This window comes from Lissotriton helveticus, chromosome 9, assembly GCF_964261635.1.
Source record: "Lissotriton helveticus chromosome 9, aLisHel1.1, whole genome shotgun sequence".
NCBI lineage: Eukaryota > Metazoa > Chordata > Amphibia > Caudata > Salamandridae > Lissotriton > Lissotriton helveticus.
Window position 1 is genome coordinate 553,364,418 of NC_136070.1, and position 576,716 is coordinate 553,941,133.

Consider the following 576,716-nt stretch of genomic DNA (forward strand, 5'->3'; position numbering starts at 1 on the left):
ATGCTCCTTTGCCTGTTGTACTTTACCCTATATTAAGAAAGCTAATGCCTAACTCGAATTTCTGCAGTAGCATCAGGGCCCTTGGAAAGAGTAAAACATTAACTCATGATGTGACTCAGCCTTTAAACACATTGGGGGGGGGGGGGGGACTGGTAAAATGTAGTTTTTTTAGAGGTTTAGCAATGTCCAACGTAACCTTTATCAGTGATAACAAGTAATAACACCGTCACTGATCATTCTAAGTGCACATGGAGAGCAAGGGTTGACTTGTAATCAGATTTTATGATGTAGTGGTCAAGGTGCATGCTTTGTGACATGGAGAGTTGGGTTTACTACTGAAGCCTATGCACACTGTAGATGCTCTGCCTCCTCTAAGAGGTTTGAGTTGATGAAGGAAGGAACGAACACCAGAGAATATTTGGCTGTGGGCGGTAAGTGATTCTAGCAGAGGACCTGGTCTCCGCCAAGAGTCAGTTTTCAGGGATTCAAGAGCTCTTTCAGTTGCACAGCAAGACAACCATCAAATCTGCTGAAAACCATGAGACAATACTTGCCTTTATATTCTTGTGGATATAAGTGTACTTGAAGATGGAGTAGTAAGTTGGTATGGTGTTGTGCAAAAGTTCCTGCTTGCAGCCCTGAGACCAACCTGAGTTACTACCAAACCGTGATTTAATTGGGCTGCACAACTGCTCATCAGTCTTTGGAATTTTCATGGTTTTGTCATCGGAGTCCTGTAGCAAGGCCCATCTGGTCGAAGAGCCACCGGTCATTTAATTTGCAGCCATGGCTTTTGGGGACCTTCTGGATCTCATTGGCGGAATGGGACGTTTCCAGATCATCCACGTTGCACTGCTTTCTATTCCCATTATGTTGACTCCAATCCACAACCTTGTACAAAACTTCTTGGCCGCAGTCCCTGAGCACCACTGCCAGATCTACCAGGCTTATAATGCATCTGGGGACCTCAACCTCACCCAGACCCTGAGCACTGAAGACCTTCTGAAGGTGTCCATCCCACTGGACAGCAAAGGTGCACCAGAGCAGTGTCTGCGGTACAGTGTGCTGCAGTGGGATCTCTTGGCACCCAATGCCACAGCCACCAATAAGACTGGGATGAGTGTGGAGCCCTGCAATGATGGGTGGACGTTCGACACGTCAGAGTTTAGCTCCACCATAGTTAGTCAGGTAAGAAACTAGACACTGACAGCAGCTCGTGTGTGCACATAAAACTCTCTTACCTGGTTGTTGCCTGTGGTGCTTGCTGAAATATCATGGATTTTAAAAAATCTCTATTTACAAGCTGCTGCACAGCGTGAGGATTATGGCTTCTGAACGTTTTATGCGAGGGCCTTGTTCATGCACACTCAGATCTGCTAATGGGACATAACTTATGACAGGAAGTGATAGGATCACAGTAGATAGGGAAAGGAACAGTGATGACGAGTGAGCACTTTGATATTTTTATTCACATAATCAGTGTTATATAAAGTGTCCGTTGTCGCTTTCTGTGGCTTCAGACCTCCGAGTTTTCAAATCAAAGGAGTAGCCACAAAACTAAAATGGCAACAACTTAGAACCAAACCTCTAATGACTCAGAGTGGGTGTTGCAGGTACGTCACCTCAAAAATAGTTTTTTTCTCCCTTGTGTCCATCTATCTGTCCATTCTCCCTCACACCATGACCTTCACCCATCCATTAATCTATATTTCCATTCTTTCACTCTTCAGTCACCATTCCATCCATCCAACTGTTCATCTTTTCACCCACAAAGCCATTTGTTATCCTATTTCTAGGCTTCATGATTCCATCTATCCATTTTTTCACCATTCCATCCATCTAATGACCATTCTATTCACACATCACTCTATCCATTCTCCCATATCCATCCTTTCACTTTTTAATCCATATTTCCTTTTACCCTTCCGTCCATCCATCCTTTCAAGCATCCCTGGGCCCTTCCGTCCATCCATGTTTTCATCTGCCATCAATCATTCCTACATTTGTTCTTTTCAACCACCCTTTCTTTCTTCCATGTTTCCTTTCACTTTTATTTTCTTCCAACATTTCTTCCGACGTTCTTGATCCACTTTCTCCTTTCCAATTTCTATCTTCCATCTTTTTTTCTCTCTCTCTTGCACTTATTCTATTTGCTGCTCTCCCCCCTTTTTCGCTATTTTCATAATGTCTTTCTTTGTCTATTAGTTCTCTTAGCAGCACATACACCCCACATCTCAGCACTGCCCTGGTATTCCCTTAGAGCGTTGTAGGCGGATTTTTCTCCATACGTGCAAACAGGATAGGCCAACAAAATGAATACACGTTTTGGCAAGACACAGCTTATCAGGCCACAGGGGCGATTGGGAACCCCAACTTTAGCTGCGAAAGTGGTGGAGGAGGCGGGGGTAAGGCAGTAGCTCACTACGCTGCTGTTACAAAAAAATGGCATGAATCGAGTTCGAGTTTAATCTTTATTTCGTTGGCTTGCAACATAAAAGATACAATAAAATATAACAAAACAAAATAAGATTCACCACATAGAACTTACAATTCAATATAGTTAAGCACCCTATTATAAATCTATATTTCATCATGTTTGGACACACTAAATTACAAATTTATGTTTGACACAGAAAATGAATAAATATGTTAAAATGTTTAAAAATCAAATTAAAAACATTAAACTGGTTATAACAACCGTAAATTTGAGAAGACACAAATAGCTAGACACAATTCATGATTTGCTAAATTTCAGGATGGCAGTTTTTCCTTATTTAGAATGAAAGGTTTAGTTTCCGTCTAATAAGATAAACGCACAATAAAAATGTACTGATTCCGAACACAATTACTTGACTGGTGTCCGTACTAAGGATCCTACCAGCCTCCCTATGGGAGATAGAACCAATATTACGGCACAAGGGGACTATCCATCTTTTCCTTGCCTTAGCGTAGCTAGGGCAGAAAAACAATATATGATAAATGTCCTCCCTTTGATTATTGGTGCATAAACTGCAATAGTCATTATCTATTTTCCCCCATCTTTTCTCTGTTACCTTAGACCTCAATGTACCATATCTGAATTTTATATACAGAGATTTGGCCAGTGGTGGCTCGATTTCATCAAGAAATTGTTCGAATGATGCCTCATTTTTTACCATAAGGAATTTTTCTGTAAGAGGACCGTGTGTTCTTGTATACACGGAATCGTGACTCACATATGACCAAAAGGACAGTTTGAGTATTTTCTTGGATACTGAATTTAAAGAACCAGGCTCGTTCCAAAAATGTGTTAATCCGAGCTTCATTAACCAGGTTTTAACATGCTTGAACCAAAAACAATTCCTGTCGCTATCGAGCTCAAGGACTTCTTTCAAGCCATTTTTGTAATCAGATAGTTCAATAGTTGTCCATAATCTAACCCACAACAGTACTGGTCTCAATATTGCATGATGGTCTGTGTGTTTAATATTTAGATCAAGAAATAAGGGTATCAGTGGGGTATTTATGGGAACTTTTAAAAGACCCCTAATAAATTTGTTCTCAAGTGCTTCAAAGGTTTTCTTACACACTGGCCCCCAAATTTCCGCCCCATACAGTGAGGCTGATTGAACCTTGTATCTAAAAAGCTCTACTGCTGGGGTGACCGCCTTATTCACACTTTTGTTATGTCTCTGCAATATTGGGAAACAGTTTTGTTTGAACACCAGTTTTGATTTTTCTAGTTGTGGGCCCCATCCCATTAAAGAATCTATCAGGACTCCCAGATATGTAAAACTGTGTTCGTAGTCTAATTTGTGTCCGTTTAACATTAAATTCCTTTTAAAAGTTTTGTGCGGGTTTAGTGCCATGTATTTTGTTTTTCTTGTATTAATTTCTAGTCCTTTTAATGTGCAATACTGTTGGAACCTGTCTAAAAGGGTCTGTAGGCCGCGTGGTGTTTGTGAAATTAAAATTGTGTCATCCGCGAAAAGGAGGGACGCAACACGTTCCCCTCCCAATCGGGGCGAATCATTATCACAATTTTCCATATAGGCTGCAATATCATTTACGTAGAGGGAGAAAAGTGTGGGGGCCAGTACGCATTCCTGACGTACTCCCCGCTTTATGGGGATTGGGTCTGTAAGTTCCCCATTTGGGCCCCACCTAACCTTGGCATAATTCTCCTGGTGCAAGCCCATCACGAGTTTTAGCAATTCGCCTGACAGCCCTTGCCTATTCAGGGTTTCCCAGAGTAAATCGCGAGGAATTAGGTCAAATGCTGCTCGCAGATCTACAAAGGTCACATACAGGTGACCTTTGCGGATAATAACGTATTTCCAGTACAAGCAGCATAGCCTAAGTACCTGGTCTATAGTACCTGTTTTGTTCCTAAATCCCGCCTGGTATTTAGATAAAACTGACTCATCCTCCAACCATGAGTTTATCCGATTTAAAATATGTCTAGCATAGATCTTCTGTGTTATGTCTAAAAGGCTAATGGGGCGGTAATTGGCTGGGTCGCCACGATCCCCTTTTTTAAAAATAGTAATGATTTCTGCGCCATTCCATGTGTCCGGAATATAGTCGGTAGCCGCAACTATATTAAATAGGTGGTTCAGGTAGGGTGCCCAAACATCAATGTTAGACAAATAGAGATCGCCCGGAATTTTATCTAGTCCAGGTGCCTTCCCTTTCTTTACCATGGCAATCGCTGTCTCTGTTTCATGTATATTAAACACTACCGGGTGGGCGTTTGCTGGTGTTGTGACAGTGAGTACGTCTAATGCAACAACATCAGTTGGAGTTTTGGCTGCATAAAGTGATGTAAAATGATTGACCCAAGTATCCTCATCTAAGTAGACCTCCCTAGAACCTGTCTCACGATTGTTTTCCTTAGCTGCTAATTCCCAAAATTGTCTCTGGTTCTTGTTTTTGGCGGCTGTTAGCATACTGAGCCATATTTCCTCATCCCAAGAGGATTTCGCTCTTACTAATATTTTGTTGTAAGCCTTCCTTTTAACTCTAATTTCTAATGGACCTTCCCTTTTAACAGCATTAATCAGTGCAGTTTTGGCAAGGCGGCATTCCCTGTTATACCAAGGTTTACCTCTAGCTTTTACATTAGTCGTACCTGCACCTCTTTTGGGAATTTTTGTGAGAAGTTGTAATAGTTTGCTGAAGAGGGATTTATGCAATTTAATAAATTCTTTGGGGTCGCAGCTATAGGGACAGTATGAGTTTAGGGTGTCTGCAAAGGTACAGTATATATTGGCCAATAGATCCTCTTTATCCAATACATAAGCCCATTTAACTGCCCTGCGATTGTTACTAAGGACAATGTTATCTTTTATAGACGAGGATGCTTGGCTATGGCCTCCCTCCTTGGCTCCCATCCCCTTTAACATACTTTGTTGGAAGCTCGTTTCCAGAGGGAAATGGTCACTTTCATATCTCTCTTTGACTTTTAAGTCTTCTGTAGATGGCCATAGGTCTAGAGAGACTATAACATAATCTAATTTGCTCTCATACTCCCGTCTCTTAAAGGTAGGGGCTTTCGGGCTGTCAGATGGCATGCGCCCGTTACATGCTCTCAGGCCATGAGAAGTCAGCAACCTTGTGATCTGCAGAGCCAATGCAGTACCAGCCACCATTCTATTTTCATTCAGGGCTGGTATTCCATTGGCGGTATCCTCGTCTTCAAACAGATGAACTATGTCTGTGATTGGTTCGAAGTTACAGTTCAAATCCCCACATAAGATAATGCTTGCACCTATTTTTAATGAATCCATAAATGACTCTAGCTTCCCTATACATGTTGATTCCTTGTGGGAAGACTGGGGGCTGTTGTACACATTAAAAAGGTAAATCACCCTATTGTCTGCTGTGGTTACTTCCAGACCAAGAATGTCTGGAGAATCAGTGTTAAGCATTTTTATGCCTATTTTAATGGAAACACTGATCCATATTAGCAGACCTCCAGATGCGCGACCTCTTATTGAGGGCACAGCCTCTATTTGATAAGTTTTATAGCCAACCCTGTGCATCTGTACTGTGGCCCATGTTTCCTGTAATACACAGATATCAAAAGTGTTCATGTATTCATTCCAATCGGGATCACATAATTTCGCGCGCACCCCTGCTATATTCCATGAGACAAGTGTAAGCGAGGGGGGTCCCTCATTGGAACCATGAGTCGCTACAGGTGGAACAACAGACAAACTACTAATAACTTCATCATTGCCTGAAACAACAGCGCGTGAACCCATCATAGGACCACTAGTCCCTTTTCCTTCGTTATGTCTCACTATACATAAAACATTTTCATTTCCCCTGGCGTCATCTCTACTTTCTAGCCTTATGGCTGGTGTAAGCAATGGGAATCCCTCATTAATCCCAAGAGACACTGCAGGTGAAACAACAGGCAAACTGCTATTCGCATCATCACATATTGCAACTATACATGGCCCTATCTTTAAATGGCTAGTTCCTTTTTCTTCGTAAAACCCCATGGTGCATGGGACATTATCAAACCCCCCAACATCCTCTGTGCTCTTTAGGCATCAATCACATTCCTCCATGCCACTAAATGCCTCAAACCTTTTTGATAACTCTAAAGGGGTAAATGGCACCAAATGAATCATGTTTTCATTTTCTCCTATATTGCGGCTTATCGGTATGGTATTCCACCCATGCATCACAGGAGGTGGAGCTAATTGATGCATGTATGCGGGGTTCATGGCAGTCTCCATGTTAAAAAAGTGGTTGGTAAGATGAATGTTATTGGTTAAATATTGGGGGGAAATACTGTGGATCTTGGGTAGAAATAGGTCAAAGGACGGGGTACAATGCAATTATTTTCATTGCCAAAGGGCCAATTCAGAATGTATTGAACTGCTTTTCTATCCCTAAAATTTACAACTACAATATCACCCCCTATATCCTTTGTTCTTCCACCCAGCCAAGACAAGCGACGAACATGGACTATTTCACCATTTACCTGGTTGATTTTGGGTCTATACAATGATAGCCAGTGCATTATTTTATTTTTTAATTGAGAATAACCTTCCCGTTTACCATTTGACAGTTCAGGGACCCCGGTAAGTACAACCACATACGGTAGAGCTTCCGGCGGGAGTTCCATAGGTGGTCTCCTATCCTGTCCCCCTCTTGCATGGCTGATCTCGTTCACTTCTGATCTTGGGGGTCTGTTTGAGGGGATACTTGGTTCCCTTACCTGTATATTGGCTGGGGTATCAGTATTACTGATTGATGTTATATTTGGTCTACCCATAGTTGATGTTAACTGTTTTGGCTTGGGTTTATTAGAAGGTTTGCTAACAGATGATAGTACACCTGTAAGCAAGTGATTAGAAGCAGCTGGAATAGCTGCTGTCTGATTATTGCCAATATTAGAGGTAGAGGATATTGCAACCACCGCATCTTTTAAGAGGGTGGGCTGTGGTGTTAAGGTTTTTTGAGGGTGTAACACTTTCAAGGGCCCTAATGACCTGACAGAATTCCCAAGTATAGTCAGATCCCCCTCTATTTTCCCCAACCTTAATTCCATTCCCCTAAATCTTTCAGCTAAGGCAAGCATATAACTTCGCACAATCAATTCTATATTATCCAAGAGAGTCTTAGGAGAGGCTGGTTGCAGTCCTTCTTCCATTGGGGTATAGATGATGTCAGGCTCTATGGCTGCTTGGGAAGATGGTATCTCGAGTATTGGGGTCGTCGGAGCAGGCGCTATTACTTGCTTGGTAGCAGGCTCTCCCATAGTCGTGGTAGTAGCAGGGTTCACCTTCTTCCCAAATTCGGTATGACTTAATTTGGGCTTGTTGGTATCAGTTTTTTTCCGTCTCCTTTTGGCAGGTGGAGGCCCGTGTATTTTATGAGGCAATGGTCTCGTATTTTTGCCTCTTACTACCTTACCTGGCCTAATAGTAGGTGAGATCATAGTGTTAGAAGTTTTAGGTGTGCTAGGAAGATCATGTGTCACAGTTAGTTGGTCTGGTTGGGTTTGCATGGGTGACACAGCAGGGGCTAGACATTCTTTAAGTAATAGGGGCACACTAGCAGTTGGTGATATATTGCCTGTCAATAAGGTGTTTAAATCATCATCCAAGGTGACAGACATAATGGGTTCAGACAGGGTCCTGTTTTTAATACGTTCAATCGAGCCGCTCAGCTAACAGCAGTTCTTTGTTGCCCTCAGGAGCAATTTTAGGAAAATAGTCATCCAGGGTTCGGTTTAACATGCCCCCGTTTTTGTCCAATCCAACAATAGCAGGGCTAATAGCAGCTGTGGCCATCATGCAGAGGTAAAAATGGTGGAACTATTGTAGTAAATGGATCACTACTTACTCAAACAAAAACCACGACCTTGGGCCCAGCCCAGCCTCTTCTGGCCGATGAGGGCCGTAGAGGGCCCGCGCTTTGCTCCGCGCGCGTCCCGCTAGCGCGTTGTTGGTGGAAAATTATATAGCGGGAGGGGGGCGGGAAGAGGACCAGCTGTGGCGAGTTTTCACCGCAGCGCCCGCTGGTCCTCGCAGTCCCTGGAGATGTTGTTTGGATCCCTCGGCGAAACCTCTTACTCAGGCAGGCAGTCGGGAAGCAGGACGGTGAGAGCCTCGAGCGGCACCCGTGCAGCGGGGGCCGCGAGGCGTGCGGTTAAAGGTCTTCAAAGGAGCACCCGGTCACAACACAGTGGAGTCTCCGTTTAGCAGGCACACGGAGTAAGTTCAACCCTCCTAGCTTTGAATCAAAAAGAGTAACAACAGGTGTGGGAATCTCGAGGATCAGGGTGGGAATGGACACAAACAGGAGAATGTAAGAGGAAAGGTACACACGAGTAGCTTGCAGAGATAGAAAGGGTGCAAAATAAATATTTCTTTTTTAATTCTATTTTTATTATTTTCTATATTCAAGTAAAGGCAGTAAATCTCTCCCCGCCCCCACAGGGGTTCCAATCAAATATATTGCACAGTAATGAGATGCGTCCGCAAAAAGAACACCCCCAATTAAACGGCAGGATGATTCTTGTATGCAGCCCAACATACTACTGAGCACATCCTAGGTTATTACAAGAATGTACCGTAGCCAGCACTCAATCAGCCTCTCCTCCTTGATCAAGGAGGTCTGTTATTCAGAGGGTCAAGGGACATGTCATCAAGGCCCTTATCTCCGCTTTTCTGGCTTTAACCCCTTGTATGCTTATGCTTATGACGAGCCCAGCTTGTCATGAGGCACAGTGGAGCTGTGCTCATGACGAGCTGGGCTCGTCATAACGGGCGTGGCACTCCCATGCCTAATTGATTCCCCGCCTGTGCGGGAGAATCAATTAGTGGGCGGAGTCATGACTAGCTGGGCTCGTCACGAGCACCGCGGCTCCGCACCCCCCACTCCCCTGCGCCGTGGGGGATGTAACCCTGCAGCGAAGGGGTTAAAAGCCAGAAAGGCGGAGATATTGTTTTCGCCCTATCACTAAGAGGGTGCTAACATACATAATCGCATGTTAGCACCCTTTTTTCCTACGCCTCCCTTTGCATCTCTAATGAGATGCAAAGTGGGCGTTCCTTCCCAGAATAACTGCTAACCGACATTTCTCCAATTATCAATGGGCACGCTAACAAGCATAGCGATGAGAAAAGTAACGCTAACCGTGCTTATCGCTACTTTCCTTACGCCTGCTTTTAGTTTGACTTAAACATGATATCCAATCGAAGGTGAAAAGCTGAAAAATTAATAAAGTTTGCCACAGTACTATTTATCCACAGTAGTATTGTATTAAAAAAAAATATTGTTGTTTTTTATATATGAATGTAAAAAAGTGCGTTATGGATTTGTATTATGTATTTTTTTAAATATTTTTATTTGCATTTTCAAAACAGTGCGACACATTGTTTGTATTATGTTTTTTAATGAAATGAATGATTTGATGAATAAAATATCTTCATAATTTTTTTAATAGTTTTTGTTCTTGACCTTTTTTTGTTATTTATATATATAATTAACCTTACATTGACTATTCGGACACTAATTTGATATAGATTTCATGTGTTATTGTCTAGGAATTTACTCCACATAGTGTTTTACCCTGTCCTAGAAATTGGAATTTACCAGTGGGTCCTTGTTACTTTCAAAGGGATATCATGGTTAAGTCTGCCCTGCCCTATCACCAACATTTCGCCAATCATTGTGCGATTATCGCTGGATTTCCAGTGATAATCGCACAATAAGTAGCTATCACTGATATTTCTATCGCTTTTGAGATAAGCGTCGCTGATAGCGCGCTATCTCAACGATAGAAACCAGCGACAGCTGCGAAATTTATCCTACCGCGAAGTGCGCTTAGCGATAATTATCGCCGCTTCTTGGTGATATGCCCCTTAATATGTTGTTTGTCTTTGCCACTTCCCAAACTCAGAGGGCTGCCACGCCACCGAATGAATCGGTCTGTGACGTCTTGCCAACACAGGCTGCCAGCACTAACATGTGCAAACCTCCCTGTATGCCCTTTCTAGAATGGAAATACACTCAGTAGACATTTTTTGACTGGTGCCTCCGGTGCGACCCCTGTCACATCTGGTCCCAAAAATCCCTACCCACGAGAAGCTCCAGACAACATGCAAAAAAAGAGGCCCGTGTTCCCCACATATCTGGGCCAATCTCTGGGGGGTGAGATAGGTTTGATGTAGGAAATGGAACTGGATTTGCTTAAATCGGGTGTTAACCTGTTTGCAAGCTCCTCTCCAGTCAGCAGCCCTCAGAGGCTTGGGGCAGTCTTCTGCCGAGCTATGGTAGGCCCTGCCCATATTTCCCTTTCTATCCTTCAACGGGGCTTTGTATAACTGTGTGATCACCCTTGTACATTCCCCTAATTCCAACAGCTGTTTGATAAACTAATTTTTTGACGTAGCCTCAGGGAAGGGAGGCCAAATACCTTTTATGGTATGTACTAAAGGTGTATATTGAAGGATCTGCCCGGGCCCCACACCAAACCATTCCGGACACTGGGCCAGAGAGAGAAATACAAATACAAGTCCCCTGTAGTTACAACCCTCCTCTTTCCAGTTGAAAGGTTGTCTCTCTGTATGAACTGGAATGGTCTCAATATCCAGAAGGGGGTGTCCACTGCAAATGGGGATCGGGTATCACTACTATATGCCATACCTCGCCCATTTCAACACCCGGCGAGCCAGGGCAGTTTCAGTACCTTCAGTTTCACTCTACTTCACTTACCCGCCAGATCAGAAATATAAATCTTTAAACAAAAAGATACTGAATCATTATTTTCCAGATTCTGCTACTAAAAGAAGTCAAGACTGAAAGATATGGTAACTGAAGTAAACATCTATGAAGATAAAACAAGATCAGAATATCAATACAGTCGCTCTTTACATCTCATCGCTCCCCACCAGCAAAACAGTGTTTATTCATGAAGTGAGGAATGCATGCATGGGTTTATGTACATGCGAATGCAATGGAGTTTACGTGATGCAAACCTAGACGGGAAGCAAAAAAGTACTGTACAACAAAAGAGTAGGAGGAAAGGAAAAAAGAAAGGAGAAATAACTCGGTATTGGCATACAAAATGAAGAAGAGACAAGTGGGGAGTGGAGGTCCAAGTCCAGGGAAAACTGAGGGCTATACTCACAGTAATGTGGTGTTTTTTTATAGAAGTGGGCTTTAGATCCATTCTGGTTTGCAGGAGTGATGGTACAAGTCTGAGGTGATGGGAAATGCTATCACAGGTCGCTTGTCTATAAAAGGAGAAAGCGCAACCTCAAATATTTGTCTTTAGCACTTCTTGGTTTTGAGACAATGGTATGGCTCGTTGCATTATATTGACCAATAGATGCCCTTATCCCAACGATATGACAGCAGCAGGTAGTGCACTCTTCAGTGGGGTCAGCGTTGAAACAGGCATGCAGGTGGAAAGGTAAGATCTCAAATTCAGGTGGGTCAGAACCAGGGCTTGAATTAGTATTCTGAATTTGTCCTTCAATTTCTACCACAGTGAGAGCTGGTGAAATGCAGTCTTGGTTATGATATAACTGTATGTCTCAAAATATGACAGTTTGCCGAATTGAAATGATTTCTCATTAGAGGAGCGCCAAAAAGCGAATCCATCTAGTTTAGTACCGAATAACAAGTCTGGGATATGTGCTTGATTGTTGCTGCTTGCGCAGACCAGAAATGTGTGTTTGTTAAGTGTTTGTTATCCTACTATGAACGAGAGCAAAACTGCTATTTAGATCATTATCTTGAAAGGCAGAACACAATTAAAAAAACCAGAAAAACATTCATCCTCTCCTCAGAAAATATAATGTGTATTTCGACAGGGATCTGCTCATCTTATTCGAATTGTATATCGAATATTTAGGAGCATTGTTCAAGAACAACAAGGTTAAGATTCTCCAATATGCAGATGATTTGCAGTTATTCCCAAAAGTGACATTGATCAATGATCTACTCAAATTACAGATCACTCAAAGAAAAATACACCTTTGGATGGAGTAAGTCTGCTTTTAACTAAACCCCCAAAACTGGATTTTCTTCTATCCAGCCGACACAACAGCAACATCGATCCATCATTGATTACACAGCTAACAAATGTAGGAAACGATTCATCTCCAAATACAACTGTCAAATCCCTAGGTTTCAGTCATGACTGTTCCCTATGAACCCTAATGTCAACAAATTAGCACACTATGCAAATTTCTATTTCCACCAAATAAAGTAAATAAAGCACTTTCTGTCTCAAAACCAATTGAGAATTGAAGGTCATGCTAAGGTTGTATCCAGAATAGACTCCTCCGAACCTAGCTGGTCTGCCAGCATCCATACTATTCCCTTTATACGCCATTCTTAATTCCACAGTACCACTCATCAATGAGAAAAAAAACGGATTCAACCACATCTCCCTAATTCTGAGAGATTGGCATTGGCTACCTCTTGAAGCCAAGGAAAATTTGAAAACATCCTGCCTCACGGACAAGGCACGCAATGCAAACCCTCTTGTTAGCAACTTTAATGCTTGTCTCAGGAGGCATAAGACAATTCAAGCATAAAGGTTCTCTCTACCTGGATATACCAAAATCAAGATTCTCTATAGCCCTGAAAAACTGGACTTCATCATTACAAAAATCCTTCGCAGCTGCAGCTCCAAGTGCTTGGAACTCTCTGCCCCTCTGACCGAAATTAACTCCAAACATCGTATCCTTCAAGAAACATCTCAAAACACACCTCTGCAGAGCCTACTTCGGAGACCTCTGACCTTAAGATCTTGAGCTCTGAATGGGGGTTATATAAAGATGCCACGCTCATCCCCCATCGCTTAATCCAGACATTGAGACAGAGAGCTTGAAGTCTGAGTTATGAGGTTACCCCTCTCTCTCTCTCTCTCTCTCTCTCTGTTTCTCTCTCTGTTTCTCTCTCTCTCTCCATCTCTCTCTCTCTCTCTCTCTCTCTCTCTCTCTCCATCTCTGCACCCTATCATTGCTTCCCTTTTCTCCCCCGCCCTCTGCAAGTCCCCCTGTTTTTTTTTTTGCTGTAATCAGCCCATTGTTCTATGTAAAGTGCTTAAATAGCTGTTGGTGACCTTGTGCTATATAAAACAAATATGACACATTACAACGCGTACTAATACCACGCGTATTATTACAACGTGGGTATTACTACGCATAGTCAATCACCACGACCTACCATTACAACGCATACCTTTACCATGAATATGACTTTACCACGCATGCCATTACAACGCAAAGGCTTACATGGGACAGGTATACTCTTGGTAAAAGTATCTAAGGTAAGTTACACTACCCTGCCATACCGTAAACTCTAAATCAGTAGCCTTGCACAACCTCCTCGAGTCCCAATCCTTTTCCTACCCTAAACCCTAAATCACTACCTCTGCAAAACCCTCTCCCAACCACCAGGCCACTCCCTAACCTAAAACACTACCCCTCATGACCACTCTGACCCTACCCTAAAACCCTAAAACACTACCTTGCACAACACCCCCTGACCCCCAGTCCTCTCCCTACCCTAAAACCCTACCCTGCACAACTCTTCTCACGTCCCCCAGTCCTCTGCTTACACTAAAACATGACCTTGCCTGACCCCTCTGTCCCTACCCAAAACCCTAAAACACTACCTGCACGACCCTCACCTGACCCCCAGTCCTCTCTGTACTCTAAAACGCTACCCTGCATGACCCCTTGACCCTACCCCAAACCCTGCAACACTAACCCTGCATGACCCTCCCCAACCCCCAGTCCTCTCCTTACACTAAAAGACTACCCTGCTTGACCCCCTGACCCTACCCTAAACCCTAAAACACTACCTGCACGACCGTCCCACAAACCCCAGACCTCTCCCTACCCTAAAACACTACCCTGCATGACCCCATGACCCTATCCAAAACCCTAAAACACTAACCTGCACAACACACACTCTCCTCCTGGCCCCTTTTTACCCTGAAAAGGTAACCCCCACCCCAGGCCCAATCCCCTTACCACTCTCTCCTCGTGGTTCTTCTCTCTCCTCGTGGTTCGTGGTTCCCTCTGGTCGTCTGAGGGGTGGTGCATGTTGTTGTGAGGAAACGGAAGAGCCTCTGTTTCCTCACAACAACGTGGATCACCTATATTTTGTTTACAATGTATGTGCTTTTACCACACATACCTTCACTACAAAATTTGTTGTAAAGGCATGTGTGGTAAAAGCACATGCGTTGTAAAAGATGCGCAATAATGACTACGCGTTGTTACAATGCATGTGTGGTAATGCTTGCGTTGTAATGGTATGCGGGGAAACAGCCACGTTGTAATGGCTGTTTCTCATATAAAACTATTAAATAAATAAAATAAATCAACGTGCATTTGTATTTGTATGGCTTCTGAATCTGAATACCAAATGGGCTTAATATAGAGAATGAAGGTGATGGGAGAAAGGGTGAAATCTTGGGGCAGCTAGCCAATGACTGAAACCTTTGGGATGACCATATGGACAAAATGGTGGCAGTTTGAATGATAAGAGGTGTACAATTGAAGCACCACATCTGCGAATCCCATATGATTTTCCAGTGTGGGTTCCAGGGCCTGAAAGTGCCAATAAGCATGTATGATCTCATCAAGAGGTGTTAAAACGTTCGCCTTGTACTGGGTGTTTGTGATCATGAGGGTGTATCAGGTTCTGAAATAGGAAGTGTAATCATTCAATAATTGATGCCCGTGGTTTAGGAGTGCAGAGCCACCTTGTATAGCTCTGCGTGGCATAGTAAATGTGGAAGCAAGGAAGCCCAAGTTGCTGCCTTGCGTTACCTTGCCCTGGGAAGGTGTTCCATGGGTGGAGCATGTTTTTGGTGCATTTCCAGATCCACTAACACTAATAAACCTGAGAATAAGTGAAAATGGAACTCCTTCCCAGGGCAGGCGAAACAAGGGGAATTGATTTTATTTCTCCTCATTGTTTCCTCTTTCTAAATGTGCTGCATTCTGCAGCCCCTTAGAAAGGGGAAAACACATAGGAGGATTGTTTTTGTGCAGAAAGGTGTCCATTCTTACACAAAAATAATACTGGGTGTAACTCAGGCACCCCGGCACCATGGCCTTAGGGTGCCTTTTTTGGTGCTTGGCTGCACTCAATGTGGCAGTGCTGCGTGAGAGCAGGAATGCATCATATTGAAGAAGATACAGCATGTTCCTCCCCGCTCCCTGTCAAACAACGCGGTGCAGCAACTTGTCTTGCTGCATTGCGCTGCCTTGCTCTGCATGACTTTTCTTTAATATATCTGGTCTGAGTGATTTCTCCAGAATCGCAGGATGTTGAGCCAACTTGGGCTTGAACTTGGTTCACAAGTCCCAAAGTCTTCAGTTCTGGCCGTTAGGCTACATCTTCCTTTAGCTTTGTTGAGGTAGCTGTTGACAATGTTTGGAGTGTACCACAGATTCTCCAGAAGCGGACTTCATAATATTGCAGGATAGAATGTTGTTTATATAGCGCTTAGTAGCCCTGATAAAGCACTTTACGGACGAGAAGGGAGTATACTTTACTCAGTGTGTAATTACTACATTTGTCATGTGTAAAGAATTACAGCTTTCTTAAAACTTCGTATTGTATTTCTGCATACAAATCCAGCCAGATATAACAAAGGCTGATAACTCGTTAAGCAATGAGCCTTTCACGTGAAGATACTTTTCCCATATACTCATCCAATGCCGTAGTAATAAGAAACGCAAGGGCATATTACCAAGAATAAGCGATAATTATCGCTAAGCTTGGTTAGAGGCAATAATTTTATCGCTGTGCTTCGCCTATTTTTATCGCTTAGAAACCTTGCAATTATCAAGGTTTATCTCCTAAGTGATAAAAATCGGCCGAAATGCATGAATATCGCTGTAAAGTCAGCGATATTCATGCATTACCGAGCAAATGCTCTTAGCCATGTTACCCACATACCATTGGATAACATGGCTAAGAACTGCTTTGGGCAGGCGTTAGCTTTTGGAAATAATCGCGCTTAGCGCGATTATTTCCAAAAGTAGGTAATAGGAGATAGTGATGTTAGCAACTGTTTCCAGTCACTAACATCTTGGCACGCCCACTTTGCATGTCATTAGCGATAAAGATCGCTAAAGTGGCGATAAGGCCCTTGGTAATATGCCCCGCAGTGACATAAAAACAAGGAAAAAACATTGTTGCAGTGTGTTATAGTCAACCAATCAATCAATTCACTTTATTCGTTTTTTGCATAAAACCCTAAAAGACAAATGAAGTGTTGTAGTCATATCCAGTACAGACATATAGGTCCAGTGTTCTACAGGGTAAACATCCTTACAACGAAACTTTTACAACGCACTACCATTACAACGCGGTCATTACAACGCAAACTATTACAACGCATTGCGCTGGGGGGCGCTCTAGGATAGGGAATAGGTTAATTTACTATCCAATAACCTTCCCTAGTGTCCACGGGGACTGGAGTTGGAATAGTAAATTAAACTATTCACTATCCAACACCCAAAAGCGCTATGCGTTGTAATGGTATGCGATGTAAAAACCGCATTGTAAAGGCAGGCGTTGTAATAGCCTGCGTTGTAACGTCATACATCCGTTCTACAGGCTCTGACTAGGCAGGGCACAAACATATCAATAATGTGGGCAAAAAAGAGAACTACTGCTAACTTTATTAGGGTTCCGTTGTGTCCTCTTGGTATTACTGCATACATCATATTTCACTCCACATGCCATGAGCGTCTTAAACTCCACCACGACTTGCGTTGTAAAAGACGCGTGGTAATGGTAGCGCGGTGTTTTGACCATGTTGTTATGGATGTTCCCCTTCATCGAGTGACTTCGAGCTTCCAGTACGACAGAAATGGAGCTGAACTTGACCAGCACATTGTGATTTTCTGCTTGGCCTGCAGTATGTTCAAATGAATCGGTTTAATGCCTGGAACCATTTAGTCCGCAACACAATATAAAGGAGACTTATGACAGGTGAATGAAGGTTCATTCTACCTGTCACTGTTCCCAGAGAGGCAATCAACTCTCTCCAAACCAGACTAGTGGTCAGGCTTTGCCATACCACACGATAAAAGCCAGCATCCTCCTCGCAGCATCTGGGACAGTGCGTGTGTGATGGCTGTTATATTATCCCAATCATTTAAGGTGTTATACAGGTCTAGTGGATGTCATTGAATTGAAGGAGTTGAAATCATGTATTATGCAAAGTTCAATCCTGCAAGTTCCCAACCACAGGAATGTCTGTCTCAGCCCACAAGGGTTTATGAGCCAGGTACATCAGTACTTGGAACGCAGTCATGCACTATTAAAGGCGGTCTGGGTTGTATGGGGCTTTGCCTACAATAAGGGCTACGCTCCAGTGCTAGCATGCACATACAGATGCAGCAGGTTTTGGACATATCGCTTGGTGGCCCTCTTAGCCCAAACAACACTATCTATTAACAGTGGTTGCACAGCTCTGGTCAGAATAATGTGGAAAGGTCCACATATGTGCACCTAAGGCTCTCTCCCATCCATCCTGACCATCCAACCGCTCCACGCCAGAGCAAAAAAGAGGCAGTGACAGTGGATATCCTTGGGTGGTGGCTCTTTGAATTTTCCAGCTGCCCGAAATCACCTTCCCAATGTGTACCTGGGCCTCTGGTTTGTATACAGTAGATGTATCCACCTCATATAACTGGGCGAACCACATGGTTCGCAATACGCAGTGATGGTTACTCTACTCCAGCTTATTCAGTCAGTCCTGTGGAAGTTGACTAATGATGTAGAACAGCCTATTTTAAATTTAGGGAAGTACTGCCTCAAAAAGAAATGATTACACTCTCATCTAGGTGAGTAAGATTCTGAAAAACCACCTGAATACTGTTCACAATAAGTTCAGCCAGGATCTTATTATTTCCATCTACAAGTGATAGAGGGTAATATGAAGTCCTATACAGAGAGGCTCTGTCTCGCTTCAGGACTAAGGCAGGGACAGCTTTAGAGGACTTTAGGGGGAATGGACCCCATTCAAGCTAAGAGGAATATACACCAAGAGGGCGAGGAGCTAGTAATTGTTCATATGTCTTATAAAATTCAGACAGAATGTAATCCTTCCCCGAGGTATTACCAGTCAAAAGTGAACCGCTATTTTAGTAATTGAAATCAGTATATCAAGATCCTCACAGTCCGCTGGAGAGAAAACTAGGAATATATCAATCATTCAGCACTCAACCAGATTCACCCCTGTATCCATGGTCCAAAATGAATTATATTTAATATTTCCATCTCCACAATCGATTATATCTTCCTTTCACCATTTCTAGGAAATAAGTTAACTAAGATGGAAATCCCCCTCCGACACGAGAGTGACCATAACCCTTTAACGGTAACAATGGAATTGCTTGTGCCAGCCGCTGCGGAAATAACAGTTGTGGGGCACTCGACGCTGGCTGAACTCCATACTCTAGTCAGAAAAATCAAATGGGACCCAACAGGCTCTGATAAGGTGAGCATTTGGCTTTCAGGAGAGACTCCTAATCGAATGCTCAGTTCTCCAACGGACTTACATCTTTGGTGGGACAGCGCTATTAGAAAACTGCAAAATCTTTTAACGGGACCTGAGCCCCAACAAAAATCTTACGAGCTACGCCCGAAGTGGATTTATGACCCAGAGTTAATTACCAAAAGAAAAGCCCTAAGGAGGGCTGTGCGTTTGCACAAATTGAATGGCACGGCGCTCTCGGCCCACAACATGGCATCACTGCGTAAGTCCTTCAGGAAATCAGTATGGGCCGCAAAGAGATTAAAAGAACAAAAAGAGTGGATAAAAATATTTGCCCTATTAAACGGCAAGAATTCATCCCAGTTCTGGAACTATATGAACAAGCTCCGCTCGTCGAACAACAACAGAGGGAACGCAGTTCGCGAAGAAGTCTGGGCCCAGCACGTAATCCAACTATACGGCAGTGTCAAGCCAGACCCCGTGGTGACTGATTTAAGAGCGAAAGTCGATCTAACGATGACCGAACGCCGTGAGTTGACATCTGTAGCCGAAGTCTCCAAATTTCTGAAGGCAATGAAAAACGACGGGGCTCCTGGGCCCAACGGCCTTCCTGCAGGGGTATTTAAATGTGCACTGGAGGAGTGGGTCGAACTTCTTGCCCCACTATTTAACAATGTGTTTGTGACCAGACAGCTACCAGACTCTTGGCTTGGCTCGATCATATGCCCCATCTTTAAGAAGGGAAACCCCATGCTTCCAGCAAACTATCGCCTTATCGCCCTACTAGATCTTGATGCAAAGGCATACGCCCGGTGTCTTCTTAAGCTCCTAGAAGATTGGGTAGCAGAAAATGATATTCTACCTTATTTTCAAACAGGATTTCGCTCCTCAGCCTCCACCATAGATAATATTACAACACTCTCTTTTTTGAGTCATCCATAATCACCTTCCACTATATTGCTGCTTCATCGACTACAGTGCAGCCTTCGACAAAGTGTCTCGTGACACTCTATGGAGGAAACTGGATAAATGGGGGATTCCACAGAACCTGCTAGGAGCCCTTATCTCTCTGCACAAGAACACCTGGGTGCGAATTAAAATTGGCCCTAAGACAGTCTCCAGAAAAATTGCCACCGGAGACGGCTTGAAGCAGGGCTGTGTTCTCGCCCCGCTTTTGTTCAATCTTTATACTGCCGACTTGGGAACATACCTGAAGAAAAGCAATCTACTTCCGCCAAAGTTGGGTCCTGCAAAATGGGATCTGCATATTTTACAATATGCAGACGACATTGTCATAATGGACCACACAAAAACGGGGCTTCAACGAGCATTAAGCAAGCTTCATATATATAATATGGCCAACGCACTAAAAATCAATGAAGAAAAGACCAAGGTGATGATATTCGGCAGATGCAAGAACAAGAGAAGTGCAAGGTGGCACATTGGGCCTGCAACGATCAACTCAACAGCAAAATATAATTATTTGGGAGTTTGGTTCTGCGAGACTTCAAGATCAACAGCTCATTTAGTAGCTATGAAAAAGAGAGCAGGTGCAATATCATACTCCCTGACTCGACTGAATCAGTCTCTGAGCAGCCCTTCAGCAGAACCGATCTTGAAAGTGATTAAAGCCACATTACTCCCCGCCATAAACTATGGGCATCAGGCCTTTCCCGGTGCATGCTCTGCCAGTCTTGACCACGCCCAAGTTTCCATTTACAAAAAAATCTTTCGTCTCCCGAAATTCATTCAGAGGGCAAGACTACGTCTGGAGTTGGGCCTACAAAGACAATCCATCTACTGTGAGGCAGACACTTTGAAATATTTTATAAGGTCACTAAAAGCAGCAGATACCACCCTAAAATTCTGCCTAAAAGAGATCTTTACCATCCCTGGAAATCCGTGGAATCGTCAGATTACAAAGGCCATCAAATCATTAGAGATTGACAGCTCCCTGCTAACTTCAGACACAATCCCATACTCAGTGTGGAAAAAAGTCATCAACAAGCAGGTGAAACTAATCTCCCATCGGATGGACCTAAAGGCTCTAAACACTCCAACTGTACTGCTTCCTCTGAATGTTTCATATCAGCCTGGGGTACCGCAATTTTACTTATTGGCTAATCTGAACGCAGTTGCTCGGATAAATATAATGTTTTTGCGCCTCTTAGGCCTGTGCTCAACGGCCTCTCACAGATGGGCCCCTTTAAAGGAGGGGTGGGCTGCAGACTGTGCTCATACCATAAAGAATCATGGCCGCACCTTTTGTGTTGTTGCCCGGCCATGGATGCCCCCAGAAGGCATTTATTAAAACCTCTATTTCTAAAATGGGGCACCAGGTCATGCTGGGAGGCTACATCTCTGTGTTTTATCTCTACAGACATTCAAGCGCTTGCCAGGGTCGGAAAGTTTGTGAGACTCTTGGCTAACTTCTTATTACCCTCCCCGGCTCCGGCGCTTCCTGTCCCTCCCATCCAAAAACTTATTACTGACATTTTTAGTCCGCTGGTTTAGCACCCCCTGCCTTAATCTTTTTTTCTTGTATTTTAAAAGCAACTTAACATTGGTAGTAATAAGACTGTTTTTATATGCAGAGATTCTTCCTTTTGAAAAATGACAGTGTATCTCTCCAGTTTCGTCTTTTTGATGTGATAATTGTGCTAATATGGATTCTGTATAGCAATGGTTTTAAATAACTATGCTAAACAAATAAACTAAACTAAACTAAACTATTTCCATATATTTTTTAACTGACTCTGTCAAACGACTTTTAGGCATCCATGCGAAATAGGAAGGCCAGGATATTCTTACAAATTGATTTTTTTGACCAGACGCACCAGATATTTTCATGTATTTGTCTACCTTTGATAACTCTCACTTAGTCTGAATCAACCAAGGAAGACTTCAATTCTTCTAGACTATTTGCCAGGATCTTAAAGTTAATTTTAACAGGTCTGTAGGTCTGTATGCTGAACACTGCTCAGTGCCCTTATCAGGTATGTGGATAAAGGCAATATCTGGTTCTTACTTTGAAGGAGCAACTTCATATGCCCTGTCATATGAGTTAAAAAGGGACGCTAAACATATTGCCAAACAAGGAAGGAGGGAAGATAGTACAGTAAATGTGTCCATCCCGCGCTCAACTCTTTTCCTGCTCTTTTAATTTAAATGCTTTGATGGGATGGTCTAGCTCCTCTTTTAATTAAAGAGGGAGCCTAGGGATTCCACAATATTTTACAAAGTGTTCTATCTGCTTTTCTTCTTCTCACTTCTGCGAGTAAAGTTGATGGAAGAATTACATAAATGCTTCCCTCTCTTCTTCCTCTTCCGCGGTAAATGATCTCCTGGTAATTTTTTATTCAATTTCATGTATCTTTCTACCTTTTGTGAATCAAGCTGTCTAATCAAAATTACGTCCTAGCTTTAATAGCTTTAATAGGTTTCCTTTAGCCCAATTCATTCTTAAAACATTAAATTACCCTTGTAACATTGCTAATTGTCTACAGTTGCAGAGGGAGGATTTTTGTTTAGATTATTTTCTAGCATTTTTAATTCTTCAACTAGTTTGTCCTCCAACAGTCTGTATCCCCTTTTCAGCATCCGTCATTGACGTTGCTTTCATCTCTGTCTTGCTTGAAGGCATTCCATCTTGTCCCTAGAGTTATAACGCTGTTACAATTAACTTCTGCTATTTTGTGGGTAAGTTCCTGCCTCAAGCTGGAACCCTAAGTAAGTCACAGGAAGTACGCTGATAACTCACTGTTGGACCATATGGTCTATGGTCCAATATGGCATCTACATGCCCATGAGAAGATAGTGAAATATCTGAGATGCTTTCAGAGATTAGTCTGCACATCATATTATGGGACATAAAGTCAACATTTGAATACGACTTGTAAACATGGGAGAAAAAACATTTGCATCAGATCACAAAGTTCACATTGCATATTCCAAGCCTGTTCCTCCTCTAACCTTTACATCCTTTTCAAGGCAACTCCCATTGTTTGCTAAGATTGGGATTCCAAGTTAGACTAAAGTCTTGTCCCAAGATCACCTCATTTGTGGCCCTTTCATGAGAGTATTAATGGTGCTCTTTAAAAACTGGTCTTGCCCTGTGTATGGGGAGTACATTGTATATGTATGTGATGAATAAGTGAGCCCTCTGTATGTACACTCTTAGCAAAGTCACTTTGGATCACTAGTTACGTCTACCTTCTCTCCCTTCATATTGTGTTTGCCAACTCCAGCTATTTTGTAGGATCCCACTGCCTAGCTATGCATTAGGTAAGCCGTATGCGTCATCCTAAATTGATCCTTACACTGATGGTGGGCCTCCTCAAGGAAGGTAAGATCTGGGTAATGTTGTTTTATATAGTTCCAAAATTACCTGAAAGTTTATTTCGAGAGTTTAAACCTTGGATATTAAGTTATCTTAACTTGAAGGTGCTTGACTAATTGTATACCATTGTCTATGATCTCTATGAAGTATATCGTATTGTGAAGCTGTTTATGTAAATGAGGAGTTTCGTGTATGCCCTTAAGAATCCAGAGCAAGGTAACAAACAAGAAATAACTATAACTATTAGTTCCTCAAAGCATTAAACTGTCATAATGTCCCCTAGGTCAAAAGATGGATGTAGTGTCACCTGTGAGATGCAAGGCTTACTATTCCCTTCCTTTCAGGCTCCCCCTTGTGCCTGGGCACACATTTTTGGTTTGTTCACCTATCCCGAATAATATTCACCTCTCTTGCAATACTCACTCAGTCTAAGTTTTTTTACATATTTCTCATTTCGTAACCCCATTTTCTGTTCCTTTGGTTACACACTAATTCTCTCCCCATCCCTATTTAGTTTATAATCAGAGAGTAGTCATAATTATTTGCATAGCCACAAAGTTTTCTCATCTATGCAGATTTGATTTTTTGGCAGGTGTCATTCTCTTCTTTTTTTGGGTCGTCCTATTCTCCCCTCAGCCTCATGGATCCACTTTTTCTTTCTCCTGCTGATGAATTCACAGGTTTCAAACATTCAATTTTTTCCTCTAAATCTCTGATGGTTTTTCAGAAACCCTCTAAGTCAACTGCAGTTGGGGAGGTCCATCTGTACTTTACTTTGTTTTCATTAAGAAGTGGCATTATTTGTTTCAATTCTTTACTTTTTTTAGAGTGGTTGTGGACAATCCTTGGTAAAGAACATTTTTAAACTGGATTTGTTCTATCTACCAGGCTTTCTTCATAAGTCCCTCCTTCAGACTATAGTAAGCTATTTTTGTGACAATGTCTCTTGAGCGGTTTGTAGCAATGTCAGTTTACCGTCCTACTCTTTCAGCTCTGATAATATCTACTTTCTCTTCTTGAGAGGTCTAGAGGATGTACTCAAAAATTATCTGCAAGTAATTGCATATATTTTTCTCCCTCCTCTCCTTCTTTTATGGTTCAAATTTAAATATTGACTTTATATGATCTGTTCACATGGACCTTACACTTGTCTTGTAATTATTTTTTTCTTCATTTCCAAATGTGGTAGGAAGGAGGTAGGCCACTACTTCATTAATTTCTAGTTAACCTATGGTTCAGAGTTTGCATGTCTCACATAATGTTAGCGATGCCCTTCTCCAGTTCAGCTTTCAGAGTAGTGAGGCTGTCCTTTATAGTTATCTCCATGTCTGCTTTCTTATCTGCCAAAGGGGACTTTAAATCCTGCTTGGGTACCATGGTTTGTTGCTGAGATGGCATCTCTGAAGTTGTGTGTACGTGTGTGGCTGGTTTTGACCTCTCTATGTTAGAAATCTTGCTTCTCTTTTGCCTTTACTACATTGTTATATTTTAGGCATGTATGATGCTAGAAAGTAGAGTGTGTCAAAGTTGCTGGTAGATCAATAAAGACCACGTGACAGAAGTCACTGTTGTCTACAATGATTGTCATACACAATGTGAATTGTTACTGTCTCTGTTGCAGGATGCATTCAAGCCTGGCTGATAACTAGGTTGGATAGGGCTGGTGTTAATTTATTCTTGTAGCAAGAGAGATCCAACATGTTCTGTTAGTGATGCAAGAGTAAATGACAAGATGTTAAGGTTGAGCTTAGCTTTTTTAATTTGCTAGATAATAGGTCCCATTGTGTTGGTGTCAGGAAAGCTACTTTGTGCAAGTGAGGCATTAACAACATTGTGGAAGAGTGTGACCAATTCTCTGGATAGGGATTTCATGATTTTGACTAGGAGGATGCTGTCTTGGACACCAATAAAGAGCAGCTTGTAGCATCTACAACACCTTAATTGAACTTTGTTTCCCCTGGAAATGCCCTCCTTACCCTTGGTTTCTGTTACATTCTATGGAATACAGAACTTCTGAGTGTTCCAGTGCGATCTGTTAGTAATGAGCATTCTTCGTTATTGGAAGACTGTTGTCTGCTCCTGTGCTCCTGCTGAATTAAAGGTGTTGGCTGTCATTCACCTTTGTATCAGTAGTATTGACAATAAATGATAGAGCAGGCGTAGACTGAACCGCGCATGAGATGTTCTTCTGGACATGATGCTGGTTGCAAATGAGGACATCGGGAGTAAAGCAGGCCTTGATTGAAGACTGATTTGGTAGAAAGGAGACAAATCCTGGGTGCAGCTGCAGGTGGAGCAGGGGCAGAAATAAAGACAATTATTTGTTCTATGTTGAGAATTGTGCAGGTATGCGTGGCTGTGCTGATTAAAGATTGTCTTGCAAGAGCAGCCAACTGACAAGGAGCAAGAGCAGGAAGCGTTAGAATATGACAGCAATTGGCTGGTATGCTTATCCTACTATGTAACATATGGTGCATAGTTTCCTTACGTGGTGAGCTTCTACACACATCTATAGATCTGTTTCTACAGGACATGATTTATATTCCTTAGCAGTTCTACTTTGGCAGTGCATTGCAGAAGTTACCAACATGGTGGATACTAGCCATTTGAAAAGGTCAAGCTCCAATTCATTTCTGAGATTTGTTTTGGCAGACATTTGACCTGTTTTGCACATAGTTTTTGGAAGATCCAGATATTGTGAATGAATTGTGTGGAGTCAATATATTGGGAGATGTCTTTCTGGCCATATTATTAGCATTTGAGTGAAAAACATTGAGAAAGATGTGTATATATACATATATATCCATCCAATAGTAATTACTTATGCCCCAGCCTTCATGCACGGGGAGTTAGTGGCTAGGTAGCGAACCTCCAAAATACCTTCCAAAATCTGTAATCACGGCCAGTTAGGATTCTCTGGCTCAATCACCACGATACCGCAACTCAATTTGATATTCAGCGTGATTTATTTGACACTGGCAACAAACAATCCCCAACGCGTTTCTGAGTTTCTTCACTCCTTGGTCACAGGTAAAGTCAGTGCATCATTTCCGTTTCATTTTAAAGTAACCGATTGCGAGTTTCACTGTCATTGACATAAACAAAATACTTATGTTCTCAATGTCGATTCTTGTCAATAAAGAATGCAATTGAAATGTATTCAAAATATACAGAGCAACATGATAATGCCGGCCCTAGGCTTAATCAAAATTAATATTAACCTAATTTCAGTCATCATTTCTTTTTAAAGGGAAATCCCCATTGTAACAAAATCACATCATATTACTGTAACAGAATTATTACATCCATGTTTTAAAACTATAGTTATTCACCCCAGTGTTCTTTTCATGTTATTATGGCAGAATATTGCGTCCGTTTTTATGACATCAGTTAACTGCCCTAGTGGGCTTTTAAACGAGACTCCAAATTGACAAAAAAAAAAAAAATCACTTCGAATTGTGCACTGTAAAACATAATAACTTGGAGGTAGTAAATCCTATATTCCCGGTTTTTTCCATCCAAGAGTTCTCATGGATGTCGATAAAGTTATACAACACTCAATTGGGATTTGTGCTCAATACAGCCCCAGTCGGCAACATTTGAAATTCATTATATTTCATGATTGTTTCTAATGACCATATTTCATCATACACTATAGAAGAACAATGAGCCAGCCCGGTGAGATATAAAAGCTCTTCTGCATTCTTGTATCTGAAACAAAATCGAAACAAAAAGTACCAATTAAAATCCAATTACAACACACATTTAAAAAGGCAAAAACATATACAGAAAACAAACATTATCATATTACAATCGTTATCAGCCTAAATGAACAGCCAATTCTTCATCCATATTCAGCCCACTTGGGTGAAGGGTGTTATGTTTAATAATTATCTTAGATTCTAATCTACTCAGTTCCAGTGTTCGATTACCCCCTCTCTCACGATTAGGAAGTTTATCAAGGACCACACATTTCAGTAGATTGCTGTTTTGGTTGTGATGTGTTTTAAAATGACACGCAACAGGGTATTGTTTGTCATCATTTCTAATGGTGAGCATATTTTCTAAAATGTGCTTTTTCGCTTTGTGGATCATACTTGCTATGTACTCTTGTCTACATGGACACAGTTACACATAAACCAAATATTCCTTATTGCAGGTGAGTTGTTTATCAATCACGTAGCGTTTTTGGTCCTCAGCTAATTTAATCGTTTTACAGCTGTTACTGTATTTGCAGGCTTTACACTGATTGCAAGTGAAAACGCCCTTAATCTCTGTCCAATTTTTCTGAGGACCCACTAAGCAATGACTCAAAGTATCATTTAATGATCTTGCCTTTTCAAACGTTATTCCTGGATTGGGAGCAATGGGTGTAGCCAAATCAGGATCTGTTTTAAGGACATCCCAATATTTGGTTAGACTCTTCTTAGGTTCCATGTTTGGTTATGGTACCTCGTAATGAATAGAATTTTGATTCTTCTATCTCTTTTACTTTAGGAATGAGCAGCTCATCTCTGTTCAATGAGGCAACTTCATCAATTGCCTTTTGAACCTTTCTGTTCCTATATTCTCTTTCCTTAAACCTTTGTGTCATAGTGTTCATTTCATTAGTAAAGCCATCATCAATACTACAATTCCTTCTGGCTCGCAGTAACTTGCCAAACAGGATACTTTCAATCAATGAAGTTGGATGACAGCTATTGGCTCTTAACAGGCTGTTTCCTGCTGTTGTCTTCCTGAACAAATTGCTGATTAGTTTGTTGTTTCTAACTGTAAGTCTATGGTCTAGGAACTCAATCGTCTTATTCTCCATATGGCTACTGAATGTCAAGTTCAATGAATTATCATTCAGTGTGAGAATGAAATAATTTGCCTCGTTGCTTGTGGCCTGTTAAGAGCTATGTAACAACAACATAAGAGTGACTCAAGGTGCTATAAAAGTAATTACCCACAAGCAACCACAATTATAATCAAAAGAAGAAGATGAACCAACAAAGTGCAAAAAGTAAAAACCTTAATTATTAAAAGAACCCTCACTCACCAACCTAGTGGTGACATGCTTCATCATGGGGTTCCCACTGGGGGAACCGAATGTCCCCCCACTGTGCTTCAACGCCTGTTTTACAGCGGAGCTAGTTTTGTTATCAAGTTTTACCAAGTGCTCAAGTGTAGTGAGTGCAATGTTAAAAGATAACAGCTGTACCATCAACAATTTTATTAATTGGTCAGCTTGTACCGTTAAAAACTTGTGAACAGGACACCCAGTGGTCAGGTTATTTGAAACACTATGTCATAAGAAGTGTAGGTGGACATGTTTCTGCTGTTAGGGCTATAGTCAGCGCAGCTTTCTTCAGGACCAAAAGTGAATATCCCCGGTGGTCCACGCACGCTAAAGCGTAGCCGATCCGTGAGGATATTAATGTGAAAAAATGAAAAAACTCACGGTTTTACCCGTGTTGGCACGCCCAGAAATCCCCAAGGGCCATTATCTGTAAAATATAGAAATACATATATTAGACATAATCAGTGGTTAATCCACAAATTGTGGCATTTAACTGTTCAGTAGCAGGCATCTGATTCATTTAACCGTTTTGCCACCACTCGTGATCAAAGATTACTTCTTAAGAACAATATGGTCACCCTCATGTGGTCAATCAGCTTTACTTCGTAATCATACGTGAACTGAGACCTAACGCTATAGATCCCTTATTATTAGGGAAAAATAGAGTGATTAAACAACATATAGTTTCCATATACACTCTATCTGGGCACCAGAAATATACTAAGAACCTTGCCCATAAGGATATAGGTGTAGGGTAATCATTTATGATTTGTTAGCAGTACAGAATTCACCCCAGTTAAAAACGCTCCCAAGTTTCTCTCCCTACAGTAGGGAAAGAATGAAGCGTATGTAAACAATTAAAAATTACAATTTGGAATAGAAGGAAGATTCAAGTCTATTCACTACACGTGGATATTCAACACGTAGCCTAGGCATGCGGAGGGGGTTACTCTTCACGTTGCCTGCAAACTGTTCAAAGTAAGTGAAATGAACGTGAAGGCTGCTGCGCTGATATGTGCGTGTTACAGATTAAGATCACGCATAGTGCGAAGTGCAGCCATCTACTTACTTTACTGGCAACGACTCCCCGCTTGTGAACCTGTTCAGAACGCTACCGCAGCCCGCAAGACAACAAATCTCACCGCAATGCGGAAGTAAAAAGGAACAAGTTGTGATCACGTGACTTGCGTATGCATGCGTCGTCACGAATTTTTAAAGGGACAGTGTTTAGTCGTTTGAATAGTGGCTTTTTATACTTGCTAAGGCAAGAAAATCAACCTGTTAGTGCGTAAAGTAACTCCAATTAGTGTGTGACATAGACCAAAATTATTAAAAATTAATGTACGATAGTCAAGAAAATGGCAAAGGCTAAAAAACGGATAATTAATCCGAGTCGATGAAATAATTATATTTATCAGTATTAAACACAGATAAAGCCATGATGCCCATAAAATTAGTCGAATGTCAATTGTTTAGTACTTCTCTTTAGATTTTGCAAAACACCAGAGAAAATCGAGATAAACAGCCGTGTAGCTCGCTTTTTTCTCTTTCTTTTTTTCATTGAGAATGGAGATAACTTTAATCATTGTAATCACAATGAAACCATAGTAAGTCGATAAAGAACTATAGACATTTGTCAACAAATGCCCTGGGATACATCCAGAGTACCACCGTGAAACGGTTTGTGCTCGTTATTTATGAATTATCCCATTCTTGTGAGACACAGATGTGACATCATGAAAAAAACACTTCTTATGTATAGGTAAAAGAATGGATCCAGATTATCATTGTATCGCTGAACAACCATTTTGAAGAAATGAGATATCATTTTGGGGAACACACAGTGACCACACGTTGGGTTAGAGCTATTAACTCTCAAGAGGGTATGAATGATGGTATACTATTACCGTCTCATCACTGTACCTCATGGTATGTCGTCATTAAGTCCTGTTACATGACTAGAAAGGCGATAAATCCACCTCTGCTCTTTTTCGAACAAGCTGTTATCAGGGCCCTGATCCAGCTGCTAGATTACTGTCCACTTGATGTCATTCTGGTTATGTTTTAACTGCAAAAAGTGTGAGGTTAGTTTGGTGTTACTCTTAAGACATCGGATACTGCTCCGATGTTCGCAGATGCGGAGTTTAATCCGTCTTTTCGTCATTCCGACGTATCTAAAACCACAAGGGCAGACGAGGAGATAAACAACATTACAGGAATTACAATTCGTATGTTTTCGTTGTTCCCATTGTTTGCCAGGTTCTAGATCTAGTTTTTCTGTGCTGTCTGTCAGGTGGCAAACACTTCAACCACCGCAGGGAAAATGTCCAGTTATCGGCGGTAGGCCCCAGGCGTTCATTACAGAGCCCGGATTTTCATTTTGTTGTTGTTTTCTGGGGCGCGTGTGGACCAATGAGTCCTTCAGACTTCTTGCCCGTTTGTAAGAAAACAGGGGCTTGTTCCAGTCATGTTTGATACTTGTCAATATTCAGAGCTATGACACAATTTAAAAAAAAAAAGAAATTAGGGGGGGACCCATGGCCCCCGTCACTGGGCCGATTCGGACCCTGCGTACCTAATCCCCCGGGGCCAGGTCTTTTTTGAATAGGGAGGAGGCTGCTTGGTTCCCCTCACCAGGCCGATTTTGACCCCATAGACCCCAGCCCCCAGGCATCCGGCATTTTCTTTTTCTTTTTTTAACTTACAGGGAGGGGAGCCAAGAGACCCTCCTCCTGGGTCAATTTTGGTCCTGGGGTCCCCATCCCCCAGGGCCCTATATCTTTCTTTTATTTTAGAAATTTAAATTATCAACAGGAAGGGGGCTGCACGGACCCCCTCCCAGGACGATTTTAGCCCCAGGGGCCCCATCCCCTGGGGCCCGTTCATTTTTCATTTTAGAAAATAATTAAATTATTAATGGGAGGGGGCCCACACAGCTCTCCTTCTGGGCTGATTTCGACCCAAGGGGACCTCATTCTCCAGGGCCCAGCCTCTAGTGTGTGTGTCCTGGTCCCACCCAGGGACCCATCTGTCACTGATGGGTACTGCCTCAAGGCCACTGCAAGTCCCTGGCATCCCTCCCAATGTCCTGAAGGAGCCAGCATTTCTTTTACAAAGAGGGAGCTGAACATGCATCTCTTTCTGTCCAAAAGCAATTCTGCTCCACTTCTAGCAAGCAAGATAATTTTATATGCAGTTGCTTGCTAGAAGCAGAGCAGAGTTTGCTATGGTTTGGCAGGAGTGGTTAAGATCCTGCCAAGCCATAGCAAACAACTATGTTCAGGGGTGGACACCCTGGGACATAGCAGGAGCTGGCCATGTGGTTTGGTGGTCCCTTGAGGAGAGGGGGGCGCTCTGCCACCCTCCATTGTTTTATTTAGCCCCAGGGAGGTAGTGGTCCCCCTGGCATTTCATTGTTAATAGCGATGGGGAAGTGTCGCTACCAGGGTTGGGGTGGTCTGTGCAGCCCCCCATAAATTAAAGTTAAAGAACCAGGGAGTTGGTGATTCCAAGGGTTGCGGGGGGCACACATCCCTGCATTTATTTTGGATAAAGCCCCAAGGAGGTAGCAGTCCCTGGAACTGTGGGGGAATCTGCGCGGCCCTCTACATCATTTAAATTCAAAGCCCTGGGAAGGTGAAGGCCCCCAGGGATGCAGGGGAGGTCCGTGCGTGCCCCCGCTTTCTTTATTACTTTAAGCCCAGGGGAGGTGGCGGTGAAATTCAGCAGTTATAGTGACCTGAGCTAACTATACTTCACTCAGAACATGGTCAGTGACATCACTTAATACATCTCAAACGACATCACTGAGGACGTTATCTAGTGAGTGTAAGTATTTTCTAAGAGTCTATGATTGTTAAATATGTATAATAACCTCAAACAAAGCTAAATTAGTAGACTAGGTGCACTACTACTGAGTGATACTACTTCTAACATATATTATGTGAGCGGCTGTGTGACTATCTGTATCCTGTGTGTATGGGTGTGTGAATGAGTATATGGGTGTGTAACTGGGTATGTGAGTAGCTGTGTAGGTGAGTGAGTTTCTGCATGAGTGGCTGTATTGGTGAGTGAGTGGGTGACTCGATGGCTATATGGGTGAGTGAGTGGCAGTGTGAGTTGCTCTACGGGTGGGTAAGTGGGTGTGTAGTGACTTAATGGGTGAATGAATGTTTGTATGGGTGTTTGGTTTAGTGAGTTGGTGTGTGAATAGCTGTATTGGAACGTAAGTGTCTGTGTCAATAACTGTATGGGTGAGTTAGTGTGTGAGTGCTTGTATAGGTAAGTGGGTGGCTGTATGGGTCAGTGAGTGGGTGTGAGAGTGACTGTGTAGGTAAATACATGATTGTACGTGTTTTTAAGAGTTTATGGGAGCTAAACATATTTATAAATTTACTACAAAAGTTAGATTAGCATACTAGTTGTACTACTAATGAGTAATACTAATATTAACATGTGTGATCTAAGTTGGGTGTGTGAATGTCTGTATTAGTGTGTTAGTGAGTGTGTCAGAAGCTGTATGGGTGTGTGAATGAGTGATTGTATGGGTGAGTGAGTGGTCGTGTCAGTGGTTGTATGGGTGTGTGAGTACTGTTATGGGTCTGTGAATGGGTATGTGAGCGGTTGTATGGGTGTGTGAGTGGGTGTACAAGAGTTTGTATGGGGGTGTGAGTAGGTGTGTGAGTGGTTCTGTGGGTGATGTCAGTGATGTCATGAGTGATGTCATTTGTGATGGCATCACAGACATCATCAGGGATGTCACTGATCATGTCATAAGTGATGTAATACATGAGGTCATAAGCAGTGCATTGTGGGGGTGTAAGTTATAGTTCGCTGAGGTAACTATAGCTGCTGAATTCCACTGGTTTTGTATGAGTGAAATCTGAAACTAACTATAACATCTTTGTAACCTATACTTTTTTCAGTAAATTTCTACGTTTTTTTAAATTCTATTTCATAACTATTGTCCCTGTAAACGTTGTTTTTTTTCAGTGAATGTCTAAGGTTTTCTGGTGCTTTGTAATATGGGGGATGGAGTCCCCAAGGTTCCTTGTTGCCTGCAGAGGTCAGTCCCCCAACATTGGTCCAGTATGACATCCCGTGCCGGGGAGTACGGGAGATTGAGTCCCCAATGGTCCCTGCTGCATGCAGAGGTCCATCCCCCCAAAACTGGTCAGGTATGATGTCCCGCACAGCCTGAGGTCAAAGGCACTTTAAGGAGTGGGGGAGGAGTCCCTGTCCCCTTAGAAGACACTGCAGCACCTGTGCCCACCTGGAACTTTGTAATATGGGGGATGAAATCCCCAAGAGTCCTTGCTGCCTCAATAGGTCAGTCATCCCAAAACTGGTCAGGTATGAAGTCCCTCACTTCCCAATGTCAACGGCACTTTAAGGCCTCGGGGAGGAGTCCCTGCCCCCTTAGGAGACACTGCAGCACCTGTGCCTCCCGGCGCTATGTAATATGGGGATGAAATCCCCAAGGGTTCTTGCTGCGTCAAGAGGTCAATCGCCCCAAAACTGGCTCGGTATGATTTCTTGCACTGTGGGATGTTATAGGCATTTTTGTGCATGGGGGTTGGAGTCCCTGCCCTCTCAGGAGACACTGAAGCACCTGGCCTCCTGGTGCTTTGTAGTATGGGAGATGGAGTCCTGAAGTGTCTTTGATGCCTGCAGAGGTTAGACCCCCCAAAAGTGGTCCAGTATGATGTCCCGCATTGCAGGATGTCAAGAGCACTTTTGGGCATCAAGGGAGGAGGCCCCTCCCACTCAGGAGACACTGCAGCACCTGCGCCTCCTGGTGCTTTATAATATGGGAATAGAGTCCCAAGGGTCCTTTCTGTCTCCAGAAGTCGGTCCCCCAAAACTGTTCCAGTATGATGTCCAGCGCTGCAGGATGTCAAGGGCACATTTAGCGCATAGGAAGAGGCCCCCCACTCAGGAGACACTGCAGCAGCTGCACCTCCTGTCACTTTGTAATATGGGGGATGAAGTCCCCAAGGGGCCTTGCTGCCTGCAGAGGTCAGTCCCCCCAAACCCGGTCTGATATGACGTCCCATGTTGGGGATGACCAGGGCGCTTTTAGACATCAGGCCCCCCCCCCCCCCCATGAGACACTGCCTCACCTGCCCCACCTTGGGATTTGTAGTACGGGGAATGGAGTTCCCAATGGTCCTTACTTACTTCCCAGGTCAGTCCCCCGAAAACTGGTCCAGTATGATGTCCTGTGTCGTGGGATGTCAACCGTCTTTTCTCATATAGCAAAAAGAGGCCTGCCCCCCTTAGGAACAGTGCAACACCTGCACCTTCTGGCACTTTGCAATATTGGGGCTGGAGTCTACAAGGGTGTTTGCTGACTCCAGGGGTAAGTCCCCCCAAAACTGGTCTGATATGATGTCCTGCACTGTGAGATGTCAAGGCCCTTCTGGCATTGTGTGAGGAGTTGGCCCCCCTCCGGAAACACTGCAGCACATGCACCTCCTGGCCTTTGTAATATAGGACATGTGTAAATTTGTGGCATGTGTAATGTGTTTTTCTATGACTTGCCCTGGGGAAGTGGGGACCAGAGGCGGCAAGGGGGCTGCAGCGCCACAGCATTTATTTAAATGCTTGCCCCGGAGAAGTGGTGGTCCCCAGGGCTGGGTGCGTCCGCATGGCTCTCCCAATAATTAAAGTTAAAGCCCTGGGAAGGTGTTGGGCTGCAGGCGGTTCATGCAGCCCCCCCTTGCATAATTTAAATTTAAATCCATGGGAAGGTGGCGGGCAGAACCAGATTTGGAGGTAGACCAGGGAATAACCCCACATAAAAGCTGGAACTAGGTATGAATATTGGACCTACAGAGCCACTCTTCAGAACCCTCCTGGACCTGTGGAAGTTACCGAAGAAAGACTGCTCGGCTGCCAGAGGACTGCACTGCAGATTGAAGGACTGCATTGCTGTCTGAGAATGAGCTTGCTTGGCTTTGTCCCAAGTTAACCTGAGTGACTCAGTTGTCTGACATTCTGTGGGAGCTACAAGGGTACAACAAGCTTCAAAGTTGTTCCTTTAACTGCCCAGCTGACCTGCTGTGCTGGACCAGCCTGGGCCTACAACTGCGTCTGCCTGAGTCCTGCAGCTGGACTCTACTTGGAGTGAGTCATGAGTCCCAAGGGAGCCCCACCTGGTCCTGAACCCTTGACTGGCCTCAGAATGAACTTCTACCTGCCTATCTGTGGGCTCCATGAAATATGACGCATCACGACGTAGCTTAAGGCAAAACCTCACATGCAGCCCCTGATTGGAGGACTCATTGGAACTGATACAGTGTGGGGCAATTCTACACAGGACTTTGCATTGTAGTCCAGTGCGGCTTCTGCTTGGAACCAATACTGAGCGACATGATGACTCACATCAAGGACATAAGGTACAACTCTCAGCAGGACAGACCTCGTCCCTGTATCTAGCCCATGCTCCATTGCAGTTGGGCTGAACTTGTGACTTTACCCCTGTACTGCGCAACCAGATAACCACAGTTGGCGCTTTGTGCTTTTGGTGCTATTTTAACTAAACACTTTAAAAAGTTAATATCTTCAGTTCTATTTTTTGTTCTGATATTTTGTTTATTGAAATGTATTTTTTTTAAATTGGTTTGGGATTTGTTTTGTGTCTTGTTTTCACTTTATTACTGTTTCTGTACTGTATAAATACTTTACACATTGCCTTTAAATTATGCCTGATTGCGTTTTTGCAAACTACCAGAGGGTTAGCACAGCTTAATTTAGTGACTACTAGTGGTTCATCCTTACAGGGATTGTGGTTGTTGTGGCTGTTGCCTAAATGGGGCTTCTGACCACCTCAGTCAAGAACCCTGGGCCTCATTTATGAGAAGTGACGCATTGCTGCGTAAAAGCAGCGATGCGTCACTTCTCAGTGCGCACTCCTTGCAACATGATGGATGCGTCATATTTACAGTATGACGCATCATGTCGCAAGGAGTTACAGATACGTCAGTATGTCTGACGTATCTGTAGGCACAAAAGTAACGCATTGCTGGAGTGTGTCACAAAAGTGATGCAACTCCAGCAATGTGTCCTTTGATGCTTTTGCGTCGTAGAAGTGGCGCAGTGAAATCTTATAAATTTCACTGCGTCACTTCTATGACCCTTTCTTGCGTTGGAACGCCCCCCTGCATACATTATACCTGGCGCAGGTATAAAGTTGCGGAGGGGTTTACAATGTGACGCGTCTACCTAGATGTGTCACTTTGTAAATATAGTGCAGCAAGGCTAATTTTTTTTGCGCCGCTGGTGCGCCACAAAAAGTGACACACCCTCGGCACAAAAATGACACAAGGGCTCAAAAATAAGCCCCCAGTTTCTTACAGGTGGTGACTGAACATTATAGCTTGGTGATAACAAATCCAAAGGTCAATAACTTCATTGTGTCAAAGTCACCTGCCACATTCACCTATTGAGACAACAAATTCCTGGCATAAATCTCCAACTTAAAATTGATAATGATAGAGTTACCAGGTGAAAACTTGATAGAAGGGTTCATCCAAGACACTCTTCCACACAACCACATTTTATCAAAATTAACAACTTTGAAATTTAGAGGAGTCTATAGCCAATGAACAACCTTCTTCTTAAGTTGCTCTGAATCCTCAGACATCGCAAACAAAGAGTTTGCACATTTGCTATATTAACCACAAGGGACAAGCAGTAGGTGGCAAACTAGGATCCTTGAAGTATTCTTGAAGAAATTGAATCTTAACCCCCTGGGCAGTTTAATGCTGTGGCAAGTCTGTTGAGTGGTTGCAGTGGCAGCATTAAGAGACTCATGTGACTCTGAGGGTGTGTGGGCAATTTAGGATGAAATGTTAGTGGTTTGTCCAGCCTCAGGGATATTAGAAAGAGTCCCGAACTCAGTTGCATGTCAGGAGGGAAAAGATGAGGGACAAAAGCTGGAACCAGAAAAAACAGGAGTGGTAAAGAGACTCTGAATGCGTTGGGCACCTGCTTGTTCCCTGTGTTCAGAGGAAAAAAACACCAATGAATTGATAAGGTGGATGCAAACTTGCAAGACTTAGAACTTTGTCAGGGCATTTCTCTATGTTCCTACGCCATTCAACAAGGGGGAAATAATCTTTACCACCAATGCAGTTTAAATAAAAGTTGTTTTTGATAGAAAAGCTAGACATAGCTGCCTTTCTTTTACGCTTTGCAGTAGGGCCTGTCTCAATGGGAGGACTAGTAAAAGTAGAGACAACGTTCAGTGGATCAGCAGAGTTCAGGATGGACAGGTAAAGAGCCCTAGTACACTGTCAATTCATACTCCTGAGATATCCCCTCTACATTCTGTTCCAGAAAACATATGATGGTAGTACTCTTGGTAGTAATGGCAGTAATGAAGGCAGTGTTGCCTGTGGATTGTGCTTACCCATCCTATTGCAATGGCCCAACCAGGCAACCTCCTCTGGACACTAATGTACACAACATACACAAATAGGCTTGTTGTGAGAAAACTTGTTGTGCTACCCCTTGCACTGGCCCCTACGTGATCCTTCTTCTTGAAGTGAAAGATTAAACAATTTAGCATTAGTAGCTTCTAAAGCTCAAAGCAGAAGTTTTGACGTTTTTCAGAATAATTCCATTTGCAGTGTGATGCAGAGCAAATTTCATCAGTAGTACAATGCATAGATACATGGATATACTGTGACACAGGTTGCCTGAAAAACTGGCCCTTGCTCAGATTGCGCCCTGGCAGGAAAGAAATGTGGCTCTCTGGCTGGGGCTTGTGTATAAAATGAAGCGATACAAAAGTATAAAATGAGGCAGCATGGGGCCTACTTTGAGCTCTGTTGTAAATAAGGGATCTTCTGTAGCCAGGTGATGTGTAGATATATATTGTAGATGTATTCATAAGTTAACAACATCAGAAAGTTACAGGAAAATGTTAAGTCCATGTGATGCCCCACCAGGAGCAGCCTCTGTCCTGCTCATTCTGCACACTCCAACTGACACTCACAACCTCACCAGGTACCCATCATTCCACGACATCATCAATCATCCAAAATTCCAGACATCTCCAAGCACACCAACACTCATTCTGGCTGAGCAGTAGAGAAGAGATACATAGGCAAGGGGAAAGGCAACAGTAGATCATAACACATCCCCTTCCTAAGGAAACCAAAACACCAATAGAATAATAAAAAGTACATAAGGCAATCAAAATAGAGATTACATTAGATTGTAAAAGATGCATGAAAATACATTGAGCAAATGAATAAAGGACACATAAAACAAATGAAATGTATGACAATTCATAAAGCCAATGAAATCACACACCTAGAATCAGAATGAAAGAGTTTCAAGAAAATCATTAGGCTTAGACAGTACTAGAATATTCAAGTCAAACATTACATAAGTAAAACCAGCAAAGCTTTGAAAGACTCATATCAAGGTAAAACACAGGGAAGCTTCAAGTCAAACATTTCAAAAGTAAAACCAGAGAAGCTTCCCAAGAAGGTGCCTTCTCCAACACAGTCTCATAAGGGATAACCTTTAAGAGAAGCTTCGTAAGAAGGTGTCTTCTCCTATCACAGTCCAGCAGGGAAAACCTTTCACCCACACAGGTGACAAACTCAATTAAGGTACACATGAGAAGCTTCATAAGAAGGTGTCTTTTACTAACGTAGCCCAAACAGGGAAAAACCTTTCAACCACACAATCCAACAGTGAGGGAAACTGAAACAAACATATCAACAAATAACCACAAATAAGTGATTGATAAACCAAAGTCTACGGAAAACTAGAGGTAATAATAGTGAGAGAGACCTTACACTCTCACAGAGTATATTGACAACCACGCACACAAAGGTAACCAAGAACACTACACAGTCACCTCCCCTTTTCCATACAACAGTAGAGTTGATAAACCAAAGGCTACGGAAAACTAGGGGTAAAAATAGTGAGAAAGACTGGGGCACTCACTTCCCCACACCTTGCACTCTCCACCCCACACCCTACACATAGAAAGGACACAGGTGAGAGACACTGCAACCACCCCCCCACAAAACAGTATTACAGTACTAAAATGAACGCAAAAGGAAAGTCTCTTACTCCGATGAGCGATCTCTCACCCGAGATCCTTTACCATGAATCATCGATGGTTGAACATGGCTTCTACACAATCCATGAAAGGACAACGATGAAGGAAAATGCCACCTCAAGAAACACCAAACCAAGGAGGAAAGCCGCAGATTTTGAAAGTACCTGTGACATCTTGCTGCTTTGAAACCACAACATATCCAATAACTTTATTGGAACTGACAAGCCGATGCGTGGTTGACAAAGCGGGGAAAACGTGGTTGGCAACACGAGTGAAATACATGCCTGAAACAGCAGGAAACAAAGCAGATCTAGAAAGCCAATCACAAAATGGCGGCAGGCAGCGCACACTGCATCGGATGGCTCACGGTGCGCCAGTGCTGGACAAACGTCTCTGCGCACCACAGAAGCAGCCAAGCTCCCAAGAACGTCAGAATGGCTATGGAGCTGCACCTCGCGATGATCGAAGCAGGTAAGGGCGTTACTCGGCTCGCGCATTATATTTGAAAGATAGCGTGACAGTTGAACTGCGCAGTGTGGAAAGTAAATTTTAAACACAGTACCTCAGCAGATATGCCTAATAAGGGAACTGTTGCACCAAACACCGCACACTCTGCACAGTACAATGGGAAATTTGAAGGAAGTATGCAGGAAAAACGCTGCAGCTCACACCATGCCCTTCATTCAGGGAGTGAGGGAAAGCCGACTTCTCAGACCAACTTGTCCCAAAATAGCTGAACGTGATTGGAAAATGGCAAACACTACCAACACTCCCAGATGTGCCACTCAAAAGGAACTCCTCAGAAAGAACGCTCCTCCACAAGGCACACAAAAGGGTCTCCTTAGTCCTTCTCCATCCTCCAAGGCAGCAGGGGCACTGGTAGTGCAACACATAAACAGGTTGGATTACGATACAGCACTGGAAAACTTCCATTACAGGGGCATTTGTCAAAAGCAGCAAAACAAGAACACCATCAAGAGGTTGTCAGGAACTTCTGTTAATCTAGTTACTCAATTGAGGGACACTCACCCAAGTTGCCACAATCTGTAATCAATCCTTGTACATGTCGTGACAATCCCAGTAGTCCACTCCGCAAACAAGTCATCAGCTTTTCAGTTCACAGGTCACATGATAATCAAACAAAAGTCAAATGCTCTGGTCTGTAGTCTGTCCTGTTGACAAAGGACACTGGTGGGGCTTACCAGAGGGTAGTTCTTGTAATCCTTTTTCTTGAGAATATAGTTCATAAATTCCTGTGGTTAGTCAAATCCTTTGTTCCAGGTTAATCCAGGGTAATCCTTCAACAGCACGCAGGCTCTTTTAAATCATCGCCAGTGTTGTAAATAAAGGATCTTCTGTAGCCAGGTGATGTGTAGATATATATTGTAGATTTATTCATAACTTAACAGCATCATAAAGTTACAGGAAGCTGTTAAGTCCATGTGATGCCCCACCAGGAGCAGCCTCTGTCCTGCTCAGCCTGCACACTCCAACTTACACTCACAACCTCACCAGGCACCCATCATTCCACAACATCATCAATCATCCAACATTCCAGACATCTCCAAGCACACAAGCACTCATTCTGGCTGAGCAGTAGAGAAGAGATACATAGGCAAGGGGAAAGGCAACAGTAGATCATAACACACTCCAATTCAATCAAACAAAAAAGCAGAGACTGGTCTCTGTGCACAAACTTTACAGTACCTCCCCCAAATATTCCGATTCAGTCACAGTGGTAGCTTGATCACGCTAGTGCCAAGTTGTTGGTGGTGCAAATGGCGCTGCTGCTGTGTGGCATTGGCTGGTGAGAGGGAGATAGGAGATGTTGGAAGGGGGTTGATGGGATGAAAAAGGCACCAGAGAAAAATAAACAGGATTAAAACCAGTTTAGTCTGCATCATTGTTGTCAAGAGGGATACCATTGTCAGCAAGACTATAATATAGACATCTCCTTGTGTCTCTCTGAAGATTGGCACTCTGGGCCTCGGCCAAGCCCACCTATCCCAAAGGCCGTCCCTGGTTCCCTGCTTCCCTCCCTCTTCCCAGGATGTGGCGTTACGGTCTGAGCTACGGACTGGGGAATAAGGTTCTACTCTTGGATGGGCTCAACATCCTGTGATTCTGGCCAAATCATGTAATCTGCCCGTGCCTATTAACAATGCATGTGATCTTGTGTAATGCAACTGGGGCTCCTGTAAAGCTATGGGCCTTGGGTTTGTGCTATATTTAAAACCTGCAGTCTCTCTGAAGATTGGCACTCTGGGCCTCGGCCAAGCCCACCTATCCCAAACGCCGTCCCTGGTTCCCTGCTTCCCTCCCTCTTCCCAGGATGTGGCGTTACGGTCTGAGCTACGGACTGGGGAATAAGGTTCTACTCTTGGATGGGCTCAACATCCTGTGATTCTGGCCAAATCATGTAATCTGCCCGTGCCTATTAACAATGCATGTGATCTTGTGTAATGCAACTGGGGCTCCTGTAAAGCTATGGGCCTTGGGTTTGTGCTATATTTAAAACCTGCAGTAAAAGGTAAAAACAAAGCCTTAAAATATCAAAAGGCACATTAGATAACAATTTACTGGCTGATTTGTAGAAAGTGAAACCAGAAAACCTAGATAAACCCTGTTTCCATGCTTAAATTGTGTGATCTTAGCTAAAGCTTTCATTTCACCAAAACTCTATTTTCTTCATTATCACGCCTGAAAGCACTTCCAAATATGTGAGTTCAGACTGCCAGTTGTGCAAACTATCACTACTTCTCAGTGTCATATGTTAAAGAAATACAGGTTTTTAAAATTTGAAGAGGCGTTATCATATTTTACGTGATGCTTGTGTATGATTTACATAGTAAATTATTTTCAGGGCTCGGCTCCTGCACGGGCTCTAAGATCTGAGCCAGACACTTCTCTGGGCTCTAGCTCACTCTTCTTGATAATTTACTGGCTCGCACACCTCCAGTAGAAGAGCACTGCCCTGTCTTACGTTCTGCCTCACCCAACTCCCCGAGAGAGGTGAGTGAAGTGGCGGCAGCAATTGCTCACAACAGCGTTGGAATGTGGGAGATAGAACTTGGTGGGCAGCCCCTTGATCAGCAACAGCATCTGATGAAGATGGCACAAAGTAGCAAATGGAGGTGCCAACAGCTTGGGCAAGCAGTGAGATCAGACAGCAATGTCTTTTGACCGGGAATGCGGTTGCAAAACATTTGCAACTCATTCGCAAGTGGGAAGGTGTCCTCAAGGGACCTCTTTCCCTTTGTGAATGTGAGTGCCAAAAATATTTAAGGCAGTGGTCCCATGGCCACTGAATACTATTAGAAAATGAAAAGTTAGCTTTTAATTTTTATTTTTCAAATGCAACCGGTTTTCCTCTAAGGAAAACTGCTGCACTAGGAAAAAAATATTTTTTTCTTTAAAAAGCAATCACAAACATGGTGGTCTGCTGATCACAGCAGGCCACCATTCTTGTGATTGTAGCCATTCACGATGAGTCGCAAATTATGGCCTGCCTCATCAATATTGATGAGGCAGGTCCATTTTCAAACTACTGTGAATACCTAACAGTGTCAAACACACTGTTGTACATCACAGTTTGCGATTTCCTGATAGCGAATCGCTAAAATTCACTATTAGGAAAATGCAAGCATGTGATTTCGTACATCTGGCTCTTCATTCCATTACATTGTGCAATTCCCCATTATCGCATTAATAGTAGTTTGATGATTAATGGCAGGCACTTGAGCCTGTGTGGGTCCCTGAGCCACCCACATATGGGTACCTCACTGTTCCAGCACAAAATTGAATATTTATTACTGAGTTGCGCTGCCCACACAAGGGGGCACAAGTGCGATGCAACAACAAAGTCAGATTCATCAAGATAAATATCTTTATTCTCCTTGTTTTTTCCTCTTTTTATGTGTGCTGCATTGTGCAGCACACATAGAATGAGGGAAATGCCTCTGATGATTGTTTTTGTGCAGGAAGGTGCCCATTCCTCACCAAAACACTCCAGCCTGCAACACAGGCACCCTTGCACTAAGGCTCAAGGATGCCTGCGCTAGGCATCAGATTGTGCACCAGTGCAAAGAAAGGACAGGAGTGTGCCATACAATGTTAAATCCAACGCACTCCTGCCCCTTCCTTTTCATACAGCATAGCATGGTGGCTTGCTCCGTTGCGCTGCGTGAAAGCTTGATAAAAGTGCCCCAAAATGTCCACAGTGTTTTTCATGATTTCTCCTACCTTTGCTGCTAATTTGCCATTGTTGTTGCTAATTTGTTATTCTGCCACTTTATGTTATTGCAAAATATTGTATCAGTTTGCTGTTCACTGAATTATATTATTTGGCTTGGAATACCACACTTAGGATTTAAATTCAAATAAGCTGTCACTTTCTTAAAATTTAAATACATGTTTGATGAGCCTACATACCTACATACAACCTTGATCATATTTTTCCATTTTGTAGGGGATCAAGGCCAACAAAGCTTTATCTTTTATGTGATCGGATTATTTGGCAGTTCTGCTGACTTTCAAATTTCCAAAAGCAAACAAACACACCCTGTCAAAAATCATTGTAGAAGAACATTCCTGGAGATTTTCTCAGTTTTAGACACTCTATGAGAAAGGAAATACAATACAGGCTCAAAATACAATAAAGGTTTAAATCACAGATCCTAACGACTTGATTCTAAAGTACAACAATGCGACTATACAAGCCTTACATAAATTAAGCACTATCCAAATAAAAAGTAAAATATGAAAAGAAAGAGAATTCCTGGGAGCATATTTACAAGGACGTGGCGGAGCTCGGTGTTAGCAGGGCTACACAGTATTCACAAGAATACGGTGCAGCTTTATGTGTCTCTCTGTGCTAGCACTAATATTGCTGCCTCGCACTAACACAGGCACCTTTGCACCTTAGTGCAAGGGTGCGTGTGTTGAGGGGAATGATTGTTTATGTGTATTAAGGTGTCCTTTCCTGCACATAAACATTCTGAAATGGTGTTTTGAAACTTCTATGTGTGCTGCCTAATGCAGCACACATAGAAGTTGTAAAACCTATTTTTTTAATGATTGTTTAGGTGCAAGAAGGGACACCTTCCTGCACATAAACAATCAAAGGTGTTTTGCAGTATCTATGTGTGCTGCACAATGCAGCACACATTGAAACAGCAAAAACTAAGAGAAATGAAACATTTCTACTGGTTGCGTCAGGATAAAACCAGGTTTTTCCTGGTCTTAATTTTGGCTCTGCCCCATATTTACTCCACCCTTGTAAATATGGGGCAGCATCAAAATCAATAGATATTGAGGTGGAACGCCCATCGCAACTCCTTTTGCCCACCCGTTGCACGCTAAGGGGCCCATTAGGATGTCGGGAGGATTGCCCCCGCCAGGCTGGCGGTAGCTGGCGGTGCCCTCCCCAGGCCCGCCGGCCTGGGGAGGGCAATCCGCCTGACATCCTCTCCTGAATGCCCCCGCCATATTAGTATGGCGGGGGGGACCGCGGCGGACGGAAAGACCGTCCACCGCTTTTCTGCCCGGTCGCCTTGCGGCCGGGGCGGAAAAGGTTTAATATGGTGGCGGTGTCTATTAGACACCGCCAGCCATATTAAGATGGGCCAGGACAGATGCCTTTCCGTGGCAGCGATGCCACCACTGAAAGGCATGTGGTCTTCACTTTGAGGGCCCACAGTGAAGGAGGGGTGGGGGGGTGCACACGGGGGGGTACCTGTGGTACCCCCCTGCATTTGCCTAAACAAAGCAGCAGGCACCACGCGGTGCCTGCCGCTTTGTTTATGTAAATGCGTCACAAGCATGTTTAGCATTGTGGCAGGTGGGGCTTAGTGCACCGCCCGCCACAATGCTTAACATGCCGCATGCGCCCGCCACAGTGGCGGGCGCATCCTAATGCCCCCCATGGGACACCCACCCTTATGGCGGGCGGTCCCATTCACCGATGGTCCGCCCGCCATCCTAATTACCCCCTAAGTGTGGCGTAAAAAGGAGACCTTCTTTACAAGGTGGTGTTAAGCCATGTTAAGTGGCTTAACGGTGCCTTGTAAATAAGGCAATGTAGCTATCGCCACCGGAACGTCACTAAAACTGATGTTCCAGTGGCAATAGGGGCTTGTAAATGTACCCCTGGGTTTGCTAATGAGTTGCTCACGATGAAACTCAAGTTTCTCTTACTAGAGAAAAGCACATACAGCCCCAAATAAAAATCGTTTTCAAAATGAATCTAAGAAATATCTCAATTTGATTAAACAAACCAAACACACGTATTTCTCAAGTGCCTGATTAATACACCCAATCAAACTGGATTAAAAAATACCTGAATTCACCCGACTGTAGCAAAACTGAATCACTGACAGAATATCAAAGTAAAAAAAATCGATGTCAAAACATCTATAGTCAAAATATCGACATGCTATATTTTTGTTATTTATTCATTTTTATTTTCTACTGAACAAAAAATCAGACAGTACAGTCATGGCTATCAATACGATTAAATACATCAGGTTTCATAAACAGCGGGAAACAATACAAAATAAAACATAATCATCAAGAGGATAGGGCGACAAAAGAGAAAAAGAAGAGAAAACAAAGAAAGAAAAGGAAAAGACATCAGATAATTCAAGGAACTATACCAACGACATTCTATATTTAAAATGTAAATAACAAAAATATTGGAACAAAATATAGATGTAAAAAATATCGATGTCCAAAATATCGTTTTTTTAATATATAAAAAAAGTTACAGCAATTATATTATAAAATTAACTAAAAATAGATTACTTGAATATAATATACATTTAAAAAAATATAATAAACACATTTCATTTAAAAAATGTAAACGTACATTTATAAAATGTAATATATAAATGTATATTTCCTCTAAAATAATTAATAAATGAATAACTTTAATTTATTTTCAAATATTATAAATATATAAAAATGTACTATATAAATTAATTTATTAACTATTATAATACAAGTATTATATTGTAAAATTAAATATTAAAATATTTATACATTTTTAAACTTACATTTTGCACTCCATTGAGTGCAACAACAGGAAATTGCAAAGGGTAAAAATGTACTATTCCCACTGAAATTACTGCAACAGTAGGGAAAGTGTTGGATAGTGTAGGGGTAAAATTACTATCCCCACTCCAGTAAATGCAACAGTAGGGAAAGTGTTGGATAGCATAAGGGCAAAAATTACTGTTCCCCCTCCAAGAGAGCAATACTAGAGAAAGTGTTGGATAGTGTAGGTGTAAAAATTACTATTCTCATGCCAGCAACACTAGGGAAAGTCTTGGAAGAGAGTGTAACACTAGAGAAAGTATTGGAAAGCATAGGTGTAAAATGTACTATTCCCACTCCAGAGAGTGCAACAGTAGGGAAAGTATTGGATAGCGTAGGGGTAAACATTACTATTCTCACTCCAAAGAGTGCAATTATATTATAAAATTAAATAAAAATAGATTACTTAAATATAATATACATTTAAAAAAATATAATAAACACATTTCGTTAAAAAAATGTAAACGTACATATATAAAATTTAATATATAAATGTATATTTACTGTAAAATAATTAAGAAATGAACAACTTTAATTTATTTTCAAATATTATAAATATATAAAAATTAACTATATATATATATGCCAGAGCCCTTAATAAAATTACCTGTTCAAAGTCCCGCTGAGTCCCTGGTGTAACTTCTTGAAAAAGGAGAGGTGGAGTGACATAGAGCGCGGTTTCCAGTTAGGCGCACGAGGGACCCTCTCTGCAAAGCGGCCAAGTTGAAAATTGGAGATGGAGTGTGTTTCCGAGAATATCGGGTTATTTTGACGGCCCGCCACAGAAACCCCCGAAGCGTTTGTGGCAGCTGGGATCATCGTGCACAGAGGGTGCGGAGTGACGCTGACACCCGGTCTGTGCTGTCAACTGCTGAGCCAAGGAGGTGGTGGAAGAGAGTTTGGGACGATAAAACAGACATCAACTTAGTTTTTTCAAACAGTGAGGCACCCAGCTACCTGAAGCGAACTGCCAGCGCGCTGCAACATGGGACTGGTAGTCCCCAACACTAAAGCGAGCAAGAGACAATTGGCTTCAGGTGAGACCAACCACCACATGGAGGGAGGAGCTCTTAAGAACTGCAATGTGGGAGCTATCACTGTAGAAGGACGATTGGCGTTTGAGGAAGGCACACGCCGAAACCGGTCGTGCCAGAGCCCTTAATAAAATTACCTCTTTCAAAGTCCCGCTGAGTCCCTGGTGTAACTTCTTGAAAAAGGAGAGGTGGAGTGACATATATATATATATAAATATACATTTATATATATATATATACATATATATATAAATATATATATATATATATATTCACTGAAAAAACCATAGGTTTCACACCAGTTATAGTTAGGAATTTGCATTTAAAAAACCTATCAAATTCACTGAAAAAACCATAGGTTTTACACCAGTTATATTTAGCTGGAAGTTTTACTCGCATAAAACCATTGAAATTCCCACGTTATAGTTAGTTGGACTCACTATAACTTGAGCGTGCAATGCACTGCTGATGACGTCACATATTACATCACTCATGACATGGTCAGTGACATCACTCATGACATCACTGATGACACCATCCTGTGAATGTGTGTCTTTTAAAAAAATAAATATGTGTTATATATGTATATGTAAAAGTTGATGGAAGAATGAATGTTTAAATAAGCGTTTACATGGATGTTTTTTGAAAAAAAAATTGATTGGTTAACTGGTTTATTAAGTGTATCTTAGTGAATACATATATTCGAGAGTAATGTTTAAATATTTAAATATAAGGATTAGTGTTTCACTTTCTGTATAAGTGGCTGCATGGGTTGGTGAGTAGCTACATGTGTATGTATATGGGTTATTAGATGTTTTTTTAGTATCAGTATGAGTGTCTGTAAGGTTTGGTGGTAGATGCATGAATCACTGACTCTCTGTTTGTATCTGTTTCGAAGACAGCATATGTGCAGGACTATATGGGTGAATGAGTGTGTATATGTGTGTGTTAGTGAGTGAATGACTGTCTCACCAGTGTCTTTATCAGTAACTACATATGTTTTAATCTAGTATATGTGAATATTGATGTATATAAGTGAGTGTATGTGAGAGTAAGAGATTGTAAGAGTTCCTATTTAAATTAGTATGTGTTTCTATAAGTGATTGTTTAAGAGAGTAAGTATGTGTAAGTTTCCTTAGAAGTAAAGTGGTAGTGTGTGTGTATAGCTGTATATGCAAATAAATGGATGTTCAATAGTTTATTTGCATGTGTGAGTATGTGTGTGAGGAACTTTTGGATGACTGTCAGTGTGTAACAGGATGTATAGGTGTATCACTACATATGATGAGTGAGTATATGTATGAGTGACTATATAGAACTGTTGGTGAATTAGTGCATGTGTATATAGATGCTGGAATTATTGAATTGGTTGTTGTAAGTGGTATGGGTATCTCCATTTTTTTCAATATTTTAGTTTCTATTTTTGAATATTTGTTTCAAGGGTTACATTACAGTGAAAGGAGGTCTGTCACTCTGTCACAAGGATGGTGTCATCAGTGATGTCATGAGTGATGTCACTGACCATGTCATGAGTGATGTAATATGTGACGTCATCAGCAGTGCATTGCACGCGCAAGTTATAGTGAGTCCAACTAACTATAACGTGGGAATTTCAATGGTTTTATGCGAGTAAAACTTCCAGCTAACTATAACTGGTGTAAAACCTATGTTTTTTTCAGTGAATTTATTAGGTTTTTAAATGCAAATTCCTAACTATAACTGGTGTGAAACCTATGGTTTTTTCAGTGAATTTCATAGGTTTTTTAATAGCAAATCTCTATAGGTATGAAAAGTAATATTTTTTCTAACAAATTTTATATTGTATAATTATGTAATTTATTTATTTAAAAAAAAAAAAATTGCCCTGCGCAATGTGGCGGCGCGCCCCGGGCCGCGTACTGGGGAGCGTCCCGTTAGTGCTATTTTCGCGAACGAAAACAACATTGTGAGGTATCGCGTATACGCGTGATGCGTTATATGTAGCACAGCGTAAGCGCACCCAGAATCACGCAAGCGCATACGATCGCGCAACGTTTTGACGCGCTTACGGTAAGCGCCCGCGGGCGCGCCCCGGAGCGCGACTACGGGCGCGCCCCGGGAGGCGTAGCGTAAGCGCGTCGGGTCATGTGACCTGAAAATAACACTTTTCATTGGTTGCTAAGATTTTTTTTATAAAGAATGAAATCCCCACCCATTTCCTTCACTTCTTCTTTCACTTTTGTGACTGAAAGACCTGCCTGTTTTGCTGTCGGTTCTTTGTTGGATATCTTGGATTATCATGGCTGCCAGACCATCCAGCAGTGAAGATGACTCCAATGAATTCATCGATGAAGAGCCTCCTCAGGCAAAATACAAGGAACATTTCATCTGGAATTTTTTTTCCATACCTCATGACCAGAAGAAGGTAAATGCTCCAAAAGTGGAGTGCACGATCTGTCACACAGTCCTGTCACGGGGTAACCCCAATAAAAAATATTATTTTGGAAACTCAACAATGATTCGCCATGTGGAGAGAAGGCACCCCCAGAATTTTGCCCGGGAAAGTGTCAGGGCTCCGGCACAGAAGGTTCCCAGTGATGGGGCCTCTACATCAACCGGAGGACGAACACCGTCAGTGAGGGGGAGATCACAAGAGCAGGTTCTGAACATTCAGCCTGCATTTAACAAAGGCGCCCTTAAATGCAGATACTGTGATCAGCTACTTTCCTGTGGGGAGCAAAGTGTTCTGCTCATGGTTCGAGCATTGGAGAACCATCACTGCCGTGACCAGCCCTAATTTTTTTTTTGTTTTTTTTTGCTCCTGTTGAGCAGTTTCCATTCCCTGTTTTTGTTGTAGTTCTAAAAAAAGAAAAAAGAAGAAAAAAAAAGTTCTTTTGAGAACTACCTCCAATTCTTATCAAGAGCTATATTCTTAAAAAAATGAAAAAGAGTAAGTGAAGTGGAGTGCATTGATAAATGAAAGGAAAATGAGTAAGAAAGAACAGAAAAGTATGAGAGGAGAAAGGAAGTGAAGTAGGGGGACTGAAAGAAGGTGAGTGTTGGGAACGAAAGTAAGGAGAAGGAGAGTGAACATGGGGAATGTGGTTATTCAAACAAAATGTAGAAAAGGAACCGGGGTGTGGAAGGATAAAAAAAGATGCATTGCTGGAGTTGCATCATTTTTATGACACTCTCCAGCAATGCATCACTTTTGCACTTACAGATACGTCTGAAATACTGACGTATCTAAAAGTACTTGCGACATAATACATCATATATTTATTATGACGCATGAGTAGAAGACTGAAGGCCTCATTTATGAGGCCATGCGTCACTTTTACGCCACCGGTGCGTCACTTTTTGTGACGCACCAGTGGTGTTAAAAATGCACCTTATTCAGTCATATTTACAAAGTGACGCATCTAGGTACATGCATCACTTTTTAAACCCCTGCGCCACATTCTACCTACGTCAGGTGTAATGTATGCAAAAGGGACATATTGACGCAAGAAAGGGTCGTAGAGGTGACGCAGTAAAATCTATGAGATATCACTACTTCACTTTTATGACGCTGTTGCGTCCAAATCTTGTGCCTGTTTCACAGCAGGCTTAAGACTGATGCAGGCCCTTTCACATGGGGCCTGGCCCCATGTGAAAGGATGCATTGCTGGAGTTGCATCATTTTTGTGACACACTCCAGCAATGCATCACTTTTGCGCTTACAGATACGTCTGAAATACTGACGTATCTAAAAGTACTTGCGACATAATACGTCATATATTTAATATGACGCATGAGTAGAAGACTGAAGGCCTCACTTATGAGGCAATGCGTCACTTTTACGCCACCGGTGCGTCACTTTTTGTGACGCACCAGTGCTGTTAAAAATGCACCTTATTCAGTCATATTTACAAAGTGACACATCTAGGTAGATGCATCACTTTGTAAACCCCTGCGCTACATTATACCTACGTCAGGTGTAATGTATGCAAAAGGGACGTATTGACGCAAGAAAGGGTCGTAGAGGTGACGCAGTAAAATCTATGAGATATCACTACGTCACTTTTATGACGCTGTTGCGTCCAAATCCTGCGCCTGTTTCACAGCAGGCGTAAGACTGATGCAGGCCCTTTCACATGGGGCCTGGCCCCATGTGAAAGGATGCATTGCTGGAGTTGCCTCATTTTTGTGACACACTCCAGCAATGCATCACTTTTGCGCTTACAGATACGTCTGAAATACTGACATATCTAAAAGTACTTGCGACATAATACGTCATATATTTAATATGATGCATGAGTAGAAAACTGAAGGCCTCATTTATGAGGCCATGCGTCACTTTTACGCCACCGGTGCGTCACTTTTTGTGACGCATCAGTGCTGTTAAAAATGCACCTTATTCAGTCATATTTACAAAGTGACACATCTAGGTAGATGCATCACTTTGTAAACCCCTGCGCCACATTATACCTACGTCAGGTGTAATGTATGCAAAAGGGACGTATTGACGCAAGAAAGGGTCGTAGAGGTGACGCAGTGAATGAACGGGGTTTTCCCCATGCTACGCTCCCCGGTACGCTCCCTGTAGGGAGATGCGTCATTTTTTAAACCTCTGCGCCACATTATACCTCTTTCAAGTGTAATGTACACAGAGGGGTCATTTCTCCACAAAAAGACCTCATTTATGAGGCAATGCGTCACTTTTACGCCACCGGTGCATCACTTTTTGTGACGCACCAGTGCTGTTAAAAATGCACCTTATTCAGTCATATTTACAAAGTGACGCATCTAGGTACATGCATCACTTTGTAAAGCCCTGCGCCACATTCTACCTACGTCAGGTGTAATGTATGCAAAAGGGACATATTGACGCAAGAAAGGGTCGTAGAGGTGATGCAGTAAAATCTATGAGATATCACTACGTCACTTTTATGACGCTGTTGCGTCCAAATCTTGCGCCTGTTTCACAGCAGGTGTAAGACTGGTGCAGGCCCTTTCACATGGGGCCTTGCCCCATGTGAAAGGATGCATTGCTGCAGTTGCATCATTTTTGTGACACACTCCAGCAATGCATCACTTTTGCGCTTACAGATACGTCTGAAATACTGACATATCTAAAAGTACTTGCGACATAATACGTCATATATTTAATACGACGCATGAGTAGAAAACTGAAGGCCTCATTCATGAGGCCATGCATCACTTTTACGCCACTGGTGCGTCACTTTTTGTGACGCACCAGTGCTGTTAAAAATGCACCTTATTCGGTCATATTTACAAAGTGACACATCTAGGTAGATGCATCACTTTGTAAACCCCAGTGCCACATTATACCTACGTCAGGTGTAATGTATGCAAAAGGGACGTATTGACGCAAGAAAGGGTCGTAGAGGTGACGCAGTGAATGAACGGGGTTTTCCCCATGCTACGCTCCCCGGTACGCTCCCTGTAGGTAGATGCGTCATTTTTTAAACCTCTGCGCCACATTATACCTCTTTCAAGCGTAATGTACACAGAGGGGTCATTTCTCCACAAAAAGACCTCATTTATGAGGCCATGCATCACTTTTACGCCACCGGTGCGTCACTTTTTGTGACGCACCAGTGCTGTTAAAAATGCACCTTATTCAGTCATATTTACAAAGTGACGCATCTAGGTACATGCATCACTTTGTAAACCCCTGCGCCACATTCTACCTACGTCAGGTGTAATGTATGCAAAAGGGACATATTGACGCAAGAAAGGGTCGTAGAGGTGACGCAGTAAAATCTATGAGATATCACTACGTCACTTTTATGACGCTGTTGCGTCCAAATCTTGCGCCTGTTTCACAGCAGGCATAAGACTGGTGCAGGCCCTTTCACATGGGGCCTGGCCCCATGTGAAAGGATGCATTGCTGGAGTTGCATCATTTTTGTGACACACTCCAGCAATGCATCACTTTTGCGCTTACAGATACGTCTGAAATACTGACGTATCTAAAAGTACTTGCGACATAATACGTCATATATTTAATATGACGCATGAGTAGAAGACTGAAGGCCTCATTTATGAGGCCATGCATCACTTATTTTTACGCCACAGGTGGGTCACTTTTTGTGACGCACCAGTGCTGTTAAAAATGCACCTTATTCAGTCATATTTACAAAGTGACACATCTAGGTAGATGCTTCACTTTGTAAACCCCTGCGCCACATTATACCTACGTCAGGTGTAATGTATGCAAAATGGGTATATTGACGCAAGAAAGGGTCGTAGAGGTGACGCAGTGAATTAATTCGTTTTTTAATTAATATTTTATGAACAGAGCACAGATCCTATTTACAAGCATTCATTTTCACTACTAAAACCCATTGTTTTGCACTAAAATCGCTTTTCAATTAACATTTTAGAAACACTGCACAGATCCTGTATACAAGCATTCATTTTCACTACTAAAACCCATTGATTTGCACTAAAATCGTATTTCAATTACCATTTTAGGAACACAACACAGGTCCTATGTGCTTCATATATAAGCATTCATTTTCACTACTAAAACCCATTGATTTGCACTAAAATCGTTTTTCAATTACCATTTTAGGAACACAACACAGGTCCTATGTGCTTCTTAATCTGAACTCTCTATCTAAATGAATCATAACTCACCTTTACAAATGCTTTAGGAGATTCACAACAGTGTCAGATACACACACCAATATTTCTTTAGCAGAGCAAAAGGTATATTCTCCAGGCACTGTAACCATTAATGGCACAGAAAACCTCTAATTCTACCCACAAATTGCTCATGGTAACCAATCAAAACTCTTCCCTCTGTATTTTCAAACCAACACCCTTCCCCCCCCTCAGCCCTTTCCACCTGTTACCATAGCAACTCCCTCCTCACTGAGCTCTCAGGTTTAAACGTTTATTCTACAATGTTGCAAATCACCTCAGCAAGGATGTTTGACCTGCGAATACACCAGCTTATCTGGTGCAATGTTTCTTAAAATGACTTTTTTTTAACCATTCAAATTACTTCTTACACAGAACACAACCATGCACCCTAACTTACAGTTTTCAACTATCTCAATCTACCTATCATTGCTTGTGATTCAACAGCACTGAAACTCCACAGGTTTTTTTTTTGCAAACTCCTACTGTTCCAACTGCCATTTTATTCCTACACTTCATCTGACTGCACCAGAACCTCCTCTACCATTTATTATGTCTGGAATATTGGACATAGCTATATCCACTGGGCTCAAAGGTATGGAGCTGCCAGAAATTTTCACAACCTTGATTTACCAAATGTTAACATTAAATGGATTGACCAGAGAGGATTGAGATGTCACCAATTGATACCATTGGTGAAAACTTTTTTGCATTTGCCACACCCTAACCTCATAATTCTGCACTGTGGTGGAAATGACTTAGGCACTTTGACTGGGGTAGGTCTCGAAATGCTTTTAAAGGACACCTTTGAACAATTGATGGCACTTTTTCCTCAAACTGCCTTGGTATTTTCCAATATATGTTTCTGCTTTCCTGACAGACAATGGTATGGATTACATATACCACAATAACTTCTATAACAACATGCTAGATATCTACATAAAAAAAGATGTACATTGAATTTAAGACTCTGCATTGGTACCTACATGTTGGTACTTTAATCACCCACACAACACAACAACTCTATTCAGAGCTACCCTACCTCTAAGCACTTTAAATTATTATTTTACTCTTTCACTGGGTTTTCCCTGTGGTACGCTCCCCGGTACGCTCCCCGGTGCGCGTACCGGGCGCTCCCCCGCGAAAACCGAAAAAAATGTAAAACATTTTTTTTACCCGAGGGACCCTTTTATAGCCCGCACCTCAAACCTAGGGTGTCAGGGGGGTCTACCCTGCCCCCTTTTGGTTATTTCCCCCTTTGTTTTTACCACCTCTTGTGTCTCGATCCTACCGAGACACAAGATGGCGGCCGCTTGGGACTGTTTCGAATGTTTACAGACACCCGAGAGCCAATCAGCTTTCCGTACGCAAGTCACGTGGCGCGCCCGGAGCGCTCCCCGGTGCGCGTACCGGGGCGCGGCTATAGATGTATAAATTTATTTGAACCTAAATTACTCAAAATCCTCTGGAGCACATATCTTGAGACATAGCAAAGGCACATTGGGCTACCAGTCCCTACAATTTTGCCAAGTTTGGTGAAAATCCATTCAGCCGTTCGAGCTAAAAGTGAAACCGACCGCCCTATGGAAATTAACATGGGGAAAACACGTTTTGGGACCCCCATTTTATCTCTGCCCCCGCTTCACGGATCCCCCCCAAACTTTCAGAGAAGGACCGGAGCGCCGCGAGGCAAAGTTGCTGAAAAATTCAGGCAGATTCCTCAACCGGCGCTAAAGTTATTTTGAATAGAATGTTGCGATTTCCCTATGGAAATCAATCCTAACTATAACTACCTACTGGTGACCGCCAGTAGGTAATATATATATATATATATATATATATATATATATATATATATATATATATATATATATATATATATATATATATATATATATATATATATATATATATATATATACACATCTACACCATTAAATATTATAATGCAAATAATATATTATAAAATAAAATATTAAAATATTTATAAAATTTTAAACTTACATTTTGCACTCCATTGAGTGCAACAGTAGGAAATTGCAAAGGGTAAAAATGTACTATTCCCACTGAAATTACTGCAACAGTAGGGAAAGTGTTGGATAGCATAGGGGTAAAAATTACTATTCCCTCTCCAGTGAATGCAAGAGTAGGGAAAGTGTTGGATAGCGTAAGGGTAAAAATTACTATTCCCACTCCAAGAGTGCAACACTAGAGAAAGTGTTGGATAGTGTAGGTGTAAAAATTACTATTCTCACACCAGCAACACTAGGGAAAGTCTTGAAAAGGGGATGGGAAAAAATTACAATTCCCATTCCAGAGAGTGTAACACTAGAGAAAGTATTGGATAGCATAGGTGTAAAATGTACTATTCCCACTCCAGAGAGTGCAACAGTAGGGAAAGTATTGGATATCGTAGGGGTAAACATTACTATTTTCATTCCAAAGAGTGCAACAGTAGGGAAAGTGTTGGATAGCGTAGGGGTCAAAATTACTATTCCCACTCCAGTGAGTGCAACAGTAGGGAAAGTGTTGGATAGCGAAGGGTAAAAATAACTATTCCCACTCCAGTGAGTGCAACAGTAGGGAAAGTATTGGATGGCGGAGGGGTAAAAACTTCTATTCCCACTCCAGAGAGTGCATCTGTAGGGAAAGTGTTGGATACCGGAGGGTAAAAACTGCTATTACGACTCCAAAGAGTGCAACAGTAGGGAAAGTGTTGGCTAGTGGGGAGGGTAAAAATTACTATTCCCACTCCAGTGAGTGCAACAGTAGGAAAGTATTGGATAGCGGAGGGGTAGGAATTACTATTCCCACTCCAAAGAGTGTAACAGTAGGGAAAGTGTTGGATAGCATAGGGGTAAAAATTACTATTCCCACTCCAGTGAGTGCAACAGTAAGGACAGTGTTGGATAGTGTAGGTGTAAAAATTACTATTCCCACTCCAGAGAGTGCTACAGTAGGGAAAGTGTTGGATAGCGGAGGAGAAAAAAATTACTGTTCCCACTCCAGAGAGTGCAACGATAGGGAAAGTGTTGGATAGCAGAGGGTTAAATTTAATAGTCCCCAAAAAATTAAAGAAAAAAGAAACACAATAACAACTACAATACAAAAATTGTTAATCACACAAAAATAAAAAACATAAAAATATAAACAATTACAAAAGCATGAAAATATTTTAATGTTAAAAAGTACTAAAAATAACTTACAAACATTAGTTTATAAAAGTTTTAAAAAACATTTTACAAACAAATAAATATATTTAATATAAATATATTATAATCAAAAACTTAATTATTAACGATTTTGAAATAAATTACTTAACATCATATTCCCCTATAAATGCACAAACAACTCCTACATAATTGACACAATTAACATATTTACCAATTATTTAATTATAATTAACAAACAAATAATAATTAATTATTAATAAATGAATTACCACAAACAACACTTTAAAATCAAAATATGAAATAAATAGTAATACATAAAAATTACCAATTACTTTATTCAATTTATATTACGTCCCTCCCTAATCCCCTATAAACCCACAACCCGCTCTAAAAAATGAACACAATTAACCAAATTATCACTTAATTCATTAATAAATTTTGATAACCAATTAATAATCAATTATTGAAAAAGTATTAATAAATAGAAATAAATAAAACATATTATTACTTTATTATAATTAAATTACTTCCCACCCTATTCCCCTATAAACCCACAACCCACTCCTAAAAAAATTACACAATTAACATAATTATCAATTAATTAATTAATAAAAAATATTCAACTATTAATAATTAATTAATAAAATAATATACTAACAACACTAACAATACAAATGATGAATTACTATATAATAATTAAATAACTGCACCCCCTATAAACCCAAACCCTGCTGCAGAATTAAAATACTCAAAATGTAATTAACATAAAATTAATCACTTCAAAAAATTTCACACATACATTAAAAACAGCTACTTATACAAAAAAGTTGATCACATACTTTTAACATACATACAAAAATACAGAACACTAATATAAATATCAATATTATTAACATCAATATTTTTACAAATGATATTACTAACTTCGCTATTACAGAAAACAATATTTCTTACCTTCAAGTCAATATTCTGGTCAACGATATTCTTGCAGTTGATATTCAGGCACTTCGATATTAACAACTCGATATTCTGGCACTTCGGTATTCAAAACTCGATATTCTCTCTGTGCATAAGTAACACTCAATCTGCTTCTTCATTCTCCTTTTGCAATTATTAGACAAGAAATCAAAGAGACCCAATAAACACAATAATCGATTTGGATAAGACCATTGATTAACCGGTGTGTTATTTAATGCATTTCTGACTATTTCAGAATTGGAAATATTAAATACCACCATGCAAAGCTGTCCCTCTGGTTCTTCCTTGGATATCTGCCTAGCTAAGTTTAAGAAATAACTCACACCTGGCTTAGTAGATGAGATTCCGGTTATTATTTGAACATCGCTGAAAACTGGAATTGTACCTGAAGCCTAAAAATGGCAATTATTAAACCATTATTAATAAAGCCCTCATTCAGTAAGGCACATCCCTGTAATTATCTCCCTATTCCTCTCCTTCCCTAACTATCTAAACTATTATAAAAACATGTATTTTCTCAAATATGAGATTTTAATTTTGGATACACATCAAGCCAGTTTTAGATAGGGTTGCAGTGCAACACTGGGCATCAGGAGTTGATGTATACCTACAGTAGACCATGTGTAGAGACCAGAACATAGCATGCCAACAGCCAAACTAGACCCTTCACCATCCTTGGCTCTCAAGTAGAAATATGGTAGAGTTGGGAAGAAGAGTACCAGGCCCATCAATAGGCATGAGGCCAACCAAAGGATGTAACAAATGCACCACAGGCACTCTCATAATCCGGCAATTTGTCATTAAACATATACCTGTGTGGTTGTGAAGTGCTATCCTCTTTAGTTTTATCAACCATTTCTGAACCGTCGGGGTCATGTGCTGATGCCATTTGTGAAGAATGCACAGCTGGGCAATGTCCAGGGCAGTGGCCATCCAGCGATGTGCGTGTGAGTGAATTTCAGAGAAATCCATCTTGTTGTGAAGAAGCACCAGATGAGATAAGGGAACCTACATCAGAGAGCTGTGGTCAACACAAAAGTCGAGTAGGGATGAAGAACTCTGCGGGACCACAAAATATGGCAAAGGTCACAGCAAGGTTCTCCACAGGTCCAACTACTGTCATGTGGCAACAAACGTGCCCTATGCAATTTATACAGAGACCAATACCAGTCACAGCAAACCTTGAAATAATGAAAATTTAGCAGTGATCCCTCAGGACCCTGTCGTGATCATGTAACAAGTTGCTCAAATCATCAGGCGAGTATTCCCTAGCTAAGAATGTGTGCAATCATAGCCTGGTCACCATGAGCGAGGAATTAGACTGTAAGGCTTTGGTCAAGACCCTCTATGGACCTGACACCACCCCTTTAAAGGGGATGCAGAGCTGGAGGTATTGGCAGATGTGGGAAACAGGAAGAACAACTGGTGAGGGCCCCAGTGAGGAAGTGTGCCAGTTGTCTGTACTTCCAGCAGTCAGTAGCTGAAAGGCCAAACTCACCTCAAAGGATTTCACATCCCCTCTTGGAGCAGTTGATCAACTGTTTTCACCCCCCACCAAGAATGAATGAATATCCTCCTCGATGCCCAACAACATAGCAGGAGGTATCTGAAGAGGTGGCATCCTCAGCATATAATTGTATTGGGTGCAGCCATCCTCTTGATTGCTTGTACCCTCACCCAAAGCGAGAGGTTGAGGTATGTTCACTTAGCTAAACGTAATTAGATTTTTCAAATAGGGGCAAGAGATTGTTTTTAACCATACCTGACAATCCCTTGTTTATGCAAACATCACGATACTTAAGGCCCTGAGGACCCACCGCATGTCACATACCTGTATACATGTTTTGGTAGTCCCATAGTGATGCCTTGGATGTGATAGGAGAAGAAGGATGTCATTGGCATGAAGTAACCTATTGATTTCACTTTCACCCATTCAATGTTCCACGACTTCCAGCTTCCGTTGGATGGCAATGGAGGGTGGCTCAAGGGACAGCAAGAAGCATAAAGGGGGCAACTCTGTTGAGTGCCTCAGCAGACCAAGGTAAAGCACAGCAGGAAACTTCCACAGTTGACCTTCACCGAGGAGGAATCATAGAGCAAAACCTTGCCTACAAAGCTTGTAGCCAGCCCCATGCTGGATAATTTCTGGAAGAGATAAGGCCACTCCACTTAGTTGAATGCCTTTTCGGCATCCAAGGAGAGTGTCCCTTGGCTGTCAACACCATTCCTCATGTGCCAGAGTAGATGTGATAGCCTCTTAAGATGATTAGATGAACATCCATCAGGGACAAAGATCACCTGGGATTTGTGGATGCACTGCAGAATCACCTTAACCAATTTAGTTCAGAGCATTGTAGGCACAATTTTCAGGTCAACATTAATAGGCAAGATAGGGCGATAGCGGGCACAGTTTAAAGGATCCTTGTTGTCCTTTAAAAGGAGGGCAATGGTGACTTTATTAGAGAGCATCTCCATGGAGCCATCACGGCAACCTCTTAGTACAACTTTGTCAATAAAGATATCAGTTGAAGCTTGCCAGTTTAAAAGATTTCCCTGGAAGCTTTCCTCTCCAGGAGATTTGCAAGTAAGCAAGGCCGATATGGCCTCAGCCACTTTTTCTTCTGTCAAATCCCCTTGAAATACCCTCACTCCTTATCATTAAGGATGTGCAGGTGCAGGGGCTCAAGAAAGGCATCAGCTTGCTCTGTTGAAGCCTGGAAGTTAGAGGAGTTGATGGAAGCATTGAAGAAGGCAAAGCAGTCAGTGATGGCAAGGAGGTTGGTTAGGACTGTCCCAAATGCAACCTGAGCAGCCGGTGTGGACCATTAGCATTTACACTGCCGCAGTTGGGCCACCAAGAGACGACTCACTTTATCACTGTGGTTGTACCTCCAACACTGCAGCTTTACCAGTGCCTTTTCCACTGCTACCATAAAATATTTATTAATGAGGGACTTGGAAACTTCAAGATCCCTCTGAAGCTGCAGCTTGGGTGTCTGAGCATATTTACACCAGAAACCATTTACCTCCTGTTCAAATTGCTGGATGGCAGTTTGAGCTTTACTGCAAAGTCTCGCATCAGGATACGCTGCAAAGTCACCTTCCTGGCAGGCCAGAGGAAGTCACTGTTTTGTGGTGGTAGAGATTTGATTGTTATTACCTCGACCTCTTCCCTTATTGTTGTTTCCTCTGTAACCTCCTCAAAAATATCCTCTATTGGGGGATGTTTGTGTATTGGCTTTAAAGGAAGCTGAGTTGTCTGCTCCAGTCTATTTGGAGGCTCCTCTGTAGAAGGAATGATGAAAGGAGCCTCGTGTTTGTGGGGACTGTAAAGCTCCCATAGATTTGGCAGTGTCAGTGTCTGTAGTGTAGTTCCTATATTCCCAATAGGCTCTGCACATTGGAATAATATAAACAGTACTGTAGACGTAGGACTGAGGTCGACTAGGTCTCTACTGACTATATTAGACTTAATTAGTTTCGCCAGCTAGCTCAGAGGTCACTAGAAACTTTCTTGAATGTTCAGGAAAGAGTTAACTCTCCGGATTTAGACAAGAAGGGATTAGCTTCTGACAACAGCATGAACATGACAACTTTGCTTCCTCAGAATAAGAGTGTATCTCTAGAGTCGTGTGAAAACAATAGACAGCTATTTTACTCAGTCAATCGTGCATACTTAGTTTCACCAGAGTGCAGAGAAATAGAGAGATGGGCGTTTTCAATAAAAGGTGTTATTTATTGAGCAGTCTTCTTTCTCATGCAAGAGAAATGAATTGCCACAATTGCAATACTAATCATAAAGTAAAGTGCGTACAGTAAAAGGAGTATTATGAAATAATACTGTAAAAGCATTGATATGGTTTCTTAGCCATATGATACTTTAAAATGGATAAAATATATACATACATAAAAACATTGACTAACGTACTCAACTGGTGCTTCTAAATACACCTACCCCGGTGTACCTGACCTAAGCCTAATACGTGGGAAGGAGTAAGTAAGTAGCAGTTTAAGTTAAGTTGGTTTTTGCCAAGAATCTGAATCAAGAATTCTCTTAAGGGTTTAGTCAGCTCCGTACTTTGGTGATAGAATGTAGGAGGTCTGGTATTTCTCTCTCAGGACTCGATATCCCAGCAACCCGCAAGGTTGACTGGAAACACCGGAGCTGGATTTTCTCGGCTGGAGAAAAAAACAGCGTCTTTCTCAGTGCGTCAAAGGGAGGGGCGGCGTCCTTCGGCTCCTCGCATCAGCTGGGCTCTCGGGCAAGTAGATATCCGCTCTGCTCCAAACCACTGTGTGTTTTCTTAAGGCAACGTTGGTATATTTATACCTGAAAGGTGTCTGGTTTGACGTAAGGTTGGACATAAGACCTCACTAAGAACTAACAGTTCTTTCTGGACTCCAGGAGTTCTTGTTCAAATCAAAACAAAAGCAGGGGGATTTCCCGGGCTGCTGGAGGCTTGGTTTGTTTAAAGAACGTGTTGTACTTTCTAGGAGTCTAGAGGAGTAGCCTTGCCGTATTTGGATTGCATGGGCTATTACTAAATATGGATATGATTCTTATGCCTTTATAAGGATATTGTTTATTATAACCATATAAGGGCATCAATCGGGAATATCAAATTAGAGTCCTAGATAGAAACGCAACACCCACTCCACGAATTAATGTCCATCATTACTAAAACTAAGCAATAGTAAACATATAACGATGCATGTGTGTTTTCCAACCCACCCCAAAATACATAAATCGCATTTGAAATGGTATATGGTAAATACACGATAATATGAGTATTGGTACTGTACGCTTTTCAAGCAGTGGTATAATTCAGTTAAAATGCATCTATATATCAGCTGAATGAATTGCGAAAATTACACATGAAATGGCTCTGAATACAGAAAAGAAGGTCGAGACCATTCCATCACATATTTATACAAAATGCTGTACATGTGCTAGAGGCTGAGGTAAAATATTGTTTCAAGAGTTCCTAAAATAGAAACTCTGTTCTCTAAGAATAGTTCTACTTTAATCAGAGTACATGTGCCAAAAAAAGGGTAAATATTTTGGGAGTGAAAGAAAAATAATTTCGCTTTCAGGGGAAAAAGAGTTCCAAATGTTTTCAGTGGCTGTGTTTATCAAAATTGAAGGCTGAATTCAGAGTTCAGGGAACGCTGTGTGTTCATTGTTTTTAAAAGTTATTCTCGTTGACTGGAGAGAACATCATATCAGACAGACTCGCAAAAAATTGGTCTACAGCATCGGGTGAAAGTTAGACCAAGTTTGAAAATGCCGAAACAGTGCATGTGTGAGGGTGATTGCTATCATCTATGTCAGGATCAGCAATGCTCACAGAAGGATGTACATGTGTGGTGCTGCTCTCATCTCGTACTCCACTGCCACATACTCGTAGTGGTGAAGTCTCAACAAATGCCGTCATCAGAATAGGTAGCTGCTGGGGACAACATGATGCATGAGTCGTTACCGGACCTAGCAAGGTATCTTTATCCATTGGTACTGCTGATGGTAGTGTAAGACAGACGTCCAACACGCATTCTTCTCCGCATAGCATACATCGAAGCACAGGTAATATGCAATCTTGCCAGATTGGTCTGAATGAAAGAAACCAGGTCATATTCAGATCTCTTAGCCGGGCTAATCCGAGGACTTTAGTTATGCGGTCCCGGTAGCGTATAGCTAGGATCGTTTCTCCCATTGTTGCTGGAGTCTTGTCTGTGACTTGGCTTGCCATATCGAAGCAGAAGGATCAAAAACTAAATTCCTGCTACGATTTCCAAAAGTAGAGGCAGACCGCCAAAGACAGAATGGACAAAATTCGGAAAGATGCCCAGAACTGTTTCAAAGAGTGTTAACAGTCCCGAAAAAACGATCTTAAATACATGTGCGATGCCACTGGTATCTGACATGTTTAAGATTTGACTTAACATTTCTACGAAATGGACGGGGCAATTTGTTGATAATAGGGAATGTATCTCTGCCGCTGTCCTTGCAACTTGCAGTTCACACGTCTCTTTGGACGAGGTTGAAGGCACAGTTGTCTGTAAAAGAATAGACTTCATTCTGCTTAAAGTATCAATTCAAATAAAAGAGATATTCAAATAAGGACACAACACAGCCTCCATGTCTGGATTGCTGTGTGGATCCAATGCTTGCATACAGCAAATGACCCTGGAGCTAACGGTTACGAGATAGGAATTTCCTGGCACCATTCCACAACAGCTGTGGTCACTTATTAGAACGTAGCTGCTGTTGGAAAGCTGTCTGAAAAATGGCTCTATCTGTTTTGCAGGAGTGCCATGCAGGTGACATGAAAGGTTATTTGAAGACCCTTCGCAGGCTCCATGCAAGTTAATACCTTGACATAGAAGTGTACCACTTTGTGATTTTTAAAAAAAAATTCCACTAAGGAATACCTCCTTTTTCCCTTCACTGTAACATTTGTGTGTGTAGGGTAAATCCCAGGTTGATTTGATGTATCCTTTACCCAACCTTTCATACAGGCCTGCTGGTATATACTCCTCGCAATATTTAAACTGGAAAGTTGTTATCGGAATTGTGATTATTCCGTGTATTATCCATTCAATGACAGGTCTTTCTGACATTGTCAATAGTAATCTCTCAAGTTTTTTCAATGCTCAGAATTGTATAGTCTGCTCCTTTTTGTGCCAAACTGATTTGTTTATCAGTAAGGTTAAAGATAGAAAATAATGACGTTGTGTTGGTTAAACGCCATGGCACGTAGCCTGAACGCAGATTTTGCAACGTCCAGCCAAGCTGTACAATAGAACGTAATTGGGACTGACCATGTTGTAACATTAGCAAGTCCTGCTCTATTATATCAATAGCAGATGATACAATGCTGTCCAGTAAATATATTCTGGAGGATAGAGTCATTAACCCATTGTCCACTACAGAAAGTGATCTTTCCAAATTAATACGATCAATTTCTCGTATTTTTTCTGCTGTTTCAATTTGTGTTACTTTCCAAGCCTCGTTGTAAGCAGCGTATATACCGGTGTATATGAAACGTTTTTGACGCTGTTTGCGTGGTCCCAGTATGAAATCACGCAAGTCAGCACCGTCTTTAAGTAAAGTCAAGTGTTGCTTAATTTCAGCCAGTGTGGATTTCTGTAGCCACTCAAGGCATAGTTTCCCTACACTGTATGTTGTAACTATCCCTGGATGTTGTCTCTGGGAGTATCTTGGGTCTGGCCTGGTCATTTTGAACCCCTGTGTTTTGTTCAGGAATCTATCTTGACAGTTATTTGTGTCTGTTGGCCAGATCAACCATTTTTTCCAATCAGGATGTGTTCTTTTTTGGTATAAAATATGGGATACGTCTATCTCGACATCTGTAGTGCTATTACTGTCAGGTGTTGGCTTTGGAATAGACGGTTTGTTTAAGTCTTTTATCTTAGCCAGAAATATCATTTGTTCTGGGATCATGCAGGCCCTAAATAATGCTTCTAGGCCTTGTACCTGCCAATCTTTGGTACCCCAGATGGTTTTTGTTTCAATGTTGTTTTTCCAAAATTCGAAACCAAATGTAGACTTTTTGTCATAACATTTTTCAGAATAAACCAATTTAGTATTTGTCAACATTGTTTTCATTCCTGTCTTATTTAACATTTTGAAATAAAACGTTTCTGGATCACTGTTGTTAAACCCTGAGAAGTATTGGAATTTCTCATAAAATGTTTTCGAGCTGCCTTTTGGCGGAGTTGGACAATGTTCCCATTGGTTATAAGATAAAACATTTCTAGGCTGAGCAGTTTTATGCAAATAGTGGTCACCAAAATGATTATAACAATATAACCCTTCATAATTTGATGAACCCTGCAAATAATCATGTTCTGTGTATTTCGCTGACATTACTAAATCTGACATCATATTATTAATGTTTTCAAAGTCCCAATCATCAGAGAAAGTACTTGGTGTCACAAAGTCACTTAAGGAAACCTTAAACTGGTGTAGATATTTCAAGAGCTCAATTGGGCCAAAAATGTCATAATCAGGTCTGTCCCATGCTACCCCACTGGGTGTTGGATTGGCTGTGATGTTCACTGATGACAGTTCTCTTTTCTCGATGTGAGAGGATGTGTGACGCTTTAGGACCAAGTTGATGTTCTGACTTGCTGTGTCCATTGTACTATATTTTCCATCAATGAATTTTTCCAAAAATAGAACCATGATGAGCTAAAGCAGGAGGAAAAGTACACCTAACACAATCCAAAATTCAATCCATGGTGAAATCAGATATGTTTCTTTTAGTTGGTGAAAAAGTTCAGTCACTTTGTCTTTGAAAGTTTTTGTTGCTGGCGTTTCTTCATGCTCGATTGGATCTTCAGAAAAGTTATCGAAATTGATGAAGTAGCCAGATGCAGTTCTGTCAATTGTTGGAATTGCTTCCGGATTTTCAATTGTCTCTGGATCTTTTTTTGTTTAATTAGCATAGTCTGAGGCTAACTCGTTGTAGACAGGTGTTTCTTGATGAACTGTTGCAATTTGGGTACAAGTTCCATGGCTTTGTTGCATAGTCCTTTTTTATTCACTGCAGGTTTATCAAATATGATTAGTCTCTCAGTTTGAACCTCTTGGATTGTAGCAAATTTTGGTATTCTGCTATTTCTTGGGAGTCCACTGGGCCTACTACTTATTATTGGCCACATGATTGTGGTTTTACCAGGTCGATGGATACAACTCGGTTCTCCTTTTTACCAGCAAGTGGCGGTAGTACAACTGATCTTGTTCCGCTGACAGCTAAAACAGGTACTGTTTTTCTGTAAGAAGGCCCAAATTCCTTCTTCACCGCGATCTTCTCTCTGACCAGATCCCCAATCTTTGGAATCCAGACAGGTCTTGCTGAGACAGGTGGTTTTTCTTCAGTGGCTGTTGGCTGTTGCTTTAACTTTATGTTACTCAGGCATCTTCTTTTTTCATTTAAGTCCTGTAAAACAGCCAAACGGTCTTTGATATCAAAGGATTTTTCTTCTACCACTGAAGTGTGACTATCAAGATCCTGAATGTACATTCTAGTACCGAACAATAGTTCGTATGGAGTGAGACCTTTTAGAGAATTTCTTGGCAGATTGTTAAGACTACGTTGGACACTTGTTAAATGTTTGACCCATCCATCACCCGAACCTAATACTCTCGCCATTATAGATTGCTTTATGTCCCGTTTTTTTCTTTCCACTACCACATTTCCCTCAGGATGGAATGGAGAAGAGTACCACAATGCAATGCCCATGCTGGCCATGGCCTCCTTGTAAGCCCTAGAGCTAAACGCAGCACCCTGGTCAGAATGTAGCATGCCAATTACGTATGTGCCGATAAAGACTCGCAAATCTTTGTATAACAGTTCTGGCGTCAGCCGAGCGCTGGTGTCTATATTTTAAGTGAAATTAGTCTTACAATCTTATGGGGACACATTTCTCCTGCTGGATTTCTGCGTATAGATAGCTTGATGCTTTCTAAAAAGGGGGCCCTGGCAATACTCCGGTCGGTTCACAACTGCGATCTCTGTTGCACTCTGGACAGCCTTTTGCAAATTTGTAATGTTGCAGGCTCATCCCCGGCCACTAGTATTCTGATTGTAATACTTTTAGAGATATCACGATCTCTTGGTGCCTTAAACCCTCACCCATGTGTGCGTCTGCTATCAGTAAGATTCTCCTGTTCGTGTTTGGAATTACTCTATCCCCCACTCCAGGGATTTGATCAGAAGGAACGGAGTTTGCATCAATTATGTATGTATTACTGAGTGGATAGTTCAGAGGTAATGCTGAATAGTCCCCTTTTAAAGATGCTTTTACCGCCAGCATGGTTTCTCCGTCTACGTGTTTTTTAGAACGCTTTTTTGTGGCTACGGAAGCCGGTTGAGCTGCTTCCGCTGTGGCTTTGTTAGCCAATGAATTCCCTGCAACGTGAACGCCATCACGTTGATGACTCAGTGTATGTATCACGTGAGTCTTTCGTAGTTCTTTCTGCAAAAGAACTACTTGTTCCCAAAGCTTTATATGCTTTATTGTGGCACCTGTGTCATCTTTGTAATCGTTTTGAACCCAGTTCTGCAAGTCATTATTGTAAGACCTGATGCAGAAATGCGAATCGCACACAATAAGTGTTGGGAATTCATGATCGGCATTTTCAAGCGCCATCTTTAAAGACCTGATTTCAGCTCGCTGAGCTGAACAGTTTCTCAGTGATTCAGATTTGGTTACTATTGGTCTGAATTTACCAAAGCGCCAGCGACCTTTAACAATCGCGCACGCTGCGTTGTAGGATTTTTTCTCTACATCGTAATGTTGTGCAAATCTGTCCATGTAGATTACACATGTGTACTGTTCGAGAGGCAGAATTCCGATTGGCAGAGGATATTCTTCTTCGTATTCTAGATATTCTAGTTTTTTCAGTTTCGGGTCAAAATAGTATTTCACGTCTTTTGTAGCAAGAGAATTTTCCCATTGTATCCATTTTGGATCTAATGCCACAACATTCAAATTGCGTGGGCTTGTTAATGCCACAAGGGCTGATTCTGCTGTTAAAACAGTTATCTTCCTGCCTTGGGCTTGGGCTCTTTCTTTTGCTACAGTAGTTTGAACCGCTATTAGAATCTTTTCAGTTGAAACTGAATTTCATTTCAGCTTGTGTGTACAAGTGAGATTTGTAAGCTATTGGTACCGTTTCTCCCTCGTTAGAGGTCAGGTACGTGAATCCGCATCTTCCTGGGAGGACTCGGATTACAAGATTGCGTACGCTTTCGCGAGTTTGTAATTTTGTTTTAGCTAACATGTCTGTTTGTAATGATCTTAAAATGTCTGTGTGTTTCTGAGTCCAATTAATTTGTTTGAAATCAGGTTTTATTAATTCATAGAGAGGTTTACCCCTCTCCGCATAGTTTAAAATGTATGTTCTTCCGAAATTCAGGAAACCTAGTATTGATTGTAAGTTCTTCAGCGTTTTAGGTGCTTGGAGTACAGCACACTTCTCTAAGAAGTTGTCTGCTAGGCTTTTGCCTTCACTTGATAATTCATATCCTAAAAACAGGACAGTTAGATGGGCAATTCGTGACTTCTTAAAGTTGAATTTGTAACCCTCAGTTGCAAACCCAAGTATTATGGTGTTTAATCTTTTCAAGTGAGTCTCCAGGTCATCATCTGTGAGATAGATGTCATAGACATAAGATAATGCCTCATCATCATATACTTGTAGTAACTCTGTTACCCTTGCTCAGAATAATCCTGGGCTATTTTTGAATCCCTGTGGGAGTCGACAGAAGTGTTTTTGCGACCCCATTATTGAGAAAGAAGTCAAATACCTGCTTTCAGGTGCAATATTTTGACAAAAGAATCCATTAGAGATATCTAATGTTGTTTTATATTTTTTGCGCACGATGTTATTTATTAGTGCTGCACTATGTGAGTTTTGTACTGCAAATGTTTTGCAACAGGAGTTTAAGTGTCTGTAGTCCAAAACTAGACAATATGAATCGTCTGGCTTGGAGACAGGTAACAAAGGATTGTTCATTTGTGAGGTGCATGTTTCAATCACCCCCTGGTATTCAAGTTGATCTAAGATCTCCCTGACTTGCTTTTTAGTTTCTTGTTTAACTGGGTACTGCCTTTGTGCAGTGGGTTGAATTTTTAACTGGATTTTGTGAGGAGGAGAATCCTCATCCCATCCTACATGATTTTTATATAATGTAGGAGCTTTGGCCACTGCCCATTTTCTTGCAAGTGTATATTTTTTATGAATTGGAATATGATTTGAGAAGGAAGGCATAATCATTTATTCGCCATGTGGGCACTCCCTGACAAACTCTGGTGGCCAGTCTTTCTCAGCTAGAAGGATGTCATAGCCTTTAGATAAGTTATCCCAAGAGAGACCCCTTACTTTCCTAGTCTTGTCCCCCTCTATACGCAATGTTATTTTGTATAATTTATGAGATTTGCTCATTCTGGTATCTGCAGTTTCAACTTGAATGTATTCATTCGTGTTCACTGTCTCCAGAAGATTCATCAGGATCTTGCGCGCTATGGTCATTTCTGCTGCACTGTCTAGCATTGTCTGGGCCCACTCTCCGTTTTTCAGTTGTGTCCTCAGAATCCTTGGCATGTTTAATTCCAATGCTGGCTACCTTCTTTCTTGGAAATTGTAATTTTTTACTTTGATGAGCAGGTTCCTTGTCTTTGGACTTGATGTGCTCTTCCTTGTGTTCTGACCGTCCTCTTCTTTCCGATTTCTGTGAGGAAGTCTGAAAAGATCGAGCGGGACGTGTATCAATATCTTGATATCTATCAGGTTTTCTCAATTTATCCCTATCTCTAAGGTTGTATCTTTTCTCAGAGGGCTCCCTCTGGGGAGACTTGTGTCCTCGGTCTGGAGATGTATCTCTCCATTGAGGAGACCTTCCTCTGGACTGGAATCGTTTTTCTCTGGGAGTGGATTGTTTATTTCCCTCCCAACTCTTTTTTGGAGTATTTAGATTATTTTTAATAAATGTTTTTTCAGGTTTTTCAGTTAGTTGGGGTTTTACTGGTTTCCCACCCAAACTATCTCTACCTAGTTCTTCATAGGATTTTTCTATGATTCTGGCAAGTTCAAATGGTTGTTCTGCTATATCTGTTTCTTTCAATTTCTGGAGATATGTTATATCGTCCATTGCCAATTGAACTAATTCTCTATATGCCTTTGTTAATTCTTTTATTTTAAGTAAGAGTTCTTCGCTTGACATTTTTTCAATGTCGGATTCTGGTGTGTAGCTGGCTAAAACCGGCCACGTTGCTCCTGGTCTACCTAGTGGACCGAGCCTGGTGATGTGATTTTGATGTTTTAGGGCGCCATTAAACCAGAGCAGGTGCTCTTGGTAATTTAGTGGGATTTCAACGTCCTCGAAAGGAGTGTATTCATCTGGAGGTTCCTCTATTTTGTAATAGTGAAATTCGTGTGTTACAGCGTTTGCTGCTGGAAAGTTTATCCATGAATAGAATACCTCTGTCTGCCAATATTCATGGGCCTCTACCACGAATATGACTGTACCACCTCTTGGTGTTAGTCCATTTTCTATAAGTTTAGGAGTTATAGTTTTTCTTACATTTACCGGAATGATTATAGCATTCGGGCCGTTCTGTTGGATAGTTGTGTCATCTAACAACAGTGGAGACGCTAAAGCATCTATTTCTTCATCGCCTTCAGGCATTTTAGTGCAGATCAAGTTTCAAGGAAACAAAGATTAGGTGCACAATATTTTGGAACACTGTATCCTTCAACGTTGTCTAAACCAAAAACTATACATAGGAATGTCTTCCTACTAAGTTTCGGCGGATATTAACCTTTTACCCACTCCAGACGTCTTTTGGAGTTTTTACGGAAAAAGGGTTCTGTGTGAAAAAGCACGACTGAGTTACTCTAGTGTCTTGCGTTAGATTATCGCCTTACCAAACGTTGGGCGCCATGTAGTGTAGTTCCTATATTCCCAATAGGCTCTGCGCATTGGAATAATATAAACTGTAGGGTAGACGTAGGACTGAGGTCGACTAGGTCTCTACTGACTATATTAGACTTAATGAGTTTTGCCAGCTAGCTCAGAGGTCACTAGAAACGTTCTCGAATGTTTAGGAAAGAGTTAACTCTCCGGATTTAGACAAGAAGGGATTAGCTTCTGACAACCGCATAAACATGACAACTTTGCTCCCTCAGAATAAGAGTGTATCTCTAGAGTCGTGTGAAAACAATAGACAGCTATTTTACTCAGTCAATCGTGCATACTTAGTTTCACCAGAGTGCAGAGAAATAGAGAGACGGGCGTTTTCAATAAAAGGTGTTATTTATTGAGCAGTCTTCTTTCTCATGCGAGAGAAATGAATTGCCTCAATTGCAATACTTATCATAAAGTAAAGTGCCTACAGTAAAAGGAGTATTATGAAATAATACTGTAAAAGCATTGATATGGTTTCTTAGCCATATGATACTTTAAAATGGATAAAATATATACATACATAAAAACATTGACTAACGTACTCAACTGGTTCTTCTAAATACGCCTACCCCGTGTACCTGACCTAAGCCTAATAAGTGGGAAGGAGTAAGTAAGTAGCAGTTTAAGTTAAGTTGATTTTTGCCAAGAATCTGAATCAAGAATTCTCTTAAGGGTTTAGTCAGCTCCATACCTTGGTGATAGAATGTAGGAGGTCTGGTATCTTTCTCTCAGGACTCGATATCCCAGCAACCCGCAAGGGTGGCTGGAAACACCGGAGCTGGATTTTCTCGGCGGGAGAAAAAGACAGCGTCTTTCTCAGTGCGTCAAAAGGGAGGGGCGACGTCCTTCGGCTCCTCGCATCAGCTGGGCTCTCGGGCAAGTAGATAGCCGCTCTGCTCCAAACCACCGTGTGTTTGCTTAAGGCAACGTTGGTATATTTATACCTGAAAGGTGCCGGGTTTGACGTAAGGTTGGACATAAGACGTCACTAAGAACTAACAGTTCTTTCTGGACTCCAGGAGTTCTTGTTCAATTCAAAACAAAAGCAGGGGGATTTCCCGGGCTGCTGGAGGCTTGGTTTGTTTAAAGAACGCGTTGTACTTTCTAGGAGTCTAGGGGAGTAGCCTTGCCGTATTTGGACTGCATGGGCTATTACTTAATATGGATATGATTCTTATGGCTTTATAAGGATATTATTTATTATAACCATATAAGGGCATAAATTGGGAATATCGAATTAGGGTCCTAGATAGAAATGCAACATGTCCTTTTTCATCTTTTCAAGTGCTGTGTCTACAGCGGCCCCAAAAAGCTGCTGTTGGTTAAATGGCTGCTTTAAGATAGTAGACTGGACCTCTTGTTTAAAGCCAGAGATGCATGACATCTAAGGAGGACACTAGTATTTAGTGCTCGAGATGCCGTGTTTGCTACATCAAGTGCGCATTTGATTGATGCATTGGAGATTAGCTTACCTTCTTAGATAAGATCATTTGCTTGTGCTTTATATTGGACAGGTAGATGCTGTAGAAGTGTTTCTAACTGATCATAATGGGCTCTGTCATATCTTGTGAGGAACGCGTGTGTGTTAGCTATGTGCCAGGTATTGCTTGCTTGGGCAGCTCTTCTTTTACCTTAAGCATCGCTCATTTTAGATTCTTTATCAGGAGGTGGAGCGTCACCTAAGTTTTTGGAATAAGCGCGCTTTCTAGCGCTGGAAACGACTAGAGAATCTAAGGGTAGCTGTCCCTTAATATAGGCCGGATCTCCGGGGGCAGGCCTATATTTATTTTCTATTCTGGGGTTTATGATCCTAGCATGTACAGGATCTTTAAACACTTCAGGGGCATGCTTAATGACCCCTTTAATCATGGGTAGTATTTGAACTGACTTTTGGGATTGTTCAAAAGTATCTAGTAAAAAGTCCTCCTCTGCCTCATCTGAGTGCATTGTGACACCATGATAGATGGCAGCTCCTTTAACTAAATGTCCAAACCCAATATTACCTTCCTGAGGAGATGGTTTTGAGTGGTATGGATGTGGATCTGGGATGTCCGGTACATCTTGTGGGACCAGGTACTCCCAATCAGGTGGATCATTTGGGTCATTTGGGTGGGTAAAAGGGTCATTTGGGTCACCCCCTTCCCCCATGATATCATCATCATCATTATGAGGAGGTGTATGAGGTGGTGAAAAATGAGGAGGAGAATTTTGAGGTGGAATAGGTTTAGGAAGAGGAGGTGGGTTAGAAGGAGGTATAGGAGAAGAAGGGTGCATAGGCGATGTGGCAGAGTCCTTCTTCTTCACAGGCACTGGAGGAGCAGGTGCTGTGTCTAACTTCCTCTTTCTATATGGTGCAGTGGTAACATGTCCTGTCTCTGGATCAATATGGATCTTTTTTTGCTTAGGATCAGGATGCTAAAGCTCCTTTTCTGGGGGAACCGCTGTCAGCGCCGATTTTTTCGGTTCCGAGCGTGGTAGTTGTTTGTTTTTATCTTTAGCCTTAGTAGGTGTGACAGAGTCCTTTGGCACAGGTTTTGGCTCAAAGGATCTTGGTTTTGGAGCCAAAGCTGGTTTAGTCGGTATGGAAGCATTCGAGGCCGGCTTGTGTACATGCTTGGGTGTTTTCGGGCCCGTTTTCTCCTTCAAACTGGACGGTTTTAGAATGGGTTTCGGAACCGGAACTTCTTATGGTTTCGGTGCCGAGGGAGCTGGTGGGATCGGCACGTGCGCTTTGCTCGGTCCCGAGCTACTGGGAGGCTTTTGGATTTTCTTCGGAGCCAGGCTGGAAGGCAGGGCTTCTGAAGTAAGTTTTCGGTCGCGACTGAGCCCAGGGGGTGGAGTGTTGACCATTGGCTTTGATTTCGGGGGGGGGGGGTTGGGGTAGGGGCAGTAGTACTCACTCATTGACTCGGAGTGATGGAGTCATCGGAGTCATCTGCCTCGGATACAATTTCGAGATCTTCTGAATCTTCTTCAGAGACATCTGGGCCCTCGTCGAAGATGTCCACCAGTTCGGGAGCTGATCTCTAAAGGATGTGTCGATGGGCCCTTCAATCTTGAATGGTCTTCTTTGATCGAAAGGATGTGTAGCCAGGACAGCTGGACTTGTCGTGTTCAGTTGATAAGCACAGGTTACAGACCTTGTGATGGTCGCTGTGCGGGAATTTTGCTCCACACTACGGGCATTTCTTGTATGGCGTCCTTTCCATGAGCTGTAGGTCTCACAGCGTGAATAGGCCCAACGGCCCACGTCGACGACCGGAATCGAGCTGATGAAGCATCGAACTACTTAGAAAGTAGATTTCGAACCGGAGCGGAAAAGTTGCATCCGAACCAAGTGGTGGAAAAAACTGTCTAAGGATGGAGTCGATGCCCATGCGCACTATCTCCAAGGGAGGAGTCACCTATCTTGTGACTACAAAGACTTCTTCCAAGACAACATGCAATCATCCGAGCCCAACACCAGGTGGCGATCTAATGCTCAGTGTGAGATCTGCAGCTCACATGCCTCAAATATATCCTTTTTCTGCCCCTGTATTAGTATGCAGAGGGGCACCGCGGCAGACGGGAAGACCGTCTGCCGTTTTTCCACCGATCGGATTGCCGGTTGGGCGGAAAAAGCTGTAAATATGGTGGCGGTGCCTTGCAGGGACCGCCATCCATATTAGCATGCCTGCGGTGACTCTGCCATGGAAAGGCATGTGGAGAATGATATCGGGGCCTTTTGTGGGCCCCCATGGGGGTGGATGCCTGCACTTGGGGGTACCCATGGTACCCCTCTTCATTGGCATTCACAAGGTGGCAGGCACCACACGGTGCCTGTCATGTTGTGCATGCCAATGCACAACATGCATATTTTGCATTGCTGTGGGTGCTGCTGATAGCACCACCCGCCACAATGTAAAATGTGCTAATTGGCATGGCGGTACTGCCGTACCTCTGGCGTTTACCGTTACTGTGGCGGGCGGAAAAAGTCCATCGTAATATACCCCTTTCTGTGGAGATAGTGGAAAACCTTTTTCGCTTCACATAATGCAACATACATACCACTGTCATTCCAAGACACAATAGACAAGGGCTTGGACATATGGAGAAGCAAACCATATGCAGCAATAGCAAGGGCAGGGAGCCCTCCTGGAATGGGAGGATTAGAGGAAATGCTAGAAGGTATGGGGGCAAGGACTGCCCACGCCTGTGAAAGGTTGCTGTCCCCAGACTTCCTATTTGCCAAGGCAACAGGCGGAGCACCCTTAAGTGTAAGGGCTCTAAGAGGGAGAGTGGAAAGGAGAGGGAGAAATAGGTGAAATAAGGACTGGAAAAAAGGGAAGAAACCCTGAAGAACTTTAGTTATTGTGCTAACTCCCACACCACCCAACAGCACCAAAGAACACCCCTGCCCAGACATGGCAGATCGATCCATATCCTCAAAAAACAAACACAAAACACAAAAATGGAGCTGAACTTCAGGGCCTGAGTTAGAGTGACATATTTATGTCCATGACCCACTCATGTGCAGGAACCAATGTCACTACTCACATAGTTAGTAAATTAGTAATAATGTTTTTTCATTTGTGCATTAGTTGTATTAGGTTTGTGTTCTTGATTGATTGTGTGTTTGGTATAGTTCAGAGTAGGGCTAGAATGATGGGAATGGATTTGAAAGTGAAAGTAGTAAGTTGGATTTGTAATTAGTGGTCAAGTGTACCTGTTAGTTGGGTGACATGGCTTAACCCCTTCCATGCTGCCGTCGGCCATTGGCCGTTGGCAGCACTACCTCGCTGGTGCTGCCGTCGGCCAATGGCCGACGCGGACCCGACGACCCGCCCGTTTTGCGGAAGTGCTGCACTTCCGCAAAATCGGCGGCGCAGCCGAGGGGTTAAGGGAGAGATACCCAAAACGCGTCTGGCGGCTAGAAAACAGTTGGCCGGTTTGCTGCTAAACCTGACTGTAGCCTTCATTAAAATAAGAGAAATATCACCTACCTGTGTGGCTCTTCCTTTGGGGTAAATTTGCTGATGGATATGTGTGTGTGTGTGTATGTATATACACATGTATGTGTGTGCATATATATATATATATATATATATATATATATATATATATATATATATATATATATATATAATATATATATATTCACTGAAAAAACCATAGGTTATAGACCATATATAGTTAGGAATTAGCATTTAAAAAACCTTATTTTACTCACACAAAACCATTGAAATTCCATATATAGTTAGTTGCACTAACTATATATCGCGCACCTGCAATCCACTGCTGATGATGTCACATATTACATCATTCATGACATGGTCAGTGACATCACTGATGACATCACTGATGACATCTCAAATGACATCACTGATGACATCACTGATGACATCTCATTTGACATCAATGACCACATCACTGATGATATCATTCATGTGACAATACAATGCATCTCCTCACATTTTAATATAACCTCTGTTTCACCCAGTGTTAAATACAGAATATAATTTTTGAAACCATTGACACACCAATACTAGTTACTACATACGCACTCACTGATTCCTACGTCTACACACACCTTCACTCATTCACCCATACTATCATTCATACATACAATCACTCATCTTTACAACACTATCATATGCACTCATACACCTATACAGACACTCACAGTCTGCCACTCATCCATGGAGTTACTCACACACCTAGTCAGTCCTGTAAAGAATCAATGACACTTCCATTTTCTTGTCTATACAGTTAAACATAGAGCACCTTACATTTTCAAACATATACTAACACATACTTACCTTGTTATACAATCATTGATACAAGTACACATTGATCTGCACAGAGTCACACACCTCCCAGCCAGCCACACACACACTCAGTCTCCCATACAAATACTTGGACAATCAATCAGTAACCCATATAGTTAATCATATAGCTACTGATCAAAACATGCAGCAGTTTACAGAACAACAGACATAATGATGCACAAATTAAGACACTTTAGTCACTAACCCATGCACTCAGTGAGACACATTTAATCACTCACTCATGCATTCAGTCATGCACCTACTAAATCCTTTGTCCAGACACTTATACTTCCACTCATTCTTCAATATGTAAGACACATTTTAACTTTACAGAAACATACAGTCACTGGATGTTGTCATCAGTGATGTCATCAGTGATGTCATTTGAGATGTCATCAGTGATGTCATCAGTGATGTCACTGACCATGTCATGAATGATGTAATATGTGACATCATCAGCAGTGGATTGCAGGTGCGCGATATATAGTTAGTGCAACTAACTATATATGGAATTTCAATGGTTTTGTGTGAGTAAAATAAGGTTTTTTAAATGCTAATTCCTAACTATATATGGTCTATAACCTATGGTTTTTTCAGTGAATTTTCAAGGTTTTGTAAATGCTAATTCCTAACTATATATGGTCTATAACCTATGGTTTTTTCAGTGAATTTCAATGGTTTTTTAATAGCAAATATCATAAGCTGTCGAATGTCAAGTACGTGGTAAGTGAAAACATTTTCGTGTTTATGCACACTGATCTGCTTTGAATGGTGCCCCCCCCCCTCATTTCTATTAGGAGTACTCTCTCTTTGCAGATAGTGAAAGGTAGTTAACGCAGGTCTTTGCCCCCATTGTAATCCGTCGTGCCTGCTTCTCTCTCCATTTGATTCATTGTTATCCAAGTATTTACTGTTTTAGAATTAGTTCTCTTTGGTTCATTCTCTATTTACAAACAAACACAGAGTCGCAATACTCTGTTTAGTCTTTGCAGATAACGAAAAATCGTGTAAAAAAAAAAGAAAAGGAATCGAGCAAAATCAGTAGGCCACTAATGGGATCTCTTTTTGACCTCGCTAAAATAGAAACATTAGGAACAACCCCTCATGACAAATACAAAACTAGTGAGATGAACTGAACTCCACACAATGATGGCTGCAAAACAGCTCTGCTCCGCCACCCACCCCGCCCAAAATAACGATAAAGAACGGCTGCCATGATTGGTTGCGGAATGACCACGACGGAGCTACGAAATGGTGCTGCTCTCATGCTAACCCCAGCTTCAGTCTGAAACATCCAGAAACACTGTAGACTACCAATTCGATCAGTTCCGGTAGCGCCCCAATGTAACCCGGTAGAGAAGAACTAGCCCTCCCCTCTTTGACTGATGGTTCTTGTTGCCTGTCCCTTCTGTTGTCATTTAACAGAACTATTTAGCCTGCTGAAAGGGGTTGTGTTCCGACCGCTGGTTGGTGGAGACATTTTGACTATATTCTGTACCTGCGTTGTCGCGTAATGCGTCATATGACGCGCCGCGTTAGCGCATCCGGAAGTCATCCGGGGCGCGCAGCGCGTAACGTAAGCATAACAAGTCATGTGACTTGTTAATAAAACTTTTCATTGGTTCATTTTACTTTTCTTATTGTAATGATGAAAGGCTTGATCATATGACCTAAAAATTACGCTTTTCATTACTTCCGAACATTATTTTTTCTTAAATATATGTTATAATGTTCCAGGCTAATGTACTTTCCCGGAAATTTTACAACTGTCCTGCAAGTAAAATATATTCTTTTTTCGAGAAAAAGAGCGTTTCTTCGTCCCATGACGGAGCCGTTGAGCAAAAGAGGGTCGACCTGCTGTCTTAGTCGCCGATACGCCCGAATATGAGATTCTTATCGATCACTTTATGTTGCAGGAATAGAAAACACAACAGCCCTTGACCATTTATCTTTACTGCGTTCCTTCGTATTATACCTTTTACCCTTCATGTAATTGGTCTGCTTTATTTCACTTGCCTTTTAATGATTCTAAAACAGTGACTATTATTAAAAACTTTACCAATGTATATACTACTACCATGTTTTCTTTTAAAAACCTTTATTGTGAAAATTTCATTATACAAATACGAGCCTATAACCACGTGGGCCGGCCACGGAGCAAACTGTAATCGTATATGATAAATAGACATTTACACTGTAGAGGAACGTAACGGGCGGGCCATTAGGTTGCAAGAACTAAGGTGTCTAACAGTTACGGAATCGGTGGACGTACATTTTATAATTAAAATACGACAGGGCCAGTTACAATAAAATTATCTAGATATACATTTGCGGGCAAGTACCATGGGTGACGTTAATTCGAACTTTCAACAGTACAGTAATCAATAACACATCAGAACTTAATATCAATAGGGATGTCGAAATATTCAATCAATTCTCGTCCCCGCCCGCCATGTGCTTCAAAACTGCATACGTATCTCGTGATTTCAAGGTTCTGCAACCAGTACACAACAAGGAGTTACGAGTCCCATTTATTCTGGCGCCATTTTGGGCGAGGACGGGCAGGTCCAGGATATAGTCAAAATGTCTCTACCAACCATCGACTATGATGATGTTCATATGCTGTATTTATTAGAGTAACACTCAGATGTCCACATGAAATAAATTTGCCACAATCTAAACATGTCATTTTAATCTTTCCAAATTTCTTCTAAATATTTGGGACCGTTTCCCTTGCCTCTGAAGCTCTCAGTGCCACTTCTTTGATGAATGTACTAGCAGGTCAGGGGTTCTCCTCCAAATCTCTCTTTTATGCAGCACTATAATTAATTGTTGCCACCTCTCCATATGACGATGCATGGTATAGTTACCACAACTATATTTTTTTTCGGTTCCTCTAGAGAGTTCATCGTGGCAGATGAAGCGTGTAACGTACCGGGCATTTACCTTTTTTTGCATGTACAGGAAAGGAAAAAAAAATCGAGCGTCCGAGTTCTAAGGTGTCCCAGGGCCATTTTAGTGGACCAGGCCCAAATCCAAAGAACAGGCCGCCATTTTGAGAGTCCTGTTGCAGCCGCCTGTCGCTGTAGCATCAAGAGCAGCCGAAACTCAGCTGAATGGCAACTGAAACGGTAAAGGGGCGCCCCACTACAGCAGACGAGCCAGGCCCAAATCCAAAGAACTGCTGTCTCACAGGCTAATGGGGCGACCCACGCCGAGTTTCAGCATTGTAGGATGACCACACAAGTACAGCAACTTGCTAGACATCACCTCGGTGCCATCCGGATCTCGGCGCCCCACTGCAGATGAAGTGCCTCTCAACTATGAAACCACCACGGTGACATCCGGATCTTGGCGCGTTGTGCTGCCTTCGGCCTATTCGCACATCGGTCCGCTACTGACGCCATCTCACAGGCTAATGGGGCGACCCACGCCGAGTTTCAGCATTGTAGGATGACCACACCAGTACAGCAACTTGCTAGACATCACCTCGGTGCCATCCGGATCTCGGCGCCCCACTGCAGATGAAGTGCCTCTCAACTATGAAACCACCACGGTGACATCCGGATCTTGGCGCGTTGTGCTGCCTTCGGCCTATTCGCACATCGGTCCGCTACTGACGCCATCTCACAGGCTAATGGGGCGACCCACGCCGAGTTTCAGCATTGTAGAATAACCACACCAGTACAGCAACTTGCTAGACATCACCTCGGTGCCATCCGGATCTCGGCGCCCCACTGCAGATGAAGTGCCTCTCAACTATGAAACCACCACGGTGACATCCGGATCTTGGCGCGTTGTGCTGCCTTCGGCCTATTCGCACATCGGTCCGCTACTGACGCCATCTCACAGGCTAATGGGGCGACCCACGCCGAGTTTCAGCATTGTAGGATGACCACACCAGTACAGCAACTTGCTAGACATCACCTCGGTGCCATCCGGATCTCGGCGCCCCACTGCAGATGAAGTGCCTCTCAACTATGAAACCACCACGGTGACATCCGGATCTTGGCGCGTTGTGCTGCCTTCGGCCTATTCGCACATCGGTCCGCTACTGACGCCATCTCACAGGCTAATGGGGCGACCCACGCCGAGTTTCAGCATTGTAGGATGACCACACCAGTACAGCAACTTGCTAGACATCACCTCGGTGCCATCCGGATCTCGGCGCCCCACTGCAGATGAAGTGCCTCTCAACTATGAAACCACCACGGTGACATCCGGATCTTGGCGCGTTGTGCTGCCTTCGGCCTATTCGCACATCGGTCCGCTACTGACGCCATCTCACAGGCTAATGGGGTGACCCACGCCGAGTTTCAGCATTGTAGGATGACCACACCAACTTGCTAGACATCACCTCAGTGCCATCCGAATCTTGGCATCTCAACGCCTAGTGGTATCTTCCATACAAAAAATATTGTTACGCTGCCTTTGGCCCCATTCGCACATCAGTCCGCAACTTAGACATCACCTCGGTGCCATCCGGATCTTGGCATCTCAGCGCCTTGTGGTGTCAGTCAGAAAATATTGTTGTGCTGCCTTCGGCCTATTCGCACATCGGTCCGCTACTGACGCCATCTCACAGGCCAACGGGGCGCCCCACGCCGACTTTCAGCATTGTAGGATGGCCACACCAGTACCACAACTTGCAAGACACCACCTCGGTGCCATCCGGATCTTGGCATCTCAGCGCCTTGTGGTCTCTTCTACACCGGAAATATAGTAGAAAATATTGTTGCGCTGCCTTTGGCCCCATTCACACATCAGTCCGCTACTGACACCATCTCACAGGCCAACGGGGCGCCCCACGCCGACTTTCAACATTGTAGGATGGCCACAGAAGTGCGACAACTTACTAGACACCACCTCGGTGCCATCCGGATCTTGGCGCGTTGTGCTGCCTTCGGCCTATTCGCACATCGGTCCGCTACTGACGCAAACTCACAGGCCAACGGGGCGCCCCACGCCGACTTTCAGCATTGTAGGATGGCCACACCAGTGCGGCAACTTGCTACACACCACCTCGGTGCCATCCGGATCTTGGCGCGTAGTAAAGCTGCAGCAGCTGCAAATAAGCTTCAGACAGTGTTACAACCGCTGCTCAGAACTCTCAACTATGACACCACCTCGATGCCATCCGGATCTTGGCGCGTTGTATTGCCTTCGGCCTATTCGCACATCGGTCCGCTACTGACGCCGCCTCACGTGCCAACGTATTTTCTCCGCATTTTATACCCTATGCCGCATAACAGGTCATGTGACTTGTTTATAAAACTTTTCATTGGTTCATTTTACTTTTGGTTTCCTAATGATGGAAGGCTTGATCATATGACCTAAAAACAACACTTTTCATTGGATGAAAACTTTTTTTTTCCCCCAAACGATGAAAGCCCCACCTTGTTTCTGGATGTTTCAGACTGAAGCTGGCGTCACCATGAGAGCACCACCATCTCGTAGCTCCGTCGTGGTCATTCCGCGAGCAATCATGGCAGCCGCTCCCCACCAGAAGCCTGCAGGAGTCGGGGCCCCCAAAACTTTTGATGAATTCTCAAGGCGGAGGGGACGCTTTCGAGAATGGGGTCCAAGACCTAGCAGACAAGCGTCCGATTTCCAAGGTGTCCCAGGGCCATTTCAGTGGACCAGGCCCAAAAAGGAAACAGCCTGCCGCCATTTTGAGAGTCCTGTGACAGCCGCCTATCGCTGCACCGCAAGAGTGGGCGCAACTCAGCTGAATGGCGGATTTTGACACAGTGGACCAAAAGCGGACGGAATGGCAACTGAAACGGTAAAGGGGCGCCCCACTACAACAGACGAGACTCCACCTGGAGAGGCCCGTTCACGCCGCCTCCCCCGGGGCGCTCCACGCCGTTATTCGGAGCAGCATTGTAGGATACCAAAACCAGTGCGGCAACTTACTGGACATCACCTTGGTGCCATCGTTCTGCTGCCTTGGAACTATTCGCACAACAGTTTGCTACTGATGACCCACCCCCCGCGACGCCCCACGCCGTTATTTGCTGGGTGGCAACTTACTAGACATCACTTTTGTGTCATCTAGATTTCGGCGCGTTCTGCTGCCTTGGAACTATTCGCACAACAGTTTGCTACTGATCACCCACCCCCCGCGACGCCCCACGCCGGAAATCTGGACGTTGTGCTGCGTTGGGACTATTCGCACAGCCGACCGCTACTTCGTTGTTTTTCTCTAAAAATGTTTATATGTTATTACTATTTTTGTTTTCTTGTATATATTTATAAATTATTAAAGTTTTATAATCTTACTACTTTGTCGGAGTGCTATATATTTTTAATGTGACACATAATTGTAAAAACTTTGATGTACAAAGAGTCATCCCTGGAATCTTCCGCTTCACGCTCGGTCCCCTCCCCAATCACAATACAGAATGGTTTTCAGATAATAGCAACGCTTCTGCTGTGACGGATCTCATCGAGTGTGGGCCTTGATCTACTATAACTCCTTTGAAGACGGGTGATTCTTTACAGCTGTGGCCATAAACTACATCTGCAGGGCTAGCTGATAGCCTAGGACCGGCCTGGACAATCGGACACAGAGGAAAAGGAGTGTCAGAGGGTGCGGTAGTGAATAGGGCGAAAGGGAGGTGTCGGGCGGGCACAGGGTGTGATTCTCAGGGAAGAACAGCGCAGATGGGGGGAGGTTTATTACCCATGCATAAAACAGAGAGCGGGGGTGACCACTGCCTGGGGGAGATGCTTGCGAGGGTGGGGAGCCATGCTAAGGATCGACAGCGTTCACAGAGTGGATCTGGTCAAGGCATCTAAAATGGCTGCCGTGCACGACAAAAGTGTGGCATTTGAAAAAAGACAAGATGGCGCACACAATGTTTTTCAACAATTCCTGATTTCCTTCGAATCGAACGTTAACAGACGTTGGGGCATATTACCAAAGTTAAGCGATATTTATCCCTAACGATGCATTGCAAAGATTTTTTTACCGTCAGAAATTATCGCAGATAAACCTTGCTATTATCAAGGTTTATCGCAAATACGATAAAAAACGAGCGCAATGCATTAATGTCGCTGAAAACTCCGCGATATTCATGCATTACCGAGCTAATGCTCTTAGCCATGTTATCCACCTCCCATTGGATAACATGGCTAAGAACTGCTCAGGGCAGCTGTTACTTTTTGGAGATATTCGCGCTTATCTCGAATATTTCCAAAAGTTGATAATAGGAGATAGCGATGTTAGCGACTGTTTCCAGTCGCTAACATCTTGGCATGCCCACTTTGCATGTCATTAGTGATAAATATCACTCACATGCAAAGTGGGACCCAAGATGGTCGCTATCTCCTACTAGCCGTCGCTAACTGGTGTTAGCAACAGCTAGGTAATACACATATAATTTTATCTCCGCGAAGCGGAGCGCTGTTACAGATATATATCTTGTTTTTGAACGTTAATTTCTCAAAATGCACTGAAGCACATATATTGAGACATAGCAAAGGCACATCGGGCTACCAGTCCCTAATATTTTACCAAGTTTCGTGCAAATCCATTCAGCCGTTCGATTATTATTATTATTATTTTTTTTTGCCCCGCGGGGCCCTTTTAAAACCTCCACATCAAACCTAGGGGGTCAGCGAGGATCTACTATGCCCCCTTATGGTCATCAGCCGTTCGATTATTATTATTATTTTTTTTTTTGCCCCGCGGGGCCCTTTTAAAACCTCCACATCAAACCTAGGGGGTCAGCGAGGATCTACTATGCCCCCTTATGGTCATTTGCCCCTTCGCTTTGGCCTCCTCTTGTCTCTCGATCCTACCGAGAGACAAGATGGCGGCCGCTACGTACTGTTTGGAATGTTTACAGACACCGGAGAGCCAATCAGCTTCGCTTCGCAAAGCTCCGTAACGCGAAAAGTACGCGAAGCGGTGCGCTGTTACAGATATATATCTTTTTTTGAACGTTAATTTCTCAAAATCCACTGAAGCACATATATTGAGACCTAGCAAAGGCACATCGGGCTACCAGTCCCTACAATTTTGCCAAGTTTCGTGCAAATCCATTCAGCCGTTCGATTATTATTATTATTATTTTTTTTTGCCCCGCGGGGCCCTTTTAAAACCTCCACATCAAACCTAGGGGGTCAGCGAGGATCTACTATGCCCCCTTATAGTTATTTCCCCCTTTGTTTTGACCTCCTCTTGTCTCTCGATCCTACCGAGAGACAAGATGGCGGCCGCTACGGACTGTTTGGAATGTTGACAGACGCCGGAGAACCAATCAGCTTCGCTTCACAAAGCTCCGTTGCGCGAAAAGTCCGCGAACCAGAGCGCTAACCGGTCCGCTGTTACAGATATATATCTTTTTTTAAACGTTAATTTCTCAAAATCCACTGGAGCACATATATTGAGACCTACAAAAGGCACATCGGGCTACCAGTCCCTACAATTTTGCCAAGTTTCGTGCAAATCCATTCAGCCGTTCGGGCTAAAAGTGAGGCCAACCGCCCTATGGAAAACTCAATGTTAAAAACACGTTTTGGGACCCCCCTTTTTTCTCGGCCCCCACTGGACGAACCCCCCCCAAATTTTCAAGGGCTGCTCAGAAACAAAATGTGCCATTTTCCTGAAAATTTCAGCCGATTCCGTCCACAAACGCCAAAGTTATTAGACATAGAATTTTCAAAAAACCCATAGAGAAAAAATCCTAACTATATATACCTACTGGCGACCGCCAGTAGGTAATGTAATAAATATATATATATGTAATAAATATATATATATATATATATATATATATATATATATATATATATATATATATGTATGTATATATTTATATTACCTACTGGCGGTCGCCAGTAGGTATATATAGTTAGGATTTTTTCTCTATGGGATTTTTGAAAATTCTATGTCTAATAACTTTGGCGTTTGTGGACGGAATTGGCTGAAATTTTCAGGAAAATGGAACATTTTGTTTCTGAGCAGCCCCTGAAAATTTGGGGGGGTTTCGTCAAGGGGGGGCCGAGAAAAAAACGTGTTTTTAACATTGAGTTTTCCATAGGGCGGTTGGCCTCACTTTTAGCCCGAACGGCTGAATGGATTTGCACGAAACTTGGCAAAATTGTAGGGACTGGTAGCCCGATGTGCCTTTTGTAGGTCTCAATATATGTGCTCCAGTGGATTTTGAGAAATTAACGTTCAAAAAAAGATATATATCTGTAACAGCGGACCGGGCAGCGCTCCGGTTCGCGGACTTTTCGCGTTACGGAGCTTTGTGAAGCGAAGCTGATTGGTTCTCCGGCGTCTGTAAACATTCCAAACAGTCCGTAGCGGCCGCCATCTTGTCTCTCGGTAGGATCGAGAGACAAGAGGAGGCCAAAGCGAAGGGGCAAATGACCATAAGGGGGCATAGTAGATCCTCCCTGACCCCCTAGGTTTGATGTGGAGGTTTTAAAAGGGCCCCGCGGGGCAAAAAAAAAAAAAATAATAATAATCGAACGGCTGAATGGATTTGCAAGAAACTTGGGGAAATTGTAGGTACTGGTAGCCCGATGTGCCTTTGCTAGGTCTCAATATATGTGCTCCAGTGGATTTTGAGAAATTAACGTTCAAAAAAAGATATATATCTGTAACAGCGCTCCGGTTCGCGGACTTTTCGCGTTACGGAGCTTTGTGAAGCGAAGCTGATTGGTTCTCCGGCGTCTGTAAACATTCCAAACAGTCCGTAGCGGCCGCCATCTTGTCTCTCGGTAGGATCGAGAGACAAGAGGAGGTCAAAGCGAAGGGGCAAATGACCATAATGGGGCATAGTAGATCCTCCCTGACCCCCTAGGTTTGATGTGGAGGCTTTAAAAGGGCCTCGCAGGGCAAAAAAAAAAAAATATTGTTTTTTTAGTTCTTTTGCGTGGGGAGCGCCCGGTTCGCGAACCGGGAAGCGTTCTGGGGAGCGTACTTTCTTGAAAATTTGTGAAAAAAGTTAGAGTAAAATAATAATTGTGAGTGATCAGATGTAGGGTAGCTCTGAGAAGAGCTTTTGGGTTTATGGTACATTTAGGTACTTATAAGTAGGTACCAATGCACAGTCTTAAATTCAGAATGAAAATTCTGTTGCCCTCATCTGAGAAGTGAACTCCATCTCCTCTGTAGATATCTTGCATGTAGTAACGCAAGTTATTGTTGTACAAGGAGCCCATTCCATGGTCTCTCATGTAAGCTGAAACAGATTTGTTTACATGCTTCCTCGACTTCTCAATTTGTGGACAAAATTGGTTCGACCACCTCCATTTCTGTCTTTGGCATATATTTGAATATACCAAGGCAGTCTGAGGAAAAAGTGCCATCAATTGCTCAAAGGTGTCCTTTAAAAGCATTTCCAGACCTACCCCAGTCAAAGTGCCCAAGTCATTACCTCCACAGTGCACAATTAACAGGTCAGGTTTTGGCAAATGCATAAAGGTTTTCACCAATGGTATCAATTGGTGACATTTTAATCCTCTGTGGCCAAACCACTTAATTTCCACATCTTGTAAATTGAGGTTAGGTAAATTCCTGTTTTCAGCGTACCTCTGAGCCCAATAGATGTAACTATGTCCAACAATCCAGACAGAAAACATGGCGAGAGAAGGTTCTCCTGCAGTCAGATGAAGTGTGGCAATGAAATGGCAGTTGAAAAAATAAGAGTTTAAAATGAAAAAAACTGTGGAGTTTCTGTGTTAATGAAGCAGTAACAGTGATTGGTGGATTTTGATTGCTGAAAACAGAAAGTTAGGGTGCATGGATGAGTTCGTTGAAAGATGTATTTTGAGTGGCGAAGAAAAAATCATTAAATGGAAGAATGCACTGGATATGCAGGTGCACTGAGAGTTCAGAGTTCAATTGCAACATTGTTGTGTGAACTTGCAAACACCAGAGGTCTTGCAAGAGGTGGTTGCTATGCAAAAAAGGAGAGAGGGCAGAGGGGGGAAGGGTTTTGATTTGAAAAAAAGTGAGGGAAGAGTTTTGATTGGGTGACATGAGAGATATGTGTGAAGAATTACAGCATTTCTGTGCTTTTGATAGCTGCAGACTCTGGAGTGCATACCTTTTGCTCTGCTGAAGACAAATTGGTGTGTTTCTGAGACTGTTTTGAAACTCAAAGTATTTGCTAAGGTGAGAAAAGATTTCTTTAATTTAGATAGAAAATAGTGTGCTTTAAGGAGAAAATTATGAAGAAAGTTGTGTTTTTCAAATGTTGCTTTGTCTCAAGTGTTTTACAAATAGATTTTGTTTCTTTGAGAAATTGTAATTGGAGAAAATGTGAAGTATTAGTACTGACAGGGTTTTTATGTGCATAGGAGCTGTGGAGTGTTTTCAAATTATGATTTGTAAATCGTTTTTGAGGAAAAGGAATGGTTTTAATACTTATGACAAGGACATAATGGTGTATGCTTCTTTATAAGGCAATTGAGTGTCTCTGATGTTATTTTTCCCATTTTAATGTAAGACGTTTCCCTGTGGAGCAAATTGCTTGTAAATATGCTCCCTCCTGTGCATGGCAAATTTAGATTTTGAATGTTTGCGTTACATAGGCATGTTAAAGGTGACCGAAACATGCTGCAAAGGCAATCAAAAAACGCTTTCATGTGTCTTAAGGACATTTTAAGTCATTTCCCCATGTGGAGTGTTTTTAAATTATGACTTGAAAATCGTTTTTGGGGAAAATGAATGCTTTTAAAATTTATGACAAGGACATAATGGTGTATGCTTCTTTATAAGGCATTTCAGTGTCTCTGATGTTATTTTTGCAATATTAAATTAAAAGACCTTTCTCCGTGGAGCAAATTCCTTGTAAATATGCTCCCACCTGTGCATGGTAAATTTAGATTTTGACTGTTTGAGTTACTTAGCCATGTTAAAAGTGACCCAAAAAAGTTGCAAAGGCTTTCAAAAAACATTTTCATGTGTCTTGAGGACATTTTAAGTCATTTCCCCGTGGGCAGTGTTTTCAAATTATGAGTTGAAAATCGTTTTTGAGGTAAAGGAATGTTTTCAAAATTTTTGTGCGCCATATGCCCCCAAATTTCTTTTTCAGGGGTGCAGCAGGGTGTTCTTGAGACACCCCTGCACCCTCGAAAAAATTCGTAATTTGCGATGAGCTAATTGCTAATCGCAAATTGCACGTTCATTCCTATGGGCCTCCTGCTCCATGGAAATGAATGGGTAATTTGTAATTAGCAAATAGCTCATCGCAAACTAGGAATGGTAAAGAATCGTTATTTATTCCTTAAAGTTCGCTATTTAGGAAATGTAAAAAACTTTGATGATACATATGGCGGTTCATCTCTAACAAGATAAGAAGCTTAGGGATAGATTTATGATGACTGGCGTATCATCAGGGATGTGCCAGTCATCCAATCGCGGGCCGTGGAGGGAGTTACGGTGGGGCAGGGAGGCGGGGAGGGGGAGGGGCAGGGTGGAGGGACCTAAAAACTGGCATAAGGATAATTGCAGGTAAGTACACAATTTAATTATTCAAACGAAATTCGTAGCGCACACAGCATCCCATTTTGCGATGCAGTGCGCGCTACGAAATTCGTTTGAATAATTAAATTGTGTACTTACCTGCAATTATCCATATGCCAGTTTTTAGGTCCCTCCACCCTGCCCCTCCCCCTTCCCGCCTCCCTGCCCCACCGTAACTTCCTCCACGGCCCGCGGCTGCAGTCATCCTGTGCCGCTGTTCCGCCACCCATGGTGTGCTGCATTTACAATGCGGCGCATCATGGGGTAAAAACAGCATAGATGCGTGACGCATCTGTGCCGTAAAGGTGGCGCATTGCTGGAGTTGTATCGCAAGTGTGATGAAGCTCCAGCAAGGCTCAGGGGTGCCCCTGTCGCAGGGTTTCTGTTCTCACACAGAACTGTGCACAGAGGATTGGAACCTCGGCGAATTAGGGTGCCCCAAAACTCACCTTAGTACCGAAAAACCCCTTAGCAAGCTAGCTACAGTGTCACATTGGATATAACAAACTCTCAATGTTTAGACAATCCAGAATATGAACTTACAGTACCTCAGGATACGTGGAACTCATGAACACTCGGTCGTTATATATTCATTACAAACCAGAACATGGAGTTAAGAAGAACACATGTGTATTTGAAATGTTTATTTACTAATGCCGTCTTCTCAGGCGTAGTATCTTAGATAATACAAGTACACATCTTCGTCGCCATTGTAATAATGTGAGAACGTACGTCTTTAAATGTTTTTTAGTTATCTTTATTCCGGAGCGCCGGGGCTAAGCTGTTGCTCAACGGTCGGCGCCAAGCAAACAATATGGCCGCCTTCCGCTTTCTGTTTCCCCAAATCCTGTTCCTGTGCAGGAACACTAGAACGCTACCACAATTATCAGTAGCAAAATTACCAGCATAGTTACTAGTACATAAAAGCGAATGGTGACAGTATGTTAACATGCTGTAAATGAATAAGAGTTAGCAACACTTATATCTCACCCTGCCTAATACACATATTATATTATTTGCTAAGAAGGTCTCTTTGGGTTAGTTTAGGGCGTGCCTATACTTTAGTGTCCTAGATTTGAAGGTATCACATCAGCATACACCAGCTCTCTCTTCATGTGAACCGCATCAAGTGTTGTGTATGTGTGTGTTCGGTAGAGCAATAGAAAACCCGCCTCATGCCCAGAATTGGCAGAAGCTGCACTTATGTTATGACTATGAAGTCGTGGAGATCAGACCTCATAACAATTCTGTATCGTGTTGTTCTTGAAACTTCAGCACTCGCTGTACAGATATAGTTTAAGAAGCAAAGCAGATAGTAGAGCAATAACATATTATTGTCATGTAAACCATGATGAACTACTAGGTTGAAAGCTAAAGCAACAACTAAGTGTCGTGTGCAGAAGTTGCAAAAAAGGAAAAATGGCGCTTAAACCGGTAATGAGCCCATGTTAACTTAACACGGTGTAAAGATATCCAGGATCTACATGATACCCCTCCATGATCCGGAAACGAACAAAATAAGGTAATAGAAGTGCCATCTCATGAGAGCAGATTGCAACTTTATATGTGCACGGTCCGTAAGGTAAAACATTAAAAACTAGCAAAATTTAATGCTAAGAAAAAATAAAACAGTCAACTAGTTTATCGAGGCTTAAGCCAATAGGCAAGCTAAATAATAAAAACTTGACAAATAAGTCAATGAATTGTCAATGAAATGCTAGTACTCAGCATATCAAACATGAAAAAGGTCTATGACATAATTGTGTATGCAAAATAAGCTGCAACAGCCTCCAATAGGAAGTCACCGTCTTCATCCGAAAAGAGTTCAGCCATCCAATTTAAAAGCGGAAAAGAACATACGTGCTCTCCCAGCACCGGATCCTCTATCACCATCAGAGGACAGCTCGGTGGGTTTTCAAGAAAGCTCTGTTCCAAGAAAGACTGTGTTGCCGCCAGTAAATTCCAGGGACCAATTAGTCCATGCATCAATGCCACAGCCATAATCCTTTCGCCAGGACAAACCAACTCGTGAGTAATGATAGGACTCATCAGCTGATTAAAGTCGACGTCAGGAGAAACCGGTCCGCAGAGACACAAATCAATGGCCCAATCGAAATCACAGGTCAGGCAGTGAAATACAGGCTGGACACAGGTGAAGTAGGAGAATCGAAAAGATAATCCATATGCCGTGCTAAATATCGCCAACGGCATTGTGCCATAATATTCAAGCATGCGATTGCGGAACAGCGTCAGCAGCTGCAGGGCGGGAGCTTGCACAGGAGGGACATCCATATTTAAAAATGTAAAAAAGCACAAGAGCGTCCGCTGCTAATGCAAGTAAAAATGGGAATCCACCAAGCACAGTGGAAAAAATAGAATGAAAGAAAGCAGGGATGACTCCAAAGATTTTCTCAAATGAAGTCACGAGACCACTGGTAACAACTTTAAAAAAGTGCGCCAGGCCCTTTGTGGAGGACGCGTTAAAGATAGTCCGAACCATCTTGCTGAAATGGAAAGGCGAATCAGTATTTAAAAGGGTCTGCACCTCTGTACGGGTGTTCGCTATGTGAAGCACGAAAGTTTCACGGGCCGAACTCAAGGCCACCTCTCTCTGAGACAAAAGAGCCCTTATTCTTGCCATGCCGTTGAAATCTGCTCCCAAGGTTGGTATTTGTGGCCAGATTGAAAACTCCCTATGTTCATGTGTGGGAGGAAATAGAACATTTCTGCAGCAAATAACCCGTTTACTTACTGTTACGATAAAAGGAATACTTTTAATTAACCCAGAACAATCTTCATTATTGAGCATCAAATAACTACCATTTTCCAACAACTGAACGTGGGGATGATAGCAGGAACTGGCGTGCCTTGCAACACGCAAGCCATATTTGGTCGGTCTTTGTTGCATGAACCGTGTAACTGTATGTGCCTACACATTAGTGAATGATCTGGCGTCTCAGTGCATTCCTCTCCATTCAGATAAACTTCTTGATCATCTTTGAAACATCTGTATGTGTATGGAAGCGACCAGACCTCATGAAGAAAACCACTACCTAAAGGTTCATAACGACCTATTGGTATATATTTCATACAATTTGAAAACTTATATAAAGCAAAAGGCAGCGTTATTAAACCGTGGATAAGGCACGTTGCCAAAGCAGCCAACCTTTTGGATTTATACTGGAAATGTTAAAGGAAGAATTACGGAGTAGGGCCTGTAAATCACTAATGGACAACCGAGTAAAATTACTCCAACCATCATATTCCTCTAACTCCGGGATAGTAGGGGTGTTTAATTTTTTAGAAGTAGCCAATCCAAAGCATTTGGTCTGGGAAATTGTTTCATTCACAAACAACATATGATTTGGGATGAGACATGCACGGTGCAAAGCCTCAGTGCCTTGTACCTGCCAGGTTCGTGAACCCCAAACTGATGTAGATCCTGGATATCTTTACACTGTGTTAAGTTAGCATGGGCTCATTACTGGTTTAAACGCCATTTTTCCTTTTTTGCAACTTCTGCACACGACACTTAGTTGTTGCTTTAGCTTTCAGCCTACCTGCGTCAAGATCTATGCCTGCTTCAAGCAGGCGCAGGGTTTTGATGCAGCTTTGTCCTATCTGATTGTAAATGCGGCACACCGTGGGTGGCAGAGCAGCGGTGCACGTTAACTGGTGCATCCCTGGGGATGTGCTAGTTAATATAAATCTGCCCCTTTACATTTAATTATGTGCAGGGGACACAGAGTCGGTGAGGTTTATCCAAGGTTAAGAAGAGATGAGTCCTGTTCAGTGAAAAATTGGAGATAGGCTTCACCTCATCACAGCCGCGGGCCGTGGAGGGAGTTACGGTGGGGCAGGGAGGCGGGGAGGGGGAGGGGCAGGGTGGAGGGACCTAAAAACTGGCATATGGATAATTGCAGGTAAGTACACAATTTAATTATTTAAACGAAATTCGTAGCGCGCACAGCATCGCATTTTGCGATGCAGTGCGCGCTACGAAATTCGTTTGAATAATTAAATTGTGTACGTACCTGCAATTATTCATATGCCAGTTTTTAGGTCCCTCCACCCTGCCCCTCCCCCTTCCCGCCTCCCTGCTCCACCGTAACTCCCTCCACGGCCCGCGGCTGCCTCCTCAGCATCGTTGGACATGGTTAAATAATAGCTGCAAAATGTTACTCTTGTTAAACAATTTTACTATTATAATCTCTGAGATTTGTCTCTTACTCTGCAACATCTCATTGTTGTTATCTTTCTTTAAAGATAAAGACAACATCAACATGAGCGACAATCAGCAATCAGTTGATTTCGACCTCATCATTGAACTCGTAATTGAAACATCAGTGGATGTTGATCCCTTGGATGATTTCAATCCTGAGGATGAAGAACAACGTGATGAGGATGCAGATTTGTCAGAATTGTATGACATAGGATGGGAAGCTGACGTGCTTGAGCCAATGGAACTATAAACATTTATTTTATAAATTTATAATAAATAAAAAGTAAAAATGTAAACCGTTTAATTTAAAAATAAAGACACCTTCAAAAACAGGTTATGTGTAGTGTCTTCAATAAAATATTAAAATATGGTCATAAAATTAGATCAGATTCATATATAAAACAGCACAGGTAAAATGAATATAAATTCCATTTCTTTTCTGCTATTTCTGTATTCTAAATTTGCCATGTACAAAAAAATCTTCTATGTAAAAATGTTAAGTAGTGTGTTAAGTTTTTGATGACTGTTATTAATTTACTGTTGGGTAATAGTGGTTAATAACATTTTTTATTATATTTTACCACAGATTCAACTGCAGATCATTTCAAGATTTCAGCATGCCAACCAAAGAAAGAGTGAGAAAGGCTGCAAAACGTCAAAGACAGCAGGTGAATGAAAAAAAGCAGCAGTCCTCTAACAAAAAGATTTGTCAAGTCACCAAGAAAGCACCGGGTAAGAGTACAAAAACATTCATAAGAAATATCTGTAGTAAAAAAAATATTACTACAGAAAATGTTTCAGTCCAGAAAAGGAGAAGCAATTCAAACGGTAAGGAAAGGCCAATGAAAAATGTTACTGCTAGAGTAAGAGATAACTCTATGCATGAAAGTAGAAGGAAACAACAGTTTAGGGACATTCGTAAACGAATGTTCCGCAACAGGATAATTGGCAATTTGTTAAAAAATATTAAGAAAGGTCAACAGAAAGTGGTTTTTTATAAGAGAAAAAAAATAGTTGAGAAAGTTATTGATCAGGCATTTGAAATTAAACGTAAGTTATTTATTTTGACAATCAATAGAATTAGGAAGCTAAACAAGGCAATTTATGATTTCAAAAGAAATAGTAGATGGAAGAGAATAGTTAATCGTAGTAATTTTTGTGAAGTTTTTTCTGGAGAATGGATGCATAGTTCAAGCTCTGAGGCATTTTTTAATGAGGAGAGTTATTTCCAGGATAATGATTTGGTGCATGCAGTTGACACCAGTGGTCGAGCTTATGAAGTGAAAGATGGTTGTCCAGTTGAAAAAGAAAAACTTGTGACAACAGAGATAGAAGAGGTGTTAGGTAATGAGGTTTTAGGGAGACGTCCTAAGGGTCCTGTGTACACCTGGAAGTGTAGTAGTATTTGCAGTGTACGACAGGATTCCATCAATTTGCTTTGTGATTTTATACGGTCATTTAATAAGAAAAGTTTGAAGCAGAAAATGAAGTTGTTGCAAGAATTAGATCCTTGCAGAGTGAGAGAAGTGATAGGTTTGCATGGTCATTCACTGGCTTGTCTTTCCAGGAGAGCATGCCAGAGTGTTTTTCATCATTTCAGGATGCTAGCAGTGCATCATAATAAAGTGAGGAAATTAGTTAGAATGTTGTATTATGCTAAGAGTCCAGCAATTATGCTTAAACAATTATGCGCTGCTCTTTTGCATGGTTCTGAAATAGATGTGAAGAATATATGTGAAGAAATTGACTTTTGTTACTTTGAAAGTAAAGAGGAGAATGTTGAAATTGACCAAGAAGAAGAGAGTAATGTGGAAGATAGTGTACAGGTTTCCAGTACAGATAATTTCCAGAGGGAAATTGCGACGTTTGAGGTGAAATCAAGTGAGAGGCCAAATTTCACTTGTGTGTGTTGTCGACGCACTTATTATAAGAATCAGACTAAGTTAGTGGATTTATATGGAAAAAGTGAAAGGGAAAATAATAGTGAATGGAAGGATTTTACAACATACTTGATGGTAGAAAATTGTTTTGATTTGGGATTGGATCAGCGTGTGTGTACTTATTGTTGTAACAAATTAAATCAAAACCAGATGCCTGCTAGAGCAGTTCATAATAATCTGGAATTGGTTGAGATTCCTTCTGAATTGAAGGATTTAAATACTTATGAATCTATTTTGATTCAAAGTATCCATCCCTTTCAGGCTATTGTAAGAATGGAGCCAAAGACAGGGAAATTGCCTCCATCAGATTTACAGAGAGGATTAAAGGGAAGAGTTGTTTATTTGCCTCTAGATTTGAAGAAAAACATTAACACAATTGGAGTAGAAAAAGTGGAAGAGGAACCTCTTGTTATCTTAGTTAATGGGGTTCCGACAAAGAATAAGAAAATATGGCAAGATTTAGTAGATGTTAGGAAAGTCAAAAGGGCAACATTGTATTTGAAAAAATATAATAAATACTATAAAAATGTATATGTTGCAGAAGAGGAAGTAAGTGAGGAAGAGGATAGCGATTTGTGTGCTGGTCAAATTGAGAAAGTAGAACCCTGTACTAGTGAAGAAATATATGAACATTATAGTGTTCATCCTTTGCATTCCAAGGAAGTCATGGGGAATGCTATTGAGTTGTTTCAAATGAAACAAGCGAAAGGGAGTCCCATTAGTGTTTGGGAGGAAAGTTTGGAAGCTCGGTGTTTCCCACAGCTTTTTCCAACAGGTCAGGGAGGAAGATATGATGAGCGACCTCATCAAATTCCTGCTTCTGAAAACCGGACTTTGCGATTGTATGCAGGAGATCCTAGGTTTCGACAATGCATTCCTTATTTGTTTCATCTCCTGTTTGAAAGCGATCTGTCTGGACTGTCATATGCAGTGAACCACATCTTGAAAAGTGGTATACACATGCAAAACATCTCGGCAAGTGACTTTATGGATAAAGTCAATGTCCAAGACAGTATTTTGGATTCTCACCTGATTAATCTCATGGCGTGTCAGCGTGGTACTAATGAGTACTGGTACCGTCGTCATGGTGATTTAAAATGTATGCTGAGGAACTTAGGAACTCCCACATGGTTCCTCACTCTGAGCTGTGCTGAGTATGGCTGGGAAGACTTACTTGAATTTCTACGAGAGGCAAATGCTAACGTAGAAAACATCGAATTCAAGACACCCGGAGTACTGTGCTCTTTGGATCCAGTCAATGTATGTAGGTACTTCAATCATAGATTTGAAGGTATGATGTCTTTCATCATGAATAAGAAGAATCCACCTCTTGGAGAGGTGTTGGATTTCTTCTGGAGGAAGGAGTACCAAGCAAGAGGTGCTCCTCATATACATATGTTGCTGTGGATCAAGGATGCACCTAAATTTGGAACGGATGCAGAAGACTCAGTGATGAGTTTCATAGAACAGTATTCTACGTGTGCTGTTCCAAACGCAAAGGAGAAAAAAAGCCTAAGAGAAAAAGTTCTACGTTTCCAAAGCCAGCGATGTGGAAAGTACTGTCGTCGTAAATTCCGGAACAAAGACAAGTTCTACACCAAATGTCGTTTTGGCTTTCCACGACCGGTGATTTCTAAAGGAAGAGTGAACAGTTTGATGTCTTCGCTGCGACATAATGTGATGAAGAAATCACCTAAAAACACATACAATTTGAAGAGGAACGAAGAGTCTAAGTACATCAACGACTACAACCCGGTGATTTTGTCCATGTGGAATGCTAACATGGATATACAGTTTGTGGCTGATAACTGTATGGCTGTGGCTCGGTATGTGACATCTTACATCACCAAAAAAGAGAAGACAGAATTGAAGGATATGTGGGAGGACATTTCCCATGAAAAGAGCCTCAGCAAGAAGTTGTACAGTTTCAGTCTGAAGATGTTGTCGCATCGAGAAATCGGAGCTTACGAATGTTCTGACCGGTTGTCTTCAGCAAGTCTCTATGCCAAGTCCAGGAGTATCGTTTGGGCGAGTGTTGGTCTTGCTGCAACGCGCAATCGAGTTCTCAAACCTGTGCGGGAAATTGAGTATTTGGCGGAAAAGGAGCCAAACAGTACCGACATTTTGAAGACCAACATGTTGGATACATATTATCCAAATCGAAGCAGTCACCTCGAGAATGTTTGTCTGTATGAGGTTCTGCAAAATTACATATTCAAGAGGAACATGAAAGAAGATACTGAGAAAGGAGTGTATGCTGTAATAGGAAGTGAGGGATGTCTGGTCAAGCAAAGAAAATGCCACTTGATAAACCATCGAAAATTGAGTGGCGAATCTCCTGAAAAAAAGGAGTTTTTCTATTTAGCACTTTTGCAACTTTTTAAGCCTTGGCGTGCAGAAGAGGAACTGCTTGGAGATTTCCTTTGTTACGAAGACTCTTTCAATGCTGCCAAGGAGACCATAGAATGTCCTGCTTTTCCCAAATATGTAGAAATGTTGAATGTGGAAATTGAGCAGGAAGCAACGATTGCAGCCGAGATTGCCAGAGACAGTTCTCAGGACAGTCAGAGTTCTGCTTCATTGAGTCAGGATCCACTAGGAGGACCTGTTATCGAAAATGAAGCTGCCACTGCTATGAATGAAGTGGAAAGAGCCATGGCACATGCTCAGGAGGATGCGGTTAACTTAGAAGAGTTGGAAAGACAACTCAACGTTGAGCAGAGGAAAATATATGACGAACTTACCATGCAAATTGATCATGGATTAAGTCATGACAAGAAAGAGTGCTCATGTACGTCGTTGAAGCCTGTCCGACTGTACGTGAGTGGAGAAGCGGGAACTGGAAAAAGTTTCCTTATTAAAGCAATTTCATGTTATTTGCAGGAAAGGACAGAGTCATCGCTGTCTTGTGTTGTCACCGCTCCAACTGGACTGGCAGCACATAACATTAAAGGGATTACTTTACATCGTTTACTGATGCTGCCAGTGGAGCATGACAACAAATTAGAATATCACAAGCTATCTGGAGATGCTTGTTTTGAAGTTTCAAGAGTCTTGAGGAAAATGAAACTTCTTATCATTGACGAAGTAAGCATGGTTTCCAATATCATGCTTGCCTTTGTGCATTTGAGAATGCAAGAAGTTCTCAAAACAGAGTATGATGTGTTATTTGGTGGCAAACACATCATTGTTTTCGGAGATATTCTGCAGCTGACACCAGTGAAAGGGCAACCAGTGTTCAAAATGCTCACGCATGAAGATACCAGGAAGTGCTTAGGGAGCATTGGCAACGTCAATATATGGTTAAACTTCAATTATGCTGAACTGCATGAAAATATGCGTCAGGCAAAGGATGAAGTTTACAAGACTATTCTACAAGATGTTAGAATTGGAAAAGTGACCGAGCATGGGAAAGAAGCTTTACATGCACGATTACTGACAAATTTATATCCAGACCAAGATGTTGTGCCTGAGAATATTTTTCAGAAAATTACTGAGAAAAAATCTGGAATATGTTTGATGCCAACTCTTGCAGAATGTGCCAAATTCAACAACAAAATGTTGCATTTAGAAAAGCAAGAGATTGTGAAACTGGAAGATATTGACAGAGTAGAGCATATGGGATCAACAATTATTTTGTCTGAGAATCTGAAAACAAAATTGGATTCATTAGAGAAGAGTATATCTAAAACTGCAGGTTTTGAAAAGACTCTGCCGTATAATTTTAAGAAGGAATTTACATGTTGAAAGAGGTCTGGTAAATGGATCAATGGGTAATGTTGTTGATTTTGTGAAATACAGAAATAGAGATGGAATTGAATTTTTAAAAATTAAATTTGATGGCATTGAGGAAGTACAGCTAATTGGTCGTTGTTCTGCTAGATTTTTGCTTGTAAAAGACTTATATGTTCGTCGTAAGCAGTTTCCTGTTTGCTTGGCATATGCGGTGACAATCCATAAATCACAAGGTTTAAGTGTAGACTGTGCATTGGTGAATATTGGCAGTTCTGTGTTCAAGGAGGGTATGGCATATGTGGCATTGTCACGAGTTAGAACTTTATCGGGATTGTACTTGATTGAGTGTGATGTCACAAACATTTGTGCGGATCTAGATTGTGTTAAGGAATACAATAGGTTAAGAAGAGAGTATGCGCCACATTTGCCTCAGTATCCTTTGTTTGAGAAACGTGTGGTAGGCCGGAAATGAAGAAATGTGACCAATACTGGGGAGGTTGTAGCAAAAAGACGAAAAGTCGATGAACCTGAAATTATAAGCAGAAACAAAAAGGATTCTGTTGAAGATGTTGTTGGTTTTCAATTTGAAAACAGTTCTGGTGTCAACTGCTATGCTAATGTAGTGGTTAATGTTTTGTTTTCTCTAGAAAATGTAAAAGAAGAGATTGTGGTCAATTCTGATCAAAGATTTTGCAGTTTGTTAAATTCTGTGTTAGAGAAATGTAGCACTGATAGAACAAACATAGAAAGTGCGTCTGAAATTCGAAATCTGTTAGACAGATGTTCAGGCCAAACACAATTCTCTCAAAATAGTCAGCAAGATTGTCAGGAGTTTTTAATGTATATGCTTGATGTATTGCATGATGAAGGTGTAGATGTAGATCACCTGTTTGGGCTTTCTTATCAATGGCAGCATGACTGCGAGAACTGTAGGGTATCAAGTACTACTAGTGTAGACTCAGAAAGATTTATATATTTAACTTTGCCAGACAGTAAATCAGTCTCTTTTAATAAGCTAGTAAAAGCAGCTGATCACAACATGGAGTGTAGCCAATGTAAATCTGAAATGATGTCCACATTATTTATACGAACATATGGCCAGTATGTCATTTTAATGTTCCAACGATGTAGGCCTGATGGAACAAAATTGACAACTTTAATAAAAAATGTTGTGGCTTCACAGTTGTCAATATCAGGAAGGACTTTTGTAACTGTAGCAATTATATATCATGATGGTCCTTCAATAACATCAGGACATTACACAGCTTATTTAAAGTGTAGAAATGGCTGGTCATTCTGCAATGATTCTGTTTTAATTTTCAAAAAAAAATTGCCGTATGACCTTAAAAACTCTTACCTGGTGTTTTTAAAACCAAAATTTTAGGGAAAGAATCTCGGGATGTGCTCTGAGGAATTTCAAGAAGTTCTAATGGCTCCTACACAATTTGGCCTTGAGGATAAGTGTAGTACAGAGACATAACTTCTTACCATAACACTGGACGTCATGGAGAAATACGTGCACTTTGAATGAGTTCAGAAAAACTGTTTCTTTTTATAAGCTAATTGAAGCAGCCAATCAAAACATGGAGTAGAGGGAATGTAAGTCTGCAATGCTGTCTACTGTTTTACATTGCTTTGTGATTAAAAGTGATGTAGAGAATTAAATAATTGTACTAGTCATAAAGGTAGTGTAAGTCTGCTTCATAGTAAGCAGTATCAGTGTGATAGGAAATGTAGAACATGATTGAGCAAGAAGGGGAAGATATTACTAGTCCAGGATTGGGAAAATGATCTTCAACATTTTAATTGTGAAAGTTGCGGAAATACAACATGACGGGATTGGCTTAAAAGAATTCTAAGAGTTATAAATGGCTCAGACACGATTTGGCCTTGTGGAAACGTGTGGTAGAGAGCGAGAAGTCATTTATTGTATGTAACATGTTTTTGAAAACGATGGAGGTTTTCTTTCAGAAAGTGGCGGGTTGAAAGTAATAACAGCACAACAGAGTGTAAGCTGTTCATAGGACATCCTTCGCCGTCATGGAAAGTAAGTTAACTTTAAGGAGTTCTGAATTCTGATTTGTTATGTTGTATGGGTTTTTTAAACACAATCATTTTGATTGTGTTTTTTTTTCCCGCTGTTATATGATGAATACCTTCAAGTCACTGTTTTAGTGAAATTTGATACATTCTGAGAACAGCAAAAATAAACCATTTAACATGTATAATTAATTCTGTTCTGTTTGCATTTATGATGTACATGTAGAACTGTGTAGGAGGCATGGAGAAGGTGAGGCTTCTGTAAGTGTCAAAGTTGTTGCATACAGTGCTCATATTCTACGTAGTCTTTTATATTTCATTACTTTCACTGTTTCTGACTGATCTAAAAAATATTTTTTTAAAAGAACAGTAAGTATAAGGGAAGGAAACAGACAGTTATGTTAAAAGAAAGACAGCTATAGGGAGTAAACTAGGGATACTGTTACCCGCAATCCTCTGCTGATGTCACTGACCATGTCATGAATGATGTAATATGTGACATCATCAGCAGTGGATTACGGGTAATAGTATCTCTAGTTTACTCCCCTATAGCTGTCTTTCTTTTAACATAACTGTCTGTTTCCTTCCCTTATACTTACTGTTCTTTTTAAAAAAAAACAATTTGGGGGTTCGCTCCCGGTTCGCGTACCGGCGAGCGAACTGGGAAGCGAACTAAGAGAAATAGAGGTTGGCACAGTTCCAAATATTGTACCAATTTTTTAATAACGGGGAGGTAGTTCTGAAAATAACTTTTTTTTAATTGTTTTTGTTGTTTTATATTTTTTTAATTATTTTTCTGAACATTTTTTTACTTTTTTTGAATTTTTCTGAACGGTTTTATATTTTTTGGGGGTTTTTTTCGGGGGGGGGACGAAAACGATTCATTGTAAAGGGCTCAACTGGAGCAACAAAAAAAAAAAAGAATTTATTATTTGGGGCGTTTCGTACAAACTTGCATATGATTGTCAATAGCTCTGTTGATCAGAGCGATGCTACTTTCTCTGTAGCAAATGAATCCACTGCAATGTACGCAGACTTGTTTTACTTCACCAAATCTCATTTGTATATTTGGCACCATCTCCCTGCCCTCTGGTCCCGTTACTTCCGGTACAACAGATCTTCTGGCCATAATAGGGAGATTATCTAGGTCGTTACGAAACTGTGCAGCACTGTAGTTGTTAGGATGCCACCTAGTCATATGGCGATGCATTGTGTAGTTTCCGAAACTGTATTTTTTCTCGGTCCCTCTGGACAGTCTATCTTGACATATAAGGCAAGTTACGTATCTTGCATTTACTTTTTTCTGACCTTTGGGAATTTTAAAAAATTGCCAAATGAAGTTTTCTTTCCGGTGAGACGTCCTGGGCTCCTCAGGCAAAAACTGCCTCTCTTCGTGCTCTTCCTCCTCTTCCTCTTCTTCCTCTTCTTGCTGAATTATAACTTCAGCAGGTGGTCCTCTCTTCCTTGGATGTGGTGGAGGTGGTGGGGAAGCACCAGCTGAAGCTACTAAAGAAGCCATTGCTCACTGGTAACAAAGGGTCTTTCTCTCACAATGATGAAAGTCAGAGTGAGGAAAGAAGGAGGGATTTTCATCATTTGGGAAAAACAATAGTTCTCAACCAATGAAAAGTGTTCATTTTAGATTATATGACCTAGTCTTACATCATTAGGAAACCAAAAGTGAAATGAACCAATGAAAAGTGTTATTACCAAGTCACATGACCTGCTGTGTTTACGTTACGCGCTTTGCGCCGCCTCCCGGTTTGCTTCCAGGAACCTGCGCTTTGCGCCTCGGTTCGCGTACCAGTTCGCTAACGTAGCACGTCATATGACGTATCACGCGACAACGCGAAACGTCATGCGGACGGGAGGCGTCACGATGTTGTTTTCTAACGCGGCAGTTGCGGTAAAGGAACGTTTACCGGCTCGCGGTCTATTTCGCGGCATCAAGGTCAGCTAACGGGAAGCTTCCCGATTCGCGAAGCGGGAGCGAAGAAATTTTTTTTTTTTTTTTTAAATTATTAATAAACATATAAAATATATTTTGGGATTTAAAGAAGAATACATTTTACAGCTACAGATATTAGCTGTTAAAAAACCAATGAAATTCACTGAAAAAACCATAGGTTATAGACCATATATAGTTAGGAATTAGCATTTACAAAACCTTGAAAATTCACTGAAAAAACCATAGGTTATAGACCATATATAGTTAGGAATTAGCATTTAGAAAACCTTATTTTACTCACACAAAACCATTGAAATTCCATATATAGTTAGTTGCACTAACTATATATCGCGCACCCGCAATCCACTGCTGATGATGTCACATATTACATCATTCATGACATGGTCAGTGACATCACTGATGACATCACTGATGACATCTCAAATGACATCACTGATGACATCACTGATGACATCTCAAATGACATCACTGATGACATCATGACACACCAATACCAGTTACTACATACGCACTCACTGATTCCTACGTCTACACACACATTCACTCATTCACCCATACAATCACTCATACATACAGTCACTCATTATTACAACACTATCATATGCACTCATACACCTATGCAGACAGTCACACACTGCCACTCATCCATGGAGTTACTCACACACCAAGTCAGTCCTGTAAAGAATCAATCACACTTCCATTTCCTCATCTATACAGTTAAACACAGAACACCATACTTCAGTGACATCACTGATGACATCACTGATGACATCACTGATGACATCTCAAATGACATCACTGATGACATCATGACACACCAATACCAGTTACTACATACGCACTCACTGATTCCTACGTCTACACACACATTCACTCATTCACCCATACAATCACTCATACATACAGTCACTCATTATTACAACACTATCATATGCACTCATACACCTAGTCAGTCCTGTGAAGAATCAATCACACTTCGATTTCCTCATCTATAGTTAAACACAGAACACCATACTTTTCACACATATACTAACACATACTTACTCTCTTATACAATCACTGATACAAGTACACATTGATATGCACAGAGTCACACACCTCCCAGCCAGCCACACACACACTCAGTCTTCCATACATGCACTCATTCTTCAATATGTAAAACGTATTTAAACTTTACAAAAACACACAGACACTAGATGATGTCATCAGTGATGTCATTTGAGATGTCATCAGTGATGTCATCAGTGATGTCACTGACCATGTCATGAATGATGTAATATGTGACATCATCAGCAGTGGATTGCGGGTGCGCGATATATAGTTAGTGGAACTAACTATATATGGAATTTCAATGGTTTTGTGTGAGTAAAATAAGGTTTTCTAAATGCTAATTCCTAACTATATATGGTCTATAACCTATGGTTTTTTCAGTGAATATATATATATATATATATATATATGTATGTATATATTTATATGATGATGTGATCAAGGGCGCCTGAGCCCGAAACGCTACCAAAAAACAATGGTCCAATGGACTGTTAGTTCCAAAGTAACAATTAGTTCAACATTTTATATTTCACATGATAGAGTAATCATGAAACGAAAAACAGCCAAAATACATAACCAGTGGTGATGAATTTATTCTCTTACCACTAATCCTCGTAATATTATTTTTGTATATTTACAAGTAATACAGGGTCAAAGGGTTGCCCCAATCAGAGCGTGCACAAATAGAAAAGTTAAGTGGATTTAGTGATGCAGAAGAAAAGAAGGAAATTGGCAAAGAGCGTGACATAAAAACATTTGTATATTTCAAAAACAAGGATCAATAATCATCCCCATATCAAGACCTGACCATATATTAATGTAGCAACACATCATTCAGAATTTTTTAAAAGACAAGTTGTGACTAGTACATCCTGTGCACATAAAGCAGAAATAATAATGGTCCAGGTCAATAATCAGTAATAAGCGTCGACGTTTCGACTCGACTAGTGGCCACACGGTGGATTATGCCTGGGCCGGGCGAGTCTTCATCAGGACTAGATGGGCAACCGAATATTCTTGGGGTGACCCTGAAGAGACAGAGAATAATCTAAATGGGCTGTTTACTAGTGAATACTAGATTAATAATGCCAAACCAGGGATCATATGACGTAGATAGATGTATCTATGTTCAATTTTTTGGTTCCAATTAATGAGCCCGAAACGCGTCATCTGTTGACTGCTGCTGAAAAGGTTGAAATAAAACATCTTGCCTAAAAGAAGTGGTTCGCTTCTCCTTCTTCGCCGCCGAAGTTTTGGTGGAAGTGGATGGAGTTACATGCTTACGATATATATATATATATATATATATATATATATATATTTATATATATATATATATATATATATATATATATTTATATATATATATATATATATTTATTCCTTCAAAGAGTTGGTCTGATGGACCTAATGGTTTATTACTTTTAGCCGCTGCTTAGAAAAATGCAATAACTGTGTTAAAAAAAAATCTTTTACAATTCTGCTCGTTTCTAAAAGGAAAGGTGGGGAGATAGTGATCTTAGAACTGCAAACCTTTTGTTGGTAGCATTTTTACAAAGTAAATATGTTTTTTTTGCACAGCACTTTATAAAAAAAAAGCACAGTGGGGAAAGCCTCAGCAGCTAAGCTGTTAAAAAAGGAGGGGGAAATGTGAGAAAGATGTTTGGGAGTTCCTACTAGTCAGAAGATTTTGGGATGAGTCAGAGAGAGAAGGAAAGGGACAAAGGTTGAAGAGAGTGTTTTGTTTGTATAACAACAATGACATTAACGTATACATATCTACACATGCCACTCAGTATGCTTTTATATATCTCCTTCCCTTTTCCTTCTTCTATTTATTATTCCTTTATTACAGCCCCAAAAGTTTTGTTTTATATGTCGCTGAATGCTTTATATTGTAATGGTTTTAATTAACTGAACAATAAAGAATTTACTTACTTACTCACTCAGTAAAGTCTGAGTGGCTGGAGGAAACCTCTCTATAGAAATACCTATATGGAAGCAGCATTATCTATAGGGTCTGATGTGCACAATTATCTTGTGGTGAAGTATGCAATTATCTTGTGGTGAATTATGCAAATTACTTTTTGTTCAAATAACTGTAATTGGTGTATATATATATATATATCAAGCCGAGTGTTCGGTGAAACGCGTTGGGCTGGTTCCATTGTTTGTCATGCTGGAAATAAATTATGGCATATGAAACATGAACTTCTGGTAATTTGAATGGTGAATGTGCTGGAGAAGAGTGCATCGCGCTACTTTGGAAGCGTTCTGTGAAATCCTTATAATTGGCAGGGAACCCTCTGACCCTGCATTGCATCACAGTTCGAGTGTCCCGGTTCTTTCGGAGGAAGGGAAACGGATATATATATATATATATATATATATATATATATATATATATATATATATACAACTTTCCTCAAAGCTTTAGTAGCGGGCACAAACTCCTCTATACATGCACCTATATGTACACAGAAGTAAGATATATGACATGGTCTGATATACATTTGTATCTAGACGTGGAAGATTTATTTTTCCTATTATATAAATAGTTCTGCCCATAACAGAAAGCATAGTTCAATGTATATTGACACATGTATAATGACAAACACATCTCCGTACTGTCAGAAGCATAGTTTGTCATGCCTGAGTACACTGCTGTGGTGCACTATTTTGTTGTGGGTATACCTGTCATGTGGGCAAGAACCAGCTCTAGATTAATCTTCTTCAGCTGAGATGGTTGTCAGTAGATCTTTCCTTTGTGGATAGTTTGGCTACTTCAACAGAGAAAGATGTTCCACCCATGGTTTTTCCCTTGTATGTAGGAATTATGAAGCAGACAGCCATTCTTGAGTGTAGGTTCCTTTGTTGCATGTATTTATTGATTTTGTTCCTAATGAATAGTGGTCCATTGCCATGTATTGCTTTGTGTGCAATACAAAGCAGCTCGAAGGTGGGTCTTATGGCATCTGACAACCAGTGTAGAGCCCATAAGGCAGGGGAGATGTATGCTGCTGACTTTACATGTAGGAGGAATCTACTGGCACCATTCTCAATTCACTGCAATATTCTCAGAGTTGAAAAAGGTGAGCCGTGAGACAGACCATTAGGGTAATCAAGTTTTGATAGGACAAGAGACATGGTAGCTTGAACCTTGTGGGGGAATCCTAGGTGTAGAAAGATATGTTGCAGTGATTTTATTGTGAAAAAGCTTGATTTGACTACACACCTGTGCATTTAGTGGCACCTTGGCATCCATGGTAATTCCAAGGTTTCTTACCTCCTTAGATATTTTTTTGGGTGTTCCTAGGTCGTCGGGCCAGGCGCAGAAAGGGTCATGGGATTCCTAGTCACACCAGGTGAGTATTGTGGTTTTGAAGGTATTCAATTTAAAGTGATTCTTTGTCATCCATTGGTCAATGGCCCGGAGGCAGCTGGAGATTGTTGATGTTTCAATGACCTTTGGGGCTTCCAATTTCAAAAGTATCTGTGTGTCATCTGTATAGGTATAGGAGGTGAAGTCAAAACCATTGATCAGATCTGGTAATGATTTCATGTATATGTTGAAAAGCATGGGTGACATGATTAAGCCTTGAGGATACAATTAGCAAAGGCAGCAACATGGTTAATCAACTATTAAATTGAAGCATTTTACTTCTATCATGAGAAAGATGATAAACAACTGACCTCTGAAGGATAATTTCAACAAAGTGTTTCTCCTTCACAGTGGAATCTGGTGTGTGAGCAGCATCCACTGAAGCAGCTAGCCCTGTCAATTTACATGACAGGCGTGCTTGTGGGAGGGGCCGTGATTGGACTTCTTTCAGACAGGTGAGTTCTCATAATCCTAATTTCGCATTAATGCTCTCTTGTATGTAATGTTACTCTAATGCAGTATGTGCTTAACCTTAGACAACAACATAGAGACGGATGGAAATGCTTGAAATAAACTGAGCAACATATAGTTACTTTAGTTACATTCCATAGCATTATTGTTTTGTTAGTACGTGTAATGATATGTGTTCCCTGAAAGTGGACCAACCATGTGATAATCCTTGTTGGCCCCAACCCAAAAGGAAGAGTCTAACTTGAAGTGCAGGTCAGCACAAATTGATCCACAACATACACCATACTGGGAATTAATAATTTTATAATGATCAGCAAATAATGTGTTAAAAGAAAGCAGGGCCCAAGCTCAGCTGAACCTACAGACAGAAGCAGGGCTTGGTGGTTCCGCTTTTGAGCTCCCAGCATTAGTCCTTCAGGGAGATAACAGGTACAATAGGAAGCAGAAGAGCCCAGTATCCCAACTGCATATTGCCTCCAAGCTTCAGTGTGGAGACAACAGATCTTGAAATGTGATATTGTTAAGCCTCCAGACTGACATTTTCTCCTGCGAAATGGTGCCTCCTAACAACTATGAGTTGTTTTTGTTGCAGTGCACATATTTCACTCCTGGAAATTACTCTAAATGTGCTCTTTTAAAATATCAGCAGCTAGGTTCAAAATATACTTTTTACATTTTACAATTGAACTGCTCTTGCTGCCACTCTATGAACTGTGACAGCAGGGTAATGCACATGCAGGACAGTGGGGCTAAGGAATGGAGGAGAGTGGCAGAACAATGGACCATAGAATTCCAGCTAGAGGGGACAGAGTCATGCAGATGGTGGATAAAAGGCAGAATGAATGGTGACTGGGGTAGAAATCTGACCACCAAGGGCAGGAGGAAGGGGGCAGGGGCATGCAGACAGAGAGCGTAAGGCAGGTAGAAGGAGGGATTGGCAACAATCTGACCACAGAGGGAAGGCTGCATTGAGATGGCCACTTTCCAGGAGTGGGTTTGGCCAACCTCTGGCTGCACTTGTGCAGTAGGGGTGTAGGTTGAATATGATAAAAAAAACTGAAATTCATTGGAACAACAAAGGTTAGAGAGATGCTATGGTTAGGTATGGAAGTACCATCTTTCCTTAAATTAAACCCCATAAATTAATTTTTTTAAATGGCTAACGTGACATTATAGTTAAGTATGGTAAATTACACAACACACCCCGTTATGGGATACCCACAAGCTAGACAGTCTGGGCAGGAGCAAGGGGTTCCAAAAGTGGGATCTAATAGGGATCTCCCGGTTGGGTGACCTCTGTAAGGGGGGGGAAGGGCGTTACATTTGCTCACCTGCAGGAACAATATGAGATGGCTCCCACTGAGATGTTCTGGTACATGCAGGTAAAACACGTGCTGGAAGCTGCTATTCCAGCAGAGGAGACTCTCCCTGAAGCCTCCCCTTTAGAGGACCGGCTAATAACGGACCATTTAGACAAGAAAGCAATCTCCCTTACATATCAGAAAATCATTAATAATCAAATGGACCCCATGTTAACACTGCGGGCTAAATGTCAGGAAGAGGTGGGGGAACTGGATGACACTGACAGGAAGCACTGGAATCACCCAGGGTGGTGGCGTTGTCCTCCAAATTATGCCTGGTACAACTTAAAATACTGCGTAGGATGTAATTCACAAGAGTGGCGTTATGCAAAATAGGGAAAGCCACGACGGACCAACGCTGCATGCTTCAATGCAACGACATAGGCACCTTCTATCACACTCTGTGGTATTTCCCAGTCAATAAACTATACTGGACAGCCGTAATGAACACCATCACAGAGGTCAGCGCCAGCCCAGTCCCACCTGAACCCAAGCGTTGTCTTTTGAACATATAGGAACCAACGGATCTGAACCACGATGGTCAAAACAGGGCAACAACAGGGATGATCACAGCCCAACAAAATATTGCCCAGAAGTAGGGGGTGATACAAGCCCCAGTTCTAGAGGATTTGGTGCAGGGACATGGTCATGATTATGGTGGCAGAAAAAGCCACATATATACACAGAGGGTGCCCCAAGAAATGGGAGAGAGTATGGGGTACATAGAATGCCTATAGAGGGAACTTATTCCCCCCCCCCCTAGCAATTGACCGGGAATCTGAAGAGGAGGTGTAAAAGTCACGATATGTGTATGACTGCAGTATACTGTACACATTGTTGCCCGATGTGAGACTGTTAATGTAACATTCTGTCAATGGTGAAGATGTAAATGCAGATCTGCTGTTTAATGTTTAATAACAAACTACTTACAAAAAAGTGTGGTAAATTATTTTAGCTTACATAAAAAAACTAGAAATTAACTGCAAACCCAAAGGTTAAATTCACCACATACAGCTTAATGAGGTAACTATGGCTTGCACCCCAGCCCTGCACTGCTTATAGCCTCACATATCACTCATGACATGTTAAATCATATCATTGATGACATCACTGATGATATATCAAATGTTATTCTCCTACACTCTATGGTCCATTGTACTGTCTCTGCCCTCCAGCCTGGCCTATGTGGTCTGTCATGTTACCACTGCCTTCCTCACCTTCACCGCATGGCAATCTTGCTGCTTCTGCAGCTACTCCCTTCCCCATGCCCTCCATTGTCAGAGCAGTACCCATGTCCCCTCCATCCCTGATCTATTTTAATGCTACCTCTCACCTGGCCTTTGTTGCTTCCCCTGCCCCCTGTTCTCTGTGTGTGTACCCCTACCCCCTCCCTTCCTGGTCTGGTGTGCTGACACGTCCATCTTGCTGCTGCCACTGCCCCCTCAGCTCTGTCTCATCTTTATAATAAACAACTAAAATTCAGTATTTATGACAGAAGTGTGGCCCACTTTTGTTATACATACAGAATGTTAGCACTCTACTTGCTCATTAGAACACCATGGTAATCTTGCAGTTGAACACCAATGAGTTAACTGACAGTCTGCTGCTTGTGTTGAAAGTACATGTTTAAGTCTGCATGTCTGAATATTGCATTGAAATGGATAAGGAAGATATTTGAGAATTCATAAAAAAATATGTCCACATTTTGCTTTATACATCAGTAATCATACTTTCTATGACAAATGAACCCACTGATTTTGAAAATGTATAAAGGAAATGTTTTAATGTCTACAGCTTCAATTCAATCAAAATGGATTTAGATGTCTCATACTTTGATCATAAATAGGAATGTTAGCACTCTACTAATTCATTAGAACACATTGGGATATTCCAGTAGAGCACTGGGAAATCTACTGACATGCTGCTGCCATTGGAAGTGCACATAATGTCAGACTTGATTATCACATGGCTGAGGAAGATAATGTGAATTTACATAAAATATGCTCTCATTTTAGCTTCAGGGGCACTTTCCTTATCCTCTATGAGAAACTCATAAGATTAAACAGTTTTCTCTCAAGCATGGTAAATCAAATCACAGCAGAGGATCAGCATTTTGCACAGGATAAAAATGACTTTAGAATACACCACAATTCCTAAAGTAAGTATGGTACTACCAACAAACAATTTATATTCAGATTAAAACCTTTTATTCCCCATTATCTGTGCTCTTTTTTTAGTTCCTCAAAAACAGGCTTCCACTACAATGCATTTCAGTGAGGACCATGCCCTAAAGTTCTGTAATGCAAGCCACAACATGTCCATGTTGTGGCCAGTCAATGGTAAATTTAGTGTAATTCTGTTCAGCCATATTTTTCTATATCTCTGTCTGAATTTCCTCCTGGAAATTGCATGGGGAAAATGGGTTTTATATATAGAGAGGGAGATACATGTAATTACCCAGTGGTGGGTAATATTTTTTTGTTTTCAAATAACTTTGGGACTGATTTAGTTTTTGGTAGATGGGTTACTCATTCATAATGGAGATGGTTATCTCATCCGAAGAAATATAAACCCCATAGGATATGATAGGATTTAGATTTTGGTGGATGGGATATGCATCACTGTTGTGACGGGGTAACCCATCTGCCGAAATCTAAATCAGGCCCATTGTTACCATTTCAAGAATCTTCATAAAATGTTTAAAAAAAGGTTATCCACCTCAGATCCTTCCTGGAAAGTTTTGGGGTGATCCATAAGGCAGGGGCCAAGCAAAAATGGGGGATGTCCCAAACAAGTTTTTCACATGCCGTTTTCCATTTGAGAATTTGGCACGGCTACAGCAAAAACGGCTGAACTGAATTACACCAAATTTGGCAGAAAGTTAGATTTTGGTCCAAAAAGCATTCTTTTAGTGATTTGCTGTAATTCTATTTAATAGGTTTTGCAAAATTTAGGTTCAAAATGTATGTATATATCATGTTGCAGAGAATGCACAGAGCCATCAGATCTAAGGATAATATCTGACTGGCTGCAACCACATTAACAAAGATTGAGTTTAGCAAGCTCCATTTCATGCGCCCTGATGCTTTCCCTGTCCTCCAACTCCTCTGGAGACGGCCCTTTGAAGAAACACTGCTGCCCTCCTTGGAAGGCGCTTTCCCCCCTGTTGGGCGTAATGGCCCCTACTTTTGCCCATCTAAATTCTCTCCCTCCACCATAGGCTCTTCTGAATACTCACTGGCATTCCTAGATTACAAACAGGCCCTCAGCGCCTTTTGGTATTCCTCCTTTCTGATGAGACAGATTTGAGATGTGGCACAGTGTAGGTACCAACCCTCTCTTCTTCAAATTCAATATCCACAGATGCAATGGATGCTGCTTTGCTCATGGTGAAAATTGGCAGTTCTCAAGATGCAAAAGAAATTCCAATGAAAAAAATCTACCAAAATGTATGTGGTCGCGTAATGGTCTGCACTCACTAGTAGTGTACACCAATCACTATGTAAATCACAAATGCAAGTCCAGACAATGTTAGAAATGGGAGTCTCTAGTTGGCAGAAGTAGTTACCTTTGTCCAAATAGGGACCCTTGCTTCTAGTCAGGGTAAGGGGGATACACTCCTAAAATAACCCCTGCTCACCTCCTTGGTAGCTTGGCACGAGCAGACAGGCTAATCTCAGAGGCAGTGTGTAAAGCATTTGTGAACCCATACAGTAACACAGTGAAAACACTACAAATGGACGCCACATCAGTTTAGAAAAACAAGTAATCTTTGTTTAAACCAACACAAGAGCATGGACAAGAATCCGCAATACAGTTCTAAAAATAAGGCTTTCAAATGGTAGAAATAGTTCAGTTGAATGCAAGTTGTAAATGTGACACTTTTCTCAAAAGTACCTTAGATGCGTCAAGCAAAACAAACAAAATGGCCACAGGGAAGGTGATGCATCGGTTCCTTACACTCAGAGGAAGTGATGCGATGGTTCCTTACTGCAGCGCAGGGGAGGTGATGTGTCAATTCCTTACTGCGTGGGGAGTTGATGCGTCTGTTTCTTACTGCGGCTCCCAATGATGCAACAGTCTTGGTACCTCGATGCGCTGCGTCAAACCAGTACGATGCGTGGTTTTGTGCCGCCGCACAGCATGCTTGCATCGGAATTGGTGCAGTAATCTCAGACTTCGGAGATCATTAGGCCTGATGCACCAAGAGGTGATTTATCGAGCTGCGGCAGGCGCTGTGATGGTTTGTTTAGCAATGCGTCGGAAACAGGTACGGATGCATCACACTTCTTCAATGTTGCATCGATTTTCCAGCTCCCAGCCCCAAACAGTCTCCAGAGGTCCTAAACAGGAGCAGGCACCTCTTTGCAGGCTGGAATTCCCCAGCAGGGAAATTCAGGCTGGTGGTGAAGTCTTTGTGTCCCTGAGACTTCAGAATAGGAAGCAAGCTCAGTTCCAAGCCCTTGCAGATCTTCCTCAAGACGGCAAAGCAAACAGCAAAGTCCTTTTCACCTTTCCTTGGCAGCAAGCAGCCACTGCAGGCCAACCCCAGACAGCAAACAGCACAGGGGCAGTATTCCTTGTCAGATTATCCGGCTCTTCTTCTTGGCAAAGGTTTCTCTTGATTCCCAGAAGTGATCTAAAAGTCTGGGGTATGGGCCCCTCTTTTTGTACCCAACAATCCTTTGTTCTCTGAAGGCAGAGAGTGGCTGTACCCAGCCAAAACAGGAACTGTGGGGCACTTTGCAAGTGCACGACAACTTCCATTGTCAGACACACCACAGGGGGGTGGAGCCGTCATTGTGGAAGGCAGGCACAGCCCTATTCAGGTGAAGATGCTACTCCTCCCACCACTCCAAATACAGACCAGGCCAATTCAGCCCAGCCCTGACTCATCGGAATCCTGGAGCCGCTGTTCCTCTCCAGCCCCTGTCATCCAAAATCCAGACCTGCAATACACAAAGCTAGCAGAGGAACATGGGATGGTTAGGTAAGAAAGTACCTACTTTTTAAAAGGGGTATTTTCAAACACAGAATGTAAAAATCACCCTCACTAAAAGATGCACTTTAACATTGAGTTCAGGCATACTGATCGTTACTTTTCTCTCTTGTTGCTAGGGTCAGTTATGTTTATAAGATGTTATTAACAAACTATCCATACTGCCCTATGGGAACAGATAGCCTTGCAATAGTGAAAAACGAAATTGGCAGTATTTCACTGTCAGGACATGCCACACATATCAGGGCATGTCCTACCTTTCACCTACAATGCACCCTGCCCACAGAGGTACCACGGGACTACCTTAGGGGTGACTAATATGTAGAAAATGGAAGGGCTGGCAGGTGTGTGCACTTACCACTCTCTTATTTATCCCAAATCCCATACCACTACTATGATCCCCAAAATAACCCTTTCTAGACTCTCTCCTACTCTACCCCGCCTTGAATCATCTGACACCTCTTTTACTATACTGATCCCCTAAAACAAACCTTTCTAAACTCTTTCCTCTAACTCCTCCCGTCCAAAACTCCTTTTACTCATCCAAAAGCCTCCTCCTACTGCTAGGACCTTAAAAAAATCATTTACTCTTTTATCCCTCCACTATCCATTTCAATCAAAATAACAGACTAACATGTTCACTTCTCAGTGCAGAAAGACGCAAGTGAGGTACAGAAAGAAGCAAGAGCAGTGCAGTAAGAGGCAGGAAGGGTGCAGAAATGTGTAAGAGAGTAGCGGATAGAAGCAAGAGCAATGCAGAAAAAACCAACAGATGTGTTGAAAGAGGCACGAAGGGTATAGAAAGGAGCAAGAGAATTTCATAAATAGGTAGGAAAGGTGCATAAAGAGGCAAGGAGGTACAGAAGAGGCAGGAGGGGTGCACAAAAAAGGAAGAGAAGTGCAGAAAGAAGCAATAGAGGTGCTAAAAGAGGCTCAAAGGGTGCAGAAAGAGACAAGAAAAGTACAGAAAGAAGCAACAGAGGTATAGAAAGACGCAAGACAAGGGCAGAAAGAGACAAGGGAGGTGCAGTAAGAAGCAAAAGCAGTGCAAAAAGAACCAATAGATGTGCAAAAAGAGGCAAGAGGGCTGCAAAAAAAGGTAGGAGAGGTGCACAAAAAAGCAAGAGAGGTGCAGAAAAAGGAAGAGAAGTGAAGAAAGAAGCAACAGAGGTACAGAAAGAGGCAAGAGAGGTGCAGAAACAGGCAGGGAAGGTGCAGAAAGAGGGAACAGGGTTGTAAAAAGAGGCAAGAGAGGTGCAGAAAGAAGCAACAGAGGTGCTAAAAGATGAAAGAAAGGTGCAAAAACAAGCAAGAGAAGTACAGAAAGTGGCAAGAAAATTGCTGAAAGAAGCAACAGAGGTGTAGAAAGAAGCAAGAGAAGTGCAGAAAGAGGCAAGTGAGGTGCAGAAAGAAACAAGAGCAGTGCAGAAAGAACTAATAGATGTGCAAAAAGAGGCAAGAGGGGTGATAAAAAGGTAGGAGATGTGCACAAAGAGGCAAGATAGGTACAGAAAGATGCAGGAGGGGTGCAGAAAGTAGCAAGAGAAGTGAAGATAGAAGCAACAGAGGTACAGAAAGAGGCAAGAGAGGTGCAGAAACAGGCAGGGAAGGTGCATAAAGAGGGAACAGGGGTGCAGAAAGGCAAGAGAGGTGCAGAAAGAGAAAAGAGGGGTGCAGAAAGAGGCAAGAGGGGTGCAGAAAGAAGCAAGTGAGGTACAGAAAGAGGTACCAGAAGTGCAGAAACACACAAGACAGGTACAGAAACAAGCAAGAGAAGGGCAAAAAGAGGCATGAGAATTGCTGAAAGAAGCAACAGAGGTTTGGAAAGAAGCAAGAGAATGGTAGAAAGAGGCAAGTAAAGTACAGAAAGAGGCAAGAGAGTTGCAGAAAGAGGCAAGAGGGGTCCAGAAATGTACAAGAGAGTAGCAGATTGACTTAACAGCAGTGTAGAAAGAAGCAATAGAGGTGCTGAAATAGGCCTGAAGAGTGCAGAAAGAAGCCAGAGATATGCAAGAGAGTAGCAGATAAAAGCAACAGCAGTGCAGAAAGAATCAACAGAGGTGCTGAAAGAGACCTAGACAGTGCATATAGGAGCCAGAGATGTGCATAAAGAGGTAAGAGAGGTGCATAAAGAGGCAAGGTAAAAAAGAGACAAGAAGGGTGCACAAAAAAGGTAGAGAAGTGCAGAAAGAAGCAACAGAGGTACAGAAAGAGGCAAGAGGGGGGCAGAAATATACAGGAAAGGTGCCGGAAGAGGGAACAGGGGTGCAAAAAAAGGCAAGAGAGATACAGACAGAGGGAAGAGGGATACAAAAAGATGCAGGTGAGGTGCAGAAAGAAACAACAGATGTGCAGAAAGATGAAAGAGAGTTGCAGAAACAAGCAAGAGAAGTGCAGAAAGAGGCAATAGAATTGCTCAAAGAAGCAGCAGAGGTATAGGAAGAAGCAGGAGAAGTGCAGACAGCGACAAGTGAGGTACAGAAAGAAGCAAGAGCAGTGCAGTATGAACCAACAGAGGTTGCTGAAAGAGGCAAGAGAGGTGCAGAAACAGACATGAAATGTGCAGAAAGAGGGAAAAGCGGTTCAAAAAAGGCAAGAGAGGTGCAGAAAATGGCAAGTGAGATGCAGAAAGTAGTAAGAGCAGTGCAGAATGAACCAACAGAGGTGCAAAAAGAGGCAAGAGAGGTGCAGAAAGAGGTATGAAAGGTACGCAAAGAGGCAAGAGAGATACACAAAGAGGCAGGAGGGGTGCAGAAAGAAGGAAGAGAAGTGCAGAAAGAGGCAAGAGAATTGCTGAAAGAATCAGAGAGGTGTAGAAATGTAGTGTAGTTCCAATAGTATCCTTTCATGCAGGACCTACGCTGTTTATGGTTTATGGTTTATGTGGGCTTGGAGGCAAACTGAGTTTGTACACCCCCACCGAAAATGTCAGCCTATGTTTTCGCATAAGCTAGCTTGCAGTGCTACCAGAGATTCGATTGTGCAACTTCAGAACATAATAACCTCAGAATCGTGGAAACAATATACTACTTTTCACCCAGTCACTCGTGCTTGCTTGTTTTGCTCTCATAGAGATACACAGAAGAAACAGTCGAGCAAGTTTACTATAAGAATTTAATGCACAATTGTTCTTCTCATGTAAAATAAGTGTGCTGCTACAACTGTAACAAGTAACAGAGATAGAGGACCAGCAGTACAGTGAATAGAAAGAAATAGCATTGTTCTACCATTTTGCAATAGTCATGAACACATACATGAATATGAAATGCATTTAAAAAATAAAGTGCTTACTCCTAAGATGCCTGTCTAGATGTACCTAAGTGTACCTAGCATGTGAGTAGGTGTGAAAGAGCTTAAGCCTAAGTGCCTAAGTCTAAGAGGCAAGAATCCCACTAGGATTTATTCGAACCCCCATACCTGAATAGTGAGAGTGTGGGACTTCGTCCTGGACTTGAGTTGAACACCCCGCAAGGGATCATCGGACCACTGTCAGCTGGAGCGATGGCATGTTGGAGCTGCAGCATCCCTGGTCAGTGTGTCAGCCTTGAAGCCTTGGTTCCCTCCTGCTTACTGATAGAAAGAGGTGCTGTATAAACCTTGTGCATCGATGGGAGAGGTGGGAGAGGTAGAGTGTACTCATACATTATTCATATGTGCTAAGGATGATGTCTTAGCAATATTGATCGGGAAATACCCTCCCTATGCATGGAACTAGGTGAAATGTTTAGTCTGTAAAAGGCTACAGTCCTTATAAGACGTTATGTCCATACAAGGCAGTCTGTCCTTATGTGGAGTTATGTCCTTATAAGGCTCATTCATATATAATGACAGGGAGACGATGTAAGAGAAGTGTACGACGTTCCCTAGACCTATATCAGGGTACTGATATAAAATATAACAGAAAGAAGCAAGAGAAGTGCAGAAAGAGGCAAGTGAGGTGCAGAAAGAAGCAAGAGCAGTGCAAAAAAAACCAACTGAGGTGCAAAAAGCGGTAAGAGAGGTGCAGAAAAAGGTAGGAGAGGTGCACAAAGAGGCGAGAGAGGAACAGAAAGAGGCAGGAGGGGTGCAGACAGAAGGGAGCCAAGTGCAGAAAGAAGCAACAGAGGTACAGAAAGAGGCAAGAGAGGAGCAGAAACAGGCAGGGAGGGTGCAAAAAGAGGAAACAGGGGTGTAGAAAGAGGCAAGAGAGGTACAGAAAGAGAAATGAGGGGTGCAGAATGTGGCAAGAGGGATGAAGAAAGAAGTGAGGTACAGAAAGAAGCACATGAGGTACAGAAAGCGCCCACAGAGTTGCAGAAAGAAGTAACTGAGAGGGGGGAAGTGGGGTGGAGAAAGAGGCAAGAGGGATCCAGAAAGAAACAAGAGAGGTATGCTTAGAAATTCAAATAATATAAACGGGTTAATAAAGTGTGTACAAATAAAGAAGACAAATAGAACATTTTAGAAGTCTGTGAATGTGAAGGAATTTTAAATAGGAGACTAAAGATGAAGGGGCAGATTTATCAATATTTGATGCAGCGCTACGCAGAAAGACTTCTTTGCTCCGCTGTGTCACGCGAACAGGGCAGAAATGCACCATCTCTACCAAGATATGACATATTCCCGCTCTCTCTCCATGCACTGGTTCACTATGCTCTGACTAGCGCTTATGCAGGCAGCATTGCCCCATCATGCAATGGTGCCTGGATTGCAGGCAGGACTGTTTTTGCACAGGAAGTGGCACCGTCCTGCACAAAAGCAATCCTTAGAGGTGTTTTCTCTTTTGAAGTGTGCTGCAGAAACAACAAAGTTGCTTAGTTATTTCTACCTCTGTTGCACCACAGGGTAAAGAACAGATGTGATGTATCATGGGAACTTTGCTGTATCTAATGCGTTTATTACTGTGCTGAGTGAGCCACATCATCTCTTATTTGACACAATCTCATGGGGAAGGCAAAAAAGAAGATCCCCAAGCCATCTTTATTCTGAACAAAGTGCCATGGAGACACAGATTGGTCCTTGTCACTGAAATTAAATATACTTATGTGTCTGATCTCCATTCCCTTGCCCTCACTTAACTCTCTTCCCTGCGTACATGTTTTCCATGCCCTTTTTCCTTTAGCATAATAAGGCCACATTTTTACACAGACACAGAATGGGAATACTCTTTGATACGTCAGGCCCAAAACTTTTGCTTCATTTTGTATTCTTCTAAATGCTGCTATTGACTGTGTGCATCAGTAATGGATAAGGTTCAATATATCTTTTGTGGTTTGGTGCATCACCAGTTGTCCCACAAAATGTAAACATTTTGACAAATGAATACTTAAAAAATGAAAGAAAGATAGCACACTAATTGTAGTTAATTCAAAAGAAAACAAACACTTCTAAACAAAGCATTGTAGAATTCCCCTCAAGCTTGGCTACTACTGGGTCTAGTCTCTCTTGAAAGCATAATCAATTCTGGTTAACTCAAATTGAGGGTCTTCCTTGCTTGTTTACTTACCAGATTGACCAATAACTGAAACTAAACTTGATTTATGGAGAAATTATTGGTATCACATTAGACTTTTCTTCAATCACTTGTGATTTATCATAGGAGAAATGACTTAACTTGGTTCTCTTTCTTATTTAGATTTGGACGAAGGCGGCTGATAATGTGGTCCTACTTGCAGCTGGCAGTCTCCGGGACATGTACAGCTTTTTCACCTAACTTTATTTCATATTGTGTTTTCCGCTTCCTGGTTGGGATGGCCAACTCAGGAGTTGTCCTGAGCACAGTGTCACTGGGTAAAAGAAGTGTATCCTTTTATATTATTACTGATCTTCTCCAAGCTGCTTGTATGTTTGACAGAAAAGCCCCTTGCTTAGCACTAACATTCTAGCCCTCTGAAAATGTGGTTCTTCTTCAGATGTTACACTCTACAGCCAACAACATATAGCCATGTTACTGGAGAGAATGACACAAAATGAATTCCAATTGGAAATCTTTATTCACTTTTACAGGTCAAATAGTAGCTTGTAGGCATGCTGTGGAATAGTGACATACATTCTTTTGAAGACTGCTCTCCACTCTTTGCTGGATGTCCTTGATACGTTTAAAAAATATATGACTCAACTATTAGACAATTGGTACATTTATTGGTGTATGCATTTGGTATAACTTAATGTTTAAGTAATAACACCAATTCTTTAATCTGCATACAGTAAATAAATGTTTCTCATAGGTATCTGCCATTAAGAAGATCGGTATGTGCCTAAATGCATGTCACTTGCCACATGCATGGAGGAAGCGAGCTGTAGCATATGTTACATTCTACGAGATGGTTTGTCTTCTAGCATCATAGTGGCTTTCAGCCACTGTTGCTCTGGCAAAGGCTCTGGGCAGAATTTAGCCTATGTAGGTGAGACATTGGCATGCTGAGTATGGAAGAGTTATCTAGAGAGAGAGAGAACTATGTAAATGTAGATACCACTGCATATGAGTATTACAGATTAGTTCTATGATTGTGCATGTGGAACAATATTGAATTGCTTTGTATGTATTAATTGATGCACTGCCATTTGATGATGGATGGTTATTTGCAGAGATATGCAAAAAACATATAGTTGATTTAACATTAAATTACATTTTGTCCAAGCAGTCCTCCTTTTTCCTTGTGAGTGGCTATAGTAAAATTATAGAAAAGAAACCTACTGAGAAATGATGAGGATCCTAACACTTAGTAGGGTCTCATGATAACTAAATGTCACTATACCCAGGGCATGTCTATTTCATACCCTGTAGTCAGTAAAAACAACTTCCCTATATTTCATTGAAACACAACTGGAATGAAGTGCCTTCAGATAAAAAGGCATCATCTGCACTGTTTATTATTTATTTATATAGTTGGGTTATTCTTATGGAAAGAACCTTGCCACTTTGCCAGAAGAACGCTTTAGAAACAGCTGAAAGAAAAGACCCTTTAGAGCAGATGGTTAGAAAGACATGTATCCTGAATATCAAGCCCAGAATAACAATGAGCCACAATATTGACAACAAAATATGAAAAAAGTAAGAAAGTTCAGATATTCTAAACCTAACTCCAGATATATTTTCCTAGGTAGTACATATATATTCAGGGTATGTAGATGTGGAGTTTGGAATAGAAAATCTATAGTTCCCTATATACACCTTCCTTTCAGTATTTTATCCCTGGATAGTCTGTCCTCAATATTCTTGACCCACGATATTCTGGGATTCGATATTCAGTAGTACAATCACTTGGAAAGGAAGATGGTATATTTAAGTGCAGAGTTACTTAGTCAAGCAGATGTAATCTGAATAAGTAAGTCTTGAAGTCCTTTCAAGAAGATAACATGTTTGAAGTGTTTAGAGATAATCTCGTAATCTGGCATTATAAAATGGATTATGTTGATACACAGACTAAAAGCTATGTTCAACTACCTTCGAGACACTCCAAAGTTTTAATGCAAACGTGTCCCTTACATGGAATCAGAAAACAAGGTTGTTATCCGTTTATGTTGCAAAGCAGTGAGTTTCTACTTTACTGCCCTTATACATGTGATTTTATTGCAGGCATGGTCACACAAATCAGAAGACAATGCAGCACTGTAACTGACATTGACAAAAAAACTTTTATCCATATATCCGGAAGAAAGCTATGTTTTTTAGATCACTCCTAAATTTTTAATTAGTTGGCATAAAGCAGTGAAAGCAGGCAAAAATGCAATCCACAGTACCCTACCCTTATTGGGAACATACCACCATTGAATGTTTCAGCAATATCATACCTTCAAAACACTCATACCCCACTTGTCTCAGATTTCAAAGCATGTGGTGACAAGAACAGATTGAGTGTTATAGCTACATGAGGTAGTGTTTCACAAGGCCTTATTTAGAACAGAAATTGTAAGCCATATTGTCTATGTAAAGGCTTTCAGAGCTAGTTGTACACGATGTCGTAAATTTAGATCCATGCATCATTCCACTGAAAGACTTACCAGCAACACACATTCAAGAACTACAGTGGATGCAAAGTGAATGTATTGGCATGCGGGAACATTAACACTTTGCATGCTTTCTGCAGCTATTCTGCTGCCTCTCGGTAAAGCAGACAGTCAAATTCACTGTATTCTTCACCATATACTTGTCACCCATCTCATCACGAAATGCAGGGTTCCTGTTCCTTTTTGCATTATTTGTTTATGTTTTTGGCTTAACATATTCCCAAATATAGTGAAATGCATTTTTAGATATGTTGTTCTTTTCCCTTTGATGTGTGATGTTTATTACGTTTCTGAAAATGTTATCTTTTTATTTCTCCCATATTCTGCACATCCTTGTATTAATGTGTATATTCATTGGCCTATTTCTCTGTAGCCTTGAAATGTGTGGTAATAAAGGTATTTCTCCTCATTGTACCACTTGTTTTGTAAGTTAATGATGCTTTATTGAAGAGTATCATGAAACAATACATAGATCAAATTCTATATGGCATTCCAAGCATTATGAATACAACAAAAATTAGTACATTTAAAATAACAGTATACTATGAAAGGACTTGTGAAATTGTGAAAAAACAATAATTGAAAACTATAATGCTTAACATTTGAGAATATAAACAGACATAGAACAGTAGCACTTTAATTTTCTAAAATAAAAGAAGAAGCATGCCTTGACAACCATCTCTAAATACCTGTAGCAAGCAAACAGAATTGTAGTTGCCTCATGGGGGATCAACAGTGATATTAACAGGTCTAGAAGGAGTAATAGTCCTGGATAAGTAGGAAGTGAGTGGAAGACATAGCACATCTCTTCTAATCATAAGGGGAAGTGTAGTGGCATAAGCTCTATCCAATCCATGATAATGGTATAGTAAACTCCACCAACCAATACAGTTTATTTTTGAAGTATCTTTCCAATTAGATGTGATAATTTGTTGAGCAGTGGCAATCAACAAATGTGATGAATTTCCCAAATGGTTTATGAGAGTGCCGTAAGGATGATGAACCACCTAACAAAAGATGTACAATATGAAATGTAATATCAGTAGACAAAATATTGCTTATTCTATCTCAAAAGTGTAACCAAAACTTCCTAACCCAAGGACATTAAAAAAACATATGACACATATCACAGTTTACTTGAGCACACAACCAGCAGTTACTGTCTTTTGACATAAACCAATGTTTGAGTGGTAGCAGCAGAGCAAGAAGTAGTATGTATCCTTGCCCATATTGATTTCCAAGTGTGTCGAGAAAATTATTGATTAAAGTCTGACTCCCATTGTAATTCAGTCTTGGATTTTGGTCTACATTCATGGGAAATAGGTAAGAGTTTTATATGTAGGCTGATTTTGCTTGTAAAGAAAAATTAATGAAGGAAGAAATAGGTGGAGGGTTGAGTGTTGACGATGAAGACTGTGAAAGAAACTGGAGAAGAGTAGGCTTAAGATGCTGATACTGAACGGCATATTAGGAAAAAAATACCATATTTTAGTTGTGTTAGCTGTAAACTCTAAAATTGACTCATTTGAAACTTTTTGGCCCATAATTATCATGCCTGTCTGAATCCATTATTTCCAAAAAAGAATTTGGTTATTAAGTTTGATATGCTTATTGCACCATATAGGAGCTATGTAAAATTTTCTAAGGGTAAATTAGATTGCAGAAGTAGAAGTGTGGCAATAAAAATTGGAGTGCATGATTATTTGTGAGAAGAAAGCCTTGAGAGCTTGGGAAATTTGGATTGCCTATCGAAGTGTAAACGGTGCAATTTTCACATATTTCAGTTGACTTTAAACAGTACATCTATATTGTCAGAGATTGGGGAAATTAATTCCTCCATTGTCCTTAGACTATTGGAGTTTTAATAGGAAAATTCTTGGCTTACGTTTATTCCACAAAAAGGGCTCAAGTGAATAATTAAAAGATTTAAAAAATATGAGAGGATGTTTAGCTGCAAGCATGGACAAATAGAAATTAATTATTGGTAACATCATCATTTTGATCGTAGCTATTCTTTCCCACCAGGATAAATAAAGAAGAGACCAATTATCGGACAAACTAGATATTTTCAATTTGACCTGATTAATATTTATTTGAATGGTTTCTTTGAATATGAGACTCCTAATCATTTGATATACTTAGACTTCTAGTGAATCCTGTGTCAGTGAACATTTCGGGAAGACAATACGTATTTAATAGAATTGCCCCCGTTTCCTCTATGTTAAGTTTGTATCCTGATATTACAGAATACTCATTTAAAAGGGAAAAAAGGCAGAGAGGATGTTTTGTGGTTCTGACACATACAGCAGAATATCATCCGCATATACAGCAAACTTTACTCCCATTTGTTTATTTTTGTAACCTGAAAAATCAGTCGATCTATGAATTTTCTCTAGAAAAATGTCTAAGGATAAAATGAAAAGAAGTGGGGAAAAAGAACATGGCTGTCCAGTTCCTCGAAAGAGAGGAAAATATGAGGATTGTTTGCCAAAAGCAAAAATTGAAGTGGAGGGTTGAGAGTACAGAAGACGGATGTATCTAAGAAAATGCGGTCTAAAACCATGCCATTTTCAGAGCACCATACATTAAATCGCAGGTAACCCGACCGAAAGCTTTTTCAGCACCTAAGGTTATGGCAACATAAGGTATATTAGATTTAGATGCCATGTGAATTATATTGAGCAAAGTCCTGTAATTATCCAACATCAAATGCCCCTTCACAAATCCTGATCGATGTATATTAATCAAGTCAGGAATGACTTGTTTAATACGTTAAGCAAGGACTTTAGCGACTATCTCACAATCTGTATTAATAAGGGATATTGGTCTGTAATTCCCACATTTGGATAAATCTTTACCTTTTGTAGGAAGTAGGCAGAGCATTGTTTGAGAAAAAGTGCCTTTGCTCTTGAGTTAAAAAGTGAGAGATTAAATGTACTAATTTTGGAGTCAGGAGATGTGCAAATTGAAAATAAAACTGAACCAAAAAACCATCAGGACCTAGAGTTTTATCCTTAAGAAGTTAAAGTATAGCACTTTTAAGTTGCAGCTCAGTTATCTCAGTGGAAAAGTCTTGCTTGTGATCACATGGTTTGGGGAAAGAATGAAAGAAGCTGTCTAATTGTTCATCGATAGTAGAGGACTCTGGGGTATATAATTTTGTATAGTGTTGTGTGAAACTGTATAATATTTTGACATCACTAGTGTGATTAACCCCAAGAGTATCTGTGATAGCGTGCATTTTGGACATTTGCTTCTTTATTTTCAAATAATTTGCCAAAGGTTTTCAAGCCTTGTTGCGACCACCAAACATTTAAGCATTAAGTTTGAGTAAAGAATCACAAGCTTTATCCCAAGATTGTTTGTTATATTTTAGTTCAGCTTGTATTAACCAGGACAAAGTATCTGTTTTATTAGAAGAATAATATTCATGTTCTTTCATTTAAGTTTGTTTTAATAATTGTGACGATTCCTAAAGAGATGTTTTTTCTTGGTTGCAATATAGTCTATAATAAAACCCCTTGCAGTCACTTTAAAAGGAACCCATATAAAATTCATCTGAGAGTCAGAAATACAATTAACTGCAAATAAATAATTTTTAAAAGACTGTGAATTCTTCAATAAATTGTTTATATTGCTAAAGGGCCTTATTAAATTTCCACCTATTGGGAGGAGAGATGTCGTTGGGTGTATCCAAATCAAATATTACAGGGGCGTGGTCAATGATGAGAATAGACCCTATCTCAACATTTGATACAGACTGAAGAACATATTGTGTGACAAATACATTTGAAAAAGTGAATAGGGGAGAAATAGGTGAATTCTAACATATATGGATGAGAAATTCTCCATGCATAATCCTCTGAAATATATAACCCTATGGAAAGTTTATTGTGTTTTATTAGAAATATATCTGACCTGAGATTGACGGTCTAAGGGCCCAATTATGATATCGGAAAGACCTGAGTCCACCCGACATCATTTGGGAACTGGGACCGACCGACCTTCAGTCGGTAGTCCCAAACCAGCAAGTAGGATGTGGCGAGCACTGTTCGGTTGCACTCCTATTCTTTACAATGGGAGCATGCATTCCGACTGGAAAGCGTGCTCTCAGGGTAAAGAGCAGAGGTGCAGTTCATCCCTGCATCCCATGACAGGCACCTCAAATGCCTGCCACCGGGTGCAGGGATCAACAGGGGGGCACATTAGGTGCCCCCTAGACCACCATCCACAGGCCTGCCACCCATGGGGGCCCTGCGGATGGCCCCCAAAGTTAGATTCACACTGCCTTTCTGTGTCAGAAAGGCCAGCACAAAAAAGGCTCTGCCATTGTAACCCCTCAGGTGGAAAGAGCCAACCTTGGGATTACAGGAGGCTTTCTGTCGTAAGCCATTCTGAAATCCTGTTTGGATTCATTTCCGACTGACTCTATAAAATGGGTTGGTCGGAAATCCAAACAGGAGATTACGATGCAATAGGAACGGTTCTGACCGAGGGTCTGAGATGTTTTATATGGCATCGTAATAGGCCCCTAAGAAGGGATCCAATAATTAATTGCAATCGCCCACTTCTATAATGTTGTGAGAGGGACAAGCAGATAAAAGGAACTAAAAACAATCTCAAAATTGTGAATACCCCTCATGGTGCCATAAACATTGCATAGCGAGAAAAGGTTATCATTCATCTTAATATTCAATAATAGCCATCTACCAGCATCTTCTTTTTTTTATTTAACAATTGAACATGCAAAGATTTATGTACCAAAATGGAATCTCCATTCTTGTTATTAATAGCAGGAGAACTGAAAACATACCCAGCCCATTGTCAGTGCTCAAAATCAATATTTTGTTTCTTAAGATGCATCTCCTACAGGAAAGCAATTTGGCAATTCAATTATGAAAAGTGAGTAGCACCCTCTGCATTTTAACAGGGTTACGAAGACCCTTTAGATTCCAAGAAATAATACATAAATTAGCCACTGAAAATATGAAATTAACTATTAACCAAGAAGACATATATAAACTTATTACCGAATAACAAAAAACAATATAAATAGGACGTGATGTAGATTGATGGAATACCAAGTAAACAAGATTGCATATAGAGAAAAAATAAAGCAGCAGGAAACATATGTAGAGAGAGTGAAGTAAATTTAAAAAAGAGAAGGAATAGGGAAAAGAGAAATAGTGTGAGGGAGTTAAAATAACTAACATCTAACTTAGTAGTATGCCCAAATCTGACCAACAAGCCGGGTGTAGTCACGAAAATACTGTGCCAAATGGGGGGGAAGTCATCTACCCTAGATTGTAGACCGCCCATTGTCGATCGTACATTACCTAGTCAACCAGGTACTAACTTGGTCCCCCAGGACCCTCCGAAGCAGATCTCTGATCCCCTGCCTAGCAGTAATGACAATCCCTGTAATAGTGGAGTAGATACCTGTAAGCTTGTCCCACCAGCACCAGTAAAGGAGTGCAGAGTTACAAGACGCCGATTACCTGACCTACCACCTGAAGCAAACCGTTTTATGGTCGTCCTGGCAGGCGTCCCAGCCTTAGAAGAGGAGGAAAATGAATCCTTTAGCTCTTTAAAAAGTAAGGTTGTCAAATGGTTAAACTAGAATAGACCACTGCCGGCACATTCATCTAGCGAGATTGTTATGCTTAGAAGATTACCTTGGTTGGGAAAGACAGTAAAAACAATAAACGGGGATTGTATAACGATAAATTTTAGGGATCCTAGAACTGTCTCATATATGTGCTGGTTTTAATAGGTCATGTGACTCTACTATTCAGACATTGCCGCTGTCCTTTTCTTACCCCCTAATGGTATGGTCCATGGGAGAAATAATGATGAATGGACAAGGGTTGACCGTAGAGGAGGAAGTAGGAGACATACCGGTAGATTTGGCCCCATGCCTACCCTCGACCCCTTTTGCGACTTCAACCGTTTCAGTTGTCTCGATGCAGTAGACTGACTGCCCCCTGTTAACCAGATGTCATGTGAGGGTGGAAATCCTGAAGGGAACAAAGTACTTCTCGTGGGGCCTACTGATCAACCAGGCTATAAACCAATAGAGCCTCTGCCAAAGGCGATAGACTATCCCGGAATTATTCCCCAGCAGAACTTTGTTCCGAATTTATGTGGTATGCAAACCCAGAGTCAGGATGCCACAACATTAGTGGTGCCATCCCGTTTGCCCCTGGAAGAGGATCCAGGATCGGGCATGGGACTTCAAGGTAGTGGATATAAATTTGCAAGCTGGAACATTGCCGGTTGGTGCAAAAAGGAAGAATCCCTTGGTTGGCGGGAGCTTGTTAATAATTATGATATTCTCTGTTTACAGGAGACGTGGTCTACGGAACAGATAATCTTTGATGGGTATGTCTCATATAACCGCCCTGCACAGAGCTCAACCATGGGCAGGGCTAAAGGGGGGCTCTTGATACTACTTTCTGTAAACTTCCCGGTGCAAGTCAAATCTTATATAAAAATTGTGTTTCATTCACAAGTACTTTGGTTGCAACATACCGGGGGCCGTAATGTTTTATTGATCAACCATTATAATAATGTGTTTGACTCCTCTAGTTCTTTAGTAGTTAATGAACTAGAGTATGCCCTGGATAGTTTATGTGGTGCCAACTCTGGCCCTTTTGATATCATTTGGGGAGGAGATTTTAATATTTCTTTGTGTCCCTTCTCCTTCACGAATGTTTGTGGATTTGACAGGGTAAGATTGTGCTCATTTTACACACACCCTGCATGGAGAGTCGCTTAATTCACTCTTGCTTAAATTTGAACTGTTAATATACCAGCCTGCAAAAGATAGTGAGGGTAACCCCATCCCGACCTTTACTGGCAGGAACTCAGCCACTGTCATTGATCATGTGTTGATTACCGAGAATATTAGTATTTTCTGTGATACCCCGATTATTTTAGACTTGGCCCTTAGTGACCATAATTGTATCACTATGTCCATTTCCATTTGGGGACTGAAGGACCAAGCTACTCAAAGGACTGTTGTTGAAATAGCCCCTTGTAGGCCAAATGGTTTTAGGATTAAGTGGTGTAGCGACAATTCAGAGAGGTTGCTGACAAAAATTGTGGCGGCTAGCTTACAGGAGCTGCAGAGTTGTTTAGATGTCAATGCAGGCGCTGCATGCATTCTTGCTGGCTTTAAGAAGATTAATGAGTCAACTAAAAAGATATTAACAATTGCCAAGGTCAGTAGAAAGAGGGACAACATAGGGTGGTTTGATGGAGCCTGCACTAAGTCCCTACAAGAATTAAAGAAAGCCCTAACAAGTAGTATCAGGGATAAGGGATCGATTATAGTCCTCAGGGCAACCTATAAAAATCACCTGAAACGTAGAAAGCAAGAGCTACGTGAGGAAGCCTGGGACAATCTTTCCAAGGCGGCAGAGCTCCCTGATAGTAAGCTCTTTTGGGATACTGTGAATAGCCCCTTCCTTAAAAAGGAGGAATACCCTGTTCTAACAGCTCAGGTTAGCGAGGATAGTTGGGTCTTGCATTTTACCGGCATTTTTAATCCAGGGGGAGAAGCCACCATTTGTCCTGAGCCTGAAGTTTGTAGACAAAAACTACCCCTTGATATCACAGTCTTGGAGGTGGATAAAGCCATCCGTAATAGCAAGGGAGGGAAGGCCCCGGGGCCAGACGGGCCTGTTGATCTGTATAAGGCCGATATATTGTTATGGGCCCCCTTTTTGACCAAAGTTTTTAATGCGGCAGCTACGGAAAGTATTCCCTCTACATGGGGTGAGTCTATAATTATTCCTATATATAAGAAGGGAGACAGACGCGAGGCTAAGAACTATTGACCTATCTCCCTCCTAGACTCCTCCCTGAAAATAATGAGCAGGGTACTTTTGGTGCGTCTGGAGGAGTGGGCAGAGGCCAATGGAATCTTAGCAGATTCCTAATAATGGTTCCGCAAGGGCCTTGGTACTATTGAGCAGTGTATCAATCTAGACCCGATTATAGGTAAATACACACGGGCCAAGCATGGTTCGTTGTTTCTTTGCTTTGTGGACATATCCAGTGCATTCGACCTGGGTGACCATGAGTTATTGTGGTCTACATTATTAGAACTGGGTGCCCCAGCCGCCTTCATCAATTTTTTGGCCAGATTGTACACCAAATTATCAGCTCGGATCCGATTTGGTCAAGCAGGGGAATGCACTAAAGACATAAAAGTCAAATCAGGTATCAGACAAGGATGTGTTCTTGCCCCACTCCTTTTTTCCCTTTTCATCAATGCCATTGATACTGAGCTAAAATCGGTTAATTCTGATGCACCGCTAGTTGAGGGCCATGCGACCCCCGTGCTGCTTTATGCAGACGACACAGTTCTCCTTTCCAGAACCTCTATCGGTCTGCAGAGACTAATGGACAGATTCTCAGATTTCATTAGGTGGAGGAAATTAAAGATTAATAATTCTAAAACATTTATTATGGCGTGTGGGAAGAAGGTCAGGAAATTACGAACTTTTCAGTTTGAAGATCAGAATATCCAAGTGGTTGATAAATTCTGCTATCTTGGCATCACTTTTAATAGTAATGGCACGTGGGCCCAGGAAATATCTAATGTAAAGGCCAAGATGGCAAAAGTGCTTTTGGTGTCTTCAAATTTGCCTCCAAACTAGGAAGTAGACGTATATACTATATGTTGCATGTCTACCGCCATAGATGTGCCCCAGTTGCACTCTATGGATCAGGTGTTTGGGGTCATTGCCGTCATGGGGACCTGCAAGTTGAATAAAATACTTTCTTAAAGAGACTTCTTTGTCTTCCAACATCTGCCCCTACTGGGTTGGCTCACCAGGAAGTTGGGTTGGTCTTTTTGTCGGATGTCATTGGTTTAAGACCGCTAATGGCCTGGCGATCGATTTGGGCTAAGGAAGAAACTGGTTTCACCAGGAGAATCATCAATGATTGCCTACGCCTTGATAATTGTAATCTGATCCCATGGCTTAATTATGTTATAACATCATTCAGAGACATATTTGACCTGAATGTCTCTGCAGACCCTGCTAGTGCTACTGATATCCCAAAAAAGGAGCTTAAAAATATCAATCGGGGGTTAAAGCTAAATTGCGCGGTGAGGCCGCCAGCCAGTTCACAACCCATCAATTTTACTATTCTAACAATCTGAATAGCCCTGGCTTTTCAAAATATCTGAAGGTGGTTACTAAGCAATCCCACCAGTATGTCCTTACCAGGTTAAGACTGGGCATTGTACATAAACTGGTGGCTTTCCCCTCAATAAAAAAGCACCCATCTATCTTCTGCCCATGTGATGGAATCTCGAAGCAGAGCACTGAGCACTTTTTATTTATTTGTCCATTGTACCTGTACCTCCGTATTGCCTATCTTAAGCCGCTTTTTAAAAAATATTCTGTGTCCACAATCAAAACTGCTATGAGGCTTTTATTTGCACTCGATGATCCGGATGTGTGTTTTTTTCCAGCTGTATTTATTTTGAAATCTGTGTCTGTCAGGAAAAGCATGGTCTTCACAACTAATTAAATAATTCACCAGAAAAGTTTCTAAGGGGTCGATTCCGATTCGGGAAAAAAACCGTTCGTACGATTTGTATCCGGAGCCCTCTCCGTACGAATCGTACCCGTCCGTCCGAGTTGCGAAGTACGATCCGTATTCCGTGAATCCGTCCGAATCGTCGCGATCCGTACGTATTGCAAGGCTGAAACCGTGAACCGTACGACTTGTACACATACCGTACGACTCGTACACATGCCGTACGACCCGACGAGTACGATCCGGACCGGGGTATGAGGACGTGATTCGTACGGTCCACGTCAGGTAAGGGCGAGTCGTACAGAAAAGCACACAAACACATACACACCATACGGTCCGTACCCCCCATAATCGCAGGGGTACGCACCGTATCCCTGCGATCATGGGGTGTCCGAGCCGTACCGCCATTGTACGATCGGTGTATGAGCCGTACCCCCATTGTACGATCGGCGTACGAGCCGTACCCCCATTGTACGATCAGTGTACGAGCCGTACCCCCATTGTACGATCGGCGTACGAGCCGTACCCCCATTGTACGATCGGTGTACGAGCCGTACCCCCATTGTACGATCGGCGTACGAGACATACCCCCATTGTACGATTGGTGTACGAGCCGTACCCATGTACGATCGGTGTACGAGCCGTACCCCCATCGTACACCGATCGTACAATGGGGGTACGGCTCGTACACCGATCGTACATGGGGTACGGCTCGTACGCCGATCGTACATGGGGTACGGCTCGTACACTGATCGTACAATGGGGTACGGCTCGTACACCGATCGTACAATGGGGGTACGGCTCGTACACCGAGGCGCGAACTCTGCTTTTACGGCTGTTTTCAGCTCCCATAGAAAAAGGGTCGTACGGTGCGTACCCGACACGTATCGTACTTGCTGGGTCGTAAAAACCAGACGCGAACCGTACAGATGTCGCGTACAGCGGGTTCCGAGGGAGAATCGTACGGAGATTAGAGTCGTACGGTGTCTTGTACGACTCGTACGGAGTACGGCTCCTGGTACGAATCGTACTTCGTGGTACGTACGGGACGTTTACAGGTACGATTCGTACGGGGAAAAAACGCTCCGTACGACGGTTCGGAGTGCATTTTACCGGATCGGAATCGACCCCCAAGTGTCTATTTTTGAAACGTACAAATATTCCTGTAAAATTAGCCGTACTACGAATTCCGATTTACTCACCTGTTATCAGGAGAGACCTCAGTGCTGCATCTTCCAGCCCACTACTGATCCTGAAAAGTAATTCTAACCATACTTACAATAACTTGAATTTCCTTCCATAGGCTAACATTGAATGGTTTCACTTGGAAGTTTTTCAAAGTGTGGAGTTTTGGAACTTTAAAAAATTCCTTTAAAATCAGCCGAACTATGAATTCGATTTAGTCACCTGTTATCAGGAGATACCTCAGTGCTGCATCTTTCAGCCCACTACTGATCCTGAAAAGTAATTCTAACCATACTTATAGTAACTTGAATTTCCTTCCTTAGGCTAACATTGAATGGTTTCACTTGGAAGTTTTTCTAAGTGTGGAGTTTTCGAACATTAAAAATTTCCTCAAAAATTAGCCGAACTACGAATTCCGATTTACTCACCTGTTATCAGGAGAGACCTCAGTGCTGCATCTTTCAGCCCACTACTGATCCTGAAAAGTAATTCTAACCATACTTACAGAAACTTAAATTTACTTCCATAGGCTAACATTGACTTGTTTCACTTGGAAGTTTTTCTAAGTGTGGAGTTTTGGTACTTTAAAACATTCCTCAAAAATCAGCTGAACTACGAATTCGGATTTACTCACCTGTTATCAGGAGAGACCTCCGTGCTGCATCTTTCAACTCACTACTATTCCTGAAAAGTACATTTCACTGTACTTACCAGTAACTTGAATTTCCTTCCATAGGATATCATTGCCTGCTATATAAAATATATATGAATTAAAAAAATATAAAATAAAAAATAAATATAAAAATTTCAATTTAAAAAAAAAAAATTCAATTTATATAAAAAATATGTAATGCAATTTAAAAAATAAAATATCTAAACATAAATACTTTAAAACAATGTAGTAAATTAGTATAAAAAAATAACAATTTATACATTTAAAAATTATCATTTATAAAACCTTTGAAATTCACTGAAAAAACCATAGGTTTCACCCACGTTATAGTTGGGAATTAGCATTTAAAAAAAACCTTAGAAATTCACTGAAAAAAACATAGGTTTCACACGTGTTATAGTTAGCTGGACATTTCCCTCATACAAAACTATTGAAATTCCCCCGTTATAGTTAGTTCAGCTAACTATAACTCGCACGCCCGCAATGCACTGCTGATGACGTCACATATTACATCACTCATAACATGGTCAGTGACATCACTCATGACATCACTGATGACATCTCAAATGACATCACTGATGACATCATCCTTGTGAAAGAGTGGCAGACCTCCTCTCAGCGTAATATAACCTTTGATACACACATTGAAAAATAGAAACAAAAAATGTCAAAACAATGGAGATACCAATACCAGTTACAAAAACCTATTCAGTAATTCCAAAATCTACATACACATCCACTCATTCACCAACAGTTCTATATAGTCACTCATACATGTACTCACTCATCATATGTACTCATACACCTATACATCATGTTTCACACCGACACTCATCCACAGAGTTACTCACACACATACTCACACATGCAAATAAACTATAAAACATCCATTTACTTGCATATACAGCTATACACACACCCCTACTCTAACTTCTACAGAAACGTACACATACTTACTCTCTTAAACAATCACTTATAGAAACACATACTTATTTATACAGGAACCCTTCCAATCTCTCACTCTCACATATACTCACTTATATACATCAATACTCACATATACTAGTTTAAAACATATGTAGTTACTCATAAAGATATGATTGAGACAGTCATTCACTCACTAACGCACCCATACACACACTCATCCACCCATACAGTCTTGCACACATGCTGTCTTCAAAACACATACAAACAGTGAGTCACTCATTCATGCATCTATGCGCTAAGTAATACCCCCCAACAAACCATACAGGCTCTCATTCTGATACTCAAAAAACAAACTAATAATCCATTTCCACACTCATGTAGCTACTCACCAAACCCATGCAGCCATTTATACACAAAGTGAGACACTGATACAGATATTTAAATATTTAAACATTACTCACTAATACATGTATTCAGTAAGATACACTTAATAAGTCAGTTATTCAATCAATTTTTTAAAAAACAAATCCATTTAGACACTTATTTAACAGTTTGTTCTTCCATCGACGTTTAGGTATACATATATAAAAAATATTTATTTTTTAGAAAGACACACATTCACTGGATGATGTCATCAGGGATGTCATTAGTGAAGTGATTTGAGATGTCATCAGTGATTTCATGAGTGATGTCAATGACCATGTTATGAGTGATGTAATATGTGACGTCATCAGCAGTGTATTGCGGGCGCGCGAGTTATAGTTAGCTGAACTTACTATAACTGGGGAATTTCAATGGTTTTGTATGAGCGAAATATCCAGCTAACCATAACATGTGTGAAACCTATGTTTTTTTCAGTGAATTTATAAGGTTTTTTAAATGCGAATTCCTAACGATAACGTGGGTGAAACCTATGTTTTTTTCAGTGGAAAAAAATAAATATATATATATATATATATATATATATATATATATATATATATATATATATATATATAAGCTTTTAAAAAACCAATGAAATTCACTGAAAAAACCATAGGTTATAGACCATATATAGTTAGGAATTTGCATTTACAAAACCTTGAAAATTCACTGAAAAAACCATAGGTTAGAGACCATATATAGTTAGCTGGACATTTTATTGACATAAAACCAATGAAATTCCATATATAGTTAGTTGCACTAACTATATATCGCGCACCCGCAATCCACTGCTGATGATGTCACATATTACATCATTCATGACATGGTCAGTGACATCACTGATGACATCACTGATGGCATCTCAAATGACATCACTGATGACATCACTGATGACATCTCAAATGACATCACTGATGACATCATCTAGTGTCTGTGTGTTTTTGTAAAGTTTAAATATGTTTTACATATTGAAGAATGAGTGCATGTATGGAAGACTGAGTGTGTGTGTGGCTGGCTGGGAGGTGTGTGACTCTGTGCATATCAATGTGTACTTGTATCAGTGATTGTATAAGAGAGTAAGTATGTGTTAGTATATGTGTGAAAAGTATGGTGTTCTGTGTTTAACTGTATAGATGAGGAAATCGAAGTGTGATTGATTCTTCACAGGACTAACTAGGTGTATGAGTGCATATGATAGTGTTGTAATAATGAGTGACTGTATGTATGAGTGATTGTATGGGTGAATGAGTGAATGTGTGTGTAGACTTAGGAATCAGTGAGTGCGTATGTAGTAACTGGTATTGGTGTGTCATGATGTCATCAGTGATGTCATTTGAGATGTCATCAGTGATGTCATTTGAGATGTCATTTGAGATGTCATCAGTGATGTCATCAGTGATGTCACTGACCTTGTCATGAATGATGTAATATGTGACATCATCAGCAGTGGATTGCGGGTGCGCGATATATAGTTAGTGCAACTAACTATATATGGAATTTCATTGGTTTTATGTCAATAAAATGTCCAGCTAACTATATATGGTCTCTAACCTATGGTTTTTTCAGTGAATTTTTCAAGATTTTGTAAATGCAAATTCCTAACTATATATGGTCTATAACCTATGGTTTTTTCAGTGAATTTCATTGGTTTTTTAAAAGCTAATATCTATAGCTGTAAAATATATTCTTTATTACGTGACGTATCACATAGCCACGTAAGACGCCTCATGACGCGTCGCATAACTGACGTATCGGCTCTGCAGCGCAAACAAAACCCGTAACGTAAGCGTGCCGGAGCACGCTTACAGATATATATATATTTTTTTAACCTTAATTAGACAAAATCCACACTTGCACATATCTTGAGGCCTTGCAAAGGCACATCAAATAAACAGTCCCTACAATTTTGCCAAGTTTGCTGGAAATCTATTCCCATAATTTTTTTTTACTGTTTCTCTTGGTTTTCCCCTTGTTACGCTTACCGGGACGCTACCCGGTACGCGAACCGGACGCTCCAAAAACACAAGATGGCGGACTCCCGTTACGCCTCCCGGTTCGCGTACCGGGAAGCGCCTCTACGGCGAAAAATCGCGGGGGACTTTAATATCCCCCTCATCAATCCTAGGGGGTCAGGAGGGGTTTACCTTGCCCCCTTTCCTTCATTTCCCCCTTCTTTTTTCACCACATCTTGTCTCTCAAACCTACCGAGAGACAAGATGGCGGCCGCTCCGGACTGTTTAGAATGTTGACAGACACCGGAGAGCCAATCAGCTTCACTTCGCGAAGTTCCGTTACGCGTCAGGTACGCGAACCGGGGCGCTAACCGGAGAGCTGTCACAGATATATATATTTTTTTAAACGTTAATTTCTCAAAATCCACTGGAGCACATATATTGAGACATAGCGAAGGCACGTCGGGCAAACCATATCTACAATTTTGCCAAGTTTCATGTAAATCTATTCAGCCGTTCGAGCTAAAAGTGAGTCCAACCGCCCTATGGAAAAATGAATGGGAAAAACGCGTTTTGGGACCCCCCTTTTTTCTCGGCCCCCCCTTGACGAAACCCCCCCAAATTTTCAGGGGCTGCTCAGAAACAAAATGTGTCATTTTCAGCCAATTCCGTCCACAAACGCCAAAATTATTAGACATAGAATTTTCAGAAATCCCATAGAGAAAAAATCCTAACTATATATACCCACTGGCTATCGCCAGTAGGTAATATACATATATAAACATATATAATCTGCATATCTATATAAATATAAATGCATGCATACATATACATATATGCATACATATGCATGTTATTTACATGAAAGTTTTAAAAACACTAATAAAAGCAAAGCTAAAAAGCCACCTCATTACAAACAGAATGGATTTAACTTAAACGAGGGCAAGATCTATTGCATTTTCAATGCTTGTTTACTTTGGTTCTATCAAGAAGGCATTCAGATGTGTCACACATTTGCCATAAATTCTGAATGTTAGCACTCTAGTTGCTCATTAGATCACTGTAGTAGAGCTAGTGCTCACCAGGGAAGTCTGCTGCTAATCATGGTTTGCAGCCATTTTCCCGCATTTTTTATCCCGCAGACTTTCAGTCCGCATACCATTAACCCGCAAGGTCATTGACCTCGCATACCATTATCCCGCATTTTTTCAAAACGCATGTGCATTTATCGCGCATGCCTTTACAAAGAATTACGTTTTAAAGGCATGTATGGTAAATGCATTTGCGTTGTGAAAACCACGATGACGAGAGAGGTAAGTGGGTTTGTGTTAATTTTTTCATGGGTTAGTGATTGTGTAGTGTAGTGTAGTGTTGTGTTAGTGTAGTGTAGAGTTGTGGTGGTTGTTTAGTGTAGGGTCATGCTGGGGGTAGTGTTTTAGGGTTTAGGGTTGTGTTGTAGTGTTTGCGTAGTGTAGGGTCATGCTGGGGGTAGTGTTTTAGGGTTTAGGGTAGTGTTGTAGTGTTTGCGTAGTGTAGGGTCATGCTGGGGGTAGTGTTTTAGGGTTTAGGGTTGTGTTGTAGTGTTTGGGTAGTGTAGGGTCATGCTGGGGCTAGTGTTTTAGGGTTTAGGGTAGTGTTGTAGTGTTTGCGTAGTGTAGGGTCATGCTGGGCGTAGTGTTTTAGGGTTTAGGATAGTGTTGTAGTGTTTGCGTAGTGTAGGGTCATGCTGGGGGTAGTGTTTTAGGGTTTTGGGTAGTGTTGTAGTGTTTGCGTAGTGTAGGGTCATGCTGGGGTGTAGTATTTTAGGGTTTAGGGTAGTGTTGTAGTGTTGACCATGTCATGAGTGATGTAATATGTGACGTCATCAGCAGTGCATTGCACGCGCAAGTTATAGTGAGTCCAACTAACTATAACGTGGGAATTTCAATGGTTTTATGCGAGTAAAACTTCCAGCTAACTATAACAGGTGTGAAACCTATGGTTTTTTCAGCGAATTTAATAGGTTTTTTAAATGCTAATTCCTAACTATAACTGGTGTGAAACCTATGGTTTTTTCAGTGAATTTCAATGGTTTTTAAATAGCAAATCTCTATAGGTATGAAAAGTAATATTTTTTATAACGAATTTTATATTGTAAATGATGTAATATATATTTTTTTTTTGGCCACGGAGCGCACCCGGGGCGCGTACCGATGCGCTCACCGGTAAGCGCAGTGTTACGGCGCGCCCCGGGGTGCGTATCGGTGAGCGTCCCGTTAGCGCTATTCCCGCGAACGAAAACAACATTGTGACGTATCGCGTAGGCGCGTGATGCGTCATATGACGCACTGCGTAAGCGCACCCGGAAGCACGCGAGCGCATACGATCGCGCAACGTCCTGACGCGCTTACGCTACGCGCCCCCGGGCGCGGCCCGGGGCGCGTAGCGTAAGCTCGTCGGGTCATGTGATCTGAAAATAACACTTTTCATTGGTGCAGATCAGTTTTGGTTTCCAAATGATGAAAGCCCGGATCATGTGACTTGAAAATAACACTTTTCATTGGTCCAGAACAGTTTTGTTTTCCAAATGATGAAAGCCCCCACCTTTTTTCCTTATTCTGACTTTGTCCTTTGACTGAGGAAGACCTGTTTGGAGATCTGTCTCTAATCTTTTCTACTTTAAAATGGCTACAGTAGCAGCAACAGCTGGAGCATCTTCACCACCACCACCACCACCACCACCACCAAGAGGACCACCACAACATCACATTGGTGGTCAAGAAGAAGAAGAGGAGGAGGAGGACGAGGAGGGGAGAAGGACATTCCTCCCAGAAGACAATACACCATATAGGCCAAAGGAACACATTGTATGGGAGTTTTTTTCCATCCCAGAGGGCAGGAAGAAAGTGAATGCGCCAAAGGTGACTTGCCGAATCTGTGGCATGGAACTTTCAAGGGGGAACCCTAATAGGAAATATTCATTTGGTAATTACACCATGATTCGGCATATGCAGCGCAAGCATCCCAACAACTATGCTGCTGCAGAGGTGAGAGAACTGGCCAGTAACCCTCCCCAATCTTCACCCAGCACCTCCAAAAGAAAGCAACCCACTCCATCAGGACCAGACACAAGGGAGACGATGACAATCATACAACCACGTTTTGGTGAATTTAGGGTCACTTGTATTTTTTGTGGTAAGACCATCAGCTATGGTGAGCAGAGCGTAAAGCTCATCGTTCTTGCTGGTGACAACCACAATTGCCCCAAAAAACCCAAATTTTTTCCAGATTTTTTTTTGCTCCAGTTGAGCCGTTTACAATTCCCTGTTTTTTGTTTCTCCCCATAAAAAATACAAAAAAATATAAAACCGTTCAGAAAAGCCAAAAAAAGTAAAAAATGTTCAAAAAAACAATAAAAAAATATAAAACAACAAAAAGAATAAAAAAAAGTTCTTTTTAGAACTACCTCCAATTTATAAAAAAATGCTAAATTTTTTGAAAACTCTGTCATTCTTTTTTCCTTAGGGTACACGCACCGGGGCGCGCACCCTAAAAAAATAAAAAATAAATAATGAAGGAGTGAGCATGAGGGAAGGAGACAGAGAGAGTGATGTTAAGAGAAAGAGATCTAGAGGGAGCAACACAGAGGGACTTGTATTACATAGTAAGACAGAGAGAAGGTGTAATAGGGTGTAAGTGAGAAAAGGAAAATGAATAAGGGAGCGAAAGAAGGGAAGAGAGAGGAAGAAAACTAAAGCAGAGGTACTGGGAGAATGTGAGTGGGTGTTGAAAGTAAAGGGAAGGACAGTAAAGGATGGGGAATGAGGGGTAGTGATGGAACCGGAGTAAAGGAACAACGGTGATGGAGGTTTAGAAAAGAGCAGTGACTGTAAGTAAAGAGGGGTGAAAGAGGGTGGATAAAAGTGAATAAGGATAAGACATGGGGAGTGACAGAGAGAAAAGAGAGAGAGAGTAAAGGAAGGAGTGACTGAAAGGTAGTGAGTGAAGCAGCAAAGAAAGGTAAGTGAGGGAGTGTGGGTGAGTTGTAGGGAGTGAGCATGACGAAAGAGTATTGACAGAATGAGGGGACAGAGACAGCGACGGTAAGAGAGACAGAGTGAGGGAACGGAAGTGAGGAACTGTGAGGACAGACTGACTGAGAGAACAAGTGAGAGGAGTGAAGTAAATAAGTAAGAGAATGACTGAGGCAGCAAAGGAAGGGAAGAGAGTGTAAGGGAAGTAAAGCAGGGAGACTGAAAGAAGTTGAATGTGGTAGGACAGTAGGGAAAGAGGAGTAAACATGGAGGATAAGAATAAGTGAGGAAAGCAGAGTAAAGAAACAGGAGTGAGGTAGGGTGAGAGAATAGTAATGAGGTTAAAGCAAAGGGTGATGACAAATTACATTTTTTTAGTCATACTTACCATATAATTAATGTAAATTTAATTACCTGTTTTAACTACACTTTGTATCTATGAAAGAGAAAAAAAAAGTTATAATTAGTAAAATATATATTTTAAAATAGAAGATACAAGTGAAGAGGTTAAAAATCATAAAAGTGTACTAAGAAATAAAGTAAGAGTGAAGGACACAGAAAGGGAAATAAAGTAATGTAGAAGGACAAAAAGAGGGAAAAAGAAATAGAAGGAAAGCAAATTACTAAGAGTAAGGTAGATACGTTCAGTGACAGAGAGGAAGAGAAGAAGAGAGAAATGAACTGAAGGTAAGAAAGATACTAAAAGAATGTGAGTTACCAAAAGTAAATCAGAAAACAGGAGTAAGTAAAAAGGGAATGACTCAGAGGGAAAGGAGTCTGATTGAGGATACATTTACAAGAATGAGGAATGGAAGATGAGTGAGAGTGAGTGAAGGGGAGTTACAGAGTGAAGGGATGAAGGGAGAGAGGATAATATAGAAGGATTGAGGGGAAAGGAGTGAGGAAGTTAGTAGACAGAGGAACTAAGGGAAGGACTGAGTGAAGTGGAATACAGTGAGTGAGGAAAGGAAAATGAGTAAGGGGGAAAAGAAGGAAAGAGAGGGGAAGAGGAGTAAAGCAGTAGAACAGAGAGAATGTGATTCGTTGATGAAAGTAAAGAGAAGGACACTGAATAATAGGAAATGAGAAGTAGTAATGAAACCGGAGTAAAAAAAAAAAAGAGATGAAAGAACTATGAGAGAGGAGCAGTGAATTTGTTTTAAGAGAAATGATAGAAGGTAGATAAACATAAGTGACCATAAGACAAGGAGAGTCATGGACTGCGAATATAGAGGTAGTGAAGGAAAAACAAAGAGAAGAGGACAAAAGAAAAGAGCATAGAAAGATAAGTCAGGGAGGGTGGATGAGTTATAGTGACAGACTACGACAAAAGAGCTGAATGAGTAAAGAGGAATTACTAAAACAGGAAAGAAGGAAAACACAGAAAAGGGAAATAAAACAGAGAGACTGAAAGTTGAAAACTGATGCAAGGGAGAGAGGGGATGCAAACAGTTGAAATGGGAATAAGGGATTGTGAAAGAAGTGGAGTAAAGGAACGGGGGTGAAACGGAGTGAGAGAAAGACATTATAAGTGAGTAAAAAGAGCTGAAAGAGGGTGGAAAAAGGAAAGTGAGTATGAGACAATGGGTATACAATTTAAATTACACAATACAAACTATAGAATAACTTGTACAACATGTTACATAGTTTATTTTTGCTGTTCTCAGAATATATTGAATTTCACTTAAAACAGTGAGTTCAAATTACTCATCATATGACAGCAGGAAAAAAAACACAATCTAAAAGATTGTGTTTTAAAAAAAACCTTTTAAACTTAAAAAACACAAATGTACACTAATCTTTCATTCACTTACTTTTCCTTTAGGCCAACTAGTATATCATGAAGGTCCTTTTCGTTGGAAAGTACACTGCTGTTCACTAAAACATCCATTTCATCGACTTTCTAAAAGAAAAGCTACAAGAACATCTGAAATATTTTCATTATTTTCATATACTCCTTTTTGTCAGTCATAACTCTTTGCTCATTCCTTCACTTTTCCTTAAGGCCAAATAGTGTCAGATGTATCAGTATATTTTCAAATTACTTAAAACAAACTCTAAAATTACCGTTTTCCCGACGTTCTGAAAGAAAGGCTCATACAACATTTTCACAATATTTAAATATTCATAATTCTATCTCTGACTGACTCATTTTCATCATTTTGTATGATTCTGATATCACTTACTATGAGATCCACTTACAGTACCTATATGACAACTCAATTTTTTATATTATCTTGATCACTTTTACTCAGAATATAATTTTAAACAGTAAACTAACTTTTATTAACTGCTCCCGTCTTCATAGGCCAATTACCTTTACTTAAATTTTGGTTCTAAAAACACTAGGTACGAATTTTTTAAGTCAAAAGGCAAACGTTGTTTGAAAGTCAAATGAGTGTCATTACAGTGGGTCCAACCTTTACAACATTTTAAATAGCATGTGTAATGCCCTGATGTTGTTGAAGGACCGTCATGATAAATAATAGCTACAGTTGCAAAGGTTCTTTCTGAAATTGATAACTGAGAAGCCACAACATTTTTAATAGAAGTTGTCAATTTCGTTCCATCAGGTCTACATCGTTGGAACAATAAAATGACATAGTGACCATAACTTTTTAGAAATAATGTAGACAGCATTGCAGACTTACATTGGGTACACACCATATTGTGATCAGCTGCTTTAACTAGATTATTAAAAGACACTGATTTGCAGTCTGGTAAAGTCAAATATATAAATCTTTCAGTGTCTATTCTAGTACTTCTTGATAAACTACAGTTGTCGCAGTCATGCTGCCATTGATAAGAAAGACAAAAAATATTTTTTATATCTACTCCTTCATCTTCCAATACATCAAACATATACATTAAAAATTCCTGACAATCCCGCTGAATATTCTGTGAAAATTGATTTTGACCAGAACATATGTCTAGAAGATTTCGAATTTCTGAAACACTTTCTATTTTTGCTCTATCACTGCTACATTTCTGACACACAGAATTCAATAAACAGCAGAAGGTTTCATCCCGATTTTCAACAATCTGTTCTTGTACATTTTGAAGAAAAAAAACAACATTAAGCACTACATTAGCATAGCAGTTGACACCAGAACTGTTTTCAAACTGAAATCCAACAACATCTTCAACAGAATACTTTTTCTTTCTGCTTACATTTACAGTTTCATCTACTTTTTGTCTTTTTGCTACTACCTCACTGCAATTATTCTCATTTCTTCTTTTTCGGCCTACCACACGTTTTTCAAACAGAGGATATTGAGGCAAATGTGGAGCATATTCTCTTCTTAACCTATTGCATTCTTTAACACAAATAATCCGCACAAATCTTTGTCTCATCACACTGAACCAAGTACAATCCTGATAAAGTTCTGACTCGTGATAATGCCACATATGCCATACCTTCTTTAAACACAGAAGTTCCAATGTTCACCAGAGCACTATCTACACTTAAACCTTGAGATTTATGAATTGTCACCGCATATGCCAGACAAATAGGGAACTGTTTCCGGCGAACATATAAGTCTTTCACAAGCAAAAATCTAGCAGAACAACGACTGATTTGTTGTACTTCCTCAATGCCATCAAATTTAATTTTTAGAAATTCAATTCCATCTCTATTTCTGTAATTCACAAAATCAACAACATGACCCATTGCTCCATTTACCAGACCTCTTTCAACATGTAAATTCCTTCTCAAAATGATACGACAATTTAAACACACATTCAGAGTCTTTTCAAAACCAGCAGTTTTAGATAAACTCTTCTCTAATGAATCCAATTTTGATTTCAAATTTTCAGACAAAATAATTGTTGCTCCCATATGCTCTATTTTATCTACAGCTTCCAGTTTCACAATCTCTTCATTTTCTAACTTTAACATTTTGTTGTTGAACATGGAACATTCTTTCACAGTTAACATCAAACATATCCCAGATCTGTTGTCAGTAATTTTCTTAAAAATATCCTCTGGAAGAATGTTTTCATCTGGATACAAGTTTGAAATTAATCATGCATGTAAAGCTTCCTTCTCATGCTCACTTAGTTTTCCGATTCTTACATCTTGTAGAATATTTTTATAATCTTCATCCTTTGCCTGTCGCATATTTTGAAGCAGTTCTGCATATTTGAAGTTTAACCATATATTAACGTTTCCAATGCTTCCTAGGCACTTCCTGGTATCTTCATGCGTGAGCATTTTAAACACAGGTTGTCCTTTCACTGGAGTCAGCTGCAGTAGATCTCCAAAAACAATAATGTGTTTTCCTCCAAATAAGACATCATAGTCTGTTCTAAGAATTTCTTGCATTCTCAAATGCACAAAAGCAAGCACTAGATTTGAGACCATGCTTACTTCATCAATGATAAGAAGTTTCATTTTCTTCAGGATTCTCGAAACTTCAGAACACGCATCTCCAGATAATTTGTGGTATTGCAATTTATTATCATGCTCAACTGGTAGCATCAGTAAACGATGTAATTTAATCCCTTTAATGTTATGTGCTGCCAGCTCAGTTGGAGCGGTTACAACACAAGACAGCGGTGATTCAGTCCTTTTCTGCAAAAAAGTTGCATTTGCTTTAATCAGAAAACTTTTTCCAGTTCCCGCTTCTCCACTCACGTACAGTCGGACAGGCTTAAATGATGTACATGAGCACTCTTTTTTCTCATGACTGAATCCATGTTCAATCTGTTCTGTGACTTTGTCATATATCTGTTTCTGCTCAATGTTTAGTTGTTTCACCAAATCTTCTAAGTTAATTACATCCTCTTCAGCTTGTTCCATAGCTCTTTCCACCTCATCCATGGCAGTGGCAGCCTCATTTTGAATAATTGGTCCTCCTAGTGGATCCTGACTCAATGAAGTAGAACTATGACTGCCTTGAGAACTGTCTCTAGCAATCTCTGCAGCGATTGTGGCTTCTTGCTCTATTTCTTTGTTCAACATTTGCAGATATTTTGGGAAAATAGGACATTCTATGGTATCCTTGGTTGCATTAAAAGAATCTTCGTAACAGAGAAAATCTCCAAGTAGTTCCTCTTCTGTACGCCATGGTTTAAAGAGTTGCAAAAGAGCCAAATAGTAAAATCCCCTTTTGTCTGGATTTTCGCAACTCAATTTTCGATGATTAATCAAATGACCTTTTCTCTGTTTCACTAGACATCCTTCACATCCAATGACAGCATATATTCCATTATTGATATCTTCTCTGATGTTTCTCTTATAAATATAGCTTTGCAGAACTTCATAGAGACAAGCGTTCTCAAGGTGAGGACTTCTATTTGGATAGTATGTATCCAACATGTTTGTCTTCAAAATATCTGTACTTTCTGGTTCTTCCTCCGCCAAATACTCTATTTGTTGTACAGATTTCAAAACTCGGTTTTGTGTTGCAGCAAGACCTAGACTCACCCAAATGATGGTTCTAGATTTGGCATATAGACTTGCTGATGACAATCGATCAGAACATTCATATGCTCCAATTTCTCGATGTGACAACATCTTCAGACTGTAACTGTATATTTTCTTGCTTAGACTCTTTTCATGGGAAATATCCTCCCACATTTCCTTCAGTTCTGTCTTTTCTTTTTTTGTGATGTAAGACGTCATATATCGAGCCACAGCAATAGAGTTGTCAGCAACGAACTGAATATCCATGTTAGCATTCCACATGGACAAAATCACTGGGTTGTAGTCGTTGATGTACTTGGACTCTTCGTTTCTTTTTAAATTGTATGTATTTTTGGGTGATTTCCTCGTCACAGTATGTTGCAGAGAAGACATCAAATTATTTACTCTTCCTTTAGAAATCACTGGTCGTGGAAACCCGAAACAACATTTTGTGTAGAACTTGTCCTTGTTTCTGAATTTTCGACGACAGTACTTTCCTCAACTATGGGATTGAAAGCGTAAAACTTGTTGCCTTAAACTGTTTTCTTCTGTAGTTTTCAGAACAGCACATGTTGAATACTCTTAAATGAAGCTCATCACTGTCTCATCCAAATCTGTTCCAAATTTGGGTGCATCTTTAATCCACAACAACAAGTTTCTTAGCATACATTTCAATTCCCCATGACGACGGTACCAATACTCGTTTGTACCACGCTGACATGCCATGAGATTGATTAGATGAGATTCCAAAATATTATCTTGCAGATTGACTTTCTCCATAAAGTCCCTCGGCCGAAACATTTTGCAGATGTGCTCCACTTTTCAGTAGAAGCCCAGACAAGTCACTTTCATACAGTAGATGAGACACATATGGAATGCATTGACGAAACCTTGGATCTTCAGCATATAATGTTAAAGTCCGGTATTCAGATGCAGGAATTTGAAGTGGTCGATCGTCATATCGTCCACCTCGACCTGTTGGAAATAGCTGTGGAAAAGAACGAGCTTCCAAACTTTCTTCCCATACACTAATGGGACTTCTTTTTGCTGCTTTCATTTGAAACAAGTCAATTGCATTCCCCATCACTTCTTTGGAATGCAAAGGATGAACAGTATAATGTTCATATATTTCTTCACTTCTAGACACATCAGCTTTTTCAATTTGGCCAGATGAACAATCACTGTCTTCATCTGCAGCTGTTTCCTCTGCTCCAACACATACATGTTTGTAGTACTCATTGTTTTTGACTAAATACAACGTTGCCTTTTTGACTTTCCTAACATCCACTAAATCTTGCCAGATTTTCTTACTCTTTGTCGGCAAAACATTAACTAGAATAACCAGAGGTTCCTCTTCCACTTTCTCTACACCAATTGTATCAATATTTTTCTTGAAATCTAGAGGCAAATAAACAACTCTTCCCTTTAATCCTCTCTGTAAATCTGAAGGAGGCAATTTCCCTATCTTAGGCTCCATGCGAACAATTGCCTGAAAAGGATGGACACATTGAATCAAAATAGACTCATATGTATTTAAATCCATCAATTCAGGAGGAATGTCTATCAACTCAAGATTATTATGAACAGCTCTAGCAGGCATTCTGTTTTGATTTAATTTATCATAACAATATTTACAAATACGCTGATCAGAACTCAAATCAAAAGAATTCTCCACCCACAAATAAGTTGCAAAATCCTTCCACTCATGATTATTTATCTTTTCTCTTTTTACATATAAATCAAGTAATCTAGTTTGATGCTTATAATGAGTTCGTCGACAACACACACAAGTAAAATTAGGCCTTTCACTTGATTTCACTTTAAACCTGGTAATTTCCTGCTCAAACTTTTCTATACTTGAAATCTGTACATTGTCTTCCACATTACCTTGAATTTCTGTGTCAATTTCTACACTGTCCTCATTTTCACCAACATAACAAATCTCAATGTCTTCACAAATCTTCTTCACATCTAATTCAGTTCCATGCGAAAGAGCACTGTTTAATTGTTTAAGCTTAAGTGCTGGACTTTTTGCATAATACAACCTTCTCACTAATTTCCTCATTTTGTTATGATCCACTGCTAACATCCTAAAATGATGAAAAACACTCTGACAGACTTTTCTAGAAAGACAAGCCAGTGAATGCCCTTGCAAACCTGTGTTTTCTCTCACTCTGCAAGGATCTAAGTCTTGCAACATCTTCATTTTCTGTTTTAGACTTTTCTTACTATATGTACGTAAGAAATTACAAAACAAATCGATTGATTCCTGTTGCACACTACAAATACTACTATACTTCCAAGTGTACACTGGACCCTTAGTACGTCTCCCTAAAACTTCATCACTTAACACCTCTTCTGGTTCTCTAGCCTCAAGTTTCTCTTTTTTAATCGGACAACCGTCTTTCACCTCATATGCTCGACCACTGGTGTCAACTACATGCACCAAATCATTCTCCTGGAAGTAACTCTCCTCATTAAAAAATGGCTCACAACTTGAACTGTGCATCCATTCTCCAGAAAAAACTTTACAAAAATGAGTTCGATTAATTACTCTTTTCCATCTACTATTGGATTTGAAAACATCAACTGTCTTGTTAAGTGTCCTAATTCTATTTATTACTAAAATAAATAATTTTTTCTTAACTTCAAAAGCTTGATCAACCATCTTCTCTACATTTTTCTTTTTCTTGTAAAAAGCAGCTCTCTGTTTACCTTTTTTAACTTTTTTTAACAAATTTAAAACTACCCTATTGCGAAACATTCGTTTACGAATGTCCCTAAATTGGTTTTGCCTTTTATTCCTATACATATTGTTGTCTCCTGCTGCAGTAGTAAAATTTTTTGAAGATCTCTCCTTCCTCTTCAAATTTGCTCTCTCCTTCTGCACATTAACATGCACATTATCATTTTTCTTGGATCTACATATGTTCCGAAAAAAAGACTTAGTTGTCTTACCAGGAGCTCTTTTCCCGTTTTTTGAAGTATTTGTTGTAGGAGACTGCTTTAATTGTGTTCCTGTTTTTGATTTTTTTCCGCTTAGCATCTTTCCTTCTCCTCTGCGTTGAGGGCATATTTCCTTACTTTTAAAATCTTGATTTCAATCTGTGGTAAACAAAAAAAAAATAATTATAGACCACTATTACCAAACAACAAAGCAATTACAATAAGTAAACAATATAAACACTTTAATGCTTATACATATGACCTTATCTCTGTTTTTTAAATGTAATTCTAAAAAAATATTTCAGGCACATGAATTAGTTTTACATTATTGACAAGGATTAGATAGTATCTGCATGATTAAAAAAATATATTTGCACATTTCTCAATCATATCACCTGTGTTTCCTTAGATTAGTAAGCAGATTGTGCACATGAGGTAAGGCCTGTCCTGGGGAGCATAGGTGGTCAGACCGGTGTCTAAGAGTGCACTGGACTGCACTTTATGAAGCCTATCCCCCACTACACTCTTAGACACAGCCCTCACCTTCTTTCCACCCTTGGACAGACCTCTTTTCTACTACACTCTTCAACACAGGCATCACTTCCTATGCACCCCTGGACAATCCTCACCTCATCTGCAACCCTGAATAGACCTCAACACATCTATACCATGAGACAAGCCTCAGTTCATCTACACCCCTGGACACGCCTCATCTCATCTGCACCCTGTTACCATCAATTATACTCAATGTATTGAGGTCTATCCAAGGGGCACAGATTAGATAATGCTTGTCTAAGGTTCAGAGGAGGTAAGTCCTCTCCATTGCACTCATGGACACAGGCCTCAACTCCTTTGCACCTCTGGACATGCCTCACCTCATCTGCACAATCCACTTCTTAATTTGTGGAAACACAGGTGACATGATTGTGAAAGGTTCAAATATTTTTATGTATTCATGCACACACTATTTATTCCTTCTCAAAAATGTTAAAGCCATTAATTTACCCCAAAATCGGTTTTTGTAATAACATTTTAGAAACAGAGCGCAGGTCCTATGTACAACCATTCAACTTCACTACTGAAACCTCACTATTTCACAAAATAAAAATCCTCTATCTTGCAAATGTAGATACCAAACATTATCAAAAAGCATGACACAAACCAACAGCAAAGAAGCTCAGAGCCTCATTTATGAGACCCTGCGTCAGTTTTGCGCTACTGATGCGTCATTTTTGTGACGCATCGGCGGCATAAAACATGTGCCTTGTTGCGCCATATTTAAAAAGTGACGCATCTAGGTAGATGCGTCACTTTTTAAACCCCTGCGCCACATTATACCTGCGTCAGGTATAATGTAAGCAGAGGGGGCGTTCCCCCCCAAAAAGCCTCGTAATAGTGACGCAGTAAAATCTATGAGATTTCACTGTGTCACTTTTAGGACGCTGTTACGTCAAAATCTTGCGCATGTCTCACAGCATGCGTAAGACTGACGTAAGCCCTTTCACATGGGGCTTTCCCCATGTGAAAGGACGCATTGCTGGAGTTGCGTCACTTTTGTGACACGCTCCAGCAATACGTCACTTTTATGCTGACAGATACGTCAGAAATACTGACTTATCTGTAAGTCCTTGCGACATAATGCGTCATACATTAAATATAACGCATCACTGGTGTCGCAAGGAGTGCGCAGTGAAAAGTGACGCATCGCTGTTTTCATAAATAAGGCTCTCAGTGTCCTTCCTAATCTGAGGTAACACAGAAGACATGATTGTGAAACGTTCAAATATTTTTATGTAATCATGCACACACTATTTATTCCTTCTCAAAAATGTAAAAGCCATTGATTTGCCCCAAAATCGATTTTTGAATAACATTTTAGAAACAGAGCGCAGGTCTTATGTACAAGCATTCCATTTCAGTACTGAAAACTCACTATTTTACAAAATACATTTCCTCTCTCTTGCAAACATTCCTACCAAGCATTACCCAAAAAATGACACAAACCAACAGCAAAGATGCTCAGTCTGCTTCCTAATCTGAGGTAACACAGGTGAGATGATTGTGAAAGGTTCAAATATTTTTATGTAATTATGCACACACTATTTATTCCTTCTCAAAAATGTAAAACCAATTTCTTTGCCCCAAAATCGTTTGTTGAATAACATTTTAGAAACAGAGTGCAGGTCCTATGTACAAGCATTCAATTTCACTACTGAAACCCATTGATTTGCCCTAAAATCGTTTTTTAAATAACATTTTAGAAACAGAGCGTAGGTCCTATGTACTAGCATTCAATTTCACTACTGAAACCCATTGATTTGCCCTGAAATTATTTTTTAAATAACATTTTAGAAACAGACCACAGGTCTTATGTACAAGCATTCAATTTCACTACTGAAACCCATTGATTTACCCCAAAATCGTTTTTTCAATAACATTGTAGAAACAGAGCACAGGTCCTATGTATAAGCATTCAATTTCACTACTGAAACCCATTGATTTGCCTCAAAATCGTTTTTGTAATAACATTTTAGAAACAGAGCGCAGGTCCTATGTACAACCATTCAACTTCACTACTGAAACCTCACTATTTCACAAAATAAAAATCCTCTATCTTGCAAATGTAGATACCAAGCATTATGAAAAAGCATGACACAAACCAACAGCAAAGAAGCTCAGAGCCTCATTTATGAGACCCTGCGTCAGTTTTGCGGTACTGATGCGTCACTTTTTGTGGCGCATCGACGGCATAAAACATGTGCCTTGTTGCGCCATATTTAAAAAGTGACGCATCTAGGTAGATGCGTCACTTTTTAAACCCCTGCGCCACATTATACCTGTGTCAGGTATAATGTATGCAGAGGGGGCGTTCCCCCACAAAAAGCCTCGTAATAGTGACGCAGTGAAATCTATGAGATTTCACTGCGTCACTTTTAGGACGCTGTTACGTCAAAATCTTGCGCCTGCCTCACAGCAGGCATAAGACTGATGCAAGCCCTTTCACATGGGGCTTTCCCCATGTGAAAGGACGCATTGCTGAAGTTGCGTCACTTTTGTGACACGCTCCACCAATGCGTCACTTTTGCGCTTACAGATACGTCAGAAATACTGACCTATCTGTAAGTCCTTGCGACATGATGCGTCATACATTAAATATAACGCATCATTGGTGTCGCAATGAGTGCGCAGTGAAAACTGACGCATCACTGTTTTCATAAATAAGGCCATCAGTGTGCTTCCTAATCTGAGGTAACACAGGTGACATGATTGTGAAAGGTTCAAATATTTTTATGTAATCATGCACACACTATTTATTCCTCCTCAAAAATGTAAAAGCCATTGATTTTCCCCAAAATCGATTTTTGAATAACATTTTAGAAACAGAGTGCAGGTCCTATGTACAAGCATTCCATTTCAGTACTGAAAACTCACTATTTTACAAAATACATTTCCTCTCTCTTGCAAACATTCCTACCAAGCATTACCCAAAAAATGACACAAACCAACAGCAAAGAAGCTCAGTCTGCTTTCTAATCTGAGGTAACACAGATGACATGATTGTGAAAGGTTCAAATATTTTTATGTAATTACGCACACACTATTTATTCCTTCTTAAAAATGTAAAAGCCATTCATTTGCCCCAAAATCGTTTTTTCAATAACATTTTAGAAACCGAGCGCAGGTCCTATGTACAAGCATTCAATTTCACTACTGAAACTCATTGATTTGACCTAAAATCGTTTTTTAAATAACATTTTAGAAACAGAGCGCAGGTCCTATGTACAAGCATTCAATTTCACTACTGAAACCCATTGATTTGCCCTAAAATCGTTTTTTAATTAACATGTTAGGAACAGAGCACAGGTCCTATGTACAAGCATTCAATTTCACTACTGAAACCCATTGATTTGCCCTAAAATCGTGTTTTAATTAACATTTTAGGAACAGAGCACAGGTCCTATATACAAGCATTCAATTTCACTACTGAAACCCATTGATTTGCCCGAAAATCGTTTTTTAAATAACATTTTAGAAACAGAGCACAGGTCCTATGTACAAACATTCATCTTCACTACTAAAACCTCACTATTTCACAAAATACAAATCCTCTACCTTGCAAATATTGATAGCATACATTTTCAAAAAGCATCACACAAACCAACAGCAAAGAAGCTCAATGTGATCCTAATCTAAACTCTCTATCTATATTGAATGAATCATAACTCACCTTTACAAATGCTTTAGGAGATTGAGAACAGTGTCAGATACACACACCAATATTTCTTTAGCAGAGCAAAAGGTATGTTCTCCAGGCACTGCAACCATCAATGGCACAGAAAACCTCTAATTCTACACACATATCCCTTTTTGTTAACCAATTGAAACTCTTCCCTCTCTATTTTCAAACCAACACCCTTCCCCCCCTCAGCCCTTTCTACCTGTTACCATAGCAACTCCCTCCTCACTGAGCTCTCAGGGTTAAAAGTGTATTCTACAATGTTGCAAATGAACTCAGCAAGGACGTTTGACCTCTCAATACACCAGCTTATGAGGTGCAATGTTTCTTTAAATGACGTTTTCTTAACCATTCAAATTACTTCTTTCACAGAACAGAACCATGCACCCTAACTTTCAGTTTTCAACTTTCTAAATCCACCAATCATTGCTTGTGATTCAAGAGCACTGAAACTCCACAGGTTTTTTTTTGCATACTCCTACTGTTCCAACTGCCATTTTATTCCTACACTTCATCTGACTGCACCAGAACCTCCTCTCACCATGTATTCTGTCTGGATTATTGGACATAACTACATCCACTGGGCTCAAAGGTATGCAGCTCACAGACATTTTCACAACCTTGATTTACCAAATGTGCTCATCAAATGGATTGGCCAAAGAGGATTCAGATGTCATCAATTGATACCATTGGTGAAAACCTTTCACCATCTGCCACACCCTGACCTTATAATTTTGCACTGTGGTGGAAATGACCTAGGCACTTTGACTGGGGTAGGTTTGGAAATGGTTTTAAAGGACACCTTTGGGCAATTGATGACACTTTTTCCACAAACTGCCTTGGTATATTCCAATATATGCCAAAGACAGAAATGGAAATGGTCCAACCAATTTTGTCCACAATTTGAGAAAGCACAGAAACATGTGAATAAATCTGTTTCTGCTTACATGAGAGACTATGGAATGGGTTCAATATACAACAATAACTTGCGTTACAACATGCAAGATATCTACAGAGGAGATGGTGTGCACTTCTCAGATGAGGGGGATAGAATATTCCTCCTGAATTTAAGACTGTGCATCGGGACCTACTTGTAGGTACCTAAATCAGCCACAGAACCAAAAGCTCTTTTCAGGGCTACCCTACCTCTGATCACTCCAAATGATTATCTTTTTCTAACTTTTTTCACTATTTTTCACCAAAGTACGCTCCCTGGTACGCTTCCCGGTGCCCGTACTGGGCGCTCCCCCGCGAAAATTTTAAAAAATATATTAATTTTTTGGCCTTTATGGGCCTCCTAAGACCCCCTCAGAAAACCTAGGGGGTCAGGGGGTGTCCACCGTGCCCCCTTTTACCCATTCCCAACATTGTTTGTCCTCCATCTTGTGTCTCAATTCTTCCAAAACACAAGATGGAGGACTTCCGTAGCAATGCCGGTGCACGTACCGGGGCGCGCACCGGTAAGCGCTCCCAAAAATTTTCAAAAGTTTATTTACATAAAAACCTCTGTAGAGATGTTCACCAAATATAGAATAGGCCATACTACATACCAGTCCCTACCATTTTCCCAAATTTAAAGGAATTCCATTGAGCCATTTGACCTGTAGCCCTGTCTAAATATCCTGAGGTAAATTACATGACTAAAACACACCTGAAGTGTTAGAATTTACAACCAATTAAAATGTTACTTTCATTTTCTACTATTATTTCCTGACATTTGATTGGTTATGTACATGAATATAAATGAAAAGAGGGAAACACAGCCATTTTGACTACAACTACCTGAGGTACATCTTGAAAGGATTTTCAAATTTTTTCTTCTTCACCTCTCTCAAAAGTAAGTTGTTAATTTGTAAGGATCACTTTAAGTTAATTAGTAAAAACGTTTTCTGATAGTTATTTACTGTCCCTCTGTTATAGTTATAGATTGAGATACGCTTCTCTATTATATTTATGGATTAAGTTAGGCTTCTCTGGTATAATTATGAATTTACTTAGGCTTCATCACATCCATTTTTTTATATAAATACTTCCTGCCTGATACCATACACTGCCCAAAGATAACTTCACTGTTAAAAACTCAGAAGTACTTGTCTGACCTTAAACCTAACAGTGCCCTATCTCTACTGATATATTTATTTTTTATGCAATTTACAGCAAAAAAATGGAAGGAGATCAAAAGAAATTTAATATTTCATTCGAAATTCATCTGCCGAACAACCCAGAGGAACAGATTGATGATTTAGACTTTTTGGATCAGTCTCTGGATCAGGACTTACTTAATTATGTGGAAGAAATGGAATCATGGAATCCAAATGAGGACATTCCTGACGATATAATGTTGGAAGTGTTATTAAATTCTGAAAAATAAGAGCAATACATTTTTATTTAATAATTAAAAATTGTTCGAGACATTATTCTTTTTTATATGTATTTCATGAAATAGTACCAAAATGAATATAATATAAAGTGAGACTTATAGTATACTGTGCAACTTTTTTATGTTACATAGTAATTTTGCTCATAGTTACTTCCTTTCTCCCACTATATTATCTCCAATGTGTATTTGACATCTCTTTTTCATCTCCTGCCTCCATGTTGTTTCTGCTTTCCTGACAGACTATAGTATAGATTCCATATACCACAATAACTTCTGTAACAACATGCAAATTATCTACAGAAGAGACGGTGTACATTAAATTTAAGACTCTGTATTAGTACCTACATGCTAGTACTTAAATCACCCACACAACACAACAACTCTATTCAAAGCTACCCTACCTCTAAGCACTTTAAATTATTATTTTACTGTTTCACTGGGTTTCCCCCATGGTACGCTCCCCGGTACGCTACCCGGTGCGCATAGCGGGCGCTCCCCCCGCGAATATCGAAAAAAATATATATATTTTTTGACCCGCGAAGCCCTTTTATGGCCACCACATCAAACCTAAGGGGTCAGGGGGGGTCTACCCTGCCCCCTTTTGGTCATTTCCCCCTTTGTTTTTGCCACCTCTTGTATCTCGATCCTACCGAGACACAAGATGGTGGCCGCTCCGGACTGTTTGGAATGTTTACAGACACCCAAGAGCCAATCAGCTTTCCGCGCGCGAACTCGCGTAGCGCGCTGGTACGCGCCCTGGTGCACGTACCGGGGCACGCTTATAGATATATATAATTTCTTTTACCTAAATTACTCAAAATACACTGGAGCGCATATCTTGAGACATAGCAAAGGCACATCGGGCTACCAGTCCCTACAATTTTGCCAAATTTGGTGGAAATCCATTCAGCCGTTCGGGCTAAAAGTGAGTCCAACCGCCCTATGGAAATTAACATGGGGAAAACACGTTTTGGGACCCCTCTTTTATCTCGGCCCCCGCTTGACATTTTCAAAGTTGATATTTTGTCTTAAAAATAGATGATAGATTGACAATCTTTTTCTTAACCCATAAAACATTGCACAAATCTCATAAACGGCCTCACCACATATCATAACTGCTTGAATGCAGAAACAACCAAAGGCTGAAAAAAGTGTCTAGTGCTATATCTTTACTGCATGAATGCATGTACCATAAGGTATATAAAGTGACTAGTGCTAATTGATGTGGACTAACCATCAGATATGAAATATTATAGTTATCGCCCATTCCACTGAAATATGTGACTTTTGTTGAATTTGTTTGTGATGACACTCCACCCAAACTACCCACGAGCTAATGTCTAAAATATTTATTTTAAAATTCAAATTTCATGAATTATATACATCATAAATATTGAGACCTATTTACAATTTATATTACAGAAAAACAAAAATATAAGTGCCCTTCTGTACATGTGCATGCTAGTGAGGAAAAAAGGGAAAAAATGTTCTGTGCAGAAAATAATGTAAAGCTGATAAGAGAATATATATATTTTTACAAACTGTATTCAATGTTGAAAGAAAAAAGAAAGAGATACCAAGTCCGAGTACACCTATGGTATTAAAAGTATAAGCAGATGTTATGCAATTAATATACATCTGCCGTGTGTACTAATATTTAGCTCAGTGGGCTGTTGGTTCAAAAAATGATTATGCCATGGCTACCAAAATATATGTTCAATGGACCAAGACTTGTGCACACTACTACAAAAACAGCTGCATGTCAAAAGTAGATAAACAGAAGGGGTATTTACAAAGAAGATGCTTTAAAGAAAGTTGTGAAGATCCTCAGTTGCGTTCAATCCATATGGCTGTTTGCTATCTAGCGCAATAATATACTGGCTCTCCAATTTTCTTAGCAATCTGTCCCTATCACCTCCCCGCCTCAAAGGGGGCACAGCATCAATGACATAATACCTCAAACACGCCAGATCCCTGGCGTGTACTGAATCAAAATGTCTGGCCACGGGGTAGGCTACGTCATGGTTTACATTGGCGCGGAGATGCTGAAATATCCTGACGTGCACCTGTGACCTCGTGCTACCCACATAGCACAAACCACAGGTGCACGCCAGGACATACACAGCAAGCTCGGTGCGACAGTTAAAATTGCCCTTGATGGCAATTTTTGTACTGGAAAAAGGACTGTCATAGTGTGTAGTGTTCTGCCCAAACTTGCACGCACGGCAAGAACTACATTTGTAAAAGCCCTTTCTAGTGAGCCAGTCACTGCCACTGACCAGCTCTGGACTTTGCCTGACTAGTTTGCTGTGCATGCTGTAGGCTCTTTTAAAGGTGACAATAGGTCTGTCTGACACTCTAGAATTCAGCACACCATCTGTTTTCAAAATGGGCCAATGCCTATTTATGATGGATTTTATTTGACGTTGTTGCCGGCTGTACGTAATAATCAGCCTGGGAAACTGGTCAGTGTTCCCTGCATCTGGGGGAGTAGGCATGAGGAGAGATTCTCTGGACCTTTCCTTAGTTTTAGTTAATGCTTTAGAGAGGATCACCTCACTGTAGCCCCTGGCCCTCAGACGTTGCATCATTGCAATAGCTCCCTCATCACATTTTTCCACACTGTTGCAGATTCTCTTTAACCTCAAGAGTTCCCCCAAAGGAATGCTTTCTATGATATGTCGGGGATGTCCACTGCTGGCATGCAAGATGCTATTGCCAGCTGTGGGTTTGCGGTATAAAGATGTTATAATATTGGCCCCTACGATATCAATTTGCACATCTAAATATTGGGCCGATTGTCTGCTGATGTTTGATGTAAAGAACAAATTGCTGGTGTTAGTATTGAGAGTTCTGACAAACTGCTGTGCACTAGAAATGTCACCCTCCCACACACAGAAAACGTCATTGATGAATCTCATTCAATATTTGACATTGCTAAAACCAGACGTTGCAACAAGATCCCGCTCCTCCCACCATATATATATATATATATACACCCCACTGTGCAGAAAAGAATCCGGCCACTAAAGCTGTTAATTCTCATTGACAGACTAGACAGAACAGTGCTGGAAATCATTGAGGGATTTGCCAGTTCAATCAATCAATCAATGTACTTATAAAGCGCACTACTTACCCGTGAGGGTCTCAAGGCGTTGAGGGTAAAGGTGTGCCGCTACTGGTTGAAGAGCCAGGTCTTGAGGAGTCTGCCGTAGGTGGGTAGGGAGGGTGTTCCAGGTCTTGGCCACGAGGAAGCAGAAGGATCTGCCGCCAGAGGTAGTTCATTGGATGCGGGGGACCACGGCGAGGGCGAGGCTGGCAGAGCGGAGGTGGCTGGTGGGGGTGTAGAGGCTGAGTCGGCCGTTGAGGTAGGCTTGTCCGGTGTTATGGAGGGCTTTGTGTGCGTGGATGAGTAGCTTGAAGGTGATCCTCTTTTGAATGGGGAGCCAGTGTAGGTCTCTCAGGTGAGGGGTGATGTGGCTGTGGCGAAGGATTTTGAGGATCAGTCGGGCGGAGGCATTTTCAAAGCCTTGCAGTCGTGGGTACTTGGCAGGGATGCCTGTGTAGAGTGTGACGCTTGGGTCACCGTTAAACAGCAATGCTCTCGCAGCCACAAAAACAGTGTGAAACAGGAAAAAAGAAAAACAGTAACAATAAAAGATGAAAGAAAGCAGCAGATCTCTATGTTCAAGTTCTTTTTTCAAATGATGTTTTAATTGGATCCAAGCTCAGCCGACACGTGTTTCATCGCGTTAAAGTGGAGTCAACACGACTCTTCAGGGCTAGTAAATCGCTTCAGGCATCCAAGGTTAGATGCGAGAATTGAGCGAGGTTGATGGCGTATCCTGTGGAGATATTGGCGGGTCTGCCAAAAGGTCCGTCCTTGGAACACGGCGACCGGGAACTTACGGAGGAGGGATACCGGCTGTCAGCCTAAAGTTACCCACGAAGATTCCTATACTAAGAGTCCACCCTGTAAACTCAGCAGTCGGGTCCCCTCCCGGTACGGCTAGACACGTACACGTGCTTAGTCTCCTTTTGAAATCAGACGCGCAACAATTTTGTGTTTTCGTTTCACCTTAGCGGTGTGACACGCACTTGCCAACCCGGAACCAGGGTCTTGGTCTATTAGACATATTGGCAGACCCGCCAATATCTCCACAGGATACGCCATCAACCTCGCTCAATTCTCGCATCTAACCTTGGATGCCTGAAGCGATTTACTAGCCCTGAAGAGTCGTGTTGACTCCACTTTAACGCGATGAAACACGTGTCGGCTGAGCTTGGATCCAATTAAAACATCATTTGAAAAAAGAACTTGAACATAGAGATCTGCTGCTTTCTTTCATCTTTTATTGTTACTGTTTTTCTTTTTTCCTGTTTCACACTGTTTTTGTGGCTGCGAGAGCATTGCTGTTTTACAGTTTTTGATAATCTTTGATTGTCATGGAACGGTTTTAGGGTTATTCCGTTCGCCCTATACGCGCCACCCACCAGAACTTATCTCCTTACAGAATTTAACGTACACTCTAGGCAGAGCGCCATTTTTCTGAAATTCCTCAAAACCCCTTGCAGCTGTTTTTCTGCTTGGGTCACCGTTCTTCTTGTTTCAGTGGGGATCCACTTGTAGATCCTGTGAAGCATGCGGAGGGTGTTGTAGCAGGAGGAGGATACAGCATTGACCTGCTTCGACATTGAGAGGGAGGAGTCGAGGATGAATCCCAGGTTGCGTGCATGGTCGGTGGGTGTCGGTGCTGTTTCCAGCGTGGACAGCCACCAGGAGTCGTCCCAGGCTGCGGGGGTGGTTCCGAGAATGAGGACCTCCGTCTTGTCCGAGTTCAGCTTCAGTCGGCTGTTCCTCATCCATTCAGCGACGGCCTTCATTCCCTCGTGAAGGTTGGTTTTGGTGGTGTGCGGGTCTTTGGTGAGGGAGATGATCAGCTGGGTGTCAACGGCGTAGGAGAAGGTGTTAAGGTCATGCTGGCTTGCGACATGTGCGAGGGGGGCCATGTAGATGTTGAACAGCGTTAGGCTGAGGGATGATCCCTGGGGTACGCCACAGATGATGTCGGTGGCTTCAGAGCGGAAGGGGGAAGGCGGACGCTCTGGGTTCTGCCAGAGAGGAAGGATGTGGTTCAGTCCAGGGCCTTCTCTTGGATTCCGGCTTCTTGGAGGCGTGTCTTTAGTGTGTGGTGGCAGACCGTGTCGAAGGCGGCTGACGGGTCCAGGAGGATGAGGGCTGATGTTTAGCCATTGTCAAGTTGGATCCTGATGTCGTCTGTGGCAGCGATGAGGGCTGTCTCGGTGCTGTGGTTTCTTTGGAATCCGGACTGGGATGGGTTTAGGATGTTGTTGTCCTCGAGGTAGCGGGACAGTTGCGTGTTGATGACTTTCTCGATGACCTTCGCCGGGAACTTGAGCAGGGAAGTGGGCCGGAAGTTTTTCAGGTCCTTGAGGTCCTCCTTGGGTTTCTTGAGAAGGGCGTTGATCTCGGCGTGCTTCCAGCTTTCCGGGAATGTGGCTGTCTCGAGGGAGATGTTGATTAATTTCCATAGTTGGGGTACGATGGGTGCATCTGCTTTGTTGAATATGTGGTGTGGGCAGGGGTCTGACGGTGAACCTGAGTGGATGGAGTTCATGATCTTGCGTGTTTTGTCGTTGGCGACGTTGGTCCAGGAGGTAGGGGTTTGGTGCGGGTAGAGTTCGCAGGGGGGGGGGTGTCTGGCGTTGTCGGGGCGGTCGAGATGTTGAAGCTGTTGTGGATGTCAGCAATCTTGCGATGGAAGAAGGTGGCCCGTGAGTCGCACAGTTTTTGTGAGGGCGGGATGTCGTTGGTGTTGGCGCTGGGGTTGGAGAGTTCCTTCATGATGCTGAAGAGTTCTTTGATGTCATCAGTGTTGTTGTCCAGGCGGGTTTTGAAAGACGATCTCTTGGCTGATCTGATGAGGTGGTGATGTCTGCAGGTGGCGTCCTTGTGGGCTGCGTGGCTGTCCGGTGTTTGTTCGTGGAGCCATTTCTTCTCTAGTTTCCGGCGAGTTCTTTTGGAGGTCCGGAGCTCTTCAGTGAACCAGGTGGCTTTCTTGCTGGTGCGGCTGTTGGAGGGTTTCTTGAGCGGGCCGAGGGTGTTGGCGCATTCGTCTATCCATTGTCTAAAGTTGCGGGCGGCAGTGTCTCGGTTGGAGGGGTCGGTGGGTGGTTTCTGGGTGAGGGTAGTGGCTAGCTGGTCTTCGGTGACTTTGCTCCAGTAGCGACGGGGCAGCTGTTGGGTGCGGTGGTGCGTGGTGGGCTTCTTGTAGGTGAAATGGACGCAGCGGTGGTCGGTCCAGTGGAGTACGGTGATGTGGTTGAAGGAGACGTGGGTGCTTGTGGAGAAGAGGGCATCAAGCATGTGGGCGGCAGTGTGGGTGGGTGCGGTGACAAATTGTTTGAGGCTGAGGTTGCTGAGGTTTTCGATCATGGTGGCGGTGTTAGCATCGTTGTTGTTCTTGAGGTGGAAGTTCAGGTCCCGAGAAAGATGTAGTCTGTGGAAGCGAGTGCGTGGGTGTTGGCCAGGTCGGCAATGGAGTAGCTGAACTGTGGCCGGGGTCCGGGGGGTCTGCAGATGAGGGTTCCTCTGAGGGTGGTGTAGAGGTCGGTGTGGATCCGGAAGTTCAGGTGTTCGGTGGTGCTGAGGGTGTCGTCTGAGTGTATGGAGACCTTGAGGGAAGACTTGTGGACGATGGCTATTCCTTCTCCAATTCTGTTGGTGCGGTCTCTGCGGGATATCTTGTAGCTGTCCGGGATGGCTATGGCGATGTCGGGTTTCGAGGTCTCGGTCAGGAAGGCGACGTCTGGGGTGAAAGTGTCAAGCAGGTCCCAGAGCTCGACGGCATGTTTGCGTGCGGAGCGGGTGTTTAGGAGTATGCACCGGAGATGGTTGGGTTCGTTCTTTGGTGGATTGGCAGTTCTGTCACGGGCGGAACTGCAGTTGCGGCAGGTGAAAGCTCCATGGGTGCATTTCGTGGCGGCCTGGAAGCAGGTGGGGTTTCGTCCGGTGTTGAGTACGTGTAGAGTGCTGGCGTTGTATCAGAGTCCTGCGATGTGGCATATGCGGGGTCCAGGGGGTCTGGCACTGGACGCGGTCCAGGCGCGGACGGGTGCAGACAGGCTTGCCAGCGGTGTGCTCGCTGCGCGGCCTCACTGCGGCTGCCATTTAAGGCGGGGAGGGAGGAGCAGCTGGGAGGCAGGAGCGGGGTGGGGCCTCAGGGGAGCAGCGGCGGGAAATTGGGCAGAGGGTACAGAAGAGAAAGGGGGGAGGGGGAGAGGAGCAGTACTTGATGGCTAACGGCAAAGTTGCCATCCTGAAATCATTTGCCTGCCTACTTTAGACATCAGGTTGACTTCTGCCATACTTTTGGCATCTAGCACTACTGGCTCTATATGTATGGTACAATGTGGGTCAACATTTACATAAAATAATGCCCACATACACCCCATAGTTGAAGAATGATTCACACCACAGAGAAAGGACTGCTTTGCAATCAACCATCCTGTAAAAGAGGGAAACTGCTTAATGGAAAGTAATGATTTCAGTAACCCTTTTACTCGCACATGTGGATGCTGTATTGTCTTGTGAGTTAGAGATGACAGGACCCTTTTGGTTAATGGCAGACTCCATAGAATAGTGAAGTAAGTGCATGGGTAATAGAATTATTGATGTAGAAAGTTTGGTTAACATCTACACGCTGAGGAATAATACCAAACTACATGTGCGGCATGACACTTTGCATGTACCCAGGCTGGGGAGGACGATACAATGGGCAACGAGATAGGGTATTACATAAACCCTGCAACCCAAAGAACCGAGAGTGCTCTCCCAGAGAGTTTGCTGTGGTCCAGCAAACTGCTCATATGTGCCACGTGTGCCTCAGTCGGAGCCCAAATCAATGGGTAGCATATGTGGAGTCAAAGCCCCACTCCAGCCAGTAAAGGTCCTGTGAAAAAAGTTAAGGCTTTACAGAAAATGTGTTTGTCATCGGCTAGAAATTTGTCGAGATGAGAGATACTATGCCACAGCATAACAAGAAGCCAACAATCACACAAAATCAACAACACTAAAGGAAGCAACAAAAGATACAGAAATGCGCTAAAGACAGTGCTAGCCATGTGCAAGAAAGAACTAAAAATGGAAACATTTCTGATGCAAAGAAATGCTAAAGGTAGTAGATACCAGATAAAATGCAAAGAGGTGAGAATGGTGAAAATCCAGTGCAAGAAAAAACCCACTACTCACCACAAAAGAAGACAGCACTTTACAACCAAAGCTCGGGAAAAATGACCCAAATGTTAGCAAGCAGATAGTGCTTGACAAAGATGCTGTTCCAAACGGGAAGCAGACGCTGCTGGAGTGAGCTTCTCTCCTGACAACCGAAAGTTACACAGGTTATGATGTTGCTGTATTCCTAAAACCACCACCTCCCTTTGACACCACCAAAAAGCTGAATATTGGCAACAAATGGACTGCCTGCATCTAAACTTTCGATGGTTTCATTGATGTGCTGGAAGAAGTAAATGACTGAAAGATCATTAAATATCTGAGAAACTTAGAGATGCTGAACACCAAGTTCAATCCAATTCCAAATGTCAACTATGAAAGGTACATTTTCAACCAAGAAAATCAGAAAGCTGGATAAATTAGTTTTTAGAAAGACTTAGTCGCTCATCAAGCATTGCAAGTTCTACAAGTTCAATAATAAAGAGGCTATGCTTCTCAGAGTAATAGATGGTTGTCTTTCCAATCAGGTGTGGCTGATACAGGTAAGAGCTTGTCGTGTATTTCTATAGGTTCTGAATCAGTCCCCCTATTCCTGACCCTATTCTGGTTAAACTAACTATCAAGTTAACTAACAGTCAGCCCATGAGGCAAGAAAACCCCCATGATGCAGATACCGTTATCTGACGCAGTCACACTACGGCACAGGAACGTGTTATCTGATTAGGTCATAACGCTTGAGATCTAATTAGACAAGCGACATTCCTCCAGCCCCTGATAAGGCATACGACGTTCTCATAACAAATCAAACCTATGACAACCTGGAAAATCCGTGCGGCCATTGTTTTGATTTCACAGAGAACTTTTGCAAAAGAATGTGCTAACGAGCAAGTCGTATGACATCTTTATTGACGTACCTATGTCCATCCTTACGTCAATCTCGGCACCTTTAAGGTATAAATATTGCCGACCTTGCCCTATGCAAACACACGCGTGGTGACAAGACGGAGCAGCCATACTTGCCGAAGCCGAGAGCAGAAGCAGACCCCGCTGGCAGCAGCCCCGCCTTCCTGACGCGCTGAGAGACGCGCTGCTATCTCAAGCCGAGAGACCCAGCACCGGCGCTTTCGGGCAGCCCTCGCAGGCAGCCTGGAATATCGAGAGCAGAGAAAGAGATACCATTCCTCATTCATCCTAACTTCCAGGTACAGAACTGAATAACCCCTCACAGAGAATTCTTTAGTTATTCACTTGGCAAAAACAAACTTAACTTAAACTGTAACTTTCTATTCCCGCCCACGCATTAGACTTAGGTCAGGTACACGGGGTAGGCGTATTTAGAAACACCAGTTGAGTACGTTTAGTCAAATGTATATGTGTATGTAAATATATTTTAATCATTTTAAACATCATATGGCTCAGAAACCATATCAATGTTCTTACAGTATTATTTTATACTATTGCTTCTAATGTATGCACTTTACTTAACTATAAGTATTGCAATAATATCGATCCATTTCTCTTGTACGAGAAAAGAGACTGATCAATAAATAACATCTTTTATTGAACACGCCCGTCTCTTCCTTTTCTCTACATTCTGATGAGACTAAGAATGCACGTACTGACTGAGTAAAATAATTGCCTTGTGCTCACACGACTCTTGAGATTGACTCTTGATTAGGGGAGAGCAAAGTTGTCATGTTCTATGGTTGTCAGAAACTAAATCCCTTCTTGTCTAATCAGGGGAGTTAATCCCTTCCTTGAACATTCGAGAAAGTTTCTAGCGAACTCTGAGCTTAGCTGGCAAACCCAAAAATTAAGTCTAGCATCGACAGTAGTAGACCTAGTTAACGTCTGGCCTAGGCCTTTACTGCTGTCGGTACTAATCCAATGCGCAGAGCCTATTGGGAAGATAGGAGCTACACTACATGGCGCCCAACGCGTTTGGAAAGGGCGATAAAACTAACGTAAGACATTTAGAGTAACTCAGTCGTGCTTTCTCACTCAGACCCCTTTTCCCGAATACTCCAAAGACGTCTGGAGTGGGTGAAAGGTTATATCCTCCAAAACCTCGCAGGAGGGAACTCCTATGTATGGTTCTTGGTCAAGTCAACGTTGAAGGATAAAACAGTCCCGAAATATTGTGCATCTTATCTTTGTTCCATAAAGAAACCTGATCTGCAAACAAACATAATACCATCCTGACAGTAAAATGTCAGAAAGTGATGAAGAAAGAGAGGCAGTTAGATTAGCAACTGAACTCGCAGATGCTGATGCTACCATGCAAGCAGCAGACGCGGATATAATACTCATTCCGGTCATTAAAAGGAGATCTATAACCTTAAAACTTATAGAAAATGGACTGACACCTAGAGGTGGCACAGTCATATTCGTAATTGAGGCACACGAATATCGGCAGACAGAGGTATACTATTCATGGATACATTTTCCAGCAGCAAATGCTGTAACAAAGTACTTCCACTATTACAAAGTAGAGGAACCTCCTGAAACGTACACTCCTTTTGAGGAGGTGGAAGTACCACTCAAATTCCAAGAGCATTTGCTCTTATTTGATGGCGCCCTAAAACATAACAATCACATTACAAGGCTCGGTCCTTTAGGAAGACCAGGAGCAACGTGGCCGGTCTTAGCCGGATACACACCACATCCAGACATCGAAAGAATGCCTGCAGCAGAGCTGTTAATACAGCTAAAACAACTACTAAAAATTCATAGACAATTAGTTCAGTATGTAATGCGGACTTCAACAATTCAGCCAGCGATTAAACTTCCACAGCTGACCCCTCACCAGGGGAACACAAATAAAATCACACCACAGAACATCCAATCCTGCCTAGGTAAAGTTCCAGCTAAACGGGAACAAATACCATTCTGGTTGGCACAGAAAATCACCCAAATAGAGGCGGTGTTTCCTGACACCACCCCGCTGGAAAAACACAGGATTCTGACTATATGTCTCCCAATGGGATTCGCACCACACATTGAGGACTGTGACACTTGGGGTACAGTCTTTGCTTCCATCTACACAAAAACGCACGGTGTTCCATCCATTTCGGTAATACCAGATGTGCTAAAACAAATTCAAGATGAATACGGTCCAGAACCTGCTTTAACTCTTGGTATGAAATTACTAAAAGACTTCAAGCAGGTTTCGGCTATATTACTAGCCAACATAAAAGGTGAAGCAGCAAACGTGGCGATCCGCCAGAGGTTAAAAGAGACAGATATAGCAGACCAACCAGCTGAAATTGCCAGAATCATAGAAAAATCCTATGAAGAACTAGGCAGAGATAGTCTAGGTGGAATACCAGTAAAACCGCAACTGACTACAAGTCCAGAAAAAATATTTTTTAATAATAATAATTCACCAAAAAAGAACTGGGATGGAAACAAACAATCCAATCCTAAAGAAAAGAAATTCCAGTCCCGAGGAAGGTCTCCTAGGCGAAGAGAGAAATCTCCAAACCAAAGACAGAGGTCACCGCAGAGTGACCCCTCTGGGAATAGATAAAACCTTAGAAATAGGGATAATATTAAAAAACCTGATAGATATCAAGACATTGATACACGTCCCTCTCAATCTTTTCAGACTTCCTCGCAGAAATCGGAAAGAAGAGGACGATCAGAAGAGCACGCCAAGTCCAAAGACAAGGAACCTGCTCAACAAAAAAAGAAATTACAATTTCCAAAAAAGAAGGTAGCCAGTATCAAGGTAGTTAACAATGCCGAGAATACTGAGGACACAACTGAAAAACGGAGAGTGGGCTCAGACAATGCTAGACAGCGCAGCAGAGGTGAGCATAGCTCGCAAAGTCCTTATGAATCATCTGGAGACAGTGGACACGAATGAATACCTTCAAGTGGAAACTGCAGACACCAGAGTTAGCAAGCCCCACAAGATATACGAGATAACATTACGTATAGAGGGAGATAAGACTAGGAAAATAAGGGGACTATTTTGGTATAACCTCTCCAAAGGCTATGACATCCTTCTAGCTGAAAAAGACTGGCCACCAGAGTTTGTCAGGGAGTGCCCTCATGGCGAAGAAGTAATTATGCCTGCCTTCTCGAATCAAATACCGATTCATAAAAAATACACACTTGCTAGAAAGTGGGCAGTGGCCTTAGCACCTGCTTTATATAAAAATCATGTAGGATGGGATGAGGATTCTCCTCCTCACAAAATCCAGTTAAAATCACAACCAACTGCACAAAGGCAGTACCCAATTAAGCAAGAAGCTAAAAAACAAGTAAATGAAATACTAGATCAGCTAGAATACCAGGGGGTGATTGAAACTTGCACCTCACAAATGAACAATCCTTTGTTTCCGGTCTCCAAACCAGACAATTCATATCGTCTAGTTTTGGATTACCGACACCTTAACACATGTTGCAAAACCTTTGCAGTGCAAAACTCACACAGTGCTGCACTAATGAATAACATAGTGCGCAAAAAATACAAAACAACCTTGGACATCTCCAATGGATTCTTTTGTCAAAACATAGCACCAGAGAGCAGATCTTTAACTGCATTCTCAGTAAATGGCACTCAAAAACAATTCTGTCGGTTAGCCCAGGGGTACAAGAACAGCCCGGGGGTATTCTCAGCGAGAGTAACAGAATTACTACAACTATATGATGATGAAGCATTATCTTATGTCGATGACATTTACTTAACAGATGATGACTTGGATACTCACTTGAAAAGAGTGAACACCATAATACTTGGGTTCGCTGCAGAGGGTTACAAATTCAACTTCAAAAAGTCCAGAATTGCCCATCTGACAGTCTTGTACGTAGGATATGAATTATCAAGCATAGCATGGTTGACAATTTTTAAAAAAAATCTAAAATATGAAAAGACATATCCTCTGCCAATCGACATTCTGCCTCTACGACATTACGCCTGTGTAATCTATACAGACGGACATGCTCAACCCTCCGTTTGGGGAGAACATGCATACAATCCCACATGTGAGATTACAAAAGAAGTGTGGCGCGGAGGTAAACTAAGACCTCTATTAACAAAATCACACTCAGTAGAAACTAATTCAGAACTACAAACTGAAATAATAGCTTTGAAAATGGCGCTAGATAATGCGGATCGCGAATTCCCGACACTTATAGTGTCAGATTCATATTACTGCGTCAAAGCATATAACAAGGATTTGCAGACATGGATTCAAAACGGTTACAAAGATGACACAGATGCACCAATAAAGCAGAGACTGCTCTGGGAACAAATAGCTCTTTTACAAAAAGAACTACCAAAGACTCACGTGACACACTCACTGAGTCATCAACGTGATGGCGTTCACGTTGTGGGGAATTCATTGGCTGAAACAGCCGCAGCGGCAGCCACTAAATCGGCTCCCGTAGATCGAAAAAAGCGTACATTAAAATACATTGACGGTGAAACAATGCTGGCGGTGAAAACGTCATCAAAAGGCGACTGCTCAGCGTTACCGATCAACTATCCACTCAATTATACATACATAATCGATGCAAACTCCGTCCCTTTTGCTCGAATCCCTGGAGTGGGGGATAGAGTGATTCCAAACATGGACAGGAGAAGCTTGTTAATCGCAGACGCACACATGGGCGAGGGTCTCAGACACCTTAAATTAAAAGATTCTCTGGAAGAATTACAATCACGGTACTGGTGGCCAGGCATGAGCCTGCACTACACCATGTTTGTAAAAAACTGCCCAAACTGCAACAGAGATCGCAGTGGGGAGAGAAGCAGTTTAATACCTCGTCGAATCAAGGCAGATAATATTATCAGCAAAAAGAATGGCTTGCGATTGACATATACAGGCTAGTTTCCACTTATAATGTAGATCACCAGCACTCGGCTGACGTCCGGACTGTTATACAAGATTTGCGAGTCTAAATGGCATATACGCTAAGAGCATGCTACGTTCGACCATTGTTTTCACTCAGGCAATCCAGCCTGGGGGGGAAACATGGCCAAATGAGCACAGCCCAGCGGGAATCTTCTCACTTCCTTCCTGAGGGTACGGGATGGTGTAAAGAAAAAACCAAGGCAGAAAGCAATCTATAATAGAAAGGATATTAGGTTCGGGAGCTGGGTGGGTCAAACATCTAATAAGTGTCCAACGTAGTCTAAATAACTTGCCAAGAAATTCTCTGAAGGGATTCAGTCCGTACGAATTAATATTCGGAACTAGGATGTTGATCTCTGACCTTGATAGTCAGACTTCAGTGGTAATAGAAAAAACCTTTGATGTCAAAGACCGTTTGGCTATTTTGCAGGACTTAAACAAAACAAGAAAAGACCTGAGCAACATACAGTTGAAACAACAGCCAACGACCACTGAAGAATCACCACCTGTCCCAGCAAGACCTGTCTGGATTCCAAAAGTCGGGGATCTAGTCAGGGAGAAGATCGCGGTAAAGAAGGAATTTGGGCCTTCTTACAGAAAAGCAGTTCCTGTCTTGTCTGTCAACGGGACAAGATCAGTTGTACTACCGCCACTTGCTGGAAAAAAGGAGAACCGAGTTGTATCCATCGACCTGGTAAAACCACAACATGTGGCCAATAACAAACAGTAGGCCAAGTGGACTCCCAATAAGTAGCAGAACACCAAGGTTTGCTACCAGTACAGAGGTCCTAACAAAAAGGCTCATCACATTCGAAACGCCTACAGAAGAACAAGAAGGACTATGCAACAATGCAATAGAACTAAGACCTCTGAAAACCCAAATAAAAACATTTAGCAGAGACACACCAATCTATACTGAAGTACCAAGTGACAATGCAAAAAACAAAAATCCTGAACCAATTGGAACAATTGACAGAACTGCATCTGGTTACTTGATCAACTTCGATGATTCCTCTGAAGGCTTCAGTGAACCAAAGACACAGCCATCATCAAAATCCTTTAAAGACAAAGCTAAGGAACTTTTGAAAAAACTGAAAGAAACATATCTGGTTTCTCCATGGATTGAATTTTGGGTGGGTTTTGGTGCATTTATCCTCATACTTTGGCTCATCATGGTATTTACTTTGGGACGCTTCATTGAGGGAAAATATGCTAAAATGGACACAGCAAGTCAGAACATCAACTTGGTCCTCAAACCACACACATCTTCACACGTCGAGAAAAGAGAACTTTCTCCAGAACTTTCTTCAGCCAACTTCACAGCCAATCCTATACCTGGTGGGGTAGCCTGGGACAACACTGACTATGAAATTTATGGTCCGGTCGAGATCCTGAAATATCCACACCAAATCAAGATCTCTTTGAGTGACTTTGCAAAACCAAACTCATTTGCTGATGATTGGGACTTTGAAAGTACTAACAATATGATGTCTGACTTAGTAATGTCTGCTAAATTTACAAAACATGATTATTTGCAAGGTTCTACAAATTATGATAGTATGTATTGCTATAACCATTATGGTAACCATTTTCTGCATAAATCTGCACAACCTAGAAATGTTTTAAATTATAATCAATGGGAACATTGTGCTACGCCTCCAAAAGGAAGCTCTAGAACCGTTTACGACAAATATTCATATTTTTCAGGTTTTAACACAAGTAATGCTGAAACATTTTATTTTAAATTGTCAAACAAGACAGGGATGAAAACCATGATAACCAACACAAAATTGATATATTCAGATTCATTCTTTGAAAAAATGAATACCTTTGGATTTGATTATTGGGACAAAAATGTTGATTTGAAAAGTGTTTGGGGTACAAAAGAATGGCAAGTACAGGGTATAGAAGCTTTGTTTAGAGCCTGCATGATCCCAGAACAAATGATATTTTTAAATGACACTGTTCAACAAACCACCTGTCTTGGCTTAGCCAAAATCAAAGATTTAAATAACCCGTCTATTCCGAAGCCAACAATGTTTAGCAATAGCTCTGATACAGATGAAGAGATAGACGTAAACCATATATTAAACCAAAACAGAACACATCCTGATTGGAAACAATGGTTGATCTGGCCCACAGATACAAATAACTGTCAAGATAGATTCCTGAATAAAACACAGGGTTTCAAAATGACCAGGCCAGACCCTAGATATCCCCAAAGACATCACCCAGGGATAATAACAACCTACAGTGTGGGCAAATTATGCCTTCAATGGCTACAGACTTCCACACTGCCTGAAATTAAGCAACACCTAACTTTACTTACTGATGGTGCTGACTTGCGTGATTTCATACTGGGACCACGCAAACAGCGTCAAAAGCGTTTCATAGCAGCCTCTGTATATGCAGCATACAATGAGGCCTGGAAGGTTACTCAAATTGAAACAGCAGAAAGAATACGGGAAATTGACCGTATCAATTTGGAAAAATCACTTTCTGTAGTGGACAATGGGTTAATGACTCTGTCCTCCAGAATTTTTTCATTGGACAGCATTGTGTCTTCAGCAATCGATATATTATCGCAAGACTTACTGTTATTACAACATGGACAGTCACAATTGCGTTCCATTGTACAGCTTGGCTGGACGTTACAAAATCTGCGTTCAGGCTATGTGCCTTGGCGTTTAATCAACACAACGTCACTATTCCAAATCTTTAACCTTACTGATAGACAAATCGGTATGGCGCAAAAGGGTGCTGATTATACAATCTTGAGCATTGAAAAACTAGAAAGATTACCAATGACAATGTCAGAACGACCTGTCAGTGAATGGATAATCCACGGAATCATAAATATTCCAATCTCAACCTTCAGGTTTCAATACTGCCAAAAATATATACAGGCTGGCATGTACGAGAAATTGGGAAAGGGGTACCTTAAAACAACTTGGAACCTGCCCTATTCACATGCATGTGTCAGTAATAAAGGACAGAAAGTGTTTCTTAGTGGCAACAATTGTGATATGTCACTAAGCGGCACGCTTCTGTGTAACGGAATTAGTTTGCATGGAGCCTGTGAAGGGAATTCATACAACCTTTCATGTCACCAGCAAGGCGCACCTGCAACTGAAATAGAACCATTCTTTCAAAGACTCTATAATGGGAGTTACATTCTTATTGTAGACCGCAGATGTTGCAGTCTTATGCCCGGGACTCCTTATCTAGTAACTACAACAGCGAAGGTCAAGTGCTGTGGACGTTCTTTATTCCCCAGCTCCTTTCCAGACAGGGAGGCAAGGGCATGGCCCAGTTTGAAAATTACTTCTATTCGAATAGACACTTTAAGCAGAATGAAAACAGTGCTTCTTCAGACGCCTACAAGGCTCACGTCATCAAAAGAAACGTATGATCTACAAGTCGCAAGGACGACTGCAGAGATACATACATTATTATCAACTAATTCCCCCGTACATTTCGCGGAAATCCTAAGCGAAATCTTAAATATTTCTGATACCACTGGGGTCTCAAAGGTATTTAAGACAGTATTTTCGATGGCATTAACACCATTCAAAGCCATACTGGGTATTTTTCCAGATTTCGTCCATTCGATTTTTGGCGGACTTCCCCTGATCCTGGGACTAATTGCAGGAATCCTATTCCTAGTCCTTATTTTTCGTTATGGCAACCCATGTCACAGATCAAACTCTCGCGACAATGGAAGATACGATCCTAGCCATTGGATACCGGGACCGGATATCAAAAATCCTGGTACTCTCCCGGCTTAGAGACCTGAACATGACTTGGTTTCTATCATTTCGACCAATGTGGCAAAGGTGTGTTTTACCTGTACTAAGGTGTCTGCTATGCGGAGAAGAATGCGTGTTAGACACCTGTCTGACGCTACAATCGGATGCGCCGGTGGATGCAGATACACTGTTGGTTCCTACCAAGGTTCACGCTTTGTGCTGCCCTCAAAGGCTGCCAATCCTGATGACGGCATTCCTGGAATCTTCACCACTACGATTGAAGAGTAGTGAAGTTCAAGATGAAAGCAACATCGAACAGGTACGACCTTCTGTCAGCAATGCGAATCAGAATGTCAATGGAGAAACTCATGCGCACGAATGCATGGTTACCCCTATTTCCGACTTAGTGGAACTTTCCCATGAAGCTGTTGACAGTTTTTTCGAAAGCCTGAATGATATGATGTTCTCTCCAGAACAGAAATAGAGACTTTTGTGTAAACTCGCACACGGCGTTCCCTGAATTCGGCCTTCAACTTTAAAAATAAAGTCACATGAACAATTACAATCCAGTTCACGGACAGCAATTTTTTCAGCATGCCCCTTAAAATATTTTTCTACATATTTTTTCCCGGGACACTGATCTTCTGCTTAAAGTAAGAAACTATTCCTAGAGAACTAAGATTTCTATTTTTAGATACTTTATATAGACTTTAGCTGCCCGCTGGTAGGTTCACAAATATTTTATTATGTGATGAAATGGTCTCGAACTTCCTTTCTGTATAGCCATATTAAGAGCCATTTCATGTGTATTTCTCATATACCAATAAGCAATAATGCATAACAATGCGTGTTTACTTTTGCGTGTAATTCATAGCTTAAGTGCATACAATATATATGTCTGCAATTTTTCAGTATATTTGAAAATTTCGAAATGCATTTATGTATTTTGGGGTGGTAAGGTATACACTATACTCTATAGTATGTTGTACTATGTTATACTATGCATAGATTAGTAGATATGACCATAGTTAGCGTGGAGTGGGTGTCGTGTATTTCTATAGGTTCTGAATCAGTCCCCCTATTCCTGACCCTATTCTGGTTAAACTAACTATCAAGTTAACTAACAGTCAGCCCATGAGGCAAGAAAACCCCCATGATGCAGATACCGTTATCTGACGCAGTCACACTACGGCACAGGAACGTGTTATCTGATTAGGTCATAACGCTTGAGATCTAATTAGACAAGCGACATTCCTCCAGCCCCTGATAAGGCATACGACGTTCTCATAACAAATCAAACCTATGACAACCTGGAAAATCCGTGCGGCCATTGTTTTGATTTCAAAGAGAACTTTTGCAAAAGAATGTGCTAACGAGCAAGTCGTATGACATCTTTATTGACGTACCTATGTCCATCCTTACGTCAATCTCGGCACCTTTAAGGTATAAATATTGCCGACCTTGCCCTATGCAAACACACGCGTGGTGACAAGACGGAGCAGCCATACTTGCCGAAGCCGAGAGCAGAAGCAGACCCCGCTGGCAGCAGCCCCGCCTTCCTGACGCGCTGAGAGACGCGCTGCTATCTCAAGCCGAGAGACCCAGCACCGGCGCTTTCGGGCAGCCCTCGCAGGCAGCCTGGAATATCGAGAGCAGAGAAAGAGATACCATTCCTCATTCATCCTAACTTCCAGGTACAGAACTGAATAACCCCTCACAGAGAATTCTTTAGTTATTCACTTGGCAAAAACAAACTTAACTTAAACTGTAACTTTCTATTCCCGCCCACGCATTAGACTTAGGTCAGGTACACGGGGTAGGCGTATTTAGAAACACCAGTTGAGTACGTTTAGTCAAATGTATATGTGTATGTAAATATATTTTAATCATTTTAAACATCATATGGCTCAGAAACCATATCAATGTTCTTACAGTATTATTTTATACTATTGCTTCTAATGTATGCACTTTACTTAACTATAAGTATTGCAATAATATCGATCCATTTCTCTTGTACGAGAAAAGAGACTGATCAATAAATAACATCTTTTATTGAACACGCCCGTCTCTTCCTTTTCTCTACATTCTGATGAGACTAAGAATGCACGTACTGACTGAGTAAAATAATTGCCTTGTGCTCACACGACTCTTGAGATTGACTCTTGATTAGGGGAGAGCAAAGTTGTCATGTTCTATGGTTGTCAGAAACTAAATCCCTTCTTGTCTAATCAGGGGAGTTAATCCCTTCCTTGAACATTCGAGAAAGTTTCTAGCGAACTCTGAGCTTAGCTGGCAAACCCAAAAATTAAGTCTAGCATCGACAGTAGTAGACCTAGTTAACGTCTGGCCTAGGCCTTTACTGCTGTAGGTACTATTCCAATGCGCAGAGCCTATTGGGAAGATAGGAGCTACACTACAAGCTGTGGGGCGGTGGGGTGGGGCGTTGGGGCGAGAGTGGGATGGCGGGAAGTTGACAGATGACAGAATATGGAAAATAACATTAAAAAAAGAAAAACACTTACCTTGCTGTCGCCGCATTGCTGAGTCGGCGATGCAACAAGCGCAAGGTAAGTGGTTTTATTTATTTTTTAATTTCCCTATTCCATCATCTGTTGACTGCCACCTCGCCCCGCCCAATTGCTCTCACCTGTACCTGCCAAGCCTATCTCCGATTCCTTCAGACAACAAATGCTGAAAGAGACACTCAGCTTGGCGCAAGTGCTCATGGCTGCCATAGAGGAAGAAAGAGCTGATAAACAAGCAGCTAACAAGGAGGCCGGAATGGCATAAAATGAATCAACGTTAGGTGTGAGAAGTAAGTCTAAGCACAATGTACAAGGCCATTAATTAATGTCTCAAAAGAAAAAGAATTTGTATTTCTGATATGGAATTTCCTTTCCAAATGAAGATAAATTTCCCACCAATGGACAGTTATTCAAAAGCTGTGGAAAAGAGAACCATTTTGTGACAATTTGCAAAGCGAGGTAAAGATCAAGTGCATCACATTGAGAAAACAAAATGAAGGAAAGATCAAGTGTGGCATGTTGAGAAATCAAAATGGGTGGGAGAATATTCTAGAAACGTTCCAACCACACCCACAAGGCCAAGCAGTAACAACAATTGAGGCAAGTAGAAACTGACAACATTGAATGTCCACAAATTCCTCGTCTAAATGTCTGTCACAGTCATTGTCAAGTGATGTTAAAGTTGACCTCTGGACAGTGTGCGCACGTAGGACTAGCATCTTGCATGGAAGAATGCCGTTTGAAGCTAGTTTGACAAGTGAAAGTGCAAAATTCATTTGGACACTGTCCCAAAATCACACTAAAAAGTGAATGGGTGATCCAAATCTTTTATTATTGGCAGTGGCACATTGATAAACATTATGGTACCATGAAAATACAATGAACCATCTACTGAGCCTCTTTAACCTAAACGAAAACCAAAGTACACATAGGCTACTTTGACACCACTTCAAAGTCAAGGTTCATTCATAGCCACTGTGAACCATAAAAAGACGAAAGTACAAGCATCGATTTATGTCCTGTAAGGCACTACATTGAGTGCATATTTACTCACTTTCAATACTGCTGCTGACATGGGGTTGGTTTCTACAAACTACAACGTAAAGGCCCATCATGAAATAGTGAATCCGTTTTCATCCTTGTTTCATGGACTAGAAAGACTTAAGACCATGAAAGTGTAACTTCACATAAATGTTGACATTTGTACGGTTGCTCAATGGCATTGTCGAAATGCAATTCATTTGCAGAGGCTGTTGAGAAAGAACTTGAGACAATAATAAGGCACAACATCCTTGAGTGATCCACTAGTACAATGCCATGGGAATAACCCATTTTGCTATTGCCGAAGAAGGGCAGTGAAGGAGCTGTGTGCATCTGCGTTGATATACGCTAAGCGAACAAGGCAATTAAAAAGGAATGACAGCTGTGTCCGCACACTGCTGACATGATTACACAGTTGAATAGAGTTAAAGTCTTTTGCGGCCTTGATTTGAACAAAGAGTAACACCAACTTGAACTGCAATAAAATTCCAGGTACATTACTACCTTTTTGAATCTGACCACACGAAAGGAACATAATAAAGTTCTTACACACGTATGTTGCATTCTTGCCCATGCAGGTCTCACATTGAATGTGTCAACGTGTGAGTTTCATGAAACTAAACTAACGTTCTTTGGTCATATCTTTTTTGATGGGGGAAGCACAAGCCTTGCCATCCATTTCTCCCCAGAAGATGTAACTATCCTGCGATCCTTCCTTGGTATGGCCGGTTACTGTTCAAAGTATAGACATGACGTTGCCACAGTAAGTGCGCCATTGAGAGAGGTAACAAAACTAAATGTTACATTTCGATGTTCACATGAATGTAAACAAAGCTTCAAGAAAATCAAGCATGCAATTGAGAACGCTCCTGAAATGGCTTACTTTGATCTGAAATTGCAGACAGATGTTGTTGACATCTTTTCCCAGCACACTGGCCACCCCAATGCCCCAGGAATCATTGTGGATTATGCTAGCTGAGGTTTGTCATCGATGGATTGTGACTATTTACAACCTGAAAAAGAAAGCCTCACATGGTGAGGGCTTGTGAGCATTTCCATGGGTTCCTGTATGGAAAGCATTTCACAGTTTTCAACTACCACCAAGCATTCCTCACCATTTTTGGAAATCCTAAATCCAAGATGCCCCCTCACATTTAGAAATGGGGGTTGTGATTGCAGGAGTATGATTATACAATTGTGCACCAGCCAGGAATTGATTAAAACCCTGCTGACTACTTCTCACGTGTGCCAATAAAGTGTCAGGGCAATGCTTTTAAAGAAGAAGATGCTTATGTTAACTTCCTGGTGAAATCCATTACCCCTGCTGTCATATTGGTGGAACAAATCATTGCTGCCTCGAAAACTGACAGAGCCTTGCTCATACTCAAAGACATTATTAAACATCAGTCATGGCGAAAACACATGACCTGTTCATAATGACCTGGAATACCAGAAATTCCAAAATGTGCAAGAATAACTTTCTGATACCCCAAAGGCATCATCTTACAAGGGTTGAGAATTGTCATACCAGAGAGTCTGAGCGAACAAGTTATTGAATTGGCCCATGAGTGACATCTTGGAGTTGTTACTACTAAATGAGTTCTACAGGACCAAATCCCTCGTCTTCATAAAGAGTTGATAAAGAGTTAAAGGCATGTCATTTGTGCAGCTGCTTATCATTCTAAACAATCCTGCATCCATTAAGCACGTCTGACCTTCCAAAGCATGCATGAAAGAAGATTGCCAACGATTTTTTCGGATCCCTTGACAATAGATATCATTTACTATGGTTCACTGCCAAAATACTGTCTCCTAAAATATCATGCTACAAAAATAGCGGGACATAAATATCGAAGTCAAAAAGCTTGTCATCCTATAATGTTAAGTACTAAAATTTGAAGAAAACAAATATCGCTGTCACTAATGTATAAAATATTGTTTTTAAATATGTATAAATGTAACTTGTAAATATTAAATATATTAGATAATATTAGTAATATAATAAAACATATTTAGGGCCTCAATTAGATGTTGGTCGGAAAGCCTCTGACCAACATCCATGTTTTAATCTCTGACCGCCTTATGACATAGAAGACTGTCAGAGTTTAAACTTGACAGTCAAACCGACTGGCTGCCGATGGGCTCAGGGAGCCCGTTGGCCAGTCGTAAGCCACACATAATCGGGAACGGATAGCGTTTCCGCTGTCGGGATTATGATGTTGGTTTCAGACAGGCTTTCCATGTTGGCTTTTTGACATGTAAAGCCTGTTGGAAAGTGACAGTTGGAGCCCGTAGCAGGGCCCCCTTCCCTCTGCGACCCACGTTGATAGCCCTACAAATCCCTCCACTGTGTGTGGCAGGCACTGGTGCAGGGATTTAAGAAAACTCTTATTTTTCTATTGGAGCTTGTGCTGCAGGCAGTTCTTCTTGGACCACAAGCTTCTATAAGGAAATGGGAGTTTGCAACCACACCAAGGGGCCGATTAGGATGGCGGACGGACTTGCGTCCGTCCGCCATCCCAGAGGTGGAGGGACCGTCCGCATGGGCTGCGGCGGTCCCTCCGTGCAAATTAGGATGTGACCGCCACCCTGGCGGTCACATCCTGGATATTTAACATTGCGGCGGGTGCTGCTTCAAGCAGCACCCGCCGCAATGTTAAAAGTGCATGTTTAACATTTACATGCACAAAGCGGCAGGCACCGCACGGTGCCTGGCGCTTTGTGCATGTAAATACTGGGGGGTACCATAGGTACCCCCCATGTGCACCCCCCACCCGCCTACACCCTGGGGGCCCCCAACGGGCCCCCAAAATCAAAAGTACACATGCTTTTCCACGGCAGAAAAACCGCTGCGGAAAAGCATGTTTACAAATGCATCCTAATTTGGCTGGCGGTGTCTGATAGACACTGCCAGCCAAATGAGAGCTTTTCCGCCGCGGTTGTAATCCGACCGCGGCGGAAAAGCAGCGGACGGAAACCAAGACCCACCAGCCATCGTAATGCGGCGGTGGGTCTTTGGTGACTCCGCAGAGGATTTTCCGCCTCCTCCGGGCCGGAGGTGGCTTCCGCCGGCCCGGTGGAGGTGGAAAATCCTCCATCCTAATCGGCCCCCATGTATGGTTGCATCGAAATTGCTGTTTCAGACGGCAGACCCGAAGTTGGTCGGTTCCGAAACCGCAGGGATGTCAGTCACAGAGGCTACTCCAACCAACATCATACTCAGTCCCTAAATGTTTATTTAAACATATCTTACAATTGTACTTATAACAAAAAGTTACAAATATATATTTAAATATATCTATTTCAAAATTATTAAGCTAACTATTTACATTTATAGTATAATTTAATATTTTTAAATACTGCATTATTATTTTATATTATTACATAATTGAAAAATGTTAAATTATACTATAAAATTATAATTATATCATTATATATATATATATTCCAAAGAATGTTTTTCTGAGATATATATATATATACATATATATATGTATGTTCCCACCAATTGCCCTTGAGCTCGGAGAGGGCACACGAAGCAGTCCCTACCACCATCCGGTCTGCACCTCGAGGCTGCTTGCCTCCATTTCATTGTTCCATTTTGCCGACGCGTTTCGAGGCAGAACGCCTCTTCTTCATGGGCTACTGCACAGGGACAATGACAGCTCACCAGTGTTATCTTCGTTTTAATCTTTATTTTATTGATAACACCACCCGCAGTGGGCGTGGCACACAAGCGAATGGCTAATGGTATGCTGGTACTTGTGGTTCCAATGGTGACCATTTGTTAAAAACCTATAGTAGGTTCATTGTTTCTGTGTCCTTTCTGAGCATTATTAAACCTGTAGTAGGTAGGATCAAGAGACTGCAAGCTGTTTAAGCACTGGGGCTGCACGCTTATGGAACAAAGGCAGTTTGCATTCCAAGCCTTTCCAAACAACACCTTCGGAAATGGTGCTCCTCTCCCACAGCCAGGACTGCTGTGCTATTAATGTTCTCACCAATTGCCCTTGAGCTCGGAGAGGGTACACGAAGCAGTCGCTACCATCCGGTCTGCACCTCGAGGCTGCTTGCAGTGTTTTGGATCCATTTCATTGTTCCATTTTGCCGACGCGTTTCGAGGCAGAACGCCTCTTCTTCATGGGCTACTGCACAGGGACAATGACGGCTCACCAGTGTTATCTTCGTTTTAATCTTTATTTTATTGAGAACACCACCTACAGTGGTCGTGGCACACAAGCGAATGGCTGATGGTATGCTGGTACTTGTGGTTCCAATGGTGACCATTTGTTAAAAACCTATAGTAGGCTCATTGTTTCTGTGTCCTTTCTAAACATTATTAAACCTGTAGTAGGTAGGATCAAGAGACTGCAAGCTGTTTAAGCACTGGGGCTGCACGCTTATGGAACGAAGGCAGTTTGCATTCCAAGCCTTTCCAAACAACACCTTCGGAAATGGTGCTCCACTGCCAGGACTGCCGTGCTATTAATGTTCTCACCAATTGCCCTTGAGCTCGGAGAGGGCACACGAAGCAGTCCCTACCATCCGGTCTGCACCTCAAGGCTGCTTGCAGTTTTTCGGATCCATTTCATTGTTCCATTTTGCCGACGCGTTTCGAGGCAGAACGCCTCTTCTTCATGGGCTACTGCACAGGGACAATGACGGCTCACAAGTGTTATCTTCGTTTTAATCTTTATTTTATTGAGAACACCATTCACAGTGGGCGTGGCAACAAGCGAATGGCTGATGGTATTCTGGTACTTGTGGTTCCAATGGTGACCATTTGTTAAAAACCTATAGTAGGCTCACTGTTTCTGTGTCCTTTTTGAAAAATCGCGGGGTTTTGCCATCTTGGGACCAATATACATGATAGCACCTCATTAAAAAGCATTTCAGTTAATAGAAGGTTTTAGGACTTTAGTTACATTATAAATCATTTGTTGATAGTACCATACTCATTTTAGGAATTGTGGTGTGTTCTAAGGTGATTTTACCATGTGAAAAAGCCTTCTGCTGGGATATCATGAATCATGTTTGAAAGAAAACAATTATCTCATGCTTTTCCCACAGTGGTTTGAAAGGGGATCTATAAGCTAAACTGAAAGCATATTTTCTGTAAATTCACATTATCTTTCTCAGTCATGTGAGAATGAAGTCTGACATTCTCAGTAAGACATGTACATCCAACAAGGACAGAGACTGTCAGTTGATTCCTTTGTGTTCTACTGCAGCCTCCTAGAGTGTTCTAAAGAACAACTAGAGCGCTAACAGTCCTACTTATTACAAAGGTATGGCACACCTGAAGCCATCTTGATTGGAATAAAGTGGTAACTCTTAAAACATTTAATTTAAAAAGGAACAAAATGAGGGGGTATATTTTGCCATAGAAAGTATGATTAGTGCTGCAGAAAGAAAAAGTAGGGCACATTTTGAGTGACTTCTCAAATCCTCTTCTATTTCATTAAAAGATTCTGACATGCAGTCTCCCAAGATGGCTACCAGAGCCAAAAGAGCCCAAATGTAGCCCAAATATCACCCAGATGTAGCCCAAGTATAGCCCAATGATAGAATGTCCAGAGTGTTCTAAAGAACAACTAGAGCGCTAACAGTCTTACTTATGACAAAAGTATGGCACACCAGAAGCCATCTTGATTGGAATGAAGTGGTAAGTCTGAATACATTTAATTTAAAAAGGAACAAAATGAGGGGGTTCATTTTGCCATAGAAAGTATGATTAGTGCTTCAGAAAGAAAAATTAGGGCACATTTTGAGTGACTTCTCAAATCGTCTTCTATTTCATTAAAAAAATTCTGAAATGCAGACTGAAACATGTACTTTAAATACCAGCAGCAGACTTCCCTCGTGAGCAGTAGCTTTACTACAGTGATCTAATGAGCAACTAGAGTGCTAACATTCAGAATTTATGGCAAATGTGTGACACATCTGAATGCCTTCTTGATGGAACCAAAGTAAACAAGCATTGAAAATGCAATAGATCTCGCCCTCGTTTAAGTTAAAGCCATTCTGTTTGTAATGAGGTGGCTTTTTAGCTTTGCTTTTATTAGTGTTTTTCAAACTTTCATGTAAATAACATGCATATGTATGCATATATGTATATGTATGCATGCATTTATATTTGTATTTATATAGATATGCAGATTATATATGTTTATATATGTATGTATATATATATATATACACATACATATATATAAATGCATATGCATATATATGCATATATATGTATATGTGTGCGTGTAGAGAGAGGTAGAGGTGTAGAGGTAGAGAGGTAGAGGTAGAGAGGTAGAGGTAGAGAGGTAGAGACTAGTAGAGAGAGAAGTAGAGAGAGGTAGAGAGGTAGAGAGTAGAGAGTGAGTAATAGAGAGTGAGTAGTAGAGAGTAGTAGAGAGCAGTAGAGAGAGTAGCAGAGAGTGAGTAGTAGAGAGTAGTAGAGTGAACAGTAGAGTGAGTAGTAGAGAGTAGTAGAGAGTTAGTAGTAGAGAGTAAGTAGTAGAGTGAGTAGTAGAGAGCAGTAGAGAGTGAGTAGTAGAGAGTAGTAAAGAGTGAGTAGTAGAGAGTACTAGAGAGTGAGTAGTAGAGAGTAGTAGAGAGTGAGTAGTAGAGAGTGAGTAGCAGAGAGAGAGAATAGTAGAGAGTAGTAGAGAGAGAGTAGTAGAGAGTGAGTAGTAGAGAGTAGTAGAGAGTGAGTAGTAGAGTGAGTAGTAGAGGGTGAGTAGTAGAGAGTAGTAGAGAGAGAGTAGTAGAGAGTGAGTAGTAGAGAGTAGTAGAGAGTGAGAAGTAGAGTGAGTAGTAGAGAGCAGTAGAGAGTGAGTAGTAGAGAGTAGAGAGTAGAGAGTAGTAGAGAGTGAGTAGTAGAGAGTAGTAGATAGTGAGTAGTGGGGAGTGAGTAGTAGAGAGTGAGTAGTAGAGAGTAGAGAGTAGTAGAGAGTGAGTAGTAGAGAGTAGTAGATAGTGAGTAGTAGGGAGTGAGTAGTAGAGAGAGAGTAGTAGAGAGTAGTAGAGTAGTAGAGAATGAGTAGTAGAGAGTGAGTATTAGAGAGTAGTGGAGTAGTGGAGAGTGAGTATTAGAGAGTAGTGGAGAATATTCCAAAGTTTGGCACAGCACCACTTGCACAACAAGTCCAATCAAATCATAACACTTAGAGTCCTTATTGAAGTGCTGAATCTTGGTGTATATTCAAATGCTTTCATATTCCTTAAGTTTATGTACCACAGCCAGCCGATGCGTTTCGTTCTGTACAACAGAACTTCTTCAGGGTGTTCTTATTTCCTTCAAGTTATGTCGGTATCCTGTTGTCATATAACTAGATATTTCTTCCAAATTTTAGACGAGACGTAAGTACATTCTTATTCAAAGTGACTAGGTATCAATTTTACCCACACAATTCGGGCAGACTTGAGTAATTTATAGCATCCTCAAAGTCAGTCTTTCAAAAATTCCAAAGTATAGGACATGATGATCCAAATCCAAATGTTTCTCAAGAAAAGTCATTTTCAATCGTTCGGAATATCGGCGTTTGGGCAGATATGACCCACGGACATGGTTTATGACTTTTCTTGAGAAACATTTGGATTTGGATTTTCATGTCCTATACTTTGTAATTTTTGAGAGACTGACTTTGAGGATGCTATAAATTACTCAAGTCCATGGATGCTGCTGGGAACGCCCTCAGCAACACCCATTGCACACCCCTTTAACGCAGGACACTGCGTTAAAGGGACTGATATTTATCAGGCAGGATTACGCCACAAAAAGTGGCTTAGTCCTGCCTGATAAATATCACTCAGTCTTCTGCGCCACCGGAACGTCACAAAAAGTGCATCATTCATGACATGGTCAGTGACATCACTGATGACATCACTGATGATATCTCAAATGACATCACTGATGACATAATCCATGTGACAATCAAATACACCTCATCACACACTAGTATAATCTTTCATCACTCACTGTAAAATAGAAAGTGCCATATTTGAAACCATTGACACACCAATAGAAATTTCTAAACACCCACTCAGTTATTCATAGAACTATACACACATCTAATCACTTACCTATAGATTCAGTGTTATATGCAATGACTAATCAACAGAACACTATCAAATATACTTATACGCCTATTTCAACATTACACACCAGCACACATTGTATTCACTTATAAAGACTTATGTAAACAATTGTTTATACTTACATTTACTCACCTACACACTTATACAAACACCACTTCATCTATTTATATAGATAGTAACTCACACTTAGTGTGTTATAAAATCACTATTACAAGTATACAGTTATCCATATAGTGACTCATACAATCTTAGGCACACTTAATTAGATATAACTGTCACATACACTGCCTTTTTTTCAAGTTTAATGGAGATGTACCTTTGAGAGAAATATTTCATCACCACCACACCCATAAACATATACACTCACTGAAACAACTGTTATAACATGTAGTCTTAACCTCATATACCTACTGAATGAGCTATTCACACATTTTTTGGCAATCACACCCCCCCCACCAAACCACAGACATTCATTTACCCATACAAATACTCTGTTAAGAAACCAATAACAAATATAGTCTTTAACATAGTAATTAAGACAAAGCAATAAAGACTTTCACACAGTTTAGTAACTACACATTGTATATAGTGAGACTCTACAAATTAGTCAAGGAAACAATCAATGACACTGCTACTAAATCCACCATCCACACATTTATATTTATATATCCACTCATTCTTCAATGCAAAGTAGTGTATTTATAATACATATTTAAATATCAAAGCAAACCACATTCACTGGATCATGTCATCAGTGATGTCATTAGTGATGTCACTTGAGATGTCATCAGTGATGTCATCAGTGATGTCACTGACCATGTCATGAATGATGTAATATGTGACATCATCAGCAGTGGATTGCGGGCGCGTGAGTTATAGTGAGTACAACTAACTATAACGGGGGAAGTTCAATGGTTTTGTATGAGTAAAATGTCCAGCTAACTATAATATATATATATTTATATATACCTGCGCGGACGTGCGCGGACCTTCGCATGCGCGACCTGCATGCTGATTGGCTGCCAATTTCTGTCAACACTCCAAAATTGTTGGCAGTCATCTTGTGCCTCGGTAGATTGAAAGCAGAAAAACAAACGTGTAGAACTCAAAAAGGGGGCAGGATAGAAGCACTCTGACCCCCTAGGCATGCTCAGGGGGTCCCACAAGGACCCCCCAAGGAAATTTTTTTGTTTTTTTGAAAAATCGCGGGGTGTGCGTACCGTGCGCAAGGGTCCCCGTACGTACACTACACGGGCGGTGCGCATACCTTTCCGAGAAAGCTGCATGCTGATTGGCTGTCAACACTCCAAACCAGGAAGTGTTGGCAGCCATCTTGTGCTCATTAGACTGAGGCACAAGAAAGCAGAAAAACAAATGTGTAGAACACAAAAAGGGGGCAGGGTAGAAACACCCTGACCACCTAGGCATGCTAAGGTGGTCCGACAAGGACCCCCAAGGACAATTTTTTTTTTTTATAAACCCAATATGTTTTTTTTAAATGACCCCCCAGGGGGACCAAATCGCAGGGGCATAGTGATAAAGAAGTGTGGGGGGTGCCCAATCCACCCCACACTGCCCCGGGGACCACCGCCCTCCGGGGTAAAGCAACACAGCCCCCTGGTGCATACTGGAGGCTCCTGGTGGGCTAGTTGGCCCCCAGGGACCCCCAGTATGCAAGTGGAATTAGTTCCCCCCTCTGCAAACGCGCCAGTGGGCTGTGTTGCAGAGAGGTGTAAAAAGGGGCATAGCCTCATTACACCTCTGTGCAATGCAGCCCCCTGGCGGATACTGGAGGCTCCAGGTGGGCTAGTTGGCCCCCAGGGACCCCCAGTATGCAAGGGGAATTAGTTCCCCCTCTTCAAACATGCACGGGGGCTGCGTTGCAGAGAGGTGTAAAAAAGGGTGTGGCCTCATTACACCTCTCTGCAATGCAGCCCCCTGGTGCATACTGGAGGCTCCTGGTGGGCTAGTTGGCCCCCAGGGACCCCAAGTATGCAAGGGGAATTTGTTCCCCCTCTGCAAACGTGCCAAGGGGCTGCGTTGCAGAGAGGTGTAACAAGGGGCATAGCCTCATTACATCTCCGTACAATGCAGCCCCCTGGCGCATACTGGAGGTTGCAGGTGGGCTAGTTGGCCCCTAGGGGCCCCCAGTATGCAAGGGGAATTAGATCCCCCTTTTCAAACATGCACGGGGGCTGCGTTGCAGAGAGGTGTAAAAAAGGGTGTGGCCTCATTACACCTCTCTGCAATGCAGCCCCCTGGCGCATACTGCAGGTTCAAGGTGGGCTAGTTGGCCTCCAGGGGCCCCCAGTATGCAAGGGGAATTAGTTCCCCCTCTGCAAACACGCCCGGGGGCTGCGTTGCAGAGAGGTGTAAAAGGGACGTGGCTTCATTACACCTCTCTGCAATGCAGTCCCCTGGCGCATACTGGAAATTCCTGTTGGGCTTTCAGGTCTTATATAGTTAGGAATTAGCATTAAAAAAACCTTTGAAATTCACTGAAAAAACCATAGGTTTCAGGCCTTATATAGTTAGGAATTAGCATTTAAAAAACCTTGCAAATTTACTGAAAAAACCATAGGTTTCAGGCCTTATATAGTTAGGAATTAGCATTTAAAAAAACCTTTGAAATTCATTGAAAAAACCATAGGTTTCAGGCCTTATATAGTTAAGAATTAGCATTTAAAAAACCTTTAAAATTCACTCAAAAAACTATAAGTTTTAGGGGTGTTATATTAAGCTGGACATTTCACTCATACAAAACCATTGAAATTGCTCCTATATAGTTAGTTGTACTAACTATATTTCGCGCACCCGCAATCCACTGCTGATGATGTCACATATTACATCATTCATGACATGGTCAGTGACATTAGAGAAAGAATGATTGTATGTTCTTTTTTTCTTGAAGCGTGCAGGTTGTAGCAAAAGGGCTCTGGTGATCCGGGAGTTTCTGATTCCTCTGTATAATACAAGCTTCTGTGCGAGAAAAGCAGGGGGCTTGGAATAGAGAGACTTGTGGGTGATGCAAGCCAGTTTGAATTGGATTCTGTCCTCACGAGGAAGCCAGTTCAGAGCTTTAAGGTGGGGCGAGATGTAGTCAAACTTCTTAGAGCCAGTTAGAAGTCTGGCGGCGGTGCTGAGGCAGGCTTTCAAGGGTGCCAGAGAGATCTTAGGTAGGCTTGCGAGAGTGGAGCAACCATAGTCTAGTCGAGAGATGAATAAGGCCTGGATAGCCGATTTTAGATCATGAGGGTCAAAGAAAGGTTTCAAGTTTTGTAGGTAGTTCAGGTGAAATTCGGCGGCTTTGTCCATCGCGTTGATATGACCCTGCATGTTCAGGTTGCCGTCTAAGGTTAATTCCCAGGGATTTAGCAGAGTCCACAATGGTAGGAGAACAGTTTAGCGCTGTGATAGCCTTGGTCCAAACTTGAATGTCTGTATTGGCGTTGGGTGGAGAGATTAAGAGGAACTCTGTTTTTTGGCATTGAGATTAAGCTGGTTGGATGTGAGCCAGTGAACAGTTAGTTTCAAGGCCTCATTCAGGGAACGGATATCCTGTGGAGAAGAGATATTGATATAGAGCTGTGTGTTGTCGGCATACATGTGGTAGGAGATATTGGCAGTGCGCAGCACCTCTGAGAGCGGTTCGAGGTACAGATTGAAGAGGGTTGGTGGATAAAGTTAATACTTCAGGGATTCCAACTTTGACTCGAGAGGAGGCGTATAGGTTGCCGTTGATCAGAACTCTGCGAGCGGTTCTGGAGGAAGGATCGAAACCAAGCTAGAACGGTGCCATCCAGGTCTAACCTCAGTTCGAGGCAATTCAGGAGAATTTCGTGGTTAACCGTGTCAAAAGCAGAGGATAGGTCAAGGAGGATGAAGAGACAGGTTTTGCCTTGGTCAAGGGCTTGAAGGGCATCATCCACAATGTGGAGGAGTCTGGTTTCCGTGCTGTGCCCAGGTCTGAAACCAGATTGCAAGTCATCTAGAAGGTGGAAGTTGGAGATGGGTTGGCTTAGCTGTTGCTGTACACATTTTTCCAGCACTTTAGCTAGGAGAGGGATGTTAGAGATAGGCCTGTAATTGTCAGGAGAGGCCGAATCTAAAGTGTTTTTTTTAGAATGGGAACCACCTGGCCGGCTTTGAGAGAATCAGGAATTGATCCCTGTAGGAGAGAGGAGTTGATTATAGTCGTCCAAGAAGGGATGATAGCCTGAGAAACAGAGGCAAGGCAGTTTGAAGGGAGAGGGTTGTTGAAGTGATTGTTGGGGCTTAAGGAGGAAAGAGTTTTTGAGATCGAGTGTTCATCATAGACTTTGAAGTTGGACCATGACGCTTGGTTTTTGGGGGAGGTCTTGGAGGGCAACGCTGAGTGGGGATGAAGAACAGGAGGGGTTTGGGAATAGGTAGCAGATATGAGCTCCTTCCCTAGGGCAGAGATTTTATCACAGAAGAAGGAGGAGAATTGCTCGCATGGGATTGTAGAAATAGGGGTTTCTTTAGATGATTTAGCAAGTTTGTTTGATTGGTGTTTGACCAAATCGAATAATTTGCGAGGTCTATTCTTAGCGTTATCCAGTTCAGCTCTGAAGAATTCTTTTTTAGAATTGATGATTTTTTTGCTGTAGACGTTTCTGGCCAGAGAAGTTTAAGATGGTCGGCGGTTGTGTGCTTTTTCCAGTTCCGTTCTGTTTGTCGGAGGGACCTCCTCTCATTGTTAAGGGATCTGTTGAACCAGGGGTTCCTGTCTTTGATCTGTGTTCGTTTAGTTTTAGCGGGGCAAGGTCATCATATATATTGGCTATCGATGTGGAATAATGTTCAGTAAGGTTGTTGACCGTGGTGATATGGGGGTGTTGTGTAACATTTTAGGACCCTATTGTAATTTTCCCGATGTATGCCCTTATATAGATATAAATCACCATATCCTTATATAGGCATAAGAAACATAACCATATTTGGACATAGCTCATGCAGGCCAAATACGGCAGGGCTACATCCACTAGTTCAGAAAATCCACTACAAATCCTTGGAAAACTCAGCTTCAGCAGCTAGGGACTTCCCCTTGCTCGAATACTGACTTGTCCAAGAACTCATAGACTTTTCAAAGAACTGAGACTCTTTGATGAAGGTATTATGTCCACCTTTACGTCAATGTTGGCACCTTTAAGGTATAAATATGCTCACACTTGCCATAGCAAACACACGGTGGTTTGGAGCAGTTCGACTATCTACTTGCCCGACGTGCCCTGCTACTGCAAGTGCCGAAGGAAGCCGACCCTCCAGCAGACGCACTGAGAGAGACGCTATCTTTTCTCCTGGTGAGAAATCCAGCTCCAGTGTTTCCAAGCTACCCTTGCGGGTTGTTGGGAAATCGAGTCCTGAGCCTGACCTTATTTATTCCAAATCAAGGTACGGAACTGATTAGAGCCTAAGAGAAATCTTGGATAGATTCTTGGCAAAGAATACGACATTTATGCTACACCTCACTTACTTCTTCCCTCGTACTAAGCTTAGGACAGGTACATTGGGGTAGGCGTAGTTTAGAAAGCACCAGTTGAGTACTTTTAGCCTCTGTTATTTATGTATATATTTATCTATGGTTTAGGAACCATACAATGCTCTTACAGTATTATTTTATTCTACTCTTTTTACTGTATGCATTATATTTTGAAATCAGTTTTACGATTGTAGCAGTTCATTTCTCATGCTTGAGAAAGAAGACTGTTCAATAAATCCTTTTTATTGAAAATGCCCGTCTATCTATTTCTCTGCACCTCTGGTGAAATGAACCATGCACGATTGACTGAGTGAAATATCTATCTATTGTTTCCACGTCTCTGAAGATCAGTTTTATCTTGGGGAAACAAAGTTGTCATGTTTATGCGGTTGTCAGAAACGAAATCCCTACTTGTGAATTCAAGAAAGTTTCTAGTGACCTCTCAGCTAGCTGGCACTCACAATTAGGTCTAATATATTTTGATAGAGACCTAATAGTCATAAGTCCTACGTCACATCTATAGGATATATTATTCCAAAGCGTAGAGCCTATTGGGAATATAGGAACTACACTACATGGCGCCCAACTAATTTAACGCTAGATACTAGAGTAACTCAGTCGTGCTTTTCACAGAGACCCCTTTATCTCGTCAAAATACTCCAATAGACGTCTGGAGTGGGTTAAAGTATAAAATATCTGCCTTAAACTGAGTAGGACGAAAAATCCTATTTTTTAGTTTTTGGTTTGTTCAACGTTGAAGGATACACTGTTCCAAAATATTGTGCACCTTATCTTTATTTTCCTTGAAACTTGCTCTGCAAACTTTCATTAAACAATGTTGAATATCGACAACACCGAAACCGGTGGAGCTGGAAATACTCTACCAGGTTTTGATACCACAGGGTTTAATGGAGATGACGTGGATGCTATAATTATCCCGGAAAACGTAAGGAAAGCTATAGCTATAAAGCTTATAGAAAATGGCCTATCAGCAAGAGGTGGTAGAGTCATATTTGTCATAGAGGCACATGAATATAGGCAGACAGAGGTATTCATGGATTATCTTTCCACAAGCAAATCCAACAACACATGTGTTCCACTTTCTACATGATGGAGGAACCTCCAGCGGAATACGATCCTTTCGAGGACATTGAAATTCTACTAACTTACCAAGAGCGTCAGCTCTGGTTTAAAGTCACACGGTTTTCCGCTGAGCCCATCCGGAGCCAGTAGCATCCAGACGGAAGGCTGCCTGCATCGTTTTTCAAACATTCAAGGAAAATACCTTCGAAGGAAATTAAAGCGGCAGCCTTCTACAGCAATATGTAATTTTCAACGGCAATCACCAGACCGTTTCGATTTAATCATCAATGATTCAGGTAACGAAATTCGATCATTTCGAGTTGCCTCTTTTTACAAACCTCTGGTTTTAACGCCGCTGCCCATTTAGGATTCTCATTTGAGGAGGTTCCAACATCTCTATTTATATTGAACATTTATGGGCCGATTGTTTGTCTTTATCACGAGCCCGAGGGCCTGTACCTTGAAATCGATTTTACCCAATAATATCTTCATGCATTTATACATAGCCCTGTTCTATCTACCGTGATATACCTATTGAGCTGAAACCACAGTATATCACTGCCTATCATCATCTTCATGAGTAGTGGACGGCTACCTGATGAAGGCATGTATGCCGAAACTCCCGTTGTAGACATCTGCCGCACTGCCTGAGTCAACGTTTTCGTCTATCACATGGATTTGTATATGCTTATGATTGTTGATGAATTGATTTATATGTAATAATTAATTTGATTCTCAAACGCATAATTGAACCATTGTTTCATCTATTTAAGTATGAACTTTATACAATTCAAAAAAGTAATTTAAAAAAAATAAAAAGAATAAATAAATAAACTAATCGATAGAAGTGCTTTATGCCTATTATGTTTTGTAGGGTGTTTGTCATACATATGTCTATATCTTCGACATAGAAGGGTATTCTTTGGTATAGAAATTGTTTAAATTGTTTTCTAGCTATAACTTTCTTTCACTAGTTAAAGGCGCCCTACAACATCAAAATCACATTACCAGGCTCGGTCCACTAGGTAGACCAGGAGCGACATGGCCGGTACTAGCTAGCTATACACCACATCCTGCCATAGAACAAATGACAGGTCCAGAACTGTTAGCTCAGCTAAAACAATTAATCAAAAACCATAGACAATTGGTACAATATGTCATGTAGACTTTAACATTCCAACCTGCTATAAGAATTCCACAGCACACCCCTCATCAGGGGAACACAAACAAAATTACACCACAGACTATACAATCAGTCATTCGTAAGTTGCCCGCAAAAAGGGAACAAATTCCATTTTGATTAGCTCAAAAAATTACTCAAATAGTGGCAGTATTTCCGGATAGTACACCTCATGAGAAACACAGGATTTTAACAATCTGTTTACCAATGGGGATTGCACCACTCGTGGAGGACTGTGACACTTGGGTACAGTCTTTGCTTCAATCTACACAAAAACACATAGTGTTCCGTCAATGGCGGTAATACCTGACGTCCTGAAACAGATACAAAATGAATACGGACCAGAACCTGCTTTGAATCTTGGTATGAAATTACTAAAAGATTACAAACAGGTTTCGGCTATATTATTAGCTAATATTAAAGGTGAAGCAGCATCCGTGGCAATCCGCCACAAATTAAAAGAACTTGATATTACTGAGCAACCGTATGAACTTGCTAGAATTATTGAAAAATCCTAAGAAGAACTAGGAAGAGATAGTTTGGGTGGGAAACCAGTAAAACCTGAACTGACAGAAAATCCTGAAAAGGTTTTTATAAAAAAAAATCTCACTACACCTAAAAAGAAGTGGGAAAATAGTAGACAGTCACTTCCTAAAGAGAAGCGTTCTCAGTCCAGAGGTAGATCTCCTCAAAAGGAGCACTCTGAAAAGAGGTATAACCTTAGAAATAGGGATAATTTAAGAAAACCTGATAGATATCAAGATACTGATACACGCTCCTCTCGTACCTTCCAGACTTCCTCTCAGAAATCCGAAAGAAGAGGACAATCAGATCACAAAGAAGAACGCGTGAAGTCCAAAGACGATCAATACGTTCCAAAAAATAAGAAAACCCAATTCACCAAAAAGAAGGTAGCAAGTATTAAAATCAGACATACCGAGGATCTTGAGGACACAACTCAAGAACGGGGAGTGGGCCCAGACAATGCTTGACAGTGCAGCAGAGGTCACCATAGCTCGCAGGATCCTGAAGGATCATCTGGAGACAGTGATTCTGAATGAATGCATTCAAGTTGAAACTGCAGATACCAGGGTTAGTGTACTACGCAAGTTATATGAAGTCACACTCCGAATAGAGGGGGACATAACTAGGAAAATAAAAGCACTCTTTTGGGAAAAACTATCACAGAGTTTTGACATCCTTCTGGCTGAAAAATACTGGCCACCTGAATTTGTCAGGGAGTGCCCACATGGCGAAGAGATCATTATGCCAGCCTTCTCAAATCATATTCCTATTCATAAAAAATATACCTATGCTAGAAAATGGGCTGTGGCCCAGGCTCCAGCATTATATAAAAATCATGTGGGATGGGATGAGGATTCTCCTCACCACAAAATCCAGTTAAAAAATTAACCAACTACTCAAAGGCAATATCCTGTTAAGCAAGAAGCTAAAAAACAGGTCAGGGAGATCTTAGATCAACTTGAATACCAAGGGGTGATTGAAACAGGCACCTCGTCCATGAACAATCCTTTGTTTCCTGTCTCCAAACCAGTCAATACATATCGTCTAGTCTTGGATTACAGACATTTAAACTCCTGCTGCAAAACCTTTGCAGTACAAAATGCACACAGTGCAGCACTAATGAATAGGATTGTGCGCAAAAAATATAAAACAACATTAGATATTTCAAACGGTTTCTTCTGTCAGAATATCGCACCTGAAAGCAGGTATTTGACCACTTTCTCAATAATGGGGACACAGCGAGACTTTTGTTGTCTCCCCCAGGGATTCAAGAACAGTCCTGGATTATTTTCAGCCAGAGTAACAGAGTTACTACAAACGTACGATGATGAGGCATTATCTTATGTCGATGACATCTATCTTACAGACGATGACTTGGACAGACACTTGAGCAGGGTGAACACCATAATACTGGGATTCACCTCAGAAGGGTACAAATTCAATTTTAAGAAATCAAGAATTGCCCACCTCAACGTCCCATTCTTGGGATACAAACTTTCAAGTGAAGGCAAAAGCCTGGCAGCAAACTTTTTAGAAAAATGTGCGCTGCTCCAACCTCCAAAAACGCGGAAAAATTTACAGTCAGTTTTAGGATTCCTGAATTTCGGAAGAACTTACATTCTAAACTATGCAGAAAGGGTTAAACCTCTCTACGAACTAATAAAACCTGATTTCAACTCAACTAATTGGACTCAAAAACACACAGAAATATTGTGTTCAGTGCAAACAGACGATAGCAACAACACATTTACAGACACGCGTAAATGAACGCAACCTTGTAATCCGAATCATCCCAGTGAGATGCGGATTCATATACCTAACCTTTAATGAAGGTGAAAAGGTACCAATAGCTTACAAGTCACACTTGTACACACAAGCTGAAATAAAATTCACTTCAACAGAAAAAATTCTGGCAGCAGTTCAGACTGCAGTAGCAAAAGAAAGAGCCCTTGCGCAGTGTAAACGCATAAAAATCATTACTCCTGTACCTGCCTTAGAGGCAGTGACGAAGGCAAGCATTCCAAATGCAAAAGCTTTACATCCAAGATGGATACAATGGGTTAATTATCTTGCTGCGACAGACGTTGAATACGTTTTTGATCCTTACTTGAAGACACAAGAATTTCTCCAATATGAACAAGAATGTACTCTGCCCATTGAAATTCTGCCTCTAGAACATTACGGCTGAATAATATATACAGACGGATCAGCACAGCCTGCAATTGGGGGAAACAAGCTTATAGTGCTGCGTGCACGATTGTTAAAGGTCGCTGGCGCGATGGTAAATTCAGACCCATGGTCACAAAAACTCAATCTCTAGGAGACTGTTCAGCTCAGCGAGCTGAACTACAGCCTTTCAAGATGGCGCTTGAAAATACCGATCGCGAATTCCCCACACTCATAGTGTGCGATTCGTATTACTGCGTCCAGTCTTACGATGAATATCTGCAGAACTGGGTTCGAAATGGATTTAAAGATGCAAAAGGTGGCACAATCAAGAATAAAATGCTTTGGGAACAAGCAAGAATGGCGTTCACGTTGAAGGGAATTCATTGACTGATGAAGCCGTGAAAGCAGCTGTGAAAACGGCTTCCGTAGCTGCAATCACTCGTTCAAAAACAAAAATAGACAGCGAAATAATGAAAGCTGTCACTGCTTTAATAAAAGACAGTGGTAAAACATTACCGCTTTCCATTCAAGTACTCATATATAACTGATGCAAATAATGTTCCGTTTGCTCGAATCCCTGGAGTGGGGGATAGAGTAATCCCAAACATGGAACACAGGTTAGGACTAATCTTAGCAGCACATAAAGGGCTTGCCTCTAGACGCGCAGGTGTTTCCGCCACAGTTTTACTATTAAAACAACGATACTGGTGGCCGCGCTTGAGGAAACAAACCAGAAACTATGGGTTGGAATGTGAAATCTGCCAGAAAATGAAGGTTTCAACAGTGAAACGCCCGGTGCAGACGCCCCTTCTAATTTCAGATAAACCATTAGCATGTGTTTACCTGGACCACTGTGGTCCCCTTAAGAGGGATGGTATCTATAAATACATCATAGTGGATTCTTGCACGAGATTAATTTGGATGTGGCCTCAGCACTCGGCTGACGCCCGAACTGTTATAAAAGATTTGCGAGTCTTTATCGGCACATATGCAATCGGCACACTACATTCTGCCCAGGGTCTTGCGTTTTGCTCTAGGGCTTACAAGGAGGCAATGGCCAGTTTGGGCGTTGCATTGCGGTTTTTGAGTCCATCCTGAGGGAAATTCAGTTGTGGAGAGAAGAAACAGTGACATAAAGCAATCTATAACAGCTAGGGTATTAGGTTCGGGTGATGGGTGGGTCAAACATCTAATACGTGTCCAACATAGTCTTAATAACCTGCCAAGAAATTCTCTGGGTGGAATCACTCCATTTGAAATCCTCTTTGGTACTAGAATGTTGGTTGAAGACCTCGATCGTCATACTTCAGTGGTAGAACAAAAATGAAACAAGAAGAAGTCTAAGCAACACAATCGAAAAGCCAACGACCACTGAAGAAAAAACACCTGTCCCATCAAGACCTGTCTGGATTCCAAAGATTGGGGATCTGATCAGAGAGAAAATAGTGGATAAGAAGGAATTTGGGCCTTCTTACTGAAAACCAGTACCTGTACTAGCAGTCCATGGATCAAGAACAGTGTTACTGCTGCCCCGTGCTGGAAGAAAGGACAACCGGTCTGTATCAATTAACATGGTAAAACCACATCATGTGGCCGATAATAAGTAGACATAGCAGAAAACCAAATTGTGCTATTATCCAAGAGGTTCAAACTGAAAGACTCATCACCTTTGAAGATTCTGCAGTGAGACAAGAAGGACTATGCAATAAAGCCATGGAACTTGTGCCTCTTGAAACCCAAATAACAGTTTGGCAAGACATTCCCGTCTACAATGATGTAGCATCTGACTATATAAATATGTCAAGGGAACAAGCAGCTCCAGCGATTTCAAATAATCCGGATGCAATACCAACTATTGACAGAACTGCCTCTAGCTATTTCATCAACTTCGATACCTTTTCTGAGGATCCCAGTGAACCTGAAAAAACAAAACTTTCAAGGAACAATTAACGGAACTTGGTCACCAGTTTGCAAATACATATCTGGTTTCACCATGGGTTGAATTTTGGATTGGATTAGGTGTATTTTTTCTCCTACTATGGCTCATTCTTGTTTTAAGTTTGGAAAAGCTGATAGATGGAAAACATATTAAAATGGACACAGCAAGTAAGAACATCAACTTGTTCCTGAAACCACACAAATCATCTCATCGTGAACAACAAGACCTGTCATCAGTGAACATCTCAGCCGTTCCTCTACCTGGTGGAATAGCATGGGATAGAACTGATTATGACATTTATGGCCCTGTCGAGCTGCAGAAGATTCCACACCAATTTAAGGTTTCCTTGAGTGATTTTGTTTCACCTAGTACATTTTCTGATGATTGGGACTTTGAGACTGTTAATAACATGATGGCAGACTTAGAAATATCAGCAAAATTTGCAAAACATGAATACTTAGAAGGTTCATCCAATTATGAAGAAATGTATTGTTTTAATCATTTTGGTGATCATTATTTGCACAAATCTGCAAACCCTAGAAATGTTTTAACTAATAACCATTTGGAATAATGTCCGACACCTCCAAAAGGTAGCTTCAAAAACATTCTATAGAAAATGTCCATACTTTACAGGTTTTAATGCCACAAATCCAGAAAACTTTTACTTTTAAAAATGTTGAAAAGACAGGCATGAAAAGTATGTTAACAAATACTAAACCGATTTATTCTGCGGCCTTTTATGCTCAAATGTCCACATTTGGCTTTGACTTTTGGAAAGACAACATTGAGACGAAAACTGTTTGGGGCACAAAAGACTGGCAGGTACAAGGTTTAGAAGCATTATTCAGAGTCTGCATCATCCCAGAACAAATACTGTTCTTAAATGAAACTGTTCAACAGACATCTTGTCTTGGCCTAGCTAAAATAAAAGATTTAAACAAACCGTCTATACCTAAGCCCACACCTGAAAGTAATATAACTTCGGATGAGGAGGTAGATGTAAATTATATTTTACTACAAAGCAGAACTAATCCTGATTGGAAAAAAATGTTAATCTGGCCCACAGACACAAATAACTGTCAAGATAGGTTCCTGAACAAGACACAAGGGTTTACAGTAACTCGGCCAGATCCAAGATATATCCAGAGACAACATCCAGGGATAATAACCACTTACAGTTTAGGAAAGCTGTGCCTTGAATGGCTACAAAAATCCACACTCCCAGATATAAAACAACACTTAACTTTACTTAAAGATGGCGTTGACTTACGAGAATTCTTACTTGGGCCTCGCAAACCACGTCATAAACGTTTCATATACGCCGGTATTTATGCTGCTTACAATGAAGCTTGGAAAGTCACGCAAATGGAAACTGCAGAACGGATACGAAAAATTGATCATATTAATTTAGAGAAAGCACTATCTGTAGTTGACAATAAGTTAACAACTCTGTCGTCCAGAATTTTTTCTTTGGACAGCATTGTATCCTCTGCCATAGACATAATGGAACAGGACTTGCTAATGTCACAACATGGCCAGTCTCAATTACGTTCTATAATGATTTTAGGCTGGACGTTACAAAACCTTTGTTCTGGCTATGTGCCTTGGCGTCTATTCAACACCACGTCACGGTTTACTGTATTTAACCTTACAGATAAACAAATCTCTTTGGCACAGAGGTGAGCAGACTATACGGTGCTGAGCATAGAAAAACAGGAGAGATTACCATTGACCATTTCTGAGAAACCATAAGTTGAATGGATAATATATGGCACCATCACGATACCAGTGACGATTTTCCAGTTTCAGTATTGCTTAAAACACATACCAGCAAGCCTGTATGAAAGGTTGGGTAAAGAATACATAAAGTCGACCTGGGATTTACCATACAAACACAAATGTTGGAGGGGGAAAGGAGGTATTTCTTAGTGGAAGAAATTATAAAACCACATTAAGCTGTACACTTCTGTGTCAAGGCATTAATTTACATGGAGCCTGTGAGGGTTCCTCAAATAACTTATCATGCCACCTGCAGGGTTTTCGGCAGCAGTGATAGATCAAATTTTTAGGCAGCTCTCCAATGGAAGCTACATAATGTTGAATGATCACAGCTGTTGTGGAATGATGCCAGAAATAGCCTATCTCGTTAGTGTGTCAGCCAGGGTCATTTGTTGTATGCAAGTATTGTTTCCAAAAACTAGGACAGACGGGGAGTCGCCACTATTTCCTTCACTGAACATCTCTTCTATACGAATTGATACTTTAAACAGAATGAAAGCCATTCTTTTACAAAAAACTGTGCCACTGAGAGAGATGTATGATCTGCAAGTTGCAAGGTCCTCTGCAGAGATACATGCATTATTATCAACAAACTGCCCAATACATTTCGCAGAAATGTTAGGTCGTATCTTAAACATGTCTGATACCAGCGGTATTGTACATGTATTTAAGATGATTTTTTTCGGGACTGTTAACACTATTTGAAGCAGTACTGAGCATTTTTCCTAACTTCGTGCACTCTGTGTTCGGCGGCCTGCCTCTCATCTTGGGACTCGTAGCAGGGATCCTGTTTTTATTCCTCCTGCTCCGTTATGGCAAGTCCGGCCAGCAGCGATACCCAAATTACCATGGAGAATGCTCTCTTGGCCATGCAGTATCGTGAAAGAAAAACACAGATCCTTGGCTTGGCTCGTTTGAGAGATCTGAATACCACATGGTTCCTGTCATTCAGACCAATCTGGCAAGATTGCATCTTACCTGTTCTACGATGCCTGCTTTGTGGGGAGGAATGCGTGTTAGAAGTTTGTCTAACACTTCCATCAGCAATGCCAACGGATGTTGACGCTTTACTGAGTCCAGTAACGGCTCATGTATTGTGTTGCCCCCAACGGCTACCAATCCTGATGACGGCATTCATTGAGATCTCACCAGCAATTCCAGCAGAAGGTGAGATATGCGGACCAACAGGCACACAGGTACCATCTGCTGCGAACATTGCTAATGCGACTGACGCTGACGCCGATGTTTCTCATCTGTGTACAATTGATCTTCTTAATGAAGTGGTTCAACTTTCATCTACTGTGGTAGACGATTTCTTTGTCAGCCTAGACGACTTAATGTTTTCTTCTGACACCGAGAATAACTTTTGAAGTTGACCTTCCCTTTAAAAATAATAAATTTAAAAAATTCTAACTTTGGAACTCTATTTTTTCTCTCAATAATGATTTGATTTGACTTTTTTCCAAAACGCAATGAACTTTGGCACAAAGCAATCTGCTTAAAGTTGAAATATTCTTAGAGAACAAGAATTCTTTGAATACTTCCTAGGAACAATATTGACCTAATACGCATAACAAAACTGAAACAGTTTGTATATTCTGCTGTGGGATGGTCTCAACTTTCTCTTCAGTAACTAAGAGCCATTTCATAAATGTAATTTTCGTGATTCATTCAATTAGCATTGCTAATACCATATCATATGTGATGCTTACAATAAAATCATTAAGCATAGGCGTAAAATCCATTCCGTTTGCGGAATTTGCGGATTTTCGGCAATTTCGCGGTCCGCTAATCTCGCAAAATTGCAGAAAAATCAGCGAAATCGCGTTCGGGACGGATTTTCAAAAACTGAAGTACATGAAGCACTTACAGGGTTACAGCAGGTGCCCAAGTTGAAGCTAATTACTTTGTAACCATTTACAAAATGGTTACAAAGAAATTAACTTCAACTTGGGCACCTGCTGTAACCCTGTAAGTGCTTCCTGAGGCGCCTTGTTGCCTACTTGCAACTATTCTCTGACCCTGCTCTGACCCTCGAATCAGGGTCAGAGAATAGTTGAAAGTATGGCACAATGCTCCAGGCTGTCACAAAAATTAAACCACAACAGGAAGCACTTACAGATAAGGAAGCAGGTGCCGGACTTGAAGCTCAAATTCAGTAACACATTAATCAGCCCCCGGTTGAGGCTGGGCAGGTGTGCTTTCTCCCCATAATCTACAGTGGTGAACTAGAGGGTGCTGTGATGAACCAGAAGGTGCAGTTGTGAGCCAGAGGGTGCTGTGATGAACCACAGGGTGGCAGTGGTGAACCAGAGGGTGGCAGTGGTGAACCAAAGGGTGGCAGTGGTGAACCAGAGGGTGCTGTGATGAACCAGAGGGTGGAAGTGATGAACCAGTGGGTGGCAGTGATGAACCTGAGGGTGGCAGTGGTGAACCAGAGGGTGGCAGTAATGAACCAGAGGGAGGCAGTGATGAACCAGAGGGTGCTGTGATGAACCAGAGGGTGGCAGTGATGAACCAGAGGGTCACAGTGATTAACTAGAGGGTTACAGTGATGAACAAGAGGGTGGCAGTGGTGATCCAGAGGGTGGCAGTGATAAACCAGAGGGTGGCAGTGGTGAACCCGAGGGTGTCAGTGGTGAACCACAGGGTGGCAGTGGTGAACCGGAGGGTGGCAGTGGTGAACCAGAGGTTGGCAGTGATGAACCAGAGGGTGGCAGTGGTGAACCAGAGGGTGGTAGTAGTGGACCAGAAGGTGGCAGTGATGAACCAGAGGGTGGCAGTGGTGAACCAGAGTGTGGCAGGGGTGAACCAGAGGGTGGCAGGGGTGAACCAGAGGGTGGCAGTGGTGAACCAGAGGGTGGCAGTGATGAACCAGAGGGTGGCAGTGATGAACCAGAAGGTGGCAGGGGTGAACCAGAGGTGGCAGTGATGAACCAGAGGGTGGCAGGGGTGAACCAGAGGGTGACAGTGGTGAACCAGAGGGTGCTGTGATGAACTAGAAGGTGGCAGGGGTGAACCAGAGGGTGGTAGTGGTGAACCAGAGGGTGGCAGTGGTGAACCAGAGGGTACTGTGATGAACCAGAGGGTGGCAGTGGTGAACCAGAGGGTGGCAGTGGTGAACCAGAGGGTGGCAGTGATGAACCAGAGGATGACAGTGATGATCCAGAGGGTGGCAGTGGTGAACCAGAGGGTGGCTGTGATGAACTAGAGGGTGGCAGTGATGAACCGGAGGGTGGCAGTGGTGAACCAGAGGGTGGCAGTGATGAACCAGAGGGTGGCAGTGGTGAACCAGAATGAGCTGTGATGAACCAGAGGCTGGCAGTGATGAACCAGAGGGTGGCAGTGGTGAACCAGAGGGTGCTGTGATGAACCGGAAGATGGCAGTGATGAACCAGAGGGTGGCAGTCATGAACCAGAGGGTGGCAGTGATGAACCAGAGGGTGGCAGTGATGAACCAGAGGGTGGCACTGGTGAACCAGAGGGTGCTGTGATGAACCAGAGGGTGGCAGTGATGAACCAGAGGGTGACAGTGATGAACCAGAGGGTGGCAGTGGTGAACCAGAGGGTGACAGTGATGACCCAGAGGGTGGCAGTGGTGAACCAGAGGGTGGCAGTGATGAGCCAGAGCGCGGCAGTGGTGAACTAGAAGGTGGCAGTGATGAACCAGATGGTGGCAGGGGTGAACCAGAGGGTGGCAGGGGTGAACCAGAGGGTGGCAGTGGTGAACCAGAGGGTGGCAGTGATGAACCAGATGGTGGCAGTGATGAACCAGAGGGTGGCAGTGATGAACCACGGGGTGGCAGGGGTGAACCAGAGGGTGGCAGTAGTGGACCAGAAGGTGGCAGTGATGAACCAGAGAGTGGCAGTGGTGAACCAGAGTGTGGCAGTGGTGAACCAGAGGGTGGCAGGGGTGAACCAGAGGGTGGCAGTGATGAACCAGAGGGTGGCAGTGATGAACCAGAGGGTGGCAGTGATGAACCAGAGGGTGGCAGTGATGAACCAGAGGGTGGCAGGGGTGAACCAGAGGGTGGCAGAGGTGAACCAGAGGGTGGCAGTGATGAACCAGAGGGTGGCAGTGATGAACCAGAGGGTGGCAGGGGTGAACCAGAGGGTGACAGTGGTGAACCAGAGGGTGCTGTGATGAACTAGAAGGTGGCAGGGGTGAACCAGAGGGTGGTAGTGGTGAACCAGAGGGTGGCAGTGGTGAACCAGAGGGTGCTGCGATGAACCAGAGGGTGGCAGTGGTGAACCAGAGGGTGGCAGTGGTGAACCAGAGGGTGGCAGTGATGAACCAGAGGGTGGCAGTGATGAACCTGAGGGTGGCAGGGGTGACCCAGAGGTTGCTGTGATGAAACAGAGGGTGGCGGTGATGAACCAGAGGGTGGCAGTGGTGAACCAGAGGGTGGCAGTGATGAACCAGAGGATGACAGTGATGATCCAGAGGGTGGCAGTGGTGAACCAGAGGGTGGCTGTGATGAACTAGAGGGTGGCAGTGATGAACCAGAGGGTGGCAGTGGTGAACCAGAGGGTGGCAGTGATGAACCAGAGGGTGGCAGTGGTGAACCAGAATGAGCTGTGATGAACCAGAGGCTGGCAGTGATGAACCAGAGGGTGGCAGTGGTGAACCAGAGGGTGCTGTGATGAACCGGAGGATGGCAGTGATGAACCAGAGGGTGGCAGTCGTGAACCAGAGGGTGGCAGTGATGAACCAGAGGGTGGCAGTGATGAACCAGAGGGTGGCACTGGTGAACCAGAGGGTGCTGTGATGAACCAGAGGGTGGCAGTGATGAACCAGAGGGTGACAGTGATTAACCAGAGGGTGGCAGTGGTGAACCAGAGGGTGACAGTGATGACCCAGAGGGTGGCAGTGGTGAACCAGAGGGTGGCAGTGATGAGCCAGAGGGCGGCAGTGGTGAACCAGAAGGTGGCAGTGATGAACCAGATGGTGGCAGGGGTGAACCAGAGGGTGGCAGGGGTGAACCAGAGGGTGGCAGTGGTGAACCAGAGGGTGGCAGTGATGAACCAGATGGTGGCAGTGATGAACCAGAGGGTGGCAGTGATGAACCACAGGGTGGCAGGGGTGAACCAGAGTCCGGCAGGGGTGAACCAGAGGGTGGCAGTGATGAACCAGAGGGTGGCAGTGGTGAACCAGAAGGTGACAGTGGTGAACCAGAAGGTGACAGTGGTGAACCAGAAGGTGACAGTGGTGAACCAGAGGGTGCTGTGATGAACCAGATGGTGGCTGGGGTGAACCAGAGGGTGGTAGTGGTGAACCAGAGGGTGGCAGTGGTGAGCCAGAGGGTGCTGTGATGAACCAGAGGGTGGCAGTGGTGAACCAGAGGGTGGCAGTGGTGAACCAGAGGGTGGCAGTGATGAACCAGAGGGTGGCAGGGGTGAACCAGAGTTTACTGTGATGAAACAAAGGGTGGCAGTGATGAACCAGAGGGTGGCAGTGGTGAACCAGAGGGTGGCAGTGGTGAAACAGAGGGTGGCAGTGATGAACTAGAGGGTGGCAATGATGAACCAGAGGGTGCTGTGATGAACCAGAGGATGGCAGTGCTCAACCAGAGGGTGGCAGTCGTGAACCAGAGGTTGCTGTGATGAACCAGAGGATGGCAGTGATGAACCAGAGGGTGGCAGTGGTGAACCAGAGGGTGCTGTGATGAACCAGAGGGTGGCACTGGTGAACCAGAGGGTGCTGTGATGAACCAGAGGGTGGCAGTGGTGAACCAGAGGGTGACAGTGATGATCCAGAAGGTGGCAGTGGCAAACCAGAGGATGGCAGTAATGAACCAGAGGGTGGCAGTGATGATCCAGAGGTTGGCAGTGGCGAACCAGAGGGTGGCAGTAATGAACCAGAGGGTGGCAGTGATGCACCAGAGGGTGGCAGTGGTGAACCAGAGGGTGCTGTGATGAACCAGAGGGTGGCAGTGGTGAACCAGAAGGTGCTGTGATGAACCAGAGGGTCGCAGTGATGAACCAGAGGGTGACAGTGATGAACCAGAGGGTGGCAGTGGTCAACCAGAGGGTGCTGTGATGAACCAGAGGGTGTCAGTGATGAACCAGAGGGTGACAGTGATGAACCAGAGGGTGATAGTGGTGAACCAGAGGGTGGCAGTGGTGAACCAGAGGGTGGCAGTGGTGAACCAGAGGGTGGCAGTGATAAACCAGAGGGTGGCAGTGATGAACCAAAGGGTGGCGCTGCTAAACTGCCCGGGAGCCCTGTGGGTGTGAGCCCCTGCACTGCTGAGCTGCTCAGGGGTTGTGAGCCCACGCGCTACTGAACTGCCCCGGGGCCCAGTGGGTGTACGCCCTGTGCTGCTGAACTGCCCCGGAGCCCTCTCAGTGTGAAAATCAGTTGTGCTTAATTGCCTGGGAGCCCTCTGGGTGTGAGCACAGAGTGTGCTAAGTGTCCCCCTGCCCCTAATACATATACCCATACCGCACAGTACCATTATGCTCTTGCACCATGAAGTCTGGTGCCTGGATGCTCTTGATCCGTGTAGGTGGTACCACTGTCTGGTGCAGTCAAAATGTAAAGTCATAACTTGCTACTCAGCACCAATAAACACGTGTCCCCCCTGGCACCGGTATGCGCATGTACCAGGCGTGGAGCACCCGCATGCCACTGCACCCTACCGCCCAGCGCCAGCATATGCCTGTACGGGGCAGTTTAGTATGAGATGGGACATTGTCCAGCAGCAGCAGCTGCATGTGCCTGAACCCACTGAGCAGGATCAGAATGGCTTTGTACCAAAGCACGCAGCAGAGCTATCTTGGACATCTGAAGGATTCTGGGGTCCTGTGCCAAACGTATTTTTGCATCCATGAGTTTCCCGAACACCATCCCCGTGTAGCTCCTGTGACCAGGAGGCTGCTTTCTCCTCATCTGCTGCTCTGCTCGGTCTCTGACCCTTTATAAACAAGATGCATGTGAACTCGTATAGAAGCCCCGCCTGTTTGGCCCCATCCACCACACACTAGCGGTATGAAACGTCTTAACGCCCGTCCCCACTATAATGGCCATCTCACTCAAGAGACCTCGGCGCCTTTTGGCGCTCTGGCAAAGTTACAGGCACACGTGGTCACATATTTGTGCAAATGGCACACAAATCCGCGAGTTCGCAGGAAAATTCGCGAACTCGCTGACTTTTTTAGCAATTTCGCACAAATTCGCGGACCGCGAATTGGCAAATTTCGCCCATACTTAAAAATCATTGCTTTCAAATGCGTACTGTACAAATGCTCATTTTATGTGTACAACCATTCTCAAATGCATTTTATGTATTTTTGGGTGGGATTGTAAACACTTGCTCGAGATTATATGTTTTAGTGCCTGAACTTAGATGAACATGATAATGTGGAGTGGGTGTTGTGTAACATTTTAGGACCCTATTGTAATTTTCCCGATTCATGCCCTTATATAGGTATAAATCACCATATCCTTATATAGGCATAAGAATTATAACCATATTTAGACATAGCTCATGCAGTGCAAATACGGCAGGGCTACTTCCACTAGTTTCAAAAATCCACAACGATTTCTTGGAAAACTCGGCTCTAGCAGCTAGGGACTTCCTTTTGCTCGAATACTGACTTGTCCAAGAACTCACGGAGTTTTCAAAGAACTGAGACTCTTTGATGACGTTATTATGTCCACCTTTACGTCAATCTCGGCATCTTCAAGGTATAAATATGCCCACACTTGCCATAGCAAACACATGGTGGCTTGGAGCAGTTCAACTATCTACTTGCCCGACACGCCCTGCTACTGCAAGTGCCAAAGGAAGCCGACCCTCCAGCAGATGCACTGAGAGAGACGCTGTCTTTTCTCCTGCCAAGAAATCCAGCTCCAGTGTTTCCAAGCTACCCTTGCGGGTTGTTGGGAAATCGAGTCCTGAGCCTGATCTTCGTCATTCCAAATCAAGGTACGGAGCTGATTAGACCCTAAGAGAAATCTTGGACAGATTCTTGGCAAAGAATACTACATTTATGCTACACCTCACCTACTTCTTCCCTCGTACTAAGCTTAGTTCAGGTACATCGGGGTAGGTGTATTTTAGAAAGCACCAGTTGAGTACGTTTAGCCTCTGTTATTTATGTATGTATTTATCTATCGTTTAGGAACCATACAATGCTCTTACAGTATTATTTTATTCTACTCTTTTTACTGTATGCATTATATTTTGCAACCAGTTTTACGATTGTAGCAGTTCATTTCTCATGCTTGAGAAAGAAGACTGTTCAATAAATCCTTTTTATTGAAAACGCCCGTCTATCTATTTCTCTGCACCTCTGGTGAAACGAAGCATGCATGATTGACTGAGTGAAATATCTATGTATTGTTTCCACGACTCGGAAGATCAGTTATATCTTGGGGAAACAAAGTTGTCATGTTTATGCGGTTGTCAGAAACTAAATCCCTTCTTGCGAATTCGAGAAAGTTTCTAGTGACCTCTGAGCTAGCTGGCACTCACGATTAAGTCTAATATATTTCGATAGAGACCTAGTAGACATAAGTCCTACGTCACATCTATAGGATATATTATTCCAATGTGCAGAGCCTATTGGGAATATAGGAACTACACTACAGGGAGAGGTCAGTTGCACAGCGGGCAGCCAATTTCTCGTGATCCAGTTTCTTGGTGTCCCTAATCCATCTTTTGGGGATCACCAGTTGCAGTGTCCATGTCTTGTGAGTGCCAGGAAGACAGAAGGTGATAGCGTGGTGGTCAGACCTGTCGCAGGGATCAATGGAAATAAGTTTGACCTCAGATTCCTGGGAGATGATCCAGTCTAAAGTGGCCCCTTTTGAGTGAATAGGGAGGGAGCAGGCTTGGGTAAGGGCTTGGTTGGCCAGGAAGTCTCTGATGGCGTTGACCTGCGGGTCCTTGGTATCGTCCCAGTGCAAGTTGAAATCGCTAAGAAATATGTCATTGCCGTTCTGAGAGGCTTTGGCTGTGATGATTTCCATGAGGTAGTCTATGAAGGTGTCATTCTTGCCTGGAGGTGGTAAAAGATGTGCAGCCTGCACTGAAGGGAGGTGTTGTTGCAGACAGATAGGGCAAGATATTCGCAGGAATCAGTAGGTTCGGCCAGAAGTTCAGTGATATGGAGGTTGGAGCGGTAGATGCAGGCAATGCCACCCCCTTTTTTTGTGATTGCCTGTCCAACCTTATGATGAGATAATTGGGCGGGACTCGAAGGCATAGGCAGGGCGAAGAGGATTAATTTAGCCAGGATTCCGTCCGGATCGCTACATCTGTGTTTAGGTTCAGGATGAGATTGGCGACATCAGCAGCATGCATTACCTCAGAGCGGCAGTTGATAAGGAGACCAGATAGAGAGGGGACGTTATGCGAATCGTGGTTAGGGCCGGAGGTTGGGACTGGCGCTAGGTTTCTGTTGACTATTCCTCTGTTGCGGAGAGTGGCTGGTTTGTAAGGATTGATTGCAACCGTGCGTATTGGTTGATCTTTCTTGAGGTCAGAGTGACATGGGTGTTCATAGCTAATGAGGAGGTCAGCAATTTCATCCTCCGAGAGTTCCATAGTGCTAGTCGTAGTAGGGGTAGGTTTGTAGGATAGGAGGAGGGCCTGTATTTCTTCCTCTGAGAGGTAGCAGGGCTGCCTGTGAGGGCGCAGGTGTCTCAGGGGTAACAGGAATGGGTGGAGAGGGGGCTTGGAGTAGGATGTTGGGGGTAGGGTTCTGTGAGAGCCTGATCTTAGAGAGAGTGAGCTCGGAGAGGTGCAGGAGGTTTTTGAGGTCCGTGAAGGACTTGTGGATGCTCAAGGTTAATTCAGTGGCTTTGCAGTGGAGAGTGTCCAAGTCACAAAAAGAAGGGTGCTCTTGCGGACAGGGGGTCGCGGTAAAGGAACTGACTTGGTGGAGAGTGCAGTGGGCTTAGTAGTGTGGTTAAGACGACCAGAGTCATGGGTTCCAGTATCCCTGCGGAAGGGATAATTGGGTAGAGTGTTTAGGGAGGCTACTGATGGTTTGTGAAGGTGGCCTGTTAGACGGGCTATGAGGTCTAAAGGGTTTGGCCAGGGGGGGATGTCAGTAGGCTTAGTGGTGTGGGTAAGTCGACCAGAGTCATGAGCCCCAGTATCCCCACGGAAGGGTGGATTTGAGGTAGAAGGTTTAGGGAAGCTACTGATGGCTTGTGTAGGTGGGCATGTAGACGGGCTAGGCTGTCTAGAGGGTTAGACCAAGAGGATGGTGTCAGGATCCATAGGAGAGGTATGGGAATGTGGAGTGGAGGTAGTGGGTAAGGGCTCGCCGGCGTTGGTAGGTGCTGGATGCATAGTAGGGGGGCTCTTTTGGTCTGTGTTGGGAGCCCTGTAGTGGGTGGCTGGGGAGAGGGCAAGTTCCCTTGGAGGTTTTGGCAGGGGAAGGCACAGGGGGAGCGAGGATGAAGGGGGGTTTTGTACCTTTTTTTTAAGGAGGGGGAAGAGGTCCGCAAATTTGTTGAGGCCTTTTGGTGAAGCTTGGATCAGGATGATGCCATTTTTGTATAGGGTAATGGTGAGGTCAGCACGCAGGTTTGCGGAAGGTGCGATTGTGAGCTTGCAGCCGTGTGGAATGTTCCTGGTATTATGTATGTTGAGGAGATTCGAGAGTGTGTTGCGCCAGACGGACGTTCTCCAGGAGTAGAAGATAAGGTCATTGATAATTGGGCCCTTGTCCGCGGAGGATCGATGGTCTGAAACTAGGGTCTCAGGGTTCCTTTTCAGGATGGAGAGTTTAAAGGATTTAGCGGCGGTTATTTTGAGGTAGGGAGGGTAGATAACGGTGTAGAAGTTGTCACCTGTGGGGGTCAGACCAGGCCCAGCCATGTTCGGAAAGTGTGGATACTCAGGTCCCGGGGGACTGTTGCAGGTGGTAGGTCGAAATCCACAAAAGGTCTGTCCTATGCACAAGGATTGTCTAGTGCGCAATAATGCTAAGAAGAGTTGCCCCCTCAAAAGGGTGCAAAACGTAGTGAAGGTCCAGAGAGACAGGCAAAACAAAAACCAAAAAGTTTTTTCTCTTTTTTTTCTTTTTCTCCTCTCCCCCTTTCCCTTTCCCTTTCCTTCTCCCTTCTTCCCCTTTCCTTCTCCCTCCTTCCTCCCCTTCCCTCCTTTCTCCTCTCCCTCTCTCCTATCTACTTCTTTTATGTCTCCTTCTTCGCTACTTCCTTCTCCTTCCTTCCTCTTTCTTCACTTTCAAGATGGCGTCTACTAAGGATCCCAGCGTCCTCTTACTTTGTGCAGTCCTCTTTCTCTTTCCCTGAGATTTAAGAGGACATAGAGATCGATCAGTCCTCTTTCTACTCCACTGTGGGCTAGGAGCAGTCTGATTTCCCCTATTATGAGGAGGGTCATGCAGAAAGAATTACAGGCTCCCCGGAGTGTGTGGAGTCAATTTTATAGCATTGAGGGGTTCTTAATTAATGGCTGACCTCTACTGGCTCAGGGCCGCAATGTTAGGGCCAGGCAACACGATGCTGATGGTAGAGGAAAAAATTTTGCCAGCCGGCACCTGAGGGAGGACAGCAGCGTGTTGAAGTGTCCCCAGCGCAGAGATCATTAGGAGGCAGCGCGCACCTCGGGAACGAGTCAAAGATGCCTCAAGGTGCACGGTTGGGCCCCAGGGAGATCCGGGCACTAACGAGCGTCAAGGGGGTGAGGTCATCTCCAGCGATGGCGGTCTCGACCGGTTCGGGGGAGCACAGTGATGGTCAGCTCCACTGACTCAGCGCCGCTCAGACCGGCGCTTCACCACCACACAATCACAGATCAACAGCCTCCCAGGACTACGCAGGGCAAGGCGGGATCGGCTGCAACACATGGTTCGCGCCATACCCCTCAGAGGCACTCACTTGGTTTGATTTGGTCCGTGATCGCAGCACCGCTCCAGCGCAGCTCCATCTCTCCCAGGACCTGCGGCAGCGAGCGCGGTCGACCAACCTCTGCAGGGTGTCTCGCAGTCTCCACGTCCACAGGAGACTCCTTTTGACCCAGCGAAAGCAGCAGTTGCCCCCGAGAAGCTGATGCAGCGCCGTCCTCCGTCAGTCACCTGATGTCAGTAAGTACCCGAAGGTAAAGCACGGGTAGTAGCACTTCTGTGGTGCTAAGGGGGGTTGATGCAGGTGGGATGGCCGGGTTAGCTAGGGATATACACTCGAATCGGTGATCTCAAACTCTAGGAGCTCCGGCACTGAGATCCGGCACTGAGCTCCTGCCTGGTCGCTATCTTGATATCGATTAATTTTCCCATGGTAGCTTGTTTGGTAGGCAGAAAAGGCCCACAGCACAAGCTGCCATTAAAAAATGGATGTTTTTAAACAACCCTGCACCGTGTGGCAGGCACCATGAGCCTGCCACACGGTGCTAGTATGTTTATGGGGGCACCGTAGGTGCCACCATGCCCCATAGCGGTGGCCAGGATGGAGGGTACCCTGCTAGGGGCCTCCATATTCACTTTCCGACAGCCTTTCCATGTCGGAAAGGCCGACATGGAAAGGATGTTGTAAACTGACTGAGGGCAGTCGACCAACCCCTGCAGGGTGTCTCGCTGTCAGCACGTCCACAGGAGACTACTTTTGACCCAGGGAGAGCAGCAGTTGTCCCTCGAGAAGCGGATGCAGCGCCGTCCTCTGTCAGGACAGACAATCGGCCTCTGGTGCAAGTATTTTCTTGTATGGAGGGCGAAAGGTTGACCCCTAGACTGAAACGTTGGAGTGAAGGGTTGGAAGAGTTTAACTTTCAAGTGCAATACCTTCCTGGTTCTTCTAACAAGGTGGCTGATTGTCTGTCCAGGTTGCCTGTACATAATGAAGATGATCAGATGGATTTAGGTTGTATAAATATTTCTTGGGTCAAAGAGAGTGCCATTTCTTTTGAAGAATGGGGGGAAGCCAGGTCTCATGATCAGGAGTTTCCTCTTATAAAAGATTTATTCATTAAGGGGTGTCCTACTAGTAGCAAAGGGTTTGGTTCTGATCTTATGCCGTACTGGTCCGTAAGAGATGAATTGACATTGATGATGTCTTGATGAGGGGTGAGAGATTAGTTCCTCCTGTGATTATGAGACGCAGATTGATCAACCTTGCTCATGAGGGACATCTTGGGAGGAGTCTCACTAATTCTCGTTTGCGTGAGCGGTACTGGTGGCCAAACATCGACCATGAAGTTGAGTGTGTGGTCAAAGAGTGTTATCAATGCTCTACCAATGATAAATCTAAAGTAGCCAACAAAGTACCTTTGTCGCCTGTTGATATTCCCAGTCAACCTTGGTCTAAGTTAGGATTGGACATAATGGGTCAGTTTGATTTGCTGTTACCTTCTGAAAGATTTGTGATTCTTTTGGTAGACTACACTTCTAAGTGGGGTTCCACCAAGTGTGTGAATTCTGTTAACACTAAAGTTGTTTTGGATTTCTTAAAGGATGAGTTTGCTTGTGAGGGTATTTCCAAATGCATCATTAAGGACAATGGGGTGCAGTTTGTGTCCATTGAAATGAAAAATTTCCTGGATGACCTTGGAATTTTGCATCTCAAGACTGCACTTTATACTCCATAGGCAAATGGTCTTGCTGAACGTATGAACCATGTGTTGAAAGGTTGTGTTCAAACTTCCTTGGATACTAAGATTCTTATCAAGGAAGTTTTGCGTGACACGTGGTGGGCTCATCGCACCATGGTTAATCATGTCTTGAAAAAATCCCCATTTTTTCTAATATGGGGGAGACATGCTAATTCGAAGTTGAATCCCACATGGCTTCCTACTCAAAATACTGTTCCCTTGGATGAGGGTGCGTGAAGTCTAGAATTCTTACTTATCAAAAAAAATATAAGGAACGTTATGATTCCAAGAATTCAACAAGATCCAGGTTGTGGAACACTGGTCAATGGGTTCTTGGGAGAAAAACAAGATTTCATAAAAAAGGTGTTTCTGAATTTATGGGTCCTTTTACAATCATTGCCATACACAGGAATGTTGTAACTATGCAAAATGGGTGTAAATGGAGCATATCTAGACTTGTGAAATTCTCTGATGTTAATTCTCCATCTATACCTTGCTTTGATGGTCCTTCGTCTTCTTCTCCTGGTTCTGGTGAAGTTCCTTCAAGCAGGTTTCCACAGAGATCACATCGCCCTCCTGCACGGTTCAATGATTTTATTTAGTTTTTAGTGCTTTTCTTTTTGTCCTTATTTTTCCTTTATTGTATTTTCCTTTTTTTTAAGTAAAGGGGATGTGTTGTAATGTGATCATATGTTTGCACATTCATTATGAGAATCCTTTCTCCTTGAAGTTCTCTTGTGGGGTTTTCTAGTCTCCATGGTGATGCCTCTGGCAGATGGTATGAGGCTGGAGGCTGGAGCATCAGCAAGGGTCCGTTGGTGGTGTGTCTACAATAAACTCTCAACTTATGACTTCCTGTGTCCTTCTTATTTAACACCTTTCCATGTCAGAAAGGCTGACATGGAAAGGATGTTGTAAACTGATACCATAACCCCTCGGCTCCACCATCCTTATGGGATTATTTGTGCTTCCAATTCTCCGACGGGCTCCTTGAGCCTGTCGAAAGAGCAGCAGAATCCCCCTGCAGGTTTCAATCTGACCACCGTCATCGTAATACGTCGGTTGGAGCGAAATCAATGATGTCAGCCGGAAAGCCTCAGACAGCTGGACAGAGGCATTCTGCCCAACATCGTAATCGATCCAATATATATATTACACAATTTACATAATTATTTTTCATTCAAAGAATTAATATTATTTAGAAATTAATTATTACCTAAACATGTATTGTTAAATAATTCTAATTCAGTTATGTCCCACCTTAAAGCCCTCAAAACCCCAAACCCGCTACTAAAATCTTACCCAACAAAACAATTATTTACACAATTACCATAAATAATTGGCAATTTAATAATCAGTGGCAGATGTTATAGTTAATTATTACTTAATTAAAATTAATTTACTTCCCACACTATACCCCTACAAAACCCACAACCCACTCCTAAAGTGTAACTTTTAAACAATTACATGAACAATTTACATAATTAATTATCAATTAAATAATTAATATTAATTAAAATAAAATAACAAAAAATTATAATTTAATGACTTCCCACCTGTACCCCTACAAACTCACTACCAGAGCCTAAAATTAAACCGAAAGAAAATATTTACACAATTAACATACTTAATTATCAATTAAATAATTACTTCTAATTTAAAACTATCTATTAATGAATTATAATTTAATAACTACCCACCCTATACCCATATAAATCCACTATCCACTACTGTACTAAAAATTACAAACCTATATTACATTTAATTAAATATCTACAAAAAATTATCAACTATATTACAAAACATGAACAATAATTATACAAAAAAGTACAACATATACATTTGAATTTTATACTAAAATTCCTACCAATATTTAGAAAAATATATTATTAACAACTATATTTTTGTAAACAATATTATTGACTTTGATATTTTCAAAAACGATATTATTTACCTTAAATCGATATTCTTGATAACAATATCCTTGCAGATGATAGTTCCATATCACGATATTTTGGCAGCACAATTTTTTGTTTTGATATTTTGTCTGAATACCATCTACTAGTTATTGTTGATAAATATTCCCATTTCCCCCCTTGTGGAAGATCTGTTATCAATTACTTATGACAGAGTCATTGAGAGATTAGAAAGTGTTTTTGCAACTGGGCTGCTCCTTTGATTTTGAAATCTGACTATTGCCTGCCTTTCAATAGTTGAGAATTTAAAGATTTTCTCTCTCAGCTAAATGCCAAGCATTAGAAAGGCGCACCTCTCTGGCCACAGTCGAATGGTGTGGTCATGAGATTTATGAGCTACCTCAGGAAGACAGTTCAGTGTGCTGTGCTGGAAAAGCCTTAACTCAAGTCAGTTCTGCAGTCTACATTTAATGCATACACGTCAACTCCACATTCTACCATGGTGAAAGCCCTGCCACATTAATGTGTGGGTGAGAGCCATATGAACCAAATTGCCACAATGGACCACTGAGAGATCTATTGACATTGATAAACTTTGCACCACTAATTCATCTCACAAATGCAAAAGGAAGACCTATGCGAACAGACTCCTGTGCTCAGAGCAGTGTGTTCAAAAGAGGAGACCAAGTTATTGTCAGGTAGAAACGGAAACGCAAGTCTGATGCTTCTTTTGATTCTTTGCTTAACGAGCTCCTGCCTCGATATTCACCAACTCCAAATGTCAGAAGTGGGTCACCAGTGCCAGTCATGGACACTTCTCCAGTATCTCCTCAGCCTTACATGACCAGATCTGGGCAATTGATTTGAGCACCTAAATGACTTATTGAAAAGTTGTGATGTATATATGTATTATTTTACATTTTATTTAACAATGGGGGAGATGTATATGTATTATTTTACATTTTATTTAACAATGGGGGAGATGTAGTGTCTTGTGAGTTAGAGATGATGGGACCCTTTTGGTTCCTGACGTACTCTGTAGAACAGTGATGTAAGTGTGTTAGTGATAGAATTCTTGATGTAGAATGTTGGGTTAATGGTTTCACACTGAGGAATAAAGACGTGTAATACCAAGGTCCATGTGTGGTGTGATCCCTTGCATGTACCTGGGCTGGGGATCCCGCTAGAGATACCACCGCAGTAAACATGCCTTATGCTAAGGCGCTACATGTAAGATGACTTCAGTATGACAGGTTTGCAAAGATATTGAAAGGCTTACCAATGAAAAATTATGTTTTGATTTACACCTCAGATTGTCAAATTCCAGTGTGCAAATACATCATCTGAGATATCACACTTTATTTCAGCAGACAATCTGGATTTAGCTTTCAGAGCCACAGTTTGAAAATCGTCACAAGTCACCACAATTTACAGCTTTGTCTTCCCTTCTGACCATCATCCATTTCATTAAACTTTATTCGGTTCTCAAGATAAAAACCATAAAAGTTACATTTTATCTTTATAAAAACAGGGCGAAAAGATATACAGGATCAAAGAGTTCAATTGGCTCATAAATCAATCAAAAGTTTAAGGGAACAGTGTACATCACATTATTATAATAAAATCAATTCATAAAAATACACACCATCCAGGACAGTTAAGATTCCAGACATTTCCTGTACCTTAAAGAGCATTTTAAAAAACCAACAGTAAGCGGAATATGTTCAGGTTTTAAAAGTTGCAAATAGAAGAGAGCTAGGCGAACCTGCGAAAAGTTTAGCTTTTTTAAAAGGGATTTTAAAAACAGCCTCCAGAGGGCTTCATAAAAGTAACAGAAAAAGACAAAGTGTAGAAGATCCTGTGGAGACACATTGTCGCAGCCACAGGGTGCTAACACCTGACCTTTGTGGCTCCCCTTTGGTACTGCTAATAAAATATGGAAATAATCCAGTCTAAACCTGACTAGCAGGAATCTTTTGTACATTGACAAAGGCCACGAGAGATATGGCTCCATGGCGAGAGAAGTTCTAAGCATTAGATGTTTACGGACACCATTTTTCAACAGTTCCTGCTCCTCGCGCTTGATCTGCTTGCGCGTTATGAAAGATTGCTTCACAAGGGCCACATCTGCCTTAGTAATGCAGTCAGGTGTTAAAAAGAGGTCCAAGCATCCCTGCTCACTAAAACACCCCTTTAGGTAATTGAGCCATGGTATTGCAGACATGTGGTCCAAGCTCATGGACTCTTTTAATATTTTATGGGTAAGGTCAAGATCTTTATTTAACCAGCTTCTCAGCCAGAAAAGCAAGGGGCGCAAACCCAAAGTGTCACTGATGTAAGGAAGACCGGTTTCTTCATGAACGGAAAGTTTTGCTGCCCCTTGAGGGACCCCCAGCAACTGTTTAAGAAAGCTGTTTTCGGTCACCTGCATCCCTTCCACCCTAGTGTATCCCCACAGCTCGCTCCCATAAGTGGCTATGGATACACTCCTGGCTTGATAGATTTTCAGCATTGCGGCCACAGGGCGATTACCCAATTTCGCTGCGAAGCTGAGAATCGCTGCGTTACACCTAGACACCTCCCCCCTCTTCTTCTTGGTTAGGGCATCCCAGTTCAGGCGATCATCCAATAGGACACCAAGGTAGGAAAAGGTGGGGGATATTGGTACTCTCGCTCCATTTACCACAAAGGAATACTGACGCTTTGGACGGGGCCCTACCTGCATTATATATGATTTTGTGTTGTTTATGGTCAGGTCTCTCTCCGCCATAAACCCTCGAAATGTGTAAAGCAGGATTTGCAGACTTTTGGGGGTGCGCGCCAGGATAACCGCGTTGTCTGCATATAGCAAGACGGGCAGTCCCCTGCATCCCACATACGGAAAATCAGCCCCGGTTTCCTTCAGGGTCCGGACCAGGTCATTGATGTATAGGTTAAAAAGAAAGGGGGCTAAGATACACCCCTGGCGTACCCCCCTTTTTGTATTAAAATCCCTTGTGACCCTTAGGTCTTTAGAGTACCTAATATTTGCCCTGGTGTCTCTGTGTAGGTCCCTCAGGAAGTCCACCAAGTTGGCTACAACCCCCATGGCCCCCATGGACTACCACGGGCTTTACCGAATAACACAATCAAAGGCAGAGGAAAGGTCCATAAAGGCCATGTAGATCGTTCCCTGATGGGCAATGGTGTACTTTCCAAGAATAAGGTAGAGGTTGACACATTTTGCCACAGTTGAGAGTCCGGGACGAAACCCAAACTGCACGTCGGATATGATCTTATTTTCTTCCGCCCAGGTGCTCAATCTGTTCAGCACTACTACTCCTACAACTTTTACCACTGAATCGATAAGGGAGATTGGTCTATAGTTCATGGTGCAGTTACGATCTCCCTTCTTATAGACTGGAACTATTGTGGAGGTTCCCCAAGATTCTGGGCACCCAACCTTTGTGGCCGCGTTCAACACAGCCACCAATACTGACACCCACAGTGAAGGGTTAGATTTAAAAAGGTCAGGAGGGATACCGTCAGGGCCTGGAGCCTTCTCACAAGTAAGGTTAGTGATACCGTCCTCCACTTCTTGTGCTGTGAATACAATCTCATTCCCGTGCTGTGAACTTGGCTGCAGCTCGGACACAGGTGTTATACTTTTAAAATTGGCACGTGTGGAGCGAATCCAAGCATTGTCCCTAGGAGTGGTTTTTTAAAGCGGCCTTTAGTGCTCTGATGGCTTTAGAGCATGAGCGGTCAAACCATTTCGGGTTCCCGGTAATCTTGCTCTGGCCTGGGACAGATAACATGGTCCCTACTTTGGCAATTATTCCTTTAAAGGTGTTTATTGTACCCCGGGCTGTAGAATCTGGGTTCAGGCAGTATAAGAATTCAGTCTTACAAGATTCTTGTAGATTTTTGTAAAAAAGGGATGGTGTTACCTGGGTCCATTTAAGGCGTCGCCTACCACCGGTTGTCTTAAGAGTTCCCACCACTTGCACAGACTCCTTACTTTTTAGTAGGTTCTCACCTAATCTAACACATACGGGGTTATGATCACTAAAAGGGCTTTCCATAGTTGTATAACCCAATACGTGAGTATGAAAGTTTGTAGAAGTTAAGATGTGGTCTATAAATGACCCACCATTACGACCTTTAAAGGTCGGTATGTTTTGTGTGCTCAATGGGGGTAACAAACTCATAGCTAAGAAAAGATCAAAATCATTGAACATATCGTTTAGGGCATCCCCTTGTGTAGAGTGCTCGAAATGTAGCCCCTTAAACCTCAGGCAACCCAGTTCGCCCACCACATGGATGGACATTAAAGTCCCCCACGATCATTATGCTATTTCTTTGGGGACCACAATGCCACTTAACAAATTTGTCCAGCTCAGCTATCTTGCAACCCTCTTCTCTGTTAAATGCATTATAAAAATTGATCAGGCATAAGCTGAGATGTCCTCGTTCAATAACGATGGCCTGTAAGTCTCTATTTGTAGACAAGATGGGCTTGATCCTACAATTCAGGGTCAGTGAGGTAAAGATGACCAAGCCTCCCTTTGCTCTCCTGCAGGAATTGCGGGAACGAAGAAGGCTTTGTACCCCTCTAGGAAGAGATTACAATCAACCAGCCATATCTCCTGGAGGCATATAACAGAAAAGTTGCTTATGAACTGAACCCAAACTGGGTCTGTACATTTTTTGGCAAACCCAGCTATGTTCCACAATAGTACATTAAAATTATGGGTCTTAAAAGGATCCAATAAAGGGACTATATTTGTGTCCTGAAGTGGAGTAGCCATAGAAGTTCCTGGCAATTTGCAAGCTGTTGCCCCTTTACCCAATGCGGAATCTGTTGGTGTTACACTAGTTGATTCCGTTAATACTGTGGGTAGAGGCTCAGTACCCGACAGAGCTGTAACAGTGTTTACAAATGGCTGGGCTAACTGAACTGGGTGGACCATGCTCTTACTTAGTAAGTCACAATCGTTTAATCCCGACAGGGCTTCAAATCTATTCTGTCCCTGGGTGAAGGCTCCCCAAGGGTTAGCCCTGTCTGTCCAGTGGCTGGGATTGCTAGTCCTGCCATGTACCGCTAAATTAGAAGATCATGATTTATTTTCGTGTTCTGGTAGTACTCCCTACTCTTCTCTGCCCTATAAAAGTATCCTAGGGGTAGTACCTGTATTCCTTGATCACTATGTAAGGGGCCAACTGCGGCCTCCCCAAGAATTCTCTCGGCATATGCAGGATTGCAGAAGTTCACCACAATGCAGTCCCCCTGACCCAGTTTCCTAGAACCTCCTACCCAGGCAACTCGTCAAACCATGATGATGTTGGGTGCGATGTTAGGGCCTACAGATGTGTTCCGATTCAACCAATGCATTACTTTATTTTTTAGCTGGTCATGTTCCTCTATTGCTCCATTCATGAGGGGCGGGACATTTTCCAGGATTACCACCAGCGGGGTTGATTGGGGGGGCAGGTCAATAGTTACTAATTTATGAGGGACAGCATTGACTTGTACCTGGTGCAAACCTCCTATCTTTTCCACGACTTTGGCCACTGTTCCAGTCCTCTCTGTTAAATCTATTTGCTGACCCCCCCGGGGTTTTGTCCCTCAGCTCCGCTACCCTTGAGACACAGGTGTTTTGTCTACTTAAAGCCTCATCCCGCCTCATAACAGGCTCCCTCAAGGCGTCAGCGGCAGTTGCGGCACACGGTACAACTGCAGCTATACCTCCAGGTTGAAACGAAGATTGTATATATTTATGCTGAGCGGCTATGATCTGTTCAATGTTATTTAGCTTCATGAAGATTGGGCCTTAGTTTCTCCTCTAATATGCTGGTGAGTGTGGATTTAAAAACTTCTACTAGTGAGGGCTCAGGCACTGTCTGTACTACCCCACCTGAGGAACATGGGACATTGATTTTGTGTTTTGTAGTTTGACTACCCATTTAAAATTCGGTATTTAAGAGTCTGTAAATGGGAATTACCTACATCTAGCCCTGAGTGTTACTGCGGGTATTAATAACGGAACTTGTACCCACGTCCTTATTTACCGGCGCTGGCTGGGTGGCTTGAGCAGCCCCTTGTTTGTTGGATATGATAACAACGGGGATTAAAGAAGTTGGTGTACTACCCAACTCGGGCTCTACGCCAGGGGAGAGCACCACCATGTTAGAGGTACCATTCTCAGTGCCCTTCGTAGAGGTAGGGTTTTCAGGTTCACCCGTACAGATGATGGGATAGGCTGACTCTCCCTCTATTAGCAGCCCTGTACAAGTGGATGGTGATCTTGATAGCCGTCTGTTAACCAACTCGATCTCCCTGTCTATAGCTGTGGCCGCCCTAGACAGGTATGCGTCCAACGCGGTCACAGATGTTTTAATGTTTCCCAATGCATCGTCCCGGTTTACCTGTGTCTTACGCTTCCCCATCTTTTCACGTTTGGCTTGTCAGGCACCTCTACTATACAAAATGAGCCCCCCTTGAGAAAGACAAACTTAACAATTATCTAAAACAATGCGAGAATACTATAAAATACTGTGCCCGTAAGGCACTCTTCAATTCTAGTTCTAGTTCAAGTTCAAGAAGAAAAATCCATAATCACTGACCCACGCTGATTTTGACTCCTCTTTCAGATAGTCAGGGGGGTGGCCCAGCCCAGCCTCTATCTGCCGCTGACGGACGCGAATGGGCCCGCCCTTGGCCCGGGCTTCGCCCGGGAACGCCCTTGCGCGTCCCGCGCTGCGGGAGTGGTCGGTCGGAATTTGAGGGCCTCAGTCGCCCTTTGCTCTCGTCACTATGGTGCGCGCCGCGAGGCCCCCTGGGAGTTGGAGTCCGGGGCCTCGCGAGTCACAGCACACCACTCGCCTCTCGCACCTCCACTAGCGAGCAGGAAACAAGGAAGGACCCCACAACGTCCAGGCAGAAGGAACACCACAGAAATCAGGTAGGGGAGGTAAAATCCGCAATACGTGGCCGGCAGCGTCCCCTTCTGACCATCACCTTTGAAAATGTTTGCAGTAGTATAAGTTTTGTTATTGGTTCAGTGACAACAGCCATATTCTCACAACTGCTGACTGTTTACGGCTTATTAATACTCTTCCTTTTCTCAAAGATGACAACCTATTGTATTTCAAACTGTCATTGCAGATTTCAGCTGGCTCGATGTTTGGGCAAAACGTTTACTAAATAAGCCTTTTTTTATTTCTTATAGTTTTGCAAATATGTCACAGCTCCTAAAGCAAACCAGTATTTACAGGTAAACATTTGTGATTTACCTATATTTGTTGGGTTGTTACAGACAATCTACAAACCAGATTCCGCCCTGATATAAGAACCAACTTAAACAGAAATGATGTATTCCTTTGTCAGTGACACTTGAAGAAATTGATCAAGAAATAACATCAACCATATGGCTTCTGATCCCCAATGAGGCCTATGCTAAGTCTGCTGCACATTTAACTGAGTTGAGACACCTGATTACTTTCTGTGACACAGTTTCCTAAAGTCATGCAGAAACCCCAATCTATGTTTCTTAATCATTGTCAACATCATCATTGTACATAGCATCTGCACCTTCTTATAGCTGCAACCCTTTGGCTTGGCTAGATGATCCTTTTAATGACATCTGAGTTTTGGAAGATTTGACATTTAGGATACATGACTTCTGGAAAATTCTAAAGGATCAACTTCCTTTTGCATTGTTGCTGTCTGCAAAACTTGAACATCAATAGACTGCATATGATTTCATCAAAAGACTCTGAATTCACCAATGTCATTCATACACTCTCATGTGTTTCTTTGTCGTGTACCATGTCATGATTCTTGTTCATCGCATCAGTTACTTTTACACCCTGTTCCTTGACTATTGCTGTACTAGCTGTGGAACTTTCTGTTTTACGTGCTTTGGTTACAGGTATCAGATATGATATGATCCATTCAATTATATCTACAACATACAACATCTACAAAACATTTACAATAGTAGTGTAAAATACACAATAAATAGGCAGTAGGACAATATCTACTTGTTGCACTGTGTCCCGCCACCCGACTAATTTCACGGGGTAAATGGACATTTATCCAAGATGTGGTATACTCCACAAACCAGCAGCTCACTAGGTCACTGACTGCTTACAGAAAATGTCCCCCTCCCAATATTCCTATCAGGAATCAATGATCCAAGTGTATCTCTATTATCTGCTAGACCATGTTTGAATGGAGAAAGCAGAAGAAAACAACTGCGCTGGCTTGCTGCTGGCACGTATGTTTTAGCGTAACTCACAGCATATTATGTAAAACTTGGCTCTCACGTGTTCTGCTAAGACATTTTAGCCCCTATTTAGAAAGTCTTTTGACTGTTAGACCACAACAACATTACAATGTCTGCTCACCCTTTCTGTGGGAGGTGGGCGACGTTATCCTATTTGCCCATCTGCACTGAGCACAACATGGCATTAAATTAGATCCATCAATTGGATCTCCTCTAGAAGCTATTATCAGAACCTAATTGCTCTGGAACCAAATCCCAAGATTAATATTCACTCTGGTTGGTGACACTTTAGTCCATCCACTGATGCCAATACCTATCTGTATCCTTAAACTAAACTAGCACTGTGATGTGGCAAAATGTTTAGCAGTCTACAAAACTCTGAAATAAATAAATAGGTAAAATCTTTAAGCAGCTTGCCCATCTGAATTTCAAATGCCTAGGGCAGCTGTGAAGGCTCAACAAGAGGCAAAGAAAGCACAAGAAACGATTTAGATGAACGACAAGGGGCTTTCTAGATTTCAAAATTGCCAATTCCAATGCCTAATTTGAGCCAGTGGTTTCCGGCTATATGCCAGTGTGCCACATGGTGGTGCTGTCTGTCTAATTTAGAGATTAGCACAATAACAGTTGTTTATTAATTCAATATACATTAACCATGACTAATACCTGCCACTCAAACCATTCTTATAGCTTTGGGAGCCTGGAATAGCCTGGATTGTCACAATTGTAAGAGTGTGATGGTTATCAGTTGTGTTGGTACAGTCTTTGGCAGGGATGGCAGGTGCAATGGGTGGTGCAAGCTGCAGCTGCCTCCTGACATAGGCCCTGGTACTTATTTGTTTACAAATTAACCACTGGAATATCATTCGGATCAGAAAAACAATGGGGGAGATAGAGGAAAAAAGAGAGGACTCATCCTCAAAACTATATGCAAATAACCAAAAAGAGTCACTCCTAGGAGAATAGACATGAAAAACAACCTCGTAATGGGAAGAAAAAGGGTTTCCTTTCAAGTAACCCTCAACCACCAGGGTTACCCCTTTGTGGCATGCTTCATCAAAGGTTCATCCCAAACCTTCTAGGGAAAGGGGCGTGCTGCGACCAATGGATACACGGGAACACTAATAGTATGTTAGTCCTATACACATATGCTTCTTGTAATGAAATTGGAGTGGGGTTTTTTGTATATAAAAAGGGGTTAAAAATATCTGACTAGTGGGAAAAGGGTTAATTTATTCACTCCCCTAGTCGATGTGGTTAAAATATGGAGATGGTGAGATACTCCTAGGGTATATGACCCAACGTTTCTCTGGTCAACTAGTTTCAATTACACACAGAAAGAGGGCCTGGAGGAGGTTTAAGGACCTACGTGGGCACACTCCCCACTTATTAACATCATCATACAACGAGCCCACAGGTCCACGGCGTATGACTGAGAGGGAAGTGGACTAAAAAGACCAAGCGCAACACAAGGGATATCCCTTTTTAAGATAGTTCCCCTCACACACCATAGGTGTCATGCTTCATCATAGGTGTGCCACCTCGTGTCAAGACCTAGGGGCCCATTAGGATGGCGGGCAGACTTTCGTCTGCCTGCCACCCTAGCAGTGCTGGGACCGACCGCCAGTGGTGCGGCGGTCCCGCACCGGTGATTAGGATGCCACAGCCACCGTGGCATCCTCCATTCCCAGCATTGTGGCGGGCGGTGCTCACAGCACCGTGCACCACAATGCTGGGAATGCACTGTGTGCATTGTCATGCACAAGGTGACAGGCACCATGAGGTGCCTGCCACCATGTCCATGACAATGCAGGGGGGTAACGTAGGTACCCCCCATGTGCACCCCCCACCCCCCAATACCCTGGGGCCCGCAACGGGCCCCCATAAGCGAATTCTGCATGCCTTTCTGTGGCGGCACATGTTCCCGCACCCATGCTAATATGGATGGCGATGTCTAGCAGACACCGCCACAATTTTAAACCCTTTTCTGACTGGTCGACTTGTCGCCCGGGCCGAAAAGCGGCAGACGGTATTCCCATCTGCCGCGGTACCCCCGCCATACAAATATGGCAGGGGGAAATGGGTGGCGGGCGGGAAGGATGTAGGGCGGATCGCCAACGCCATGCGGGCGGTGGCGATCTGCCCTACATCCTAATGGACTCCCTAGACTTAACGTGAGCTAAAACCCCCTCTCTACGAGGGAGGAGCTCAGGGATGTTTTCAGTTTGGGCAATTGGGGTGTACTAAAGCCCTATGTGAGTGTGGTGTATGAAAAACATAAAGAATGTGCAGTGCTCAAATGGAAGTGATAGTGAGTTTAAAACTGCCTGCAAGGCAAGCTGATAACAAACTTAATCTAGCTATCTAGGGGCAGAGTTGAAAAGCAATAAGCTGGGTAATGAAGCTGACCACCATTAGAGACAGCTACATATGCAGGATCAACATGTTTCAGCCATACGACCTATCCAAGTGTCATGGCTTTCATCAGGATCAGTCAGTGAGCAGCTGCTGCAACTAGTGTAAAGTGCACAACAAAATATGTGATTTAAAAGGTGCCTCGGTATACTGTACTGAACCAGAATGATAGTGTCCAGTAGGCCTCACTGATGGGACCTAGAAAAAAGAAAAAAAGAGAATACAAGAACTTAGGGGCAGATTTATGAGTTCTGGCGCATCTCTGCAAATCAGCAGGGATGCGCCAGAACTGATGCGTCACGCAATTCCCTCCTTGCGGCACCACAGATGCGCCGCATTTACAATGCGGCGCACCATGGTGCAAGGAAGGGCAGATGCGTGACGCATCTTGTGGTGTACGGGCGGCGCATTGCTGGAGTAGCGTCGCAAGTGCGATGCAACTCCTGCAATGTACAGAGGCCACCCATACATAACGTGGTGCGTCACTCCTTACGCCTACTTCAAGCAGGCGTAAGGATTTGACCCAGCAGCATCGTAAAACTGACTCAGTGAAATCTTGTAGAGTTCACTGCGTCAGTTTTACGGGGCTTTCCTACGAGGGAACGCCCACCCTGCGACAGAACGCCCACATGAAACCTGACGCAGGTTTCATGTGGCGCAGGGATTTACAACTTGACGCATCTGCCTAGATGCGTCACGTTGTAAATAGGTCGCAGGGATGCGCCACGTTTCTGCGCCATTGCGTGACGCAACGGCGGCGTAAACGCGGCGCAAGTCCGACATAAATCTGCCCCTTGGTTTATACCAAATCCAAACTGCGGCAGTGGCAGGAGAAGAGGCAGTTACCCATGTAAGGTAAACATGTTACCACTTCTGTCCAGGGCTAAATTAGCCGTAGCTACACATGCCAACCAACATGGGAGAGAAAGGTGGTGGAGTCAAGGTTATACAAAATAAAAATGAAAGGGGGGTGAATAGGGGGGGAAGGGACCGGGAAAGGAGGAAAAAGGACACAAGACAGGAATAGTACAGGGCAGTGGCTGGGTACCTGTGTAGATATGGGTGTTACATATCTCAGGTATTGCTATGCTGGACTAGGTTGAACGCTGTAAAAGTGGGGCCCAATCATACCCGTGTGATTGTATGGGGAAACACCCAGCTAAGATAAAAATAAGGGGAGTAATAGCGCTCAATAGGTCTAAGGTGCTGAGTGTGTCCATGCAAGCCACAAATCTGAAAGAAAAGGGCTTGAGGGCAAGCACTGTGTCAGGGAACCCTCAAAGAAGGGTATACATAAATACAGGCCTGAGGCGGAAAAAGTGAGCCCAGGGCAGGTGTCCAAGCCGGTAGGTACTCAGAAGAGCTGGTGACGGTGTGTTTAAATTTGTCTAAAAACCGGAAATGACTGGGAGAAGCTGGGATGCGTAGTTCAAGCCCAGTTGATGCTGGGAAATGTGGTTTAGCACCGCATCACAATAGGTATGGGTGCCATTATTGGCAAAAAGGGGTCCTTATTTAGCGGTTGGTACTAGCAGAGACCGGGGTGTCAGATAGCCGGATCTGGACTTACACCCTACAGTCAATGCCCAATGGAAAAGGTAAAGATAATAATGAGCAGCGCGAGACAGCGTCAGATGGGTGTAAATTCCAGGAAGGTGGATTTGAAACCATCTATTAAATATAACAATACAGCCCCAGTAGAAGTGGGTGTGTAATGCTTGCATGGGTTAATCTGCAGTTGGAACCCAAAGACCGGTCTTACAAAAACAGACCCAAGCATGTAATAAAAGCGGGTTGAAACAGGGAGATGGGTGGCTTCGCGAGCGGCGATGGCGGTCGTAGCTTCCTAGAGCTCCCGCCGGCCCATTCATTATCCGGAAGTTTATCCTGGTCCCCGAGCTAGCACACCACAGCCGGAGGGAGGCAAATGTTGCCGAAGGTTCCCTGACTCCTCCGGTGCAGTCCACGGAGCTCCCGCTCTGTCGAGCGCGACTGGGAGACGGTGAGGGGCGAGCGGCCTAGCACGCAACGGGAAAGCCGGGGCCTCGAGTTTGGCGCCTCCCGCCCGGGGGTGTTTGTGCATTGCGGCCGGTCCGCTGATTGCCCCATATCTTGGCTGCCCTGGGGACGGGGGGGCCGGCACTACCCTCCGGGGGCCCCGCCTGAAGAGGGAAGATTCTGGCAGCAGCGGGCCGCCCGATCAGACGCGGCGGCCTTGGGGATCTGGTGCAGCCGGGGCCTCGAGTTTCGTGGTCCCCACCCAGAGGCCACCGGGGGTGGCTGCCTCGACTGGGCCCCGGCGGTGGCCCAAGGGCTGTGATCGGTGGAGGCGGTCCTGACGAAGCAGACTGGGGCATCATTGCTGACCCTCTGTGGATGGGGGACCAGACTATCGGCGAACTGTGAGTGCCCCCCCCCCCCCCGCCTGGGTCCCTGATCTGTACGAGAATAGTGGCTAGTGCTGGAGACTGATCAGTGGAGTGAGAGACGCGACGATTACAGACATCTGGGGTGTAGTTCCCGGGCCTTGCCCTGGCCTGCCCGAAGACCGGTGCCGGATAGGAGATACAGATATTTGAACCCCGCGGCGGGGGGAGATCTGCTGAGGGGGTCACTTCCAGAGACTACAGAAGATATAGAGGACCCTGTGCTGGACCGCGACTGCGCCTGCTGTTGGTGGCCCTCGGGAGGTTGGCGACCATGACCAGAGGAGGGGGTGGTGGCCCCACCAAGCAGCCGACCATTGATAAATTTACGGGACCAAGCGGGGGGCCCGGACCCTCGGGAGGGGTACAAGGAGGGGGGCCGGACAATGCTGCGCTTATGGCTGCCATCACCCAATCCAGAGATATGCTCGATGCCAAGATAGGCGCGGTGGGCGCAGATGTCACCCTGCTGCGCCAGGACTTGCGGAATGCGGTGGCGCGGATTACAGAGGCGGAATCCAGAATCTCGGTGGTGGAAGACGACGTGGGTTCCCTGAAAAAGAGGATGGCGGCGATGGAATCTGCGCAGAAGGGCCTAGCACTCAGGGTGGAGGATGCGGAGGGACGCGCGCGTCGAAACAACCTTCGCTTCATTGGCTTTCCAGAACGATGTGAGAAGGGGAACATGGAACAGTTTCTCACTCAATGGCTAATGAGCTGGTTGCCCCCAGGAACTCTATCCAATTGCTTCGTTGTTGAACGCGCACATCGTGCCCTGACGCAGAGGCCGCCGGAGGGAGAACGGCCCAGGGCAGTAATAGCCAGACTCTTGAACTATCACGACCGTGATGCCATTTTGAAGGAGGCAAGAACCAGGGATGCTATTTTATACGAGAATCGAAAGATCATGATTTTTCCGGATTATACCAAGCTCGTACAGCAACAGCGTCAATCCTTCATGAATGCAAAGGTGAAGCTGCGAGGCCTGCATCTCCAATACTCTCTGCTGTACCCGGCTCGCCTGAGGGTGATTTTCCAGTCTAAAACGCTGTTCTTCGATTCACCGGAGGAGCTCTTCAAATGGACCGATGAAACTGTGGCACTCAGACCGCATGCCCAGCCGGGATTGAACCCGGGCTCTTCACGGGGGTCATCACAGGAGCGGGGTGACCGAACGGCCAAGAGCAGGAGACATCGGAGGTCCAAATCACGGAAGCGGTCGGCTTCTGCCACTGGTACGCTTGATAGCGGCAGAACAGAAGACTCTGACCAATCTGGAAGAGATCACTGAAGGCCTCAGGTACTCTGTGCTCCCAGTTAGGTGGTATGGCCCAGATGGCTGGGGACGGTGCAGTTGCGGCCCAATAGACTGAACACACCAACAATGCCTCAACGTTGATTCGAGACTGAATTATTGAACATGGGCTGGGTTGTGGAGTGTAGCTCGGGGATGACCCATTAGGGGCTGCCATTCTCCTACTAAGGTGGGAGATGTTAGGGGAGGGGGAATGAGACTTTGGGATCGGGGAGTTGGGATCCATTGGCATGGTTGGTCTTGGGCTCTCCGTTTTGAGCTCGGGGCTACCCATACCGCGACAGGTACTTCATAGTTCCATGAGGTATAGGGGAGGGGGGTGTGGGGCGCGAGTTGTTGAGAGGGGCAGGATTGAAGAGGGGTGAGGTTGGGGGGTTTGGGAGGAAGCGGATGTTGCCTTTCTTGTTGTGTTCGGGCTTTGGGGTAAATGGGGGGGAATGCACGTGTTGTTTACAAAGATGTTGCCATTGGTGCGCAATGAGTGGTGTTGGCGTAGAAGGCCTCCTTGGTGGGTCCCCTTTGATTATGGCTGAGGCAATGCATCGACTCCCTGAGGAGTCCCTGCGAGTAATTACATGGAATGTCAGGGGGATGCTGGATAAAGTCAAACGCGGGGCGGTCTTGCGCTGGGGGAAAAGAGAGGTTGCTGATGTGCTCTTGCTTCAAGAAACTCATATGATGGGATCAAAGGTGCTTAGTTTACAGAGGTTCGGCTATCATCAGGTTTTCCACGCTGGATTCTCCAGGGGGTCCAGAGGGGTTGCTATATTGATTCATCGCAGGGTGGCCTACGTCCATGAAAAGCAGTGGGTAGACCCGCAGGGCCGCTATCTCTTTGTCAAGGGAATGGTGGGCACAGAACCTGTAGTCTTTGGAAGCGTCTATGCCCCCCCCCCTTTGCAGTGGGCCCTAGCTGAGAGGCTGTTTACGGTGTGGGGAGACATCCCGGAATCTTTGTCAGTGATTGGGGGGGATTGGAATGAAGTGATGGATGTCTGTATGGATCGCCAGAGGCGCCAAGAGGTGCTTGGGACCCCCCACTAGGTTGCATGCTGTGAGTGAGGGCCTGGGATGGGTGGACACCTGGAGACACATTCATCCCACAGAGCGCGAGTACACGTTCGTATCTGCTGTACATGGTTCCTTCTCACGCTTAGATTATGTGTTTGTGCCCAGAGTATGCTTATGCAGAGTGAGAGCGGCAGAGATCTTGCCAAGGGGACTCTCAGATCACTCTCCGGTATCGGTGAAAGTAGAGCTCCTTAGAAAACGTCAACCCTTCCGGTGGAGGATGTCCTCGTGGCATCTCCAACAGCCCGGTTATGTCCGACATCTCCGGGAGGCAATAGATCATTATTGGCGAGAAAACCTGACAGAGGAGGTTGACGCAGAGGTGGTGTGGGAGGCCTTGAAGCCCACTATACGGGGAGTGGACATTGCGTGGTGTACTGCGGCTCGTCCCGGGCGTCGAGAGACTATCACGGCGGCGGCTGCACTAGTAGAAACGCTGGAGCAGCAGAGTCGGGGCGGAGGTGATGAAGTAGTGATACACTTGCTTCTCCAGGCGCAGCAAACATATGCATCGGTCTTAATGGATGAGGCTAAACAGGCGTGGCTGGCCACGCGGAGCAGAATTTATCAATGGGGAGATAAATCAAGCACACTGCTCCATAGACTTTGTCAACGTAATCTTCAACCCATTATGCTGCCGGGTCTTACTGATGCCGACGGGGTGGTCATTACTGACCCGACCGAACTAGCGGCGAGCTTTGCTAGCTACTTCACGACGCAATATGCCCCGTGCGACTGCTTACCTGCTGACGCAGTGGCTAAATTCATAGATGATTTGCCGCCTAAAACGGTCTCGGATGAGACCTAAAGGGCCCTCGATGCTCCCCTCACGGTGGAGGAACTGGGAGAAGCCCTGGAACAGCTCAATGTAGGGAAGGCCCCCGGGCCGAGCGGCTACCCATGTGAGTTCTACAAGAAATTTCACGTACAACTTGGAGTCCACTCTAGTCGTGCACTTGAGACTGCGCGTACACGGGGCAGGCTGCCTCCAGACTGGCGCCATGCCGAAGTAGTGGTCTTTCAGAAACCAGGTAGAACCCCGATAGACATGACTCCTATCGTCCCATCTCCTTGCTTAATGTGGAGGCCAAAATACTGGCAAAGGCCCTGGCGAATCGATTGCTCCCTTACATAACGGACCTGGTCCACCCAGACCAGGCTGGTTTTATGCCTCGCAGGGCGACGCGCCATAACATCCGGCGTGCACAGGCCGCGGTAGATGCCATGGGGGCCTCGGGGGAACAGGCGGCTTTGTTGCTCGCTGATATAAACAAGGCCTTTGATTCAGTGAGCTGGACGTACCTATTTGCGCTTCTATCCCGCCTCAATCTAGGCCCAACATTCCTGTCATATATCAAACTACTCTATACCGACATCACGGCTGCGGTTCGAGTCGCGGGGGCGGTGTCCGAGACATTCCGCATTGGACGGGGGACCCGTCAGGGGTGTCCTCTATCCCCCTACTTGTTCGCCCTCGCTATGGAGCCTCTGGCCGCCTGGGTGCGCATAGATGCACAGATGCGAGGCTTTGTGTGGACTGGGGACCTATCTGATAGAATTGCGCTGTACGCAGATGACGTCCTATTTTTTCTCACTGACCTGCGACGCTCGGGCCGCGGGTGTTGGAGATAATGCGGGTTTTTGGAGAGGTCTCGGGCCTTTACCTGAACCAGCACAAATCCACTCTATGGGTCCTTGGGGGAGATGCAGTGACGGACCCCTGGACATCGGGACTGCAGGTAGCTGCCGGCGGTTTGAAATATCTGGGGGTGTTCCTGTCGGAAACGGTGACCCTTTCCTGGGAACGTAACATAATGCCTGTTTGGGAGCGAGTTCAAGCAGACGTGAAAACGTGGTCTCGGATGCCCCTTACTATTTTTGGTAGGTCTGCGATCTTCAAAATGGTGGCGCTTCCATGCCTCCTTTATCAGCTGCAGAATTATCCCCATCCCATTGCAACTCGGTGGTTTCGGCAGGTCAACTCTGTCTTAGGACACTTCCTGTGGGCTGGGGGGGCTGCCAGGCTGGCGCTGCGTACGTGCTTTCTATCTACCTACTAAGACCTTCTATCCTACTATCAGGCCTCTCACTTGCTCGTCTTAAATGATTGGTGGTACAGCGATAGTAGCGATCCGGCTTATGCTCTGGAGCGCGCACTGATGGGCGACAATACACTCCACACGATCCTCTACTCGGCCCGCCTGCGGCGGACATTGCCCAGTGTTACGAGGACGGTCTTTGCTGTGTGGCGGCAGGCGCTACGTCGTATGGGCTGCTGGGGCAGGTTAACTGCAGAAACACCGCTGTGGCATAATGGACGTCTCCCCGAACTTGCCTCGCTGTCAGGATTCGAAGGTTGGGACGTAATCGGGATCTCGTTGCTGGGACATGTAATGTCAGGGACTACACTCAAATCGTTCCAGGAGCTCAGCGCGGAATTCCACATGCCCAAGACCCAGTTTTTTCGTTATCTGCAATTTAGACATGCACTGACGCCTAGCATTGCCAATCTGGACTTCCTCTCTGAATTTAGCCCGATTGAGGCAAAGGTCTTCATGGGCGACCTTGGAGATAAAAAGGTCTCTCGAATTTACCAGACGCTGGTCACCCACTGTTCCTCTACCCTTCTTCCCCTGCGGACGGCCTGGGAGGCTGACATTGGCCCCATGGATGAAGATGATTGGAGGGAGGCCCTAGAGTCCCCGCGGGGAACTGCCATTGCAATACGGCTCAGGTTAATTCAATACAAAATTCTCCATAGGGCCTACTTTACCCGTGAGTGGTTGTGGCGGGCGGGACTAATTAGATCACCGGAGTGTCTACGTTGTGGGGCAGCAGTAGGTACACTGCTCCATACGGTATGGTCATGTCCTAGGATAGCTGGTTTCTGGAGGGGTGTGTGGGCCTGCCTATCAGAAGTGCTGGGATGGGACCTTCCGTGTACTCATCGCCTCGGACTACTCCACATCCTTGAAGGGGTTGGTGGGAACATATATAAACGCCACTTGTTGCTTTTGGGGCTAGTGTTGGCTAAACGAGATCTAGCCCGCGCTTGGAAGGATGAGAGGCCCCCCCCCCTGTGTGCATGGAGAGCTGGATTGGACTTTTGTATGGGTCTAGAACGTCCGGTGTTTGAAGCACGAGGATGCCCCCGCAAGCACTTTAAAATATGGAAGAGGTGGGCTGATTATAGGGAATTGCCGCTAGACCCCCCAGCAGACCCTGAGGAAGGCCCCTAGACATACAACTTTGATTAGGCCTGTGAAATACGCCGGATCTGCCACATCACGACCAAGCACTGATGCTTTTTCTACGCACGTGCACAGGGTTAGGGAGGGAACGGGGAGGTTGTGGAACTTGGGTGGTGGGAGTTCGGGGGGTAGGGGGAGGAGGAGGAAGGGGACTTTCATTTAGTTCATATTTGATATTCACTCTTGATTGGACTCTGGCCTTATGATGTTAATTGTATCAAAATGTCTGGTGGTTTCTCCTGACTGTGGGGTGCCACGTTATTGCTCTGCCTAATTTCAATCAATAAAAACCTGTTGTGAAACAGGGAGATGGAATGCCCTAGTTGAAAAACAGTGTAGCCCAAGGCAGCACCTGGAATTTAACAAGTAAGCAGTCAAGGGCTGGAGCTGGCTGAATTTGGCCGGCACAAGAAAAAAGGGGGGGTGGGGATTTGTGGGTGGGGAAGGGGGAGAGGGGAAAGGGGAAAGTTGGGAGGGGGGAAGAAAAGGAGGGAGGAAAAAAAGGGGGAAAACCTAGCACTGCGTAGAGGCGTGGTAAAATGTACCATCAGCCTTCTATAGTAGCGTTATGAAGTGAAGTTCTGCATAGCGGGCAGGCTCGTGCACAGCCCAAGGGACATTGCCATTGTCTTCCCGAACAAAAGAGGACAAAGCGCTGTCCAGAGACCTTGGTCGCACCAACAGTGGGCCCAGGTTGGAGACAGAAGAAGGGGGCCTTACCGTTCCTTGGAAAAGAACATTAAGAAGAGGGGGTGCCTCAATGATACAAAGTCAAACTGTTTGTTCATGACAGAGCCAGCCAGGGAATATTATCATTGAGTCCCACATCAGCAGTGATCAACCTAAACACCCAACGCTGCTCAACTCAGAGCAATTTCAAAGTAAGATCAGGTGTGGTGGCAGCTAAGTTGGGTTTGTCTAAGACTATCCAGGACAAGGAATCCGCCTGGTGTTGCATCTCAAGAAAATATCTGGTAAGGCGTGCGGTCTGTTTTGCACATCTGATGGTGCTTTTATGCTCTTGTATGCATTTGCGTACCTTACGTGTTGTCATCCCTACATATCTTAAGCCACAGTGGCACATGATGAGATAGATGACACGTTCGCTTTTAAAGTTTGTGTGATGTTTCAGTTCCCATGGTCTATTTGTGCCAATGCCTATTATTTTTGTGGCATATGTCTGAGTAAAAACAGAGCATATCCCACAGGGGTAATGGCCCTGGAAGGATTGCAAATTACATAAAGTGCCTTGTTTTTGAGTGCCTTGTAGGCGGGGTCTTGTGTGCATTAGAGTGTCCTTGAGACTGCCACTGGGCTTAAAAGCAAAAAGGGGTTTCTGAAGAGTTAGTTGGCCTTTATTAAGAATCTGCCAGTTCTTTAGGACAGACTTTTTAACTGCATTCGAAAGAGTACTGAAGGTATTAACATATACTAATCGAGATTGAGTTGGTTCTGTAGGTACATTGTCCAGTCGAGCATCTTGGTTGTTATTAAATACTTGTTTAGAAGATTTCTTTACCAAAGCCTTTGGATAATGTCTGTCGATGAGGTTATTCCTAAGGATCTGGGCATGTTCTTTAAACTTGTCAGTACTTGAACAATTGCATCGTACCCTTAGAAATTGGCCAAAAGGGAGATTCTCATGGAGTGACCTTGAATGGTAGCTCCCATAGTGGAGCAGAGCATTTCAGGCCATAGGTTTTGCATAAAGTTCAGTCTCTAACCTTCCATCTGATGGATAGATAGAATGATCCAAGAAAGCAAGCTTATCTTTGCTGAATTCACAAGGATAATTAAGATGTTCATTGACAGTATTGAGACAGTTGTGGAAACTGCGAATGGTGGTCACGCCCCCTCTCCATATCACCAAGATGTCTTCAATATATCTTTTCCAAAAAGAATGTGAGCTGAAAAAGGAATGTTGGGTGATAAGATGACATTTTCCTCAAATATGTACATAAGGAGATTCGCTAGACAAAGTGCAAATGTACTCCCCATAGAAGTCCCAGACACTTGGAGATACAGCTGAGTTTCAAAAAGAAAGAAGTTTTGTTTCATGGCCATAGTGGCACATCTCACAATGAATGGGAGGGGAGTAATGGTGTCCTGAGGGTGGAGAGCCAGGAGGTGTTCAATCGTGGCCAGAGTCTGGTCTTGAGGGATGCACCTGTACAGTGACTCAACATCAAAGGATACCAGGTAGTCAGTATCAGGATCGAATTCTAATCATCTGAGTTACCTAAGGACAACTTTGGTATCTTGTAAAAATGTAGTCATCTTTTGGACTAGGGGACGTAGAACAATATCACCAAACTGAGATAATGGCTCTAACACTGAGCTGATACCTGAAATAATAGGTCTTCCATGTGGTGATTTTTGTGGTTTGTGAATTATGGAGAGGACATAAAAATAGGGAGTGACCGGATCTTTGGGTTCGAGAAAGTCGGCTTCCCTTTGTGTAAACCAACCCTCATCAACTGCCTCTCTAGCGATTGTGGTGATGGAAGCTGATAGTCTCTCTGTGGGATCTTGGTGCAGTGGGAAGTAGGAAGTCGCCACACCGAACTGGCATAGACATTCGGTTCTGTAAGCTGTGGTGTAAATAAGGACAATGGCACCACCTTTCTCTGCCAGTTTTATAGAGATAGACCTGTAATTCTTTAGAGTACACAGAGCTAACTGCTTTGAAATGTTCTGGAAAGTCTTGGTTGGTGTGGATGTATTCGCTGCAAGATCCTTTAGAACGGCTTTTTCAAAAGTGGCTACTTCACCCGGCACCATGCCAATACGCGGATTGAAGGTAGACTTGAGGCGTAGGTTGGTATTAGTGATTTCTTGGTCAGTATCATTGAGAGTCTTATCCGCAAAGAAAAAGTGAAGCCTGATTTTCCTGAAAAATTGGTCGACCCCTTGTTGTACTTTAAAAGGGTCTACACAATTTGTAGGAACAAAACCAAGGCCACGTTCTAAGACAGCAGATTCGTCGGGCGTCATGGGTTACATACTTAAATTGACTACAATACTGGATCTGTGCTTGTACCTGCTCGTTGTATCTTTGTCATGCTCCTGGTGCTCGGGGGAGACGTCGGTGGGCTCCAGTGGACCTGTTGTTGAGACCGTCTTCTTCCTTGTGAGCAACCGCGACCCTGTCCTAAAAAAGGCTGCAAAAGACCTTGTTGTTGTGGGTACCCCATCAGGGGGACCTGAGGTCCGGGACCGAATGTTGGATACGGAGGGTAGCCCCATCGTGCAGGAGGCCACCACTAGTTCTACTGGGGTGCACCTCGTGGTCCCCGCCACGCTCCATTGCCTCATTTCCATTGTCTCTGGCGTGTTGCGTCTGTACTCTGCTCAGAGTCACTGGGTCCTTCTTCCCTGTCAGAGGAGGAATAGTTAGACCCATAGCGTCTACATCCCCTGTTAAAGACTGGGGGTTGGCATGAGTCACTTGTATACAAGTACACTTACTTTGGGGCGCATTTTTCCAAGTCTTTCTTAAATTTAGTAATCTTGCTAGTAAGCAAAGTCTCCTTATAATCTCGAGTGGTTTTATTGATCTCATCTAGATTCGTTCTAAAGAGAGTAGCTGTAACTATTGTCTTGATATGACCCAACATTTCCCTAGTCAGCTAGTTTCAAGCGCTACCCCAAGGCTTTTCTTCAGGACCTAAGGGGGTTACTCCCTGTTACCACTCCTACAGTCATCTGATCTCTTAATAAATGCAAAATTACAAATATAGTGAAAAATAATTGAGGATAAAGGTATACAGCACCTATTTGGTCTGTTCTTATTTTTTCAAAATTTCTATAGAAAAACCCTAGTCAGGCCTCATGAGTCCAAATCGGGGATGGAGGGGCGCCTGTAGTCATAACTTCCTCAAGGCTACTCCCTCACTGGGGAATTACCCGTTCGCCCATGGCTCTGGAAAAAATAAGAACAGAATAAATAGGTGCTGTATACCTTTATTCTCATTTATTCGTCACTATATATATATAATTTTGCACTTATTAAGAGATGTACATACACTGAACACAGACTCCACACCCCAAGGGTTTTACAACCAATGGGCTTAATGAGACTCTCCTCCATCATAAAAGTACCCTGGCATCAGGCCCAATGGATTCACCCTGGCATTGGCAAGAAGTTCAACAGGAGAAATGGTTAGCCCAAATTACTCTATACAATAGCTACTTTACACCTTCTTACCTGTGCTGTAGATCAAGGTTCTTCAAAGTAGGTCTTAAAGGGCTGGATTCATGCCAGATTTTAAGATTGCTACATTTATCTAAATGGGGATATGCTAAAAATGTGACATGGATCCAGCCCTCCAGACAGTCGCGTAGATATGGGATAGTGGGGGTGGTCTGCCCCAGGCGGCATGAGTATTTGGGGCGGGACCTCCCCTGCTATCACCTGCAGTCTCAGGGCGGCTACAGCAAGCATCCACCCCATCCTCAATGCTGCACAGGGCAGCACATGCAGAAACATGCTCGCCAGCATCCCCCCTGCTCTTCACTGCAGTGGCAAACACAGAGACCGCGGCGGGCGCCCATAGGGCTAGCTACGCCACTGCCTCCAGGACCGAAGTTTGAGAATCCTGCTATAGATTAATGGCCCATATACCGAATATACAGAGGGGAAGGAGCCAGTACTGGTAAGTTGGCTTTTCTCAACATGTAGCTGTGCCCTGCGCTTTACTTTCCATTTCTTGTTCCCTTAAATAATACACAGCCCAACTCATCAATGAAAGAAGCTGAAATGGGCCACTCACCCCTCAGATGGGTAGGAAAAGATGGCCATAATTAAAGTACAGAATGCCCCTCATACCCAGGGGCCCTGGTGATTGCATCTGCTGTATTATTGGTATTAACACTTCTAAAGGTGCCCTGCCCTCCTACTGACATGCCCTGCCATCCGTATCACTGACTCCCGTTGTCTAGGCCAGAGTTTTCCAAAGTCGGTCCTGGAGGGCTGGATCCGTGCCAGATTTTTATAACGTCCCTATTTAGATAAATGTAGTTATCTTAAAAATCTGGCATGGATCTGGTGCCCCAGGACCGACTTTGGAGAACCCTGGACTAGGCGGAGAAACGAAGAAAGGTTAAAAGCCTGTAACTCGGTCAGTTATTGGCAACTTGACTGCATAACCATCTGTCGATAAGTATGAACTTACCAAAGCACACCGCTTACACAGTAGTAGTAACTTTGAACACTGTGTTTTTTCTTCATTTAGTTCTTGAGTGGGTTCCCACCAGAGCCCGCACGATGACTGGCACATTTACAGGATACCTAGCAACTCTTGGACAGATACTGCTGGCAGGTTTAGCATACGCCATCAGGGATTGGCGCTGGCTGCAGCTTGCGCTCTCTCTTCCCTTTTTCATCTTCTTTCTTTACTCCTGGTAAGTGGATATCATTTTCAGTAACGTTTTGTATATATTTTTTGATTGTTGCAATTCATAAGGGTATTCCTCATCTGAATAACTGTTCACAATCAGAGAAAGCTCTTTGCTGGATTCTCATTCTCTTTGGCTAACTTCTCAGGAAGCAGTGCAATACTCTTCAGGCCAGAACCAACGAGTCCAGTAGGGCACTGTGCTCTGAATGAGTTGGCTGCATACACTCTCCTGGGCTTAGATGTTCCTAATTGTGAATGCGTCAGCCAAACATGCCTTTTGTCCATTCCTTGAGAGGCAAAAAAGGCCATAGGTAAAGGGGATTTGCAGACTGCAGGTATACACCTTAGTGGTGAATAAGTCTGTTTACATTTTTATGAATGAGCCCTCTTCACCAGTGCCAGCATTAGTAACTGTTCCATATTTTACCTAGGTCAGACAACATAAGAGGACGGACCCAGCAAGGGAATCGAAAACAAGACATCACAGTGCCAAGAGGAGTAAGAAAAAAACAATAGGTTTTGAAAAAGTGCTTCATCATCGGATTCCCAGCTGGGCTGCTGAGTGCAACCCAGCTGTGCTACGATGCGTGATTTACAGCGGAGTGAGTGTTTTTTGTGAAGAGGGTGAGTTTAAGGTGTAGTTTAAAAATGCCTCTAGAATCCTCTGTCGAGGTCGAACGATTTTATTCCTGAGGTCCTAGGGCATGGTTAAAAGGGTAAGGTAGATATTATAAAGACTAAATTGGTCTTCTTTGTCCAAAATAAATAGTCGACATGTTTCAGCCTAAATGGGAGATGCAAAGGCTTTCTTCAGGACCAAGAAAGTGAAGGGTACTATATACTAGGGTGCGCTGTGAGTGCGGGTGTGTAGCCGTGCTTACGGTTCCCACTGTCAGGTGTATGTCCTAAAACAATCAAACATTACATAAAAGACATAAAAGCAAGGACATCCAAATTGGTAACGGTAACTGAGGTGCAACTGTCTCAATACTTTTGTGCAATGATGCTCAAATTTTCAAATCCAAGTGCAAAGGTTGGCCAATAGGTCCACCACCTGGATTCCCAGAAAGATCAACTCACAAATGAGCATGCAACACACACACCATGCATGCCTCATAGTGAATGTGAACGTGGGAGCCTCAAACCCACATCTGGGGGGGATGCCCGGTTGCATACATATGTCAGGTGAACACATTTGTTGCGGATTTTCATAGGGAGGGGTATGCAAATATGATTTTATAAAAAACAGAAAGAAAGAAAGAGCCTACACATCCACCAATAGCAGTGGAGGTTCTAAAGGTCCCAAACAACAGATTGTTGTTAAATGAGCCCGGTATTACCCATATAGCTAGAGAATCAGCACATCTTTAAAAATAAGGTCTTACAAAGGCTATGTGATTGAGCAGCTATTTATGAACCCGGCGGGGGCGGACACCTGCGATCACACACTGGGCGAATGAAAAAGGGAGATTAGAATGGAATATGAATATTAGCAAAGGCATCGGTTTTCCCACCTGCAGGCTTACTTCAACAAGGTAGTTCATCCGCCTATGGTACCTACTCCAGTCCAGCATGGGATCCCGATGGTACAGGGGCATTTTGGTGTATTGTTTTAATAAGAAAAAGGACCTGGAAGTCGCTGGTGACGTCGCAACGTACGTGACGTACAGCGTCATGCGCCGTGATAACGTTGGACGTGTAGCTGAGTTAGAGACTAGAATTTGAATGCCACTTGGAGTGTGCGTTAAAAAAGAAAAAGGAATTACCGTGCGTCATCTAGCTGTATTACTGATAACTGGATACAAGAAAAAAGGTGGTATATCCTTAAAAATTGCGGTGAGTAAATTACTATGTACGGTTCATAATTCATAAGGGTGCATTCTCACGGGAATGCAGAGTTACTACCCCACATACTGATGTGGCACTATCAGGAAAATAGACCACCAGAATAAACATGAAGGGAGAAAAAGGGGGGCGGGGTCAAAATCACCATTGGTTAGACTCACTCAATTTGAGTCGGCTGTCAATGCTACGTCCGTTGGCAACCGGTTGACTAGAGTTTTTTTATCAAGTGTTCGGAAATTCTCATGTTGGATTCCCAAGTACTAAACCATGTATGCATCCTCAGAGGACATCAGATTAGCTATTGTTAATTGCAGCCCACGGGATGTTGTCATTCAGGCTGTTTTGTGGGATGACAGGCGGTAAACCCATTGTTGCTCCTTTTGAGGAGGCGGCTCTGTAAGTTAGCAAGGTTTTTGTCCAGCTGCTGGATAACCACCCAGTGGAGGTCATTGGTCATGTGTCCATTAGCCGATAGACTATTGCTCATTTTTGTGGTATTGCACATGCATCTGATGTTACTTCGGTGTTCACTGATACAAACTTTGATTTTACGGCTTGTCATGCCGATGTAGCATAGGCCGCACGGACAGGTGATCAGGCAGATCACATTGCATGAGTTGCAATTGGTATGTTTTACTAGCTGCCACGTCTTCTCGGGTTCCCGGTTAAGTGTCTTTTCTGTTTTTGTCAAGTGACACACACTACGGTTCCCGCATGGGAAGTGCGGTGTGACATTGGGCAAAGCCTATGAGTTGAGGACTGTGCAGGTTTGTTGTTCTTGTGTTCTCGGACGTGTAGAAATCAGGCTGTCCTTCAAACTTTGTGCTTTTTTGTAGGAAAACATAGGTTTTTCCAAGTCCAGTTTGCCTGTTCCGAGAATCCTCCAATGTTTTTGAATAATTCTGAACAACTGGTTAGAGATGGTACTATAGGTTGTCACACACGTAAGGGGTATTATTGTAGGCGGTCTTTGTGTCTGCTCCAGCAGACCATCTCTGTTTTGAATTCTGGCCCATTTTTGGGCAGCCCTGAGGATTTTCTCCGGGTATCAACGTTCCCTTAGTTTGGAGGAAAGGGATGATGCTTTGTCTTTATAATCGTCAATATTGCTGCAGGTCGTTCGCAATCGAAGTTATTGGCCGAAAGGCAGGTTCTCTCGTAAAGGCCTCAGATGGAAGCTGTCAAACCATGTTTTGCTGTGTGTTTGAAGTATGTTTTTGCTCTAAGTTTGCCCATATCTGCTTTAATGTCCACGTCAAAGAAAGAGATTTTCTTCTTGTCCACACTGTGAGTGAACTTAAGATTCGAGTCACGGTCCTTGATCCAATTCAGGAAAGAGATAAATGTGTCTTCCAGTCCTTCCCATATCTAATGGATGTTGTCAATATATCGTTTATAGAACTTGATCTTCTCCTTAAATGGCATGTCTGAGTTGAGAATGCACTTTTTTCAAATTCAAAGACATGCATACCCACCACACTCGTGGCAAAGGTGCTGCCCCTTAGAGGTGCCATAGGTCTGCAGAAAGAGGTCTCCCTCAAACTCAAAGAAGTTGTCTTTTAGTGGCAATTCCTCACAATTTAGTATAAAGGACCTTGGGGTGTTATGATCCCATGTACCGGCTTCCGGGGCTATTTTCAAAACCATGAGTGTGTCATCCGGGGGAGGCTAGTATATTAGCTTTCGATTTTGAGCCTGACCAGTAGAGAAGTTTCCGAGTTGAAAGGGAGGGAATCAAGTTGTCATAATAGGTGTTTTGTGTCTTTCAAATAGGTGGGAGTCGCTTGGACAATTGGCTTGAGGAAAAAATCAGAGAAGCGAGAGAGTGGTTCTAATAATGAGCCAATACCCAACACTATTGTACGGCCAGGGGGATTCCTATTTTTGTGTTTTTTTTGGAAGGGTGTAAAAATAGGGAATCCTTGCCTCCCCTGTTGTTAAGAATTCGGCTTCACGTTTACTGATATCACCCCGAATGTAGGAATCCTCCACTAGGACTTTGATATTTTCTTTCAGGCTCCTGGTGGGATCATTTTTCAGACGTTAGTAATTCTTATGATCATTCAGTAGGCATTTGCATTTCAGTTGATAGTCCTCTTTGTTTTGGAGATTTATTCCACCTCCTGTTTTAGCTGACTTGATAACGATGTTGCTGTTATTGCGTAGGGTCGCAGGTGCAATGAATTCCTTGCCACTCGTATTCTTTGAAGACTTTCCTTCTGTTGTTTTTTCAATTTAATTGAAGACCGCCTACTCAAACGTAATCAATTCAACTGGTATTGTGCTTGAAGGTGGAGTAAACGTTGATTTTAATCTCCGGTTGGTATCACCTGTATCCACTGACTGCTCTCCTAGAGTATGATTCTGAAAGAATGCTTTTATTTTGAACTTGCAAAAAGCTCTGCAAGTTTGCAGTGTAGTTTAAATGTGTCCAGTCTTGTGGCAGGTACAAAACCTGGACCCTTGTTCAGTAGATTCTCTTCTGCTTGATTTAGATGCAAATATTGTCCCCCAGTCAAAAGATCTGGGTTAAATCCATCATTCTTTTGCCCACTACGCCACCCCAGTTTGGACCCAGCCATAAGTAAATCAGTCTTGACCCTGTGCCTCATGGGAACAGTCCAGACCGAACTGCCAGGCCAGGTCCTCCCTGGACCGGAAACAAGCATCCTGGGACCGGTTTCAGGGTATGTCACCCTTCTCCAGTCAGTATAGCTTGACTCCAGTGGCACAGTGAGCAAGGGACCCACGTCTGGGCATACCCATCCCACTTAGGGTGAATAGTGTTACAGCAAACAAATGATGGACAGAATGCTGACAATGCAAACATTCTCCCCTAGTCAAAAGATCTATGTTAAATCCATCATTATTTTGCCCACTACGTCACCCAGTTTGGACCCAGCCATATGCAAATCAGTCTTGACCCTGTGCCTCATGGGAACAGTCCAGACTGAACTGTCAGGCCAGGTCCTCCCTGGACTGGAAACAAGCATCCTGGGACCGGTTTCAGGGTATATCACCCTTCTTCAGCCAGGTTAGCTTGAATCCAGTGGCACAGTGAGCAAGAGACCCACGAATGAGCATACCCATCCCACTTAGGGCAAAAAGTGTAACTACAAACAACTGATGGACGGAATGCTGACAATGCAAACATTTCCCCCAGTCAAAAGATACGGGTTAACTTCGTCGTTCTTTTGCAAATCAATCTTGACCCTGTGCCCCATGGGAACAATCCAGACCGAACTGCCAGGCCAGGTCCTCCCTGGACCGGAAACAAGCATCCTGGGACCTAAAAAGACCAAGCATCATCCCTTTCCCCCAAACTAAGTGAACGTGGATACCCGGATAAAATCCTGATGACCACCCAAAAACGGCTCGAAATCAAAACAGAGATGGTCTGCTGGAACAGACACAAAGACCGTCTACAACGATACCCCTTACGTGCGTGACTACCTATAGTACTATCTCTAACCAGGTGTCCAGACTTCTCGGAACAGGCAAACTGGACTTGCAAAAACCTATGTTTTCCTACAAAAAAGCATGAAGTTTGAGGGACAGCCTGATTTCTATTAGTCCAAAAACACAAGAACAGCCAACCTGCACAGTTCTCAACCCAAGGGGGTTGCCCAATGTCACAGGGCAATTCCCATGCAGGAACTGGAGTATGTGTCAAAAACAGAAAAGACACTTAACCTGGAACCCAGGAAGACATGGCAGCTAGCAAAATATACCAATTGCAACTCATACAATGCGAACTTCCTGATCACCTGCTCGTGCGGCCTACATTACGTCAGCATGAAAAGCCGTAAAATCAAAGTTTGTATCTGTGAACACTGAAGCAACATCAGATGCAGGCGCAATACCACAAAAATGGCCGATAATTTTTTGACTATTGGACACACGACCAACGACCTGCACTGGGTGGTTATCAAGCAGTTGGACAAAAATCTCACTAACTTACAGAGCCACCTACTCGAAAAGGAGCAACGATGGGTTTACCGCCTGTCATCCCACAAAAATGGCCTGAATGACAACATCCCGTAGAATGCCCTTAACAATAGCTAATCTGATGTCTCCTCAGGATTCATACACAGTTGAGTACTTTGGAATCCAACATGAGAATTTCCGAACACTTGATAAATAAACTCTAACCAACCCGGTAGTCCACGGACGTAGCATTGACAGCCAACTCAAATTGAGTCAGTCTAACCAATGTGGATTTTGACCCCGCACCCTCGCCCACAGTCAGTCAAAATCTTTATTCGATCAGTTAAAAACGATCATAAAAGCACAAATAGATACATGATAAAAGTTCATAATCAATAGGAACAGTAAATAAGTCAAATGTTATCTGCGATAAAAAGGATAAAAACAAACCTAGCACATCAAAATCTTTCCACATAATAAAAAATAAAAAATAAACTCTAGTTTCCTAATCAACCCCTTATAATATACAAAGGAGTTAGTGAGTAACAGGCCCAAGGGTTATACCAGCCCCCCTCTTCCTTTTTCTCATGCAGGCCCATAAGAACGTAGCTACTGAAAAGCATACCAGGTGGTCAGATAACAATTAAAAAAAATATTACGCAACCCAGCATTAATTAAAGTTCCTTTGCTATAAGATTGGCTTAAGACAGTCGTTCCCTTCTTTTTCATAGAGCCTGAAAAATAAAACTAGATGCAATTCAGTTTGTATTGAGAAGTTATCACATGGGCACAAACTTAAATCTGCATGGTTATAGGTTTTGTCCAGATAGCCTAACATCAGTGGAATCATATTCATATGAAACCTTAGTAATATGAATCTGTGTTGTTGGATAGTAAAATTTGCTAGGTAGAAGTACCCTCTCTCTATCGATGGTGGGTTCAAATGATAGGTAACCACAGCATGTTTCTCTTTATGGTATTCCTGTTGCTCATAATCCACCATCAACAAAAACATATTGGTGATCTTTTGCTTTAAAACCTTTCTACAAGCCGATGGGTCCTTAAATAATTCAGAGAGGCCAATTTCCTTCAGGACTGTTTCTAAATAGCCAAGCCACCTAGACATTTTGCTATTGTCCATACTCAGGGAGTTCCTTAATATTGTTTGTGTCAGTGTGACAGCCAACTCAAATTGAGTCACTCTAACCAATGGGGATTTTGACCCCCCTTTTTCCCTTCATTTTAATTCTGGTGACCTTTATTCCTGATAGTGCCACATCAGTATGTGGGGCAGTAACTTCATATTCCTATGAGAATGCACCCTTATGAATTTATGAAACGTACATAGTCGTTTACTAGCCACGATTTTTTAAGGACATACCGCCTTTTTTCTCATATCCAGTTATAAGTAATACAGCTAGATGACCCACCTTAATTCCATTTCCTTTTTTAACACACACCCCCAACTGGCGTTCACATTCTAGTCTCTAACTCAGCTACGCATCCGAAGTTATCACGCTGCATGACGCTGCATGTCACGTACGTTGCGACATCACCAGCGTCTTCCGGGACCTTTTTCTTATCAAAACAATACACCCCAATGCCCCAGTACCGTCAGGATACTGTGCTGGACTGGAGTAGGTACCATAGGCGGACAGACTACCTTGATGAATTAAGCTTTCTATTTTCTGCAGGTGGGAGATCCTGTGCCTTTGCTAATATCCATATTCCATTCTAATCTCCCTTTTTCACTCCCGCAGTGTGACTACACATGTCCGCCCCCCACCCCCGGGATCATAAATAGCTGTTCAATAGTGTAGCCTTTGTAAGAACTTCCTTTAAAACATGTGCTGATTCTCTAGCTAAATCGGTAATACCGGGCCCTTTAACAACAATCTGTTCTTTGCGACCTTTAGAATCTCCAAAGCTATTGGTGGGTGCGTAGGCTCTTCTTTCTTTCTTTCTGTTTTTTATAAAGTCATATTTGCAAGCCATTCACTATGAAAATCCACACCAAGTGTGTGCACCTCACTTATGTGTGCAACCGGGCATCTCCCGCAGATGGGGTTGGATGCTCCCATGTTTACGTTCACTATGAGCAACGTTCCATTGCACAATACACTATTTGAATACTCAGCATGCTTGTGGTGTGTGTGTTGCAGGCTCATTTGTGAGTCAATCTTTCTGGGAATCCAGGTGATGGATCTATTGGCCAACCTTTGCACTTGGAAGTGAAAATGTGAGCATTATTGCAGGAAAGGATTGAGGCAGTTACACGTCAGTCATTGTTACCAATTCAGATGTTCATACTTTGTCTGTCTTTTATGTTTTGTTTTATTGTTTCAGATCCTACAACTGACGGTAGGAACCATAAGTACAGCTACACCCCTGCACTCACAGGGCACCTTAGTATGTGTGCTGATAATTCACGCGGTCACCGAAATTTGGCTGCACTTCACTTTCTTGGTCCTGAAGAAAGCCTTTGCATCTACCTTTTAGGCTGAAACATGTTGAACATTTCTTTTGGATAAAGCAGACCAATTTAGTCTTTATAATATCCACCTTACTCTTTTGACCGTGTCCTAGGACCTCAGAAATAACTTTGTTCGACCTTAGCAGAGGATCCTAGAGGCACCTTTAAACCACACTTTAAACTCACCCCCTTTACAAAAAACACCCGCTCCACTGTAAATCAGGCATCGTAGCACAGCTGGGTTGCAATCAGCAGCCCAGCTGGGAACCCCATGATGAGGCATGCCACCAACTAGGTTGGTGGGTGAGGGTTAATTTTCAAAACCTATTGGGTTTTTTCCCACTCCTCTTGGCATTGTGTTGCCTTGTTTTGGATTCCCTTGCTGAGTCTGTCCTCTTTTGTTGTCTGATCATTTCATTTGGGGATAAGGATTTACCCTTTTTTCCTCGCTCTCCCTTTGTTTTCCCTTTTTTAACTAGAAGGGCCACAAGCTGAAGGAAGTCACAGGTTTGATTTACCGTATGACGATATGTTGCTTAAAATAAGCCCTACTCCAGATTTAGGTGGGGAAGGTAGACACTAACGTAATGCTTAATTTGCAAAATGGTAAGTGCCAGGACCCTGACCAGGAGGTCACTGTAGCTTGCACCACTCACTGCCCCGTCGAACTGGCCAATGACAGCACCAAACAACTACTAAGCATCGCGCTCACCTTCAAGTGCGACAGTTGAGATTATTCTAGGTCCCCAGAGCTAAACAAAAGAGGGTGGGATTCGAAAGGCAGGTTATTTTTTTTTGTGCATATTGTATTCATAAACAACTGTTGTTCTGCTCATCTCTGAAATCATGTCAAAATTAGATGAGCAGCGCCACCATGTTTCAGAGTGTCATAAGTGTGGAGATGACAATTAAGTGCTGGAAACCAATTAAATGCGGGTGCGAGTCCTGGAAACCACTGACTCAAATTAAGCACTGCACTAATGGCCTCTTTATGCTCACTTTGAAGCCTGTTTGCTCCATCCCTTTAGTTTCCGATACAGGAGTATTTCAAGATTTCCTTATCGAAATCAGAAATTACCAGAGGAATCAATATTTTGGCTCCTACTACCTCAATAATTCCTCATATCTCCTTGGAGTTTCATCCTAAAATTTCAGCTGCTTTCAACAGCTGAAACACACAGGATCTAGGTATTACCATAGAGCTCGTAATTCTGATGAGGGTCAGTAAATGTAATTACCGGCACCACCAAAATTACTCAGTGACTCGTAATGAGGCCATAAATAAGGTTTAATAACATGGTGGCCTTGCCCTCATTACTGATTACTGAACTTTTTGTGTTTCTTCCTACAGGTGGTACGCAGAATCTGCTCGCTGGCTCATCATGTCAGGGAAGCCAGAGCACGCAGTGAAGGAACTAAGGAAGGTGGCAAGAATCAACGGGAAATTGGAGGAGTGTCAAAAACTCAACATTGAGGTGAAGACACATTTGGTGTAGATTTGGGAAGTGTTCATATAGGTTTAATATGTATCCATTACAGCAATGTTCATATGGTACTTGCTTGGTATGAGTTGGCAATTCTATGGTAAGCAAACATATCGGGCCAATAGTGAAGCAGTCAACGTAAACCGTAAGGACGTGTCATATGTCACCATAATACTCTCAAGGCACCCAGCTATGACTCACCATGGTGCCTCATACAGTAATCTTGCAATTAGTGCAATTTTCTGAGCAAACTTTATTGCTATGTGTTAGAAATGGGGTCTCTAGTTGGCAAAGGTAGCTACCTTTGTCCAAATATGGACCCATGCTTCTAGTCAAAGTAAGGGGATACACACTTTAGATAACCCCTGCTCACCCCCTTGGTAGCTTGGCACGAGCAGACAGTCTTGTCCCAAAGGCAATGTGTAAAGTATTTGTACTCAAAACACACAATAATACAGTGATAACACCACAAATGGCCACCATACCAGTTTAGAAAAATAAAGAATCTTTATCTGAACTCAACAAGACCAAAATGACAAAAATCCAATATGCAGGTAATAAGATATGGCTTTATAACAGTTACTGCAAAAATATAGCTTATAGAAAACAAATAGCTCCACCTGGGGCTATTGCGTCATCATGACAGCAATAAATCCAAAGTACGGCGCCGACATCGAGGAGTGCGGCTTTGGGCCTGGAGCCACATGGACCTCCAAATAAACAGTACCCTGGTAACGAAGTCTATCACAATGAACCGTGTCGTGTAGGTGAGGCGTCAGTGCCAAGGTCGAGGCCGGCTCCCTGGCGGCCAAGGGCAGGGGGGTGCTTCTTGGGGTGAGGCGTTGTGACCACGAGGTGACCACGTGTCAAGTCCAGGACAGGGGAAGTCTGTTGCATCGATGGTGAGGCATCAGTTTCGGTGATAGTGAAAAGTCGGCGAGTTCGTGGAGTCACCTTCAGCGATTATTGGCGCTGCGAGAAGGGAATGCAGGTGCTGGCGATGACATAGTCAGTGCGAGTGCTGGCATCGGGAAATTGTCGATGACTGCAGGTGTCAATAGGCGTCAAAGGGCATAAGAGCTGAGGCGCAGAACGGGCGGTGCGTTGTGCACTTTATGAGAGTTGCCTCTGGTCTTGGTGCAGGTTGCGGCATCACAGTGGCGTCGCTGATGGCGCTGGACACAGGTTTCTCACTTCTCTTCGGTTTGTTCCAGCTCGCAACAGCAGAAACAACCTCCAGAGACCCAAAACTGGAATAAATGCAAAAAGAACTACTGTTGGACAGACTGCCGAACAATGTCATAAATTCACCCCAGTACAGAGATCTGAGCCAAAACCCCTAATTTTGTTGCTCTCCATGCCATTCCAGTTTGAACACAGCCATATGCAAATCAGTCTTGACCCTGCACCCAATGGGAACAGTCCAGCCCGAACTTCCAGGCCATGGCTTCCCTTGACTGGAAACAAGCATCCTAGGGCCAGGGTCGGGGTTTCACCCCTCGTCAGCCTGGATAGCTTGACTCCAGTGGCATGGAGAGCACAGGACCCATGTCTGGGCATACCTGTCCCACTTGGGGTGACAAATGCAAAAAAAAACAATTGATGGACAGATTTCAGAACAATGTCAAACATTCACCTCAGGACAGACATCTGGGCCTAAATCTATTGTTGTTTTGCTCCCCATGCTATTCCAGTTTAATCCAAGCCATATGCAAATCATTCTTGACCCTGCTCCCAATGGGAATGCTCCAGCCCGAACTGTCAGGCCAGGTCTTCCCTGGACTGGAAACAAGCATCCTAGGACCGGTTTCAGGGTTTCGCCCCTCATCAGCCAGGATAGCTTGACTCCAGTGGCATGGAGAGCACTGGAATAGACACCTCATGGCAGGGCAGAATGCTCAGCAATAGAGTTCAGGGGAGCTGGGGTAAAGTCTTTGTGTCCCTGAGACTTCAGAACAGGAGGCCAGTTCACACAGGCCCTTGGAGATTCTTCTTTAAGCAGGTTCACAGCAAAGTGCCAGTCTTTGACCTATCCTTGACAGAAGCAGCAACTGCAGGCCAAACCCATGCAGCACACAGCAACGGGGCAGTACTCCTCATCACAGCTCTCCAGCTCTTCTTCTTGGCAAAAGGTTCCTCTTGAGTCCAGCAGTGATCTACAATTCCGGGGTTTAAGGTCTACTAGTTTACCCCAATTGTCTTTGTTCTTTTTGTGCAATGTTCTCTGAGCCCAGTTCAAAACTGTTCTGTCCTCACTGGTGCAGTATGATCACAAGGGGTAGGGACAGCATTGTGCAAGGGAGACAGACCCTATTCAGGTGCAAGAAAAACTCTTCCCACTATTCTAAATATAGTCAAACCTCATTCAGCTCAGCTCTGGGTTATCCGGGAAGGGTCAGGCCCACCTCAATCCCCCCGTGGCTCTCTACAGTGAATGCACATCCCAAGCCCCTGTCACTCCAAAACCAGATAGTCAATTTACAAACAGAGGCACACAGAATGGTTAAACAAGAAAATGCCTACTTTCTGAAAGTGGCATTTTAAAATACACAATTTAAAAATCCTCTTTACTGAAAGATGTGTTATTAAATTCTGAGTTCCAAGAGCCTAAACTTTATTTCTATATCTTGTCCCAATGGGAAGTTATACTTGTAAGATGTTACAGAGTATTTCCCGTTCTATCCTATGGTACAGATAGCCTTTCAATAGTGAAAAAAGAATTTGGCAGTATTTCACTATCAGGACATGTCACACACACTACTATATGTCCTGCCTTTTACATACACTGCACACTGCCCATGGGGTTCCTTGGGCCTACCATATGGGTGCCTTAAAGTTAAGAAAAGGGAAGATTAGGGCCTGGCATGTGGGTGCACTTGGCAGGTTGACATGGCAGTTTCAAACTGCCCAAAGACTCTGCAGTGGCAGGTCTGAGATACCTTTTCAGGGCTACTCGTGTGGGTGGCACAATCAGTGCTGCAGTCCTACTCATTGCATTTGATGTAAAGGCCCTGGCACACAGAGTGCACTTTACTAGGGACTTACCAATAAATCAAATATGCCAATCAGAGACAACCAATTGTAATAGCAATTTACATAGGTAGCACTTGCACTTTGACACTGATCGGCAGTGGAAAAGTACCTAAAGCATCTAAGCCAGCACAAACGAAATCAAGCACAGCATCAAAAATACAGGAGGGAGAGGCACAAAGACAGGGGAAACCACGCCAAAGATGCCTTATCTAAAACTATGCCTAAGAATAAAGCACTTTGCAGTCTGGTTATAGTTCTACCGGTGACCTTGCATGCATGTCCCAGATCTTGGTAGTAGTAGAAACCCGTGCTTTGCAGATTGCTACCTGTTTGCAAGCTGATACTTAAGCACCAGATTCTTGCCGCAGTCACATGCTTCCAGACTGCAGATTAGAGTAATATTGTATTATAAAACCTGCAAGTATGTTCCATATTAATGCAATATTTTCATGATAACCATTCTGAAGATTTAAATATCTATTTAGTTAGTGTTGTAATGGCGAGCTTCGGAAATGGACAATGTTAATGAACTATTTCCATCAACCTATTAATGCAGTAGTTATATAATTAACCTCAAATAATCCCATCTCCTGAATGTGCTGAATCACCTTTGTTTTGTATGGGTTTCCTAAAGTTTCCAAACAAATAGGCATAGTGGTAGCAGCCGGTAATATTTAAAAGTACTCAGGATAAATACTGGCCTCGAATTAAACAAGTGAATCAAGCAGCTTCTGCTGGGGGTTCATGGGATTATGAGATTTACCCCGAAACCAATCTCAGGATGCTTGTTTACGGTCCAGGGAAGACCGGGTTTGGCAGTTCGGGATGGACTGTTTCCATGAGGCACATGGTCGAGACTGATTTGCATATAGCTTGGTCTGAGCTGGGGTGTCGAAGTGAGCTAAAGAACGATGATGGATTCAACCCATCTCTGACTGATGGTGAGTTTCTGAAAAGTTTCAAGCACTCCGTCCATCATCTTCTTTTGTCATTATGGGAATTAACTCCTGAGAATTTATTTTACAAACAATGAAAAGACCAGTAGGTCTAGGTTGTAATAATATTGTTTTATATCAATGTTAGGCCTGCATAACATGCACAACATATTTAATTGCTATCCAAACAGGCATCCTTTAGGAATATATGACGCCCCACTTTTCAGCACTGCCGTCAAACTAGATTTTTGTCTTCTTAAGGGCTCCAGAGCTGTCGAGATTGTGCAGCTTATGCCTTTAAGCAGCTCCTATTGAAACATGGCCTGCTTTCATCATCTAAATTGACAACATTAAAATATATACAGCTGTAAACAGTTCACTCTGTAGCTGGGCGGGCATGCCCATACCAGCAGGGTTTTAATATACATGGTATGTAATAGGGCAGGGAGTTGGGGAGTTGACATTTAACCTAAAATTGTACTGGCCCTGTTGTGTGAAACTGTTGTTAATGTAATATCCAGTTCAATGGTGTCTGTTCTTTCAAAATCTTGAAAAACAAAATATGAATCAATACTCCCCTATTCTTTTCACCTCGCTTGACAGTACAGACTCTATTACGAAAAACTATTGCCATCATTAGGCTACATGGCATGCTGCAGACTCCGGAATGATGTTCCTCATCCGAGACCATGCAGTCTTCTATATGATGCCTTTCATATAATGAACATATCTATGAAGTGAAAAGATTAGTAACTCTAGTCATATTATGTTTTACTTTCTATATTATGTTATGCAATTCTTTGCTACACTTATACAATACTATGGGCCTGCTTACGAATTTGGCGGTGCGGCGCCGGGTCCGCCCTGCCGCAGCACCACCAAAGTCATGGTCGGGCTGCCTACCAGGTTAGGAGTTTCCTGGTGGGCTTTTTTTTTGCATTCCCTCGGCGGTGGGTCTAATAATCCACGGCATGGACTGTTAAGTCCATGTCAGGCAGGAATTGGTGTGCATGCACACAGGGGGGCACATGTTGTGCCCCATGTGTATATCCACAGGGCGCAGAGGCACCAGGGGACCCTGTAGGGTCCCCTTTGTTTCCTCTCCACCGGGGTTGTCATTGAGGAGGAACTCCCATGAAAATCCTAGTGGAGGGGAAACTCCTAATATGTTGTGCAGGACTGTGGGGGTCCCGCCAAGCATATTGATGCCTCTACACTGCCTCAATCTGCTAGGGAAGGCAGCTGCGGTCTGACTGCCCGACTCCTAACAGGACGGTCGGAAGACCTCCACCGCAATGCCCCCACGAGTCTGGTGGCCCATGGACCACCATACTCATAATCGGGCCCTATGTGTTATGTAGTGCTATGCATTGCTGTGTCGAGCTACACTTTTCTGTGATATGTAATTCTGCGCTGTGCAATGTTATGTTATGGTGTGTTGTGTTATGTTTTTTATGTTGTGTCATGCAGTGCTATGTTGTGTTATAACATGGTGTAGTGTATTATGTCATGTGCTGCTGTGCTGTTGTGTGTTAGGGTATGTTATGTTTTGTTGTACAGTGTTTTGCCATGTTATGTTAGGATGCGTTATTTTGGGTTGTACTGAATTATACTATTATGTTATGTGTATTATGTTGTGTTGTGCTGTGTTATGGTAGGGTGTGTTATGTTGTGCTACGCTGTATTATGAAATGGTGTGTGGTGATGTTATGCTGTGCTATGCTGGGTAAGTTAGGGTTTGTCATGTTTTGTCATGTGATACTGTGCTATGCTATGTACTATTCTTTTGAGTCACGCTGTGCTATACTGTTTTATGTTATCTGTGTTATTGTGTTCCATGCTCTGCAAAGCAATATAATTTAAGGTGTAATGTTGGGTCATGTTGAGCCGTGGTTTGGTATGTTATGTTATGATATGTTATGTTATGTCATGAAGTGCTTTGCTGTTTATACTATGGTGTGTTGTGTTATGTTAGGTCATGCTGTGTTATGATGTTAAATTAACAAGTAATATGGAGTGATATGCTGTGCTAGGCTGTATTATGCTGTGCTCTGCAGTGTTATATTAGGGTGTGCTGTGTTGTGCTGTGCTATGCCTTGCTATGTTGTGGTGTTTTTTGCAGGGTTGGGGCTTGCTTTGCTAAGTGGGGTGCTATGGTTTGTTTTGTTATGTTGTGTCCTGCTGTGGTTTATTGGGTCTGTTAATTTAGGCAATGCTGTGCTGTGGTGTCATGTTATACTTTGTTATGCTATGGTGTGTTATCTTTATGCTGTCCCATGCTGTGCTATTGTAGGGCATGTTATGTTCTTTCATGCTGTGCTGTATCAAGGTACATTATGCCTTCAACCCATGCCGCAGCAAACCTCCACGGAATTCTGCGAGGTTACATGAAAATTCTGCAAGATTCTGTGGAGTTCTACAAGCAGGCAGCTGGGAGCTTGTTCCGTGATGCAAAATCATCAAGAATGGCGCCACGTGGCACACCAGAGGGTGCTGCTTCATTGCCGCCGCTTGAGTAGATTTTCTACTCGAGCAGCAGATTTCTCATTGCAAACAGAAGCAGACTGGCTCAATGCTCACAGCACAGATCAACCTAGCCCAACAGACAACCTCGATAAGAACATCACCAACTTCAACAAATGGATCAAGGACTGCGCGGACTACCTCACACCCATAAAAACCCAAAAGCATAGTAGATCCAACAATCAGGCACGCTGGTACATAGAAGACCTCTGAGACGCCAAACAAGAGCTAGAAAGGAAATGGATAGCCAGCCACAATTTCACTGACAGAACAAGCTACAAGGCTGTACTCAGACGCTATCACCAGCAAATAAGAGACACCAAGAAAAAAGCATTAGTATATCGCATCAAAGGAAGTTCCAAAAGCTATAAGAAAATCTTCTTGATAGTCAAGGATTTCATCTCAGCTGCTGTCAGCAACATTGATGCCTCCCAGCAACTTCGCAACAACCTATCCAACTTCTTCCACAGCAAAATTGCAAACATCTCTAGCAATGTTGCTCACTAACACAACCCCATAGAACTCATTGTTAACCTACCCAGCACTTACCAAGACAACCACCTGACCGAATGGCCAACCTTCACCAGAAAAACATAGTGGCAATAATGCAGACCATCCAGCAAGGGCTCCCAATGGAGCTATGTCCCCACCACATCTACAACTGGGGAACATCAGCAATCAGTACCACCATGATCCACATCATCAATACCTCCATCACGTCTGCCATTGTCTGTTGGGAATTGAAACTTGCAGAAATAAACATCCTCCTCAAGCACCCCATAGCCGTCCCTAATCAACTGAGCAACTTTCTCCTTTCTCCCTGCTCCCCTAATGAGCCAAGGCGATTGAGAAGGTCATTAACACGATTAACATACAAACTCATAACCCACCTTGAACTTCACTGTCTCCTTGACAACATTCATTCAGGACTCAGAAAGAACCACAGCACTGAAACAGCACTGTGGTCACCTGCTTGATTTTTCTATGGCCTTTGAAACTGTCTCCCACAACACCCTCATCAGAAGACTCCTCAAGACTGGTATACAATGATCCACTCTCAAATGGATTTGTTCCTTCCTCATGAGAAGAACCTGAAGGGGCTGGCTGTAACCCTTCATACCAGAGACCAACAAACTGATATGTGGAGTTCCAAAGGGATCGGCCTTCAGCCCCACACTTTTCAAGATATTCATGGCCAGCTTGCCAAAGTCATCCAATCACCAGACATCACCTTCATCTCCTACACTAATGACACCCATCTTCTCCCTGATGGACATGACAACGGCCACCAGAACCATCTTCACCAACTGCAGGACCATGGTAGCAGACTGAATGCAAACCAACTGCCTGATGCTCAATTCGGATAAGATGGAAATACTGGACTTCGGCAACAAGACCTCCAAATGGGACTCCACCTGGTTGCTGTCAGAGCTAGGACCAACATCCACAGACCATGCGAAAAATCTAGGGATCATCCCAGATGACAAGCTCAACATGCCGGCTCAAGTCAATGCAGTGTACATATCCTGCTTCCACATCCTAAGCATTCTGCAAAAGATCTTCAAATGGTTACCTTAAACACCAAACAGACCGCCACCCAGGCACTCTTCACCAGCAAGCTAGACTACGGCAACACTCTCTATGCCAGAATCACCAAACAACTCCTAGACAGACTCTACACCATTCAAACCATCTCTGCAAGACTCATACTCTACCTCCCTTGCCAAATTACCATCACACCATGCCTCAGAAAGCTTCACTGGCTCCCCTTTCATAAGTAAAGCCAATTCAAAGTTCTCAGGCACACATACAAAGCCCTACACAACACAGAATCAGAATGACTAAACAGCCACATCCACTTTCACCTCCCCACCAGACATCTATGCCCTGAATAACTCACATACACGCCACGCTTTCACAGAAGCAAAACTGGAGGGCCCTTATTCTCCTACCTCGTACCCAAGACATGGAACAAACTCCCTAAACACATCGGAGCCTCCTCCTCACTTCTTGAGTTCTGCAATAAGCTGAAGACCTGGCTCTTTGCATGAGCACATTGAGGACCACATACTTACACACCTGTCCAAGCACCTGGATACTATCTCGAGTGATTAGTGCAAAATACAAATCAATCATGTTGTACCATTGAGCGCTATGCTGTGTAATGCTTGGTTGTTATTTTATGACGATGTAATATGTGGTGTATGTTATGTTATAGTGTCTTATGTTATATCATTGGTTCTACCAAGATAATACTTCAAAGTCAAACCGTGTCTCTCCATTACAGGCTGGCATATCACATCTGCGGTCTAACAAAAGTGGTATTTAATGCTTTATCACCAAAACACAATGGGAATGAAATGGGGCAATGTAACCATCCTCGACCTTGATGGAAAACCCTTCCAATCAATGACACACCATGAAAACTATATGATAGCCAATGGTTGAAGGGGCTGACCAAAGCCCACTCTTTCTCATAATCATTTTTTGAATCAATGGTTACATAAATCCTTGAAGGTCAGTTAAAACTGTCTGTAGCCATGCCAAAAAAGGGTTAAATACTGAATTTCACATCACAATTTGTGCTTAAATGTGTTTAAAAAGCATAGGTTCTTCAAGGGCGTTCCTCACATGTTCCAAAACCTTTGTGGTGTTGATTAAGCAAGCCTTGCCCTCAGGCATGTTGTGTTTTCACAAGAACTCCGTGTCTAAGCAGTTTATGTTCGCCGTATTTTCCGTACGAAAACTCATAGGTTATCGAGATAATTGTGAGAACTAATTTTCACATAGGTGTCCTTTTTGATAGCCTCATTCTGACTCTTACATTTCATTTCTTTATATTTTAATATCCCTCCCCTTCCCAAGAAATGATCATACATATATTTTACAATCTGTAGACAGTAGAGCTAGGCAGATTTTACAGGTCCTTGTAGCAATGATAAGACCTTGCAGGTCTGACAGAAAACAGAGCACACTAATCTGGCAAGTGTGGGTTTCAGACAGAAGCAGAGAGCGTCATTCAAATATCTGTTATAAATATATATTTTGAAATGCCACAGTTGCGTCCTTAAACATCAGCTTGCCAGTTTATTGAATCTCGTATTCTGCTGTTAAATGCAAGATTTCCATTAAAATTAAAATAACTAAAATAAACTCTACATTTGTCATATAAAAATAATGTGATTATCTAGAATGTGCCAAGAACTATTACCATTGGCCCTGGATGCGGAGGCAGCAAACTCTTGCTTTGATGAGTGGGTAACATTAGGCTTGGATAGGTGCATTCTGGCTAAACTGGGGGGAAAGATGCGGAGGACGTCCAACCCCTGGTTTAATGATTTGCTACTTGCAGCTAAAAAGGGCTGCAAGCAGCTTGAACGTGCTTGGAGATGCTCTTATGATGGGGGGGGGGGAATGAATATCGAGCCGCCGTTAAACAGTACCATAAGCTAATTCGGAGAGCCTGAGCGGAATTTGTGGCCGATAAAATTCTGGCTAGCACGAACCCAGCCAAAACTATCTTCTCCTTGCTGAAGGATATGAAGAGTGGTGGGGTTATGGGGTCCTCACCGATCTCTTCAGATCAGCAATGCAATGAGCTGGCTTGGTAATTTGTGAACAAAGTGGAAAAGATTTATCTTGAGCTACCTACTCTGGCTCCGTCAGTTGAAGAGGCGGTTTTGAGGGCCACCTGTCCCCTTAGGGAAAACATCTTGTCCTCTTTTCCTCCGGTGACACATATGGAGTTGAGTCCCTCTGTTTGAAGATAAAATCGGGCTCACCGGCTGATCCTTTGACGCCGGCCCACTTTCGTCAGTTTCACACTTCCCTCTCTCCGCTGAGAACTGACTTAATCAACCTTTCCTTGGCATCAGCTTCGGTACCAGGGGCGTTGAAACATGCGAAAGTAATCCCGCTGCTCAAAAAAGCCACCTTAGATCCTATGGAGTCAGGCAACTATTGCCCCATCTCTCAACTGCCCTTCCTGGCAAAGGTGGCCGAATCTTATGTGAATTCCATTCTCTCTAAGCATATTGAGCAGAATGCCATTTTGGATCCATCACAGCATGGCTTCAGAGCCCATCATAGCACTGAGTCTGCTCTGCTCGTAGTTACGGGAGCCATTCGGGCGAAGCTGGATGTCGGTGACTCAGTGGCCTTGGTCCTTCTGGACCTAAGTGCCGCTTTTGATACCGCTTCTCATACAATCCTTCTAAGTCGCCTATATGAAATTGGCATAAGGGATACAGCGCTAAATTGGTTCAGGTCCTTTTTGGAGGGGAGGTCTTTTCAAGTTCTTGTGCCTCCTTTCCATTCCCAGGAGTTTGTCTTGTTCCAGGGGGTGCTGCCGGGCTCAGTGTTGAGCCCCTTACTGTTTAACATCTATGCCCGGACTTTAGCTGTTCTGGTCAAAGAGCGGGGCTTGTCACTGGTGTTGTACACGGATGACACCCAATTGGTAATTGCTGTTTCCAAAAAATGCTGCATTTATCTGGACAAGTTTAAAAAAGACCTTTCAGCGATCGCAGACTGGATGGCGCTAAACTGCTTGCAGCTGAACGCCAGTAAGTCCGAGATCTTATTGTTTGGGAAGGATCAGGGACTGTGGTCTGAGCAATGCTAGCCAGATCGCCTTAAACCTGCCCCCTTGCCCAAGGAGACTGTGAAAAATCTGGGCGTGTGGTTTGACAGCGCCCTGACATTTGACGCACAAGCAAAGGCTGTGGCTGGGGCGTGTTTTGGGCTTCTGAGAGGCTTGAAGCCGTTGCTGGGTTTCTTCCCTCCAAAGGTGCGCCAAACTATTATCCAGGCCGCAATTCTATCCAGACTGGACTATGGCAACTGCCTATACTTGGGAGCCAATAAGGCCAGTGTTAAGCGTCTACAGAGAGTACAGAATGCAGCAGCCCGCATTCTGGTGGCCCTCCCAAAATCCTGCTCAGTCTCCCATGTGCTTCGCAAACTTCATTGGCTGCCTGTTGAGAAGCGCATTCAATTTAAGGCGATTTGTGTGTTGCATCGGATTCTGACGTCACAAGCGCCTGCGGGGTTGGTTAAACTGTTGGAGCTCTATGTGCCACGGCGCTCCCTGAGATCAGCGGATTTAGCACTGGTCTGCACCCCTCGTGTCTGGAAAGCCAGAGCGGGTGGTCGTTCTTTCCGCAGCTTGGCTGCGCAACTTTGGAACTCGCTCCCTGTATCCATTAGAGCCATTCAAAGCCACTTTGCTTTTCGAAAAGCAATAAAGACCTGGCTCTTCCCTGTGTAATCTTTACCCTTTTGGTTCCTGCTCAGGAGCCTGTGGTCGCGCTAGGGCACCCCGTCGCTGGGGCAGCTATGCGCGTTACAAATCCGAAAATATATAAATAAATAAATAATTGTATTAATTCTAGCATTTTATTGGGGGTGAGAACCATCATGCCATGGTTGCAAACGATATTTGCAGCTGTGTAAGTGGCTGCATGTATTTTCATAGACTAAGAAAGTTTTAAATGCAGCTGGCCAGCAGAGGAGGTATGTAGTTAATGTTTCACCATTCCTGTGGAAGAAGTTGAGCCTAATGGCACACAAGATAGCTTGCATGTATTCCAATTTTGAATTACGGTATAAAATCAGACAGCTTAACTGCCATACTTTCTTTCACTCGCTGGGTCTCGTAAGCGGGTCTTGGGATCATACGACAAGGTTATGTCCAAAACTATAGGCTACCTTTATATTTTGTTCTGCATAACATCTGGAATTGTTGGCTCTGTAGTACACCCTCTCAGGTCTATTCTAAAGGGGAAACATCCCTTACAAAGCAGTCATTACTTCTCACTGCTTTTACAATGCAGCTGTTAGAACACAACTGCCTTTAAATCGCATGCCATTACAAGGCATGTCACTACAATGCATGCCATTACCACACATGTCACTACAACGTATGCCATTACAATCCATACCATTACAACACATGTCATTACAACGCATTATAAGGTATGTAATAGAAAGGTTTTAGTTTTAGGGTGGGTATGGGTTTTGGGGTAGATGGGAATAGTAATTTTTACCCCTACTCTATCCAACACTTTCTCTACTGTTGCACTCACTGGAGTGGGAATAGTATTTTTTATCCCTACACTTTCCAACACTTACCCTACTTTTGCACTCACTGGAGAGGGAATAGTCATTTTTTCCCCTACACTATCCAACACTAACCCTACTCTTCCCCCTAAAAGTATTATGTATTGTAATGGTATGCATTGTAATGGTATGCATTGTAATAGAATGCGTTGTAATGGTATGCATTATAATGGAATGCGTTACAATGGCATGCGTTGTAAAATCATGTAATGTAATGGTAGTTGCGATGTGAAAACTGTTGTAAAAGCATGCATTGTAATTGTTTGCCTTGTATATCATATATTCATTCCAAAGCGAGGCTCGGGATCCCGGTTCTATAACTTACCATGTGGCACTAGGGAGGTCATATTCATTTGCAACAATTCTAACTCTAAAAAGTTGAAAAGCATGAAGCAGTCAAATGGTAAGGAACAGAATTATCCAGTCAAATTAGGGAAAAATGAACGAATCTTCTTTTGCAACAGCATAGTAGGGCGAAGCACTGGTATAACACAAAATGATGGGACCCCCCTGCAGAATGTGAAAGGGGCCCGAGTTCCCATATCTTATAAATATTTACAGGTTTTAGGATGAATAGGTGCCCCTTGAGGGGTTGGGACCCCGAAAAAGGTTGAGGGCTCCTCTGCCCCGTAGGGGCAGCAGGAACTTGTGTAACGCCCCTGGGGAGGAGGGTCTGGCTCGCCTAACATTAGGAAAAGAAGGTCTAAAGCTAAATACCAAACAAAATTAACTTTTGAAAGAAGTGCCAAGAAAGGCACAGCTTCCAGAGAATATGTTCCTGTCCAAGGACAAACATCACCAGGTCCACTATCAAGAATTGCACAGCTTCTAGAAAGCCTTCAAATTAAATGACAAACGTCTTCACACCCCACTGAGTCAGATGGAAACCACTAAACTCCATCTTTTACAAAAACTATCGAAATTCCACAGAGGGCGGATTACCTTACTGCTGGTGAACATGATGAGTATATTCTCCATGGACTACATACACATGTGGAAAATCATTGTAGTACAATTCTTTTACTGATACCAGGAAAATAATGAGAACTTGTCACTGTGCCTTGGAGCGATTTTTATTGTCTGTAAACAAAGTTTTAGCTAAAGTTTGAGTATTTTCTGGAGTATATATCTAATAGAATTTTACATTTTTACTGTGAATATAGACATGGTTTTAGGCTGAATTGTTTTATTGTCCTATGTAATTTTATGTCAAATGTTTTACTATGTAAATGTTTTAAAGATTAAGATCTAAATAAATATATTTTTTGACTGACTGACTACTGGGTCACTTACATGAGTGAGGCCATGTTAGTTGTGGGTTACTGCAGTAATCTTATATTTTTCACGGCACTAATAACAAGAGTGCTACTGGCATAGAAATCGCACTCTCAAGAATTTCCTGCACTTGCAGTATGTTAGACGACGCTGAAATTTGCAATGGACAATAAAAGAATCTACTATAAACGGAGTGGTGAGTTCAAGTAAATTTAAAATATATGCACCCCATTGAAAGAGGCTCAAAGAGCTTATTAAATAATCCTCAGCATTTAATGAGTAGATTTTTCATCTTTCGAACCAAAGATAGTTTGAAGTGATTTAAAGGGCATTTACATTTTTTTAGTTTGCATTATTGAATAATTTTGAATGTTTCTTCAACAGGCTGCCCTCCTAATAAATTGTAAAAAAAACACCAAGCCTCCCACTGCATAAATTGTCACATCTTGCAGTACCCTTCTTGTCTGATGGCAAATACCATCACAGTAACTGCCAAGAACGGCACAGTTTCCCAAAAACAACCACATCTCATGGCAAACACATTACACCCACTGCTAAGCTTTCAGTATATCTTCCTTCATAATGGCAAACAACTTCTCTCCCACTTTCTGGCATGGCACTGCTTCCAGACTTCGTTCTCCCTCATTACATACAGCATCACACCCATTGCCAAGATTTGCACAGCTCCTCGAAGTCCTCCCAGTGTAATGTCAGCCACCATTAACCTCACAGCCAAGAATAGCACAGTCTCCCATTATGCTTCTAGATAATAAACACATTTTACAACTGTGTCAAGAATGACACGTTTGCATAGAGACAACAAACCCCATCACACCCAATGGCAAACATGTCTCAGATTATCTCAGAACAATAATCTAACTTTCCAAAAGCATTTTTGGCTAATAACAAACACCATCACACACACTGCAAAGAATGGCACAGCTTTCAAACACCTTCTGTCGAATGACAACAAAGAAACACGTAACCAAGAACGACACGCTTTCAGACACATTACTTTCTAATGAAAAAACCACCAAGAGCCACTCCCCCTCCCTAGACAAATCTAAGCTGAAATGACCCTTAGAAAACAACTCCTAAAGTTTTCTTTCCCTATTCTTTCTCCAGATGCTGAAATCCAGCATGCAGAAAGAGCTGGCAGCTCAAAAGACATCCTACAGTGTGCTAGACATAGTCCGTACACCTATGCTACGCCGCATTTCCTTCTGCCTCGGGCTCGTGTGGTAGGTAAAGAAGCCATTGTAATTTGAGAAATAGAATAAATTCATTCATGGATATTTGGGACCATGGTTCGAATTGTAAATGTGCGTTCGTCTAGAGCGCACATTTCCAAATAATAATAATATATTAACGCACAATGTATGCTAATTTGTATTTTCAAATGTAAATGAGAATTATGTAATTTTAAGGCTTCTTAAAACAAAAAAAATGTTCAATCCATTGCTTTTTCGGTTGTTAGACAAAAGGTGTGCGCTGCAGCTGATGTATAATGGCAGAATGTGTGTTGTACCATTGTTAGTGCCACAGAATGCCTGGTGCACTTTGGTGGCAGAAAGAGAAATGTAGCAGTACTTGTGCAACAATTGCATAGTTTTGGCATTGATGGACTGGACGCTGTCTTCCCTTTGGCTGCAATATGTAATACTCTTTAATCCTGAGCCTGTCCCTTTAGCCAACCATTCCAAATCTTCTAAGCACACAGAGTTTTAAGGATGCCCGACTATATATTCCCTGTTAGAAATACAATGAGCCTATTATTTTCTACTATCGGACAATTCCGTAAGCATTTTCAGTCCTAGAGTTCAAAGTTTATGTATTCCTGCATCATTCTATTGAAGCCCTTTAGCCCTAGAGATGAAAGATTCTGTATAGCCTGCATCATTTGAGCCCATCTCGCCCTAAAGGCAAAAATATCTGCATCAAAATCCTAATCCATCCAAACCTAGAGGGGAAAGCCTTGGTAGTCCTACACTGAAGCCCATGAGTCTGTTGCGGTCTAGAAGTGATGAGGCTTTATGGTCCTGTGTCAATGTCATGAGCCCATCCAAGTCTCCAAGTGACAAATAAGCCAGTTACTTTTGCCCAAAGCTGTTACTGGACACAGGAAAAAATGGTTTTATAATACAAGATGTGGAGCTTTAAAAACTTACCAGAGGTGGCACAATAGGTGTATCTCTGTATGAATCCTAAAAGAAGCAAATCTTAAAGCTTAACATATATATATATATATATATATTCACTGAAAAAACCATAGGTTATAGACCATATATAGTTAGGAATTAGCATTTACAAAACCTTGAAAATTCACTGAAAAAACCATAGGTTATAGACCATATATAGTTAGGAATTAGCATTTAAAAAACCTTATTTTACTCACACAAAACCATTGAAATTCCATATATAGTTAGTTGCACTAACTATATATGGCGCACCCGCAATCCACTGCTGATCATGTCACATATTACATCATTCATGACATGGTCAGTGACATCACTGATGACATCACTGATGACATCTCAAATGACATCACTGATGACAACATCCAGTGACTGTATTTTTCTGTAAAGTTAAAATATGTCTTGAGTGGATGTATAAGTGTCTGGATGAAGGATTTAGTAGGTGCATGACTGACTGTATGAGTGAGTGATTAAATGTGTCTCACTGAATGCATGGGTTAGTGACTAAACTGTCTTAATTTGTGCATCATTATGTCTGTTGTTCTGTAAACTGCTGCATGTGTTGATCATTAGCTATACGAGAGGCTATATGTGTTATTAATTGGTTGCCCAAGTATTTCTATGGGAGATTGAGTTTGTGTGGGGGTGGCTGGAAGGTGTGAGACTCTATGCATAGATGTGTGAGCAGTTTATTCACTAGGTGTATGAGTTCAAGAGTGCATGTGGAAACAGCTACATGGGCAGTTGACTGTGTGCATGAGTGTATTGATGAGTGAATGGATATCTCAATGCTACATGTCATAGTAAGTACATATGTAAAACACAGTACATGTGAGAGTTGGCATATATAAATAACTGTGCATGAGAGCCACTGAATGAGTGAGTGGTTGTATCGATCATTGTGAACTTGTATCAGGGATTGTATAAGAGAGTAAATATGTGTTAGTATATGTTTCAATAAGTAAGGTGTGTTTAACTGTATAGTTGAAGAAATGGAGGTGAGATTGTTTCTTTGCATGACTGACTGGGTGTGTGAGTAACTCCATGGATGAGTGGCAGTGTGTGAGTGTCTGTATACACTGAGTGTATCTAAGGTTATATTAGAGTCTGAAGAGGTTTATCGTATTAGCACAAGAATGATGTCAAATGAGATGTCATCAGTGATGTCATTTGAGATGTCATCAGTGATGTCATCAGTGATGTCACTGACCATGTCATGAATGATGTAATATGTGACATGATCAGCAGTGGATTGCGGGTGCGCCATATATAGTTAGTGCAACTAACTATATATGGAATTTCAATGGTTTTGTGTGAGTAAAATAAGGTTTTTTAAATGCTAATTCCTAACTATATATGGTCTATAACCTATGGTTTTTTCAGTGAATTTTCAAGGTTTTGTAAATGCTAATTCCTAACTATATATGGTCTATAACCTATGGTTTTTTCAGTGAATTTCAATGGTTTTTTAATAGCAAATATCATAAGCTGTCGAATGTCAAGTACGTGGTAAGTAAAAACATTTTCGTGTTTATGCACACTGATCTGCTTTGAATGCTGCCCCCCACCCCTCATTTCTATTAGGAGTACTCTCTCTTTGCAGATAGTGAAGGGTAGTTAACGCAGCCCTTTGCCCCCTTTGTAATCCGTCGTGCCTGCTTCTCTCTCCATTTGATTGATTGTTCTCTTTGGTTCATTCTCTATTTACAAACAAGCACAGAGTCGCAATACTCTGTTTAGTCTTTGCAGATAGCGAAAAATCGTGTAAAAAAACAAAAGGAATCGAGCAAAATCAGTAGGCCACTAATGGGATCTCTTTTTGACCTCGCTAAAATAGAAACATTAGGAACAACCTGTTGAAAATAGCAATGCGTATGTACATAAGCGGCGTTCATTTGTGTTCACAGTACCCCTTGTTGATTGTTTCAATCGAGCATTGAATTGTTCGATGTTAATTCTCTTAAGGATCTTCTCTACCTGCAAACGAGGAAGAATAGGAATATTCTCTCTCCCTTTGCAGATAGTGAAGGGTAGGTAACGCAAGCCTTTAACACGTCGTACCTATTTCATTCCTCATTGATTGATTGATTGTCCGAACATTGACTGTTTGGGAATTAGTTCTTTTTGGAGGTATTCCCTGTTTGCAAATAAACGTAGGAAAATCTTTGCAAGTAGTGAAAGGGTACGTAATGCGGACCTTTCTCCCCCGTTGTAATCTGTCATGCCTATCTACTCCCCACTGATTGATGCACCTGTTTCACCCGGACCATTTACTAGACATACGTCATCTGGCCCGACCAGAGAGCACCCCTAGTGAAAAGGACATATGCAATAATAACGAAGTGATCACTGTATCCTGTTAACAGAAACTTTAGCATGAAACAACCTGGAAAGAAAAGAATAGGAAAACGAAAATCAGTAGGCCACTGATGAACATGAACTTTTATTAAACAACGAACAAAGAAACGATAACATAACGTAATGATAAAACCTATTAATGTCCTAGAAACAAGAAAACGTTAAAATATGCCAGTGGTGAGAGACCAGAAAAACAGTAAGAGAAACCAAATCACCCCTCGCTGTCCCACCGCCTGCCACGCCAAAAAAATCGATAGACTAGGGAAAATGCAAGTCAGTAGAACATCCGCCCCCACTCTGGAAACTTCCAAGGTGGGGCAGGGTTCCGGCTACGCCCAGCCGGGAGCAGCCCATATAAGGCAGGTCCTGCTGCCACGCCTCGGAGATCCTAACGTAGGGTGTAGCCGGAGGAGAGGCCGAGACCAACGGGACCCGGCCAGGGAATTGCCTTTACAACGCTGAACAGTTGCAGGGGGGGGGAATGTCTCCTCGACCCTCCCCTCTCTCTCCCAGTCCGGCCGCGGTGGCCCTTGAGAGTTGCAGGTAGTCCCGCCACATGCTCTTCCGGTCCGGCCACCAACGGTCGGGGGGCCGAGACCGACGGAATCCGGCTGCAGCCGATAAACCAAGAAACCCGTTCATGGGGCCAGAGCCAGGGGCGTCCGGCCGACATCTACCGGAAGCCCGGCCCGAAGACGGACGGGACACTTCTTCTTTCTTGTATAATTGCTGCAACAACCCTGGGGGGGGATGTCTTGCACATGCCTCCGACCCCCCCCCCTCGTCCTCATCGCCTGGTCCGGCCATAACAAATCTCAAGCGAGACGCCGTGGGGTGCACTGGGAGGGAGAGACGGTGCGAACAGGCCTCTCCCGCCTCCCCAGTGGAGGCTTCCCAGCTGCACCCTCAGCGGTCCAGGCGCCCGGAAAAGAGTTCTTCCACTGTGGCCATGCTGCAACGTCTCGCCCGGCAGGGTGGAGCCCGTCCGCTCATTTGACCCCGCGATCGCCAGTAGCTACCGAACTCTCAAAATGGCGGTCGACCTGGCAAGAGCGGGCCCAGCATAAAGAAATGGCCCGGTCACTGGTTGACTCCACCACCGTAGTCCTCCACGACCTTGAAGATTCTAGAGGAGCCGCGGGAGTCTCCGACCCCCGATGGGGAATGACTGCCATGATCACCCGTGGAGTGACGAAACTGTATCCGCGGGACGTCGGCGCCAGCCTCACTTTGAATTACTAGAATCCTGCAGACCTCACTTCCGGTGAAAGCACAGTGTGACCCGGTAGGAAAAATTGTTGCACCCCCTCCCCTTTTTGACTGATAGTTCAAACCACCGATCCTTTCCTTTGCCCTTTTAACGGAACTTTGGACTGCCTCCCCCTCTTTTACATTTTCTAGAGAAAACAAAACATTAACCACTACATTAGCATAGCAGTTGACACCAGAACTGTTTTCAAATTGAAAACCAACAACATCTTCAACAGAATCCTTTTTGTTTCTGCTGTGACCCTGCTCCAGCACAGGCATTGTCCCCAGCAGTAATTCTGCAATGCCGGTAAGAATAGCTGTGGTGCCTACTGGACTCACTCACCCCCGCGGCGCCCCACGCCGTTATTTGCTGGGCGGCAACTTGCTAGACATCACCTTCGTGACATCCAGATTTCAGCGCGTTCTGCTGCCTTGGAACTATTCGCACAACAGACCGCTACTGACAAGAATATTTCATTATTGGTGCTGTCAATTTCAATAAATCTATTACTGTTTTTGTTTTGTTGTATATATTTATATGTTATTAAAGTTTTATATTCCTACTACTTTGTTGGAGTGCTATATATTTTTTATGTGACACATAATTGTAAAAACTTTGATGTACAAAGAGTCATTCCTGGAATCTTCCGCTTCAGGCTCGGTCCCCTCCCCAATCACAATACAGGATAGTTTTCAGATAGTAGGAACACGTGTGGTGTGACGGATCTCATCGGGTGTGGGCCTTGATCTACTATAACTCCTTTGAAGAGGGGTGATTCTTTACAGCTGGGGCCATAAACTACATCTGCAGGGCTAGCTGATAGCCTGGACAATCGGACACAGAGGAAGAGGAGTGTCAGAGGGTGCGGTAGTGAATAGGGCGAAAGGGAGGTGTCGGGCGGGCACAGTGTGATTCTCAGGGAAGAGCAGCGCAGATGGGGGGAGGTTTATTGCCCATGCATAAGACAGAGAGCGGGGGTGACCAGTGCCTGGGGAAGATGCTTGCGAGGGTGAGGAGCCATGCTACGAATCGACAGCGTGCAGAGAGTGGGTCTGGTCAAGACATCTAAAATGGCTGCCGTGCACGACAAAAGTGTGGCATTTCAAAAAAGGCAAGATGGCGCAGACAATGTTTTTCAACACTTCCTCATTTCCTTCGAATCGAACGTTAACAGACGTTGGGGCATATTACCAAAGTTAAGCGATATTTATCGCTAACGATGCTTACCAACCAATTTTTTACCACTAAGCATCGTCAGAAATTATCGAAGATAAACCTTACTATTATCAAGGTTTATCGCAAATGCGATAATAAACGGCCGCAATGCATGAATATCGCTAAAAACTCAGCGATATTCATGCATTACCGAGCTAATACTCTTAGCCATGTTATCCACCTCCCATTGGATAACATGGCTAAGAACTGCTCAGGGCAGGTGTTACTTTTTGGAGATATTCGCGCTTAGCGCGAATATCTCCAAAAGTTGGTAATAGGAGATAGATATCTTGCATGTTGTAATGCAAGTTATTGTGGTATATGGAACTCATACCATAATCTCTCAGGAAAGCAGAAACTGATCCTTTTGGGACCGCCTAAAAAGGCCTAGGGGGTGAGGAGTACTCTACTTTGCCCCCTTTTCACGTTCCGAACTATTTTATTTTACTCTCTTCTGTAATTACACAAAATACCAGCGATAAGATGCATCGGAGACACACAGTGAGAGAAAGGAGGCCGGAGATGAAGAAGACATGTCAAATACACATTGGAGATAATATAGTGGCAGAAGGGAAGTAAATATGAGTAAACTTACCATGTAACATAAAAATGTTGCACTCTATACTATAAGTCTCATTTTATACTACAATCACTTCGCTACAACCTCATAAATTAAAAATAAAAATAAATAATGTCTCAAACAATTTTTGATTTCTAAATATAAATTTATTCTTCAGAATTTTCTAAATTTGAAACAACTAGTAACATGTCCTCATCAGTAATTTCCTCTTCAATCATCTCATCTGGAATCTCCTCATTAAAAGTCTGCAATGATGATTCTTGTAACTCTATGGTCTCCAAACACTCGATAAATTCGCCATCAAGAGATTGATCAAAAAAATCATTCAAGTCATCTCCTCCTTCTGACAATATTTCATTATTGGTGCTGTCCATTTCAATCAATGTAGTGGAATCATTCAAGTCATCTCCTCGTGACAATATTTCATTATTGGTGCTCTCAATTTCAATCAATGTAGTGGAATCATTCAAGTCATCTCCTCCTTGTGACAATATTTCATTATTGGTGCTGTCCATTTCAATCAATCTAATGGAATCATACAAGCCATCTCCTCCTTGTGACAATATTTCATTATTGGTGCTCTCAATTTCAATCAATGTAGTGGAATCATTCAAGTCATCTCCTTGTGACAATATTTCATTCTTGGTGCTGTCCATTTCAATCAATCTAATGGAATCATACAAGTCATGTCCTCCTTGTGACAATATTTCATTATTGGTGCTCTCAATTTCAATCAATGTAGTGGACAATTCAAAAGAAATTGCCACGGTCTCTTCATTGTGAGCCATTTTATTTTGAAATTGCTTGCTGTAAATTGCAGAAAAAAATAATCACTTTCATTTATCGTTTTTAGTAATACATAATATAAAACTAACTTCATCAAGTATTTAGTATAACAGAAGGACTGCAAATAAATAACAGAAAACATTTTTCAAATTATCTTCAAGTGTACAACATAGTTCCCCTTACAAATTAACAACTCACCTTTTTAAAAGTAGCAGAAGTGTTAGTACTGTGTAAATCAAACACCAGAAATTCACCACCAAAAATTCCTCACAAATGTACCTCAGACAGTAGTATCGCAAAATGGCTGTGGTTTCCTCTCATTTGACATATATACATAACCAATTAACTTTCATCACACACAAATACAAAACCAAAGTAACATTTTAATTGGTTCTAAATTTCAACACTTTCAAATGTGTTTTCCCCATGCAATTTTCCATAGGACATTTACATACGTCTACAGCCTGAATGGCTGAACGGAATTACACCAAACTTGGCAAAATGGTACATCAAACCTAAGAGGTCAGGAAGGATCTACTATGCCCCCTTATGGTCATTTCCCCCTTCACTTTGGCCTCCTCTTGTCTCTCAATCCTACCGAGAGACAAGATGGCGGCCGCTACGGACTGTTTGGAATGTTGACAGACGCCGGAGAACCAATCAGCTTCGCAAAGCTCCGTAACGCGAAAAGTACGCGAAGCGGAGCGCTGTTACAGATATATATCTTTTTTTGAACGTTAATTTCTCAAAATCCACTGGAGCACATATATTGAGACCTAGCAAAGGCACATCGGGCTACCAGTCCCTAATATTTTACCAAGTTTCGTGCAAATCCATTCAGCCGTTCGATTATTATTATTATTATTTTTTTTTGCCCCGCGGGGCCCTTTTAAAACCTCCACATCAAACCTAGGGGGTCAGCGAGGATCTACTATTCCCCCTTATGGTCATTTGCCCCTTCGCTTTCGCCTCCTCTTGTCTCTCGATCCTACCGAGAGACAAGATGGCGGCCGCTACGGACTGTTTGGAATGTTGACAGACGCCGGAGAACCAATCAGCTTCGCTTCACAAAGCTCCGTTGCGCGAAAAGTCCGCGAACCAGAGCGCTAACCGGTCCGCTGTTACAGATATATATCTTTTTTTAAACGTTAATTTCTCAAAATCCACTGGAGCACATATATTGAGACCTACAAAAGGCACATCGGGCTACCAGTCCCTACAATTTTGCCAAGTTTCGTGCAAATCCATTCAGCCGTTCGGGCTAAAAGTGAGGCCAACCGCCCTATGGAAAACTCAATGTTAAAAACACGTTTTGGGACCCCCCTTTTTTCTCGGCCCCCACTGGACGAACCCCCCCCAAATTTTCAAGGGCTGCTCAGAAACAAAATGTGCCATTTTCCTGAAAATTTCAGCCAATTCCGTCCACAAACGCCAAAGTTATTAGACATAGAATTTTCAAAAAACCCATAGAGAAAAAATCCTAACTATATATACCTACTGGCGACCGCCAGTAGGTAATATATATATATATATATATATATATATATATATATATATATCCAAGCAAGACTCCTCCAGCAGAAGAAGAAGAGACCACAAGTGGGGACGTTCTGGAAGCCTTTATTCGGAACACAAAACCACGGCATATATATATATATATATATATATATATATATATATATATATATATATATATATATATATACTGAGAAAGACAAAGGTTACAGGGATGTATAGGTGAGTGTTGGAGTATATATATATGACTGTATGTGTGAGTGAGTGATTGTGGGAGTGGCTGCAAGGGTGAGTGTGTGCCTGTGTCACTGACTGTATAGGTGAGTGAGTATGCGTTAGTATCTGTATGAATAAGTGAGTTGATATGACTGTATAGGTGACTGTGTGATTGACACTATGGGTGAGTGAGTAGGTGTGTAAGTAGCTCTATCAGTGACCGACAGTGTTTGAGCGGTTGTATGAGTGGTTATATAAAGGGCTGTATTGGTGAGTGAGTTGGTGTATGAGTGGCTGTGGGGATGACTAGGTGGACCTATGGATCAGAGGGTGGTTGTCTACATACTGGTATGGTTGTGAGAATGGTAGTGTGGAAGTTGAAGTGGGTGAATGAAAGGTTATATTGGGGTGTGAGTGGGTGTGTGAGAGATTCAGTGGATGATGTCATCAGTGATGTCATTTGAGATTGTATCAGTGATGTCACGTCATGAGTGATGTAATATGTGAGGTCATAAGTAGTGCATTGCTGGGATGTGAGTTATAGCTGAATTTCTCTGGTTTTGTACGAGTGAAACCTGAGTCTAACTATAACGTCTCTGTAACCTTTGTATTTTGAGTACATTTTTAACATTTTTCGAATGCTAATTACTAACTATAACCTTTGGGTTTTTCAGTAAATTTCTATGGTGGGTTAAAAAGAGGAACAAATTTGATGGGAACAACAAGTACCAGAAGACTCTGCAACCCACTGAGGACACCCACTAGGAGGCGAATGAATGCATAAAAAGACACATTGATGTTGTTCCCAATCACCTGATGTAATGTGAGAGGCGTACCTTTGAAGAAGTTCGAGGCTAAACGAAACATGTTGGATTGCCGTTTGTCTCACAATAAATGAATATAAGCTTTGTTGTGGTGTGCAGCTGAACTTTCCTCTGCAAGGGCGAATCCTGGTAAAATATTTAACAATACAGCTCTATCGCAGCAACGCACCTCCCGAAAGCGCGCCAGTGCCTGCCCGAAATTGAGCCCTCTCTGTTGGACCGCGGAAGCAAAAAGGGCAGACAGGTGACGCCGAAGACCGTCTTTTGCAGGGTTCCCGGTCAAACTTGAAAATGGTTTGAACCTGGGGCGCAACGGACTTTACATTCAGAGACCAAATCAATAAACAGACACATTTTACAATTACCCAATGGAGGGTTAAAAAGAGGAACACATTTGATGGGAACAACAAGTACCAGAAGACTCTGTAACCCACTGAGGACGCCCACTAGGGAGCGAATAAATGCATAAAAAGACACATTGATGTTGTTTCCAATCACCTGATGTAATGTGAGAGGCGTACCTTTGAAGAAGTTCGAGGCTGAACGAAACATGTCGGATTGCCGTTTGTCTCACAATAAATGACTATAAGCTTCGTTGTGGTGTGTGGCTGAACTTTCCTCTGCAAGGGGGATTCCTGGTGAAATATTTAACAATACGGCTCTATCGCAGCAATGCACCTCCCGAAAGCGCGCCAGTGCCTGCCCGAAATTGAGCCCTCTCTGTTGGACCGTGGAAGCGAAAAGGGCAGACAGGTGACGCTGAAGACCGTCTTTGGCAGGGTTCCCGGTCAAACTTGAAAATGGTTTGAACCTGGGGCGCAACGGACTTTACATTCAGAGACCATATCAATAAACAGACACATTTTAAAATTACCCAATGGAGGGTTAAAAAGAGGAACAAATTGGATGGGAACAACAAGCACCAGAAGACTCTGCAACCCACTGAGGACGCCCACTAGGGGGCGAATAAATGCATAAAAAGACACATTGCTGTTGTTTCCAATCACCTGATGTAATGTGAGAGGCAAAACCTTTGAAGAAGTTCGAGGCTGAACGAAACATGTCGGATTGCCGTTTGTCTCACAATAAATGAATATAAGCTTCGTTGTGGACGGCGGCTGAACTTTCCTCTGCAAGGGGGATTCCTGGTGAAATATTTAACGATACGGCTCTATCGCAGCAACGCACCTCCCGAAAGCACGCCAGTGCCTGCCCGAAATTGAGCCCTCTCTGTCGAACCGCGGAAGCGAAAAGGGCAGACAGGTGACGTCGAAGACCGTCTTTGGCAGGGTTCCCAGTCAAACTTAAAAATGGTTTGAACCTGGGGCGCAACGGACTTTATATTCAGAGACCATATCTATAAACAAACACATTTTACAATTACCCAATGGAGGGTTAAGAAGAGGAACAAATTTGATGGGAACAACAAGTACCAGAAGACTCAGCAACCCACTGAGGACGCCCACTAGGGGGCGAATAAATGCATAAAAAGACACATTGCTGTTGTTTCCAATCACCTGATGTAATGTGAGAGGCGTACCTTTGAAGGAGTTCAAGGCTGAACGAAACATGTCGGATTGCCGTTTGTCTCACAATAAATTAATATAAGCTTTGTTGTGGTGTGCGGCTGAACTTTCCTCTGCAAGGGGGATTCCTGGTGAAATAAAAAAAATATATATATATATATATATATCCAAACACACAAAGTTGCCCTTGTAAATGAAGCCTCCAGCCAGAGATTCCATATCAGCGTTTTATTAGGGAGGAAAGCTGCAGCTCACATGCCAGAACAGAGTCCTCACATAAACATCGCCCAACGCGTTTCGTGCTCTCCTAAGCACTTGATCACGGGCTGGTTTCTTTCATAGCAGTCCCAAAAGTCAATTGCCAGCACCTGTGTTGATAACTCTCGCCCCAGAAGGCGTGGCAGCCCAAACTGGCTGCTGGTCTTTGTAGTACTGTGCAGTATTACTCCAGTGAGTGGCTCGTGGGGTGCCGAAATTAAAACAAAGTAAAACCCCTGTGGGTTGAAGATCACTGTCCTGAGCATTAAAGTTGCTTTTGTGGCGCTTGCATCCACGCGTCTCTGGCCCTCCAAATGCTGCCGCTGTAAACGTAGCAGAGATCCGCTGACGCGGCGGGGCTTCATTCGCGACCGGACCCAGCTGCAAAATATCCAAACACACAAAGTTGCCCTTGTAAATGAAGCCTCCAGCCAGAGATTCCATATCAGCGTTTTATTAGGGAGGAAAGCTGCAGCTCACATGCCAGAACAGAGTCCTCACATAAACATCGCCCAACGCGTTTCGTGCTCTCCTAAGCACTTGATCACGGGCTGGTTTCTTTCATAGCAGTCCCAAAAGTCAATTGCCAGCACCTGTGTTGATAACTCTCGCCCCAGAAGGCGTGGCAGCCCAAACTGGCTGCTGGTCTTTGTAGTACTGTGCAGTATTACTCCAGTGAGTGGCTCGTGGGGTGCCGAAATTAAAACAAAGTAAAACCCCTGTGGGTTGAAGATCACTGTCCTGAGCATTAAAGTTGCTTTTGTGGCGCTTGCATCCACGCGTCTCTGGCCCTCCAAATGCTGCCGCTGTAAACGTAGCAGAGATCCGCTGACGCGGCGGGGCTTCATTCGCGACCGGACCCAGCCGCAAAATATCCAACACACAAAGTTGCCCTTGTAAATGAAGCCTCCAGCCAGAGATTCCATATCAGCGTTTTATTAGGGAGGAAAGCTGCAGCTCACATGCCAGAACAGAGTCCTCACATAAACATCGCCCAACGCGTTTCGTGCTCTCCTAAGCACTTGATCACGGGCTGGTTTCTTTCATAGCAGTCCCAAAAGTCAATTGCCAGCACCTGTGTTGATAACTCTCGCCCCAGAAGGCGTGGCAGCCCAAACTGGCTGCTGGTCTTTGTAGTACTGTGCAGTATTACTCCAGTGAGTGGCTCGTGGGGTGCCGAAATTAAAACAAAGTAAAACCCCTGTGGGTTGAAGATCACTGTCCTGAGCATTAAAGTTGCTTTTGTGGCGCTTGCATCCACGCGTCTCTGGCCCTCCAAATGCTGCCGCTGTAAACGTAGCAGAGATCCGCTGACGCGGCGGGGCTTCATTCGCGACCGGACCCAGCCGCAAAATATCCAAACACACAAAGTTGCCCTTGTAAATGAAGCCTCCAGCCAGAGATTCCATATCAGCGTTTTATTAGGGAGGAAAGCTGCAGCTCACATGCCAGAACAGAGTCCTCACATAAACATCGCCCAACGCGTTTCGTGCTCTCCTAAGCACTTGATCACGGGCTGGTTTCTTTCATAGCAGTCCCAAAAGTCAATTGCCAGCACCTGTGTTGATAACTCTCGCCCCAGAAGGCGTGGCAGCCCAAACTGGCTGCTGGTCTTTGTAGTACTGTGCAGTATTACTCCAGTGAGTGGCTCGTGGGGTGCCGAAATTAAAACAAAGTAAAACCCCTGTGGGTTGAAGATCACTGTCCTGAGCATTAAAGTTGCTTTTGTGGCGCTTGCATCCACGCGTCTCTGGCCCTCCAAATGCTGCCGCTGTAAACGTAGCAGAGATCCGCTGACGCGGCGGGGCTTCATTCGCGACCGGACCCAGCCGCAAAATATCCAAACACACAAAGTTGCCCTTGTAAATGAAGCCTCCAGCCAGAGATTCCATATCAGCGTTTTATTAGGGAGGAAAGCTGCAGCTCACATGCCAGAACAGAGTCCTCACATAAACATCGCCCAACGCGTTTCGTGCTCTCCTAAGCACTTGATCACGGGCTGGTTTCTTTCATAGCAGTCCCAAAAGTCAATTGCCAGCACCTGTGTTGATAACTCTCGCCCCAGAAGGCGTGGCAGCCCAAACTGGCTGCTGGTCTTTGTAGTACTGTGCAGTATTACTCCAGTGAGTGGCTCGTGGGGTGCCGAAATTAAAACAAAGTAAAACCCCTGTGGGTTGAAGATCACTGTCCTGAGCATTAAAGTTGCTTTTGTGGCGCTTGCATCCACGCGTCTCTGGCCCTCCAAATGCTGCCGCTGTAAACGTAGCAGAGATCCGCTGACGCGGCGGGGCTTCATTCGCGACCGGACCCAGCCGCAAAATATCCAAACACACAAAGTTGCCCTTGTAAATGAAGCCTCCAGCCAGAGATTCCATATCAGCGTTTTATTAGGGAGGAAAGCTGCAGCTCACATGCCAGAACAGAGTCCTCACATAAACATCGCCCAACGCGTTTCGTGCTCTCCTAAGCACTTGATCACGGGCTGGTTTCTTTCATAGCAGTCCCAAAAGTCAATTGCCAGCACCTGTGTTGATAACTCTCGCCCCAGAAGGCGTGGCAGCCCAAACTGGCTGGTGGTCTTTGTAGTACTGTGCAGTATTACTCCAGTGAGTGGCTCGTGGGGTGCCGAAATTAAAACAAAGTAAAACCCCTGTGGGTTGAAGATCACTGTCCTGAGCATTAAAGTTGCTTTTGTGGCGCTTGCATCCACGCGTCTCTGGCCCTCCAAATGCTGCCGCTGTAAACGTAGCAGAGATCCGCTGACGCGGCGGGGCTTCATTCGCGACCGGACCCAGCCGCAAAATATCCAAACACACAAAGTTGCCCTTGTAAATGAAGCCTCCAGCCAGAGATTCCATATCAGCGTTTTATTAGGGAGGAAAGCTGCAGCTCACATGCCAGAACAGAGTCCTCACATAAACATCGCCCAACGCGTTTCGTGCTCTCCTAAGCACTTGATCACGGGCTGGTTTCTTTCATAGCAGTCCCAAAAGTCAATTGCCAGCACCTGTGTTGATAACTCTCGCCCCAGAAGGCGTGGCAGCCCAAACTGGCTGCTGGTCTTTGTAGTACTGTGCAGTATTACTCCAGTGAGTGGCTCGTGGGGTGCCGAAATTAAAACAAAGTAAAACCCCTGTGGGTTGAAGATCACTGTCCTGAGCATTAAAGTTGCTTTTGTGGCGCTTGCATCCACGCGTCTCTGGCCCTCCAAATGCTGCCGCTGTAAACGTAGCAGAGATCCGCTGACGCGGCGGGGCTTCATCCGCGACCGGACCCAGCCGCAAAATATCCAAACACACAAAGTTGCCCTTGTAAATGAAGCCTCCAGCCAGAGATTCCATATCAGCGTTTTATTAGGGAGGAAAGCTGCAGCTCACATGCCAGAACAGAGTCCTCACATAAACATCGCCCAACGCGTTTCGTGCTCTCCTAAGCACTTGATCACGGGCTGGTTTCTTTCATAGCAGTCCCAAAAGTCAATTGCCAGCACCTGTGTTGATAACTCTCGCCCCAGAAGGCGTGGCAGCCCAAACTGGCTGCTGGTCTTTGTAGTACTGTGCAGTATTACTCCAGTGAGTGGCTCGTGGGGTGCCGAAATTAAAACAAAGTAAAACCCCTGTGGGTTGAAGATCACTGTCCTGAGCATTAAAGTTGCTTTTGTGGCGCTTGGGCAACTTTGTGTGTTTGGATATTTTGCGGCTGGGTCCGGTCGCGAATGAAGCCCCGCCGCGTCAGCGGATCTCTGCTACGTTTACAGCGGCAGCATTTGGAGGGCCAGAGACGCGTGGATGCAAGCGCCACAAAAGCAACTTTAATGCTCAGGACAGTGATCTTCAACCCACAGGGGTTTTACTTTGTTTTAATTTCGGCACCCCACGAGCCACTCACTGGAGTAATACTGCACAGTACTACAAAGACCAGCAGCCAGTTCGGGCTGCCACGCCTTCTGGGGCGAGAGTTATCAACACAGGTGCTGGCAATTGACTTTTGGGACTGCTATGAAAGAAACCAGCCCGTGATCAAGTGCTTAGGAGAGCACGAAACGCGTTGGGCGATGTTTATGTGAGGACTCTGTTCTGGCATGTGAGCTGCAGCTTTCCTCCCTAATAAAACGCTGATATGGAATCTCTGGCTGGAGGCTTCATTTACAAGGGCAACTTTGTGTGTTTGGATATTTTGCGGCTGGGTCCGGTCGCGAATGAAGCCCCGCCGCGTCAGCGGATCTCTGCTACGTTTACAGCGGCAGCATTTGGAGGGCCAGAGACGCGTGGATGCAAGCGCCACAAAAGCAACTTTAATGCTCAGGACAGTGATCTTCAACCCACAGGGGTTTTACTTTGTTTTAATTTCGGCACCCCACGAGCCACTCACTGGAGTAATACTGCACAGTACTACAAAGACCAGCAGCCAGTTCGGGCTGCCACGCCTTCTGGGGCGAGAGTTATCAACACAGGTGCTGGCAATTGACTTTTGGGACTGCTATGAAAGAAACCAGCCCGTGATCAAGTGCTTAGGAGAGCACGAAACGCGTTGGGCGATGTTTATGTGAGGACTCTGTTCTGGCATGTGAGCTGCAGCTTTCCTCCCTAATAAAACGCTGATATGGAATCTCTGGCTGGAGGCTTCATTTACAAGGGCAACTTTGTGTGTTTGGATATTTTGCGGCTGGGTCCGGTCGCGAATGAAGCCCCGCCGCGTCAGCGGATCTCTGCTACGTTTACAGCGGCAGCATTTGGAGGGCCAGAGACGCGTGGATGCAAGCGCCACAAAAGCAACTTTAATGCTCAGGACAGTGATCTTCAACCCACAGGGGTTTTACTTTGTTTTAATTTCGGCACCCCACGAGCCACTCACTGGAGTAATACTGCACAGTACTACAAAGACCAGCAGCCAGTTCGGGCTGCCACGCCTTCTGGGGCGAGAGTTATCAACACAGGTGCTGGCAATTGACTTTTGGGACTGCTATGAAAGAAACCAGCCCGTGATCAAGTGCTTAGGAGAGCACGAAACCCGTTGGGCGATGTTTATGTGAGGACTCTGTTCTGGCATGTGAGCTGCAGCTTTCCTCCCTAATAAAACGCTGATATGGAATCTCTGGCTGGAGGCTTCATTTACAAGGGCAACTTTGTGTGTTTGGATATTTTGCGGCTGGGTCCGGTCGCGAATGAAGCCCCGCCGCGTCAGCGGATCTCTGCTACGTTTACAGCGGCAGCATTTGGAGGGCCAGAGACGCGTGGATGCAAGCGCCACAAAAGCAACTTTAATGCTCAGGACAGTGATCTTCAACCCACAGGGGTTTTACTTTGTTTTAATTTCGGCACCCCACGAGCCACTCACTGGAGTAATACTGCACAGTACTACAAAGACCAGCAGCCAGTTCGGGCTGCCACGCCTTCTGGGGCGAGAGTTATCAACACAGGTGCTGGCAATTGACTTTTGGGACTGCTATGAAAGAAACCAGCCCGTGATCAAGTGCTTAGGAGAGCACGAAACGCGTTGGGCGATGTTTATGTGAGGACTCTGTTCTGGCATGTGAGCTGCAGCTTTCCTCCCTAATAAAACGCTGATATGGAATCTCTGGCTGGAGGCTTCATTTACAAGGGCAACTTTGTGTGTTTGGATATTTTGCGGCTGGGTCCGGTCGCGAATGAAGCCCCGCCGCGTCAGCGGATCTCTGCTACGTTTACAGCGGCAGCATTTGGAGGGCCAGAGACGCGTGGATGCAAGCGCCACAAAAGCAACTTTAATGCTCAGGACAGTGATCTTCAACCCACAGGGGTTTTACTTTGTTTTAATTTCGGCACCCCACGAGCCACTCACTGGAGTAATACTGCACAGTACTACAAAGACCAGCAGCCAGTTCGGGCTGCCACGCCTTCTGGGGCGAGAGTTATCAACACAGGTGCTGGCAATTGACTTTTGGGACTGCTATGAAAGAAACCAGCCCGTGATCAAGTGCTTAGGAGAGCACGAAACGCGTTGGGCGATGTTTATGTGAGGACTCTGTTCTGGCATGTGAGCTGCAGCTTTCCTCCCTAATAAAACGCTGATATGGAATCTCTGGCTGGAGGCTTCATTTACAAGGGCAACTTTGTGTGTTTGGATATTTTGCGGCTGGGTCCGGTCGCGAATGAAGCCCCGCCGCGTCAGCGGATCTCTGCTACGTTTACAGCGGCAGCATTTGGAGGGCCAGAGACGCGTGGATGCAAGCGCCACAAAAGCAACTTTAATGCTCAGGACAGTGATCTTCAACCCACAGGGGTTTTACTTTGTTTTCATTTCGGCACCCCACGAGCCACTCACTGGAGTAATACTGCACAGTACTACAAAGACCAGCAGCCAGTTCGGGCTGCCACGCCTTCTGGGGCGAGAGTTATCAACACAGGTGCTGGCAATTGACTTTTGGGACTGCTATGAAAGAAACCAGCCCGTGATCAAGTGCTTAGGAGAGCACGAAACGCGTTGGGCGATGTTTATGTGAGGACTCTGTTCTGGCATGTGAGCTGCAGCTTTCCTCCCTAATAAAACGCTGATATGGAATCTCTGGCTGGAGGCTTCATTTACAAGGGCAACTTTGTGTGTTTGGATATTTTGCGGCTGGGTCCGGTCGCGAATGAAGCCCCGCCGCGTCAGCGGATCTCTGCTACGTTTACAGCGGCAGCATTTGGAGGGCCAGAGACGCGTGGATGCAAGCGCCACAAAAGCAACTTTAATGCTCAGGACAGTGATCTTCAACCCACAGGGGTTTTACTTTGTTTTAATTTCGGCACCCCACGAGCCACTCACTGGAGTAATACTGCACAGTACTACAAAGACCAGCAGCCAGTTCGGGCTGCCACGCCTTCTGGGGCGAGAGTTATCAACACAGGTGCTGGCAATTGACTTTTGGGACTGCTATGAAAGAAACCAGCCCGTGATCAAGTGCTTAGGAGAGCACGAAACGCGTTGGGCGATGTTTATGTGAGGACTCTGTTCTGGCATGTGAGCTGCAGCTTTCCTCCCTAATAAAACGCTGATATGGAATCTCTGGCTGGAGGCTTCATTTACAAGGGCAACTTTGTGTGTTTGGATATTTTGCGGCTGGGTCCGGTCGCGAATGAAGCCCCGCCGCGTCAGCGGATCTCTGCTATGTTTACAGCGGCAGCATTTGGAGGGCCAGAGACGCGTGGATGCAAGCGCCACAAAAGCAACTTTAATGCTCAGGACAGTGATCTTCAACCCACAGGGGTTTTACTTTGTTGTAATTTCGGCACCCCACGAGCCACTCACTGGAGTAATACTGCACAGTACTACAAAGACCAGCAGCCAGTTCGGGCTGCCACGCCTTCTGGGGCGAGAGTTATCAACACAGGTGCTGGCAATTGACTTTTGGGACTGCTATGAAAGAAACCAGCCCGTGATCAAGTGCTTAGGAGAGCACGAAACGCGTTGGGCGATGTTTATGTGAGGACTCTGTTCTGGCATGTGAGCTGCAGCTTTCCTCCCTAATAAAACGCTGATATGGAATCTCTGGCTGGAGGCTTCATTTACAAGGGCAACTTTGTGTGTTTGGATATTTTGCGGCTGGGTCCGGTCGCGAATGAAGCCCCGCCGCGTCAGCGGATCTCTGCTACGTTTACAGCGGCAGCATTTGGAGGGCCAGAGACGCGTGGATGCAAGCGCCACAAAAGCAACTTTAATGCTCAGGACAGTGATCTTCAACCCACAGGGGTTTTACTTTGTTTTAATTTCGGCACCCCACGAGCCACTCACTGGAGTAATACTGCACAGTACTACAAAGACCAGCAGCCAGTTCGGGCTGCCACGCCTTCTGGGGCGAGAGTTATCAACACAGGTGCTGGCAATTGACTTTTGGGACTGCTATGAAAGAAACCAGCCCGTGATCAAGTGCTTAGGAGAGCACGAAACGCGTTGGGCGATGTTTATGTGAGGACTCTGTTCTGGCATGTGAGCTGCAGCTTTCCTCCCTAATAAAACGCTGATATGGAATCTCTGGCTGGAGGCTTCATTTACAAGGGCAACTTTGTGTGTTTGGATATTTTGCGGCTGGGTCCGGTCGCGAATGAAGCCCCGCCGCGTCAGCGGATCTCTGCTACGTTTACAGCGGCAGCATTTGGAGGGCCAGAGACGCGTGGATGCAAGCGCCACAAAAGCAACTTTAATGCTCAGGACAGTGATCTTCAACCCACAGGGGTTTTACTTTGTTTTAATTTCGGCACCCCACGAGCCACTCACTGGAGTAATACTGCACAGTACTACAAAGACCAGCAGCCAGTTCGGGCTGCCACGCCTTCTGGGGCGAGAGTTATCAACACAGGTGCTGGCAATTGACTTTTGGGACTGCTATGAAAGAAACCAGCCCGTGATCAAGTGCTTAGGAGAGCACGAAACGCGTTGGGCGATGTTTATGTGAGGACTCTGTTCTGGCATGTGAGCTGCAGCTTTCCTCCCTAATAAAACGCTGATATGGAATCTCTGGCTGGAGGCTTCATTTACAAGGGCAACTTTGTGTGTTTGGATATTTTGCGGCTGGGTCCGGTCGCGAATGAAGCCCCGCCGCGTCAGCGGATCTCTGCTACGTTTACAGCGGCAGCATTTGGAGGGCCAGAGACGCGTGGATGCAAGCGCCACAAAAGCAACTTTAATGCTCAGGACAGTGATCTTCAACCCACAGGGGTTTTACTTTGTTTTAATTTCGGCACCCCACGAGCCACTCACTGGAGTAATACTGCACAGTACTACAAAGACCAGCAGCCAGTTCGGGCTGCCACGCCTTCTGGGGCGAGAGTTATCAACACAGGTGCTGGCAATTGACTTTTGGGACTGCTATGAAAGAAACCAGCCCGTGATCAAGTGCTTAGGAGAGCACGAAACGCGTTGGGCGATGTTTATGTGAGGACTCTGTTCTGGCATGTGAGCTGCAGCTTTCCTCCCTAATAAAACGCTGATATGGAATCTCTGGCTGGAGGCTTCATTTACAAGGGCAACTTTGTGTGTTTGGATATATATATATATATATATATCAAAGCTCCTGTCACACCAATAACACGGGTCACTCTTAAAAGCGGGTGCTGTTACGCGGTGGTGTCCCGCGTGACAAATAGTGGCTCCAGTTTCTTCTGAGATACCCAGCCGGGTCTGAAGAAATACAGCACTCACGGGGTTTACAGCATTCAGCAAAAGGATTTATTAGAGAACAAATGTGTTTCGGGAATGAGATCCCTTCGTCAGTGTTCACATCTGCAAACGCTGCGCGGCGCCATTATCTGTGTTTGTTAGGGTCATTGAAACAAACAGTGGACTTCAGCAAACATACAATTTTGCGCGCCATCTTTGAATATGTTATACCTTTTAATTTATCATAATAGGTTCCCAAAGAGGCTATTCTGCCATCAATTCACGCCGTGTATCGGCAAAGGATGTAATGCAAAACATAATCTCCAATGAAGATTCATTCATTATAAAGCATTGTTCATCCAAACTTCAGATTCCTGAGCAAAAATGACGTTATGAAGCCACAACGTCCCCATAAATACGTATATCGTAATTTTTCAATAGCAATTTTTGCAATATCTTGCCGTGGATCGGCAATTGCAGCCTAAATGGCTGCCTAAATCTCAGGTTAAATTCATGAGCAAATGGATTTAACCGCATGCGTGCGGGCGGAATTCCGCTCGTACGCTGACTTTTTCAAAAGCGCACTTTACGTGACGAGCTGGGCTCGTCATGAGCGTGCGAGGAGGCTACCTCATGACGAGCCCAGCTCGTCATCAGCGTCGAAGGGGTTAAACAAGCCTCAAACATTTCTAATGCCCAACATAATTCACAGCTAGGTGCATCTTCACTAATAATAAACCCTTCTTGGACTCATATTCTTCATATTTCCACATAGTGTAACAGTTATTCTACCAATTAGTGTTTCCACATAGTGTAACAGTTATTCTACAATTCATTTATACATCTTTACAATCACATTTTCCAATACTGATATTACTCTCATTATCCCAAATGAGATGCCAATTCCTCACCCATATTAAGACCCTGGTCTCTAAATCGATAATATATCGAGATTCCAATCTCCTGAGTGTCTGTAATTTGTTACCTCCCCTTGGGTTTTCAGCAACACAATCCAAACAGAAGTATCTCAGAAGATCCCTGTTACTATTGTGTTTAATTGCAAAATGACGGGCCACCGGATATGAAAAGTCTTTGTTCACGATGGCCCGCATATGCTCCAACACCCTCAATTTAACAGGGTTAATGGTACTGCCAATGTACCTCAATGGGCAGGGGCACATTAGACAGTAAACAGCATGATCTGTGTGGCAAGACATACATTTATTAATTCTCTTGCCTCCTTTGCAGCCTTTTACATCATAAATCAGAGTTCTCTTGCTAGCTGAGCAGGCTTTGCATTTTCCACAATGGAAAAAGCCTTTGGCATCTTTCAACGTACCTTGCTGTTTCTCAATCGACTTCAAATGGCTGTGGACCATGTGATCACGTAGTGATCTGGCCTTTTTGAAAGTTATGAGTGGAACAGCAGGTATGTCGGACCCTACAATTTGGTCAGCTTTTAGAATATGCCAATGCTTGATCATGATGGATCTTAACTTAAAAGAGTTTGCTGCATATGGTGTAATCATGCGGAATTTTCCATCTGTGATAGGACGGGTCTTTTTTACAAAGAGGGTGCTGCGTGGTAATTTCCTAACTCTATTCAGGGCATCCTGTAAGAGGTTAGAGTTATAACCTCTATCTAACAATCTTTCCACACTCTCACTGGCTGCTTGTTCAAAGTCCTCATTTTGAGTACAGTTGCGCTTAAGTCTTAAAAATTCCCCATAGGGGATATTGTTAATCAGTTTCCGGTAGCTCGCCACTTCTTCATTAAACATAAGAGTGATAGAAGTAAATTGCAATATTTCGGTCTAGATTGCGTACCTGAAAATGCTAGAGGAGGGGATAAACTGCAAAGGTTGTGCAGACTAGAGTCTAGATATATTGTTGATCTGCAAACGAAAAGTCCGGAGGGACTTAACGGTGGGGAAGAATTGGCGGTACATTTGGGCACATAGGAAATCATGAACCTCCCTAACATTGAGGGTGATGTACATTTCTTGTACTGTAATATAAGGATTCTTCTATCTCGAAAATTATACTATTTTTGTATGTATTGGTTCCCTGTGCATTTAATCTTCTTCTTTTTTTCTGGTAATGAAGGACTAATCAAGTTCACTAAGATATAAGTAGTGGAAAAAGTTTGGTACAAAAAATTAGTAGAGGTAACTCAAATGGAAGAGGGCAATAATAGGACATGTAGGCAACCTTGATGGTTGCCATTGCCGATCCACGGCAAGATCACATCTTTCGAACTAATTGTTTGAATATATCTGATAAACAGAAATGGCATTCATACTTATGTTGTCAAATGTAAACAATGTATTTATGTAACCGTAAGTTCTATATATATAGAATGAAGTAGACGTTCCAAGATGGCGCGCACAATTTTGTGGGTTACGTCCTGTCCTATGTTTGTTTCCATGACTAAAGAGTTACAAATGGCGCCGCGATTTGTTTACGTTTAGACACAGAAGAAGGGAAGTACCGAAACGCGTCTGTTGATTGAATAAAAGAACACTGCTGTGCAAAGTATCCCGCGAGTGCTGTTTCTCTTTTTTCCTGGTGAATGGGAGAAAAAACGAAGCGAAAATATAAAACGCGTTGCACCAACGCGTAACAGCACCCGTCTGGGGAGTGACTCACCATTTGGTGCTTTTGGAGCGTAATATATATATATATATATATATATATATTACGCTCCAAGTCCACTTCTGCGGTGAGCACTCTTGAGGACGGGTGCAGCAAATATGGAAGTGGGTCCACAGACAATATTTACGCTCCTGTTCCAATGAAGAAACACTGCACTCGCGGGGACCCCTTTCAAAGATTCTTTATTGCAAGGACGCGTTTCGGCGATGCCTTCCTCAGCTTGCTTAAAGAAAACGCCCTCCAGCCAGTTAATGTATTTAACCAGGTAGGTTGGTGTCCATTGGTTGTGGCGGCTCGACATGGAAAACAGACTAATATGTTCCATGGAGCAGTCTCTATCCCATGTAGATGCATTCTGGGAAATGTGGTCTGCGGGTTTGGCGAGTGTTCTTACCAATGTTATGCATCCTGTTGTATACAGGCACCCTAACAGACCAATGCCACAAACAAGAGAGCGTTGTTAATGAACCCCTCTCAGGGGGCCCCCTCGTCCACCTTCAGAGCCACTAAGCACCATCCACGGGAGTCGGTCATATGGACGACGTTCCCCCAGCCAGAATGGCTGTCGACTTTTTCGGCGGTAGTGCCTCGCTACTCCGCTGGTGGTGCCACCGCCACAAACATTACGCTCCAAGTCCACTTCTGCGGTGAGCACTCTTGAGGACGGGTGCAGCAAATGTGGAAGTGGGTCCACAGACAATATTTACGCTCCTGTTCCAATGAAGAAACACTGCACTCGCGGGGACCCCTTTCAAAGATTCTTTATTGCAAGGACGCGTTTCGGCGATGCCTTCCTCAGCTTGCTTAAAGAAAACGCCCTCCAGCCAGTTAATGTATTTAACCAGGTAGGTTGGTGTCCATTGGTTGTGGCGGCTCGACATGGAAAACAGACTAACATGTTCCATGGAGCAGTCTCTATCCCATGTAGATGCATTCTGGGAAATGTGGTCTGCGGGTTTGGCGAGTGTTCTTACCAATGTTATGCATACTGTTGTAGCTGAGGAAGGCATCGCCGAAACGCGTCCTTGCAATAAAGAATCTTTGAAAGGGGTCCCCGCGAGTGCAGTGTTTCTTCATTGGAACAGGAGCGTAAATATTGTCTGTGGACCCACTTCCACATTTGCTGCACCCATCCTCAAGAGTGCTCACCGCAGAAGTGGACTTGGAGCGTAATGTTTGTGGCGGGGACCCCTTTCAAAGATTCTTTATTGCAAGGACGCGTTTCGGCGATGCCTTCCTGTTTGAAGTGCCCATGTGGGATGAGATATGTGGGTAGTACCATCACTTGTGTGAAATTGAGAATCTTGGAGCACATGCGTGCTATTACAAACAAGGATTTTACTTATCCGGTAGCTCGCCACTTCTTCGTTAAACATAAGAGTGATAGAAGTAAATTGCAATATTTCTGTCTAGATTGCGTACCTGAAAATGCTAGAGGAGGGGATAGACTGCAAAGGTTGCGCAGACTAGAGTCTAGATATATTGTGGATCTGCAAACGAAAAGTCCGGAGGGACTTAACGGTGGTGAAGAATTGGCAGTACATTTGGGCACGTAGGAAATCATGAACCTTCCTAACATTGAGGGTGGTGTCCATTTCTTGTACTGTAATATAAGGATTCTTCTATCTCGAAAATGATACTATTGTATGTATTGGTTCCCTGTGCATTTAATCTTCTTCTTTTTTCTGGTAATGAAGGACTAATCAAGTTCACTAAGATGTAAGTAGTGGAAAAAGTTTGGTACAAACACTTAGTAGAGGTAACTCAAATGGAAGAGGGCAATAATAGGACATGTAGGCAACCTTGATGGTTGCCATTGCCGATCCACGGCAAGATCACATCTTTCGAACTAATTGTTTGAATATATCTGATAAACAGAAATGGTATTCATACTTATGTTGTCAAATGTAAACAATGTATTTATGTAACCGTAAGTTCTATATATATAGAATGAAGTGGACAACGTTCCAAGATGGCGCGCACAATTTTGTGGGTTACGTCCTGTCCTATGTTTGTTTCCATGACTAAAGAGTTACAAATGGCGCCGCGATGTGTGCTACGTTTAGACACAGAAGAAGGGAAGAACCGAAACGCGTCTGTCGATTGAATAAAAGAACACTGCTGTGCAAAGTATCCTGCGAGTGCTGTTTTTCTTTTTTCCTGGTGAATGGGAGAAAAATCGAAGCGAAAAAATTAATAAATATATATATATGTATATACTAGCAGCCCGTCCCGACGTTGTCCGGGTATGAATTGCTGTCGGCCAGTAGTATATTGTTTTGTAGGATTTCGTTTTGATAGCATTTCTTATCTGTGACAGGCCTGTGAAACGCTCCGATTCACAGTGCACTGCGGATACACTTGAGGGTGTGCGTTCAGTAGTGTGTGAACTCGAGTTTCCCTACTTTTATTTTTCCTTGCAATATTATATAGCGCGAACTTGACAACATGACATGAGCACAATTTACATTACAGAAGAACACATTCATTTGTGGTAGGCACGGGGAGTCAAAGCGATTTGCCTGGAATTACAGGATGTTGAGCTGATGCCGAGATTCAAATGTAGCTCCTCAGCTCTAAAGTTCGCAATTCTAGAACTTGTGGCGGGAGGTGTGTCTAAAAGTGTATGTCGGTGCTGGCCATCAATGTGCATTTTTCAAATCGGTGGTGAAAAAATATGAGTATTTTGCTGGAGATGTGGGCCGCCGTGCCACCAATGTACTTACCGGGGGAGAGTAAACACCCATAATTCCGCAACTTTCTTTCCGCATACCATCACTCCGCATACTTTCATTACGAAAGTACCATGACTCTGCAATGCCATTATAACGCATGGCATTACATTTTATATGCTTTTACCACGCATCCATTTACAGCGAAATTCGTTGTAAATGCATGAATGGTAAAAGCATGGTTTTTTAAATGTTTGGATAAGGTAAGTATGGGTAGAGGGGTATATGTTTTGGGGTACTGAGGTATATGTTTTGGGGTGTTTGGGTATTTTAAGGGTTCAGATATAGTTTTGGGTTATGGGGTTCAGGGGTAGTTTTAGGGTTTAGGGATAGGTATGGGTTTTGGGGTACAGGGGTATTTTTAGGGTTCAGGGCTAGGTTTGGGTTTTTGGGTATTTTTAGGGTTCAGGGATAGGTTTGGGTTTTGGGGTACAGGGGTATTTTAGGGTTCAGGGGTGGGTTTGGGTTTTGGGGTAAAGGGTTATTTTTATGGTTCAGGGCTAGGTTTGGGCTTTGGGGTACAGGGGTATTTTAGGGTTCAGGGGTAGGATTGGGTTTTGGGGTACAGGGGTATTTTAAGGGTTCGGGGCTAGGTTTGGGTTTTGAGGTACAGGGGTATTTATAGGGTTCAGGGCTATGTTTGGGTTTTGGGGTACAGGGGTATTTTTAGGGTTCATGGTTAGTTTTGGGTTTTGGGGTACAGGGGTATTTTTGCGGTTCAAGACTAGGTTTGGGTTTTGGGGTACAGGGGTATGTTTAGGGTTCAGGGGTAGGTATGGGTTTTGAGGTACAGGGTTATTTATAGGGTTCAGGGCTAGGTTTGGGTTTTGGGGTACAGGGGTATTTTTAGGGTTTAGGGATAGGTTTGGGTTTTGGGGTACAGGGTATATTTATAGGGTTAAGATGGGTTAGTGTTTAAGGGTGTTGGGGTATTTTAAGGAGTAAGGGTGGGTTATGATTATGGGGTGCAGGGGTATTTAAAGGGAGCAGGGTGGACACCCGGAGCTGGAATGTACAGAACCTGGGAAGAAAAAACATTGAAATATTGGCCACAACGCTCGCTTTTTTTTCCGTAATCCCGCGCCCCGCACACGCCCACAGCACACGATATGAGACATTGCATGAATGGCGGAACGTACCACACGCCCCCAGCATTTGTCACACCCCAGCACACGCCCACAGCACAACGCAGACATGCCCACAAGGAACTACTTTGCTGGCACGGTTCTTTTACCTTTTAAATGTATATGGTGGGCGTCTGCATAGACTATGTCCTTCTGCTGCAACTGCCCTTTCCAACGCTGTATTGGGTGTTGTGGTTGGTGCTGTGGTTCCTGCGATTACCCGCCTCAAAGGTTTGGGCTCTCTCTTTATTATATTAGTATGGATTATATATATATATATATATATATATATATATATATACCGCCGTGGGGAGGAGCACCGTCGCAGGCTGGAGGAGACAAACAAACCGGCATGCGAACTTGCAGCTCAGAACCTTCTGAACTGAGAAAGCACTTCGCCATGCAAATTAAACTGGCTGTTTTAATTCCTCTACCTACAAAGGTGAATTACTTGAATTAATTGACAAGCAACGTGAATGAACCTACTAAAGGACCTACTAAAGGAATCAATGATAGCACACCTAAAAACACGATATCCCAGAATTCAACAGCAACACCCTTGATGGGCGTGAACATAACGTGTCAATAAAGGAAACAAAACCAGGTGTGCCTTTCATTTACCTGCTTGTGCCCAAGAAGAAGGGATTGTTATCCTGAAACGCGTCGGCAAGCACTACAAAATAAAGAGGAGAAAATAAAGCGAGCTGGTTGCATTTTTCACTGAAGGCGCTGTGGTGTGACCTCCCGAGCGCAGGCTATTTGGACAGCATATATATATATATATATATATATATATATGTATATATTCACTGAAAAAAACATAGGTTTCAGGAGTTATATAGTTAGGAATTAGCTTTTAAAAAACCTCTGAAATTCACTCCAAAAACTATAAGTTTTAGTGGTGTTATAGTTAGCTGGACATTTTACTCATACAAAACCATTGAAATTGCTCCTATATAATTAGTTGTACTAACTATATTTCGCGCACCCGCAATCCACTGCTGATGATGTCACATATTAGATCATTCATGACATGGTCAGTGACATCACTGATGACATCTCAAATGACATCACTGATGACATCACTGATGACATCATCCAGTGAATGTGGTTTGCTTCGTTATTTAAATATGCATTATATATATAGCAATTTGCATTGAAGAATAAGTGGATATATATAAATAAATATTTGGATGGAGGATTTAGTAGCAGTGTAATTGACTGTTTACTTGACCAATTTATAATGTCTCACTAAATATAGTGGATAGTGACTAAACTGTGTGAATATCTGTATCACTTTGTCAGTTGTTGTGTAAACTGATTCTACAGTTGGTTACTAGCTATGTGAAAGTCTATATTAGTTATTGATTAGTTAACTGAGTATTTGTATGGAAGTGTGAAAGTGTGTGTGGTTCGGTGGGGGGTGTGTGACTGTCCAAAGATGTGTGAATAGTTGATTCAGTATATATATGAAGCTAAAACTACATGTTCTAACAGTTGTTTGGGTGAGTGAATATCTTTATGGGTGTGGTGATGAGCAAATATATTTCTCAATGGTACAGGTCCAACAAACTAGAAAAATAAAAGGCAGTGTATGTGTCAGTTGTTGTATAAAATAAGTATACATAAGACACAATGATTGTGTGAGTGACTGTATGGATAACTGTATACTTGTAATAATGATTTTATAATTCACTAAGTATGACTTACTATCTAAATGAATAGAAGAAGTGGTGTTTGTATAAGTGTTTTGCTAAGTAAATATGTAAGTATGATCCATTGTTTGCATAAGTGAGTAGGATGACTTCATATGTGAATAGGATGTGTGCTGTTGTTTAATGTCGATATAGATGTATAAGTATTTTTGATAGTGTTCTATTGTTCATTGACAGCATGTATGAGTGAATCCATAGGTAAGTGATTAGATGTGTGTATGCATCTATGAATCACTGAGTGGATTTTTAGATACTTGTATTGCTGTGACGGATTTAAATATGATACTCTGTATTTTACAAAGAGTGATGAAAAATTGTAATAGTGTATGAAAAGGTGTATGTGATTGTCACGTGGATGATGTCATCAGTGATGTCATCAGTGATGTCATTTGAGATGTCATCAGTGATGTCACTGACCATGTCATGAATGATCTAATATGTGACATCATCAGCAGTGGATTGCGGGTGCGCGAAATATAGTTAGTACAACTAACTATATAGGAGCAATTTCAATGGTTTTGTATGAGTAAAATGTCCAGCTAACTATAACACCACTAAAACTTATAGTTTTTTGAGTGAATTTCAAAGGTTTTTTAAAAGCTAATTCCTAACTATATAACTCCGGAAACCTATGGTTTTTTCAGTGAATTTCAAAGGTTTTTTAAATGCTAATTCCTAACTATATAAGGCCTGAAACCTATGGTTTATTCAGTGAATTTGCAAGGTTTTTTAAATGCTAATTCCTAACTATATAAGGCCTGAAACCTATGGTTTTTTCAGTGAATTTCAAAGGTTTTTCAAATGCTAATTCCTAACTATATAAGGCCTGAAACCTATGGTTTTTTCAGTGAATTTGCAAGGTTTTTTTAAATGCTAATTCCTAACTATATAAGGCCTGAAACCTATGGTTTTTTCAGTGAATTTCAAAGGTTTTTTAAATGCTATTTCCTAACTATATAAGGCCTGAAACCTATGGTTTTTTCAGTGAATTCGCAAGGTTTTTTAAATGCTAATTCCTAACTATATAAGGCCTGAAACCTATGGTTTTTTCATGGAATTCTCAAGGTTTTTTAAATGCTAATTCTATTAGCGGATAACGTTTTTATATAATAAAACGTTTTTTAAATCTCAAATGCCTGCTTTGCTAACAGAGTTTTTAAGCACAGGCTCTTTTGTCTCAGGTGGCCATCTTGGGAGACTGCATATCAGAATTTTTTTAATGAAATATAAGAGGATTTGAGAAGTCACTCAAAATGTGCCCTAATTTTTCTTTCTTCAGCACTAATCAGAATTTCTATGGCAAAATGAACCCCCTCATTTTGTTCCTTTGCACATTAAATGTTTTAAGTATTAACACTTTATTCCAATCAAGATGACTTCAGGTGTGCCATACTTTTGTCATAAGTAAGACTGTTAGCACTCTAGTTGTTCTTTAGAACACTCTGGGACATTCTGTCATTGGGCTATAGTTGGGCTACATCTGGCTGATATTTGGGCTACATTTGTTTTTTTTTGTCTCTGGTGGCCATCTTTGGGCTACATTGGGCTACATTGGGCTACATTGGGCTACATCATTCTTCAGCACTAATCATAATTTATATGGCAAAATGAACCCCCTCATTTTGTTCCTTTGCAAATTAAATGTTTTAAGTATTAACACTTTATTCCAATCAAGATGACTTCAGGTGTGCCATACTTTTGTCATAAGTAAGACTGTTAGCACTCTAGTTGTTCTTTAGAACACTCTGGGGCATTCTGTCATTGGGCTATAGTTGGGCTACATCTGGCTGATATTTGGGCTACATTTGTTTTTTTTTGTCTCTGGTGGCCATCTTTGGGCTACATTGGGCTACATTGGGCTACATTGGGCTACATTGGGCTACATTTGGGCTCTAACATATATATATAGCCCAATGTAGCCCAATATATATTTTTTCAAAGTTAATTTTCGTAAAAACCACTGGAGCACATATCTTGAGACATAGCAAAGGCACATCGGGCTACCAGTCCCTACAATTTTGCCAAGTTTGGTGGAAAACCATTCAGCCGTTGGGGCTAAAAAGTGAGTCCAACCGCCCTATGAAAATTAACATGGGGAAAACACGTTTTGGGACCCCCCTTTTATCTCGGCCCCCGCTTGACGAATCCCCCCCAAACTTTCAGGGAAGGACCGGAGCGCCGCGAGGCAAAGTTAAGGAAAGGAAGATTCCTCAACCGGCGCCAAAGTTATTCCCAATAGAATGTTGCGATTTCCCTATGGAAAACAATTCTAACTATATATACCTACTGGCCGCGCCCATTGGGGCGTGACTTTAAGAAGTTTATAGTGGTACCGAAAAATCGCCGTGCTATCCTGAACATTGTCCAATGCCTCTGAGGAGATGCTTTATGCATGAAACGCGTCAGGCAGGACAGGACTTTGCTGCTAGTCCAGGTTTCCACACTTTGCTGCCTGCACTGAATAAACGTGGCTCAACTTTTACCTTCGTGTGAGGCTCCCTTCTATGTTGACAGGCAATCTTTTGGATGATTTGCGGCGTGCCTGAAGCCGCGAAGTGGGGCCCTGGGGCTGTTTACAGTCCTCCTGCAGAGACGCCACATGACGTCTGTGTAAAGGAACGAAGATGCCTGTTCTGTGCAGAATGAATACAACAACGTGATGTTTAACTTGGCTGCACCACCCACTTGGGATTATTTTATTGAAAATTCAGGACAGTCACGACAGCGCACTTGCGAAAGATTCGTACCACAAGTACCATCAGGCCACAGGGGTGGCCGCGCCCATTGGGGCGTGACTTTAAGAAATTTATAGTGGCACCGAAAAATCGCCGTGCTATCCTGAACATTGTCCAATGCCTCTGAGGAAATGCTTTATGCATGAAACGCGTCAGGCAGGACAGGACTTTGCTGCTAGTCCAGGTTTCCACACTTTGCTGCCTGCACTGAATAAACGTGGCTTAACTTTTACCTTCGTGTGAGGCTCCCTTCTATGTTGACAGGCAATCTTTTGGATATATATATATATATATATATATATATATATATATATATATATATATATATACACACCGAGAAAAACAAAGGTTACAGGGATGTTATAGTTAGGAAATGGGTATATGGGCATATGTGAAAGGCAGTATAGGTGAGTGTTGGAGTATGCAATATGTAATACTCTTTAATCCTGAGCCTGTCCCTTTAGCCAACCATTCCAAATCTTCTAAGCACACAGAGTTTTAAGGATGCCCGACTATATATTCCCTGTTAGAAATACAATGAGCCTATTATTTTCTACTATCGGACAATTCCGTAAGCATTTTCAGTCCTAGAGTTCAAAGTTTATGTATTCCTGCATCATTCTATTGAAGCCCTTTAGCCCTAGAGATGAAATATTCTGTATAGCCTGCATCATTTGAGCCCATCTCGCCCTAAAGGCAAAAATATCTGCATCAAAATCCTAATCCATCCAAACCTAGAGGGGAAAGCCTTGGTAGTCCTACACTGAAGCCCATGAGTCTGTTGCGGTCTAGAAGCGATGAGGCTTTATGGTCCTGTGTCAATGTCATGAGCCCATCCAGGTCTCCAAGTGACAAATAAGCCAGTTACTTTTGCCCAAAGCTGTTACTGGACACAGGAAAAAATGGTTTTATAATACAAGATGTGGAGCTTTAAAAACTTACCAGAGGTGGCACAATAGGTGTATCTCTGTATGAATCCTAAAAGAAGCAAATCTTAAAGCTTAACATATATATATATATATATATATATATATATATATATATATATTCTTTTCTCCTTTAGCCCGGGTTCAGGTTATGTTAGGCGCTCTTCGACGGTGCAAACGAGCCACGGCAGGGCCCCGCCGTCAAAATGCATTCCTGTTTCCTCCGTAGAGAAGTTTGCTCTTGCACTCCGGAATCGTTTTTACCAACACAGTGATTACTCCCAATTCGGTGGTTTTAAGTTTGTTTAATCATTACAGCTCAGCCAGCAGCAACTCTACGCGTTTCAGTCTTAACCAAGACCTTGCTCACGAGACTGTCAGTCTCGTGAGCAAGGTCTTGGTTAAGACTGAAACGCGTAGAGTTGCTGCTGGCTGAGCTGTAATGATTAAACAAACTTAAAACCACCGAATTGGGAGTAATCACTGTGTTGGTAAAAACGATTCCGGAGTGCAAGAGCAAACTTCTCTACGGAGGAAACAGGAATGTATATATATATATATATATATATATATATATATATATATATATATATATATATATATATATATATATATATATATATATATATATATACTGAGAAAGACAAAGGTTACAGGGATGTATAGGTGAGTGTTGGAGTATATATATATGACTGTATGTGTGAGTGAGTGATTGTGGGAGTGGCTGCAAGGGTGAGTGTGTGCCTGTGTCAGTGACTGTATAGGTGAATGAGTATGCGTTAGTATCTGTATGAATCAGTGAGTTGATGTGACGGTATAGGTGACTGTGGGATTGACTCTATAGGTGAGTGAGTAGGTGTGTAAGTAGCTCTATCAGTGACTGACAGTGTTTTAGCGGTTGTATGGGTATATGAGTGATTATATAAAGGGCTGTATTGGTGAGTGAGTTGGTGTATGAGTGGCTGTAGGGATGACTAGGTGGACCTATGAATCAGTGGGTGGGTGTCTACATACTGGTATGGTTGTGCAATGGTTGTGAGAATGGTAGTGTGGAAGTTGAGGTGGGTGAATGAAAGGTTATATTGGGGTGTGAGTGGGTGTGTGAGAGATTCAGTGGATGATGTCATCAGTAATGTAATATGTGAGGTCATAAGTAGTGCATTGCTGGGATGTGAGTTATAGCTGAATTTCTCTGGTTTTGTACGAGTGAAACCTGAGTCTAACTATAACGTCTCTGTAACCTTTGTATTTTTAGTACATTTTTAACATTCTTAACTGTGACTTTTTAAAGTATTGGTCACATTTGCAGAGTAGTGGAGAGAAGGGGTGGGGCCTACAACCAGCTCTCTGGTATTCTGCTGTGTAGGACTTACTGGAGGTACCAGATGGGTGCCAACGGGACTTCATTCCCCAACTAGCAGTGCACCTGGAGGCACATTTGCAGAGCGGTGGAGATAGGGGGTATGGCCTCTGACAGATCTTGGCAACCCTGCTGTGTGGAACTTGCTGGAGGATACAGGAAGGGCAGTTGGCCTGAAGGGCATCCCTGGTGGCCACCTGCCCCTCCTATTACCTCCAGTAAGTCTCATACAGCAGGATTACTGAGATCTGATCGCAGGACATGCCCCCTTTCCCTACCACTCTGAAAATGTGCCTCCTGGTGCACTACTAGTAGGGGGTGAAGTTTCCTTGGTTATTGGGGGCCTGATCCTTTAAATAAAAAAACGTAAAAAGGAGATGGGCAGTGCAACCCCATGGGCCGATTTCACACATCCATACAAGCACTCACACGTTTAATCTCTCACCCATTCTATCACTCAACAACCACTCTGCAATACAGCTACTCCAACACCCACTCAGTTAACAATAAACCAACTCAAACAGCCACTCACTCACCCACCCATACAGCTACTTACATACCCTGTTACTCACCCATACTGTCACTCACACAGCCACTCAGTCACTCATACAGCCACTCAAACACTCACTCATCCACCCATACAGCCACTCACACAATTACTCACTCATCCATACAGCCACTCGCACACCCACACACTCACCAATACAGCTACTCACACAGCCACTCACCCACACAGCCACTCATACACCCACTTATTCACCCATACAGTCACTCAAACTCCCACTTATACATCCAAACAGTCACTCAGACACCCACTCCCATAGGAATACACACAGCCACACAGCCACTCACATAATATATGTTTGAAATAGTATCACTCATTGGTAGTACACAAAGTATAGTAAGTTAACTATTGAAAAAACCATAGTATATATATGTTTAACACTCATAAACGTTGAGTAACACTCATACTCACTGAATGATGTCATTAGTGATGTCATCAGTGATGGCATTTGAGAGGTCACCAGTGATGTCCTCAGTGATGTCAATGACCATGTCATGAGTGACATGTAATATGCGAGGTCATAAGCAGTGCATTGTGGGCATAAGTTATACTTCGCTCAGGGAACTATAACTGCGTCATTCCACTGGTTTTGTATGACTAAAGTCTGAACCTAACTAAACCATTCTTGAAACCAGGCTTTTCAATATATTTCTAAGGTTTTTATAACTCTATTTCCTGACTATACCTTCCCTGTAACCTTTGTTTTTTTCAGTGAATTTCTACTTTTTTAAATGTTATTTCCTAACTATAATGTCCCCATAACCTTTGGTTTAATCAGTGAATTTAGATCATTTTTTAAAATGTATTACCTAAGTGTAACCTGTAATCTTTGTGAGTGGGTATGTGAGAAACAGAATAGATCAGTGAGTGGGTATATGAGTGGCTGTATGGGTCTGTGAATGGGTGTGTGAGTTGCTGTATTGATCTGTAAGTGGGTATAAGAGGGTGTAAGAGGGACTGTATGAGTGTGTAAGTGTTTTTTGGGTATGTGAGGGTGTGTATGAGTGGCTGTATGGGTATGTGAGTGGTTGTGTGAGTGGCTTTATGAGTGTGCATGTGGGTATAAGTGGCTTTGTGAGTCTGTGAGTAGGTGTGTTAGTGGCTGTATGGGTGTGTGAGTGGCTGTGTGAATGGCTGTGTAGCTATCTGAGTGTAAGCAATAGAGGTTGAATAGGTGTATCAATGGGTGTGTTTGTGTTGGTATGGGTATGTCAATAGCCCTGTGAGTGACTAGGCCAGAATGGAACCTCATCTGCTCCTTTACTGAACAAGAGTCACAGTTTTGCAGAAAAAGTCTACCCAACAGGAGTACTTTCTACCGGTTAATCATCACGTACTACCTCACTGGATAATAACAAGTGCTTATTTTACACTACAGCTGCATAAAGGACAACAAGGAAATGTTGCCAATGACCTTGAGTGCATGAAATTTCAGCAATGTGATTGTTCCTCAAGTGTCTTTATCCACAAATATGTGAAAACATGAATCCTCGTCTAGAGAAGCTAGTTTGGTAAGCTCTCCATCAATATGGGAAAAGGCGGGAAGTCCTCTGCATACAACTACAGAAAACTGTGATGGGCCAAACGAGAGGCACTTGCAGATGATTTGGGGCATTTGCATACTCAGGGTAATTAACAGGGAGAACCATAGACTCTATCAATTATACAAGGAAATGGGTGGCACAATCCCTCTTCCTGGGCCTATTATGGCCCTGTGGATGCCACACAGGGCCCGGCCAAAGCTTAATGTGGGAGGGGGCCACATGGCCCCCCTACCTTGGCCTATTTTGGACCAGAGGGCCCCATCTCTGGGGCCTGGCCTCTTCATTCTGGATGCCCTGGAGCCCACCCAGGACACACAGTTTGCAATGTTGTGGACCGCAGGGGGAGACTCAGTGGTCCCCAGAGGTGGTGGTCCCTGGGGCCGAAACCACCTGAGGAGTGGGGACCCCATGGCCTCCCTCCCACTTTTAATATTGCCATTCCCCAGGGATGTGGTGGTTCCCAGGGGATGAATATGGCCTGGGTAGGGGGCTGCACAGCCCTCTTCCCCCCTTTTTTTGTAATTCCATGCCCTAGGGAGGTGGTGGTCCCTGGGGCAACTTTAAATACAGGAGGGGTGTCTACACAGCCCTCCTCTTATGTCCCTCTCAAGCCACCAGGATGTGGTAGTCCTTGAGGACGTTTAAGAACTAAGGAGGGGGGCCCCCCTCCTATTACTGAATAAAGCCCCAGGAAAGTGTTGGTTCCCTGGGCTCAAATTGGCCTAAGTGAGGGCGGCTGCATTTGCCCCGCTCCCCATTTCCTTTTAATATATATACTCCTGGCTCAACTTAGGGCTGAAAGAGAAACAAGTGCAGGAAACCGCGCTTAGTTTTAAAAAAAACATTAGTTTCAAATTTGCAAATCCATTATAATTTTAGCTGTGAACATTTTTAACAAATGCTTTTTGGCACAGGCAGGGTCTCTGGGGGACCCCAGCACCAGGCCTGGGGGTCAAGGTATTCCTTCCTACCCTGCCCCCTTCCATTTTTTTTAACCCCTTCATTGCGCATGACAGCCGGGAGCCTTTGTGCGTATGAGTGCGCATGTGTGCAGGACGGCTCCCAGCCGTCCTCACACATGGCACCGGAAATCCCTTGGTGCAGGCACCAGAGGAATTTCCTTTTCTGGCCAAAAGCCGTGGGAGCTGGGGAAGAGTTTCCGCAGCTCCCTAGGCACTCCCCCTGGTTTCCCTGAAATGACGATTATTATTATTATTGTGAGTTAGTACCGCACTTGAATCGACTCCCGAAGGAGTATCTCTGCGCCCAAAAAGCTAGTGGGAGACAAAGAAGAAAGATGGAGCGCGCAAGTCACGCTGTCGTCATTTCATAGAAACCAAAAACTGAAATGAGCCTTTAGGCTCATTTCAGTTTTACTTTGTATGTGCTCAGGGGGCTGTCTCAGACCCCTGAGCAGGTAGAAAGACGGGAGAGGTATCATTGGAAAGGGGCCTGGTACCCCTCCCTAGTGTAACCCTGCTTGGGGGTCGCCCCAGGAGGGCGATCCCCAAGCAGAGGTCCACCCACTAGCCACCAGGGAGGGGGAACGGCCTCTTGGGCAAGAGCCTTTGCTCCCCCAAAAAATTGGCTACATTCAGTCTCTCTGCCCCCCAAGGGGGCAGAAAGCCCACAAGAAACCATGAATGTTTTTGGGCAATTACAATTAGGGGTGGGGGCTGCCCAAAACGGGCATGACACCCCCCACAAAAATGACAGCCTTTCTGTCCACACCGGGGGCAAAAAGCCCACTAGGCGCCTGGGATTTTTTGTTGCCAATTTGAATTAGGGGTGGGGGATGCCCAAGATGGGAAGACCCCCACCGGAAAAATACAACAGTGTTTCCAACCCCCCCCCCCCCCCCGAGGCACAAGGGGGTAGTAGCCCCTGATCTGCCCCGAGGGGGGGGGCAGAAAGCCCACTTGGCACCAGGGAATCTACTTTTTATGATTTAGGGGTGAAGGCTGCCCAGAATGGGCATGCCAATGCCACCACCCCAAAATTAATTACCACAGTCTTTCTGCCCCCCCCCCCCCGGGAGGCATATGGGGGCTCTGGTTTTGTACAAGTGAAATGTCCAACTATCTATAAGGTCCCTGAAACCTATGGTTTTTTTCAGTGAATATAGATAGATAGATAGATAGATAGATAGATAGATAGATAGATAGATAGATAGATAGATAGATAGATAGATAGATAGATAGATAGATAGATAGATAGATAGATAGATAGATAGATAGATAGATAGATAGATAGATAGATAGATAGATAGATATATTCACTGAAAAAACCTTAGGTTTCAGGGACGTTATAGTTAGAAATTAGCATTTAAAAAAAGCTTAGAAATTCACTGAAAAAAAACAGGTTTCAGGGACGTTATAGTTAGTTGAACATTTTACTCGTACAAAAATCAGAGAAATTCATCTGTTATTGTTAATTGAGCGAACTATAACTCGTGCCCCAGAAATGCACTACTGATGATGTCACTTATTACATCGCTCATGACATGGTCAGTGACATCACTGATGATATCACTGATGACATCATCCAGTGACTGTGTGTTTCTGGAAAACATAAGTATGTTTATATATATATATATATATATATATATATATATATATATATATATATATATATATATATATATATATATATATTCACTGAAAAACCCATAGGTTATAGACCATATATAGTTAGGAATTAGCATTTAAAAAAACCTTATTTTACTCACACAAAACCATTGAAATTCCATATATAGTTAGTTGCACTAACTATATATCGCGCACCCGCAATCCACTGCTGATGATGTCACATATTACATCATTCATGACATGGTCAGTGACATCACTGATGACATCACTGATGACATCTCAAATGACATCACTGATGACATCACTGATGACATCATCCAGTGACTGTGTGTTTCTGTAAAGTTTAAATATGTTTTACATATTGAAGAATGAGTAGATGTATAAGTGTCTGGACGAAGGATTTAGTAGGTTCATGACTGAAGGTATGAGTGAGTGATTAAATGTGTCTCACTGAGTGCATGGGTTAGTGACTAAACTGTCTTAATTTGTGCATCATTATGTCTGTTGTTCTGTAAACTGCTGCATGTGTTGATCAGTAACTATATGATTAACTATATGGGTTATTGATTGATTGTCCAAGTATTTGTATGGGAGACTGAGTGTGTGTGTGGCTGGCTGGGAGGTGTGTGACTCTGTGCAGATCAATGTGTACTTGTATCAATGATTGTATAAGAAAGTAAGTATGTGTTAGTATATGTTTGAAAATGTAAGGTGCTCTATGTTTAACTGTATAGACAAGAAAATGGAAGTGTGATTGATTCTTTACAGGACTGACTAGGTGTGTGAGTAACTCCATGGATGAGTGGCAGAGTGTGAGTGTCTGTATAGGTGTATGAGTGCATATGATAGTGTTGTAAACATGAGTGATTGTATGTATGAATGATTGTATGGGTGAATGAGTGAATGTGTGTGTAGACGTAGGAATCAGTGAGTGCGTATGTAGTAACTAGTATTGGTGTGTCAATGGTTTCAAAAATTATACTCTGTATTTAACACTGGGTGAAACAGAGGTTATATTAAAATGTGAGGAGATGCATTGTATTGTCACATGAATGATATCATCAGTGATGTGGTCATTGATGTCAAATGAGATGTCATCAGTGATGTCATCAGTGATGTCATTTGAGATGTCATCAGTGATGTCATCAGTGATGTCAGTGACCATGTCATGAATGATGTAATATGTGACATCATCAGCAGTGGATTGCGGGTGCGCGATATATAGTTAGTGCAACTAACTATATATGGAATTTCAATGGTTTTGTGTGAGTAAAATAAGGTTTTTTAAATGCTAATTCCTAACTATATATGGTCTATAACCTATGGTTTTTTCAGTGAATTTTCAAGGTTTTGTAAATGCTAATTCCTAACTATATATGGTCTATAACCTATGGTTTTTTCAGTGAATTTCAATGGTTTTTTAATAGCAAATATCATAAGCTGTCGAATGTCAAGTACGTGGTAAGTGAAAACATTTTCGTGTTTATGCACACTGATCTGCTTTGAATGGTGCCCCCCCCCCTCATTTCTATTAGGAGTACTCTCTCTTTGCACATAGTGAAGGGTAGTTAACGCAGGCCTTTGCCCCCGTTGTAATACGTCGTGCCTGCTTCTCTCTCCATTTGATTGATTGTTATCCAAGTATTTACTGTTTTAGAATTGGTTCTCTTTGGTTCATTCTCTATTTACAAACAAACACAGAGTCGCAATACTCTGTTTAGTCTTTGCAGATAACGAAAAATCGTGTAAAAAAAAAAAGAAAAGGAATCGAGCAAAATCAGTAGGCCACTAACGGGATCTCTTTTTGACCTCGCTAAAATAGAAACATTAGGAACAACCCCTCATGACAAATACAAAACTAGTGAAATGAACTGAACTCCACACAATGATGGCTGCAAAACAGCTCGGCTCCGCCACCCACCCCGCCCAAAATAACGATAAAGAGCGGCTGCCATGATTGGTTGCGGAATGGCCACGACGGAGCTACGAAATGGTACTGCTCTCATGCTAACCCCAGCTTCAGTCTGAAACATCCAGAAACACTGTAGACTACCAATTCGATCAGTTCCGGTAGCGCCCCAATGTAACCCGGTAGAGAAGAACTAGCCCTCCCCTCTTTGACTGATGGTTCTTGTTGCCTGTCCCTTCTGTTGTCATTTAACAGAACTATTTAGCCTGCTGAAAGGGGTTGTGTTCCGACCGCTGGTTGGTGGAGACATTTTGACTATATTCTGGACCTGCGTTGTCGCGTAATGCGTCATATGACGCGCCGCGTTAGCGCATCCGGAAGTCATCCGGGGCGCGCAGCGCGTAACGTAAGCATAACAAGTCATGTGACTTGTTAATAAAACTTTTCATTGGTTCATTTTACTTTTCTTATTCTAATGATGAAAGGCTTGGTCATATGACCTAAATATTACGCTTTTTATTACTTCCGAACATTATTTTTTCTTAAATATATGTTATAATGTTCCAGGCTAATGTACTTTCCCGGAAAATTTACAACTGTCCTGCAAGTAAAATATATTCTTTTTTCGAGAAAAAGAGCGTTTCTTAGTCCCATGACGGAGCCGTTGAGCAAAAGAGGGTCGACCTGCTGTCTTAGTCGCCGATACGCCTGAATATGAGATTCTTATCGATCACTTTATGTTGCAGGAATAGAAAACACAACAGCCCTTGACCATTTATCTTTACTGCGTTCCTTCGTATTATACCTTTTACCCTTCATGTAATTGGTCTGCTTTATTTCACTTGCCTTTTAATGATTCTAAAACAGTGACTATTATTAAAAACTTTACCAATGTATATACTACTACCATGTTTTCTTTTAAAAACCTTTATTGTAAAAATGTCATTATACAAATACGAGCCTATAACCACGTGGGCCTGCCACGGAGCAAACTGTAATCGTATATGATGAGTAGACATTTACACTGTAGAGGAACGTAACGGGCGGGCCATTAGGTTGCAAGAACTAAGGTGTCTAACAGTTACGGAATCGGTAAACGTACATTTTATAATTAAAATACGACAGGGCCAGTTACAATAAAATTATCTAGATATACATTTGCGGGCAAGTACCATGGGTGACGTTAATTCGAACTTTCAATAGTACAGTAATCAATAACACATCAGAACTTAATATCAATAGGGATGTCGAAATATTCAATCAATTCTCGTCCCCGCCCGCCATGTGCTTCAAAACTGCATACGTATCTCGTGATTTCAAGGTTCTGCAACCAGTACACAACAAGGAGTTACGAGTCCCATTTATTCCGGCGCCATTTTGGGCGAGGACGGGCAGGTCCAGGATATAGTCAAAATGTCTCTACCAACCATCGACTATGATGATGTTCATATGCTGTATTTATTAGAGTAACACTCATCTGTCCACATGAAATTAATTTGCCACAATCTAAACATGTCATTTTAATCTTTCCAAAGTTCTTCTAAATATTTGGGACCGTTTCCCTTGCCTCTGATGCTGTCAGTGCCACTTCTTTGATGAATGTACTAGCAGGTCAGGGGTTCTCCTCCAAATCTCTCTTTTATGCAGCACTATAATTAATTGGTGCCACCTCTCCATATGACGATGCATGGTATAGTTACCATAACTATATATTTTTTCGGTTCCTCTGGAGAGTTCATCGTGGCAGATAAAGCGTGTAACGTACCGGGCATTTACCTTTTTTTGCATGTACAGGAAAGGAAAAAAAAATCGAGCGTCCGAGTTCTAAGGTGTCCCAGGGCCATTTTAGTGTACCAGGCACAAATCCAAAGAACAGGCCGCCATTTTGAGAGTCCTGTTGCAGCCGCCTGTCGCTGTAGCATCAAGAGCAGCCGAAACTCAGCTGAATGGCAACTGAAACGGTAAAGGGGCGCCCCACTACAGCAGACGAGCCTCCACCTAGGAAGGCCCGTTCACGCCGCCTCCCCCCCCCCCCCTTCGGGCACCCCACGCCGTTATTCGGAGCAGTATTGTAGGATGGCCACACCAGTGCGGCAACTTGCTAGACATCACCTCGGTGGTAACCGAATCTCAACGCCTTGTGGTGTCTTCTATTCAGAAAACATTGTTATGCTGCCTTCGACCTATTCGCCGCAAGTGCGCACACAACTCAACTGCATAGCTTGCTAGACACCACCTCGATGCCATCCGGATCTTGGAATCTCAGCGCCTTTTGGTGTCTTCTCTTCAGAAAATATTGTTGCGCTGCCTTTGGCCCCATTCGCACATCGGTCCGCTACTGACGCCATCTCACAGGCTAATGGGGCGCCCCACGCCGACTTTCAGCATTGTAGGATGACCACACCAGTACAGCAACTTGCTAGACATCACCTCGGTGCCATCCGGATCTCGGCGCCCCACTGCAGATGAAGTGCCTCTCAACTATGAAACCACCACGGTGACATCCGGATCTTGGCGCGTTGTGCTGCCTTCGGCCTATTCGCACATCGGTCCGCTACTGACGCCATCTCACAGGCTAATGGGGCGCCCCACGCCGAGTTTCAGCATTGTAGGATGACCACACCAGTACAGCAACTTGCTAGACATCACCTCGGTGCCATCCGGATCTTGGCATCTCAGCGCCTTGTGGTGTCTTCTATTCAGAAAATATTCTTGCGCTACCTTTGCCCCATTCACACATCGGTCCGCTACTGACGCCATCTCACAGGTTAATAGGGCGCCCCACGCCGAGTTTCAGCATTGTAGGATGACCACACCAGTACAGCAACTTGCTAGACATCACCTCGGTGCCATCCGGATCTTGGCATCTCAACGCCTAGTGGTATCTTCCATACAGAAAATATTGTTGCGCTGCCTTTGGCCCCATTCGCACATCGGTCCGCAACTTAGACATCACCTCGGTGCCATCCGGATTTTGGCATCTCAGCGCCTTGTGGTGTCAGTCAGAAAATATTGTTGCGCTGCCTTTGGCCCCATTCGCACATCAGTCCGCTACTGACACCATCTCACAGGCCAACAGGGCGCCCCACGCCGACTTTTACCATTGTAGGATGGCCACACCAGTGCCACAACTTGCTAGACACCACCTCGGTGCCATCCGGATCTTGGCATCTCAGCGCCTTGTGGTGTCTTCTATTCCAAAAATATTGTTGCGCTGCCTTTGGCCCCATTCGCACATCGGTCCGCTACTGCCGCCATCTCACAGGCCAACGGGGCGCCCCACGCCGACTTTCAACATTGTAGGATGGCCACACCAGTGCTGCAACTTGCTGGACACCACCTCGGTGCCATCCGGATCTTGGCGCGTTGTATTGCCTTCGGCCTATTCGCACATCGGTCCGCTACTGACGCTGCCTCACGTGCCAACGTATTTTCTCCGCATTTTATACCCTATGCCGCATAACAGGTCATGTGACTTGTTTATAAAACTTTTCATTGGTTCATTTTACTTTTGGTTTCCTAATGATGGAAGGCTTGATCATATGACCTAAAAACAACACTTTTCATTGGATGAAAACTTTTTTTTTTTCCCAAACGATGAAAGCCCCACCTTGTTTCTGGATGTTTCAGACTGAAGCTGGCGTCAGCATGAGAGCACCACCATCTCGTAGCTCCGTCGTGGTCATTCCGCGAGCAATCATGGCAACTGCTCCCCACCAGAAAACTTTTGATGAATCCTCAAGGCGGAGGGGACGCTTTCGAGAATGGGGTCCAAGACCTAGCAGACAAGCGTCCGATTTCCAAGGTGTCCCAGGGCCATTTCAGTGGACCAGGCCCAAAAAGGAAAGAGCCTGCCGCCATTTTGAGAGTCCTGTGACAGCCGCCTATCGCTGCACCGCAAGAGTGGGCGCAACTCAGCTGAATTGCGGCTTTTGACACAGTGGACCAAAAACGGACGGAATGGCAACTGAAACTGTAAAGGGGCGCCCCACTACAACAGATGACACTCCACCTGGAGAGGCCAGTTCACGCCGCCTCCCCCGGGGCGCCCCACGCCGTTATTCGGAGCAGCATTGTAGGATACCAAAACCAGTGCGGCAACTTACTGGACATCACCTTGGTGCCATCGTTCTGCTGCCTTGGAACTATTCGCACAACAGTTTGCTACTGATGACCCACCCCCCGCGACGCCCCATGCCGGAAATCTGGACGTTGTGCTGCGTTGGGACTATTCGCACAGCCGACCGCTACTTCGTTGTTTTTCCCTAAAAATGTTTATATGTTATTACTATTTTTGTTTTCTTGTATATATTTATAAGTTATTAAAGTTTTATAATCTTACTACTTTGTCGGAGTGCTATATATTTTTAATGTGACACATAATTGTAAAAACTTTGATGTACAAAGAGTCATCCCTGGAATCCTCCGCTTCAGGCTCGGTCCCCTCCCCAATCACAATACAGGATGGTTTTCAGATAATAGGAACGCGTCTGCTGTGACGGATCTCATCGAGTGTGGGCCTTGATCTACTATAACTCCTTTGAAGAGGGGTGATTCTTTACAGCTGGGGCCATAAACTACATCTGCAGGGCTAGCTGATACCCTAGGACCAGCCTGGACAATCGGACACAGAGGAAAAGGAGTGTCAGAGGGTGCGGTAGTGAATAGGGCGAAAGGGAGGTGTCGGGCGGGCACAGGGTGTGATTCTCAGGGAAGAGCAGCGCAGATGGGGGGAGGTTTATTACCCATGCATAAGACAGAGAGCGGGGGTGACCACTGCCTGGGAGAGATGCTTGCGAGGGTGGGGAGCCATGCTAAGGATCGACAGCGTGCACAGAGTGGGTCTAGTCAAGGCATCTAAAATGGCTGCCGTGCACGACAAAAGTGTGGCATTTGAAAAAAGACAAGATGGCGCAGACAATGTTTTTCAACACTTCCTGATTTCCTTCGAATCGAACGTTAACAGACGTTGGGGCATATTACCAAAGTTAAGCGATATTTATCCCTAACGATGCTTAGCAACGATTTTCTTTACCGCTAAGCATCGTCAGAAATTATCGCAGATAAACCTTGCTATTATCAAGGTTTATCGCAAATACGATAATAAACGACCGCAATGCATTAATATCGCTGAAAACTCAGCGATATTCATGCATTACCGAGCTAATGCTCTTAGCCATGTTATCCACCTCCCATTGGATAACATGGCTAAGAACTGGTCAGGGCAGGTGCTAGCTTTTGGAGATATTCGCGCTTATCTCGAATATTTCCAAAAGTTGATAATAGGAGATAGCGATGTTAGCGACTGTTTCCAGTCGCTAACATCTTGGCATGCCCACTTTGCATGTCATTAGTGATAAATATCACTCACATGCAAAGTGGGGCCCAAGATGGTCGCTATCTCCTACTAGCCGTCGCTAACTGGTGTTAGCAACAGCTAGGTAATACAGATATAATTTTATCTCCGCGAAGCGGAGCGCTGTTACAGATATATATCTTGTTTTTGAACGTTAATTTCTCAAAATCCACTGAAGCACATTTATTGAGACCTAGCAAAGGCACATCGAGCTACCAGTCCCTACAATTTTGCCAAGTTTCGTGCAAATCCATTCAGCCGTTCGATTATTATTATTATTTATTTTTTGCCCCGCGGGGCCCTTTTAAAACCTCCACATCAAACCTAAGAGGTCAAGGAGGATCTACTATGCCCCCTTATGGTCAGTTGCCCCTTCGCTTTGGCCTCCTCTTGTCTCTCGATCCTACCGAGAGACAAGATGGCGGCCGCTACGGACTGTTTGCAATGTTTACAGACGCCGGAGAACCAATCAGCTTCGCAAACCTCCGTTACGCGAAGCGGAGCGCTGTTACAGATATATATCTTTTTTTGAACGTTAATTTCTCAAAATCCACTGGAGCACATATATTGAGACCTAGCAAAGGCACATCGGGCTACCAGTCCCTAATATTTTACCAAGTTTCGTGCAAATCCATTCAGCCGTTCGATTATTATTATTATTATTTTTTTTTGCCCCGCGGGACCCTTTTAAAACCTCCACATCAAACCTAGGGGGTCAGCGAGGATCTACTATGCCCCCTTATGGTCATTTGCCCCTTCGCTTTGGCCTCCTCTTGTCTCTCGATCCTACCGAGAGACAAGATGGCGGCCGCTACGGACTGTTTGGAATGTTCACAGACGCCGGAGAGCCAATCAGCTTCGCTACGCGAAGTTCCGTTACGCGTAAAGTCCGCGAACCGGAGCGCTGCCCGGTCCGCTGTTACAGATATATATCTTTTTTTGAACGGTAATTTCTCAAAATCCACTGGAGCACATATATTGAGAACTAGCAAAGGCACATCGGGCTACCAGTCCCTACAATTTTGCCAAGTTTCGTGCAAATCCATTCAGCCGTTCGGGCTAAAAGTGAGGCCAACCGCCCTATGGAAAACTCAATGTTAAAAACACGTTTTGGGACCCCCCTTTTTTCTCGGCCCCCCCTTGACGAACCCCCCCCAAATTTTCAAGGGCTGCTCACAAACAAAATGTGCCATTTTCCTGAAAATTTCAGCCAATTCCGTCCACAAACGCCAAAGTTATTAGACATAGAATTTTCAAAAATCCCATAGAGAAAAAATCCTAACTATATATACCTACTGGCGACCGCCAGTAGGTAATATATATATATATATATATATATATACGCCAAGGTGTATTGAAGAATGAGTGGGTGTATGAGTGACTGAATGACTAATTTAGTAGGTACGTGACTGACTGTATAAGTGAGTTATTAAATGTGTCTTACTGAATGCTTGGGTGAGTGCCCAATCTATGTGAATGTCTATATCAGTCAGTTAGTTGGTGGAGTAAATGGCAGTGTGATTAATTCTTTGGGTGACTGACTAGGTGTGTGAGTAACTCTATGGGTAAGTGGCAGTGTGTGAGTATCTGTATAGGTGTACGAGTGTATATATCATTGGCTATATTGATGAGTGACTGTGTGTATGAGTGACTGTATGAGTAAGTGGATGGGTGTGTAGACCTATGAATCAGTGAGTGGATCTGTACTAAAGGGAATTATTATTATTATTATTATTAAAAATGTTTAGAAAGCGCGTAGTCACCCGTAGGTATCCCAGCGCTAAGATCCCTGCAACTGGAGGTAAATGGAAGAAAACAGGGGGGGAGGGGGGAGGTCAGACTTAAGGGAGGACAGAGTTAAGGGAAGAGATGGGTTTTCAACCGCTTCCTGAAGCGTAAATAGTTTAATTCTGTTCTCAGGTCGCGGGGAAGTGCGTTCCAAAGGCGTGCGGTGTGAACCGAGAAGCGCCTTCCACCCGAGCGTGCCTTCTTGACTCTGGGGATGATAATAAGAAACTCCTGATCAGATCGGAGGGCTCTTGGGGCTTTATATGGTCCGATGAATTTTCTTAAAATGAGAGGGCCTTTGTCTTGAAGCAGTTTGTGGGCCAGGCAGAGGGCTTTGAACTTCACTCGCTCCCTCACTGGGAGCCAATGGAGGAGCTTCAAGGCTGGTTTGGCCGAAGCTCTGGCAGGAGTATTAGTGAGGATCCGAGCAGCGGCGTTTTGGATCCTTTGTAACTTGTTCAAAGTTGCCTCAGGAGCGCCTAGGTAAATGGAATTACTGTAGTCTAGCCTAGATAGTATCAGGCCTTGTATTAACAGTTTTTGAGAGGTGGGAGGAAGTAGGGGGAAAATCTTTCTCATTGACTTGAGGAGCCCAAAGCATATCCCAGCTACTTTTTTTGCTTGTGTGGTGGTGAATGAGAGATCAGTTTCGAGCCACACACCCAGGCTTTTCACCTCGGGTTTCGGGTCTGGGGGGGGGCCCAGACAGGGTGGCCAGATGTTCTGTGGGAGGGAGAGCCCTTTCTGACCAAGGAGGAGAATGTCAGTCTTTGAGCCGTTCAGTTTTAAAGCTGAGCTATTCATCCAACCTTGTATCTGCGTCAGACAGTTGTGTAAGTCCGCAGGTTGTTGACTTGGGTGAGATAAGGACACCACTAATTGTGTGTCATCAGCATAGCTGACGATACTCACTCCGAACGGGTTGACAACCTCCTCCAATGGGGACATGTAGATATTAAATAATGTAGGGCTCAGGGAGGAGCCCTGAGGCACGCCACATTGGAGGGGTGTTTCGGAGGAGCGGGTGCTATTCTCCCAGATCTGAAAGGAGCGTTGGCCCAGAAAGGACGAGAGCCAAGACAGTGCGGCACCTTCCACACCGCCCCTCCTAAGCCGCTGGATAAGGAGGTGGTTGACGGTGTCGAAGGCCGCACTCAGGTCGAGGAGGATCACTGCCACTGATCCTCCTGCGTCTAAAAGTGCTTTGGCCTCCTCCACCGCCGCAAGGAGGGCGATGTCAGTGCCCTGCCCTGGGCGGAAACCTGTCTGCGAGCTTTTTAGCCGGTTATTGGTTTCCAGAAATTGTGATAGTTTCCTATTCACAAGTTTTTCGGCAATCTTGCTAGTCCCAGGGAGAAGGGAAATTGGCCTGTAGTTGGCCAGGTCCACAGGGTCAAGAGATGGTTTCTTCAATAACACCTTTACGACTGCCGCCTTCCAACTAGGGGGCACGATTCCCTGTTGCAATGAAGCGTTGATAAGCTGGGTAAGGGGGGGAACAATAATGGGCGCTACTTCCTTGAGGATACGTAGCGGCGCAGGGTCCCTGGGAGATCCGCTTTTGATGAGATTTAACGTGCTTTCAACCTCTTCGGCGGTCACTTGTCCCCAAGAAGATAGGCATGGGGAGGTAGGGGTGTTGAAGATCTCTTTTTCCTCGCTCGAATTTATGGTCGGAATCGAGTCGAGGATTTTCTGGATCTTCTCTTTGAAAAAGCTAGCTAGTTGATGGCATTTTTCCTCATCTGCCTTGGGGTCTGGTGGGTTTCTCGGTCCGGGGTCTGGAATCTTAAGGAGTTCTTTTAGGATAGTAAAAGACTCTTTGCTGGAGCAAGCAGATTTTTCTATTCTTTCTTGAAAGAATATACTTTTTGTCTTGCATAGGGCGATCTTGTAAGTTTGTAAAGAGGTGAGGTAGACGTCCCTCTTTACCTTAGACTTATCCCTCCTCCAGGAACGTTCTGTTCTCTTACATTTCTGTCGTAGAGACTTAAGCTCTGGAGTGTACCAAGGAGCGGGGGGCACTCGTTTGGTATGTTCGAGAGTGACGGTTTTAGGGAGAAGTTTGTCTAAAGAAGATGTGACCCAAGAGTTGAACTGTTCATCGGCAGTGACAGGATCTGTGGAAAGGACAGGGCTAGAGTCTGAAAGAATGGTGGCCCATTCAGCTGGTACAAGCCTGTGCCAACGCCTGTCGGTAACCTGAATTTTAGCGGTTTGAGGGGGTACTATGGGTAAATCCCAGAAAATAGGGATTAGAAAGTGATCTGTCCATGGAAGAGGAAGGGGGGCCAGGTGGTAATGCCCGCGATGTTAGTAAGGACAGGGTCTAGGAGGTGTCCCTTGTCGTGGGTGGGTTCATTATTTACCAGCCGGATGTTAAATGACATGAGGTCCAGGAGAAGGTCAGATGCTGTCCGGTCTGTGGGGTCTGTAAAGTGAAGGTTGAGATCACCCACGATGAGGAAATTAGGGGCGGAGGAAGCTAATTGTGACACCATGTCCCTGAAAGCATTAAGGAATTTCCCTGGTGTACCCGGAGGGCGATAGATCAACAGTCCTGAAAGGGAATGTACCGGGGAGGTTTGAATGGCAAAATGGCAACTTTCGCAATCTTCAATGTTGGCGTTGCTGATTCTACAGAGAAGGTGTTCTCTATAGATTATTGCCAGCCCCCCTCCTCTCCCTTTGGGTCTGTGCAGAGCCTGAATAAGATAGTGGTGTGTCTATGGCTTCGAGAATGGTAGTTTGTATTTTAGATTAGGAGTATGAAAGGCTATATTAGAATGTGAGGAGGTGCATCAGGTATTAAGTGGATGATGTCATCAGCGATGCAATTTGAGATGTCATCAGTGATTTCACTGACCATGTCATGAGTGATGTAATATGTGACATCATCAGCAGTGCATTGTGTAACTATAACGGCCAAATTACTCTGGTTTAGTATGAAAGAAATGTCCAACTAACTATAACATCCCTGAATCCTGTGGATTTTTCAGTGAATTTCTAATTTTTTTAAATGCTAATTTCTAACTATAACGTTCATGAAACCTATGGTTTTTTCAGTGAATTTCTAAGGTTTTTTAAATGCTAATTTCTAACTATAACGTGCCTGAAACCTATGGTTTTTTCAGTGAATTTCTAAGGTTTTTAAATGCTAATTTCTAACTATAATGTAGTAGTCGCGTTTGCACAGTGGTGCACAAAGGGGTCTGGGCCTCTGACCAGCGCTCAGGAATTCCGAAGCGTAAGACTTACAGGAGGTACCAGGAGGGCTACTTGGCCCCAAAGTACCCCAGGAGTAAAGTGGACTTCATCCTCCAACCAGTACTGTGCCAGGAGACACGTTTGCAGAGTGGTGGAGAAAGGTGAGAGTGGCCTCCCAAGACCTCTTAGCAATCCCACTATGAAGTTCTTACTGGCGGTAACTGGGGGGATAGTTTGCCCCCAAGGACAACCTTGGGGGCAAACTACCCTTCTATTACCTCCAGTAAGTCCCACACAGCAGGATTGCTAAGTTCTCATAGCAGGTCATGCCCCCTTTCCCCACCACTGTGCAAACGCGCTTCCTGGCACGTTCTTGGATGGGGATTAAAGACCCCTTCTCTGCTGGGGCTTCTTAGGGGCCAACTAGCCTACCTGATACCTCCAGTATGCACCAGATAGTGGAATTGCTGACAGGTGGACACAGGCCACACACCCTTTTTCCACCACTTTACAAATGCACCTCCTGGCATACTCTTAGTTGGGAGATGAAGTCCCCTTGCCTCCTGAGGGTGCCTGGGGACAACTAGCCCTCCTGTTATCTCTAGTAAGCCCCACACAGCTGGACTGCTGAGAGTGGTCCGAGGCAACACCCCTTTTTCCACCTCTCTGCAAACGCGCCTCCTGGTGCACTGCTGCTCAGGGGATGAAGTCCACTTTAGTCCTGAGGTCCTTATGACACAAGAGGACCTCTTCACCCCACCCGCAATGCGTCAAGAGGCACATTTGCAGAGTGGTGTAAAAAGGGATGTGTCCTTGTACCATCTCTCAGCAATCCCACTATGTGGGGCTTACTGGAGGTACCTGGTGGGCTAGTTGGCTCCCAGGGACCCTCAGGATTTAAGGGTACTTAATTCCCCAACTTAGAATGCCCCAGGATGCGCATTTGCAGAGTGGTGCAGGGAGGGGGTGGGGCTTCCGGCAGGATTCTGGCTGTGGGGCCCATGTTCTCTTAATATTTTGTGGCCCCCAGCCGATTTCAGCCCAGGAACCCCATCCCCCAGGGCATGGCCACTTATTTATTTATTTTAATTTTAAAGGAGGGGGGCTGCGTGGCCCCCCACCTGAGGCCATTTTTGGCCCCAGGGACACCATTCCCTGGGGCTTTGGCTCTTTCATTTTTTATTTATTTCTTTTAGTTTGGGAAGGGGGCCTCGTGGGCCCCCTTTCCCGGGACACTTTTGACCCCATCCCCCGGGGCATGGCCACACATTGGGGCCACGAGGCATGCTAGAAAGATATTAATGAATAAAATCTAATTGTATCAAAAAATGCATGATGAAAAATATATATGTAAAACCCTGATGCCATACAATATTAAATAGTCTGTATACAAATTAAGTGCAAAGTGAAAAAAAGTGCAATATCATGCTGTGCAAAAATATTGATTCACTAGCATCTATATGTGTGTATATATATATATAGATACATATATACATATATATATATATATTCACTGAAAAAACCATAGGTTATAGACCATATATAGTTAGGAATTAGCATTTAAAAAACCTTATTTTACTCACACAAAACCATTGAAATTCCATATATAGTTAGTTGCACTAACTATATATCGCGCACCCGCAATATTTAAATGCTAATTCCTAACTATATATGGTCTATAACCTATGGTTTTTTCAGTGAATTTCAATGGTTTTTTAATAGCAAATATCATAAGCTGTCGAATGTCAAGTACGTGGTAAGTAAAAACATTTTCGTGTTTATGCACACTGATCTGCTTTGAATGCTGCCCCCCACCCCTCATTTCTATTAGGAGTACTCTCTCTTTGCAGATAGTGAAGGGTAGTTAACGCAGGCCTTTGCCCCCGTTGCCCCCGTTGTAATCCGTCGTGCCTGCTTCTCTCTCCATTTGATTGATTGTTCTCTTTGGTTCATTCTCTATTTACAAACAAGCACAGAGTCGCAATACTCTGTTTAGTCTTTGCAGATAGCGAAAAATCGTGTAAAAAAACAAAAGGAATCGAGCAAAATCAGTAGGCCACTAATGGGATCTCTTTTTGACCTCCCTAAAATAGAAACATTAGGAACAACCTGTTGATAATACCAATGTGTATGTACATAAGCGGCGTTCATTTGTGTTCACAGTACCCCTTGTTGATTGTTTGAATCGAGCATTGAATTGTTCGAAGTTGATTCTCTTAAGAATCTTCTCTGCCTGCAAACGAGGAAGAATAGGAATATTCTCTCTCCCTTTGCAGATAGTGAAGGGTAGGTAACGCAAACCTTTAACACGTCGTGCCTATTTCGTTCCTCATTGATTGATTGTTTCCCCAAACATTGACTGTTTGGGAATTGGTTCTTTTTGGAGGTATTCCCTGTTTGCAAATATACGTAGGAAAATCTTTGCAAATAGTGAAAGGGTACGTAATGCGGACCTTTCTCCCCCGTTGTAATCTGTCATGCCTATCTACTCCCCACTGATTGATGCACCTGTTTCACCCGGACCATTTACTAGAGATACGTCATCTGGCCCGACCAGAGAGCACCCCTAGTGAAAAGGACATATGCAATAATAACGAAGTGATCACTGTATCCTGTTAACAGAAACTTTAGCATGAAACAACCTGGAAAGAAAAGAATAGGAAAACGAAAATCAGTAGGCCACTGATGAACATGAACTTTTATTAAACAACGAACAAAGAAACGATAACATAACGTAATGATAAAACCTATTAATGTCCTAGAAACAAGAAAACGTTAAAATATGCCAGTGGTGAGAGACCAGAAAAACAGTAAGAGAAACCAAATCACCCCTCGCTGTCCCACCGCCTGCCACGCCAAAAAAATCGATAGACTAGGGAAAATGCAAGTCAGTAGAACATCCGCCCCCACTCTGGAAACTTCCAAGGTGGGGCAGGGTTGCGGCTACGCCCAGCCGGGAGCAGCCCATATAAGGCGGGTCCTGCTGCCACGCCTCGGCCAGGAGATCCTAACGTAGGGTGTAGCCGGAGGAGAGGCCGAGGCCAGCGGGACCCGGCCAGGGGATTGCCTTTACAACGCTGAAGAGTTGCAGGGGGGGGAATATCTCCTCGACCCTCCCCTCTCTCTCCCAGTCCGGCCGCGGTGGCCCTTGACAGTTTCAGGTAGTCCCGCCACATGCTCTTCCGGTCCGGCCACCAACGGTCGGGGGGCCGAGGCCGACGGGATCCGGCTGCAGCCGATAAACCAAGAAACCCGTTCATGGGGCCAGAGCCAGGGGCGTCCGGCCGACATCTACCGGAAGCCCGGCCCGAAGACGGACGGGACACTTCTTCTTTCTTGAATAATGGCTGCGACAACACTGGGGGGGGATGTCTTGCACATGCCTCCGACCCCCCCCCTCGTCCTCATCGCCTGGTCCGGCCATAACAAATCTCAAGCGAGACGCCGTGGGGTGCACTGGGAGGGAGAGACGGTGCGAACAGGCCTCTCCCGCCTCCCCAGGTGGAGGCTTCCCAGCTGCACCCTCAGCGCTCCAGGCGCCCGGAAAAGGGTTCTTCCACTGTGGCCATGCTGCAACGTCTCGCCCGGCAGGGTGGAGCCCGTCCGCTCATTTGACCCCGCGATCGCCAGTAGCTACCGAACTCTCAAAATGGCGGTCGACCTGGCAAGAGCGGGCCCAGCATAAAGAAATGGCCCGGTCACTGGTTGACTCCACCACCGTAGTCCTCCACGACCTTGAAGATTCTAGAGGAGCCGCGGGAGTCTCCGACCCCCGATGGGGAATGACTGCCATGATCGCCCGTGGAGTGACGAAACTGTATCCGCGGGACGTCGGCGCTCCCATGCTGGCGCCAGCCTCACTTTGAATTACTAGAATCCTGCAGACCTCAGTTCCGGTGAAAGCACAGTGTGACCCGGTAGGAAAAATTGTTGCACCCCCTCCCCTTTTTGACTGATAGTTCAAACCACCGATCCTTTCCTTTGCCCTTTTATCGGAACTTTGGACTGCCTCCCCCTCTTTTACATTTTCTAGAGAAAACAAAACATTAACCACTACATTAGCATAGCAGTTGACACCAGAACTGTTTTCAAATTGAAAACCAACAACATCTTCAACAGAATCCTTTTTGTTTCTGCTGTGACCCTGCTGTGACCCTGCTACAGCACAGGCATTGTCCCCAGCAGTAATTCTGCAATGCCGGTAAGAATAGCTGTGGTGCCTACTGGACTCACTGGGCGGCAACTTACTAGACATCACTTTCGTGCCATCTAGATTTCAGCGCGTTCTGCTGCCTTGGAACTATTCGCACAACAGACTGCTACTGACGACCCACCCCCAGGCAACATCTTCTGAATTTTCATAATTTGAAAGAACTAGTAACATGTCCTCATCAGGAATTCAAAAGAAATTGCCACGGTCTCTTCGTTGTTTAAATGTTTTTACTGTTTTTGTTTTGTTGTATATATTTATATGTTATTAAAGTTTTATATTCCTACTACTTTGTTGGAGTGCTATATATTTTTAATGTGACACATAATTGTAAAAACTTTGATGTACAAAGAGTCATTCCTGGAATCTTCCGCTTCAGGCTCGGTCCCCTCCCCAATCACAATACAGGATGGTTTTCAGATAGTAGGAACACGTGTGGTGTGACGGATCTCATCGGGTGTGGGCCTTGATCTACTATAACTCCTTTGAAGAGGGGTGATTCTTTACAGCTGGGGCCATAAACTACATCTGCAGGGCTAGGTGATAGCCTGGACAATCGGACACAGAGGAAGAGGAGTGTCAGAGGGTGCGGTAGTGAATAGGGCGAAAGGGAGGTGTCGGGCGGGCACAGAGTGTGATTTTCAGGGAAGAGCAGCGCAGATGGGGGGAGGTTTATTGCCGATGCATAAGACCGAGAGCGGGGGTGACCAGTGCCTGGGGAAGATGCTTGCGAGGGTGGGGAGCCATGCTACGAATCGACAGCGTGCAGAGAGTGGGTCTGGTCAAGGCATCTAAAATGGCTGCCGTGCACGACAAAAGTGTGGCATTTCAAAAAAGGCAAGATGGCGCAGACAATGTTTTTCAACACTTCCTCATTTCCTTCGAATCGAACGTTAACAGACGTTGGTGCATATTACCAAAGTTAAGCGATATTTATCGCTAACGATGCTTACCAACAAATTTTTTACCGCTAAGCATCGTCAGAAATTATCGAAGATAAACCTTGCTATTATCAAGGTTTATCGCAAATGCGATAATAAACGGCCGCAATGCATGAATATCGCTAAAAAGTCAGCGATATTCATGCATTACCGAGCTAATGCTCTTAGCCATGTTATCCACCTCCCATTGGATAACATGGCTAAGAACTGCTCAGGGCAGGTGTTAGCTTTTGGAGATAATCGCGCTTAGCGCGAATATCTCCAAAAGTTGGTAATAGGAGATAGATATCTTGCATGTTGTAATGCAAATTATTGTGGTATATGGAACTCATACCATAATCTCTCAGGAAAGCAGAAACTGATCCTTTTGGGACCGCCTAAAAAGGCCTAGGGGGTGAGGGGTACTCTACTTTGCCCCCTTTTCACGTTCCGAACTATTTTATTTTACTCTCTTCTGTAATTACACAAAATAGCAGCGATAAGATGCATCGGAGACACACAGTGAGAGAAAGGAGGCCGGAGATGAAGAAGAGATGTCAAATACACATTGGAGATAATATAGTGGCAGAAGGGAAGTAAATATGAGTAAACTTACCATGTAACATAAAAATGTTGCACTCTATACTATAAGTCTCATTTTATACTACAATCACTTCGCTACAACCTCATAAATTAAAAATAAAAATGAATAATGTCTCAAACAATTTTTGATTTCTAAATATAAATTTATTCTTCAGAATTTTCTAAATTTGAAAGAACTAGTAACATGTCCTCATCAGCAATTTCCTCATGAAAAGTCTGCAATGATGATTCTTGTAACTCTATGGTCTCCAAACATTCGATAAATTCGCCATCAACAGATTGATCAAAAAAATCATTCAAGTCATCTCCTCCTTGTGACAATATTTCATTATTGGTGCTGTCAATTTCAATCAATGTAGTGGAATCATTCAAGTCATCTCCTCGTGACAATATTTCATTATTGGTGCTCTCAATTTCAATCAATGTAGTGGAATCATTCAAGTCATCTCCTCCTTGTGACAATATTTCATTATTGGTGCTGTCCATTTCAATCAATCTAATGGAATCATACAAGTCATCTCCTCCTTGTGACAATATTTCATTATTGGTGCTCTCAATTTCAATCAATGTAGTGGAATCATTCAAGTCATCTCCTTGTGACAATATTTCATTATTGGTGCTGTCCATTTCAATCAATCTAATGGAATCATACAAGTCATCGCCTCCTTGTGACAATATTTCATTATTGGTGCTCTCAATTTCAATCAATGTAGTAGACAATTCAAAAGAAATTGCCACGGTCTCTTCATTGTGAGCCATTTTATTTTGAAATTGCTTGCTGTAAATTGCAGAAAAAAATAATCACTTTCATTTATCGTTTTTAGTAATACATAATATAAAACTAACTTTATCAAGTATTTAGTATAACAGAAGGACTGCAAATAAATAACAGAAAACATTTTTCAAATTATCTTCAAGTGTACAACATAGTTCCCCTTACAAATTAACAACTCACCTTTTTAAAAGTAGGAGAAGTGTTAGTACTGTGTAAATCAAACACCAGAAATTCACCACCAAAAATTCCTCACAAATGTACCTCAGACAGTAGTATCACAAAATGGCTGTGGTTTCCTCTCATTTGACATATATACATAACCAATTAACTTTCATCACACACAAATACAAAACCAAAGTAACATTTTAATTGGTTCTAAATTTCAACACTTTCAAATGTGTTTTCCCCATGCAATTTTCCATAGGACATTTACATACGTCTCCAGCCTGAATGGCTGAACGGAATTACACCAAACTTGGCAAAATGGTACATCAAACCTAAGAGGTCAGGAAGGATCTACTATGCCCCCTTATGGTCATTTCCCCCTTCGCTTTGGCCTCCTCTTGTCTCTCAATCCTACCGAGAGACAAGATGGCGGCCGCTACGGACTGTTTGGAATGTTGACAGACGCCGGAGAACCAATCAGCTTCGCAAAGCTCCGTAACGCGAAAAGTACGCGAAGCGGAGCGCTGTTACAGATATATATCTTTTTTTGAACGTTAATTTCTCAAAATCCACTGGAGCACATATATTGAGACCTAGCAAAGGCACATCGGGCTACCAGTCCCTAATATTTTGCCAAGTTTCGTGCAAATCCATTCAGCCGTTCGATTATTATTATTATTTTTTTTTTTTGCCCCGCGGGGCCCTTTTAAAACCTCCACATCAAACCTAGGGGGTCAGCGAGGATCTACTATGCCCCCTTATGGTCATTTGCCCCTTCGCTTTGGCCTCCTCTTGTCTCTCGATCCTACCGAGAGACAAGATGGCGGCCGCTACGGACTGTTTGGAATGTTTACAGACGCCGGAGAACCAATCAGCTTCGCTTCACAAAGCTCCGTTGCGCGAAAATTACGCGAACTGGAGCGCTGACCGGTCCGCTGTTACAGATATATATCTTTTTTTGAACGTTAATTTCTTAAAATCCACTGAAGCACATATATTGAGACCTACAAAAGGCACATCGGGCTACCAGTCCCTACAATTTTGCCAAGTTTCGTGCAAATCCATTCAGCCGTTCGGGCTAAAAGTGAGGCCAACCGCCCTATGGAAAACTCAATGTTAAAAACACGTTTTGGGACCCCCCTTTTTTCTCGGCCCCCCCTTGACGACCCCCCCCCCAAATTTTCAAGGGCTGCTCAGAAACAAAATGTGCCATTTTCCTGAAAATTTCAGCCAATTACGTCCACAAACGCCAAAGTTATTAGACATAGAATTTTCAAAAATCCCATAGGGAAAAAATCCTAACTATATATACCTACTGGCGACCGCCAGTAGGTAATATATATATATATTTGCTTATAGTTAGGTATATATATGTATCTATATATTCATTTATAGTTAGGTTAATTTCTCAGTGACAACGTTAAGGTTTTGAACAAAAAAACACAGAAATTCACCAGATATAGTTAGCAGCACTGTTTTTCCTTAAAACATATATTTTTTAGGCGCCTAACTATAACATTATATATATATATATATATATATATATACACACATACATAACCATTCTCTGATTCATGAAGTCCCAAACGTGAAAGGTGGTATGTCCTTGTGCAATGTCATTAAAGCTTTCAAGTCCACAATGTACCAAGTGGAGAGAGAGAGAGAGAGAGAGAGAGAGAGAGAGAGAGAGAGAGAGAGAGATAGTAGTTGTTACAAGGCTTTAGAAACTTATGTCATTCAGAATTGGGTCCTGTACTCATGATGGCTTTGTCTATCCTCTTCTCATGTCTGCCCTATTGTGTCCGCACGAATGTATGTACTGGAAACTCTGGGGCATCCAGATCATGTGACCATCTGTGTGCTTCTCCATCCCAGGTTCTCCACCGCCTTTGCCTATTATGGTCTGGCCACAGACCTACAAAGCTTTGGACTCAGCATTTATCTAGTCCAGGTAACCTTTGGATCTGTTGACATCCCTTGTAAGGCCATCTCTGTACTTACAATGAGTTTTATTGGTCGACGCGCCGCCCAGGCATGCAGCCTTTCCTTGGCTGGGATAATCATTATGGCTGGCATCTTTGTCCCTACAGGTGAGTCTTATTTTGTGTACTTATCTCCACAGTACACGATTTACAATTAACTACAACATTGGATAAAGTAGGCATACTTTAGAGAAATTATCCCTCTTGCTTCATTTTTTAGGGAGTAATACTGCTTGCACGATCACTACATTCCCACTAGTAGAGTAACCAAAACCCTGAGCACACATGTAATACTATGCATTTTCCAGTATAATAAATGTACAAGTCTTCTCTTCCGTATTCCTTTATTTTCTTTCGTTTGCCCATTAATGTCTGTGAAGAAATAATCGTTTTTCATTATTTGTCCCTCTTATTATTTTCCCCTGACCTTCTGTTTCTTTTCTGTTTTCATTTAAATTGATGAAAATATCTCTTTATGTTTCAAAAGTAATTTTACCTGTTTTCTTGAAGTGCACAGCTTTGAGAAAGTCCTAACTTTCCACGCCGCCGTTAAAGGGGTGAAATACCATTGGCTGGCCGTTTTCCACGTTACATACTGCATAATGAAATAAACTAATATACATGTAATACTACATCTGAATATGCATGAACTAATGATTACTAGAGATAAATCTCTACAAGAAATGATTACAGCACAGGTTTAATATGATAACAGATTCGGAAAAAAAGCGGCATCTCTCGAAATCCGGATCTAATGTAATCACTGGTCCTCAAACTGTGGTCCACGCCCCCGGGGAAAGTGACTAGGTATCAGGGGTGCCAACGGTTAATATGTCTGTGGAGAAGTCAGGCAAACAGTTTTCATACTAAAAGCAGTGCTGTGATTTACTGAAATCGAGAAACCAAGCAGAGCAGCTGCGAATCACTCTGAAAGAAACCATCAATAACATCTTTCGTCAGTCATGTCCAGGCTGTATGGGGATTTCCTTATAACTCCCACTGCCCGAACGCTTCAAGACCCATAACATATCACAGTGTAGATGTTTTCAGTTTGACAGTCCACTGTCAATGTCACATTGTCAATCCTGATTTTGAGATAGCGATAACAGATCAGCACTGCGGTGATTAAACACTGTGGGGCATATTCTCAAGGAACTATCGCCGAGTTATCGGCACTTTATTGCAGCCAAAGTCGCAATACAATTATCTCCCCATTCACAAGCTGGTGCTAACAGCCCATATCACCAGTTTACCTGCGATAGCAGCCGCAAAAAACATCGCCACAGATGACCCCGGCAACTATCGCTAATGAGATGCAGAGTAGGCGTTCCCATGCAAAAAGCTGCGACAACTCCATGTCCAAACATTCTCAACGACCAGCCAGATCGGCGATAAGACCACAAAACAGGAGAAAAGGTGTGTTAGCACAAGGAAATTAACACCTACTCTGACCTGGTGTAAAGTCGGACTACAACCTGCACCATAAAAGGGAGCCCAGAGCCCCACCTGAAGAACAACAGATGTCATGAACCAACGATCTTGCCGCGCGGACACCCAAGAGGGCCACAACACCCACCCCCACCACCCCCAGCCTCCCCCCCGGCCCTACCACGGGCACCCCCTACCTCCCCCAGACCTAGATATTGCACATCAACATCACAAAATCATGAACAAAAGCATTCGCCTGATGTCACGCCATTACAACAATCAACATACATGAGAGTACAGAAAATTAATTCATTCATTCACCATTGGAAGTCCAAACAAAATATCACAATGAAATTTGTCTCCAAACAACTATTTGGAAGAGTCATGGTGGGTCCTCCCTGGACATTCTGTGAGTCATAGCCTGCAAGACAATATCCAAGAAAAGAAGGTGTGTCAGGCACTCATCAAAGGACAGAGAGAGAGAGAAAAAGAGAGTGAGAGAGAGAAAGAAAGAGAGAGAAAGAGAAAGAGAGACTGAACAAGGAGCGCAAGCCCAATCGGGCACTTGGCTCATTCATACACTCCAACTGCTGTGTATGTTTTGCAATTGGTACACCCCAAATCGAAGGCCTGGCATCAAAGTCAGCGAGAAGGCCATATCACATTTAAGAAATGCAAGCAGTAGTCAGACTAAAATTAGGTATAAAAGCTCCTTTGTCTCTATACACAAGGCAGAAGGACAACCAAAGCTCCAACCTTGGTCCTGAAGGCGGCTGGCACACCCTGCGTGAGATAACATACCAGCCGCTGACAACTCCTATGCCGCCAACTGCGCTAATGAAAGACCAACATGTCCACACCCCACACACACATGTCCCTCCTCGAGCTACACCTGCAAGGGATGCCCTTGACACATTAGAAAAAAAGAAACCCATACGTCCAAACGGTGCACAAACATACAACTTATTGCACAGAGCTGTGGCATATCGTCCACCGAACAGCCGCCGGTCTGAGGATTGCCGGTGCTACGAGACCAACAAACACAATGGCAGGCAATCCTGGGCACATACACAACCCCTGTCACGTGGAACTGTAGCGTGCACAAATGCTGCATCTGTTGGGATCACTGCCAATGGCAGTGTTGCGAATCAGTTACCGTCTGAGTTTCCGTCTTGCCCACGTCACCAGCATCCAGCCCTGTTTCCACTGTCGATCATGCACATTCGAGTGGCCAGTAGAGGTCTGCCTATGCAACATAACAGTAGCTGAATTGGATTATGACTTGACAGTGCGCCCAAGGGGTTTGGCCCACAAACAGGAGTATCACCGGGATACCTGTGCATGGGATGCCTTGATATTTGGCGTCTGTGCTGGCAGTTGTGCATGGGAGATTGCACAACTCCTCGTGTGCAGTGACCACATCGAGGCGCTCCCCTATTGGTCTGAGTTGCAGATTGGTAAAACGGCGTGGACCGAGCACATCTGTCCGGACCAGCTAATGGATTGGCTCTCCTTGGTTATCCTTGAACTTGACAACGACGTACTCCTGGAACAGATTGCCCATGAAGCTGCGCTCGCATTCAGGGACCAGTAACTACGTTCCTGCAGCCACATCTGATTGTCACCCACAGCACAGTTCCACACACCTTGTTGCATCTTGGGGAATGCTCACATATCCCACTACAACAGTGGACATGTCTGCATGCGCCTGGACTCAGAATTCATGTGCATGGAACTATGCGTGTATTCACACACCTGTGCAAAGTGATGCAGTCCCATGGGCGGAGCTGCACAGCGTCATTTGGCAACATTCCTAATTCAGACATACTGTTCGGGGGAGAGTACACACATGGCAATGCAGTACGACATGTGACCTTGTAGGACCCTTTCACCTGCTCACTGTCAGCAGAGCAGACAGTCGGTGCAGTCCAGTGGTACTGCACTTTGCTGATCCCATGGGCTAAGAGTCGTGTTCTCTGACACGGGGCCTTGAGCATATGGCAACCATCACATGACTCGTCCAGCAAGGCAAGATGGGCTGAGCGCGTTGCTATCCATAATGAATTGTGCACATTTTTGCACCCCCGCTTCTTGCACCTCGACATGTTCCCATGCTGCGTGTAAGTGTCTTAAGCATTTCCCTGCACGTTGTGGCCCTTGCCTTGCCAGTAGTGACACACACATGCTAATGAAGTCTACGCAACTTCACTAGTGTTCAACTGTGATGAGTGTTTATTAGAATGACAAATCGTGTGCCTCATTGAGCATTGTCCGTACACAGGGAGGGGCTGACTGACGCCTGTACAATGGGGGTGGGTCCTTTTTGACAGCTCCACCTCTGTGAGCCAGACATTGTGTTTGGGATAGTTGCTGGCAGAACTGTGCACTTATGTGTCTTCAGCAATGTGAGTATGTAGACCAACTCCTGGCCATGTAGAGCAATGTCATACATCAAAACAGACTGTGTCCACACAGATGTATGTGAATAAGTATGCGAAGAGACGTTCCGTTGTCACATGAGATGGAGGACAGCACTTCTGGCATGCTACCGATTTTGTCATATCTGTTTAATACATGGACGTGTGCCTACGTTGAGGGGTTGTGAGATTGTTGTTCATGTGCAACAATGAGGCCACAGCTAGTTCACACCTTCACAGTCATCTAATTGGCCATGTGGCTGAGGGTCACATATGCACTTTGATGTCATTTACCAGGGTGTACCTTCTTGTGCAATCAATGTCCCTACATCCATCCATACTTTCATGCTTGAGTGAACATACACATTACACCTCTGTGTGATTTCGAATGTTTTATTCACATTCTGGTGAATGCCGGAGCTGGTTCTGTACAATGTAATGTGGGCTTGCCACATTACATTGTAGCCCAGTGGTGGGCCAATGGGGAATGAAAAGTGAATTGGAAGAGGGAGAGTTCAGTCTGCAGCCGGATTTCTGTGTCATTGGTAACCACAGCACATATGGCAGTCCATGTCGGAGACCAGGTGAATGTTGCAGAGTGTTCCGGGGGACATTGGGAGTTGTTGTCCCATGGCATGATGCATAGGGCTGAACCAGGCAGGGACATGCCACATGGCCGGGATGGATGGTACTACCTCTTTCCTCACACAGTCATTACCATCCACATCTTACTCCTCTGAGACGCCTTCTGTGTCCGGTGTGTCAGGTGTGTGTGGTGGTGTTATGGCTGCATCACTGTGTGCCACTGATGCATCAGGGTGCGAAGGTGATGGGGCTGCATCACTGTGTGCTACTGACACATCAGTGGTCGGAGATGTGTGTGTCGAAGTTCCCACAGCAGTTATCTGGGACAGGCTCAGTGGCAGCAATGGCAAGATGAGGAACTGCAAGGCATGGAAGATCCCAGCCACATCTTGCTGGTGTTCAGCCATGGCAGCCATACTTCCGGCCTGCATGGCTCCATGGTCTCCATTGTCATGCACGTCTGTGCCAACTCTGTGCTGTCATCGCTGGTGCCTGTTCTTCTATCCGAGTAATTGCCCCAGCGATGTCAGCCAAGGATTGTCGAGGAGCATTGTGTGGACAGTAGGTGTTCGTTAAGGACTGTAAGTGGTCCCTGATGGGACTCAGACATCCACGTATGGCATGGAGTTTGGCTGCTTCAAGCTCAAAACCTGCCTACATCTGATAAGCAATCTCCTGGCAAACCAGCACATGGCGTTGGAATTCCATGTGTTGGTCGGGGATGTCCTGGAAGACAGCCATGGGGGTGTGTGCTTCCTGCTGTGTGGTCTGTGCAGGGGGTGGGGTCACCTCGAGGCAGCTGGCCTGCCCTGCTCCCGAGGGTGGGGTGCGGAGGCTGTCCATCAGCCACTGGAGGGTGTCTGAGCATATGTGCAGGTTGTCCTCTTCATCATCACTGATGAGAATTGTGGTCTGCTCTGCAGGAGGTGTTGATTGTCCCTCTGCAATGTAAAGGGGAGATGCAGGTTAACAGAGTGTCCCATGTATGTTGATGTTTTGTAGATGTTTACATACAGACTGCATGACAATGTACATTGTGACTGTTTTGGTGGAGCTGGCTATTTGATGGTAAACAGTAGAAATTTCGACTACATGACGGATGTGTGGTCGTACTCGTACATTATTATCTCACAGTATCATGCAATTCCAGATGTGAGTGGCCAGTTACTACACACAAGTGGTACCAGTTGTGTCCTCTGTCCTGTGCTGTAAGTGCTGCACTTTGTACCACTTTGCCGTCAATGTTGATGTGCTGTGATTGCTATTTGTGTGTGCTGCATTGTGGAAGAGTCGCCCCTGCAGCTCTGATTTAGCTGACCCATATTCCTTTGAGGCGGTGTACCTTTGACTTGTGTGCTTTTCGGGGGCTGGGATGTTTGCGACTGGGGTAATTTGTGCTCTTGGGCAGGTTTTGTGGTGTTGGGCATTGTTTGTCTGCTGATGTGTACTTAACGTCATGGGTTGTAGGTGCACGTGGATGTGTCAGAGTGTGACCTGCTCCTTTACGGATATGATCCACACCGGGCCACCTCCATGTCGACTGGTGCACTATGTCAATTATTTTGACTGCAGCCATGTTATCAGTCATGCAGTGTCACTTGCATTGTCAGTGTGGCTCACAGAGCCGCTGCTTTTCTGGATTCTGCACATGTGCATGGGTAGGTTGTGGCATTGGTGATATGGGGAGGCCCATTTGTGCACATTGTGGACGGGCCTAATTGGTGTTTCTGTGCTGCAGTGTGCCAAGGGTATCAGGGACATGTTCCACTATCATTGAGCGAGTGCAGTGTGCCACACATGATTGTGCACGTGTGCCATTGTGCCCATTTCCCCCGTCCCCCCAGTCCCTGGTCATTACTCACCCTGTTGCTGTTGGGTCAGGTCATATTGAGCTGTTTCCAGACCCCCAACTCCTTGCACCGTCTCCACAATGATAACTGTGGACACCATTTCCTCCAGCTCATCCAGCTCCTCTTGTGGCGTAGGACTCCCACCTCCAGTCGCCTTTGCTGCCTTCCTGTTGGCGGCCAGTTTCTGTTTGGTCTGGCATTGCTCATTATGCCAGCGCCTCTTGACCTCCTCCATTGACCTCCTCGACACCCCGACTGCATTAATATTGTTGACGATGGACTGCCATATTTCCCTTTGTGTTGCTAATGACGCAGTGGAGGTGAGGAACAGTTGTTGGTAGTGTTCTATCACCTCCGTGACGATGATCCAGTCTTCCTGCAGACTGAACCCTGCCTTCCTCTTCCTCTTCTCTTTGCCTTTCCCCAAACACGGGGTTCCTGGCTGGTCCTCCGTGGGGCTTGTGGGGTTCGGGTTGTCCTCTGCGCTCAGTCCGGGTGCATCCATGGTGCTATGCAGTTTACTTTGGAGGGTTTTTTTGTTGCATTTTCCTGCATGACGTGTGGGAATTGCAGGCCTGTTGCTGGTTATCACTGATTTTTGTATCGCAATTTGAGGCATTGCATCTTTTTGGGTGTTTCGCATTTTTTTTGCGTAGCGTTGATTTTTGCGCGTTCATTTGGCATGTTATCCTGCTACTATCGCATGGTGCTGCCGGATTTGGAATAGTACGTTGACACAGTATTATTTTGTCACGATAGACTGCGATATGCAAAGTTGCGTTAAGCTAAATATGCGATGTTTATCACACGTTCTTGTGACCATCCCCCTGTAATATTTAAATAGATGTGGCTTAACACCATGTTTGTGCAACACCAGTATGCTATTTTAGCTGACAGCATGTGTGAGGGCGGCTTGAAGGTGGGAGGCTTCTGGTGAGGAGCTGACGGTGTGTGGCTCTTGGCCATTTTTAATCACTTGTTGTGGTATTAAACAATATTCTGGTGCATCTTTGTTTAACCTTGCCTAATTTTTTAGAACTTTTTAAATATACACTGTAAATTTCTGCACTTACCTGCGAGCGTTGTGGGACAGGGGTAACTCGCCAACTCTCCTCCGGCTTGGGGGTCCGTCCGTGCGAGCGGACCCGCCATCTTGGGAGTAGCGGAGTGGTGGTCTAGCCTCCCCTGACCTACCAGGAGACGCGGAGAGAACAGCGGACGCTGGCGCGAGTGCGGAGCGTGTGAGGGCAGCTTGAAGGTGGGAGGATGCTGGTGAGGAGCTGACGGTGTGTGGCTCTTGGCCATTTTTAATCACTCGTTGTGGTGTTAAACAATATTCTGGTGCATCTTTGTTTAACCTTGCCTAATTTTTTAGAATTTTTAAAATATACACAGTAAATTTCTACACTTACCTGCGAGCGTTGTGGGACAGGGGTAACTCGCCAACTCTCCTCCGGCTCTCCCAACTTGGGGGTCCATCCGTGCGAGCGAACCCGTCCTTTTGGGAGTAGTGGAGTGGGGGTCTAGCCTCCCATTACCTACCAGGACTCGCGGAGAGAAAAGTGGAGGCTGGCGCCCGTGCGCAGCGGGCACGCCTTAAAGGCAAGCCAAAGGCAAGTTTTCTGTGCTCGTCCATGCTAAGAATGCGCCTAGCGCCAGTTATGCTGCCCCTTTTGGGATGGGGCAGGGACCAGTTGTTGGGTGTGGTCCTAGATGCTACACCAGCAAAGAACTGAACCACATTGGTGAGTGGGGTAGTGATATGAGGGCTCTTTTGCTTTCTGACACCGCCTTTCGCGTGGCAGACTTTTAGAGGAGCGGCACTCTCGCTAGTGGGCTTCTGAATGTGAGATCTCTACCCAAGCACAGTGTGGAGATACAGCTGTTGCTTGAGGCTTATGAGCTGGACATCTTCTGTATGACGGAAACGTGGACTTGCCCTGAGTGTGAGGTCGATACTGGGAAGGCCTGTCCGCCAGGGTTCAAAATCCACCACAGGCCGAGATCAAATGGTAGGGGAGGTGGGGTGGGTGTGATTTTTAGAGATTTGTTGAACTGGATGTACGTCAGTACAACGCGATCTTTTAGATCGCGGTACTTTACAACGCTGCCATTACAACGCAAGTCGTTACAACGACTTGCGTTGGTGTGCGCGGATTGAGGATTATTATAATTTTATATTCCAACACCAGCCCACGTAACAGTAGGGAAGGTGTTTGGAATATACAATTACAATATTCCTTATCCAACAGCGCCATCCAGGGGAAGTCGTAGTAACGACTTGCGTTGTAATGGCATCGTTATAAAGGTAGTGCGGTGTAAACACTGCGTTGTAAACGATGTTTCCCCGTTGAACTTGACTGTCACTGAGATTGATGCATGTGATGGCTGTGAATTATTTGGGTTCTCTATCAAGAATGCACAGAGGCCTCTTTTAACGGGTATCATCTGTTATAGACCCACTGGGATCTTCACCTTACTCCAGCAGCAGTTGCTATTGGAACTGTTCACCGATATGGCTGCTATTCATGGTCAATTGGTGATTCTTGGAGACTTCAATTTGTGGTTGAATGGCTCCATGGATATAGGTCTTTTTAACATGCTCCTTTCATGCGAGGGTCTTGGTCTCTCACAGCGGGTCTCTCAGGCCACCCATATAGGGGGTTACCAGTTGGATTTAATTTTATCTGAGACCAACCTTCTCACTATGGGGGATATTTTACCCATGGCCTGGACTGACCATTTTTTGTTAAAATGTTTGTGAAGTCAGGTACATGTACTGTCAGGACATCTAGTCAAGTGTGGGAGTATGTTAGCAGGGATTGGAAATGTCTTGCTCGCAAAAAAAGTGTTTAACCCTTGTTTAGGGTTGAGTGCTTCTCCCCTGCTATGCAGATAGAGGAGAACTATGCTTCCCTATACTCAAACATTACTTCGGTTCTTGATGCCTCTGCTCCTTTAAAACATCATAGGAGAAGAGGGAGACCCACAGACCCCTGGTTCACTCATAGCCTCAAAAACCTGAAACTAGAATGTAAACAAGCGGAGAGGAGATGGAAACATGCATACCTGGATAAGGATAAGTTTACTTGGAATGCTAAGCTGATGGATTACAAGAAGGAAATAATCTGCTCGCTCAAATTGCCATCTAAATGCCCTCAGTGCTACTTCTCATTTTCGTGCAACACTGCACCGCTAGCGCCACCAACCCCCCCCCTACAAATTCTGGAGTATTAATTGTCGATCTCTGCCTAAAAACAGAGATCACATATTCGACCTCTTAATCTCCACTCAGCCTGATGCCCTGTTCCTAATGGAAACCTGGCTCCACGCGAGCTCTGGCCCAGACGTGGCTAGTGCCCTGCCACCTGGATATGTTATAGTTAGGCAAGATCGTTCCACGGGAAAGGCGGTGGGATAGCGATAATTTTCAAGGACATCTATTCTTGCTCTCTTAACGCTGTCCCTTTTCCAGACTGCGAAGCTGCTTTATTCAAGATAACGGTCTCTCCTCGACTGATGCTATCGGGCATTCTCATCTACCGCCCCCCTGATAAGTCCACACAGTGGCTGGCCTCGTTTGCTGAATACGTTGCCCCCCACGCTTTGAAGGCATCCAATTTTACGATTTTGGGAGACCTAAATCTTCATCTAGAAGATACACAAAATGGCTTAAGCAGGACGCTCTTATCTGACTGCGAGGCCATTAATCTAACACTGCGCAACCAAGGTCCCACTCATCAGGCTGGCCATCTACTCAACCCCATCATTTCCAATATTTTGTTTGACTGCACCTCCCCTGCGCTCCCCCTTGACTGGTCCGATCATTTTGCCATCTATTTCAACATGCCTGCGGACACTACAAAGGGCATGCCCCTTCCTGGCCCTATGGGAAACCACAGAGCCTGGTCTAAGCTAAATGTTTCGGCATTCAATGCCTCTCTTTCTGCCACCTGCCCTGATACCAACCTTGGGTGTATCTCCCTGGCTCAGGAAGTATCCTATTGGCTTACCTCCAATATCAATCGCCATTTGCCGCTCCGTCCCAGACGACCAATTTCCCACCTTACCCCTGCCCCATGGTTCACAGACGATTTGAAAGCTATCAAATCCGAATGTAAACATCTGGAGACATCTTGGAGAAAAAATTACGCCCTGAACGATAAAGTAATCTATCGATAGGCTCTCAGGCGCTACCACCAAGCTTGCAGAAAGGCAAAAGCCCTCTTTGTCTCAGACTCTATTGAAAAGGCCATTAACCGGCCGAAAACCCTCTTTTCTATGGTCAAAAAACTAGCTGGCTCAAACACCGCCCCCATTCCCCCAGTGTTGGGAGAAGTGGAATGCAATGAAATTGCGGACTTCTTCATATCCAAAGTTGAAACCATCTACAACACTCTGTCTTCTGCCCCCTCTAAGCCTCCTCCCGATCCCTCCATTCTCGACCCCCTGGGCCCGTTACCTCAGCAAACCCAGATCTCGAATTGGCCCCTGTTAGACTCCATTTCGTTACATACTTACATGACGAAGGTCAACTCGGGCTTCCCCCTGGACCCAATCCCTATGAACATCCTCCACCAGCTCTCTCCTGAGGCTCTACTAGTTATCCAAGAGCTCCTGAATTCCTCACTGCGGAAATCTATAGTCCCGGAGGAATGGAAAAGAGCCCTGGTGGTACCATTCTTGAAAAAACCCGGCGCAGACCCCAAAAGGCTCGCCAATTTTCGGCCCATCTCTCTGCTTCCCATGTTCTCAAAAATCCTGGAGAGGCATGTAAGCATCTATCTTTCCTCTCACGTGGAAACCACAGGTTTTCTACATCCATCCCAGTCAGGATTTCGCCCCCACTATTCCACTGAAACTACCCTCTTGGGGGTCACGGAGAACCTATGCACTCGTCTCGACCATGGTGAGACTGCGGCGCTTATTCTTCTAGACTTAAGCGCCGCATTCGACACGGTCTCACACTCTATCCTCCTGCGAGCCCTGATAATGGTTGGAGTGACCGGTCCTGCCCTTGCCTAGCTGGTCCCGTTTTTGAATAATCGCACTTTTCAGGTTGTCTCTTCCGGATCCTCCTCCTCTGTCCGTTCATCTGCGTATGGCGTCCCACAGGGGTCTTCACTGAGCCCTATGCTCTTTAATATCTATGTGAGACCCCTGGCTACCATCGTGGAAGACGCTGGTCTATCCCTCTACTCATACGCAGATGATACCCAGATCCTTTTCTCCCTCTCCTCAGCCGCAGCAAACACCCCATCCGCTCTTAAACTTGGACTTAGCCGAGTGGCCGAATGGATGCAGACAAATCTCCTGAAGCTGAATGGAGATAAGACGGAGGTGCTCATTCTGGGCAAGCAGAAGCACCTCTGGAGCCCTGTGCACTGGCCTCCAGAAATGGGCCCTCCACCCCTTCCAGTGACCCAGGTTCGCAACCTAGGCTTTGTCCTGGATGACTCGCTCTCTATGCGACACCAGGTGGTTAAGGTGGCAGCCACGTGCTTTTCCATCCTGGGCTGGCTTCGAAAAATACTATGGATGCTACCAGTAGGGACTAGACGCCCGGTGGTCCAGGCCTTAATCACCTCCCGCCTGGACTACGGCAATGTACTGTATCTCGGAGCCACGTTGGAGCTTCAGAGAAGGCTTCAGCTAGTTCAGAATGCAGGTGCTCGCCTCCTCTGTAAGGTCCCATGGAGATCCCCAATCTCCCCGGTACTTAAAGACCTTCACTGGCTCCGCATTGCCAATCGTGTCAAATTCAAGGCCCTCTCTGTCATGCACAAAATCAAGCAAGGGTCAGCCCCAGTTTACCTCCAGGCCCTTGTTCAACAATATCTCCATCCCGTCATCTTAGATCATCAGGTCAAGGCAATTTTTTAATCCCACGCTTCAAACTAACGAGAATGGGCGGACGCGCTTTCTCCTGTGCTGCACCCAGGCTATGGAATTCCCTTCCGGCAAGACTGAAACTTGAACCATCTTTGCTGAAATTCCGCACAGACCTTAAAACCTGGCTCTTCTCTCAATAACACCTGCGATGCGTAATCACTGCTTCTTCGGCGCCGGGAGACCCCCTGTGGGTAGCTGCGCGCCCTACAAATTTAATTACAATACAATACAATACAAGGAAATCCATAGAGTTAAGGCAGCATATATTTCAAGGTGATTCTTGATTCCCCGAACAGCTCTCGTAGTATTTTTAACATCCTGAATAGTCTCATTAGTCCGGACTGCACCAAGAATGAGTTTCCCCCTCTCAGGAATTCTGTGAGAACCTGGCAAGGTTATAAAATCAATACGATTATTGATGATTTGGGGGTGGAGCAGCAACAGACCGGAACCGATCCATTAGTGTTGACTGATGGTGGCAGGCCTTTGAAGCAGGTCGTGGTGGATTTTCGGGCCGTCCCTGAAAAGGCGTAGATAAGTCCCTATCGGAATTTGCGCAGTTGACTGCAGATGAGTTCAGTGGAGTGGCCCTTGGCATCACGTCCGGGTTCCCGCTTGATCCGATTCCATTAAAAATCTGGAAAGAGTTCGAGGCTGAGCTCTTTCCTAAGCTTAGGATGGTTTGTAACCAGCCTCTTTCTACTGGAGTGGTCCCACCTCAGTGGAAACAAGCGGTGGTGACCCCATTGCTGAAAAAGCCTTCCCGCCTTCGACACGGTGAACCATGGGATCCTGCTGGATAGCCTGAGAGAGGTGGGGGTTGCAGGTAGTGCCCTTGGGTGGTTTCAGTCCTTTCTTCAGGACAGAAAACAAGCTATGTCCCTCCCTCCTTACCAATCCGCCTTTTCTACCATCTCGCATTGCGTTCCTCAAGGCTCTGCAGTTAGTCCGATATTATTTAACATCTATAAGAGGCCCTTGATTGCGGTCATCAAATAATATAATATTGAGATTGTCAACTATGCTGATGACATGCAGTTGATTCTCTCCTTGGAGGGAGATCACTCAACTTCTTTGGAAGTATTTCACAACTGCCTGTGAGATACGGCGGGTTGGTTGAAGGCTAATTCCCTGCAATTTATTACAGGAAAAACGGAGGTGTTATACTGCCCAAGGGCCAGGGCTCAATCTCCTCTACCAAGCAAATTCTGGCCTGCTGATTTCCTTCCATCGGTGCAGCCATTGAAGGCGGTTCGGAACCTGGGTGTCATGTTTTACAGTAATCTTACCCTGGAGGCGCAGGTTTTGAAGATAGTGGCTGGTTGTTTGGCCATTATTAGATTGCTCAGGAAAATTCTTCCTCTGCTGCCGTCCTCTGCCCGGGTAGAGGTGGTGCGTTGCACTGTGCTCAGTAGGTTAGACTACTGTAATTCTCTGCTGTTGGAGTCCCCAAACTACCTTATGGATAGACTCCAAAGAATTCAGTCTGCGGCGGCAAAATTAGCCCTGGGGTGGCCCACAATATCATCCTCTTCTAGGGCTCTGGCTCAGCTGCACTGGCTCCCGGTGAGACAGAGAGTCAAATTCAAGTCCCTCTGCTTGGTCTTTAAAGCCCTCCATGGGTCGGGCCCTGTTCTTTTGCAAAGGAAGTTTGTGTGGCATGCGCCGGTCCATAACCTCCGATCCTCCTCGGCTAAATTGGTGACAATACCAAGGTTTAAGAAAGCCAAAGCAGGAGGAAGATCGTTTGGTGTGGCTGCAGCGAAACTGTGGAATGCCCTTCCGGTTGCGCTCAGACATACCCCTGACCTCCTTCTATTCAGGAGGAGCTTAAAAACATGGCTATTCCAGAAGCTCTAGTTTGCCATCAGTTTTGGGCCTCCTCTGTTATTGAGTTTGCCAGCGCCAGGATGCCATTTAGCTGATAGCGCACTTTAGAAATGAAATAAATAAATAACTAAATAATTTAGCATTTTTGGACTTTTAAAAGTGTACATTTTGGCTCCAACATCTCGACTTGAAAAGTGTTGTCTTAAATGCCAGGACTGACTGAAGAGGCCTCTAATGACATGGAGCCACTTGTCAGCTACGTATGCCATTGTGAAAAAATAAAATATACGAATGAACAATATTTTTTTTATTATTTCCTCAACATCTTGCAAATTTATATTTATAGTTTTTTGCGTACAATATATTTTTAATTTTTACACATGGATTTATTGTAAGAGAAAAGTAATACAGAAAAAAACTTTTGCACTATTTTTAAAATGTTTCCCTTATGCTCACAATCTCCTATAAAATGCTTGACTAGCTGCTTGACATGCACTACTTTGTGATAAATGGAAAGCTCTATTGTGCATCAGTTTTATCTATATAAGCCAGAGGGTGTGCCTCAAGCCTCATCCATGTATGTTTTAGCTTGCTTAAAATATTTTACATTTGGGGTAATAATTGTTTGAAAATATGTACGTCCTTTTGTGACGGATAGCAAGATTACATTATCCTCCACTAGGGGACTCAGAATCAATATATTTGAACACCAATGAGAGAGGGACATTGATTGGGCCTCAGGGGAGCTGAAACTCAAGCACCTGTATGAACTCAGTTGCTTGATTACTCTATCGCTTTATTCAGTCATGCACGACTCATAGAAGAACATCTCATGAGCCCCATTCATAAGTAAATAGATACCCCATGCATCAGTAGAGATGCACTCTAAAGGCATGATTCAGAAAGGTATTTGTATTTAAGATTTATAGAGCGCATTAAGCCAGGAAGGCATCAAAGTACTATCACCCGTCAAAAACAGCCAGGCTGAGACAGCAAGAGCATCAATTAGGTTGAGAGAAAAAAACAGGTTTTAAGATGATTGCAAAACACAGAGTAAGAATTCAGATTTTCAATATTTATAGATAGTGTGTACCATAACCTGACCTCTGCCACCAAAAACGTGCAGCGTCCCATCTAGCCTCCGAAAACCTGGGAATGGTCACCTTCCTCTGTGCTGCATGTCTAAGTTGTCTATTTGGATAATACTATTTGAAAGTGGTTCTCAAGTACCATGGACCCTACTGGTGAAAAGCCTTATAGACCATGCATAGAGCTTTGAAATTACCCGCTTCCTCACTCGTAACCAGTGAAGTGACCGCAATCCCTCCCCAACAGAAAGATGTTTGAGAACATCCAGAATCTCCCATGCAGCCGCATTTTGGATGACCTGAACTTTGTACAGAGAGTACTGGTTGGCATTTAAAGCGTTACAGTTGTAAATGTGAAATGTAATAAGAGCATTGACCACTGAATCACTCAATTTCCCAGGTGAGAAGGGAACAAACTTCTTCAGGATCTTAATAATGAAGAAGCCGGAGCTCACCATCCTGTTGACCTGAGAGCCAACGATACGGGTTTTATCGAAAATCGCTCCAAGATATTTAGTGGTGGCCACAGGGGTGAGAAAAGGGTTGCATGTCTTAGGCCACCAGAGCTTCAACCACACAGAGTTATTCGCCCCAAAGACAACAATATTAGTCTTCTCGTGTACAGTTTTACCCAGTTCTCCTACATCCAGGAACTAATTTCAGTCATACAGGACTTGAACTTGTTCGCCAGCAGCGCCCTGTTGTCAGCTATAGAGACAATTATTTTGGTGTCGTCTGCATAGGACAACACCTGGAACACGAAGAATCGCACCAATTTTGCCAATGGGGCCATAGAAAGATTGAACAAAGTGGATCTGAGGGATGACCCCTACGGGACGCCACAAGGAAGTTGGAAGGGTTGAGCCCTGTAGTCTCTGCTGCTGTCACTTTGGTTCCTATTCTCCAGAAAGGGTTCCAAATGTTTTAAACGCAGAGACCCTCAGCCCACCCTGTTGCAATCTTTGCATCAAACCAGATGAAGATATTTTATCAAAGACTGCAGGCAGATCAAGCATAACCAAGATAGCTGAGCATCCTTGATCCACCCGGCAGAAAAAAGAATCTGCTGCAGCGCTCAGTTCCGTTTTGGTGCTGTGGCTACTCCGGAACCCATTCTGAGATGGGTCCAGAAGATAGTAAGTCATAAGGAACTGAGCAAATGCTTATTTGATGCACTTCTTAAGAATTTTGGCCGGAGTGGGCAGGAGAGATATTGGGTGAAGGCTTTTTAAGTCTCCTGGATCCCCATTCAGTTTCTTTCTTAAGGGGTATTATAGTTGTCTCTTTCCAGCACTGGGGAACACTCCTGACTCAAGAACCTGATTATAAATCTTCTCCAAGAAGGCTGCAATTAGATCTGCCGCAAGTTGTAATATTCTAGCAGGACCAGGATCATCTAGAGAGCCAGATCTTATGTGTGAAATAAGAGCTTTTGTTTTCAAGCAGGAGATGGGGGACAACGTGGCCAAAATACCATTAGGGGTCCAATTAATGGAGTCACATTCTGTTAGCATGGGCGCCTGCCTGTCCTCAATCTTAATAAATTCCGAAAAGATCTTCAGAATCTTGTCCCTGAAATAGGTAGCAACACGATTGCAAAAACTTTGAGAGTTCTCCAAGGCTTGTTGAACTAGTGGAGAACTAAGATCTCTTACTACCTTAAACAGATAATTTGGGAAATTAGCAGCAGACCTTAATTTATTAATAAAATAAGCTGAGGTTACCGCTTTGATGGCCTTTTTTTACTTTTGGATCATTTGTTTATGTCTGTTTTCCATTCAGGATTGAATATCATCTTTCATCTCCGTTCCCACCTCTGACATTGCTGTTGGAGGTCTTTGAATTCCTCAAAGAACCACAGAGCCATGGGTTTCAATCTGCTATTAGTCTTGCTTTTAATGGGGACCAGCAGATCGATGACTGGCTTCACCCATTGTTAGACTCCTCTGTTGTTGTTCCCTGTTGGACACGTCTCTACTTAGGGTAAATATGGGTCCCTTCTCATAGTACTGCAGAGGGAAGGTGAGCACGCCCACCTCACCCACACTAGAAGCGTTAATATGCCATACCTCCATGTGCCCTGTAAACAGGTACTACACATACCCTGGGTGGGTTTGACACTGACTAGTAGTAGGGCGGTGCAATAAGTGTACCACCCACTAGATAGCCTGTCAATCGTGTATTGGCCTGTCCTAGAAGGCTTGTGGGGAGCCATTGCGCACCTTACCAGGTTGGCATCACTTACGCCTCAACCAAACTTGATTGGGTCCTCCCACACCATGAAGGCACACCCCAAGGGTATCCCTGAAGGGCGTGGGGTAGTAGGCTGAAGGCTGGGTGGGTACATATGGATGTTCCCTGCTCAGGTAGACAGGAAAACTCCCCGGGAGCTTCTCCTGCCTTGGAGTTCAGCTCTTCCCATAAGAATACTTCTGGTGTGTTTCTGATTCTCTCGCGGGATCTCAGGGCTCTGAACACGTCCTCACTGTCAAGGCAGTGTGGAAGTGTGTGTACCTTTCTACACAAGCTAGGAAGAGGCGCGGACACAACAATCTGGAACATTGGCTGGTCTGCCAAGGCAGATCTGGGAGTGCACACTTGCCCCTGTAGGATGTAAACAATGTGCCCAGCCTGCCATTGCAGGCTTGGGTGTATGCAAGGGCCCTTATGCTGTTCAACACTCATGTCCAACCTGCAGTTGCAGGCTTCAGGTTGCACCCTGGCACTTATGGCATTTTAGAAAGGTGCCTGGCCTGCCATCGCTGGCCGGTGAGTGCATACCTGCATCCCAGTGTTTTAACACCTGAGAGGCCTGTGGCCGCGTGGTTGCACCCATGGTGCTAGTGGTAATATGGCCAGCATGCTGCCGCAGGCCAGGTGTGCATAATCACACCCATAAGGAGTCAACCTGTGTCCGGTAGGTCAGGCCAGGGTGGTATGCGCGCACTCTCACCTAAGGTGCTGAGTCTGACTCAGCTCATGGGCCCGACGTGGCATTATAGGCCACGGTGTGCGTTGTTTCTCCTTAAAGGTGCTAGGGACTGGGTAAACCCATGTGCCCAGATTGTCATGGCAGGCTGGTGTGTGCGCACTGGCATTTATAATGAGTAAACTCATGAGCAGCCGCCTGCCCTGTGCAGGCCGCTGTGAGGCGCACCAGTACCTATGGTGCCTATATTTGCGTGTGCAGCCTGCCATCTCAAGCCATGCATGCTGACACCCATATTATTAAACCCATGTCCAGTCTGTCGTTGCTGACTGGTGTGGGTGCACTTGAACCTCTGATGCTGTGGTCTATGTGTCTAACCTGCCATTGTAGGTAAGTGTGTGCACAAGAACACGTGCACCCAGGCAGTAAGGAATACCTGTGTGTGTTTTCAATCCCCATGAGGCTTGCTTTTCCCTTAAGGTATCATGGGGAAGTGTTTGACACTACTTCAGGCTACAATAGTGGTTTGCAGTGGAGCAGCCTCATGATGTTTCGTATCAATGGATTTGCTGTGCCAAACCCTTTCCAGTGATAAAGGTCATAATGGCATAACTTGCTTTGTAATGCCACTTATAGAATATGGGTATTCCTATGTTCTCAGAGTCTGGTGTGCCTTGATGTCTGGCTCAAGGGGATACCAGGGTTTGGGGAGCACATCTGTGCATTCCCAAGCAACAGCCATAAACCATGGACATACAAGGGGAGCGACAAACCACTGCCATTTGAAGGTTGGATGGAATAGATAGGAGGTTTTTTCAGTTGGCCTCTTGGACCGGATCGTGGCCCAACTAGAGATTAGGATCTACATTCCACAACTCCATGTCGGACAGGCCTACAATTTAGGGGAGACATCTGTGGTTCAAAGGTAAACCCCTAAACTGCCTGTTGTGCACATGGAAGTTACTGCCATTGAAGGGGACAGTGTGTCCTTTCTGAATAGTTGCTGGACTGGGCCGAGACCTGCAGACGTGTGGCACCCTGAAGTGTGCTGTCCAAGGGCCTGTTGGCGGGCCTCCTTTTCTCTCGGGGAGCTCAGGGACATCAAAGATCTCCAGTGAGGACCCTACACCATTTATCTGACATCTGGAGAGCGGTGCCCTCTCAAGTGCCCACATCGGCTACTAAATACCAACAGGTAGTGCAGTGTGAGCGTGGAACAAAGACTTATGCTTGGAGATCAGATTGTCTAATGAGAAGTCCGAAAATCTTGCCGGCATCTAAGGCAAGCGGTTCCCAATTCACAGGAATCCTGACACTCATAAGGGTTGCTTGGTGGTGAGCAGATTCACATATTGCAGGGTGTGTGACTAGTCTGCTCCGACGCAACCTGATCATTGTGCACCTGACTATGTGCCTCATTTCCTGCGAGGTTCAGAATTTGTAACTCATTTTGTTTGCGATCTGAAGTGGCTGGTGCAGATTATATCAACGTGCATCAGAACCTGTGCCCGGATTGATTTGCATTACCCTGATCATCGTGTACCTGTCGAGGTGCCACATACTATCGTGAAGCTACCCTGTGTTACTCCCCATTCATCGGGTGTTCCCTTTTTACCCTCATCGCGGCAGACCAAAAGCCCTTTCCAAACCTGGCTCCTCCCGAACACATCTTGGTGTCAGGTAGTAGTGAAAGAGATTGACTGGGTTAAAGAAACGCTTCAGAGACAGTTCAAAAGCAGGTCAGTAACTACATCACTCCATTGTGTTTTGAGACCTGTGGATGAACTTCCAGAGTGGCTGCCAGACTCCCCTTGTTTACATCTATCTCTTAATTAAAACTTGCTACATATTCCCATCTGCTGCCTGAGGACCCAGACTAAGTGATTTCAGCTCTGTTCAGCCTGGTGTCCAGGATGCTGGGTTAGTTATCTTCCTTCCAGGTGTATAGGACAATCGGGGTGAACTAGAGGGTGTAGGGCGGCTGGAGCCACTGAGTCTGCAGAGTGTTATCCATTTAGCTGTTGGGTGCCAATGGCACCACATTAGGGTTCTAGGTGCATATGTGTGTGGGAGTGTTCCATACAGAATGTGCTGGATACATGTTGTACCGCAGAGCAGTGCAGAGTGAGTGTGTGTGAGTGATCGCGTTCAAACTACCTGTGATTCACAGCACTGGCCAGATTTGGTGCCAAAAGCACAATACATTTGACATTGGGTTTACCTGCGTGAACCCAGCCTGCGGTGCTCCTAAAAAGTGTTCTCATTTTGTGTATGTACATTTTTTTTATATCTTTGTAACCTGGGGTGTACCATATAACTGTGGGAAACTGTATTATCAGGATTGCCAGGGTGGGCCTGTGGTGGACAACATGTCACACTGCATAAGGGTGCTCTCTATCTGGGTGGGGTAGGATTAGGAGATGTCCCCCAATGTGCATACAGTTGATATCATAGAAATACGAGTGGGCCTAGTATTGCTAGTAATATAACCAAATGTGTTTAGTACCCAAATGCACCAGATGTTTATGTTATAATGATTGATTATGTTTGTTGAATATAAACCTTTTCACATACATCCTGTTTGAAGTCTATTTTTTGATGCTCAGTTTATTTTATCATGAGTGCTTGCTGTGCCTTTGCTTTACACATGGCCTCTAAATTAAGCCTAACAGCTCGGTGCCAAGCTACCCAAGGAGCACAGGTTTTAGAGTGTGTGTAATCATCCAGTTTAACAGGTACTTGACAATAATGGCCAATCCACCTCCCCTCCGTCTCTGTATGCTGGTGGTTTACTGGTAAACAAGCCACACTGGTACTTCTTGATCTATATTCTGTCTTCAACACTATCTCCCATAAGCAGCTGTTTAATCAACTGAATGAGTTTAGTGTCGGAGGAACAAACCGTGCCTGGATCTCAAACTATGTCAGAAATCATTCCCTATCAGTATGCACGGGTCCTTTTAACTCCACTTTTCATCCATTGACAACTGGGGTCCAACAGGGCTCAGGGTCTGATTTAGATCTTGGTGGGAGTGGTCCGACTGTTGCTTATTTGGCGGTCTTCCTGCCGTCTGCCTTGGTGGTACTCCCAGTCTATTTAGATTAGGCTCGGGCATAAAACTCCCCTCTGCTTGCAGAGTTTAAGGAAATCGGGAACTCCAAAGAGGAGTATGGAGTAGGTGAATTCTACCTTCCTGGGCATGAAGCGGATTTTCTTTTTTTATGTTCACGTGCTCAAGATTTGTTTGGTGCTCGCTCGTCAGTACCGCAACAAACTCGGCCTCTAGCAAGCTCGTGTGATTCTTTGCACTCACCTGTGGTGCCGATCGTGAACGAACCGCTCAACCAGCTTTTGTGCTTGAGATGCAGCTGAGAGACTTTTCGGGTGGATTTTCTTCTCCAATGGGCCATCAGAGATTTTTTTGTGAGAGAAGCCTTTTTTTAAAACCCCAGAGACTCCAATTTCCTATTTCAGTCCAGCAAGCTCCTCCCAGTGCATTGTCCTTCTCCTGGCGACTTTTCTTTGGAATTTGGAGTAGGAAGGATTGTTCTCCTTGTCTGCTGCATATATACTATTGGATTTAAGGACTTTGTATTTGAGATTCACAAGTTAGTTAAAAAAAACTGTTGTATAAGGGTATTGTTCGTTTGATTGGGGGCATGCACCCGGGTGTATTTGTACTTTTATTTGATTTTTCAAATGTATTGTTATGGGTGGCCTGCAGTTTCACTAGGAGCCTAGTTATTTTTCTTTTGCATGTAACTTTTCTTGTTTTGTAAAGGAAAAATGTTGCAGAGTTTAATACATTTTCTTCAAGTTTTTTTAATACATTTGAAATATTCATTTAATTCAGTATGTGGTCTAGTCTGCCAATGGGCCTTTCAGCCAATAGGCCCAGAACTAGTCATGGGTGCATGAAACAACTGTTTCTGTGGTGTCTGTTGAATTGAAACATCATTTAGACCATTGATGGCATTGAATTAAATTACAAAATGCATTTTTGGGGGCTATTTAACACTATCAATGCTACAGCAATTCCCGCTTGGTGCTGAACTCCCTTGAATCCCATTGTTCATGACGAGCTCAGCTCGTCATGAGCACACAAGCAGTGTACTGCATGACGAGCTGAGCTCGTCATGAGCATGGAAGGGGTTAATGTTTGTTTTCTGCAAACTGTGTATAGGTTGGGTAATTATATTTGATGCCTTTGGAGGATGTGTGTTGTAATTATTTTTAGACCAGTTAACTTTTGTTTTTGGCATTGCTGAATTAATTCAGTTTTTTCTGTGTTACCACGCCTCCTTTGTCTGACCATTCTGTGAGTGTGTTTGTCACAGGCCACCATTTGTCTTTGTTCCCCATGCCATGTGGACAGAGGCATTTTTTTGTATAGTCAGTGTCCATAGGTCCAGTTGCTTGTTGTTGTTTGAACATGTGTCTGGTGGCTATTTTGTGTAGTCAGCCAATGTGCTTTTGCCATAGGCTTGCATGTGTTCTTTGCTTTGGCCATGCCTCCTTGCTGGTTGTTGTTGTGACCATGTGTCTGGCAGCCATTTTGTACAGCCAGCCAGTGTACTTTTGCCATAGGACTGCATGTGTTCTTTGTTTTCCATGCCTCCTGCATGTTGTTGTGACCATGTGGTTGGCAGCCATTTTGTGTATCCAGCCAGTGTGCTTTTGCTATAGGCCGGCATGTGTTCTTTGTTGTGTCCATACCTCCTTGCTGGTTGTTGTTGTTGTTCACCATGTGGCTGGCGGCTACTTTGTATAGCCAACCAATGTGCTCTAGACATAGGCCTCCATGTCTTCTTTGTTACCCATGCCTTCTTGATTAGTCTTGTTGTTAAGTTGACCATGTGGCACTGGCTGGCAGCTATTTTGTGCATCCAGTCAGTGTGCCTTTCCCATAGGCTTCCATGGGTGAATGTGATATCAGTTTAATAATATGCTTGAGGATCATTGTAGTATGTACATAGGAATATGATGTTGATGAACAATGCTCAACCAAGAGGTTTCTTCTCATCTTCCCATAAAAACATCAGCAATTGTTTTTTTAATTATAATTTTTATTTTATCTTTGTAAGTTTTTGCTTTTCTTTTTTCATTCTTTTTTTTATTTCACTTTTTAAAACATTTTATTTAACATTTTTTAATACAATTGTTTTCTTTTCATTTTTAACTGTTCCTTAATTACACATTTTTAATGTGCATTTAAAAACAAATTGTAATTGTAATTTTTTTTCAAATTTCTTTTTTTAATTTACATTTTTTTCTATTTTGCCTAGGTCAATCCATTATCAATCCATCCATCCATCCATCCATCCATCCTCCAAGGACGCACAGCTGAACAACAGAAGTCAGTTTTTTAGGTATAAAAGACCATTTTCTCCTGGACAACCTGGCTGTAGTGTACTTTGGAGTAGACATATTAGCATTAGTAATTTGTGTAATGATGATGATTATTCCATTCCCCACTGGACCACCTCATCTGCCATATGTGAACACTAGCTTCCATTTTTAAAAGATTACCATTCCTTTTACCCATTCAGTTCATTGAGTAGCACAGGTGTCTCTTTTGGAATATATGGACATAAAGGAAAGAGCTCTATCATTCTCTATATTGTGTGGTATTTTGATGTTTAATAATAAATATGGTGGGGTTGTTTGACTTTAAAGTGGTTACCTAGGTAAACAAAACAACGCCACGAATATTGCCTTTGTGTGTACTAATTCAAACTGCAAATAATGCCACGTTTCACACTAAGGGCCCAATTGCATTGTCGGACGGACTCAGGAACTGGGACCGGACAACCTCCTGTCGTCGGTCCCAACCCAGCAATTAGGATGCAACAGAACACTGTGCATTCTATTTCTTTATTCCGACTGGGCCAGATCACAGTTGGGCACCTTCTGTTCAGCTGCTCTTCTTGAGACAGCCTAGCGGAGCTTCCAAAGTGATCAGAGTCGAGGGTCAGGAGGGAGCTCACCAGCCTGGCTAGAAAGGTGCAGAGGGAGTGGGCAGCAGGGGTCAAAGAGCCCAGATCGATGACAGACTGCAGCCAGGCCAGGCTGGCGAAGAGCAACCGCAGAACTGCAAGTCGGTTCTCAGAGGGCTGAACGAAAGTCTTCACATAGCCATTCCACAAGCCCTCTGTTGGGCAAGCACTGTCCATGTGCCTCCTCTTGCTCACAGTGCCCCTCACAGCCTGCCGCCCTTCTCATTGCTTTACTCGCTGCATGCCTCAGCAGGAGAAGTACTTGCAGCAGGAAGGGATGGCAGTGCAGCCAGGGCATGGACACAATTCCAGGTGCCATAGGGACAGCTGTCCTACACCCCGCCTTGCAACTGCCCGCTGGTGCGCACATGTTAGTTTAAGCAGCAGCCCAATAGCGCTCATGCCAGTAGACCATCCCAGCCCAGGTCAGCCCAACTGCTGGCCTTGCTTTGATTGGTTGATTGGTGTCAACTTGTGCTGAAGCTGTGAGGGTTGACGCCTGCCAGGGCCAAAAGCAGCTCATATACGTAAACATGTGTACAGAATAGGGTTGTAGACACAAAAAAACAGGAGTATACCCGTTAACCCATTCAAGACCTGGGTGAAGTATGCGTACAAAAAACAATTTCTCAACCAGAAATTAGAGAGGGGACCATGAGGGACAACAAGAGAATAATCACAGAGTAATCAATATATAAGCTCATTTAAATAAAACCTGTCACAATGAAAACAGAGATGATGGACAAGGTCAGGCAGGACTTCGGTGGTCATAAATATGAAAAAGCAGATTCAAACATAGGATACTGATCATATTAGGGAAAGGAAGAACAGCGGGAGTTTCAAGGTGCCTCAATGGTCGTGTTCTACTCATCAAGTGTGTTGAGCCCATTATTGACAGTCATATATTGTGATCCAGCGAAATTCACATTTATTCAAGATGCAGACGTAAGTTGCACCCACGCGTTGGTAGTACTGGTTGATCGATGACTTGTCAGACCATATCGTTTTCTGAGTGGTTGTGGTTTTTGGAATGTGCAACGGGGTAACTGACTCAGCGTTGCATCTAATGAGACTCATATGCTGTGAGATACGTTGTTTGAGCATTTGGGTTATTTGGCCGATGTAGACGAGATTAAGGGGGAGCGAATAGAGTAAATCACATCGGTGGTCGAGCAATTAGAGAATTGCTTGAGTTGGTAAGAGCGGTCTCCGATGGTAAATACTTTTGTGTTGAGTGTGAGTTCACATACGGAGGAAGTTTGGCATTTATAGTGTCCCAAAGTGGGTGGTAAGTCCCACAAAGAGGTAATGGTTTGGGTTTGCATCCTGTTATCTGGCCAGGTGAATGTGTGCACCAATGTGTCAGATAGGTTATGACCCCATTTGTATGAAAAGAGCGGTGGTTCTTGGAAAGAGGGCTGATTCCGAAGTATGTGCCAGTTTTTCTTGATCGCCTTGCTCACTTTGTTGCTGAGGGGCTGTAAGTGGAGACAAAGGGGATGCGAAAATTAGCACGTTTGGGTGAGGACTTAGGAGAACTTCCCTGTGACAGTACCACGCTCGTTTACAAGCGCAGGATACGAGTCATTTGGGGTAGTTTAGCAATTTCTCAGTGAGAATGGCAGCCTCATGGAAGTAACCTTTACGCCATTTACAATTCCTTTGGATGTGGAGGAACTGTCTGTATGGTAAACCATCCCACTGACCCCGTGGATGGTAGCTGGAGTACAACAAGAGAGGATTTCGTTTAGTTGGTTTGCGGAATAAGGAAGTGCCAATCGATCCATCTTCGGCATGGAGGGTGAGATCAAGGAATGGTAAGTCATTGGATCTCACATCTGAGGTGAAGGTCAAGTGGGATTGGCAGTTATTGAGCCAAGTGAGCAATGATGACAAATCGTCTTGGTTACCCTGCGAGAGTAGAATAATATCATCTATGTATCTGTGCCATAGACGTATCTGTTGCACGTAGGGATTCATAAGTGCAAGGATGTGTGTAGTGTCCAGGTTATATACATAGAGAATAGCAAAGTTAGGAGCAAAGCATGCTCCCATTGATACTTTCTTGACATGGAGATAAAAAGTATCCTTATATAGGAAATAGTTATAGTAGAATGTGATCCAAAGTAGATCCATTATAAATTCAGAGGGATGCATGTGTGTATCCAGGAATTGTTTAATGACCATCAAGCCTTCACTGTGGGGTATGTTAGTGTAAAGAGATTTGATATCCAATCCCACTATCAAATCGGTTTCTTCATTGTGGGGTATGTCGTCAATGATATTTATAAGGTGGGTACTGTCCCGAATGAAGGTATCAGTAAGGGAAAAAAATTATTTCAATATGGCATCAATATATTTCACCAGGGGTTCCAAGATAGAGCAGCAGCCAGAGACTATTTGTCTTCCTGGTGGTTCTGTAAGGTGTTTGTGAACCAAAATGTGCATAACTGGTGTTCTGGGGTGTGGGTTATTCAAAAAGGCATGTACCTTTTTAGATATGATGTCTGAGAGTAAGGCCTGGTTTGTTACATCCTGTATCTGTTGTCGTATATTTGGGAGTGGATCAGATTTGAGGGCGCGGTAGTGGGTGGCATTAGAGAGTTGTCTTCTAATTTCCATCTCGTATTTCTCAATGTTCATTACCATTATGCAACAAAGAGTCACGTCCCTATAATTCCCCTGGGGAAACAGTGGCATCAAAATCCACTAACCACTCAGAAGGACACTTGTGCCACTGCAGTACATTATCAACTAGATTGCCAAGACAAAATACAAAAGTGTAATATATAAAAAAAATGTTTTACAATTTATTCAGTAAGATGCAATACAATATTGTGCACATAAGTGCCATGTACAAGGTTAAAAAAATGTATCAATACACAATTACATAATAAAGCATAAGTAAGAAAACAGATTGTCAACGCAGCGTTCCGGTTTTACACCTTCTTCAGGACAGTTCTCTGATTAATAAACGAAACATACAATTAGTATATTTAATCTTGGACTTCTTTTTAACAATATTTACTATTTGGCAGTTCTATCATTCACAGGTTGTTTTTCAAAACATTATGACACTATACAGGGCAAACAAGTGGAGTTTGGTTACACAATGTGGTTGGGATTTATATAGAGCCAAGGTGAATTCTTGAAGGTTCTTTTTAGGGCAGAACTCAACATATGAGTAAGTAATAAATTACTACCATACCTTGTAAGTACGGGTTCCTATTACAAGCCTTTTCTTTACGTTTAGGCTATCTTCTACTTGGTAAGGTTTGTGTCCTTTAGAGTCATCACGATAAGGATCACTGTTTTTGCTTTATCTTTTTTGCTTCTATAAATCAAAATTAAGAGAACATTTGTCTCTATACTCGCACATATTTCGCTCAATGGAGTATGAAAAAGCGGTTTAAAATACTTTAAAATTAGGTGCATTCGTTGTTTGCGGATAATTCAAAACAGTTCCTGCCCTTTATTTGATCAATTATAAGGGGTCGCACTTTTGTGGATTTCTACGAGATATATTTGAAAAGACTTATTTGAAAAGACTTATTGGTAACCATGCTGCTAATATAATTAGTTGCTCAATGGCTCTTTTTATTATTGCAGCTTTACCTTAAAAGTTGAAATTAGAGGTGGTTTCTGCGCATAAGGGAGCCACCGAGGTTTATGTGGATATACCTGTAGCTGGATGAGACACGTATAAACTAATTATTGTGACCGTCTCAGCAGTTTTAATAGGTTCATTCTGCCCAAGGTTCACTCATGTCCACTTACACCTTTGGACTTCGAGGCCAAGTATGCACGCATGACTGGATTGTCGTAAATCGCGCTTTTTGTTTTAAAGCCTTTCTTCAGTGGTTTTATCAATTGACCATCTGGAAATAACAATAGATATCATTCATTCATTTCTCACTGCTGTTTTTACAATACGCACTGGTGAACTATCTAGTTCTAATTTTTATATTACTCTAATTATGAAACAAACTGCTTATTCTTATTCCAAACATTATGTATCCTTCATAAGAGTAATGCGAATAATATTGGTAATTACCATAAAATCCCGGGCAACTCGTGCAAGAGATTTATCTCTCTCGCATGGCTAAAAACAGCGAGTTTATCTATATTATTAACTATTACATGAAGATTAATCTATACTCTGTTGTGCTCGACTACACTAGTTCTCTATCTATGCTCTTCGCGCATAAGTTATTGTTTGCCTCATTATGGCACTAGTTCCCAAAATTTACACCTATGCTATCGACAGTTCTAAACTTTAATGCCGCTCAATTTCAGTCTCAAGAGTATTTTGCAAAGATAATCCCGGTAGCTCCCATAGGGAGTTCGGGGGCATTACCGTTGCTACCTTTCAACGCAGTTTAGTTACGTCTATCTAATTTAACTAGCGTGCTCGGCAATTTACCTGTTTTGTTAAAATCAGCCTCCCTGCTTCTCTAATACGTCTGTTCCATGTGCGAAAGATCTCCTTCTGCATCGAAACGGCATATTTCTACTCTTTCCATGATTTGGAAATAATACAAATGACCACGAGAGGTGGCGATGTAGATAAAAAACGCAAGAAATGCGAACCATTTTACATGTCACGGTTTAATACCGTAAGAAAGGGACTGAATAATGAAGAAGATTGGGAGCGGATCATCTAGAAACACCCAACAACGAGGTAGTACCGCTATACCAATTATTTATAGGAAATATATAATCTAAACATGAATGTGCTAATAAGTCGAGTGAGGCAGATCTTCAGAATAATAGCAGTCCTTTATTATTATTAAGACATTCAAAATTGAATAAGGTCCTTAACTATGTTCGCTATACAAGTGAATAAAAACATACAAACCAGAAGACCACAAAATATTGATCAAGCTTATGTAAACAATGAGGGCCAACAATAAAGTTTTAATAAAGTTTTTGCATAAAGTTTCTTTGTATTTTCCCTCCGTTCGGAACGTGCTTGCGACAGTGAACGGCGCAGTGACATAATGAGGAGAGAGAACAGCGTGAACGGCACAAAAAGTACAACACAATTTGTGGTTAGTAACAAAAGTAGGTATATACAAGGTAGATATTGTTTGTGCTTTTCAATTATTTAAACTGACCACATTGGAGCCAAAGGTAACGCTGGGTTGTCGACGGCGATTCGACCTGTCTCACTTCAGCTCGTCATCAGGGCCGGGCTACTTGATTTGGTAATAGTGCTGTGTAAGCAAAGAGAAACAGGAGTAAGGCCCGGGGTGAGGCCAAGAGGTGGCCAAAGGGTCAAGTATAGATGACCAAGAATGAGTGAAGCAGAAAAAAAACCTGAATGATAGGAGAAGGTGTCCCCAGCACAGGACGTGGGAAGGAGGGCGGTCCAAAGGAAATCTACTGTGATATACTGTGATTGAAAATGAACCAACATTTCATACCACACAATTATACCATTTCTGAAACAGCACAGGAGGAGAAGGATAATTGGTCAGAATCAAGTGTGTTAGCTGACCAAATTCTGGGTGAAAAACTGGAGTTTTGGGACAAACTCTACTTCCTGGACTGAGTATGCCAGTGCCCCCATAGGACCTTCAAATGTTTTTTGTTGAACTTCTATCTTTGCAAAAAAAAAGTAGCTAGTGGAACAATATTTTTGTGTCAGTTTTATGCTGTCCTGTCATTTTGTAGTCTCATATATTGCCATATTGCAGCTAGTGCCTATACCAAATTTCAATGTGTTGTCTGCTTCAAAGATTAATACAGACTACCTAATCTACCCATGCTTGGATTGGAAGAGCTAACTACAACTATTGCAGTGGTGAGTGAGTGATTCTGTTAGTGATAACTGATGATTCATATGGTGGCAGAAAGTGAGGGAGGGTGTTGAACTGTGATTTGGGAACTTTCTTGAGAAAATTTGCAATATTTGGTGTCTGAATGATGTTTGATATTGGTTTTCCTGGAAGTGATTGGCCTTTATAAACTTACTTTAGGAAAATTAATTATCCTGTACGGTCCACTCCTCTGAGTCTTCTGTTTTTTTATCACCTAAGAGGGCTGCCCCATGAGATCATTTGCTTTACAAGACTGCTAAATTCCAATATGCTGCTTGCATCAAAAGAGAGATAGTGTGCCCACCACAGTGCTTGGATTCAAACAGGTAACCATTGCACCAACGAGTGATCTGATTATTGAGTGATTGTGACTGATACTTGATGATGCATGTGGTGGCAGGCAGTGAGGGAGGGTGTTACATGGTATTTTTGGGAAATTGATGCAGATGATTTGCAATGTTTGGGGCCTGAATGATGGACAATCATTTTTTCCCTGGAGGCGGCTGGCCCCATCACACTTAGCCATATTTACTTGCAGAGTCCTCTTCTTTTTTTCTGGTTCTTCAGAGAACAGAACAGTAACAATAGGTAACAAACAAAAACCTATGCAAAATACTAAGGGCCTCATTTATGAAAAGTGACGCATCGCTGCGTGAAAACAGCAATGCGTCACTTTTCACTGAGCCCTCCTTGCGACACCAATGATGCGTCATATTTACAGTATGACGCATCATGGCGCAAGGAGTTACAGATACGTCAGTATTTCTGACGTATCTGTATGGTGCAAAAGTGACGCATTGCTGGAGTGTGTCACAAAAGTGACGCAACTCCAGCAATGTGTCCTTTCACATGGGGCAAGCCCCATGTGGAAGGACCTGCATCAGTCTTACTCCTGCTCTGAGGCAGGCGTAAGAAATTGACGCATTTGTATCCTCGAAGTGGTGCAGTGAAATCTTATAGATTTCACTGCGTCACTTCTATGACCCTTTCTTGCGTCAGAACTCCCCCCCTGCACACATTATACCTGGCGTAGGTATAATGTAGTGCAGAGGTTTACAAAGTGACGCATCTACCTAGATGCGTCACTTTGTAAATATGGTGCAACAAGGCACATTTTTTACGCTGCTGGTGCGTCACAAAAAGTGACGCACCAGCGGCGTAAAAGTGACGCACGACCTCATAAATGAGGCCCTAAATTCTGTTTGTCTACATGTTCTTCAACAGCTCTGCACTACATGTCTATCTTGCTTGGATCATGACTGATCTGGGACTCAGTTACTTAGAGTCAGGAGGACGATGGAAGAACTCATGGCGGGAACCGCGAACTACCTCATCAACAGGTAGAAGCAAAAATTATCAACTTCAAAAGTGAGCCTGAGGCCTAGTATTCATCTATATGGAATATAGAGAGATGTGTTGCTTTGTGAAATGCTGCTGCTGTGTGTTTGTCTGTGTGTGGTTGTGTTTGTGTGTGTGTGTCTGTGTGTGTTGCACTGGTGGTGAAACTCTGAGTTGCCATTATGTTCATTTGTTCTCCCTCTGAGTCTTCTTGGTACACTTCTCATGAAACTCCCCTTCCTTCTGTCCTTCTCCTTGACTCAAAAATATAATTTCTGTTTTTTTATCTGCAGGCCTTCTATTCTTCTCCATGAACAAAAGGCAAAAGCTGAGCTCAACACTCCTGCTTACCTGCTGGACCAGACCGGCACACAAGAGTGATGGACATTCCCGAGGAGAATGCAGATGCACCACCTAATTTTGCAATACAGTATCATTTTTCTTTTATCAATCATATTTGGAGAACAGGGCAGGTGTGTTCACTCCCAACCTAGAAGAAAGATCATTTAGATATCTGACAACTTGGTCTCAGGGGCAGAAGGACTGTTTGCCATGCATTTACCTGTACTGTGTTATACTCGTTCCTTTGTTTCCTCCTACATCAGATTGATGGCAAATGATTATGATGTGCTGGTCATTACTCTGATGGATGTTGTCCTTGTGTAGTGTTTGTCTTTGTCAAACCTTTCCCCAAATCCCCTTTCCTATCCATTTATCAAATCCCTAACTCTCTTCCCCTGGGCAATGTAAGTTATTAAGGTATGGCTTAAGTTACACCATCAAGGATTCATACACTTTGTGGGGGTGGATGTGGTGAAAGCAACACTAACTCAAAGCAGGATCTTCTAAACAATAGCCCACACTGGCCCAATTTACCCAACCGTGCATTAAAGTGATACATATTTTAGCTACAGAACACAGAAAATCAGTCATCATCATCATTATTCTGGCCTTGTGTTGCACAACCGTAAACACCTAACCTAAGCTTGTCTAATCCAGACTTTGAGTCAATTTTTTATGATTCGAGGATTTTGTAACTTACTAGCACCACACCATTGCTCATGTTACTCCTATTGCTATTTGTAGTAATTTTATCACTATCAGGAATTCTTGTTCTGTCATCGTGTAGTACTCTGGTCTCAATTCTTTGTAAACCTTGGATATCATATAACCCACTAACTCAGTGTTTTTATTTCCATTTAGTTGCCTGCGATGGATAATGCTTCCGATTAATCCTATACGTTGAGCTCACTTGGGTGGAATTGGGACATCAACTGTAAAGTTGTGATGCCTTCCCTGTTATTGCTTTACCTATATTCAGGTAAGACAACTATGGAATGAAGTGAACTAGTTAGGTTAGTAAGTAAGTAAGAAACTGCTACTGCAAGTAATAGTTTATCTAGGTTGTTGTAGACAATATAGGTCCTGGCAACATCCCCTTAATGGTCAAGATAGTTAGAGAGGTATAATTTTATAACTAAGTGGTAAACTTTAACAAGCACATAAACAGGCTGTGTAAAAAGTAAAGGCAGCAGTGCACAATAAAAGTAAAATAAACTACTTCAGGCTTAAATTTCAATAAAATATAATATGGGTCCCCTTTATTTTTTTGTAAACAAAACAACAGGCCTACCCCTCTCCCTAAAGAAGCTGACCTACCCACCAATGTCCAAAAATCTAAAATGTCCAATACATAAAAACCCGGTCCCAACTCCCTTCCCACCCTCTCCACCCACAACAACAAGTCCCTCCCACCAAAACAAAAAATATAAAAGAGCTAGACGAGGGCATTCTGTATTTGGATGTGGAGTGGGTCCAGGCTCAGCTCCATCGTGGTAAGACGGCTCTCTATAGGGTCCAGCATTTGCAGGATGAGCTGCAGCAATGGCCTGCTGTTGTCAGAGTGGAAGATGGTGGTAGAAGTTACTATCAGCTGGCAGCGGTGCCGGTGATGAGAGAGCTGGGAGGCTGGAGGCTGAGGGAGACCAGCTGTACTGGGCCTCGGCTGAGACTTAGAGGCAGCTTCTGCCTCTTCTTCCTCTAGGACCACCAGTCGCTGGTATTACTGCTGGATATGTTCCAGCCTCTGCAACCGCAGATGGGCCGCTATCTCCTGCCTGTTGGTATTGTGTGCTATGGGTGGACCAGAAGGAGTAGCTATATTGAGAAAAACAAAGAGAAGAAAGATACATTGTAAATAATGCTCTGGGCAAACAATTGTCTGAAATACATTGTTGGTCCCCTAGAGGCATTGTAATTTGACATAATTATGACTAGGAGAGTCATAAGGCAAAATTTATATTTTACCCACACGTCTCACATAAAAAGCGCTAAGTATTAACACGAGATTAAAAAAACAGTAATTTGATTTTTTTCTTCTGAAAGCTTTTTAAGTAATTAAACAGACACTTTGAGAGGAAAAATAAATTACCTCTCATTAATGAGTAAGGCATTATGCACTATGGAGTACAAGTTGTGCTAAAATAATGGAGCCATGCTTACTGCTAGTCAGCGCTTTGGGTATTTTGCTACTGTCTGCAGTTGGGGCAGCTGTATTTGACATTATCGAATTTTTATTCCAATGGACCTGCTCTTCTCCAAATGTTTTTCTTTTTCTACCCTGACTCCAAAGAGGCAGATGAATAATATATAGGAAACTACAAAGGTGGATATTATTATCCTGTCTACCGTAAGTAGACCTAAGGGAAAACAATACACTGCACTATAGGCAAAAGAGTGTGCTATATAGATTGTATTTGGCATATTTTTCACAGTGTATCCCATAGGTCAAACTTGACATCATATCATGCACTTACTCCAACTTTGCTAACTAGCCTCGCCCACCACCAGATATTATTTCCAGCAAGCAAATTAATTTGCTCGGCAGTAAGGAAAGGATTATTGACTTACTCTACTGCAAGTTAGGGCAGAAGGTTTTGGCAGGTAGGGTAAAGCGTTTGATATGGAATAGAGGGGTCACTACACTGATCATCGATTCATCATCTTTGGATTATTCAGTCACTGTACTAGTTGACGGAAGTCGAAAGGGAAAATACTGAACAAGCGTAAAATAAATCTGCTACGAGAAATATATTTTGGAATCACTTCCCATGGTTATAAAATCAAATGTGGCACATGCCAAGATGTATGTTTATTTTAATGCGTAGGCTGGGACGGAAGAACATAAGAAAAATTAAAGGAGTGAAGTACTAAGCGGAGACTGAGTGGGCATTGAAAACTTTGTAAATGTTGCATTAACTGAAGCAGACGCACATTGCACAGCCAACACTGCAGTCCCCAATTGAAGCATACCGCACTCTGGTTATAGGTGGCAAAATGCCATGGGTGGGGGGTGATGAATGATGAGTTTGAAACATCAGCCTCACTTAACAAATACAGTGAGTCAAGGGAGTAGAACAAAATTTAAAAAAATACCGTCCACTTTGAACCATAGCTTTGATAACCCTACATAAACAAAGTATGTGAAGTAGGTGAGCAGCATGCCCCTCTCCATGAGAAGAGCTGCCTTGCTTATTCAAACAAGCAATCCAAATATTAATGTATCCTCTCATTCTAATTCACCCATGGCCACCATGATTAAGCTTTACTTTCTCTCATCCAGTCTTGTACCAAAATTTCCAATCCATTATCCATCCATTAAATATCCACCCTTTTTTCCAACTGGGGATGTATTAAACTCTCTGTTGTTCCAATTTGATTTGGGGTTCACAAATGAACTATGTTCCCCAACAGTTCCATTTAGATGTACGTACAATGGTAAAGGTTGTGGTTCCATCATTGATTTTATATTGCTTACACACCGTCATTCAAGTAGGGTTATAGATTTCGAAACTCACCCAATCGCTATTAGTGACCACTTTCTAATCAGTATTTCGTTCCTTTTACTACGCTTTGCGCCAAGCGAGGGGAGGACACCTGATCATTATCTATTCGATATTGCTCTCAATAGAATGAATGGTTATTCCCTGAATTGAAGTTGATCCTCTAGGGTTTAATAAAGTATTAATAACTAGATGTAATCAGGCCTTTGCAGTCTGCTTTAATGATTCTGCTACTTATGTGGAGGTCCTGAATTCTTTCTGTCTTATCTCTGCGGAAATAAAGAAGTGTTTAAATGTGAATTTTAAGTCTAGACAATTAAATAAGCAGGGGTGGTTTGACTCCGCTTGTACTGAAGCCCACCCACATTTTAAAAAAGCGTCACATAAGCAGGACAGAAACCAGCTGTAAATCAACCTAGCCAGATGTGCATATCGGCAGTCGCTCAAGGAACGCAAGGAAAGAGTAAGAGCTGACTCGTGGAGGGCCCTTCATGTAGCCATATCATGCTGGTACAATACTAGTTTCTGGAAGGCTGTTAACTCGCCCTTTCTTGCTCCAAGAGGTATCCCAGCAATGGAAATTGTGATTAGTTAGGACACCTGGGTGAACCACTTCACCACTCTTTATAACAATGAAAATTCAGCCGAGCACCCAATAGAATCTGACCTTTTCTCAGAGACTGATCTTTCTAATATGTTTCCTCGAATCTACATTTTTCCTTAGATTAAGTTATAAGTGCCATAAATGCTAGCGCAGGAGGAAAAGCTCAAGGTCCTGATGGTGTTCCGGTTGATGTGTACAAATCAAACCTCTTGCTGTGGGGCCCACTGTTAACACTTGTTTTAAACACCTGTTGTCATCAGGGATTTATTTCATCTTGGTCCGATTCAATTCTGGTACCGATTTTTAAAAAGGGAGACCGCAATAAACCAACATGTTACCGCCCGATCTTCCTCTTGGATTCTTTCCTGAAAGCGATTGGACGCATTATTTTAAATAGATTACAGACCTGGGCTGAAGATTCAGGAGTCATCTCTAACTTACAAAATAGGTTTCGCCAAGGTTTACGGACTATAGAACAGGGGTTACATTTAAGCCTAGTGATTGGTATATACACACAGGCTAAACAAGGTAGGCTGTTTTTAGTCTTTGTGGACCTCAGCTGCGCATTTGTTTTAGCTAAGACACGATAGACTCTGGGGTATACTTGCTGATATGGGCATGGATCCTCCTCTTTTAAATTTTATGAGGCAGCTTTATAGAGGGGCAGGTGCAAGGGTTTGTTTTGAAAAGCAGGGTGAATTCCCGATTACAAAAGGAGTGAGACAAGGCTGCTTGCTCGTCCCTTTTCTTTTTACTTGATACATATATGGCCTTGGCCAGGTTTTAAGTGATCAATGCCAGGACCTTCCTTTTATCAATAAGTGCCCTATTCCCGCATTACGATATGCAGACGATGCAGTTTTAATGGCCCATCCACAATTAGGGCTGCAAAGAGTCGTGACCTGTTTTGCTACATTTCTGCAATATAGGGTCTTGTAAGTAAACATTACTAAGTCCTACATAATTAAATGTGGCAAGAATATTGTAAAAAGTAGAGATATCTTCATTAACAATACCAAGGTGGAATTCACCAATAGATTTCTGTACTTTGGCATTCACTTTGAGCATAGAGGGTTTTGGTCCCCAGAGGTATTGGCAAGGAAACTGTTGTTCACTAGAGCAAATGGCGCTCTCGTCAACTTCGAGAGAAGACTAGGTAGAAGACCAGTCCCAGAATTAACCCTAATTCATAAAGCTAAGTGTCTTAGTACTGCCTAGTACGGAGTGGGCATTGGGGGACATACGAATGTACAAGAGCTACAATTCATTGAGAATTCATTCTTAAGACATTTACTGGCGGTTCATAGTCATACTGCTACGTTTATTTGCCATTCAGAATTGGGGATTCCGTATCTCTCAGATCTGATTAAAATTGAACCAATTCTGTTATGTCAGAAGATATGGGCGACAATTCATATCGGTTTTAATCGGGACATAATCAATGATTGCCTAAGGCTGCATAGGGTATATTCTATACCTTGGTTATACTATATTAAACATTTCATGAGCGATATAGGACAACCCGATTATTTTCCTAGGCCGGATAGAATTGTTGTCATCTTGAGGAAAGACTGAAAGCAAATTGTTTAACCCATTTGCAGTTTATAAGACTCTCACAAGAAATAGTTAATCCAATGGTTCTGGATACCCAGCCCTATCTTGTGCATGTATCCGGGAGCTATGATAGGATGCTGCTGACTCGTTTCCGCCTAGGGTCCTTTCATAGACTCATAAGTTTCCCGGATACAAATGATTGATCGAAAAACCTGGTTCCATGCACTTGCGATGATTTATCCCAACAATCCACGATGCACATCTTTTTATTCTGTAAGTTTTATTCTCTTTTAATAAAAAGATGGATAGTGCCGATTTTGAACATTTTAGGGTTAAGAGCATTCCTGGTTCTACAATCCTTAGAAAATGAGATGTTTACGACCTCAGTGGTCACTTACCTGAAACATGTTATTTATGCCAGGAAAACAATGGGAAATATGAGTCCTGGTTTTTAAACATGTTTGTAAGAACTTCTATTTTAAACTATATTTCTTGTACATGATATTTGGTGTAATCGTAGGCAATTGTATTTGATAAATTGTGCTTTTTTGATTTATATTTTAAATCGAATGAAGCTATATTTTTATTTGATTTGTTTAGTAGTGCACCAGAAGTCATGTTTGCAGAGTGGTGGAGAACGGGGGCATGGCCACCTAAAACCTTTCAGCAATTCCACTGTGTCGGGACTTACTGGAGGTAACAGGAGGGTTTGTTGGCCCCCAAGGACTATCAATAGCCAAGGGGACTTCCTCACCCTTTTAGTAGTATGCCAGGAGGTACATTTACAGAGTGGTGCAGAAAGAGGGCTTAGCCTCCTACTAGGTCTCAGCAATCCGTGGGACTTACTGGAAATAACAGGAGGGGTAGTTGGGCCCCAGCAACGTAGGCCAACTGCCCCTCCTGTTAGCTCCAATGTGTTCCAAACGGCGGGATTGCAAAGAGATCTTCAGAGGCCACACACCCTTTCTCCACAACTCTGTAAATGCAGCTTGTGGTGCACTACTGGTTGGAGGATTAAGTCTACTTTACTCCTGAGGGACCTTGGGGGGAGGGGCAAGAAGCTCGCCTGATACCTCCTGTAAGACCTACACTGAAAATTCCTACAAGCTCATCGGAGGCCTAGCCCCCTTTCTCCACCACTAGGTAAATGTGACTGCTAGTTAAAATACGATAGAAAGTCACTGAAAAAACAAAGGTTACAGAGACGCTATAGTTAGGCTCAAGTTTCACTCATACAAAACCAGAGAAATTCAGTAGTTATAGTTATCTGAGATAATTATATCTTGAGTCCCCTAAATGCACTGCTCATGACCTCACATATTACACCATTCATTACATGGTCAGTGACATCACTGATGACATCTCAAATGATATCACGCACAACATCACTCATGACATCATCCAATGACTGTGAGTCTTTTTTAATGGTTTATGAGTGCTGAATACATATCTCAAGGTGTAATTGAGAATCAGTGGTTGTATGAGTGCTTGTATGGATGATCCACTGGGTGCGTGACTGACTGTATAAGTCAGTGATTAGGTGTCTCAGTAAATGTATGGGTGAGTGCTTAGGTGTCTCAGTGAATGTATGGGTGAGTGATTAGGTTGTGCAAATGTCTGTATCAGTCTGTTAGTTGTTGTCTAAGTGGATGTATGTGTTTGTGAGTGGGTACATGAGTGGCTGTATAACTTCTCTCCAACCTTTGATTTTTTTCTGTGAATTTCTAGGTTTCTTTTTTTATTCCATTTCCTAACTATAAAGTCCATGTAACATTTGGCTTTTTCAGTACATTTCTACAGTTTTCTAAATTCTATTTCCTAACTCTAATGTCCCTGTAACTTTTGGTGTTTTTAATGATTAATGTCTTCTCTTTCTACCCCACACCACTACAAACCTAGCAACCTGCATCTAGAATATAAGAAAAGAAATAGTACTCATAATTTACATATTTAAAGTCAACTAAATAATTATTTAACAATCAATAATTCATTGTTACATAATTAATACTTAATTAATTTCACACCCTAGACCTCTAGAAACCTAGTAGTCTGCAACCAAAATATAAGCAAAATGAATATTTTCAATCATTTACATAACTAAAAACTAAAACTAAAAACTAAAAACCTGTTGAATAATCAATTATTGAATAATTAATATTTCATTAACTTTCCCCCCTATACCCCATAAACCTAACAGCCGAAAATAACATAACAAAAATAAATCAGTATTTCATAATGTACATGAAAAATATCAATCATTTAATTAAATAACTTGAATTAAATAAATATTACCTAATTAACTTCCCACCCTATCCCCTAGATATTTGGTGCCTGTAGACTCTCTCTGAGTCACGTGACTGGGTGTAGTTGTATTCCTCTTAGATAGCCACACACAGTGGGGAGTTTAGATGTGACAAAAGTGGCCATCATTGTCAGGAAGGTAGGGAGGAGCCCCACTTACACTTGAATAGGCTCTGTCCTTTCTCCAAACATAGGGCTTGATACCCCATGTAGTTAGTTTGGAGCAAGGAAGGCAGGGCACCTGCTCACTTCAAAAGCATACTTCTAGAAGCTTCTTTCTTCTTCAAAGGCACAACTCATTATAAATACTGGACCTCAGGCCCTGCCACTTCAGTACACTTCTGGACCTGGGGATACTCTGTCAGGAAGAAGAACTGCTATCCTGCTACAAGGACTGCCATTCCGCTGGACTGCTGCTTTGAAGTAACTATGCTGATGTGCTGCCTTCCTGCCCTCTTGCCTGGATTAGAAGGACAATATCCACCAGCATTCCATATGTGGTAATCATAGGCCTTTGCTATCTGTGTTGGTATGTAGTTTGTCCATCCACAAAAACTATTTCACCATGCAGGATATTTCCAACATCATTTCAATGAGCTTACTTAAAGGCAGCATAAAAAATAATGACCCCATGTGCTTCTTAGCTGTTTATTGCCCAATAGTGACAAATTGAAGGCTGTCCTCCTATCATTTTCCTGTTTCAGATTAGACAGTAAGTGATTCAAGGTATCTTCCATCATATTCTCAAGGCCTGGATTAAGAAGTATCCTTAGATATTTAGAATTAGATGGTTACACACATTAATGCAGCATGGGGCTATTTCGCCAGCAGAAGAAGCATCTGGGACAGTGGGCACCCCTCTCTAGTCCCTCTATAGATCTCGTTGTGCAGGGATATTATGTTGCCAGTGCAGACCCTTGCGGCGGGGTGTACAATAGCTGGATCCAGCAGATCCACTCAGTGCCCATGTTCATATGGTGTAGAACCCTTCCAAAAAAATCCCCAGCTCAAAGTGCCAAATGACTTTTCAAGGGGTATGCACAGCATCATTGCAGCTGTTCTGTCTAGCTCTGGTGTCTCTTCCAGTACCCTGAATCGGCGTCTTATATTGACCAATGCCTTCCTACCCAGGAAGAATACAGTTTAATCTGTCCAGCAATCCAGGGCATATTCGGCTAGCCAGTACTTTACTTTAGTATTTTGTAGTCCATGTTTAAGAGCGACATAAGCTAGTATGTAGATCTGTCTGTTAGGTCTCTGTGTGGTTTTGTGATAGACATCAACAGGGCCCTGTGCATTGATGGAGGCAGAACGCCTTCCCATAAAGCTACATTGTATAGCATAGCAAGTTGAGCAATCAAAATGCCCATATAAGTATGATAAAATTCATCACGCAAACTGTCAGTCCCCGAAGCTTTATCCCCGGCTAACTCTTCAATTGCTGCACGAATTTCATGTTCTGTTATTGCCTTGCCCAATTGTTCCCTTACTGTGTGGATAACCTGTTGTAGGATGCCTTGCTGTATGTGCTCCTTTATCGTTTGCATGGGGGTTTCTCTGTCCTGCCCATAAAGGGCCTCGCAATAATTAAGGAACACCTCATTCATAGGAAGCACAAATGGATCCCTTGACATCCATGAGTTGGGTAATAATAGACGCCCCCAAGAGGGGCGAGCCAGGCCAGCAACTTGCCTGCCTTATCATCTTCAGTGTGCTGGATCTGAGGTATTCTGTATAATGCAGACAACGTAGTTGGTTGATTAGTGCTGCATACTGCGGCGGATACTGCTTCCACCACCTTGTAACCCCAGATTTTTGCCTTTTCACATTCTTTGTGCTCTTCGTACATGGCCATCAATTATAATTTGAGGTTCCTGTGGCTGCCTACAATCGCACTCATGCAGTGGCCCCTTACCACCATCTTAAACGCTTCCCATTCCACTAATGTCAAGGTGACTGTGTCAGTATTTTCCTGGAAGTAGTAAACTGTAATTTCCTGTAAACCGTCTGTAAATACCTTGTCCTCTAGCAAAGCTCCCTGTAGGCGTCACGTGAGGAAAAGTTGATAGGGTATATCCTAGGTCAAACTTGTCCTTGGTTGTGGTCCGCTATTGTCGCCCTGGATATTTGATTTCAGTAAATGTCGGACCTTTTCCCATAGAGGCAAGGAAGCGATCCAGGGGCACATGTAGGTTGTGTGGTGGCAAGTAGAATGAGTATTCACTTCCGTTTGGATGGCCAGCCCCCCATACATCCAGCAGTCTCCAGTCCTCCAACCAACTAGAGAACATTTGTACTAGTGTTGCTGATGCCGTGTGAGTCAGTAGGGGATTTGTGCGGTACATTGTAACGTCTAACACTCAGTTCGTGTCTCCACCCAGTATCATAGGCGTATGCACCATGGGAGCCACTGTGTGGACGGTAAGTTATAGAATTTCTGCTGGCCGGCATTGGGGGCAAACACCCCCCATTGTGATGGCCCTCTCAACTAGCTTCCACATTAGCAGTATATATCTGCCCTCCAGTACACTACAAATATGCAATACAACCTACAAACAAAATAATGGGGGTAGAGAGAGGAGCAAGGTAGATTTGGGGATCATTAGTGGCTTTAGCACATGATTTCATGAACTAGGTCAGCAGATCACGAATAGTGTAACTACAGTGTGTGGTGGGGCCAACAGTGCAATTGATTGGCAGCCTATGATTTCATGCAATCTCTTGAAGTAGGATTTGGAGGGGCATCAGAAATATAGAGTTTTGGTCTTCTTGATGGGAGGCTTTCAAAATCATATCTTTATGAGTCTGAACCAGTGAGTCCTATTGATCTGAAATAGGTATTCGCTGGAGCCCATGTTTCTCCCCTAGAGCACTGCCATGCCCTCTGTTGTAGGTCATGGTGCGAGTAGGACAAAGGGGGGGCTGCTGCCTTCCATCACCGAGAGATAGCTTAATGGGCCAGGAGGAGGGCAATATCCAGGAATGAGGTAGTGAATTTTGATTTCCCCGGCCGTGGGTAGCCCCCTAGGAGGTTTACTCCCGTGGAACCATTTACCTGCCTGTCCGTGAGATGTTCTAAGGTAGAGTGGTCCCCGGACCAAAATGTCTGTAGTAGAGTGCAATCCAACATCATGTGGATCAGGTGGGCTGGCATCTGTTGGCATTGCAGGCAAGTTGGGGAGGCTGCATGGAACATTTCCAGCAGTTTCTGCGGTGTTAAGTATGCCCTGTGAAGGATACATGTTTGAATACATTTAAAATGTATGTTACAGGTGACTTCAGAAGGATAGCAAAGCACAGCCTGTCATTCCCTGTCATAGAAGGCTATGTGGAGCTTGCCTTCCCAGGTGGCCCGCAGTGCATGGAGGGGACACCAGTGTGGCCCCGGATCCCCTTGTATAGCCAGGACACCAACTGTTGTCTGTGTCTCATGGTATGCAAAAGCTGTAAGGCTCCTGATGGAGAGTCCGCTAGATTTGGTGCAGGGCCAGTTGTTACTTGCCGTAGGTAAAGGACTTCCCAGCAGGAAAGTCCAGGTGGCTGCTCAGGGCCTTAAATTCTAGAAGGAGGCCGTCTTCAATCAATTCACTAACAGTACTCAACACTTTGACATCCCAGTGTACCAATTCACCTGATTAAATTCACATTGGCTGGTACAGCACACCTTTCAATAGGGTGGCCGGGGCATATGGGGGCTCAATTTTAGTGTAAGTCAAGGCATTTCGCAAGCATGTACATGCAATACCTAAGAGTAGGGTACATTTCAATGGGGTCCAGAGAATGAAAATAGAATGTTGTGCAGCTGTTCCAGTGTGAGTTAAGCTGGTGACCAATGCAAGATGCATTCTCCTCATGCCCCAGATGAGGTTGCACAAGATAATATTGATGTAGCAAAAGACCGTCCCAGGAATGAGCACTGGGAGGTTTACAAAGTAGTAAAACAAGGGTGGCAACACCGCCATTTTAGAGACGGTCATTTGACAGTGGGAGGATGGCCCAAAAATTGGCTTGGGCACAGATTGCTCTTATTGCAATGCCTAGGTTGCCCTCAAAGACTCCCCTGGGTTATGGAATATGCACACTGGATGGGGTTGGTCCCGCAGTGGAAAGATAAAAGTTTTTGCAGGGTTTACATTGAGCCCAGACAGGCCATGAAACTCAGTTACAACATGTGCAAGACGGACAAGGTCCATCTGAACTGAACGGATATATATTAACATGTCATCAGTATAGAAAGTGATAGTTTGCATGGTTTCCCCTAGAGGTATTCCAAATGCCTCCCTGCTAATGTAGCCAGCAAGCCAGCAGCTCCACCAATAAAACAAATAAGAGTGAAAACAGGGGGAAACCTATTGCTTATGCTTTGGAAATGTGTGACACAGTCCATTGAATGAATGAATGAAAAATTAATGAAAAAGTATTTATAGAACGCATAGCTACCCTTAGGCATCCTATTGCTAATAGCAGCAGTGGACAGAGAAGACAGATTATTAGGCAGGATTTTGGAAAAGCCAAGTTTGAAGGAGTTTCCGGAAGGACATAAGGTTAGACTCCCGATGTAAATGTGGAGGGAGGGCGTTCCAAAGCTCGGCGGTGTTAAAAGAGAATGAGCGCCCATCGCTTCTTACTTTTTTTTTTTTTTGGAACTGAGGCAAGAAGGAGGTTAGCCGAGCTGAGACCTCTGTTAGGGCAGTACGGGGAGACAATAGATTGAATAATTGTTGGTCCGTTCAGCCAGAAGGACTTGTGAGCGATACATAAAGCCTTAAATGTAATTCTCTCCGATACAGGCAGCCAATGAAGAGCCTTCAGTGCCGGCTTAGCGAATTGCCGGTAGGGGGTCTGGAAGAGCAGACGAGCTGCGCAGTTTTGAGCAATCTGTAACTTGGAGGTGGTAGCTCGGGAATCTCATAAATAGAGGGTATTCCCATAGTCAAGGCAGGAGAGAATAGGAGCCTGGACCATTAACCTTCTGGCCAGAGAGGGAAGAAGAGGATGGATTTTGCGAAGCACCCTAAGAATGCCATAACAGGTAGCCGATAATTTCGCCACCTGATGTTCAAAATTCAGGGCGCGATCAAGCCATATGTCCAGACTTTTGATCAGATTTTTTGGTGCAGGAGCAGGGCCGAGAAAGTTTAGCCACAATAACCCTGAGTCGAAAATGGGAGAATTACCTAGGAGCATGAGCTCTGTCTCTTCTCCGTTCAGTTTCAGGCAGGAGAGCTCCATCTACTTTGCCACCTTCCCAAACAGGGGCCCAGGCCAGTAGATTAATTTTACTGGTGGTTTAAGGCCACAACTAGTTATGTGTCATCAGCGTATGCAACTATCTTTATACCAAATGGACGGACTGTCTCAGCCAGAGGGCTAATAAATACATTGAACAGTGTAGGGCTCAGGGAAGATCCCTGAGGAACAAAGCAGCTTAAAGACATACGCTTATATATGTTTTCTCCTTCAAAGACCTGAAATACCTATCTTCTAGGAAGGACTGCAGCCAGGCGATGACACCCCCAGTCACTCCAAGACTCCTGAGTCTGAGATTCAGGATGTTGTAGTTGACGGTGTCGAATGTGGCGCTGAGGTCCAGGAGAATCATAGCTGCTGTACCTCCTTGGTCCAGAATTTTCCTGGACTCTTCAACCACCACTAGGAGAGTGGCTTATGTCCCCTGTTGGGGCCGGAAACCAGTCTGTGAGGAATGCAGAAGGCTGTTGGACTCTAAGAATCCGGACAGGACTGAATTAAGATGTCTTCCAAGGATTTTACTAATCGCCGGGAGGATGGAAATAGGACAAAAATCCCTTATAAGCCATCCGTCCGCCATCCTAAGAGACCCTTATATCTTGTTTTGTGTTATGGAAAACCTTTAAAAACAAATTCAAGCAAAATATATATGTATATATATATATATATATATATGCAATAACTCTGTTAAAAAAATGCCAGTATCATATTATAGTTCACTTTCTTGTCCCTTGATTTCAATAGTTCCCTAATTTGCTTTTAGGCTATATGTTTTTTCCGACGATAAAAGCTAGAGGTGTTAAAATTGATTAGTCTCAAATAATCTAACTCAAAATATGCATTTACGGTTATATTAGTTTAGAGCTGCAAAACCTACACAGAATTCACATATGTGCATTCGTGAACTCATTAGTAATTTTCTACTTTTTATGTCTTTGTGCAAGTTTTACTCAGTCTCAATAAAGCAATTTATTCAGTTATGATGTACTTTACCTAGATCTACCTTATGAAATCTAATGACATAAGCATTAACATAAATTTTAACATTGCACAAGTCATACGAAACAATTCTGATACACCTTTTGGTCCAAAAGCAATGCTTGATTGTCTTGAAAAGCATTCTTTCCCTTCATTCTTCTAACAAAAATCTTCTTGAGGTTTTTAGGTTTGTAAGAGCGAAATGGGGAGGCAGAGCATTCTCCTCGGTTGTCCCCAGGTTATGGAATTCTCTCCCTCCCGAACTCTTATGGCAACCTTCGCTTGCTCTGTTCTGCAAAGCCTTGAAAACCTGGCTCTTCTCTGAAGTGTACCTGTAAAAGCCTACGCTGGTAGATTGCACATTAGATGACCTGCTTCGGCGCCTTGATGCCGTTCGGCTAAGTTGCGCGATAAAAGATTCCTTTCATTCATTCATTCATTCTCCATCTGTTGATGGTTTCATTGACAGTGCAGGTATAGTACTTTGGTTTGGCTGATGTGATGAGCGTTCTGCGTGTTGCGCAGAGACTTCAGTATCATGAGGATGGATTGTTTATTTCCCTCAAGGTCTTTAGAGTACCAGATTTCTGAAGGCTTTGGCTTGCACTTGCATGTTTTATTTGAGGGCTGAATGTTCACATAGTTTTCTGAAAAAAGTGAGTACAAGGATTAGGTGGTCTACGAAGAAGTCTTTGAAGGATGTAAAAGTTTGGTATTCTCTTTTGCCTTGGCTTCGTTTGTTGGGAGGATGCTGAAAAGAGATATAGGAATGGCAAAGTGCTACTTCCAGTCCAGGGGTATGGATTGTTTGCATTGGATTGTTGGAGATGATGAGAGCACAGGGCCGGGGATATCCCTTTGGAGTGTGTTGGTTCTATGGCATGTTGTACCACAAGTGTTAGGAGGAGATTGAGGAGGGGTTTTGTTGGCTTTTTTGTGCTTGTGTTGTCTGGGAGGGCAAAGTCACCCAAAAGTTGACTTTCTCCCTTGTTATGCACACGGGTCATATGATGAATTTTGTAGCCTGTGGGAGGCAACCAGGATGTGTGAGGTGTGGGAATGAACCATGTTTTTGTGATAAGGAGGGTATCAAGCTTGCAACAGATGGTGAGATCTGAAATGTGTGGTGTGTGGAATACTGCTAAGTTAATGTTAAAGAACATGGGTTGGTTCTGGAGTTCTCTTGGTGTGTGGTAGTTAGTGGGATGTGTTGGAGATTAAGTCTATGAGTTGTGCGAATGACATGAGAGAGTTGGGTCATTTAGATCTCTGTGTGTTTGTGGGCATTGTCAGTAATGCCTGTTGGGTGAGGCATATGATTATATTTTACCTTGTAGGTTTGAAAGGTACTGGTCCAAGGCCCTTCCTTGCCCTAAAATTCCAAAAAGGTGATAACCCTGTCTTAGTCTTGTCTTATATTCTACTTTTTGATTACTACATTATTTTGAGAATGATGGGCCAACTGCATAACACATAGGACAGTGGAGCCTGCCGTAATTAGACATGTCAGGATTAGTTTCAGTAATACATTATTCCAATAATGGCATGGAGCACCAGTAAGCATGTGTTTCATTTTCGATTGACGAATACCCAAGGTAGTGGAGGATTGTCCTAAAAAAAGAAAGGGCATTGCCTCTGACATACTTGGAGTTCTTTCCCTACATACAGGGTACATTATCAAATTTTTCTGCCTGGCGTCAAAAGCTGTAAAAGGTAGCTCTGGACAGAAAACGAAATGACTGACAAAGGATCGCCCACATAGGCAGCTTTGTCAGCTGGGCGTTGTGTGCTGAGCAGGATGTTTACCATGGCAGTGCCTTTAGAAAACAATTGTTCTACAAAATCTGGCATGGATCCGGCCCTCCAGGACCGGTTTGGAGACCCCTGGTCTAAGAGGTTGGTGGGTGAGCCAGCTACAAATATTTGACGGATGTCCCATTGGTATACATTTCTGTTGTTGCCTATTTTGATCACAGCGTAAAAATAAATAAGAATCTTTACACATCAATGTACTCACCTATGTACTGAAGCAAACATTTAGTAGCAGCAACAGATCTGTCTTCATGATTTGCAAACTTGTACCGTAGCTTTTATTTTCTCTGACTTCTAATACATTCAAATGCGGAATTCTGTGTGTTCTGAACGATCCATGTGAAATCTCATGCATACATGTTTTGAAAATATTTTCATTTAACTTTTGGGTAGGAGTAGGGTTTGCTAAGAGGTTGAAAAATATTCCGCTTAGCATTAGGGCTTGGTTTATTGTTAGAATTAAGGTTAAGCTTACAGTTAGCATTAAGGCTATAGTTTGGTTCATTGTTAAGCTGACTGATAAGGATTGAAGTCATAGTGGTGTGGTAACTGGCATTTGAATGCAGGGGATGCAACCTTAAAATAATTGTCAAGGCTAAAATGTTAAATAGATGTATGCTGCAGCAATCGATGTCTAGTAGGACTAGCAGTCTAAAATGGTACTCAAATTTAAGTGATAAAATATGGTAGAAATAATAATGTTCCATTTCTACTTAAAACTGTCTTCCCTTTTTTGTCTCCCTAAAGAGATGCAGGTATTGCGTGCCTCACTGGCAGTGCTGGGCAAGGGGTGCCTGGCTGCTTCCTTCGTCTGTTGCTACCTGTTCTCTGGTGAGCTGTACCCAACCATGCTTAGGTAACAGAAATGCTGATGTAGAAAACTTCCTTGTAAAGATATGCCCTTTTTGCATGGTCATCCCCTACTTTTGTTAGATTGTCTTGCCTATGTTTGGACTCTGAAGCCTATGGGGCTGCCATCCAGTGCCCAGTGTTTTTGCTCCAACCCCTAAAAGCATGTAGAAATGGCTAATACCTGAATGACATATTTACCTTAACTATAAGTCCCTAGTATATATTACGCTATGTACCCAGGACCTGAAAGCTAACCGTCACCAGTGGACTCCAGCAATTATTGTGCTACAAATAAAGTGAGCATGTAAAACATTGACTCTATGCTGGCCAGAGCAGCCTAGCATGGCAGTTTTAAAATTGGCATATAGGCCTCTTAAAATCTCCCTGTACAAACCTTCCTTTTTAATACTTATAAGTCATCCCTAAAGAAGGCCCTAAATGCCCATAGTATAATACCTCAAATGTCCTGTGGGATTTGTTAACAGGAGGACCTCAAGTACACATCTGAGGTACCCAATTCAATTGTAAATATTACTCTTAATTTAACAATGACACAATTATCAATAAGCACATGACACTCTATATTTGTTCAAGAAATACAACAGCCTATCCCAAAAGTATATACACTATATGGAGACATCATTTATGCTCTCTGATATTTTTGCCGTTGTGTTTGAAGATATTGATGAGACATGTCTGTATTGGGATATCTGCCATTCATCTACTTGCTCTGGCTGGCTTCAACAATTGCCTCTCATATGCCCTAAAAAAGGCCGTTAGATTTTTGTCTCACATGTTGCAGGTTTCTTTCACCATACTGATCAAACTGATTGAATCTCCCCTCCCCCATCTGACACTGAGGTGCCTGAAAGAGTAATCACTTTCTTATTATTCCATCCTACGCTTGAGTAAGAGTGTGAACTTTTTTAAAAATGTATTTGCATATTGAGGTATACATCAAATGAGAACTTGAACTTAATCAATTATACCACTTTGAGAACTGTTGGGCATTACATTTAAAGTTGACAAGCAAGTGACTGTGTATTTATTACTATTTACTTATGAGTATTTATGATCTTTGGGGTAGACAACTGTTCTGTGTTTCTTTGAATTTTCCCCCTGTTCTGCACATATTATTAATTTTCAGGAGCCCTATTTTATTGATTATGTGTGCCCTCTACTTATCAGCCTTATTCAGAGTAGGGGACCAGTTGAAGCACAATATTCAGCAAAAATCTGAAAAATCTTAAACACAGTCCTTGGCCAATAATGATTATTAAACGTTTGAAATTTTTCAGATGTCGTCTGAATGTTGTGCGCCATCTAATCCAGCCGAGGCCTTAGGAGTAAGAAAATTTGAACATACACTGCTTGAGTAAGAGTTAAGTCTCATTCTATTGCCTTAGTGGGGTATTAATTATTCAAAACGTATTGCACTTGGTGACATAGAGTACTAGGCGATTGCAGTATCCACGTGAGATTCCTGGTAAACTAGGCCGACATAGGAATAATATGAATACCTGGCCATTGTAGTTTAGATGAGCCAGCTGAAGCACAATAAGATGATTTAGTTATTAACCATACACATACATATTTGATGTTATTTCAGTGGCGGAAGTAGTTTGATGAGAATATTTTGGGGTGCATGGGGAATCATGTAGGTGAACCGAAGAAAAAATAGTGTAATAGGTGGTAATTGATAATTGTTGGTCTTACCACAGCTGGTGTGACTAATGAAGGCAGGAAGTATCCTAATACTCGTGATCAAGGGGGTGAGGAAAGTGGTTAAACCGGAAGCATTTGTTTGAATTTGGTATGGTGGACTGTGGATTCCTTTCTATCTTTTTTCGATCCAGGTTTCGATAAGTAAATCACCCCCCCCCCCCCCCCCCTTAAGCGCCTTGAGACCCTCTGGGTGAGTAGTGCGCTATACAAATTCTGGAACTTGAACTTGAACTTTGTTAGTCAAGTGCCGAAGTATTGAGGGGGCCCTAATTGTCAATCGAGGTCAAAACATGGGCAACCCCCCCTCCCTTGATTGTCTAACAACTATATAGCACTAGGGGATATTGTGGACAGATTGCCACTATGTCAGTTTCCAACTACTTTCAAGTTATTTTTCACACATTCGGGAACGTACAGTCTCTTGTCTCACATAAGTTGTAAATGTGTTCATGATTTGAACACTGCATCATCTGCACCATGATCACATCTTGTACTTTTTTACACCTATCTCCGAATAAGGCTGATTAAAAAACGATGGAAACTAATACAGTGTCCTGTATTCATTACGTATTGTTTCGGTTGTTAAGTTAAGAATTATATTTAAAATGTTTTCTTTAAAAAAAAACTTATATTCTTTTATTGAGAATAACAAATTTACAACAGCAAGTATTACATGGAAAGGTCATAAATAGAATCATATCCAATAGAGGAATGAAAGTCAAGTGAAAAAGATGGCCATTCAGCACAATACAAATTCATCCTTGAGATTTAGCGCAAAGTTAACCCACCATACAGTACAAAATATAAGATTAACTACAGGGTAGAGCAAATGCAACGTCAAAGTCTATCCACAGAACCTTGATATTTTCTATCTAGAAATCCTCCTACCACTGATAAGAAGCCTCCCATTCCAGTAGGGTCCCCCATATCCTCTACCCCTTTATTTTCACTTACTTCCCCTTCTGCTCGTAAAGTGCCTGCTCTAGTTTAAAAATAGATAAAAAGTGCCCCTTCCATTGATGAAATGTGGGGAGCTGCAGATCCATCCATGCACAAGCAACACTTAAGGGATGATTACTATGCTGTCGGAAAAGGCTCTGACTTCCAGTCGGAGCCTTTCCGACAGCATCGTCATTTTCCGGTCGGTTTCCTTTCCGCCCACCTCATAACAATAGATCGGGCAGAAAGGAATCAGACCGGTCATTCTGAATGGCTTCCAACAGGCTTGGAGAGCCTCCCCGCCAGTCAGAAGGCTGTCACTAATCCCAAGGGCGGCTCTTTCTTTCTGAGGGATTGCGATGTCGGATTTCGACAGCCTTTCTGTGCCGGCCTTTTTGAAACAGAAAGGTTGTTGAAAGTCGACTTTTGGGGCCACCAGCAGTGCCCCCAAGGGAGCACAGCTCCTGGATGGAGTCCAAGGGGGCACTTATATTGCTCCCCTGTTGATCTCGGCACCCCGTGGTAGGCATGGGGTGCAGGGATGAACTGCACCTCCTATTTTACAATGGGAGCATGTATGCATGTATTCCGGCTGTAATGTAAATGTAAATGTAAATGTGTGTATACTTGTAAAGCGCACTGCTGCCCCATCTCGGGGCATCCTGGTGCTGTATACCGCTGTGGAACCCATCCTGGTTTTCCCCGTGAGATGCCCCCTCCAGGGCACCCCCAAGGTGAAGCCAGGCATCCCAGCGCTGTTGGGGCCGTTGTGGAGATTAAGCAAGCTATTGCCTAGAGTTGCAGAGTAGGACCCATGATTAAAGTAGGCACCGAGGCGAGAATTATCGAGTCCGCAGACATTGAGCCCAAGACCCTGCCGCGTCGGGAATTGAACCATGGTCCCGGGCCTGACCTCTGCTTCAGGATCTGCCGCTTCTAACCAGTGAGGCACACTTCTCCACTGAAGTGATAAGTAATACATGCTTCCATTGTAAACTATAGGAATGCGACTGAACAGTGTTCAGTTGCATCCTCCTAACCAGTCGGTCGGGACTGCTGACTGGGTGTCGGTTGGTCCCATGACTGAGACGATGTCCTGACATCGTAATAGGGCCTATCCCTCTGGGTGCATCATCGATACCCAGCATCATAACTTGCAGTGACAGGGTAATATTATTTTTAAGGCTTTCATTTAGAAGTAGTACAATTTCAGCCCTAGGTACATTTAGGCAGGGACATGTTCAAAACATATGAGCCAGGTCTGAGCGTGGCTCTTGGTATCGTGGTCTCCGGTACCAGCTGCCTCACAACTGGCTATTTTAGCGAGGGTAACGTATAGATCATAATCTGACGTCGAGCTACTGGATTGGAATACATCACTCGAATTTCTTGAGTAAAGGACCTTCCGTAATCCTAAAGCTTCCAAGAGTTTCCACAAATATTCCCATGACACTCTGTTGAAAGCCTTTTCAGCATCAAAATGACAGCTCTCATTGGTTCCTCCAGATACTCCGTAGCATCAAACGTCGATAACGCGCTGCACATGATCTGAGGACCCCCTCCCTGGAATAAACCTGTGCTGCCAAGTTGATACTAATCTGTGAATATTTGGTCCTAGTCTATTTGCCAAAATCTTGGTCTAAAGTTTTATGTCGCTGTTTAACAATGTAATTGACCTATAGGTGCCTAAATCCATATTTGGCATGCCCTTTTTAAAAACAACAATAATATTAGCAGTAGCCCATGAACCTGGAGGGGGCTCTCCATGCCATACCTCATTTAATAACTCTGATAGCTCAACCAAAAGTTCAGATGAAAATATTTCAGAAAATTCTAGTGAGATTGAGTTGGTTCCCACCACTTTTCTGGCAGGCAGGTCCATTAGCTCAAGCTGGATTTCATCTAAGGCTGTGGTTCCTAAACTGTGCGCCGCGGCGCCCTGGTGCGCCGTTATCAGTAGCCAGGGGCGCCGCCGCACTATGCGGGAAAGATAGCATCTGGCCGTGTTAGGCCCCCAGTGCAGGATGTCAGAGGTGCAGAGTGCAGAGTAATTATGCGCGATTAAAACAAACAAAGACACGATCACACTCATACTCATGCATGAATAAACACACAAACGCTGCGCAGAGGCTTCATTTCTAACAAGCCAAGCCCCATTTTCTTTCTTTTCCTACATGGGGAGACCGGAATCAATCAGGTGTCAAAAAATGTATGAATCGCCTCGGTGCTATTATTGAAGTCGACACAACTACTTCATGCTTAGCCCATAAACGTCGATGAAATACAAGGCAAACCATCCTGAATTTCAGAAGAAATATATTAAGTACACTGGCACCATTTACTTTGAACCAGGTGAACGCGGATGTTGACCTAAGGCTACCACCACACCGAAAGAGATCAGCAAAGATTATTTCAAGCCACAAGGCAATCGGACAATATCTGTCAACCTGTCACCTGAGGTTTGACGGGTCTAACATAAAGAAGAAGCAGAGGAATGGAACTCGGCTAAAAAAGAAAAACTACAATCCTTAATGAGTAAAAGAAACCAGCACAGCGAGGGGGCAGGAGAGCAGGCCCAGAAAGGGGGCAGGAGAGCAAGCACAGCGAGGGGGCAGGAGAGCAGGCACAGCGAGGGGGCAGGAGAGCAGGCACAGCAAGGGGGCAGGAAAGCAGGCACAGCGAGGGGGCAGGAGAGCAAGCTCAGCGAGGGGGCAGGAGAGCAGGCCCAGCGAGGGGGCAGGAGAGGAGGCACAGCGAGGGGGCAGGAGAGCAAGGGGCGGGAGAGCAAGGGGCAGGAGAGCAAGCACAACGAGGGGGCAGGAGAGCAAGCACAGCGGGGGGCAGGAGAGCAGGCACAGCGAGGGGGCAGGAGAGCAAGCACAGCGAGGGGGCAGGAGAGCAGGCACAGCGAGGGGGCAGAAGAGCAAGCACAAAGAGGGGGCAGGAGAGCCGGCCCAGCGAGGGGGCAGGAGAGGAGGAACAGCGAGGGGTCAGAAGAGCAAGCACAGCGAGGGGGCAGGAGAGCAGGCACAGCGAGGGCGCAGGAGAGCAAGCACAGCGAGGGGGCAGGAGAGCAGGCACAGCGAGGGGGCAGAAGAGCAAGCACAGAGAGGGGGCAGGAGAGCAAGGAGAGCAAGCACAGCGAGGGGGCAGGAGAGCAGGCACAGCGAGGGGGCAGGAGAGCAAGCACAGCGAAGGGGCAGGAGAGCAAGGAGAGCAAGCACAGCGAGGGGGCAGGAGAGCAGGCACAACGAGGGAGCAGGAGAGCAAGCACAGAGAGGGGGCAGGAGAGCAAGGAGAGCAAGCACAGCGAGGGGGCAGGAGAGCAGGCACAGCGAGGGGGCAGGAGAGCAAGCACAGAGAGAGGGCAGGAGAGCAAGCACAGAGAGGGGGCAGGAGAGCAAGCACAGAGGGGGCAGGAGAGCAAGCACAGCGAGGGGGCAGGAGAGCAAGCACAGCGAGGGGGCAGCAGAGCAGGCACAGTGAGGGGGCAGGAGAGCAAGCACAGAGAGGGGGCAGGAGAGCAAGGGGCGGGAGAGCAAGGGGCAGGAGAGCAAGCACAACGAGGGGGCAGGAGAGCAAGTACAGAGAGGGGGCAGGAGAGCAAGGGGCAGGATAGCAAGCACAACGAGGGGGCAGGAGAGCAAGGGGCAGGAGAGTAAGCACAGCGAGGGGGCAGGAGAGCAAGCATAACAAGGGGGCAGGAGAGCAAGGAGCAGGAGAGCAAGCACAACGAGGAGGCAGGAGAGCAAGGGGCAGGAGAGCAAGCACAACGAGGTCCTAGCCCTACATCTGTAGCATCCACCGAAGCCCCTCGGCTATTGCATTTATTTGTTACAACTAGCAGCCAGACTCGCCTTTCATGTGTGAAATTTTGAAAATGATTATACCAGTGGGCTCTGCCAATATTTGCCAGTCTTTGACATGGAGAATGAATAATGGTCTGCTGGTAGTTTAAAGCTAGCTAGCAGCTGCTATCATTTTTATCCCTAATACCTTGATTGCATCCCAATTAATTCAAGAAGCCAACAGGAAGTATTCCCGAGGTCTTGCTTACATTCCCCCCCACCCGCCGGTGAAAAAATGGTGGGGAGCCACGGCCAACTGCCTATTAGGTCAAGGGAGCCACGGGTTAAAAAAGTTTGGGAACCACTGATCTAAGGGAAATTCAGCCCCTAATGAAGATTGCTCTTTCCCTGTTGCTTTATTGTGCATAATTAATGACAGAAACTGATCTAGGGCAGAACATGTGTAACTGAAGCTTTATATAATTTGGCATATACTTATAGCTATCTGATTCAGAACAGGGGACATTTCTTCGCCAGAAGACACAGCATCTGCCAGGTCTGCCTCTGCCTCAACTAGTTGGCCTGTGGTTGTGACCTGCATACTTCCCTGTATTCCTACCTAACCCTCTCTTTAGCCCATTTAGATTGAAATCCCCGCATAAGATATACGGGTCTGGCCGGGTGGGCAACTCTGTGGCTAAAAAGTTAAACAATGCGGGATCATCTGAAATAGGTGCGTAAAGTGAACAAAGTGTAAAATACCCGAAGCAGTATTTGCACTCCATATCACCATCTACCATGATTATCCACAGCCTTGCGTCCACTGCGGATGGTATTCCCTTTTACTAAGACTGCCACCCCCTTGGTTCTAGCCTCCTGAGACGTACAGCAAAGAACTGTCAATCCCAATGTGTCCAACAAGACAATATCCGCCCAAGCTACGTGGGTTTGTTGAAGGTGGTAAATATCTCCTTGAAACTTTTTTAGATCCTCTTGGATCCTTCTCTTTTTAGTGATATAGTTTAACCCACAAATGTTTACAGAAACGATAAGCCAAATTAGCTTTCCCCCTGATATTGCTCACCAACGACGTAGTCAATTTTCTATACACTCTTACCCATTAGAGACCTACGACCCAGCCACATTATTGATCCATTTATTTTATTTTTGCATTTAAATCTAAACTTCCAGACCCACCCATCCACACCATCCCCCATCCGAGGCACTCCCCCCTTCCCTCCTCATCCATTAGAGGCAGCCAAACCACTAACAGAGTCTGTGTGAATGCAGCTAAAAAAAGGTGCTGCCCCCACCCCAGCCACACCCCTCCCACCAGAGAAAAAACAAAAAAATGAAGATTACCTAGAAAACAGAGATCAATCTTACAAGATATCACAAGATATCAGCCCAGTGTGTCACCCTCATCCCTAATATGGCCCTATGGCCAGGTTCTCTTCAAAGCATGCATTAAGCATACATCAAGCAGTCCTTAGGAAAGCCGGAGATGTTATCCAGGCCGGTACACTGGATTATCCAACCGCCTTATCAGCCAATAATTCACTCAAATATTGTTCTGCTTGAATTTCTGAAGAAAAAATCCTGATATTTCCCTTGGGGGCATATTCAACCTAGCCGGAGCCAGTAAGTTGGCTTCAAACCCTGCATCTCGAAAAGGCTTAATAAACTGGAGGAGGCGCCATCTGCGTTCCACTGTTGTGTAACAGAAATCTGGGTGGACAAAAAAAGAGGAATCCCTGTCATTCCTTCTGTCCTCAGGTCGGGCTTTCTCAAATATAGCTTGTCTCAGCAAGAGATTGCCCAAAATACAGTACTGCCCTGGGTTTCATCTGTTCCCCCTTATCCTTGCCCTTGCGATAGCTATGTATGTTCATGGAGAATCTGTGCACCCTCTGTACTTCTATATCCCAGTTCCACCCAGACAGCTCAGGAAATGCATTTTTCAGTAAGTCAAACATGAAATTTCTTCTATGGTCTCCCTCTAACGCTTCCTCTAGTCCAAGGAAGCTGAGGTTATTTCGTCTTTGACAATTTTCAAAGACTTCAAGCTTCCACATCATGTCCAAAAGCTGGGCATCTTGGGACTTAACTTGGTCCTTAACCTTAATGATCTCTGCCACGGCCACTGAGGCCATTTCTTCTCAGCAGTTCAACTTTACACTAATTTCAATGCAGGATTTGTCAACTTTTCCTATAGCCACCTCCAGCTTTATCATTGCTTGTCTTGTTTTTTTACCATCTGCCCGAGTCTTGGCTCGGTGCTCTTTGATTGACTCGAGGATCAAGCCCAGGGCAGAGCTCATGGATTCTCCTCCCAGCCCTAGTTATCTGAGGACGGTAAGTTTGTGGAGACCTCCATATCGCCCATAATTCTACTATGTGAACAGTCCCATTATAGCCCCGTGGTCTGCAAGATTTCACTGTAGCTTTTATGGGTATTTAGGGGACCTCTAGGCCCTTTACGGGATCTAGGGCATTTCAATGCTGTCTCTGGCACATCTGGGATGCTTGAATCTGATAAGCGGGTGCTAGAACCATCATCACTTAGATTAGATTTAGAGGTATCCAAGCCTGAGCCATCTGTCAGGAAAAAAAATTATCAGCCACTTCCGCCGCATTATTTAGTGAGCTGCCACCTCACGATTCCGTACTCTGAATGGACCCTAGATCACGTTTAGCACTTAGCTGCTGGCTCATAGCGTTACAACTTGCAGTGTTCACCTGCACCCCTAGCTCAGCAGATGTGGAACCCCCCCCATGCCCACCTGGGGAGGTTGAGGCTCCCTCTGTTAGCCTCTGCACCTGTTTCTTAAAGAGAAGCTCCACTTCACTGCTATTATCTACCAGACCGGCTCGAGAGAAAGCTGATATCCCTCTTGCACAGCCAGGGAGCCCTGTAGGGGTTGAGGGACCAAGTTAGCCAGTGTATTTTTTATTTGAAAAAATTCCGTAAGTGGCGGTTGTGGAATGGCAGAAGAAGCACATGCATTGCCCGGTTCTAAGGTTACTACAGATGAGGAAAATGGTTTCCCACCAGAACATATTAAAGAGTCTCCCAGATTCTTCTTCTGTACTGCACCCAAGCTGTCGGGCCGGTGATTAACAGGTTAGAAGACACTTGGTTTACCTGAACCAGCACCATTCCCTGGCTGCTCATGGATTGTCTCTGATCTCTGTCCTCTAGCTACCAGCCCTGCTGTTTGCATTGAAACACAGTCTTTCTTGCGGGGTTGTTTGTGAGCTTTGGGAGCCATAATGATGGGGACTGCAAGCAGCCATGTAGCACCAGTCCCGTAACCAGGAATATCGTCGGCGAATGCCTCTAGCCGGCCCACCCACTTGCCGGGGACCGTCACCAGACTGCGAGCAGTCGATGCCTTGGAAGGAAGTTCCAGGGATCCCCAAAGTTCTCAGACAGTCAAAACCACAGCCACAGAAGAACTGCAGCTTCCGCCCCATACCGGGTAGGTCACCTCGTTTAATCAATTTCCTGGCACAGGTATCATCGCTATTGCAGCTGATTTTCCTCTGGTGAGGGAGAGGGTGAGAGGTACAGGCTGCCGCACACCTACATGTTCACCATCTTGCCTCTAAGAATGATATTTTTCAAATAAATTGGGTACCTCAGATGCACATACGAGGCCCCTATGTTAGTAAGTCCCATGGGACAAATGTAGCATTATAATATGGTTATCCTAGTCCTTTTGTGTAGATAGGGTTGTCCTTGCTGTATGTACATATACCCAAATACCCATAGGGCAAGTTAGATGGCATTGAAAATAGTAGTACATGTGTACTTAAGATTTACATATCATGGCAATGAAAAATCTCCAAAGTCATTTTTCACTGTGACAAGTCTGGCTTTCTCGTAGAAAAGTACTTTGTTACATTATAAAACCTTATAATGATTAGCTTCATTTTAGAATAGCTGCAACGATAGTTCAATTACTTAAATTAATAGTAATTTAAAATCCAACCTGATGGTAAAGGCAGATTTTAGATTACTATTTTGAATATACCAATTTTAGAAAGTTCCTGCTTAATAGCCACTTGTGATCTTTTCAGTGATAATCCCCAACTGTCACCTGTGAGCCTGCTGGGAGGTGTGAATGGCTTTGTGAAAGGGAACAAAACAGCCTTCGCTGGGAGGAGGTGTGAACATCTACTGACAATATGGTCTGGGGATATGCCCATCAACTGCGCAAGCTTCAAAGGGGTATACCTTGTCACAGGCAGATGTAACTCACACCAAGGCCTACCCCAGCCATTATTCAAGTAGCCAGAGGGGCAACAATACCAATGGGCAAAACTTGTTTTAGAAATTATTACCTGGGGGAGCATCCTATTTCCCTAGACACACCTCAGGGTAGGTCCCCAGCTATGCCCAGATAAAAAAGGTTCTGCCATGTTGGATTTTGGCAGAGCAGTGCACCCAGGAACTGATGTCAAAGTGGGTAGGGTCTCCCCCTGGAAACTTTTTCCCTCTTGGTCACAGATTCACACCCACCCATAAGACAGTGCGTAGCATAAATGTGGCATCCCTTGATTCCTTCTTCCTAACACTGCTGGACCTGAGGTAGACAGAAGAATAATGGCACCTGCTGAACCATTTGGACTTCAGAATAAGGAATACGCCTACTGTAACCTGTGAAGAGAGCCACCAAGTGCTCGACCTGCTCCCACTTGAACCTAGGACAGAAGAGTGGACTCCAAGTTCTAGTTATATAGACTCATTTTATGCTACAGGGTCACAACAGCTGCAATATGCATACCTTCCTGAAGAGTCCAGCTTAAAAGGTCCAACTCCACTTGCCCTGGACCCTGCTGGTGGCTTCCCCTGGGGTTAGTCCGGACCCCCAAGTGTTATCCCTAAAGCTCTGTGGCCCTTGGATAAGTGTCAGAGTGTACTCCTCCCCCTAAACACTAAAAGCTGTGACTTAGAAACTTTTTCAAGACTTTTTGCCTGGAGAATCAACAAAAAACCAGGTACAACTGCCAAGTCAATCCAACAAAGGCGCATTGCTGATGGTCCAAAGATTCAGGGTGCTCCCGCTCTGAGCTTTTACACAGCAGCAGTTCCATTTCACTGAAATGTTGTAGAGAGTCTATCTGGCCTTCTGGAACCCTGTTCAACAACACCTTGCATTCTTGCCCCACTGGTGGACTCCGAGCTCCGAGAACGTTGCTAAGTCCACTGGTAGAAATCTTCAGTGGCCGGAGGCCCCAAAAGTACCCAGCCAGTAAGAGACTTTCCCTTTGTGTGAAATTTGAAATTCTCCTGCTGTGACCTTTACTGCCAAGGATTAATGGCTTCACTGGAGCTTTGTCTAGCTTCCTGAAGCCCAATTCGGCTACAGCTATTGCTGCCTTATCCCACTGAGGTTTCAGTAGTTGGCCCATGCTTCATTGGAGTCAACCTTAACTCTACCCTTTGACTCAGTCTAGTGCAACCAATTGCCTCCAGGTGGCACTTTGTGTTTATTTGGCAGTAACATTTAAAATAAAGTTCAGACATTCATATCTGTACTCCACTCATATGATTTTTGCTATTTTTCAGTTTATTTGTCCATTAAAATATTCTCTATTTTTATACATTTGACTAGGATTTTTTATTGTGTTGTGTTTTCAGCTTTTTAACTGTTTTGGTACTGGTAAAAGCTTTACTCATTTCTCGTAAGTTAAGCCTATCTGTACTGTGCTACAGCTACCAAGGAATGAGCTCAGGTATATGTTATTGACACCTAACTGAACCTACAAATGAATGATGTCATTATTACTGGAAGCGCAGTATCATCCACTTGAACTAATAATCCACATACTTACACTCTGTTATTGCACATCTTGAAACCCCTACAGTAGACTTCGTAAAGGAGAAGGACAATTCAAGCAGAAGTGATAGTCTATGGACACACACTGATCTATCAGGTAGCCACCATCATCCACCACCCACCAACTGTGAAACCTTCTTTGCCAGCATAGTGTAACTTGATACACCCCTGCGGTTATCAGTGAAGTCTATCGCTAGAATCAGCTCCACTGACTAATCTTGATATCCTAGAGCTACCTCCAGGCAGGGCGCAACACTGTTTCTTAAGCTGTCAAAAACAAAATTGAGCACAGAGAGTGCTTCTCTGTTCTTCTCCCCAGCACAAAAGCACAAACACACACACATATACAAAAATAACTCTGCTTAAATACACAACATGAGTAAATCGATTGTAGGGATACACAAGTTGGTGGGAAGGGTCTGATGGCGGATACATTTACTAAGATTGATATGTTTTGGAGTAGGATCTCAACAGTCAATATAAAATTAATGTTATCGACTTTTAAAAATTCATCTCTCTGCTTGTACCAAAAATGAATGTTATCTACTCGTAAATTTATCTCTCTGCTAGCACCAATCACTGAGGCAGTTTCCAAAGAGCACGATTAATTAGAGAGAGCCAGAGATGAGGACAAAAGCTTAAAGCATATGATATTTTCTCACTCAGATATGTTAGCAGGTAAACTCACTTTTGTGCTACATATGTGCTAACAGAGAATTTGAGGGAAGGAGCACAGAGGGAAAATAATATATTATTTTGGACTGAGCCATTGGCTTGATTTACATATTATATTAGCTCTAAGAGCAAAGGGTCAAGCACAGGGAATCAGCAGGAGTGGGAGCTGTCATGAGTTATTGTACACATGTTTCTAATGGTGGAGTGAGAACTCCTAAATGGCACATGCATCAAATACACATGATGCACAATTCCATTCTAGTACACCTAAAGAGTTCACTTTTTGCAGTGAAAGGGAAAATGGAAGCACTGTTGAAATAAAAGTGCATGATGGGTTAATATAATCTGTTAAATTCTCTCAACTGCTTACAGCTGTGCTAATCACAAAAAAGGCAGATGACCATTTGTTGTTTTGTGTTGATCTAAGGAATCTAATCCAAAATGTGGTTTTAGACAGCTTCCCACTACCACCACCAAACATAAATATAATGGCTCTACTATTAAAAAGAACCAACATATTTACAACATTAGGTCTGAAATCAACTTGCCACCAAATATGCTTACATACAAAGGCAAAAGAGTTAACTGCCTAAAATTAAAATGCAAGGTATTTTCTAATTTAACAGAGTGGCATTCAGTTGGCCCTCAGTGTCATATGATGGAAAATGTATTACAAGAGCAGTACATTGTGTTATTCTTGCATGATGATATATTGGTCCATGGATCAATTTTAATGAAATACTTTGTTGATGATAGGGAAAGTGGGCTTGATGACATGGAAGGACAAGCGCAAAATAGTGTTGATGGACCGGAAGGGGCCTATTCACAAATTTACACATTTAAATGTACTCATGTGTAAATCTGTTTCAACACCGAAGTATAAATCTATTTTTTTGACCATTTACTATTTCTGAGTGCATATTAACACCTAAGTCTATACTATATGTCACCACCCCTTCAATTCAGGTGGAGGAGACATCTAAGACAAGATTTAAGAGTGTAAAGTTACTACTAGTTACGTTTCGCACGTAGGTGGAGCTATCTGCCACTGTGGAGGAGAGCTCCCTAAAGGAAAGTTTAGGGACAATTATTAAAGTTTCTTATTAAAATAATAATAATATAAAATATAAATGTCAAATTTAAAATAATGAAAAAATATTTATTATCATAATAGAATAATGGAATACAATGTTACAACACATTAACTCATATTAAAGGAACATTAAATAATTAATTATTTTAAAACTATTTGTTTAATTTATAAACAGCATTTTAGCTGATGGGATAAAGCAGAAAGAGTATTTGTAAAGGTTATACATATGGCACTCAGTCCGGAGAATGAAAATCATTTCCATTCTTTGATGGGTGTGGCTAAATACTGTGCAAGTTTTTGAGACATTTTATTTTCAAAACTGAGTAATTGCGAAAGTTATTAAGGATAAAGAGCATTCACAGAATCACAGACAAGCACTCCAAAATTGAGAAATGTTATATGATTAGTACTCCCATTTTAAAGGAGTTGAATGTCACCATGAAAATGTTGTTTGCTGTTGATGCAGGTGGCTACAACTTGTGGGATGGTGTTTAGCGACAAAATGAAACACAAAGTAGCAAGTGCCATGCTGACTGAATTCAACAGAGAGATATGATTGTGCTATATAGTGCCTAAGGGGTTATTATGAGTTGCGGGGTGCGGCAGTGGGGGTCTCCCGACTGCCATATTATACTCCGGATGGTCGGTTGCCCTGGGACCACCTCAACCTCCAGGGATCAGAGATTCCTGTAAGTGGTGCAGCAGTCTTGCAGCTGCAATATGACTGTCAGGACACTGAGGCCCCACCAAGAATATTACAAATTTCCTCACTGCCACACTTTTAATGCAAGTGCAACTGCCATGAAAAGTGTGGTGTGAAGAAACAAAGGATGCCTCATGCCATGTGGATGTACACAGGGAGGCACAACATGTTCCCCCCTGTGTGCATGCACACCAGTCCCTGCACCGCATGGACTGCAGCAGTCCATGCTGTGCAGGGACTACCATTTATGTTCCCATTGCGGTTCCTATGGGAACGCCAAAGAACCGCCTGCCAGACAAGAGAAAACTCCTGATCTGGCAGGTGGTTCGTATATGGGTTTGGCGGTGCAGAGCAGGGCATTCCCGCTCCTGGAAAGCCAAACTCATAATAAGGCCCTTAGGCATTCACAGCTGTATCGGTAGAAGTGTATCTTTGTACTTATGTCTAGGGTCAACCATTTTTGCAATTCATTGATCACAGGGATTTTCTGAAAGTTTTCAACAACGAGGAGCAGAGAAAGTATAGACCGTGTGCTTGGATGCAGGACCAAGCAAGCAGGTTTTTTGTCAAAGTTGCCATTAAAGAATCATGTGCATGGTAGGCTAATTTAGTTTGCCCATGAGGGTCATTTAAGGCAAATATTTACCAAGAGAAGACTAAGGTAGAAAGTCTGCTTGTCATTCGTGGATAGGAATGTTTCAGCAAGGACTGAAATGTGCGTGAATTGCATGGAGAGTGTGAAAAGATTGAGTTGACTAATTTCTTTTAAAAAGTTTTGTTTATTAAATTTTGTTCACACATTAGCATGTTGCAAACGGTTATGCAATATCAAACTATGCAGTTCCCTGGCAGAATTACATGTTGCTGAACTTAATGTTAAAGACATACAAATCCAGATAGCAGTACATCGTTCTGATGAGTACACAATTCTGTGTTATGCATACCTTGCTGTTCAAGATTTTAAGTACACAGGTCCTTTGAATAGCGGTTAGCTAATAAGTTCTAAGGCACTTGCAGGCACCTTTACAATACATGTGGAGCACCTGACAGTATCTTAATCCAAATTGAATACCTAAAGTATACAGTATTGAACAGCGGCTGCACAGAAGAACAGAGTAAAAAGGGTGTTGTGAAACCAAGTCAGCAATTCGGGTAATGTTGGTAATTAGATATCTGTGTCCTGCACTAAAGTACCTGTGATAGTCTCATTTTTTTCTTTAAGCTAGGTCGTGAAAGGTTCCCAGATATCTTTCAGACATGAAGCCATGGGCATTAGGTCCCAGAATGCGGCTAGTTGTTCCTGACAATAAGCGATATCTTGCACCCAAGTCTTATCCCCGGAGGTGTGCGGGGGCTCCAATGTATGGCCAGTCTACGCTTTGCAAGAAGTAGCATCATGGCCGTTATGCGGCGTTTCATGGGCGGGACACTTGCAAAGTATCCCAAAAGGGCCACCAGTGGCGTGTAGTCTAGTGTTATCCAGTGACCTCCTTAATGGTGCCGTACACTGTCTCCCAAATCTGGCTATAGGTAGGAATGTTGTGTTATCTTGTTTGCACTTCCAACACTTGGAGTAGTCCTAATTTGTTTAATTGCAATGGGTTATGATATACTCTATGCAAGAACTAAAGAGTATGAGTCTCAGTTTATAATTTGGGGATAGGTATCATAGTTGGGAGCAGCAAAACGACCATTGCTCATCTGTGGGCAGGTCATCCAGATAATCCCTCGATTGAGTTGGAGCCTTCAGGATCTCCAATGAGGCGCTTGACTGTGTAAGGTTGTATAGTCTGGTGATCAGTTTTCGGGGAGATGGGGTGGTTAGTAGGTTTTCCGAGGGAAGTGTAGTCGCGTGAGGCAGTGGGAACGAAGGGTGCAATGTTCTGCAAGCTACTCTCAGCAGGAAGTATAGTAATAATTTAAGCACGGGTGTTTGATAGATATCTTGATTTTGCGGCGCCTTCAGGAATGTATCTTGTGTGTATAGATCGCCATATTTGGAAAGGCCCATGTTGCGGGCACCCATTAGGGTGCCCTTATTATGAAAAATAGGGAGTAGTGGATGATGTGCAAAGGGGGTGGATGGAGCGTACAGTAATGGAGTGCCACCATGTTTCCTTAAGCCTTCCCAAGCCCAACGAAGTGTCTCAACAGTGTTCACCTCTCCCAATGTTCTATGGTATGGTTTATATATGGCGGTTTGCAGAGGAATGAGATCTGCCACATCTTTTCAATAGCTACGTGTGGCTAAAATGGAACGGGGTGTATCCAGAAATGAAGAAATTGCGCTTGTGCACACAATGCGTGAAGCTAAAGATCAGGGGCTCCCAGCCCACCCTTCGTTAGCGTACATGTCAACTGCTCCCAACTCACACGTGGCTGCTTACTGGCCCACACCAGAGCTATTAGGAGAGATCGAAGAGTTTTAAAAAAGGCCTGAGTTAAGGGGAAAGGTATAATAACAAATAAATATAGGAATTTGGGGAGGACTAACATTTTGGTTATGACTATTCTGCCAGCCAAAGACAGTGACAGAGCTGACCAGAATTTCGATTTGCACTCAAGGCAGTCCAGTAGTTTCCCAACATTTGTGCGTCAGATTTCTTGCATGTCTCTGCTGAGCCACACGCCTATGTATTTTACAGCACCGTCAACCCAAGTGAGTGGGAATTCCAGGTCTGTTTCTACTGGCACATCGGTTAATGGTAGGATGGATGATTTGGACCAATTGATTTTTATCCCTGACATACCACCACATTGAGGAATTTAAAGTAGCACTTGGTTCAAATTTTCATCTGGCTTACAAATATACAGGGTGATGTCATCCACATACATTTAAATTATTAGGCTTCTATCTGTGAATCCCAGCCCACGAGCGGAATGGTGTTGACGTATCCTAGCTGCTAGTAGTTCCATCGCCACTGCAAAAATCAGCGGTGATAGTGGGAAGCCTTGTTTCATATCACGTATTATAGCAAATGGTTCAGATAAGAGTCCATTATCTCTTCATCGGGCCGTAGGTTTAGTGTAGAGCCGGCTAGTTAGATTTATAAAGTTTGGGCTGAGTCCCAGTCTAGGCAAGATAGTGAATAGATAGGGCCACCCTAGAGAATCAAATCCCTCGGTGGCATCTAGAAATATCGCAATGGCTGGTAGTTGGGGGTCAATCTGATGGACTGTAGTGAAAAAGGTATGCAAGTTGTGGGCCGTTGACCTGCCCTGTATGAATCCAGACTGGTTCAGTCTGGCTATAAGTGGTAAGAGCGGCTACAATCTATTTGCAAACAGTTTGGCAAGAATCTTCACATCAACATTGATTAAAGAGAGAGGTCTATATGCATCACAGTGATTTGCTTGCTTATCTGGTTTCAGAAGGGAGATTATCACCGCCTCACTCATAGTTGGCAGCGGCAACCCCTACTCTAGTGATTCTTGATACACTTCCAACAAGCTGGGCACCATCAGTACTGCATAGGTTTAATAGAATGAAGTTGTCAACCCATCGAGCCTGGGCGCTTTGTCTCCCGGCATGTTGTTAATGACCTGTGTTATGTCCTCCACCGAGAAGGAATCGTCTAAGTAAGCCCCATTGGCATCGCATAGCCAAAGGAGTTCGATAGAGTCCAGATACGCACCTAACTCTGGGTGTCGGCTGCCTTACGTGGCCGTATATCAAGAGGACTGGAATCTTGTGAGGTGATTGTGCTTGTCTTGTTGCTCCATAATGGGATGTGAGTTATCATCAAGTAACTCAGCTCTAAAGGTTGGGGATGAATGTTGTTTGAGGGTTTTAGCGAGGGTTCTGCCTGGTCTATCACCTTCACCATAGCTGCGCGCCCTTGCATTTTTTCCTAGAAAGCGGGTTTCTCTCTCAGTCTCCTCCCTGAATTCTAAAAACTTCTCCCTCAAGGAAGCTAGTTGCTCCGGCGCCCCCGACTGGTAGAACAGTAATTCCAGAGATCTAATATCTGTCTCTGTGTTATTCTTATTGACTTTAAAACCCTGCTTGCTTAGAGATGCATGTCCCTCTGATAACTGCCTTAAAAGCCTCCCATAGGATGGAGGGAGAGTTCCCCGAGCCTTCATTTGTGGAAAAATACTGGGTGATTCCAATTCAAATTTTTTCTTTAAAAGCTGCATCTAGGAGGGCATTTGGTGGGAGGCGCCAGCTGAATGCATGGGGTAGGGTCTGTGGAATCGACAATTGCAGTACAACTGGGGCGTTGGTCTGATAGCGTGCGAGGTATAGCACTTCTTTGGTCCATGATGTAATGGCAGTAGTAATAAGCCAGTAGTCCAGTCTGGACCAAGCACAGTGTTGCAAGGTGATACAGGTTCCCTCCCCAGTTACAGGGTTTCTGCTGCGCCATATGTCAGTGAGTCTGTGATCAATGATAATAGAGTTCAGTAGTTGGGCTGCTCTCATGTGTGGGCAGCGTGCAGCACTCAATCTGTCCATACATTTATTTAAATAACATTGAAGTCCCGCCCCAGATGATTTTATCTTCCCCCGCTGCCAGCACCGTGGCCCAGCACCCTGGCCCAACCAGCAAGAAAGAATTGCGGATCATCAACATTTGGGCCCTATATGGCCACTATTGTCACATTTGTGGACAACAACGTGCCTTTTAAAATAATGTATCGTTCCTCTGGGTCAATCTGTGCATGTGTGGTTGTCCAGCCCAAACCTCGTCTGATCAGCACGAGACTCCCCTTGCATAATTGGAGTATGGGGCCGAGTGTATCTCCCCCCTGTATCTATTGTGCAATTTAGGATCAGTACTGCCTCGTAGGTGCATTTCTTGTAAAAAACACACATCTATGTGGGGTCTGATTAGGTATGTTTGCATTAACCTAGATTTCCTTTACTCATTCAGTCCTCTAATATTACTAGTAACAAATTGTACGTCAGTCATGTCTCGACCGTCATGTTATAAAGTGTGTACCTGTAATGAATATACGCACATTGGAATAAGGAACAGCAACAGTAGCTTTATGGACGCAGTCCTGGAATGTATCTGGATGCATACAGAAGATAGATGAACAAACCAAGCTTTGATCTATTGCATACCAAGTCTGCATAATTAACGATGTTATGTCTGTAAATACCACAGCCCCCCACACCAACCTCCCAATTAGGTTGTGAGCTGATACCTCCCACCCTCCTTAGACAACACCTATTAGCAAAAGAGCAAAAACACATGGGAAATCTCCCTATGGGGCATGGGTCGCCGGCATAAACCTGTAATGTGGCAGGGTTGCCAGGACGTATCTGATTTTATGGAATCCGTTAAACATAAAACTTGGTACTACATACAAACAAAGGGAGAAGATATCTATGAACCGAGCTGTATATGTGAACAGTTTAAACACATTTTATAAGTGGCATGCAGGGCACATTCTCATAAACTAGTTAGTTAGTTGGGTCAGTCATTGTCACTTAAATTCTGTACTGGTACGAATTGCTGCGAGGAGTGAGGAGGCGACTTTTTGGCGCAAATATGCTTGGTGTATTTCAGGGCAGCTTTTGCATCTGTAAAAAAGTGAGCTTGCCCTTCATATGTTATCTTTACCGGGTACAACATGGCGTTTGGGATGAGGCGCTCTGCAGGTTTCGCCTTGCAGGTGCAAACTCTGCGAGCGGCCTGCACCGATGGCGTGTAGTCAGGGAAGAAAGAGAGAGAATTCCCCTAGTGTGTGATGGGGCTCTTATTTCTGACTGCTCTTAGTATTTCATCGCTATCAGTATAATACAGAAGACACGCAATTATGAGACAAGGTGTAGCACCCACCAGTGGTCTAGGGCCTAAAGAGCGGTGTGCGCGTTCAACAATCATTACTGATGATAGCGCCAGCCCAAAGAGTTCCTGCAGTATGTTCTCGATGTACGGTTCCATTTTCGGGATGGCAGTGGTTTCAGGCAAACCAAGAATTCTGAGATTATTCCTTCTTGAGCGCGCTTCTAAATCTTCGTTTTTCGCCTTCATCACCGCCAGCTCCTTTTCCATGTTTAGTAGTTGTGTCTTAGATTCGGCTTGGAAATCTTGTGTGTCCGAGAGTCTATTCTCCAGGGTGTCTAGGTCGGTTTCATGTATGTCCACTCTTTTTTTAACCCTGTCTAGTCTTGTGGTAAGGGCATCGATCTTATTTTTAACCACTTTAATGCTCAAGTGGACACCTAGCAGTATAGTGTGCAAATCTTCTTCCTGGTGTACCTCGGGATCTTTGGCGTCCTGTTCGGAGTCTGGTTCAGAGCTTGCCTTTGTTGTAAGGCTTTGGCGTTTATAGGAGCTTTGATTGCTTGGGTCTGGCTTCCCTATTTTACCTGGTGACCCACTAGAGTATATGGCAGCTGAGGGGTATCAATGAAGCCACAACTGTGTTATAAAGCGGGTTGGGCTAGTGAAAGATGAATCAGCTATACCGCAGGTACCGCCACGTCCCACTGGGGGTTGGTCGTGCCACTGCATCTGGTCAAACAATGCAGATTGAGACAGCAGGAGGCCCAGGGACTGGCACTCTATGGGAGCAAGCAGCAGTGGATCTAGGGCGAGTCTACTGTATGGTCATTCCCAGGGCAGCACATGAGGGGAAGCGCCCACACTTCCCACACCAATAAGCGTGTGCAGGGGTACGGAGTTCAGCCCACAGACTCTGCATCATGCACAGGGGACCTCACCACATGGAGACCACCTAACACATGAGAGCAGGCGGTGCACAGCAGAGCACAATCCCGGCTGCACCCCACGCTGATCCAAGCACAGCTCACTGGATCCAGTAAGCCAAGTGAGGGCAAGGCCCTGACAGTCAAAGCGCTCGCTGTCTCGCACCCCCTGGCCCCGGCCTGAACTCACCTAACCCCGTTTCACCGCAGTGGACTACACCGTTAGATCATTGCCAGGCCAGCAGCAGTCTTTGAACCTCTCTGTCTTCCCTGGGCTCGCTCCAGCCCCAATATGGGTAGGGTCTCTCGCATAGCCTCATAAGCATCCGGAAGCGGCTGCCGCGAGGAGCACATAGGCCGCAGGCAGCATCCCTGAACCTGCAGCTCCCCCAGCACCAATATGGCCTCCGTCGCAATGAAAAAATCCCCGCTGCTGACGGCTCCACTACAGTTCACCGCATGTCCAATCTCACAGCACAGTTGGAACAGAGGGGGCCCAGATGAATATAGGCGGCTCTACCCGCTCCGTGGTGTCATGGCGGGATGAACTCCACACAGATTAGGTCTCATTGCGACGGGTTCTGTATCTCTGTTCCGGCCCCATCTGCACTCCCACTGAGCTCCACAGCAAAAGTGTAAGGTGTTGTCCAATTGTGGATGGCGATTCTGTAGCATAGTTTGGCCTGGCCTGGCCTGCAGGGCCCCTCTAGAAGGCGTCCATATTGCAGCTCGGCGAAGCCATGCCCCTCTTTATTTATTGGAGCTATGGACCACTGTTGGAAGAATGACAGATTGTGTGAAAGTTATTCAATAAACCTCACAGGCAATGCAATGTTTCTTGAGCGACAATGTAATAGAGCAGTTTAGGATATCTTTTTATAATCCACAATCAAATCGACAAGTCATGGACAAGTTTAAAGGATGAATTACTTAGTTAAGGAGGCTATTGGGAGGGCTATATGTACAAGATGTAAGACGAGGGAAATAGTATGAAATGTTTTGTGGACTCATCGCACTAAAAGGAATATTGTCTCAGGAATACCTCTCTTTCAGCCAATGAGAGGTATGGAGGCAAAAACCAAACTAGTACAGGCATGGCCAAAGAACAAATTTTGAAAAGAAGTAGTATTAACACAGATTCATTTTAAGGTTCATCATCTAAAGAAAGAAGCTGGGTTCATTCAGGTGATTGAATGTAAATAAAAAGTGCAAGGTGCCAGGGTGGCATTTCAAAGTTTTCCAAGACATGGCAAGTGAAAGAGATTAGAAATATCTTTCCACCAATGAGTGATGGGCATGATAAAATCGAAGCCATAAGAAAGGAGAAAATCAGGTTTAGCAATCGACTGGCAGGGAAAGAGGTAGCATATGTGGAAAGCAATTATAAGTTAGATGACGATGTAGTCAGATCAGAGTACTCTAGGAGTGTAGTGAAAATTAGCTGATGGATGACAAGGATGAAGGTATGAAAGTGGCAACAAGAGATGACAGAACAGGAGAAAGAGGTGAGTTGAGAAGCACATTGCAAGAATGCAGTTCACACAGCCAGATGTCTTTCAGGTCCCGGATTTATGAGTTTTATAAACTTCTTTCATTACTATTGGTGCCTTGGTGATAGGGTAGAGCCAGTGTTTTGTGCTTAATAGTGTAGTTCTACTTGTTTCAGGAATGTGGTGTGTTTGTGTGTCTGTGTTAGTGTATTACAAAAGGGGATGATAATGTGGTAGCTTGTGTTCTAGTCCTTTATCTTTGTGAGGTCAAGACACATTGTTTGTTGCACAGTTTTGTTCAGGTAAATCATCTGTTGTGGTATTGAGCAGACTCTGAATAAAGCCTCAGTTCCCCAAACCTGCCAATCTGTAGTCCTCTAGATAGATTTAACATCTATTGTGTCCCTCCAAAAGTCAAAACCTTGTGCAGAGAGTTGGTAAAGAAAGGAATCAGAACATATCAGCTTATTGTCAGTGAACTCATTTTTCTTTGCAGGTGATGCTGCAAGCCTATAATAGAATGAGACTGGGTCAGATGTGTCATAACCACAAAATAATAATACTTTTGTGCAAAACTCTTCTAAACTACCCTTCGGTGGAGTAGGGCAATATTCCCATTGAGTAAAGTTAAAGACCTCATAAGGTGTATTAGCTTTGTGTAGAAAATAATAACTGTAAAGATGATAACAGAATATCTCTTCAAAATTAGCTGTACCATCATATAACTCAACAGAAGAAAACACAGTTTAATGTTCTATAACTTCTAACATTTCATATACAGTATTAATGTCCCAATCATCAGAAATTGTGCTAGCGGTGATAATGAAATTTAAGGACATTTTAAACAAATATGAAATTTGTAACAGGTTATTGGGACCATACACATCCAATGATACCTTGTCCCATACAATACCATCCAGCAGTGGAACAGCTGAAACATTCACCAGAACCAAGGCTCTTTGTTCACAGGGTGATGATGCGTGTGGCTTTAGAACTAAGTTTACACTGTGTATTGCAGAGCGTTCTGTGACAAGGTGTCCATTTAAGAGCAGGAAGAATACAGTCACAAAACCAATCCAAAGTACTAGGAAAAGCAATGCAATTGTAATCCAAAGGTGTAATCATGGTGAAACAAGGTATGTTCTTTTCAGCCAACGATAGAAGACACACACATTCAGTTTGAACGGCAGGGGCGGTGGAACCTCCGATGCGTCGGAGAAAAAGTCAACTAAGTCGATGAAGTATCCAGACATGGACGGTCTATCGTGGGCAGCTGGTTCGAATTTGAAGACTCCATCTGTGGTCTGTTGATGTAGATCTTGTTCATATCTGGATTCCAAATTGAAATTTGTGTTTCTGTACTTGTAGACTGAAAAGTAGTCATTGTTTTGGAAACAGATAGAAAACATACTTCATTTTTGTTTGGTCTTGTCTCATGTTGAAGAAAGCAGGCTTTATTTGTAATTAAAGCTTCAATCTGAACTACCTGAATGGCAGCAAGAGGAGATTAGGAGCTACCCAGGATCCCACATGGCTTACTGTTGAGAATTGGCAACATAGTGTGTTTTCAATCAGATCAATAGAGACAAACCTTTTGTCTCTGCATCAGGCAAGAGGCGGAGAAGTACAGTTTGTGTACCTTCAACATCAAGGACAGGCACATGTGTCCTCTAGGATGGCCCAAATTCTTTTTTTCCACACACTTTTCCCTGACCAAATCCCCGATCTTTGGGATAGCTGGTTCTTGCCAGAACATCCTTCACTTCTCCAGTGGTATTGCTCTTTACTTGGACTTTGCTTTGTTTGTCCCAGAAATCATTAAATTGCTGTAAAAAAATCCAAACATTCATTGCCACCTTGCTGGCACTATCAAAGTCTGTGACCCACATCTTAATCCCAAACAGGACCTCTTAAGGAGTATGACCACCCAGAGACTTTCGTGGCATGTTATTCAAAGTCATCTGGACCCTATATAGGTGATGGACCCAACTGCGACCAGAGCCTAATACCCTTGCTGTTAAAGACTGCTTGAAGTCCTGGCTTTTCCTCTCCACGACCATGTTTCCCTCAGGTTGGTATTGAGATGAGAAATGCAGGGTCACAAACTTTCCATGGCCTCTTTGTAAGCCCAAGAGCTAAAGGCAGGACACCGGTTGGAATGTAATGTGCCAACAGCATATGTCCCGAAAAAGACTTGCAGATCTTTTATAATAGTTTGGGCATCAGCCGGTCGCTACAGGCAAACCCACAGGAATTGATAGCAGGAATCCACTGCTACCAAGATGTACTTGTATGCTCCACCCGATGATAGGGAAACTACACGGCAGATGTGCAGAACCATCAGCGTAAATGATGTAGTCATAGCGTCCTAGAGGCATTATTTCATTAAGTAGAGGATATTCTTGTTTATACTGGGAAAATGCTTGTGTTTGTAATGTAGAGTCAAATCTGCAGCCTACGTCTGTTACAGTGAGGAAGTTTGGCCATTGTCTCCATCTTGGATGTATAACTTTTGCATTCAGAAGACCAGCTCTTGTACCCGACTATAAAGTCGGTACCGGGGTCAAGACAATTATTCGTTTCCCTAGAGCCAGGGTTCGCTCTTTCACTACAGCAGTCTGAACTGCTGTCAGAATTGTTTCTGTCGGTACAAAACGCATATCAGCATTTAGATAGAGATGCAATTTATATGCAATCATTACTGTGCCACCTTCATTAAATGTCACATATGTGTAGCCTGATGCCCCTGCGAGAAGACAGATCACCAGGTTAGTTGTCTTTACGCATGTGTGTGTAAGTGTTTGGAAAGTATTATATCAGCTTAAATGGAACACAACATTTCTGTGTGTTCTTCTGCCCAATGTGTGCTGGTAAAGTCGGGACAAATTAAGTCTTAGAACGTTTTTAACCATTCTGCATATTCAAGAATGTATGTTCTGCCAAATTTTTTTAAATCCTAATATGGATTGTATCTTTTTTAGAGCTGTTGATGGTTGGAGCAGTGCACATTTTTCAAAAAAATGTGTCGCCAGACTCTTGCCTTCACTTGACAACTCGTAACCCAAAAATAAGACACTAAGGGCCTGATTCAAATGTTGTTCGAAAGGGCTCTAAATCGGATTTGGCTTAACCGGATCCAATTTGTAGCCCTTTATTGCTGAACACATCGTACAAAGGTCCGAACAACCAAGTCCGAAGCGAAGATCGCTTAAGCGCCAACCGAATCATTTCCATACCCAAACCACTCCGGGCGTCTCGTTCGTAGCTGAATCGTGCCGTGCAATGGAGCTGATTTCTGACCAAGCAAGTACGATGCATGATTTGGACAGCTGCTTCGCCTCAGTCTTAGCGAGAAGAAACGCCTGTCGGAGTGCACTTTGGGGAGCCGTAGCAGGCCCCGCTTCACCTGGGGCCCTCTGAATCTGGCATGGGGGTGTCCCCATGGCTATCACCGATACAGGCATGCCTGCCACAGAGTGTATGCTTTTCCCCACCCACCCCTTTTCTGCTATGGGAGCTTGTGTACACGTCTGTACACAGGATCTCATAGAGTTTAATGGGAGTCTGAGCGAACTGAGTCCAAAAGCCTACGGCTGCATCGTACTCGCTCGTCCGGACTCTCGGAGCACGTTTCACTCAGAAAGCCCTCCGGATCCAAGTCGTACAGGGGGCTTTCCTAGCAAGATCGTAATCGGGCCATTTGGTGGGAAATTTACATTTATTTAAATTGAATCTGTGAGCCATGTGAGCCAACCCCAAAATTATGCAGTCCACTCTGGTCAAGTGCTCAATCAGGTCATTGTCTGTTAAATATGTCATTAACATATGACAATGCCTGATCATCAAAGTTTTCAAGTAATTCTGTGACTCTTGCTATATCAACCCGAGGCTATTTTTATACCCCTGGGGTAAACAGCAGAACTGTTCCTGAGAGACTAGCACAGTGGAGGCGGTCAAATATCTGCTCCAAGGTGCTATATTTTGGCAGAAGAATCCATTCGAGACATCAACTGCTGTTTTGTATTTTTTTCGCACAAATGTATCCTTTAGTGCAGCACTGTATACATTTTTTTACTGCAAATGTTCGAGTAGCTGTATTCAAGTTTCTTTAATCTAATACTAGATAGTATTATTGGTCTGGTTTTATTAACAAAAATAGAGGATTATTCATCAAAAAGGTGTAGCTTTCAATCTCACCTTGATATTTAAGTTGTTCAATTATTTCCCTAACTTGTTGTGTTGCTTCAGTTTTTATTGGGTATTGTCTTTGAGGTTGTGGGGTTGTCCTCATCAGTATACCATGCTTCCTTCTTTGCTGGCCAAGTCACCATAGTTATGTGGCCAGTGTATGTGTGCATGTTTGCTGTAGGCCACCATTTTGTCTTTGTTCTCATGCCATGTGGCAGGGTGGCTATTTTGTGTGGCCAGTGTGCTTTCACCATAAGCCTCCATGTTTTCTTTGCTGTCAATGCTTTCTGGCTTGTTGTTGTGAACATGTGCACAGTGGCCATTTTGCACAGTTAGCATGCTTTTCCACGTGCCAACATGTGTCCTTTGTTGTCCATACCTTCTTGCTTGTTGTTGTGAACATGTGACAGGCAGCCACGTTGCGTAGTCAGTGTGTTTTTGCCATCGGCCTCCATGGATTATATGTTGCCATCAACCCTGGTGGCCACTTGGCAGGGCGCCTTGTTTGTGTAGCCAGTGTACTTTTGCCATAGGCCTGCATGAGTTCTTTTTTGTACATGTATTGTTGCTTGTTGTTATGAATATATGGCTGATAGACATTTTGCATAGCAAATGTGTGTTTAAATCCTTTTCTTTCAATTTTCAAAGCCATTTTCTAGAAGAGGCCTCTGGCATTTTGTTTTCTGTTATGTTTTCTTTTTTTCCCTATTACGATTTTAATATGCTTGAGGACGATTGTAGTGTAGTTTTTTTTGTTTTTCTATTCCATTTTACAATTTTCCCCTTGCACCTGCTTGCCTCCTGTAGGACTTCTCATGGTCCCTAGGGGGACCCCACCAATAATTGTTTCAATTATTTGATTTTTCTCTGCACCTCCTGCCTGCCATAGGTGTCTCAAAGGCACACATTATCAATATATGTTTTCAAGAATGTTTCAATGTTCCACTGTACCCCTAATTGGCATAAGTGCCTCATAGGCCATAGGTGCCCACTAGCAATAATTTCTTTAATAAATATTACATTTTTCCCTGCACACTGTGCCTGCCATATGGGTTAATCAGAGGTCATAGGCTCACTCCAGCAAAAAAGTTTTTAAAGAAATAATTAATTTTACACTGCACCCCCTGCCTGTCAAAGGTGTCTCATTATCATAGGCCATAGGCACACACAAGAAATAATGTGTTCTTGTATAGCATGGCTACTCACCTCTTAGGGTCTCTAGGCGCTAGTTACCTGCAATGGACAATCCTTCTGAATAATCCTACAGTTGGAGTTCAGCTCAGAAGCATCATTCGGAATAGGTGAGACCTCATAGTGTGAAGTCGTCCCTGTTAGTGCTAGCTCACTACCACCAGCATAAAGAAGGTCCTTTGGGAAACCTTGCAATAAGGCTTCCGAAGAATGAGAGAGGTAGAAGAGACAGACAGCTGCACAGTGGAAGGTATTCTAGCGTACATTTAACTTTTAACTGTTTTTAACATTTCCTAATTGAGTTTAATTTTTAGAATTGTACCTCTGCTTACGCGCACACAGCACTTTCAGTCCAGCCAGTCCCTGGTCCACCACGGTCTTTACTGGCTGGTTGTGTGGAGGGACATGGCTCCTCCCCCTGCCCTCGTTATTTTTGGGCAGGGTCGCTATATTTTACCCTCATGGTGGCCCGCCCGTGCAGCGGGTGCGCCAAAGGTAAGCCCATCTGCGCGTGTCAGCGTCACGGAGGCAGCTGGGGCTGGGAACTCTGCCGGTTTTTCACACCAACCCAACAAGGTACTAACTTACAGCAGAGAGGTTCTCATGGAATTGGGCTCCATATGTAAGTGCAGGAATGCTATCAACTTGTGGATAGTTGACACACTTCCATTTTGTCATTACTGCAGCTGGGGAGACACTAATCATGTCATAGATAGCACGCCAGCAGCCAGTATGCAGGGAAATTCTTCCCATAGTCAGGTCTCAGCATCACATAAACAAGAGCACATTAATGCTCTCCTGCTAAATTGCTGTTCGCGAAATAAAAATGATTTACACATCCATGACTTGATCCTGATTTTCTGTTTTTGACCGAAACAAGGCCATCTGATATGTCGAATCCCACAATTGCTATAGCCATCACCCAGGTTACTCTATTTTGAGGAAGGATCGCCCTGGAAGCAAGGGTGGTGGAGTTGCAATTATTAGCAAGACGGATGTCTCAATCACCTGCATTCCCATGGAAGAAATTGATGGGGTTGAGTGCCTTAGTTTTCAGGCCACTCTTTCCCCTCATCAGTGCTTAGCTGGAGTCCTTTTATATAGACCTCCAGGCCACGCAGGGGACTTCTTGAAGTCCTTTAGCGATTCCATTGTGCCACTGGCCTCCAGATTTAAACATTTCTTCATCTTGGGGGATTTTAATGTACATATGGACAAACAGGATATCCCAGACACTATCTCTCTGTTGGAATCTGTGGATGCGCTTAACCTTGCTCCATATGTTTTTGCCGCCACGCATGATAAGGGCCACACCCTTGACCAAATATTTTCCAACAGTAAAATTCAGACAGAGGCTCCTCTGCCTTTACTATGGTCAGATCACTACTTGGTAGGCTTTAGGCTACCGAAATTAATGAAGCACCCGCTGACCCAGACCAAGCAGCCGTCTTTTACATCTAGGCCTTTTCATAGGATTACCCCGGCTGCCCTCAAGTATGAACTAGACCAACACCCTCTCACGCCGAGTGGCAATAGAGAGTGGGATGCTGAGGCTCTAGAAAGGTGGGTCATGCAAGGTACCTGGGCCCTTGCCCCCTGATCTCTGGTTCTTCTAAAGTTATCAGATGCTCAGCTCCCTGGTTCAATGATACCTTGCGACAGTGTAAAAGGGATTGCAAACGACAGGAAAGAGTGTGGAGAAAATATTTTAATGAGGAAAATAAAAGAAATTATAATAAGAGCTTAGGAGCCTACCACAAACGGATACAGAAAGCTAAGAAGAGCTTCTTTGCATCTACAATTGAGTCCGCAGGCAACAAAAGTAGAGACATTTTTAGTATTGTTAAAAGTTTCTCTTCGCCTTGTGCTGTGACCATACACTTCTCCCTTTCAGCTAATTGGATTGGACAGTTAGCGAATTTCTTCTGTAGGTAGATCATAACAATTCAATCTTCTTTTGATGCCTTGTGCGGGAAAGAGGTGCGGGCCTCTCCATCGATCTACCCTCATATTCAGGTAGACAGTGCTTCCCTTTCCCGTTTTCCTCCCCTGTCCATAGAAACTTCCTTGTCAATAATGAAGGGCCTCAAGTCTAGCTCCCCCGCGGACCCTTGCCCTGCTAAATTTCTGGCCTCAATGGCTGAGATTCTTAATCCCACTGTGAATAGAATTTTGAGTGTGTCTCTTCATAGTGGCCAGGTCCCTGTAAGCTAGAAAAGGGCTAAAATAATTGCACAATTGAAAAAACCTGCGGCTGACCCCACGGAGTTATCCAATTACAGACCCATTTCTTTGTTGTCTTTCTTTGCAAAGACAATAGAGAAATATGTGCACTCGGTGATTAGCGGCTTTGTTGAAGCAAATAATCTTCACCCGAGCCAGTCAGTTTTAGACAGAATTTAGTACAGAGTCGGCTTTGCTTGAGGTCTCCGAATCTATCAAGAGACCCTTGATAAAGGAGGTAAAGCGGTTCTTATTCTTTTAGACCTCTCTTCGGCATTCGCTACCTTGCCCCACAGTCGCCTCCTGCACAGATTACGGGAGTTCGGACTTGGAGGCATGGTGTTGAAGTGGTTTTCCGCCTTCATAGAGGATAGAAAACAAGAGGTCTGGTCGCCCCACGTTTGTAGGCAGTGTTCTGTCCTTAAACGTTGGCGTGCCACAGGGTTTTATTTTAAGCCCAGTACTCTTTAATCTGTACATGGCTCCCCTGGCCACCCTGGCAGAAGCTGGTGAGGCAAAGATTATATCTTACGCCGACGATACTCAGTTGTGGTTCAGATGTAAGAAGGGGGAGAATTTTAACGGGGAGAAGATAATCAATGTCTTAGAGAAGTCTTTGCCTAGTTCAGACATAACCATCTCAAATGCAACCCGGAAAAGTCTGAAATTATCTTCTTTGGCACCCCCCTCTTCACGCCTGGAATCAATGGTGGCCAATTGGCATGTCTCCTCCCCAGTCAGTGGTTAAAACTGTTAAAAACCTAGGAGTGAAAATGGACGACGCCTTATCCATAACATCTCAAGTCCAGTCAGTGGCAGGCACGTGTTTTGGCCTCCTGAAAATGCTCCAAAGATTTTTCTTCCTGTTGCCGACCTCTCACAGAAAAACGGTCGTTTAGGCCCTTATTACCTCTAGATTGGACTATGTGAACGTCCATTATTTGGGCCTGCCAGAGTTCTTATTGAATAGACTTCAAGTCGTACAAAATGTGGCTGCCAGTGCAGTCCTGAGACTTGGGCCTAGAGACCGGATCTCTTACCATCTGAAGAATCTGCATTGGCTGCCTGTTCGAGGCATAATTCCTTCAAAGTATTAGTCCTGGCTTTCAAGGCTCTTCATCGGATGGGGGCTCATTACATCCGCAGGAGAGTTTCACACTACGTTCCAAGCAGATCCCTCAGATCAGCACACCAGCATCTAATTGTTGTTCCTAATTTTCTCAGAGCCCGGTGTGACGGACGCTCTTTTCAAGTGCAAGTGGATCGAATATGGAACAAACTGCCACTCCCGCTTAGGCAGACCACAAACATATAAGTTTTCAGGAAACAACTGAAAACTGGTTGTTTCAACATACAGCATAATGACTGCTACTCCGGAATCGAAGTTCTTCTTTCAGGTCCCTGCATCTTCTGTCCTAGCGCGGGACACTCTGCTGAGTAACTGTGCGCTTTATAAGCTCTTTTTAACATAACATAACATAACATAACATTGCTTAATCTATTCAGGTAAGAAGTTAAGAACCTAGGGCAGTTGGACTGCACACCGACAAGCTGTCAGTGGCAGTCCAATAGTAAACAGCCCTTCGGTCCGACAGTCGGATTACAATTCCGGAGGTCAGACCCAACCTGTCGAAGGGAAGACCACCGCCTCCGATAGGATCTGTGATCCCGTCAGGGTGGCAGTCGGATTTGTATCCCTGTATGGCGGTAGGCGGAGGAAGGCACCACCATCGGGATTACAATATCCCTTTCCAACAGCCTTTTCATGGCGGAAATACCACCCTAAAAGGCTGTCAGAAACTGATATAGGCACCCGTCCATTGTGGGCCACTGTAAAGTAGCCCTGGGGGCAAATGCAGTGCCCCCACTCACCTCCATGCACCGTGTGCCATGAACCAAATGGTGCATGGCACACGGTCCATGGATATGCAGGAGTTGCTCCTTATCACTGCAGCTTGTGCTGTGGGCCCTTTCCTTGGTCACAGCACAAGCCGTCATGATAAGTAACACTCTCCAACCGCCAGCACAGTGGTCGCATTGTAATTCAACGGTTGGACTGCCACCTACTTGTTGGGCGGATCCCGGTTCACCAAAATAGTGGGCAGCGGTCTGATCGATCACCATCATAATCAGCCCCTTAGTACTGAAGTTGTTCTCGGGGAAGAGATTGTGATTTGTGTGTATGTTTTTGGCATACCACATTAGTGGTCAATAGTTACAGATGGTAGGACAAGGGAAGTAATTAACTAGTATACAGGTATCACTGATAGGTGGCTGGGTGCTACAAAACCTCATTAGGCCATAAAGTCATATGTAAGGTCAGTTTTTGTATCCCCCTCTGGTAGCAGGGTATACTGGACTGCAAGAAGAGGTAAGTAGCCTACTGAAGAATAAATACTTGGCAAGGGACTTCAGGTAGGGAAAGTATAGGAGGAAAAGGGGTTGTACAGTATAATGTGTAAAAATGTCAGAGGACAGCTTCTCGTCTAATCACTAAACCACAAGTCTACAATAACTATCAATACAAAGAAATATACTAAAGATAAATAAAGGCCCATTTATTAGGCAAAAGTTAAAAAAAAACACCACCTCCTCCCACAAGAGGCCCACCCCCATGCAGAACCCCAAAATTGTTAGAAAAAGGAAAATCTCCCTTTTCCCAACTTCCCACCCTCACCTCCTGCAAAAGTCTCTCCCACCCCCCAAAAAATGGATCAGTTATATTAATAAGTTCTTATGGGCATCAAGATCCAGCCTCATCCTGGCCATTTCTTGGGGCAGGTTCTGCTGGTTCTGCCTGATGTGAGCCAGCTCACACACAATATGGCAGAGGATTTGATAAACAGATGACTGGGAAGGGGAATTCTAGAAGTCTGGGTGGCAGTTGTCCATCTAGTCCTCGGCTACAGGTGTTGGCAGTGGCATTGGAGGGTTAGAAGTGGGCCTGGCTAGTGGCCTAAGAGGTAAAGGCCGTGGCCTCCTCCTCTTCCTCCATGACCATCAGCCTGTGGTACTCCACAGCTATAGCCTCCAACTTCTGCACCACAGCCAGGTGACTATCTCCCGCCGTGTTGGATGACCTCCATCAGCAGGAGTAGCTATATCAAGAAAGAAAAAAATTGAATTGTAATGCTCAGCACATGCAATTGTTTATACGATGGTGGCACACTAGCTGAAGATTGCTGGTTTCAAAGAGCCATTGGAATTTTTTCAGGTGATCTCTACTCCCAGGGCCAGGTTTTTCCAGTACATGCATCAAAAAAATGCAATAGCATTGACTGAAAGGAATGAAGCCATACACCAACATATTTAGAAAGTGATTTTAGTTTAAAGGTGTTCATAGGGCGAAACTTAATAGATACTTTATGTGTTTTTTTGAATAAATTAATTAGCTGCCATTTATGAGTAAGGTGTATAAGCTGGACAATTACTTGACTAATCTGCAGCATATTTTTGGGGCACCTGTAATGGCATTTTATTACCTTATTATCACAAATTCAAATGGCCCTGTTCTTCTCCTACTCCTGCTTCAGTTCTACTGTGAGTCCAAACTTACAGGCTGATAGAATCTGGCAGATGAGATACTGCGCTACACACGTGGCAAATATCCCATCCACCGTATTACAGTTGACAGTGCATAGAACATGCATTCTAGTAAAGCAAACAGGATATTTTATTTGTCCCATTTGTCACACCGTATCCCATCAGCCAAACACTAAATCAGGCCCACAGTCCCAGATTACCCATCTACCACAAATTATTTTCAACAAATACCTTCACTTGGCAGTGGGGAAAGTTACTTTACGTGAAGGCAAATTATAGGGGATTAGGTTGGGTAGAGAATTTTCTATGGAACATTTAGGAGTCACTTATCATATACTTCACTTTTGCTTATTCACATTGTTGAGTGGAACAAAAGAACCAGAACCGTGAATCCGTAATGGAAGCCTTTTGATTTGGCCCTTCCTGCAGGGTCATCCATAAACTTTTTACCTTCACCCTCCTGTTTTCTCATCTCATTTGTGTTGGCTTTTCAGACTCTTCACACTTTACCATTGCTAACTAGTGCTAACTGTGGTATTTGGAGAAAATATTACATTATAAATATTGTGAGACAGAAATATCAGAAACAAATATTGAGATACAAAAATATCAAGATGCAGAAATATAATTGTCAAGAATATTGTTCTTTCTGGACAGTTGACAAAATATCGCCTCCTATAATATCGTGCTAAAAAAATATTGGGACATACATATCAAAGTCAAGACTCATCATCATATACTTATAATGATAAGTACAGATACATTGAAAAAAATATTGTTACTAATATCGACGTATAAAATATTGCTTTTAAATATATAAACATTGACATTGTAACGATTAAATAAATGACATAATAACATTTATATAAAAATATATATTCTATGTTTATTTAAACAAATTTAACAATTATACTTATTTAAAAAAACACATGTATATTTTAATATATTAATATTTACATATACATACATATATGTAGGTACGAAAGTATTATTTAACTATAATTGTAATATTATAATGTAATACATTTTTTAAATAATGTCATAAAATAAAAAATAAATATATATACATATAATCACTAACATTGAACATTTAAAAAATAAGCCATTTTAATAACAAATAAAAAAGTACACAACATACAAAAATTACAATTTACAAAAAGTATTTAACACACTAAAAACCGTAAATATAACTATTATAATTTTAAATAAGCACAACATAATAATATAAATTGTAGTAATATAAAATTAAAATAAAACTTTACATTTATTACATATACTATTCCCACTAAAATTCATACAAAAGTAGGCAACGTGTTGAACTGAGGAGGGATACAATTTACTGCTCCTACTTCACACAATGAAACTGTTGGAAAACTGTTACATTACACAGGTGTAACATTTACTATTCTCACTCCTTTCAGTGTAACAGTAAGGTAATTCTTAAATTGCAGAGGGGTACATTTTACAATTTCCACTACAGTCAGTCCAACAGTAGGGAAAGTGTTGGATTCTGGAGGGGTAAAATTCCCACTCCAGTCACTGCAACAGTGTGGAAAGTGTTAGATTGCGGAGGGGTAAAATTTACTATTCCCACTCCAGTCAATGCAACAGGAGGGAAAGTGTTGGATTGTGGATGGGCAAAATGTACTGTTCCCACTCTAGTCAGTGCAACTGTAGGAAAAGTGTTGGATTGTGGAGGGGTAAAATTCACTACTCCCACTTCTCCAGTCAGTGCAACATTAGAAACAAACTATTTCACTTCAACATCATAAAATATTTTCAAAAAAGATAGTAAAAAATTAAAAATATATGTTAAAAAAAGAAATAAAAGTATATCTTTTAAAAATAAATACATATTACATTATTAAATACATATAATTACAACAAATAACATTAAAATGCAAAACTATATTCTCAAAATGTTAACAACTAATAAATACAATACTATTTGCATTTAAAAAACACAACACAATTAACACATACAATAATAAATAACATAATTTAAAAAATAATTACCTATTTTTAAATGTATTACTTAAGTAACTTTCTACCCTATTGAAATGTGGTGTGTAACACAGTACACAACACATATCTAAATGAGTCTCCTGTATTAAACAGATATGGGCACTACTCTCTTCCAAATACTTCAATGCCAACCTCTGTCTATGCCTATACCTAAGCCCTTTGACATTTCAGGTAAGGATATTTAATTCATTAAATCCCCACATCTAACCTATCAAAAACAGCATTGACCATGGACTAACATCATAGATCACTTACAATATTAAGATGATAGAGGGAAACTGCTCCCCACCTTATGACCCCCCTTAACCTCCCACCCCTTCACCCTCACCCTCCGTGCCCTCCGTCAACCCCCCCCCCTCCCAACTGGAATAGGCATAAAGCCTAGTGGTCTCCAAGTCGGCAAAAGAAGAACCTTACTACATCTGAACTCTCCTCCCTCCTCCCACTGCCCCGCCACCGAAGCTGCACCCCTCTATTTGCTGACCCCCTTCATAGTTTCCTCAGTCAACAACTCAGCTTACTCCACCCAATGATGTATATCCATACGATTGTTCCACATTGTGCGGAGAGAAGCTGGGAACTTCAACTTAGGTCTTGCACCAAGTTTATGCAATTATTCCACCCTTTTCCCCTGCTCCCACAGCCTTAATGAGGTAGCGTGGCACAAATCTGACCTAATCGAAAAGGATTAGGATCCTACTGGGAAAGACCCTTCTTTTAAAGCGGAGAACAAATCAGCCTCCTTAGTATTAAAGGTGAGGGAATTGATTAAAATTTGCCATGGCCTTTGACTTCCAAGATTTCTTTTGAATGGATCTCGATGTACCCCTGGATTTCTTTTGAGAGGTCTATATCTGGTCGATTCTTTAAGGCAGTATCTTGTAATAATTTGATCACAAGGGCCTTAACATCCGGACCGTCCCCATCCTCAGGGATATTTATAAGTCTGAGGTTATTCCTCTGGCTGTGGTTCTCAAAACGCTCCAAATCCTCCATCATCTCCTTATTTTGGCGGGTTAATCGGCACACTTCAACTGACATTATATCAATGGCTTGCATTAACTTAGGTACCTCCTGTTCCAAAACCTCAGTTCTCAGGGAGACCTCCTCAAGTTTCTGTGTCAACGCAGCGCAGGATGCCTGTATGGCAACCTGATTCTGCTCTGAAATTGCAAACCTGCCCTTCATTTCTTCTTTAAAAGCTGGAAGAATACCCACCAGTGTTTCTGAATTTGTACCTGAGTTCGTATGCGAGGATTGACTAGCCACAGATGTTACTGGCATAGGTTTCAGAGGCTCCAACCCAACATGGAGATATTATCCAAGTGCCCCGCTCCCTCTGCTACCTCTAAGGCCTGAAACCAATTCGATGTAGGAATACAGATTGCAGATGAAGCAACATCTTGGGATGACTCTATCAATTGAGCCTGGGCAGGAGTTGTCGCGTTAGGGCCTTGAATTGCTCCGCCTGGTGGTTCCATACTAGGGGGGTCTAGGAGCTTCGGAGGTGACAACAGCAGGGGAGGCTAAAACCTTTTAGAAGGACTGCAATAATGGGGTAACCTTGACCTTAGATACAACAGCCATCTTCCCTCTACCCCTACTCCTAGGGGATTTACCAGTCGTAGTATTAGAAGATATAACTTTTTTCTACTTTCACTCCTTCCTTGGCTGGTGCCAGAGATTTGTTCCCTCCTTTTGTTACAGAGTTTGGATTGGAACCCAAGTGAGGAGGGGGCAAGGATTCCATCCCTTGAAGAGAGGTCGCCAGACACCCCTAGTACAGAGGGTACACCTGCACACTTTCCCAAATACAGAAGTGAGCCTATTCTGTACAGTGTTCCCTCTCTCCATATGCTGCAAACCTGTCTCCTGACTGAGCCCTATTAGGCTACCTGTGACCCCTTCTGCAGTCCCCTCTGTTTGTGGTGAGAGGCAAAACACTTCAAAATTATTCACTGAGAGGCATAAAATGACAGCTTGTTTTCTAGTATTACTAACCAAATTACAGAGAGTATTGCCACCTACTGCTCTCTCCCCTAATGGGAAGGTCCTACTGCCGTCCTAACTAAGGGCACCAGTCCAACCAAAATGCTTCTGAAAATCTAATCCATCCAGAACACCCCTGTAGGTGCTGACTCTTCCACCGCTGCCCCAAGAACTAAACCGAGCAACACGGCGGCAGTGTGATCTACCGGCAGCTCCCTCCCAGGAAGAAAACTGACACCATGGCAAGACAGCACGATCTGCCCCCAGCACCATTGAGGGGAAACGCAGTATCACTTTTGCTTCCTCGCACTCTTGCAGGGAAAAGAAAGCGACAAACAGGCAAAGTGTAAAGGTATGCAGGGGGCGTAGGGGGCAAGGAGAACTCAGCTCATTATATGAAGTAGCCGACTGGAGACCGGTGGCCGATTACAATGCGGCCGCCATGTCCCCCCCTCTGTCCATGTTGTCTCAGGATGTAACATTTATAATTTCCATCATTTTCATAATTATATCTCAATTATACATTTATTAATAATATTTAGGTAATAGTCAATTATTAGTATTTAATTACCTTCCCAACATTTACTCCTGCAAATTCAACAACTGACATCTGATATATAATATAAAAAATAATGTATTGACATATTTTACATAAATATTTATAATTTCTATAATTTTTATAAATTAACTTGATTATGTAGTATAATAATTTCCTACACACCCTTTACACATAAAGAAACAACCACCCCCAAAAAAGGAAAATGTATTAAAGTACACACATTACAGAATTATTTTTCATTTAAAGAATTCATATTATTTTAAAATGAATTCTTAAATTTAGTTACATCCCACCTATACCCCATACAGAAACTACAACCCACTCCTAAAAAGTAATGTTGCTACTAATTATTTACACAAATAACATAATTATTTGTCAATTAACTAATTGATATCAATTAAAAATTAATTATTACTTAAAATACATTTTCTTCCTAACCTATACCCCTACAAAAATCAGAACCCACACTTAAATTGTGATTTAAAAATAATAATTGCACTATTAATACAATAAATTATCAATTAAGTAATTAATATTAATTAAAAACTATTTGTTTATTATTTTTAATTAATTTCGTTCCCACCCTGTACTCCTACAAACTCTGCAACCCACACCTAAAATGTAACTTAACAAAATTAATTACACAATTAACATGATTAATTATTCATTAAATAATTAATATTATTACAAACTGATTATCAATTCATTAATTGCTTCCAACTCTGTAATCCTACAAACCCAATACCTGCTACAGTATTAAATATCACAAAATGTATTACATTTAATGAGTAAACTACTAAAAATGTAACACCTATATTAAAAAACCTAAACAATCATTATACAAAACATTTACAACATATACATTTAAATTGTATACTAAAACACATAACCTTAATAAAAAACAATATTATTAACAAATATATTTTTGTAAATGATCGATATTACTTACAGTAAAATGAAAAGTCTTGACAACGATATTCTTGCAGACGATATTTCCATGTCACAATATCGAGGGTACGATATTTTGGTAGCACAATATATTTGTTTCAATATTTTGAATACCCACTTTTTCTGGTAACTAATGTGGTTGTTAGGAATATTCTTGTTGTTAACATTAATAGTATAGTTGTTGAGAATATTGTTTTTAATTATTTTATTGTGTTTTAGTTCATATATTAATTTTATGTGTTACTATGTGTGAATAATTATCATTCATCTCTTTAAAAGTAGTTTGACCTTTTGAGTGATTTAGAATGTTTTATTTAATTGCTAATACTAATTTATAGTGTTGTAGCAGGTTTTTGGGTTTGTAGAGGAATTGGGTGGGAGGTTAATTAAGTAATAATTAATTAGCAATTAATTAGTCATTTTGATAAATATCATGTATACTTTACTTCATTTAATTTTATTTTGGCTGATCGCTATAAAAGCACATATCGTAAAAACACAGTTAAAATATTGAAAATACTAACAAGATAAATCTACAAATAAGCAACTACCATTCATACTAGGACAATACATATATTTTTTTTAAATATCAATAGACTGAAATCAAACAATCCAATTGAGAAGACATTGTATTATTACATTAGCAGCTATGGCAGATATTTAAAGCAAATCACAGTCTAGTCTATAGATGGAAAGATAGCCCACTTCAGTCTAGACCTCCATATATGTAAGAGAAACCGGGAGACTGCAAAGACTATTGGGTGAGCTGTATTGATTCTTAAAATTCTAAAGGCAGAATTGTGGTCCCTAACCCCTAGATGATGGCAAAGCAGAACAATCCAGGCTGTCCTATAAAAATAGTACTGGGGGAAAAAAAACAAAAACATGCTCTACAGTTTCCTTTGTACCAACACAAAAGGAACAACTCATTTCCTGCTTAATAAGGGAGAGCTGCCATCTTGCCAGCAAAGGGCAAAGAAGCAGGGTCTAAAACCGGAATTCAATGTACAATGTTCTAGCAGTGAGAGGCTCAAAGTCATCCATATGCTCCACAAAAAAAATGAATCTTTGGATTCCAAGAATGCTGTAGTAAGGGGGCCCACATTCCCTAGCCTGTAAAACCTTTCATCTATATTTTGCCAATATATTTCTTTTAACATGGACTTTGTCATCCTACCAACAGTTTCAGGATGTGCCCAAAGCGTCTTACAGTAGATCTCAACTAGGCTCTGTTTAATATATTCTAGCCAAGCAATCTTGCCAAGCCCATGGCATTTTTAAATGTCTTCAAGGCGCAGCCTATTATGTGCTAATTCAGCGGAGGACCTAATCCTCCTCCAGTATAGCAGCTGTCCTAGTCTGACCGTCTGTACAAGAGGTCTAATGCCCACATCTAACCGCAAAGGTGCAAGGGGGGTACTTGCTGGCAAATTGGTGAGGACACATAAAAACCAGTTCTCCACCTTTACCAAGTTGTTTACATTCTCATGTCCCTAGAGTTTACCACAATATATCGATCGCCCAAATGCCTCCAAGTTATAGATCTGAGGAGCAGGAGTAACAGGGTGAAAGCTTGAGCCCTAGACAGCCCTCAAAATGCTACCAAAACGAAGTTTACTCTTCTGAATATAAGAAGACCAACCGAAGGAGTCATTGAGAGTAAAGCCCAAGTAATCAAAAGTGAGAAATCTCTCCAGGGGGACACCATTGTAAATTGGGTGCAAACTAATGGTGGGGGAAATATTTAAAATGATATACTTAGTTTTACTAATATTGATCTCCAGCCTTCTATGCCTGCAGAAGACACCAAACCAATCAAACAGGTGTTGTAGACCCATGTGAGATTCAGAAAACAGCAAGCTATTGTCTGCAAACAGGAGTGCCGGGAACTTTCTATTGGCCAGTGTTGGTGCATCATGTTTACACTGTTCCAAATGAGTCACTAGATGATTAATAAAAAGTAAAAAAAGGGTGGGGGTAAAACACATCCTTGTCTCACACCTGAAAGACTGGGATAGGATCAGTTAACTCTCCAGAAGTCCCACATCTGACCTAGGCATAGTTATTTATATGCAACTTTCTTTAAACATCCACAAGATATTTTGGGACACCCATGTTGGTCAAAACTTACCATAGTGCCTCCATAGGGTCAAGGTTAAATGCTGACCGAAGATCAACAAAAATAACATATAAAGGACCACCACCCAAAATAACATATTCCCAATATACTAACTGCAGTTGAAGGACCTGTTCAATAGTACTTATCCCAGCCCTGAACCCCGCTTGTAGTGGTGTGAGCACATCTGTAACCACCATCCAATCCTGAAGTTCGACTAAAGAGTTTCTGTGAGCTATCAATGTCTTATCAGTCGGTAATTGGATGGAAGTGACCTAAGACCCTTATAAATTGGAATATTCTCTGCACTGGCCCATGACCGTGACATTGGTAGCCCATTCGTGATACTATTAAAAAACCACAGAAAAATAGGGACCCCAGATTTCCTTCTTTGCTTTAAAAAGATCACCTGGAACTTTACCCAGGCTGGGCACTTTCCCTGGAGTGATTGAGGCAATAGTATTTACCACTTCACTCACTGTGATTGGGGCTGGAACACAAACAAGCAGGCTAGAGATATCTCCCGCAAGTTAGACATGGGATGAGAAACCTGTCTCTAGCAGTTCTCCCAGGTCAGCCATAGCCCTATCAAGGCCCATCATGGGCCCCCTCTTCACTTCAGTGTCAGTGTGAGCATATAGGCCAGAGAAATGGTCAACCCAGGCAGTAGCTAAAATATTACATGTTAAAGCATCAGATGGTCCAGGGCCCTTATTGGACAATGTATGCCACAATCATTCCCACTTGCTGCAAACAGTAATGTCTCCCAAAACATCAAATCATGCTTGCGCTTGGTCTTTAAAATGACAGCCTTGTAGGAGGCCCTAACTTCCTTAATTAGGGGTCTATTTCCTCCTTTAATTGTGGCCATAAGAGAGCGTCTACAATCCTTGGTGTACCAATTTGCCTCCTTGACCCACTCAGGAAGCGATCTAGACTCTACCATAAAAAGGTCCTTTATAGAACAGAACAATGTTTGAGGAACAATATTATGTATATTACCTAATACTGATTTAAATTATTTATACTGTAGGTGGTGGTTGCCAGGATTGTAGGGGTATATGGTGGGCAGTTAATTAGGCAATAATGAATTAACAATTAATTTGTCAGTTATCATTAATCATATAAATGATTATTAAATATGTAAATTGTCTAATAATATATTTTAGTCACATTTAGTGCGGGCTGCTGGGTTTGTAGGGGTATTGGATCAGAAGTTAATTAGGTCAGTGATTTCCAGTGTGTCACGTCATGTTAGAGTGTTGGCTGCTGTCTGTAGGTGTATCACACAGCCCGGTCTAGGCAACGGGGTCCAGGCATCATGCAGGGCGGTACTGCACATGCTGCTGACTACCTGTTCCTGCGGAAGAGAAGTCATTTCCTGTGGTGGGCATCAGCGTGTGATTGGAGTCAGAGCATTGCTGCTGCTCGCTGCCACCCTCCTGCAGACCCGTTGAAGCATCAGGCAGCGGTAGCGCTGGCTCTTGCAGTGCAGCACTTTGTGCAACGCCTGCAGTCCAGTTAAATCTAGGGCAGGGGTAGGCTGAAAGCACCATCACCAGTGACCACCCGGAGCTCACTGCTGCTGCCCTCCTGCAGACCTATGGAACCTCCATTGGTAAGTAAAGAGGGCGACGCATCTCGCTGCTGCTGCCCGCCGCAGGCTCCACCCGCAGCAGACACTTTCAAGCTTACACAGAGGGGGCCGACAGCAGCATCGCCAGTGATGCAGCTCCACATGCTCGTGGCTCCTGCAGAACTTGCTGCTGCTGCCCCCCGCAGACCTATTCAAGCTTGCACAGGGGGAAGGTGACAGCAGCATCGCCAGTGACATGTCTCCTGCAGCTCCACATGCTCAGTATCAACCTCATACATCTCATTAAAATAGTAAGAGATGCTGGTTATATTCAAATTGTTTCAATTCTTGAACATATTTACATATTGTTACTCCTAAATGACAGCAGTCTTGGAAATGTATGTATGTTAATATTTTACAAATCATATATTTTGCTAGTAAACTCAATTACCGTTTCGCGATATGATGCATGTCTAAAAAGTGTGTCACCAACATGAAAAGTTTGGAAAGCATTGAATTAGGTAGTAATTACTTAACAATTAATTATCATTCTATTATTAATTATTTAACTGATTATTATGTACATTATGTAATGCTGATTTATTTTCTTTATAGTTTAGTTGTATGTTGCTAGGTTTGTAGGGGTTTAGGGTGGTAAGTTAATTAAGTAGTAGTAAATGTAACCCTTTCGAAGTCCGACGCTTCCCCTACTCTTGCACAAACTGGAGGGAGAATAGTAAATTAAACCCCCTTAATATCCAACGCTTTCCTTACTGTTGCACAGAGTGTAGTGGGAATAGTAAATTTAACCTCTCCAAAGTCTAATATTTTCCACAAGTTACACAGACTTGGGAATAGTCAGAGTGGGAATAGTCAGTCTTACCTCTCCATAGTTCAAAACTTTCTTTACTGTTGCACAGACTGTAGTGGGAATCATAAATGTAACCACTCCGAAGTCCAAAGCATTCCCTACTCTTCCATAGACTGGAGTGGGAATAGTACATTTTACGAATTTGAAGCCCAAGTCTTTTGCTACTGTTGCACAGACTGGAGTGGGAATAGTAAATATCACCCCTCCAAAGTCTAAAGCTTTCCTCTACTGTTGCACAGACTGGAGTAGGAATAGTAAATTTGCACTGATTGGAGTGGGAATAATATATTTATCCCCCCCCCCCCCCGAAGACCTAAAATTTCTATACTGTACTTTTTCAGGTTGTGAGTAAGCGCGGTCTGCTTGGCACAAACTTCTACTTGCATATGCATACAATGACTTTGAGATTTCGTATGCCCACTGTGTTTGCAATGATAGCCCTAACCCGACTGGTTTGCATCAGCAAAAACGTCGATATGAAGCTTCTGATTGAAATATGCTATTTCAGTAGCACATTCAATGGCTTGTTTAATTGTCTTAAAACTTTTCTCACATTCCTGTGACCAATGAAAATAATTTGTTTTCCCGTCAATTCTCTCAATGGAGCACTTACAGTAGCAAAGTCTTGTATGTATCTGGAACAGTAACTGGCTATGCCAAGTAATGAATGCACCATGGAAACATCTTGCGGGGATCAGCATTTGAAAGCGCTAGTTCTTTAGCAGGGTCTGGTGTCATGCCCCCATCAGAAAAGATATGGCCAAAGAATTTTAGCTCTGTCTTATGGAACTCACTTTTGTCTGCATTCAAAGTCAAATCTGCTTCAGCAAGTAAACTTCATACTATGAAAGAGCTTTATTGTGTTCTTTTTTGTGTATCTCCGTAAACCATCATCATCGCTGTAATTGAATGCATTCAAGACAGGCTGTATGATACGTGGAATGATGTCTTGAAACAGTTATGCAGCAGATAACACCAAAATGTAGTCTTTTGTATCGAAGTAGACCAACATGTGTAGAAAAGGCTGTAATGTACCTGCATCTTCTTCGAGTTCCAACTGATACTAACCTTTATTAAAATCAAGGCAAGAGAAGACCTTTGCACCATTTAATTGCATTATCATGTCTGCAATGTGTACATTTTTATTTACATCGGCATTTTCTTGTCCTACCCATTTGGTGCCTGAGGCCTGTTCCTGGGTCACAGACTAGGTGTAGGGACGGAGAACACTGCCTGGCATACCAGTGGTACTAATACCGAGAATACTGTGAGCAGCTATGCCAGCACCCCCATATTTCACTTGCTTTTTCTGCTGAAGAAGGACAACAATCCTAAAACACATGTTTAGAGGCACACAGCACTGGCTGACCCAACAATGGTGAATACTAAAGATTTTCAACTGAAGTGTGTGTTATCATGCACAGCATTTTCCACAATATATCTGGGTTTATTGTGTGCTGGTATGCCAGGCAGTGTGCTCCCTCCTCCTTTCAGGGTGTGTTGGAAGCACCCTTGCACTATGGCACATGGGTACCTGTGTTGGCGCTAGGCAGCACCAAGTGCTCCAGCCCATAGAGTGAGCAGAAATCCAACATACCTTGGTAAATATATTGCATTACTGCCCTTTCCCTCTGACGCAGCATGGTGCAGCAATCTATCTTGCTGCCCTGTGCTATGTGAAATTTGAATAAATGAGGGCTGAGATGCACACAGCAAAGTGAACACATAAAATGTGGTGTATTACATGCCAACTCCTTTTGAAACAAAGACAGTGGATGCAAGCACTCTCTGATGCAAAAAGTGCATTTATTTCTGTGAGCGGCACTCATAACATTAAAAAACTTCTTGACCAGAGCTTAATTTGCACCGGTGGGTTCCTGTGTTCGGCACCAGCCCTTAATTGTTAACACCAGCACTTATGACAGTCTGCCACATGGTGGTGCTGTTTGAGTAAATTAGGGATGAGCAGAACAACAATTGTTTATTAATTCAATATACTTTAAAATGTATTAATAACTGCCTCCCAGGCTATTCTTATAGCTTTAGGGGCTTGGAATAGTCTGGATTATTTCACTTGTAGAAGTGTGAGGGTTAGTAGTTGTGTTGGTGCTATTATTAGCAGCGCTGGCAGGGACAATGTGTGTTGTAATCTGCAGAGGCATCCTGACGAGTGTCCCAGCCCTTATTTTTTTGCAAATTAAGCACTGACTACAAGACCTGTAGTGAACAGCCATATATATGAAAAAGTGCGATTGGGCGAGAGTAGAATGATACACAGAGGTAGTTGAAAAGAGACAAGATCAGAATTCCTTACCAGACACCCTCCTTTACCCCTATTAATATTACAAAGCTCAAGACATTGAAGTTGTGCATTGCTTTTCCTATCCTGATTTCTCTGATTCCGTATTTTGGAAAAGTGTTTTAGAGTAAAAGTTTAATCCTTATCTTGGGACCGTGGTTACATGTTCTCGACCTTCTGTCGTTGCAGGCAAACCGGAATGGGGCTCTGCAACACAATGGCCCGCATAGGTGGGATTGTGGCACCACTGGTACAGCTGACTGGGGAGTATTTCCGCTTCCTGCCGCTGGTAATCTACGCCTGCGCTCCCATAATCTCCGGCATAGCTGCTTGCTTCCTGCCAGAAACGCTAAACGTCGCCTTACCGGACTCTATAGAGGAGGTGGAGAACAGGTGGGTTCTAAATCTCAATGGAAATTGTATCTGTGATGGGGAATGTGCAGTGCTTTAAATGGGCTGGTACTGTCCGGTACAGAGTACCGGCACTTTTTCATTTTGAGAGGGAGAGTACCGGCACTTCCCAAGAGAGACATAATACTTTTAGTTGGAGAGTACAGGCACTTTTCAGAAGCTCTGATAAAGAGTACATGCACTTCTATTTTTCCATTTCAAGCACTGGGATTGTGTCTTGGAACTTGGCGGGCCCCATGGAGGCTGTGGGGGCCTGTTATACGCCCCTGCTTGGAACTGGTAAAAAAAATGGGTAGTGTTGTAGCCTTGGTGCAATAAAATAACATTTATAGCAGCGACATGAAAGCCTAAGGTGACTGAAGGGCCTCAAAGACCACCCTTTAGACAACTTCACTAGGAAAATGTAATGCTAGGAATTTATAACAGTGCTACGCCGATAATTATGCTATTATACAACATTATAGGAAGAAATGTTAATGCAATGATTGGGTTTTGCAGAGCATGGAAAAGGTATAGTAGGCAAAAGTAGTAAGTGTTGCGCTTTGTGTGAAAAGTAGAGAAGCTATCCCCACTCTGGCCCTCATTCTGAGAGGCCTATTAGTGCAGCCGAAAAAAGCCAATGTAATGCAATGCAAATGGCAGTGCATTAATGCTGAAATTAGCTGATAGCATGGGACGAAAATATGATGTTCTAAAACCCGACAGAGCAGAGGTAGAAATGTGACTAGTCCCAGCTCCCTTCCAGTCCCAGAATTATTGGTGGTGGGGGGGCTGGCTGCTTGTTAGTGGATTTATGTGCATGACAGAGTTTTTACTGGGAGATTCCTATGCAGGATAGTACGTTTTAGAGTTTGGGATGTCTATGATCCTAATCTAAAGTTTGGTAGATGGGCCAGGTGTTTAGGACCCATCTCTGCCAGCCAAGCAGCAACCTGCCTGCCAGACTGTAGAGTTTAGACATTAGAGTTTGGGGAATGGAGTACAATCCATCAGAAGGATGGAGGACATTACCTTGGCAACCCTGACGGACTACCGCTTGCCAGATTTAGAGATGACTACTGGCCCAGCAGGCATCTCTCTAGGGTAAAGGGAACCAGCTTGATGGCGGTTCTCTTCAATATACAAACGTTTGGTGCATAGCCACCGTCGGTTTTGACAGCCATCAACTCAACTTTTGACATTTTTTGTTTTTCAAAAACTAACTCCCAAAGACAGAATTTGTTTTGGGAAAAAAGAAAACTAATGACACTAATATCTGGTGAGATTTCTCCCAGAGTGTGGGGAGTCATATTTTTTTTGTCTGTTGTCCTGGTAGTGACGGACAGAAAAAAAAGGAACCTCACACCATCCATCCCAAATCATGCAGCTGGTTTAATGCCCTCTCTCTGACAGTCTTACTTAGTACGTTGGGCTGTCAGAGGAAGCTGTCCATCAAAAGAGCCAACAGGGACTCCAATGTCTCTAAATGAAGCTTTGGTATTTGGGACTGAGACCCCTGTCCACCAAACATTAAATTGTATTTATTTATTTATTTTTAAAGTTTTATATAGCGCTGGCTAGACCCGGAGGTATCAGAGTGCTTTACATGAGCATCAGATCATAGTTACAGGTTACATCGTTACAAAGGTTACACAGTTCTTAGAGCATGGCAACATAGTTACTTGTAAGGTCGAGATAAACAATAAGCACAGATACGTAAGGGGAAAAGCAAGCAAGATGAGAGATTCAGGGGAGGAGGGTTGGAGCAGGGGAAGTAGACAGATAATGAAGGCGGGAAAGAGGAGGGGAGGGTAAGAGACACAGCATGGGAGAGGAGGGGCAGGGTGACGGGGACACAAACCGGTAGACGAGTCAAGGCAACGTCCAAAGTCCAGTAAGCTGTGACCCCGGGGAAGTGGTATCCGTTCCCTATCTCTATAGGCTCCCTTTACGCAGTGGACTCTCTCAGAGGGGTCTCCGAGACTCCAAGTCCTACATACTGGATCCTTCCCCAAAAAGGGGAGAGGGAGTGCTTTGGCAAGGGGTGCCATACCATACCTCAAGTGTGAGTGGCTCCCTTGGCACAGTGGACTCACTCAGCGGGTTCGCTGAGACTCCAGAGTGTAAATATTGGATCTTTCCCCAACAAGGGGAGAAGGAGTGCTTAGTCAAAGGGCACAAAGGACAGGGGGGTAGGCAGAGTAGCAGGCAAAGGGAGAGATTCAGGGGAGAGAGGATATGAGCTAGGGAAGAGACAATAAGGAGAGACGAAAAGAAGTTTGCCTAAAGACCGACTGGGTAGGTGACGACCATGGAGGGAATCCACGGCCCATCTCCCCTATAGCTAAACCAAGTAGCTCCATTGGGCATCAGACAAAATAGTTCGGTCTCAATACATTGAGAGAGGAGGGAAGGAGAGACATAAATAGAGGGAGGATGCGAGAGGAGACAACAGGAATTGCAACAATGTGGTTCAACAATATACCAGAAAAAGAACAACAAGTACACATTAAATCAAACAGTCAGCAATACATTAGGGGAGGAGAGAAAGGAGAGAGAAAGTAGTGGGGGGTAGGGGAGGAGAGAGAGTGAGGATAAGGGAAGAGACAACCGTAGAGACGAAAGGAAGTCTGTCTAAAGACCGACTGGGTAGGTGACGACCAAGGAGGGAATCCACGGCCCATCTCCCCTATAGCTAAACCAGGTAGCTCCATCGGGCATCAGACAAAATAGATCAGTCTCAAGTGGCGAGGGAAGAGGTTCACAGAAAAACAGGGCGGGGACAAAGGGCAAGGGCATGTGAGGGCAGAGGACTAAAGCTGGAAAGAGTAGAAGCGGAGAGGGCGGAGGGTTGGGGGAAGGGGAGGGGGAATGTAAGGTCAGGAGAGACGCGCATGATGAGCAGGAGTTCCTTCACGTCCGCAGTGGAGGGGGGCTGGGGTTCCGCGTGTTCCTCCTCCTGGTCCGTCTGTGAACAGGTGGCCTTTCGCGCCTCAAATTTCAGCTTTGGTTGGCGACCATCTGGCTTCCCCATCCCGGAAGGTTGGTCCGCGTGAGAATATACCAGATCCAAAGGGAGGGGGTCCGTCAACTCTCACTGGGTCAGGCAGCCCCGTGTCGCCGTGAATATTGTGCGTGCGAAGTTCCTCAGCGTGGTACGCGGGGCAAGAGCGGGCAATCGGACCTAGAACAGCCAGAAGGGACAGTCTCCCAGTCGTTCCTTATCCAGAGAGTGCGCCTCCGTGGCAAAGCTTACTTCCAGTTTTGCAGCAGCAACTATGTGTCCCCCAAGCAGCGTATTTTCGGATCCGCCCGCGTCTCAGCTGCGGCTACAGGCAATCTCCCAGCAGAGGGGGAGGGGGGCGGCTTCAGCAAGCTCCGATCCCCGCAGAATAAATCAAGTGGATCCTGGCCGTGTTTCGCGGTGGTGGGGAGAGATATCCTCAGGCGGGTACACCCAGGCAGGCAGGCAGGCAGGCTTCAAAAGCCCCTTAGAGGACAGGCCACCCGCAGGGGGTGACAACAGGAGCCAGGCCTTCTCCCGCCGCGGGCGCTCCGCTACCGCTATGCCTCTCAGCAGCGCCGCGGCGAGCCGGGCTCAGGCTCCCTGGTCCACGGTGAGACAGGAGATCCCCTCCTCAGCGCAGCTGCAGCAGTACGGGCAGGAGTCTCCGGCAGGACGGTCAGTTGGCGGGGTTTGGGAATGCCCCGCAGGGGTCCAGTCGTGCAGCCCGGCCGTTGCCTCGAGGTGCAGCAGAGGCCCGCCAGCAGTCCGCACAGCCCCCAAGGCCCCGGAGGGGGGGGGGGGTGGGAGCCCCTTAGGGTTCACAGCCTCCATGGTGGGGAAATTTCACCAGATCACTTTCGGCAAAACTGCAGTGCTGGCTGAGCCTTAATTTTATGGTGGCCCACTCAGAATGTACTTTTTTAACAGAAATAAATCCTCAGTGTGTTGTTTTTTTAACGCAAAGATCAATGTGCCTGACTCAATGGGTGTTTTCTTCCAGTTGATTGGGAATGAGGGATCAATATCAGCCTTTCCTGACCACAACTGCCAGGCCATTCATGCTGGCCGTAAAGTGAGAAACAGTATTCACAAAGAGTGACCAGAATATTTCCCCTCTAATAAATGAGGCTGGGAAACCGCACATGTATTGGAATGGAACCTCCCCCGGTTTCTGTCAGAGGCTGTATTATTACCTTCACCCTATAGGTGGCTTTCTGTGGTATTTCATTCAGCTATCACAGTGTACTTACTAAAAGGGAAAAATGACTGGACGATGCCCAAGGTGGCATCAATATAATTACAAGATATGATCAGTTTGTCCATTATAATTGTGCATTATAGTAACAAATCAATAAAAAAGGTTTGGTGCATAAAAGACAGCTGGAAACTAAATATAAGAGATTAAAATTATCATTGAATTAATCTGTGGCACTATATAGGACAAATGACACAAACATGCGAAAGGAAACCTCAGCGCTATCTTCTCCACTGTTTATAAAGTTGTGGACCTATAGGAATACTTTAGAAAATGCCATTAGTATAATAGATACAGTTATGCATTTTATTAATAAAACATCACTGAAGTCCCAAATTGCTATTTGAGGTGCATAGCACAATGCTGGATAGTATTGCGTTGCATTCAGATTGTTGTTATGACCCGAGAAGGCTCCCTGCATCATATAACTTTTTGCACGGTGAGCCACCTCATTTTAGACCAAGCCATATGCACATCAAACTTGACCCTGCTCAAGCTCTGGGCTGCTTGTGTTCCCATTTGGAGCAGACCTGCCTTAGCAGTTTGAGCTGGACTGATTCAATGGAGCAGGACCAAGACTGTTTTTCATAATTTGGATTTTTGTTTTGACTGGCATAGTGGGCGAACGCTGATGCTCTGGAATGTGGCCTGCACAATCACCAGTGATTATGATTAATTCGAGCATTCTTTCCATCACCTTGGTTTTATCCATGTTTAAATGCCTGTTCCTAATTTCCTTTTTACAGTTAAGTTGGGAGATCTCTAGTCGATTGCAATTACAAACCAATGAAGTGGTAATAATGTAATAGGAAATTATGAGGTCAGAACTCAACTGTAATAATTAACAGTTAAGTTGTGATATCATAATGCTTCCTGCCAGCAGTCGAGGCTAAAAGGCAGGCCACAGAGCATTATTAGAGTGGCAGTTTAAACTATGTAAACTATAACTGACTTTTCATTCTTCTGATCTATTTTTTCTAAACTGGACAGTGATCAGCAGAAAGGAGAATAATTTAAAGCAACATGTTTATTTTGTGTCTGCAATAGGTAATTACAGGAACATTTGAATCTCCATGCATGTTTCTTGACATTCTGAGCTTCAGTATTCTTTTAATCTGACTTACATTTAAATTATTCTGATATATTTTTCAACGAACTACTAACTGTAATTTTGCCCTACAGATTTTGCTTTTATTGTTGATGTGTGTAATATGTTCTCTTTTTATATGAATGAGCAAGACAGCTAGGATGTATGCAATTGGTTAAAAGGGTAATGGTGTGACTATGTATTATAAGTAATAAAATACCCTCAGCTGTACATTAGAAAAAGATACAGCATGTCACCGTGTAGTTCCATGTCCATAGTCACTGAACTCTCGCCAACTTGAAATAATCTTATAATGTACAACAGAGGGTAGATGATCCCAAATACAAAAAGGCTGCTTCCAAACATTGCTATAACATACACTTTTAAAATCATTGGACAAGTATAGTTACCACTTGTTTTAAGGTTAGACTACATAAGGGAACTGTTATAGGAAATTGTGCAAAGACTTAATAAATATATATGAAATGTTTAACAGAATATCAAATTCTCTAACATTACTGTTATATACATTGTGCTCAAGAAGGTGGATCCTATACATTTTAGGAGAGGGCATGGTTTTCTACCTTTGTAACAAGAGAGAGCACATCCCAGGAGGTTCTCTTCTATTAAATGCAGAGTACCCAAAGTCTGCTTTTTTAATGAGTAGGGCCCCCCAGGGTTGGACTTCTCTATAGTACAATCAGGCAGAGCCCGATGGTCTGGTCTTATAGATCAGTGTGTGGGCCATTTTGTGGCTGTTTGTGGGCCTTTTTTATGGTTTGCTGTTGATTTCCCTCATATTAAAAAAAGCATTGCCTGCAGCAAGCACAAATGCATGCAGTCACCCATATCTTTCAAAACAGGTGTGCAGCTTTTGTTTACAACTTCAAACTGCCTTGTTTTGCAAACGTGTCACATTTTTAGCTATCGAATTCAATGTTGGGGCCACTTCTATTTTGTTATTCGGACCCATTTTCTGCCCCAATCCGACCTTTTCCTGATTTCTTTAGGGAAAACTTGGAGAGTTCTCTTAACTGTAAGGAGTAAGGTTTCTCAGAGGTTATACATGAACTTATCTATAACTAAGGGCCAGGTGTAGGTAATTTTATTTTACCACTTCTTAAATACCGAATCATACCGATTCGGTATTTAAGAGGTGGTAAAATAGAGGGGGGGAGATGTAGGTATTTGAGAATCGGTAAATACCGAATCGTTAAGATTCGGTATTTACCGATTCTGTAAATACCGATTCGGTAATGCCCATTGATTCCTATGGGCATTGAAGCCCATAGGAATCAATGGGCATTACCGAATCTGTATTTACAGAATCTATAAATACCGATTTCAGCAAGGGTGCAGGGGGTGTCACTTTGACACCCTCTCGCACCCCAAATACAGGCATGTGTGCCATGTGGCACACAGACATGCCCTAAGGGCATGTCTGTGTGCCACATGGCACAGGTGTGCATGCACAGATGTGCATGCACACCTGAATTCGGTATTTTACCACCCATTTGGATTGGGTGGTAAAATACAGAATTCTGAAGGCCTGTAGCACTGTAAACAGTGCTACCTACATCTGGGTTTTACCGAATCGGTAAAATTACCGATTCGGTATTTTACAGATTTGGTAAATTTATAACAAAGGGCCAGGTGTAGGTAATTTTATTTTACCACTTCTTAAATACCGAATCGTACCGATTCGGTATTTAAGAGGTGGTAAAATAGAGGGGGGGAGATGTAGGTATTTCAGAATCGGTAAATACCGAATCGTTAAGATTCGGTATTTACCGATTCTGTAAATACCGATTCGGTAATGCCCATCGATTCCTATGGGCATTGAAGCCCATAGGAATCAATGGGCATTACCGAATCGGTATTTACAGAATCTGTAAATACCGATTTCAGCATGGGTGCAGGGGGTGTCACTTTGACACCCTCTAGCACCCCAAATACAGGCATGTGTGCCATGTGGCACACAGACATGCCCTAAGGGCATGTCTGTGTGCCACATGGCACAGGTGTGCATGCACAGATGTGCATGCACACCTGAATTCGGTATTTTACCACCCAATTGGATTGGGTGGTAAAATACAGAATTCTGAAGGCCTGTAGCACTGTAAACAGTGCTACCTACATCTGGGTTTTACCGAATCGGTAAAATTACCGATTCGGTATTTTACAGATTCGGTAAATTTACCGTTTCGGTAAATTTACCGAATCTGTAAAATATTGGCCCCTACATCTCGAAAACCAATTACTGGTCGGTAACGGCCGAAATCGGCCGTTACCGACCGGTAATTGGCGACCTACATCTGGCCCCAAGGGCCAGATGTAGGCAATTCATATTTACCACTTCTTAAATACCGAATTTTACCGATTCAGTATTTAAGAAGTGGTAAATATGAAGGGGGGATATGTAGGTATTTCCAGATGTGGAAATACCGAATCGTTAAGATTCGGTATTTACCGAATCTGGAAATACCGAATCGGTATTTCCTATTGATTCCTATGGGCTGTGAAGCCCATAGGAATCAATGGGCAATACCGATTCTGTAATTACAGAATCAGTAAATACCGATTTTAGCAAGGGTGCAGGGGGTGTCACTTTGACACCCTCTGGCACCCCAAAAATAGGCATGTGCGCCATGTGGCACACAGACATGCCCTTAGGGCATGTCTGTGTGCCACATGGCTAGGTGTGCATGCACACATGTGCATGCACACCTGATTTCGGTATTTTAACACCCAATTGGATTGGGTGTTAAAATACCGAATTTGTAGGGCCTTTGGGACTCAGAAGAGTCCCACCTACATCTGAGATTTACCGAATTGGTAAAAATACCGATTCGGTATTTTACAGAATCGGTAAATTTACCGAATCGGTAAATTTACCGATTCTGTAAAATTGTGCCCCCACATGCCAAATCTGATATACCGGTCGGTAACGGCCGAAAATACCGATTTTCGGCCGTTACCGACCGACCTACATCTGGCCCCAAGTCACTAAAAGATTCAAAAAATGGCAAACAATATGCTGAGCGCGCAAATTAAATCTTCAGACTAGCAACTAAGCAATATAAAAAGGATTTCATACATCGGAATATTTTAGTAATGAAAAGTTCCAACTCTGAGCCAGCGATTAGTACACCTTCGAAGGAAAATCGCCTTTCCGTCTAGCAGGGGCTTCTCACTGAATGGGACACTTCAGAGAAATGTCACTCACAAGGTATTTATTTGTTCCAGAAAGAAAAACCATTTACTCAAAGTGCTTACAGATGAAAAACAAATCTGGCCTTGTCTGCCAGTAGCCTCTGAGTTGATCGTGTACAACTCTTGGGCAAGACCTAAACAACCTTAGCTAAAACAAGAAAGGGTTGATATCTACCAACCTGAGAGACCCAGGGAAAAAGATGAAAGGTGAAGGAACAGGCACCCAGGGCCAGATTTACTATTCTTTGGAGCAAAATAACATTACACCAAAGTTGCTGGACTGCCGTAGCTCAAAGTAAGAGATGAAAAAATGTGCCATACATACTAAGATATGTGCAGTTTTTCTCCCCCCCAGAGCTAGCTCACTTTTGGCAGAAATACGCCAACACTCACACCTTTGCGCTAAAATACAAGGGTGTGTGCCATCTCTTAAGTATAGGTTTTGTATTGGAAGGGATCCCAAGCATAAGTTATCTTGGTATGTAAAAGTGGTAATCCAACAAGACCACTTTCGTGATTGGATGAGTATATGTATAAACAAGACCATACCCTGAATTACTTGCCTAGGGAAAATGTCCACTTTACTCTGGGAGGAGCAAAGAGAATGGAGGTGATCGGGTGTATGGAGAGGTACAAGAATAAACATGTATTGCAGAGTCTCATTTATACAGAAGGTCTACTGGAGTGGTGTAGCACCACATCTTTGATGGTACCCTAGGCTTTGCCCCAAAAAGTCCAGTATAGCCACAGGATGGTGCAAAGCGGGCATGTGGAGTGCACCAGAGTGCAGTTTGGTGCTCTATGCTGCAGTTATTCCCAGAACCCTGTTCTTCTCTTTGGAACCTATCAATTAATCAATCAATCAATCAAGCAATCCATTTCTAAAGTGCACCGCTACTCCATCAGGAGTGTCCTGGCACTAAAAGATGCTACCCCACCTAGCCTAAAAGCCATGCCTACCCATGCTCAGGAAGCAGTCTCAAAAAAGAATGTTTTAAGGAAATTTCTGAATAGAGTTTCAATTATGCTTTTAAGTGAATGCGGCAGGAGGCCCTTCCATGTCTGTGTCGTGAGATAGGAGACGCCCCACTTCTTACAATTAAATCTTGCTACACAAAGCAGCCCAGCCTTGGAAGAACGAAAGGATATATTAGGGTGGTAATGAATTAATGTATTTGAAAGGGACCGAATTCCTTGCTGTAAAAGTATCTATTTGCCACAACTAAAGTTTTAAATAGGATCCTCTCCCTAATAGGTAGCCAATAGAGCTCCTTCGGGTAGGGAGGGACTGAAGCCTGCCTAGGGACTTTTAATACAAGCCTAGCTGCAGCAGTCTGTGTAACCTCCAACCTTTTCAGTAGGTAGGAGGGCATGCCTAAATACATAGTATTGGCATAATTAATGTGTGAGGTGATAAGGGCATGTGTCACTGTTCTCTGCACCTGAGAAACAAGTAGGAGTAGAAATTGCTTCAGAGATGTCAATAAGGTAAAGCTTGATTTGACTACTGCAGCGATCTGGGAACTCATGGTCAGATGAAGATCAATCTTGACTCCCAGACTGCGGGCCAAGATGGTTGGAGAGGGGGGAGTGGCAGCGACAGGATCTCTAATTTATCAGTATTACACTGAAGGTTTTTGACCCACATCCACTCAAAGACTGCTTCCAGACAATTCCTAAAAGTTATTTGCCCCTCAGACGTATCCTTCTCCATCGCTAGAAAAAGCTGTGTATCATCAGCATGGGAGACTCTCTGGGCTCCAAAGAATTCTACTAATAGGGCCAAAGGGTGCATGTAAATTTTGAATAGAGTTTGGCTCAGCGTTGAGCCCTGTAGAACTCCAAACTCGATCTTTTCAAAATCTAAGGAATATAGGGTCATTCAAACTGCCAGGCTTCTGTTGTCTACAAAGTAACTAATCCATACCAAGGCAAGAACCGTGTCTCCAATGTCTTCCAGATGCTGGAGGAGGATGGTATGTGACACAGTATCAAAAGTTGCTGACATTTGGGATTGCTGAGTGTTTTTAGAGGGGCCACCTTATTTGCCATGTCCTGTAGCCAGGAGCTAATTGCTAAGTAGCGGTTTCAACCTTCCCACTAAGTGAAGGGGATCGAGCTATCTAAAATTGACTTAATCTCAGCTAGCTTGTCTCTCAACCATGCCCAATATAAAGTAGATTTTAATGAATCCCTCCCTGATAGGAAATTGTCCCAACCCCAGACCAAGTGGGCTAAGGAATGGTTTGACCAAGGGAAGGCTCTAACTTTCCAGGCCTGAACCTACCACAGAATGAAAAGGAGTTGCTGAAGGCATTAGAGTATAGCCACAGTTTTGACACCAAGCCGAGCCACAAAATCATCAGAAGCATCAGCATTAGGTTCTTGTACAGCACTTAACCTATTTCATTAAAGCATAGACGTGTTTCTAAGTGTTCAAGATTACCATTATATTACAATATTTTAAAAAATAACTAGCTTCTGTTCTTTAGTTGGGTAGATGGTGCTAGGATCACCAGTGTATAAAGCTGCGGGCAATTCTTAATGACTAGGCCTACGTAGAGTGGTTATTGGTAGGTTTGCTCTGAATCCCAGGTAAGGCGTGATCTTATGGTGACATTTTTTGCTCGTCTAATGCAAGAAATCTTACCAGTCTGCAATTTATTTTTATTGTTCCTGGATCAAAGTATGCCAGAACTGCTTGCCTCCTTGAGCAAATTCCCCTGTTGTTGAAGGGGATTTTTAGCAGCTGTCTCCTTTCCTGCCCCATCTCCATACAGGAGCATAGTAAATGGATTGTATCTCTATGGCCATTTTTGCACTGGCTGCAAGAAGTTAAGGATGATACCCGCAGCCACGGTGGAAGGTTCTAAGTGCATGAGAGCATGCCAAGGCAACATTTTAGGAATTTTATTTCCCATGATTTTGGATATCCCAGGTTGTAGTATTTTTGAGAGGCTAATATCTTACAGGTATTCAAAGTCATCCATGCATGAGATCTGTCCAAAAGGCTGCTTTATCTTCCCCAATTAAAGATTTTTTAGGGATTTCCAGACCAGCTTTTTAAAGGCTGAGTGATGGATCTGCTGTTTCCGAGGACGGAGAGCCCAGTGCTTGCCAGAGCCTCCTGAAGGTAGTTCTTGCAGGGTAATTCTCCCTCTGTTGGAGGTCTTGCCATAAGAGCTGGTTTAGAGTGTCTGGGGCCGATAATCTGAGTTTATTCCAGCAGATGATGTATGTGCCGTACCTGGCCCTGCCTTTGGTTCTTCTGTTCTGGCTTTAGGCATGTTTGGGTTCATCTGGAGTTGTTTTACAAAATTCTGCAGTATGGTGGCAGCTTTGGAGTTGTCCTTATAGGTTTGCTCAACCATTCGCACACTGGCAGATATCCTTTTGAGATCCTCTGATAGGCAGTTGTCTTTGATGGTCATTGAGTACATTTTATGGTCTAGTTTATTTTTGAAGTCTTTAACTGCCATCAACACTTCCACCAACTTAGTTTATGTGGGGGGTGTTCAATAGTGGACCCCACCACAGCTTCGTCAACTGCACCACTAGAGTATGATCTTAGGAAGACAAGCGTGTCCAGCTTGCTCTGTTGGGCTTGTTTAACATTCTTATCTCAGGCCATTTTCTCCACATCTACTGCAACTAGTTAGAGCTTTGACTTTAGGTTGAGTTGCCAGTTTAATTCAGACTTTGGGCTCTTGTGCCATATGGCCATTCTTTTCCCACTGCCAGTCTCTACTTAGTCACACAGATGAGGCACTGACTGTGCTATTTCTTGTGTCTAATATTGGTGTTGGACCTGAAATCTTCAGGTAGCATTTCCCCAGACTTTTTGTTTTTCCTCCTGGTTTTTTTTTATTCTCTTGTGGTGGCCTTAGAGATTGGGGCACTTCCTAACTGCAGTGGGAAAGTGCTTGCATATCCTTCTTACTCACATCAGGAAGTAGTGCTTTTCTAGAATGGCGCTAGTATTTTGGACTACGTGACCAGCATGCCATTCCACACTGGGGTGCGTGGTGCACCATGGTTATTTTCCAAATATGAGAGTAGCCTGCAATGCAGACATGGGTGCGTGGTGCACCACTGATATTTCCACATACGTGACCAGCCTGCCATTGCAGACTGAGCTGCATGGTGCACCACTGGTATTTCCAAATATGTGACCAGCCTGCCAGTGCAGTCTGGTGTGAGCGTTGCACCAATGGTGCGTCTAAACCAGCGCCCAGGTTGCCATTGCTGGATGGTGGGCATACCATCACTGATGGTGCCTCGGAATACGTGTCCAGCCTGCCGCTGCAGACTGGTATGGTGGGATGCGACCCTGGACAGCATCATCATGTTTGATATCATTGGATTCACAGTGGCAACCCCTTGACTTTGTTGTGACCCACATACAAATGCCACTACTAGAACGTGGGTGTTTCTATGCTCTAAGATTCTCGCGTGTGCCTTTGTGCCTGGCTCCAGTCCACACTAATGATTGGGGAAGTTCATCTGGGCATTCCCGAGCGACAGCTATAAAACACTAGGCATGCAATTGTAATGACAGACCTCTGCCATTTGCAAGCCTAAATGGAGAGATTGGAGGGAGAGGTAATGACACTTGGGGGTCCATTAGGATCCGCCATCCCATCGGGGGAAGGGACCACCCGCCATAAGGGCGGGGGTCCCGTGGGGGTATTATGATGAGCCCGCCACAGTGGCGGGCGCATCATGCATGTTTAACATTGTGGCGGGCGGTGCACTCAGCACTTCCCGCCACAATGCTAAAAATGCTTTTGATGCATTTGCATACACAAAGCAGCAGGCACCGCGCGGTGCCTGCCGCTTTGTGTATACAAATGCAGTGCGGTACCACAGGTACTCCCCATGTGCACCCCCCACCTCGCCTTCACCATGGGGGCCCGCAGGAGGCCCCCAAAGTGAAGACCGGATGCCTTTCCATGGCGGCATTGCCGCCACCGAAACGCATCTGAATGAGGCCATCGTAATATGGCTGGCGGTGTCTGATAGACACCGCCAGCCATATGAACCTTTTCCGCCCCGGCCGCAAGGCGACCTGGGCGTAAAAGCAGCGGACTGTGTTTCTGTCCGCCGCGGTCCCCCCACCATTGTAATATGGCGAGGGGGGGGGGAATAGGTGGCGGGCGGTCACGGATGTCGGGCGGATAGCCACTGCCTGTATGGCGGTGGCGATCCGCCGGACATCCTAATGGGCCCCTTGGCCTCTGGAGCCAGATAATGGCCCTGTAGTGTAGTTCCTATTATCCCAATAGGCTCTGCGCATTGGAATAATACCTTCAATAGTATAGGCCTAGACCAGACCTTAACTAGGTCTACTACTGTCAATATTAGACTTAAAGTTTTTGGTTTGCCAGCTAGCTCAGAGTTCACTAGAAACTTTCTCGAATAGGCAAGGAGGAGTTGAACCTCTCTGGATAGACAAGAAGGGATTTCGTTTCTGACAACCATAGAACATGACAACTTTGCTCTCCCCTAATCAAGAGTGTATCTCGAGAGTCGTGTGAACAAAAGGCAATTTATTTTACTCAGTCAGTACGTGCATTCTTAGTCTCACCAGATTGTAGAGAAAAGGAAGAGACGGGCGTGTTCAATAAAAGATGTTATTTATTGATCAGTCTCTTTTCTCATACAAGAGAAATGGATCGATATTATTGCAATACTTATGGTTAAGTAAAGTGCATACATTAAAAGCAGAAGTATAAAATAATACTGTAAAAACATTGATATGGTTTCTAAGCCATATGAAGGTTTAAAATGAATAAAATATATTACATACACGTATACATTTGACTAATCGTACTCAACTGGTGTTTCTAACTACGCCTACCTCGTGTACCTGACCTAAGCCTAATACGTGGGCGGGAATAGAAAGTTACAGTTTAAGTTAAGTTTGTTTTGCCAAGTGATTGACTAAAGAATTCTCTGAAAGGGGTTATACAGTTCTGTACCTGGAATCTAGGATGAATGAGGGATGGTATCTCTCGTCTCTGGTCTCGATATTCCAGGCTGCCTGCGAGGGCTACCCGGAAGCACTGGAGCTGGATTTCTCGGCAGGAGAAAGAGGCAGCTTCTCGTTCTCAGCGCGTCAAGAAGGCGGGGCTGCGCCAGCGGGGTCTGCTCTGCTCTGGGCTTCGGCAAGTCTGGCTGCTCCGATCTCGTCACCACCGCGTGTGTTTGCATAGCGCAATATCGGTAATATTTATACCTTTAAGGTGCCGAGATTGACGTAAGGATGGACATAGATACGTCAATAAGGATGTCATACGACCAGGTCGTTAGCACATTCTTTTGCTGAAGTTCTCGGTGAAATCAAAACAATGGCCGCAGGGTTTTTCCCAGGTCTGTCATAGGTTTGATTTGTTTTGAGAACTCCGTATGCCTTATCAGGGGCTGGAGGAATATCGCTTGTCTAATTAGATGGCAAGCGTTATGACCTAATCAGATAACACGTTCCTGTGCCGTAGTGTGGCTTTATCACATAACGGTTCCTGCATCATGGGGCTTTTCTGCCTCATGGAATGGCTGCTAGTTAACTTGTTAGTTTGTTAACCAGAATAGGGTCAGGAATAGGGGGATCGATACAGAACCTATAGGAATACATCACACCCACTCCACGCTAACTATGGACATATTTACTAATCTATGCATAGTAAAACATACTGTAGAGTATCGTGTATACCTTACCACCCCAAAATACATAAATGCATTTTGAAATTTTCAAATATACGGAAAAAACAGTCATATGTAATATATGCACTCAAGCTGCAGAATAATGCTAAAGTAATCACGCATATCTATACATTATCACTAATCTGTATATGAAAATCTACACATGAAATGGCTCTTAATACAGAAAAAAGGTTCGAGACCATTCCATCACAGAATAAAATAATTATGAACATACCAGCGGGCAGCTAATGTCTATAAGCTATCTAAAATTAGAAATTTTAGTTCTCTAAGAATAGTTCTTACTTTAAGCAGAAGATAGTGTCCCGAAAAATATGCAAAAATATTTTGGGGCTGCTGAAAAAATTTGCTGTCCGTGAACTGGAGGGAAAATTGTTCATGGTATTTTGCTTTTCTAGTCGAATGTCAAATTCAGGGAACGCCGTGTACGAGCTTGCTCAAAAGTCTCTATTTCTGCTCTGGTGAGAACATCATATCATTTAGACTCTCGAAAAAGTTGTCAACAGCTTCCTGGGAGAGTTCCACTAACTCGGAAATAGGTGTAACCATGCATTCGTGCGCATGATTGTCTCCATTGACATTATGATTAATATCGCTGACAGAAGGTCGTACCTGATCGATGCTGCTTTCATCTTGAACTTCACTACCCCTTAATCGTAGTGGTGAAGCTTCCACGAATGCCGTCATCAGGATTGGTAGCCTTTGAGGGCAGCACAAAGCATGAGCCTTTATTGGACTCAACAATGTTTCTGCATCCATTGGCGCATCTGATTGTAGCGTCAGACAGGTGTCTAACACGCATTCTTCTCCGCATAGCAGGCACTTCAATACAGGTAAAACACATCGCTGCCACATTGGTCGAAATGAAAGAAACCAAGTCATGTTCAGGTCTCTAAGCCGGGATAGTCCCAGGATGTTTGATATCCGGTCCCGGTATCCAATGGCTAGGATTGTTTCTACCCTTGTCGCAGGTGTTTTATCTGTGACATGGTTTGCCATAACGAAATATAAGGACTAAGAATAGGATTCCTGCAATTAGTCCCAAAATGAGGGGAAGTCCGCCAAAAATCGAATGGACGAAATCTGGAAAAATACCCAGTATGGCTTTGAATGGTGTTAATGCCATCGAAAATACTGTCTTAAATACTTTTGAGACTCCACTGGTATCAGAAATATTTAAGATTTCATTCAGGATTTCTGCGAAATGTATGGGGGAATTAGTTGATAACAATGAATGTATCTCTGCAGTCGTCCTTGCGACTAGGAGATCATACGTTTCTTTTGATGACGTGAGCCTTGTCGGCGTCTGAAGAAGCACTGTTTTCATTCTGCTTAAAGTATCTATTCGAATAGAAGTCATTTTCAAGTTGGGCCATGCCCTTGCCTCCCTGTCTGGAAGGGAGCTGGGGAACAATAAGCGTCCACAGCACTTGACCTTCGCAGTCGTAGTTACGAGATAAGGAGTCCCGGGCATAAGACTACAGCATCTGCGGTCCACAATAAGAATGTAACTCCCATTATAGAGTCTTTGAAAGAATGGTTCTATCTCTGTTGCAGGTGTGCCTAGCTGGTGACATGAAAGGTTATTTGAGTTCCCTTCACAGGCTCCATGCAAACTGATTCCGTTACACAGAAGTGTACCGCTTAGTGACATCGCACAATTATTGCCACTAAGAAACACTTTCTGTCCTTTATTACTGACACATGCATGCGAATAGGGCAAGTTCCATGTTGTTTTAATGTATCCTTTTCCCAATTTTTCGTACATGCCAGCCTGTATATATTTTTGGCAGTATTGAAACCTGAAGGTTGATATTGGAATATTAATTATCCCATGTATTATCCATTCACTGACAGGTCGTTCTGACATTGTCACTGGTAATCTCTCAAGTTTCTCAATGCTCAGGATTGTATAATCAGCACCCTTTTGTGCCATACTGATTTGTTTATCAGTAAGGTTAAAGATATTGAAAAGTGACGTTGTGTTGATTAAACGCCAAGGCACATAGCCTGAACGCAGATTTTGTAACGTCCAGCCAAGCTGTACAATAGAACGCAATTGGGACTGACCGTGTTGTAACAACAGTAAGTCTTGCGATATTATGTCGATTGCTGAAGACACAATGCTGTCCAGAGAAAAAATTCTGGAGGACAGAGTCATTAACCCATTGTCCACTACAGAAAGTGATTTTTCCAAATTAATACGGTCAATTTCCCGTATACTTTCAGCTGTCTCAATTTGAGTAACCTTCCAGGCCTCGTTGTATGCTGCATATACAGAGGCTGCTATGAAACGTTTCTGACGCTGTTTGCGCGGTCCCATAATGAAATCACGCAAGTCAGCACCATCAGTAAGTAAAGTTAGGTGTTGCTTAATTTCTGCCAGTGTGGAAGTTTGTAGCCATTGAAGGCATAATTTGCCCACACTGTAGGTGGTTATTATTCCTGGGTGTTGTCTTTGGGAATATCTAGGGTCTGGCCTGGTCATTTTGAACCCCTGTGTTTTGTTCAGGAATCTGTCTTGACAGTTATTAGTATCTGTGGGCCAGATCAACCACTGTTTCCAATCTGGATGTGTTCTGTTTTGGTTTAATACATAATTTACGTCTATCTCTTCATCTGTAGAACTATTGCTGTTCATTGTTGGTTTTGGAATAGACGGTTTATTTAAGTCTTTGATTTTGGCTAAGCCAAGACAGGTAGTTTGTTGAACAGTGTCATTTAAAAATATAATTTGTTCTGGGATCATGCAGGCTCTAAACAAAGATTCTATACCCTGTACTTGCCATTCTTTTGTACCCCAAACACTCTTTACTTCAACATTTTTGTCCCAATAATCAAAACCAAAAGTATTCATTTGTTCAAAGAATGTGTCTGAATATATCAATTTCGTGTTTGTTATCATGGTCTTTGTCCCTGTCTTATTTGACAATTTGAAATAAAATGTTTCAGCATTACTTATGTTAAAACCTGAAAAGTATGAATATTTGTCGTAAACGGTTCTTGAGCTTCCTTTTGGAGGGGTTGCACAATGTTCCCATTGATTATAATTTAAAACATTTCTAGGTTGTGCAGATCTATGTAGAAAATGGTTGCCATAGTGGTTATAACAATACATACTATCATAATTTGTAGAACCCTGCAAATAATCATGTTTGGTAAATTTAGCAGACATCACTAAGTCAGACATCATATTATTTATACTTTCAAAGTCCCAATCATCAGCAAATGAGCTTGGTTTTACAAAGTCACTCAACGAGATCTTAATTTGGTGTGGATATTTCAGGATTTCAACCGGACCATAGATTTCGTAGTCAGTGTTGTCCCATGCTACCCCACCCGGTATAGGATTGGCTGTGAAGTTGACTGAAGAAAGTTCTCTTTTCTCGACGTGTGAAGTTGTGTGTGGTTTGAGGATCAAGTTGATTTTCTGACTTGCTGTGTCCATTTTAGCATATTTTCCCTCAATGAAGCGTCCCAAAGTTAGTATCATGATGAGCCAAAGTATGAGGATAAATGCACCAAAACCCACCCAAAATTCAATCCATGGAGAAATCAGATATGTTTCTTTCAGTTGTTTCAAAAGTACTTTAACTTTATCTTTAAAGCTTTTTGTTGATGGCTGTGTTTTTGATTCAGTGAAGCCTTCAGAGGAATCATCGAAGTTTATGAAGTAGCCGGAAGCAGTTCTGTCAATTGTTCCAATTGCTTCAGGATTACTGTTTCTTGCATAGTCGTTTGTTACTTCATTATAGATTGGTGTGTCTCTGCTAAATGTTTTTATTTGGGTTTTCAGAGGTCTAAGTTCCATTGCAGTGTTGCATAGTCCTTGTTGTAGATCTGTAGGCGTTTCGAATGTGATCAGCCTCTTAGATTGAACCTCTGTGTTTGTAGCAAATCTTGGTGTTCTACTACTTATTGGGAGTCCACTTGGCCTACTATTTGTTATCGGCCACATGATTGTGGTTTTACCAGGTCGATGGATACAACTCGGTTCTCCTTTTTACCAGCAAGCGGCGGTAGTACAACTGATCTTGTCCCGTTGACAGACAAGACAGGAACTGTTTTTCTGTAAGAAGGCCCAAATTCCTTCTTTACCGCGATCTTTTCTCTGACTAGATCCCCGACTTTTGGAATCCAGACAGGTCTTGCTGGGACAGGTGGTGGTTCTTCAGTGGTTGTTGGCTGCTGTTTCAACTTTATGTTGCTCAGGTCTTTTCTTGTTTCATTTAAGTCCTGCAAAATAGCCAAACGATCTTTGATATCAAAGCTTTTTTCCTTCACCACTGAAGTTTGACTATCGAGGTCTAAGACTAACATCCTAGTTCCAAATAATAATTAGTATGGACTGAATCCCTTCAGAGAATTTCTTGGCAGGTTATTTAGACTACGTTGGACACTTATTAGATGTTTGACCCACCCAGCTCCCGAACCTAGTATCCTTTCTGTTATAGATATCTTTATGCCTTGGTTTTTTCTTTACACCATCCCGTATCCCTCAGGAAGGAAGTGAGAAGATTCCCGCTGTGCTATGCTCATTTGGCCATGTTTCCCATCAGGCTGGAGGGCTAGAGTGAAAACAATGGTCAAACGTAGCATGCTCTTAGCGTATATGCCATTTAGACTCGCAAATCTTTGTATAACAGTCCAGACGTCAGCCGAGTGCTGGTGATCTACATTATAAGTGGAAACTAGCCTGTATATGTTAATCGCAAGCCTTGCTTTTTACTGTTGATTTTTTCTGGAGTGAAACGACACGGTATTACACCGTTTCTCTCACCACTGCGATTCCTGTTGCAGTTTGTGCAGTTTTTTACAAACATGGTGTGATGCAGGCTCATGCCTGGCCACCAGTACCTTGATTGTAATTCTTCCAGAGAATCTTTTAGTTTGAGGTGTCTAAGACCCTCACCCATATGCGCGTCTGCAATTAACAAGTTTCTCCTGTCCATGTTTGGAATCACTCTATCCCCCACTCCAGGGATTCGAGCAAAAGGGACGGAGTTTGCATCGATTGTGTATGTATAATTGAGTGGATAGTTGATCGGTAGCGCTGAGCAGTCGCCTTTTGATGACGTTTTCATCGCCAGCACTGTTTCACCGTCAATATACTTCGCTGTACGCTTTTTTTTAGCTACGGAAGCCGATTTAGTTGCTACCGCTGTGGCTGTCTCAGCCAATGAATTCCCTGCAACGTGAACGCCATCACGCTGATGACTCAGTGAGTGTGTCACGTGAGTCTTTGGTAGTTCTTTTTGTAAAAGAGCTATTTGTTCCCAAAGCAGTTTCTGCTTTATTGTTGCATCTGTGTCATCTTTGTAACCGTTTTGAATCCATGTCTGCAAATGGTTGTTATATGATTTGATGCAGTAATATGAATCGGACACTATAAGTGTCGGGAATTCGCGATCCGCATTATCTAGCGCCATTTTCAATGCTATTATTTCAGTCTGTTGTTCTGAATTAGTTTCTACTGAGTGTGTTTTTGTTAATAGAGGTCTTAGTTTACCTCCGCGCCACACTTCTTTTGTAATCTCACATGTGGGGTTGTATGCTTGTTCTCCCCAAACGGAGGGTTGAGCATGTCCGTCTGTATAGATTACACAAGCGTATTGTCGTAAGGGCAGGATGTCGATTGGCAGAGGGAATGTTCTTTCATATTCTAGATTTTTTAGTTCCTCTAGTTCTGGATCAAAGTAGTAGTATACTTTGTCCGTTGTAATTGAATTCACCCATTGTATCCATTCCGGATTCAATGTTGTTGTTGGTAAATTACACGGTGTTGTTAATGCCTCAAAGGCTGATTCTGCTGTTCTGACTGTGATACGTCTACCGTCAGCTTGATCTTTTTCTCTAGCTATTGCGGTTTGAACTGCATGAACAATGTTTTCTTTAATGCTGAATTTCTGTTCAGCTTCTGTGTACAAATGTGATTTGAATGCAATTGGTAACTTTTCTCCCTCATTAGAGGTCAGGTATGTGAATCCGCATCTTCCTGGGATGACTCGAATCACAAGATTGCGTGTGTTATCACGTGTTTCTAATTTTGTTTTAATTAACATGTCTGTTTGTAAGGATCTCAAAATTTCTGTGTGTGTTTGAGTCCAATTGGTTCTTTTAAAATCCGGTTTTATTAGATCATAAAGGGGTTTGACCCTTTCTGCGTAATTTGCAATGTATGTTCTTCCGAAATTTAGGAAGCCTAGAATTGACTGTAGGTTTTTTAGTGTTCTAGGTGCTTGGAGTACGGCACATTTCTCTAGGAAATTGTCAGCCAGGCTTTTGCCTTCACTTGATAATTCATATCCTAAGAACAGGACTGTCAGATGGGCAATTCTGGATTTTTTAAAGTTGAATTTGTAACCCTCTGCTGCGAACCCAAGTATTATGGTGTTCACTCTCTTCAAGTGAGTCTCCAAGTCATCATCTGTTAAGTATATGTCGTCGACATACGATAATGCTTCGTCGTCATATGTTTGTAGTAATTCTGTTACTCTCGCTGAGAATACCCCTGGGCTATTCTTGTACCCCTGGGCTAACCGACAGAATTGTTTTTGAGTGCCATTTATTGAGAACGCAGACAAATATCTGCTCTCTGGTGCTATGTTTTGACAAAAGAATCCATTAGAGATGTCTAATGTTGTTTTGTATTTTTTGCGCACTATGTTATTCATTAGTGCAGCACTATGCGAGTTTTGCACTGCAAAAGTTTTGCAACATGAGTTAAGGTGTCGGTAATCCAAAACTAGACGATATGAATTGTCTGGTTTGGAGACCGGAAACAAAGAGTTGTTCATTTGTGAGGTGCAAGTTTCAATCACCCCCTGGTATTCTAGCTGATCTAGGATTTCTTTTACCTGTTTTTTAGCTTCTTGCTTAATTGGGTACTGTCTCTGTGCAGTAGGTTGTGATTTTAACTGGATTTTGTGAGGAGGAGAGTCCTCATCCCATCCCACGTGATTTTTATATAAAGCATGAGCTAGAGCTACTGCCCACTTTCTAGCAAGTGTATATTTTTTATGAATTGGGATATGATTTGAGAAGGCAGGCATAATTATTTCTTCGCCATGAGGGCACTCCCTGACAAACTCTGGTGGCCAGTCTTTTTCAGCTAGAAGGATGTCATAGCCCTTGGAGAGATTATCCCAAAATAGTCCCCTTATTTTTCTAGTCTTATCCCCCTCTATACGTAATGTCATTTCATATATTTTGTGAGGTTTGCTAACTCTGGTGTCTGCAGTTTCCACTTGAAGATATTCATTCGTGTCCACTGTCTCCAGATGATTCATAAGGACTTTGCGAGCTATGCTCACTTCTGCTGCGCTGTCTAGCATTGTCTGAGCCCATTCTCCGTTTTTCAGTTGTGTCCTCAGTATTCTCGGCATTGTTAACTACCTTGATACTGGCTACCTTCTTTTTGGGAAATTGTAGTTTCTTTTTTAGATGAGCAGGTTCCTTGTCTTTGGACTTGGCGTGCTCTTCTCTTTGTTCTGATCATCCTCTTCTTTCCGATTTCTGCGAGGAAGTCTGAAAAGATTGAGAGGGACGTGTATCAATGTCTTGATATCTATCAGGCTTCTTTATATTATCCCTATTTCTAAGGTTATATCTTTTCCCAGAGGGGTCACTCTGGGGTGACCTGTGTCTTTGGTTCGGAGATTTTTCTCTTCGCCGAGGAGACCTTCCTCTGGACTGGAATTTCTTTTCTTTAGGATTGGATTGTTTGTTTCCATCCCAGCTCTTTTTTTGTGATGTTGAATTATTATTAAAAAATATTTTTTTCAGAACTTTCAATCAGTTGTGGTTTTACTGGTATTCCACCTAAACTATCTCTACCTAGTTCCTCATAGGATTTTTCTATGATTCTGGCAATCTCAGCTGGTTGGTCTGCTATATCTGTCTCCTTTAACCTCTGGCGGATCGCCACGTTTGCTGCTTCTCCCTTTATGTTGGCTAATAATATAGCCGAGACCTGCTTGAAGTCTTTTAGTAATTTCATACCAAGAGTTAAAGCGGGTTCTGGACCGTATTCATCTTGAATTTGTTTTAGCACATCTGGTATTACCGAAATGGATGGAACACCGTGCGTTTTTGTGTAGATGGAAGCAAAGACTGTACCCCAAGTGTCACAGTCCTCCACGTGTGGTGCGATTCCCATTGGAAGACAGATAGTCAGAATCCTGTGTTTTTCTAACGGGGTGGTGTCTGGAAACACAGCCTCTATTTGGGTGTTTTTTTGTGCTAACCAGAATGGTATTTGTTCCCGTTTAGCTGGTACTTTACCTAGGCAGGATTGTATGTTCTGTGGTGTAATTTTATTTGTGTTCCCCTGGTGAGGGGTCAGCTGTGGAATTTTAATTGCTGGTTGAATTGTTGAAGTCCGCATTACATATTGGACTAATTGTCTATGTATTTTTATTAATTGTTTTAGCTGTACTAAAAGATCTGCTCCAGGCATTCTTTCGAAGTCTGGATGCGGTGTGTATCCGGCTAGGACCGGCCACGTTGCTCCTGGTCTACCTAAAGGACCAAGCCTGGTGATGTGATTATTGTGTTTTAGGGCGCCATTAAATAAGAGCAGGTGCTCTTGAAATTTAAGTGGTACTTCCACCTCCTCGAAAGGAGTGTACTCTTCAGGAGGTTCCTCTGTTTTGTAATAGTGGAAGTACTTTGTTACAGCATTTGCTGCTGGAAAATGTATCCATGAATAGTATACCTCTGTCTGCCGATATTCGTGTGCCTCAATTACGAATATGACTGTGCCACCTCTAGGTGTCAGTCCATTTTCTATAAGTTTTAAAGTTATAGATTTCCTTTTGATGACCGGGATGAGTATTATATCCTGGTCAGCTTCTTGTATAGCAGTATCAGCTGCTACTATTTCAGCTGCTAATCTAACTGCCTCTCTTTCATCCTCACTGTCTACCATTTTACCGACAGGAAGCTTATTTCTTTTGTTTGCAGATCAGGTTTCTTATGGAAACAAAGATTAGATGCACAATATTTTGGAACGGTGTATCCTTGAACGTTGACTAAACCAAGTACCATACATAGGAGTTTCCTCCTGCGAGGTTTGGCGGATATTACCTTTTACCCACTCCAGACGTCTTTGGAGTATTATGGGAGAAAGGGGTCTGAGTGAGAAAGCACGACTGAGTTACTCTAAATGTCTTACGTTAGTTTTATCGCCCTTCCAAACACGCTGGGCGCCATGTAGTGTAGTTCCTATTATCCCAATAGGCTCTGCGCATTGGAATAATACCTTCAATAGTATAGGCCTAGACCAGACGTTAACTAGGTCTACTACTGTCGATATTAGACTTAAAGTTTTGGGTTTGCCAGCTAGCTCAGAGTTCAATAGAAACTTTCTCGAATAGGCAAGGAGGAGTTGAACCTCTCTGGATAGACAAGAAGGGATTTCGTTTCTGACAACCATAGAACATGACAACTTTGCTCTCCCCTAATCAAGAGTGTATCTCGAGAGTCGTGTGAACAAAAGGCAATTTATTTTACTCAGTCAGTACGTGCATTCTTAGTCTCACCAGATTGTAGAGAAAAGGAAGAGACGGGCGTGTTCAATAAAAGATGTTATTTATTGATCAGTCTCTTTTCTCATACAAGAGAAATGGATCGATATTATTGCAATACTTATGGTTAAGTAAAGTGCATACATTAAAAGCAGAAGTATAAAATAATACTGTAAAAACATTGATATGGTTTCTAAGCCATATGAAGGTTTAAAATGAATAAAATATATTACATACACGTATACATTTGACTAATCGTACTCAACTGGTGTTTCTAACTACGCCTACCCCGTGTACCTGACCTAAGCCTAATACGTGGGCGGGAATAGAAAGTTACACTTTAAGTTAAGTTTGTTTTGCCAAGTGATTGACTAAAGAATTCTCTGCAAGGGGTTATTCAGTTCTGTACCTGGAATCTAGGATGAATGAGGGATGGTATCTCTCGTCTCTGGTCTCGATATTCCAGGCTGCCTGCGAGGGCTACCCGGAAGCACTGGAGCTGGATTTCTCGGCAGGAGAAAGAGGCAGCTTCTCGTTCTCAGCGCGTCAAGAAGGCGGGGCTGCGCCAGCGGGGTCTGCTCTGCTCTGGGCTTCGGCAAGTCTGGCTGCTCCGATCTCGTCACCACCGCGTGTGTTTGCATAGCGCAATATCGGTAATATTTATACCTTTAAGGTGCCGAGATTGACGTAAGGATGGACATAGATACGTCAATAAGGATGTCATACGACCAGGTCGTTAGCACATTCTTTTGCTGAAGTTCTCGGTGAAATCAAAACAATGGCCGCAGGGTTTTTCCCAGGTCTGTCATAGGTTTGATTTGTTTTGAGAACTCCGTATGCCTTATCAGGGGCTGGAGGAATATCGCTTGTCTAATTAGATGGCAAGCGTTATGACCTAATCAGATAACACGTTCCTGTGCCGTAGTGTGGCTTTATCAGATAACGGTTCCTGCATCATGGGGGTTTTCTGCCTCATGGGATAGCTGCTAGTTAACTTGTTAGTTTGTTAACCAGAATAGGGTCAGGAATAGGGGGATCGATACAGAACCAATAGGAATACATCACAGCCCCACTAAAGTTTAGGATCTGCATTCAATGGCCTCATGGCAGACAGGAATGTAATTTAGGGGAGACATCTGTGGTTCAAAGGGACACCTTTGAACAACTCTCAACTTCAAAGACACACTGTGGTACAACTCTGGTGCCACACTTCAGGAAAGGGTGAGATACGCTTGTGGGGATGCAGGACCAGAGAACCTGGACTTTGTGACTTTGTGATGCACACTACCAGAGTTACACTGTTGTGTACAAGGAGTATTACGGTCATTGAGAGGGACCGTGTGCCCTGTCTGAATAGTGGCTGGCTTTGCCAACTACCTGCTGCCGAGTGGCACTCTGAAGTGTGCTCTCCAATGGCTTGACAAGTTTGCCCCCTGTTCTTCGAGATCTCAGAGACATCAAAGAACTCCTACGAGGGACTACCACCATCTGTCTGGGACACCTGGAAAGCGGTGCCCTTGCAAGTGCCCAAAATCTCAGGCTGGAATCCACCTGGTGACGCGGAATGGGCGGAAGAATTCAGAAAAGTGCCTGGGGACTGGATTGCCTTGTGCTGAACTCAGAAGTCTGGCTCGCTTCCAAGGTGTGTAGCCCCCTCATCGTGGATACCTCAGCATACATAAGTGTCTTGTTCATGGTGAGCAGATTCACTGGTTGTGGGATCGAAAGTGACCTGCTTCTTCGATAGTGCCACATCCCTCTCATGTAACATGCTGACTGCATGCTCATGGCGTGCAGTGTCTGATTCACTGGTTGCGGCCTGTGGAGGTGGGGGTGAAACCATAGTTGGGCCTTATTGTACCTCATGAGGCATTGCTGAACTTGCGCTTGAGTGTGTGGGCCCGGATTGTCTGGTTTAACAAATATCAACTCCCACCAGGCGTTATGCCTCATTTCCAGGGAGGTACAGAATTGCAACTCTTCTTTTTGGTGTCATGCAGTTTCTAGTTTGCTTTCCATGATCACGAGGGGGGTAGCCTATTACTGCAGTTAGGCTCAACTCGCTACCTTGTCTGTCCATTTCGTGCCCTACCGTCTGCAGGTCTGGGCTGCGGATGCCGTGCTCCGCTTACTCCCCTGTTGGCCTACTCATCCTGCCTTAAGGCATCCCCAAGTGAGTGGCCTTCCTCCAGCACAACACTCTGCCAATGTGCCTCCAACAAATGTACTCCTTTGTCTGCCACATCTCCAGGCGGCTCCCCCTTCCGCCTTTTAGGGTATTGCTCCTTTTTACATTTTAGGTGAAACTTGATATTGCTATTGCTGCCCATATGCTGGCCCAGAACACTCTGAGTCCTTCTTCTGACAGGTGCACCCCATCAGTCGCATACAATTCTGAGTCTCTTGGGTTGATCTTTTACCTGCATCACAAGAGCGTGAGACTATTGACCCATTCAAACATTTCTGCTGCTTACGGTAAATGAGCAATCTAGCACCGAGATCTGGAGGGCATGGATTAATGTATGCTGTGTGTGAGAAGCATACTACACACTGCTTAAGTGCCAGAGGGGCAAAGGTCTACGGGTTCCATTCTGAAGCCCTTGTCTTGATCATGTGCACAAGATAGAACCCAGTAACTGAAGCGGGGAAAGAATAGATGGGCTCTCACTTAGAAATTCAATTAGACCCTTTTGATACAGGGGACAGTTGATTAGTCTTCCTGCAATTACTATTTACAGTAAGTAGGGGTAAAGGGTTTGTTGTCGAAGTGTGAATGGTCTTGTAGAAGGGGTTCAGCCCTTTCTTTTGCTTACCCTTCATCTGTAAATGTTGCTCTTGATAGTCAATTATAGACAGCTCACACCTCTTTGTGCTTCTCTTGTGGGTGCTTCAGCCTTAAGATGACCTCTTCAATGAAAAGCATTACTCTAAATTAAATCTAAGGCTGAAAGATAACCTGAGAAGGACACATGAAAAGAGAACCAACACAAACTGGTTCTGAAAGTTCAGATAGAGAAAACCATATCTCCGGTCTGCCATACCTGTATAGAGTGGCGGCTGTTGACTCACTTGTTGTTCTCTTTGCCCAGTGGTAGGGTGCTCCACGGGGAGTGGAGAGCACTATAATGCTACCAGAGCTGGTGTCTGCCTGACAGCTAGCAACCCAGAGATGAGAAGACATCACCTGAAACCTGATCTGGAAGAAGAACTACTTGTCTTGCCCTGAAATCCTGAGCAGTTCTACTTGAGTCAGAGGAAGGGAGCGAGCCGACATTACAGAAGGAGCTGATTGTTGGTGTGGGCAGAAGTGATTTACTGTGAGAAAGTCACCCTTTTTGCCCAAATCATCCCCCTGTTTTGACTGATACTGGTGGTTACTGACTCTGATTGTGCCCTGGGCTCTGCTAACCAGGCCCTGGGCCAGTGCTCTGTTTAAAAGGTACATGGTAATTAGGTGTAATTACAATTGATACTGACAACCTACCTCTAAGTCCCCAGTATATGGTAGGCTTAGTCGCCCAGTAGATTTAGTGAACTTACGTGTGTTCGTTCTGCTGTTGTGCCTGCTGCCATTTTAAAAGCCAGCTCTGCCTTGCAGGCTACTTTTAAAATAAAATGATGTCCAAATTCAACTTTGGAATGAAAGACACTTTCAAAGTCTTTAACTACCCTAAGTTAGCATATAGGTTACCACTAAGGTTTGTCCTATGAGCCTAAATAGTAGGATGTAATGCTAAAATAAACAGGGACATCATAAAAGATGTTGTATAGGCTCTGGCGAGGGAAAAACTGCCAATTTCGGTGTTCCCTATTGTAGAACATTACCTCCATAGGCTAACATGGGAAGGCTTCATTTAACATTAGTGAAAGTCTATCTTTAGACAGGAGTGAGCTAAATGAATACTTCAAAGTATGAAAAAAATAGTTGCAATAATTTGAGAAAAGTGCCAAGGTTGAGTTTAATATAACTGTTGCAGAAAAGTAGTTTTAGTACTGATTTCCTAAAGATACCTAAGATCAGCCCTGTAGCATTCTCTTCTGATTGGTCAGTATTTCACAGGTGGAGCCACGCTCCTCTGATAAGGTGTGAAGTTGTCTGGGCTGAGACAAAGGAAATAAGGAAACATCTTGTGGGAGGAGATCTGCTGCCCGCAGACGCCAGGACAGGAAGGGGACTGAGCAGTCAAACTGGTCTCCAAAGGAAGAAAGACAGTTAGGACAGGAGCCAGGCTCATCCCCACTTCCTGCATCACCAGCTAGACATCAGCCCCTGTAATTGAATTAGAAGAGGGGCTGGAAGGGGAGTCTGGAGGAAAGTTAACAACACTTGTGGTGGGTTTAGCTAGACCTGAAGCTCCAGGAAAGAGTTTACCATTTAGATTTTTGGGGGGTAGTGCTTTCTGGTACTAGAAAATGCCACACTTCAGGGGAAGTGGTCATCACACAGGGTGGTACACTGCACCCCATTGGCCAAGGATACCCCATTCTTGCCAGTACAGAAACCTGTGGAAATATGGGTAAGCTGCCCAGCAACTCCAATCCCTGCCTGGAAACAAGAAGAAGAACTGCCCTGTTAAACCCCTAGTCTGCACCAAAGAGGACTGCACTCACAAGGACTGCCTCTGCTGCCCACTCTGGCCTACACAAAAGTAGACTTTGCCTTGCTTTAAAAGTTTGAGGAGTGCTCTCCCTGAAATCAACTGGTGCAAAAGAGCTTCAAGAAGTCATCTGCATCACGTCCATCAAGAGAATGCCAGCTGACCAGTGTTCAGGGGACTTTTAAGAATTTGTTCAGGTTCACTATGGGAATTGTATGTATTTGTGATGATGTGGTGTACGTGTGTGAATGTAATAGTAAGGATGGATAACGAGGGATGCGTGGCCAAGAAAATTCTGGGAATCTACCTGGTTGGTGCCTATTATTTAGCAGTGAATCCAGACTTACGGCCATAGACCTGTTTGGCCCTACCAGGACAAAAAAGGATAATGTTTCTATATATGCCCTTGGCTGAGGATGCCTGGCCTTTGGAATGCCCTGAGGATAAGACTGAAGTAGGGTAAGAGACAAAAGGTATCAGGAGGGATCCAATCATTTTTCTTCCTGTAGAAATATATGGTGGGAAAGGCTGTAGTGTCGCTTTCAGAGGCGATGGATACTGGGAACTGAAGTGATGTCATTTCCTGTTGAGGTCAGCGCTGTAGAATTAGGTCTGCCTGTCTGGCTATTGCTTATAAAGAAGGCTTTGGTGGGAAACCAATAATGTCATTTCCTGTAGAGAAGAATGCCTGGGAATCATCATAAAGGATCATATTACAATGTATAAAGGGAATACACAAGGATATGAGCACAGTGTCCATACAGTACAGAGCCGCCAGTTGCCTTGGATTGTCAATCTAAACCCTTGCAAGTTAAAGTTATGAATATAAAAAAATGTCACTCTCAAAAGCATACTTTGAAGATACTTGTTTTTTAAACAAAATCGCTTTTTATCATATTGCAATATGTTGCAGATTAATCGTACATTGCTTCATAGCTCCACTCTACGTAGAATTCAAGAGATTTCTGATCCACCTTTCGAATGTGCAATGCAAATCATTCATCTTGAAGTCATGTCTCGTGTTCCATTTAAGCGGCATGCCAATGTTCTACATTTCTAACATACTTGTTTATGAAACACTTTTTCTTTCTATCTGATGACTAGGGGTAGACGAAAGAATGACGAAGAACAGCAAGAATTCATTCCTCTTCCAAGTGCAAGGCATATGACGGATGAGGCAGACAAGAAATAAGGAGGGTACACAGAACCCAAGAAGCTGTCTGGTATTCACAACTACTTCTTCAACTCAAAGAATACTAGTGGTGCTGGTAGTGGCCCAAGATCAGCAAAAGATGGGCTGCTAACAAGCCAGCGAAAGCCAGAGACCAAAAACCAATTGTTTTATTAGAGTGTTGACCTATGAGTTCATATAGCTGTTCAGTGATATATATCTGGAAAAACACTTAGGGCCCGATTCCGATCTCGTAAGGAAAGCATCCCGACCGATTCAAATCTGGAATGCTTTCATACGATTCAGTGCGCTGGAGGCTGACCGAGCGAGTAGCAAAAAGGGGTGGTTGGGGAAAAGAGTACACCCTGTGGCAGGCACCCCATCGTGCCTGCCACACTGTGCATGCTTGGATCGGGGATACCCATGAGCACCCCCACGGGTCCAATTCGGAGGGCTCCAGGTGAAGGGGGCCTGCTACGGCCCCCCGAAGAATGATTCCGGCAGCCTTTTCAATCCTGAAACACCATATCGTGAAAGCTGTCCGAATCGTTCATCGTACTTGCTCGCCCATAAACAGAGTCCATAGAGCTGTTCGAATCTTCTCCGGTTGGGAACAAGGGCTCCGTAACGGTTTAGGCAATTCCGCACACGTTTCTGACTACTTCCTTACAAGATCGGAATCGGGCCCTAAGTTGTCAATTAGTTAATGCATTTGAAAGCTAAGCTATGTATAAGATGTTTGAACTACATCCCATTTGCATGCATATCATTAGAGAATCTCAAAATATATGAATCAGAAATCTTGAAAGAAGTGATCAGGTCCAAATCAAAAGAATTGTAACTACAGTCTTGGACTTTTAATCCAGATTTGTCATAACATAACTTTAGTAACTATAGTATAGCAAGAGCTCTTATTACTACCTTACTGCACTTATTTTATAACGTTTGAAAAATAAAAACGTCAGAAGATTGGGAGAACAAATGAAATGTTTATCTATCAAAATTTGCTGAAATATTTTAATTCCTAGAGAGAAACAGCAAATGTACTTTGAAGTATTCAAGAAGAGCACATGCTCTGGCAGCACAATAGCACACACAAGCTCATACACACATGCACACATATAAACACATTACACATACGTAAGCATGCATGCACACACACGCACACACACTTTTAACAATCACAGGTTGGAACAATTTCAGTTTGCTTGGTATTTGTTTCAGCATTTTTTCACATCGTACAAGATTACCAAACTTTTGCTGTTTCAATAAGGAAAATGTGTGTTTGCTTTACTAATCAGTGAAAATAAATTATTAAAAAGACCCACACAACCGTTCTAGCCTAATAATGAGCGTGCAGTGGCATTTTGATATATAAACATTACAATGTTTTGTCATGCACTTGTTAAACAGCAATTAAATGCATTTAAAACAGGAATGTTTGCTGTATTCTTTAGCGATTCGCACTGGTGTCTAATTTTAGAGAATTATATGAGATAAACACAAATTGGATACATACAGCATATATTTCTATCTCTTATGTTTGAAAGGGAAGTGGTAGTGTGTGGTAATTGTTAGAGTATTGGCTGTGGAACTTGACACCTTATTATGAATGCATTCTTTAATTTCTATGCAGGTAGTAAGAGCAGTTATCTGTAACTCCTGAGGGATTACCCAGAATCCCAACCCAAGGGCCTGATTATGATTTTTGGAGGGGCGGAATGCCACTGCCATGACCACGCACCACCAAGAGTCGCTGCCGTCGGTCCGCCAGATTAAAACTTAAAAGTCGTCTGGTGGCATGGCGGTTTCATGATGTTGCCTCTTGACTCAGTCAAGAGCTGTCAGACCAGGGCACTGTGCTGACGGGGCCCCCTGGAGCACGGGATCCCCGCGCCATGAGTGTTGTGGGTGCCCATGTTACGCCACTGCACTAGTATCACCATAAAGCACTGTGTAGTCCTTGCCTGTTTTGATACAACCTATGACTTGCATGCATGTTTGCTACACAGTTTCGTTCTCAAGGGGCCAAGGTAGACAGTGTAAGAGCTGATTAGATGGGTGATAAACTCTTGCCACTGCAAATGTAACAATATGAGGCCTTCACTTCTCAAAACAGGGAGATTCTTGTCAGATAATGGAATTTTCCAGGGTTCTCAAAGTTGCTGGTGCAGAGAAGCATTACGACTCCAGGGCATGCACTATATACAAATATTTTCCCCCATTTTAACAAAGATGCTTTACTTCTATTTCATTGTTCAATACCCTTGGTTCACATATCAGTCTGTGATGTTTAGACATGACTGTGGACCACCATGCCTGAAGACAGAATGCAGTGAAATTTAATGTGGGGCTTGTTTGTATGGTTTGTGACAGCTGCTCAATTTGACCAGGCTGTCAAGATGTGGATCTGGTGGCTCCTGTATAATGAATACACCTAACTAGACAGAAATTTGGTGGTTGTCATCTTTCTCAACAACAACTTTTGTTTGCGACAAGCGGGAGCAGGAGCTGCTAGGTCCTCAAAGCGCTGCCACGACACCGACATTACTTCAAGCTGTGCTCTACTGATGACCGCATGTTTATTTCTTGTTGTTTGTGCCCCATTCTGTGATTCAGTTTCAATAATACCTCTGCATGGGGGGGTTGGATTTTCAAGGCAGTGCCTCCATTTGAGTCTGTGAAGGTGCATAAATGGAAGGATATTCCAACACGTGAGCCTGCAGCCTTATAATGAGGACCAGTGAGCATTACTCAATAGTTTTACTGGCCAGTGATGTAATTGATAATTGCCATATTGCAGTTCTTAAGCTGTTGATCGAGTGTAATGAAGTCTGGTCTGAGATGAAATTGTCGCCTATCTTAGTAAAGGAATCGGATTGGAAAAGCTGCAGGTTACTGAGGCAGCCATATTATCCTAGTTGTTTAGTAACTGTGAGATACCCTGGTCTTTGTATCAACATTCTTGAGCATACTGGAAATGACGTTGTGGACAGAATAACAAACATCATGTGCACTAGTACTCCAGTTCAATCTTTTTTTCAGTGATACACACACTTCACACCGTGTATCGTCCTATGCATGCTGTTTTATATCATTTTGATTCAGTGATACACACACTTTACATTGTGTATCATTTTATGAATGTTGTGTCAAGGGGTTTACGATTTCTAACTAGTTACGTAGTAAACAGTGATACACTGACCATCTCTCCTTCAGGAAGCAACTCAAGACCTGGCTTTTCGAGCAGTAACGGACCCCTCCCCTCCCTGCGCCTTGAGACCCTAGCGGGTGAGTAGTGCGCTTTATAAATCCGATTGATTGATTAATTGATACACTCACTTTCTTTTGGAGCATCATTTCTAGTCTACATCATCAGTGACACTCTTACTTGTTGGAACATTGTGAAACTCACTCATGTTTACACAACACCATTGAGTCACTCACTTTGTCGAACATTGACAGTCGACTTCCAGGGAACTCCCTATTTACTGAGTCCAACAGTGATACTCACTTCCTGCTAGAGTGTTACGGCATATCGCTAATCCTTTTTATTTGGGTACAAGGTCAACTGGAAGTATTAGTTTCAGCATTTTTAATTTAACATGGGTACGTTCATATTAGTTGTTATTTCATTCAAAGTTTTTACTGGTGAACATGCAGTCAGTTAATCCGCCTTCTCCTTTCCTGGATAGTCCAGGTGAACCACCAGTATCATGGAAGAACTTGTTTGATGCTTTTCAAACCTACCTTGGTGCCATTGGTGCATCAAGATTTCTTCCCGAAAGAAAAAAATGTGGCTCCATTCTTTTGTTTTTGAAGGTCGTTCTATTTTTTAACATCTTCCACAAGATGAAGAACCAGAGGATGAGTTCATCCAAATATTCAGGAAGTTGGAGAAACGTAAAGATGTCCAACCCAGTATTGTGGTGCTACAACATAGGTTTTTGATCAGGAAGCATTTGTCTGGAGAGGGAGTTGACACATATGTCTCTGCACTCAGAAAGTTGGTGGCAGACTGTGATTTCCAAAACTACACAGATCAGCTAATACGTGATCAATTCATTTGTCACTGTACTAATAAAGCTATTCAGCAGAACCTTTTGGCCCTAAGCAATCTATCGTTTGAAGAAACATTACGGATCATTAAAAGCAGTGGAATGTCTTAGTTACCGGTTAAGGAACTAGAAGTGAAAAAAAACTGAAGTGGTAGGCAATGATCATAGAACGAGTAAGAGTGTAGCGTAAGAGTACTCAGAAAGTAAAGAAATATAAACAACATTTAACAGGTGTTCCAAACAGTTAAATATTTGTTTTTGATGTGGAAATATACCACATTTTAAGTCACATAAACAACGTCAAGCAAAAAATGTTGTTTGAAGAAAATGGGGCACAATAGGTTATTTTGCCAAAGTTTGTGAGGACAATGAAATCATGCAGAGAGAAGAACCAATGTAGTATTAAATTTAGGAGAGGATGACAATGACCCACAGTTAGTGAAAATTAAGAATGATCTCCAGGATATGGTTCTGGTGTTTGGGGGAGACATTTGTACAGGATATCTGACAGATTGTGGCAACCCTATGCTGAGGTGACAATGGGTGATAAAATCACTCACTTTTGGTTGATCCAGGTGCTAGAATCACAATGCTACTCATGATGTTTTGGATGATTTGTGGCCTGGAAGGAAGTTAGAACCCCCAGACTGTGCTACGGGTTCATACGAAGGGAGGCAGCTAGATTAGTCAGGGTATATTAAAGATGTATTGGTGTTCAAGCACCAGAATTTTTTGGGAAGGGGTACGTGCCAATTACATGGTTATGCATACTAGGGTGGTACATAGGCCTGGTACTATGGAACAAGTGTCAGTCATTCCTGAAGACATATAGAATTACATTTTTCTAAAATCCCCCAAATCAGGTAATTTGGGTACCTTAAAGGGGTTCCAACATGAGATTAATGTCAAGCAGAACGCTATTCCTATCAAACATGCAATGCAGAATGTTCTGTTTTTCATCAGGGAGGATTTGGAGAAAAAGCTAATGAAATTATGTGAGTACGGGAAAATTGAATACATAGGGTGCTCCTTATGGTTATCACCTCTGGTTGTTGCTCTGAAGAAAAATGGTGAACTTAGAGTTTGTGTTGATGTATGCAGACTGACAAAGCCATTTAGGTAGATTCACACCCTCTGCCCATAATCACGGAACTGTTGAGCATGGTTGCTGGGGCTAATTAGTTTTCTATATTGGATTTTGCTTCTGCTTACTACCAGGTGATATTAGAACCAACATCAACACATTTTACAGAATAGAAAACACAAAAGGGAGTGCCTCAAGTTAAACAATTATATATTATAGAGTATGTTCTCTTTTTTTCTTTCCTCCTTTCACGAAAAACACATAGTTCAATGGTTTCATTCCCAAAATACACTTCTCCAATACTGAAATAACGTGGGATATATTGTGTAAAGTCTCAAAAAATAATTCTCTTTATTACTTTTCAATACATCTATGAAACCAAGGCATTTTGTCTTCTAAGAGGACTTCATCAGGGTTTCTGTTTTTCTTTGCAGTAGTATCACATTGAAATCTAAATGTAAGGTGAACCAGTTCTCCCAGAAATTCTTCAGGCACTCGTATTGCTCCTACAGTATCGTAGGGAAATAACAGAAGGTCATAGATAAATAATGTAGCTTATTATCCATAGCCTATTGGGTTCTGTAAGCCCAGACCGAATTATACAAAGTTCCACCTCCATCAAGTACCTTCTTCTTTAGACAGACTTTAGGTGGGATTTTTTAGAATTATAACTCCAAAAAATTATTTTAGTTGACTTTAATATAATCAAAACAATGACATTAAATTAAATTTAAGAACCAGCATTTTGTTATTTTGTTTTACATTTAAACTAAATATATAAAATTACTTACAAAATATTTTAACTAATTATTTCATGTTTAATAAACTTTTTATTACTTTACCTTATATTTTACCATTGAGAGATTGGGGAGAGACATCCATCCACCCAGAAGAGAGTAGGCCCATAGCTGTTCACAAACAGCATTTCTAAGGTTACTGCAGTCAAAAAGGGACCGAAAACAGTGGTAAATGACTCTGATGCAGAGCTGAAGCAAGTCCAGCACCTGGAATGCTCATCACTAGTACTGCTGCACCCTCCATAGAACATAATGGAGGCACAGACCTAAAGTAAAGCCACACAGGCAATAATGTTAACTTAAAGAAACTGTTTTAAATAGTTAAAATAAAAATATATAGCTTAAGGTTACATAAATCAAAAATAATGTATATTTAAAATGTAATTATAACTTTTGTAACTACCTTTTCTGTATTTATAAAGGTTAATTCATTTTTATTAAAATAGAATTGAATTACTTTAGGGGGATTTTTTAATGTAACAATTGGAAACAAATTAATATGTTTAAATTAATTCAAAATGTAATTCAAAATTAAGTTAATAATGCTGTAGGTTTTTCTCTGCATTTAAAATAATTATATACAATTAATTGATATTAAGGGGCCAATTCCGGTTCGGGAAAAAACGCTCCGTTCGGAGCATTTTTCCCGTACGAATCGTACCCTGCAACGTCCCCCGTACGTACGACGAAGTACGATTCGCACCAGGAGCCGTACTCCGTACAAGTCGTACAGAGACCGTACGACTCTAATCGGAACCCGCTGTACGTGACATCTGTACGGTTCGCGGCTGGTTTTTACGACCCAGCAAGTACGATACGTGTTGGGTATGCACCGTACGACCCTTTTACTACGGGAGCTGAAAACAGCCGTAAAAGCAGAGTTTGCGCCGAAACAGGTACGGAACGGCCCCCCCGGGTACGGTGCACACCCCCATGATCGCAGGGGTACACATGTACGATGGGTGTACGCACCGTACCCCAAGTACGCTGGGTGTATGCACCGTACCCCATGTATGCTGGGTGTACGCACTGTACCCCATGTAAGATGGGTGTACGCACCGTACCCCATGTACGCTGGGTGTACGCACCGTACCCCATGTACGCAGGGTGTACGCACCTTACCCCATGTACGCTGGGTGTACGCACCGTACCCCATGTACGCTGGGTGTACGCACCGTACCCCATGTACGCTGGGTTTACGCACCGTACCCCGTGTATGATGGGTACACCCATCGTACATGGGGTACGGTGCGTACACCCAGCATACATGGGGTACGGTGCATACATCCATCGTACATGGGGTACGGTGCGTACACCTGCGATCATGGGGTGTACGGACCGTACTGTGTGTATGTGTTTGTGTGCTTTTCTGTACGACTCGCCCTTACCTGACGTGGATTGTACAAATCGCGTCCTCATACCCCAGTCCGGATCGTACTCGTCGGGTCGTACGGCATGTGTACGAGTCATACGGCATGTGTACGAGTCGTACGGTTCGCAGTTTCAGCCTTGCAATACGTACGGATCGCGATGATTCGGACGGATTCGCGGAATACGGATCGTACTACGCGACTCGGACGGACGGGTATGATTCGTACGGAGAGGGCTCCGGATACAAACCGTACGGACGTTTTTTTTCACGAATCGGAATCGACTACTAAATGTAACATAAATCATTTTTGGGAGTTATTTTGTTTCCACTTTTTTTCTGACCCTTGCAATAGAATTACTCCATAGTAGGGAGCGATAATTTTGCTTTCAAGGTAGACCTAGAAAGAATTGGTCACAGACCACGTACAGACATTCAAGTCTCATGGTTGGATATAACTGATTACCTGATTCAGTGGATAGACTCATATAACCAACAACATTGTGGCCTGTTTGACAAATATTTAACTGTTCCCTCTCTCCACTGTACTAAATGAGCTAAACTGTGCTTTTTACTTTATCCTCTGATTCTTTTAATACTAAATAAAGGAAATTTGCAGCAATGCAGAATGTTGGAATATCTAGATTCTTTAGATAGAACTGTACTTGTACTCCATTGTTGAATTTGCTAACACCACTGTTTAGGAATCATAGTCAAAGCAGTATTTTTACTTTCCCAGATATTTTCAGAACAATGTATAAAGTGTGTTACAGATTATTTCTTGGAATCACATAACCTTTATTTTTCGCAATTGGACTAAAAAATTGTCTAACTACTTCTGAACTCATTAATTAGAAGGCTGCGAAATCATATGTTTAGCGTTCTCTGTTTTTTTGGGTCAAGCCTGCGAGAGCATGTACCAGCACATTTCTCACTTGTGAGACACTCTCTTATACAGGAAAGGGCTTGGAGCCTGCCCATAGCTTACCATTTGTTTGGCTTGTGTGGCACTCTTCTTTACAGCTTCATAATTCGTCAAAGCAAGCCTAACACTATTTCCCGTCCTTTCTGTGGAGCAGGGATTAAGCACTGATTGATTCAAGTTAATCAGTGCCTATCCACTGTTCCCGACGTGATTGAGGTACTATTTTGTTCTTTTGAACTTTTAGTGCCCTGCAAAGAGAAGGCACATGACTGACAAAAAGGTGTCCAACAGGACAAACAAAACTGCAAAGATGTATTTTCTATAGTTAACTTTCTTTCTTTTATTTTGCCAAGTCTTTTTTCTCTCTGTGCACTCAAGTTTTCTTTTGTTTTTATCATGGGTGCTGTTCGGAGTTTGTTATTGCAAAGTGACATTGTTTCTTTCTTATGAATCATTTCTGAAACGATGCTTTAACAAATAATCATGCAGTACACCCCAATCCACCCCATTCAAATTCACACCAATCCAACTCACACCAATCTGCCCGACTCAATCCAATCTACTCAAGACCATTCCAATCCACCCTACTCCAATCCAAACCCCACCCCAATCCACTCCACTCCGGCACACCCCAATCCTCCCAACCCACCCCACTCCAATCTGTCCCACTCCAAACCAAAACAAAGTGCTCCACTCAAATCCAAAACAATCTGTCTCACTCCAATCTGTCACACTAGTCAACCCCACTCCAATCCAAAACAGTTTTCCCCACTTCAATCCAGAACAATCTGTCCCACTCCAATCCAATCCACCCTCCTCCAATCCAAACCCCTCCACAATCCACTCCACTCCACTCAAGCACACTCGAATCCTCCCTACCCACCACACTCCAAACTGTCCCATGCCGATCCAAAACAATCTGCTCCACTCAAATCCAAAACGATCTGCCTCTCTCCAAACTGTCGTACTACAGTCTGACTTACTCCAATCCAAAACAGTTTGCCCCACTTCAATCCAGAACAATCTGTCCCACTCCAATGCAATCCACCCTCCTCCAATCCAAACCCCGCCCCAATCTACTCCACTCCACTCAAGCACACTCCAATCCTCCCTACTCACCACACTCCAAACTGTCCCATGCCGATCCAAAACAATCTGCTCCACTCAAATCCAAAAGGATCTGCCTCACTCCAATCTGTCGTACTACAGTCTGTCCCACTCCAGTCCAAAATAATCTGCCCCACTCCAATCCAAATCTGTCTGCCCCATTCAAGGCTATAACAACCTTCCCCACTCCAATCTGTTCCACTTCAATCTAAAGAAAATCTGCCCCACTCCAATCCAAAGCAATCGCCACCACACAATTCAAACCAATCTGCCCCACTCCAATCCAAAACAATCTGCCCACTCCAATCCAAAACAATCTGATCCACTCCAATGTGACCCACTCCAATCTGCCCTACTCCAATCCAATCCACCTCAACTGGGTCCACCGACTCCCTCCCAATTCTTCCCACTCCAATCCACCACAATCCACCCCACTCCAATCGAATCCACCTCACACCAATTCAATCCACCCCAATCGAATCTAATCCACTCTAATCCAATCCACCTCACCTCAATCCAGTACACCCCACTCCCTCCCCAATCCAACCCAATCCAATGTAATCCACCACAATCCACCCCACTCCAATCCAAAACAATATGTCCCACTGCAATCTTCTCCACACCAACCTGTCCCACTACAATCCAAAGCATTCTGCTCCATGCCAATTAGGGCCGGACTGGCCCCTATGGTAGCACTGCCTAGCTGATGGAGGCTAGAAATGCTTGCTTGCTGTTTTTGTTACTGAGGTCCGATATTGCAGCACCACTAGAAAAAACAGTCCCCAGTAACAAAATTGGCCCCCAACCTTCCAGCTTTCCGGGGAAGCACCTGATGCCTGTTACAACCAGGCCAGCCCTAATTCCAATCCAAAACAATCTGCCCCACTCCAATCCAAAACAATCTGCCCAATTCCAACCTTCCCCACTCCAATCCAAAACAATCTATCCCACTCCCATCCAAAACAATTTGCCCTACACCAATTCATAAAAATCTGCCCCATTCCAATTTGCCCCACTCCAATCCACAACAATATGTCCCACTCCAATCAGCCCCACTCCAATCCAAAACAACCTTCCCACCCAATCAGCCCGACTCCAATGTGCCCCACTCTAATCCAAAACAATCTGTTCCACTCTAATCTGCTGCACTCCAGTCCAAAACATTCTGCCCCACTTCAATTCACCCTATTCCAATCCACCCCACTCTAATCCAATCCACTCCCCTTGAATCTAATCCACCTACCCAGACCCCAATGTAACCCACTCCACTCCAATGCAATCCAATCCACCCCACTCCAATCCAATCCACCCCACCAATACAATGCACACCAATCCAGCCAAATCCAATCTACCCAACTCCAATCCACCCCACCCCACCCCACCCCACACCAATCCAGCCCACTCCAATGCAGTTCACCCCTCCCTAATTCCTGACCTTTCCCTGCGCTCATGGCCTTTTGGCAGCCTAGCGCCAACGCAGGCACAGGGACCTTCCAGCACAAAAACTATCCTGAGAGGCATATTCTTCTAAGTGTGCTGCGGAATGCATCACACATAGAAAGAGGAAGTAACAAGGAGAAATAAATATATTTCTCCTTGTTACACCTCTCCTTGGAAGGAGTATCACTTTGGCACATTCCCGGTTTTACCAGTTCTGGTAAACCTGGGAATGTGCCAAAACATATGGGAACACCCTGACCCACACAATGCCCATGGAATGCCTTCCCAGGACAGAGTAAGGCAATGCAGCGATTTCCGCAGCGTTGCTTTACTCCAGATTTTTTAAAGTGACCTTGCTTAGCTTTATAAATCTCACTTAAGGTTTATCACTTTGCATGTTGCACACGCAACACAAACCGAGTCTTAACATGCCCCTTAGTTTTTAGGATCTCTTGCAAATTAGATAAAGCTGTCCACGATATTGGGTTTGCAATGGAAACTATATTGTGAAAAACTTTCAAAAGATTACTTTGGAATGTATATAGTTTCTCATTTATGTGTTAAAATTGTCTTCATTAACACAAAGTGCTGAGTGCCCCTAATAAAAGAATTAATATCTGGTGCTAATTAGTGGAAGGAAACTGTGAGTGCTCCCTGCTTCTACGGGCCGGTAAAGGCCCGAAGAGCAACATTCCAATGTTCGACAAAGGCTTCTCGAAGTTCGAGGGGTTTATATCCCCTCGAGCTTCGAGAACCCTTTGTTTAATTTGTTAGAACATTCTGCCCTCTAGTGGCAGAATGTTCTAATAGCCATATAGCTCTTCGTAGCAGGGCTATACGGCTATTAAAGTCCCGCTGTTTCGTTAAAGTCCCTCGCCTTCGGCTCGGGCCTTTAACGATTCAGCGGGCCTTTAATAGCCGGTATAGCCCTCTACGGCGGGCTATAAGGCTATAATAATAATCAAACACTCCTCTAGCATAGATTATACATGTAGCCTTTCAGTCATCCTCTAATACAGAGGTCTTCATACTTCTGGATGCTGAGACCCCCTGTCAAAATTTTCAGGAGTAGGGAACCCCTCCTTTCAAAAATTTCAAAACCTATAGACGGGGCTACTTGCATTATGAGGACCTAATTATGTGGCAGGTTCGACTAAATTGTGTGGTGAGAAAAAGTAAATATTGCTTTATGATGCCACGTATTTTGGTATAGTATTGCTTCATTATTGTGAAATTTTTTACACACAGTAACACTGAGGAAAGATTTCACCTTGTCAGTACCAGTTTATAACCAAAATACCGCAATAAACAACAGAAAAATGTCTAGTCAACCTTTGTGAAGGGCCTTCACTCCGCAGGAATACATGTTGCAACAATAAAAGCTCACCTGGCCCTAGCCAGGAGAAGCAAGGGTCCCTTAAAACCCTTGTGGTCTTGTGCAGAGTTAAGCAGTTTACCCACGCCTCTTTCCTCCCACCCCCTCCCTTCCACCCTTCTATCCTCTCTCAACCCCAGAGGCCTCTCTCACTTTGCAGGCCATTTTCTTTCACCACTACAACTTTTGAGCTCTCCCTATTCAACCTCTCACTTCACGTTTAATCACCTCTTGCCATTCTGTCTTTTCTCTACCCTCATCTCCAACAGTCTCTTGCATTTATCTCATGACCTCTCTGGCCCCGTCACCTCTTTGGCCCCTCAGCACTTCTCATTCACCTCAAGTCTCTCCCTTCAAATTTCTGTCTATTTGTATCTTACATCACTCCAGTTCCCCCATTCATCTTTCACATCACCCCTTTGTTCTTTCACACCTTCTTGAAACAACATCCCTCTTCCCTGTGACCTCAGCACCCATCCCAGTACTCCCTCTCTTCCCCTATCGCTGCTGTCCCTCACCCATGTTGCATCAAATTCTCTTTTTACATCACATATCATCTCTCAGCTATCTTCGCCCACAGTTTAACAGTATCTGTCCTCTGTGCCCTCACCTGTTGCACACACTCTCCTCTACTCTCACATTTCTGCACATCCTTTGACACTTCACATTTCTCCTCATCCCTGACCTCTTCAATGGAATTCTCTCGTTCCCTTGCAGTCCTCTATCATCCCGTCTCCTCTCACCCTCTCATCTCTCCTCACCGAGCATATGGGTCGGTTTATAGTATAAACGGCCTAAAAGGCTCCTCTTGGGCTGTGCCAATCTTCTTATTGTTCCTAATTCAGGAAGGCACAAATTGCCGGTCTAGCTGTTTTGGTGCAGGCTGCACAGTTTTGGGACATGCATCCTCCTTTGCTTTGCTCCACCAACAATCTATTATCCTTTAGGGAGCTATAAAAGCCTGGCTCTATGCCCTGTAGGTTACCCTATTTGGCTGGTTGTATGTTTCTCATTTGCCATTTTAGGCAGCAGATGGTTATTAGCCCTAGGACACCTTTTGGTAACAGTGGCACACTACAAATGGAAATAATAATAGGTTGAAGTGTGACCGGGAATGTGCGACCCCCTTTCTATAACTCCACGACCTCCTTGGGGTTTGCGCCCCCCCAGTTTGAAGAACACTGGTGTAGAGCCATTGCGATGGGGGTCACCCCGCGATTATTTGAAAAACACTGGTAACATTTCTCTTAAAACAGGAATTGTATAAGTGCCCCACAACCCGTTAGTCACACTGCAGCTAATTTGTGCACACAATATATAATCCCAATTTGTGCTTCAAGTGTTTTGTACTGGGCACACAATTATCTTACTGAGATATGTAACTTTTAGACGACTGTGCTGAAAATGCACTTTGTTGTCTTATTTTTCCTGCAGTTCCCGGAAAGAGACTCATTTACCCCGTTAATGACCATGAGAATGTCAGGCTTGCTCACTATGTTTGCTTATAGCAATTTGTAGCTAGTATCGAAATCACCTGGGCTGTTTTGGGTTCCCTGTCCATCACTGAGTACATTAGATCCTCGTGATGTACTAAATTACATCTAATAAAGGTAATCGTTTTTAAACATGAACATTCATGAAGCCCATCATGCCTTCTTGATTACGTCATTAGTTTAACAAGGAGAAAAGTCAATTTGGGAGCCCACATGACTAAATTAGCAGAATAATTTTAGTATACGGTAGTCATATTATTGTCTAATCAATCTGGTTAGAACTCGCCCTCAGCTGAATGACTTCATAGTGCTCTCAAATGTGATGGCAGCCCGGTAAAGTTATTTGTCCAAAATCACACAATCTGATCAAGCAAGAAAGCTGAGATTTTGATCCCAACTTCCCGACTCAAATATTTCACAAATCAGCCATTGTGTGGATATCCACTTCTCTAATATTAAACACCATAGACAAAGCTTTAGGTTTATATTTCTGCGAGTATCTTTGCACAGTGTTGTCAGTAAATTGCATGTTGCATCAATATGACGTAAAAAAACCTTCCTAAGAAAAGGACAAAGTTAAGAGTAATAGCAATCAAACAGGGCTATTTGTGAAGTGTCAACACCAGACTGAAAGCCAATATATACATGGACGTTTAAGAGATCCCAAGGAGCTCTGACAAGCATTCGCAGGGGCGGGCGAAGCCCTTGCTTACAAAAACTACCTCGGCTACTGACAAACACAAAGGCACACTTTCCGCATTTAAACTCCTGAAGCAAGTAAAAGCAGTAAAGTACCCATGGGGGCAGAGAGGAGTGTGGTACATACTGCACAGGAATAGAACTGCAGGCCGTCAGCACTGCCTGACACTGGTTTCAAGAGCCTGCTTTCCATGTGGCCACTCACTGCCTGTTGTTTCGGTCTTCTGCTGGACTTTCGGTCTGATTTCTATGGTGCTTTACTTGGAGCCTCGCTTTCACCTACGCTATTTTCACATATTTGACCCCTGTATTGATGAAGAAAGGAAGACACCACCTGCATTTGGTAGGGGCGCACTTTCAAGCATCAAAAAACTGCACTTCAGCAGAAGGAAACAATATCTGTTGAGCCCAAACAAATTGGAAATTGGAAAACTGTGGAATTTAGCACACCCCGCAAGTTTGTGTGCAATCTACACGTCTTCAGCAATACGTCATTCCCAATTTAATGAAACGTAATTCCCAACTTAATGAAACTTAATGAAACGTCCCATTTGGGTTACGGAAATGTTATTTAGGTACCAGATGACAATTCATTCGGCACTGTCACTGTTAGGAACAGTTGGCTGGAAACGTAGAGGGGCCTCTCCGCCACTCACACTAACACCAGCTTAACCTACACCAATGACAAAAAATCCACAGCACAAAAAAACCTCTTATTGGTGTGATGGTCAAAAATATCAAAATCGCAAACTTTTGTTTCTGGTCATTCCTAACACGTCCTCTGAAAAGAAACCTCTTTCAACTACCAAAACGCTCAAAATAAATGCTGCTTAATTCAAAGCTCAGAGTACAGTAGTATTCAGCAACATGGAATACACTGAGTGCTTCACTGAACACGACCACAGCAGCCTTGAGACACTTGACTTTTTATTTTCTGCAAAATCCTTCAGTGTGATCGAGAATGTGCGACCCCCTTTCTATCACTCCACGACCACTCTGGGGGTCACGGCCCATAGTTTGAAGACCCCTGCTCTAATGCAAACTCCTGACGATTCAGCCCAAGAAGCCACAATTCCTTTGGTAGAGTAAGCGTTAATTGAGTCGGGAATCTCCCTTGCATGACTGAATGATCTCCGGACTTCTGTGGAAGTTAGTATTAACTGTAGAAAGAAATGCTGGTTCCAGAGAAAGGACAATAAGGTCCTCAAAATTTTTAAAGTGAGGGTTTTGACATATGAGAGCACTTATCTCACTTGTCTTCCTAGCTGCTGGCAACCAGAAAGGAGACCATAAGAGTGAAAGATTTCTCAGATGTCCTGTCCAGGGGTTCAAATCAAAACCGCTGTAGAAAGGACAAGATCAAAGGTAAATATAGATAAGGAAAGGGATTTTGAATTTTAGGGCCTGATTGCCATGGTGGGGAGACCGCCACCAACTTTATCGACAGACTTATTATGATGGCAGGCGGATGTGTGCATCTGACGGGCTCTTTGAGCCCGCCGGTGAAGTGGAGGGGATCGTAGTCCCTACAATGTTGAAGGTGCCTACCAGGCACTGCCTTAGGGATTACGATGTCCCTGTTTATGGCGGTTGACCAGCCATGAACAGGCAGGGGTAAAGTGACTTTCAGGGCCCGTAGGGACCGCCCTTGGCCCCCAGACATGGGACCTGGGGCCACCTATGGTGCCCTCTAAAATATCCCTGCTCCATGTGGCAGGCACCGCATGGTGCCTGCCACGTAGTGCAGCGATATATAAATTGTCCCATTTTTGCATTGAGGCGGGTGCTGCAGCCAGCAGCACCCGCCACAATGCAAAACATAGGAATGCAACCGCCTCAGTGGCGGTCACATCGTTATTCATACTGTGGGACTGCCACCTTGTAGGCAGCCTATCCCAAATCCGAAATGATGGATGACAGACTGAAGTCCGGCCGACATCATAATCAGGCCAATAGGTCTCAGGAGCCCAAAGGCCCAACTAGAGGTACTACTAAAGTGAAATTGTTCCAAGGAGAGCTGAAAACCCTAATCACATCCCACTGTAGTCTAAAGGTGGCTATAGACAAGCCAACCCCTTGTCATAGACCTCCTGTACGAACTGGAAAATGTTGGGTTTTACTGTAGTAACTGGAGATAAGGATTACTCTCTGCATCATTACTCATAAGAAGTCCAGTAGAGGTCATAAGCCCTAATAGTGAACTTCCTTTCGGAGCCCTGTAAAGATATAGGGACAAAACAAGAAATACTTCCTCAAGAAGCCTTCCCTCTCAACCTCCAGACCGATAGTCTCAAGTGAGCTATGGTTTCTAGAGGTAGTAGAGGTAGTAGTGGTGCAAGAGGGGAGAAGGAGACAATGGCATAATTAATTCCTGCTCCACTGTGGGAAGTCTTAGGATGGGGAAACCATGGCCTCCTTCTACAGAACAAAAGAACCAAGATCATCTCTACTGATCCTCTGTGGAGACTGCCAGGTCCCTCAGAGTTAGAGGAATGAGACGGAAGGCATAGGGTAGCAAGTCGTCCAAGGGCTGGTCAAGGCATCCATCATAAAAGCCTGTTGATTGAAGTAGCTCAACAGGAATTAGGGAAGCAGGGAGTTCTGACGTGTTGCAAATAAATCTATCCAATCTATCACCTTCTTCATATCTCCTGAAATATGAAGGGCTTGATGGCAAAGCCCTGGCAGGGTCTGCCTGGGAGTTTAGAGCCCCTCTTATGTAAATAGCCCTGGGGTCTAGGCGATTGTGTTCAGCCCAAGCACACATCTGCTGAGTTATCTCATTCAAGAAGCTAGAGACTGCCATGTGATGGTTCAAATAGGACATTGTTACTGTATTGTTGAAGCGTACTACTGAGGCACTTCTCCTCAACTGATGTGCAAAAAACTGTAGTACTCTCCAGATGGCCATTAGCTCCCACCTATTGGATGCCCTCTCCTTCTCTAATGTCCTGCAGAGACACTGAGCAGTTTGTTTGTCTAGATCTGCTCCCCAGCCCCCACGGTTGTCACCTTTGGTTAAGACAAGAACGTTTTTAGGACACTAGAAAAGACTCTCCTGGATTGAAAGATTAACACAAACTATATCCTTGTAATTTTCTTGGAGAGGTAGCCAGTTATTTAAAATGTGAAGGACCACATGGCCCAAGTAAAACGATCCCAAAGGGACAATGCTCAGGGTGGCTACCTTTGAAAATAGAAAGACAAACCAAAGAATGAGTATCTTTCCATTTCCAAAATGCCAGGTCAAATATTACACTGGAAAGTAACTAGTATTTACTATAGTTCTCTGTGTATCAAAGCTGTTCCCTCTCTGGAGCTTCTCAAATTCGTACAATATCTCTGAGCTTGTTCTTCCTGGATTATGGAAAAAGGACAAGTCCCTGGACTGTATCAAACATGACTCCTACATATTGCAATCTCTGAGATGGATTGAGTTGTGATTTTGGTCAACCCCTAGGCATGAAGAAAACCCAGACCTGGAGCTGATACTTTGGTTGAAACCCTGATAGAGTTATTTGTAGCCCAAATGGTTATATCCGAAATTGCCGGTGGAAATTCTTAACAGAAAATCTGAGGACTCTCTGGTAAAAAAGAGCTCTGGGATGTGGGGATATAAACCCTGCAGATTGATCTTTGTTAGGAAAATGCCCTCTGGAAATGAAGGGAATGACCTGCAGAAGTGTGTTCATTTTGAAGTGGGTTGTGGGAATAAATTAGATTAGGAATCTCAGGTCTACAATCATCCTGAGGGCGCTTGAAGATTTCCGACGAGAAACACTTTGGAGTAACATTGGTGACCCCTCTCGTGTAGAGTGACAATAAGTATGGTTTCTGTCCCACTCAAAAGGGAAATACTGTCCTACTGAGCTATTCTCATTATCATGTCCTTGGGCCAAGGTGTCTGAATGTAAGGAGGCTCTGGAAACTCTGGGGCAATAGCCTTGAAAAATGACCTGCTATACTTTTTTTCCGAAATTGAGTATCTCCAGCTGTGATGACAAAATGTAGTCAATCTCTCACTAGGCTCGGGAGATCTTAGCATGATGAGCGATTCTGCTTTGCATTGCCTTTTTCTCCTACCTTATGAGATGAGGAGTCGGGCTGAGCTCCCTAAGACTGAAAAAGAAACATATTCTGTTAGAAATCCATCTTCCTCTTCCTGTGGAGGTCAGATTTCTTCTTGTCCCCTTCCCAAGTCTTCTGCTTATAACAGAATGGCTTAGTGGGCTTTTGCCTCTTTAAAGACTACTGTAGTACCTCCTCCAACATCTCACCGATGAGTTTGGTACCTGAGAAGGGCATTCTAAGCAGACAGTTCTTCTGGGCTGCATCCACCTTTAAATTCCTACGGGTCATGTGACATCTAGTAACAGTAGGACCTGCTGAAGCGATGACCGGTGCTTTCAAATTATCAAACATATCGTCTGACAAAAACTGGGCTAGGATCTCCATCAGTCCCAATAACTGAAAAAAAATCCTCACTCTCTTAAATGCAGGAGAGAGACTTGACACCCTTCAACAAGGACAGTGAGTCATACACTGCATATACTTTCTGGTCTTAATGCTACACTAATACCAGTGTGTGCTCTCGTAAGAGCACCCTTAACCTTCTTGTCTACTGGATCTGATAATATAGTGTTTTCAGCGAGAAGAGAAAGCTTGCCCACCAGATTCACAGACAGGGAGTTTAACACCAGCGGTTGCGGCAACCCGGTCTCTTCGTTAAGCAGGACATATATTCTGCCCATAAATCTGTAAATTATTACAGGAATATTGGGAAAGGTGGGCATCTGGCACTGCCAGAACTATTCCCCAATTGTGCGAGTCTGATCTTTGTCTAGTAGCAGTTGGAGAATAGAGGTTGAGGTCCAAGATTACTGGTTTTAGGTCCTTCTCAAGATGTATTTCCCTTTTGATACAGAGGGGTCACCAGCAAACCCTTATTTCTCCTTCCAAAAGGCCAAAGAGGAGCATGAAGAAGGTGAAGAGATGGATAATTAGGAACTTTCTTAGAATGGAGGAGAACACTGAGGAGAGTTCTGCCTACACTGGTAATTATATGCCATAGACAGGGACTTGGCCAATCCCTGAAAATCTTTCTTGGGAACTGAAGGAGAACGACTCCATGTAAATATCTCTCCGTGGATGTAGATGGGGATCAAGAATGCTTCCCAGTTATAACGACAGGAAGTCATCAAAGCATAATATACAGACTGGCTCATAGAGGGTAATATTTTTTATATCCTCTCCAGGTTCGTGGAACCTAGTAAACCAAACAACTACCTGAAATACCCTAAGGCAGGCTCCTCCAATGAGTAGCTTGTGAGCTACTGGTAGTTCTCCAGCTACCTCTAAGTAGCTCGCCTGTTTGTAGCCAAGTTAATAAAACAAGAAGCTTGTGCTTGTTTGAATTAATATATCTATACCAAATTGAAAAGAATGCATTTGAGACAAAAATGGGTACATTTTCAAAATTCATAAGCTGATTTTGGGCGCAAAGTTTATGAATTTAGAAAATATATTTAAACATGATATTTGAGTGATAACACTCAAATGGTATTGCAGGGACTGCTACTAATATTATTAATTCAGTGCTGGGTCATTGCAGGTAGAGCCATTCCACAATGACAAACATTCTTTACATTACTGCTGACAACCATGCCTGAAGCACTGAGGTGCTCGCTGCTGGTAATCTTGCATATGGTGGCCACTAATGTATTCTCCTCTGATGTGGTTACTGTTGCATCTCTACTATGAGTATCTCTGGAGGAATTTCATTGAAGGTAAGTATCTCCTATTACTGAAAAGATTGGAGAATCCTGGTCTAAGGAGAGGAAAAAAAGGTCCTGAAGAGGCTAACAAGGCAGACAAACTCCACCTAAGAAAATAGCGTGTGATTGTCCTCTACCTAGCCCTCCTGTAAACAAGAGTTCAAATACAGGCAATCTCTAACTGACTGCATGCCACAGGCACCGCGGTTTGTGTAAGCGGCACTCATCACAACCGTGATGGGTTGCAATTTAAAAAACAATCATTTGCAATGCAATATGTCTTGCATTTGTGAAAGTTCAATCAATCAGGGAGTTGTGAAGCACGCTACTCGCCCATGAGGGTCTCAAGGCGCGGGGGGTGCATGCAGCTCTGGTTAGTCGAAGAGCAAGGTCTGGAGGGTCTTCCTGAAGATGTGCAGAGTGGGGTGCTTCTGACATTGATTGGGAGCTCATTCTCGGTCTTTGCCACGATGTAGGAGAGGGCCCTTTCACCAGTTCTGGTTCTGTGGATGCACAGGGTTTTGGCAAGGTCAGTGGATCAGAGGATGCGTGGAAGGAGATTCTTTCATTATTATTATTATTCAGATATTGGGGTCCGGTGTTGTGGAGGCATTTGTAAGCATGGATGAGTATCTTGAAGGTTACTCTCTTCTCGACGGGGACCCAGTGGAGTTCTTGCAGGTGTTGGGTGATGTGTTCATGTCGAGTGATGCCGAGTATGAGTCTGGCTGCGGTGTTCTGTATGGTCTGGAGGGTGCAGAGCAGAGATTTGTTGATCCCGAAGTAGAGGGCATTTTCATAATGCAGTCTGCTGGTTCTGAGTGTGTAGGTGATGGTCTTTCTTGATTTGGGGGGAGCCCTTTGAAGGTTTTGCGAAGGATGCGGAGGGTGTTGAAGCAGGTGGAGGTGACAGCGTTGATCTGTCTGGTCATTGTGAGGGAGGAGTCGAGTATGATGTCGAAGTTCAGGCGTGGTCTGTGGGGCAGCCGAGGGCGGTGGACTACCAGGTGTTGTCCCATGCAGAAGGGGAGGGGCCGAGGATGAGGACTTCTGTCTTCTCCGAGTTAAGCTTCAGGCAGCTACTGCTCATCCAGGATGTGACTTCATTCATCCCTTCCTGGAAGCTGAGTCTGGTGGTGAGGGGGTCCTTAGTGAAGGAGAGGATGAGCTGGGTGTCGTCGTGTAGAATATTATGCTAAGTCCATGCTGTCTGACAATGGTGGCGAGGGGGGCCATGTAGATGTTTAAGCTCGTGGGGCTGAGCGAGGATCCTTGGGGTACTCCGCAGTTGATCTCTGTGGGTTCAGGGAGGAAGAGTGGAAGTCGGATTTTTTGGGTTCTGCCTTAGAGGAAGGAGTGGAGCAGGTCGAGGGCGGTTCCCTTTATGCAGGCCTTGTGGAGTCTGGCGGTGAGAGTGCGGTGGGAGACGGTGTTGAAGGCTGCATGGAGGTCAAGTAGTATCAGGGCCGTGGTGTGGCCTTGGTCGGATGTAGTCTGTGGCGGGAAGTAGGGCAGTCTCGGTGCTGTGGTTGCTGCCGAATCCAAATTGGGAGGGGTCGAGGATGGAGTTCTCTTCAATGAATTTTATTAGTTGCACTTTGACAATATTTTTGGTGTCTTTGGGCATGAAAGGGAGTAGAGAGATGGGTCAGTAGTTCTTGAGGATGGTCAGGTCTGCTGAGGACTTCTTGAGGAGGGGTATGACTCTGCGCATTTCCAGTCGTTGGGGAACGTGCCGGCTTCAAATATGGCATTGATGGGGCATCGTAGCTCAGGTGCGGTGGCGCGGAGTCTCTGTTGAAGATGTGTGGAGGTCAGGGGTCCTGAGTTGAGTCCCTTTCATGGTTGTAGTGTCTTTGGTGGTGACTGGAGTCCAGGAGGATAAGGTGGGCTGGAAGTCGTAGCTGGGGGTAGGAGTTGACTCAGTGTCCAGAGACTGTTCGAAGTTGTAGTAGAGGGTTCTTATTTTCAGGTGGAAGTAGGAACCAAGTTTGTTGCAGAGGTCTTGGGAGGGTGTGACATCCATGGCTTCGCTGGGGGGCATGGTGAATTCTCGGACGATGCTGAAGAGTTCCTTGGATTTGCTGGCATTGGCGTGGATTTTGTTTCGGATGAATGTCCTTTTGGTGGATCTGATGAGTTGGTGGTGTTCTGTCATGGCGTTCTTTTATGTAGTGTGGTCTTCTGGAGTTTTGCTTTTTCTCCAATTCTTCTTGAGACGTCTGCAGGTGCGTCTAGAGTCTTAGAGGTCAGCGGGGAACCAGGTGGCCTTCCTGGGGCGCTGTCTGTCAGGGTTGCAGATTGGGAAAGCTTGTCTGCGCAGTTGAAGTTCTTTGGCTGTGGAGTTGGCGTTACTTGAGGTGGGGGGCATCGTGAATGAGGGTGGAGTTGAGGTGCTCCTCGGTGACCTTGCTCCAGTTCCTTCGCGGAGGGTGAGGTGCAGGTTTGTGGGTGATGGGTTTGTTGACGTGGAAGTGTACGCAGTGGTGGTCCATCCAGGGGGGTTGTGTGGTGTGACTGAAGTGGATGCTGTTACTCCCTGTGAGGATGGAGTCAAGGGTGTGTCCTGCCTTGTGGGTGGGGTTGGTTACGACTTGTTTCAGTCCGAGGTTGGTGAGGTTGTTAAGGAGGGTGGCAAAGTTGGGGTCGCTGAGGTTGTAGAGGTGGAAGTTGAGGTTTACGATGGGTATGTAGTCCATGGAGGCGATGGCGTGGGGTAGATGAGGTCGACGATGGTGGTGGTGAACACAGTTAGAGGTCTGGAGGGCCTGTAGGCAAGGGTGCCATGTAGGGTAATTCTGGGGATGGTCTGGATCTGGAAGTGGAGGTGTTCGGTGGTAGACACAGAGTCGTATGTACTAGAGGTGGTCAGTCAGAGGGAACTCTTGTGAGATGGCGAGTCCTCCTCCTGGGTGGTTGGGCAAGTCCTTTCTCTGTATCTTGTATCTTTTGGGGATGGCGGTGGTGATGTCAGGGGGAGGTGGGGTTTCCATGAAGAAGGCGACATCTGGCAAGATGGTGTTGAGGAGATCCCAGATATCTATAGAATGTCTGTGCATAAAGCGCAGGTTGGGGGGGCTGGTGTCCTGCATGAGGGGGCAGCCGTGGGGTTGCGGAGGATGGTGAAAGTTTGTCAGCAGTGTCATCAGGTGAACTGGCCATGGGTGGTGTAGTTCCTTCTGGGGGTGAGTGCGAGGAGGGCAGCTGAGTCGTAGTGGTGTGTGGTCAGAGAACCAGGGTCCCTGGCGCTGGTCAGGTCACAGAAGGGCTTGCCTTTGACATGCCAGCAGCTCGGCTGCGCAGCGGCACCCATTTAATAAGGAAGGGGGAGGGAAGCCCACCTGGGAGATTGCAGCAGGAGCCGGCAGGGGGAGGGGCTGTAGGGGCAGCAGTGGCAGGAAAAGGGCGGTGAAAACAGGCACAGAGGACACAAACACGGGCACAGGTAACAAAACAGGCAAAATAGACAGAAAGACAGAAGATTTAAAATTTAAGGCAGAAAATTAAAGGCACAATAGCAAAAGACAAAAAGAAACACAAAAAAAATGAAAAACTGGCACAAACACGAAGATAGACAACAGCAGACCAGCAGAAGAGCAAGGCTCTCCCAATGGACCATCAAGGATGGGGCACAGGCCTGCAGGTGGAGGAGGGCCTCGACCACCTACCATACAGAGAGGTGTAGGAGCATCGGCACAACAGCGGAGCTGCTGAGGTGGAAAGCAGAGTCTCTGACCAAAGTTAGAGCTATCGACAATATAAATGTTAAGGTTTTTTACTTATCTTATTTTGTTTGCAGTGGAGTAACAGTGCTTTTGACTTTATAAACATCGGGCAAAGCTTAAGTATTTAGATGGCAGTGAAATAAGCAGCCTCCGGGGGATTGAAAGCTGTGTAAAACCAGACCAGTTTGATAAAGACTCAGGCTTGGGGACAAAAGCTATGGGGGCATATTTACAAGCTCTGAATGGCAAAAATGTTCAAGTGTTGGAGGTGCGAGGCTGCCTTTGTCAATACTGGGGGCACCACACAGGGGCTGGTGGGTGAGAGGTGCAAGGCAGCACACAGCACTGCCAGCGTGCACACTGTATGCACACAGAAGTGGGGGTGGCAGACTGGGGCTGCAGGGTCCATCGAAGTCAGGGTGTCCTGCACGTATCGGTAGCTGTGGAAGGCAGCAGCAGCCCAACTCCGGTAGCTACATGGGGGTGTGAAACCTGACAAGTACCCTGCAAATCAAAGAAGATGCTGGGGTGGCATGTGGATGTCTTCCTATTGAAAGTGATGTTTCAAGACACGCCCGCCCAATTAATGCCGTGAGGGGCAGTGCTACTTTGCCACAATCTTATGAGTCCCGAACCCACCATATCGGCTGTGGGGCACAAGAGATTTGCACAATTGGCAAAACAAAATGAACTGAAAGCATAGTTAAAATGTCAAGGCTGGGACAGGAGAGAGAGTTCAATCAACAGTGAACAGCGGGAGGGGGTAATTGGGGATGGGAGAAGAACCAGCTGCGTTCAGAAAGGTAAACAAGCATTGGAAATGCAATAGGGCTCGCATTAGGAAAGTTTGAGCTATTGGTCTTATAAATTAATTTTTTTAATTTATGTGTTATTTTTTAAAATAGCTAAATTAATAGCTTTGTCATTTACAATGCCAATAGTTATAACTTTCGCAAATGTGGCAACTATAGCATTTGTAATGCAACATGTTTTGTATTTACATGACTTAGATGTATTGATATTACAAATAACAATGGCTTTTAATTTTTTTAAATAATTAATACTTAAATAATTTATTTAATTTGTAATGGCAATAGCTTAAACTTTTGTAAATAACTTTTGTGAAGATTATGTTCAGTGTTTTTTTTTGTGACGAAAATCCAAGAACAGAAGTGAAATATTAACATTTTTTTGTGATTTGTAATAAAGCGTGAAAGCTAGTAAACAGCTGGAAACATTGAAAAAAACATATTTGAACCAGTGATGCTGTGGTTGCGCTGAGTGATGCTGTGGTGGTGCTGAGTGAAGCTGTGGTTGCGCTGAGTGGTGTGTGCAACGGTGGAGCTTAGTGGGTGCATTGGTGGAGCTGTGTGGTGGGTGCATTGGTGGAGCTGTGTGGTGGGTACATCAGTGGAGCTGTGTGGTGGGTGCATCAGTGGAGCTGTGTGGTGGGTGCATCAGTGGAGCTGTGTGGTGGGTGCATCAGTGGAGCTGTGTGGTGGGTGCATCAGTGGAGCTGTGTGGTGGGTGCATCAGTGGAGCTGTGTGGTGGGTGCATCGGTGGAGCTGTGTGGTGGGTGCATCGGTGGAGCTGTGTGGTGAGTGCATCAGTCGAGCTGTGTGGTGGGTGCATCAGTGGAGCTGTGTGGTGGGTGCATCAGTGGAGCTGTGTGGTGGGTGCATCAGTGGAGCTGTGCGGTGGGTGCATCGGTGGAGCTGTGTGGTGGGTGCATCGGTGGAGCTGTGTGGTGGGTGCATCAGTGGAGCTGTGTGGTGGGTGCATCGGTGGAGCTGTGTGGTGGGTGCATCGGTGGAGCTGTGTGGTGGGTGCATCGGTGGAGCTGTGTGGTGGGTGCATCGGTGGAGCTGTGTGTTGGGTGCATCAGTGGAGCTGTGTGGTGGGTGCATCAGTGGAGCTGTGTGGTGGGTGCATCAGTGGAGCTGTGTGGTGGGTGCATCAGTGGAGCTGTGTGGTGGGTGCATCAGTGGAGCTGTGTGGTGGGTGCATCGGTGGAGCTGTGTGGTGGGTGCATCGGTGGAGCTGTGTGTTGGGTGCATCAGTGGATCTGTGTGGTGGGTGCATCAGTGGAGCTGTGTGGTGGGTGCATCAGTGGAGCTGTGTGGTGGGTGCATCTGTGGAGCTGTGTGGTGGGTGCCTCGGTGGAGCTGTGTGCATCGGTGGAGCTGTGTGGTGGGTGCCTTGGTGGAGCTGTATGGTGGGTGCATCAGTGGAGCTGTATGGTGGTTGCATCAGTGGAGCTGTGTGGTGGGTGCATCGGTGGAGCTGTGTGGTGGGTGCATCGGTGGAGCTGTGTGTTGGGTGCATCAGTGGAGCTGTGTGGTGGGTGCATTGGTGGAGCTGTGTGTTGGGTGCATCAGTGGAGCTGTGTGTTGGGTGCATCAGTGGAGCTGTGTGGTGGGTGCATTAGTGGAGCTGTGTGGTGGGTGCATCTGTGGAGCTGTGTGGTGGGTGCATCAGTGGAGCTGTGTGGTGGGTGCATCAGTGGAGCTGTGTGGTGGGTGCCTCGGTGGAGCTGTGTGCATCGGTGGAGCTGTGTGGTGGGTGCCTTGGTGGAGCTGTATGGTGGGTGCCTCGGTGGAGCCGTGTGGTGGGTGCCTCGGTGGAGCTGTGTGGTGGGTGCATCGGTGGAGCTGTGTCGGTGGAGCTTTGTGGTGGGTGCATCGGTGGAGCTGTGTGGTGGGTGCCTCAGTGGAGCTGGGTGGTGGGTGCCTCGGTGGAGCTGTGTAGGTGGCGCTGTGTGGTGGGTGCATCGGTGGAGCTGTGTGTTGGGTGCATCAGTGGAGCTGTGTGTTGGGTGCATCAGTGGAGCTGTGTGGTGGGTGCATCGGTGGAGCTGTGTGGTGGGTGCATCAGTGGAGCTGGGTGGTTACCTGATTCGTGATGTGAACTGTACAGGCCGACAACCAACAGTCTTCTTATCATTTCCTTAGCAGACATCGCCCCTAAGACTATGATGAGCAGAAACATGCCTAGATCACACAGTACTATCACATTTATTAATCAAGTTATTGGTATCTTGAGACAAACAGCAGGGCAATGTGACACTGCTTAGCGATAAGAGAGCACAGAGCATCCCACAAAATACATATCTCCAGTCCCAAATAGAAGATCTTCATTCAGTCAATCTTTGTTGTTTGTCTAAAGATTAGAGCAGCATAAAGGTGAGTTAAATGTTCACCATTAACCTTTTGTTAGCTGGACTCAAATTTTAATGGGTGCACAGATAACCCCTTCTATGTGCATCTTGGATATAGTATAGGGGTGGACTGTTGGAAAGAAGAATTTTGATGCTGGTATACGAGACGGGTAGGACGGTGAGGAGAATAATGAAAAGTTACTCAGGAGACAAAATATAAGGTAAACGTACAAGATGAGAATTAGGAGCAGTAAAGAAGAATTATAATAAGAATAAACGAGGAAAGGAAGGAAAGATAAGCCAGATTTTTTATTATAAGCACTGGATAAACACCATCCTCATTGTTTATGGAGTGAAAACGAGTAAATTCTAATAAACATTGATTTTTACAGTTTGTGAAAACAATGGAAAACACTGAAACAAAACCACACCAGAATTCACAACAAACATACTGAAAACACAAAAGCCTAATTGCCTTTTAGTGTCTGATTTTTAATGAAATGTTTTAGCTAAGGTTACCTTATGTTTATATATAGGATTTGCACGTTTTAATATTATATTGTATACTAAATAGGGTTATGTATATTGTAAAGGATATTGCCGAGAACAATAAAGCTTGTTGTTGGTTTGCCCCCCACCTCCTCTTGCTTCGAAGATTCGATACTGGAGAACATCACACAACACCATCTTGTGGACTTTTGTGATGGCGCCGCACGGCATCTGCCTGCAGGCCATGTAATGAAGCACCGGCCCTACTCAGAACAAAATGTGGAGGAGGGACGTAACCCTGGATGCTTATTCTTGCCTTGTGCTTGAAGGGGGAGACAATCTCACCTTCTACCTCTCTCGTAGAAGACACTGACAGAGGGCGGGGAAAAGTGAAGCAGTGAATGAGAAACACTGGGTGGCTAGGGAAACGGAGGAGACTGGATGCTAGGCGGCTGCAGGGATAGAAGGGGCAGTTGACCACTACGCCAAAAAAAGAACACAAAGGAAAATCTTATAACATCAATCTTGCTGGAGGGACTGAGTGATAAAAACAACATATCAATTCCTATAGTTCCTTCCGTACCTCTTGCACCATCTGGTGTCACAATGTAATAAAGCGTTGAATCAAAACATTTATATTACATTGAGACAAGATAGCACTGACTTTTAGAAAGGAAAACATATCATTATAATGAAATAGTGAAAGAACTTGATGTTGGTGTACTACTTTGTGACCTCTGACCAATGCCACGGAAATTAAGGAGAGAGGCAGAATTAAGTGGGAGGAGAGGGCGAGAATAAAACAAGTCCTGGTGGCGAAAGATGGGAGTCAGCAATTGAGGAAACAAGTTAAACAAGTTTTAAAAGGAGACGAAACTGAAAGTACGGCCGGCCGGCCGTGAATAATTAGGGGGTGAGAAATGCTGCCTTTGATGTGGTAATGCGAGGCAGGCAGGCAGGCGGCTGGTGGCATTGTGCACGCGCTTTTTAGGGCTTGCACTTGCGCAATGGCCTAAAAAGCACATGCACTTGGTGAAATCGCCAGTGGAATCGTGCTTGGTTAAACGCTGTTTAAGCCCCTTTAGAGCTTCGCCAGCTATGCGCATGCGCACAGCAGGCGAGCCCTAAAAATCGGTGTGTCAGTCTGAAATTACCTACGCTGTAGTTTACAGAGGATGGTGCAGAGACAAAGGTGCGTGTGTGGTGCCCTTCATAAACAAATAAAGACGTGCTTAAAAGAAAAGCGCTGCTATTCATAAATAAATGAAGGCACAAGGCCATGCTATGTGTTACAGTGCGGCGCTCACCTCTGCCACTCCTTACATTTAAATTGAAAGTGGTGCTGTGGAGAAAAAATAAAGAAAGGCGCACTGCTATGCCATCCTTACATTTAAAGTGAAAGCTGTGCCATGCAAAAATGAAGAAGAGTGTGTGCTATGCTGTGTAATAAGCAGAAACGTGTTGTCATGAAAGAAAATGAGCAGCAGCAAGCCACCAAACTGTGTGAGACCTAATTAGAAATGAGTGCTCACAGAGTACCATAAATAACAGTACAAGTAAGAACACATGTAGCAGCAGCAGTTCTCAATGGAGGATCCAAAAGTCTAAAAGGAGGGACTACTAAGCATACTCACGAAACAAAAGTCAGCATGTACAAAGGACAGTAGGAGGAGCCAATTGAAAAGATGGGCATAAAATGGGTGGAGCTTAAAGTCCATATTTGAATCCAGTACTTCTCGAAGATACAGCGCAAGTGCTGCCTGGCAAGACCTAACAAGGTGCCTGTTGCAGATGCAATAAATACTAATTAAACAATGCTGCACCAAGCGCAGACACGTCCTGTCAACAAACAAGGAAGTGTCAAGGACAGCAGTTGCAGAGATGGGATTGATGGAGCATGGAGTCCGACCCCTGAAGATCGACACTGCCTGTAGTCATCTGAGAGAGGTGCGAGCAACAAAGGGGGAGATGGTACAGCTCACAAATGGCACCCACTTCACAAAAGATAAAGTTCACAAAAGAAGGAGACTAGAAATACAAGCACCTTACCTGGATATAAAAAAAAGTAACCTATTTCCTCCTAAACCTTTATTTCCTCACATGAGGACAGTCCCCAGCACCGTCAAACACACCTGGAAGTTGCCAACGCAAAACCTCCAATAGACTTTGAAAGTTACAGAAGAGACAAAAAATGAATAGGTAGGGGCTTATTTATGAGCCCTTGTGTCACTTTTGCACCGCTGGTGTGTCACTTTTTGTGACACACCAGCAGGGTAAAAAATGTGCCATTTTGCGTCATATTTACAAAGTGACGCATTTAGGTAGATGCGTCACTTTGTAATCCCCTGCGCCACATTATGCCTGCGCCGAGTAGAATTTATGCAGGGTGGGCGTTTTGACGCAAGTAAGCCTCGTAGAAATGTCGCAGTGAAATCTATAAGATTTCACTGCGTCACTTCTAGGACACAAATGCGTCATTATCTTACGCTAGCCTTGCAGCAGGCGTAAGACTAACGCAGGCATATTGAAATGGGATTTGCCCATGTTAAATGGCCCATTGCTGAAGTTGCGTCACTTTTGTAACACACTCCAGAAATGCATCATTTTTGCGCCTACAGATAGGTCAGAAACTCCTTGCGACATGATGCGCCATATTGTAAATATGACGCATCCAGCGTGTCGCAAGGAAGGCGCAATGTAAAGTGACGCATCGCTGTTTTCATGCAGCGATGTGTCACTTTTCGTAAATTAGGCCCGTAGGGGCAGATTTACAAGCCCATTGCGCCACTTTTGCGTCACTTTTTCAATGTTAAAAGTGACGCAAAATTGGCTCAAGGGGCTTGTAAATCTGCCCCGTAGTGTTTAGGGGAGAGGGGGGATTTACTGGTAGATACCTTATCCTAGGAATGGAAATAGAAGACAGCTTAGGAAGCAGTGAGCAGAAACCAGTGAATGGGGCTCATTCACGCCTTAGGTAAGGAAGGACTGAGACAAGAAAGGAGAAGAGAAGATAATGAAAAATTATTAGGTGGAAAAGTTACTGCAAAAGCGGTAGCATAGTCCATAAACTGGTGGGTTTGGCAAGTATGCAGCAGTTCCAACGTTAATGGCCGTGGAATGGATAACAGCCCTGATGCTGGCAAATAAAAATATCACACAACTACACAGAAATTGCGTAGCTAAAATAGACGTGATATTCAATGCAGGTGAGAACATTCTTTTCTCTGCTCCATTCAACCTTGAACATAACCAATCAACTCTTTGACATATAAGGATTTTGCTCTCCAATCTAATATGTCATAAAGATGCACTTTTACCTAGCAGGAAACATGCAGAAATTAAGGGGGAAAAGCATGAGCCCAACCCAGAAACAAAGCGTGTCAGATGAGATAGAATCTCTCCATACCTGGAGTGTAGAGTAACTTTCTCCTGAAGCAGAGAAGCCTGAGGCTTGTGATACCTTTTAAAGGTGTTTTGGTAAAGAAATGTTCCTCTTTGTCTTGGGGTTAGTGGTGGCAGCTGAGTGCTACTCAGCAACATGGAGACACTTCTCATTTAGTGAAGGGTACAGTGATAAGGAAAAGGGGAGATTGGGTACAGAGGGCCTCATTTACGAGAAGTGGCGCATCGCTCCATGAAAGCAGCGATGCACCACTTCTCAGTGCACCCTCCTTGCGACACCAATGATGCATCATATTTACAATATGACGCATCATGTCGCAAGGAAGGACATATAACTGACTTGTCTGTCAGTGCAAAAAGTGGCGCATTGCTGGAGTTGTGTCAGAAGCCTTCCGATAGATTATTTCAACAACAGTCTAGAAGTTGGAATATTGGACAACGAAATATTTAATGAGCAGGATGATGGTTTTTCTTGACTAGTTCTAAGGATAATACACTGCATGATATTGATGATTATGGTCAAAGAACTTGCGATTTCGTGGGGACTGATCTAGGAGGAATACATGATAAATTACAAAATTTATATGACAAGATTGTGGATCGGTTGCTGGGATTGCAGACAACTAATAAGGATATTCTGAATAGCAGATTATACATCACCACAGATTTTGGGTCACCTTCTGAAACTGAACTAAAGAAGTATTATTGAACAGTCATACAATAGATTGTGGCGGATTAGAATTCTGAAAGCCCTGAGGTCGTCCGATCACGGGACGAAACGCGTCGGCTGTCGAAATTGTTCTGTGAATTATGAAAATCTGTCGAAAAGAATTAAAGAAATCAATGAAAAACTGAGAAGACGTCTCTATGGAATATGAATCATTGTGACTTTTTGTTAAATATATTTGGTTTTGTGCATATGTGATTAGTACGCTCCTTCCTTGTTCTTTTAAATTTATCTTGGTTGTGGGGAGGCTGGCGGTACCTCTGAAGGGGGTTGAGCGTATTCATTAGACATCATTTTGCAAAATTGCCCTGCAGTGTGACCAATTTAAACCCCACATCGCCCAATTCGTATTAGTAGTCAAGGTTGCAGCAGGAGAAGTTCGTGAGCATCCTAGATCGGGTGGAAGCAGAGTGCTGAGGGTCTTGGAAACTGGTGTGCAAACATGAACGGGGCCACTTGGAAATGCCCTCCACAGTTGGACTTACAGGTAAGTCCGGTGGGTCTCCTTGGAGGGAGGAGGTTCCAAGGGCTTTGAGACCATGGGAGCATAGCTAATTGGTTGGTGCTGGGGTCGGTGGGGCTGGGTGCAGAGCAAACAAGTCAGATGAGCGTCATGCATCTTCAGGATCATTGCGATCAGGAGCAGGCAGATTGGAGAGGCGATCTTGGCACAGCTGGGCCACTCAGGAAGTGGGTTTTGGGTGACTTGATGTACCTTGATGGGTGCCTGCTTCTGGTACTTTGGGAGTCCAGTGTGGACTCATCCAGGTTTTTACCATTGGCGGTCCGGTACCCTAGGTATTGGTACCCGCGGCTCTGGTAATCCTGGTGCTACCAAACTTGGTAGAGAGGCAGAGCTGGCCCTCTGAAGCTGTTGTACCTCTTCTTACTGTGGTGCTACATCAAGGTCGTCGGGGAGCAGCAAGTCGACAAATTAGACTTCTTGGGATCAGTGCTTGCAGTGTGCAGGGGAGTGATACCTTCAGTCCAAGAGAGTTGCTCCGTGATTTCTCAAAGGCTGGAGGTGTCCCTGGGTTCTTGGAGTTCTTGCATATTTCCGTACGACACAGCTGCAGCAATTGTCGAGTTCTTCTTGCAGCAGGCAGGGTTTCGCGTTTTTTCTTAATACAGCAGGGCACCTGATCTCACGCAGCAAGTCTTATTTTGCTTGGTCTTCTTTGTTCCAATGAATCTGAGGTTCCTAAAAACTTATTTTGGGGGAGTTACAAGGGGAGACAGGTAATAGCCAATGGGCTTTCTACTTTTAGGATCTCTACTCCCTCTAGTGACCACTTCCTGTGAGAAGAGGTAGTACCCTAACCATGACGGGTGGTTTTCTCATCATCTCAAGATGCTGGAATTTCAGGAGATGGTGTCATCTTGCCTGTCCCACCCTAGGGCTAATTTTCTCACCTTTCCTCCTGCCAAAAGAGAATCAGGAAAGGGGGCTTGGTGTCATGGTGTTGTCTTGCAGGAGGGGCCCACAGCTAAGGGGTACACATAGTGCCTCCCTTACCCCCTTGGTGTATTGCCGAATGTCTGGAATGCATGTGTGCCTTCCACATAACCAGGACTAAAACTCCCAGCAACCCGGGAGGTTGCAGACATGAAGGCGTTTCCTGCAAGCAACCATCTGATTGAGGGTAGGATACAAACCCCTCCTCTGTAATTGCCAGGTGCTTGACAATCTGTTCGGGTATTCAGCCTTGTACTGAGAGTATCCCATATCGTGGCATTCTCGCTGATTGCTTCCTTCTGGCATCCTCCGTGACACTGATGTGCTCTCCGATGGGTGTGTGTGTGCGGCGTGATCTGACAGCGTCTTTGAGGAGGAGCGACTGCTGTTAGGCCGCATTCAGCTGTACTGTGCAGTGGTTGTGGTGGAGTCGTGTTCGGCAGCCCTGAGCTTCAGCGGAAGCTCTCCCTCAACATTTGGTACCCGCCACCCGTCTGGCTTCCTGTTTATTCCTCCTACATCTGCCAGACTCAGACATGGGTTTCTACGAGGACGCAGAAGTCGTGCGTACATCGTGAACCCGAGTCTCCTGAAATCGTCCCCGCTAATGTGAATCAACATCAAGTGGTGATCTCCAGCAACCAAGACAAAGCCAGCAATGTGCTTTTTGAGAGTGTTTACCACTCTCCTGGTTCTTTATACTTTATTTATGCTCATTATTTTGTACATTTTGGTGCTTCTTTGGATTCGTGTTCACTCTGTGAGGCAAGTGTACTCTCTGGGACTCAATTTACCTCAGTAACTACCTCTTCTCACTGCAGCCATTGCAGACTAGTGGCCTAGATCCGTCAGGACTTTCTGCAAGGATCTCGCTAACATTCCAGGTTGTGCTGTGTGAGACTTGAATGTGAGTACTTGGGAATACAACTGAGTGGCGTTTAGATGGTTTTGATTATCTGTGTGTGCCTTTACATTTCTGTTTCCTCTCTTGCATACAGGGCTCCAATCCCATGGTTGATGGTTCCCTGAAACCATAGCAGTCCTCACAATTCATGAGGGGTACCTGACCAAGGCCTACCTGAGACACTTTTCAGCGTTTTTAAAAAAAAATTCCATTCCCTTTTCCCCTGTGCATTCCCTCGCAAAACCATGATTAATAAGCACTCTTTGGGTGGTAACGTAAGGGGGAATAGTAGAGGACACTTCACGCCATCTCCCCTGCTTGGCAGCTCCGAAGGACAGTGGTATTTCAATCGGGTAGCCTTTACACTTGGCCTCTCCTACTATCTGGGGGTTCCTGAGTTGGATTTCAAAGGCAGCATTGCCTTTGAAGCTTCCCACCATGGAAGGCCATCCTGTCCTGGAAGAGATGTGAAACAGCCCCGCCCGGAACAAGTATTGTTTCTGTGCTCTGAGAGCAGTAAATCTCACCCATGGCATCAGAAATATGTGTGGTGATGGCAGGCTGGTGACAACTGGCCAGAGACCCTGCTAGTGTTTGGTTAGTTTCAGGGATCCCTCTAAAAGGGTCTCCTGTGTAATGTATTAATACATCCAGCATTGACATAGGGGATGATTTATTAAGACAAGATGTTTGGTACCAAATATCTTAGACATCAGTGAAGCCAATATGGAGAGGAAACTCATGTTGACAAGTATCCAGCCCAAGCACTCCTAATGGCTTCCCTGTTCACTTACAACATCACAGAATGGACTGGATGTTGTAGTGGTATTTTTGCTCATGCTGATGTACCCACACATAAGATATAGTTTGCGCTGCCTTAGAGCTAGATGCCAGAAGTAGGAGTGACTTACATATATCTTATGCAGTGTAGGGTTGGCATAACACAGATTCAACCCAGATTTGGGAATGGGGTGAGTGTCTGAAAAGTTTCAGCGCTCTGTCCATCATCTCCTTGTGTTTACACAGGGCTGTTTGCCATGTCAACTCTTAAAGGTCTAGCCACTAAAATATCTGACTCAGATTTTGTAGACTATATGAGATCTTTTGATGTTGTGGCACTACAAGAGACATGGCTAGCAGACCCCCCACACCTTCAGGGATACTTGCGTTTCTTCACTGGAGCAAAAAGGACAGCCAAATATGGGCACCTCCAAGGCGGCCTAGTAACCTTTTTTTCAGCCACAAGTGCCCTCACGGTCAAAGAAGTTGGACCATCTTCTTTAGCGTCATTGGCAGTAAACTTTCTTTTGTCGCAATTAAAACCAGGAAATGTTGAAACTGACTTTACCTTGATCAACGCCTATGTCCATCCAAAAAAGAAAACAAAGGCAGCCAAATATTTATGTAACTTCCTGGAAGAGTGCATAAGGGAAAGACCAACAACAAACCTCGTGCTCACCGGGGACTTTAACCTCAACCTCATGGGAATCACGTCAGATGATGAGATTCTAACTCAAAATTCAACTTGGGATATTCCATCACAAGGGAAGCCACAAGTATCCAAACAAACAAAACTAGGAAAACAGATATTAGAAGATCTGGAACATTTCAACATCAGAGCACTAAATGGAAGGTTTGCTGGAGACAGTCCTCCGGCCACAACATTTCACTCGACAAGAATCAGTACTATACTGGATTATACTTTTCTTTCATTACCTTTTTTTCAATATACGACCTCATTCCAGATAGGTGAAAAAACAGACAGTGACCACTGTCCCCAAGAAATTGCCCTGAAAATTGTGAAGCCTAAATTTGAGCTACCCTCAGCACCAAAAGAGTCGGTCTATACCATTAACCTTAAAAAAATCAAATACTTGGCAGCAACTGATGAAACCATAATAGAAAGGGCAAAACAGCACTTATGGGCCCGTACTGGATCTAGTGAAATTGCAAAATGGGAACAATTCACAAAAACTATGTCCATCCACGCTACAAGACCAAAGACATATGTCAAACTGGGCCGCGGCAGCATGGAGCAGTTTACGCGAGAATAAAAAGAGAAAATTAGGGGCACAAAAAAATCAATTTATCATATGATGAGAGAACTTCAGCAGAACCCCATGGATATACGGAAACTAAAAGCAACGCTGAAAAAATAAAAATGGGAAGCCAATAGATCTGTAGAGGATAACATGTGGGCAAGACTACCCTCTGACACCAAACGGAATGATGGGGCAAAATTTTGGAAAACCATAAACTCCTTCATAAGACCGATGCATGACGGAGTCTCTTCCAACATCACAGAAGAAGCATGGGCAAGCTATCTTGGAAATCACTTTAATCAGGTCATGGATAACAACTTGGGGTTAAAACCCGATAGTGTGATGGATAACCTCATCGAATATAATAGCCACCCCAAAAGTGCACCAGCATCCAAGATGGTCAGAATCCAATTTTAAATGATGAACTGACAGGTTTACAAAGCATCATAAAGTGCCAAATCAAGAAAGGAAAGGAAGAAGAGAGGGAGCCCCAGGACCGAATGGAATTACGCCCTTGCTTTACAAACAAGATGTAAATGGTTGGGCAGCAGTACTCGAACCCCTTTTTTTTGGAGATCAGAAATTTTAACAGTTACCGTGTCTTCTCTACGCAGACGATATAGTCCTAATAAGCCACACAAAGGTAGGGCTACAACACCTTGTGTATACAACACATGGCTATTCTGAAGCAAACGAACTGACTAAAAACTTGGAGAAAACACAGACAATGACTATTAGTAAGAACAAGAAGAAATCAACGTTGTGGTACTGGAACAATGCACGAATTGATGACGCGTCAGTGTACAAATACCTAGGAGTAAAGATTGACAATAGCGGACAGTATACTGTACAGAAAACGAGCATCTGAGGTAAAGGGCTTGCTCTGTCAATCTCTTTAAAAACACTAAACAGCAAACTCTCTGGGCCCTCCCTTCTACCTCTGGTACAAGTAATTCGTGCTAAACTCCTACCAACAATCACTTATGGGAGTGAGGTACAGAGAGGCAGAGACGCAAAGACCCTCGACAACACAATTATAGCTGCATACAGAATTATTTTTAGCCTGCCCAAACGAACCTCCCCAGCAAAAATTAGGCTAGAGTTCAGTGTCCTACAACAGCTCCTGGCAAGATAGGGGGCCTACATCACTATCTGGAATAAAGTAAGGAAATTCAAACAAGGAACTTGTTGGACTTGGCCCTCTTGGCAGGGTCAGCCCTGAACTTTTTGCCTTCCTCCAATATTCTCTCTGACCTGTTTTTGTTGGTTTAATGACTCTGGGCACTTTACCACTGCTGACCAGTGCTAAAGTGCATATGCTCTCCCAATGTAAAATGTAAATGTGATTGATATTCCTGATTGGTTCATTGGATTTACTGTCAGTCCCCAGTAAAGTGCACCAGGAGTGCCAGGGCTTGTGAATGCCAATACTGCTAGTGGGCCTGCAGCGCTGGTTGCGCCACCCACAGAAGCAGCCTTTTAAAATGTGTCTAGGGTCTGCCATTGCAGAACCTGCGTGCAGTCTGGTACTGTCATGCTGGCTGGGCAAGTGCACACACTTGCCAGCCCCCAACCCTTCCCTTAACTTCATATTAGTCACCCCTATGGTAGGCCCAAGGGCAGGGTGCATTGTAAGTGTAAGGTAGGACATGCTCTGATGGGTGTGACATGTCCTAATAGTGAATTACTGTCAAATTCGTTTTTCACTATTGTAAGGCTACCTGTTCTCTTTAGGCCAGATGGGCTGCTGGAATTATTACACTCTATAATCCCAGCAGGCTCAGGGAACATGGCAGAATTTTTTTTTTATTATGCCTGAACTCAGAATAATATAATACTTCTTTTAGTAAAGTTTATTTTAATATCCTGTGTTTGCAAATGCTACTTTTAGAAAGTAAGCATTTGCTTGCCTAACCATTTCAGCCCGCCTCTGCAGTATGTGTATCTGACTGTCTGGGTTGTGTGAGTGACAGGGCTGGGGGATGACAGGTGGTGAATGCAAGGATTACACCTTAGTGGGAGGTTGGAGTGCCCCTGGACTCTTAATCAGGCTGTGCTCTGCCACCACAATGCTGGCTCCGCCCCCCTGGGGAGCGACTGATGACTCAGCCTGCACTTGGCCCAGGAAGGGCGAAGCACTGTCATCAAGGTACTCCTGGTTGCCCCTGTCCACACAATGCTGGCTCCGCCTCCCTGTGGAGCGTCTGATGTGCCTGCCCTCACACTGAAAGCAGAAGCCAGAAGTACCCCCAACAAGTACTCAGAGACTGAAAGCAGTTATGCAAAGGCCCCCCTGGCCTGAGAAGACAAAAGAAATGCTGTATAAAAGTAGGAGCCCTGCTCCTTCTAAATCAGAATCCTGTTTCCCACAAAGAACCTCTGCCTGAATAGAAGGAGAAGAAGACGCTGGAAGGACTGGCCTGCTGCTTGCCTTGCTGAGGAAGGAGAGGAGAAGACTTTGCTAAAAGACTTTGCTGACTTGTGCTTGAAGCTTTTCTCCAAGGGCTTGATTGAGCTTGCCCCCTGAACTGAACCCCAGGACCAGTGGGTTCTCCTGCGCTTTGGCTTGTCCCTTGCCTGAGGCCGAGTATCTCCTCCCGCCGGAGGTGAAGTCTGCCCCCTCTCGCCCCCTCCTAGGGCCGTGGTACCCGGGAGCCAGCCTGCCCTCTTGCCCTTGAGAACCTCGCTCCACTCGGAGTCGCTCTCTGCCCCAGTGCTAAGGCCGGCCGCTCCTCTACCCCCGCCTGCTTCACGGAGCCCTTGAGTGAGACTTCAGCCCCTCCCACTGGAATCCCAGGGACGCGAGCTGTCTGCAGCCTGGACGGCTGCCCGTGCATTTCCTTTGCACCCGGCCGCCCCGCTTGCTCTGCCCCCCAGGAGAGGCTGCGCCGCACTGAGAAGGGAGCCCCCTCGCTGTACCGTCGGTACTGAGGGCCCCTGTGCTGCGTGTCACCCCCGGAGATCCTCCGCTGCTAGAAGTAGTCCCAAAGTGCTATCCGGACCGAGTCGCGCTGCCGTGCCCGACTCGGCCCAACCCCACAAAGAAACAAGTCTCCGTGAAGTGCATCCAATCATCATCGGGCTCGGGGCCCGCAACTTGTTCTTTCCCCGTTCACCGGAGCCGCTCCTTGCCTTGAAGTCAAAGGAGGAAGTCTGCGCGCCCCCACGGGTGAGTGAGAGCTGTGCGCTCCGTCCACACTCCCCGTTAGCTCCCCCTGACTGCCGCTCTGTCCTCGGAGCCCTCCCGCACCGCCGAGCCGGCTCGCGTCTGACTCTGTCCCCGAGCCGTGGGGAAGAGCCGTTCCCGGCACAGGCGTGCCCACGCCCGATGCGTGAGCCGCGGTAGGGTCGGGGTCAATTTCCTCGCAGAGAGCGAGGGAGGCGCTGCGAAGCACGCCGGAGGCCCGGGGTTGTTCCAAAACCCCCCCGAATCTGAGAAAAGGACCATTGGGGAGAGAACTGGGACAAGGAGACTTGATTTAGAGACAAGTGGAACAAAGAGAACTGTTGTTGGAGCATTTAACAAAGAACTCCCCATTTTGAACTGAAACTAAAGAAAAGCTTGCCTATTTACAATCTGTTGGCATACAAAAACGTTATTGGTCTTGTAATAAGTCTGAACTGCATATCTACATTTTTACTTAAAGGAACGTATTTTTATATATTCACAGCCTTGTGTCCATTTGTGGGGGGATTGGTACATTTTACTGTGTGTGTTATTACAAATGCTTAACTCCATAACGCCTGAAGAATAGCCTTGGCTGCTCACGCCACGCACCTAGAGGGTGAGCAAGGGTAATTCTAAGGGGTCATCCTTCGCCCTGACTTAGAGGAGAGGGCCCCTGCTCGTCACAAGTGAATACTTGCGCCAATCAGAGACCCCGAATTCTAACATTGGAGGCAGCGGTGAGGATTTGCGAATTTGCATTTGTAGTTGACATACAGTGAATTGCTGATCACCACATAGTGAGAGCAGACCTATAACGCAGACACAGATTTCCATTTTTTATAATTTTGCTGGGAGATCTCCATGTTTTTTTGAAACGTCATGCCTGGTTCAGTGAGGATGGAAAAGGCAGCAACCAGATGCCTGTCGCCAGAGGAGTTGGCAGACAGGGCAGCAGACAGGGCACATGCAATGGAGATGGCAAAGTTAGCTGGACAATTGGAAATGGAAAAGCAAAAATTGGCAATGGAGGCGCAAAAACGCCAAAGAGATCACTTCTTGAAAACTTCTTGATTTGGAGCTTAAAGCCAGGAGAGCTTCAGCCCCGCAACAAGAGATATGTGTAGCTCAGAGACTGAGCTTTGCTGAGTTGGAGGTGGAGTCCAGCTCAGCTGGTGGCAGCAACATTCAGGTATCTAGTGCTGACAGCATAGTGCGCCCACCTAGAGATATGACACCTGACTTGGAGGGGGTTAACATACACCAGGAGGTTCAAGGGCATGAGGTAGCTCCAGTAGTGCGCAGCGTCCCTGAAGGGAATAGGGTGGCTGGCGTAGGAGTTCATGGTCCTGGTGGTGGGAGGGATTCCCCCATGGTTGAGGTCCTGGTGGAGTGTAAGGACCGCCCAGAAGAGTGTGGGTTGTGTGACAGAGGCAGTCCGCTACTGTCTGGCCAATCTCAGGAGAATGGTGTGGAGTATGTGTGTGAGGCGCTGGATGGTGAGGTGAAGGATAGTTTGGTTGACCCTGCTAGGGGGCTGTGTAATCCAATTGTGGGTGAGCATATTGTAAGTCCCAGTTTTCCAGAGCTATGCCAACACCTGTTTGAGAGTGAGTTCTCTGACCCCAGGGAGCTCACATTGGAGGCAGACCTTGTGGTGGATTCCAGAGGGTCTGGAGAGGCATTGGGGTGTGACCCTGTGGGGGGTGGCTCAGGTATCTTCCAGCCCAGAGTGGTGGAAGTGGCGCAGAGTAGCCCAGCTAGGTCCTGTAGTAGAGAGCGGGGTGTAGGTCCTCACGTCCTGTCCTTAAGGGGAAGGAGTGAGAATGGGTTTTGTCCCAGTAGTGCCCAACCTCAGTCTCAGAGCCTGGATGGTTCTTTAAGGGAACACCAGGTGGGGAGCCTAGGCTGTCCGGATGAGTTACCCTCTGAGGGGGATCCCCCAGTGGCTAGAGAACGTGGAGGCTCTGTAAGCAGAGCTCCAGTAGTTCTGGTGTCTGGCAGTACCGCTCCAGTTGGGAGGGTGCAGAGGTCCAGATGGAGGGGTGAGAGGGGCAAAGAGTCCCCAGTGGAAGAACCAGTGGGTCAGAGGCCAGCTAGAAGGGCTGCGTCCCCAGGAAGTGACCATGGTAACATCACTTCTGTCCTGGGGGATCTTTGCGCACTGTCAGATGGACAGGGGACGGGAGATCGGTGCCAGGCAGACTGTCACACAACACAGGAAGTATGTGTTACCCTCAGGGGGGGCATGTGTGCTCCCCAGGAAGTCCTGGTGCACCAGGTGAGTGTTCAACGGCAGGGTTGGGTCCCTGAGTTGGAGAGCCAGGTTCTGGTGTTGTCTGACCTGGAGGGTGGGACCACTGTAATCAGTATCCTGACCCATGTCACTTCTAGGGGTACCACTCCAGTGGGGAGTGGGCAGAACTCTGGAAGGGGGTGCAGAGGGAGGGAGTCCTCGCCTCTGACCCCGGTTCAACTAGAGGGTTTAGACCCTAGGATAGAGGGCCAGGTGCAGGGTGTCCCCCCTGACCTGGTACTAAGCATGGGCGGATTTTGCGAATTGGCAATCCACGAACTTGCGTATTTACGGATTCGCAATCCGCAAAATCCACGAACTCTCGCGAATTTGCGGATTTTGTTTTTTTTGTGTTCGCAAGGGTTTCTGCCAGTTCGCGAGGGTTGTGTACCAGTTCTCAATTGCGAACTTACTTGTCGGCTCGCAACGGCTGTGACTATGTTGTTTCTACGTCTGGTTCATCATCACAGGTTCACAGCACCCTCTGTTTCAGCACTGCCACCCTCTGGTACACCCATGCCACCCTCTGGTACATCACTGCCACCCTCTGGTTGGTTTATCACTGTAGATTATGGGGGTAAAAAAAAGCAAGCACACCTGCCCTGCTTCAACTGACATGAATTAATTTGGGGTTGATTAATGTGTCACTGAATTTAAACTTCCAGTCTGGCTGGCACCTGCTTCCTTATCTGTAATTTGCTTTCTGTTGCAGTGCAATTTTTTTTTCACAGGACCTTTGTGGCCTACTTGTAGCTATTCTCTGAGCCTGCTGTGAGGGTCAGAGCAGGGTCATAGAATAGTTGCAAGTAGGCAACTGAACTCTGAAGGGGCCCCTCAAGAAGCACTACAGGGAATGGTTACTAATGATAAGATTGAACTTTTGCACCTGCTGAGTGCTTTCAGTTTTGTCTGTAATTGCTTTCTGTTGCAGTGTAATTTTTTTAACTGGACCTTTGTTGTATACTTGTAGCTATTCTCTGAGCCTGCTGTGAGGGTCAGAGCAGGGTCATAGAATAGTTGCAAGTAGGCAAATGAACTCTGAAGGGGCCCCTCAGGAAGCACTACAGGGAATGGTTACTAATGATAAGATTGAACTTTTGCACCTGCTGAGTGCTTTCAGTTTTGCAAAAATCCAAATATCCAGCAGCATCCACAAAAAGTAATCCTTCCAGGTCAAGATCCAAATCAAAGTGACCATCACATGAAGAAAGCACTGGGAGGAGCCTGCTGGACAGGAACAGGAAGTTGGAGACTGTGGGGCACTTCCTTCCTCAAAAATGGACTCCTTGCAAAGAAAAAGTGCAGGCAAATGTCAACCTGAGGAGTTATTCTGATAAAAATCATAATTTTCAAGGTTTATGCTGCCTGCTGGTGGATTTCTTGTGCGAAATTGCAAATTTTGCAATCTCGCAATTCCGAGATTGTCGCTGCCCGCCGCATCTACGTGTTCGCAAGTGTTTACTCCCGCGAAATTGTATAGTATTCTAGTTGGCAAGTGCAACCAAGCAAAAAATCCGCTTCGCGCGGATTTTACAAATTTTCGGCAAGTTCGCGAGAGTTCGCGGATTGCGAATTTGCCGAAAATCCGCGAACGGAACGGATTTTACGCTCATGCTAACCTGGTACCCCAGTTGCAGGATAGCACCCCTGAATTGGTGGGAGAATTGTGCAGATCACCTGCCACAGGTGCCCTGACAATTCTGGAAGGGGGTACCACTCCAGGTGGGAGGGTACAGAGCCCCAAGGAGGAGGACCGGGTGTGGGAGAGCCCACCCCAGTCTTTGGTCCAGCCGCCAGGTACAGACCTGGGGCTGGTGGGTCAGTGCCAGGATGACATACCTGACCTGACAGGAGGGAGAGTGGACAAAGGGTGCCAAGCACCTTGGGCTACTGCCCCCCGCTCTCTGAGGCCACAGAGGTTTGGGAGCCCTGAGAGGCAAGAGTCCTGGGTCTCAGCCCTGACTACTGTCAGTGGCCACTGGGAATTGATGTCGGTCTGTTGGGACACACCTGTGAGCAAGTTAAGGTTAGAGGCTGCACAGGTGGTGTCCACAGAGGAAGAAAAGGGTGCCCCATGGATTAGCGGGGTGGACCCTGAGAGTATGGACAGAGGAATTGAAATAGGTTCAGATTGGCATAGAACAGGAATGTGCCCCTGCTGTTGCGGGCCAGGTCCATGTTCTATCGCCCAAAGCAGAGAAGCCCATCACAGTGGTGATTGGTCTACCCTGCATTTTGGCTGGAAGGGGGTTGTGTTGGACTTGGCCCTCTTGGCAGGGTCAGCCCTGAACTTTTTGCCTTCCTCCAATATTCTCTCTGACCTGTTTTTGTTGGTTTAATGACTCTGGGCACTTTACCACTGCTGACCAGTGCTAAAGTGCATATGCTCTCCCAATGTAAAATTTAAATGTGATTGATATTCCTGATTGGTTCATTGGATTTACTGTCAGTCCCCAGTAAAGTGCACCAGGAGTGCCAGGGCTTGTGAATGCCAATACTGCTAGTGGGCCTGCAGCGCTGGTTGCACCACCCACAGAAGCAGCCTTTTAAAATGTGTCTAGGGTCTGCCATTGCTGAACCTGCGTGCAGTCTGGTACTGTCATGCTGGCTGGGCAAGTGCACACACTTGCCAGCCCCCAACCCTTCCCTTAACTTCATATTAGTCACCCCTATGGTAGGCCCAAGGGCAGGGTGCATTGTAAGTGTAAGGTAGGACATGCTCTGATGGGTGTGACATGTCCTAATAGTGAATTACTGTCAAATTCGTTTTTCACTATTGTAAGGCTACCTGTTCTCTTTAGGCCAGATGGGCTGCTGGAATTATTACACTCTATAATCCCAGCAGGCTCAGGGAACATGGTAGAAAATAATGTTTAGTATGCCTGAACTCAGAATAATAAAATACTTCTTTTAGTAAAGTTTATTTTAATATCCTGTGTTTGCAAATGCTACTTTTAGAAAGTTAGCATTTACTTGCCTAACCATTTCAGCCCGCCTCTGCAGTGTGTGTATCTGACTGTCTGGGTTGTGTGAGTGACAGGGCTGGGGGATGACAGGTGGTGAATGCAAGGATTACACCTTAGTGGGAGGTAGGAGTGCCCCTGGACTCTTAATCAGGCTGTGCTCTGCCGCCCCAATGCTGGCTCCGCCCCCCTGGGGAGCGACTGATGACTCAGCTTGCACCTGGCCCAGGAAGGGGGAAGCACTGTCATCAAGGTACTCCTGGCTGCCCCTGTCCACACAATGCTGGCTCCGCCTCCCTGTGGAGCGTCTGATGTGCCTGCCCTCACACTGAAAGCAGAAGCCATAAGTACCCCCAACAAGTACTCAGAGACTGAAAGCAGTTATGCAAAGGCCCCCCTGGCCTGAGAAGACAAAAGAAATGCTGTATAAAAGTAGGAGCCCTGCTCCTTGTAAATCAGAATCCTGTTTCCCACAAAGAACCTCTGCCTGAATAGAAGGAGAAGAAGACGCTGGAAGGACTGGCCTGCTGCTTGCCTTGCTGAGGAAGGAGAGGAGAAGACTTTGCTAAAAGACTTTGCTGACTTGTGCTTGAAACTTTTCTCCAAGGGCTTGATTGAGCTTGCCCCCTGAACTGAACCCCAGGACCAGTGGGTTCTCCTGCGCTTTGGCTCGTCCCCTGCCTGAGGCCGAGTATCTCCTCCCGCCGGAGGTGAAGTCTGCCCCCTCTCGCCCCCTCCTAGGGCCGTGGTGCCCGGGAGCCAGCCTGCCCTCTTGCCCTTGAGAGCCTCGCTCCACTCGGAGTCGCTCTCTGCCCCAGGGCTAAGGCCGGCCGCTCCTCTACCCCCGCCTGCTTCACGGAGCCCTTGAGGTGAGACTTCAGCCCCTCCCGCCGGAATCCCGGGGACGCGAGCTGTCTGCAGCCTGGACGGCCGCCCGTGCATTTCCTTTGCACCCGGCCACACCGCTTGCTCTGCCCCCAGGAGAGGCCGCGCCACACTGAGAAGGGAGCCCCCTCGCTGTACCGTCGGTACTGAGGGCCCCCGTGCTGCGTGTCTCCCCCGGAGATCCTCCGCTGCCAGAAGGGATCCCAAAGTGCTATCCGGACCGAGTCGCGCTGCCGTGCCCGACTCGGCCCAACCCCACAAAGAAAGAAGTCTCCGTGAAGTGCATCCAATCATCATCGGGCTCGGGGCCCGCAACTTGTTCTTTCCCCGTTCACCGGAGCTGCTCCTTGCCTAGGAGTCAAAGGAGGAAGTCTGCGCGCCCCCACGGGTGAGTGAGAGCTGTGCGCTCCGTCCACACTCCCCGTTAGCTCCCCCTGACTGCCGCACTGTCCTCGGAGCCCTCCCGCACCGCCGAGCCGGCTCGCGTCTGACTCTGTCCCCGAGCCATGGGGAAGAGCCGTTCCCGGCACAGGCGTGCCCACGCCCGATGCGTGAGCCGCGGTAGGGTCGGGGTCAATTTCCTCGCAGAGAGTGAGGGAGGCGCTGCGAAGCACGCCGGATTCCGGGGTTGTTCCAAACCCCCCCCGAATCTGGGAAAAGGACCATTGGGGAGAGAACTGAGACAAGGGGACTTGATTTAGAGACAAGTGGAACAAAGAGAAATGTTGTTGGAGCATTTAACAAAGAACTCCCCATTTTGAACTGAAACTAAAGAAAAGCTTGCCTATTTACAATCTGTTGGCATACAAAAACGTTATTGGTCTTGTAATAAGTCTGAACTGCATATCTATATTTTTACATAAAGGAACGTATTTTTATATATTCACAGCCTTGTGTCCATTTGTGGGGGGATTGGTACATTTTACTGTGTGTGTTATTACAAATGCTTAACTCCATAACGCCTGAAGAATAGCCTTGGCTGCTCACGCCACGCACCTAGAGGGTGAGCAAGGGTAACTCTAAGGGGTCATCCTTCGCCCTGACTTAGAGGAGAGGGCCCCTGCTTGTCACAAGTGAATACTTGCGCCAACCAGAGACCCCCAATTCTAACAGAACTCTAAATGAGTATCTTTGGACGGAGCTAGAGCAACACCCTTCCTCACCAGCTTCCAAGTATCTTAAAAGTAGCCTGGCAAATACGGGCTTAAAGCAGCTTTGGGATACCTCAACAAATCATACAATGCTCAAAAACCTGGTCAAGAAAACAATTAAACATCTTTCTTGGGTTGAAGATAAGGCAGCCCTCTCAAAAAGATCACATGTCTGGATGACCCTGAACTCAACGCAAGCAGCACAGAGTTACTTTGGTTTGGGTTACGCTAAAACCGCTAAAATGTGGTTTTTAAGGTATAGGTTGGGCCTGCTACCCTGCATCCGACACTTCCCACACTGGCTAAAAGACAAAGCAGGCTCCCTTTGCCGGTTATGTGGCTTAGTACCGGAGGATATGCTGCACTTGTTCTGCTCCTGTGACAAATTGTTGGATGAACGAAAACATCTGCTGAAACATCACTTTAATCAATGCGGGATACGCTCACAAAGGAAAGCAGTTCTCGCCTGCTTTGCATCTCAGGACCCACAGTTGAACTGTAGTTTTGTGAAATTTATGAAGGCAGTGGAAAAGAAAATGGCAAAACTTAAACCCTAAATGTTTTTAGACAGCACTATAAAACAAAACTGTATCTATCGCCAAGGCCAATTTAACAGGATGCATGAAGGCATTGGAAAAGAAAATGCCATAACTTGAATCCTAAATGTTTTTAGACAATATTATAAAACAAAACTGTATCTATTTCAAAGGTCAATTTAATAGGATGCATGTTTGCGATTTTAAAATGAATTGAGAAATTGTGATCATGATACGCTGGTTTTATCAAGTATGCAGATTTATTTTTATATTTTGATTTTGTACTGCAATGGTTTTAATTAACTATGCAAATAAAAATATTCATTCATTCATGTCGACTCTTCGGATTTTCCAGCACCAAGACAGGAAGCCTGCAATGGTAGAGTACCTAGCCTTAGTAAGGGGGCCCTGGGGTAGCAAACCAGTGCTGCAGCCCCAGAATATCCTCTTTAGTGCCCTGGCCCTGGGTACCAGGGATACCACTTATTAGGGGTTTACAGAGGTAGCTGAAGTTGTGCCTATTGTGGTATAGTTTATGGAAAGTACACTGGTACCGGGAACCTGGTTAGCAGGGACTCAAAGTTGCATCAAAAATCAGGCCAAAACTGAGGGTGTACTGCAACAAACACCCAGTTTCTCATATTATTCTTCAAATAAACCTCAAAATGACTAATGGCGCTCAAGAAATGTCTTTTTTAAGTTTTGGATATTTCTAGCACCAAAAATCTCGGGTTTCTGGTCACACTACACCGGGTCTAAGTCAAAAGTCAAGGTTGACCGCGATGGAACGTGAGTTGGATACGGAGCCCAGGTTGGACCCAGTCAAAAGTCTTACCTTCTGACTTATACTCTGAAATAGAAGTGTAAATTCCTCTGTGGAGCAAGGCAGCAGGCAGTGACTGAGATGGGTTCCACAAGGATGTCAAAGTGATATGGACTTTTTGTTCTGTCTGTGCAAATATCTTGTAAGAATCATATGTTAGTGTACCTTAATAGTTTGATTGTTCTGCATTAAAGAAAATGAAATGGGAGCATTCATTATCTTTTATGATATATAGAATGTTCAGGTTGCTTTGATATTTAGCTTGCCTATGTTTGCACCAAATCCTCTCTGAAACTACAGTAATATATTATCAGGTAGAGGATAGCAGAGCCATTTCAAATGACTTATGTTACCACATATGTGCTGTATACATAGGTTAATGTCAGTTATTTGATAATTATACATATCTTTGCATACTTCACCACAAAATACATTTGCATATCAGGCCATTAATATTACTGCTTCCATGTACATATGGGTAAATATGCATTGTTAGAAATTGGGTTTTCGATTGGCAGAGGCATGCACCCTGTCCAAGCAGGAACCGCACTCCTAGTCAGGGTAAGGCAGATACACACTAAAATATAACCTGTGCTCACCCTGTGGTAGATTGACACAGAGCATGCAGGCTTATCTAAAGAGGCAATGTGCTAAAGTAACACAATTAAAACACCACAAAAACACTCCACACTGGTTTAGAAAAATAGACAAGAATTTCATAAATAGGGGCGTGGCCAGCGGCATGGCCGAGTAGGACGTGTACCTGTGCTGCTCCGGCCAGCGATAGAGATCCAACGTGTTTTATGGTGGCCAGCGGTCCTAACGTGTGGTGAAAATATACTGCTGAGGGTCCCCACAGACCCTGGAGAGCCTAGGAAGTGGCGTGAAGGGCCTGTGGCTGGCGGCGACGGAGGCTGGAGTGTAGGCCCCTGGGGAGACGTCCAAGATGGTGCCGCGTTAGCGCAGTGAGAGAGAGCGGTGCAACCGAAGACATCAGTGGCAGTGCGGGCATGGTGGCACCTGGCGGCGCCTGGCGGAGTGCCCCATGCTCTGTAGTCGGGGCTGTGGTGAAGTGCGGAGCGCCTGTGGAGCGTGGCCTGGGCTCCGGACTGTGCACCTGACAGCTGGGGAAGGAGACGCAATGGCCAGGACCGGCCGGCCAGAACACAGACTTTGACTTGGGCTGTGACTGTGGTGCGAGTTGCGGCTGCCGGGTGAGTGCGGCGCCAGGGGTGAGCTCGCGGCTGTGTTGCAGCCCTGCCTCTGAGTGCGAGGTGAGAGGCGCGGCGTACCTGGGGGCTGGTGCCGGCACTGTCGGGCCTGGCAAAGAGTGCAGCGGAGGCCGCAGAGACTACAGCCTGTTGGAGGACGACGCTGGAGTAGGCGGCGACGGGAGAGACCTGCAGAGGGGCCCTGCGAGCAACGTTACCGCTGCCCTGACATTCACGGCCAGGGAGGTCCCCGGGGCCCCCGCAAAGAAGGGGGGTCTGGTCTGTGCAACACAAATAAAATTCTGATCTCAACACCATCTCATGCAAAAGTAAGGGCATTTGACAAGGAACAGCAAAGCATTCGCGAACTATTTGTATGAAGAGGATGTGGTGATGCTCTGAACAACCAGGTATACCTCCTGTTCCACTCAAATAGGCTGGCGGAACGGCCCTGAGGGTCAGGCTGAGGTGGGGCCCGGAGATCTGTCTGGCTTGTGAGGAAGGGTGGCGCGCTGACCCTGATCTCTCCGCTGACATATATATTTATCTTACTGTGGTTGGAGTGGGGGAGGCAGCTGTGAAGCCATTCCCCAGAGAGACGCAGCAGGGTCCCCATATCGAGCCTGCTTGGCTTTGCTCTGCCGTTCCATCAGATTAGGAAGATTGCTGTAGTGGGTGGAGGAGCGGCGAGATTCGGAACGGCCAAAGGTCGCTGTCGAAGCGCTGAGAGTGGTTGACGCGCCATGGGCAAGAATGACAGAGACCCTAGAACCCCCCGACAAGGGACTCTGGACCGATACACTATAGCGTCCCTCCCCCCGGAGACCAACTCACCGGGAGGGCGTTCAGACACGGCACTATTGATAGGGGCCATACAAGCGTCCCGGGAGGATATACAGGCGTCCCGTGCGGCCCTGGAAACCAAAATCGGGGAAGTGGGCTCTGAGGTCACGCTACTACGACAGGACTTTCGAAACCTAACGGAGTGTGTGACGGAGACGAAGACTAGATTGGGGGAGGCCGAAGACACCATCCGGGACCTGAAGAAGGGCATGGCGGAGCTTCAATCCTCACAGAAACAGCTCCTGTGTAAGGTGGACGACGCAGAAAACCGGGCTTGGCGCATTAACCTCTGTTTTGTGGGCCTTAGGGAAGGAATTGAAGGGACCAATATGGCGGAGTTCCTGCACTCCTGGCTACTGCGCACTTTCCCGAAAGAGAAGTTCTCGACCTGCTTCGTAATAGAATGGGCGCATCGGGCACTGATGGTGAAGCCGCCAGGGGGGGCTAGCGCACGGCCAGTCATTGCCCGCTTCCTGAATTTCTTGGACAGGGACATGATCTCAATAGAAGCTAGAAAGCTAGGGGACATTCGTCTGGAGAACGCTCAGATCATGATATTCCCGGACTATAGCTAGGAGGTGCAGAAGCAGAGGCGCTCCTTCGATGCGGTGAAGGCTAAACTGAGGGATCTTCGCATTCAGTACATGCTTCTCTTTCCGGAAAAGTTGAAAGTTATCTACAAAGAGAATACGTATTTCTTCGCACACCCGGAAGAAGCCTGGCAGAGGCTGGAGGAGCGCCCCCTCTGACGAGACCTACGGCCGGGGCTCGAAGGACGACGGAGGCTGGACAGTCCACGGAGACCCCGAGGGGGTCGCCAAAGCCGCAGAGACTGAGACAAACGCGTGGTAGCAGAACAGTGGAGACCACACCCTACCCAGTACAGGGATCACTGCGGCGGCAGCAGAGCATGGCCTCTTTGGACACTGGACGGCTGCCGGGTTCCAGGTAGCGCTGCCTAGCTATGAACTCACGGTCAGAGGGAGAGGAAGAGCCGGGTGGTACTTCTTTGGAGGGTGACGACACGGAGGAGCAATCACTGCATCCCCTGGTAGTGGCGATCAATGACTTGGAGCAAGACCCGGTTTAGGAAGCGGGCGATCACAAGGGGACCCCCGGTCTCTAATTCGTGAAGCGGGGACATGCTGGACTGACCACGTAGGGACTCAGTGGCCGGGGAGCACGCAAGTTGGACAACCCCCTACAATTTGCTCTGTTCATTGGTCTAAGGTTCTTTTTATATCTGTATCTGCTTACGACTATCCCTCTGTATGATCTTAGTTATAGATTTTTTCAGAGTGGGTGGCTAAGTGGTAAGATTGGTAGGGCGACAGACCTCCTTTACCTGGAAGGCCTGTTCTCCGTCTTCGGATGGCGATGGGACTGGAGGGGAGAGGGAGGTGGGGTGGGGGGAAGGGGGGGCAGTTACTTCTTTGTTGGGGCTGGGAGGGGGGGCGGATTCGTATCAGTCTACACTATGATTGGGGTTGTTGGTTGGAAGGGGGGGTTGTTTCAGCATGTCATGATGAGATTTGTCATTCACACTTGTGACCCGAGAGTCCTATTTCCTCCGCAACTGAGAGACTTAGGATATGATGCCAGGGACGCCGCCAGTTGGTCCTGATACGGTGGCCCAAGTTCGGGGGGGACACCAAAATTTTAACTTGGAATGTGAAAGGCCTGGGCAACAAGGTTAAAAGGGGTCTAGTACAAGTCTATGTGAAGCGGATGGGGCCAGATGTCGTCCTGCTGCAGGAGACACACCTTCAGGGCACCAAGTGTGGCTTCTTGGCGAGGGGTCATTACAGAGTGCTAGCGCATGTGGGGTACACCAGAGGCTCTAGGGGGTAGCCATCCTGATTAAGAAGACCCCTCCCTTTGTAGTCGCACAGACATGGATAAACCCTTTGGGGACTTATGTGGGGGTGCGGGGCAGGTGGGGACGACAGGAATGCACAATCATTTCAGTTTATGCGCCGCCTAAACTGCAGGCCGGGACACTGTCGGGAGTCGCAGACATCCATTCTACTGGATCATCAGAGACCCTACAGGTGGTGGGGGGGACTTTAATGATGTCATGTCTCCGGCGCAGCATAGGTCAGGCGGTAGGTCCGGGGTCTCGACCCCAACTCCTCTGGCCAGAACGATCTCCACCCTGGGATTAGTGGACGTATGGAGGTGGCTCCACCCAGATGTTAGCATCTACTCGTACTTCTCAGGGGCTCACAGGGTGTACTCTAGACTAGACTACATCTTTATGTCCAGGCAGGCATCAGTGTGGAGGATATGGCGGAGTATCAGGCGAGAGGTATCTCGGACCATTCACCTCTCCTGGCGCAGGTGGGGGGGTCGGAAGGTGGGACCAAGGAATTGGAGGCTGACGGCTTGGGATTTACAGAACAAGGACATACTGAAGGGCCTCAGAGCAGACGTGAAGGTCTATCTAGCCAAAAACGAGGGCTCTGTTTCATCGGGGGCAGTCCTTTGGGAAGCCCTTAAAGCGGTTCTGCGGGACAGGGCCCAGAATAGAGTGGCATGGGAAAAGAGGTAAGTGCATGAAGAGGTCCAGACCCTTGAAGCCCAGATCCTGGACTTGGAGCGAGACCAAGTGGTTAATAAAGACCCACAGACTCTCAAACGACTCCTGAATGCGCAGCAACAATACAGGGATTTGGTGACGGGAGAGGCAAAAACGCAGGCGCTTGCGACGTTACATAGGCTGTATGATGTAGGGGACAATTCGGGGAGGCTTTTGGCGTGGCTGAGTAGGAAAGAGAGGGATTTGCGGTGGGTGGAGCAGGTGAGGGACGAACGAGGGCAGATGTGGCGAACTGATCCACAGATAGCTCAGACCTATGCTGACTACTATGGGGCCTTCTACGAGGCTAGGGACCTAGGTACGCAGGAGGACGCATTGAGGTATATGGCCCAAATTGATGTCCTTGTGCTCTCGGAGGAAGACCAGAGGGACCTGGAGGGGAGGATAACTATAGATGAAATTAAGGAAGCCTTGGCTAAACTACATCCACGGAAATCCCCTGGCCCCAACGGCTTCCCCGCTGAATTTAAAAAAAAAAACGGCGGACCTTCGTGCACTCCACCTCCTGGCACTGTTTGAGGGAGCAGCACAGGAGGGTATGCTGCCGCCGGATTTAGGCATGGCCACAATTGTCCCGACTTATAAGGCAGGTAAACCCCTGGAGGACTGTGCGTCGTACTGCTCTATATCGCTTTTGAACGTGGAGGTTAAACTCCTCGCAACAATCTTGGCTCTCAGGCTACGGTGGGTGATCCCAGACCTAGTCCATTTGGATCAGACGGGTTTCCTACCGGACAGGGCCACCAGACTGAATCTTAGGCGGACTCATATTTGGTTGATGGAGATGCGTGCTAGGCGGGAGCCCCACTTGTTTTTATCCCTGGACGCCGAAAAGGCGTTTGACGCGGTGCATTGGCCCTTTCTTGAAGGAGCGCTGTCCAGATTTGTCTTCGGACCTAAGTTCAGGCAGTGGGTGAGGTTGTTGTATACAGATCCCAGGGCCAGAGTTAGGGTCAATGGGGTGCTGTCTGAGGATTTCCCCATAAGATGGGCATGCGCAATCCGACAGGATGGAGATATCAGGGGCTTTCGAATCGAACAGTCGGACCCGTACGAAGAAAACAAATCGTTGTAGGAGGACGACGTCCTCCTGTATGTCACCCACCCGGTTACCACTGTTCCGGCGTTGTTCACGGCTCTGGATCGGTATGGTGCTCATGCGGGCTACCAGATTAACTGGCATAAGTCCATTCTCTACGACCCTCGGCGGGGTGAGGACTGGTCCTATTTGCCGGGGAAGCTGCGCGCTTCGGAGGAGGGGTACATGTACTTGGGGGTGTACCTGACACTGGATAGAGACCTCTCATATCAGAGGAATGCCAAGCGGGTGCTGGATAACTTCGCAGAGGATGCTGCTAGATGGAAGGTGCTCCCCCTCACGATCTTGGGCAGCGCAGCCATGTTTAAAATGATTTTACTACCGAGGTTACTATATGCCTTACAGAATGAGTACTTTCCGCTTCCTCGCCAGGTGTTTTGGCAGATCAATGCAGAGTTGAGATCCTTGTTGTGGCTGGGGAAACAGATTAGGGTGGCACTGGGGTCTCTGCAGCGAAACCAGTACAATGGCGGAATTTCCTTGCCAAATATAGAAGCCTATTACTGGGCGGAACATCTCTCACCTATTAATGAATGGTTGCATGCCCCGGCTATGCATCCCACTTATCGCCTTGAGAGGAGAACCATGGCGCCACGCACATGTTTATACTATATTTATGGAGGCAAGGGGAAGGAACAATTGCATTCCGCCACCAGAGTCACATTGGGGATATGGGAGAGGGCGACTAGGGCAATAGGTTGGACGCACACACCGACGAAACAAACCCCAATATGGCACTGTTCCTGTCTGAAGGAGTTATACAAACTGCGTGGGTTCCAGCGGTGAGACGACATAGGTATCTCCGTACTGGGGGACCTGGTGAAGAGAGGGGAACTAAAGTCCTTCCAGGTTCTTAGGGTGGAATATGGGCTGCACTGCACTGCACACAACAATATAGATACGTGCAGTTGCGACATGCATGGCGAGCGGAGGAGGCCTTGGTGGGGCCCCTGCCGGAGTATGCGCCACTGGAGGGACGCCTGTTGCAGGAACATATCCTGAGTAAGGCAGTCTCCCTGACTTATAAAACACTGATCAATATTAAACCGGACGGGCTTGTAAAACTCAGAGAAATATGGGAGCAGGATGTAGGGGAGCTGGATACAGTGGATTGGGACACAGCCCTGATGCACCCAAGGGAAGTGGCCATCAAGTCCCGCCTGCGGCTTATCCAGTACTAAATTTTGCACAGGGTCTATCACGATAGGGTGCGCCTAAACCGTATGGGGAGGGCTAGCGACTCAAGGTGCCTCAGGTGCTGTCAGGAAAGGGGGGATTTCTACCACATTATTTGGCTGTGCCCCGACATACAGAACTATTGGACGGAGGTCTTGGGGGAGCTGGGGGAGGTCCTGGGGGTCACCCTACTGCTAGATCCCAAATTGGTCCTGCTGGGCATAACGAATGATGTTGACTTGAGCCGCCCAATCCTGATCTTTGTAGTATTGGCATTGGTGATAGCTAAGAGGGATGTTGCAAGGGCATGGGGAGCCTCTACACTGCCAAGGATGGATGAGTGGAGGAGGGGCATGGATCTATACATGGCGGCAGAGAGGGTCACATATAAGGCGAGGGGCTGCCCTAAGAAGTTCAATAGAGTGTGGGGAAAATGGCACCGATATCATGGCTTGGATGGAGGACTGTAAACTAGGGTAGGAGAGGCGTGTGGTCAATTGGGATAGAGGGCGGATTTACCTGGGTCCATGTCCTAGTATCTGGAAGGCCTTGGAGAAGTAATGTACTGCCCAACGGAATGGAGGATGGAAGCATGTTTCTGTGGGAGGGGGGAAGTGGAGGGGGGAACGAAGGGTGGTGTTTGATGATCTTTTGTGACATGCCAGTTATGTTTATGTACGGTAAAAAGCAAATAAAAATATTTATGAAAAAAAAAGAATTTTATAAATAAATCAAGACCAAAATGACAAATAGCCAATACGTAGAAGTTGAGATATCAATTGTTTAAGAATAAAAGTGCTTCTAGCACTTAGAAGCAATAAGCGCTTCTAGGGGTTATCAGTTCATGCTGGACCGGGGCCTACCTTAGGGTGACTTATGTGCAATAAAGGGGGAGTTTAAGGCTTGGCAAAGGGTTTTAAATACTAAGTCGAAAGTGCAGTAAAAATGCACACACAGGCTCTGCAGTAAACGACCTAAGACATGTTAAAAAGGCTACTAGTGTGGGTGGCATAATCAGTGCTACAGGCCCATTAGCTGCATTTAATTTACAGGCCCTGGGTATATGGTATACCACTTTCCAAGGAATATATAAGTAAATGAAATGGGCCAATTGTGTATACACCAATGTTACCTTGTTTATAGGAGAGGACCATGCACTTTAGCACTGATCAGCAGTGGTAAAGAGCTCAAAATACAAAGGCCAACAAAAAGATTCAGCAAAAAGAGGTCAGCAGGCAAAACGTTTGGGGGTGGACTATACTAAGGATGACATGTCTAACATATATATATAGATATATATATATCAAAACAATACTCTTTCAGGTATAAAGTTCCACATAGCAAATTCTTTAATAGAAAAGCAGACATTTGAGCTGAGAAAATTCAACGTGTCACTGGTGTTGCAGGGTGCTCTATACAGGAGCTGCTTTCCACCTAAACTTGAGAACTGTCCATTGTTCTCTGCTTATTTTTTGCATAATTAATGTGGCATTCTATGCCTGAGAGGGTATTGTTTTGACTTAAACTGGGTGCTCCTTTGTGTTTGGACAAAACTATAAAGATAGCAAAGCAAAACACGTGTCAGGGTTTGCTTTTATTCATTCCAGGTTGGTTTGGATGGTATTTTACCAATCCAAAACTGTAATACTGTGCCTGGAGTGGTAAAAGGCTTTTGCCGTTTTACAGCTCGGCATGGATGGCACTGTGCTAATACTATGCTTAAAGACTTTGCTTCAGAAATCTCAACATACTTTGTCCCTTTCTATCTCGGCGTGGATGGCAATATGCTAATCCAATGCTTAAACGTTTTGATAGATAAGCAGACATTTGAGGTGAGCAAATTCAAAGTGTTGCTGGTGTTGTAGGTGCTCTATACAGGAGCTGCTCTCTGCTCAAACTTGGGTACTGCCCAGAGTACTGGGCTTCTTTTTTGTATAATTTATGCAGCACTCTATGCCTGCAAGGGTAATATTTTGATTTATACTGGGTGCTCCCTGGTGTCTGGACAAATCTAAACCTCTCTGAAGAGCTTCAATGATATTAAAACACATGTCAGAGGCTGCTTTCATTGATTCCAGGTTGACTCAGACGGTATCTTAACAATCCAAAGCTGTCATATTGTGCCTGGAGTGGCAAAAGGCTTTTGTCATTTTACAGCTCGGCGTGGATGGTGTTGTGCTAATCCTATGCTTACAGACTTTGCTGTAGAACTGGCAAAATACTTTGTCCCTTTCTATGTCGGCGTGGGTGGCAATGTGCTAATCCTATGCTTATAAACTTTGACAGAAAAGCAGACATTTGCTACTGGTGTTGTAGGGGCCTCTACAGGAGCTGCTCTCCACCTAAACTTGGGAACTACGCAGAGTTTTCTGCTTCTTTTTTGTACATATTTATATAAATATTGCAGATTACTCCAGATGCTAAAACTTTATTAGTTGTCATGTGAAAATGTATATGTATAAACTAATAGTAGTTTTGGTTAAAAAAAATCTTTTCCCTCCCCTCTCTAACACATCTTAAAAAATTCAGACTACTGTGTACTGCTAAACATCCTTCTCTGACTTCCTCCTCCTTTTTTGCCAATCCACCCAACAAACAGGTGGCCATCTCCACTACTCCTGAACATCATTTTCAAACTTCCCCCTCCTTTTTTTGTCAATTCACCAGACTAACATGAGCACAAGTGCTCAATTTACAATAACAATTTACTACTTCCCCGTTTCTAATCCATTCCCATCATTCACACCACATTCAAATAACTAAAAACACTCAATAACTTGAGTGCACACTTAACACAACTTATTCACACAGAAAAAACATCTATTGCTAATCTACTAATTATTTAACTCTAATCATGGGTCTATGAGTAGCGTGCTTCAAGGCACTTCACTGCCTCATCAGGCAACACAATTTACAATTCCAAAAATGTAACCAAGTGCTTTTGTCGAGAGGAGCTAGTCTTGCCACAGTGAAAAATGACTTTGGAGATTTTTCACTGCCAAGACATGTAAAACTTAAGAACACATGCGCTACCTTTTAATTCTATACTCCCTGCCATTTGGGCATCAAGGACTTAGCTTTGGGGTGACTTATGAGCATTAAAAATTAGACATGTTTTACATGGTCACTTTAGTGGTGGCACAATACGTGTTGCTGTCTACTAGCCAATGTATAGGTTCTGGGTACACAAGGTAAATTAACTCTGCCAATCAGGGACTAGCCAATTGTGCACATGCTATAGGGGCCAAAGCATGTGCATTGCGGCCTGGTTAGCGAGCAGCGCATCAGTCCAAAAATTGGGGTGATCAAGGAAAAAGAGGCTTTTTCTTACAAGATGTAAGAGTTTAAGTCCATGATTTAGAGTTTGGTGGTAACATAACATCTTCCAAATTGTGAAGGAGCCCCAGAGTCATCTCTGGTGTGGGATTGCTAACGCGGGATTTCTGGTTTCTTGTTGTTAATCCAGATCCCAACACAGGTCGACTAATCGTTGGTACCTGTCATTGAGTAAAAGGCAATCTACTATTAGGTTAATCAAGAAAGAACTTATGCCACTCTAAAGAACCACTTACCACTGGAAAAGGTTTAAAAGTTTATTATAAAGCCAAAGTTATCTGGAGATACAAACATCTCAGAATGAGGTTCAAAAGATATACAGGAATCAATACAAACAAGAATTCTCTAAATGCTCTTAGTCGGCAGAAGGATATCACTAAAACAAATTCAAAAAGCATTAAAGTTGCCAACATGGACACAAGCCGTAGCGTATGCGTCATTTACAGAAAGGAAAAGTTCAGGTTAGACTACACTAGACTAAATGACATCCCTACTTAACAAGATCTTTACCTAAAAAGGTGTCAGCCGTGGTGACTTCCAAAGAAGATCACACACTTCCCTTAGTCTTTGTCTCAAAGTCAAAAGTCTTGCAGTTCCCTATCTGCCTACCCATCCGCTCTCTTAGGTTCCTCAGATCATCTGCTCTAACTCCACCCCGGGGTGCTGTCCCTAATACAAAATCACATTTCCAATAGGAACGCCCCTGGAAACGCCTCTCACGTGGTGTAGTTTTTGGCGGCAAATTCCATGCTGGTACTCCTCGGGACCCTTCGTTAAAGTTGACCTTGCTTCCCAGGCTTCTCTCCGGCAAGACGGTACCCCCTAGAAATTCCTGAAGACTCCTACAGGCCTGTGCCAGGCGTCTCTGAATAAAGCCTATTCATCATTTTCTGATTAAGCCCCCTCGCACCTGCAAAATACACTTTTTCTCTGTAGGCCCCAAATTCCGGCCTCCACCATATCTTGAGGTCGTAAAACATTTGAACAGGCTTTACATTCATGCTCTGTGCGACCTCTCCTTAACGAGCACATGCAGATCAAAGAAGCAACTTTATCTATTCAGGCTTGCTAAACGTACATTAAACGGGCCTCTGCAATATGCACATTTAATTTCTTTGTTAAAACAGTATTCTAACTAACACACCTTACTATAATGTAACACATCTATTTAAAACATTTCAATTCTATGATTAATAATACTTTGCAGTAAAATGACATTAGAATCTAAGTTACTTAAAAGTGTAGCAGCATCTTTCGTTTCTTGTGAAATGCCATGTGGCCTACACATTTCCATGGTTTGCAGAGTTACATTTCTTTTTCACCTAGCCACAGAACGTGAGACTCCAACATCATTCTAACATTTCTACAAATCTCTACATTAGTTTTTCACACTGATATATGCATCCCTATTCTAATTAAACACTCCTGTATATATTTTCACTCTATAAGTTTGACACTCTTGTATGTTCTATACTAAACTAATATAACGTGCTTGTAAATATGGTGCACTTCTACATTTTTCAGATTTGTGCTCTCTCAATCCCCCCTTTGATGACTTACAGTAGTCATCATCATCACAACACCCTCTCTAAGGCATAGAGTATCAAACTGAAGTCGTTGCAATATTCCCTCGTTTCATCTCCTCTAGAGCCCTCAGACTCCTGTACTGATTCTCCTGCATCGCAGCTAATCTCCTCCCCTGCTCTCGCATGGATCTCTGCAACCTATTTGCTCTATACCATTTGTACAGTCTCACTAATCCCCACAAAGTGATTATACAAATTACTATTATGATGATAGGTTTCAATATGTACCAAATGATATTCTTTCCCAGGTTGGCAAACCAACCTCCAACTTTACCCATTCCTTGACCTACTTTTTCCCATACTGTTACCTTGGTCAAATCCTCTATCTCATTGTGTATTTCAGTAATGTTTCGAATGTACTTTTCTAGAGGTTTTGAATTGTCTGGAATGTAAGTGCAACATTCCTGGACCTTCAAAGCCTTACAGACTCCTCCCTCTTTGGCCAACAGAACGTCTAGAGCAAGTCGGTTCTGAAGAACCATTGCCCTTATCGATTGCATCTCTCCCTCCACCAGCATTAAAGATCTAGCAGTACTGGCGGATAGTCTATCCACAACTGTTGCCAATCTTCTTATCTTAACATCATTTAGTGCTATCCCTAAAATAGGAAACATAGCACCAAATACGTCTCCAACTACCTCCTCAGCGCTTAGATCCCTTCTTCTTCTAGTATGTTTTCCTCTCTTTTTGGCTTCTAAGTCCTCTGCATGGTATATTTTGGGGAAGACAATTGCTAAGTAACATGATCCATACCAATTATCTGGTAGTTTCACGTATGCATTTCTTCCACAAACAAAATACACATTCGGGATCACCTGCATTTCCTTTAAGAAATCTTTGGAGTAATACTCCAATTGGAAAGCATGTTCGCAACTGACTTCTCCCACAAACACATTCTCATAATATGTTTGACTTCTGTGTATACACAGCTTTCCCCTTTTCTCTCGGTCTAAAGCTATTGGACCACTGCTACCCTTTCTTTGGTGTTCTCTTTCTTCCTGGGTCCAATCTGTTTTCCATTGTCCTGAAGCTTTTAGAATCTTTTGTCTTCTATATCGATCATCCACCTGCCCTATAAACTTTTTCTCAATTTCGGACACTTTACAAGTCAAATTATTTCTTCGGGCATGTGAAGTATCTAATGTCCTCCATGGAAGGAAAAATTTCTGTAACCTGTCTTCACTCTTGTAATAGTCCCATTTATTGAGGTGTTTATAGTTTGGCACCTCTGGCAATACCGAGTCAAAGTTCGAGAAGTAATACTCAAACCCCTCACGTTCATAAAATATGTTCAGCAACAAACTACATGAGATTCCATAGGTCAATGGAAGATGATGATACCTGATGCCTTCATCTACAGAAGCTGGCAACTGCATGCAAACATAGCAGTTCTTCGCCTCCATGACATCAATATATTCATAAAGCAGTTTGGCATAAGCATTTGATTTAAAATTCCCCTGTGATTCGTCTGCATGTAATCTCTTAATCTCAGCATCTAACAAAGCTTTTTCTTTCGCTGTGTTTTCCCCCTGTTTGCCAGCCGTAGGAGGCTTCTGTGTTGATACACTTTTTGCTTCCTTTTCTGCTTTCACATCATTTTCATGTCCCACTACATATGATACAGTAACCACTAAAACTATAAGAGAAATCACTACCACTAAAAGTGTGCCTACTATGCATTCTGCCCTGCGGTTCGGGTTGCCAGCCTCCATGGTCTCAAGACAGTGTAGTTCTGTTTTTCTTTCACAGTACAAAGTCTCTTTTCTTTGCTTCTCCAATCTTTCGAACCACTCCTGGAAGCTGAAAAATCCCCTCCGCAAAAACAGTCTCTGAGTTCTGTAGCAATAGACAACCTTAGTCCTTCTCCATTCCCTAAAATGGAAATCCCTAATTTCTTCTTCTTCTTCTTAGCACTAAGTTATCTCTCAATCTGTATTTACAAAGTTCTTTGCAAAGTCTTTAGTAGTCCGAAATTATGCGTGTTCCGAGAACTCCCACCACTTGCTCGAATATTTCCAAACGAAGAAGGATTCCCTCAAGTATTGGACACCTTGAACAGCAACACGGAAATTCAACGGTCTCTAGAATCAATTTTCTTATGCCGCTCAGAAGAGGAGGATAGACGATGTTGAGTGTCAGCAGCCCTTCGACCTCCACTCCTGGTATCAGCAACTCTACTTCCACTGTTATGAAGGGGTCAGTTCTGGTCAGGGTCACTTTCCGCAGCCTCCCAGCGAGGTAGGTCCACTCAGGAGTAGCGTATCTTCTGCAAGGCACTCGCACCCTCCTTGATCTTCTCGGACCTTCCTGTTCTTGTCCTTGTGCACTTTCTTCTGGATCTGAGTCTTCGGATATAGGAGCAAGAGTTTCCTCTCGAGCTGGCTTCAAGCTTGGCCTCCTTTTTCTTTCAGGCCAGGTAGCCGCTCCACGCCTTGTTCTCCTATTTCTTGTCCGGTCACTCAGTTCTTGATCACTCTGAACTTGTTCTGTTTCTGAGTTGTTTTCACAACAGCTTTCTCCTTCAGTGGCAACTTCAGTTTCACTGCCGTTCTGTCTTTCTTCTTCTTCTGGATCTGTGACTCTCCCAACTTCTTCAGACACCCCCACAGCTTGACTGATCCCCTCTTGTGATTCTTCTTCCACAACTGGATTTTCGTCTGTGAGAGGAGCTGTTTCTTCAAGGGGTGCTGGAACTCTTCGAGTATGGGAAGCGTGGATCCAATTTGGCAGCCCTCCGCACTTCACGGCAGTGTTCGTCGTTAAGATGATCTGGTAAGGTCCTTTCCAGCGCACGTCTAAGCAGTTCTTCCGGACGTGCTTCTTCACCACTATCCAGTCACCTGGACACAGGTCGTGGCATTGACTTCTTGAAGATGGAACTTCTGCAGCCTGTACCTGAAGGGACACAGAATGAATGGCGTCAGACAACCCCTTGCAGTAATCCAGGATCAGGTCATCTGTAATATTCAGTAATGCAGCTGTTGGGACAGTTGGAAGTCTCATTGCCCTCCCCATCAACACCTCGTGTGGAGAGAGACCTGTCCTCCTGTCGGGTGTGCTACGCATGCTCATAAGGACCAAAGGAAGAGCATCAGGCCAACTTAAGGAAGTTGATGAACATACTTTAGCAATTCGACATTTCAGTGTCCCATTTATCTGCTCCACGATACCTGAAGCCTCTGGTCGATAGCTACAATGCAATTTCTGATCAATGTTCAATGCAGAGCAAAGCATCTTCACAACTTCGCTGTTAAAATGTGTTCCTCTGTCCGATTCCAGAGAGGCAGGCACCCCGAAGCGCGGTATCAACTCTCTAAGCAACAACTTTGCTACTGTGAGTGTATCGCACCTGCGTGTAGGGTATGCTTCAACCCATCTGGAAAATATGCATACTACCACAAGAACATACCTAAGGCGGTTGACTTTTGGCATTTCAATAAAATCCAATTGCATTCTGTTGAAAGGCCCCCCAGACCTCCCAATGTGACTCAGTGTAACTGGTGTTCTTTTCCCTATGTTCAACTGCTGGCAAGTAACGCATCGCTTACACACTGCTTCTGCTGCAATCCTAAATTTTGGGCAATACCAAGTCTGCCTGAACACCCTCAGCATGGCATCTCTTCCTAAATGCACTGGACCATGTATCTGTCGTGCCATTGGATTCGCTAACTCCTCGGGTAACACTGCCCTTCCATCTGCTGAAACCCAAAAGTCCATTTCGCTTTTCACACACCCTGCTGTTTCCCATGCCTGCTTCTCAGATTCAGGTGCATTGTCTTGCATTTGTTTCAACTCTTCCCAAGTATCAACAGTTTCTAACATCATGCTTAGTTCTGTCTTTTCCTGAGCCCCACCTACTTCCACCTCCGTGAAAGAATAACCATGCTCCGCACAATAGCGGGCAACTTCGTCTGCATATCTATTTCCTTGTGACACAAAATCTGTATTTTTCATATGAGCTACACATTTCACAACCGCAATGGCGGCTGGACCCTGTAATGCTTCTAACAGCAGTCGTACAAATTCCCCATTTCTGATTGGCGAACCAGAGGAGGTCATGTAACCCCTCTGAGACCACAATTGCCCGAAATCATGAACTACACCGAAACCATATTGGCTATCAGTATAGATGGTGACTCTAATTTTATTACCTGCTGTACAGGCACGTGTCAATGCAATGATTTCTGCTACCTGAGCGGAGTGTACTCCTTCCAGGCAAGCGGCTTCCACAACTCCAGTAATGGTGCAAACAGCATAAGCTGCTCTCAACCGACCAGTATCGTCTCTTAAACATGAGCCATCAACAAAGTAAATTTCATCGGGATCAGTCAGTGGCTCATCCACAATATCTGGTCTGGGCTTCGTGCATAGTTCAGTCACATCAAGGCAATCGTGATATTCACAGTCTTCGCTCTCTATGTCATTAGGAAGTGGCATCAGTGTAGCAGGATTCAAGACAGAGCACCTCTTAAGGGTCACGTTCTCTGCAGCAAGAATAACTTGCTCATAGCGCGTGAGCCTACTGTTAGTCAAGTGCTGGGTCTTGGTCCTGGTCATTAACAGGTCCACAGAATGAGGTACATACACCACTAACTGGTGTCCCATCACAATGCTTTCACAACGCTCAATGCTGACACCTGTTGCAGCAACGGATTTGAGACATCCGGGCAACGCTGCGGCTACTGGATCTAAGGTAGCCGAAAAGTATGCAACTGGTCTACGGGCATTCCCATGGACTTGCACTAAAACTGACAAAGCACAGCCCTCCCTTTTGCAGCAATAGAGGGAAAATGGCTTCTCATAGTCCGGCATCCCCAGAGCCGGAGCACGACACAAGTCATCTCTCAGCTGTAGGAACGCCATCAAGCACTCATTGTCCCATGGTACCGGTTCACTCACCTCCTTGTGCGTCAGTTTTTGTAAGTGTTTTGCTTTCAGTGAGAAGTTAGCTATCCACTGTCGGCAATAACCAACCATTCCTAGAAACATCCTGACTTCTCTCTGTGTTGTAGGCGAGTTCATCTTCATGATTGCCTCTATTCTATCTGGTGACACCTTGCGCTTTCCTTTTTCTATCCGGTGACCCAAGTACTGTACTTCTGTCAGACAGTACTGCAATTTGCTCGGGGATACCTTGTGTCCATTTTCAGCTAAATGGTTCAGCAAGGCGATGGTGTCTTCCTTGCAAGCTTCTTCTGTTCCTGACGCAACAAGTAGGTCGTCTATGTACTGGACCAGAACCGAGTTCTGTGGCAGCACTAGACTTTCAAGGTTCTTTTTCAACAGCTGGTTGAAAATTGAGGGGCTATCTGTGAACCCTTGTGGGATTCTACACCATGTTAAGACGCGACTCTCCATTTTAAACGCAAAAAGGTACTGGCTTTCTTCGTCTAATGGGATTGAAAAGAAAGCCTGACAAAGATCTATCACTGTGAACCACTCAGCTTGGAATGGTATCTGAAACAGTATCACTGATGGATTCGGTACCACTGGACAACATGAAACAACAATGTTATTAATTTTTCGAAGATCCTGTACTATTCTAAATTTCCCACTAGGTTTCTGCAAACCCATAATCGGGGAGTTACATGGACTTCCCACGATTTCCTTCAGTATTCCCTGTTTAATCATAGAGTCGATCACGGGTTTTATTCCTGCAATCGTCTCTTGGGACAGCTTGTATTGTGGCGTTCTTGGCTAATCGACATTTGGTTTCACTATGATCTTCACTGGCTCTACCCCTTTGACCAATCCTATCTCTTCTCCTGTAAAATCCCATACTTCTGATGACACTGCCTCGCGTAAGTCCCAAGGAAGGTCCTCCACGGTCAGAGTAGGATACAGTTCTATGCATGTTCTTGAATTCACAATTTTGAAGGTAGCATCATCATCTGTCGTCTCTACCTCTACTCCCTGAGGTGTGCAGTATATGGTACAGTTCAGCTTGCACAATAAGTCCCTTCCTAACAGACACACAGGACTAGAATCACACACCACAAACTGATGTTCATTCATGTAGTTTCCGATTTTCACTGAAACTGGTTCCGTCAAAGGGCTAGTAATTCTCTTATTTGCGACTCCTACCACCTGAATTGTTTCCCCCGACATTGGTAGATCCGGAACCACTGCTGATCTCAAAGTTGATCGAGTAGCTCCGGTATCCACCAAGAAGGTCGTGGGACACCCTGCCACTTCAGCCTCAACAAATGGTCCTCTTTGATCCACTTCCAGAACTGCCCCGAGGGTGCAGTCCTCTTCTTTGCTTACACGTTGTCCTGTCAATGGATCAATGTAGTAACATTTTACCTCATCTACGAAAAGAGGCATTTGTCTAAAGACCTTTCCCCCTGTCGAAATCTTTGGTGGCTGCGGAAACTGAGCTCGAAGTCCCCCCTTTGGCCACCTTGATTCTCGGCACTGGCACCCCTTGAACTGGAACCTCTGGAACCTCCTCATCTACCTCTAATTCCCCGTTTTCAGGGTTATAGGGACACTCGCGTCTCCAATGTCCCACCTGATGACACTGGTGGCACTTTGTCGTTTTCTTCAACGTAGCAATGTCAAATCTAGGTCTCGAGTTTTCCTCACTGTCTTTATTCAGATTGCTCGATTTCCATCCTATTGTCCCTGTCCCCTGCTGCTGCTGTCCGCTCTTTCCAGCTGACTGCATCTGCACCACCATGAGCTTCTCTTTTAGCTTCTTTGTTTTGGAATCTATTTCGTCACTGCAGTACCTTGCATACCTCAAATCTCATCTAATGGTCTGTTTTGCCAACAAATTAAATGTTGCTGAATCATCAAACAAATATCAGGTCTCAGCCCCAAAACAAACTTTGACACAAACTGTCCTATATCCTTGGGGTCCATTACATCGAGTCCACTATATTGTTTGAATGTTTTCAGCAATCTCTCATAAAACTCATGAACTGTCTCCTTGGGTTCCTGTCTTGTTCGGTCTATTTTTACCCAATCTATGTCTTGTGGTGGGACCTTTTCCTTCAGCCAAGTTATGACTCTTTCATATTTCAACATCACAGTTTCAGACGGTCCATTTGTAGCAGCATTCCTTTCTGGTTCTACAGTTGGCCACTCGACACTAGTCTTGCATGCTGTCCACAAGTCCACTGGCACCACAATGTCAAACAAGGTGTTCAAATCAATCCACAATACCTTTGAGATTTTCACAAACCTTTCTACCTGCTTGTACCACTCAACGGGATTGCCCCTTAACTTCGGAAATGAGTTGGTAAATGCAGCCAAATCTCCTCTACTCCAGGGCACATGTACATAGTTCCCATTCGAGATTTCTCTCAAAGGAAATGCCTCCATCTGCATTACCCTTCCTTCCGGAGACATCACACTCGTGCTCCGTCTGACAGTACCCCTTTTGGACCACCTCTCTTCCCACTTGTCCAGATCTCTCCACGCTCTTATTCCTGTTATCAGCTCCCTTATGTGAGTCTTTAATCCTGTAGTCCTCTTCTCGTCTAAGTCTTGGTCTGAATACTGCAACCTATGGTTACTCTGTAATGTCTGTGTTCTGGACAAGTCCACCATATACTTCTCTGCCAGTTCAGACAGTTTCTCATGAATTGCTCTTGCCTTTCGGGTAATATCCTTTGCTATAAACAGTAACTCATCTTGTTCGTACAGGTCAATCCTTTCTAAGGCTAACGTCCCATCTATTATCTCGTTCAGATCATTTTTTAAACCAGTGACATCGAGTCTTTTGGCCTTTACCGCAGCTTTCAGTATGCTAGCTCTAGGGGGTCCACTCACATCTCTCCCATCCCAGCTCCGAGTCCTACGTCTAGGCTGAGGCGAGTTATGGGGAGTCCTCCCTGTTCCCATCTCTCCAGGTCCCATGCAGTTCCATCCTCTCTGGGTGTATGGTGAAACACTTTCCCATTCCTCCTGATCCCACAAGTCCCATCCTGGATGGTTTCCCTAGATGCATGGTAAGACATTCCGTTATTCCCCCTTACTTCTTCATTTGCCGATAGTCCCTGATCTCTCGACCCATGGCAAGATCCTTCACTGTTCCCCATGCTCCCACGACTCCAGTGCTGTACATTATCATTAGGTGCATGGTGAGTACATCTAAACCTATCCCTGTATTCTTGTGTCCTTCGGTCTCCCTCACTTGTAATGAGACGGGACGTCTCTCCACATCCTGTACTTCTCTCACGTCTCTCTTGCTCATTTCCACCGTCAGTATGACGTATAACTCCTCTACTCTCTGGACTGTTACCATCCCACTCCTGACTGCTTGCGCTAGCCCCGCAGTGAGACAATGTTCCGTTGCCTCGACTTCCCCATTCTGCTTCTGCTCTTGGCCTGCTGCGCTGTGCTTCTGTCAACGCTTCCCATTCTCTCAAGTCGGCCCTCAGCTCCTTAAATGATTTTGGCCGTGGTCCCCTCAGGTCCATCGGTCCTCTCTGACCCCCGTTCTGCTGCGGGACCCTCTGCTGAATCAAATGGGGTGCTCCACGTCACTGGTCCTGGCAATTGCCTCCAGGCATTTGTCATGTTATTTCTCCTTTCCATTTCAGCTCTCTCTCTGTCTAACCGTATCTGTTCTTCCTCTCTGTCTCTCTCGGGGTTGTAAATCGATACTATAGGACCTATGGTAACGGGTACTTGTCGACCGTCTGGCAACCCGTAAGACTCAACTTTCTCAGTGATTGGCGTCTTCTGTACCACAAACCTTCCGACTACACTCTGTACTGTACTAGGTTGGGGTGTCTCCTCACCTTTGGTAGGTGTCCACTCCGATATAGGGAGTGGTCTATACCCCTCTATGGCAGCCCCACCTTCCCTTGGGAGTTCCTTACTTTCTGTCTCCCCAACGTTCGGAGGCGGTCTATCTATTAGCAATCTATTTATCAAGTTGTCCTCCGACTCGCTCTCCTCATCCTCTTCCATGAGCCTCTTTTCTCCTGCCACCTCTCTCACTGGGTACAACTTATCCACCTCAATAGCCTGTACCATCCATCTCTTGGCGTCCGCATCCCATTGGGCATCTCGCACTGCCCTTACTGATCGCTTCAACCTTTCTTGGCGCCTGTTCAGATTTCTATCATGTGCCGCCCTAATCCACGCATTAAGGGCCTCAAACTGTGTTGGTCTAGGCGGAGGATTCAATGAAGACATAATTGCTTTCAACCGATGTAAGGCCTCTAACCTAAACGTTCCATACCTAGGAAACGTCAGTTCCTCATTCCCTTCCGAAATCTTGCTCCATTCACTAATCCATGGTATAGTATGCAAGCCAACATTCGTTGCCATATAGTAAGCTGGTGTACCCTCTGGCAGTGCCTCTTCCCCGTAATAAGAGTCCCTTCTTTTTCTCTTAAAAATCCCTCTCAAACATTTAAAACACTTCATGTTCAAAACCTACAGAATTTCTATTTTCTCCGCATTTGTTTGCTTCCTAATAACAATCCACCAATCTCAGCACGGTTCTCGCTAACTGCCCTATCACAACGCGGCTTTTCGCTGACGTCACACCAACTGCCCTATCACGGCACGGCTTCTCACTAACCGGCCTATCTCAGTGCGGCTCTAGCTGACGTCACACCAACCGCCCTATCTCAGCGCGGCTCTAGTCGACGTCACTCGTCCCCCTTTGCAGCAGTTCCCCTCCTTTCTCAGCTCGTCTCCGCGGTCATGCATGCGTCCCATGCATACTCTGAAAAATGATTACTTCCGACCAAGCGATCACTTTTCTCTGACTGTACGCCCACAGTCTAACTGTAATTGTCACCTTAACTGACGAAATGTCTTTCCGTTTACGTCCAGACAATCGCCTTCTCTGATAGGTTACTTACACACAGTAACTTCCGACCAGCGTCCGTTACTCACACACTCACTCTTACACTCCCCCTATCTCGGTCCTGCGGCGGTCAATGGTACCTCATGAACTCCTTACTCTGGTCGACAATTACTCTGGATGTTCCATACACCCGAACCACTTAAGCTCTACCCCGAACTTAAGATTTTACCAGGTTGCGCGCGCTCACAACCTTCTCACAATCACACTACAGGCATTCAACTCCGCAAGACATTACAATACAAATACAACACAAAACATCGCAATCTGTCCACGCATGACCCTTGTTATACTCACTCTCGTCCGATACTGCTGCTTTTCTCTCGCTCCGTCAGTGCCTTCTTCGGCAGGCCACCTCTCGATCTCTAGGGACCTTGGGGTAAACTAACCTAGACTAGATTACCTTCCTCAAGAAGATAACCATCCTCACTCTGCTACCAACTGCTAACGCGGGATTTCTGGTTTCTTGTTGTTAATCCAGATCCCAACTCAGGTCGACTAATCGTTGGTACCTGTCATTGAGTAAAAGGCAATCTACTATTAGGTTAATCAAGAAAGAACTTATGCCACTCTAAAGAACCACTTACCACTGGAAAAGGTTTAAAAGTTTATTATAAAGCCAAAGTTATCTGGAGATACAAACATCTCAGAATGAGGTTCAAAAGATATACAGGAATCAATACAAACAAGAATTCTCTAAATGCTCTTAGTCGGCAGAAGGATATCACTAAAACAAATTCAAAAAGCATTAAAGTTGCCAACATGGACACAAGCTGTAGCGTATGCGTCATTTACAGAAAGGAAAAGTTCAGGTTAGACTGTCCCTACACTAGACTAAATGACATCCCTACTTAACAAGATCTTTACCTAAAAAGGTGTCAGCCGTGGTGACTTCCAAAGAAGATCACACACTTCCCTTAGTCTTTGTCTCAAAGTCAAAAGTCTTGCAGTTCCCTATCTGCCTACCCATCCGCTCTCTTAGGTTCCTCAGATCATCTGCTCTAACTCCACCCCGGGGTGCTGTCCCTAATACAAAATCACATTTCCAATAGGAACGCCCCTGGAAACGCCTCTCACGTGGTGTAGTTTCTGGCGGCAAATTCCATGCTGGTACTCCTCGGGACCCTTCGTTAAAGTTGACCTTGCTTCCCAGGCTTCTCTCCGGCAAGACGGTACCCCCTAGAAATTCCTGAAGACTCCTACAGGCCTGTGCCAGGCGTCTCTGAATAAAGCCTATTCATCATTTTCTGATTAAGCCCCCTCGCACCTGCAAAAGACACTTTTTCTCTGTAGGCCCCAAATTCCGGCCTCCACCATATCTTGAGGTCGTAAAACATTTGAACAGGCTTTACATTCGTGCTCTGTGCGACCTCTCCTTAACGAGCACATGCAGATCAAAGAAGCAACTTTATCTATTCAGGCTTGCTAAACGTACATGAAACGGGCCTCTGCAATATGCACATTTAATTTCTTTGTTAAAACAGTATTCTAACTAACACACCTTACTATAATGTAACACATCTATTTAAAACATTTCAATTCTATGATTAATAATACTTTGCAGTAAAATGACATTAGAATCTAAGTTACTTAAAAGTGTAGCAGCATCTTTCGTTTCTTGTGAAATGCCATGTGGCCTACACATTTCCATGGTTTGCAGAGTTACATTTCTTTTTCACCTAGCCACATAACGTGAGACTCCAACATCATTCTAACATTTCTACAAATCTCTACATTAGTTTTTCACACTGATATATGCATCCCTATTCTAATTAAACACTCCTGTATATATTTTCACTCTATAAGTTTGACACTCTTGTATGTTCTATACTAAACTAATATAACGTGCTTGTAAATATGGTGCACTTCTACATTTTTCAGATTTGTGCTCTCTCAGGATCTGTGGCAAATATAATTATATTGGTGGATAACCCATCGTAGGAATATCAGCCAAGTATTTTTCTTTACCACCTAATGTTCAAATCAGGCCACTTTCACACTTTATCTCATCAACCAGGATACACTGGAACAGAAGGGCTAAACAATCTCTACTACCATGTGTCTACATTTGGTTCTACTTACCTGGGGCCTCATTTATGAGGCTGTGCGTCACTTTTACGCCGCCGGTGCGTCACTTTTTGTGACACACCAGTGGCGTAAAAAATGTACCTTGTTGCGCCATATTTACAAAGTGACGCATCTAGGTAGATGCGTCACTTTGTAAACCCCTGCGCCACATTATACCTGCGCCAGGTATAATGTATGCAAGGGGGGCGTATTGACGCAAGGAAGGGTCATAGAAGTGACGCAGTGAAATCTATGAGATTTCACTGCGTCACTTTTAGGACGCCGTTGTGTCAAAATCTTGCGCCTGCCTCACAGCAGGCGTGAGACTGGCGCAGGCCCTTTCACATGGGGCTTGCCCCATGTGAAAGGACGCATTGCTGGAGTTGCGTCACTTTTGTGACACACTCCAGCAATGCGTCACTTTTGCGCTTACAGATATGTCAGAAATACTGACCTATCTGTAACTCCTTGCGACATGATGCGTCATTCATTAAATATGACGCATCAGGAATGTCACAAGGAGTGCGCACTGAGAAGTGACGCATCGCTGCTTTCACGCAGCGATGCGTCATTTCTCATAAATGAGGCCCCTGCTTTCCAGTGACTTGCAGCAGAGTATTGATTATACTATTGACTGGCTTCTCAGCTCTTCGAGTAAATATATTTTTGTAACAATTATTGTATGCCTGTTATTTTACGCTAATGCTTGATTACGAGTCAGTCGCTTTATTCTCAACTGTGCGTAAACATCAGTTTACACACGGGTCAGAGTTAGTGTCATTTAACAAGTCGGATAATTATCGAATGTGTTAAATAACTCAACCTTCATTAAATTTCGGCAGATCAAACCTGCCAAAATTGAATAGTGGAAAACCATGCACTAATTACCAAATAAATCTGAATTTGGTGCAAAAAACACCAAAATCCACGTTATTCTCCAGAAAGTCGCAATAGGTTCTTTTTCTTGCACCCGATAAATAATAAACAGCATGGCATCGATATTTACCAGGTGCGATGAGAAACGCAAAATCCTTTGCTGCTGGCAGCAAGAAAGGATACTACGTCAACCCCCATTATGATAATAAACGCAGAACCACTAGGTGGCAGTGTTGTCCCAAAAATGAAGCAGTTGAGGACAGAGCCAACAAGCGATGAGAAACACAGAAACACGGGTCAGCAGTGACAATGGTGCAAATCAGCAAAGCCCCATCAAGGGACTAGAGACTCTGAACCATTTGTAAATTGTGCGGCACAAAGAATAAAGCAAGTAGTGCGAGCCTTGTCAAAAAAAGCAGATATTAATTGGTATTTCCTCAAATTTTCTAAATTCGGACTTAAAGTCATTCAAGAATAAAGATCCATGACTGCCATGGCCATGTTTCCATGAGTGATCGAAGACATGATTCGGGAATCGGTTTCACACACATAAATATTGGCAATGTTGGTATATCTAGATAAACAAAATTTGGGCATATTAACAAGGGCAGTATCGCCGCTTTAGCGGCACATTTTGCTGCTATAGCAGCGATATTTTCATTGCCCTATTTACAAGGTGGTGCTAACATGCATTAGCGCAAGTTAGCGCCCGTTTTCCCGATGCCTCGCTTTGCATCTCTAATGAGATGCAAAATGGGAGTCACTGGGCGTAACCCTGACAAGCTACCTTGTAAAATATCGCTAGATGTACATCGCAATATTTAGAAGGAGGCCAGCGCATTTTAGCAGACGTTAGTTTTTGGTGAAAACCGCGGTGTTTGCCAAAAACTAACATCTGCTAAAATGCTGACTTACCTATACCTAACAATGGGGGTGGATTATGCTGATACGACCACAGGTTCGTATCAGCAAGGTTATCGCCGTTTTCCATGGAACATCGCTCGAAAACCAGCGATGTTCCATGGAAAACACCTCTATCGCTGGAAAATTATCGCCATTGCGCTATGCGTTGTTGATACAGCGATTGCATGGTGATAATTGCCAGTGATAGCCGGCGATAAATAAGTTCTCGCTACGAGTGGCCAGCGATAGTTATCGCTGCCGCTTGATAATATGCCCCATACTCTGTTGAGCCCTTTCTGTGAACGTTTTTTATGTAGCGCTTACTCTGACTGAATTACTTCAAAAGACTCTCGTAGCTGCGACTCCTGGTGACCCTTCATTGATGACCATGAAAGAATAAAAAAAGGTATTAACTATAAAGGTTTCAAAACAAAAACATAATTTGGAAAAAAGTGCAGACAGGTCAGTGCTCCTATAGGACAGAACATATATGCAATTAGGATGATACAAGCATATAAACAATAGGTTTCATAACAGTTCAAGGAAGTTACCCATTCAAAATCATTGGAGTTCATATAATTCGATCAAAAGCAATCCAAAATTGTGTTGTCATGTTCCAACCTTAAGTGCAAGAATCAGCAGATCTCATCAGGAAGTTATGGCCCTTTGTCTAAAAATCTGTAGAGATATACGTCAAAATGGTTGTTGTTAGTCATAAGATCAAATAGCCTGCAGAAATATCCAAAGAGGTGTGTGTAGGAAGCTGGCTCTGTATGTACTATACCAAAATGAGGTATAATGTGCACAGAGTCTAGTGGAACCCCAAAGGTAGGCAGAGGTAAATGTAGATAGCACCTTACTCTCTATTTGTGGTAATGTGGGTGAGCAGTAAGGCTTTATCTGAGGGTAGTGTTAACCTCTTGCATGCCGGGAGCCATCACGCGTCACAATGGGCATGTGCGGAGGACGGCCCCCAGCTGTCCGAATCCCGTCCACTAATAAAAACTCCCTCACAGCGCGAACATTTTGCCCGCATGGAAGGGGTTAAGCATATGTTGGACACACTCAACCAGCAAATGATGTCACACACTCAAAAGACTGAACTCAGACCAATTTTGTTTGTATAGAAATATTATTACATTATTTTATTTGTAGAACCAAGCCAAGCCTGGCACAGGTGAGTGAAAATAAATTCTTTGCAAAATCTTGTGCAGTGTTTTACAATTAAATGCAGGTTCAAATGCAGTAAATTGAAATACAGGTAAGTTAAATGTCAAAATTACTTTTCAGATTACTTTTCAATTACATTTCAGATTACTTTTTAAGTTACTTTTTCTACTCAATGTGATATGCCTAGATATCACATGTGGACATTTCCAAGAGAAAAGGTAAGTAAAACTGTTTTGCACAGTTGTAGTTTTTCAGGTTTTCATACAAATCAACCCAACACTTGGAAAAAATTTCAAGGAAAAACAGTCAATGTATTCCTTTAGAGAGAAAGAAGTTATCGGTAAGCATGGGCGTAAAATCCATTTCGTTTGCGGAATTTGTGGATTTTTGGCAAATTCGCGATCCGTGAATCGCGCGAATTTGCCCCAAAATCCGCAAATTCGCAAGCTGCGGATATTTTTTGCTTGCTCGCGCTTGAAAAATACAATATTGCGCACGCGGCGTTGACTTACCGTGATTCTGAGTCGGCCGAGTTGTTTTTGTCCCGGTTTGCATGTGCTGCGCCATTTTGGATCTTGCTGCGTGATCGCGCGAGAGTTTTTCGAACGCAATTACGTCATCACGGCTCGCCATCTTGCACAGCGAGAGTTTGACAACGCGAGTACGTCATAAGGGCCCACGATCACGCATTGCGGGAGTAAACAATGCAAAACACGTAGATGCGGCGTGCAGTTGACTTCCAGCGGGAGATTTGACCAGCTCGCTTTCCCGAAATTGCAAAAATTGCAATTCTGCACAAGAAATCCACCGCAGGCAGCATAAACCTTCTGAAAATGATGATTTAGATCAGAATAACTCCTCATATTGACATTTGACTGCACTTTTTGGTGCAAGGAGTTCATTTTTGGGAGGTGGGTGGGAGGAAGGAAGTGCTCCAGAGTCTCCAACTTCCTGTTCCTGTCCAGCAGGTTCCTCCCAGTGCTTTGTCCATGTCCTGGTCACTTTTGATTTGGATCTGGAGCTGGAAGGATTACTTTTTGTGGCTGCTGCTGGATATTTGTATTTGAGGACTTTTGGGACTTTGGAGTTTGGATCACTATTGGACTTGAGATTTTACAAGTAAGTTGGTGTTGTTTGTTTGGGGCATTGCAGTTGCTGCAACTACAGTTTTAAAACTTTTTTTCACAACTTTAAAAAAATATATATTGTGGGTAGCCACAGTATCCAGTAGGCCCAGGGTTAGTCATGGGTGCATGATACAACTGTTTCTGTGATTTTTTTTAACTTAATTCTCATTTATGTCATGGAATTGTAGCTTACTGTTATATGTTGATATTTTTTTTAATTTTGGGGTGCCTGTAAAGCCTCACTAGCCAGTAGGCCCAGGCAGTGTGCTCAGGCCTGCACCCGGTTTGCCTTGCTTTCTTCCATTAGGCCCAGGGGTAGTGAGTGGTGCATGGACCAAGTCTTTCTGTGGGGTGTCTTGAATTTAAATATCATTGAGGGCATGGATGGCATTGGATTGTGGTGATTTTTGGGTGTTTTTAGACTTCTTGGGGTGTTTAACTGATGTTCCTCTGGCTTCCATTGCTTTTAGGTGCACAAGAGAACCACCAGTGCCAGGAATAAGTCATGCAGCACAACGTCACGTGACGTCACGTGTGGCCACAGACAAGACAACTCTGCAACTCGTGCAACTGCGGCCTGCTGTTCTGACATTTGAACAAGATGGGCCCAAAGAAAGGTGGCCGTAGCGCCTCCGCGAAAAAGTTGCCAGTGCCACTGCCAGTAAGAAGGAGCACATGAAGCAAGTGGCCCCACCTACCAAGGAGACTGGTGTGCCCACCGACACCTTTTTTGGGAAAAAAAACTACGCCTGCAGCAGCAGCGGTGTCTGCCGGGGACCAAGCTGGAAGCAGCACCTCCGCTTCATTGGGCTCAGTGCCACCACGCCAAGTTAGGTCCAAGACCATGAGTGCTGCTGAGGCAGCCACTTTACTTTCTCAATCACCATCGACCAGTGATGTTGGCTCATCACAAGAAAGTACTTGTAATCAACAAGGGTTCCCTGTTAGAACAATTAGCATTCAACCCCTAGGTCAGGGAGTAAATCTGAGGAAAACAATACCTAGGCAGTATTTTGATACATCAGACAATATTATAAGGACCAACACTGGCTGCAGAACAGTTTCTAAGTAATAACAATGTTTATTACAATCACATTAAAAACAATTTTTACATGTTATCTAGCATGAATTGTTAAAACTATACCTTCCTTCGAAAGTATATATACATAAAAAATACATAAACAGAAAATAGATGAGTTGTATGTCGACGCGTTTCGGCGACCAGCGCCTTTCTCAAGACAGTTAACAACTACCTGAAAATAAAAAACAATAATCACTATGAAAAAATACATTATAATTTTAAATACACAATACAAGCATATTAAAAAGACACGTGTATACATAATTCAATTTCTAACCTAGAAACAAAGGTTCCGCCAACCGGGTCCTACATTAATATAATGAGAACAGAGCTGATGATAAAACATAATTAGCATAAGGAACATGCTCATGATGTAACCTCTATGTGGCTTTCTTGTACTAAAAACATTACTTAATGTCAAAATAACTTTCAGACATGAATCGTTTGATGGATACAATGTGTGGCTATCCATACATCAATATTCTAATGGCCGCTATTGACCAATGAATTCTTTACATAACAATGCCAATGTATGGATTTAGCACTTATCGACCTAGGTCTCTAGATATATAAACAGCGAAACTATCACGAATATTCCAACCACTCATATTCTCATGCCAATAATTGATTATATCAGCCATAGAAGGTAGATAGTTGTTTCTAGTGCAGGAATTACTAAATCACTTGGTCATTAGATTATTGATAATCTGTCCGTTTATGATTCCCATATTAATCTAGGCCTAGGCCTATCATCAACAATGAATACAGTATTTTCTCCCAGAGAAATGTATCTATACCGTATAGGTTCAAGGAGAGTAGACTGATAAGCAAGGAAATAAAGAATAAAATGAGATAGACAGCGGAGAATCTATTGCTTCCCTACTTCATGTGTGTGTGCTTTTCTAATAGCCATTCCAAGCTAATAGGGAACTTGTATGCTAGTGCCGGATGTGCGGAGACTGATAATTATTTTATTGAATATATAGGATCGTTTTTATTTTGTAGGGATAGATATCTAAGAAAATAGGTCCACTTACCTAACTAAGTGAAATGACACTACGATTCGCTCCACAGTGGTTAACACTTCTCACTATGGGGATCCATATAGTGGTTTAAATTAGAATTGCTGCGTGGATTCGTACACAATTCTATAATCAATCACAACAAAATAATTTTTGTTAGTCCCGCAGGTAACAGATTATCATTCTGTTTATCGACAGGCACCCCGTCAATAGCGGCCATTAGAATATTGATGTATGGATAGCCACACATTGTATCCATCAAACGATTCATGTCTGAAAGTTATATTGACATTAAGTAATGTTTTTAGTACAAGAAAGCCACATAGAGGTTACATCATGAGCATGTTCCTTATGCTAATTATGTTTTATCATCAGCTCTGTTCTCATTATATTAATGTAGGACCCGGTTGGCGGAACCTTTGTTTCTAGGTTAGAAATTGAATTATGTATACACGTGTCTTTTTAATATGCTTGTATTGTGTATTTAAAATTATAATGTATTTTTTCATAGTGATTATTGTTTTTTATTTTCAGGTAGTTGTTAACTGTCTTGAGAAAGGCGCTGGTCGCCGAAACGCGTCGACATACAACTCATCTATTTTCTGTTTATGTATTTTTTATGTATATATACTTTCGAAGGAAGGTATAGTTTTAACAATTCATGCTAGATAACATGTAAAAATTGTTTTTAATGTGATTGTAATAAACATTGTTATTACTTAGAAACTGTTCTGCAGCCAGTGTTGGTCCTTATAATATCATCATCACAAGAAAGTACCATCCAATCGACGCCGGGTATAACTCAGCTGACGAGTGTTCAACAACCACAGCCACAACGACAACCACAGGTGCAACTAGTACTAGCGCAAGTACATGGGCAAGGAGAGGCACAAGGAGAGGCACAAGGAGAGGTGCAAGGAGAGGCGCAAGGAGAGGCGCATAGTGAGGTGCAACTAGAGGTTCATGGAGCGACACAACTGCCTACAACGCTTGTTCCTCCAGAAGTAGGGGCACATCAGGAAATTGATATTCAAGCGGAGGTATCATCCGAGGAAGCCACTCCTCCTGATGATGATCCATTGTCTTCCAGATCCCCAGCAAGAAAAAGGTCAAGAAGGGCTACTACTACTACTACAAGTTCTTCTACAAGCCCCCTTCCTTCTGATGACCTTGATCTTCATTGGAACCCATAAATGCAGTCTGAGAGTGAGGCACGCCATGAGCCAACATAGGTAGCTAAGTCTAAAAGGAAGGTTCCCGCAAGGCTTCGACTTATGGGTGATGACGACGAACAAGAAGTGGTGTCTTCTGCTGCTGATGAACAGTCTGACTACGACCCAGTCATCGCAGTCGTCACTCCAGCCCCAGCGGGCGTGCAGCAGACAGACATTTTCACCCTTTCCCGAATGGCTCCTGAGCGGGATGTGGGCGGCGTGGCACGGGTACCACCACCAACGCAGTTAACTACAACACCCAAACCACCTACAGCTTCCATATTTTTTAGTCAGTAGGGCCGGCAGGGACCTCCATCCAGCTCGACCTCCATTACCTCAAGTAGTGGTGCTGTAAGTGAACAACAGAAACAAATTCAGACACGCCCATCCTCCACTTCATCTGGCATTGAAAGTCAAAGTAGCACCTCCACCACCAGCAGACATCTCCAGTCCCCAGTTTGGGACTTCTTTACTGTTAGTGAAAAGGTGGAAAACATGGTCGTTTGTTCGATTTGTAAAGTATTAGTTAGTCGGGGTAAGCTTGGTACCAACTATAGTACCGGAGGCCAGAGAGGTAATCTCAAAAAAACACCACACTATCCAGTGGGATGCGCACCTAAGGAACATCCGGGAAGCCCAAAGTAGAACTGATTCAAATGTATCCATTCACATTGCATCTGATGCTGACGAGGGGCTGATTGTGCAGGGGGGAAGTCAAGAACCGACCAACATTTTTTCTGGTACACCCAGTACCCCTGGCAGCAGCATTGCAGTGGTAGCGCCCGCACCCTCTATCCCTGCAATAAATATGAGGCACAATAAGAGTCTGGGAGAGACACCAATGCGAAAAACTACATCAATGAGCCTAGCTGGTTTGAAGAAGTCTGCATCATCATCATCACGTAAAACGGTCCAGCCCACCATTAGAAGCATGTTTTGGTCAGATGCGCCATTTGAACGCAACCACCCAACGGCACGTCTTTATAACGCAAAGCTGGCTAAAATGCTAGCGCTGGACCTTCTCCCTTTTTCTTTCTTGGAAGGGGTGGGTTTTCTAGAATTTGTGGCAACAGTCTGCCCTAAATGGAAGGTTCCTAGCCGGTCCTATTTTGCGGTTCCAGCACTACATCAAGATGTGCTGGAGGTGATTGGGGCAGCTTTGCAGAAGAGTGCTGTTCACACTATCCATTTGACAACAGACATGTTGACCAGTTGCCAAGCCCTTAATTACATGTGCATCACTGCACACTGGGTCTCTTTTGCAGGGGTTAGAGACAAGACAAATGCAGGTGTTGACCCGGACACAGTTTTTCAAGCTACTCGGAAACATGCAACATTAGCCATGTTTGCCATGGAGAAAACTCATACTGCACCTAACCTTTTGGACGAGTTTGATAGGAAGGTCTCTGAATGGCTGCATCCAAGAAATCGCATAGTTGGTTATGTTTCCACAGATAATGGCAGTAATATAGTTAAGGCCATGCAGCAAGGTGGCTATTTCAGAGTGCCGTGTTTGGCACACAGTATTAACATCGTGGTGCAAGATTTCTGGAAAAAAGAAAACACAGTCAGCAAGTTACTGACCACCTGCCGAAGAATCTGCACACATTTCAGCCATTCTTTTAAGGCCTGGAAGGAGCTGAGGAGCATTCAACATGAACGTAGACTGCCAGTCAAAGGACTCATCCAGGAGGTGGCAACACGGTGGAACTCAACCTTTTACATGCTTGAGCTTCTGTCTGAGCAGTGGGGGGTAATAAATGATTAACTGGGTTCTACTATGAAAGACATGAGGCTAGAGTTGGAGGAATGGAAGCTAGTTGCAAGCCTGACAGACATGCTTCGTCCTTTTGAGGTCTTCACGCGTGAAGTCAGCAGGGAGGACTGTTGTTTGGGCAAAGCAATCCCATTGTTGGTCATGCTAGAGCACCAACTGAAGGTGTCTTCAACGTTCTGAGATGATGCTGAAAAGCAAGACGCATATCAGTTGGCGGAGAGGTTATTAAGCCGGCTAGTTGACAATGAAAGGCTTAAAAACATACATACAGAACAACATTACATTTGTGACACTATTCTGGATCCACGGTACAAAAAGGCAGTGGCCAGCAAAGCATTCATTCCTTTTGATGAAGCAGATGTTTCAAAGTACAAATATTGGCTAGCTGTGTCAGCCACTCGGTTAGAAAAAGAGCGGCAGAAAATTCAAGGAGCCGGCAGCAGTACAACTGAATCAGCAGACCATCCGGCGTCAAGTTCCACTTCTGAATCTGTGGCCGAAGGAGGTCACTTTCCCTCACAGCCATTAATGACACCAACAGCAACTGTATCATCATCCTCACCTGCACCAGGCCCAGCCATAATATTGTCCGAAGCGAATTGGCTAACTCATCATGGGTTTGCTCGTTCCAGTGCTGCAAAGGCCACAAATGGTACGCAAAGTGGAGCAACCGTGGAGAACCTTGAGTCGATGGTGCAGGCATATCTGGATGACCCAACAGAGGTCTTTGTTAATCAGACCCCATTGCTGTATTGGTATAGGAAAAGGCCTCTATGGCCACTGATCACCAACCAGGCTCTAAACTATTTGTCTTGCCCACTCGCAAGCGTGTCTTCTGAACATGTTTTCAGTGCTGCTGGTGCCATTGTAACTTCAAAAAGGACCCGCCTCTTGCCCAAAAATGTGGAGAGGTTAACACTGATCAAGATGAATCAGCACTTCATACTACCAGATTACAAAATATGTGAATGCACGTAGGAAGAAGAGGACACCGACTTAGGTGACGGAAGTTCTTCTCTGTTAGCTGACCTACTCCCGTCTCAATTCATAGAGTTTGAGGACGAGCTCTACTTCCCTGACACCGAGGCCTGAAAATGACTTCCTTTTTTTTCGTCCTTATTCACTTTTATTCCTGTGTGTCTTTCTTTGTTTTGCAACTTTTACCACAACAAAACTCTCACAACAAGTCCATCAGCAGCACTGTCTTCATCTTATTTTCCTTATTGATTTGAAGGTGCTGCAGTCTGCATTCCTGAGGTTCACAAGTTCACAACTCAATCATGCTCCTCTATCCTCCTCCTCCAGACTCCATCTATCCATTTCCCTCAAGGCAGATGGATGGATTACGAAGAATAAAGAAACTTTGTTTTCATAGACGAGTCCCCTCAAGTGGGACTGAAATTACTGACTGACTACTTGCTTGCTGATTGCTGATAGAGTTACTTCTGAAATCGATAGGAGAGGCTGCACTGTGGGCCCTCACTTTCCGAAGAAGATGCGGACAAAAAGTAGAACAGGTAATGAATAATTGAGAAGATGGCATGCAGTGGACAGCAATGGCTGTCTGGCTCTGATGAAACCAATTGCTGTTTGTTTTTTGTGCATGAAATGAATCATATGTCTTGTCTTAGTTATTATTTAATCTTTTACACAGTAATTGTAACTCATGTCTACTACTCGTTTTTTTTTACCTTGTTTAATTCAAACTGTACTTAAAATTCAGGGGCCACTATGTTGCATTTTACAATATGCAAAATGTCCTTGGAGGGGACTCACTTGCCAATATACCATGATGATTGATTAAATAATATATATTTTTTCTTTACAGTCACTCACTGGGATGGATGGATCATCAGCATCGGTTTAGGAAGAACTATGGCCAATTCGTGAGTGGCAAACAGGTAAACTAGTCTACAACAACTACTACAGCAGAACTACATGTCTGTCTATTCGTGGTATGTAGTGGTCGGGGGCGAGGCAGTGTACTGTTGTTGTTATACCAGGCAGAGTCCACTCCAGACAGCAGTTCATGTAAAATTGGGGCTCTATGGCTTGCTGCATACAATTAGATATGCTTTGTCTGTCTGACAAAGAGCCTAGGTATGCTACATCAGATTGCCTCACTCAGTGGTGCCTGCCTTGACCGTCTGCATGGCACTGCCTCAAGCTTGGGCCAAACATCCGTTATGTTTGCGAAATTTGCTGTTTTTCGGTTTTTCGCGAATCTCGCAAAATTACCGAAAAATCGCAAATTCTTGAGCGGAATGGATTTTTGGCCCATGCTTGCAGCAGGGCCATGCAGACGGTCAAGGCAGGCACCACTGAGTGAAGCATCCTGTTGTAGCATACCTAGGCTCTTTGACACAGACAGACAAAGCATATCTAGGGTTTAGGGTTCAGTGCGATTTACTAGGGTTTTTGGGTTTAAGTTGGTAGGGTTCCCGCTGAGTCTAGGGCTCAGGGCCCGATGCAGGCTCGTTCATAATGATGTTGGCAAGGTTTTAGGGGGGCTTGGTGTTCTTTGGTTCAGAATTGGCAGAATTTTGGCCTTTTTTGGTGTTTTGCGGGCCTGTGTGTTTGGGTGAAAACAAAGTGAAAACTAGTCGTAGACCTTCTTCTTCTTCTTCTTCTTCTTCTTCGAAGAGCGCAGTGGTTCAATTTTGCCCTGCCTTGCTGAGATTCTTGGGAATCGCTGGAACATGTGTCCAGGTAAGTTTCAAGAGGATTGAAGTAGTGGAAGTGCTGAAAACAGCAATGTTTTGTGAACAGCGCAATTTGCCATGTTTTGAATATACCAGTATTGCATGTGTTTGGGGGGCTGTTTGGGGGTGTTCTATATTTGTGGGGGTGGGTCGGGGGGTCTTGGAGCACTGCTGGAAAGGTATAATTTTGATTGCAAGTGGTTTCAAGAAAATCCATGGTGGAAAAGGGAGGTTTGGACCTAGTTGCAGACAGCGTTTTGGCACAATTTAAACTGAGGCCTAGCAGTATTGCGTGTTTTTGGGGGCTGTTTGGGGGGTTCTAGGTTTTTGGGGGTGGGTTTGGGGATCTGGGAGCACTGCTGGGATAGTCTAATTTTGATTGCAAGTGGTTTGAAGAAAATCCATGGTGGGAAAGGGGAGTTAGGACCTAGCTGCAGAGTGCGTTTGGAGTGATTTTGACTGGTAGGCCTCAAATTGTGTCACATTTTCCATTTTTGCTTTTGGGCTGTTTGGGGGTGTTCTACATGTTTGCGGGTGGGTTGAGGGGTCTGGGGGCATTGCTGGGAAGGTCTAATATCGGATGCAAGTGTTTTGGATAAAATCCATGGTGAAAAAGTTTTTCCATTTTTGCTCACTTGCTTGTTTTTGGGGGGCTGTTTGGGGGGTTCTAGGTTTTTGGGCTGGGTTTGGGGGTCTGGGAGCACTGCTGGGATAGTCTAATTTTGATTGCAAGTGGTTTGAAGAAAATCGATGGTGGGAAAGGGGAGTTAGGGCCTAGCAGAGCAGAGTGCGTTTGGAGTGATTTTGACTGGTAGGCCTCAAATTTTCTGTGTCACATTTTCCATTTTTGCTTTTGGCCTATTTAGGATTGTTCTACTTTTTTGCGGGTGGGTTGAGGAGTCTGGGGGCATTGCTGGGAAGGTCTAATATCGGATGCAAGTGTTTTGGATAAAATCCATGGTGAAAAAGTTTTTCAGTTTTTGCTCAGTTGCTTGTTTTTGGCGGGCTGTTTGGGGGGGTTCTAGGTTTTTTGGGGGGTCTGGGAGCACTGCTGGGATAGCATAATTTTGATTGCAAGTGGTTTGAAGAAAATCCATGGTGGAAAAGGGACGTTTGGGCATAGTTGCAGAGTGGGTTTTGGCACACTTTGAAGTTAGGGTTCAACCTCGTAGCAGTTTCGCATTTTTTTCTGGGGCTACTTGGGGGTGTTCTACATTTTTGCGACTGGGTTCAGTGGTCTGGGAGCACTCCTGGGAATGTGTAATTGTGATTGCAAGTGTTTTGAAGAAAATCTGAGTTGACTTTTTTTTTTTCAAAATTGCATTTCTGCGGAGGGCTATTTGGGGGGGTTATAGATTTTTGCGACTGGGTTTAGGGGTCTGGGAGCACTCCTGTGAATGTCTAATAATCATTGCAAGTGTTTTGAAGAAAATCCATGGTGGAAAAGGGGTCTATTGGGCCTAATTTCAAAGTGCGCTTTCTGCTTGATTTTCAACTAGGCCTCATCCCAGTCGCAGTATTGCATGTTTTTGGGGGGCTACTTGGGGGGTTCTACAGTTTTGCGCCTGGGTTACAGGGTCTAGGGGCACTCCTGGGAATGTCTAATTTTGATTGCAAGTGTTTTGAAGAAAATCCACGGTGGAAAAGGGGGTTTGTGCCTACTTGCAGAGTGCGTTTTGGCATGTTTTGAACTTAGGGCTGTGGCACTATCGCATGATTTTAGGGGGCTAATTGGGGGGTTTCTACATGTTTGCAACTGGGTTCAGGGGTCTGGGAGCACTCCTGGGAATGTCTAATATTGAATGCAAGTGTTTTGAAGAAAATCCATGGTGGAAAAGGGGGGTTTGGGCCTAGTTGCAGAGTTAGTTAGGGTTCAACCTGGTAGCAGTATCGCATGTTTTTAGGGGGCTACTTGGGGGTGTTCTACATTTTTCCGACTGGGTTCAGGGGTCTGGGAGCACTCCTGGGAATGTCTAATTTTGTTTGCAATTTTTTTAAAGAAAATCCATGGTGGACCCGCAGAATTCAACCATAGTTACTATTACTATCCTTGTAAAGGAGAACCAGGTTACGCACTTTTGAAGTGATGATTGTATATAATAATAATGTCAGCTCTGAAAACTGAAAGTGTTATTTTTGCACTACATAGCGTACCTTAGATTTTTTTAACTGGTTCACTTCCTGTTTTTTTCCATCAAAAATTACAGGACGGCTTTTACCATGTGCCATGGAACAAACGATAAACTCAGATTTACCATTAGCAATCCGCAATTACTCATCGGGCAGCCAGTGGACAGTGTGTCTCGTCACCAATATTGATCGACGGAGCGTAAGATGGAATGGAGGAGTATATCGCGAATAAGAGGAATGGCTGGATGCATGCAACTTCACCAATTTAACAGGACAACAGGACAACTACAACATAAAGTTACAGCATTCTCTCTTAACTTCTCCTTATCTTTTAAATGTTATTGTTGTAAACTTGAACTTCCATGAATGTGACTAGGTGAGTTTCTTTGTTCTCTGCTTCAAAGTCATCTCTCCAGCTATTTCATACGTTTTTTTGCTATTTTTATAACTAACTTAATGTATTAATAATAAGTGTTTATTCTCGATGAGGGCAGAAAGGCAAGTGAAATTGCGTAATTAATGCAGCCGTGTACTAGTGTCAATGTCAAATTGTTTCCTCATACTTACTGATAAGATGTACTAAGTACAACTTTTCAGTAACCTAACCATTCGTTTAGCAAACAACTTCATGCATGCAATACTGCACTACCTTTATGTCCCTTAAAAGATTTATGGATATCTTCGAATCCAAACATTTGTTTCTCTTCATTTGATGTTTGTCCATGCAGTGTTTTTTTTTTCTTCTCTCCACAAAACTTTTCCCAAAAAACCCCATTCCCATCCAATCTTCAAAAACCCTAACCCTCTTCCCCAGGGCTGTGTGGTTTTTCATTGAGGTATGACTAAATGACAACAAGAAATTCCACACACTTGCAGGAGAGGATAAGGTCTAAGCAATAGAAAAATGTTAGAAAATGGAATTTCATGTGCGACATCGTGGATTGAGCATCAAACATCATGCTTGTACACATGATGAATCAAATGGTTAATTCTTATGTTTAAGTATCCTTTGCCTTCATAATATTTCTTATAGTAGCCATAGTCCATGAAACTAGTACTTATATTTAAAATACTTTAGCACTGCTTAGGCTATAATTTATGGCACTGTTCTGTAGCGTACTATCTATCGTACTGTTTCTAATGCTACGCTCAGGCCACTCAATGTTTCATTTCCTTTTTTTTCATGTGCTGCTACTGCCAGTGTGTACCACTACTACTACCAGCACAACAATTATATTTCATCCGTCGAGGATTCAAGTCAACAACCAACCTTAATCACCATTTGCCATGCACGCAGCCCTGTGGCTACCCCTATTCTCAAACACGAATCACAGGTAAGATAAGCATTTTGGAGAGGTAGAATAATGGCTAGGACTGGGAGGAGAGCAGAGACTGCCAGTACTACTAGTGAAGTACTAGTAGGACTATTGAATTCACTAACTCGGTTACTGGCAATTTGGTACATTTCAGGACTAGATGTTTCATTCATGCTGGTAAGTTGGAAGAAACCAAACATCCAGTAACCACCGTCCACCCCCACACAAAATAATATGTACGCGTATGCTATGTTTTGGTATGAAAAATAATTATTAATAAATATATTGATGTAGTCAAAAAATAAAGTAAATTAACCCAACTCACCCCCCTGCCTAACACCCAACCAAGGTCCAAAAGTCTAAAAGTCCCCTTTCCCAAACACCCAATTCCCATCCCCCAGACAGTCTTTATAAAAGGGGCAAGGGACAGTCACTTCCTCCAGTGGTGTCCTCCTGTGGACAGCTGCTCCGGCACCTCCCGCAGCTCTTTGCGGAGGTCCCGGAGCTGTTTCTGATGTTTTTCGACCAACCGCTCCAGGTAGTCCACTCTTTTATGGAGGCGGCGCTGATGTACCATCCAGGCTCTGGGGGGGGGGCAGCTCATTGTGTTGCTGCTGTGCGGCGGCGGCAGGAGGCTGTTGGGCCACAGCTCCGTTTGGCTGGAGGTTTCTTGCTGGTGGACCCGGGGGCACTGGAGGAGGTTGCAGTGGTTGCTGTCTCCTCCTCCTGCTCCCGAGCCCACAGCCGCCGATACTCAGCACAGATAGCCTCCAGCTTACGGGGCCTGGCCCGGACAGCCATCTCCTTTCTGGTGAGCTTTTTCAGAGTAGCACCTATATAAAGAAAGAAAAAAAATATACTGTAGCCAATAGTCTTTAACATAAAGTCAAAATAATTCAACGGAAAGCTGACCCTCAGTAACACCAGCAAGTAGCAAACACCGTCTTTGTAGGCCTGTGAGATTACTGGGAGTTTCAGGAATTCCACTAGCAGGACTATGGATGGACTCACTACTACATACATAGTCAGAGAGTACTAAAAAAAGTCTTCTGTTTTTTTCTCTTGTTTTGCAAAAGAAATTACTGGTACGTGAACTTGTGGTAGCCGGCATGGCAGCTCACTCAGCTTGCACCCAAGAAAAACAGACACAAGCCATGATGACGTAGACTCGCAGTACTTTAAGCAGTACATGCAGGTGGGGATAGGAAGCTTTTACTTTTCTATAGGGGTGGCACTGCCACTGGCCATACTCGGTTACATCAAGGGCTACTGCTCAATGTAATGATATCTTTCGCACAGCCCCCCCGGGCCTTGACTACTACAAAAGAAGAATGAAGATTATTCAATTCTGATCATATATCATTATCCTGCCGATCACATGATCTTTGGTTATATGATGGATGACTTTAGGTGCTTTTTTTGATAGATTGAGTGAACTATAGCGATAGTCCACCCATGACACAGCTGAAATAAAATTATTAACATAGGGAGTGAGTGTGGTACCCATAATTGCTTGAGGAAGGGACTTAACTTGATATAATGTTGTCAACTATACAATACATACACAATAGATGTTGTGCTTGCAAAGTAAAGTACTATACTGTTAGTCAAGACAGGGAGTATTTGTGAAAAATCACAAATTCTAGTATTTGGATTTCCTCAGCTTTGCTACTCTGGCACTGACATGCTGTTCAAAGTAACAATCTTCATCCACTCAGCGTCTGCTCTATTACATCATATACACCTCTGCTATCGATGAGGAAAAAGGAGATAACATCCAGGCTTTCAAAGTACGTCTATCATTCTTCCTAATGTCTCAAATGTACCAAGTTTTCTTGTTCTCAACAACCAACTAACACCCTTTTCATTATATTTTGGAAACCACCGTCTTCTTCTCTTGACTTGCATTCAAAAACCCTATTCTTTACAGTCATAAATCTTAAGACTCGCTCGTCATTCGTTTCACCCTTCTTTCACTTTTCGTTCTTCACATCCCTAAAGTACATCTGATATGACTTGGCTTCACGATAAAAGTTTGCCAGCTGAGTTGAAGTCAAATAGAGGGGGCCATTGCTTACCCGAGAAGTACCGCAGTTAATACTATTACAAGTCAAGGTTGACTGTCTTCTCCGTGATAGCCAAAAAAGTAGTTCTAAATTAGTAACTGTTCTTAACAGTACAGTGTACTTGTACTAGTGTACTGTGTACTGTACAGTACATCATACACTCCTTTGCGAGCCTACTCAAAAATTTCAATAAGTAAGGAGTATAATAACTTACCACCGTCCGCCGCCGCTGAGCCTCCCCTCCAGCTCCTCCAGGTGGCGCCGCCGCATCCGCCCCTAGAGTGGACCCCTCGCACAGCTTGCCCAGGCACTGGTGGTCATCTGTGCCACATCAGATGTTGTGACATCTAGAAAAAACATGTCATATTTTCAGATGCCATACACAACCCCCTATTTCGTCTCGTAATGGAAGAAAATGTTACATAACACATTTTTAATTACTAGGATTGAAAAAAAGTAACGGTTTTGGGGAGGGTGTTAACTTTTTATATGCTTATTCCATTAAATGCTACACTTCTTAGGACAACTGATGAATGCTTGCTTAACGTGCACAATTTTTCTAATTACAGAAAGAAGATTACTACTAGTAAGTCATTACCATCAGTACTTTAAGTACTTTAAAGAAGGTGGGGGCTCCCACACAGTTATTCTGATAATTTCATGTGTCTGTTAACTATTACGTTAAAGTAATTTGATTCATGGGAATGTTGTTTAAACTTTAACGTCACCTATCAGCAGTGCTCGCTCCGAATACTACGCTATTAAAAATAAAGACATATTTTTTTCATTTTTTAATTGAAAATAAAACTTTAAAACTAACAAACACTGTGTGGTTTTTGTTCACGAGTGAGTGAGCGGAAGGGTTTGAACTACTGCACTTGGCAGACATGTTTCAGTGACTCAGATAGGCCGGGACTCGGCGGTAGTCTTCTTCTGTTCTTCTGGGTCTTAAAATCATTGGTCAGACACACTAGATAGTCAGTCAGGGGATTGGAGTTTCAACTTCTGTTCAGACTGAGGTATGTGGAAAGTCGAACTGCACCTATCATCAATAATGTCCTATTTCTCTTGTCCATACTTCTTTATGTGCAGAATAGTCCCTGAAACACTGTGCTCCTAGCAAATCAAAAAGGCAACTGCTACCTTTTTCTTGGTGTAAACATTGACATTTTGTTGTTGGAAATTGTCAAAGCACTTACATTAAGAAGACTGGAATAGACAGCAAGGGCAACCCAGATGACTGCACTCAGTGCCTAGAGCTATTGCTGGATCAGAGTTTTGTTTAACACCGTTTGCCAACTGGGCAAGCTTAGCTACCTACACAGACCGACTCATAATTGTAAATAGTAGTAGCACAGAGAGTGATGGTAGAGGCAGGATAAGAATGTAGAAAGTAGTCTAGATTAGAAGAAGATCAAAGACTATTTTGTAAAAAATAGATTTAGGAAACAGTTTGTAATGAATAGGAGCTGTAAAAGTTAGGGAAGTATAAGTATTAATATAACAATAGAACAACTTACTGGGGCCAGCAGAAGAGCCTGCAAGGGTCCGATCCTGTGACTGTCACCTTCTTCCACCGGAGTCTCAATGGTGCTAGTCGCCTTGCCCCTGGGCGGTGCTGATGATCATGAAATAAAGAAACACAACATGGATGATTGTTTTTTTTAAATATTTGATTTCTTTGACCACAATCTAAAATTATCTCGGGGAAACAAATTAGCAACAATTGCACTACATGTATTGACATATCTGATCTGGTCAACTAGGAGGATACTAGTACAGTATTGCTGGATTAGCAGACCGTCTACTTGGGAAGTTATGTAAATCACTAACTAAACCAACAACAAAAAGGTTCCACTATGACTGCCAGCACTCAGCAGCACGCGACGTGACAGACACAGTCCGTCATCATGATTGCAGAGCACTAAAAAATGTCCTACTACTAATAACAAGTCATAATATACTCAACCTATCAATACATCACTATCTCTTCTTCTTAGTGGCAGCAGGAGTACAAAGGAAGGACTAGACTTGAGTCTCTAGTCTCTCTAGCATTACTCAGTTCTGTAAAGTACTACACTCATACATAGTCTCAGGCCAAATGAGCACAACGTTGTAAACAAGTAAGCATAGTAGCAACGCCACTGAGGAGGCGAGCACCTGCAATCACAGAAGCTATTTAAACACTATTTTACCTGCAATGTAATCGGATAGGCAGCATTCTTGCTCTTCGGGAAAAACATATATTAGCAATATAACACAGAGCAGAAGAATACAAAGTAGTTATTAAATAGCTAGTCACCAAGGCCAGGGATCTCCACACCTAGCAGGTGGAGCAGGTCCTGCTCCCGGTCGAGGACGTCGGCCCACCGGTGCGTCGCTTGGTCATAGGTGCACCGGACCCCCGACTCCCTCCGCATGGCCCGGCACACCTTACCCCACCGCTGCTGATGCTCCCGGAGGCCATACCCTTGACCGGGCATGCCCCCTGCTACCACGGTCTTAGGGAGGGGGCGCTGAACAAAAAATATCAGAGCGGCCACCTCCACCGCGGTAAAAACCTCCCTGGCCACTACATCCACTCCCCTCAATCGCCCGCAAGGGAGCCGGCTACGGGGTGCGGGACCCTCCCCTTTGACTTGCCGGCTCCCTTTGCCATGGTCCTGGCGAAAGAAGAAAAGAATAGGGGGAAAAAAGAAATAAAATAAAAGAGAGAGCTAAACAAAAAAAGTAGTTATTAAAGTAACAAAAAGTTGAAAAAAAGACAAAATATAGATCTAGACAAATAGAGAGATAGATAATGAGCAAAAAAGAGCAAAAAAAAAGAACAAAGAAACAAAGGATTGCAAAGATTAAAAGAGAATAGAAAAGCCAGGCCCAGAACCATAGCAATGAATGAAAAACAAGATGGCCGCGCCCATTGAAGACCGCGTGGGTAAGTTTGCGCGATATTTCCCCCGCGAGCACGCAGAAACACGGGCTAACTCGTAATAGCGTGCCGCACACAACGCGAGATTGCCAATAGCGCCCGTAAACAGAAATAGGCAACGCGCACAAGATGGCCACGCCCATGTACGACCGCATGGGAAACTTCGCGGTCGGTGCGCTGCAAGCGGTCCGCGAATACGCAAAAAAAACCGCGAACACGCAAAAAAAATCCGCAAATGCGCACAAATTCGCGGATTATGCGGATCGCGAATTCGATTTTGCGCGAATTCGCAAATTTCGCCCTTACTTAGTTATCGGATGCACTCTCAAAGCACCCTCAGCGATGCCAAAGCGGCCTGGTGCACAGTGCTGAGGTCCAATGTTATCCGATGGAGGATAGGGGGCCTCAGGTTGGTGGCTGCTCATGAGCAGGCCACAAGGTTGTGGGAGCAAAGCTCCTGGCGTTAGGCTCAGGGCGAAGGGGGATCTGAGTTAATGCCCAAAGTACACCAGCAGCGGTGCAGGGGTGGCAAGGTGCATGGTGCTGTTTTGGCATCTGGTGCCCTTTTGGTTTCAATGGGGATTCTCCGGTTTTGACCAAGACTGCAGGCTCGGGGTGAAAACCTTCTGGAGGTGACCACCAGTTGGAGAGGTAAGTTGGGATGCCTGGGGATGCTGAGACACCGTTGATAGGGCCAACCAAGCCCGTGGGACTTCGGGTGCAGTGGTGTCTTTAGGCATCGGGTTTCCTTACAAGCTCCGGCTGAGGGTGCGGGGATCCTCCTGGAAGAGACTGCAGGCGTCGTGGAGTGGGTCGAGGCAGGTCAGAGCTTACCAGATCTCAGGTCAGGATCGCCAGGGAGACCTCTTCGTGGTGTTGGGCCACTCGGGCCAGGGGCGTCGGGTGCAGAGTGGTGCAGATTTGCGGATTTGGCTGGAGCCAGAGTCTGTGGCTGAGCAAATCCGGTGTTCATGGGAGACAGAGTCTTTTCTGTGGAAGGCAGGGCAGTTCCTCAGGGTTCTTGAGGTTGCTGACTGCAGGACACAACAGGATTTCACTTCTACAGGTTTGAGGTGAGGACAGGCCGGTAGGGCTGGGGTCAAGTCAGTGGGCTTCCTCCTCTTCTTAGCTTTGGTATTGCTTCTTCAGTCCTTATTCTTCTTTTCTTCTTAGTCGGTTCTTGTCTGAGGAGGCAGGGTTCAGGGGTGCCCCTAAATACTAGATTTGGGACGTTACAGGTAAGTAAAGGTTGGGACCAATGGGTTCCTTCCTTGGGGTTGGTACATCCTTTTATGCCATTCCTCCAATGGGAGGGGGCATATGCCTCACTCTGGTGGCTTGGTCCCCCCATCTGCAAGATGACGGGGACTGAGAGTTGTGCTTCACCTCACCTTTCCCACCTGAGGGGTGGGGTTGGCAAAGATGGGCACACCTACCTGGATGTATGATGTTACCATCCGATCATTTAGATCGCGGTACATTACATCGCTGTTTTTACAACGGAAGTCATTACAACGACTTGCGCTGTAGGGCGCTGGACTTAGGAATAGTATGATTTACTATTCCAACTCCAGCCTACGTACAGTAGGAAAGGTGTTGGAATAGTAAATCACACTATTCCTTAGTCGAGAGCACCCTCCAGTGCAAGTCATGCTAACGACTTGCGTTGTAAAAGCAGCAATGTAAATGTATTGCAGTGTTTTGACTGCCTTGTTAAGGTAGTTTCCCCACCTACCTTTCTTACTTGGTTTTCCCGCTGATTCATACACCCAAAGTGGGTTCAGAACTGGTGGGGGCCAGTTTCTGGAAGCAGCAAAAGGCCTGGGGAGGCTCACAAAGGTGACAAGCCTTTGAATCTTCCCCTTCATGGACCCTGCCCATCCTGCGGGAGGAGGCTTGGCACCTCGTCCTAGGATGTGCATTGTTTCAGACCTCCAAGAGCAGCAGGCTCTTGACCCAAGGGTCCAGAAACATGCCTGGTGGTGGCACCTGTTGAGCAGCCACTCAGCCTGGACACTAGTGATAGGTCATTTTTCAGGGGGTATCTCTAAGATGCCATCTGTGTGCATTTTTCATTAAATCCCACACTTGCATCAGTGTGGGTTTAATGTGCCAAGAAGTTTGATACCAACCTTCCCAGTTTTCAGTAATGCCATTATGGTACTGTGGAGTTCCTAAATGGCAAACTCCTGGCACCATATACTCCTAATGGCATTACTGCACTTACAATGTCTAAGGATTGGTTTAGACACTGTAGGGGCACAGGGCTCATGCACCTATACCCTCACCACTAGTTTAGTGCACCCACCCAGAGGGGTGGCTGCTCTATGCCAGGGCAGTGGGTTGTAGGCATAGCACACAGGGATGTGTACCATGTCGACTCTTCACTTTGTACTGCACCAAAACACGCAGCCTGCTAAGGCGGTGTATGTGTGTAAATCAACAGGGCCTCTAAGGGTGGCAAAATAAGTGCTGCAGCCCTTAGTGGACTTCCCTGGCCACAGTGCCCTTGGTACCTGTGGTGCCATTTAAAAGGGACTGAACTGTGACCAGAGAGTGCCAATTGGGTTTTGTTTTCAATGAAGTTTTAGGGAAAGAACATAGGCCCTGGGTACCTGTTTGGCAGGAGCCCAGGGCACACTCAGTCAAAGTACATCAGCAGTTTAGCAAAAAGTGGGGATAACCAAGCAAAAAGAGGGCACTTTCTTACAGTGTGACGTTACATACTCGCTTTGGAGTGGCCTGTCAGTAAAAGATCTGATTGATGTTTTGTTTAAAAATATGAAAATCGTTAATACTCGAGCATCAAGTACAACAAATGAGAAACAAAAATTTTAGAAAATCAGCCAGTGATACTCACATCAGTTATTCAATGAGGGTAACGGTGAATGAACCACTGAAAGCTCGAGCAAGGATCGAGCCTGAAGGCTGGCTCTGGCTCAGCTCGGAATAGCTTCTCTATTGGAACCTCGAGCCCATAACGAGCTGAACTTTCATGTGGCTTCTGCTTGTTATCCTCGCTCTACCCTCATGCACAAAGTGGTAAAAACAAAACATTAACATTTGAGGGAAAATGGAGAGGCAAACAGATACCCATTTAGCGGCTAATTTGTACAAAATGAAACCAGAAAACTTGGATTAATTGCAGCTTCCGAGGTTTAATGAAACTGTGTGATCTTAGGCTAATATTTTATATCACTCATCCTCCCTTTTCTTCATTATCGCATATGAAAGAAATCTCAAATATGTGACATCAGAATGCCAGTCATTCAAACACCCATTGTGAGAAATTTATTAGGCTATAATGTTGCTCTGTCACGATAACTGTCTTGCCTCTTAGTTCACTAATGGCACTTCTGTCAGGGCGGGGGCATGAATGGTTCCACTTTATTTTACGCACCAATGGTGCAGTGTGCCTGTCCATATTTACAAGGCCATGTAAAGTCACTGTATGTGACTTTTCATTACCTTGTAAATATGGGCCCCTTTTATTCATTACTCTGCTTGAAAGGGGCATTCCGTGGGGGTTGCTGCGGGTTTCAGGACCGGACTGGCCGTACTGGGAATCAGGCGTTTCCCCGAAAGGCTGAAATGGTGGGTCCCGTTTTGTAATTGGGGGCCGGTTTTGCAGTGGTGCTGTAATATCAGCCCCCAATAACAAAAGCAGCAGGCAAGCATTCCAGTCTCTAGGAACCAGGCAGTTCTTCTTGAGGGGCTGGCCCGAAAATAATGCCAGGGCTACTTTGGGTTCCCAGTCCAGCCCTGGTGGGTGTTACCATGCAACATCCATGGAACCTAACCCATTCCCAGATTCCCAAAGTGTCGGAAACGTTGGAATGCGTACGCCGCCCCAGGGGAGGCGTAGGATTAGCGCAACAAGGAGAAATACTTTCTTTCTCCTCGTTTGTGCTCTTTCTATGTGTGCTGCATTCTTCAGCACTCACTCGTAGAAGGAGCAAAACGCCATTAATTATAGTTTTTGTCAAGGAAGGTTTCCTGCACAACAGCAATCATCCCTGCAACACAGGCACCCTTGCACCATGCCACAAAGGTGTCTGCAGTGGCACACGGCTGCATTTTGTGTACCGGCAGAAGGGAGAGGACAGGAATGTGTTGTATCTTGTAGATACGGGGCATTCTTGCCCTTTTATTTTGAGGCACTGCACCGCAGCAGGAAGGCTTGCTGTGCTGCGTCAAAATATGGTAAATGAGGACCTATCACTTTTAGTACATACTTCTCCGTGCAGTACTTTAATGTGGGGTATTAATGTCAAAGCTTCCACTTGTTAAAGAAATACCTTTTTTTTATTTTGAAAGACTTTATCATCATTTACATGATGTTTGTTGAATGCTATATATGGGAGCATTTTCAGGGTTTGGCCCGCGCATTGAGACTAAGAGCCAAGCTCTCCCTGTTAATGTGTTGGCTCGCCCACCTCTAAATGAGGGATGTATACAAACTTCAACTCCTCAACATTTATTATTAATATCACGTACAGAAAACTAAGATAAGTCTCTTTCCTCACACTGCGGACATATCAGTCGGCAACGTTAACATTTTAGAGTCGCTGCTGATACAAAAGATGCATGTGGTTCATAAAGGGAGATTAATTACAGCAAAAAGGGTTATGGGCCTGATTTAGATCTCGAGGGATGGGTTACTCCGTCACAATGTTGACAGGCATCCCCTCTGCCGAAATATAAATCTGATAGGATATAATGGGATTTATATTTCGGTGCACGGCTTATCCATCATTTGTGACGAAGTAACCTGTGCGCCGAGATCTAAATGATGCCATATGCGTGGTCCTTAGCAGCACTACACAAGAAATATCTACTCCGCCCCAGACTGGACCAAAGGTGACAACCTTATTTTGTACACAACCTCTAGCAATGTGTGATGAAAGTTTCGGAACATTTAAAAGTGCATCTCAGTGAAATCCAAGCACGGAAAGGAAGGGCAGGCAAATTCTCATATTAACAATAAGGAAATCATTTATATCTAGTGTACAATATCCTGCCAAAAGCAGCCTGGCGCGTCGATATGTGACTAGATGGCAGCCATCTTAAAGCTTGTAAAGTAAAAGAATGGTAAAAAAAGAGAATGCACGGTCAGTCAGAATACCCCTGGAAAATCGCAGTTATTAGTCTCTTTGTTTTTTACAAACAGAAGAATCATTTTGTTTCGGTTTCCTGTTACAGTCTGAAATCAACAATATTCCAATTACAATATTTCATGCCAGCTTATAAAAAAAATCAATTCACTCGCTTCATATCTATAACCAATATGTACAACCAATCTTCCAAATACAAGACATTTCGGGCCATATGTAGGTAGCCCAATACCGGTCGGTAACAGCCGAAATTACTGAATTTCGGCCGTTACCAACCAGTATTTAGGGTTTGAGATGTAGGGGGCATGTTTAAGGAATCAGTAATTACCGATTCCTTAAGGAAACAGTAAAATACTGATTCCTTATTTTAAGGAATCGGTAATTACCGAATCCAAAAAGCTATGTAGGAGGCACTCAAGTGAGTGCCTTCTTGCATTCAGGATTTGTTATTTACCACCAACTACAAGTTGGTGGTTACATTTCGAAAACCTTTAAAAAAGCAATGTTGTGCTTTTTTAAAAGTGCCATGTGGCAGACATACATGACCTTAGGGCATGCATGTGTGCCACATGTCCAACAGGGTGACACCCTGCCACCCTTGAATATGTGCCCCCTATTACTGATTCCTGATTTACCGAATGGGTAATAGTGACTGGCTTCCCATTCATTCCTATGGGCCTCCAGGCCCATAAGAATGAATGGGAATTACCGAATTGGTAAATACCGATTCTTAAATACCGAATCGTACCGATTCGGTAATATTTACAGAGTTGTTTCCTGCATGCCATTTACCGATTCTGAAATACCGAATCGGTAAAATTCGGTATTTTAAAATCGGTAAATGTAGATTACTTACATATGGCCCTTCATGATTTAAAATATATCCATCGTATCATTAATTTATAAAGTGCACAGCATAGTACAAGATTTTAGGAACTTTCTTGCTGTTACCAATCCTCATTACATACACATTTCCTTTAATATAAACATTCTTTAACTTCTCAATCTGAGACTGAAGTTCTGGTGACTTAGGCGATGCCCAACGAGCATCAATCACTGAATCACAGTATTCACAGAACGTGCCAAAACCATTGCAATGAACCAGCAGACACCAACAAACCGCAGAAAGATTCCGAAGTACAATGTGGACTGCTTCCTTTGTAGTCTTAATAGTCATCAATTGATATTGGGATCAATGCAGGTAGCTTCCTTTGCCTGCACTGATTTCTGTAGGCCCTGGCTGGGGTGGGACTTCGTACCCAGCTACCCCTGTGACCAGGAGGGGCCTGACCTTGTTGTATAGCGTTTTAGGACCCTAGTGTAATTTTCCCGATTCATGCCCTTATATAGGCATAGAAATCATAACCATATTAAGACATAGCTCAAGTAGTCCTAATACGCTTTGGCTACTTCCACTAGTTCCGAAAATCTACAACGATTTCTTGGAAACACCCGCCTTCAGCAGTCAGGGACTCCCCCCTGCATGAATATTAATTTATCCAAGACATCATGGAGTTTTCAGAGAATTAAGTCCCTAATGACGTTATTATGTCCAATCTTACGTCAAACTCGGCACCTTCAAGGTATAAATATGCCCACACTTGTCCAAACAAACACACGGTGGTTTGGAGCAGTTCGACTATCTACTTGCCCGACGCGCCCTGCTGCAGCAAGTGAGGAAGGAAGCCGACCCTCCAGCTGACGCACTGAGAGACGCTGTACTTTCTCCAGCCGAGAAATCCAGCTCCAGTATTTCCAGGCTACCCTTGCGGGTTGCTGGGAAATCGAGTCCTGAGAGAGAGATACAAGACCTCCTTCCTTCTAAAACCAAGGTAAGGAGCTGATTAGACCCTAAGAGAATTCTTGGAGTAGATTCTTGGCAAAGAATACTAGAACTAGGCTACACCTTGCTTACTTCTTCCCTTGTACAAGACCTAGGTTAGGTACACCAGGGTAGGCGTATTTTAGAAACAACAGTTGAGTACTTTTAGACATTATTTATCACTGTATGTATTTTATGCATTTTAGGTATTTTATGCTTTTACAATATTATTTTATAATACTCGTCGTACTGTACGCTTTGTACTTTACCACAAGTATTATGATTGCAGCAGTTCATTTCTTATGCTTGAGAAAGAAGACTGTTCAATAAAAACCTTTTATTGAAAACGCCCATCTCTCTGCACCTCTGGTGAAACGAAGCATGCACGATTGACTGAGTGAAGTAACTATCTATTGTTTCCGTGACTCTAGAGATATATTTCTTATTCTTGGGAAACAAAGTTGTCATGTTTTAAGCGGTTGTCAGAAACTAATCCCTTCTTGTTCATTTGAGAAAGTTTCTAGTGACCTCTGAGCTAGCTGAACACACACAATTAAGTCTAGTATATTCGGTAGAGACCTAGTCGACTTCAGTCCTACGTCTAAACTACAGGATATACTATTCCAATGCGCAGAACCTATTGGGAATATAGGAACTACACTACATGGCCCCCAACGTTTGGTAAGGCGATAATTTAACGCTATATACTAGAGTAACTCAGTCGTGCTTTTCACACAGACCCCTTTCCCGTAAAATACTCCAATAGACGTCTGGAGTGGGTTAAAGGATAGAATATCCGCTTTAAACTGAGTAGGACGGAAAAATCCTATGTATTGATTTTTAGTTTGTTCAACGTTGAAGGATGGAGTGTTCCAAAATATTGTGCACCTAATCTTTGTTTCATTGAAACTTGCTCTGCAAACTTTCATTAAATAATGCCGGATAACGGCTACAATAACGCAACTGGTGGAGCTGCAGTAAATGCAACCCAGCCGGGTTTAGAGAAGACGATGATGCTATAATCATTCCGGAACACTTAAGGAAAACTATAGCTATAAAACTTATAGAAAATGATCTATCACACAGAGGTGGTAGAGTTATATTTGTCATAGAGGCACATGAATATCGGCAGACAGAGGTATTCTATTCATGGATTATATTTCCACAAGCAAAGAACACATATGTTCCACTACTACAAAGTAGAGGAACCTCCAGTGGAATACGTTCCTTTTGAGGACGTTGAAATTCCACTAACTTACCAGGAGCATCAGCTCTGGTTCAATGGCGCCCTACAACATCAAAATCACATTACCAGGCTCGGTCCACTAGGTAGACCAGGAGCAACGTGGCCGGTACTAGCCAGCTATACACCGCATCCTGACATTGTAACAATGACAGGTCCTGAACTGTTAGCTCAGCAAAAATAGCTGATTAAAATACACAGGCAGTTGGTTCAATATGTCATGAGGACTTTAACAGTTCAACCAGCTGTAAGAAAGGAATTCCACAGCACATCCCTCATCAAGGGAACACAAACAAAATTACATCAAAGACTATACAGTCAGTCATTGGTAAATTGCCCCGAAAACGGGAACAAATTCCGTTCTGGTTAGCTCAAAAAATAACTCAAATAGAGGCAGTATTCCCTGATAGTACACCTCATGAGAAACACAGGATTCTAACAATCTGTTTACCAATGGGGATTGCACCACACGTAGAGGACTGTGATACTTGGGGTACAGTTTTTGCTTCAATCTACACAAAAACACATGGTGTCCCATCTATGGCGGTAATACCAGACGTTCTGAGACAGATTCAAAATGAATACGGTCCAGAACTGGCCTCAAATCTAGGTATGAAATTAGTGAAAGATTTAAAACAGGTCTCAGCTATACTATTAGCCAACATAAAAGGTGAAGCAGCATCAGTGGCGATCCGCCAAAAACTAAAAGAAACAGATATAACAGAACACCCTTTTGAACTTGCCAGAATTATTGAAAAATCATATGAAGAACTAGGTAGAGATAGTCTGGATGGCAAACCAGTAAAACCCCAATTAACTGAAAATCCTGAAAAAGTTTTTATTAAAAATAATCTCACTACTCCTAAAAAGAAGTGGGAACACACCAAACAGACACTTCATAGAGAGAAGCGTTCACAGTCCAGAGGAAGGTCTCCTCAACAGGAGCCCTCTAAAAAAAGATACAACCTTACAAATAGGGATAATTTGAGAACACCTGATAGATATCAAGATAATTATACACGTTCCTCTCGTACCTTTCAGACTTCCTCGCAGAAATACAAAAGAAGAGGACGTTCAGAACAAAAAGAAGAACGAGTGAAGTCTAAAGACAAACAACACGTTCCAAAAAATAAGGAAACTCAATTCACCAAAAAGAAGGTAGCAAGTCTAAAGATCAGACATGCCGAGGATCTTGAGGAGACAACTCAAGAACTGGGAGTGGGCACAAACAATGCTAGATAGCGCAGCAGAGGTAACCATAGCTCACAAGATCCTGAAGGATCATCTGGAGACAGTGGACTTGAATGAAAGTATCCAAGTTAAAACTGAAGATACCAGGGTTAGTGTACCACATAAGTTATATGAAGTAACTCTCCGGATGGAGGGGGACTGTTAGAATTGGGGGTCTCTGGTTGGCACAGGTAAGGACTTGTGACAAGCAGGGACCCTCTCCTCTAGTCAGGGCAAGGGATTTCCTCTTTAAAATAACCCCTGCTCACCCTCTAGGTTGCGTGGCGCGAGCTGACAAGGCTAAACTTCAGAGCGTTATGGGTTAAGCATTTGTAAGTGCATCAGTAATTCAATGATAACACCACAAAAGGGATACCACATAAGGTTTTGTATCAAAAATAATTACTTCATATAAGGCTTAGCACAAGAACCAATTACGTTTTAAAATTAGGCCTCAATACTATTAGAAAGGCAAAGTTTTACTTCACAAATGCGTGTCTTAATGGTCTCTGCATGTCGCGCTGACTGCATGGTTCTCTCGTGTCTTAAAAGAGTAAAAAGCGTTGCGGACTCGCTGGTCCGATGCACACACAGTCAGGGGCGACTCTCACAGTACCTTGAAGTTCGTAGGGGTCGAAGCGGATGATGCGGCAGGTGAAGGTGTCCCAGGAGCGTGCATGGGCTCTTCTCCGGTGCGGGACTGGCTTGGTTAGATGCCTCGGTTCGGGGCGTCTGAGCGGGGCTGAAGGGCAAAGCGGACGGTCCGGGTCATAGCGGCTTCACAATGAGGCGCGGGATGCGCGTCTTGCCTGGAGCGGGGATGCGAATCCGAACCCAGCGGCGCAGTACGGGGCGGCAGGTATGCCTCGAGCGTACGAGCCGTACTCTTCAGTGCGCTGCTGCAGGTTCGGTTTCTGGAGTGTGGTGCCAGGGGAGCCGGTACGCTTTGGCGTACGGGGCAGATTCTCCTTGAGGGGCACTCCGGTCTTTAACTGCCAGCGCCCGGGCGGCGAGACGAGCAGTGCGGCTCACGGGGGGAGGGTGCAGTGGGATGTAGGCGGCCCGGCAGTGGACAGTGCGGGTTACGGGTCGTACAGAGCGTAGCCAAACGGTGCGGGCGGCCATGGACATGGCTGCAGACTAAACAGGGTTTCGAGTCGCACTTTGATCGCGGCTCCAGCGGCAGGGCAAGTTTCGGGCAATGTCCAGTGGCTCTTGAGGCCGGAGGAGTCCAATATTCCTGGGACTCCGTTCAGGATGCAAGCTCACCCATAAGCCATTGGAGATTTGTTTGAAGCACAAGTTCTGCAAAGTCTCTCTCAGTCTTTTCCTCTCCTTTCTCAGCAAGGCACCCACTGCAGGCCAATCCCTCAGGTCAGGGACAGTACCACAGCTTTTCTAGGTCCTTCTTGTCGGGCGTAGGTTCTTCGTGGTTCAAGCAGGATCTGATTTCTTAGGAGCAGGGCTCCTATATTTATACTGCATTTCTTTTGTTCTTTCAGGCCAGGGGGCCTTTGATTTGTTCAATCCAGTTCCTGAGCACTTTGTTGACATGATGCAGGCTTCTGCTTTCAGGGTGTAGGACAGAGACGTCAGACGCTCCACAGGAGGTGGAGCCAGCATGGTGGTGGCAGAGCCCAGCCCTATTCAGATTCAAGGGGCACTCCTCCCACCCATCCTGGTGTAATCTTTCTATTCACCACCTGGCTGCCCAGCCTGTCTCCTGGAATTCCCCAGCCCTGTCACACACAGAAACCAGACAATAGATACACATCCTAGCAGAGGCGGGCTGAAATGGTAAGGCAAGCAAATACCAACTTTCTAAAAGTGGTATATGCAAACACAGGATATTGAAATAAACTTTACTAAAAGATGTATTTTATTATTCTGAGTTCAAGCATACTAAACTCAAATTTCTACCATGTTCCCTGAGTCTGTTAGGAATGTAGAATGTAACAACTCCAACAACCCATTCTGGCCTATGAGAACAGGTAGCCTTACAATAGTAAACAACGAAAATGGCTGTAATTCACTATTAGGACATGCCACACACATCAGGGCTTCTCCTACCTTATGCTTACAATGCACCCTGCCCTTAGGTCTACCATAGGGATGACTAATATGAAGTTAAGGGAAGGTTTAGGGAGGGCAAGTAGGTGCACATGTGCAGTCAGCATGACTGTACCAGACTGCACGCAGGTTCTGCAATGGCAGACCTTAGACACATTTTACCAGGCCGCTTCTGTGGATGGCACAACCGGTGCTGCAAGCCCACCAGGAGCATTTGTATTCACAAGCCCTGGCACTCCTGGTGCACTTTACTGGGGTCTGACAGTAAACCAAATAAGCCAATCATGGAAACCAATCAATGTATACATTTTATACGGGGAGCACTTGCACTGTGGCAGTGGCACAGTGCTCTGAGCAGCTAACACCAGCAAAACACATGAGGCACAGTAACCAAAAAGTGGAAGGGAGACCCACGCCAAGGTGCCAGGTCTAACAGGGACAAACCAAGAAAAATTAGAGCACTGTTTTGGGGGAAGCTCTCTAAGGGTTATGACATCCTTCTAGCTGAACAAGACTGGCCACCTGAATGTGTCAGGGAGTGCCCACATGGCGAAGATATAATTATGCCAACCTTCTCAAATCACATTCCAATACATAAAAAATACACATATGCCAGGAAATGGGCTGTGGCCCAGGCCCCAGCATTATACAAAAATCATGTAGGATATGATGAGGATTCCCCTCACCATAAAATCTAGTTGAAAACTCAACCAACAATGCTAAGGCAATATCCTGTAAAACAGGAAGCTAAAAACAGGTGAGGGAGATCTTAAATCAACTTAAATCCCAAGGGGTGATTGAAGCATGCACCTCATAAATGAACAATCCTTTGTTTCCTGTATCCAAACCAGACAATTCATATTGTCTAGTCTATGATTACAGACATCTAAAGTCCTGTTGCAAACCTTATGCAGTACAAAATGCACATAGTGCAGCACTGATGAATAACATCGTGCGCAAAAAATGTAAAACTACATTAGATATCTCAAATGGTTTCTTTTGTCAAAACATTGCACCAGAAAGCCGGTATTTGATCGCTTTTTCTATAATGGGGCACAGGGACAATTTTGCCGTCTCCGCCAGGGATTCAAGAATAGTCCAGGATTATTTTCAGCCAGAGTAACGGAGTTACTACAAATGTACGATGATGAGTCATTATCCTATGTCGATGACATTTATCTTACAGATGATGATTTGAACGTGCACTTGAAAAGAGTGAACACCATAATACTTGGGTTCGCCTCTGAAGTGTACAAATTCAATTTTAAGAAATCACGAATTGCCCACCTCAACGTCCTATTTTTGGGATATGAGTTATCAAGTGAAGGCAAGAGCCTGGCAGTAAACTTTTTAGAGAAATGTGCGCTGCTCCAACCTCCAAAAACGCTGAAAAACGTACAGTCAATTCTAGGTTTCCTGAATTTTAGAAGAACTTATGTTCTAAATTACGCAGAAAGGGTTAAACCTCGCTAAGAACTAATCAAACCTGATTTCAAACCTACAAATTGGACACAAAAACACACAGACAACGTGCACAATCTCGTAATCTGAATCATCCCAGGGAGATGCGGATTCACATACCTAACCTTTAATGAAGGTGAGATGGTACCTATAGCATATAAATCACACTTGTGCACACAAGCTGAAATGAAATTCACTTCAAGGAGCGATCTGAGTGGGAAGATTGGATGAGAAGCAAGTCCTTTTTGGATTATAATAAACCCCTCACTCACCAACCTAGTTGGTGACATGCTTCATCATCGGGGTCCACCCTGATAGCCGAATGCCATCAGGGTGTGCTTCGACACCTGAATTACAGTGGAGCGGGTTTATTTGTGTGTGAATAGTGCAAAAAAGGGTGTTAAAAATTGTCCTGGTATGACTATTGTTAATAAAGTTTATTTCTAGACTACTGGACAATATTAAAAATGTGTGAGCGATACAATTATAGTTTGTTATGACCATATGTATCTATGTGTTGGAGGTCTACATGTTTCAACCCGCTAACGGAAGTTGCCGGGTTTTCTTCAGGACCAACGGAAAATGGGTGGTCAGAGTACACTAACACTCTGCCAATCCTAGATTCCTTCGAACTACTGCCAAAAATCTGCAGTAGAACAGTCTCTCAAGCACAAATAGGTGAGAGAGACAGAATAAAAAAGACCTGTGGAAGAAGAATGGAACAATTGTTACAAGCCTGTAACGTCGTGCAGTGCTGTCTCTCATGTGTCTTTTAAACTGTGCTGAACCCATTCAGATCTAAAAACAAGCTAGACGTGCACAGTGGTGAAAAATACTACCAGTGGCGCTGGTGTAGTCAAATCGTGCTGGCGCACCTATCAAGTAGTGGTGTGCAGTGTGATCAAAGTAATATTATTACCTCGTACATTCCACGGATGCTGGTGCGTGAATCGGCTGTGTTCACTTGTACACCTATCAAACAGTGGTAGTGCACCTATCAAATGGTAGTGTGCAAGGTGATCAAGATATCTTAATAGACAGGAGTCTCTCACACTCGACATTTATTGGTGCATGACTCGACCGTATTCATTTACACACCTATCAAGTAGTGGTGTGCACAATGATCAATATATCGTTATACACATAGGTCTCTTGCACTTCATGATTTTTTGTGCGTGACTCAATTATGCTCACTCGAAGTGCAGTGAGAGAATAACGATGTGAAAGTAATTGTCCTTTTAAACATCACTGACAGACAGGACTCACAAACATGTAAACACACAAGAAGAGACCTAAGGGTGGCAAAACTCCCTCCTGTGTTAGGGTCTCTGAGCTTCACGGGGTAGGGTGGGAGTTGGCCTCTGGTAGGGACATATTCTATATTTTGGAAAAGGGTTAAAGATCGTCAGATGCCATTGAAGCGCCTTCGCGATAGAAATTGACTCAAAGGGTATAGTCAATCGTATTTCTGAGCAGAACAATACTTACAGTTTGCCAGAAAAGAGCGTAGCCGATTACCCACATGCCTCTCATGCAGCCACCCCGCGCTGAAACTGCAAGCGCCGTGGCTATTTCAAACAAAGTTCGGCGTTTCCGGGGGGCGGAGTCACGTCAATGGGACAAGGCGTGAACCTCACTACGGAAAGTGTACGGGGCCAAACAAGGAGGTTGCTAAGCAACTGGTCAAAACAGCTATACTAACTGGCAGGAGTTCGAGGCCCGGGACCGGAGGAAAAAGAGTAACACAATTCTTAGTTAGTTCCTCGTAGGGGCCATGAGATAGTACAAAATTAGATGGTTCTTGATTGGATTTGATCAAGTAACATGCAAGGTCTTTATGTAGCCGAACGAGGATAAGGATTAACTTAGTGCATAGGGACAGAGAAGGGGGGGGGGGAACTGGAATAATCCAGTCAGGTAGTTATGCGTGCGCTAGGCACAGGAACTAGATTAAGAGAGATAGTAGCATCACTCACTGCATGTGTTGCACAAGGGTATGATATGGCTGATTTCTTTTGTAGTTTGCCAGTTCATGAGTATAGAGGTCAAAGGACTGTGGCCCATGGGATGTTATCGTTGAGCCCTACAATGTGGGTGGACAATCTGTAGACCCATCTTTGTTCCTTCTCGTACAGACGTTTTTGTACGTTTGGTCCTACTGTCACTTGCTCAATAATTGTCCATACCATATCATTAGGTGTATGGTTTTTTTCAATGAAATGGTCAGTCAACTTGGTCGCATTTTTCTTGCACCGGATGGTGCTACGATGCTCGCTGATTCGCTGTTTTATTTTCCTGGTGGTCATTCCGATATACTGTTTTTTGCAGGTACATTCGATCAAGTAGACCACATTACAGCTGTTACAGTTAGTGTGGGACATCTGTCTCCACACCTTTCCTGGTTCAATCTCAAGTGTCTTAGTATTCCTTGTTAGGTGACAGACGCTGCAGTTGCCGCACCGATAGTGTCCTATTACTTTTGGCATACCCCATGCTTCAGTAATAGTCATATTGACATCTGTCTTTTTTGCTCTTGGTCTGGTATTTACCAAGCTGTCTTTCAGACTATGTTGTTTTTTGAAAGAGAATAGTGGTTTCTCCCAGTGCAGGTTGCCCGTATTTAGAATTGACCAATGCTTATTAATGCTCCTTGTTACTTGATTTGAGATGGCATTGTATGTGGTAACACAGGTCAAAGGTATGTTCTCCTCAGAAGTAGGTTTCTTCTCCAGCAGGGCCTCTCTCGGCTGGTTCCTGGCACGCTTTTGACATTTATTGATAATCCTTGTAGGATATCCGCAAGTTATTAATTTGTTAGTAAGATCGGAGGCTTGTTCCTTGTATTCCGATAATCTGCTGCAGTTGCGGCGTAGTCTTAAGAACTGCCCATACGGGAGGTTTTCCCTGAGTGGGCGGGGATGAAAACTTTCGAACCTTAACAAATTATTCTTAGCGGTGGGCTTATAATGCGTTCGAGTCTCCAGATGATCATTTTCCTTGGTGATTACCACATCCAGGAATACTAGTTCCTTGCTATCAAAGCAGTGGGTGAACTTGAGATTTTGATCACAGGTGTTTATCCAAGTGATAAATTCGTGGAGCCTGTCAGTAGGTCCTTCCCATATTGCAAGGACGTCGTCAATATAGCGTCGCCAGAATTTTATGTTGTCCGCAAATGGGTTTTGAGGGTCTAAGATGAATTTCCGTTCAAAATTATAAACGTATAGTCCTGCCACGCTGGGAGCAAAGACACTTCCCATGGAAGTGCCCCCTACTTGTAGGTAGAGGGCACCCTCGAACTCAAAATAGTTCCGTTTTAGTGCTAGTTTGGCACACTCCAGAATGAATACCCTGGGTGTACTGAATGTCCAGGTGTTGTTATTCAATGTATCCTCCAGGACTGTTATTGTATCATCCTGTGGTATACTAGTGTACAGGCTTTCAATGTCAAAGCTCAATAGAATTGTATCCTCATTCACAGTTATGTCCTGCAGTAGATTTAGCATACTTTTTGTGTCCTGTAAGTAAGTAGAGGTGTTCTGGACAATGGTTTTTAGAAAAAAGTCGCAGAATCTAGACAACGGTTCTAGTAAGGAACCAATGCCCGACACAATCAAACGTCCAGGAGGCGGTGATCTACCTTTGTGCATCTTCGGTAGGATGTAGAAATATGGTATTCTGTTGTCAGTAGTACATAAATAATCCGCCTCCTGTTTGGATATTCTTCCAGAAGCCTCTGCACTTTCAACTAGTTGCAAACTTTCTGATTTAAGTTCAGCTGTAGGGTCTGATGCCAGACTCTGATAATTCCTTGTGTCACTTAGCAGGCGTAGGCACTCCTCCCGGTATGTGTCAATATCCATTACCACTAGGCCGCCGCCTTTGTCAGCGGGTTTGATGATGATGTTATCACAAGCCCGGAGGTTCGATATTGCTACGATCTCCGCATGACTTGTGTTTCTGCACTGTGATGTGGCCTCCATCCTTTCAACGTCATTGTATATTGCCTGCTCAAAGGTAATCAGTTCTACAGGGATAGTGTGGGTCGGCGGAGTAAATGAGGATTTTGTTCTCAATCCACTCTCATTTGGTATTTCAGGTCCTTCTGATATTCCTTGCTTTTCAAAAAAGGCCTTGAGTCTCAATTTTCTGAAAAAACCGGCAAGTTCACAATGCAGTTGGAATTTGTCCAAACGTGCTGTGGGGACAAAACCTAGGCCTTTGTTAAGAACACTTTCTTCAGTATTTTACAAAGGCCTCGAGGAGAGGTTTGTTACTAGGGTTTCGTGTTGCTTGTCCCTGCTTTGCTCCTGGTTTGTCCGCTCACTGGGTCTTCCTCCTCCCAGTGTACTGGATTTTGTTGTCTTCTTCTTCCTTTTCCCCGCCTGCCCCTGGCTAAAAAAGGAGGCCGAAATTGGTTTTGTTGATAAGGCGGTGGTTGGAAGTGTGGTTGGAAAGGTGGTTACCATCCATACATTGGGAAGTGAGGTGGCGGTTGGTTGTAATGGCCTTGAAACATGGTTGGATCGAATTGTGGCCATTGATTTTGGCTTCTGTACCCGCCCCTTGATTTTTGTTTGGCACTGTTTGTGCTTGATCCACTACTATTATTGGATGAGTTGCTGGAAGCATCCGAGTCAGGTGTTGGTTTTGCTTGAATCACAAAATCTGGATCAGAGTATGGGTAAGTCTTGACGAAGGAGAAGCGTTTAAGGTCTTTTTGAAACTTTGTCACCTTTTGCTGCGTCAGATTTTCCCTATACTCGTTTATCTCTTTGTTAATTTCTTCAAGCTTTTTCTTGTATCCTGTGATACTTGTTTTTATGTGAGTCTCCGTTTTTTGGATTTCAATCAGTATTGCTTCAGACAGTCTCAGGGCAGTCTTCAGGATCAGCATGATCCAGTCATGTGTGCAGTGCCGTGCGATTAAGTCCCAGTCCTTTCTGAAGGTGGCATCATCAAGAAAGATGCGCGGTGCATTAGTAACCAAAAGACCCCGTGAAGCTCAGAGACCCTAAAACAGGAGTGAGTTTTGCCACCCTTAGGTCTCTTCTTGTGTGTTTACATGTTTGTGAGTCCTGTCTGTCAGTGATGTTTAAAAGGACAATTACTTTCACATCGTTATTCTCTCACTGCACTTCGAGTGAGCATAATTGAGTCACGCACAAAAAATCATGGAGTGCAAGAGACCTATGTGTATAACGATATATTGATCATTGTGCACACCACTACTTGATAGGTGTGTAAATGAATACGGTCGAGTCACGCACCAATAAATGTCGAGTGTGAGAGACTCCTGTCTATTAAGATATCTTGATCACCTTGCACACTACCATTTGATAGGTGCACTACCACTGTTTGATAGGTGTACAAGTGAACACAGCCGATTCACGCACCAGCATCCGTGGAATGTACGAGGTAATAATATTACTTTGATCACACTGCACACCACTACTTGATAGGTGCGCCAGCACGATTTGACTACACCAGTGCCACTGGTAGTATTTTTCACCATTGTGCACGTCTAGCTCGTTTTTAGATCTGAATGGGTTCAGCACAGTTTAAAAGACACATGAGAGACAGCACTGCACGACGTTACAGGCTTGTAACAATTGTTCCATTCTTCTTCCACAGGTCTTTTTTATTCTGTCTCTCTCACCTATTTGTGCTTGAGAGACTGTTCTACTGCAGATTTTTGGCAGTAGTTTGAAGGAATCTAGGATTGGCAGAGTGTTAGTGTACTCTGACCACCCATTTTCCGTTGGTCCTGAAGAAAACCCGGCAACTTCCGTTAGCGGGTTGAAACATGTAGACCTCCAACACATAGATACATATGGTCATAACAAACTATAATTGTATCGCTCACACATTTTTAATATTGTCCAGTAGTCTAGAAATAAACTTTATTAACAATAGTCATTCCAGGGCAATTTTTAACACCTTTTTTTGCACTATTCACACACAAATAAACCCGCTCCACTGTAATTCAGGTGTCGAAGCACACCCTGATGGCATTCGGCTATCAGGGTGGACCCCGATGATGAAGCATGTCACCAACTAGGTTGGTGAGTGAGGGGTTTATTATAATCCAAGAAGGACTTGCTTCTCATCCAATCTTCCCACTCAGATCGCTCCTTGAGCTTTTCCAGGTGATACTCCTCTTATGTTTATTGATAGTTAGTCTTGGGGACTAGGAGTACTCCCCGTTCACAGTTTCTGTGAACAAATTCCCTTACTCTCTCTTGTGGTTATTTATATGAAATTCACTTCACCTGAAAAAATACTGACAGCAGTTCAGACTGTTGAAGCAAAAGAAAGAGCACTCGCACAGGGTAAGCGCATTAAAATCGTTACATCTGTACCTGCCTTAGAGGCAGTGACAAAAGCAAGCATTCCAAATGCAAAAGCTCTACTTCCGAGATGGATACAATGGGTTAATTCTCTTGCTGCAACAGATGTTGAATACGTTTTTGACCCATATTTAAAAACACAAGAATTCCTACAAAATGATTTAGAATGTCCTCGGCTGACTGAGATTCTTCCACTTGAACATTACGGCTGTATAATATATACAGACGGATCAGCACAACCCGCAATTGGGGGTTAACAAGCTTACAGTGCTGTGTGCGCGATTGTTAAAGGTCGCTGGCGTGAGGGTAAATTTAGACCCATGGTCACTAAAACTCAATCACTCGGAGTCTGTACAGCTCAGCGACCTGAACTACAGGCTTTCAAGATGGCACTTGAAAATACCGTTCGCGAATTCCCCACACTCATAGTGTGCGATTCGCATTACTGCGTCCAGTCTTACAACGAATACTTGCAGAAATAGGTTCAGAACGGCTTCAAAGACACTAAAGCTGGCACAATTAAGCATAAAGTGCTATGGGAAAAAGTAGTTCTTTTGCAAAAAGAACTACAAAAGACTCACGTGATCCATACACTGAGTCATCAGCGTGATGGCGTTCACGTTGAAGGGAATTCATTGGCTGATGAGGCCGCAAAGGCAGCTGTGCATACTGCTTCCGTAGCTGCAATCACTCAAAAAAACAAAACTGGGGGGGGCGTGGCCGAGATGGCGGCACAGTAAGACGTGTCCTGTGAAGGCTCCCCGTTCCTGATCCCCCGACCGGGATTAAAAGCGGACCTACCCCATACCGAACCCCCGCCACTGACCGCAGTAAGCAAACGGGACACTAGCTGGGCAGGCTGGGCCCCTGGTGTGATTCGGTGGCGAAGAAAGGGGGCCGCGGAGTGCGGGCGCCGGCCGCAGCGGTCCAAAGGCGCGAAACCCGCGATCCCGACTCCGGCAGGGGAAGGAGCTTACGGACCTAGCGCGGCGCCCTGGGACCGGCGACATTAAACCGGAGGTTCCCTCGGCGGGCGCAGCGGTCCGGGAGAAAGGTGAATGCCCGGGGCGGACGGCAAAGAAGAAAGAACGACCTGAGACGTGAGGTGCCCGTGGGGCCGGCGCTCCGGATCACGCGAGGCCCCGGCTTGGGCCTGGTCGCCGGAGGAGCGGTGGAGGCTGGCTGGGCGGCCTGGGCCCCCCGAAGTGACTCGGGGCTTGGAAGCCCCGCGCGACGCCACAGGACAACTGCACCACTGCGCTGGGAGCCCCCACAACAAGAAATCAGCGACGGGCCCTGAGGGAGTGGCCTGGAACTCACGCGAGTCCCCGGCTTGGGCCTAATCGCCGGAGGTGTGGCTGATATTTGTTGCCCGGCCGCAGGTGGGGACGGCACAGCGGATCAGAGGGGGTGGCTCTGGGGAGCGGACTCACGAGTCCCCAGTGCCCAACAACACCGGGAGACACCGCAGGGCCCAAGGCGACGTTGCCTCAGCCTACACGGTGCCGTCACGAGGCCTGGTGGTACGAGGCCGCGAACGAGATCAGCGGACACATAGCCCGGGAGGTGAGAGGGAGCCGGTCTCAGAGCGGATAGGAGAGGTCAAAGGGTGCTCTGCGAGTCTGGTGGGGGCCCTGAACTACTGACGGAGACGAAGCGTGCGCCCCATTGATCCCCAGGTCCGCTTGCATGGGAGGAGAGGACGTCAGGGGCCGAGGGCACTGCAGCATACAAGGGAGAGCACCGGGAGCAGAGCCTGGGACCCTAGGGAGTGCCCACGATAGTTCAACGTGCCGGGGGCCGCCCCAGGAGGGGCCCGGCGATCTGCGGCGGAACAGGAGGGGCAGAGGGACTGGGCAGCAGGAGTAGCGGCGTGGGGCACAGCTCAGCCCGCGGCCGGACACCCGGAGACGGCACGTTCCAAGATCCAGGGCCTAACGGCCTATGGCCCTCGTGGAGTCACAAAGCCATCCTGCCTCGCGACACTCCATTACGCGCCCATCACGGACTGACGGCGGTCCCGCCCAGGGGTGCAACTCGACTGGGTATTTAGGCCGACAAAGGGGTGAGAGATGGCTTCCAGCCGAAAAGGGAACCGCAACATATCTGAGATGCTGACCAAAGGGACTCTTAAGGTCGACAAAAGCCCAGACAAGCCGGCTTCGACGCCCCCTCCTAAGGGTAAGGACCTCACAGAAGGAGAGTCCCCGGTGACCAAAGCGTTCATGGAGGCCCTCTTCACTTATCTTAAGGAGGACATCCAAACCTTCCGGCAAGAAATGGCCGGGGATTATAAAGAACTCCGGCGAGATGTCGACGACCTTGGAGAGAGGGTGGCCGCGAATGAGCTCACGGGACAAGCCAGAGGCGAAGAGATAGAGCTCTTGCGGCAAGAAATCATTCGGCTCAACGAGCAACAAAAGGACCTACAATCTCACGCGGAGGACCTGGAAAACCGCTCAAGGCGAAACAACATTCGGGTCCGCAACGTGCCATCCAAAGCAGAAGGGGACGACATGGCGGGATACCTGCGGACCCTGTTTAGATCGGTGCTTGACGAAGACGAAGACTTCGATATCCGTATTGATAGAGCCCACCGGGTGGGTCCAGCTCGTCGGGCTCAGGGTCCCCCGCCAGACATCTTGGCTTTCCTGCCGGACTTCCCTCTTAAGGAGCGCATACTGAAGGCGGCACGTCTCAAGCAACCTCTTCGCTTCCAAGGCCACGCAGTGGAACTGTTCCAGGACCTTTCAGCTATCACCCTTCAAAAGCGGAGGTCGTTCAAGGTAGCCACCGCCTTTCTTCGCAACGAGGGGGTCCCCTACTCTTGGGGGCATCCATTTCGACTGATCTTCAGGTGGAACGGGGCTCTGCACCAGCTGCGTTCTTTAAGTGACACCTGCGCCCTGCTGGGCATTCAGCAAGAGCAGGATCAGCCAGATGATAACGGCGAGGAGAAACAGCCCGGGGCTTCCTTCAGGTCACCAAGGGCGACTAGTGACGGCTGGCAAATGGTGCGCAGGGGCCGACCTCCTAAGAAAGGCCTCAAGCCAAATCCGGAGATAGTGGCGCAGGAACAGGCTGCAGCGATCCATTAGGTCTCCAAGGACACTGGCGCCGACTCCTGAGACGGTGACGGTGGTCGTACTCAGCTAAGTTGTGGCACCACGGTCGGGGGCGGGGCGGGGGGTCCGGAGCCGCCACTGCCACACACCCACACATAAACTCGTTCACCACAGGCCTGGATAGACATTTTAAAGGCCTGGGACAATGTTCACCAGTTGGGGTTTCACGTTTGGAAGAAGGGGGGCTGGGGCGGGGAGGGAGGATGGGGGATGGGGGGTAGGTTCCGGGGTTCCGTACGGGTGGGTCTCATTGGCTCAGACACAGAGAACGGGTGTGGGGGTGTTCCTCCGCTGGACTGCTGGCAGAACGCAGGTGACTACACACACTCTCATGGCTGAGGAGGCTCTCCAGATCCTCACCCTCAATGTTAAAGGGCTCAACAACCCAATAAAGAGGAGAGCGGTGATCTCATATTTAGAACACTCTGGGGCAGCGGTGTGTCTCCTACAGGAGACACATTTATTGGCTAAAGACTGGCATCGCATGAGATCCAAAGCGTTTCCAACTCAGCTCTACTCCTCCACCACGGAGAAAAAAGCAGGAGTGGCCCTACTGTTTGCTAAACACTTCAAAGGCAGGGTGGGGGACAAAGTGGCGGAGATTAAGGGCAGGCTGCTAGCTCACACGATACACATTGGGAGCTTATCACTTACCATAGGGACCATCTATGCGCCTAACGCAAAACAGGAGGCGTTTCTTATGGGGGCACTCTCGGAGGTTCTCGGCACTAGCTCACGACACATATTGATTGGCGGGGACATCAACTTGGTCATGGATAATGTCAAGGACAGGTCAGGTCGCAGATTTGGCGATTCAGGGGCACTGTCCACTGCAGGGAAGCGGTGGCTCACTGACCGGGGGTTTCTGGACACCTGGAGGGAGGCTCACCATACAGCCCCAGGGTATACCTTCTACTCTCATGTGCACCACACGTATGCTAGAATTGATCATTTCCTTAGCTCAACTGACTTGGCCCCCATGACACTGGATGTAGAAGTTGTCCCGGCCGCCCTATCGGACCATGATGCAGTGGTGCTGCGCATGCGGGTACCACGACAGCGGGCGCACAAGGGCAGTTGGCGCCTCCGCGAAACCTTACTCTCCCGCAAGGGAGTCACCGAGCAGATTAGCCAAAGAATCAAGGACTACCTTACCCAGAACGACACGGGGGAGGTGGCTCAAACAGCGGTCTGGGGGGCGCTCAAAGCGGTTATTAGGGGGGAGTTGATTGCAATCTCGGCAGCAGACAACAGGGAACGGAAGGATCGCCGCCAGGAGCTATCGGCACAGGTGCTGGAGTTAGAACAAGCGCATAGTCGCACGGGGGCCCCTAGAATCTGGCGCAAGCTAAAAGCGGCCAGGGCACAGTTGGCGAGCCGGGCGGAATACGCCGCACTGCGCCTTAAACATATGTACTACGTAGGGGGAGACAGGACGGGTGGTTTACTAGCCAATAAGCTCAAGGCGAAAACGGTCCGGGCCAAAATCCCACTCATACGCGAGGATGGGGGCCAGGAGCTTCAGGACGACGACCTTATAGCCAAAGCATTTCAGACATTCTATGCTACACTGTATGCGGCTGACCCCATCGCGGCTGCGGATGCGGGAACAGCATACCTGGAGGGAGCTAATGTGACGGCCCTCAACGAGGCAAGCGCCCTGGCGTTAGACGCTCCTATCCGCTTGGACGAGGTGATCTCCGCTATCGCCCGCCTCAAGCCGCTAAAGGCGCCGGGCCCGGATGGATTCTCTGCGGGCTTCTATAAGTCCTTTTGCCCCCTCCTGGCCCCGGTGCTAACAAAGCTGTTCAACTCCTTCCAGGGGCCGGGATCGATCCCTTCAGAGATGCTGGAAGCGGCGGTTATCGTCCTACCCAAACCGGGCAAGGACAAAACTAATTGCGCGGCTTACCGGCCGATCTCCCTCCTGAACATAGACCTGAAACTTTTCACGGGGATCCTGGCTGCAAGACTGGGCCCTTGTCTCCCCGGTATAATAGAGCCGGATCAGGCGGGCTTTGTCCCAACCCGCCAAAGCGCAGATAACACCAAACGCCTGTTGCACCTGATCGATAAAGCGTGTTTTAACGCCTCGGATGCAGCCCTTCTATCGGTCGACGCTGAAAAGGCGTTTGACCGGGTTGACTGGATCCACCTTGACCGGACGCTTGGGAGATTTGGAATGGGCGAGAGGTTCAGGGCATGGGTGGCTAGTTGCTACACCTCCCCTCAGGCAACGGTTAAGGTAAACAGAACGAGCTCCACACCATTCGCCATAGGCCGCGGCACGAGGCAGGGCTGCCCGCTCTCGCCCCTACTGTTTGCCCTCTACATAGAACCGTTTGCCCAACGAGTGAGGGACAATCGGGCCATCAAGGGCATTACTTTTGGGGGCGAAGAACATACGATCAGCTTATATGCAGACGACGTCTTGGTGGCTGTTAACGACCCCAGGGTCTCGATCCCAGCGTTCCTGGAAGAGATGGAACGTTTCGGTGAGGTGTCGGGCTTTAAGATGAATGTTAGCAAATCGATCGTTCTCCCCCTGGGGTGCAACGCCCACCAAGCCCACAGGGGCTTGTTTAACATAGGTGGGCTAACCACACGTACCGCGCTCCCATATTTGGGGATCGAGCTAACACCTAATACGGCGCAAACAGTGGAGCTGAACTATACTAAACTGCTCACAAACGTCCAGGAGGATATTCGGCGTTGGAAACAACAGCCGCTCTCGTGGCTTGGTCGGGTAGCAGCGGTTAAAATGTCCCTGCTACCAAAGATACTGTATTTGTTTCAAACCATCCCAATCACGCCCCCGATAGGCATGATCAAGAAGTTGCAAGACACCATACAGCAATATGTATGGGCAGGCAAACGCCCAAGGATGCGGCGAGACCTGCTCGCACGCGTTCCCACGGAGGGAGGGTTGGGGGTCCCCGACCTGCGGAGGTACTTTCAGGCTACACAGATGCGATACTTCCTGGAGTGGTCCAGGCCAATGTCAGAGAAGCGCTGTCTATTCCAGGACCGGGCCATGGCTGGGATGCCGCTTTGGAAGATCCCATTCTTGGCTCGAACGGACAGACCAGCATATATTAAGAAATCACCCATCACCAAAACGCTTCTACAGGTCTGGGATGCGGTTGCAGTGACACACGGCCTCACATCCTTCCCCTCTCCAATGACGCCACTGTTCGGAAATCCAGCATTTCCTCCGGGAAGGGTCCCTGGCTCCTTCCCGCAGTGGAGACTGACCGAGTGCAGTTCCGCAGGCCACCTATTCGACACACAGGGCTTTATGTCACTTAGGGACGTACAGGAAGGGTACTCAATCAATAACCCGCAAAATTATCAATATTTCCAACTGAGGCATTGGCTCACTGGAAAGGACATCATACCGCACGTGGGCCGTGCTCTCAGTCCTTATGAGAGATGGCTTCTTGCCAAGACCTCGGATAAAAGGGCGATCACTGAACTGTACAAGATTTTAACTCCGCCCCAGCCACCGAATAAATCCGCGGGCCAGCAGCGATGGGAGAGGGAACTGGGACGCGAGCTCTCACACAGGGAATGGCAGGACATCTACTACCGGGCGCATCATACGGCCCGTAATGTAGCCAGCCGGGAAGCGGCGGTGAAGGTGGCCTATTACTGGCACCTGACGCCAGAGCGCCTACACAAAAGCAACCCCCGCAGGGACCCCTTGTGCTGGAGGGGCTGTGGACACATAGGGACCATGCTTCACCTGCTATGGGAATGCCCGATGGTGCTGGACTACTGGGTGGAGGTCCTTCGGGATGTGGATGACTGCTTCGATACAGAGATCCCCCGCTTTCCTGCGTATGCGATCCTGGGCCTGCCCAACAAACTCACCTTTCCACTCAAATCTATTCGGGGTCGCCAAATGGGACTGGCCATAGGGGCAGCATCACAACATATTCTTTCTCTTTGGGGTACCCCTAGGAAACCCACTCACACAGGGTGGCTCCATAGATTGTGGTATACACTGGGGATGGAGCGGATACAGGCGTCCCTCACACAGTCCTCAGACGTCTTTAAAGAAACATGGGCACCTTTGATCTCCCTGTTGTCCCAAGAATTCTGAGAACTCACCTGCCCCAAGTATCTTAGAGTCCTTAGACTAGTTGATGACTTCCATACGCCGCCAGGAGATGGGACGTGAGGAGTCAGTGGAGGACACACTTGTACACCATACACCTACATAGCTATACACACCGGACGGAAGGGGGGGGGTAAGGGTTAGTTCTGAGAACGGGGTAGTTGGGGTTAGGGAGGTCCTCTGGGAGGCGGGGTAAGGGGGGGTGTTTGAAAGACAGTTAAATAAGGTGCGGGACTCCAGCCCTCTTGCGCGGACTCAAGGTACTCTGCTCCGTAACTGGCTTCCTGCTAAATGCATTGGATTTTGGGGCGGCACTGCACTAGGGCTTTGTCTATCTGTTGGCTGAAATGTTTTACTTGAATGCAACTGTCAATAAAAATATATTTGATCAAAAAAAAAAAAAAACTGGACAGTGAAATAATCCAAGCTGTCACTGCTTCAATAAAAGACAGTCGTAAGACACTCCCGAAAGGCTCTCCAGTTAAGTACTCATATATAACTGATGCAAACAATGTTCCTTTTGCTTGAATCCCTGGAGTGGGGAATAGGGCAATACCAAACATGGAACATAGGCTAAGACTAATTTTAGCAACTTATGAAGGGCTCGGCTCTGCACATGCAGGAGTTTCCGCAACAGTATCATTGTTAAAACAGAGATACTGGTGGCCGCGCATGAGGAAACAAACTAGAAACTATGTTTTAGAGTGTGAAATCTGCCAAAAAATGAAAGTCTCTACAGTAAAACGACCTGCGCAGACACCCCATCTAATTTCAGATAAACCATTAGCGTGTGTTTACCTGGACCACTATGGTCCCTTCCAGAGGGATGGTAACTATAAATATATCATGGTCGCAGTAGATTCCTGCACAACATTCATTTGGATGTGGCCCCAGCGCTCGGCTGAAGCCAGAACTGTTATAAAAGATTTGCGAGTCTTTATCGGCACGTACGCCATCGGCACGCTACATTCTGACCAGGGTCCTGCGTTTAGCTCCAAAGCTTACAAGGAGGCCATAGCCATCTTGGGTGTTGCATTGCGGTTTTCGAGTCCCTTCCATCCTGAGGGGAATGCGGTAGTGGAAAGAAAAAACGTGACATAAAGCAATCTATAACAGCTAGGGTATTAGGTTCGGGTGACGGGTGGGTCAGACATCGAAATAGTGTCCAACGAAGTCTTAACAATCTGCCAAGAAATTCTCTGGGGGGAATCTCTCCATATGAACTATTATTTGGTACTAGAAGGCTTATCCAGGACCTTGATTGTCAAACTTCAGTGGTGGAACAGAAACCCTTTGATATCAAAGACCGTTTGGCTGTTTTAAAGGAGTTAAATGAAACAAGAGGAAGTCTGAGTAACACAACACAAAGCCCAACGACCACTGAAGAAAAACCACCTGTCCCAACAAGACCTGTCTGGATTCCAAAGATTGGGGATCTAGTCAGGGAAAAGATAGCGGTAAAGAAGGAATTTGGGCCTTCTAATAGAAAAGCTGTACCTGTCTTAGCAATCCTTGGAACAAGAGACCTGGTAAAACCACATCATGTGGCCGATAATAAGTAGTAGGCCCAGTGGACTCCCAAGAAGTAGCAAATGACCAAATCTAGCTACTATTCAAGAGGTTCAAACTGAAAGACTTATCACCTTTGATAAACCTGCAGTGAGAAAAGAAGGACACAGCCATGGAACTCATCCCTCTTGATACCCAAATATCAGTTCGTCAAGAAACTCCTGTCTACAATGATGTAGAATCTGACTACACAAACATGTCAAAGGAGGAAGCTACTCCAGTGATCTCAAAAAATCTGGATGCAATACCAACTATTGACAGAACTGCCTCTGGCTATTTGATCAACTTAGATAACTTTTCTGAGGATCCCAGTGATCCTGAAATAATGCCAGCAAATAAAAAAGTTAAAGATAAAAATAGCAGAACTCATTCATCAACTTGAGAAAACATATCTGGTTTCGCCATGGGTTGAATTTTGGATAGCATTAGGTGTACTTTTTCTGCTACTATGGCTCATTCTTGTTTGGTGTTTGGGACAAATGATAGATGGAAAATACAGTACAATGGACACAGCAAGTATGAACATCAACTTGCTCCTGCAACCTTACAAGTCATCTCATCGTGAGCGAAGAGACCTGTCATCAGTGAACATCACAGCCGTTCCTATACCTGGTAGTATAGCATGGGACACAACTGATTATGACATTTATGGCCCGGTGGAACTGCTGAAAATTCCACACCAGCTCAAGGTTTCTTTAAGTGATTTTGTTTCATCAAGCACCTTTTCAGATGATTGGGACTTTGAAACTGTTAATAATATGATGTCAGACTTAGAAATGTCAGCAAAATTTCAAAAACATGAACACCTAGAAGGTTCACCAAGTTATGAAAAACTGTATTGTTATAATCATGTTGGTCACCATTATTTGCACAAATCTGAAAATCCTAGAAATGTTTCTTTTTACAATCAATGGGAACATTGTCCAACACCGCCAAAAGGCAGCTCTATGACATTTTATGACACATTTCCATACTTTACAGGTTTTAATGTCACAAACCGAGAAACGTTTTATTTAAAAAATGTGAATAAGACAGGAATGAAAACCATGTTGACCAACACTAAACACATTTATTTTGCAAACTTTTATGCTCAACTGTCTACAATAGGGTACAACTTTTGGAAAGACAAAATTGAGACAAAAACTGCCTGGGGCACAAAAGAATGGCAGGTGCAGGGTTTAGAAGCCTTGTTCAGAGCCTGCATTATACCAGAACAAATTATATTTTTGAATGACACCGTTCAACAAACATCATGTCTTGGCTTAGCTAAGATAAAAGATTTAAACAAAACGTCAATACCTAAGGCCACACCTGACAGTAATGGCACTGCAGATGCGGAGATAGACGTGAAACATTTTTTAAAACACAACAGAACCAATCCTGATTGGAAACAATGGTTAATCTGGCCCATAGACACGAATAACTGTCAAGATAGATTCATGAACAAAACAGAAGGGTTCAAAATGAATAGGCCTGATCCAAGATACTCCCAGAGATAACATCCAGGGATAGTCACCACATACAGTGTAGGAAAACTATGCCTTGATTGACTACAGAAATCCACACTTCCAGAAATTAAACAACACTTGACTCTACTTAAAGAAGGCGTTGACTTACGAGACTTCTTACTTGGGCCTCGTAAACAACGTCAAAAATGTTTCATATACGCCGGTATATACGCTGCGCACAACGAAGCTTGGAAAAGAACGCAAATGGAAACTGCAGAAAAAATACAAGAAATTGATCGTGTTTATTTAGAGAAAGCACTCTCTGTAGTGGACAATGGGTTAACAACTCTGTCCTCCAGAATTTATTCTTTGGACAGCATTGTATCATCTGCCATTGACATAATAGAACAGGATTTGCTAATGTTACAACATGGCTAGTCTCAATTGCGTTCTATAATGCTACTAGGCCGGACATTGCAAAATCTCCGTTCAGGCTATGTGCCATGGCGTCTAATCAATACCATGTCATTGTTTACTGTCTTTGACCTTACAGATAAACAAATATCTCTGGCACAAAGAGGAGCAGACTATACGGTGCTGAGCATTGAAAAACTGGAAAGATTACCATTAACAGTTTCTGAGAAACCTGTAGTTGAATGGATAATATATGGCACCATAACGATACCAGTGACGATTTTCCAATTTCAGTATTGTCTACAGCATTTACCAGCAGGCCTGTATGAAAGGTTGGGTAAAGGATATATTAAGTCAACCTGGAATTTACCATACACACACAAATGTTGAAGTGGGGGAAAGGAGGTATTTCTTAGTACAAAAAAACTGTAAAAACTCACTAAGCGGTACACTTTTATGTGAAGGTATTAATTTACATGGAGCCTGCGAAGGTTCTTTAAATAACCTTTCTTGCCACATGCACGGCACTCCAGCGGCCGTGATAGACCAGATTTTCAGGCAGCTTTCCAATGGGAGTTACATTATGCTCAATGATTGCAGCTGTTGTGGCATGTTGCCAGGAAAAGCTTATCTGGTTAGTGTGTCGGCCAGGGTCACTTGTTGTATCCAAGTATTGTATCCAAAAAGTAATACAGACAGGAAGACGGCGTTATGGCCTTCACTGAATATCTCTTCTATGTGAATTGATACTTTAAGCAGAATAAAAGCCATTCTTTTACAAAAAACTGTGCCACTGACCTCGTCTAGAGAAACTTATGATCTGCAAGTTGCAAGGACTTCTGCAGGGATACGTGCATTATTATCAACAAACTGGCCAGTACATTTCGCAGAAATGTTAGGTCAAGTCTTAAACATGTCTGACACCAGTGGCATCGCACATGTATTTAAGACGATCCTTTCAGGACTGCTAACACCATTTGAAGCAGTCCTCGTCATTTTTCCAAATTTCGTGCACACTGTATTCGGTGGTCTGCCTCTACTTTTGGGACTCTTAGCAGGAATTCTATTTTAATTTCTCCTGCTCTGATATGGCAAGTCCAGTCACCGACGATACCCAGATTACAATGGAACGGGCTCTCCTGGCCATGCGGTATCGTGACAGAATTACACAGATTCTTGGCTTGGCTCGTTTAAGAGATCTGAATACCACTTGGTTCCTTTCATTCAGACCAATCTGGCAAGATTGCATCTTACCTGTTCTACGATGCCTGCTTTGCGGAGAAGAATACGTGTTAGACATCTGTCTTACACTTCCATCATGACTGCCAATGGATGTTAACACCTTGCTGGGTCCTGTAACGACTCATACACCGTGTTGCCCCCAATGGCTGCCAATCCTGATGACGGCATTCATTGAGATCTCACCAGCGATTCCAGCTATTGGTGAGGTACGTGGAACAACAGGCACACAGGTACCATCCACATCAAACATTGCTAATGCGAATGACGCTGACGGCGATGCTTCACATCTATGCACATTTGATCTACTTGAAGAAGTAGTTCCACTTTCGCCAACTGTGGTAGACGGCTTCTTTGCCAGCTTAGATGATTTGATGTTTTCTCCCGACACGAGAATAACTTTTGAAAGTGCACACAGCGTTCCATGAACTCTGAAATTCGGCCTTCGGTTTTTCGAAACAAACCCTCTAACTTGGGAACTATTTGTTTCTACAATCTACATTTGAAAACTTTTTTCTTCATACCAGAATAGACCCTTTTACTTGGCACAAAGTCTGCTTACAATTCTCGCTCCGGTGCCTACTCGATTCACGGGTTCACACTCTGTGACTCTGGGCAATAGCTTGCTTAATCTCCACAACGGCCCCTTGTGGCGGGATGCCTGGCTTTCACCTTGCGGATACCCTGCCGGGGTTATCTCACAGGGGAATACCAGGACGGGTTCCCTAAGCAAGCGCTTAGAAACCGCTTGGTGATTTGCGCTATATAAATTCCTGTACATTTACATTTGCTTAGGGTAGAACTATTCTTAGAGAACAAGAAATTCATTTGACACTTCCTATAGACACATATTTGGCATTATTTCATGAAAACGTTAACTGTTTATATATTATGCTATAGAATGGTCTCGACTTTTTCTTCTGTAAATTTAGAGCTATTTCATGAATGTCATTTCATGTTTCATTTAAATAACATTTTTTAATGACAGCTATTGCTTATAAGATACGTGCAAGAAAAAAACTCATGTATGTGAATGCACGATATTTGATGCATTTCATGTATTTTGGGTGGGATTATAAACACATGCTTTAGTTATGTTTTTTATGCTTATAGATTTAGTAATATTAGACATAATACGTGGAGTGGGTGTTGTATAGCGTTTTAAGACCCTAGTGTAATTTTCCCAATTCATGCCCTTATATATGCATAGAAATCATAACCATATTAAGGTATAACTCAAGTAGTCCTAATTCGGCTTGGCTACTTCCACTAGTTCCGAAAATCTACAACGATTTCTTGGAAAAGCCCGCCTTCCGCAGTCTGGGACTTCCCCCTGCATGAATATTAATTTATCCAAGAACTCATGGAGTTTTCGGAGAATTAAGTCTCTAATTACGTTATTATGTCCAATCTTATGTCAAACTCGGCACCTTCAAGGTATAAATATGCTCACACTTGTCCAAACAAACACACAGTGGTTTGGAGCAGTTCGACTATCTACTTGCCCGACGCGCCCTGCTGCAGCAAGTGCCGAAGGAAGCCCACCCTCCAGCTGATGCACTGAGAGACGCTGTACTTTCTCCAGCCGAGAAATCCAGCTCCAGTGTTTCCAGGCTATCCTTGCGGGTTGCTAGGAAATCGAGTCCTGAGAGAGAGATACAAGACCTCCTTCATTCTAAAACCAAGGTACAGAGCTGATTAGACCCTAAGAGAATTCTTGGAATAGTTTCTTGGCAAAGAATACTAGAACTAGGCTTCACCTTACTTACTTCTTTCCTTGTACTAGACCTAGGTTAGGTACACCGGGGTAGGCGTATTTTAGAAACACCAGTTGAGTACTTTTAGACATTATTTATCACTGTATGTATTTTATGCATCTTAGGTATTTTATGGCTTAGAAACCATATCATGCTTTTACAATATTATTTTATAATACTCTTCGTACTGTACGCTTTGTACTTTACCACAAGTATTACGATTGCAGCAGTTCATTTCTTATGCTTGAGAAAGAAGACTGTTCAATAAAAACCTTTTATTGAAAACGCCCGTCTCTCTATTTCTCTGCACCTCTGGTGAAACGAAGCATGCACGATTGACTGAGTGAAATAACTATCTATTGTTTCCGCGACTCTAAAGATATATTTCTTATTCTTGGGAAACAAAGTCGTCATGTTTTAAGCGGTTGTCGGAAACCAATCCCTTCTTGTTCATTCGAGAATGTTTCTAGTGACCTCTGAGCTAGCTGGCACACACACAATTAAGTCTAGTATATTCGGTAGAGACCTAGTCGACTTCAGTCCTACGTCTAAAGTACAGGATATACTATTCCATTGCGCAGAGCCTATTGGGAATATAGGAACTACACTACAACCTGAACGTCACACTTGATAAGAGTAGGTGGCATCCCCCAGCATGGGAAACGCCCTGGAGTGTGCCTGGGCAAAGACCGGGCCAAGACGGACCCACCTACGCCGGTCATTACCAGGAAAAGGCTGGGCTGGGCGACACCCCTTGGTTTCTCAGATATGCCTCTGGTGGGTCTTGCTTCTGCGCCTATGGGAATAACACCCCATATTACGCCACTTCCACTCCTACTCCCATTGCACAACCACAGATACCAACACAGCCAGTCAGCCTACTCAGGTACTGATACCTAGGCTAGCTCCAAGGTCGCCCCTCTGTTCTGACAGAGTGGGAGGTGAAGTTACTGCAAAGGATCCACAAAGGAGGTTTTTTTTGACCAGTGACCCACCTCCATGCCCATCAAGCCTGTAGTCAACCTTCCCCCTGCCAATTGCCCTTATGTGTTAGTTCTTACTGGGGTACCCACTCTGCATAGTGAGTTGAACAAATCAAACGAGGAGTTGTTCAATAAGACCTTAGACTGGCTTCGCCTACCCATCATGTAAAATATATCTTGCTGACCCAGAGGTGTGATTGGATAGGACCGGTGTAGCTTACACCCCAGGAGACTGCCTAATACTGAATTTCACATCCCTGCTTTTTTGAAGATTTAAAAGACAAAATTACTAACTGGGCCTGGCTTGCTTACATCAACAAGTTTGACTTTGCGGCTCTGCAAGAAACATGGGAGTTCTCTTTTGCATCTTGAGATGGCTTTGCCT

General features: G+C 43.8%; 1 protein-coding gene and 1 long non-coding RNA gene across 3 annotated transcripts; one reads left to right on the plus strand and one right to left on the minus strand.

The window, feature by feature from the left end:
- The first annotated feature begins 303 nt into the window (after window positions 1-303).
- LOC144781546 (solute carrier family 22 member 6-A-like) lies at window positions 304-451,918 on the plus strand. 2 transcript variants are annotated; one of them, XM_078660450.1, is made up of 10 exons: window positions 304-1,188; window positions 108,871-108,974; window positions 120,965-121,119; window positions 240,212-240,380; window positions 249,973-250,096; window positions 265,117-265,232; window positions 324,586-324,800; window positions 372,957-373,065; window positions 419,702-419,905; window positions 450,414-451,918. In XM_078660450.1, exons 1-10 carry the CDS (start codon window positions 787-789, stop codon window positions 450,499-450,501), a joined length of 1,686 nt encoding a protein of 561 aa, XP_078516576.1. In that variant the 5' UTR covers window positions 304-786; the 3' UTR covers window positions 450,502-451,918. The 2 variants fall into 2 exon arrangements, 1 of the variants encoding a protein (XP_078516576.1); XR_013601010.1 differs by lacking the exons at window positions 419,702-419,905; window positions 450,414-451,918 and adding an exon at window positions 375,027-375,327 and having other exon boundaries at window positions 372,957-374,927.
- LOC144781547 (uncharacterized) lies at window positions 26,904-29,534 on the minus strand. Its single transcript, XR_013601011.1, has 3 exons — window positions 29,462-29,534; window positions 28,774-28,819; window positions 26,904-27,041 (listed from the first exon to the last, which is right to left on the minus strand). It is a non-coding gene; the product is annotated as an uncharacterized LOC144781547 (long non-coding RNA).
- Window positions 451,919-576,716: the final 124,798 nt, after the last annotated feature.

Coding starts and splice junctions, on each gene's coding strand:
- LOC144781546 (XM_078660450.1), top strand. CDS start 787: ATGGCTTTTGGGGACCTTCTGGATCTCATTGGCGGAATGGGACGTTTC. Junction 121,120..240,211: donor CCTGAGCACAGTGTCACTGG/GTAAAAGAAGTG, acceptor TTCTTCATTTAG/TTCTTGAGTGGGTTCCCACC. Junction 265,233..324,585: donor TTCTGCCTCGGGCTCGTGTG/GTAGGTAAAGAA, acceptor TCTCCATCCCAG/GTTCTCCACCGCCTTTGCCT.